Genomic DNA, 551,820 nt, shown 5'->3' with positions numbered 1-551,820 from the left:
GTTACCACACCTCCCTTCAAAAAAATCTGATCTAGGCGCCCCCCCTTATTTCATTAAATAATACAGACACCTTTTTAAATAGTCAACAATGTACCTACTTACGAATACAAAAATGAAAAAAAAAATAAACAAATGATGAATAAAAAACAAATAAAAAAAAATTACTACTAAAATTACATTAATTTTTGACGAATTTGCTTGTTTATTAGCACAATCAATTTCAATAGTAGTCAATCCAAATTCATCGTCGTTCATTGACAAATGGATTCTATCATGGACCCCATATCCCGAAACGGACCCCCCTGGTCAGGATTTTTCAACCACATATTTAAAATATTTAATAGCTCCGAAACAAAGCAGCTATTAATAAAATAATGTGAAAAGTGCATTAGCAAACTAACCAAGAACTCTAGCGTAGAAATCATTTAAAAATAATGGAGACGTGGCGAACTTTCTTTTTGTCATTTTGATTTCCTAAGCTCTAATTTTTTATGAATGCCTTTACTTTGTCGTTTTAAATCGGTGAATGCATTAGTGGTCCTTGGATTGATTTATTCACTCAATTTTTAAAAAATTTAAACCAAATAGACAAGTTTAAAAACAAAATTATCGTTCCTAAACAAATTTGCCTCATATTTCAACATTTTGATTAATTTGACCCTTTTATTTTACGAAATAGTCATTGCGGTTTACAATAGTATAGAAGTGAGGGATTATAAAATTAGTCTCCATATTTGCAGAAAGGTTTGGAGACAACCTTTTATAGGACTGTTTTTTTGTGTAGTTTATAACTAGCGACCGTTTTATAAACTACGCATTTGCAAACTGCAAACCTGTGGCTACATTAATTGTGTTAACCTTTTGCGTCTTCCTTTGCAACACTCCGCGCCTCCCAGTTTGGAAATCGCTGTGTTAAGTAATTAACATCACCTTTTTTTAGACATGGTGATTATTTTTTTTTTGCTTCTCACGGATTATTTTGGCGTTGTTTTTCTTCTATTGGCAACTTTTTTCCCGATTTATCAAAATTATAGTATTTTGGGCGTACTATACCTGTTTTATATCGTACATAGTACGCAGACGAAAATTATAGTACAAATACTATAATTATAGTACGGTTGGCAACACTGAACGGACCAGTGTTGCCATCTTTTCAAAGTGGAATTATAGTACAGAGCCTCCAAAATTATAGTATTTGGGGAAAAAATATAGTACGCATTGTCATCAGCTGTTGAAAATGTATACTTAGGTTTTTTGTTTCTCAGAAAAAAATAACGGTACCTTCTCCGACTAAAAATGCTTACCGAAGAATTCAAGAAATTTCATTTTAAACCAAAGTTACGGGATTTTTTTACGTTTTTGGAGCCATTTTTTCCAAGTTCTCCAAATCTTCTTATATTGCGAAATTTTAGTACTTTGCACCAATTTATTGAACGGAAATATCGAAATTTTAGTACTTTTTACATCTTTTTTCCGGTATTCAAAATTATAGTATTTTGGGCGTACTATACCTGTTTTATATCGTACATAGTACGCGGACCAAAATTATAGTACAAATACTATAATTATAGTACGGTTGGCAACACTGCGTCCATTATTCCTTGATTAACTGTCAAAATATTCAACTTGTACTTAGCACGTAAGAATTATTGTATTTAATTAATAATAAGGAGTATGTGAGGGGAGGATGGCAACACTGCTGATCAGTCTATGGCCGCGAGCCAAAGTGGTGACATCCGGCCCTCACGAGTCGGAGAGTGACACAAATAAAATTCGAGAAAAATACCAATTTAGTTTTTAATTTTTTGTGAATCCCGGGTCCCACCAACATCCCGAGCTAGCCACCAGGTCCCGGGATATAACACTACCTAGGTACCTAAATGAAAATATTTTAGTAAATAATGGTTCTCCAATATTATTATTTTATTGAAATCAGATATTGCTGTATTTACCTACCTACTGCAAAATAATAATATGTGCCTACCTACGCATTGAAATTATTGTATGGTACCAAAGACATTGCACGGTGCATATCTAATCTCTTTGGAACATTTATTTATAATAATGAAAAGAGTTTTACCTACCAATAATTTGACTCATTTTGACTTTGAAGTCCTTGAGATAGGGTTTGCTCTTCCTTCTTCGCGTAAGGTTATATTCTATTATTTTTTTCCTTTTTCTTGTCGTTGGTCATACCTCCCTTTTTATTTACTGGTCATACCCACGCGTCCCTTTTTATGTAGGGAGTTTGGGACTCTTTTGTCTTCATTATGATATGGCTCAAGGAACCAGGTAGAAGTTACCTGGACTTCAAAGTCAGCATGAATAATAAGAGTTTTATTGGTAGGACTCGTAGAAGTAAGTTTGGTGGGGGAAATATCTACGCCAGTCTGAAGTACTATACTCGGCTGAAGGCATCGTGAAACAGCGCGCCACTGTCTGTAACGTCTCGTGAGACGTACGTTGCAACGACATGTGCTGTTTCGCTTACGAATAAATCCACCTCGGGAGCTCCCCATCTTTGAAACAGAGGGTGGTTGCGGTGTTGATGAGGTGCCATTCAAGAATAAGTTGTCAGCGGGAGAGATGATCTGCCACGCAGTTGTAATTTCCGTGGAGGTATTGTGCAGTAAACGTGATGTTGGCTTGACTGGTCAATACTACTATCTGTCGGCATAGGTTTAGGAGGGTGACAGATTTTGTGCCACCCTCGTTGTTGATGTAATATGCCACAACTGTTTTGTTGTCTGTCTGCAGAAGTAGAGCTGATCCTATGATTGCTTGTACTCGAGATTGCAAACATTTCCTTTTTGTTGGAATGCCATGCCACACTAACTGGTCTTGTTTCCACGTACCTGATAGGTGGTGTTCATTCAGTTGGCTCCCCAGCCTGTGTCGGCTGCGTGTGTCGTCAAGAAATGATTGAATGTCGTTCTGTGTGCTAACTCTGAGGATCCTATCACCTGGAGCCACCACATGATGTCCTGTTAGGCCTGTGGTGGGATTGTCGTCTATTGGCGAGAATGGGACCTCGACAATATTGATGACTGGAGGTTTTTAGCCGTCGGCAATGCAACCTTCCTCGTGGAGGTAAGATGCGAAGTTAAGTCGCCCCAGAAGGGATTGAACATGTGCCTGTTTGAGGGACCAACTGCCTTTTTGTACCTGCGTTGTGTCAACTCTGAGGATCCTATCGCCTAGAGCCACCGCATGATGTTCTGTTGAGCCTGTGGTGGGATTGTCATCAATTGGCGAGGATGGGACCTCGGCCATATTGATGACTGGGGCCTTGTAGCCGTCGGCAATGCAACCTTCCTCGTGGAGATAGGATGTGAAGTTGAGTCGCCCCAGAAGGGATTGGATATGTGCCTGTCTGAGGGACCAACTGCCTTTTTGTACCTGCGTTGTGTCAACTCTGAGGATCCTATCGCCTAGAGCTACCACATGATGTCCTGTTGGGCATGTGGTGGGATTGTCATCAATTGGCGAGGATGGGACCTCGGCCATATTGATGACTGGAATGTTGTAGCCGTCGACAATGCAACCTTCCTCGTGGAGATAGGATCTGAAGTTGAGTCGCCCCAGAAGGGATTGGATATGTGCCTGTCTGAGGGACCAACTGCCTTTTTGTACCTGCGTTAGCAGATGGTGACGGAGTGCTACAGACTTCTCCGGCGACAGAAACCTTCGCTTGTTGTGTGTGTTGTGTTGGCTTAGGATCAGACAGGATCCTTTTTATATTTATTAAACACCCTAAAGACTGTAGGAAGGTTATCCTGTATTCCACCTGAACCGAGACTGTTTCTCGGATTTGTTGACTACTTTGAAGTCATCTATGTAAGTGAATATTCTCAGCCATTCTTTTGTAAGCGTTCGGCAACCCAATTGTTCAGGGATGCAAACATAATCGGAGCGGCTGACAGGTGATACGTGAATTGTAGGAGCTCCCTTCGGTAGGCTAGTCGAACGAATCGACGATGTTGAGAAGCCATGGGTACCTTGAGGTACGCCTGGCTTAGATCTATTATTACTAGCCAGTCTTCTTTTTGTAAGACGGCTGGAATCTCGTAATGGTGAATTAGTTTGAATGGCTTTGGCTGTAGGAACGCATTCAAACGCTTTCGGTTGAAAACAGGGCATAGGGCCCCGTCTTGTTTCTTCATCAGAAACAGGGTTGAGAGGAAACTGGGGGTTGGACCTGCTTCTTCTAGAACCCCTGAGTTCTTTAACTCTTCGATCTCCAGCGTGACCTCTGCTGATTGTTGCGTTTGAAATTCTTTCCGTAAAAGTAAAGAAGAACTTACCAATGGTGGTGTCCGCACAAAAGGTATGCGGACTACGGTTTTTTAACCAATGTTGGGGGGGGGGGGTACCCTACGCCTTTTAGACTCCCCGAAAATCTCTTAAGCGGCCCCCAATGTTGTTGGTCGTCCAGATGCAGTCACCTCCGCTTGAAGTACGGACCCCTGGTGGAGCCCGTACCTCCCCTGGAGAACTCCCTTCCCACAGGACGTCTCCCCTTGGGAGTACCCCGGCTATAATGTGAGTTCGAGGGCCTTCCGGGACTCTGAGCTTGAAGGAATTCTTGATAGTGCCTCCCGAGTGAAGGTATCCTTTACTGAGGACGAAATCACCTGGCACCGAGCTTGCATAATCTGTAAGCATCTGAGTCATGTCCTCGCAAATTTGATAATGCGTAGTCCCCAAAATTCTCTTAGATTTTTTGGTACAGGCCCATCGCTGTTATGATGTTTTGAGGAAAAGTTTGTCATAATAGAAAATTGGGAAAGGAGTAAAATGTAAATAGTTAGTATGAATGATAGTAAAAGAAGTTTAATAATTGTAATGCACAATTATTAAACATATAGTGCCAACTAATTCAATCAATAAAACATGAAATATTTAATCTCACAGCTTATAAGATTCGGCTTTCTGCCAACTTAACCCTGTGTAAAGAATGCTTTATAAATCACTTATCTACCTCAAATAAAATGTCATTTGTAAACTCGTTGAAATATTAAATTATAATTTTTGGGCGCCTTGAAAGATGTATAATTACAAATTAAATATAACAGTATAAAAATAAGAACACAGCTAATCGTGAAAAGTGTTATTTAATTACACAAAAACATTGAAATTTAAAAATGATACAAAAAAAAAATACAATTTGAGAAGCGTTGCTTGGTATGGACATAGAGAAATTTCTTGGAAGATGGTAACTATTACTTAACTTTATGTTTAAATTGTGATGGCTGGAACTTCATCTTGGCTGGAATTATGAACTGCGAATCCTTCCTCCTGTCCGAAAGGAAGTAACTACAAATGGCGTTGAAACTGTATCTAACTGTTAATCAAAGACGTCCGATCTGCACTGAAACTAATCCCGGAGTGAGGATCTTGCGGGCGGAAATAATTTATTTGTTGACATGACGCTTTCAAAAAAGCGGGAATGAATCCGATTGGCCTATTTTTAACCGTCATTGTCTTGGAAACAAGGGTTGACACACACTTTTTAACAAGGTTGTGCCAAATTTTGTTATTTAATTAACATTATTTATTTTAATATCTGCGTTTGAAAAGTAGACATGTCACGTGAAATGTAACATGACAATTTGCCCAATCCACTAACCCTTGCATACCCTTCCAGAAGCTGTCCCGTTGGGAAAACATCCCATTCTGGAGGGCCGCGATGGTCCTCTCCGTCAAAATAATGGTTAGCTGATTACGAGTGGTCGTACCGACGCAACTCGTCATTTAGACCTAACTCTACGAATGTAGGAGCCGCCATGAATTGTTTTTGAGCGTTAGGCCACTCCTTGCCCGTCCACCTGCTGAAATAAGGTACGTAACGAGGATACCTCAAACATCAGCATCTTAATCGACGCTCGTACGTTGAACTTTTCCTCCTGTAGCAGTTCTGCTTCGCCGTTTGGTGTCCATTGCTTTTTGAATATCCTCCTCGCGGTCATTTAGATGTTGCGCCATAATCAATGACCACTTAACGTTCACTTATCGGTCATCCAAGATATTTTTTTTTTGATAGTTAGAAATGAATTGTCCAGAAAGAAGACAAAGGAGTCCCAAACTCTCTACATAAAAAGAGACGCGCCGGTATGACCAGTAGATAAAAAGGGAGGAATGACCAACGACAAGAAAAAGGAAAATAAATTAGTAGAATATAACCTCACGCGAAGAAGGAAGAGCAAACCCTATCCCAAGGACTTCAAAGTCAAATTCGAATAATACATACCTACTATTGAATTCGATAGGAACCTAATAAATGTATTTAAGGTGACGCATCAGTGAAACGCCAAATAATTCTCAACTGTACGCGCGACGAAATTTTGTACTCTCTTCGCATTCATAGAGAGAACGTTGAGTCAGACATACGTCACTTTGCTGCGTGATGGCGACGGGCCAATTAATTCTAAAATCGTGTAAAGATGACTAAAAACGTTACCCATTTACTTTAAAAAGAAAACATGTCAATGAATATATTATTATTGTTACTAATAGAATAATAAACATAACGTAAAATGGACGTATGTTGGATTTATATGAGAAATAATATTTCGTTTGACAGGCGTCTTTTGCACCCGCGACCCGCAATCCGCACATCGCCTAGCAACGATCTTTTTAGACCGTGCCTCAACTAATGCATGGCCTTAACGATTGTTATTGAACTTAGGATAATATGCTTCAATAATACTAATAACATAAGTTTGTACTATAGGCTCGCACAAACCAATGCGAATATTCGCAGCGAATTCGCAACGCAGCCGCGATCGCTGTCGCTACCGCTTTCTTTTGGGATTACACCAATGCGACAGCGACGCAGGCATAGACTAAATTTAATAATTGTATTTCCGCGCCAGATTTAAATTTGTAAATAATATTAATATTTTACGCCAAATATTCTATAATTTTTATTAATTATATATTAAAAATATACGTACACTATAGCGCTTTCAGAATTGCTACAACTTTTACCCAATTCGCGTAAAGTGTATTATAGATGGTAGCATTGGTTGGAGCCATAGACTAAATACATCAGACATTTGATTTTGAGCGGCAGTCAAGTTTTAACATAAGACATTTTTTAAATGCATACCTTTGAGTAATTTTATTGCATATTTTTTCATTTATTTTTTATGGTTTTTTTTATTGAAATTACGTGAAAAATTTGCATTTTTGTATTTTCACTAAATACCCCGTCAAAATATCCTGAAAAAAGCACCCGCCATCGGTACGGAAGATCCGGTCAAAAAAGTCTCAAAAAAAGCCAACTACGCTGTAATACTCCCTACCTACCTGTTGTTAATGAACAAACGAAACATTTATGCACGCAGGAGATCTAAAGATACAACGAAAGCCATCAGTTTGTCATACATTTCGCTATTTTTTGAGACTCTTTTGATTGGACCTTCCATACAGATGCGGGTGCTTTTTTCGGGATATTTTGACGGGGTAAATGCGAATGGAAGGCAGTGTTGGAGACAATGATAATGTAAAATTATTGATAATATATTTGAATGCTCGATAACGAAACGACAAACAATCGCAGCGCTCCATATTGAACTTTGTAAGAGAATAACTTAATTCCCTTCCGAAATCTGTGCGTCGCCAAAAAATCGCTGTCGACAGCGTTCCCGAAAATCGCAGCGATTATTCGCTGCAAATTCGCACTCAAGACGTAAGGCAGTCGCACAAGCGTGCTCTTTCCGTAAGCCAATACGAGCTTGATTGGCGAATATTCGCTTTGATGTGTTGTTTGCATTAGGTACCTACGGTATTGTGACATCACAACAATCGATCACTAATAATATTTGTTTTGTTGTGTATTTTATCTTAAGATGATATTAATTATTATATAGTTTATTTTCATAAGGTATGTATTTATTTAATAATGAGAAGACAGAATACTAACTAATCTATTTTTGTAGTTTGAAATTTGGTTTCCGTCAAAGAGATTGAAGTCCAATTTCTTTGGCTTGCGTACTGTGTCGGTCGGCAACCTTATTGAGTGCTGCCAGTATTATTTTAAAATGTAGTACTACCACCACATTAGACCAAAAACCAAAACGCTCATAGAATTACTAGTTTTTCTGACAGTCGTGTAACGGAGTAAAATGGTAAACATGAAACATCTGAGTGTTGTGATAGCTATGTTTTGACATTCACACCAGTATACAGCTTCAATTTCCACAGTTTTGTTTCGATAAAGCTCACAAAGGACACTGCACATGTATAACGATTTGGAGTCTTGACAAATATCAAAGGTTTGTTGCGCCAGTAATGGTCTTATGTGCTTTTAAAAATCGAACATGGTTCCGCCTTTCTGAATCTGTAATAATCATCACGTTTCACTCATCTACTACCATTTATTTATACAATGAACGTTTCTCGAAGCTTGAACCAATGTTTTGTGACTATTTTATGTTTGCTTACAGTGCAAAAGATTGTTCCACAGAAACGATGTCGAAATTCTTCCTTGAATTAAATAGGCCATTCCCGTTTTTTTATTTTTGTTATGGCTTTATATCCACACCCCCTCCTGTGCAATCATTTACAATCACGATAGTGTGTACAGCGTGATTGGAAATAAAAATTAATACAAGATGACATTAATTATTCGTTTGACATTTTTATACAAATAACTAGATGTTACCTGGGAGTAGAGTTGGTATTTCTCGAGAAAATCTCAATCTCGAGATTCGGGATTCCCCGAAATGATGAAATTTTGAATTCTCGAGATTCGGGATCTCCGGAAAAGAATTCACGAGTGATGCATGAGTTTTTATAACTTTCTTTTTAGACCAAACCCAACATAACCTAATATAACCTAACAATAATTTAGTGTGTGATGAAATGTATGAAAATTTTAAATTTTAAATTAACAATTATTGGATCGAAAAGCATCTGCGCCGACAGAAAAAGGTATTTAATATAATTGTCTACATGTAATAAACTGTTTTCGTAAAAAAAAAAATTATAAAAGCTCATGCGGGCATCTGTGGCATAATTACCCAAAATTTCTTATCTCTCATAAGACATCATTGCCATCATCAGCCCGGATTAATCCACTGCTGGACGAATGCCTGTCCAAGCTGATTCCATTTCTCTCAGTCCTGTGCGTTGGGTTACCACGTACCAATTTCCATAGAGCTTAACTATCTCACTAATCCAATGGCATCTAGGCTTACCTAACGGATGTTTTCTATAAATTAGATACCACTGGATGACTAGATTTGTCTAGGCTCTTGTTGACCAAGTCGACAATCAATTAATTTATAATACATACTTACAGACAGACGTCGTTCGCAAATTGTATTTTATTGTAGAATAAAAAATAATGAAGTTATTAATTAATTAAAAATAATCGAAAATAATCTGGAATAATTGAATTTGTATAATCTGGAATAATTGAATTCGTATAATCTGGATTCTACTATATGAGAATGAGCATTGACATCAATTTGGACATTCCTGAAATCATATTTACTGTATAGGAAGATATTTTTATTACATAGGTACTTAGTAGGTGATTATAATTTATTTATTGGCAGATTGACTCTGTGTGGGGCTGGACATCACCCCCGCTGCGCCTGCAGCTGGGAAATTCCCGAAACCACACAAGGTAACGATAAGCATATTTTAATTATGTAGGTACCTAGTTATTTAATTACCAAAATTAACAGGCTATAATTTCTAAAGTACAGTTTACCTAATGCAGGCTACAACGCGTCAATCATGGGATGGATTTTGGTTGATTGTTGACCCATAGGAATTGTATTGTGAAAATGTAAAATGGTGTACTCATTCAGTTATAATATAATTTATGATTTCATTGCGACTTTAAAGAGAAAGCATTAACCATTTTTATTTTCATAACCAGCTCGGTTTCAAATTAATCAAGAAGAAGCCTGCGTGACCTCATATCACTTGATTCGTATTGCATCACTTATGACCTGCCGCAGGAGTGAGAAAGAGAAGATGTGAATCCCCATGCTTTATAGTGAGGCATAATTTCCCCTTACCGTTGTGCAGTATGCTATATACAGTAGGAGAATAGTTTGACAATGAGTCCCCAAAAGAAGACCTACACGTCATTTTCACGACGAATGGGAAACTGAGTATCTTGTTGGTGGTGAAAGACAAGTGTTGTTAACTTAATTTATAATGCTTCAGTGCCATAGCCAAATATAATAATATTATGTTTATTTGAGTTGAAGAATGACAAGTGGAGGTGGTAGATCAGTGCCAGTTTTGATACAGGATAGTAGATTACAACCTATTTGAAGTTTGACATAATACCTGGCCTATGGCATATATGTAGTGGAAACATGATGTCCAATTCATGAAGTTGCTGAATCCGTGTACAGGCAACTCCCCGTTGATCACGGGATCGTGGTCGCGTTATGTGAAATTTCACGGCCAGTTGATTCTATTCAAGCGACAATTGAGTCATTTATATTCTGAGTAGTTAGGGCGCTATCAAAATGGCCCACCATCATTTCCAATGCTAGGACACAGCCTAAAAAATATGAAATCGTCATTATGTTCATGTACAGAATTCCGTGACTGGAAATCTTTCGCTGCTACTTGCATTCCTTCAAAGTTCAAAATTAAATTTGGTGAATTACGAAAGGCATCATCTAAAAAATTTACCAAACATTGTACTCTGGTGACTGTAGGACTAAACTGTTAGACATAAACAATGTCATCAGATCTCGATCAAGTGCCGTGATGCTTCAAGCGCAGCCACCCATGCTGTATAGTGGTAAATCACCAATATCGGATATCAAGTATAACAATCTTAAAAGTCTCTGTGTTAAAGGTAACATCCCTCAGAGAATGACGGATGAGTTTATGAAACTACCACATGGATTTTAAGTGGAAGATACTTTTACCAGTTACCTGAATCCGATCAGGAAGATGTGAATGAGGATAAAACACCAATTACTGCTTAAAAAATGTGGGACAACATTTTTTTTGTACAACTGAATAGTTGATTACAATTTTATTTTATCATAATTAGTAGGTACCCATATTCAATTATGTACGAGTCGATACGTACCTATTTCATTTTGAAAAATAACAGTATTAATAATATAAGCGAAACCTTCAAAATACCTATCAATTATTTTTATTTTACCTATATGTGGCAAAAATTATTTTATAATGCTTAATTATTATTGCCCTGTCATGATAATTAACATAAATTTATTTAAATAAAAACAATTACACCAAATAGCGTAAGCGACATGTCTGAAAAAAATATCGCATCATAGACATAGGCAAAACAGCGTTACCGCCACTATCTCGTAAACTAAAAGCACTAATACAATTTTATTAGAATTTCAGTATAGGCAGTAACCAATTACTATTATCCACATTAACCGAATTCATTTTTGGAACTAATTACGAAAATAATTTTAAAAAAACCTCTAAAATTTATAAATTGTCGCTTACGTTATTCTGCTGATTATGTTTCGATATTAAATATGTAAGCAAAATATTGCATAGTTTTTTTTAGGACTACTATTTGTATATTATTAAAAGTATGTACATAGTAGGAAGAACATAATAATTGTAGGTAAGAAATATTTATGTGAGAAAATAATTAAGCTAAGACTTAGGCGACTTTTATTTGTCGGGCTTGGTTTTCTGAATGTAATGCTATAAAATATCTAATATACCTAAGTAGATTATAAATAATATGGTTTAATATTACTATTTTATTTTTACATTTAATAAATAGGTTGGCAGGTAATGGTGGGTTTCCTACATTCATGGAATTTGGGTCACAGGTAATGGGGCAACTAAAATTAGGTAAAGGCAGGTAATTCCCCATGGTTTTTTCAGTGAATATGCTATTAATATTAAATGTGTTATTGTTATTTCAAATTATCCTATAATTACCTTCTAAAAGGGTTTAAAAATATCTTGCTGATTCAAAATATGGTCAGTAATATTAAAATTATTATGAATTGAAGTTATTAGGGTACTTATATAACATTATTTATATTGTTATTTATATTAATTTAATTTATTGATTTGTTTAAAAACGATAGATCGTGTTTAAAATCGGTTGAATATGTTAGGTAGTATCCAACAAAATGACTGGCAATTTTACTTATCAAAACTAGAGGTACATTTTTGAAAGTAATATATATTTTTTTAAAACCAATAAACACCCACCATAAATAACTAAATACCACTGCATTAAAAAAGTAAGGCTCACATCTGATAATTATATTTAAAATCAAAACATTGATCTATATTTCTGATATTTCTGTAACCAATATTTTCTTTCAATCTGTAGTTTTCGTGAGTCAACAGAGATTTTGTATAGTTATACGTTCGATTTACAACACAAAATATAGTAATTTAAGCACACTTCCATAATTCTTCTGTGAGTTCAGGACGAACTGGTGATGAATTTTCCATGATATTTTGTCGCTAAACATAATTATCTTTAAAATATCACTTAATACTCACAAAATTAATAGTAAAAATATACAATGTATTCAAATGACGGAAATCAGTACAATGAAGACGTAGTTAGTAGAGCTAGACAATGAAAATATTAGACAAGGACAAGAGATCCGTTTACCAATCACGTAGTAGAGGGGGTGGTAACTGTATAACTACCTTGGCGCTGTTTGGTACACACATTGGAAAGGCTCATTCCGAATGATTGTTTTGTACTGTGGTTTTTTGGACATTTTTTGAAAAAATATCGATGTTTCTAATGAAAAATATACTTAATATATTTTTTAATGATTTCGATGCGTTTATACACAAGAATATGAACTGCATTAAAAAGTCAATTTTGCCAAAAATTGAGCTTCACAAAACAAATATTAGAGCAACGACATGTCAAAATGAGAGCAGACAAAAAAAAATATTCTTAAAAATCGTTCGCCATAATATAAGAAATTCACACTCGCCGGGGTTGCAATTAATGAGTAGTTACCTGTTTAAGTGTAGCTTTAAATGATTTAATACTACGCAGTGATGAGTGTAAATGCAAGATAAGACTAGGAAAATGATGGACCTTACTGGAAACAGAGAGGAGTAAAGATATTTCCTCGAGTGGGCAGGACCCACATTAGGTTAGGCCGAAAATGGATTGCTACCCTAAACAACCACTGACTCAATTATTTAATTTTTTCGTATGCTTTTATTTTGTTTGCAGTGCAATGGGCGAGATGGGTGTGTGCGAAGGGCCCCCTTCGCCAGCACGTCTGCCACACTCGTCAGAGAAGCACCCCAGAGCAACACTCCAAGAGCTCAACGTTCTGCGGAGACACCGAGAACTCTGCGATGTAGTGCTCAATGTTGGCAACAGAAAGATTTTTGCACACAGGTTACTATTTTGTAACTGTTTTTTTATGAGCATTAATACATTTCTTGTTTCAAAGTTAATACCCTAAAAAGGTTATTAAATCGAAAAATATAGTACTTATTTCATAATACTTATGTACATTAATTAATGCTCCTGATATCTTGCAGTCAAAATCCTGGAAGAAAGAATATCTTACCTCCAAGATTAAGTTTATGGCAGGGTATAATGATAGATATCTAAAGAAAAAATTCTTCATTAATGAATTAATGAATGAACATTATGGCAATCAATTTTAAATATATACATACATAGTGTATTAATTGTCCACATATCTTTATTTTCTTTGTTGGCTATTATTGTTTTAATCTCTGTCATAATTATAATGGTTCTGAAAAGTGACTATTTGCTTTGGTCAAACTGATACAGATTCTTCAGCCAAGATATGCATTTTCTTGCTGGTTTGTCATGTTCTCTCTTTCCCCCTGTAGATGATTAAATAAAGCAGTACATACATTGCTTGAGCATTTCATGGTTGTTTATTATCGTATTTGGTTTTTGGGTTGTCATAGTGTGTTTTTCGTTCTTTCTCCTATCTTTCAGACTCGTAGAGGCCATTCTTAAGAGATCATGTATTGAAGTATGTGTATTAAAGGGTTTGGGATAGCTGACAGTAAACATTGCTCATAGCAAAAAGTGGATGACGGTTTACTGTGTTAGTTGTGACTAGAGATAGCAGATCGTATTCGCAACGTTCGCTGTCAACTAAACAGAACCTTTTACAAAACAACACTTGCATTCTTACATCTAACAATAAACATTCTTGAGAATTGCCTTTGCAATGAGCCTTAAACGTTGAAGAAGTAAGAAAAACGTATGGTAACAACGCCACAACCGACTGTGAAAGCTTCATGCAATATATGGCATTTAGCAAACCATATTCATTATCCTTATGCATTAGGCATATTTATTTCTATAAGAGACTCATTTCGTTCCGCAAAAGAAATTTAGAGACTCCATAGCTTCATTGACAAGGTTCCAATGGTGAAGAAGATAATAAGTTTACAATATGTACCTTGTATTGTTTCAGAGTTATCCTCTCGGCATGTAGTCCGTACTTCAGAGCAATGTTTACCGGAGAGTTAGCAGAGTCCAGACAGACAGAGGTCACGATTCGGGATATAGACGAAAATGCAATGGAGCTGCTAATTGATTTCTGTTACACTTCACATATTATGGTAGAGGAAGGCAACGTGCAAACATTATTACCTGCAGCTTGCTTGTTACAACTAGCGGAAATACAGGTATTTAAACATTGTGGAATAATCTCGAAGAGCAACAGAAAATCATGTTTTATATTTTAGATGGTTGATACATATTAATTATTTCATATAATTTTAATAATAGATCTTGTATCAATTGTTGGTTCTATTCTTTGTCTGTCAATATAATTTTTTCCTGTTTGGAAAATATTTGGATTTACTAAAATTAAAATTAAAATTTAATTAATAATAATTTAATAGTTAATTAAAATTTGTCACGATATCATGTGAAGAAATATAGCACTCCTGAATCATCTTGGTTAGGCTAAGCGTATGCAATCCATGCAGCTCTGGGCAGCGCTTTAATAAAGGTAGATACTTTATATTAGACGTGCTTGTCTACTTGCGGGCTCAAGATGTGACGTATGTGTATTTCTTCGCATAACATGCACGCGTCACACAGCAATCTGTATACCTGCACGCCAGCATACGCTTGGGCTAATTGTTAGATAATACATTCTGCGATTTTATTTTATCGATCTAGAAAACATGATGCCAATAACTCAAAAACCCAAAGATGTTAAATCTTCTTCCAAAAGGAGCCTTGTATGATTTCCTTATAAAAATTGCTGAAGGCTAAAATTTCAGTCTGGCGTAAGTGCTATTTTTGTATGAAAGAAAGATACAAGCAGGGTTTGTAAAAAACGTAGTGCAGTATACCCAGTGATCTTTTTTGACTCCACTTTCATATACTTAGGCTCCATCTCTATACAAAAAGATTTTCTTTAACATTTTAACAAAACTTAAATTTGTCAGAAATGACGTTTTACCTCTGGGCTCCCGAAATAATGATTCAATGTTTATGTATGCATATAATAATTATAGTACACGTAGCTGGAACATAGTGTGTATGCCTATAGTTTAATGTGTGTTCTAGGATATATGCTGTGAGTTCCTCAAAAGACAATTGGATCCCACAAATTGTCTTGGAATTAGAGCATTTGCAGATACACACTCATGTCGGGAACTTCTACGTATAGCCGATAAGTTTACACAGCACAATTTCATGGAGGTACGATATTATAACACAAATCTAATAAGCTATATTATGCTGTATTTGTTTTGTTTCTGATGCATTGCTCATTTTGATATCCATTTGACTCATGTAAAAGTATTAATTTATTATGTATTTTTTTACTTTATAGGTTATGGAAAGTGAAGAATTTCTCCTTTTACCTGTTGGACAATTAGTTGATATAATCTCCTCAGATGAACTGAATGTGAGAAATGAGGAGCAGACCTTCAGCTCTGTCATGTCGTGGGTTAAATATAATGTTGCAGAAAGACGACAGCACCTAGCGCAAGTATGTTGCTTTTTAATCTCTTTTCATTTTAATTCATTGAACAGGGGTAAGAAGTCATACCTGATTTAGAATCTTTGCATAATGTCTGCAATAAGGGAAGAGCAGTATGCTGTAATGATATTTGTTATTGTCCGTAGAAAACGACTACCCAATCATACAAATCTGTCATTGTACCATGCATTACCACATTCAATTAAGAGCGCCTAGTACTCCTTGATACTAATCTAATTCTCCATTTACATGTGCATGAACTTACTGCTGACAGTACGGAACAAGAAAATGCACATGTAAACACATATTATCGTGCAAATTCCAAGATTGTATGCATGGATCAAAAAGTTTAGAAGCTTCTGAATTTTCATACGACAGTTGGTACATATTCGCGAGATATCTGCACTTGCTCAGTAGAACGATAGTAGCGAACCTGCCAAAAACTAAAAAACTATAACGCGCGAAACATTTTTGACAATTACCAATTTTCACAATCGGTCAAATATCACCATACAATGACAACATCGCGTCTCGGTTACGCTTGGAGAATGAGATTGGCGAGACAGTCAGCACTTTTACGTGTAAACAGTTATTAAAAGACATTATAGGTGCCAGTAAATTCATTCACGTGTACAGGTGTTGTAATGTTTTTTGTATTGCATCATGAATATAATGAAAGAAACATGTTGGACATGACAAACTGTACAATTCTTTTTTAAATTCAGCGTTATGATAATTAATTAACGTCTTAAAATGAATGATTAATGATTAATTTATTTTATTCTAGGTATTACAGCATGTTCGCCTTCCATTGTTGAGTCCTAAATTCTTAGTGGGAACGGTGAGCTCAGATTTACTTGTGAGATCTGATGATGAATGTAGAGACTTAGTGGATGAAGCCAAAAATTACCTATTACTCCCTCAAGAAAGACCTTTGATGCAAGGACCTCGCACTAGACCAAGAAAGCCCACACGAAGAGGTAATGCGATGGTTAATTTCTTTTTAATGTTTGTCTTTACCCAGCGGATTTGTTTCAGTAGTTTCGCATCTACTGTTCAACCTAAAAGTATCAACTCTGTTATTACTTATACTTTACCACAATTGTTAAAGAATGGACAAACATTACACACTAGTTGTGCAGGGGTGTACAAACGCCCACAATGTCTGATAATGTAGGTTCCGGGTTTGGCAAAACAAAACACATATTGTTTTTCAATGTCTGTTTGGACCCAGAGTATGGAACTTAATAGGTTGAGCAAATGACCAACATCCATTTCTGTAAAACAAAAATCTGTTAATAAACTTCTTCGGAAGGCGGCCCAGATCCGATTAGAGTCAATAAAAAAAAATTGTGCAGGGGTGGTACCATAGTACTAAATAACTATTTGAAACCTGAGATTTTCTCTCATAGAAACCTTATCGATTGGCCGACTGGTCCAACTGAGGGTCAGACCGATTTGAGAAGCTCTTCCTCTTGGGGGCACTCGCACAGGATGTGATCAACTTGATATAAGTCTTTTGTAGTAGGCAGATTCTTGCAGTTGCTTTAGCTATAGTTTTGAAATTTAGTTTTAATAAGCATCTTTGTTCTATTTAGATAATATGGGAGTGGCGGAAATGTTTACCATTCAGTTTTGAATGTTTTGATTAATTTAAAATCTATCTTTATTTAATATCATAAAATGATTTTATTTTTGTCTTCAGGGGAGGTGTTATTTGCTGTTGGCGGATGGTGTTCAGGTGATGCGATAGCGTCTGTTGAACGTTTCGACCCCCAGACCTCAGAATGGAAGATGGTTGCGCCAATGTCTAAAAGACGCTGTGGTGTAGGCGTCGCCGTTTTAAATGATCTCTTATACGCTGTCGGCGGCCACGATGGACAGAGCTACCTCAACAGCATTGAAAGGTAATACTATAATAACAAGCATATCGCACCGTGAGTGTAAAACCAAGGCATCTGCAAAAGACATATTTTGGATATATTAGGGTTTGAAGTCTTCGTTTTCTTAGGAAAAATAGAGTTTCTAAAAAAAACCATAATATTTGGTTTATATCTACATTATATTGTATGTTCTTTCAGTTACTTCACTTTTACATTATCAAGTTCATGACTTTTGTAGTTGTTTTGCATTTAATCTCGAAATTGAAAAATTTGCAGATGCCTTGGTTTTACACTCACAGTGCGATATTATTTATTATCATGCGTCAAATTAATCATAGTTCATTTCATATTAGCCATCCTATAAAAAGTGGATTAAGAAACATAATATCGGGATTATTGGCTACCTCCACTACTTTACGCCCCCCTATTTGAGACACACTAGTTATACAAAATTTCACTCAGATTCAGACAGATGTTGATAGTCCTGTTCTGATCAAAAAACCAAGATGTAAAAAAGAGCCCTCTCTCAATCAGACATTGTACCAAATAAGTGCCTTTTTTATGAGCGTTGACATGTTTATCGGGCACAGAATGTAAACTCAATGTGTATTATGTAACCCGGAGTCGGGAGAATGACCCTGACTCCTCTGCCCTTACATTCTCTGTTTTAAAGTGTTATTACCAATGCATAAAAAAAAAAGGATGGAACATACTGATTCATTACAGTATAAAAACGGGCAATCAAATTCGCCATTTTGGAAAGAAACGATTTTGCGTAAACAAATATCACGTGGTCTGTACGTGTGCGTAAACTTCGTATGTGTTTGTAATTTTGTGTATTTTATGTTTGCGTATCACGCAATGTCAGCCATATTTGCCGGCCTTTCTGATTGCCGTGATTTGTAAATATGCTCATTCCTTCTTTTATTTATTCGTAGGTTATTACCAATAGTGTAAATCCTTTGTTTTGTTTTAAATGTAATTTCCTATACAAATTAATTACTTACCACGTCATGGTAACTCTGTTTTAAAATCGCCCAACCTCCAAATAAAATCCTGCATACATTCTGCTTATTAATTCTCATAAAATTGTTTCCAGATATGACCCGCAAACGAATCAATGGTGTAGTGAAGTGGCTCCAACAACATCTTGTCGTACTTCCGTTGGTGTAGCTGTCTTAGACGGAGCTCTCTACGCAGTCGGTGGACAAGATGGAGTGCAGTGTCTCAACCACGTGGAAAAGTAAACATTTTTATTCTCTTAACCCGGCCGGCGCCGATGTCACACACCTTGTACAAATCGGCCAAATTCGCAGTGCGCATGTGTATAAATCGATGCCACCGCGTCCATATTTATCATACGGGACTGATTTTTTCACGTAAATTTGGCCTGATTTGTCCTTCTCCTGCCACCTATGACATATTTTAAAAGCATTGGTTCTAAATATAAAATAATCACCAAAGTTTCGAACCAATTCGTACGGCCAAGTTTTGCCGGTCGACAGAAATCAGTTTGAACTGCGCGCCGCGTCTGCGCAGTATACGACAGACTTTCAACCGAGCGGGCCATTGCGCGGGATTGTATTTATCGCATACAAGTTGAATATTTACCGCAATCGTTGATAAATACTTTTTTTGCTGTCTGGTGTACTTATCACATTAAAACTGGCATGATTAACTATTGAACGTATGATTTTATTTTATCGCGATTTTTAAAATACTTTTTGTACTGTCTACCGTGTCCCATTTTAGTGAATGTGAAAATTAATACTGATATCAATAACTATGGTGTGTGAGTTTAATGGTTTCTGTGATTTGGCGTTTCTTAATACTGTAGTTAAACATTTTAAAAACATTTCATAGTTTTATAGTGCGTAAATATGGAGGAAGAAAATGTGCGTACTAATGAGGAATTGGACTCAGATTATGACATGTCGGAAGAGGAATTGGAACAACATGAGACTGATCATGATGTTGACGATACGGACTCTGACGAGCCAATTGAATTTTTGCGGTCATGGAGAACTGGTCCGTATATTCCAATAGTTCACGAATTCAATGATTGTCGATCTGGCGTGACATCGAACGACTTGGACGAATCCTCTCCCGAATGTCTTTTCTTTGAACATTTTTTGAATAAAAATATAATGTCGGAAATAGTGAACCAAACGAATACATTTTTTAACCATTCGTACAGTGCGGGAGACCTCGGACCGAAATCGCGGTCACACAATTGGACAGACACGTCAGTGCCGGAGTTGTATACATTTTTTGCCGTATCAATGCTGATGACTCGAAATAAGCACACGTCGATAGAGGAACATTGGAGTACCGATCCTTACCTGCATGCAGACATTTTTGGGAAAATAATGGCTAGAAATCGATACCAGCTTATTTTACAAATGCTTCATTTTTCTGATCCTAGTGTGACCGCCTCAAATGATAGACTAGCTAAAATTAGATTACTGTTAGAACACACAAGAACAATTTTTAGGGAAACGATGATACCGTATCAGAATCTTTGCATAGATGAGAGCATAATCGTGTTTAAGGGTAGATTAATTTTTAAACAATTCATTCCTTCCAAAAGACATCGATTTGGAATAAAAATGTTTGTGATGTGTGACGTAATGACAGGATATATTATTGACTTTATAATTTATTGTGGGGAAGGGTCTGACATACAAGACAATGAAAATCTCGGTATTTCCGGTGCGGTAGTGACAACGCTAATGAAAGACTATATCGGGAAAGGTCACACCTTATGGTGTGATAACTGGTATTCGAGTCCGGCGCTCTTTAAATACCTTCACTCTCACAAAACGAATGCTTGCGGTACAGTGAGAAAAAATCGTAAAGATATGCCAGAGTTCAGCAAACTGAAAAAGGGAGATACCGAGGCTAAGTACAATAGTCCACTTTTGGCTCTGAAATGGCACGATAGGAGGGATGTTCACATGCTATCCACCCTCCACGATGCATCATTTGGACCAACGGGAAAAGTGAACTATAGAACTGGCGAAAACATTGAAAAACCAAAATGTGTTATAGATTATAACAAAAATATGGGTACGGTAGATAAGTCCGACATGATGCTTAGCAACTTGTCGTGTATGAGAAAATCGATCAAGTGGTATAAAAAGGTCGCATTCCACATGATCGACTTATATTTATTAAATGCTTTTTATTTATATAAATTTATTAAATCTGACAAAAAAACATTGGGCGATTTTCAACTCTGTGTAATAAAACAACTAGTGGACAAATATTGTGTGAGAATTTCAAATGCACCCCTGCCTAAGCCGACAGCGTCAACTAGCGATAATCCCGTACGATTATTGCCCAAAAGTGCAACGGGACATTTGCCAGAATACATTTTACCGACACAAAATACCGATAAGCCTAGAAGAAGATGTTTCGTATGCGGGAATTCTAAAAAAAATCCGAAAAAAACAAAACTCTCTCGCTATATGTGGCCAACGTGTGATGTTGCGTTATGTCTGTCACCTTGCTTTAAAATATATCACACATCTAAAGAATTTTAAAATAGGTTTATTATTGTATTTGTTTTTTTTTTTAAATATGTGAGTTCGTGTTAATTTATCAATAATATTCAATAAGTGAAGTGTTTGTGTAGTTTAAATATATTAAAAGGGTCCCCTTTATATTTGTTTACGACTCAACCCGAAGACATTAATATGTGATTTATCGATATGCACTTGAAAATTAGTAACGCTCGATTCGTGGGAACGTATGCACAAGTGTCGAAATATTACACACCGCGCAGAGCTCTAACTAGTTGCTACAAAATGGCGACTTGCGGTAAGTTCTTTCAAATTTGGATAGCATTCGTTTGTTCGAGTGTTTCTGATATTATAACTGATTTATTACGGTTTTTTAGTGTGTCGAAATTATCTTAATGGCTTTGGGTTCTCGACTGGAGCTGTGACATATTTTTTATTGCTTTTTTTAGTATAGAACAAAGACGATAATGAAATTCATGCGTAGTTATGGTGCGTCATACGATTTTTGAGGCAGGTGCCGGGTTAATTATTTGTATTTATTTTTGAACTGAAACTTCTTTAGTTATGGTAATTTAAAATCAGCCGAAGGAAAGGACCGGTCTCAAAATATCATAAAGCCTCAGGACAGTATGATATGTGAAAAGGTGTAATGTTCAATTCAAATGCAGCGAAAATGTAATGGAGCGTCAATGAAAACTTTGCTAATGTCAAATGCATTTTGTAGTTTGTTTTTGTTCTCATTAACGCCCTCGTATATCTACCTTTTCATAATGTGTGAGCTGTCTTTGTATAGCAGCTTATTTTGTAATCCTTCTTTAGATAGGTATCCAAAGAATGATCTTTTCATGAAATTGAAAAAAAAAATGCCTCATGTGTGTATATAATTTTTTACAGGTATGATCCAAAAGAAAACAAATGGTGCAAAGTGAGTGCCATGACCACCCGGCGATTAGGTGTGGCTGTCGCCGTCCTTGGGGGCTACTTGTATGCCATCGGAGGTTCCGATGGACAGTGTCCCTTGAACACAGTAGAGAGATACGATCCAAGGTATGCATCTATTCAACATGTACTAACCTTCCAACCCTATATACTTCGGAGTTGGATTATTAGTTATATAATCACACAAATTGAGTACAAAGATTTAATAGAAAATTATTTAAGACGGTTCATGCAAGGTTTTAGTGATAAATGTGATAATTTTAATCTTTACGTAAGCATAGACAAAAGTTATATACCTATTTGAAAGAATTAAATTAAAATTGATAGTGAAATGATATTTTTCCTTAAAGCCCGTTGACATGATTCACTTTTGACGATCATCGCGGAGGAATCATCCCCAGTGACACGTGTAAACGCACATTCATCAACGAATAGTCGAAAGTGATCATCCGGAATCATAAGTGAAAGTAAACCCCTGCATCCTGTTGCGCATGCGCATCCATGCCACTGCCCACATAACTGTCCACGCCACCCCCCATGATATTACGTCGCATTATCCATGATTTTATCCACCAATGTTTTCTTTTCCTATTCCTCTTTCTCTCGATGAAATTTATGTATTTATATAACAAATAATCATAAATTGTTTGAATTCCACCTGCACCACGATTATTTCACTTGATGCCATTTTGGAATAAATTAAGTATTTCACTTTCAGTGCCACGTGTAAATAATAAATGAATGCCTGGATTTGATCATCCGTAGTGACTCGTCTCATTGAGCCTTTAGATCAAGTTTAGTAAATAAAGGTATTCGCCCACGGTGGCCGCGCGGCTTATGCGTTGGACTATCATGCCGTGGGTCCCAGGTTCGAATCCTGGGCCTGGCAAGTACACATATTGTTTTTCAATTCGTATGTGAGTCAGGGCATGGACCTAATAGGTTGAGCAAGTGGCTGACATCCATTTCTCGTAAAAAACAAAATCTGTTAATAGAAACCTCTACTCTGTGGAGGCCCATATGATCCTATTAGGATCAGACATGGTCGAAAAAAAATAAACAGATGTAAATTGTGTTTCTATACAAAATAATATTTGCTAGAGAATTTCACCGAGTTCTGAGAGTCAACTCAATGGTTCTACCTATTATTATAGTTCTTCATGACGGACAGTAGCGTCCTACGACTCTACCAGTTAGTGCAAATGGTATATTAAAGATTACTTGATTTTCAATTGATCTATGCTCCAGACCTGCATTTTTTATTATTTCAGATATTTTTCTATTAACAAAGAATTACAATAAACACCCATGACTTGGGTCATTCTTCTTTATCAATTTTAGATTTAAAAGGGTTACCAACACTTAGTTTCAATTGTAATACACTGAATAGTGAAAATATAAAAAATTAAAACATGACATCTTCATTTCTAAATGAATAACTTTTGCGCATCGTCAAAAATGTCAGAGAAGACTGGTTCCTAGAACCACTAAACCAGATGTGTATGCCAGTCCTGGATGATCATGTTAAATATCTTTGCAAAATGCTTCCGAATGTGTTGTATTGTTTTGAAAGAGAATTAATTTTGATTAATATCATTTTACAAGTACTGTTGGTAAAATGTCTTAAACATAGTTTGTCTAAATGTCCCTAGGTAGTCCACTATAAACAACATGAGACGCAACTTTATATTTTATTTATAAATTGGATGTTATTTTCAGACAAAACAAATGGTCAGTCGTCAGCCCCATGTCAACACGGCGTAAGCATCTTGGGTGCGCTGTCTTTAATAACCTCATTTATGCAGTTGGAGGTAGAGACGATTGTATGGAACTTTCAAGTGCCGAACGATACAACCCTCACACTAATACCTGGAGTCCCATTGTTGCAATGACCTCTCGTCGCAGTGGGGTAATTCACACTTCTTTTTATTATTAGTATCTATCCGGTTCTATGCCTTCAGCGAGTTTTCTCACTCTATGAGGTCATGATCGACAGGCCGCACATACAAATTTTGCGAGTTATCTCGTCTGACTTTAATTCATATTACTAGCCTCTGTCGATTGAAATTAAACACGCTGTTTGAATAATTATGAAATACTAAGCCACAATCTATCGGTATTACAGCAATTTTAGTAAGAACTTTGCTCTACATTCAACTTGTGTCTGCCATAGTAATATCGTGAGGCATAGAAAAGGTTAATTGGTTTGGTTTATCATGATTTTGTTTGTCAGGAATCCTTTATTTTAGTTCTGCTGTCCTTATTGACCAAGATGTAATACTCACACACTATTATTTGTGCCTATCCAGTTTTGGGAATATTATAAACTATTTCCATAAAATTATTTATTGCCATTATTCTTGGCCTGGTACCAATAAAACAATATTTTTTTTCAGGTCGGTTTGGCTGTTGTCAACGGTCAGTTATACGCAGTGGGCGGCTTCGACGGCACCGCTTACCTCAAGTCAATTGAAGTGTTCGACCCAGAGTCCAATCAGTGGCGACTCTGTGGCGCCATGAACTACCGCCGCCTTGGGGGCGGGGTGGGTGTCATGAGAGCTCCACATACTGATAACAACTACATATGGCAAGTATTTCAATTGCCCTTTTCCTGATTCAATCAATAGGGAGACACACCATTTGTGATTTTTACCATCTGATGTCTCCAAATTTCATGGAGTTTATTAATTTCGGTTTGTATATAATTATCCCTCTGGTTATGTAGTGATGATGTCGCGCGGTATCCAAATCACACAATAAAGTGTCCCTCATAAACTCAACAGAAAGCACCTACTGTTTGATTTTTTGTAATCCACAGTTTGATTGTCGTGTGCGTATGTATTGATATTGGTTTGACAATGATTAAAATATATAAATAATAATAAATAGAATGCAATGTATTTTCATTGCTATACATAACTTGGCTAAACCTCAGAAACATAATTAGAGAAACGAAAATGTCCAATACAATCTATACTGTGCAATGCTTCCAAATTTATAAGATTGGGAAAGCATTTTCTATATACCTGGTCTATGTCTGAAGAAGCTTTCGATACTACTTGCCCGTTTTCCCAGGGATTTTTCATTCAGGGAAGATAAAACAAAAAAAATCTCATCCAATCACTGCACGCATTCTACAGTAATGATAACATGTGCGTCCAGGCCAGGAATCCTTTTTTCCGCTCTCCCCGTTACCTCTTTTGTCTCATCGAGCTGAGATGATGCAGTGGAAGTTTTCACCAACTTGCACGAGTTTTGACATAATATTTTTATTTCTAGAATTTTTTTTTAATTCGAGATCGTCTCCGGTGTTTACCACGATTCCATGAGGGTTTTAACCCTCACTTATAATCTAAGAAAAATGAGATTATAACAAGACCTTCCATGACTACTAACGGTGATTTCAAAGTCCGTCTACAAAATAATAGCGTCTTTAAAGTAAAACCCAATTAAGTTGAAATTGAAAATCGAAATAAAGCATCGTATTCACTAGGGGACAAAAGGATCCTTAACATGACACGCAACATAGAGTCTACGTGACGCTGCAACGTTGCGCACTGTCCCCCAAAATTGCACGTAACATAGTGCGGCATTTCTACGTGACACGGACATGTTGCCGCTTCACAAGCAAGCACACGAACCGCGCATCTGTCCCGCGTCAGATGTTGGCGGTCGCTCAACATGAGTCACTCAAATATCCACTCTTTTTTCTCTTTGTAGTAAGTAGTTCCGCACCCACCATCTTTTCTTTCTCTTATGTCTCGATAAACTACTATTTAGAATAGCTATGTAAACAGCGTTGACCAACACAACCTCTTCGGGAGACATTTCTGCAACAATTGATGTGAGTCCTGGTGTGTGTATAAGTAAAATGTTTCGTGACATTGATTCTGAGACATCGACGTAGATGTTGAGCGTCATGTCCCGCAGCATGTTGCTCCATTTGTCCCCTAGTGAATACATGGCTTTAAACTCAAATTATGAAATACAAAATGTTTAGCAAAAAACAATAAAACTTAAAAAAAAATATATCTTATGAATTTTAATGAATATTTCGATTTACGGTAAATTTAGAACTAACTGTTTGTATTGATGTGGTTTTTCAGTATATTGAATTACGGTAATAATCACAAAATTTGGTTCATAATATACAGTAAAACCTCGTTAATACGAATTCCATGGGACCGAAAATCGGAAAAAAATTCGAATTACGAAATATGAAATGTATGGGGGAAAAATTTAAAATTTTTGAAATTAAAATTTTTTTTATTTTCATTAATTTCGTTTTCGATCATAGATGTGCCTACCGAATTGGGTCATAAAATGTCAGGATTATTTTTATTACCTTTATAAAATAAGTAATTTTTGATGTTTTAAGAGAAGTCTGTCACAATTTTCAATGACTAGCTCATGAAATAGTGTACTTTATTACGATTTATTGAATATTTTTATATGCCAGGGACTCTGAAATCATTTCGAATTACGAAATTCGAATTAAAGGTATAGTTTTATATGAAAATAATGTTCAAGGGACTTTTTTTTCCCGAAAATTTCGAATTACGGCGGATTTCGAATTATCAGTGTTCTTACTAACGAGGTTTTACTGTAGATTATGGGTGTCTGGAGTTTTTGGTTTTTTCCTATAGGTATGTTTAAGGCTTTTCCAAGTTATGTGGTTGATAATATGATGTGAGGAATACAGTATGATTGTTCTTTTACTGTTGCGAAATGAAGAGTGAATTATGGATAATATCACATTTCTGATTGTTTTTGTTACATATCAGTTTTTCTATTTGAGTTAATTAGTTTTCATTTGGTGATATTATTTTAATGATATTATGTATGTAGTAATATTTTTGGATAATTTAGGAATAGGAATTTCGAATTAAAAAAGAATTTGGTGGCGGTTTCAAAATTGGAAAAAATCGATTTGCAGCCAAGTTTTTTAATTAATAAGATTTCACTGTAATAATGTGTGTATTTTCTTCTCTGTCTTATAAATAAATTAATATTATGATTTCTCTTTCTTTCCAGGACCCGTAAAGACTCTGTTGTTTAGATGAAATATAATAATTTTACGCTTGAAGCTAAAAGAAACTCTTTTGTTATTCAAATCATGTTTTTAGAGTGAATGCATCTCGAGAGTCGTGTGATATGTACAATCTTTTCCTATATACATGAATATACCACTTTGCCTATGGAGTTAAATCAACGGGCTCCACCGCTAGTAATTTTCCGTTTAATATAAGTCTTCAATATGATATCTCACACTATATATACACATAATGTATAGAGTTAAGATTATTTTGTCGAAGTGGCTTGGTTTGCACGATAGACTAATGGTGGCTTCGGTGGTTTCATGATCTGAGTGTTGGCAATTTTACTTTTTACATTTGTGTTTATGATATGTAATAAACCTCACTGCCAATTGTCACGATTATATACACGAATGTTTTTATATCTGTAGTAAACGATAGATTTATTTTTAAAATAATATCCTTATGTATTGTAAAACTATTGATCCTAATTATAGAATGACAAGTGCTTTGTAAATATAGTAGATGTAAGTATCCTATTAATAATATTATATAATATATTATGTATCCTTAATATCGGATTCCAGAAACAATATATTATCCAATACACTTCTAGTACAAAGAATTTTGTTAAAATTATTATGATGAAATATATAGCTAATAATTCTTTGAAATGATATGTGATTTTTATTAAACTAGATCCAAAATACATCTTAAAAAATTAAATGATTTTTATTTTTATATTATATTTTATTATATTATATTATGTGCTTCTGTTATATGATATACATATATGAGAATTTGTTATTCTTGCATCGGAGACGTCGCTTTGTCTTCTCCGTCTGCTGGATTTTCCTCATCACAGTTGTCCACCTAAAAAAAAATCAATGTGAATGGTACAACCATGTAGTACAATACAACCAATAGTACATTCATTACTACATATTAACTAATAATTTATTTGAAAGTATTATTTTTTCTTATTATTCAATCATGATGGCCCTGCACCAAGGATAAGTATGTAGTAAACACAATCAATTGTCTAAAATACCCACCTAATTAGTATTTACACATAAAAATTTACTGTTTCATAATTTGGTTTCACAGATACAACTTCTTTTAAAATCAACAAACCTGAATAATTTTAGATCTAAATAACCATTTTTAATAAACTTTGATTATCGTATAATGAATCTTAATTACTTCTTCAGTTTCTAGCGCCTCTGTTCCATCATCACTTTCATTTTTATCGCCATTGTCTTCAATATCGGCAGCAGTGACACTTTGCTCGGTTGATTTTTCTGTAATTTCGGTTTTATCCACTGAAGCGATTTTGGCTGATTCCCCCTTCTTCTGTAATTAATTATTTTATCCGTCAATCGTTAGTAATACCTACTCTAGGAAGGTTCAAATATATATCTGTAGCCTCAGAAGATTAGATTAGATTAGAAAAAATCCTAGAAAAGAAATGATACCGAATGGGACTTGATTCCACATTTATTGCGATCCAGGCAATGAGTTTTAATTGCCATCAAAAATGCAAACACTAGTGAGCTATTAATTGTTCGTGTATATCTGGGTCCAGGGGAACAAATATTTACATTGTGATCTTGTGGTTCAAAATTCCTAAATATCAGCACTCGAAATGGAAAAGTTTACGAATCGGAGCGTTCGACAGTTTTCTGAAGATATTTACATAGTTGTCAAATTTTATGTGTATTTCATAAAAATAAATGATTTTCTATTATATGGCCTATCTAGCTTAGACGGTCAATTTTTTTTCCACGAAAGCGATAATTTTATTGATTTCACGAACAGGAACCGCACTCTAGTCCATTTCGAGCCCTGCTCAATATAATATGTCTATTACTGGATATCTCCTTACAGGACAGTTAGTAGGTATTTAAATGTCATTTAAACACCCCGAAGAAAAATTAAAAGAGTCAAAATAATATTAATTAAAATATTGGTCAAAATTGTACGTATAAATAAATCACCATGGCATTACACAATAAATAATAATAAAATTATGTGTTGACCACTTTGCTTCATCATAAATATAGATTGTAGGGTCTCCTTTATTATTTCGAATAATTTATGTTTACAGCCAATTGGATGAGTTATATCAGTGGATTTTTATTTTCATCCACTCATGAATAATGTAGCAAGGAAGTAAGCTAAAATGATACAGAAAAATTTTGAATAAACATATTATATTTTTTGCGGTCAACTGTTCGCTCGATCAACTGTCTGTAAATTTTCAAGACTGACGATAAGCCATTTCCATTGGGATATTATATCACAGGTTGAAACAAATATTTGCATTTACCTTTCCCTTCTTCTTTTTAACCTTGGTGACGACTTCTGGTGGCTTTTCTCCATAGCCGGGAGGAAAGAAAATGTTGCATTCTTTGGCACCTTCTAATGCATTCGGACTCACATGAGTTGGTCCTAATTCGGCAAAGGCAAGTAGAGGATCCATTTTCGTTTTTGCTAACATTATTACTAGTTTTTCACCACTGAAAAAAAAAACCGTACACAATCAATCATTAATCCAGCTATCGATCAACAATACTTTTTGACAAACACTAATTATTATACCTGGCTTTTCTCTATAACTGCCTTTTTATTATGGCAGGATGGAAATATATACAAAACAAACAATGACAAGTCATGAACACCTGCATGGAGAAATTTGACTAATTGCATGTGGCAAAAACTACTTGGCTAGCAGTTAACCTCAAAGGATTTGTCAAAAGCGCTTTTTTTATCTCAAATTAGGAATGAATGTCCAACTTAAAATTGATTCTGATGAAGAAGGAATTTATTTTTATCGTATCTATTGCATGTTGCAATACAATATGATACTTTGGTTTATTAAAACATTTTAAATGTGTTTCACTGAATTAAATGCAACACTCTTGTAGTCTGTGCTCATCTATATTTTGGAAATCTGGGCATTAACCTTGTAAATATAAACGACCCCTGAACGTTTTTGAAAAAAAAATCAAACTGGAATGCAGCTATTTTGGCTAGAGACAAGTGGAAAATCGTCAGAGGAAGGCATAACCCACTCCCGGGTGTCTACGCTTCTGTTGATGGCTGGGACAAAGGTATTTATACACAGATATTTTTAATCGCTTGATATCATGGATTGATGTTATCTACCTACATCTCATTAATTTCAAATAGGTAAGAAAATCCAATAAACAAAACCCACTATTCTTTCTGTAGTTGATTATTTTCATATTCATCCGGCGTGATGCCAATATTCTTGGCGCTGTGCGGGTCACCAGATGAGAAGAATCCCATTTTAAGGACATCTTTCTCGAACTCGGCACACGTTTCGAGTACCTCTCGCCTTTTGAAGGCATCAAACACCACAGCCACGTGAGGCGGTATTGGAGGCGGCTCGGGTTCCACAAATTGAGCTATTGTCTGCAATATAGAATTTTTGTATTATGACATACCTAATACCCTTTTGAGTTAATATGAAAAATTGGTTCAACATCCATTCAATAATTCTTATACATATGAGTAAAGGCAAAATGACAAGTCGATTCAACGATGCCGAATTAATAAATTTCATATATGAAAAGTTATCCAAAAATTAATCTTATTTTGGCTCCTGAAAAGTACTTATTTTAAACTTATTTCTTTTCGCACAAACCGAAGTTTAATACCTATGTACCTACATTAAATTTCAAAATAGTTGAACAATGTTTATAATATTACTTTCATGAAATACCTAGTCAATCAATATGCTGTATGAAGCTAGTATGTATGTTTCACACGTATATATTTTAGCAGATTTTAATTTTAAGTAGGTACCTTTGGGAATAAAAGACTAATAGCTGCAGCTTTCGAAACAGGATCCGTTGGAGTATAAATTCCTGGAATGATGCAATCATCTTCGGTTGTCATGGTCAGATTCTCCGCAACAGTTTTTGCTGCTTCACTCTCAGAATCATCATTTCCAGTTTGAGTCTTCTCTGATTTCGATGTGTCATCATATATTACTTTCTTGACCTTTTCTATACAAAAAACAACAACTAATTTAAGGATTTCTTTTAACACATTGATCGCCAACTAGTTTTACATAAAATAGTTAAAAAATGATTATTTGTTTTTAAGGTATTATTTGATAGGTTATGAAAGAATATAATGTTTTTTTTTCATTTTGATGATTTTTCTATGTAAATATTGGTTTTTATGATGTGCCGGCCACATGTGTCCGTCGCGGCGCCAACAAGTTAATTTATTCTATTGCGCCGTGCCGGCCATTTCGCCGGTCACCTGTCCATATGTGTTGACGAGAGCATGGTGCCATTTCGCGGTCGAATTATATTTAGATTTAGATAGTATAATAAACAGAAAAGGCACAAATACGGAATAAAAGTTTTCAAATTGGGTAGTATAATACCTAGATAGACATAAACTGGAAATATACGTATACATACCTTATAATCATTTTTTTTATTCTATTTTTTTATTATTTACATATTTTTTATAACTTACATTTTTATCATCTATTTAATTTTTATTTTTATATCAACAAAAACACATTTACAATTTAAAAGGAAAACTTTTTTTTTTCATTATGTACATTCTTTACATTAGTGAGCCTATATTTTGTGACTGGGAAGACATATTTTCAGGCCAAGTGGCAGTAATATACAGAAGGGCCATGCCGGTCACCGCGTATCGAAAAATGCACTGCGAGCGTGCCCGCCGGCGCTGTAGAACAACTCTAAGGCAGGTCTTCTTTGCCGGTCACCGGTGACCCCCATGGCCCCCTGAACGTAATCCAATGCCGGTCACCGGTGACCCCCATGGCGATCAACGTGTTAAAAAACGATAGAACTTAGTTTGAAAGTAACGTATTATGGAGAAAAAAATATGTCTATATTATGATCAATGCATCTGTCACACAAAAGTCAGTGACTACAAACCTTCTTGTAAGATTCTACCTTTCGTCATATAGAAGGTTCGTTGTTTAACTATTTTAAGGAATATCTAGGCATACAATCTTAATAAGGTAAATATTAAAAAGTCATTGAAGTAGGTAGTATATTATGCAGGACGTAGCCCAAAACTCTTTTTCAAGACGAAACGCGACCCTACGCTTTTTCAAACATTCAAAATTATGATTCTCATGGTACCTAAACATTTATTTTCGCGCGACTTTTGTACAATAGTTCATTTTTAATGTGGAATAATAGTTATAACTCCCACATTACATCAGTGGCGAAAACTCCATACTAGGCGATTATTTAAAGCCTACGAGTACCTTAAGAAAAATATCATTATTTCATATTCTATAAAAATAATTTAATCTACCAACGACAGATGCCATATATGTTGGAATGTATTATACAGATTACAAAACAATCTGCAAAGGTTTAAAAAATATACCACAGCACGCACATCTGCCTTGACATAAATAAATGTCGGATTATTTCTCAAGGAATTGTGATATTTTTCGTATGGACTGTACATCACGTAACCTCAGACAGTCTATTGAATTGTATGAAATATGGCAGGTTGCTATCGCAGAGCTTAAAACCTTCACGCATAATATTGTCATGACTGCACTTGTCCAAAATAATTATTAATTAGATAATTTAAAAAAAAATCTAGGGCGTTTAATCGCATATTAATAAAAATATAGATTGTTTTTAAAAATACATAATTTAAACTCATTGCTCAATTTTATGTCAGTGAGTTTTTGAAGTTTCATTGAATTAGTATGTTACTTGTGTTACGATATTACCACTAATGAATAGGTTCATTAGTGGTAATATCGTATTATCTTCTTATTTCCCGTAAGTATACCTGACAAGTGTGCTCTTTTTCTCAGATCTCTACAGCCTACCTCTTTCCAAAAGTCACCCTTCGCCACTGCATTACATTCCTACATATTATTATAAGAACAATAATATGCACATGTAAAGTAAAAGTCTACGGAAACGATTTTGTTTCCATAGGATAAATTATCCTTTCGTCTTTCGAGCGCTTTCTTCAACTTTATCAATTACACCGCTCTCGAATCAATTCACTGACTACATGGCTAACTTCTGACAGACTACCGTTCGTCAGAACATAATATAGTGTTAAATATTAACACGAGTATTATAATTTGAGAAATATTATTAATCTTTTTTTAACTAGTTTATTAGAAAATAATTATTGTCAGCACTAGATATTAAAAAGTTAAATCGTAGATATAGGGGGCAGGGATTTGTAGTAATATTAAAATTAATCAGGTATTATTGGCGACTTTGGTTTGACACTGGTTAAACAAGATTACGCACAGCAGATGATAAGCAATTTGTTATAATTTGTTATAAGCAATGATATTAAAACAGGAATATAGAATGTCAAATGTGTGCAATATATTAGGTACCTACCTAAAATATTTCCACCCTTTTCCGGTGCAATTTTTAATAATATTGCTAAGCAGGGCTTTTCCAATAAAACGGTTATGGCTGCTTCATTTTCTAATATGTCTGAGTTATCGAAGAACAATTCCTTTATTTGGTCTTCGTTTAGTTGAGGAGTTTCCTTATCAGCCACAGAGATACCTAAAGATTATCATACCCAGATATATTAATAATAATTAGCAAATCAATATAATGGTTTCCTTCTTTATTTTTCTTCGTTTTTCTCAGTGTCTAAAGTATTTATACATAAAACATACTCAAAGGTGTCCCTTTAAAAATGGTTTAAATAATATGTATGTGCAAAAACAAAAAAAAATCAGGACATATGGAAAACAGTTAGCCAAATAAATAACAACAATTTAATATTTTATTGGTATATTTTGAAAGATAAGCATTTTCTTATCTTAAAAATATAATATTTTAATAGAATAGAGAATAGACCAAACAATAAAAACATAAAAAATAAAAAAAAATCAAAGTAAAAATAAGTATGAAATAATTGTATATCGCATGTAGCATATCGCATGCCCTCTTGGCCCTCTTCCACGTTAGCCAACCTTTTCAATCGAATTTTGATAAGCGTGGTGATATTATAAAAATAATTCCCCTCACTCTATATACTGGTATATAGGCTCTTTAAATACAATAAAATCACTTTTGACACCAATGTATTATATAGACCCTTCTTATAGGGATGACATCACTTCTGAAAATAAAGTCTAGAATTTCAATTGAAATATATAATATACAATATTATTATGTTTGTTTCATAGGTGCATGTGCCGTTTATAAATAAATAAATACATATTTATATAATAAATCATCATCAACAACTGGGTCGATCCACTGGTGTATGAAAGCCGTGTTTAGCTCCTTCCACTTTTCTTGGTCCCTAGTTATTCACTGCCACCTATATTTACCAAACTTTATGCATTATAATTTTAGAGCGTTATTTTGGTCACTAAGTGCCCCTTGGGTACCACTTTATGAGGGCATAATATGTCCAGAGGTTTATCATTTATTCAATCATTTGGCGATAGTAAAAAAAATATTTTATTCAAAAAGAAAAATATATTAGAATACAAAATGACAAAAATAAAATCACAGAACTAGTCATATAACAAGTCACAGTCACAGTGGAATCGGTAAGGCATCAATCCATGTAACAGCCTTCGGTTTGGTCTGGTGTATTGCTGAAACTCCTCCGTAGTATCATAGTATGTATGCTGCATGACTCCACGATGTACTCCGTGGTCTGAATCTCACCACACTCGCAATGTGGGAATATACATTTTTAATGGCAAAATACCATTCGTCATTAATTAAATTTAATCAAACTAAATTTTATATCCCTTTACTCTTGACAGTTTAAGATTATTATCGACAGCATTACTAGGGATTGCAATACCGAATGAATATATTATCAATAGCGGTATTCGGGTTTTTATTATTGAAAACCGGTATTAATACCGGTATTCTTCAAAATATATTTTAGAAAAAAGAAGTATCTGAAACATTATTTTATAGCAACCTAAAGTACCTTCCAACATGTATCATATTAACTTTTATAAATATGACGTATAGAAGTCCGGGTATAGGAAAATCTTTCACAAACTCAACGTTTGTAGGATCAACGTTGGATCAATAGTGTTATAGAATAATTGGAAATATTTGCCATGAATGTTTTTTATTGGTTTCAGTCAATATAATTGCATTTTGGCAGCATACAATTTTACATTAATTTTAATATACAATGTAGTAGTACCTAGGTAATGAAAAATGACATTAAATTATTTTTCAAAAAACATAGATGTGTATGATTTCTTAAGAGCATAACTTCAGTGAAACGACAAATAGTTTTTAACTATGGGTGCAATGAAATTTCGGACTCGCTGCCAATCGGAGAGCGAAAGTCGAGCTGTGAACACGTCAATTTGTTTTGTGATGGCGTCGGGGGAATTAATTCTCAAATCGTGTAAAGTGACTAAAAAACGTTACCCGTTTACTTGAAAAAGAAAATATGTCAATGAATATATTATTATTATTACTAATAGAACAATAAACATAACATTAAATGGACGCATGTTGAATTTTTATGACAAATTATTCAATTTATTTATTTATTTTACATATTGTGGACATTACAAATTATAAGTTTAAGACGTTCACAACATGACGTTTAGAAACAAAGTAATATTATTAAAACAGTATTATGTACATAACAAAGGAGAGAGATCAGTATTAAGTTATTCTACAGTATAAATGTGTAAATACAAAAAATATTAAGTATATAGGTACAAGGAAGTACACCGGATGAGTTAAGCAGACCCTATTTTAAGAATTTATAAAATAACGTCCACCTATACTCATCCTCACGTAGATGGAATATATCAACATCCGAAGCGATTTGGTTGAACAGAGTTATTGATAGAGATATTATGTTTTGTTCTGCACGCGTCGTTTGCACAATCTTCGCGTCGCGTAGTCACGATAGTTTTAGACTGTGCCCCAGCTGAAGTATAGCCTTAATACCGAAAATACCGGTATTTTTAATGTTTAAAACCGGTATTTCGGTATCGATTAATGATTGAATACCGGTATTGCAATCCATAAGCATTAGCATTTACGTGTAAACTTACCGATATTAGTAAAAGCATGCACTTAGGTATCTTTGGTCACGGATCTTGGTAATCTAGAAAGAATCTAATATTCCATATAATTTCTGATTATGCTTGTTTCTGTGAACTGAATTGTATTTTTGGATTAATAATCTTAGCAGAAAAGTAAAAAATATGGCCTCTCGCAGGAACAATAACGGTAAAACATATCTAAGTAGGTAATTCCTGGAAAAAATATCTGTAGAATCCGATTTCGCCCTACTTACCCAAAGGATCCCAGGATTCGTAAATCATCTTGTGGCCGTCGAAGGCGTGCGGCCAGAACAACAAGATGTCGAGCTCCGAGATAAATGGCGCCACTATTTCATTTCGCTTCCGGCGGCGTTCGGCCTGCGCGATCTTCGCTCCCTTCGCCTCGATTTCCGCCACTTCCGCCAGCTTCTTGTCTTCGATTGCTTTTCGGGCCTGTCGATATTTTTATTTATTGAAATGTGCGGTGCCAAGCAACAGGGAGACACGTCGGATATAGAATTGAGGTGTGTAATACCGACCACTGGTTTTCAAGAATCAATGAGGACGATATAATAATATATTTTTATGTGTGGTCTAAAAAAAAAAAACACAATTTCCTCCTAAGATTGAAATGTGGAGGTAATTTTTGCGGATATTCATTGTCATTCCTTCGCTCAACTTCCTAGTTGTATGACCTGAAGTGTTGCACATCATATAGGTACACTATAATTACATTATAACCTAGATACCTACCTGTAGAGGTTTTATACAAACCTACAACTGACATGTTCTTGTATATGCTCATTTCTAGAGCATAGACAAGAACGCAACGGAAATGACACAGTTTTCGTAGAGCGCTCCTAAAATGGAGTCGACCCGAGCAGCCTACCGTTCCCTTTCAATATCTATTTCAAAGGTAATTTTATAAACCTTTATTCAAAACCTAAATTAACATAATGTCTTTTCATAGTGCCGTGTAATAGCAACAAATCTATTGGTGCTATAATATAAACCATACAAATACCAACTTGTGTATCCTTCAACGCTGCCCATCACCTGTCACACACACGACGCAACCGTCTGAACCATACATAACATCGGGAGTAAGATTTTAACGTAAAACCTCTCCCCGATAACCTGAACTATAATAATTTTGGTCATCGGGCAATACTTTTTCGAAAATTATGAAAGACAGACCGTTCCGTCAATGGCGTCCGCTATAGGACTGATAATATAACTGATTTTTTGTAGCCGGAGTTGGAAGATTTCGATTTGGAAAACAAGTTGTTCCAACAGGATGGAGCTACATATTGGCATACAGCATACCTACAAATATGTGAAGTTTGGTAGCTGTTTAATTTCAAGACGTGGCTTTGACGACTTTAATTGGATTTGACACCGTTGGATTTCTTTTTAAGGGGTTACGAAGCGTCTATATACCAACAATCGGTAAACTCTTGACGCGTTTAAAGACAACATCCGCAACGTTATGGCCGAGATAGAGCTCGAAAATGTGATCAACAGAACGTCCGTTGCAAGATTTACCGGGGTGGTGATTTGAATGATATTGTGTTCCATGTATAATAATTGCAAAAATTCAAATTATCTATTAAAATAAATATATTGAAAATGAGTTAATGATATGTTTGTTTTAATAAAGAAAATCGTACCAGAATATGTATAACCCTTTATTTAAGTCGTCTAAATTATAGTATTTTGACTGATTTTGACATATTTTGCATAAAACTCACTATTCTACATTTTACGTGGAATCAAAATTACTGTACAATAGTTTGTTTGATACGTTTATTATTTTCAGTCGTTCGTTGTAAAATAAAATAGTGATGTTTTCCACATAGATCGGAATGTGTAATTTAAAATTAAACTGCGTAACTTATGTCTTATAATGTTTTTCGCTCGTTTCAATGAAAACTTTACCCCAATATAAAAAAAAATAAAGCCTTGACTGTGTTGTGTCCTCGCTTTCAGTGTCGGGTTTAGGGACGTGAAGAACCGACGCACTGACTGATTTTGAGGACCAAACGATAAGAAAAACATATCTCCAATTATTTGTGTTTGATGACTTACCTAAATATGTACAATCAACATTTAACATATTTAGGTACGTCATAGTAAAAAACATCAACATACCTATCTCTTTCCTAGAATTAAATTAACTAACTAAAACTATTATATAAATCTTAATATTACATAATAATATACTATACTATATTGATATTTATTAATATTAGTGGTTTTTCTACCTACCTAGTATCTACGCATATGTTTGATTGGTAATGTTATGGTTCCTTTTAGTTTATGATTTCGGTAATATTGTATACCTAATTTATGAGAAATAGGTATATTTTAAAGAGTTTGTTACCTAATAATGATAATAATTATATGACTGATTTGTAGTGTCTGAAAGTCCTATTTTAAATATTCTGGCAAATCGATTGCGTCATCTGCGGCGAATCAAGAGAAGTCACCATATGCCGTGGAAAATAAACAACCTATAATAGGTAGCTTTGATTATTTTACCTGTTCTGCTGGTGTCAATTCATCGAATGGTATTATGGATCTTTCTCTCTCTTTCTTCTGAGCTTGAGCCTCATTTTTAAGTTCTTCTATAATAAGTCTGGTCAATCTTGGAGCATCGGCCCCGAACATGAGGTTTACAATTCCACCACCCTGTAAAATGTGTAGTGGAGTTGTTATTATTTTTTTATAGCATTCTCATTGGAATTAATATTATCAGAGCAGTTTTACTTACAGCTATGAACATCCATGTCGGTTCACTTTTTTTCCTGAACCGCTTCAAGCAATCTATCCCGTCAGCCTTTGCCTAAAAAATTAACCTATAAGTAGGTATGTATATAAATATAATATAATATAAGTACCTAATTAAACTTAAAACTTATCCAAAAATTTCTTTGAAGACACCAAACAAAAAGAGAACTGGATAGAAACTAAACATTTTGTAAGGCGTTTTAGTAGGTATAATAATATGTAAAGCGAAACGGTAAACAAGTTATAGAGAATTCTAACAGACTGTCACACCAGTGGGTCTATTCTATACTTATCGACCGCTAAAGTGATAAAGTGATACATATTATCAAACGTATGGTAGGTTTGTATCAAAGTATTAGCACATATTGTAACAATTACAAAAAGTTGGTTGTAATTGTTGCAATAAGTGCTATATTTTAACAGCACCTTTTTTGGGTGTGATACAATTTAGAGTGAAATCGACAGTTTTGACTGTTAAGACAGTTAACTTATTGTAACAATTATTATAATACCTCAATACAAATATGTAATAAATACTATCACTTTAGCGGTCGATAGTCGCCTTGTGTATAGAATAGACCCGCTGGCCACCCTAATTTTACTAAGTACCCTCTTCCATTATTATCACACATTGTGTTGTTGAAATATTTTTCAAAGTTTATATACATATGTGGTAAGTTTAAGTAATTAATAATTCAGATAAAACATCACACTCTTTTAATAAGATAATTATTATACTGTGTCCAAAATTATTAGTTATGAATAGTTAAAAATGTCAATATTGTGTACATATGAATTTGTTTATCACTTAGTATTAATTACATATAAATTTTGTTGTATGACACGTATTTCGCTCACATGATAAGCTTTATCCGAACGATAAAAATATTTTATAAAATATCATGAATTGGCACCAGATAAATATTGATTCTTTTGAAAAAAAAATATTTTCTACGCCTATAATTCCCAATACTTACAACGGCTAAATGAAGATTGTCGCCTCCTACTTCGACTTTTAACTTTTTGAGATTTCCCACCATTCCTAGACATGGCCCACACCACTCGGAATATATGTCAACAACTATAAAAAAGCAAACACTTAGTTATATTGTTTATAAGATGTACAACACAATGACATTAAAGAATAATATAATATCACTTCTCACACTGATTGTTAGCACTATAATAACAGGCGAGGGTAAACCTTTAGTCTGACAACAGTCTACGAGGAAAAATTATAATACTGTAGTAAATTAACCACAGAAACAGCCGGGGTTGAGAAAATCTCATTGATGATTTATTATAGTTTCCCGGAAATCTTACCCGGAGCCCCCGATATGAAAAGCCAGTGTCTTTGAATGAACTACGACGATCGCTGTAGAAACAAAACTATGTTGAAAGTTGAGGAAAAAAATTCATTAAAATCTTTCAGTTTCTTCACACATTTCTTGTGTTGGTGACATTGCTAACATTTATATTCTATTCATCAACCAATAATGCCTGAAAATTAATTGTATAATGGTTGAGTCGGTTGCATTTATGGCGTGGAGGTTACAAGAAGATTATGTAATGTTAACAATTAACTATTCGATTGTATGCTAAGAAAAAAATGAGTTAAGTATATTATTTAAAATATCATCTGTATTGTCCCACAATTGCGTTAATAAGAATTATTTCGTTATGAAGTTACTATTGGTAGAGTATATTATATTACATAAACAAGAAAAACTCTTTTTTCTATATCAACTTGCTACTAACACCTTTTCGGCTAAGCATGATTAATATTGATATAATACTATTAATGTTGTTGTTCACCTGCGTCTTCTAAAATTATATGACTGGATACATTAAATATCTAAATATAAAGAAGAAGACGCTGCATGTTTATTCAAAATAGTCAAATTATTGATTCCACGATAAGCTTCAAACATCCTGAACGTGAAACGAAATAAAATGTAAGTTATCAAAATTTAACTGTGACGAGAAACAACATTTATTCAAATCAAAATCTGATAAAATCAAATAATGGGTTTTTCATTGGAATCTCAGCTTCAAAATGCAAATTGCTTTGGGCTTTAGACGGTGTTTTAAGTATCAGAAATAGATATGCGTGCAAAGCTCAGAATAATACTAACCAATAAGGCCCTCCTTCCCTATAAACTTCACCCACTCCTCGTCTGTGTTGAGTTCAGTTTGAAGCTGTAGCTGGGTTCCTTTCTTCCCTGCAGTCATACCAATACAAAATTTAATATCTATAACTTGCGATAGCTATTCAAAATTAGCCAATTATAAAATAATATCGAGGGTTTGTCAGTGTATCGAACAATATTGTTTGTTTTTGTGATTATCTAACAGTTTCTTGAGAACGCAGACGCGACATTGGGGGTTGTTAGTCTATTACCATGGCTACTAGGTAGTTGCTGTTTTGTTTTGAGTACTTTGACTTATTTTCAGAGACAAGTTACATTTATTTTTCATTCATTATTTAGAGGAATTATGGATGGCTAGTTAAATATACAAATATACAATATATTATCTTAGATGCAAGGGAATGCGTATATTATGTTCCACAGATTAAAAAAGTGGATGTCGTACAAGGCATACTGAAAACTTTATAATTAGATACCTATATGATTTTATAAAATAATTTGAATTCATTTTACTTATTAAGGCATCGATATACTAATGGACTGTCTACGAGTTAAATGGGAAATATGTGCAAACTTTTATGCGATATTTACAGCTGAAACGAATAATAATTGTTGTATCTCTACTCTAATGGGAGCATAATGTTACTGGCGTATCTAGAAAGGAAATGCTTAATCTATTAGGGAAAAAACATTAAAACTTACATATTTTGTAGTACTACTAGAGACATCTAGCGACAGAATACAAAAGATGCATTTTTGTTGTCGATATTTTTAATTTTATTGTTTTTATTAATGAAAAATAAATATTTTTTTAAATTCAAAATCAAACGTTGAATAATAAAAAAAAACCACCATAAAATATGCGTTTGTTGAATTCATACAGCAATTATTTTTATTCGTATCGATTTAAGTAAAACAAAATACTTATATCGGTTCGGTCCCGGTTTTCCTTCCGAAAAAAATTACGGATTTCCGGTTTTTGGTTCAGTAGTTTTTAAATGTTTTAAAATAATGTTGTATTAAATATTTATTTTCTACCATAATTTAGAATGACCATTTATTTTAGTTACCCAATGGCCAAGACCCAAGACGTGCTGCACCTACAACAACTGAAGTGGGGAGTAAGATCATGTTAACGCGCATGTTTGAACATGTTTCGGTTCCGGTTTTCGTTCCGACAAAAATAACGTTTTTTCCGGTTTTTGGTTTTCGGTTCAGTTTCGATTCGAAGCCCTGGTTTCAATGTATTTTACAACGTTTTTTTAGCTCGTATTCCTATTTGTCCGGTGGTTTTTTGTCCGGTACAAATATTGAAATCGATTTTTAACTAACTTCCCGACTAGCTAGACATTTGAAACTTTTAGAATATATCAAAACACGGTGCCAATGCATTTTTAATACTTTTAGCTATCTTTAAGTAGAATTGAATTCATTTTCAGTTAATTCTGTTTTGTATGAAATGTTATTTCGACACCATTATTGGTTGCTAGGGGTCTGGGGTCCTAGCAACTAAATTATTAATATATACGTACGTTACTATGGAAATCAATATGACATGTCAAAATGACATTTCAGTATTATTTCTATCAAGTACATATTTTTTTGATCGTTTAAGCTAGTCAAGTCAAGTTTATATGATTCAACAGAAAATTTAAAAACGTTGTATATAAAAAGTTCTTGTTATCCTGTAATTATTCTATTTAACTATTTAACTAACATGTATCGATCATAAGCCCAATGTAGAATATTTTAGCCCAATAGAAAATGTTATTTATTAATTATAGGCAGATTAATAATATTATGTTCAAAGGACAAACAATCCTAGTACATTATGTTCTATTAAGATATTCGAAAAAAGTTGTGGAATATCTTGAAAATATTAATTATATAAAACGTTATATAGTAAAACCTCGTTAATACGAATTCCATGGGACCGAAAATCGAAAAAAAATTCGAATTACGAATTACGTAATGTATGGGGGTAAAATATATCTCTATATATATAAAAATCTCGTGTCACGATGTTTGTGGTTGAACTCCTCCGAAATGGCTCGACCGATTTTTATGAATTTTTTTATGTATATTTGTTAGGTATGAGAATAGGTCAACAAGTATATTTCATACCGTTAGGTGATAAGGGTATCTCTATCCAGAAAAATTTTCTTTTATTTTTTTGACAATTTTTTTTTTGTATTTTTTTTATTATTTGGCATCAAAAAATACCTATAATCTCAAATTTTCACTTTCCTACCCCCACCTTCCCATTTTTTAATCGCGATTTTATTATTTTTGTATGAACAAATTTAACCGTCGTTCGTATTTCAAACAGAACGAAATTATTTATGTTGTTGAATGACAGATGGCGCTACGTCCGAGAAGAATTCAAGAGAAGCGTAGCGTCATTTTGATATTTCATTCGGCATACCACAATGCAGTGCGTGCAAAATTTTGTACGATTTATTTTATTTATCTATTTTTATGTGCGTGTATTACAGTGCACAATGCCAGCAAGACGCAAGGGGGGTCATTTGGGCCGTAGAATGAATAAAGCAACAAACATGCAAAATAGTAGAGCAGAAAGAACAGAACAGAAGAAAAGAAGAAGAGAACAAATCCAACAAGATAACAAAAACGTGCGTGTAAGCATGTCGCAATTGCGTGCATCTCAATCACAAGAGGCACGAGCTGAACGAAATCAACAACGACAATTGGAACGGAGCCAAGCGCGCCGGTTCGTAGTTAACACACGCAAAGCAAATGACCGACAACGCCAACAAGTACATCGAACATTTACATCCGCTTCGTTACTTCGTCTCACATTCGAGTACGAGCCAGATATTGAATATTCCGCTCATCCGAAAGTGCTGACTGTATGGACAAAGAATTTTCCCATTGTCATGCGCTCAAATTCAAACATGAGTCAGCCGGGATGTGTTGCGCATGAGGAAAAGTGCAACTACCAGAAATTGAGATACCACCAGAACCATTGAACGGCTTGCTCATCGGCACGGTTCCAGATTCAAACCTGTTCCTGAAGTCCATTCGCACATTCAATTCATGCTTCCAAATGACTTCGTCCGGAGCAACAGAAATAGTTCACAATACTGCGGCAAATGGTCAACAATTCCATTCTACGTTAAAAATCAAAGGCTAAGTATACCACAAAGTAGGCTCATTGCTGCCAATGCCAAACGAACCACATACATTTTTACAAATCTACTTCATGGGCGCGGCGGTGAGGACATCAATCATGTGGATGCACGTTGCGGCTACAATAGCCTCAATTCGCTTAATGCCAGGCGCATCGTCGGCGAACTGGACGCCCTGTTGAATGAGCACAATGAATTATTGAAATTCTTCAAAGCACACATGCACGAATTGCAAAGTGACAATCACGCTATTGTCATCAATCCTGATAAAACACCAGTTGGAGAGCACGTACATCGATTCAATGCGACTGTTGTTGACGACATTGCTGGAATCATGGTTGGCGACCGCACATCGACGCGAGAAATTGTGATTCTAAGAAGAAACAATAATCTGGAGTTCATCGCTGACACACACCGTTCATAGGACGCTCTCCAATATCCGCTAATTTTCTGGAAGGGACAAGACGGATATTGCATAAACATTAAACAACGAGATCCTGTCACAGGTAATTCATTCATTATGAACATCATTACTCATTTTGAATTGAGAAAATGAATGGTTGATGTTTTTTTGTTTTTATCGGCGGTCATCGTTTACAGCGCTCTATTCTTCTTTCTGTCATAGATCCCATCCCCAAAAACTTACGATACATTCGTTATTTTTTATTTAACAACCAAAATATTCACTAGAAATAATTTATATGGCAGAACAACGTTTGCCGGGTCAGCTAGTATATATATATTTTTTGATTTTCATTAATTTCGTTTCTGAACATGAATTGGGTCATAAAATGTCAGGATTATTTTTATTACCATCGTAAAATAAGTAATTTTTGATGTTTTAAGGTAAGTCCGACACAATTTTGAATGACTGGCCCATGAAATAGTGTACTTTATTACGATTTATTGAATATTTTTATATGCCAGGGACTCTGAAATCATTTAGAATTACGAAATTTGAATTAAAGGTATGGTTTTATATGAAAATAATGTTCAAGGGACTTTTTTTTCGGGAAAATTTATCTATTATATATTATTTAAAATTATCAGTGTTCTTACTAACAAGGTTTTACTGTAAATGACTAAATGAGTACTATAAAACATTGTTTTTGACAGATGAGTACGAAGGTAACGGAAATTATGGAAATGCATAGAAAAGTTGATTTTTTATGATATGTATCATTACAATATAAATGTGGTAATCACTAAAAATTTCACACCATTATGAATAAATCGAACTGAAAAACAATTAACAAAAGTTGTGAAGAAAATCGTGTGTTTTTCTAAATTTAGTCGCGGAATTAGACAATATAATATATTATGTTATAGGTACTATAAATTTATACCTAAAATAAAAAAAAATCACATACAAATATTTAAGGCTGCCATAGTTTCATAAAAATATGATATCGGCGATATCTTAAGATTTGAATAAAAAATAAAATGAAATATTTCTTAAATATATTATAAAACTGGAATAACACCGATGTAGGTAAATCAAAGATTATTAGCAATTACGCCTAACCCATTGAACCATTGCTACGGCTAAACTACACACTGCATAATCTGTAATTTTTGAATGGAAATAGAGCCCGCGCCCACAGCTTCAGAGATGAGTGATTTACCAACTACTCCATAGTGCATTGCATGCGTTGCGTAATGTTTGTTATTTCATAATTATTCAAACAGATGTCACTGTGTGGTTATTTTTGTAGATTATGCAAATCAATCGACAGTGGCTAGTAATTTGAGTTTAAAGTCGGACGGGTAACTCGCGAAATTTTGTATGTGCGGCCTGTCGATCACGGCCTCATAGAGCGAGATAACTCGCTGAAGGCATACACTTAACCGGTTTAGATCAATAAATTTAACTAAGGGTTTTAATAGATTCACAATATAGCATTTGCGTGCGAGAAAATCATGATAACTTGATAAAAATTAAGTACTCCGCATTGTTGAATAAATACTTGAAAAAAATAAGCAAATCCAACCTAGACTGTCACGTTTTGACAATTAATTTTTAATTTAATTGTTTCAAAAATAATTTTTGCTCTTCCTTCTTTGGCGTCTTGTTATTCTGTCAAAAGAAAATATAAAACCGCTATTTTGACGACAGCGAGTACCTACTGTATATTTGACATAATTTGTATAAAAATTAATGTATTAATAATTACCCCGTAATACTGATGTTTGAAGATGTCACTTCTTTCTTTTTCGCATTTAAGCAATGTTGAATTACTACCCACACACAACACATTCTGTTGTTCAATATTAGAAAAATACTATACGCAGATAATGACAATTGAACAAATGAAGTGCGTAAAAGCTTTTTGAAATTTTGGAACTTGAAATACAATTGTTCCATATTTTAATATTATTATTGCGATATATATTGTTACGAAATGAATTCTAAAAAACGTTTGTATTATATTTATTTAGTAAAAAAAATGTAATTTGATTAACTTACTTCCTCGGTTTACAAAGCAAACATAATGACGATACAGTATGTTAATTTACAATATAAATAACTTTAACGTACAATAATAAAATGCCTTTAGGAAATGATAGTATTACAAGAAGACATTTTTTTGTTATAACGTTTTTACTGTATTAAAAACAAGGTTGGCATTGCTTCGATCCAATTCTATTATTCAATATAAAGATTATTTATAAACTCGGTGTTATTATTTTATAGAAAACTGCTTTCGTGGATCCTCTATAGTCTATATATATAGGGCGAAGAGAAAGCGGGGGTTAGTACGTAATACTGTAATAACATTCGAGTGTATCTACTACCTGTATTATATATATTTTCGGATTAATATTGTAATATATAAAAATACAGAGATATACATAACTCATTATTAAATAAAAAAAAATAATGTATCTAACAATAAATAGTCTAAATTTACAGACATAACATAATGCACCGATTATTAAGACAATGATGAAATTTTTAAATTTGAATAATAAAAGCTAACACAATACAAATAATGCTGCTAACGAAATATATTATATGCGTACTGAGAGCTTTCGGTATGTTTTTCGGCTGATAAAATAAAGCACTGGGATTCGAATTAGAAGCAACGAACGGATAGAAGGGCGGAGACGCTTCCATAACCCCACGTACTTAATAATATAAACAAATATTAACTATTTTTTTATTCAACGAATAATTCACTAGATTTAAGAATGTTACATTCATTTTATTGAACATACATATTTTTAAAAACACTTCTGAGAAAATATTATAACCAATAGAAAAAAACTTTTTTAAAAAATATGGAGTGATCCGTGACGATAATTAAAGTAATTAATACCTACTTTGATTTAAAATACAAAAGTCGATTACCAATAGTAACTCAATTCGGAAAGTGCTTCAGAGAGTATTGTAAGAGCCATTAGTTAAAATTTGTCGCAATTGTATAGGATACCTATAGCATTGTGGTCGATGTGTCTAGGCGCAAATCCCGCAGGTTCGATTCCTGCTGGGTGTCATATTTTTCTATTGGTTATATATTTTCTCAGAAGTGTTTTCAAAATTATGTATGTTCAATAAACACATAATATTAATATGAGTGCGAATATATGTTTTATTTTCATAATATCTACACATTGTAATCTTATAAATGCATTTACATAAAAGAGTTCTAGTATAATGCTTATGTATCAAACCAAAACCATTACATCAATATAGAAAAATTTAAACGGTTGATTTGATTTTATTTAATATCAATTACTGCAATAAACGTTGAAAGTAGGTACCTACTTACATACAAATATATCAATATGAAGACCACACGCAAATTTGCTATAATTTTAAGATTACTTATTAGATAGTAACCAAAATGCCATATCGAAGGGATTTGTTTGAAGCACTTTTTAATTAAATTTTAAAAACTAACTTACTCCTAATAATTGTATTCTTAGTTCAATGAAAACAAAAGAATAACTAACAAAATTAAGTGTGCACTATTTAGGTCGGATCCCCAAAGCTAACCTCCACTCTTCGCCACTGACATTATAGTACATAATTATAGAGATTTTCCTTTTCATAAATTAAATAAATAAAGATGTTTAATGAATTAAGTTTTTGCGTTATTTTATTCAGCTGACATTTTTTTTAAAATTTATTTCATTAATCCATTAGAGTGACAAATTAAACTTTAAAATTAGTGAAAAGTTACTAAGTATAAATTGTTTTTCATGTAGTCTGCATATAATAAATTATGATAAGTGTATTATATTATACAATCAAACTTTTATAAAATTATAATATGTATAATATTATTTAGATATATATATATATATACAAAGCTGTAATAATTGAACTATTTTCTCACGTGCTAGTTTCATTCGAGAAGTACTCTGAGATGCAGATTCTTATCTTGAAGAAGATACCTGTAAGCCCACCGCACAGTTCAAAAACCAACGCACCACTGACTGGAGGAAGGCTTTTCCGCTTTTAGTAATCGATACGTGAGTTAACAGAATTAACTTATAATGCACATAAAATGCTATACCGCCGGGCTGCAATATTCTAAACTTTATCGTAGCAATTTCCAAACTAAAGATACAAACATATTGTTATTTTCATAACAAGCTTTTGAAATATAAAAGTTTGTGCGATGAAAAACTTTTGTCGTTTTCAATTTGGTGCAGACATTTTATTATGAATTTAGAAACGGGTATTTCAGGAAGCGCTAACTTAAAAAAATAGTATTACCATAGTAAATAAAAAAAGGTAAGTTTAGGTAATAACCCTGACAATTGAAAAAGCGATCCCGACAAATGTATCTAATTGATCGCACCTTTTAGTAGTTTATAGTTAACTTTGTCCGGGTAGCAAGCGATAGATACATCTACATATGAATTGGTTACTTTACGAGAGGGGGAACGGTTTTTTAAACACCTAACCTAACTTTCTCTCTAAATTTTGGCATGTTGGGATTTTGACTGTCAGAATTTTGATGACCTTGGTTTCAGAATAGGAATTTTGACATGATTCTGTTGAGTATTTAATAAAACAGTATTGTCATAACATAATAATAATATGTTAAAGGTAGAATAGAAACAATAATTGCATTTTATAATTAATAACTATATTTGTTTTTACTAAAACAAATTGGAATGTATTTCTTGTAAACAAAATGTATACTTATTTAATTTTTTGACGCTCTTGTATCCAATTTTGTTGCAGACATGAAATGTTTGAAAAACCTTTTCGTGTTGGAGGCATGCGTCAGGTAATTTGTAATCCAATAAAGCTGCATCCGGTAAACTTCAATAATATGATCTACTTCAAAATCTAAGTAAGTACATTATTTTGTGATAACCAAACAACTATGTATTAATAAACTTAATAGTTTAAAGTTTAGATTGATTAAAAATGCCGCACTTAATGACTTAAGAAGCTGCGAGTCCCCTCCCCTCACTGGTTTAGTCAAATTTTGTCTAAACAAAAAAATACTGTTCCAAAGAACTTTCCTTTGGCGTATGTAAAATGTGACTAGTAGTAGTTCTGCATTCGAGGAACGATAATATTATACGCATTTGTATTTTTGTAGATACAATATCTACCGACATTAGATAGGTACTAAAATGATTCTCGTATACAACTGTCAGTCACGCATATCACAACTAATGACGGTAAAACGACCACGTTTAAGACCTAAAGCAATTTAATAAGATTTATTAATCTACGATTGTGAAAATAATAAATAAGTAATCGACAAAAAGCATCTGTCTTATATTTAGTTGTAGTTTATTTTAAACGTTTTCCTTTTGGGATGTTCATGTTAGTATTGCTAAATAAGTAATTTCCCGACTTTCCTGTATGTCGGGAAGTAATTTATGTGTAATCTATACATTATTTAGCAACGTAACAAAGACTATATTTTTTAATGTTATCATCATTAAGAATTAGTATACACGATAATGTTTTACAACTTTAAACTTTATAACGTTATACTTGTCAACTTTGCAATTGATATTTATGAAATCACCATAAAATAAAGATTGCATGACAAAAACAAGCTCTTTTATTTAGAGCGTAACATAAACTGTTGTACGTTTGATTTATTAATTATATATTAATTTATTTTGAAGATTAAATCCAAAAATTGAATTACGTCAGAGTAGAATTCCGGGTAGTAACGACCTAAACCGAGACACCAAAACCTCACACATTTATGATTATTAATGGAAATTAACATATTACATTTTGCCCTTATAAGACAGATGACACAAGATACGTTCGTACTTATGTGTTTAAAATATGGAGTGGTGGTATAATTTCTTAGGTAAACATAATAATAATTTTTGTTCCCAATAATTCTTTGACTGTAAAAATTTCGGTGTCACAAAATTGGCTTAACATTATAGAAATACTAAAGTTAGTCGCCATAGACTAAGAAATTGGTGTTAGTTTTGGTTTATGGCTTAATAAGGGGCAAACCACCAAACGCACGAAATACAGAGCCCCCTATTGAATTAGTGTTGCATATACGTGACAAATTTTAACGTACATTATGACATATAATATATTGAAAATAACGTATTCTTCAAAGCCTATCTGATATTTATCTACACTTTTGAATCGTTCCTTTTTACAATCACACCCAGAAAGTAACACAATTCCCATTATTATTGTTTTACTCATTTTCCGCATATATTGAAAAACATATATATACTTAATATATTTGATAAAAAATCATTGTGATTGCTTTTATATGGAATGTCTTACAATTGTCATTACTCACTAATTAAATATTTTATTATAACAAACATTTCATTAAGTATCTCATTTCATGATTTGCAAATTAATAATATTATTCAATTGATTCATAGCCTCGATGTAAAACATTCATTTAATAAGTTAAAATGAACTTCGTTATGAATTAAGTGACATTTTATTTCATATATAAGTACTTACTACAAATCTATTGTTGTCCAAACCATTACAAAAGATCATTTATGTAAATATGTACAAAGTAATAATAATCTTCACATTGATGAAAAATAGGTCCATAGTAAAGACCCACTTTCTTACTCTTTTGTAAACATTACATCGTAATTCGTTGTAGAAAATAAATATCGATTGATGAAGTTTTTAGACAGGATAATAGACTTATGAAAATATTAATAAACCATTTAACATTTTCTTTACAGAACTGCAGAGTGACTGACATTTTGACAGTAATTACCTTGTTCCTATAATTTTTCGAATGCTTTAATTATTAATTACACCACAGTGATGATAGTGCTATTATCAGGTATTAGACGTGTATAAACCTATTATTTTTGTCTGGGGATAGTCAGTGGGATCTGTAGAAAAATCAATAATACCCAATTTTCTTGAAGAGTTTTTAAATATGCCACACCAACGTTTCCTCCAATGACGGCGTCTCAAAATTGGCTCTCTCCAATAATACGTAGTAACCTAAAAAACAACGTAGTCAGTGACGTCCCGTGGTGGTAGGTAGATTGAGCGTCGCCTAGGGGCGGCAGTTTCTCGAAGGGCGGCAAATCGAGGAGAATCATTTGGTATATATAGACATAGCTACCTAAACTTAGTAATAATGAAAATATCTTTCCATTAAAAAAATCAGCTTACTGGTTAGAAACAAAGTGTATTAATTAACATAAAAGGTAATTTTTTTTGTCGAGTTCGTGATGTCTAGTTTACTTTCGTTGCCCTTCGACGTCCATGGTGACCAGACACGACACGTGCACGGATGATATAAAAATACTGTATAAAAAATTTGGCATCATTTTAGCGCTGCCCAGGGGCGGCATTTTGTCTAGGTACGTCACTGAACGTAGTTACCTATATTGTATTAAATAATGTTGGATAGGTATATCACGTCACGTTCCAACATCTGAGCATGTGGGTGACAAAATTAGTATGCCATTTCGTTAAATTGAGAATCACATTTCACGCCTTTTATCATAACAGTCCTACCGCGTGTAGATCCTTCTTGTAGAAAAGCTGCAAGGTTATCCCGCGATACCAAAATCTACGTGTTTATGCTACAAGGACTAAATATCACCAAAATATCGTCTGGTCACGAGCTCGAGTGTTTGTGATACCGTCGTATACTTTTTTTACTGCTAAGAAGTGGCGCGTTTAGTAACGTAAAGGCCCGATGCACTGACTGATTTTCAGCCCCCCTACGAAGTGTAAATGAACGATCTAATTTTTGTTCAATGCTCTTATCTATGCGGCTCTGTATATCTACGGCTGTACATATATGACTGTTGGAGGTGGGGAACCTAAAATCAATTTTTGTTCGTATTCACCTACTTAATCAACCAATTTTTACTTATAATCAAGAGCTATTAGAACTGCTACTTTTATGCAGGGATTTTTTAATTGGGAAATATTGGGAAATACCTGTTTTCCATCCAGTTTGTATGAACTATGTAACTTTCTTTAAATTTCAATATAATTTAATAACCAAGTGGCAGGTTTTAATTCTTCGGAGGCCCTCTTTTAAATTTTCTAACAACTCCATTGCGTCATGTTGCGTCAGGGAAATGCACCACTGCTGCTAAGTTCTGTTAAGCAGGATGTGTAGTAGTAAAATTCAAAGAATCCGTCATGGTGGAGACACGCCTTCGTGAGGCAAAAGAATTGTACCTTCCAGTATACCTTCAAGATTTAGACAAATATATTATAGTAATTGATATTTGTAATATAAAATATGTAAAGCGTGAAACTTTACATACGCTAGGATGACGATTTATCTGCCATACCAAAGCAGCCAATCAGATCATAAATTATTATTTTACGAATAAAGCCTCTCGTATCTGTCATCTTTTGTAACTAACTATCCCTTTACCTGATTTCCGTAAGCGGAAATAGAAAAAGTTTAATTGAATGAAAACATCAAGGCTCGTTTTCATAAATAATCAGACTTGTAATTAAAAACTTTTGCAATCTTTTATTACTTTTAATACGCCGCTACTTTCCTCGAGCAAACAATTTTATTTTTACGTGTCAAATTAAATTTCAAATTCGACTGTAAATTTTATTCCGCAAAATCGTAAAATATCAAAACATAAAACAGTAGCTTCGTGTTCTAAGAACAAAGGATTCGTATTTTTCTACTTTAAATGCTAGCGATATTAGGTGACTTGGATTATTTGAGATTTGAAATTATTTAAATGAGTAACACATAATTTAAATATACGTTTAAGGGCAAAAGTACCGTAACTAGATTTAGAAAGTTATATTTAAATTTACGAATAGGTCGCCGATAGAAAATCACATATTATATTATTGTGATGTATTGACATTTTTCTTATTATTTTGGAATATATTGAATGGCAAAGATAATAATAATATAATTTAGTTGTCAATTATTAATTTATTTTAAAAATAAATACAGAATGTCATGTTAATTAGAAATAAAATACGATATGCGATGTCATGAAATATATATTAAATACATAAACAGATAAATAAGAGTGAAAACACCCATGAGAAAATATTTCCAATAGAAAAAAATCTTTTTTTTTTTTTAAAAGTAAGACACCTGGTAGAAATCGAACCTGCGTCTCTTGGGTATCGCGCCCTGTGCGTTACCACTGTGTTACGACTGCCATACTTAATTGTGACACATTTTAACCATTGGCCTTTTTAATACCGGCTCATAAGTGCTCTCCAAATTGAGTTACGGTAGGCGGTCGGATTGTATTCTAAATTAAAGTATTTATTACTTTAATTACTAACCGACGTCATGGATTACTCCAATATTTTCTTTTGTAACTAACTTGAACTTGCTAATAATTTTAATCAACTATTTATTTTATTCAACGAATAATTCACAATATTTTAAGAATGTACCATTTACAAAATTATTCTGAAAACACTCATGAGAAATTATAGTCAATAGAAAAAATCTATTTGCTCATTCAGAATTATGTATGTTCAATAATTAGAATGGTAAATGAAATTATTCATTGAATAAAAGAAATAATTAATTAGAATATAATTATTGTATGTATATGCGTCCTTCTGTCTTCATAAAGATATTAATCTTCCATATGAAAATTCAATATAGTCATTATCTTGAACCAAATTATGATTGAACCAAAACCAAAATATTCCACCAAAATCTTCTTTCAAAGGTTAATTTATATCAATATCAAGTCAGTCCTATAATAAATTAACTTTTGAACTAAATTACTACAAGACACGACATTCCCTTTCATTCCTACCATTTATCAAAATATACACAAAATGGAGTCATTATAAAATGTATTTTTTAAATATTTATTTTTATCCATGGCTACCAGAAATGTGATACCTTTGTAAGTATGTTGATATCACTATGTAGTAAATTAACAAAGAGTTTCACGGAGTTCATGTTTAATGATATTGATTGCTGTTTTATACTTGTCTATATGTACGAATTATTTAAAAGACGATATAGGTATAAAAAGTAAATGAAATGACTCGTAGCGAAGGGTGGAGGTAGGCTGTTAAGATCCGCCGTAAATAGTGCACATTAAACTTTTTTAGTCATACGTATTTGTTTCTATTGAACTAAGACTATGTACACTTTAGAGATGGTGTTGGTTAGTTTAAAAAACATCAATTAAACCCTGCCTAAGCCGAACCATAATAGTTTTGGTATACTTTGGGCGATAAGACAAAATTGTTCTCACTTTTTCATTCATACATATTAAACATATTGTTAGTTCATTTTGTTTAAAATTCATTAAACCCTGACTAAACCAAACTTTAATAGATAACAGATATTTTGCTATCTATAAAATATTCAACGTTATGTATGATTTAATTGCATAATTTTAGATCTTTCATAAATAGACGAGTGCTTTTTGACTATAATCTACTATAACTTGGTTTTTGCAGGGTTTAGTTGAATTTAAAAAACTACCCAACATCATCTGTAAATTGTATTCTTATTTCAATGAAAACAAATACGTATGACTGACAAAGTTAAGTGTGCACTATTTATGACGGATCTTAACAGCCTACCTCCACTCTTCGCCACTGTAAGAAATGTACAATGTATCATTATTTTCATTATTATCAGATCAATACACATCTGGATGAAGAGCACCTCCAAGCTGATTCCATTCCTCTCCTTCTAGTACAATGACGTTTGAGTTATCACGAACTACAGCAGAATTGAACTATTTCGTCGTTCTAATGGTCTCTAGGAATGATGTGATAAAGGAACAAACAAATGCGTATGCTTTTCACTGATTTTATATATCTTACCATAAACCTCAAACAGAAATGGGTTGTCTGTAGGTACATATAAGAGATTGGTAATCGCTGGACAAATCTAGTCATTCAGTGGTACACAAGAGGTAGAAAACCTAAATTAAATTTTAAAACACAAAAAATAATTGGTAGCATCGTGAATACAATAGTAATATATTATTATTTTTCAGCAGTACTACAGCCCAAATTTGGAACCTCGTATTAATCATTTTCTGCATTCAAAATAATTATTGACATTTGTAAAATTATTTGAGTAATCGAAATGATAATGCAATAAGTAAATACATACATTGCTAAGCTATGTCAGACCAATATACGTCTGTCTGTAAACAAAATAAACATTATAATAAATAATTTTTAAGACTTTCACGATTGTGTTTTATCGTATTTATAAATTTCTGGTTTTTCACCGTATGTACTTCTTTCTTAGACGTTTCGGGCTCGGTGCAGATGACGTTCTCAAGAGATGTATGAATGCGAACGCCGCTATAAGAATCTCTTGAGAATGGTAAAGAGAAAAGAAGGAAGAAGTACACACGGCGAAAACCCAGAAATCTATAAATACAATAACAAACACTGTGTTTAAGCTGTTCAAAGGTTGTATATAAACTGTTGAGAATCATTTGAATAAATACATTTGAAATATTTTTATACAAATTGGGGGTAATTTTTTGCTGTTTCATCGGATGTAGCGACGCGTATCCTCGTCGAATGTTAATTTGATTAAAGCGTGAAAATTTTTACGATGTAGCTGTCTTAACGGCCCACGTGCTCGTCGTAGGTCAAAATTGAGTTTTTATTGTATTTTCAAACCATGATCCTGGACACTCCTTAAACGTTGTAGATAATCTTTTTATATAATTTTGAAGCCTTATTATCCTTTATAGTTATTTTAAACAATTGATGACTGCATAAAGTATTTTTGTTACATAAAATAGTATTCTTTTAAACCTCTCGCTCTAATGTTTTAGAATATAGTCATATTTCGGTACATAACTGTGCAGTGGTGTTAAGATTTTTTACATTTATTAATTTTTAAACGCATTTATGAAACCATTAGTATAATTTATTACGAGATAATTTTTGTAAAATATTCACGATAAAAAATTATATTGATAATCTCTGTGATCCCAAAGTTGACAAGAATTAGGCATTTTATTATTCAAAAAATCGGCAAGATTAACACATTTGAAGATAATTCTAAAGACACTTACTATAAGCTATGTCTTTGACCATTCAAGTGTGATAAACATCTTATGAATAATGATTGCTTTATAATAATTATTGACCTAAGAATAAGGTAGTGTTTTTTTTGAAATACGCCATTTCTTTTGTCATTCCCCAGTAGTTAAGCTACAACATACGGCCGTAGCCATAAATTGACAAACTATAATTGAAGTAGGGAGTAAAATGATATTGACGCGCGTGTTTGAACATGTACCGTTTAAAAAAAAAATCGGTTAAGTACATGTTCAAACACGCGCGTTAACATAATTTTACTCCCTACTTTAATTATAGTTTGTCAATTTATGGCTACGGCCGTATGTTGTAGCTAAACCACTAGGGAATGACAAAAGAAATGGCGTATTTCAAAAAAACACTACCTTATTCTTAGGTCAATAATTATTATAAAGCAATCATTATTCATAAGATGTTTATCACACTTGAATGGTCAAAGACATAAATTATAATAAATATCTTTAGAATTATCTTCAAATGTGTTGATCTTGCCGATTTTTTGAATAATAAAATGCCTAATTCTTGTCAACTTTGGGATCACAGAGATTATCAATATAATTTTTTATCGTGAATATTTTACAAAAATTATCTCGTAATAAATTATACTAATGGTTTCATAAATGCGTTTAAAAATTAAAAAATGTAAAAAATCTTAACACCACTGCACAGTTATGTACCGAAATATGACTATATTCTAAAACATTAGAGCAAGAGGTTTAAAAGAATACTATTTTATGTAACAAAAATACTTTATGCAGTCATCAAATGTTTAAAATAACTATAAAGGATAATAAGGCTTCAAAATTATTTAAATAGATTATCTACAACGTTTAATGAGTGTCCAGGATCATGGTTTGAAAATACAATAAAAACTCAATTTTGACCTTCGACGAGCATGTCCCCCCTTTTGTAGCAATATTTGCAGGGTGTGTGTACGTGGAATTTCAAACAAATGATTGAATGAAGTTGTATAGCGAGAAAAGGTCATTAAAAAATATGTACATAATATTATAGCTACTAATTTATTTATTTACATGCAGATGAATTTTGTATCGAACTGATCATTATGAATATGCATAAAATGTTGTATTATGAATATTCGAAACGAGGAAGGGAGGAAAAGGACCCAAATATCAAACTTTATTATAGTACTTATTATTATACTTTTTAATATAATTTATCTCGAATAAGGTCCGAGATCACTATGGCTTCTTTATAGTTTATTTTATAGCAGGGGAGGGCAAACTGCGGCCCGCGGGCCGCATGTAGCCCGCCGGGTATTTTTTTGCGGCCCCCGATCATTAATTGTACTTCTGATTACGAATACCTTTTTTATAATTCTTTAAAAAATATTGACAATAGATTAAAATTTGAAGAATTTGTTGTTTCGTAAATGTATTATCTCAGGACGTCTTCCTTGCGTCTCGTCTTACACTATGTAAGCACTATTTTCTACGTTGAACATCGTGACACATTTAAATACTTTTAACTCCGCGTTGCAAGGAAAAAAAATATATGCCCATGATATGGTAAAAAGTTTGAATGGATTTCAATTAAAACACAAGTTATTCCTTCGACAAATATCGAATAACAACATGGACTACTTTCCAACTTTGAAGTTGCTGAATATACCAGAATATAAATTTGAAGAGTATGGTAAAATTATTAAAGCTCTGAATGACGATTTTTCACAAAGATTTGGTGACTTCCGAAACATTGAGACAAGTTTAGCGATTCATTTTCAATAGATATTGATAGTATACCGACAGAGCTACAATTTGAGATTATTGATCTGCAGTGTGACACTGATTTAAGAGAATTGCATCGTCGTGAAGAAATCTTCAAATTTTACAATGCCCTTAATTCAGACAAATTCGACCAACTTAAAGATTATGCAAAAAAAAGTTCGTTATTTTTGGATCTACCTATATCTATATGTGAACAAACATTTTCGATCATGAACCTCAACAAAATTCTTTATTCTCAAAATAGTGTATATCTAAAAATGGTATTTTACTTGCGGCCCGCCGCTCATTTCGAATTCTTGAATTTGGCCCTCCATCCAAGAAGTTTGCCCCCCCCTGTTTTATAGTAAACAAAAATATCACACAACGAGATTCGCAGTTGGGTCTCTCTTCCCACTGAGGCATGCTGCGAATGGCCAACATTTACGCATAGCCACGAACTGCAGGTCACCATTTAATAACGCGATTACATCATCGAGGTAGTTCAATGCTTGGATCTCTCTGGCTAATTTTCTTGCGTCCACGAGAAGGTTTGTAACTCTTTCGTGATCCTCCTAGAAAAGAAAATAGATTTCTTAGAGTGATATATTTTAAATATTAAAATTAAAAATGTCTACAAAACAAATTATTAATATGTATTAGTTCACGGTTGATTTAATGATGGAATCTGAATTCCATTTTCGTTATTTACGTATCTACTGTTAGTTCTATAGTGAACATGGTAAATAACAAAGAGAAAAGTATTAACAATATTTAAATAAAAAGTAGGATAATAATACGCGTGGAAAGGTATATGCGAACGAAGTAGACACTTTATTAAAAACTTACAAAATAATGCCCACCTAACTTCACCACACTTAATTAGTTTAAAATATCAATATCCGAAGCGATTTGATTGAACACACTAGTCTCCGAATTGATATAACCGATGACAGAGAGTAATTTAGGTGTGCGAATTTCAAAAAAACTTAGGCGTAAAACCCACAAAATTTCAGAAGTGGCGCGTAAATCATTGAAAATACGACGTAATCAAATACGCCAGCGCACACTAGATTTGACGACGCATTGTGCCCGCCTGCCCCATGATTCATCGTTTTTTGGCTTCTCAGCGATACGAATTAACGAAAATACAACGTAGTCCATTCATTGAACACGGCAAGTAAAATCACGCTTCTGGAAGCGTCGTCGATAGACGGGCAAGAAGGCATTATTTAATAACAGTGAAGTCATTGTTTAGTTATTGCGTGACCGATATTTCGCTGGTAGAATGATGTCATCGTGAATATTAATTAAAAGCCCCGAGAAATTTAATAATATTTTTATTGCTTTGTTATGAGAGACGCTGATAATAATAATTATTTTGTGCTTCTTGAGCCCCTTATTACATAGGTGAAGGGTGATGCGCGGGTGGGAGGGGGCCTACTTCGTAGAGAGCGCACCGAGCGCCGCTTTGGTGGGCTTTATGCCTTAAAATCTGTACGGTTTTTATATTATAACTAAAAAAAATCAGGTGTCAGTATCAAAGATTAACATTATTGAATTGGCTTAGTTCTGCAACATAAATTATTACTGGGAAATTCGATTTATCCAATACTGAAATCTGTATTATTTGAACCGAGCATATTCTTATAGAAATTGTCATTTTTAGAGATACATAATTTTCAAAATCGTGTTACCTATTCTCCACACTTCTGTCTCTGTAAACCTTCCCGTCAATCTCTCACAAATTGCTAGTACTGCACTGTAAGGATCTGTCAAACTATTATGAGAGTATCATATCATTTGTTTGTTTTTACTACCCGATTCGTTTATTTGCATGTTAGTTTATTTTTCAAATTTAAAATTTTCGATTACGTATGTGGTTTCTCTCACCTTATCCTTTTAAAACATATTCTCCCATCCTGCTCTCTCTTACATGTACATGTTTTCTCTAATGTGTTATATATAATCTATATACATCAAGTCAAATGTTAACTAAATAATTTATTTTTATAGTATACCAAAAATAACTACGTAAATATATAATATACATGATATCTTTTATTATCATGGCAAAATAATTTATTTATTATTTCGAAATTGAAATTACAGCTTTGCCGATTTAGCCTGATCGGTCCGATTGCCATATACGACTATGCCTGACTGCAGTAGTATGTATGTAACAAATTTTAAGCCTCTGGATACACAAAAAATATGATAAATGCGACTTACATACTAGTATATTATAATATAATACACATCAATGGTTACAGTGAGGTTAATATAAGGTTAATAAAAAATAATAATAACAAAGATGTTGAAGAAAATAGGTAGCCAGGTTGATAAATACCCTTATTACGAAATCTATCACAATATAATATGTAGGTGTTTTGTTGTTATCGAGGGAAAACTAATTTTAATAATGGGTAGAAAGAACGTAAAGGTAATTTGTTAAGACATTTTATAAAGTAGCTCGATAGTAACTATTCAGATCATTTTACTGCGGTTAATGTAAAATGATACGAACGCCCTTGCTTTTCAAGGTGTGAATATGTTATATTATATTGTAAGTAATACAAGTTTTGTGTATCAAGTAATAAAACAATGAAGGAAAATTTTCAAATAATTTTCATATCATGTACATTGTTATTAACTTTGAAGCAAGCACACGAGTTTCAACATTTGTAGGAATGGTTTTATTTTGTTTCTTTTGTGTTCTTTTGTGAAGGAAAGTAAATTGAAGTAATTTTTTTTTTCTTCCAATGGTATTAAAGCTTTTGCTTCTTACTTTAACCATTCTATCATCTTCTGTATTCAGGAATCTCCAGCTATTAATGTATACCAATCCCATCGATTCAGCGGCGACGTGGTCTTCCTACATGGGTAGGTATCTGTATTTGGTGTTTGGCAGACATACGCAGAAGCTTAATAAATATTAAAACCTGGGCGACACATAACAGGAGGGGAGGGGTGAATTGGGGGCAGCATGGTGCGGACGATAAAAACGGATATTTACGGTCATTATAATTAGAACTACACAATCGAACGGTGGGATGAAGCACGGTAAATAGCAGGCAAATCATAGCGGAAGGCAGTGGCAATTGGCCGTTATTAATAAATTATTATATAACGGATATATATTTTTTTAATGAACCCGCAGCCCTATACTATTTTACTGTGTACGAGCCTGCCTGGGTAAATTATACATGTCTTGCTAGTAAATTAATTCAAAGAATGATGATAATAACGTCATCTATACAAATTATACTACTTAATAAAATTGTAGTGTATAATTCTGTTTAGTCCGTTATAACTAAAAAACTACTTGGTCAATATTGATGAAACTTACACAGCTTAGTTGCCACAATTTTAGTGGTAAAAATATTGTACAAAATATTGTATTGTGTAAATATTGTAAAGTGGTCATTTAGAAGCGTTGGCGTGCTGGGGTGAAGTGCGATTAAAGAGAGGTACACCTACATCCAAAAATTGTCGAAACATCTACTTGCAACAATTCACCTTAAATAAAGTGGTCCGATAGTAGCGGTGGAGTGGTTAGATTAGGTGCGGGTAAAAGATCCTGTCCCTTGATTGGACCAATGTCTATCTCATTGATTTGAAGAATCATCTTTATTATATCGTCATTGGCGTAAGCCTCAAATTTCAAATTGTTCAGGAAGTGAAAAAAACTGTGGGCATTGGATTTACTTATTATTAGAGGGTTACATGGCTGGAATATTTTTTGTTAAGTTACAAATGACTTAAAAATAGTTTTGAATTATTTTGATATGAAATATTTTTTTGGGATTTATGATACTTGGCCATCAAAATGTCACTTCATACATACCTATATTATTTCACGCAGACGAAGTAATGGGTTATCGCTAGTTATAAATAACATTCCACGCACCTGAAAATCTTCCTGAATTTCCATCAGCTGATCCCGCAGTTCTTTTGTTTCATCCAACATGTCCGCCAGTCTTTCAGCCATTTGCCTAGCGGACGCCACAAAAGTGGTTCCATTCTCAGACTCATCCTCAGAATCTTCTTCAATAGCCAGTGCCAGCTTGGCAAGCTTATCCCGATTAGCGTCTCTGTCAATCATATTCCTTTGAACGAAATTCCTTAGAATAGATTTCTTCGACTCGCTAGGTTTTTGCTTGAACGTTGGTCTACCGGAAAGCGATGAGACGGGTCGATGGAAGAACGCGTATTCAAAATCTGTCATTGTTCGAGGTGTATGACTCCTTAGACATATTCTATCATCAGCATTTTTTAATTCATCCGATAAACTCATGGGACCGGCTTTATTACCACGAACTGGCACAGACAGTTGTCTTGATAATCTTTTTCTTCGTTCTATTACTTGCTCACTGTCTATACTGGAAGATCTTCGAAGAACAGATTTATTATATATTGGTTCTGGCGTAACTAACTCTGATTCATCATCAAAATTTTCTGTGCACTCTGATTCTTCAGAACGCATTGAAAATGATGAAGGGCTTGGCGTAAATAGAGCACTGTTTAAAAAATACATTCTATCTTCCATACAGGATTTATTTGTTTGTCTTATTATTTCCATAGCCTTTCGACTGAATCCAATAGGCCTTATAATGTCTTCTAATTCTTCACTTCCAACAAATTGATGGTTGATTAATGAAAGTAGTTTTTCTCTCGGTAATGTTGAGTCGTAGAATGAATCGAATTTTGGAACAATTTTACCCTTTTTTGGGGTCGTGTGTATGTCACCGGAAGGAGAATATATCCTTATAGGAGCCGGTGCTGGGGCCAGTATTCGATAATTTTTATATTTTACATTTCCTTCAGGTGTTAATATTCTTTGAAAACAGCTTTCTATTGTAGCCATTTCTATATTATCCACAGTCTCATCTTCATTTATAATGATTATTGGATTCGAATTTTCATATAAATTTGTGTTTGATCTTGAACGAGAGTCACATGGTCTCAAATCATCCGATTCACTTTCTAGTCTTTCCAAATCATTAAGAGCAACTTTTTGTTTCAGTAGCAAATTATCATATGCTGGCGATTGGCACCAATTGTAGCAGTCCTCAGCACTTTCATCGACTGGTTCGGTGTTAGTTCTTCCGTCACTGGCACTCAAGAACATTTTAACGCTTGCTTAAATTTCAGAAGGTTCTGTACTGATGCAACGTCAAGACTTATTGAATATATCCGCTTAAATGCGAGTCAAGTTCATTACTGCATGAAAGGATAAACCGTGTGAAGCTATAGTTTACAGATTATCCAATCAATATTAACGGCCCTACAAGTAAACAAAAAACGACACGTTTCATAAATTTTTGACAACACTTATTCACTGCTGCATTTCGTTCGTACTTTATATATATTATAATATACATATGTATCAGTAACGAAATTTTGAGATAAGCGGTTATTAAACGTTTACCTTCTATTTAACCAAATATATAGTAGATTTTTTTATCTATATAATATAAACATGTAAAAGTGAAATAAAAAAAATATTTATAGACCTAGATAGGTACTTATTTTTATACAAACTTCGTAAGCTGTGTGAGACATTTATGGTACATAACAAACAAGAACATGATTCCACCCAATAATGGATCTTCTCCCTATTAATTAGCTGACAAATGCTAAATTAATGTTCTAAAGGAAACCATCGAAATAATATCATAATTACAGTATTTTCGATTTAACAAAAGAAAGACCCCATAAAACTTAGTTAATATATAGGTATACCTATCTCAAAATTACTATTTTTGCACATATCATAGATTGGTCTACTATCATAGAATTTATATGAGCTTTTTCAAAATATAGTACCTACAAGGTAATTGGTATTCATGGCGTGAATTGTTTTATTATTAAGTAATGAAATTAAAACATGAGAAACCTCTCGCAACTTTAAAAATTTGGATCAGTAATCGTACTTAAAATTGTATAAATATTAGTAATTATTGCTATACTCTGCCTGAAAGATAGATATAAATATTATAAAATAATCTCTGATTTTATCAGAAATTATCACATAGGGCATACATTATTTGAATCCCGACCAAAGATGTCCATATTATGTAAGATGGATTTATGAAGTAAACTGAAAAAGTAGAAATAAAAATGACTCAATGGTATTCATTAAAAAAATGACATACGATAATAATTATTATTGATGTGCCTATTGTATGCACAAATTTAACCTTCAGTCGTGAATCAGGCACAAATAATATTAGTCATTAATTGATTGGATAAGTATTAATTGTACTATTCCATTATAGTGTTTTTTGCGATCCGGATTTTCCCTTTCGGCATCTTTAGAAAATGCATACTGATCGCAGAATTTTAATTCAAATTCTTCGATATTTTAAATTTTGTTAGTCATTAATTATATAAGAAAACCCAAAGAAAAATTTTGAGGCATTGAGGCTGTCCAATAGTCGGTACTAATTATTAAACGGTAAATAATATTTGATGTGAATAAGATGTATAAAGTATATATTATATGCGTTAAGTTGGTAATTCTGTAAACAAATTAAACTTATCAATATTTATAAAGACAATATAATGTTTAATAAGTTTTGTAAGTCACAAAGACTACGATGGACGGGACATGTGGAGAGAATGCCTGAAGTTAGAGCGCCAAGGATCATGACGAAGTGGCTACCCCAACGGAAGAGACCCAGAGGCCGTCCAAGAAGGAGATGAGCTGACGCCGTAGAAGTGGTCTGGCTTCATATAGGAAGACCCGGTAACTGGAGAAGTGTGGCGAGAGACCGGAGTGAGTGGAGAGCGGTTGTGGAGGAGGCCAAATCCCACCCCGGGATGTAGCGCCGTGGAAGAAGAAGAAGAAGAAGATGACGTTTAATATAAATCAATAGGCTACGTAGGTGTTTTGAAAGTTTTCAGTTTCTGTCATATAGTAAGTAAGTTAAATATAAACAAAATCATTGCAAGGGATGTAAAATTACACTCCATCAATCACTGTCCTAACCCACGTTAATAAAGATTTTTTTTTAAATAAACTGTATCAATGTAAAACTTCTACTATTACTAAACTATTCAAAATAAAACTTTCGATAAAACCAAAATTTTCTGCTAGATACTCCTAAGTTTTTCTATTATTAATTACGTAGAAGTAGACAAGGGTTTTAGATGTGATAGAGATCTGTAAAAGCCTCAAATGGAGATGGGCTGGATACATAGCTCGAAGAAGAGATAATCGTTGGACAAATTTAGTCATCCGGTGGTATCCAAGAGGTACAAAACGTCCGCAAGGTAGACTTAGAGGCCGCTGGTTCGATGAAATAATAAAGTTCTGCGGAAGTACGTGGCAACGCAACGCACAGGACCGAGAGAAGTGGAAGCAGCTTGAAGAGACCGTCATCCAGCAGTGGATAGATTCAGGCTGATGATGAATTACGTAGTGCGAAATAACCACTTTAAAATACACTAAAATGAATCATAACACTCAACAATAAATGATACCACAGAAAACAATATTATTTACTTAATACTTTCAAAACAGACTTTAAAAATACACTGCAAAAAATAAAGACGTCCGACCAAGCAGGTGTTTTCAGACGCAATCTATTGATATTGCAATGTACACGATAATGATTGCAGTGCAGCTGGAATGTCAATTATTTTATTTGCAGTGAGACACATTTGTATGTCTTCTCTGTTTGTTAAAAACAACTGATATTTACGATTGCATTTGCGGAAAGAGACATATCATTCGACAAATTGGATTTGTGAAGAGGAATGTCATTGCAACTTGCAACTGTGGTTTGCGAAGATTTATAGTATATTCGTATACAACACAGAACATCATATTTTTGAGTTACACTGTTGTTAAGTATAATTATTTAACTTGAATTTACAATATCAAAGCGATAACAATTAAATCATTCAACGTATTACCATTGTAATATGGTATGTACCCATATAGTATCTACTTTTCTTAATCGCCACCTTTCTCTCGAGTGTGAATAATGCATGCCTTGGAACACTAAAAAACTCTGGATTCGCTGTTTTTTAAAGTATTGTTTACGTGCGATACCAATAGTAATTTCGACGGTAGAATGACTGTCATTGCCAATTCGAAATTTAAACAAAAACTCCCAAAACAACGGTTAGCCAAAGACCACCGACCTTTCAATTGATGGCCAAACGCGCTATCAAAATATGTAAGGTGTTTTACTTAGATTTTGACAATGGAATTTTGAAAATTCCTTTTTGTATATTTCCATATACCATGATTATTTATTAAATTCCTCGTTACCTACATTATTAGAATATCAATTGTCATTTTATGGACCGATCATACTAATGTTTTATGAAAAGCTAGGTAAATCCGTAAATCTACTTGATTTTTTTTTGAATAGTGAATTTCTTAAAATTTAATTTAATTGTTGTAAAATCTTCAATAAATATTTTTTTTGCTTAGAATTTGTAAGGATAACATATCTGTATTGTTGTATATTATATATCAGCTGTTGATGATGTTTCTTTGAAGCAGATAACATCTGAGATGATTATTAATAAACTGAGTGCAATAAGCACTAAGTACATATTATTGTGTTTTATTTTATTTAATACTAAAAATGTACGCTTACCGTATTAAATACAATTGTGATTGATGCACACATAGAAAAAGGGGGGAATGGGACAACTGGGCGCCGCACTGTCGAATGAAATAAATAGACGTTCGTTACAATTTATACACACAGTAGACGAGGATCATTTTTTATTTATTACTTAGTCGTTTAAATTTATTTTTCTCTTAAAATAATGTTTTTTTATTGCGGATTAAGAATAACCATGCGTGAAATATTATATAAAAATAAAAAATCTCTCTTTTTGTTGGAATTTAAGCATATTATACACAATTAAATCATTATTTACGTGTGCATATTTTAATTCTCAGCAAGTATTAAATAATGGTATAATTATTTATTTAAATATAATAATAATATTAAATATATATTTTAAAAGTACGTTATAATTCACGAAAGTCTATTTATTTTCGAATTTCATTCGATTGCGTGGCGCCAAGTTGTCCCGGCGTCGAATCGTCCTAGACCCAAGAAGGGACAGTCGTCGAAAAACTCTTTTCATCCTGTCGCGTCGGAAAGATGCATTTAGATGCCGGTGGATTAATGCAATATAAAGAAATTTACAGGACCTAATAATAATAATAGCCTTGGAGGGGAATTTATCCGGCAAAGGATTGATGTAAACTGATGAGGATGTTAAATCATTAAATGGGAGGGGAGCCTTAGCTCAATGTTCAGTTGCAAATCATTTCTATATTATAATATTGTTATTTCAATTATGACATAGATACTAACACCAGGGTAAAAAAAAATAGGTAGCATTGATAAGATACGTATACTCAGAATTAGATTTTTTTTCTTTCTGATATCTCCATAATTTGTATGTATAGATTACGCTGTTTTTTGTCGGATTTCATCAAATTGACGAAAATTTAATGCATTAAGTCTCTTTATATATAGAAAATACGTAAAAGTGATGTATTTATTTTATCGTGTAGGTATTTATATAATACATTTTTTTACTGAATGCGTAATGAATTGAAGATACTCAAACTTTATTTTCACTTATAAGAATTTATTTTTTATTCTTTGATACTTATATCTTCTTCTTTCATCATGTCATGCCCTAGCATTGGAGCATAGGGCAGGCACAAGTTCGCACTACTTACATCGGTCCATCGCCAACCCTCACGCCTCCTGCCATGCCAAACCTGCAAAGCGTAGATCGCTTTTGTAGCACCGCTGCAGTGTGAGGGAGGGTCGGACACGACAACGGTACCCTTGAGGTTGTGCCACAAGGATACATATACTGATGTATAGAAAACGTAATTAAGTATTATTTTTATTCTAATTATTGTTATGTACTTATTATATTTAGATTTTTTTTTACAATCTGGATTTCGCCTTTCGACATCTTCAGGTAGGTACAGGTACTATGCATGCTGACCGATAAGAAATGCAGAAATTTCAAAAAATATAGTTAATTACCGTTTATATACAATATTAATACACTGAATCGTAATATTAGGTTAAACCTGAGCCATCCACGGTTTGTCGATATAGCCAATTTATAGAATCCCAATAATTCAACATCAATATAGTTGGGGGAATTATGATCGCTTTCATCCCTATATTTCCCTCCTACCTCAAATCCCCAGTTATTGTCACAAGTCAAGGTGACCAGTAGTTACGGGTTATCAGTCGACCGTGATTGAATAACATTCAGTTATCTCAAGTTACCTCAAGACAGCGGGTGCGCTTAGGTATGTTACAGATAGTCTGTCGCGAGTAATTCAAAGCGCATACAGACTGATTCAGAAAGTTAAGTGCAGACCACGAACGTGTACCGTGTAACCGTCGTAGAAACCACAATTTCTATTCGACTCTCTCTACAAACTCCATTAATCAAACCACCTGTGTCCATGTTTCCGGTACAGGGTGTCTCCTCTATTACTATTAATCCAATTGTATCATGCGAGTGCCTACTAGGATGCGAGGGCATACACCAGGGACCAGCTTCAGTTGAATATCAATAAGGTTAGTGTCTGGACTAACTCCCGTGTAACCGCCCCCCTCAGCATCCACATCTACCATTACAATCATTCCATCAAAATCAATTACAGTCCACTATAATAAGCGCAATTACCATATTACATTATATATAAAAAAAAACATTTTTCTTCATTACATTAAATCATTAAATTGATGTCATGAAAAATTTCTAAATATAATAAATTTTTGGCTCAGTTCCTTAATGCTACTGGTGTGTGTTTTAAATTATTATTTAGTAAAGAAAAAGTTATAAAAAACTTATGTATAATCGTGATATAATGACTTTACATGATGTAATATTACTTTGTCGAGGATATAGTATCGCATGACATTATAAAAATGTTTGATAACTTTTTCATTATTTAACGATATTTCATCATTTTCAATAAACTGCGTATGGCATGTTGTAACTTCTGTTCATAAAGACATTTGACAATATTTGAAACTTTTTATTAGCGCAAACTTATTGGTAAACTTTCAAAAATACATATTGATTAACCGCTATACCAAAATACATACATTATCATGTTCGATTCTAAGGCGATCGTTTATATATCTCCACTGACAGAAGGCTGAATTAAATGAATTTTCACATTGAAAAAAAAACAACATGTAAATTTTACAGACCCAGACTTCGAACCCGGGACCCGCGATATTATAAACGTGAGCGTAAATATAAACTACCGAATACACCATTGGACCCTCCGCTCGCCTGTCAACCTTTAGACCGTATGCAATGTGGAAGCGTGTGGAATATACGAGGTATAAATACATAAAAACGTGACCACGAGACGGCGCAATGGGCGCCGAGTACAATCCGATACGTTACCACTCGGCCATTGTACCTACCTTTGATTATAAAAACTAAGCGATAGAAAATAAGAAATTCCGATGAGTCATTCACAAAAAAAGTTTATTAGTAAATATTATTCGTATATTATATAATAATATTATGTACATATAATAGGTACTTACATAATTTTAAATAAAATTTCAAGGTACGCTCGTAGATCACTACTAATCCTATAGATTACTTGCATGTTTGCTGTTCAAAGCGCAGATCAAAACTATATATTCGTGACAGAATTATCTTGCATTAGCGGTGAAGGCTACGAGACTGATCAATGCGCTCTCTAGAAAAGTAGACATTTTCGGGGATGAGCTATGTATTTTTCTAATCTTTTTTTTATTTTTTATTTTTATCCACATTCTCCACGTACAAATTGGGGTCTCCGTTTTTTTGGGCCTTATTTTCTAACGTTTCATATTTTTAAATTGTAGTTTCTTTCATTTTACGATTATATAATTATAATAGTATAGTGACTATAATGGTCATCTCTATATAATTTCATCACATACCGAGGGGGGAGGGCCGACATAATGTTACAAAGGAGATAGGGGGAAATTGAAGAAAATATTCAAAAACATTAAAAAATATACCTACTCATTTTCTGTTAAAATAATATTTCTCGATAATAGTAGGTACAATCAAATCGGTAATTTTATGGGAATTTTCTTATTAATAAATGTGACGTAATTTAAACAGGGGGGTAAAAGATTTGTGATAACGTATGGCGATCTAAAATATTAAAAATTGTGTGGCGTGATTTATGGGTATTATGTATAATGAACGTTACGAATTAATACTAGATACCTAGGAATGTTAAATTAAAAATTATTTATATTATATTATTTAAAATAGATATATACATTGTATGCAATATAATATTGAAAGAAAATAATATATACCTATGTATGTAATTCATATCGACACTTTTTAAGATTGAAAATAAATGTTTCTCGTGTGATAATGAAGTGGATATCGTAAAATCAAGAGATAAAGTGATTTATCAAGTTTTAATATTATCTCAATAATATGTATTATAAAATTAGTATTTTAATCGAGTTTTTCCAGCGGTATTTGGTCGGATACCTAGCGCTGGAGTATCTTTGTATTTATGATCCCTTAATTAGGTATTCGAGACTTATACTGCTTTAAAACAATGAACATTATTATCTTTTTTTTTTTTTTTTTGAATAACCCTATCTTTATTTTATCAGATATTTTATTTTATCAAAAGGCTTTATATTTACTAATTTAGTCATTTAGGTGATAATAAACACTGTAGTACATTGAATTATTCAGGAAAGACCCTTTCATAGATTATCTCAATATTAAAGTCAACGCCATAGTAATAGCAAAATGTATGTAATATAAATTAATTATAAAGACAATTGTATATAATATTATATATGTTGAACAAGTGGTTAAGATGCATTTCTCGTAAAACATTCTGTTAAGGGGGAACGTAATATTAATTAATGCCTCTAGCGATAGAATTCTAAAGCTGAAATTTAATAAATATTATTGATATATTTTTCAATTTTTTAAAATATTCAATATTCATCTAAAATATTAAAATTAAATGTATTTTTTTATTTAAAAAAAATACAACTAAATAAACCGTGCATTCGTCAAATAAACATAACAAATTATTGTATGGTTATTTTTATTATTTAAATGTAGTTCTGTCGAATATTGTAGGAATATTTTTTAACAATTCGTGGTTTTATCTTTTTCTTTAATTTAAAATATATAATTTGGAATTCTTTAAATTTATTTCGAATCGAGTCTTCAATCTTTGTAAAGTGATTGTAGAATCAAAGAAAAAAATATCTGATAATAAAATAATGAACTCTGCATGATTAGATACTAATGTCTATGAGCAGGGTCGTTTACAGGAACTATTTTATTTTTAAGATTTGCGTCTACTATCAAATCATTGAAGTAGTGCCCACACCCTATCTCTGTGGTTGGAAACCTATGGCAAATGTGTCACTAATATTATTATAATCAAATAAATTATCTGTCCGGCGTGATCCTCTGTGGTCCCTTTTTGGTAATCGATGCAGAGAAGGGCTCTTCCGTGACTTTCAAACTGGCATCCTTCTTTCTAGATTCTCAACGATGCCTATTTTTGGTATTTGTATCTCTGGCATATGCTGAATATAGCCTGTCTAGTTCAGTGTGTACCTGTATTATATATATTATAAACAGACATCGAAAATGCTTAGTGAGCAAAAAAGCTACAACACGTTGTAGACGGTATTGAATAACTAAACACCGAAATCATATGCTTACTAAGTCACAACGTGATATGTGCAGATAGAAAATGACCACATCGCGTTTTAAGTGATTTAGTTAGAATGATCACAAACCGATCTTGCGTTTGTTTATTAGTTTCTTTTTTACTAGTATCCAAAAATATGTAGGTATCATTAACACGGTGTACAAAAAAATAGAGGTGCTCAATTACCATTTTTTTTTGCTGTAAATATCAATGGTCGCAGTGATTACTTTACGAGTGGACGATATAACGAGATCCTTTATGAATATTAGTTATAAACGGATTGATATTTTGAATAATACAAGCACTCACAATGGCAGGGAAAGATATGAGTGAATTCATCAAAAACATATATCAAGCGTTTCTTCTTTGGTTTCCAACACAATACCCTTATTATTGAAAATATGTAATTTTGAAAAACTTCTATTTTTAAAAAATATTAGAAGAAAGGTTGCCCCGAGTAGGATTTAAAATCGTGTCTTTCACAGTCCTTTAAATCCATTTATAAATAAATTATAATAATTAATTTTATTTATAATATATGTAAGAGATGAATCCGTTCACTCGTAAACTAATTAATCACTACGGTCATTGAATTTTACAGTAATTGTTTTAATTTGTTTTATGGTTTCTGATTCTGGTATTATTTACAGGAACAAAAAATATTTTATTAAAAAATATAGTATTATTGCTGATGGGTGTTTTATATCAAGGAATCGAACCGCAAGTATTGATTTATCTAGGAATATATTTTTACAGTATTGAGGAAATTAGCCAACGAAAAATAGATAATGAAAATATTTTTATTTAATAAATTGCAGATGGCAATGGATAAAAATCGCACACGTAAATTTGATGGATACTTGAATATATATATATATATATATATATATATATATATATATAAATTTAAATGAAACCAAATTTAATTATTAACATATTTTATACTGTTAACTGTTATTTCGAAATACATTTTATTTAAATATAAAAAGTGGAATTAGCAATTCATATAAGTACATTGTGTTTTATTTTAATTAATTATTAGGTTAGACATTGAAAATAATTAGTATATATAATATTAAAAACTCACGAGATAAAATGCATGCATAGCATTTAGTTATTTATTATTTAATTATCCGAAATATACTATGATAAAAAGAATTATAGAAACACTAATAATACTATCGATTTTATTGAAATTAATATTTATATATAAGAAAATCAATTTAAGTTTTATACTATTTTATTTGAACCGTTTGTTTCGCCATATTATCGTATCTTTAGAAACTATCCTAATTCACATTCGGTAAATATACATCTGACACCGAATTTCGAATATAGTAAAGTTACTTACTGCTTATATATTATTAAATTAGCGTATCAAAATATCCATATTATTCTATAGGAAAGAATAACATTAGCCAGGTATTAAGTCCAATCTCCAAAACAATTAAAATTAAACACTTGAAAAATAAAATAAATTAGAATAACATATCAATTATTTTTACAGCTGGTTTCTCATGGGTTGATGCGAAACACTTCAAATATTTAATTATAAGTTTTATTAATATTTGTCCAAAATTATTGTTATAATTTAATATACTCAACCTGTATCCCGTAATGAAATCCAATTGAAAATATCCGTTAAAAACTAGTTTTGGGTATATAATTGTGGATTAAATAGGAATATATTTGAAGTGTTTGTTATTATTAATAAATTAGAATTTTTTAAACATAGGTACCTAGGCATTCATATCAACTATCTTAGAAAACACTATCCTCGAAGAATTAATAAATATATGATTATACTGGGTATATATATATATTTTTAATTGGTGAGACAAACGTTTAGCAATGATACAGTCTGATGTATCCAGATAGGTTTGGGATATATCACGCTGATCTATCTCAGTGAATAAAAAATGGTTTTATAACAATGTGTATTTTCCGTGATGATATAAGGACGAATCACCTCTGACATATCAGTCGAATTAGTACAAAAACTGCGACAGACACAGGGAGCGATGGAACGATTAATTTGGTAGCAAAATCATTACGGGATGAATGAAGATATCCGTCGGCAAGACATAGAATCGTCAAAAATCTAGAGAAAGATGGTGCTAGGATGACCGGTGGGGAAAACAGATTCTGGAATGGAGATTTTGGCAGATTCCACCAGAAATGGGCAAATGACATCAAAAGAGTTGCCGGACTGGAATGAAGAGAAAATATATATTTTTATATATATATAGAAAGGATATATTTTTTCTACCGGTAGAAGTTGAGGATTATATGATTTTAAATAGACGTAATCTGTCATTACTGATAATTACTGATAATACCTACACATATTTATGAATTAAAATATTGAATTAATGAATACACATAGGTATTTTATTACCAGACATTGATAAGAAAATAATCTTCTAAATAATCCACACGCAATATGATAAGAATTTTTACATAACCCTTCTAATTTATCAATTTTAATGTCTTCATTTTTACAAATATAAATTGAAAGACAACATGTGATTTTGCTAGATCCAAAAGTCAAACCCAAGACCTCATAAGCGGACACATTACCACTCATCTTTTACTCTCCCTTAATTAATAAATATATCATAAATTTTATTATAAAACAATATATTATGAAACCACACTTTAGTGTTATTTTGCAGTAGTACAAGGGTCATGGCTTTCACATCCTAAAACGGGCCCCTGGCCAGGATCTTCGGCGCTTCTCTACCTATCGCTAAGTTTAATGGCATGTGTGACGCACAACAGAAGCGTTTTCAAAATTGTGTTAGAGGTAAAAGTAAGGGCCTTCGGTTTATTTTGAGTGATTTTAAGTAGTTGTGTATTTGAATTATGGAGTTGTCGAGTATCAACACAAAACACTCAAATTGCATCTTACAACCTCATTTTTTAAATGGTAGTGTCCTTCTCATGAAATAGCGCTGCAGGCGACTTTTTTTACTATTAGAACAAAATTGTGATGTGTGTTTATCTCACATATCTGATCGACCCGCCACGCCGCCCCCCTGAGCCCGAGCTAGAGGCCTGTCAGCCCTCCCTCGTGGGGACCATGACTAGGGGCATCTTGCGACATAATACGAAGCATATAATTTAATAACTATTTACTAATAATGTATTATATTGGCTGAGGTTTAATTAATTTAAAAATAATACACTATTCTTGAATAATACCTACTTACATGGAAACTGTATTATTTTAAAGCAATTATTTTTCTTTCCTACAGGTCACTGTAACCTGTAGAAAAGTAACCTATAATCCCGAGGTAAGCAAGAGAGATCGTTCCGTCTCATTATGAGTTTAATTATTATGCGTAGATGAGTCATTTATTTTTGAAGTCTTGATAATGGTGTCACAATCGAAGTAGCTATTGACTTAAAAAAACTGTAGAATTTAATATAATTTATGTTGTCATTTTGTAAAATGGAATTCTACCTAGTTACAGCTGATTCAATTAATACTATTCACAATAAAGTACAGTAGGTACCTCAGAGCTTCGAACTGTTTTTTTTTTGTTTTGGTTCAAATAAAAATATATATATATATATAAGTACATCGGTTCGGTTCCGGTTTTCGTTCTGAAAAAAATAAAGATTTTACAGCAGAAATATTTTTTTTCAGAACGAAAACATTTTATGATAACCCGGCGCCACGCTCCGATACCAATGGTTATGCTGTACCGCACGGCCGTCTTCTTTTTCTTCGGTCATAAATTTGCCTCTTAGTTGGAGCATATGGACACCACGCGGCGCCTCCAGGAATCCCTGTTGCTCGCCAGTCTTCTTGCTTCGTTCCAAGTCATACCAGCATCTCGTAGCTCCGCCGTGTATACTCTATATATAGTATTTAGAGGCCTTCCAGGACGCCGGAATCCGGTCGGCTTGAAGAACAGGCAAGCCAGGTTGAAGTTCTCTTCTGGCATCCGTAGCACGTGACCGAGCTAGGTACAACGTTGCCTCTTCACTCTCAGCGTAATGAGAGGCTGCTTGGTGCGTTCTCTTATCTTTTCGTTGCTCCTAAAGTCATCCACCGCACACTCAGTATCCGACGCAAACATCTGTTTTCGAAGCTCAGTATACGGTTGCTCTGAGCCTTCGTTAGGTGCCATGATTCGCTACCGTAAAGCGGCAACGTCAGAATGCAAGCGTTTAACAGGTGGCATTTCGTTTTGGCCGAGTAAAATCGTGAGTCCCAGACACTCCGCATCGAGTTGAATGTTGCTCCATCCATTCCCATTCGGATAGCGAGCTCTCTCTGCAAAATGCCATCTCCCGTGATGTGTACCGCCAGGTCGTAGCCATACGTATTTAAAATAATATAATATAGATTGGACGTATATATGCAAAAAAGATCCAATGCTCATTGGATCTTTTTTAAATTTATTCAATAATCCAATTGAGAATATCTCATATAGGTATGCATATGCAAAAAAGATCCAGCCCGTAAAGTTATTCCTTTCACGTCAATCCATTTCTAAAATAATGCCAAAATCTTAAATTTTACATTTTGCGAAAAGAGTCCAGTGATAATTGGTCTTGTTTCCAATTACATACATTTTTGTATAAAAGATCCAATCGCCTTTGTATCGTTCTTGAAATTAACTTTCGCAATGATAACATTTTGTCTATGGCATTGGATCACTAATAACCAGGGAAAATTGTATAAAAGAGACAAACCCTTTTCTATTTTCGTGAAAATGGACGGTTCTGAAGCAGAGCGAATCATTAGCGAATGGTGAGGGCAGGCCGGTAGAAATCCATTTTGAGCATTTGATTCCACTGTAGCCACAGGGAAAACTTATATTGTCTGCCAAACTTAACGATATTAAGTCAATAATGAATGCATCCGATACCTGCAGATGCTGAATCATTTTATGAAAATTTAAATTGCAAAGAAACGAAAAATGATGACATCGGAAGTTATGGTGGCTCATTAAACTTTATCCTAGAAGATGAAGCAGTCTGAAATTTTTGAATAAAACATTTTCATCGTTTGTTTACCAAATAAGTTTCGTATAAATAAACCTCTTTTATTTTTGAAGTTATACTTCTTTTGGGGCGTTTGGTAGAGAGTGAAATTGAGAACTGCGCGCGCACACCATTACGAAAGTGCACGTCAGTATGAAGTTTGCTGCGAATCAGTCAGCTGTATACAAACGCAAGTTTGATAATAGAATTGTTCCGTTGCCTAGGCAACAAGTTTTATATTGTCGGCCATTTGCAATACCTTGAGTAAGCAAACGATTAAACGTCAGAGTGACAGTAAAGTTGTTACTTGAAAAATTAAAACAAAGAGAAATAATTATATAATTTATTGATATAAGTTAAAGTGTATAGAAATAAAATAACGGCGTTACAATAAGAGGCCCTTTTTCTTGAGTTTGTAGATTAACAAAATAATTAAGAGATAGCCGAAGAATCTAGGTTATCACAAGTTTTTTTTTTGTTTTGTTACGCCAAATAAGTATAAGTTCTAACACACACTATTTTTTTAAAATAATTGTTTTATTTAAAAATATCCTGTTAAAAATGTTGGATAATACCAAAACACAATTTTAACATGATATTAAAAAAATTAAGAATTTCTTACATGCAACAAAACGTAACTCATGGATTGGATCTTTCACGCATGTTTCCAATCATAATAGAAATTCATCAAAGATCCAATTCTCATTGGATTCTTTTTACATTTTAAATTTTAAAAACACATTTAAGCAATAATGATCCAACCTCATAAATTACTATATAACTTAATAATGAAATGTAAATTTCGAATAAATTGTACAACATCAGCAAGATAAATATTCATTCCATTATTTACGATAACTTTTGAAAGCTGGCAGTTTACTGTGATTTTTATTTATCCTTTCTTCTATTTCCTCAAAAAATATCTCAAAACTAGCAGGTTGTGGATTGGATCTTTTCTGCATTTATGTATGTTCAATTATGCTAATTATGCGTCACACGATCGTGATTGATTTCTTTACGCCGTGAATTTTACATACATTTCGAATGAAAAACAACAGCATATTAATTATTTCTTATACTATGTATTATAGTTGTCAAATTGGTGTTTCCGTCAATGACTAATGTCGACTAACGGCGCAAATGTAATTGCGTGTTTGAACATGTATCGAACCGAAAAAACCGATATTTTTGATCCGGTTTGATTCCGGTTTTTGTTCCGACAAAAATAACGGGTTTTTCGGTTCAGTGTCGGTTCGAAGCCCTGGTCAATACTTATTTAGAATACAGCAATTAGCATAGAGCTATGACATTCGAAAAATATCTCAGATTGATAGATTAATTATCATAAAAATATCTTATCTATAACGGTATTGCACAATTTTAGCATATCATTAAGATAATAAATTGATTTAATTGATAAATCATTCATACGTCACAAATTTTAATCATGTCAAATAATATATTCCTTAATTTTGTCAGTGATAAGGAGTAGAAGTATGGTCGAGAGTACCTAGCGATTTAGGTATTCGAGACTCCTTCTGCTAGGAAAAAAATTTCATTTTATCTATATGTTTTTTTAGGTTTCTTGAGAAATGTTGCAATTTTCTTCGAATTTCATGATTTTATCTTATACTAAAACAAAAATATTGCTATCAACTTTCTCAACAAAAAATAAATTATTGATACATGCCAATATAATTATGATATTAAATTATTGATACAATTATATTCGCATGATAACCATGTAAAACGTAAACTTTCAAGAAAACTCGAGTTAAGATTTTTAATGCCATTGATTTTACAACTTTCTATTATACGAGTAATATTGTCTATTATTATTTCTCAAAAGTTGAATTAGCTCGGGAAAATGTATTTATCATTTAGGTACAAAATCTATAGTTCAACCAATTTTCTAAAATAAAGCTTAAATTAATTGCAATGAAGATATTAAAAAATAATTACAAGATAAAAAGAAATTTTTACATACAACGTTTTTAAATTTTCTGTTGAATCATATAAACTTGACTGGGTTAGCTTAAACGAACAAAAAAAATTGTACTTGATAGAAATAATACTGAAATGTCATATTGATTTCCATAGTAACGCACGTATATATTAATAATTTAGTTACTAGGACCCCAGACCCCTAGCAACCAATAATGGTGTCAAAATAACTTTTCATACAAAACAGAATTAACTGAAAATGAATTCAATTCTACTTAAAAAAAAAGTATTAAAAAAATGCATTGGCATCGTGTTTTGATATATTCTAAGAGATTAAAATGTCTGCTAGTCGGGAAGTTAGTTAAAAATCGATTTCAAGATTTGTACCGGACAAATAAGAATACGAGCTAAGAAAAACGTTGTAAAATACACGTTTGTAGATAAATTAAAAAAGAAATAAAAATATGTAAATACATTTTATTCATAGTCAAATTTAAAATAAAAAAATATAATAATATCTGCAAACCAAAAATGTTTCATACGAATAAAATTGGAAGTATTTATTTTAAAATATTTATTTAGTTTAATTTATTGTAGTGTGTGTATTCGTTTTTTCATTAATAATTTATTATTCAAACTATTATCTGTGGACAGACAATCAAAGGCTAGACAAATTTAATGTCAGTCGTTTTTCATAATGTTTTTGGAAAATGATTATAGGTGGCAGTATCAGGTATGGCGGAAAATGCATAAATGTAAATTTATTTCGTATTTTAAGGCTATTTAAACTCTTTAATGATATTTTAAATTATTGCAATGTTCAGAAATATGTACATGTGTGATGGTAGATTAGTAAATAATTTAATCTAATGAAATCATTTATTAAAAAATGATGATTTCAGTGAAATAATGATTATCTAATTTTTCAATCCAATACTGAATATAGTGACTGAAAATCTTCAAAAATATACATACTAGAAAAAATCCTAGATAATAAGTGTGACCAAGTAGGATTAAAATTTCAACCTTTCACTTTGAGTGTTCTTAATATTTCCATTCATGATGAATTTAATCCAACTATGTTAATAAATTGGTGGTTTTGTTCACTAATATTACTAACATGGAAACAGTATTATTGTAAGAATTAATGCATTTTGTTCACAGCTGACATATATAAATGTTAAAACATGCATATATATTCTAATATATAAAAATCAATATTTGTTTGTTTGTTCGTATTTTATGCGCAGCCATACCGTTCATCCGATTGCGATAAAACTTTGTAAACTTATTGTATAGGTTATATATTATATATAAAAATGAATGTCTGTCTGTCTGTTCATTCATCGATTGCGATGAAATTTTGGTGAGTGGTTGTATGCACACCCGCGAAGGTTTCTGAATTAGAAAAATCATCATCTTCTTCTTCTTCTTCATTCTATTTTATTTTATTCGTATGGTTCCTATACCATTCATCCGATTGCGACGAAACTTTCGTCAGTTGTTGTGGTATCACCTGCAAAGGTTTCTAAAATAGCACAACCATTCTTCTTCTTCATTCTATCTTATTTTATTCGTATGGTCCCTATACCATTCATCCGATTGCGATGAAACATTCGTCAGTTGTTGTGGTAACACCCGCAAAGGTTTCTGAATTAGTACAACCATCTTCTTCTTCTTCTATTCGTATGCGTTTCTATACCATTCATCCGATTGCAATGAAATTTTGATCAAGTGTTGTGCTCACGCCCGCAAAGGTTTCTGAATTGATACAACTATTTTCTTCTTCTTTTTCTTCTATTCTATCTTCTTCTATTCGTATGCGTTCTTATACCATTCATCCGATTGCTATACATTTTTGACCAGTTGTTTTGCGCACGCCCGCGAAGGTTTCTGAATTAGTACAACCATCTTTTTCTTCTTCTATTCGTATGCGTTTCTATACCATTAATCCGATTGCAATGAAACTTTGGTGAGTGAGTGAAACACTTATACGTGGAACCATTTATTGAATTAGGTACATATAAAAAATAATACTATTTTTGGTAATAGTTTTTTTAATAATATGATTTTATTATAATTAAAATAAACTCTTTTAATGTAGGTATCTACTTCCTGTAAAGGGGGTGTGTAATATTACATACCTGACAATAATGAAATCTATTTACTTAATTGTTTTTTTTTTACTTACATTGCGTAGGTACGTCTAGGTGAGGCTCATTAATTATATAGGTATTGAAAAAATATTCAAAAAATAAGTATATAATAATTGTGTGTACAATCCAATGTTATACAGATTTTAGATAAATTTTTAAAGATTAACAATTTAAGATTTATAATATTATCATTTATTTATATTTATAAAAAGAGTATTATGGAATTACAGCAATTGGTCAATAATACATAAACGTCTAAAACAAAACGTCATAAAACATAATTAATACAAATTATAAAAATGACTTAATCACTAATAACCAATATAAAAAAATTACAAAATTTAACAAATTTAGCCTATTTAACACGTCCACAAATATCAGGTATATAAATAAAAAATAAACCTTTATGGTGTCATGAAATAGGTTATTCGCGCGATACACAGCATTATATAACATCATATCCGTTCTACGACAGGGTATATTATGAAGACCAGACTTACGCGTGTTATTGGTACGAACATGAAAATTAGTATTTAGATGGATTGTGAATGAAACCACGAAGAAGTTAAAAGAAATTCCTTAAAAGAGCAATCACTCGTCGGGTAAACAGGGATCAACTTAGTAAATTATCGAATTAATTGTATTAGGATTAATAATATATTAGTGGTTTGGTTTATTATTAGTAAACCGTTTATAGTTATTTAATAATGTGACTAACAGTAGTGTAATGGTATGGGTATTGCTATTTTCCAGTGAATTAAATATGAGTGTAATATTATTATCATGTGATCACCATTAATGACTAATTTGTAAATAAATTAATAACAATTAGCTTGTCTACTCCATACGCTAGCATTGTCGAATTCATTTGTTTCGATTTTTTTTTATATTTATTAAAAAAAAGAGTATTACGGCATTACAGCGATTGGCCAATGCGCCATAATACATAATAAATACAAAATTATAAAAATGTCTTAATTACAAATAACAACTAATATTAAAACAAGAAAGTAAAAAAGACAGCATGTGTTTATGTTAATATTAAAGAAACATGATATATACAATTATAAATTTAACCTATTCAACACGTCCACAAACATTATATAGTTCTCGTATTTCAAAATTAGAATGTATGGCATGACAAAAAATGTTAAATAAAAACATATGTCTAAAAATGGCTGTTAATAATTGAATATATATGATACCTTTCCTGTTTAATATGGGTAAGTTTACAGTTTTCTAGGCCTTGAAATGCAAAAAATTATTTGTATTAGTTTGCAGTATAGCTAAAGATCCCGCGTGCTATTTGTGTCTCTTTCTCCCTAATATTCATTTATATGCTTTGAATTTAATCTGAAAATTTTGAGTTATTTTATAATTACAACAAATCAGATTAAAGCCTTAAGGAAAACATTACGTGGGCTTTTCTTATTTATAGCCGCGCTGGTAATCATCGCTCGGCGCGTGTTTGCGAAATGAGACAGAGCCATTTGTCGCGTTCGACGCCGGCGTCGAGACGTCGACGGCGCCCCCCCCCCGCCCCGCATCAAACTCAAGGGACAGGGTTGTGAAATTACGCCGGCAGGGATGAACCGAGGGTGTGAGAGGGCGTTGTTCTACCGCGCATCCCTCCTGCGCAGCCTGCGGCGCCACTGTCGCCCGTCACTCCAATCGTTTCACTAGTCCGCGTCTCGCCTCTTCACAGCTACCAGAAAATGCATAACCTCATTATGAAATAGTTTCCGATCCCACTTAAAAACTGTGAGTTTTCCATAATAAAAAATCGCCAGTGTGCATGTGCTTTAAAGTTGAGCTTTTATAAGACGCCGCGATAGCTCTCGCATCGGCGCGCGCGTCCCTTCCATTGATTCGACCTCGCTCATTTGATTCCAAAGCACTAGTAGCTTACGCGACGCGAACCAAAGAAGGTTCTTTGTAACGTTAATTTTTATCTCAAACATTACATTAGAAAACGACACGTGAAAGACTTGAATCATAACCAACAGACACGTTAAGAAGTAACTAAATAATCTCTGTCGGGTGTACATAGTTTTAGTTTTGATTTTGAGGTTATGGGATTCGTCGCGATGGTAGGATAATAGCGATGTGGCAGCATTAATAGGTCGGAGTGTTTTGCTGCGGTGAGTGGATTGTCAGAGGCAGGGTCGATGGAGGCGACTCAACGAGTGTAATGGGAGGCCTGGGCCCGTCGCGGCCTCGGTTGAAGGGGGCGCGAGCCCTGCTTCTCTTGCTTCTCATACTGGCGGCAATCTGCCATGGAGCGAGCGCCGAGAAGAGCAAATTCTGTAAGTACACTGCCAATTCCACTAATCACAATGAATTAAAATAATAAAATGCAGAATATAATACAAACTTGACATCCACGATACAAATATATTATACTGTATTTTGTATTCCATATTAATTTAAATCATAAAAAATTTACATTTATTAAATTTATATAGGTATCAACAGTTTTTAAATCAAATTAAAATGTTATAAAATTCATTTAATAAACATCAAAGTGTCTGGCATATTATATTGTTTTTTTAAAAAGGTTATACAGGCTATCTCAACAAGTGTGTCACTTCTGTACTAAATGATAATTTATTTATTAACGAATATGCAATTTATTCATTCACAGTATGCTAGTAAGTCATTGATTTCGTCTATTTATAAAATAGTTTTAGAAGGGTGAAAATAGTTTCATGTAATAATAAGATAATGTTATCTTTTTCTCTTGTAAATCATTGTTAATTACAATTATATTAAAATGCTGCGGACAGTTTATAAATAATTAAAATATTCAAAATACATATATCATTTTAATTACATACTGTAATAATTATAAGTGTAAATAAATTAATATATAAAATAAGGCAACGTATTGTAAATTCATATTATAATTGAAAGGCCGAGACTTAAAGGAGTATAAAGTGACACAATTAAACCAATTATTAGGAAAAGTTTTTCACATTTGCCTGATTGTGGTTTGTATAAACTGTTGTTGTTTTTTAGCAACGTACCTATATAATATTAATAATTTTGCCTGACTTGTTTTTCTTGTAATACTAAAAATATTAGGTACGATCAATATTTTTTATGGAAATATAATAGTAGATTATTTGAGAGTAAGACATACTTTTGAAAATGTTGAAAACAGTTATGTAGAATTAACGATCACATATTTAACTTTGAATTTAGTTTACTCAACTTGGTTATAAATTAACTTGTATCATTCTATTCCCGAAACTTTTATACATATCAACATATTATTATTAATTATGACGCTCTATTAAAGATTAGATGACATCATATTTTATTTAACCCACGTGGTGTGAAATAAACACAATCAAAAATAGTGTTTATAGTTTGCTAATGAGTGAATTAGATTATCTATTATGATATGGATTTATTCTATAAACTCGAGTATAGGTTATTTATTATAACACCCATATATTTATTTTTAAAAGAATATCCGTTTAAAATAAAAAATTCTATATGGATTGAATATATATTATGTTTTCATTCTATGTTTACGGTATTTATTCTTGTTGATTTCTTATGACATAAAAGGGGTAGTTGTTCTGTTACCTGCCGTTGTCATACTATATCCATTGTCGCCGAGCAAACCCTTATTTATTCGGCTTTAATTTTCTCTCTAAAAACCAGTGACGCATGCAAGCGTAGGTGGTATATAGGGGAGTAATCTTGATTAAATATTAATACATGCCACTGCATACAATCTTATAAATGGCTGATAGATTGATTTTGCATATTATATTAAAATTTGTTTTACTCTCGCAAATATAATGCTACGCTGACTAGTAGTTTTTGATTCAATTTAAACGATGATGATACATGAAAGATGATTTTGACATTTACATAAAACGTATACTTCATCAATCAATTTATTTTTTAATAAAAAAATGTTTTTTTTGTTAGAATAACACCTGATGAGATCTGAAGACCTGATCAACTTTTACATTGATATTAGTATGATTATAAAACGCAAAATAACCATGAATATGCGCAGATGAGATTTCTTCACGTGCGCAGAATTGTTATGGTTATTATTGTCGATTGTATTTACATCAAGCCTAATCCATCACTTGCTCTCATTCAGAGCCCCTGAATAACTATCGAACTTCACAATAATGTGGTATCAATAAATTAATATATTATATACATCTGCTCAATTACCTTTTGAGGGAGTGAAGACTCAGATATGTGGTCTTATTGTTAGATGCAATGGATCTAGAGCTCTTCGTAAAATATATGAAGGAACCTCAGTAGGCACTCGGTCCCTGGACCGCTCCTTTAGGAGATGGGCGGATAATTTCAAGATGGAAGCAGAGAGAGAAAGAGCTCAAGGTCGTGATTCCTGAAGTACTGTTGTATAGTAAACCATGGATCAGAATGTTATCTAGCGCAGATTTAAGGAAGGAAGAAGTTATTTTTCCTGGTAAAGCAAATACACGATTACATTAATTGTTCCACTGGCATTTTACAATTGAATATATTTCACGTTTTTCTGAATTCATGACACAAAAGAGAATCCAAGGCCATGGGCTATTATATTATATTATTATCCTGCAGATCGCTTTATTATTAACTATGTTCAGTTCAGTATGACACGTTGACTCTTTCTGTCTGCATCTATATGCATACTTTTTTTTGGGTAGACAGCTTAGAAGTCGTGGATCTACCGAAGTTCCTTCTTAAACTTTATAGATATCTCATTAGAATCCTATAATATAATCTGCTCATTTAGCTATTTTAGCACCTTTTTAATGTAAGAAATTAGAATTGGCGCAGCTATATCATGCATTGTTTTCTTTTACCAGGCCAAGTATTTTTCAGACAATTTTGATTTTGTATACTTGGATGGCCTTTCCTTGTTACATATTTTGTAAAGGCAGTTGTATAAAGTTTTTAAGTCTCTCGGACAGCTGAAAATTATCATCAATACTTAAATAGCGTTGTATTTTTAACAAATTTAGACATATTTAGGAATATATTTTAGATTTTAACATATCGATTAGATCGATATTTTGAATGATAACGCACTCACCGGACTATGAAAGACGTGATTTAGAGTTCCACTATTTTTTCTGATATACTTATATATATTTCTAAGGTTTTCCAAAATGATATTATATTTTTATTATATATTTACATACTTGAATAAAATACGACGTGATGTATTAAATCCATTCAAATACCATTATTTTATTATTAAATTTAAGCGCGGTGAGATACTGCAAAGTTTTTATATATTATTTTCAAAAGCCAAATAACTGCAGTATGCTTTGAATTGAAAATATCACGAAATTGATTATGAAAGACCTTTAAATTTTCTATAGTTTGGCACTACAACCCTTGTCGGATCTTGGTATACTCAAAAAAATGTTCTCGTTATCGTACAATTCAGTTATGTTACTTTGCAATTGCTTTGAGCGAGCATCGTTAAATTATTCGTAAAGTAGTCCAGCCAGCTTAGCTTTGGCCATCCAGGTCTTACTTTGCCCTCCAGGAATGCCTACGTAGCCCATCTTGCTGCTATCTCCTTCATACATTCTACGCATATGGCCGATCCACCACATGTGCGATTTCATTTTTTCGATATCGTATAGTGCGTACAGCTCCAAATTATGCATCGACCTTCAAATGGTATTATATAATATTGGGAATATGTTAGAAATAAAACTATTGCTTACATAATAAGTATCTAAATTATATAGTTTTAAGTCGATATCTAAAACTAATAAAACCTTAATCTATCACAGATTTAATCAACCCATCTCTATTCCTCCTTATTTTGGATACACTAGACGACCATTCTGGATTAAGGCTTTAATACAAATACAGTAAATGCCTGAATAAGTAGGTTTTGAAAATGTCTTCACCTGAGTGAGATTCAGACCACGTGGTATCCTGTAGTTAACGGTATGATTTTGCAGGAGTTTCAGCCATAAACCAAACCAAACTGGAGTATGTTGCATGGATCGATGCCTTTGTGGTTCCACTGTGACTTGTTATGTGATTTCATTTTTAGGTGCATTTTTTCCTTTTTTAAATTATTAACGTTTAGTTAGTTGAAATATCACTATATTGCTTAAATACTTAATTAATTATTTCTGCTTCTATCCAAATAAATTAGTGAGAACATAACTACTTTTGCGTCCACGTATAGTCCAGCGTCGCGACGCGCTGAAAAATCCGCTCAGCCGATCGTATCAACTGTGGAGATTAACCCTTTTTTAATTCCAGACATTTATGAGGCTTAGACCATTCCACTTCCACGCAAATAGGATTATATGTGTAGAGCAGTGCAACTTTGTTACCGCCTTGTTAATTTTTTCATACAAATTTATCCGATATGCTACCTGAAATATCCACGTGTTTTTACGTAATATTTAATGCGAAAAACGCAGAGCAGTGAACTAAATGAGAAAAATAATTAAACTGCGCTTAATCCATGGATTATTTTTTCAAAATATCATCATTATTTTATCTAAATTTAAATGTTCTCTGGTTACGACGTGAGCATCAGAATAACACGTCACGATTTAAAAATATTTTTGCATACGTATAACTTCTGTTTACAAATAATGCGACCTTTTTGACAGCCTTGCTGACGATGTAAGTATTTCGCACTATTGAGTCTATTTCTATGACAGTATAATTTATTTACGAGAAACTTATAAAACCTGTAATGATATCCGCCTCGGAGAACTGAACATTAAATCTGCAAAATTAATCAACTTGAAAAATGTTTGAAAGAAAAATTCTCTGCCGTACTTTGAGTAAATTGGGAACTCCAACAATTGGAAACAAAGATACAATACTGAACTATAAAAAGATTGTAGTGCAGTTTAATCAAGATTAAAAGACTGCACTAGTATTGTCATGTGCATGAACGATGAATGACAATTAACTAGTAAATAAAGTAATTTCGAGCAGAAATGCAGACCGAAAATTCCTTAGATACTCGTATATAAAGCTAGTAATGAAAACTTACCAAAGAAGACTAAACTGGTAAACTGCCACTATATATAGGGACAGGCGGTGATAGTAATTGGAGGATTCCAGGATCCATCTCGAGTTGATATGCTCCTGATGAGCCCTATTTAGTGCAAAGCTTATATACTTCCTGTCACGCGCCAAATCAAACCAATGTCACACAGTTTCCTTCGGTTCAGTGTCACGACAAGAGTTTCTTGTCATGTTTGCGTAGTATTGTATTATTACAGAATGAGGGAAGGTCAGCCTCGATGATATAATTCACAAAGTTGTGGAGTGTTCTACTCTTGTGCGTAATCTAGAGTATAATATATTCCAGACACAGCTCTTTATAATCATAACCGTCATTTGAGTGTTTGTAAAAAAATACATTGAATATTTTGATAACCATAAATGAAATCACATTATTCACTAGTAGACAATTATGTTTTGAAGATGTTTTGGATTAATTTTTTGTGGAAAAACTGTTATTAGAACTGTTAAATTGACTATAACTGACCGGTAAAATAGTTATCATTTGGAATTATTTTTATACTTGCCTATTTGCCACGGTTACAAAAAGGTATTATTATTATTTATAAACGTTTTACATGGTAGATGAGACGGAAGAAGAAGTAGCCTCTTGATCTAAAGAATTAATTAATGTGTTTTCTCTGACTTTCAAAGAGTTTTAGTTATAAGCAAACTTCAGAGTAATAATGCACTTTGTAGGAAATGAATAGTTGTTACAACAGGAAAAATTTACAATTTATTACCAAGACGTATTCGTCTTTCTTTCATTGTACTTACATTAATATTAAAGTATCGTGAGACGTCTTTCAAGAGAGAAGTCTATTTAAGACACTGCTCTGAAGTCTGCCAGAGACGTTTTTTGCAATAACAGATTCATTATTCTTTTGTTTGGCGGTAAAAAATATGATAAAAGCGCGGGAATAAAATCCCCCGGACGGAGCGGGGCGGAAATGCCGTTTGTAAAAGATGGAAGTCTCTTTTATTCTCTATGGCAGGACGAACTGATTACCCTATGCTCTTGTTTGTTCTCTCCGTATGCTGGGCGTCCGCGCGCCGAGTTTTTCCTCGTCTTCTTAATTAAATTGTAAGAGTGTTGGAAACACGACTAACGAGATGTAAAAAATTCTCGCTTGTGTTTCGATAAAAAGGTAAAGGAAATGAAATTAATACGGCGTATTTGAATGACAAATTTCTACGCAGTATTATTTCCTTTGAACTTCTATGTAAATTGATATTTTTGGTGATGAGTTTCTAGATAAGTGAAAGCTTCTATGGTATTACGTTATGAGAGAATAATATTTGCAGTTGAAATGATGTTTTAAGGCACCCTACCAGTACTTATATTGTGTAGCTAATTTAACAATAGAACGGCTTCTAACTTTGAATTGAAAAAGTTTTTCGAATAATACTGGCGTATGAAATATTTCTGGCTATGTTGATTTAAAAGTAAATTGACGTCACCGGTTCTCATTCTTTGATAATGTTGACATTCATCATTTTATTTTACTTTCAGGTAGGTTTGTGCTCAATTTATTGCTATTTAGTTTCATTCAATATGTAAAAAATATAACCTATTTGTTACAGATTCGCTACATACCTACGCCGATACTCGAAATAAATTGGTTAAAAATAATCACCATCAGTTCTAAATTAAAAAAATAAAATATTGATAGAGTATTGCCACGAGATTATAACAACATAGGTTTTCTTACCAGGGGATTTAGTTTCAATTCTCGGTGATATCACGATAAATCTACATGATTTTATCAAGTCTGCATGTTTATGTGATGATAATAAACGAGCAGTACTGTATTGAAATACTAAACAACAAAATAACACAAGAACACTACACAAAATATATAATTCTGGTCATTATAGAAATTTAAAAATAAATAAATGGTGGGACATAAATTCTCACAGACTGTAATCGAGCAAATTCTTAATATCCTGACGATAAATGCAATATTTAATCACAATATAAATAAATCTATGTAATTATCTATTTGATCCACCTTGTACGAAAAAGCAAGGGTATGGTTTGTAATAAATTAATTTAAAAAATAACCCAAGCACTACTAATATCCAGTTGCCACACACGTTAAATAATATTTTCAATTTACTTAAAACTACGATAAAGAAGAAGTTTACTTAGTTCATAGAAATATGCAGTATATATGCGTTATATAGTATGCGGTATATAGATACCTATGTATTATATATATTTAATTTTATTAATATAAATAAAGGCTACCAAAAAATATATATTTGTGAATAACTCAACTGACTAAATAATACTATACTTAATTCCGATTAGTGTGATTTTTATACTGTACTGTGCGAATCATTTTAAGTCACCCAGGTTTTGTATTTCGCCGTCTTTTGGCAATATGTATATACAATTAAAACATATTAAATTGACGATTTACATACTAATTAACATGCTAAAAAAGCCAAGTTAAACAAAGTCACATCATTAAACATATCGTACATAACTTGAAAACACCTCAGATATAAACTCACTAGAAAAAAAAATATTTGAAAAAAATACGAAACTCGACGGGATTTGAACCCGTATAAACATTGGTGTTGCGCCAATCTGTGCATTAACCAATTATGTTATGAGCCTCCTATCTAATGATGACAATGTAAACTAGTAGGTCATACATGAAATGCTTATCAAATTGCGTTATTATTGACTATCGATTACCTTAATTACTAACCGACGCCCGGCTCTCGCCAGATATTTTTAGTTATAACGTCTAATATACATAATTTGAAAACATCTCATGCATATACACACTAGAAAAAATCATTTTTGTAAAAAAAATACGACCCCCGACAGAACTTGAACCTGTATCTGCTGAATTCGCGCCAGTATGTTTTCCCATTAAATTACGACCTCCTTAGATAATTACGACGATTTTAACTAGTAGTTGTTACATGAAATGCTTATCGAATTGCTTTATAAAGTTTGGTATAGTAAATTAAGGTAGGTATCAATTAATTCCTTAATTACTAACCGACGTCGCAGTGGGCTACAACGGCTGATTTGTAGAATCAACTCTGACCCATAACAGAAAGTTATATCAAGCAAATATGTTATTTTAACAGTCCATTTTTTTAACTTCACATCATCATGGATTTTTTCTTATATGATGTTTTAAAATTATGTATAGCTATTCAGTATATAGAATGTTAAATTCTGAAATCTTGTGTCTTATTCGTTGAATAAAAAAAAAAGTTTATTATAATATCTACTTGCTAACAATTTTTAATAAACTATTTCTTTTATTCAACATGAATAATTTACAAGATTTTGAGAATGTAACATTCCAAATATTAAACGTACATAACTTGAAAACATTTCAGATATATACCCACTAGAATACCCACTACTATTATGACTTGTAGTTTAAAAAATTGACTGTTAAAATAACTTACTTACTTGCTTCTGTTATGGTTCAACTTCAGAATTGATTTTACGAATCAGTCGTTGTACCCCACTGCTAACAAGTATAGAAATGTATTATATACGTCTTCTGGAACGCACCTCTATACGATGTAAACATGATTACTGCATCACAAGCGGCGGAAATTGCCTTTTACCCTTCTCTTCTCGGGGGAGACAGCTTAGAGCGTTCGTAAATACGGTGGAAACTTTTTTTAATGCAAATCTTCGGAGCACTTTCTTTAAAGTGAGACAGTCTAATCTTTCTTTTTAATGACTTTATAGTTGTATTTTCCATTAAAAAGATTTTGCAACTTTTCTGACTGGGAAAAAAAACACTTTTTTTTGTAAATAAAATATTCGGATGATTAATTGGAAATGCGACTAATTACCACAAATATCTACACTATTAGTATACTTTATACATTTGTATCAATAATTTTATTATGTATCATTATAAATGTATTTTACCATACGTGGTATACATAATTGGGAAATATCCATGCTCATGTTACGATATTATTTGCCGTCCTTTGATTTACAATTTACTGACAACCAACGACAAGTTACACATATTTATAAAAGTGCATAAGTGACGTGTTTAGGTACGTGGGGGCAAAGGCGTTGACGTCTTTGGAGGTCCCCTTGTGACTAAGTATTAAAACACACCAATAGTTATGATTTTAAGATTGTTTTAGCACTACAACAGGCCATGGTGCCTAATAATAGTAGAGTAGTAATAGGAATGAAAAAATCACGTCATGCTTTAAGAAATTCACATAAATATATTGTGACCTCACGGGGAATCGAATTCAAAGCCCCCTTATTTAAACGTCAGTGCATTACGTACTTGACTACGAGGTGACTTGATTTTTTACATTCATGAAAGATACGGAGAGATAATTTTAAGATTTTCATATATTCTGACAAAGCTACCGCCTTACCTGTATCTTATAGAACTCTTACTGAAGCACAGCTATTCCCATGACTTGTCAAGTATCCGCAAGTAACAAATATTTTTTTTTGGTAAATCACTCATGGGATTTCACCATCAGTCATAGCTTTACACATTATCGCCAAACCCGCGTTCACAAGATTTTAGATTTTACAATAATCAATTCTTGCAACTATTTATAAGATGAAAGAGTGCAAAAAAGATGTAATATTATGAACGTGTCAACCAAAATACTACATTTCACTTCAGTCAAACAGCCGCTAGTCATACTTTATACTATAGTAGAGGAGCTAGAGCAGGTGGGTAACATGCGGCCTTATAGGTAGTTAAGTACCGATGTTTGAACGAGTAGAATAAATGCTTTTATTAATATATGTTTTCGTAATCTATTATTTTAATAAAGAAACTACTATAATATTTTCCATTGAATCTCTAATAATGAAACTAATTTATGTATGTATTGGTCTTAAATACAATCAACAAAAATTTTGTCATTTATAAGGGCTAAGATATACGAAAAAGCAATCGCCGTTAGGTCAAAGTAGATCTTACTTAATTTCAAATGTATTTAGTACTTAGTAGATTGCATTATGACAGTGCTGCTTTACGGAAGCAAGTGATAATATAAACCTCATGATGGCTTAGGGGTACCCGATACTGAGCTTTGAGAACAGATGATTAAAACTTTTCTGAATAAACAATGTAAAAGAGGATTCTAACGAATTTTGTCTGGTAAAAAACTGCAGTAGTGGAGATTGAGTGAATCATGTTTATAATATCATTTTACTTTAATTTTCAATTTGGTAGTCTTTCCATGGTAGAATTTGATGCAGAGATAAGCGTTATTATTAGCATTATTTTTCAAGAGCCATAAACGGATTGATAGCTTAACGGAGAAGAGCACTCACTCGGACAGAGGGTGACGTAGTTATGGATACAGTTTAAGATTACCTACTTAGGGTATGAATTCCACTCTGTCCAACTTTTTTTTCATCTCTATTTTTTAAGTTTTTAAAAAATGATTACAGAATTATTGTTAACTCAATCCAAGAGTTAAATAAATATAGTACAATCTTTATTTAACGTCGATACAAAATACGAATATTTTTCGTTGATTTTAAATCCCTTCTCTAGAATTTACAAAGGTAGAATATTAAATTCTTTTAGTATTGCTAGCATGGAATAAGTACACGATAATTGCGTGTTTATAAGTAAGATTTTGTGGGAAATAAACAACATTACTTAGCTTGTTCGCCTCCGGGTCAGTGTTAAGTCAGCTTGTTCGATGCCGTAACCAGATAAACTCCGCCGGACCTTGTTGAATCTACAATATTTTTTTGCTCTTAACGCGATTTCGGAAAAGTTATTCTGGTTCAAAACAAAACACTCGCGATATTCGGTGCACGTAGCCGCAAAGATGGATCGGGCGTGAGAGATTTATTTGACGAATATTTTTATTTGAGAGGGTAGGTGGAGTTATACGGGGCTTAGAGTATCAAAAGGAGAAAGTTTATATTGGATTCAAACGTACTTTCTCACTTTTGATTTTGAGCCCGCCTTATAAGCAATACGCCGTGGTACAACAGTCTCATATCAACACTCGGCTACTTTTCCTGAATGCCAAATGAGATTTCTCTTACTATTTTCTCCATTTCCGGATTCTAAGAGATTTAGTGAAGTATAGTTATTGAACATCACTGGGCGCCACAATGTTATTATAAAAATCCGCGAATTAACTTCAACGTGATTCGAAATTCAAATAAAACGTGTCGTTTATTTCTTATTTGTTGCTAGATCTGTTTTTGTAGATGATCGTATTTTGTGTGATTATCATATTACTTGCGAAATTTGGTTTATTTGATAAAATTATATTTTTTTATTTTACATGCTGATTTTTAATTTATTTAATATATATAAGTAGGATGCTTACGGACATATATACACTAGTTACTAGACCGTGAATTTAATGCGAGAGTATTGAATAGAATAAACTAAGAGAAATAACAAAAAAATATGAGTAATGTGGCATGGAAAGGTGCATGTTGTACATATTTCACAAAAACAACGGAAACAAATGGATAAGAATTCAATTTAAAATTTATTTATTTTACATTAGAAATTTAAGACGTTCACAACATGACATTTAGCTATAAAGAAATGTATAAAAAATCAAAGAAAGAGATGCAGTATTAGAGAAACAGTATAAAGAGTAAATACAAAAATTATAAAGAAACTACATAGAAGTACACCGATAGAGCTGGGTAGATCCTATTTTAGTAATTTATAAAACAACGCCCACCTAATACCTATATACTCATCATCACGTAGGTGAAATATATCAACATCCGAAGCGATTTGGTTGAACAGTGTTGTTGCCCTTTCAATTGGCATTACCAATGGCAGGTTAGTTCTACACCTTGGTAGAACAAACAAATGATGCTCCCAGATAAAAGGGCGCGATATGAAAGATGTTGCCAAGCTGGTGAAATGGCAATGAGCCGAACATGTTACTTAATGAATCAAAAAATAGGAGATAAAATAGGAGAGAATTTTCATTTAATAATAAATTAACCCTGTCTGATGATGACGGCATATTGAAAGTGAAATGAAAATCGACTATGACATGAACTGATACCTAAATGGATAGACCGTAATATCCAAAACGGAAAAAAATGGCCGCGCTTTTAGCAGTGGTTGGTGAATTACGGATCTAGGGGGGGGGGGGATGGTTCAATAGGTTGCCAGACACTGACCTTTTATGTTTGAGAGGGCTGGCCCGCGCTGGAACTGGTTCGGTGTTCACGCACTCACGCACTGGGAAACGGACGGTTAGGAATGTCACTCTCACGGTTTCACATGGATTTGGTATGAACGATGATGGCAAGTTCAGGATGGATGATAGACGAGACGTTTGCTCAAACCGTATCAGATTTGGCGCAACGAAGATCAAAAAGATGCGTTTTGGATGATGTAACTAAACTTAACTTTCATTACGGTCGATCATGACTCATGACTGGTGGATCGCCTGTTCTTGTGACAATAATTGGGGATTTAAGATTGGTGGAAAGAAAGGATGAATGCCACTATAATTGGCCCAACTACGATGCGTAACGCATTGGCTTCTTATCCAGGTGGTTCAGGTTCTATTTCCGATGAGGTTACAATATACTTGTGTGTTTTAGTGTATGTTTTACTTTTACACCACTTTCATAGAGTTTTATGGTTTGTTAAGTTGTACCTATTCTGTAGTACTGAGTAAGGTCTGTGTGATTATGATACTTAGTTATTAGCGTGTATAAAAACGACGATCAATTGATAATAAATTTATTATTTCTCTGCATAACAAATAAGATTCGTTTTCAAAGACGAATAAATTATTATAATATACCTTCTCCGTAAAATGAAAATTTTTCTCGCGAAAGTCGGACAAAGTAAAAACGTTGAATTTTTAATTAAACACCAATTGAATTAATTACGGAGAAGTTTCGTAAATGGAAAACTTGTCTGCAAAATTGAAAGAATGTAAAGAAGCTGAAATTAAAATGAACGGTCTTTTGAATTAGAATTACCACAAACGATGAAAGCCGGGAGGAACATCCCCGTCAATCGTAAAATTAATTTAAAATTTTAATTATTACGTACTCTACATATTTTCATATGATAAATATTAAAGTAGTTAGGTATAAAGTATAGGTATTTTCTCTTTAAACTAGCTTAAAAATACATTTTATAATATATAAAGAATTAATTAAAAAAGGTAATATAGCTAAAATATAAAAAGTCAACCATTACTTTTTTAATGGTAAGTAGGCGTGTACCGAATAAATATTTTTTTTGTTTTCCGACCATGTCCGATCCTAATAGGATCATATGTGCCTCCATAGAGTGGAGGTTTGTATTAACAGATTTTGATTTTTACGAAAAATGGATGTCAGGCACTTGCTCAACCTATTAGGTCCATACATTTAAAAAAACAATATGTGTACTTGCCAGACCCATGATTCGAACCTGGGACCCATGACGCTAGAGGCCGACGCTTAAGCTGCGCGGTTATCGTGGGAAAAATAATTATAATAATGAGTAAATGAAATACTAAGTTTAATCGCTTTGCAATTTGCTATTAGTACTAGTTATATAAATTTATATACATGTTACTTTTCCGTTCTTTCTACCCACCGTATTTTTAATCTTTCCTCAATGATTTTCACGAAAATTACAGTAGGTACATATATGAAAAACTAAATCAGTCTCTGAAAATTTTGATATAAGATAATATTATTCTTATTTTTCCAAGGTCACTATTGGAAATCTTGAATTGAATTGAATAATAATATGAACAAACTGGTACTTAATGTCTCATCATCTAATTAAACTTTTTTTCTCTCCTCGTCGTCGTAATCCTCATGATCAAGGACCATGATTACTATAGATTAGTTTTCTTCTACTTTTCCAATCCACTGAAAGCCTTGTCGTGGATGATATCGGTTTTACAGTGAATTGCTTTAATTGCTACATAGGAAAGTCTGTCGCTGAGTATCATTTTTATAATTATTATTAATACCATCATATTATACAGATATCACTACTCCATCGCTATCTTATTGTAGATACGATTTATTAGTATTGAGTTAATCTAATTTCATGATTGAATCTAAACATATGTGATGTACGTATATAAGGTAGAATATAATTCCGGTTGGCATATACCTTAGCTAATTTATAAATTATGACAATGCCTACTCAACTAAAGAGAGACTAAAACTACATACTCGTGTGATGGGTAACTGATAGTAATTAACAAAAACAATTTTTCTCTTATAGCAAGTTATAAATGGCGTGACGATATCACGATGTGCCTTTGGAGAATATCAACACCTTTTATCAAAATTCTCATCATGTCTATGACAAAAAAGCGAATTTTCCTCAGAGTAATAATATAAAGAGAGTGGCTATTGTTCGGCAAAATGAAGCCGTGTTTCTTCAATTTTATTATTATTATCTTAGTTCATTGTTTATAACCTCAAGTTGCTTCTCATTATAAACACAGCATTGTTAAACATATTTTTTACTAGATTAACTAAAAATAATTACTAACAACTTTATATTTAACACAAAAATAATAAATTTCTTTAACACGTGCTCGCAGTTTTTAAATGAATGTAATCATTCAAATCTATATTTACCAACGACGTTTCCAAAAAATATTCAATTCAGCCGTAGAAATAATTATATCTTACTCTAACGCATATTGCGGAGATATAAGCGTGCCGAATGCTTTCTCATTCGCACTTATGGTTCGTTTTTGTTCAGGCCTTCGTATTTACCGATGAGTGAAATGATGATTTACCTTTAATGAGTCTGTTTTATTATGCAAGGATATCTATCACGATAAAACTATTAATTTAATGTTACAATAATATATATATGATATTATCTGATTTTAGAAATATTTTGCAATTCTTGTGGATAACAATTAGTGTATGGAGAAATTATATTGAACGTTGCAGCGGTGAATTCACGAGTTAGGAAAAGGAACACTCACTTGTGTTCTGATATATATATATTATGTAGAGTAAGCACATATATATTGATATGTAAATATAACACGCACATGGATGTAGCCCTGCGTAAGGATATAAATATGCAAGCGATGAAAATTCATGTAAGCTGAGTACTGTAAACATATTTTATGATAATTTATAAGAAAACTCAGATTATTTTATAATACAATGAAACAGGAGTGTATTAGGCCGACGGAATGTCACCGACATTTAAAATATTTTAATTATAAATTATGAACAATGAAAGTATCGTTTTCAAATATTATGCTGGTATTTGAAACAGTTGCATGAAATTATACGCAATAATTCCTGGTGTCTTATCATGTTGTCGTCCTCCAAGCCGTATTCTATGACAGGATTCATTAATTTTTCTCTCAACATTGTGTCTTGGAAAAATATTTTTATTAATATTAAATGTAGGTATAATTACATTTTGGGCTACTTGACTGAGCAATAAATTCTTATTCAGATGAAAAAAGGCGATACTACAGCATCCTCTATTAATGGTCAGTAACTATTAGAGCGATCGTTGGTATGATATCCGAAACAGTTTTGTAAAGCTGTAGTCATTGGCGAAGGGTGGAGATAGGCTGTTAAGATCCGCCATAAATAATGCACACTAAATTTTGTCAGTGATACATACTTGTTTTCATTGAAATAAGACTACATTTAACAAATGGTGTTGGTTAGTTTTTAAAATTCAATTAAACCCTGCTAAAACCAAGCCATAATATATAATAGTCAAAAAATACTCGTATATCTATAAAATATCTAAAATTATGCAATTGAATCATACATAAATTTGGATATTTTATAGATAGAATAATAATTTGTATCTATTGTAGTTTGTTTTAGGCATAGCTTGATGAAATAAAAAAAATGAACCAACAATATGTGTAATACGTATTCTTAATCTAACGAAAACAAATAAGTGAGAATGAAAAAATGTGCACAATTTTGTCATATCGCCTAAAATATACCAATATTTTTATGGTTTGGTTGAGACAGGGTTTAATTGATTTTTAAAACCCAACCAATACCATCTGTAAATTGTAGTCCTATTTCAATAAAAACATAAACATTTGACTGAAAAAAGTTAATGTGCACTATTTATGGCGGATCTTAACAGCCTACCTCCACCCTTCGCCACTGCACTGTGCTGTACTAATACTAATACTGTACAGTATACTGGATGTCATGGATGTCATGGATGTTATTATGCCATAAAATACGGCGTTATACTACGTTTACAGTTGATCTTTAGTTCGATAAAAATGAAGGAAAGCCTCTCATAATGTGACCGAGGTTCTGGTTTGATGCTATTCTTAGGGATAACTTATTGGTCCTATCCCATTCGTTTGAAGATAACAACATTTTTTTTTTTGACCATGTCCGATCCTAATAGGATCATATGGGCCTCCACAGGGTAGAGGTTTGTATTAACAGATTTTGTTTTTTACGAGAAATGTATGTCAGCCACTTGCTCAACCTATTAGGTCCATACCCTGACTCACACACAAATTGAAAAACAATATGTGTACTTGCCAAGCCCAGGATTCGAACCTGAGACCCACGGCGTGATAGTCCAACGCTTAAGCCGCGCGGCCACCGTGGGTGTCAACATTTGTCGCCTATAATCCAAATAATTTTGAGGAAAGCCTCTGTAAGTAGGTATATTTATATAAAAAGTATTTTTAATTCCGTCATTATATATGAGAATCGAAATGTGGAAATCGATTTGTATTATGATATTTATTTATATTCAACCTGAAATACTGTTTGTATTATAATATAAAACAATACAATGTAAAAATCAGTGCTTATCTCTCGCAAATTACCCTTTAGTCATAAACCAGGGGTGGCCATAAATTATAGCAACCTAGCGCTTGCATATCTATATTTTGTAATAACAAGGTTTGTAGAGTATTAATTTAAATTGATTCGGATTCTGCTTGGAAACGGATGGTTAATGAAATAAATTCCATTTAAATCTGGGATAGATGGTGTATAATACATTATATTGCATATTATTATATTAGGTATTTAACAATAGGGTAAATATTTTAACAGATTACATAAATGATTTTTCTACACCATTTTTAGGCGTATATTATGGCGTAACGAACGAGAAACCTGTATAAATTTTGTACTAGTATTTTCCCAAAGAGGAACTTACCAATCCTTATTATGAATGGCATTCATAAACGTATGTAAGGTTCCTGGTGTGACATATTATATTATTACTACTTCGGTTGAGCCAAGATAAGAAAAAAAGCTTTATAATTGCCTAAAACTTTCGTAAAATTACTCAAAGCTTAATGATTTATTTTGCCTTGTTGAAATTATGTCATAATAGCCGATCAATCAAATTGAAGGTTTAAAAAGTATTAAGCACACATCTTTTTCTCCTTAGTTGTCTTCATAACAGTAAAATACACTATAAAACATTTTCTGCAAAAAATAAAGGCTTATACGTACAGACAAAAAGTTGTCAACATAATAAAAATATACCACAAAGAATAAATATTTTGCTGAGCTATGTTGGGAACTTTGTCCGTTGCACACTCTAGTTATACAGCGGAAATAAATGGAATTCATGATTTCCCTTCATTACTAGCCATATCTCCACAGCCTTTTGGGAGTAATTAATGAAAAGAGCTTTTAAATTTTGTACTGACATAACAGTATCCCAGGAAGACTTCTTAAGACTCTAGTTTGCAAAATAGCGTAGACTAGAGTGTGCAGGATTCCTAGTATGAATATTTATAATTTTATTTGGATCACCACATACTTACTAAGTGGTAATTAATAGTCGCTCCTGAAAAACAGGCTGTAACATCCGATCGGCCCGAATGAAGGTCGCACAGACATGGCAGCTTTTCCATTTTAGCCAACATATGAGAACAATCTACTATGGTTCATATTGTGTATTGATAGTTCCGAGTTGAGTCATCGTGCCGATTTTATTATGTTGTCAACTTGAGTCAAGCCATAACTTAAAATAATAAAGATACCACATTACACGTTGTTGTCTTAGATGATAGGCACTCAAAATATTATGTTTACGTTATAATAAATTGCCTGAAACTTTGACGCTTGATTATTGTGTTATATTTGTATTTGGGTTGTCAACGTGTTCCTTAGTCGGCTCGCACATTGGAACTCGTCTCGCCTAAAAACGCATCGAATACGTCGATGTGACGTCATCGTCATTTAACGAAACAACATAACACGTGTTGCCAAATGGAGCTTCGCAGATCGATCGAATGCAACTGTTTCGGCTGAAAAAAACATCTGGCTGTTGCATTCGACATGTTGCATCCTTCTCGGGCTCCGAGTCGGTGGGTCGAAGTCACAAAGAAACACATGCGAATTGGTCATTCTTATACCGGCTCGCCGATCGCCGCATTGAAATATCAATACGTTTCGAAGGCTACGCGCGACTGTCGGTAGATAGATGTGCGAGGTTGTGTCATGCAACACTGGCCGCCTGTTCTCGGAAGATTTGATTTATGGCGGTAAGGCACACGAGGCGATTTGTGATGTGCGAGCCGGCTTAATCAATCTGCAACGAGCTCAAAATGTCGAGGAATGAAGGAAAAATACCTTATGGTGACGTCACAGTAATTAAATACAGTAACTGTGATTTTTGAAAATAGAGTCAAGTCGATAAATTGGTATTACAACTCTTTTTCCTGTATGTTTCTTTTGTTTTTATTGTGGTTTTTTCTTTTTTTGAAAAATCTGTGGATTTTTTAAAAAACAATGCGTTTGTTCGCTCGTTTCTGGCCGCATAACCAGGTTAATCAAGACCTATTGTGAAATGTTTGGCGGAGAATTGTCGTTGTACTGCTGTGTTATTTGTTTTGTACGGGATAAAGGTAGCCCGCAATGCACGGTGGCTCAAAATCACTTTGGTATTTTTCACTATAGAATAAAATTCTTTCAATAGATACCGCATTCGTTAGATAACAAATATAAATTTTTAGTAACCTTTGCCTGACCACGTAGTTTTTAATATTCTATAATAAATTATTATAAAACAAAATCGGTTTTGTCCTGATGGATTATATTTCAATGATAATAAAACTTTACAACTGCCTAAGTTATAAGAATTATGTTATTTTGTAAAGTTTTGTGACCAATTAAGAATATCTGTCAGGATGAAACCGGTCTTGGGTTTATATTAATTTATTCTGGAACAAGTCTGATACAAACTCATATATTAATATATGCATATTTATTATTTCTAATATAATTGAAAATATATGCTGAACAAGTCGTTATGTGCATGGTAACTTTGTTCGCATTAGTCTCTGTACGCAATCAAATTGGCCCATTGGAAACTTTGGATTTTGATAAACCTGATGACATCTAACTCATTAGATAATTTAAAGAGGTCACTATTATAGCGATGTCACCATGTGCCATCCTTGCAGATGGGGCCAAATTTGAGATTGGATTTCGGCGATGGGTTTGGCTGTCTTCTCTTTGTCTGATGTTTTTATTAAAAGGTATGAAACTGCTAATCTAGTCTCAGAAATTATTGAGCTACGACATTCTTCTATTTACCAAGTTGAAATTTCTCCCACCTACCTTTCAAGTTTCAAGTTTTCTAAGCATTGTTTTTGTGAATGCCTTAGCCTACAATAACATAAAATCACATTGTCAACAACACTACAGAAGCATTTGTAAAGCATATATCCATGGCAGCGCGTTTTCATCAGAATGTTGGATACAGACTCCCCCAGTAAAGGTATATAGAGCGCAGGTTTTAACAGCATCATCAGCACTTTGGTTTTCTCAGCAATTATATAGAGGCCATGGATTTTAATACTATTTATGGATATTATAAGCACATTGGGTAATTAATGTCAGCAGCGTTTGCGGTATTTGAGGGAGATTCGAGCCTCTAGGAGCTCTACCATTGGGTCTGTGTCTAGATAGGAATTCTTTACCCCAGATGCCCGTCATCCACGGCATCAAGCTTTGTCAGGCTGGTCGTTCCTTTCAACCAGATTTTTTCCAGTCATTCAGAAAGGTTTTAAATTTTTTAGAATTATTTCTGTATAATAAATAACGGCTAATCTAAAAAAAATATTATTGCTAATTTCAGTGTGAGCTGAAAGACGTAACATTTTCGAAATAATATGTAAAAGTATGCTCCAGTAAAAGATCTAATCTTTTTTCTACGTTACACACGTTTCGTGAGTTGACAGTCATTCTGTATAAGGGTTAACAGTGGTCGCAGCATTCTGTTTACTGGGATTATGTCTGCTCCGACATTCTTACCCGTAACAACCCTTAAACAATATTTGTTTTCACAATATTCATATGCAGCGGCCTCCGCAGGCTTTGCGTGCTGGCAATGTGTCTAAAAATAAACGCAAACTTTGAGCAAATAATTTTAATGGCACATGTTTGAATACTTCCCTACTGCTCGGGACTCGAGCAGTTGCTTAACTCGAATATTTACTGCTTTTATGTATAACAAAAATTTACATATTTGATTAAGTCATGAAAGCTACTATTCGAGGATTTATTTCTACAAACTGCGCCGTAAAATTATTTATTTATACAGAAAATAGTAAATACTATGTCATTACGATGATTGGCCAATATACCACAATACATATTAAAATAAAAAATGAGTTAAAAAAGTAAAACAAACAATATAAAACAGACAAGGGCCCACATGCGCCACGTAGGTCAAAATGGAGATTATATGGTATTTTCAGAGCATAAGCCTGTCCATTCCTTAAGCGTTGTAGATAATCTATTTATATAATTTTGTAGCCTTATTATCCTTTATATTATTTTAAACATTATTTGATGACTGCATAAAGTATTTTTATTACATAACATAGTATTCTTTTAAACCTCTCGATCTAATATTTTAGAATAGTAGAATAGGTGTTGAGATTTTTTTGATTAATTAATTTTTAAACGCATTTATAAAACCATTAGTAAAATTGTTGTTAACATTATATAGTGAAATATTTACGATAAAAAATTATATTTATAATCTCTGTAATCCCAAATTTGATAAGAATTAGGCATTTATTAATCAAAAAATGGGTACGATTAACACATTCGAAGATAATTCTAAAGATACGGATTATAAGCAATATTTTTGACCATTCAAATGTGATAAAATATTCTACGAATAATGATTATTTTATAATAATTATTGACCTAAGAATAAGGTAGTATTTTTTGGAATAATGTACCTAACCGAAAAAAATCGTTTTATTCGGTAAGGTACATGTTAAAACACGCGCGATAACATGATCTTACTCCTTACTTCAGTTATCGTTTGTCAATTTATGGTTACGGCTGTATATTTTAGCTTAACCACTAAGAAATGCCAATAGCATTAAATCTCCATTTTGACTTACGTGGCGTATGTGGGCCGTTACCTTATATTCCGTTCAAGTATTTTTAATATACTTACATATCTCTGAGGTTCCAGATTGTATATTATATTAGATTAAGAATGTTACGTTCTTAAATCTTCTTAAATTTTCATCATTATTTCTTGCAACTCGTCATTTGCTGGTCTGAAAAATATCTGATTGCATGTAAAACGTAGAGTCATCAGTTTATCACGCGGTTATCATATAATAAAAGGTGTTTAGATTTGTTGAAATGGCTAATTTTCGTATTGTTGACGTCAATAAATTGTTTAACAGATATAGTTCGAAAATACTCGAACCTACATCCACCGGATTCCAACCAATGTACTATAGCAGTCTAGCCATCTTACGCAATTACAATGAAATTAGCTAATAATCAACCAACCAAAGCATTTCACAAATTTCATTAATATTGGTGACTAAATTTTGTGGTTTGGTCAGAATACGGTGGATTCAAGTTCGAGTCCTGTCCGGCATTTTTCCAGCGATATTCTTTTTAATCAGTATGTTTTTGAGGTGATATAGAATTGTCATTTAATAAAGAATGTCACATTTTTAAACCTTTGGAATTATTCGTTAAACAAATAATAATTGTTTAATTTTTGGTAGTATATTTCATTTCTACATCAGTTTTATAAATAATGTGAATACTGAATAGTCATGAATATGAACTATAAATGATTTCTATTATTGTCTATCATTATAAATCTTTTCCAATTAATGTAAATTGCCAAAAAACCAAACCCTTCCTTAAAGCCGATGTATATAGTATTAGAAAACTTAAAACATTCATTTTTAAATAAATCATTGCTGAAAAAGTTGTTGGCCTATTTTTATTATTACAATTCTAAAATTGAATATAGATATAAATTATTTTGAAAACACTTCTGAGAAAATATATTATAACCAATAGAAAAAATATTGGAGTGATTCGTGACATCGGTTAGTAATTTAAGTAATACCGAGTTTGATTTAAAATACAAAAGCCGATCGTCAATAGTAGCTCAATTTAGAAAACGCTTCATTGAGTATTAAAAGCCATTAGTTCAAATTTGTCGTACTTGAGTATGACTCCTTTAGCATTCTGGTCAATGTGCGTGGGCGCGATACCCGAGATATGCAGGTTCGATCCGGCGGGGTCTTACTTTTTTCAAAAAGATTTTTTCTATTAGTTATAATATATTTTCTCAGAAGTGTTTTCAAAATTATGTATGTTCAATAATTAGAATGTTGCATTCTTAAATCTTGTGAATTGTTCGTTGAATAAAAATTAATAGTTTGAAAATGGTCAGTGACGTGCGGTGATTTCTGAGATGAGGGATGCTATTCAAAATAAGAAATTTTTTATCAAACCATAAACGACAACCTATATAAAATATGTCTTATGGATATATTAAATATAATATGATAAATATAATATGAATATCTTTGGATAATTGAGAGATGCACCGCACTCATACTATATACATTATTATCGATATATTAATAGCATTTTAAAAAAAACTTGATATTTTGTGTTAGTGAACATGTGTAACGTGTCTACAATGTGAAACATTCCGTATCAGATTAAGTTTCAATACACTGGACAAAAGCGAATTATCGTTATCACTTTTAATGATTATTATCAGTGAAAATAATAATCGTTTACGTTCATTATAAATTATTTCAATGGTATGATGATTGATTACATCCATAGCACGTAGGTACATATTTAACAAAATTATTTTGAACGTGCTCGGGCAAGTATTTTACAAGCATTGTGGCAATTATTTATATTCGATGGTAAGTATCGGTTTCCATTATGATACAATACACGGATTAGTGTTAATGTGTAATAAATAGTTATTTAAATCTAAATTTAGAATCTATATTTATGGCGTTCTTATCGACAGATCAATATTTTTCTGAATCGTCAGATGTTCCACAATTTATTTCTTTATTATTCTTCATACCGGTATTAGAAAAGTATAACGTGATGTTTTAGGTCGCGTTGGCTTCGTGGGTGTTTGGTCCGAATACCGGGTTTGGCAAAATAACATGAATGTGTGCTTTGATTCAGATCATATACCTAGGTGAACTAGTGGCTAACATACATTTCTCTAACAAACATGCCATTGGTAAATGACAATTGGGCTGGTAGGAACTTAGTTCAACCAAATCGCTTCGGATTTTGATAATATGTTCCAATTACGTGTGATTAAGTTTAGGTGGATATTGTTTTATAAATTCATAAAATATAGTCTACTTAGCTTAGCTTAAGTGTACTTTTATATACTTCATATTTGTTGTATTTACTCTTTTACTAATATTGCTTCTATTTCCTTGTTTTTTTTAAAAACTGTTTTTATACTATTTCATTGTTTTTCATGTCATGCTGTGAACGTTTTGAATTTGTAATTTGTAAAGTTCACTACATGTAAATAAATAAATTAGAATTAAAATTTTTATTAAATATAAACCTGCTACTTATTCTAAGAATATAATTTTTCTCGGGAATTCTTGAGATTTTCGAGAAATCGTTATTATTACGAAAACATCTGTTCTTGCCGATATTTCTCCATTTTTAAATCATCCGACCAAAATGATTTTTATCAACAAATTTCTTCTTGTAAGTCAAGCTTTTTTATTTTGTTTTTCAGCTCTTCTTTCCAAATTATTTTTTTTACCGACGAATTTGATAAATTCTGTATATAATGATAAAACCAAATTATTTTTCTAATAAGTATTGTGCTGTTAGTATTTTTATAAATTTTGGTTGCGGTCGATGGCTTAGCCTAGTGGTAATTTTTCGATTTCTTGAGAAATGGAAATTAATTAAATTTCGGAAAATTAATTTCACTAGATTCGAGATAAGTTTTTCATGATTATTCTCTTTGACGAGATTTCTCGATCACAACCTCTAATCGCTTGTTAGTCAGTGCATTTGCAGATGCTTTACACTTGCAACGGAATATAAAAAAATGTTTATAAGTTTTATATATTTGCAAATCGAAGTATGTAGGTCTGTACTAAGCATAACACTTGAAGAAAGTTATATGTATATAAATACAAGAGGGGTACTTGACATATCCTATTAATCTTACAACGGTTTTCCGATCGCTCTGAAATTATTCCAAAATAATAGAGGTAGGTGCAAACCCTACTTGAATACAGATGTTTCGTGTTATTTATGTCTGCAGTTATGCGAAATTGATAGGGAGCTCGAGTACTGGCTTAGCAATCTGCATAAACTTAGAAATGGAAATGGTTTTGTTAAAACTTTGATTGCGGTCTAGCTAACAATGAACGCAATTTGACTTCAATTAAATGCAATCCCCTGATTAATGAATAGACTTACTCATCTATTGTTCTTGGTAATCTTAATTTATGCAAAGACATCTGTATATCTAAAATCTTGATTGTATTATACTTCGAATCTGCAACAAATTGTATTAACACTAACACTAGCGCTAATATTGTGAATAAAAGTCCAGTGTCGCAGTGATGTGTAAATATCGCGAATGTATTATTTATATAAATTAAGTGTCATTAAGGGGGATGGCGAATCCAATAATCTAACTTGAATGACGTATAAAACGGTTTATATTTTAAAGATCAAGATAAACAGCATACAGTTAACAATATTTTTTCCCGACTATGTCCGATCCTAATTAGATCATATGAGCCTCCACAAAGTGGAAGTTTGTATTAACAGATTTTTGTTTTTACGAGAAATGGATGTCAGCCACTTGCTCAACCTATTAGATCCATACTCTGACTCATACACAAATTGAAAAACAATATGTGTACTTGTCAGACCCAGGATTCGAGCTTGGAACCCACGACGCTATAGGCCAACGCTTAAAAGGCGCGGCCATCGTGGGTGTAATTATTATTCTATAAATTAGAGTAGGTACTGCCGTTACCTATAATTCTCAGGTATCAGCTAATAACGATTCAATATAAACGTCTTCCTCTCCTAAGATCAAGCGCCGGTATGAGCTTCGCGGAAATGACTCACTGGCAAAACATTCAGATAAAGGCATGTTACTATCTTACAGCAGATCAGATTTGTATAGATATATAAAATACAACTCAATTTCAAAATTATTACATAAATAAAATTTTAGGTACTTCTAGTTATAAAACCACCAGAAGCCGCATCCGGTCTAATCCTTGAACAGGAGTGAGTAATTTAAGTTAATCTTAGTGAGCACTACTAAATAATGATGTGTTTAATACTAATAATAGTAATATCAAAAAAATGATTTATGACACCTGTTTGAATAGATAACTATAGCCTCGTGTGCAGTCGCACGGCATAACGAAGAGACTTAATAGGCTATCTCAATTGAAAAAAAAAGAAAATCAAGTCGTAATTTTCCAATCGTGTTTTACGATCGTCAAACCAAATTGAGTTTTTTTTATCAAATTTCTTAAGAAATCCACTTACAAGCGACGTTAATGAGTCCAACATGCAATATCTTGTGAGAAATTTCAATTTAAATTTTCATTTTCCGTGAGAAAAGGATATGTAGTTATGATTATAACGATTAAGCTACATATTTAAAGATTTCTAATTAAAAAAAAGAATTTACCATATTTTTTGTAAGATGATTTTTCGGTTTTTGGCTCCATGACAAAACAGAATAACGATAAATATAACTATGACCTTTCAAGAAAAATATAAATGTAATATTGAAATTGTCCTATCTATATTATGTTGATAGATTTTTAATAGCACATATTTTCAATACGCCATAATAAATCAAATTATATAACTAATTTCTGCATTCCTAATCGCTAGAAAGCCTCAAAGAAATGGGACTTTGCTGACAAGCTTAGGATATCTCATCTTAATCAATATAATATTATGTTCAAAATGATTGGGTGACTAGGTACAACGAAATAATGACTTAACTTAACCTAACCTAAATAGATTCCACAAAAAATAATGTTCCATTTTCCCCTGGCTATTCTGTTTTGTCACTGTTCTGTTTTGTCCGGTTACCGATTTTTCAATTTAAAACATAGGTACATAGAAATTTCGAAAGAAATATTTATTCTCAAGTATTTTCTATGTATATAGTATACAAATTATATGTATGTGAAGAAAAACATTCGTATTTCAGGTGTATTAATATTGCTTAATGTTCTGAATTACGAAAAGCATTCGGTCCTCTCACAATTTAACGTATCACTAATTTGAAATATGCGTTTTTCCGCTGAAATGATTTCACCATTCACTATTATAAAAAAAGCTCCAAGAAAAAACGGACTCTTTTCCTCCGTAGTATTTTTACCTGAGTATTTTTACCTTTTCAATATTATCCATACCTGCTTGTATTTATATCGAGAGACCTTGTTAACGCGTGGGTAGACATTTCCAACCCCAAAACGGTTCGATGCATCTATTTTTATACGCACATATACATTCCTTGATTGTAACGAGTATAAAGGCATCCACCCGAAAGATGCTTACGTTGAGGAAAGCATGTATCGATTTTCATCTAACTAAATGGAACGTATAAATATTTCCATATAAAAAATCATTCTTCATCCGTAATCAGTCTAGGTCAAAGAATTTGAACTATACAGAAAAAACCTTACACGATATTTATATTATGGTACTAGAACGCATTTGCCGAGAAAATGAAGCATGCTAACTTTGTAAACTGCACGGGTTATCATTTGCGATTTCTTAACTGAAGCAAAAGTTTCCGCATTTTTTAAAATTTATTGTACAGTTTCAAACAATTTTTCATTTAAGTAATAATGCTGACGTGTTGTGTTATTGATTGGTTATATTCTAATCATTGTGACGGATTGTCCTTTTATATTGGCAAATGAATCTTATAGTATAAGTGTGAAAATATCTTCGAATAACAATCAAGAAGAGAAGAGAAATCCCTTTTTTAATTTTGCTTTCATGTGTTTTGTCAAGGTTAATTAAATGCCGAAGAAAAGGGTCTCATGTTATTTTTTGATTCTTGATTCACCTGAATTACTTATTTTCGACCAATGTGTTAATTTCATAGTCATTTTGACAGTTTATAACATTTATTACATTTTTGCGCTCTGTTAACATAACGCGCATCATCCACCACCATCATACAATACTAGCTTAGCCATACGTATTTGATTCCAATAGCCACTGTACACGTCTATAGATTAACTGCCAGCAATACCATGCAAATAAAACTTTTCCGACAATAACTTTACTAATTGTCTCACCAATCTAGTTTTTATAGTGTAAGCAATACGCGTTTGTTGTTGTTTTGTTGCTATGTTTTGTGTACTGCGATGTGTATTTTGTATATTTATACAAGGTCACCACTTTCGTTCTACCACGCATGCGCATATGTCGCGTGACTTGCTACTATCACGTGAAAATTTAAAAGCCGCTAATTTTTTTTGATCCATGCATGCAATATTACAACTTGTACGACAAACACTGTTTAGATTATTTACCTTGTATTTTTATGTTCACGACAATACGTACTGCTAGCAGTGAATCCACGCATATATAAATGGCAAATTTATTAGATTAACCACATTCTTCGTATACGTCATCTAACTACATCCACCTACAGTATTTTCTAAATATATCGCAATCGGAAGCTTTATTATTATGCAAACTATACTATAGTAATATTATTAATAATCATAATTAAAAATATGCAAATGGGTAAATAATTAATTCAAATTTCTTCATTTGAAACTTTAAATTGGATAATTAATAAATCAATAAATGTAAATATTCATCACAATACATATACGGATCATATGGATTAGAATAAACAATAATGACTAAACTAAGTTTTTGCGACTCAGGTTTTACATTTTGGCATATTCAGACTGACATGGGATACCGTTTCTTATAAAGCAAAATTTCCAACATATTAAATTTGATATCGTACCTATTTGAACGATTATTAAATACGTTTATTTAGTATTCGAACACTAACTAGCTACGTTTTGTTCTTTGTCAGTTGTATGCTTGCTATTTGTGAGTTTGCAGTATCTGAAGATGTCAAAAGTTGAAAAGATGGTCGAAAAAATATTCTGATGGAATAGTACAAAATTCAACACTCAAAATTATTTCAATTCAAATTAGTAGATAAATTTTTTTTAATAGAGAATAAATATAGATAATAAGATTCCTATTAATATTATTAAATTATAATTGAGTAAAATTAATCATAATTAATTGAAAATTATTCCAGTTTTCTAATTGACATACTTATTCTAACATACGACAGTTGAATGAATCTTTTATGACAGCGTAATTGTTTGCTGTTATTAAATTATTCAGAATCAGTTTTCACATGCCTAGGAACAAAGTTAAACCATGTATTCAGTAAGTCACCCAGTAAGCAATAACAATTATCTAAAACATCCACCCGTACCCAATCATTTAGGGGGGAAGGAAAACACTTTGCGGGATGGAAAACTGGCTAAAGGGTGAAAGAAGGGGGTGTATATCTACCCCTCTGTTGGTTCTCCGCCTTCTTATACGGCTCATCAAGCCGCCCCGTCGGCTTATGTGATGTTTTATATCGATATTTCTCAAACCGTCTCCATTGTATTTAAAATATTCGACTCTTATCGTGAAGGGTATTTTAATAAAAACATATTTTTATCAACAATTTTATACATAGTCTTCTTTTGAAAATCTAAATTATTATATAAAATATAGCAGTATACTTTTAAATTTAATATCAGTGAGATTGCCTATAAAATGATATCATAAGGATGGGTTTGGTAGTGTTTATTAATTATTATTTATTTTTTATTTCTATTACTAGACAGATGCTTAAAAAAACTACAGTTAAAAGAAACTATTGTAATGGAGAATGTTTTCATTTTTAGAAATGTTGAATGAGAGGTGGCTGTATTATTATTAACATTGAAAACATATTGTTAAATATTCTAGTTGGTGAATTTTATATTTGAAGTGATTATGGTCGACTGCTGTTTTATTATTCATTTATTTTAATATGTAATCATATTATATTATGTTACTTTTTATCACCCAAAAAGTTCAATCCAGGTAGTAAAGATTATTTTGATTTATACAAAGAGTTTGCAACTCAAAGTATCTCGCTCAAGAAGGCACTCACTAGAGGGATCAATATTAAAACTTTGTATTACATCACTAATAATATTGATGAGACGTTTTTAGTAGGCTTGGTTGAATGTATCGCAATAGAAAAATATGAAGAATTAATAACATTCTGTAGTACGGATGAAGAAATACGTCACATTGTTTGTGATTTTAATAAAGATGTTCAACTAAATCTAAATAAGCAATGATCATCATATTTAAAAGTGAAACTCTAATAATAGTCGTTTTTATTTCCACGGTAACCATGGTAAATTAAATTGCAAATTACAAATTAATTTGCCATTCGCTTCTTTCAACTTCTCTTTTATATTATTAAGATATTAATTACTCTATAAAACAAGGGTTTTTTTCAATCTATCAAAATTTAATAATTGTATTTTTCACTAATAATATTATTATTCTTATGGAAAACATTGTAAAATTAAGTAAAATGAACACTTCAATATGGTAAGATATATTGTATATATATATTGTAGGTACTTGTTGACATAATTATTATTATACCTAATAGCATTCAATGAAATTGAAAATATTCTTTAATTAAACTAGTTTTATTTATAATATAATAATTTTAGACAAAAAGTACGATATCTATATAAGATATTACTAAACAATTTATTGTATGTTAGCTTAATACTTGTAACTTAATACTAAATACTTGTGTTAATAATTGTTAGCTATTTACTATAAAAGGTTATTAACATGATAGATGTTTTTGAGAACAGCTATATTATTTTACCCCTCTCGTTGTACAAACTTCATACCTACTTTTGAGTATGGTGTGCACACCTTTGTAAGGGATGTGCATCCAATATGTCAATGTCGCAGATTTAATGTCACACTTTTATCGTTTTTAAAGAGATAAACTCTCTCATAAAGCATTAAATTGCCAGACTGCGATATTATTTTTCTATTACAAGATATAATATGACACTACAAAAAAAGCTCTCTAAATCCGATCGCTCTCCATTACAGAATAAACCTGACAGATACCTCTGGTGAGGTTTGTAGTATATTTAATTGCGAGAATTTTTTAGTATTATTAACGACATGATTTAGAAGTTTCAAGTAAAATATATATAACTTTTCTAATTAAAGAAATATTGGTACTAGTCGGTTATCCTGGATACACATTTTGAAAATAGCCAATATACTGGATTATTTGTTAGGATAACCTAACCTTACCTAACTTAACGTAATCTAACCTAACCTTAATTAACCCAAACTAAAAAATACTCCAGTATATCATTTATTTTCAAAATGTGTTTGCCGCTGTATCCAGGATAAACGTATAGAGCCGTAATATTTACGAGTAAATTAATATTTACTCATATTCGTTTAACTGTTAAAATGACTAACCTAGAAAAGATTTTTTCAGGATAGTAAACCCATTGAAATAAATATACGTACAGATTTTTTCAAGAAGTACCTGTTAAGTATTCCCTCAACGTATTAATCCATGCTCTGAATGTACACAATGAAAAAACATGTGTATTTTACAGCGGTTTTATATGGAAATACTTTGACTTTTGTCGATCGTAGACGCATTTTTTTATATACTTAATACAGTATTATTAGTTCATACAAAATGCGAAGAAAATTAGATATCAATATACTAATTATTTTTAACGATTAAATGCTTTTTTATATAGAAACAGGACTGAATTTTACTATTTATAAGTGTAAAAAATTAGATAATAAATGGTGTGGGTATATAACATCGCGTTTAAAATACATACAATTTTTTAGCTGTTTTTAATGCGTGGGGATTTTAGACAACTCAGTGGTATTAGTGCAATAATTCCTTACTAGGTAACCATTGTTAAGTGAAACTTGCTAACATCTACTAAGTTATTTATTATATATTATTATTATGGTTTATTTGAGTAGTGTGAAATTAATCTTTGTACAATATGTGTAATAAATATTATATTATCTAGTCTCACAATTACGTAAAGTCGGACCTCGTCCCTTACCAGGGCGAATTGGTTGATTTTAATTCTTGGGTATTAGCATTGATAATTATTTATAGAAACAATATCGTAAACTGTCAATCTATAAAATCTGGGGCTGAGAAGCAGAAGGCGGTAAGTCACAAAAGTGAAATTATTCTGGGAAGCCGTTTTAAAATTTAAACTGCTTGAAACTTAAAATGTATAACAAATGAGACGGACAATGATGGTTTTTTTTATTTCAGTATAAAAAACATGATTTTCTTAATTTTTCAAAATGTTACATATCAAAATTAGTGTATCTTTTAATATAGAAGTAGACGTACTTCACTCTGCTACTGAAAATGTTGCCAGCCAAATGAAAAACTTTAATAGTACAATGAAGCAAGTCCAACCTTTAATAGCAGAATGAAGTAAATCCAACATTTTTCATGTAATGTAGTCACAATTTAGAAGAGTAATGCAAAAAGTCACTCTGCTGCATTCTGTTTTTACAGGGTAGAGGACTTACTGCACAGATTTATGATGTATCTTTAAAAGTACAACATTTTTGGACTTGTGGCAATCTTCTTCTCGTAGATATTAGTCTCATTTAAAAATTGGCACCAAAGCATCCTTTTCAAAATAAGTGGACTTACCGCCATCTACTTCTGACCCCCCAGAAATATAAACCGTTTTCCACTTAAGTTTGATTATTGGATTCGTAATTTAATTCAAGTCTAGTAACTTAAATGTCCCGTACATTATAATTCATATATTTTTCTAGCTCTCATCATTATATTTGTGATAGAATCACAACGTTTAATAATAATAATTCTTTGATTATTTTTTCTTATGCTAATAGTTGAACCACTAAAAAATAACTACAATGTGAAGTAAAAATTAAGTAGACTCGTGAAAAAATAACGTAGTTTACTCACATACATACTTTTGATATTTTGGACAAAGAGCATTGATGGATCACTACATTATTATGCTAAAAGTGAAGGTATTCCCATTGTTATTGCCATCGTAAAAGTTTATGTCGTTTTGCATAATATTATGTCAACTGCTTTATGTCCTCGACCCTTCGGCCATATGCTACGGTTGATAGCGATAAAGACATTTAAAACAATAAAGGGAACTTTTGACTCAATGTATTTATGATTTTCCGCCCTTATACCATATTGGTTAAGATTTAACATATTAGTATTTTATCTAGGACTGACGTTTCAAAATGCACTAATTCTAAAACTATTAAAATTATCGTTAATCATAGATGTTAGGGTGTTTTATTGATTTTCGTTTTTTATATTTTCAGAAATACTGACAATTATGGGTAATCGTAATATTAAGTAATAATTACAAGATAAAAGAACTTTTTATATGCAACGTTTTTAAATTTTCTGTTGAACCATATACATTTGACTTGAATAGCTTAAACGATAAAAAAATTGTACTTGACATGTCATATTGATTTCCATAGTAACGCACGTATATATTAATAATTAAGTTGCTAGGACCAGCAACCAATAATGGTGTCGAAATTACTTTTCATACAAAACAAAATTAACTGAAAATGAATTCAATTATACTTAAAGATGGCTAAAAGTATTAAAAAAATGCATTGGCATTGTGTTATAATATATTATAAAAGTTTAAAATGTCTAAGTAGTCGGGAAGTTAGTTAAAAATCGATTGCAAGATTTGTACCGGACAAAGAACCACCGGACAAATAAGAATACGAGTTAAGAAATACGTTGTAAAATATAACATAACTAAATTTACGTTTGCTTGTTTCTTCGTTCTTATGTATGTATGCATTTATGTACCTTTTAACTTATGTGGTTAATATAGAGCGATTAGCAACTAGTGGCGCTTAACCGTACAGTGGTAAAAATAAGAAACGCAATGATAGCTTAATCTTAAGTACAAATTACACTAACATACTCTCGCACAGATTGTCTGTGCCGCATCCGATTGGAAAAAAATATTTTTGATCGTTGTCTGGAGCCGTGGTCACAATAGAATAACTCATATTTTTCGCGCACGACTCTGTTGACGATATAATGACAATTGTCGAACTTTTATCGAACTAGTATGTCCTTCAGGAAAGAAGGCAAAGGAATCAGGTGACTTACGTTGAAAGGAACCAGAGGTGGTATAATGGTGTTCTCTTTCGTTTGTCTCCTTACCAAAGACTAGATTTCTGTGCAACTCCTGAGTAGTATGCACATCTGTTTCGTTTAAAGACCGTCATCTTGAAGGTTGATGGTGGTAGATGATTTCAGGGATGTGTTTAGACTGAAACGCTGGCGAGAAAGATGATTGAGAAATAATAACGCTTTCAAGAAATTTAATACATTGGACGCTAAAGACGCACCTAGCGCGTAACGATTAGGTGGCCAATCGATATAATAATTAGCATGCTATTTAAATGTGGTAATTAAAAACTAATTATCTAGTCAGCAGTCAATGTGAGTATTAAATACAGCGGACACAATAGGTATAAACGTTACAAGGTGTAATAGATAATAGACGAATGGCGCGAGGTGCGTTCCCTTTTATATAATTATAGTCTGGTGATATCATATTAATTAGTTTATTGACCTCTTGTGTATAATATACAGGAATGGTTCCATAGTCCTATGACCAACTGTTGGCCCACACTCGTATTTGTCAAGTCAGTACAATTACGTAGGTATTCTTCATATTATATGGATATTATTTATTAACCCTTATTAACTTGCAAAGTTTGGTATGTATAACATACTCTAAAATTTTGGAGGTCATATTATGACAGAACGTGGATACTAGCGAACGTTCCAAAATAACATTTCACGATCGGGGCAGACGATTGGCGCTAGTATTATTTGTCAGTGTACTTTAAGCTTAACTAAATCGGGTTATGATTTATCAATGAAAGTAATTTTAATTGGGTTATTTGATCATATTAATACATTAAATTACGATTAAATTATAAAAAATTGTAAGTTTTCGATTGTCACTCATTAATATTTGTAGAGTATTTTATATATTATTTTATATTATCTTCTATGAATTGAGAAATTTTATAATGAAAAAAGATTACACAGTATTTAAAAATGGGTTTGGGTCGAAATCCCGAATGGCCGAAATCCCGAAAGTCTAAATCCCGAATGCCGAAATCCCGAAAGCCAAATCCTGAATGCCGAAATCCCGAATGCTTAAATTCCGAATGGCCAGAATCCCGAAGGCCGAAATCCTGAAAAATGAAAAAATACAAACAGTAATAATTCTCAACAACTATGCTGCATTTTTGGCCCTTGGGATTTCGTCCGGCATCCTTTAAAAATGATTGGCTACTTGAGTTTATACTATACTTAAGCTTTTTTAATTGGGTTTGAAATAATATACATGCGATTGCTATTCAATCAAATACCTAATCAATACATTATTATAAAATTGTAGTGTTGAGATGATGTTATATAATATAATACTATATAATATTGTGTATTCACTGTGTGATAAAATGATACCTTTAATAAAATATTTTTGATTAAAAAAGTACGAAAAGGTGATGAAATTTAACGACCTGTTTGTTTTTGTTGATTATTTTTATTTAGGTCAATTTCACAATAGAGACCAATAACAATTAACCTGTCAAAATATTTACGTGCGATTTTTTATACGCGCTGCAAAAAAATCTCTTTGATATTCGTATTGCCAAATATTTTCATCCATTTTTGGGCACACGATTACAATCTCGATGAAGCCATACCATAAACAAATAAAAAAAAACAAGACCAGGCCGAGAATTGCGAAGGAGCTAGTGCTAGAGTATCGGAAAAGTCTGACGGCTTTATTAGTGTGTTTCGATACATTAAATAAAACGTAATTGTCGGACGGAAGTTTTATTAAGTATGGGGGCGCAGTGACGTCACATTTCGAAGCGAAAAACAGTTGTACAATAGATTAAAATCCCCTCGCATATTCAAATTCACGGATTGCTTGTTTTAAGGGTTACTTTTTTGTTATTTTGTTCAGGAAAGATTGTCACGGTGGAGAAAATCTATTAACTTGGCCTACGTAGTAGAATTAACTTCCTAGACAAATAGTGCTCTTTGATAGGTACATAAAAATTAAAAAGAAGTAATTGTCCCTATGCTCTCTAGTATCTAGATTATATAGAATATGAGTCAGAAATTGTTGCTAATTGATCAAACACACATTGACAAAACCATAGCCAGGCATTCTGATTGTGATACCAACTTGGCCAATGTATAAACATAATCTCAATATCAAACTGAACAACGTCAGGAAAATTCTTCTTCGCAATGTATGTATTATTGATATGCATTTTAATGTTATAATATTCAAGAAAACAAGTGCGGATACGATGGTGCAAAAGAAAAAAATACTGTAACGGCATTAATTTTGATTTGCAATATGCACCTATATTACAATACATGTAGGTGGATATGCATTACCAGTCTAGGTACCTATATTATTTGGCTGTAGTGAAACAGTTATTTAAAAAAAATGTTCCATGTTAAAAATTAGGTAAAATTTAAAAAAAATACCAAGCATTTTGATAATATGATAAAACTACATACACAGTATTATTAGTTCCTTAATTAAAATATTTTCTTTTAATCGGAAAATTACTCATAATTATTTACATTTCAAAGTCCTGTCTTTTAGAGTAATAATAGATAAGTACATAAAAGTGCAATACATAAAAATACTGGCCACTTGTATCTATTATTTTAACAATATTGTTTTGTATTATATGTCCCGTGATGCCAATGAAATAATTTAGAGTGTATTATTAAATGGGAGTCCTGAATAATGTTAAAAAACATCTCGTCTTCGATTTTCCCCGAGAATTCTATGATTATATTGCACAAAGGCCCCGCATTTTAAATGTTTTTGGCTCACTCAAATTTTAATTGACATTAAAAACCTACTTCGTTTCATTATTTTTTTATTGCGATTCATTTTGGGCAAGCGACGTCCAATTGCGCCCAATCGGTCCAATCGCCTAAAACCGGGTCTGTGTATTACCTATCGTAATCTACCTACCTATATCCTATCGTTTCAAAATATAATATGTAGAACACTTATAAAATTAATGAAAAATTTACTCAGGAAGACCGTCGAATCACGGGCTACAGATTCTAGAGCTGGCCTGAAGCCGCTCCTTGATTCGGTCGCCCGTATGCGCTGCACACATTGGGTATAATATGGACGTCTAACTACTTGTGTACTAAACTACCAAAAATATCCGCGGGAGGCTGAAAACATACTAAAAAACAAAAAAAAATCTTTCTTAACATTCTTATTTAAGCACTACGGTGCATGGTTGCAGCATCAGTCCCGTGCGGCTCCGTCTCCGGACGGAATAAGCACTTAAAATCACTTCTTTTAGACACGTTTAAAGCGTCATGGAAAACGGCCGTGCATATATGACGGGTGGTGGTGGGAACTATAACGCTTATCCACAAAAATATGCAAAGCTGATCCTCAAACTGAGTAAAGATGCAAATGGAAAAACTATTTAAAAAAAATGATTGATTGGACTGATTAACTGGTTCTAAGTTCAGCCTTGACAAACTCAATTAACCTTTCCTCTAATGTAAGGATTCCACCACATGGAGAATATAGAAAAAAATGTTGTGATTCATACATGGCAATAAATCTCTACTTTAGTCTGATTTCTGTATCAATTAAAAATCCAACCAAGCCACTGACAGGGGCCTCTGTAAAAGGTTCAAATTATAATTCACTTAGTAGATAGTAGATAGTAAACGGCTCGACAATAAGGTTCCGCCAGTGCCGAGTAGTAAGCGGGCTAGAGTTATTTACATTTAAATGGGCGTTATTTATCTCTGGGTCATCCCTCAAATCGTGAGGAGGCCAACCCCATTGTTTTGTGTATCTGTAAATCTTATCAGACTATCCGTCCGAGTTAACAATGGGAGGGTGGCTTAATCTCGACTGGACTTCTTTGTTTTCCAGCCTGAGCGACAATGAAAAAACGTTAAGTAGTTTTATTTCATTTAAAAAAATGAACGCAAAACGGATAACGAATAAAGCATAATGATTTTTGGAACACTTAACAATTGGTTTTGATTTATTTATAGCGGACATTTTGAAAACATAATTAATTAAAAACTCCAACATATTAATTATTATTATATGTAAATATATTTAAATATTTGTTAAATGGAAGCACCCCATGGTATCCATATGATCTATTGTAGTAAAATCCATGCCAATTCATACTCCATTTGCATTATTAAGTATAAGTGGACGTTGTTTTATAAATTATTAAAATATTATCTCTTTCAGTGTACCTACTTCCGTGTAGGTACATGATCTTATAATATATGTATACATGATAATATAATTAAATTCTCTTAATATGCTGTTTTTGTATATATTGTATTTTCTATGTTTTTTCATGTCATGTCGAGTATATAATTTATTATTTTCATTCGATGGAAAGTAAATAAATTTAAATTTTAATAGATATTTACGACTTTAAAAGTAAGCAATGCATTGATATCACAATTAAATTTGAAACAACACTGACGCCATACATGAATTTAGTTTTTAACTCTTGGTTTAAATTATCAGTTATATCTGCAAGGTCAGTTGCTAAGTGGTAAGAACTTTCGCGCAGAAAGCAAAATACGTGTGTTCGAATCCTACTCGGTATGCTTTGTAGGCTTTTTAAAGTGGTACATTTTCATAAACTTTTAAATACGCGTGATGTTATGTTATTTATTTATTTATAACCAGCGCATGAATATAATGTTATGAAATAAATTATACATTATAAAATGAATTATCAGTTTATCAGAAATAATTATACAGATTCAATTCTGGATAAGGTAGTATAATATTAATTAAATTGTCTACATACTAGTAATAAAATTGAAGTATCTGCCAGTTATTTTGACATGTTCATCTTTTAATATAGGTAGTGTTTTTTAACTTGCTTTTTTAATTTTCGAATACTGGGGAAACTTTCATAGTTTATAGGTTTGTAAGTTAAAATATAACTTCTTGTTAATAATACATTTGCAACAATTCATCACGAGTAAGTGGTAAGATAGCAGTTAGGTAAGGTAAATGTAAAGGAATGTATGAATGTATCCAACTGTTGTCGATCACATGAGCTTAGAATGATCTGATAATAAAATTGAATCACTGGAAGTCTAAGAATTCAGATAGCAGCGATGGAGTGGTGAGGTGAGGTCTAACCGTTGGCCATAACATTGCTTTGAAAATTTTCTACTTTTTTATTTTCCTGTTTAGTTTTTTTCCCTACCATGTCCGATCCTAATAGGATCATATGGGCCTCCACACAGTAGAGGTTTGTATTAACAGATTTTGTTTTTTACGATAAATGGATGTCAGCCATTTGCTCAACCTATTAGGTCCATACCCTGACTCACAAACAAATTGAAAAACAATATGTGTACTTGCCAGACCCAGGATTCGAACCTGGGACCCAAGGCGTGATAGCCCAACGCTTAAGCCGCGCGGCCACCGTGGACGGTAGTTTACAGAAGTTTTAAATAATAAACATGACGAATTGATTATAATATCTGGCATTCACTATTTTTGATAGGGAGAATTAAAATATTATAAAAAATCAGCTAATCAAATTAAGTTAAAACAAAAATATAGTTATATTTAAAAAAATAAACTTAATTATTTTTGCACTAAGCATATTTTTGTTTTTTTTTTAATTTTATATAATAGTTTTTGTATAACATTTTAACTATTCTCTGTTAAAAATATTATATAATATCAGTTACGAAGTTTCAATGTTAGACTATATCGATATACTTACTTAGAGCTTTGCAGAATTCAAAAAGTTAATTGTCCAAATTTTAATACAAAGTAACATAAATAGCCTCGAATTTAATTTTCGAATAATAAATAGTAGTTTTCTTTAATTAGTTTACGGAGTATGAGTTACGGATGTTAAAGTCTCATGCCAGACGCTTTTGGCGCAAACTTCCGTTCTACTTTAAAACTTTGAAAATCTTTTCCATTGGTAGTTTCCTAGTTTTAAATAAGACGCTGCAATACTATTTAACAATTTGTATTTATAAGTTTCAACTCGAATGCACTGAGTCAGAATATTTATGAAACTGTATTATTATTACTATCATTGAGAATACAATAAAGAGTAAATAAAGCATTAAACTATAAACGTATACTACGGTTGAATTCGTATGCAGCCTTCAGGAAAATTAGATCAGTATAAACACAATGGATAAATAACAAAATAAAAGTCTTTAAACTTCCTGAGAGTTTTTGTTTTCCCGGTTAACTTTAAAAAGTTACATGGAGAGTTGGATCGTTAAAAATTGACTTTGTTCTATACCACTTTTTGTTACGGGGGGTAAAAATATCGATATTGTTGTACACGTATTTACATAAATAATATTAATATTTTATTATTATTATGTAAGCTATTGTGATAATTATGTTATCTATTGTGGCCTAATGCACAAATGTCGACGTTAAGTTAGTGTTAACTTAGGCGTTCTAATAAGATTGGTAATAAAAATAACACAACACGATTAACAAACAGTAAGGCTTGTTTAATGTCACTTAGGCACTTAAGTTCACTAAGTATTTGGCCGCTAATTATGACAAAGTATGGATAGTTTACTATTTCAAAATATTTTTTTTATCATTCTGCACTGAATATACCGACACATTTAGTAGTATTTAAAAATATATAAAAATCATCACCTTTTATTAATATAGAAAGAAGGTACCTAGGTAGTACCTAGCAATTTTTTTACGGATTTTGAAACATTTCGGATAGTGTATTTTTTAAAGATTATTCACAAGAAGAACAGTAAAGTTGGATCGGTAGTTTCCACTGATCCGGAAAGTGATTTAACTCACCAATTTCATTTTTTTCTAGTATTTTTTTAATTGTTTTTTTAATGCCTATAAATTATTATATACTACAAATATAATATACATAATTAACTTAGAAAACTAGATGATGTGCATTGTGAAGATAATTTTTCTAAAAAAACTTTTCACGAGGATTTGATGTTCATTATTCGCGCATTGGTTTAATCGCTTCTAAACCTTCAGCGAGTTTTCTCCCTCTATGAGGCAGTATCGACATGCCGCACATACAAATTTCGCGAGTTATCTCGTTCGATTTTAAACTCAAATTACTAATCGCTGTCGATTGATTTGCAAAATCTAAAAAATTAAACACAGATTGACATCTGTTTGAATAATTATGAAATACTAAGCCACAACTTATCGGTATTACAGCGATTGTAGTAAGAGCTTTGCTATACATTCAACGTGTGTAGTTAACAATCTTCGGCCTGTCAGATACTGCCATAGTAATATCGTGAGGCACAGAAAAGGTTAAGGGGACATATTTCTTATAAGACATTAGCACTCACCGAGTGTGGGGGCTGAAATATTTATAATATTATTATGTAGTATCTACTATCCTATAACTTAGAATGTCATTTTGAAAAAAAAACAGTAAACTTAACTGTTATCAGTGACGTATCGAAAGATTTTGTCCGCAATACTACCCGACAAAAAAATGCCGCACAAGTAACGAAATCGGTCTCCTATCTAAACAAACGTATCGAAACTTTTTTCTCATCCTTATCTGTAATACGTAATTGCACATTTTTTTACTTCCTTATTCCAATATAGGCTCAAGTAGGAACTTATTATAAGTATTTTCTTGGAAACCAATTCTATATGTTCCGAAGATTTCCTCTCTCAGTAAGAAACCATTTTTGATAATACATTTTTTTTATAAATTTCCCAGATTCATTTATACCTATGTTACATTAATAAAGCAATCTAAAAATTCGCGAGCAAATTTTCATTTTACAGCCACGCACGCTTTCGAATAAAAAAATAATTTAATTTGTCAAATAAATGACTTTTGAAAGAACGATTCCGCGCACCCCCTCCCCTACATACCTCTCCCCCGCCAGGACGAATCATATTTGGCCGTTGTTTAGTGGGTGTTGATGTATGGGGAGAGCGGGGCTAGTGAGGCGCTGGGTTTTTAATTAACTTTTGCGTTTTTGTTAATGAACGGCTTTTTATATTTATGTTAACGTGCAAATTAAGTGTGGAGCGTATTTACAGCGCCGCTAAAACTTTTCGTATGACATTTTAAATTAATAAATGTATGGTTAAATTGATTACAAAGTACACTGTGGAATTTCTACTAATTTAATGGCTATAACTAGATGGCCATGTTGAAGTTATGTGTACATGACAAGTCGTCACCTCTTTTCTATCCTTTGCTAAGGGAGATATTTAATAATCGTTAAGAATTTCTAATAGTGCTTTATTTATCTATAGATATTATGGCTTTCCCTAGTTCGATATTCTTGTAAATGCGGTTTAGTCTTAGAGTTAATTAATTTTAAAGATTGAATCCAAATATGTGCAATTATATGATACAGTAGAATTATGGGTAGCATCGACTTACGTCGACCAATGTGGTAATGACTACTGAAGAGAAAAAATAACATATATTTGTGATTTGTGATACAGGAACCCTACCAAAAACAGATATAAGTAAAATTAAGTAGTTGATTTAATTATCCGAATAAAAACGTGTGACTTTTCTAGTTTAAGTATTATTTTATGGTTTCTAAATTTTTTTTAAATAAACTTGTAAGTATATTTTAATTTTTAAAATCGTAAATATTCAAAAATCTTCTACTATATAGATGTAGAGTCTATGAAATTGAAGCAAAAAAAAAGCTACAAGTAACTTTGCACTGCACGGTGCATTTGCAGAGAATTTCACATTACTGCTATGAAATTTATTTTCTAAATTGTATAGCGTATAAAAAAACAACCCATCCGATGAGTAGATAAGATGGCAATAATACTACAGTTTGGTTTTATTATTTAGTTGAAAAATCTCGTAAAATTTGTGTAAAATCGTTTATAACTGCATTGAGTAAGTAATTACAATTAACCTAAAAACAACAGTAATTGCAGTGGCAAATAAGATTGAAATGGTAACTGAGCAATGTTAATATTAAATTTGTTAATTTATTAACTTAACCATACTTTATGCATTTACAAAATATTTGTAAAGTAACGTGTTAAATAACCTATAAGGCTCTTTGTATTCCATAGCCCAAATCCTTTGTAAATATTATAGAAACCTTTTGAACTATTTTAATATTTTCCTGTTTTGCTCGAAGTTTATATTATATTCGCCTGAAATAAGCATTCAATCGTACTTTTATTTAATAATAATATCCGCTTATTTCTCGATCTGGGCTCTTGACTGCAACTAAGCGTAGCGAAACCTTAACAAAGTTTCGCAGGCAAACTTTTATATCTAGAAAATCCAAATCCACCCGGGGCGTCCATATTTTAAAAGTGGAACATACTTCCCCCACTCTACCCGGCCCGCGCCGTATTCACAAAGCAAGGAGAGTAAAAAAAGTACACTGGCAGAAAAGCGCGTCGCTCTGGATGGCGGACTGGTACATCCCAAAGACAGATACGCCCGCGAGTGCGATGGGAATGTACGAAACTAAAACGATGATAAAACATGCGGAGAGTACGAGAATTCCGCGGGAAACTTTTAGCTTACTGTCAGTGGTTTGTAAGTCTTATGTTTTAAATAATATTACTAGTACTAAGTATATTTCAAAGATTTGAATAAAACTTTTTTTTGCTTAGAAGGACCTTAAAAATATATGAAAATTAAACCGAAAAAAGTTCCTAAGTCTAATAAATATAATATAATATGAGACCATTCTGCAATATATAACGCCTCTTGCATAAAGAATGCTTATATAATATTATAGAAGTAGACAAACAATTAAAATCTCTTAAATATATACAAAACATAAAAAAAATAACTATAATTGACATTATTTAATTTACCTATGTTCGGCACTGTTACGTATTATAGACAGAATGTGAGAGGCAAAAAATTTTGTGCCATAAACGGACTACTATGGACGGATATGTATTTAAAAAAATTGAATTGTAGGTTAATTTATAGCAAAAATCTCACTTGTGCTTTTATATGAATATATTTACCGTTTATATAATTCTTCAATAAGAGATAGAGCATCATTATAAGCCTAAAATAAGTTTTTTGTATCATGAGTAATTATGTAAATGAACAATTAGTTAGAAGTTACAAATGTGGAGAATATTAACTTTTTTTGACAACCGATTTAACTATAATAGCATATAAGCACCTACCTAAAACTATTCTGAAATTGCTGTCAAATAAAGCAATACAAAAATTCAAGTTTAAATTACCCTTCCCAATAGTCCAAAATCTTTAGTAAATTAAATATTATTTAGGTAACTGTATTATCCATTCTATTTCTAAGTATCGGTAATAATATATAGGTACATTCATACTGTGAATATAATAAATATGTATGTGCAACTTATTTTAATGTCCCAAATTATAAATGTGTAAGTGTTTTCATTTTGTTTTCTTTTTTTCCACGGCTTCACTGGTACAATTGATAGCGCGCTAGGCTCTCAATTGAATGATTGGTAGTTCATGGCTAATTGTAAGTACTTATTCGATACGGTAAAACATCAGCTGGATTTATTCTACTGGTGAAATTGCTGTAGGTACAGCGCATAACAATTTTCACCACAAAAATTGTCAACGAATACTGAAAAACTTCGACGCAATGTATTTTTAAACACGCGACAGTTCTACACGTAATTGTAATATCGATTTAATAAATAATATGTAGTTTATATACTCCCTTAATTCATTTATTACGAAAGCTATTGATCTCTGTTTATTTAAAAAAAAAACGTACATACCCAACAATGAGCGTTTGCTGTAATAGTGTAATGAAACGAGAATCCATTTGACATGAAATTGTCCAAATAATATACGTTTCTTCGTTCGAAATTCGAAACATCAAGTCAATCAATATGCCCGACTCTTGCAACCTCTGTCTTATCTTACTTCAGGCGCTGAGTAATGCCATCTTGCTCTCGCTGGTCGTTCGTTATGTAGCGCTGTCTCGTTCTCTGGCTGCGCGGGAAAGTTTTAGGTCGTAGCAGGATTTATGTTCTACGAGAAAGTCGCTACGCGTCATCTACTCGGCGATGTCATAGCGGTAATTTATATTATATTTTATTATTTGTGAACTTGCAAGGAGGAAAAAATAACTCCCTCTCAACAGGTTTCATAGTCGACTTTCTAAGGAAACTATTTTTTTATAACAGTACCAATTTAACAGAATATACCAAAGAATATTACGATTATGGTTATGGTTGAGCTGTGTAATATTTTCCGTACTATTTAAATAATAAATTATTTTTTTCCCGTAATATTGTTCCATAGGTATATTATATATATTTGTCGAAATATAATTATGTCGTCTTGGAGAAAGCTGTAATGACAGTCATGTAAACATTTGTGATGAAAAAATATATGTATAATTAATGATCGTATAGTGCCCTTTATACAATAATAAATTGGAGAAAAATAGAAGAAAAGAAATTAACGATAAAATAAAATACACAGCGTATCAGTAAAAATGTTTATGTATCCAGGAAGCGCATTGACTAGAATCGAAACCGTATCCAGACATTTGTAGGTATGCAGTCGTCGTACCACACTTCACCGTGAAATGTTGTAAGATCGGAAATATATGGTCGTATATTAACAACCGTCTAACCTCTTTGGGTCGTTTAGTACTGAGATAAAATTCATGTGTAAATAAAACAAGGTTCTTGTCGGTTTACAGGAAGCCAGCGGCAAATAGTTTTTGAAAATAGCCGATATACTTACTGGATTATTTGTTAGGTTAGGTTAGGTTACACCCAGGCTTTAAGAAAAACACACACATATCGTGTCTTCTTCATCGGGATCGAGCCCAGAATTCTCGGGTGGAAGGCCAGCGCCTTACATTAGGTTAGGTTTTCATTCTTGAAGGAACATTATTGTCTGTAATGCTCTACGAACAACGCGTATTTTTTTCATCTGGGTGCTATAGAGATGACCATAATATAGTATAATACGGTCATCTCTTTCAGACAAGAAAGCTTACGGTGAACTGTACTACGGTGAAATGTAATACGTACAATTTACATGTGACCCGTCGCAACCCTTATTATTGGTGCCTGATAAGTCTCTCATTAGGAAACAATTTTTATAGAGAAAGAGTCATGCCTACGAATGTAATCATTGACGACTGCATACAAATTGAAATTATTGTTCAGTACACTGAAAATAAATGGTCTTAAAGCAGAACTGGACATGGTTTGAGTTTTGAAGGAAGGGACTATCTCTAAAAAACTTATATAGGTACTTACGTTATATCGTTTATTTATATAACACATGTTTATAAGATGTTAATATCTACAGCGTGGAACTGATTACTCCATTTAATAATCCGACATTTTATTGATTACATTAGTTGGAGTTTGTTTATTTTTTTATTCTAAATTCAAAGCACACAAAACAGATGTCACCAGTATTCAAAAAAATGCATTCCCGGGCAAAACGTCTGTGATTAGTCCTTCTTCGCGCAACGGAGGTTTTTATGGTTACCTTTTCCAGGCGAGCTCTGTTGCTTTATTTTATTTGACATCCGTTTTTTGTGCACGTGTTTCCGGCACATGTATTTCAATTCTCCCTTCCGCGCTAGTTGACCACAGCATCTAAAACATTACGGCGGTCAACGCAATTGCATTGCATACACACAAAGCATATAAATTACTAACGTATTTATTAATTATAGTGAAAATATTATTAAGGAAGTACTCCACATGTTTAGAATAACGTACACATCATTTGCATTCGTGCATAGACATATTAATGCAATTCATTTGAAAACTTTTATATAGTGATACTCTAATTTTGTGCAATCTCTAAAGATAAGCCAGAACCTGAATTTTACAACAAAATAAACGGAGTTAGCTGCAACATCTATACCTAATGTTAATATACAGTATTTTAGGAAGGCCTCTGTCTTAAGATAATGTCAACATTGTAGAAAAATCAGCTCTATGAGATATACCATTCTAAATTATAAAATTAAACCAAATATTTAGTTTTAATTTGTTGATAGTCAAGTTTAGTTATTTAACTCGACCAGTTATCTGGACTCGCATGCGTCATGGGTCACACTCGTATTACGATTCTGTAAATATTTATCCTGTACTGCACTTTTTTGAATAAACATCGTTCTCCGCTAGACGTTGATAATTATTTTATTGCTGGGCCATCTCTAGAACGGAGATAACCATATATAAATATGACGTATAATTACGCAGGCAAACCAGTATTCTTAGTTTACATATAGGTACATATAATTCGAGAATAAATTAGGTATTATTAAATAATAATAATGGTTATATACGTTTATCCTGGATACAGCGGCAAAGACATTTTGAAAATAGCCGATATACTGGATTATTTGTTAGTTTAGGTTAGGTTAAGTTAGGTTATCCTAACAAATAATCCAGTATATCGGCTATTTTTTAAATGTGTTTGCCGCTGTATCCAGGATAACCGACTAGTACCATGATAATAATACATATTATAGTGTTCTCAAAGTTACAATAATTACATATTTTAATACCTGGGTAGTTCTCGCACTTGCGGATAGTGTTCATTTTATAACTGTTTATTTAGTACATTGACAGTATCTAAGAGTTTTAATTTTTAAAAAATCATCAAACACTTAGAATTCTCCAATACCCGGAAAATTCTACAATAATTATTAAGACGATATTTTCATATAATGTTGGTACGTTTTGAGAAACATTTTCCAGAGTTTAAGTTTACTATTCACCCGTTTGGTTTGACCTCGCTTATTGCCAGGTTTATGTATGCGAGACGTTTTGTGTAGCAGGCGTTTAGTTAATCGGCCGTGTTGACGACTCGCATTGTAAATTGTGCACACGTGGCATATGGAAGGTGCTTCACAACTTACTTACTTCAGTCGACTAACTTATAAACAGTGCTTTACTCACCCACCCTACATGTGAGTAAATTCAAACCAGCTTAGCGATATTAGAATTTTACAAAAATATTGATCTTCTTTCAATAGATTCTTCATTGGTATCCATATAAAATTAGTAAATCAAGTTTCTTAAATATCTTTGGTACCATTTTCAAATAAAGATTTTTGAAATAGGGGAGACAACTAAAGAAATTAAAACTTTACGTTATAATAACTTATAAATTTATCTTTATAAAATAACATAGTTATTTAACAAAATAAAAATGTTTTTATGAAGTAGATTCTGGTGCCATTAGTCCTGGCTAAGAAATGTGTTTTTTCATACGGATTAATAGAAACCAAAAAACCGAATGTAGGTATTATAAAAAAATTATGAAAGCGATCAGTACAATATTGTCACAATAAAAACGATTTACAAATTCTGAATTAAATATAACGGCGCCAAATCTAGGATGATTTGGCACCGAGACAACTGGGTGCTCCGCGATCGAATGAAATTCGAAAATAAATAAGTCTTTGTGAATTATAGGTAGATATTTAAAAACATATATATTTAAAACTAATATATTATTAAATTATTTAATGTATGGTGATAATTTAAATATGCACCATAAATAATGATTTAAATGTGCATATGTTTGAGCCAGGGATAATAATTTTATTCTCAAGCCGCAATGCTAAGAGCAAAATAAATTAAAATTACTGAGTAGTAGATAGAAACAGTATATACTTCCTCGTCTATTTTCTATATTAAATCGTAACGAACGTATATTTATTTCATTAATAAATGTCATTTCATTCGATAGTACGTCACCCACTTCTCCTGGCGTCCAGTTACCCAGTGACTTTATATTATATTTATTCGTCACTGTTGTAATGGGTTGATGCTATATCGATGACGTATTTATGATTTTGTTTATCATGATTTTAAATTAAAAATGTATCGTAATTCTGTGATCATAATCATAGGATAATCGATAAATCTCTTAGCATATTGACTTTCAGATTTCTTCATGCACATATATGGGTACGTATGAAATGTCTTAAATTCAATATATTGTTGGTAAAAATAATAATAAAAATGCAAAATTTTAAATTTAAATACAAAAACGTTGTATTCGCAGTTATAATATTCTTGGCATCGTCGCTTTTTAAATACTCAGCATGATCCTGAGTTTTTCATATTATGTTAAACATCCTATATTACATAGCCATAAAGCAAGGCTCAATGACAATAGTAAAGCGGAACAGTAATATAGTTAGTAATAGAAGAGAAACAATCACACACTTTTGAGAAAATCATATAAGCATACTGAGACCTCACCGGGATCGAAATCAAATGTCCGTGTACCTTACGCACTGTATTACAAGGGCAATCAATATTATGTATGTATGCAACAGAATCATATTACCCCATGGGTCCCATTACAAAAAAAATAACCTTATCACTGCCAGAGTTGAGTTAACTCGTCAAAACATGTATGTCGCATCAGGCCATGGACGAGTTAACTCGTGCGTTCTTGTAAACGTCATAACTTCTTTGTGTGTATTTTCTAAACAATATTTACCATTGTGAATATATAATATATATAATATAAGTGAAAATATTTACGATAAACTCAAGACACATATTGATTTGGTAAGTTTTCACAACTATTTATCATTCTGTTGCTATTTCATATTTTTTAATGGATTTATTTTATTCCAAAAATAGGTGGCCTACAATTAGTGTCAACCTAGTAAAAAATGGCTGGCTGTGAAAATGTTAACATTATGTATATAATATATAGGTATACACAAAAGCAAAGGATATGAAGATGGTGTGAATTGTTATTCTTTCCATTTGTAATATTATAATCCTATTAATTCGTTCAACACATAGTTTAAATACATTTATATATAATAGTTTTTCACCATGGTTATAAGATTGTAGATTATTTGACAATAATTTCATTTTAATGGTTTAGCTGAGTTTAGCATGTTAATTAACATAATGTTTGATGTTAAAATGTATTAATACTTATATATTATTTCATGTTGACAGATATCAAAAATTGTATTTTATATTGTATTAATTTTATCTATAATTTTAGCTTGATGTAACAACTAATACTTATAAATAATAGAATTACTTTTAGAGAATGGATATACATAATTAATAATATTTTGACTTTGAAAATAATTGACAGTTAAATTTTGAAGTAAACAAGATGTGAAAATTCGAAATAGATTTGCGACTCAACTTTGACCCTGTCAATTATTATTAGGTAGATATCTAGTATTATTGGTAAAATAAATCTATCGTAATAATATTATTATTTTAGGAAACTATTAAATAAACAGACCAAAGTTTATTAGTTGTTTCTTTTGTACAATGACAATATCATAAATCACTCAAATTATTCTCACGATCAAATTTAACTGCCTACAAAGTCACAACACCGTTTGACGTCAATCTGTCACTATTATGTAACACTCGCCTAGAAATTATTATCTATTACCAAAATAGACGGAAGCTAAATACGCTGGAAATTATGATTTTGTTGACATTGATGGATTTTAGTGTTACTGATGACGCGACATTAATTATATCTAGACTTCGGTGGCCCACTTTTCCAGGCTATTGCAAAATATATAAAATTTAATATAGTATTAATCTCGCATTTGTGTAAACTGGACTGCGTTATGAAGCCGATGTTGTAAATCAAATAGCTTTTTGTCTTTAAAAAATATATACTTTTACTTCTTTGTGGGTCATCTATAATCCCTTAATAAGAGAAACTATTAATTGTCATACCTCAATCAATTTGACTAGTAATTCTACGGTCTCCAACACACCACTTTGCAGAACAGTTGTTATTGTATTAACTCATGACTGTCTATCGCATGGTTAGCCTATCTAATAGCACTTAAGACTAGTGTATTTTTAAAAAAATATTTTATTTTATTTATAACATCCCTAGGTAATGTTTCTAAATGTTAACAAAATGCTTTTGATATTGCTTACGATCATTACAATTTCTATTTTACATGAAATTTACCTTTTGTCATATGGAACCTATTATGGTTTTTATTTTTATCAAAATCGCTGAAACAAGTTTTAGTTCGTCATAAGTACTACTTTTTATATGCAACATCAACCACAAACCCTTATAATTATTCAGTTTTTTATGAAAATCTGTTGAAAAGTATTCATTTTTTACTTCACTTTCATACATTTAGGTTTCATCTTTTTCAACATCTTAATCTAATACTTACTGTATATATTATATTCGGTTGCGGTTTGTTCTGTCATATACAACTACAATATTGCTACATTTTCATTATATCCATAATATAATTGAATATTTTACTTTCGGTACGTGTCTAGTATATTATGCCGAATACGAAATTGCCCCAGTATGTAGTACGTGACCCCACAAAGGGGGGGCTGACAGGGCTCTAGCCTAGGGGCCCGGCGTGGCAGGTCGATCAGGTAAATGAGATAAACACACATCTTAAATTTGCTTTAATTGAAAAAAAAGTCTATTGAAGTCATTAAAATGTTAAAATATATGGTTATGCAATGCAATTTTTGGTTGTTGTGTGTTAATAGTCGATGACTTCATAATTCAATGTGTTAAAATACACTGAATTTTATTTGGAAAACGCCTCTGTAGAATGTCAGACCGCCTTTAACCTTAGCGATAGGTAGGGAGGCCCGCCAAAGATCCTAGCCTGGGGGCCCGCTTCAGAATATGGGGGCCATGATGTAGTAGGTATTTAATAAAATATTACAATCATTTTTTTTAAAACCACGTATCATGTTGATTTTGGCAGTATATGTACATTATTTATGGAATTGACTGTTTGTATGCAGTAAAAAAAATACGAGCCATAACAGTGTGGTTTTATTACAAATTAATCCGCGATGTGAAAACTTGCAGTTAATTAATAATTATTTATCATTAGTTAAGATAACCTTATTTTAGAGTTTTTATTTTATATAAATTTCGACTAGATTTCGATTAGATATAATAAATTATTATACAATAATTTATTTCATGCTTATACAACGCCTTGAGTCAGTCTTGCATTTAACTAAAAATTATGGTCAGTTAAAAGCATTAACATAATGTCATTTAATTGAAAAGGATCGTATTATATTCTAAGTCCCTGGATAATGCTAAAATGAGTTAAATTAGTTTTTTTTTTTACAAATTAGCCAGGTATGTGTGACGTTTAATAGCAAGAAAACGGATTAAGCATATCTTCATGTAATTAAAGGAATGTTGAAAATGAATTCCTAAAATACAGCACTCGCAAAAATAACTAATGCAAATTATTTACAGTTCTTGAACACTTCCTTCGCTTTAATTATTTTCATCCCTGGAAAACTTTTACTTTGGCCCAGAAAAAAAAATGAGAAATACACTTTTTTAAATACCCTTAAAGCTTTTGTGGGACGGGAGGGGATGCGAGCCATAATTTAAAGATGCTTAATTATCCAAGAGTTTTTTTTTATTATCATAATTTATGTTGGCCTAACGCCTCCGGCAGAGACGCAAGTTTGTTTGTTGGTTGTAGCGGACGAACGGCAACGGCGTGAAAAACCATAACGACTTTATAAACGGCGCGTTATTTTCATTTGTTTATGAATGTTCAGTATTCTTCTTTTGTTTATTTATCACGCGAGGTATGCGAACATAATTTTGTTAATGTTGCCGGGCATCATCGTAAACGTGTTTGCACTCGTAAGCCTTGTGCATACAAACATGGCGTTAGGGGTTATCGCAGGGTTTCATAACCATTTTCAGCGGTGACCCAGATTACGGTAATAGTTTTGGTTTCGCGACCTAAGTAACACATACAGATAATAAAAAAATAATATTTTTTTAGTAATACAACATACAAAAAAGTTTTGTATCAATATTACATCTTACTAGTGTAAACTTTAGTATTAAAAGCTCACGAATTCATAACTAAATTAGATTATGCTACACTTCAGGTTAAATTCAGATTGTAATATATTTCTATACCTACATGATTTTTATTATAAATAATATATCTGACTCTTCCATGTTGTGGCAAAAGGTAATAATACATTTTTAATGTTTCGGTTAGTAATTATATAAATTACTTTTGAGGTTTATTATCTTTCTGGATAATATAATTATATTGTGATTTTGGAGTAAGACTTATAAAATAAGTAATTAGCTTTCGGAAAAATAATATCTGAAAAGATTCTTCGGTTAAAAGTTCAACATATTATGCTGAACTTTTAGCCGAAGAATAGTAATACCTTTTATCGTAGGTAATATTTTTTTCACTTAAAAAAACAACCAAATATTCGTAGTGTAGGTCGCTAAGTCGAATAAAAAGAAGCTTTATCGAAAAGACGTGTAGCTAGATGTGATAATTAGTAATACATAAATACTGTATGTGGAGAGTCACCAGAATAAGTTTTACCGAATTATAAATATCGAGCAGTGGCAAAGGGTGACTTTTGGAAAGAGGTAGAAAAGAGCACACTTGTCAGGTATACTTACGGGAAATAAGACAATATTACTACTGATAAATAGGTACACACTAATGTCAACGTCAAACTAAATTGATGAAATTTCAATAGCTCACTGCCGATATACAATTGTGCGATGAATATAGATTACGCATTTTATTATACCTACACGTAACATACGCCCAAAAATCTATCATCGGTAAATATAGTGATATCAACAGCTCAAAATGACAAACTACACAAAAAATAATATGTTATGTTAGTCTATGACTGAATTAACTGATAAATAATAATCACGAGATAAAATTATAATTTATTTTTAAACATATTCTATCTTTATATGACGTGATTGAACCCATAGAAATTATTTTGTTTGATAATGGCATTATTAATTATTATTTCAATAAAGCGGCCGTCATCGACACTAAATATATGCGGAGATAGGCTTTGCCTTATAAGCTTATAGATTGCATGAACAAAACCAGACTGGGTTCATACGACCGACACGCAGTTCATACAAAAAGTACGCCAAAATAGTTTCGAATGAATCGACATTTCAATACTCGCTACCTGGCGCTGCTTTGTCACTTATTTTTTATTTATTCTAAATTCTGACGATAGATGGTTCTCATTTTTCTTCTTCATATAAATTAATAATTATTATTCTGACACATTCCAGCACATTTTTTTTATTTATTTAAATTTAAATACTTTCTATCTATTTTTCTTATAAGGTAGGCTTCAAATAATAACCTACTATGGAGCCTTCGCCACTGATATCAAGAAGCTTTTTATTTCGACACACAAGTTTTGAATACTCTTGTACCTACTGTATTAATATCTCAAAAATATTATTGGGAATATTTCGCGGCCTATTCGATATGCCAATCGACTGAATTACAAGTGATCCGCATCCATAGGTTAATAATCCCTGATATATCATAAGCATGCACGGCTCACATCGTTCCGGATCAAAATGTCTATAATTAAAATCCCTCTACGTGTCTTTGTCTCGTACGCCGATTGTTTACAATAATTAGTTTTTTCAATAAACTGAAACGACGCCTGGCTAATAGAATGAGCTTTATAAAGTGAACGTACCCTTATTTAGTATGGTTTATTTTTTTGACGGAAGCTTTTTATAAACAAATTATTTATACGTTCCTGTAATAATTGATTTACGAGGTATTTACTACCGCACTTTATAGCCGTAATCTAAACAATATATTTTTATACATTGTTGTACCTATATATCAGTGGCGAAGGGTGGAGGTAGGCTGTTAAGATTTGCTATAAATGGTGCACACTAAACTTTTTTAGTCATATGTATTTGTTTTTATTGAACTAAGACTACAATTTACAGATAGTGTTAGTTGTTTTTAAAAATCAATTAAACCATGCCTACACGAAACCATAATAGTTTTGGTCTAATTTGGGCAATACGACAAAATTGTGCACACTTTTTCATTCATAGTTATTTGTTTTCGTTGGATTAAAAATACATATTACAAATATTGTTGGTTATTTTTTTTAATTCATTAAGCCTTGACTAAACCAAACTATAATAAATAAAAAATATTATTCTATTTATAAAATATTCAAAGTTATGTATGATTTAATTGCATAATTTTAGATATTTTATAGATAGACATGAATTTTTTGACTATTATCTATTATGGCTCGGTTTCTCAGAGTTTAGTTGAATTTTAAAAACTAACCAACACTATCTGTAAATTGTCGTCTTATTTCAATGAAAACAAATATGTATATCTGAAAAAGTTTAATTTGCACTGTTTATGTCGGATCTTAACAGCCTACCTCCACCCTTCGCCACTGCTATATATTATAAGGCTGTTACCGTATATTGTGGCGGAAAATACATGACGCAAACCACATAAGTACTCTGGGAATGTCCTGAAATGTGTATGAAAAGGGAACTGCTACAAAAATTGGTTCAAACGGTTTTAAAGCCCGTCGAGACGTCCGACCTTGTCGCCAAAAGGTAAATTTTGTTATATTTAGAAAATTTTGGCTTCATACTGAAATCTCATCATTTAGATTGTTTAGTTTTATGTTTGTTTTAGTTTTATATTTATATAGGTACACTTATTTATTTTCGACTTAAAACTTTTAACTCTTAACACATTTAAAGCACATTTGAGTGCAATGCGATCTAAGTCTTGCACGCCATTGACAGGGCTTTAGCCTGGGGACCCGGGTTCAAGGGGGGCCCGGCGTTGCGGATCGACCAGATAAATGAGATAGACACACTTCATAATTTGCTATTATAGAAAAAAATAGTGGTTTTGCAATGCAATTTTTGATTTTTGTTTATCGATACTTGATAACTTCAAGTGGATTTAATAACAATACAAAAAATCGTTAAAAATACACTGAATACCAACCACTTAAGTTAAGCGCCCTCCACCGAAACCCGCCCCGCACCACACTCAGTCTTAATCAAGCGTATCGCGGGGCCCTACAATTAGTGATGGAAAGCATCTGAAACAATTGGACTGGGAGTCTCCTGGGAGAAGATGCCCAAGACTTAGGTTGCTACGCTCAAAGTGAGCTCTGACTGAGTTTAATGAGTATATTTTAATGTTTAAATGCCAGGAGGAGAAAGGCACATGGAAATTACGAAAAGAAAATGAAGTTACGGTGTGTATACAGCAAAGAAAACGAAGCTAGTCATACGGACAGCAAAAATTATGTGAAGAGATCTTCACGCCCGCAGAAGGACGCCGCAATTTTACCTGGAACATCATTTGGAAAACGCTACTGTAAGCCGTCACACTATCTTTAGTCCCAGCAATAGGTAGGGGGGCCCGCCAAAAATACTGGCTTGGGGGCCCGCTTCAGGATGTGGGTGCCATGAAGTCTTGGGTAACTATTTCTGAGATGTTCCCAGTGAAAAATTGCTTATGCTTAACAGAAAACCTAAAGTCTCGTGATACGCCCGATTAAGAATGTATGGTGCGAGATGGTTGTGATTAGGTGGGGCCATTAACTTCAAGGACATCGTGTATTTTTCCTTTTCTTCTTTCTTCAAAGTCCCATTCACAGATGGCATTTTTAAGAGATACAGTAGTAGTAAAGTTGAGCCTTAGGAATATTTTTTATGCAACGCGTACGTCGGTATATTTTTCAATTATGACGTAATTCACTATATTCTGCATCGTTCCTTTTTATTTGCCCTGAAATTTGCGTGTAATTCATTTTTTCATACCACGCTATGAAATTTTTGCACATGTGTCCACGTTTTATAGCTGTGTGTTGCATTAATGGGTACTAAAAGTGTACGCCTCGCACCTCAAAGACAAAGTGTGCTTATTCTATATAAACATCACATATACAATTTAATGAATAGAATTATTAGTATCAGCAAAATAATCATGATTTCATACATTATATAAAATTTATATGCCTTATTTATCAATAGTATAAATTAAAGATCATTCTTTTAACATTTCATTGTAAATATATAACAAATTAAAGACGCCATATTAAAGCTTTAAAATAAAAGAAAACTTGAATGTTCTTTAAGATTCACTTTGTTGTTAGGTAAGTGGAAAGCTTTCAAATAGAATGGACGAGCGGCGGTGAAGGTATCTTCTACCAGAGTTATGGTAATGCGTGACGTCAGACCATTAGCCCATTAACATCGACCAGTGATGGGAAAAATATTGAATGGATGTATATAATAAACTATGCTCACATAAAAAATACACTTAGTTTGTACATAAACATTCAACAGTTAAATAAAACGATGAATGGAAATATATAATTTTATAAAATAGATGTCAAACTAATATTTTAACTAATATAATATCGAGTATTAATAATTAACTAGTACAGCCTGCCGGCAATAGCCAGCTGTCTCGCTAGACCTTACATGCAACTAGTATTAATACTAAAATTAATATCCGAAGATTATTTTTATATTCCAACCGGTATCAGTTGTATCTCTGCAGTCTTCATGCTACCCCATCACAGCATAGATAATGCTGTAAGTATATCGTGCGGTTAATTTATTTGACAGCACCCTTAATGTTCATATATATTTTTACATATATATTTTAATAAATTATTTAAGTTTTTTTTCGTATTTATATCGATGTATCACATACTTTACTATATTACTGTGTCATTTTTTATTATGTAGTAATTAAGTATTTTTATTTATTTAATGTTCTTCATAATAACGAAATGAAATGGAGATGTTGTATGCAATTTTTTTCCTGCTGACTACAATGGTACTGTGTAGGTAAATCAGTATACAGTGACTTTTCTTTCGACCATGCCCGATCCTAATAGGATCATATGGGCCCCCACAGACTGAAGGTTTGTATTAACAGATTTTTTTTTTTACGAAAAATGGATGTCAGCGACTTGCTCAACCTATTAGGTCGATACTCTGTTTCATACACAAATTGAAAAACAATATCTGTACTTACCAGACCCATGATTCGAGCCTGGAATCCACGACGCTATAGGCCGACGCGTAAGTCAGCGAATCGCGGATGTATTGGAATTATTTGCTGCACTGCCTCATTCAACCCTAGCAAATAATACCACTACAACTGCAAGACGCTTTTACTGTACCCATGGTGACACGTATACGTACTTTTCCTCCACTCTACATTCTTCATATGATTTATCGTGGATTTTCTTCAATATTGTACTGGGAGTATCCTAGGAACATATTACCATAACTGGCGTGCTATATATAGATTTTGCAAGATTTCTAGTTTAAATGTTATTTCGGTTAAAAAATAAAAAAATGACCTTTTATAACACAGTGAGAGTATGGTGTATAGATATCTCTTATTCCCATAAGAAATAGGCGAGGCTTATTTATATATTGTATTATCTGTGTTTGTTATCGTCCACATTGTTTACATGGATTATATCACTCGTTACCCTTTGATTTTTTTTATTATAAGTTTAACTAGGTACCGACTCTTAATTAAAATTCTGTGATACAATAATAATTAATATAACGTTCTTTTGTACCAAAATTATTATTTAAAAAAAAATACGAAAAAATAATTGATAAACAATAATATTAAATTGTACAAATATATTTTTTAGTTAATTTGGGATGACATACCATAATATTAAATATTTAATATTTAAAACAATTTACATATATGTACCTATAACAGTTTAGAAAATGTCTTATAACTCAATTGAATTAAAAATTAATATACTACTAAACTAACGTTTTAATATCCAATAATAAAAGCCACATTTATAGTAAAATAGTTGTAAACAGACAGCAAAGCCTTAAAAGTACAGTTTAATTTAATTAACCGCAAGACTTGAAGCCAAGCTTAATATAAGGAATTTAATAGTATTAGTTACTTAAATGAAAATTATTTAGGTTAATGAATCATTAATGGAAGCTTTGATCTTAAGTAAGTAATCGGTATAGGTTTCTATACTTTTGAAAAAAAAATACCCACAATATCTTTGTCAATCTCTATTATTTAGCTGTTTAAAATAGTTTAATGGTATTTGATAGACAGGACCAGTGGAATATAAGGGATGAGTGAATAGAATTGGAGTTTCAGTAACCGTGGAAATAAATGTTAAATTTTGAGAATCAGTGGAAATTAATTATTATTATATTAAGTAATAATATAATATAAAGATATTCCAATAGTTTGTTTGGTAGATCATGTAATGAATTTTTTACTAACTATAGAATATAGTCTATGCCAGTTATATAGTTAAATATACATAGTCATAAATATGGCGAAAAGAAAAACCCGGGTTACTAAAAACCATTCATAAAGAATAGTATAAAACTGACTTCAAATCGTTTTTTAATATAACATACAAAGCTTGGATTCAAGGTTTTTTTATTATTTTATTTTATTTCATATATACGTGGTAAAATGTAGTGTTTAACGCGAATTTAGTGCATATTATTTTTTGTTAATATACGTACAAAGGTCTATGCATTATCACTAGATAGTGAATCATTTTTTTACTACCCCGGGTGCTGAAATACATAATATCGCGTCTGAACAAAATGCTTGTAAAAGATGCTTTAAGAATTAACAATAAAATTAACACACCATTATAAAATTTTCTACAAGCTTAGTAGAGCAGGTCCAGGATGTATATATTCGATGTTATAAAAAAAATTAAAGAATTAACATATTTAACTACCTATATTTCGTTAAATATTTCGTCAAATAAGTATTTTAAAACAATTTTCTTCTAACGCGTGCTGCCATTTTAATTTTTCTTGAAGTACGTTAGTCTTTTCTGTTCATAAAGCATTGCTTTGCCAAGTTTTACCAACATTCTAGAAAATATGATTTTTATACCTTTGTAAATGATGTAAATTAATGATTCACATTGTACCGCAACGACACTTCCTTAAGGAGGATTGTAATGTTCTCACCGACTTACGGTATATTTACAATACTGAAGTTTGATTCGATGATAATAAAAAAGATTTATAATTTTTATGATAAAAATAACCATGAAATAATAAGTACTAATGAGAGAAGATCATCCAACAAACGCACATGTTATAACTTTAAAATGCAAATTATCAGTTAATTAGATTACACTTTTTACTATAAATACTTTGTACTCTATGTATATGGCTATAATAGAATTACTGTAGCTACTGAGTTTTACGTTACGTCAAATGTGCTTAAATAATAAAATTGTCTTATACTTCAGAAGCAATTTACTTTTACTGACTCTTAGATAAAAATATTCAATAAAATCTGAATAGATCTACATGTGTATATTATGTAAACTGTTGAGCGCGACTGCATTAGTGCATCGCAGATTAAAGGCGGGTCGTATTCTGCATTCGTTCTCAAAGTGCAAGCGAGTGCGAGATTTGTGGAGACGCGTTTCCCATTCCGGAAATACCGCCGCGATGCAGTACCGCAAAAAGGACACCGAGAAAGCGATGATAACACAATTTAATGTAACTCTTTATCAAAACTATAAATCAGAGATGAAATTTTATTTATGTGGTAGGAATAGTCGCGTATTTCAATTTATAAATGCTTACAATGTAAAATGTAAAAGAGAGCTCTGGATAAGATTTTAGACACTTGCAGGAAGAAAGGACTCGTAAAATAAAATACAATTTAAATAGCTGTATAACAGAATATTCAATGCTTGCTTGCATTGCCCCCACATCCTGAAGCGGCCCCCCAGACTAGGATTTTTGGCAGGCTCCTTACCTATCGCTAAGGCTAAAGGCAGTCTGTCACTCTACAATGGCGTTTTTCAAATGGTGTTCGAGGTCAAATAGAATTAAATGTAACACGTAGAATTTTGAAGTTGTCAAGTATCAATACACAACAACCAAAAATTGCATTGCACGAATATATATTTTAAAATGGTAATAACCTCGAAGTAAAATAGCACTGCAGGTGACTTTTTTTACCATTAGAGCAAATTTAAGATGTGTGTTTATCTCATTTATCTGGTCGACCTACCATGCCGCCTCCCCTTAGAACCCAGGCCCCTAGGCTAGAGCTATGTCAGCCCCCTTTGTGGGGACCATGGTTGCACGATCTAAATATCTACATATTAAACTGCTGCTATTGTGGTTGGCAGGATAGATACACCGTGTGCCAAAAATGGGGCCCGAAAATAATCATCCATTTTGGAAGCGAAACGTAGGAAGACGACGATTCCATTATTTTGGTGTAGTGAAGGATGACGAATTGATGTTCCTGATCGTGAAAGACTTGTCGTAGCCAGCTAAAAATCGTGGAGAATGGAGGAAGAAAATTCTAGTGTGATTGTAATTTGTAATGTGTAATTCTAGTGTGGTTGTTGTGTGATGTGTAAAACACCTAATCTAAATACGCACTTATTATAGAAAGCACAATGCTTTCATCATCAAATTTATAAATTTTTGATAATTAAAAATCATCTAATACTATCAGTCTTATCACGTATAGAAAGGAGGCATGGACAACCATAGACACAGCGCTCAGAAAATTTGAAGTTTTCCAATTAATATGGGTATATAAGCTTGCTCATTAAAAGGTTACTATAATATGCTATAGAGAGATATCAACTAGTTTAAGCTCACTACTTAATCTCTGTTTGTAAAAATTAACGCTAACATCTGGTAACGAATATGGCACAGAAAAAGATGTAATTTTTGTAAAATAGGTTTTTATTTTGACTACTATTTTTTCGTAAATTATTCAGTAATGATTCAACACTTTTATTTAGAATACATGTAATACTATTCTTAAGTGTTCAAGCCGATGTAAGAAAAACATTAATATGTACTTATAAATATTTGGATGTATATTCCATACCCATAATAATATGAATATAATGTTACGTATATTTTAGTAAGTAACATCGTGTAACAGTCAAACGTTCATTAAATTAGAATTCAGAGTCTATCCTCTTAATGAACACGTTTATTCAAAATTAATTGAACATACTCTACTATCACGAAAACACCGAGAATTCTCAATACTAGCAAATGCTATAATATGTAGGTATACTAATATATAATAGTATAGATATCATACATAGGTAATGATGGATTAATTTGAAAATGTTGCAATTCTGATAATGATCATTAAGCACGAATATTTAATTTATGCTGTCAAAATGTCGTGTTGCTACAATATTAAAAGTGTCAAAACTTACTTATAAAAGGCAGCTTATCATTTTTAGCATTAAAAACAAGGTTTTAGCTTCACAAAAGTAGATATTTCATTTATTCGCAATACAGTTGTTTTGCTATTTGCCCAATTGGGCCGTTACTTCAAATAAAACATACGTTGAAAAAAAACAATTCAAGGTTCCAAAATGGGCACTCTAGCAATAATCCTTATTATAATAATACTAAAAGTGTATCAAAGTAACTGTATAAAATAAATTAATGTATTTCATTTAGAGTAATTTATGTAAATGATTTGAAAATAGTTTAATTGTAGTTATCAGATCAATTGCTTTCAGAAATCATAATAAATTTAATAATGAATTTAGATCTTTTGACATCAAACAATTATTACGTCGCTAAGTATACATTAGCGTAACGGATGATATATGCCTTCCATGTTGCACCAGTGGGGCTCCAGTAGAAACTTTCGTTAGCGAAATGCTAAATGTCTACGTAATTCATTATCACACCATTTTCACTGTATTTTGACTGCTTCCAAGAAACGTCTTCACTCCCATCTGACTGCCTCGAGCTGACTTCATTATATTATGCCGCGTTCTCACGTAGAGATTTTTTGTTGTTCAACTATATATTGAATATTCAACAAGAAATCGAAAGCAATGCTCTCATGTCAAATTAAGTTGAATCGATTGTCGTGACTAACATGTCGTTGAATGATTTTGTTAGTTCGTAAATGTCATTTTGCCTTTTTTGGAAGAAGACGCCATAAATTCAGAAACTAAAATAATAATACTCTGTGACATACGACAATCAACAATGTAATCACTTGCAGCTCGAAACAAGTTTGATGTGTCGATGCAAATTATTACTGTCACTTTGGTTACTTGATTAGGCAATCAATTGATTCAAATGTGAAATGATGATTCATTATTGAATCGACCGTAGACAGAACATCAATAATCATCAGGATATCATGATACATCAGGACATCATCAGGACATCAACTCGTAATTTGATCAAAATTATGTTGATATGGGGTTCCCACTTATCAATTAAACGGTCGTTTAATACAGTCTAACGACAAAAATTGTCGCACGAGAATATGGTATTATCCTCATTAATACTGTAAGTTTTTCCACATAGTCAATCAACCACAGTCAAAGTCTCTCGGTCTACTTTATTCGTTATAATGAAGTTGCAATCGCTGAGTTATCCAACTATGATTCGCACAAATTTGAAAAACTATTCTCTCTCAATTAACACTATGGAGACACACTCACACAGAGGATGTGATTAGAATCCTACAATCATCTTTACTTTGTCTGTAGTTGATTGATTAGATATGTCATTACCTAGAAAACCGTGTGTTATTATATATGGTTCAAGTTGATTTTAATCTTAATTTACTCTGTATATCTGATAACACAACCAATTATGGAAAAAAATAATAATCGTTCTTCTATACGGGAAGAAGCATATTATATTGCAAGCCTAAATAAATGTTATAAAATATTGTACTGATATTATTTAGATGAACCATTGTAAAACGTTCTACGAGGCAATTATAATATTATCATTTAACAACTAAGCTGAATTTAATAAATTTATCACATGTATCACTTTGTGTATTCAGACAGTTAATTATTACAATAAGTTATCGTCTGAACTTTCAAAAAGTACTATCTTTTAATAGCTTCTCTCTTGGCTGTGTTAACTTTTATAGCGGGATAGAGTATGTCAATTTTACATATTGAGAATTGAGAGCAAGATCTGAATGTTTTGAAATACGATTACGTTATGGCCGCCGTCTTAATTTACAGTACCCCGCGAGCTGTCAAATATCGGGTCTAGGATGATTTGGCGCCGGAAAAACTGGACGCCACGCAATTCGAAAATAAATAGACGTTAGGTACTTATACGTACCTTTAAAAATATATTTAATAATATTATTTATATTTAAATTATTATATTATGATTTAATAGTTGGTGAGAATTTAAATATGCACTCGTAAATAATGTATGTAAATATGTTTAAGTTCCAACGAAACAAGAGTTTTTTTTATTTTTATATAAAGCCATAGGCATGGTAATTCTCAATCCGCAATAAAAAAAACATTATGTTAAGAGTTAAATAAATTAAAACTACGAATTAGTATATAGAAACTGATTAAAATTCATCGTCTACGTTTACGTGTCAACGACAGTGCGGCGTCCAATTGTCCTGGCGTCCAGTTGTCTCATTCCCCAAATATCGAATGGCTAGTAAGAGCTAGTAGAAACCTAATATTTTGTTTTAGTGCAATTGCATATGTGGTGGAATCGCAATGACATTACTAATAAAATTGTAGGTTATGTTGATATGTCCAACGTTTCAATACACAATTCTCAGGTTCGGGCGTATCCACTAGCGTGAATATACCCGAATTTGACCTACGTGTCCATTAACCTAAATTTTCGCCATATTACGAATTTACCAATTTTTGTAGATAATCGAAGATAACCGTCGATCACCGCCATGTGTATGGAATGCGTTCCGTGTTAAAATTTGGAACAATGGAAATAACAGAAACGTGCTAAAGTGCTAACTTTTAAGAATAGCTACGGAAGGTTTATCCAAGGCTCTCCGCACATTGCGACTATAAGATGTTACAACAAATATGGTAATATTAAGGGCATTACCCCGCCTTATTTTCTCATATTCAAACCATCCCTGCCCTGCATAGAGTATACGTTTTTTTATCTTTGCACCTTTGTGCACTCTTTACTATAATATTGATGCTCCTCTTTGCTTGATTACCTCGCATAAAATTAGATCAAATTATATGAACTTGTATTAATATAATATGTAGTAATAAATAAGTAGACAGATAATAATTTATTATGTAAAAAAATATTTTAGAATATATTACTTACATCATTTTCATTCTATAGTCGGAGCGCAAAGTTATGAAGCATATTATACTCTACTGAGAACCTGGGTATTGTCGTTCGAAAAAAATCCTTACTAATATAGCAGTCGAATAATATGTTTGTAAACACTGTAAAATCTTTTAAGATAAATAATCATTTCACAGAATTTTGAAATACGGAAGATGAAATTGTTAAAATATGAGACTAAAATTTAATAATAATCGGAACGTATTCAATGTAGCCCCGTCCTATGATATGTTCAGTGAGATACGATACCGTAAAATAAATCACGTAGCACCATCTACCGGATGCTAGATAAATTAATGCGAATTCGTGGAAAAGTTTCTTTGTCGTTAGCTCAAGTCGATTAAACAGAAATTTATAGTTTATTGCGTCTACACCTACATAATTTCAATCCAAATTGAATGTATTAAAATGATCTTTCAAAGGTATTCTATATTATCTACTTGAATAATAATTTTATGCATTAGCTTATTTTTCATAATTGAGTTAACGTATCTTGTTATCAATGTTCTTTACTTAATTCCATTTTACAGGCAGTATTTGGAAAATATCAAGAAACATAATTATAATATTAGCAAAATATTTTTAGTACACCGAATTTTATTGAAGTCAACTATGGTTTTACAATACGACTGTTCTGCAAATCGCCTAACTCCACCTGTAAAAATTGTTTAGGAAGGAGAAAAAACTTAAACTATAGAGCGGAATTTAACAATTCCAAAAATACACTTTTTTATTTTACAAATAAGCTGCACGCATGAATTAATACACTATTTTAGCTTCCCTTTTATATAAAAAGAATGTTTATATAAAGACGGGAGTTGTTCCATTTACGATATTGTACATTTGGCACCTTCAGTTGGCTGTTTTGTGTGAATAACGATAACGCATTTATGTATAGATTTAGGAATTTAGAAATAGGCATAGAAAACATTGCTTTATAGCAAAATGCCATCAAAATATTATGTTAGGTCAAAAGTGCAGTTAGCTGGATTTTAGATTCAGCAGTCGAATGCTATTTGCAGCGCTTTCTAAATTATTGCGTTATTTATTGACAATCGAATTTTGTATTAAAATATTTAAAGTATTGAATTATCATAATAATTACTAACGAGTATCAGGATTACTCCAAATTTTTGTGATAACGTATTTGCTAATAATTTAATAAATTATTATCATTTAATTTTTTTATAAAAACTTCTAAATCGTTATAGATTAATTTTAAATATACCTGCTTATGTAATTGTTGAAACAAAAAACGAAATATTTCATCAGATTTAATCTGACGTTTTACTTTGTGTATAAAAGACGAGATTACTAAATGATATTCTTATACTGAAATGAGTTTCCAAGTCCTAAATATAGGTGGACAGTAAAAATGTCATTTTAAAAAGCATTTTACATCAAAACTTAACAGCTTTATTGTTTATTGCCCATTGCCATCATAATAATAGTAACATGAAAAACTATGGCACAACAAGAGTAACAATGCAATAAAGAAATTAAATGTTCTTTTGTGGCTGATATACCTTTATCAGCACATCTAAGACATTTTGTAGAATATTTAATTGAAATTTCATCGGCACGAACTTATTTGTTTCAGCTCGCGTGACTGCATCACCATACAATTTCTGAAAAAATCTCATGTTCTTTTGTCGGGCTAAAAATGTAGTCCATGTTTAACATTATATTGTGGTTGGAGACGTTCATGTTTTTTAGTCAGTTATGTCAATAAAAGGAAACAATTCAATTAGCTATATACAACGAAGGACATATTATAATTAATTAATCGAATATCATGAAGGTAAATAGATTCCCTTATATTCTATATAATAAATTCTTCAACTGGCAATAAATTTAATTAACATTATGGTATCATTTTTGTCTTTGGTGAGCAGCTGCAGTCAATATTATTTGTTTTTGTGTATCCATATTCTTAGGAAAATTGGACTACAGGTTATTTTATAAAAAAAAGAAACCACACGCGCATGGAAAAAAATGTAAATGGGTTAGATCAAGAGCAGAATAAAAATACAAAGATTGATGCCATCATACATCGATTGATAAAACAACGATTTTGAAAAATTACTTTCTGACTTTACACTAAACTTCGTTTATTTTAAATTTCATTCTATCACCGAGAACTGTCATTGTGACATACCTAGATTGTATGCAATGACATTAGATATCTTTTTCGTTTGTTTTTTTAATCTTGCATAAAATGAGTGTCAGATTTTTGGAATACGAAATTGTATAATTGGAATAACGGAAACGGAATTGGTTACATATTATAAATATCGGAAAATATCCCTTATGATTTTAATATTATATACAATGTGGTAGATATGATATTAAAAATAATTACAAGATAAAAAGAACTTTTTATATACAACGTTTTTAAATTCTGTTGAACCATATAAACTTGACTTGACTATCTTAAACGATCAAAAATTTTTTTACTTGATATTTCATATTGATTTCCATAGTAACGCACGTATATAATAATAATTTAGTTGCTAGGACCCTAGACCCCTAGCAACCAATAATGGTGGCGAAATAACTTTTCATACAAAACAGAATTAACTGAAAATGAATTCAATTCTACTTAAAGATGGCTAAAAGTATTAAAAAATGCATTGGAATCCTGTTCTGATATATTCTAAAAGTTTCAAATGTTTTGCTAGTCGGAAAGTTAGTTAAAAATCGATTGCAAGATTTGTACCGGACAAAAAACCACCGGACAAATAATAATACGAGCTAAGAAAAACTTTGTTATATACATGGATTTTAAACACAAATATTTTGCTTGCTAATGCTGTCCATGTAGATTTTATTCATTGAGTGAGGGTATTTAAATTCTGTGAACATTATTGCAATTTAAATTTAAGTGTCATTTTATTACATTTTATACATATAATGTGACATCCCTGTAATTTATGATTTATAGTTTTAATTTTTGTTTTTTTTTTAATTTATTAAAATTTAAGAATCTGGAATTCTTTTTAGCAAACTTGCTTATACGAAACATCCTATAAACAATATTGGGCTTTTGAAGTACCTAATCGATTGTACTTCTTGATCAAAAATAACACAATAAATCAGCATTTCATTTGAATAATATCTTTAGTCTCATAGTTTCCGGATTATGGAGTTCGTCCATGGTTAATGGTGACACTAACTATTTATTATTTGAGAAAGCATGTACGTATTTAGTAAAAAAAAAACATTCTTTAACAGTTTAATATTTAGCGTGATAGTGTTTGTTTTATAACACATCAAATGAAAATGAACCTTCTACGAAATAGCAAGGGCATGCTTATTAAAAAAAATGAAAATGCGCTCAAAGTAGCTCTAAAACGAGACAAATTTTAGGCAAATATAGTCATCCAGTGGTATCTAAGAAATCGCCTTGAAAATATTTATATTCTACTGAAAAGTATAGTAACGCAAAGCACTGGACTGAGACGAATGAAGTCACCTTAGAGTGGCCTTCAATCAGCAGTCGGTCGATGATTGCTGCGCATCTATTCTATGCACAATACTGCTTTAGGCTGCTATCAGGGGTAGGAAAGTATCCAAGTATTAACACTTATTGTAACAATTACAATAAGTTTGTTGTAATTGTTACAATGAGTGCTATGTTTTAACAGCACATCTCTTGGCTGTGATAAATTTTAGAGTAAGATAGACAGTTTTGACAGTTCAGAATGCTAACTTAATGTAATTGTTGTTACAATAAGTGTTAATATTTCAATACTTTCCTACCTTATTTAGCTGACGTAAAGGCCGAAAGCAGTCTTGTGTATGGAATAGATGCGCTGATAGTGGTGAATAAATTCGGAAACGCCCATAGGTATTTTCATTATAGTAATTGACGATTTAAAAAAATCTAAGATTATAATATTATGTTTAAATATAATTTATATAGTTAAATTATATCATTATTAAGCAATTGAAAATCTGACTGTTAATTTCACTTAATTGTTTAAGTTTTATGAAATAATTTTTTCAGCTCTAATGAAAACAACTACTGTCAAAAAGGCTATAATATGTATTCCGACAGTGGCGAAGACTACATACAAGGCGATTATTTGAAGCCTACCTTCATAAGAATTTTTTTTTTAATTGCATGTTGACTTATTTATATAATCACTTGATTATATATTCTATAAAATAATTTATTTTGCCAACGAGAGATGCCGTATGTGTAGGAATGTATTATACAAATAATTATAAAACAATCTGCAAAGGTTTTAAAAAATATACCACAGCGCGCTATCTGTCTTGATGTAAATAAAGGTCGGATTATGTTTCAAATAATTCTCATTTTTTTTCATATGGACTTTACGTCACGTAACCCTGCCCAATCTATCGAATTGTATGAACTAAGGTAAGCTCCGATCGCAGAGCCTAAAACTAAATAATTGATAATTAGATAATCTGAAAAAATAATTTCTATGGTATTTAATCGAATATTAATAAATATAGACTGTTTTTAAAAATAAAAAGAACCTTTATCTAATGATTTTTGATGTGTATAAATATTTTGAAAAAAATACGTAATTAATTTAAACTGATCGCTTAATTTTATGTCGCCAATGAGTTTTTGAAGTTTCATTAAATTAGTGTGTCGCTGTCATTAGTGTGTAACCTATTCATTAGTAGTAATATCGTATTATCTTTTTATTTCTCGTAAGTATACCTGAAATGTGTATTCTTTTTATCAGATCTCCATAGCTCTCTTTCCAAAAGTCACCCTTCGCCACTGTATTCCGAACAACCTTCGTGGAAACAGACAAAAAAGATCTCAATAAAATAAATGTAAATATAGTGTGTCGAGTTTACAGTGTAAACCTTTTTAAAATAAAGCTTATTAGGGCCAAATTATATGTGTAATCCTATTCACAAAGTCGTGAGTGCGTCGGAGCCTCCAATAATAGGCCGCTAATTCGATTTGTGACCACATCGACGCGACGCGGACCGACGCTTAATTGGGCTGGGCGTCCTGGGACGGCGACGTCGCCCGGCGTCTGTCCCTTGGCGTCCACACTTTAACTCAATGATTACCTAATAGGCGCACGAGAAAGAAAAGTTTGGCTCAAGTATTATGTTACGATATATCATATTATTAATAATAATTACACAACTAGTCACATTATTTAACGAGTATTTACTGATTTTTCTTTCATATTAAATAGTTATAGTGATTAATGACACCTTTTCTTAATGTACAAGTGAACTATTTATTAATTTTAATCTGTTTTTTAAACTGTTAGTATTTTTCACATTCATTTATGATAACTAAATTAATACAAAGTATAATAATTATTTATGATTCTAATTTATTTAAATTGAGGTATAAATTACTTTGATTGCAGAATAGTTATGGTCACATTATGAAGTATTTGTTTCCGAAGACCGATAATATTGCAATTCAATATTATTTGCCGTAAATTACGTTTTTGTATTTCAAGCTGTAAATCGTTCATATTTTTAACGTTGACTTTTTTCCATTTTATTTTTTATTTTGAATATGTTAATAAACCCTTAATTGAAATAAATATAAGAAAATACGTTTAGATATTATATTGGATTTTTTTTTGTATCTTCGTGTGATAGGATAATTTAAATAAATTGTATGAAATTACCTATATCATATAAGTAATTGTATATTTTTAAGATTTTGATCATTTGTAGATTTTTTCTATTTGGAAATAGATACTTCATAATATTCATAAGTATAAGTATACATTCGTTGACTAATCCAAACTATTTTTAAATATTGAGATTATCTTAGTAACAAATGATATTTTGTGTTTCAAATCACTGTCTACCTTTCAGGAGAGCCAGGGTTGAGTTTTCTCTTTCATTGTGAGTCTTTAAATACTATTACGTCTATAGTAAAGTTTTTCCACTCATTCCTGTTCAACTATATGCAATACGTATTATAGTTGACTAAGCATTTTCAACTAATTTTTAAAATTTTCAAACATCTTATATTTTCTTTTTTTTTTCACACATCCAGAATTTTTGTTTATGAACTTAATAGGTTTTGATGAAATACACTACACTGCATTATTTTATATCTCTAAAACTGACTAGGCTTGATTTTTTTTTACCCGACAATGGTTCTGCAGTTAAAAAATATTTTAATAATTGGTGTGGAACTACACCTGCTTTCAAACCTCAGTTTTATTTTGTTATATATTATAAAAAAAATACCATAGACGTCAAATCGGGAGCATAGATCGATATAGAACGAAGCTTTTTTTAGTGTGACAATTGCATTGACTACCATATCACTATGACTAATTGTGATGAATTAAGATATCAGTATGAAAAAAATAGCACCGATACGAGTTTCGATGTTTTCAGCTTTATGTCTCTCGAAATTAGCTTAAATTCCATAGCCAACTATTTCGTAAAATTTCTGTAAATAAACATTACACCTGTTTATTTAATTTAATCTGAAGCATTCCGTATCTATTATATGGCTCTATGCGGAAATATAATTATATAATAATCATATAATATATGAAACCAAAGCATCTGTAATATTGAATGTGGAATGAGTCCCAAGAAACTGCGCAGCCTATTCTATTTAGGCCTGTGATTGTTTACAATATCAATAATGCGACCCAAATGATATCAGCCCGCACTCGACGGTCACGCGCCAACTTGAGCCCCCAAGGATTAGCCCCAGAGGGCGGAAGTCGACGCCGAAGGGGCGCAGGGCGTTGGTAATTTCCCCTGGCGCGCCGTCCCTTATCCGGCCCTGCCTCAGCCAACTTTACGAGGGGGTCCCTCTCCGGTAGATTTCGCGAAAGGCAGGTGGGCCACTCTTGTAATTTTATCTGACAACCTTGTTATTTGGTTATGATTGATTTTGGTGGATATTAATTTCGTAACTCAGCGGAAATTAAGGTTTTTTTTTCATTCAACGTCGGCTGAAGGCATTAGCGTTGTACTTATTTGGCATGATTTATTAAACGGACATACTTACAGAAGACTTATTTTTACATTCAAAATAATATCTTTCTATTAATCAATACAATCTCTCGCAATTATGCGTATAAAGCAAATGCCAAAGCACGTATATAATAAGTTCTACCCCTATAAATACATAATATATATATATCGGTTCTTTTAAAAAATATATTATATTGTTTAATAGATAAAATAATTTAATTATTATGTAGATAGTTTTATTAAATAGTAGGTAAATATAGCAATAATATTATTGTATGCGATTCAACTAACTGTGTTAAAATTTTAAAAGTTGCAAAGGCACAAAAAATACACCAATGTTGGCTATTAATAATGATGTAACTGTGGGTAAATTTTATTTTTTAAACTTCAGTCCTTGAACGTTATCAAGATGTTGTTATTCATATAAATTTCATTTAAAAAAAAGGATACTTGACATATACTTGAAAACTAATTTGGTACGATACGATTAGATTGTTTGAAATGTCAAGTAAAGCACCTACTTACTTTGGTGTAAGTACCTCCATATTATCTTCATCGTCACCCTGTCTAACCTATTTATCAAGTATTTTTCACCTAGAATTCTACTCTGTTGTATGTACTAATATCATATACTTACTACATTGTTTATATAAATCTCGAAACTAGGTTAACTAAAAATGAATACAAGAAATGGTAACAGTAACCAACACAAAACCACATTGTCAAGATAATAGTATTAGAAAATCACCCATAGAGCCTCCATCCATGCCAGTGCAGTAGGTTTATTAGGAAGTATCATTCTGATTGTATGGCGTGGTGGTATTTTGAAAGGATTTGTTGAGCCGCGATAGAATAAATAAAATAAGTTTTATTAATGATTCTCAGAATACTGCCAAAATAGTAATATTGTTTCCTAGTTTTAGCGGGGTCAATAATATTATTATTATTCTGTATTTATTTTAAGAAAAACAATATTGAAACATGTGTAGGTACTACCTTCAACATATTATCTACTGAACATAAATAATTTTGAAAACACAGTTTTTTTTTAAAGTAAGACACCCAGCAGGAATTGAACCTGCATCTCTAGGGTTTCGTGCCCATGCACATAGACCACTATGATATAGGAGTCATACTTAATTGTGCAATACTTTACGGCACATATTAATTCTTCAATAATCTGAAATATTGTGAATTATTCGTTGAATAAAAAAAATAGTTAATTAAATATTATCCTCTGTCAAAATTACTAAATCTTCGCTTTATTTTCCAATATGGCTTCATACCTTCGAAACTTTTTTTAGAATCTGCTTTCCGTGCCATATTTGCTGTTGGACATTGTTGATGATTTTAGTAATCTTTACCAAGTCTGGCATCACTCTAAATCAATGACATTATTAATGGACAACGCACTCAATACAGTAGCTAGCAAGTAAATTTGCGCATAGCGACATTCGCACATGAATAGTTAGACGTCACGCAATTTCCATTATGCGATATCATGCATCGGGAATTTATAGCAATATCACCTTTATTGTAATGGCGTTAGAACAGTGTTTCTAGTGTCAATGTTCATTTAAGCGAACTCGTTCGAACCGAACCATTCGACAGACCCGTAAAAAGGATCGGGAATTTATAGCAATATCACATTTATTGTAATGGCGTTAGAACAGATTATGCCATTCGGCAGACCTGACAAAAAAGTGAGTATCATTTTTTTTCCCCAGATGTTTCGTCCATATTAATGTCATTGCTCTAAATAGATTAAAGTACTGATCTCAAACCAGTGTCTGAAATTATTGAGAGAGGATGTTCATCTTCTAACTAATTTACCGGTGATCTTCCTTTAATTTAAATGATAATATGCTGAAGTTATCAATATGCTGCATGAAGTGGATAAAGTATGCCAACTTTCTAGTTTTATTTCTTTGGTATTATTAATTATTCATTCTGTCATATTTTTTTTATAATATAAATTGTTTCTTAAATTTATATCTCATAAATAAACAAGTGCATTCTAAGTCAAACTGGAAAATAAATTATCTGTGATTTGTGTCTGATATTTTTTATTCATATTTTATAATGGAATGTTAGATTGAATAATAATTGTTAACGGAGTATCATGTTTCATAGCATACCTTCATATTCAAATAGAATGGATTCATCAAAATTCTTTAAGTATTGAAATTAGCTTAGAATTATCCCTAATGCGTATAACATATTCAGGAAAGGTAGAATTTATTATTCGCTCACGCAAGAGCTATTAAATAAGCCCAAAAACAGGTCGCTTATCAAACCGGAAAATAAGCATTTCGATTTTAATCTTATTTTGGAATCAATCCTTGTCATAGGTTCAATGGCCTTATAAAGAAAAAGCCTTTTTCGAAATCATAAAACCTTTGTTTTTTCAACTGGACTAATTGTGTGAGTTATGTATTTTATATGGGGAATTTTTATTGACGTTTTTATGGCCCCTTATAATAGCTTACTTTGGGTTTGATTGAAGACTTACTTATGTGGTTAACTAGAGAATCGTACTCAATACGAAACGTTTGTTTTAAAGATTACATATATTATTAGAACTGCTTGTAAAATTAAAACGAATGCTATATATTATTATTTAAGTGATATGCATAGTGTATACTTTCAGTTTAGAAGATTGATCTTATTAGTTCGCTGTCGAAATGTGTAACTTCCAAGCATGATAAAAGATACATATTATTTCCGCTCCATTTTCAATTAAAATAACATGATTTTTTTTCATTGGAGTAAACATATTATTCGTCACAGTACGTTAAAACTACGAGCGCAAATAAAGTTTAATTTAAAATATATATATTTCATAGTAGAATGAGTTTATTTTAATAATTTTGAGAAGATTGACAAGATGATAAACACAATGAGCAAGTCTTCTTAAGTACCTATCTAAGGTTTATGGAAATACTAGATATATTGGTACTGTTCGGTTATACCGGAGCCAGCGGAAAACGCATTTTGAAAATAGTCGATAAACTGGATTATTTGTTAGTTTGGGTTAGTTTAGGTTCGGTTAGGTTGTGTTAGGTTAGGTTAGGTTAGGTTAGGTTAGGTTTGGTTAGGTTAACCTAACAAATAATCCAGTTTATCGGCTATTTTCAAAATGCGTTTTCCGCTGGCTCCGGTATAACCGAACAGTACTGATATATTCTAAATCTACTTATACAACAAACTACGATTGGACTTATAACTCTCTTGGTAAAGTGGTCGGATAGTAGTGGTGGAATGGTGAGGTGTGCACCAAAATTAGACCATTTTCTATGGTCTATTCTATTTTTTTGAAAAAAAAAAATACGTATTTACGATGGCGAAGTAGCCCACTATCGCCAGTAGGTATAACAATATGTGGTTGTCATTGGATTCCTTGGACCCAGATCGCAATTATAGTATTATTTATTGAACATTCATTTTTCATGTAGAATCGGTCAGTGCCTGTATATTTATAATATGATTTCGCAATTTCATAACATTACGAATTAATTTCATAATATTATTCCATACTCTAAAGATGTATAAAAGGGGGTCTAAATCGAATGGAGATGTCACTCGATTACAATTTTCCATTAAACACACATCGAACCGAATTTCCGTTATATTTATTATTATCATCATTATTTTTAAACAGTAAATAAATTCTCGCCTCCTTCACGAACAAATACTACCGTCTTTATAAGGCAACACATCCCGTGCCCAACCAGAATACCACATAGAATACCTAAAAATATGACCAATAGACAATTTTATAACTAAGGAAAATATCGTCTCTTAGTAGTATCGTCCTTATAAATTATAAAAAATGAGGTTTTTGTCGAATTTTTGCATGCGCAGATATTGCACGGTCCAACTGTCGCGTGAAAATTCAGAAGCTTCTGAATTTGTTTTTTTTATATTTATGCATGCAATCTTGCAATTTGCACGATAATACGTGTTTACACGTGAATTTTTTGTTATGGCCACGATAAAACATACTAGCAGTAAATCCATGCACGTGTAAACAGGGTATTACTACGAATACCAAATGTCAGAATACGAATCATGCCATTTAATAAAATCTACATACTGATAGTTTATATTTCATAATGCTTAATTTATTAATCATTAAAATCAATAATAGTGTTATTATATCATATGCGTTTTTATGATTTTTATATATTTTTTAATGTAGTTATTTTAATAATTTAATAATTTATTCTGAATGTATTATAATAGCTTAGAGAAAATACGTTTTTTTATAAAACAGGATATTATAGAATCAACCAACTTTGTACTTACCTAAGTTACAAAAATGGTAGTTGTCATTATATTATGTGGGTTAACTATTATTATAAATAATTTAAATTTAGTTAATCATATTTTTAAATTTAATTAAAATGGAAGTAACGTGTTAATATGTATAATAAATAAATAATATTTAGTATGAATATAATATACTTCATTACATTTGAATAAAATATGTACTTAATCTCTTTTCACCAAGACGTGGCAGACAACACCATTAAAATAATTAAAAAGTAAATATTTCAACGCGAGCATTGTTAAATTTTTAAATGCAAGAAAATTTAGCGAAATTTGTAAATTGTAACAGCTTTTCTTTGACTTTCAGTTTCTTACTACCCTGTTCAACTTGCAATGTTTGTTTTTGAGACAAACCTTTAAGTCAGTAAAAAGAATTTCTTTTTTTGTATATTTATGGGGGGAGCAGAAAGTTTATTGATTTATCGACAATCCTGCATTAAATTTTATGTAGGGTAAAAGAAAGAATCGAATGAAATATGTTTGCTAAACTTTCAAACACGAAAAAGATATACCTCTTTACGCGAATGTGTGATGTTTAAGTAGGTATTTATGTATGTACGTAATCTTTATTAACTTTAAATATATGTTAGTCCACACACGCTCATAAGGTGGAGCATATGGCTACCACACGTTATCTTCAAGTATCTCTGTCGCACGCCACGCGTTAAGTGGTTCCCTAGGGCTCCAGACTCTAGTTGCTTCGAAGAAAAGGCAGGACATGTTTAAACTGTCTGAGGCATCCGTATTTTATGGATTAGTTAGATCTAATGAAACATCTTCACCTTGAATGTAATAAGAGGACATAATATGGTCTGTTTTATTAACTCCTCGTTACTGATGAAATTCACCGTACACCCTGTATCACCCGCAAACATCTGTTTTCAAAGGTCAGCCACACTGTTGCTCTGAGGCTTGTATACGTAAAATGTCTTAACTCATCATGGTAAAGCTGTGCCATAGGAAAGTAAGCAAGATAATATGTATTATCTAATAACATTATACCTAATCAATATGGAACAAAGTACAAATTCTATAAAATTAATGAATACGTAACTATATTTAAAGAAAACTAAGATTTTTTTTTAAGTATTAACGAAATGATGGTGATAGTTGCTCACTGATTGATAAAGATAATTTTGAACAATGCCAATATACCTAAAGGCATATTATTACATAATAAAAGTATTATTTGACAACAATTTGTTTATTTATTTTATCTGTATATTATGGTAATTAATTAATAGATATACTTGGGTAACTGTAAAACGTCGATTAATTTAAGGATTTTATTACCATCTATTAGAGTTATAAAAATCTATTAAGCTTACGCGAATGGTTGCTAAATTTAAATGCACAGCATATTATTGTAGAGTAGTTGTTATTAAAAAATGTTGTAACATAATATAAAGAGCTAGGTGGACGATAAGCGTAAATGATAAATTAAATATTTGGATATTATTTCGATGCTGTTGTGGCGTTATTTGGTAGATCACCCATTTCTTAAACGGAGATTACTCTTGGAAAATATTACGTGTTATTTTAAAAATGTATGTTTAATTCAGAGAAAAAAAATAATGTATTATGTGAATGGCTAATACCAATTTCTTTCGCGACAAATATTATGCCCCTCTTCGGTGGGAAAATTGTGGTTTATTTTGACTTTCATTTGTATATATTATGTATCAGTATATTTTGACCAATAGTAGAATCTTGGGTACTGTTCGGTTATCAGGAATACAGCGGAAAACAGATTTTGATTTTGAAAATAGCCGATAAACTGGATTATTTATTAGGTTAACCTAACCAAACCTAACCTAACCTAAACTAACCCATACTAACAAATAATCCAGTATATCGGGTATTTTCAAAATGTGTTTTCCGCTGTATTCCTGATAACCGAACAATACCGAATCTTGTAGTCGATTTTTATAGTGATGGTATATAAGGAATCGAGAATTTTTAAAACAATATCGCTATAATTTTACATAGCCCTTAATCTATCTAGTTCATAAATTATAAAATTTACTATGCGACTATGTAGTGACTATTTTAAAAGTGGCAAGGATATAAAAGAAGAGACAACTTTTGATCTAGCTCAGCTATTTGCAACACATCTTTCGATAGAGTCTCAGCCTTGTCTGCTATATCTTCAAGCCAACCAGATTCCAGTGTCTTACAAGGCTGCTGAATAGCCTCCACAAAGTATTTACGATTGAGCTACATGATATAATATACATAATGGGCCACACAAGGGGGGCTGATAGAGCTCTATTCTGGGGACCTGGCGTAGCGGGTTGACCAAATACGTGAGATAACACACATCACAAATTTGTTCTAATAGTAAAAAAAGTCACAACAAAAATATATTAAAAAATTTAAAATATGTCGTTGTGCGTTGCAATTTTTGAGTATTATAACACCTCCATAATTCAAGAAGTGTGTGTTAGTATTTAAAATTATAAAAAAGAATCACTAAAAATACATTGAATAACTACCCTTAATTATTTAACCTCGAAAACCATTTGGAAAAAGCGTCACACTGGCTATAACTTTAGCGATATGTGGGGCGCCCGCTTCAGGATGTGGGGGGCTTGATAAAATACTGATGATTTCTATTTAGTGCTCATAGTAAGTATTGATTCAAGGAATGATTTCACGCAAGCAAGGTTCTGATAGAAGAAGTGCGTACTGGTTTAAGAATCTCCGAGATGGACTCAAAACTTCATCCCTGTTTAAAAAAAATGACAGATATGGAAAAGGCTTTACAACATTATCGTTGATGTCTGATAACGGATATGACACTAAAAGAAGAAAAGTAAATTTACCCTAGGACAAACGAGTCCATTCTCAATAAGCTTTACATTTGAGTAATTGATTGTTAATAATTCCCTTACCATGTTGACGTTGACAATCGGTCTTTTTTGCGGTGTGGAGTGTGCCAATATGCAAATTAAAACTTAAAAAAAATGATGTTAATTGATTAATAACAATAATTATAATAATAAATAAAAGATATACTAATTGATATTTAAAACGCTAAATACAATTTATTTTGGTTTGTAATTGTATTATAAATACATTTTTATTCAACTCTCCACACGTCAAAAAAACTACGACTAAACAAAAATAATAAAAAACGCAAGCAAAACATTTTTAATAGGAAATTAACTTCAGTAAGCATAAGAATTTGGCTTGTTTAATCAATAATGCCTAGAGCTTGGTTGTGGTTCTCCGTTTTTGTGAAATTATTATGCAAATAAGCCGCCTATAGTTCCATTTAATAGGAAGACACGCGTAAGGAAAATTTTAATCACGATTTGATAACTTTATTTTCGGAAGATTTCTTCTTCTTCAAAATTTGTATTGAGCCAAATTTAAATTGTTACTGCGTAGCTTTACCTACACGAGCAGAAGCGCCTGTGAGAAAACGAAACCAATTCACAACTGTCATAGAATCACACCATATAGATATTAAATCGATACGTATTGATTATTTAATAATACTAATTATAATTTTGAATTATGTAGTATAATTTAGAGGCCGGGAACGGGCGGCCCACGGTTCGTCTTTATTCGATAGCAATTATTGTTAATTATATATAAATTATATCTACATCTAAACAAATCGTATTATTGAAGAATTAAAAACTGAATTTTCAACAAGATTTATGGTTAATAAAAATAGTGAAATACAAATGATTTTAAGCCGTTTTAACGTAGACATCAATGACATTTACCAAACCATCAATTTAAATATATAAATTAAAAGATGATTCATTTGCAAACAAGTGTTTTCTGCCATGAGTTTTAGAAAGGAAAAAACCTTCTCGGCTGATCGGAATATCTGTATAAGTATTTTAATGCTGCACTTAAGTATTTAAAGTATATTAAATACGTAGGTAATTTGGCTAAAAAAACCAGCCACAAAATGTCATATTTGGCAGGATGACAGACATAAAGCATGTCTTGTATTTTGCTTTTAGTAAATAATGTATTTTTATTATTTATATTCGTTTTAAGAAATCATGTTTCTTACATATCTCGTACCCACTTCAAATAATAAGGTATCAATATTTAAACATTGAAGAAAAACAAAAAGTTTCCTTATATTCACTATGATAAATAAATAATTAAATTCCGTGTTTAGACTCACAGCAGTGCATGTGGGCATCCATAGAGTGTTGGTTGTTTTAATAGATTTCCATTTTTACGAAAAATGAACATTAGTCCCTTGTTCAACCAGATCACGGATCCGAATCTGAGACTCACGACGCATTTTCTATCTTTACGGGATATATTTGCTTTATTAATAAAAATAAAAAAAAGCGAGATTAGAGGTAGCAGCATATCAAAATATTCTCTAAATATAAATGTACTGGGTATATTGCTTAAAGAAAAGATAATCGTTGGATAAATATAACCAATAAGTGCTAGGTACTCAAAAGGTAGAAAACGTTTAAAAAATACGTCGATGCAGAGGCCAATGCATCGACGTGATACTATGTGACGATGCAACCAAACAGGTTCAAAAGGAATGGAATCTGCTTGTAGAGGCCATCATTAAAGAGTGGACAGATATAGGTTGATATTAATGTATATTTTTAATCAATCTTTGTTTGTTAATTTTTAATCATAGATTGTAGTATTCATATATTCGTATTTATACTGTACCCGTCACTTTCTTTTCAAACGATAATTCCCATACTATCACGGGAGAGTATTGAATACTTGTACCGTACGCTGGCAAAATAAGAGTGTAAAGGTATTTCACAATACACATACCTGCGCGGCCGGGACGCGACGCCGGTCACCTGACGCCCGAACACCCCCTCCCCCTCGACCTGTTTAGTCCCCCTTTATCGTTCGTTACCGACGCTCCTTTCTAAGGGTGCTTTCAAACACTGTTGTCGAATATACGTACTTGTATTCCAGGCAGAAGATTTAGCGTGTTTTGTTATGAAAATAATGAAAAGTTTGTTACATTTATTTTAGGGATCTATTTTAGCAGTAAAATCAAGCTTGTTAGACAAAAACTAAAGCACAATACCGGATTTGAGATTTTAAAAGTACACATTTTTATATACGTGAATGGTAAATTGTTGTATCAATATTAAAGCATTTTTTATTGTCGTCAATTTACATATTGAATAAAAAACATAAAAATGTATTGCGCTGTAGCATTTATATTAACTTTTTAAATGCCAGTTATTTTTATAACAGAACAAATAAATTTAAATAATACTCAATTAAAACCAAATAACACGCAGTAGTAACAGGCAATAACTGAACTAATAATAGTTATTCTCAATTCACTGGTAGCCAAGAAGACGAGTACATCCGACATTAGTTTTTTTTTTTAATTCATTAAGCCTTGCTTCTACTGAACCATTACCGATAAATATTATTATTTTATTTATCTTCTTGGTCGTACTCTCAGGATCGTGACAACTTTATAATATTGCCATCCATTGAGCGACCGAGACTTTCCATTCTTCTTGATCTTCGTTTCTCTCACCATTCATTCTGCCCAGTCAGCTCTTTCACTTGATCGCTTCAGCGTGCAGACGCTCTTTCTCTGCTTTGCCTTCCCCGGAGGCCACCCAAAAGCACCAGTCTCGCCAGGTTGTCCGGTCCGCGCCGGACAATATGTCAAAAAAACTGTAGAAAGCGTCTCATTCATAATGTCGAGAGCCGTTCTTTATCTGCAGTCTCTGGCCTATTTATAAAATATATAAAATGATGTATGGTTTATTGGCATAATTTTAGATATTTTTAAATATTGATAACATACGAATATTTTTTTATTATTATCTAATATGCCTTAGAATAAGCAGGGTTTAATTGAAATTTCAAAACTAATAAACACTATCCACACATTACAGTCTTAGTTCAATGAAAACAAATACATTTGACTAATAAAATTTAGTGTGCACACTATTTATGTTGTATCTTAACTGCTTACCCCCCCCCCCCCATCGCCACTGGATGATTATAAATACGGCAATGTAGAATTCTGGGTAGCAAAAATTTCAGCTAATGGATTTAAATATAGCCTAATAATAAAAAATATACCAAAGATACACAGACTCGAGATAACTGATGAATCGATGGATGAAAAAAAAAGTATTTTTTCCTTTATGGCTTAAGTTAAAATCGGGGTAATATTATCTTTGGATAAACATAGTAAAGAGAAAAATATTGATGCACAAATGAAGAGAGAAAAATCTTTACGTTATTATTTTCCCAGCGGAATACAATATCCCTCATACGGAGGGTGAAATTCAATTTCTAGATAGGAGGAATGCGGCCACGACGATATGGCAGTAAATGGCACTAACTCTAGTCTCTGGCTGGCAGGGTTGTCATTTAACTGGTTCGCAACGGTCAGATGGAACCGCTTGTTAATTTATGTGATTTTTTTTTAAAATCAATTGTTACCAGACATAAAGAAAGAATAAAATAATGACGTTTTTAATATTATTATTACACTGAATGGCTGATATTAATTTAAATAATAATATTTTTTTTGTAAGTATCTATTTTAACTTCCACACCATTATAAATATTCATTCATTCACTCGTAGAGCGGAACAGTGTCGGTGATGGCATTATCAAAAGCACAGCCACAGTAACACAAAATGATATTGTCAGCACTACGGACTACGGAGGCATCGGGATAGTCTGAATTCAGGCTAGCACATTTTCATCAGCGTTATAAAGATAAATAATGTAGTCTTATTTTAATTTAAAAAGAGAACAATATTTTCACCAAAAGGGAATTGAAGTCATAGTAGCAATCAGGGCGCTGTGATTTACTAATTCATTTATTGAGACCATCATCGTTACATACATCAAAATTTGCAACTAAGGTAATAATTCAAATCTTGTTAATTTTGGCAACCATCCACCAGTGTAATTTTGAATCAAAGTATTAACAATTAATAGTTACACACGAAACTTTTTATAACCTCTAAAATTACTCCATTTTCGTTCTAAGTTAAAGCACTAATGGTAAGCTTTATTGACCAAAGTTTGGTGACACATCTTATCGATGATTAGTTTTAGACATTAAATTTGCATTTGCATTGAAAAGATTTAAAAAGCAATACGATGTTGGTAAATTTGTTACATATTGGTTCTGTAATGCATGTGTATTTGAATGAAATAGTTTTTGATAATTAATGCATTGGACGATATAATTAATATTAATTGAATATAATTTAATTCATTTCGTTACCGCAATACTACAACTAGATAACTTGATTTCCACTGTTTTTGAGATAGCTATTGAATATGATTCTACATTTCATTCTCTACAAAATGATAAAATTAGGTACCTGAGTCAGAAGTTAATGGCAACTGTATTAACTTTGTGTTTGAAAATATAAGATAACTTATAACCATAAATGCATTAAATAAATAAAATAATATATCAACAATATTTTTTCATACAATTGAACATTATTTAATTGTTTTTAAATGAGACAAGCACAATTTTTCATTTTTATTTTAAATAATAATTATAACCCAGGTTTATATTAATCAAGTAAAATTTAAATTTCATTTTCCCAGCAATGACCAAATCAGAGTTATCTAGTTATACTATTGAGGTGACGATTTCAATTATTAAATTGCCACAACGTAGTTTTCTACCTAGGGAATGCAAACTCAATTAATTTAATTTTCTCTGTCAAACAAAGTGAAAATGCAATTATATGAATGCATATTTATTAAAATTACCATGTTTTTAAAATAAATTGTATATATATTTAAATTTCAAAGTATTGACAAAATTTATTGATAATTCGATAGTAAAGGAGCATCTCTACATGCTGTTTGGCTTTGTTTAGAGATAAACGAATTACTTTTTTGCAAAAAGGCAACGAAACTAGACACCTAACACAATATTGAAATACCTCTTCTTACTTCACAGCAATTTCTATACAATACACATTGTTATGCAAATTTAATACGACATGCATTGCTAAGTGTTTTGTTTGAAACACAAGTAAACACTATCTACTTGTTATTCAAAAATTGCACATAAACATTTATGCAATATGCAGTATTATGGCAAGAGTATAAAACATACAAGTGCACTGACGTTAAATTTGAGTTTATTTGACTGGATGGTTGAAATACCTAATATGCATTTTTATTAATTTCATATAAATATTATAAAAGTTTTATGAATGAGACAATTACTATGTAAATGGTTACTTTTAATTCTAATTGATTGATTGAGTATTGTAATTATCTATAGAAATTGACATAAGGGATCCGGATTACGCCTTACGGTATCGTTGGGATCTATGTAAACTGATTAAGATAAGGATTTGAGTTTCTTATTGTTTATAATTAATACTGACATTAATACTTTGGACGCTGAAGACGGACATGCGCGTAATGACCAGGCGGCCGATCGATGTAATTAACGTGCATTTTAAAGGTGCTAATTAAAAACTCATTATATAGTCAGCAGCGAATGACTTAATATATTAATAATACTGAATTGTTTGTGTGTAGTTAATGAGTTTCCTCATGAACTTAGAATGAGTTAACTCATTCGCTGCTGACTAGATAATGGTATTTTAATTACCTCCTTTAAAATGCACGTTAATTACATCGATCGGCTGCCTGGTCATTACGCGCCAGGTGCGTCTTCAGGGTCTAAAGTATTTTAATATATTTTAAAGTGTAGGATGATGAAAGTTTTGTAAAATTCTATGGTATTTTAGCGGATTTCTATATTATTAACCACGATTATATAATATGTAGTCTTGGCCGTAGAACTGAATTGCGAATTACTACGGTAGTGATAGTTATTAATTATCTTATGCAGTAAGTTGTAAAAGCACATTTGAAAGCATGGTGACCTCAGTTTTGAGTAACTGGTCCTGAGACATTCCCAGTTATAAATGCAGATGATTTACATCAAAATTATTATCCCGTGATACAGCCAATGAAGACCGCGTATGGTGCGGGACGGGTGTGGTGTGGTAAGCCACTAACTTCAATGTTTGCAATAAATGAAAATTTTCGATTTGCAATTATTTCGTTAAAATTAAAACTATTATTTATTTCAATATGTAAAAATCATCATTTTTCACTTATAGTCAGGCATCACTGGCTGACTATAAATGGGTCTCGATATCAAGTGTCGTCAAATGCCGACAAATAAAACGCGGGTAAAAGCGAATTATATAGAATAGGACAATAATTTCTGGACTAAGAATTTTACATGTTATACCTACAACACATAGTAAAAAATTATCAACAGTTTGAAACTAAATTAAATTTAGACCAAATAAATAAGTTAACAGTTTTAATAATGGCTTTATATTTTTACTTTATTTATTATTATATAGGTAAGTAGTTTCTCCAGAGTTATCAATATTAGTTCTTTCGTATATATATATATATATCAATTCAAAAATTAATTGTAAGATTAAGAAACTAGTCATAACTATTTTGAGGAGTAGAAACTTTAGATGGCCGCGCAGCTTAAGCGTCAAGCTATAGCGTCGTGGGCTCCAGGTTCGAATTCTGGATCTGGCAAGTACACATATTGTTTTTCAATTTTTGTATGAGTCAGAGTAAGGACCTAATAGGTTGAGCAAGTGGCTGACATCCATTTCTCGTAAAAACAAAATATGTCAATACAAACCTCCACCCTGTGGAGGCCCATATGATCCTATGAGGATCGGACATGGTCGAAAGAAAAAGAATAAATAAGAATGTCTACCGATAGTTGAGCAATGCGCAATATAACAATATTAAACATACATAATTTTGAAAACTCTTCAGAAAAAATATGTTTTGCCAATAAAAAAAACCTTTTTGAAAAAAGTAAGACACAGGAATCGAACCTGCATCTCTCAGGTTTCGCGTCCACGCACATAGACCACTATGCTAAAGGTACCATACTTAATTACGACAGATTTTAACTAATGGCTCTTATAATACTCTCTGAAGCGCTTTCTAAATTGAGCTATTATTGGCTATCAGTTTGTTAGTTAAAATTTGTCGTAATTAAGTATAATACCTTTATTATAGTGTTCTATGTGCATGGGAGCGAAACCCGAGAGATGCAGGTTCGATTCCTGCAGGGTGTCTTACTTTTTTCAAAAATATATTTTCTATTGGTTATATTATTATATTTTCTCAGAAGTGTTTTCAAAATTATGTATGTTCAATAATTTGAATGGTACATTCTTAAATCTTGTGAATTATTCGTTGAATAAAAAAAGTAAATAATTAATAACAATATTATTTGTTGAGTATCGTGTTAATTACCACATTACGCTTAGGAAATATTGGCCAAATTTTAATAATATACTTGGGATACATTTTGTTTCAATTGATCAACATGATCTGGATAAGTGGTGTATGGCCCAAGGACTGGACAGAGTCAATTTTGATCCCCCTGCACAAAAAAGGTTCCTCACGTAAATGTGAAAACTATCGAACAATCTCACTTATTCCACATGCAAGTAAGATCTTATTACATATAATCAGCAGGCGTCTGAAGCATTTCATCGACCGACAAATACCCAAGGAACAAGCAGGTTTTGTTATGGGGAAGGGAACTCGAGAGCAAATTCTGAACATCAGACAACTAATTGAAAAATGCAGAGAGTTTAATACCCCTATGATATTATGCTTTATTGACTACCAGAAGGCATTTGACTGCGTAAAATGGAACTGTATGTGGAAGGTACTTCTAGAAATGGGAGTTCTATCACACCTTACCTTACCTGTCTCATCAAAAACTTATGTAACAATAGCCACACAAAGGTGAGAGTAAATAGTGCGTTTTCTGAGAGTTTCCGAATCGAGAAGGGAGTTCGTCAGGGATGTGTTTTATCTCCCCAGTTATTCAATATATATGGAGAGCAAATAATGCCAAGAGCCCTAGATCATTGGCAAGGCGGAATAACAATTGGTGGCCAGAAAATAAATAACTTAAGATTCGCAGATGATACCACACTAATCGCTGCTGATGAAAGGGAACTCTCAGAGCTGCTACACCGGGTAGAGGAAGAGAGTCGCAAATACGGCCTCCGTATTAATAGGAATAAAACCAAGTTAATGGTTATTGATCGGGCCAACCTTCTACCAACACGAAGTACACTCCAAAACCTCGAAACAGTCGACGAGTTTGTATATCTTGGATCCACCATCAGTGGAAAGGGCGGATGCGAAGCGGAAATAAGAAGGCGCACACAAATTGCAAAAAGTGCGATGACACGCCTTACCACTATATGGAAGGATCGGGGAATTTCGATTGCCACAAAAATGATGCTTGTGCAAACATTAGTGTTCTCGATATTCCTATACGGAGTCGAGTCGTGGACCCTGAAGGCAAGAGAACGGAAGGCAATTGATGCCTTTGAGATGTGGTGTTAGCGCCGAATGCTTCGCATTTCTTGGACGGAGCACAAGACGAACCAGTCAATCATCCAGGGACTGAAGATAAAGGAACGGCTCTCGACGATATGTCTGAGAAGAATTCTGCAGTTTTTTGGACATATTGTCAGGCGCGGACCGGACAACCTGGAGAGACTGGTAGTTTTGGGTAGCCTCCAGGGAAGGCGAAGCAAAGGAAGAGCGTCTGCGCGATGGAGCGACCAAGTGAAAGAGCTGACTGGTGGGGGGGGGGGGGCACCATCCATTCTGCCCTGAGAGAAGCGGAAGATCGAGAAGGATGGAAAGTTTTGGTCGCTCAAAGTATGGCGAAATTTAAATGTGGTCACGATCCTCAGCCATGAGTGCACGACCAAGAAGAAGAAGTAACATATAAAATATGACGTTAAATTTCATTAGATAATACTATTACTGAATACATTTCACAATAATATATTCTATGTAACATGTAAACCTCTATGCTATATTTTTATTTAGAAAATCCATAAAAGTGCGATGGAACAAGTTTGTAGTGAGTTACAAAATTTTATAAAGATGATCTTATCATGTTATCCAATATCGTCAGCCACCATGGATAGTTTAACCCCGAAGGGTAAAACTTGCAAAGGTTTCGACAGGAACTTCTTACCAAAAACTAAACAACCACCTCTCTTGCTGTAACAAAATACCGGACAGTATGTACCTACTTACTTTGCTACGTATAAACTTAGCGTTAGATAAACAGGGCTAGATGGAGATTATTTCAACCATAATATTCAATAAAACTTATGTTGCAAAACATCATTTCACTATCTAACATCAGATTTACTAATAAATGCAGTGGTTAATAACTTTAACATAATACCAGCAATTATTTATATATAACGCAAAATTTGAGAAAATCTATTCTCTATTTCCGGATTTTAGACTACCTCCGTGATTATTATAAAACAAAAGTAAGTTTACTTTTATTTAAATTTAATACTAAATCATTTGTCGGTTAGTAATTAAGGTAGTTAATATTCCTTAATTTAATACACGAAAACCGATAGTCAATAATAGCGCAATTTGATAAGCATTTCATGTATAATCTACTAGTTGAAATTGTCGTAATTAGATAGGAGGCTCGTAGCATAATTAGTTAATCTACAGTTGGCGTGATACCAGTGGTTATATGGTTCAAATCTCGTCAAGCATCGTATTTTTTTTCAAATATAATATTTTTCTAGTGAGTATATAATATTATATCTGTGGTGTTTTCAAGTTATGTATGTTCAATATGTGAAATGTTTCATTCTCAAAATCTTGTGAATTATTCGTTGTATAAAAATAAATAAATAAATTTTGTATTAAATTTTATGATCTTCCAAAAATGTACAAAAAAATCTGTGTAAAATAAATATTTTTAATTATAAGAGTTTGAATTTTTCATTTAGCTCCCTGTACATTGAAAAAATGTAATAGTGTATTGTATGACTTTACTTTACTTTACTGTTAAATTGTTTGGATTAATAAAACAAATGCAAAACTTTGTAAATCTGTATAGGTAAATAAATATATTATTTAAATTGTTAATTTTTAACGAAACATAAATAGATCGAAGGCAAAAAAAATATTATTTGCTCATTAGGATAATAAAATATAATATCTCCGTTTGCGCATCCCCGACCATGTCCGATCCTAATAGGATCATATGGGTCTCCACAGAGTAGAGGTTTGTATTAACAGATTTTATTTTTACGAGAAATGGATGTCAGCCACTTGCTCAACCTATTAGGTCAATACCCTGACTTACACACAAATTGAAAAACAATATGTGTACTTGCCAGACCCAGGATTTGAACCTGGGACCCACGGCGTGATAGTCCAACGCTTAATCCGCGCGGCCACCGTGGGTGTGCGCATAGTACGATAATAACATGTTTTGTCTTGCTGTATGGCATTGAAAGAAACATGGATTACATAATATTATTATATGTACAAGGAAATAAGCAAAATGACTTTCATCTTTTAAGCTTTGAGTGTATATGTGTATACTTAAATTATCAAACATAAGAATACAATAAAGATCAAGAATCTATAATATATTGAATGTATGCTGACAAATGATACCTCCATATATCTAAGGACTTGGTTTCAAGCGTACAGTATCATTGATCTAGGCGGCATTCTCAGAGTTAGAGATTGCTTTCATGACTGCTTTTTATCATGGTAGTTGAAGAAGAAGAAGAAGTTTTTTCTCTCTCAACAGAATACTCAGCTCCGACTCTGTATGGCGAGTATACGCGTATATAATAATACAGTACGCATAAGAGATTTTAACCCTTTGTGTTGTAAATAAAATATGATACACGCTACATCGGGAGGCGGGTAACATTAATCATGTGGCCTCTCAATGGTTGAATCTGCTCTCTCTTCGTTCAACCCCACCCCCAACCCCTATCAACCTCCCTGAATATATTCATAGCGAAAATTCCGCGCCGTGTAGTGTAAAGCGCTTTCACGAAACATAACACCTGTACACGCACGTGATTGATTTTCACTATATCCGTGTAAAAAAGAGATCCGAATTTGGAAAGTTATGGACCTTTTTTGTGTTACAGAGTAATACTTGTCTATACGATACCCGGATGGCAAGGCATTGAGTGAATACTTCTTATTGATTGCATGTGATATATCAATTCAACAAAGATAACATTATAATACTTAGAAATATTATGTTTACAATACTCATAACATAAACATCATCAGCTTGGATGAATGAAGTTGATTTTATTCATCTCAGCCATATCCGTTATATTAAGAGCGTACATAAGTGAAACGGCAAATAATTTTCAACACTATGTGGGACGTAATTTCGACCGCGTTGCTATTTGGAGAGCGATAGTCGACTTGTGAGCACGTCAATTCGTTTTGTGATGGCGTCGGAGGAATATATTCTTAAACTGTGTAAAGATGACTAAAAAACGTTCCGCATGTACTTGAAAAAGAAAACATATCAATAAATGTACTATTATATATTAGTAATATAACAAAAAACATAACATTAAATGGACGCATGTTGGATTTTTATGACAAATTATATTTAGTTCGGCTCGCGTCATTTGCACAATCCGCGCATCGCTTAGTCACGATCTAATTAGACCATGCCTCAGCTTATACTAATGTAGAATTTCGATCTAATAGCTCTAACTTTCAGATCTTTTCTGTATCTTAGATACGACTGAGTAACTATTCCAGTACATACCATTATAGTTTTTAATCAAATTATATAGGTACACTCATAATTTTACATATTATTTTAATGACAATTCTATATAACTGAAACCTTTTTTTTGCATCATTTTATTCTATTATTAGTCACCATTTTGTAATTCGTATTTATAACTAATATTAAGTGGCCTGCGGTAACTTTTAAACTGAGGGACTTCTTTACAAAATTAGTTGTTCTACTTATCAAACCGATAATAAATCTGTGGATATAATATACTATATGAATATTTTGGAATAATTTAGAGATGTGTCTCGTCCACAGTATCTATCAAGAAACATAACCATAATAAGAAGATAAAAAGAACTTTTTATATACAACGTTTTAAAATTTTCTGTTGAACCATATTATAAGCTTGACTTGACTAGCTTAAACGATCAACAAAATTTGTACTTGACATGTCATATTGTAATAAAATACGATAAGTACAATTTGGGGACATTCCGATGCTTTGTAATTTTAGGTTTTATGGTGAGACCATCGTCTCAAAGTAATTTTTGTTTCAAATTCTTGGTGAATAGCGACTGGTTTCATATTTATATTTATTAATATATTGTGCTGTATCTATGAACAGCACGTCATATATGTTGGGTGTAGTTTCGTATGTATAACATGCAGAGCTGAGGAAGCAGTATTTTTTATGATTTTTCTACCTATTTAAGACGATAATATATACAAAAAGTCACGGTGTCAACCCTAGAAGTAGTCTTAGCTCCCACTGCTCGTCTCCATAGCTTGGGAGGTACTTGAAGGGCACTGGGAGGATTCTTCGGATTTGTATGCGTAATATGAGATACATACGCAGTTTATTTTCTCATTTGTCTATCTAAAACAATAGTAGACACGAAAATTTATGGCGCAAACTACAGTTTGCATTACTTACCACCTAACTTATATACATATTGGCCTTACAGATAAATATATCTCACAGCACACATATTGTGTGATATTTGTAACAAATGAGTCTGCAATGCAAGTTGGCTTGGAGTCAATTTAAACATTAGGTTTAGTTATTTTTTTGGCTTCACATTTAAATATTTAGGCTCAGTTTTTATAGAAATAGTTTTCTTACATAGTTTTTTCAAAGTACTTTTCTAATTCAGTATTTTAAAAACAATGTACTAATGTATAATGATTTTTCTATAATATCGTTTTAAATTTAAACTTAGAATAGTAAAATAGTCAATAACATTTATTGGTCTGTTTTCATTAAATAATATGGAAGGATTTATAAAAAAATACCGTAATATTAATTATTGGTAATTCCAGCATAGAGAATAATTTACTATCTATTCACTGCAAATTACAATATCAGCACTAATAATTCATAGAACGAAGTTTCAATGCGCCTTTTGTTAAAATGATCCACGAGCTAAGGTCACGTTATCCTAGCATCTAGTGTTCGCAGACCACCCCCACATTCCCTTGAGTCCATGCACCCTTATGGTTAGCGGACATTATATTCACCCCCCCTGCAGCCTTTCTGTCCTCCTATGGCCGGAGGCTGTTGCCAACCGGAAGAACACACCGGATTATACAGGCAGTTAGTTATGTTCGAGCGGAAATGAAACGTTTTTAGTGAATTGGCATTTAATACAATGGGCAATGGGGAGCACAGGGCGTAATGTTTTCAGAAAATTCGCAGGAAAATATGATTCTTTTTTAGGGTAACTTTTACGTTTTTTGACGAGAAATGTCTCAGTATAAATATTGAAACTATAATATATATAGAAAAATACCCCGTGGCAGTGCCACCTGTAAACATTCTTGTTTGTGGTTTAGTATAATAAATTATTACTGGGAAATTCCACATATCGAGCATTATATTATATAAATTGACATATTCAAGGATATATAATGTTAAAATTATATTTTCTAACCGATACGAAACTTCTGTTAATCTGTCACAAATTAATTATAATGTCGTTTAATACATACTTTCTATACAGGTACTCATTATATTAGTACTGCGCTGTAAGCATCTGTCAAATTATTGAGAGTTAGTAGCATATCATTTTTTTTTCATCCACGACCCGATTACAATAAATGATTCATATGTTTGCATGTCAGTTTATTTTTAAAATTTAGAATTTATATTTTATCCCATCTTACCCATTTTAATACGTCTTCTCTCTTTCTCCTTCTCTACCAGGTATATATTATTTTTATCTCATGCGTTACAGATATAAAAATTAATTAAAAATAAAAAGAATTTTACGCTATACAAATTTATATTTTTATGAAAATTGATGTATTTAAAATTAATATAAAAAAAATTAATACTACGTATTAGTCAAAAACTTTACGAAGAAAAATTGAAAACTTAATAAACTAAATTTTAATAATAAATATGACCATAAAATATATGTTATTATAATAAGATGGGGACGTAAACAAAATTCACATTTTATAACATTTTTCTTAAATTGTAGGTTTATCTTTGACTTAAAATTAAAAAGAAAATCTTTTTAATGTTTTCAGATACATATTTATTAATTAATTAATTAATACAGTTGAAATTGTAAATTATCAAAAAAATGTCTCAAATTGCAAGCTTCGTATTTTTCCGCTAGGTACCTCTTTAAAAAAGGCTCAGTAAAGGCTTCGCCTTAATCATATCATAAATTATGTACAGATCTGTACTTACGTAATTCATTTTCGGCAAGATCGGACCATAGAGACACTCTCACTGAAGTAGGTACGAATGTTGAGATGAATTCTAGATTAACCAATAATATAATATGTAACTATTAGTATATTATACGTTTGAATATTCCATACCGTGACCGTAATGCAGTCAGCGTCCGAATTGAAAAACTGTAATTTAATAAGTGTTATTAAATACGTGTTATTAATAAATTTCATTTAAAATAAATCAACACGCATTTAAAGATTTTTTTATATTTTTAAATAAAAATTAGCTTACACTTAAAACTATATAAAATACACGTATTTTAAAAATCAGATTTTTACTACTACATCGTATAATATTATAAATATTTTCATAATTAAAATGTACATAGTTTGAAAAGTACTGTAGAAGGTGAAAAATTACGCTAAAAGGTTTTGTTAAAAATTGGACTTCCAAATAACACACACTTCCTATGGTTTTTCAAGCAGTTAGCTTATTTTTTAAACCATTTTTTTTATTGTTTCACCCGCTTCACTCAGAGGCAAAAGCCTTATTTCTGGAAACTCGTCAAAGAATAAAACAAATTTTGGTTTTTTTTTTAAATAAATATATATATATATATATATAAGTACATACATATTATATATGTGTATGTGTGGGTGCATACCGGGTCTGAAATTAGGGTGTAGAAAATTCATTTGTTGTTTTTCAGTATGTATTTGGAGTATGGAGGTTGGGCAATTGCAAGCAAAACCCATTCTTCTAAACACAACAATCTGTTAAGACACAACCTCCACTCTATGGAAGCCCATATGATTTTATTAGTATCATATATACATAATATCTTTAGATATATCCATAATAGGTAATTTCTAAGGTACTTTAAAAATTTAGTTATATTAAGATTATTAATTAATTTGGGGCTTAAATCGTAAAAAAATGCCTTTTATTAGTAGCTACGGTAAAAAAAACTCTCGTATATATTATGTTGTCTCTATGTTAGTTTTAAATTATTCGCTTTGTTAAGGGCAAAACTATTATTTTTCATATATTTTTTAAGCCTGTCATACACATACTGTTGAAATATATTACTGCTATAATATTTTTAATATATTTCTTCACGCCATTTGTGTGTTTAAAGTATAAAAATGGGCGTATTAAAATGGCAAGTATTCGATATTACTCCAATAGAACCTAAGCACCTCGCTTAAAAGGTCTAGACAGACAAATCATTGTTTCTTTTCATAGCCAACTGTAATGAAAACTTTACACCGAAGAATTTAATGATCATTTCTTTAATCTCGCCACATTTAATGGCTGAAAGCACAACTTTGAATTAAAACGATTATAATTATGCGTAGACTCCACCAATGAATAAAATGTACAACCTGCAATTTTTGTATAACAAGTTTTCATAGTAGGTACTTAAATATTATGCATATTGTATTTGCTGAGCCAATCATGTCACCAATGATGAGGTTGTGAAGAAAAAAATCAAACAGAATAAATGCATACTGGGGCTATATTTTTTTAAATGAGAAACCGTATCCAACCTTCAAGACATCATCAAGAAAAGGCGTAGATTTATTTATTTAAAATGAATATGAAACCGCTTTATGTGGGTAATTAATATAATTAATGAATCCAAAAGTCCAATGTTTAATAAAACAAACTATATAAACCGTCATGTTATATTTCCGAGTCTCTCTAAAGAATGAATATTATGTATCAATTCCACTCCAACATTTAACACTGTGTTAATAATATTAATCAGTTTAAAACAGTTATAATGTATAATTTTTCATAATTTCGCGGTGAGATACTGTATATAAAACCTTTATATAAAATGAGAAAAAATATAATTTTGATTCTAATTTTTCTTAATAGAATACATATAAAAACATTTTGACTGGGAATATCGGTATTTTGATTTTTTAATCAGTAAAATTATCAAAAATATATAATAAATATATTTATGCAATATTTTTCATAACATAAAAAACATAGGTTTTTAAATTGTGTGATCCCATTCCGGTGCAGATATCACATATTTTTCTGTAAGATGTATTTCTAGTATATTATTCAATAAAAATAATGATACATTCAAAAAAATAGTTTAATTAAAAAGTATCTTTTTAATATAACATATTAAAAAAACCTATTTTTGGTCTTGATAAAGAAGAGTTCACCAATCATCAAACAAAAACTTACCAATCTGATTTATATGCGTTTACTTTTTTGTATTTTTATCCCGAGTGAAATATTTTTCACGCCACATAAAACAAAGTCACCTTCGAAATCTTGGTTAAAACCTTTCACACTTTTTTCCACAAACAACTTTACCGATCAAAAAAAAACTTTCATCTAATCACAATTTACTTATCATTTGTTTCACCTCATTGCCATTTCCTTTCATCGTATTTCTGTCGCGTGCAACCATCACAAGCCGGATTTTTCTATTAAAAACTTTTTTTACTCGTAGAGTTGTGCACCTCACTCCAAACTTTTCATCGCCACCCCACTGGCTTTAATCCTTTCACCCACCTTTTGTGTCTTCTCCCCATTTACAGTGGCGTTACCAGCACTTATATTTTAAAAATACATTTAACTAGAAAATACATTTAACTAAAATGCATTTAATTTTTTTTAGATAAATATAACACACAATTTAAACAGTTCACTAGCTTTCATCGACTTTTAATACATGTTTACCATCAGGAACGCAATAACTTTGCATAGATCCTGGAATTTTCCAACAACTCTCGTCTCTCACCAAGTGGCCATTTTTTGAAAAGACACGTAAGGTCTGCTGAAATTCACATTTACAGAAATACTTTCCTCACACAACTCTATATTGCATAGTTAGGTACCTTCAGATAATCAATAAAGCATTACGTCATAGAGGAATTAAACTCTACATTTTTCAATACCTATTTATATAGTTACCTATTTATTGTATATATAAGATCTACGTAATTATTCATTAATAATATTAAGTCTCGTTTAATTTATGAAGTAATGGGGCGTAGTATTACAATATGCTTTATCATCTATCTAAAGTGAGCTAGTCGAGTCAATTTATTGATGATCACAATTTTACAGAATTTAACATAATGTGACCATATTGTGCATATTTTGTAATATCAAAGCTATCTTTAACATAAATATGTTAGATTAGAGACTAACCTTCTTAAATCTTACATTATATAGAGAATAATAATATAATAATAATAATATAATAATAATTATTAGTTTGGTAATCCAATGACGTCATAAATAAATTTAGAAAACTCCTGATTCCATATATAAATCATGTTAATAATAATATACTTTTTTTGCGGACTTTGTAATATCTCGGATTACGTAGTCTAGAAATACCTAATAGTAGTACCTATGTCATTTTACCTGATACAAACGAATACAAACAATACATTATTAACACATTCGTATATTTATGCCAGTAATTTCCAACTCTTTTGTTTGGCGGTACTCTTATACTTTCTAGAACCTTGAGGAACCTCTACCTGGCTGAAACATATTAAGGTGCAGATACGAAAATTATAAAATATATATTTATGTTAAGTAGTGATTTACTCAGGCAATGCACTGCTTAACAGCCCTTTAAGTAGACAGTAACGTATATACTATTTTTAAAAGATTTTTAGTCTCAATATACAGAGATAATAATTAGTGATGCGGGCGAAAATTTTAATGGGAATGTTATTTTAACATAATTTTTCCAAAATAATAGGAGAGGCAAATAGTCAAATACTTACCAATAAATAGTATAGTAATAAATCATTTCTGTGCTGTAACTATAACGTTATCGTGAAAATTTAAATGCATTGACAGATATAAAATTAATAGCGAGTGCTTAGTAAGCGCCGTAGACGGTAACCTTTATTATTGACAACAATATTCCTGGCTTTATTTCTTTAAACGAAATACTTATTTGTTTAAAACTATAGATCTACCATCATAAATTGGCGTTTCAGCGAGGGCGCTAGTATGACATTGAGAATGTTGCCATAACTAACAAAAAAATGGTTATTTATACATTTTTATTGGTAGTAGATTTATGTACAAAAATATTAAAATAAAAAATAAACACAATCAAAATAAAAACGCGTTACTTTCTTTATAACCATGAGGAAGAAATGCATAGTTGGAAAAAATCATAAATTGTAAAATATAAAGTAGTATTGTGTATATTTTAGTCATGGAAAAAATATAATAAAAAAGGCGAAAATAAATTAAATTCACTCTAAAGACAGTAAAATAGTATCAAAATCAATGGAATTTTAAATAAAACACGATAACAAACTATAAATTACACAAACAATGTAGAAATTATATAACTACTATTATAATGGTTAACTTCATTACTTGCCAGCATTTTGATACGGCGTATGTAGGATGAATGTAAGTTTCATCAATATATACTACTGGGCGCTTTAGATTACCTAACTGTCTATTTTTACGTAAAATGTCTAGGTATCTTGCTCGCCATGCACAAATATCGTATCTCTCAATCAAATTTTTTCTTTTGGACTGACATTTTTGAAATTTAAATCCCATTGCAAGAAGCGTTTTTCTGAGCGTCTCTCGTTCTCCTTTATAGTCCATATCTTCTTTTATAGAAGCCAAAATTTTATTTAATGTTGGCACTTCTTTTCTGACACAATAGAATTCTTGTATTTTATGGCGTATGGCACATTGGTCAAAGCTATCCAGCTCTATTATCTTCTTCCTTGTCCTTTTCTTCCTTGGCGTAGGAATTTTCGGTCTTTCATCTGTCGTCTTAGATGCTTCAATTTTAATTCGGTTAATTGTCCTACTTGATACACCTGAAATATAGAATAATAATATATAATATATATCTAAGTATCGTAATTTAATACATGTCGATAATTCTGTCGAGGCGTTATTATGGAATTCGAACTTGTAAATGTCAATTTAATTAATATACAAAATTTTGTAAATCCGTTTACATTCACAAATAATAAGTATTAATTTATATTGCTATCCGACATTAATATTTTTTTATATCATAACTTTGAACAAAACTAAAAAACAGAATAAATTACTTGCGTTGTAATATAAATGCAACTTGGTAACACTGAAAATAACACGTCACCTGTCATAGCCGCTACCCGTTGTATCGCGTTATCAATAGGAATAATCAATCCCTTTTGTCTTTTCTCGTCATCGCAGAACTGCAATACTTTTAGAATTATGTCTCTGGCATTCCCACGAACTGTTTTAGAACTACTTGCCATTATGCACTATACTTATTTCTTCTGTATTTTCAATAACAAAATATATATCCCGAATTCTGCACGCTGACGTTTGACAATGTAAACGTTTGACTCCGTCTGGAATAAATTTGTCATATCGTCCAATCAGTAAACGCTACTGAGTTATTTTTAGATTGCACTTCGTCTGCATTCATTTTTTCGTGGAGACATTATAATTGGTTGTTGATTATATTAAAATATAGCTTACTTTAAATACTTACAAATTAATTGGTGCTAAGTGGCTATCCAATAATGTCAAATATTATAAGGTCACATTCGTTTATTAATAATCTAAAATGCTCTTTTTATATTTACAAATGTACAAACAATAAAAATCTTGCGAGCAAGAAAATCAGCATACTTAAATTAGCAACAAACACACGTTTGATTATAAAATACTATATCAAATATAAAATTATGTATAAGGTACATTTCTTATTTAGAAGGATAAAGCTTTTTTTACTTGTTGATCTTTTTTTATATTTTGTAAGTAAGTATATTTTATGTATCAACACTAAATATAATGTGTTTTTTTATATTTTGACGCCATGAGAGTTAGATAAACGCAAGCGCAATCCATAATTCGAGAAACATGTTGTAAAATTAAATGGCGTTTGTGACAAATTTATCCTCGATAGACAATTTTAGTTTCAAATTCGACCGGCCGCCAACTTACGATGGTAGATCTTTAGTTCAAGCTAGACTTCTTTTGCTTTAATACCAAATTTTTTTCAACTCGTAGGTTGGGAATCTATATAATATACTGATTATTTAAAGATTCAACTATTTATTGAAGACATGAAACTAATTATATAATATATTATTAAAAATTTCCTGTTTAATAAAATAAAATAGAATAAAAAGTAATTTAATGAGTACAATATCTGTTCTATAGTTGTCAGTTTCAATTAAATATATCCCTAGCTTCTCAAAACATTTTCATATAAAATGGTAAGTAAATAATTTGGACTAAAGGAACTGGGTGTCAATACTTTTAGTTTGATATATTTAATCATTCTTAAAACATAAAAAGTACAAGAATAACATAGAAAACTTCATAGGTATAACAGATAGAGTAGCACTATTGAATTAAAAAATATAAGGAAACGAATTATCTTTCATACAAGTATACGCACCTACAGAAATAGCGAAAGAAGAAGATTTTTTATCCAAAGCGTTTTAAGCCAAAGACAGAGTCCATCTTTCTTTAGAGGAAGCCTTCACCCGAAGAGGGGTTCTTACAAACCAAACAAACTAGTATCTTAGCATTAAAAATATTATTTAAGTTACAAATACAAACATATACACTAATATTATAAACGTTAGATAGCACTGTTTAATATATAAATATTATTTATTAGTATTATATACAAAATAAAAATCTTAATTAATATATGTATTATAAAGAGAAATATAAAAAAATCATAGATATATGAATACATAATAGATAAATAATCATAGGTCATTATATACATTAGATATAGTCAATTCACTGTCATTTACTTTTTTTGTTTGTAAGAAATAAAAAGGCTTTTTTATTTATATTTTATTATTTTATATTTAATTAATCTTTCTAGTTTGCTACCATTATGAGGTTAGTGTTTTCAAAACAAGTTAAAACATATCTATATCTTCAGTTCCTTCACTGTTTTCATATCATCGCGCCTTACTACGGATATTTGAAGTCAAATTCCAGTTATTACAATATACCTTCGCGAAATCGTCGTTCTCCGGTTGGTTTTACAAATTTTCTTTCTCGGCCTAACAATATTTATGTGTGTTCTTTCTTTCGTCCGCATTCGTTCTTTTCCTCCGCCGCTCGTCGGCAGTCGTCTAACTTTTTAGGAAAAGATTACATTTCATAATTGATTCGGGGATTTGCATACTTAAGTTCCGTTATCTTCCAATGCTTAAGTTGAATGAATATAATTTTGAATTCAAGTACTTTAACGTTTAGAGATTTTATGAGAAAGCAGAAATTATATCTTCCGTGACAGCTAAGATAAGTAATTTTTGGATTTTAACATTTTGAAATATTTAAATACTTTGTCGCCGCATTTTCATTAGTGTTCAACACCGATATATATGATTCTTCCGACGCCTGATGGGCATCACTCCAACAGGCCTATTCTAACATATCACTTAACATCAAAAAAGAGCTATTGTGATTTTGATAAAAATATCACATTTATCACTTTACGTATTCTGGCGGTTAATTATGTAAAAAAGTTAACCGTCTGAATTGTTAAACGGTGATATCTTTTAACACTACCTCGCTTAATCATGCAAACTTTGAGAACGAGAAAGAGTATGTCAATTTTACATATTGAGAATAGAGACGCAAGATCCGACTGTTTTGCTGCAATCGCGATGACATGACTAAGAAAATTGTAGGTTTATGTTGATATGTCTGACGTGTCAATACAAAACTCTTGTATTAGGCTCATCACCAACTAGATGGCACTCGTTTGGCTTTATTCGTTTGTGTTTGGCATTATCCGATTGAGTTCAGCATTACGAACATATCAAAATTGACCGACATGTCTTCCAATCTCAATTTTCGCCGAATTATGAATTAAAGATAGAGGCCGACATCTGTTTTGTTTATAAAATGCCTTCCGTGTTAATTTTTACCAATGGAAATAATGGATAACAGGTATATCCTGCAACAATATAATACTTCTTAAATATTAATTCAAGTCCACTTATATAAGCTAAAAACATAAACAAAAAAACTGTTAAATAGGTTATTTTTTTCTTTGTCCATAATCCGATGTTCATGTTGACCACCTAATAAAGAGGTTTCTTATCATATTTTTTACAATAAATGTATGTTAGCCACTTGGTCAACCTATTCTAACCTTACTTACTGAAATGTGTTGGGTATGATTATTAGGGTCTAGGACGATTTGGCACCGGACAACTGGACGCCACGGAATTCAAAAATAAATAGACGTTAGGTACTTATAGGTACTTTAAAAAAAATATTCAATATTATTATTTATACTTTAATGATTATGTTATGATTTAAAAGTTGGTAAGAATGTAAATATGTAGACGTAAATAATGATTTAATCGTGCATATGTTTAAGTTTCAACGAAAAAAGAGTTTTTTATTTAATATAAAGCCTTAGGCATGGTAATTCTCAATCCGCGATAAAGAATACATTATGTTAATAGTAAAATGAATTCAAACTACTAAGTAGTAGATAGAAACTGATTAAAATACCTCGTCTATACGTGTCTACGACAGTGCGGCGTCCAATTGTCCGGAGGCCAGTCGTCCCATTCCCGATTATTATGAGGGTTAATGATTTTCAAGTATAAAAAAAACCATAAGTAGGTTTATTTTTGGACATATTATTGGTGAATATTCTATACTAAATAATCATTTATGACATTTTGATAATTTACTTTGGTCTACCATCAAAATTATTACAAAGATTTTTTCGAAAAACAAAAAGTTATCAGAAGATTTTTATTATAGTTGAATCAATAATTTATTCGCAACATAAGTACTTTAAACGTAAATTAATGAGTATCAAATAATCCGTTAATAAAAATAAATGTATAACAATGTTACATTCTTAAATCAAGTGAATTATTCGATGAATAAAAAAATATGTTTTATCAATTCTGTTATTAGCTTATTTTTATAAATGAAAAAAATTTGCTTCAAATACTAATATTCTATCCCATAAATATAATATGTATTGCAGTTTCGCTCTTTAATAATATATGAAAATAAATACTAATTCATTTGTAAATAATAGTGTTTTATGATTTCGCAACGTTTGAATAGCTACTGAGTATTAATTGTAAATAACAATAAATATCCATCTTTTTATACTCACCTATTTTGTAATAAAATGGTCAATCCAATTTAGAAAAATACTTTATCTGCCCGAATAATGTCTTCAGAAAAGGGCATTATCTCCCATTATACATAAAACGCAAAGTGTACTTTCTACACATTATGCGTGCAAAATATGGACATTCTGTAAAAAGATGATAAATAGTACAGATTAAGAATGGCGCGGAGCATGATGGAAATAACGCGTAAGAATAATAGCGGAATAATTCGTTAAAATAAATATATAAAGGTATTCGATATAATACCATTTGCTAAAAACTGAAGACATAGTTTGAAAAACAATCACTGAACAAATCGAGTAGTATCTTACGACCAAACCACTCTGCGAGTGGCCGTTAGATGGGTGCAAAGCACGAGAGGTATACAAAACATGTGCCGTTTAGGCTTTCTGCTCCGTGCGCGCATTGCCCGGCCTCTTGTAATATGATCCGCCACTTAGAGGTAGAAAATATCCGAAAATGTCCTCGGGACCACTGGATCAACAAAATGGTACGTTACAATGCAATGTACAGAACAGAAATAATTGTAAACAGCTTGGAGAGGACTTCATCCAGAAGTAGATTGTTTCAGGATGATTGGTGACGATGATAAAATTATTTTAATACCAAACTTACGGCTTATTTCATTTTTATTGTAAGTATTATATTATGAATAGTGGTAGAATTGAAAACAGTTTAATACCGACTAAGTGTTCACGAGAAATATTGGTACTGTTCGGTTATACGGAATACAGCGGAAAAGACATTTTGAAAATAGCCGATAAACTGGATTATTTGTTAGGTTAACCTAACCAAACCTAACATAACCTTACCTAACCTAACCCAACCTAACCTAAACTAACCCAAACTAACAAATAATCCAGATATCGGGTATTTTCAAAATGCGTTTTCCGCTGTATTCCGTATAACCGAACAGTACCGAAATATTTCATAAAAAATACGCATACTTTAATTAATATTTAAAATAATATTGATACTAATTTAACATGTATAAGTAGATATAAAACATCTCCAAAAACTTGTGAAAGTCATATTTATCAAAATAGTTATAATGATAATATTGCTTGAGACATTCACGAATCGAATTAGATTTTTAGGTTATCATTGTGTATACTTTATTTTTCTTTCCTCAACTTTTCTGGGTCATTGGAGAAGCTTTTCTCTAGACATATCTTCTCTCTTGAGAATGGCTTATAAAAATAAAACCTAAAAACGTATCAATATCAAAATCCTAGTTTGATAATATCTAAAAACAATATTATTTATATTCAGATTGTCTTCACAAAAATTCCTTCGCCAATTTATACTGAATAGATAAAAATATAATGTGTACTTAGGGAATACAGTCATCAATACAATATACGTTGCAGATTTATTGACTAAGTGCGCTTTAAGGCGGAAATATTCGTAATGGAAAAATAATATTGTCGTAAAATTTCATTAGGTTTTTTTTCAATATCTTTCAAATACAAATAATATGGCTTCAATATACCGCACACAAGAGAGCTGACTGCCAATAATAAAAGCACGTACAAAACACTTTTCATATATAAATTCTCATTTTCAGACGATAAAAGCGTTTTTATTAAAGAGGGAATCCATACACTTTTGTTCAATGTACAGCCAGGAATTGTGGCCGTATTAAAAAATGTAAATTTTTTCATCACTTATTTAAAATAAACCTAATTTCATTAGATATAAATTTAGCATTTTTTCAATTTAGAAGGTATTAAAATAAAGCCCTATGTAACATTTTATCATATTTGTAATTACGATTTTAATATCATTAAAAATTGTACTTACGTGATCGGCTGAACACTCGCAGTGGTCGGCAAAATTTTTATAAATTTGAGACACTAAAAAAACAAATCTCTCAATCGACTGATTAAAATAATCTGAGATGTTTTTATGATGGGAAAAAATGCGTTTTATGATTATTGAGTGGCCAATAGTTAAACAAACAGAATAGCATACAATTAAAAAAAATAGAAGCAGTTTTGACATCACCATGTTTTATCTGTAAACGTGTACTTGTAACCGCTTTGTATGAAAAGTTATTAATATTTTAGTCCTAGATTATTGGCCCACTGTGTATAACATGTTATTGTGATGTTCATATTATTACTTCTTAACATACTAAACATTAAGAAATAACAATATTTTGTCGTGGAATAGTAATCAAGGGTCAATGGAGAAAGAAAAGCCATTTAATAACAAATAAAAAACGGTTAGTTATATAATATTTACAATCGTATGTTAAATTTTGAAGACGATATACTAATTTGGTTGTCAATGCATTTTGTATTATTTGATCAATCGTCAGCATCTCAATTATATTATTGTTTCCTCATATAGTTTTAAGATCCGTTACTTTTCTCTTGAATGTATGCATACTTTTATATATCGCATTAATACATTCAAATACTAAAATTTATCTTTAAAATAAAATAGTGATTGCGAAAACATTTACTTTAATAAACTATTTTTTACAGGGGCAACGTCTATTATGATTATGCATTTTTCAATATAAATTACTTCTTTACCCGTACAGGATTCATAAAAAATATAATTTTTATATTTTTACTTTCAACCTACGCCCTACGCGAGCAAACGAGAAAAGCTTTGCGATCGACAGTTTGCCAACCAATGTACAATAAAATTTGAATACATATACAATTATTTAAGACCGTAAAATATGTTTCAAACATATATACTGGGAAGTGTTATTGCGACGACGGTAATAGTGATTATTACATTAGGCTCTTCTTTCCTCTTCCTTCTGTTATTTCTGTTTATAAATGCATTTTACAATATTTGAATCTGCTTACAAAAACAAACTGATTGGTAAACTTTTTTTTTAAATTTATTGATAAACGACTATACTCACTATACCAAAATACATACAGACATCACCATGTTCGTTCTGAAAGGATCTTATAGGTTTCTACAGAGTGAAGGTTTATTAACATATTTTTGTTTTTATGACGAATGGACATTAATTAGCTAATCGTTCAATTAATTTAGTCCATACCATAGATAACAGACGTATATATATGTCCATACTCTGGGTTCAACACACGCATTGAAAAACAACTTCTTCGACAACGTCTTACATATTAATATATTATTGATATTCATACCTTTATGTTGAGTCTTCGCATGACTAATTGATATGTATTGTGCCCGAAACATTTACCGCCAACACCATATTTGGCTGTTTAAATGTGTTTATTGTCGATGGTAGCTATCACTGATAACTTTACTGTTTAGATCACGTCTGTTGTATCGTATTGTCTTGCCGTGGTGCCCTTTTCACTATCTCTTATTTACTAACTACTAAAATGTACTGGTAACGTGGCGCGTTGTAATTTGAAGCGTGATTTAAACATGATAGATCGTTTAAAGCAATGCCACAAAATTTACGCAAATATTCATATTTCTATGAAACAATAATACACTTTCAATCTTTAATAAATAGTATAGATTTGTTAATTCAATTATTTGTTATGCTAGAACGAATCTAAGTGGTTTTACTAGATTTAAGAATGTAAAATTCTTTTTTAATAAAAACATATAGTTTTTGAAATACCAGAAACACATAATAGGAAAGTTGGGCCGATTCGAATTCAAATCTCATCTATCACTTTTTACTAATTGAAGTCCAAGTAAGTTTATTAGTATCCTACATCAAGTAATTAATAACTAATAACTACGCTATCTTTTTGACGCATTTTAAATTCTGTACATTTCCTATTTCTTTTATTTGTTTTTTTAAATATAAAACGATTTCTGAAAGTGACTTCAGCAGGCATATTCTAACATACCACTTACTATAAAAAAAGAACAAGATGCAAGACCGACTGTTTTGCTGCAATCACAATGGAATGACTAATAAAATTATAGGTTATGTTGATAATATGTCTAACATGTCAATACAAAATTCTTGTGTTCGGCTCATTACTAACTAGATGGCGCTGGTTCAGCTTTACCCGCTTGTGTTTAGTCTTATCCGCTTGGGTTTGGCAACACAAACATATTCGAATTTAGCCGACATGTCTAAAAACCTAAATTTTCGCAGTATTATCAACCGTTTAGTGTATGGAATTCCTTCCGTATTTGTAACAATGCAAATAACGGAAACGTGCTAAAGTGATATCCGTTATAAATAAACCTGCAGGTTGATGTAAATTATTGTTTATTTTTATATTATATATATATATGTAGACATGCCTGTGATTGGAATAAAACATGTCGCGATGCGATTCTAGCACCGACAGAACCTTACAATTCGCGTTTCTCACCCGTCCTCACCACCCTTATTCAGTGTTCATCTTTTATCCAGGATTACCCCTCGAGCGACTACTGCGGCGTAAGGGAAGGCGTCTACTGATTGGTTATTGATGTGACAATTGAGTTGATATAATAACTGTCGTACGCTTACACGCCGAATTACAATCGAATAGACTGTACAATCGATGAGTATACTAATAATACAATTTAAATGTGCGTTTGGTTGGTATTAACGAAAAAACTACTTGTTCACTATTGATGAAACTTGCACATCCTTTAGAATACGTTATCGGTACTAATTTAGTAATACACTCGATTTTTGTTATCACAAAAAAAATTATGATGAATACAACAAAAATATGGCACAGGATAGAAACGCACACATAGAAATCGAATAATTAATAATACGAACTAGTCTGTTTATTTATTGTGTATATTTTTCTACCTTCTCTTTCTATATTTAACGTGAATCAATTCATAGGTGATCGTTAGTAAAAAATAAATGAATATTTTGCAATTTTTAAAATTTATAGTATTATATCATTATTATCAGCCTGGATCAATCCATTGCTGAAGGTAAAAGGATTTGAAAGTAATTATTGATCATTATATATTATAATATTATATATTGTATAAAATGTACCTACTTATGTGAACTTGTTTAAAAGTAAAACCATAATATACGATATGCCAACAGAAATAAGTATTTGATTTTTTTTTACGACCCGGCGGGTTTCGCTTTTCGGTATCGTCAGGCACTATGCACAGTCATCAATGGAAAATGACCAACATATTATACATAATATAGTTAGTCACTGTTTACTATATAGTTTCTGATAATACAAAAATTGTATAAAATAAATAACAAAACTAATCGTAAGTATCGGAGCCACCCATGCAATGGAATTTTTCTAGAACTAATAATTAGTTAATTAATGAATTAAATTTTGTGATATATTAAAGAAGTTTGAAGATGCCGAAAGGTAAAACAAAGAACGATTCAAATGAAGACAAATACAAATCATAAATCATCTATAACGATGAATTTATTTTAAAATAGTGTTCAGGTATATAAATTAAAGGCAATGGTAACTCTTGAATTCCGGTCATTTAACAATGGACATATTATCATTTCTTCATATCGGGTTCATAAATACATCTAATAGGCTAAGTGAGTGTGAATAGCACATTTCTTATTTCTGAATATTTTTTGTTTCGACCATGTCCGATCCTAATAAGATCACATGGGCCTCCACAGGATGGAGGTTTGTAATAACAGATTTTGTTTTTACGAGATGTGGATATCAGCCACTTGCTCAACCTATTATGTCCATACTATGGCTCATACACAAATTGAAAAACAATATGACGTACTTGCCAGACCCAGGATTCGAACCTGGGACCGACGACGGCTCGACCATAGTGGGATTAATAAACTGTTTCTTTTATTCAACCAACAAGACAAAATATTTGAGAACGTAACATTATATATATTGAAAATACATAATTTGTAAACATCTCATGCATATACACAAAATCATGCAAATACTGGTTGGGGATGAGTATAGGTATAGGTGAACGTTTTATAAATTCTTGAAATAGGGTCTGCTTAACTCATCCGGTGTACTTCCTTGTACCTATATACTTTATATTTTTTGTATTTACACATTTATATTGTTGAATAACTTAATACTGGTCCATCTCTTTTTTTATGTACCTAATACTGTTTTAATAACTTCGTGGGTTCATTTACAATCCGTATATATTGGCAAATATTAATTTTCATGTTCCCACCAATATCACTAGTAACTCTACGGTCTTCAAGATACCTCGTCGCAGGACAGATGTTATATTTCATGATGCCGTGTATCGTGCGATTAACTTATTTGATAACACCATAAAGGTTCATTTATTTTTCATTAACTATATAATGTTTGTGGACGTGTTAAAAAGGTTAAATTTATAATTTTATATATTATCATGTTTCTTTAATATTTACATAAAAACATGCTGTCTTTTCTACTTTCTTGTTGTATTAGTTGTTATTTGTAATTCAGATATTTTTATAATTTTGTATTTATTATGTATTATGGCACATTGGCCAATCGCTGTAATGCCGTAATACTCTTTTTCTAAATAAATAATATGTATTTGTTTCTAAATTTCATGTTGTGAACGCCTTAAACTTATAATTTGTAATGTCCACAATATGTAAAAAAAAAAAAAAGAAAAAAAAAAGTCCCGTCGGGTGTCGTATTTTTTCCTACAAAAAGATTTTTTCTAGTGTGTATATGCATGAGATGTTTTCAAATTACTTATTATGTATGTTGAATAATTATTATTTATGTTTAATCATTCTGAGTGTATGATACTAATTGCAAACAAGTTTAATTGTGAAAGTACGGAGAGTTCTTCCAAATTGTTCGATAGACGTCAACGTAATACGAGACCTTTAAAACTTTTCCGTTCGATAAATCGCTTCAGGAGTCGGTTGGCGTTGTATCATTACACCATAAATTGATCGGTAAACGGCAGACTTAACTTTTCCAATCCTTTGTGGGGGTCGAGAAAGACCCCTTCGACACTCGCGAGGGGCGCAGTAAGCGAAAGCGGCTCTGCTAACCAGAGAACCTGTCAAATGAAGTATAAACTACACGTGCTGCAATCTATTCGATTCCTTGCGGACAGAACCGCACTTGGGTATTTAAAATTATGTATATTTAATTAACTTGTGATGATACACAAGATCTTGCCAGTTATTTTGATTTCAGATTTCATTTGGTCTAGACCATGTTCTGAAATACGAATATAATAAATAGTAATAAATGACATATTCGATGAAAACAACTTTACCTTCAACTTTAAATTTGGTATTCTAGTTGAATAGTATTATATGTAAAAATCAAGGGTACAAACAACTAATGTTTTCGTAATGTTGAAAACTGTAAATAAAATCTTCGATTACTTCAAACTATTGAGCATAGTCCAGTTTTGTATCATATTGGACTCCCATAATGAGAATACAGACTAGTGAGGACAAAGCAAACAAACAATTTTATTGTTCAGAATTTTTCAATTCTATGGATGCATTTTCCTTATAATAAGGTGCGCAAGCACTGTTAACTACGACGCAGGCCAAATGTGTTGATTTGTCTATAGTTTATATAAATTTTCTTTATAAAACCGGGTATTCATTGGCGAGCCGTAATTGTGACCGTTGCAGATACAGTAACCAGTATGGACGCCAATAATTAGTTCGCAAGCGTAATAAATAACTATTGCGCATCTAGAGTTGGTTACAATATATGGAACAGTTACAGTTACGGTTCGCTAATGAGTACCCGGCTTAAGGTACATAAGCCGTTTATAAAGGAATAAAAAACAAACTGATATTAAAATTACAATTATTATAAATTAAATAGTATTCTGTATTACAAACTAACAAATGTTTTGTTACGAATAAATCCGTTTATGGAAGAATATGTTGATAAGTCTAAAAACATCAAATCTCAGGGCAGCTATTCGTAGGGGTCCCGACAAAACGAGTCAATTTTTATTTTTTCATAATATTATATTTTTGATACACAAATAAAAAAAACATACGAGTAAAGATATAAAAAATAGTAGATATTTCAGGTATTCCATTAGGGAGCTCAGGTATAAGCTGCATGGGATTAAACACGTATTATTGGCAATTTTTTTTGTATTCAGTACTACGTGTTAAAAACTTATGATTTTAAGTTATAACTCTACTAATAGCTGCAATGGATTAAATCTCAAACTACAATGATTATCGTAAGTATGTAAATTTCTATCGATACGCAATTCGAAAAACCAAAAAGCACCTATTTATAATTTTGTATTTTTTGCGGGCGGATTTGTCCGAGCGGTATTGACGAGCACTGGTACGGGTGGATTTGGTTTGGCGGCAATGTCCGGGTGGTTTTGTCGGGGTGCCCTATTTGAACGTTTGGCTTTTGGTAAATCAGATTATATGTTTTTGGATGTATTTCAATCTTAGTAAAATGTTTGTAAATTATCAACAAACTAAAATTTAAAAACATGCCTTATTTACCATATAAAATCAACCTTATAAATAGATGCTATGAGAATTGACGTTTATAAACTTATCGACATATTCACGCCATAAACGGATTTATTCTTACTTATTTTCTCAAGCCGTTGAATAATATTTAAACTATGACTATAAATAAATTCTAGGCATTTAAGAAAATTGCAGTATCATATAATATTAAGTACTAGAATAAATAATTTTACCATGATAATTAAAACTGAATATTTACTTAATATTTTTATTACCATGTGACCATATTAATAAGTAATAATCTAAAAGTAAGTGAACTTTAATGGTGTTTAAGTGTTATTCATATAATCTTATTAAATTGTAGAAGGGCGATTGTAAATCACGTAAAAACGAATTGACTCAAAATACTAAACTTGGAATATTACCATAAGAATGGATGTATGGCACCACCTCTGCATGTCTCACGGAATTAATATAACTGGCTTTAGAAATTTTATAAACCAAAAATATTATTCCATCTATTATCGGAATCATATCAATATATTAATTACTTATATAATTTTCCTTATTTTTATGACAAAATGTTCTTAAAACTAAATAATAATTATTACATGCAATAATTTATCTAATATAGTGGTTTATTTATTATATTACGTGGTGTGAATGTATTATGTATAAATAATACGATATTTTTATATTTTCAATGGATAGTTTCTGATTACGGATCTGCATTTTCCCCTTTTCCCATCTTGTCTCCATTTGACATAACCTACAACGAGGGAGAGGTATTTTAGTTTAAAATTAAACATTTTATGAATGAGATGTCTAGAGTGGCTTATATTGAAGGCACCAGACACTTTTTAGTAGTGAGAGATATTATAACTTTCTTGCTAACAATGGGGAGTTTTAAAATAACATTTTAACAAATTAGTACCTAGCTACAATATTTTCCAGAGAGTCCAGTATCTAGTAATAAGAAAATATCCCATTTCCATATAGTTCTCTTACTGTCAATGTTTAATAACATGTACAAATTAAATTAGCGCATTTCTATCGTGAATTAGTGTAGTTATAATTTATAATATAAGTAGTATAATACTAGAACATTATATTTAGTGTTTAACTATATAACATTTTGTTAGTTTCAAGGTGTCCTTTTCTATAATATAATAAAACCAACCGACTTTACAATAACTGCAGTTGTTTGAAACAACAATAAACACGTTTTCACTGGTGCATATTAAGCTTAGTCTTTAGCGAGTTAACACTATGGAAATATAATTATGCACAGGAGAACGTTAGGCGTTTAAACATAATTCATGTTAATTAGTGCCAAGGCGTCCCGTACAAGCCGCGGTTTGCTTATTCGTGGTGCAGCTAAGTTAACACGACTCTTAACACACCCGAGGAAAATTTTATATACATATTTTAGTCGAAAATTTTAGACATTACATAGCTACTTCTTTGTGAATCGCCTTCTTTTAGGAGAGTTTAACGACCATTAAACCATTACAGGAAATTATAACAATTCAGTTTATTTTCATTTAAGTGGCCAAATACGTTAAAGAAAATCTTCGTCTGTCTTTCTGTGAAATATCTATTACCGGATATTAGCAATAATTTTGGCTATGTTTACCCTGTCTGATGCTTCATTTCTTCGTCTGAAAAACACAGTATGCAAACCATAACCTTTTGGAATATCCTAAAATGTGCATGGAAATGAAAGAACCGCCTAAGACAGTTAAACAAGATGTTGGGCCGATCAAACCATCTAACATGGTTGCCATAAATGTCAATTTTGTTGCATTTAGAAAATTTAGAATTTTTGTGCCGCCATAATGTCAACGTGAAGATTTCTTTACTTAGATTGTTCGGTATTTTTGTACTAGGTTTTGTTATTGACTACAATTATTATTTTGCTTATATCCCATGAGAACTCTTAACTTAAAATCACGTCTTGGGTAACTGCTCCTGAGACATTCACAATCATGAAAATACTGATGGGTTACATCTAAACGTAGTCTCATCCGATGAGACTATTACCTTCGATGTTTATTTCTACCTACTCGGTCAGTTATATATTTTATTCAATATGCATTTATATTGTAAATTTGAACTCTGAAGTATGGATTTACTATAAATGGATGTTATAATTTTATACATTACATGAAACATAATATTAGACTATAATATAAAAGTAAATTACAGTGAAAGGATAAAGGATTCCAATTATTGTAAACAGATATACACTTAAATACCTACATAGTACCATCATTTATTATAGAATGTTTAAATTAATATAAGTGCATATTTATTATCATATAAAAAAGATGCCCAATAAAACATCAGAAGGCCAAAGATAATTGTTATAAATAAAATTTTAGATTTGCTATTTTTCGATGCAATTTTCAACAAAAACTATTAATTGCTATGGTTAAATTCAATCTCACTATGTTGTAAAAATACTTTCTTAAAGTATGTATTTTGAAATGACCTTTTGCAATACAGATTCATAGTTTAGCTGCTGTTATAACCTTGCATATGAATACTTGCTAAATACCAATCCAATACGATGTCATTTATCACACTTTTTAGCCCAGTATCGATGTAAACTGCTGCATTACTTCATAAAAAATAGCATGTAGAATACCCAATGTAATTCTGTCTAACTGTGGTGTTCCGACAGTAGTTGATTTAGTTAATCTGGCACGTTCCACCAATAACTTTACAACAGTCAAAGATAATATAGTACATGGATACAATCCACATAAATTAATTACGGTCAGTACTGATTTCAATTTCAAGATGTACGTATCAACTGATCATATAAATAATTATTATTATATCTTTCAACCAAGCATAATTATTGGCGGTTAACACCAATATAATGGTTTTAAAACAAGCTAAAGTATGTTAACGCTTAACGATTAATTTAATAACACACGAGAATTACATTCATTGCTAATACTTTGGAAAATGTCTAGACGTACTCCAAAAAGTTTGATCTGTAGAACGAGCTGTGATTATTACTATATAATCAGTATCGTTTTCAACATATGTAAATAAAGGTAAGGTTTCAGTTAATTATTTACTTACATATACTAAAAAATAATTATTTTCCTCACAAAAATAAGAGCAATAAATGGTAGGTTAAAGTTTTATGTATAACTTATTGAGTTAGTATTTTTAATTTGCGTTTTATTTAAATGAATGCATTTCCACCATTATTTGACAGTTAAGTCGGTTAATACAGTTAAGAAAAAATCAATAAAGCCACTACGGCAAAACTCACTGTCTTGTACAAGAAATAATAATTAAAAGTTTATCATCACAGCACATTATTGATTTAAGCGTAAATGCCTTCGCGGTTCGCCTCAATTTTGCGCTAAAGTACGTGAATTTAAAAATCAAATTTGTATCTCCGATCGCGTTGAAAGTCCTCAAACTTGAGACACTCTCATGGATGAAGGCGGAAAAGAATTAATATTTACTTAAGAAGAATTCCATTTTACAAAACAATATTACATATTTTTTAATTTTTTTTTAAAATTTAATTTTAACATTTACTTCCTGAAACAATATTTCATAAACTGTAGTACCTAATTAAGTTAAATTATTATTGATTAGTTCGGCTTGAAAGTAGTAGGTATTATTCTTGAATAGTTTTGGGGAGAGAGAGAGGGTTTGATCCCGTCTCTTTCTATGAGTTATATACTGTATCTTTTATTTTTACAACGTTTTTCATAGGTCGTAGTCTTATTTGTCCGGTGGTTGTTTGTCCGGTACAAATCTTGAAATCGATTTTTAACTAACTTCCCGACTAGCTAGACATTTGAAACTTTTAGAATATATCAGAACACGACGACATTGCATTTTTTTAATACTTTTAGCCATTTTTAATCAGAATTGAATTCATTTTCAGTTAATTCTGTTTTGTATGGAAAGTTATTATTGTTGGTTGCTAAGGGGGCCCTTGCAACTATATTATTAATATATACGTGCGTTACTATGGAAATAAATATGAAATGACATTTCATTATTCAGTATTTCTATCAAGTACACATTTTTTGGTCGTTTAAGCTAGTCAAGTCAAGTTTATATGATTCACCAGAAAATTTAAAAACGTCGTAAGTATATAAAAAGTTCTTTTTATCTTGTAATCATTATAATTTTGATTACGGTGTTACAACAGAACTATCGATCAATCAATAAAATAACACGTAGAATGCTATTAAATTGGATGGTTAATATTTTTTTAGGTGAACATATTCATTGTTTAATCGAAAGTTATTATTTTAATCAAGTACATTTTTTAAATGCTGAAAAATAATGTACACGTTTTTCCATGCAAATAAACACTAATAGCATTTTTGCGAGCTATTTCCTTAGCAGTAAAAACCCTCAGCTCTGGGTTTAATTAAACGTCTTACGCGAATAAATATGGGGGCATGAGGGAACAAAAACATACGGCCACAACTCATTAGCGATTCAAAAGGTGCGCATTGGCGCTTAGTAAAGTCCTCTCGCTCCCCGTAAGATGTAGGCCAGGAATAACGAACAGACGTTTAATAAAATGCCGCTTCATGAGGCTTTTATTTAAAAGTTTTGTATCCGATAAATGGGTCTTGAAGTTTATAATATAGAATAAAAAACCGCTGCAAAATTTTGCATTATTTGAATGATTTAATGTAATTTATTAACACTACGTTTTTAATACATACGTATTATTTCATGTACCTAATCAAGTTTATAGAATATACCAATATCAATGAAAAAATATATTCTATTACATAAGAACCAAAGAAAAATTATTCCTCTCGTGTGTGTTGATGGATATAATATTATTATCATGTTAAGTTAACTAAGAAATTATTTTTTCATTCTACAAATAATTCAGTTAATTACATAGGATGCACGAGGCTCAATTAAACCAATCTTACAATACAAACACGGTGTTTACCACAAATAATGAATTTTGGTCTCAGCAATCTTTGAGAAAAGACTTTTTAATTATTATAATCTCAATTATTATCCTTTATACGTTTATCATTTTAGAAAGAAAAATATTTTTTTTATTTGATTGGTGGTCACAATTTATTAATAAATTCTCTGTTAATTATCATGTTGAATTCAATTGAATAAAATGCATTTATTTATTTATTATAATGTGTAGATCATAATACGGACAATTAAAATCCAGACATTCCAAAATGCCAAGAATTAAATAAACAATTTCATTATTTACGCAATTTATAAAAACTTCGTAATTACGTAAGATGCCCATAGTTTAATCGGAAAAGCACGCTTGCACCAATCCTGCGGTTATAGGTTCAAGTCTTATCGGGTGTCGTATTGTGTTCTAAAAAAAGATTTTCCTAGTTGATATAATATGCAAGAGATCTTTTTAAATTATTATGTATGTCCAAGAATTAAAGTTCTTTTAGAGGTGCAGAGGCGTTTATCTGTGTAGTTTTACTATTGTATATATGTTATATCAATACGCCATAATGTTGCATATTGTGTAATATGCGACATATATGTAAATTAATAGAAAATGTAAAAAGAAGGGGATAGAACTTAACCAACTTAATCTAACCTTACCTGTACTTTTCAGAAAATTGATATTCTAATTTTTGATATGTAAGAATTTTAAGGATTTTCATCAGTATTCGGCGCATTCATATAAAACCAAATAGAATTCAATTTATTAGCTAGTATGACATTAAACCAGTTTAGAAACATTTTTTATGCCGACTGAAACGTCTACCATGTATTTTCTATATTTCAGTAAGCATTTCAAAATAGAGGTTTAAAAACTAAGCTTCTTCTATGCCTATGTAAACAGATAGGAGATCTTTTTCGGAGCTGTGTGTTTCTTTGCGAAAAATGTTTCATATTTTTTATACACACTGTACCCGTTGATGCCCGTAATCCTCAACACGGAGAGTTTTGTTCCTGTACTCTCGTGGAAAATATTTTTCTTTCGGTACTGAAAAAATAAGAAGCGGAAAGCCTCCCAAAATAAAGACGACTCCTTGTACAAGAAACAAACCTTCACGCCCCCACCCTCGCTTTACTTCCCGTGGAAACTTTAACAATGTAATTAATGGAAAGATTAGGGAATATTTTTCATTTGAAAAAAAAACAACGCTGACCGTAAATTTTGTTTCCAACGTTCGAGCGTTTTAATTTTGTCCTGTTTGTCTTTCATTATTTCTTTTTAAAGTGGTTGTTATTTATTGCTGATGAAATTTGAGCACTATTATAAATATCATAACTCATAAAATAGCGTACCTATTTTAAGTTGGTTTATTTATACAAACGGCAATGTTCCTTTTGATTGCTTTCACATAAATGTAAATAAATGTAATATATCCTTCTATTCAAGGTTGGCGCATCTTTATTTGAAATATGTCAGGCGTATTATATAAAGAGGCTACATACGGTCTCTTTTATTTATCCTTCTGCAACAGCCGCCTCTTGGTTTGACAGTTTTAATGAGTGACTACAAAGTGTGAACAAATGTGTATTAAAAGTCTTTTATTTTAATTATTGACGTGAAAGATATTAGTTATTTGTAATTTATGATTATAAGTTACGCGAGGAATGCATTTTGTATATAGAACGTGATTAAATGTGTAGCTCATTAATGACTAAAATCTTTTTCTTTTTTCTTTAAAAGGCAGAATTTTTCTTCACACACGTGTGGCTGTATTCTTCACGTTGGTCATGTTGCCATTAGGTATATTATTTACCTTGAAAACTTTACAATAATTAGTTATCATCATGAGAACGAAAATTAACATTAAGCATTATAAATACGAACATAATAATACAAAGTCCTAATCAATTTAATATAATATTTCAAATGAATAACGATTCTATGCGACTCACAATATATGAAAAAAGGTTATGACATATAACAGTCAAGAAAATTATGTCTGAAAGCACAAGCTACAGAAAGAAGGATTATAATATCTAATATGCATCTTGGCCGCCTCCCGAAGAGAATTCATGTCGTTCGACCTTATAACTATCTGGAATATGGATCCAAACATGCATATTTAAAAAGAACAATATCATTCGTATGTATATAATATTATATTAATCATACAAATATTTTACTATATTTTTTGTAATCAATGTAATTCTCAATAATATATTCATTTGTACTTATACCAGTTTAATTAAAAAATTATCACTCGTATGATAACAAGTCAAAAAAAACAATATAGACGGTTTCGCCATTGAAGTACTTCCTTAATCCAAACCACATCGAAATCTCGTTCAGCTTATGCTCAGTGATTTGGGTTTCTTCGCATTCTAATAAAGGCGACAAGTGACAGATTCAATATTGACTTTCTATAGGCACATCCAATAATGACTGCAGCATCTTTTCTTCCTGTATGTAATAAATACTAACCATTATAACGGAGCTCTACCACGTGAACGCCGGTTTTTTTAAAATTTGTTTCATAATCCGACGTGAACTTTGGCCGCCTCACGACGAGTTTTCGTAACAGATTTTTGTTTAATGAGAAATTGATATTAACCACCCTTTTTTGGAGCATGCTCTGGGTATAAACACACATTGAAAGGCGATATGTGATTTGGCCAGGTTGCTCTATATGCTATTGATAATTTTATTAAATATCGTTGTTTTTGTATTTTCAAATAAAATACTTACAATGAAAGTTATGAAATATTTTATGTTTATGCGTGTACTTACTTTGCGTTGTTGCTGTCAATTAAAATACGTAGCATTTTAACGTTTTATATGGAAAACTTTTCTAAATGGACGCCTGGGAAAATGAAAAACCAAACAGACAGCTTTTTGAGAAACATTTATAAGGCTGTACGCCGAAGTATAAGCACGTTACGAAGCCTTCGTTTGTAAGAACACCACGCTCCACTGACTGATCGTCTCCACATGATAGGATTTGTTCCTCTCCCGTGCCGGAAGTTTTTTTTTCACCTGAACTTTTTTCCCTCCGACGACGGTGCGCTTGTAACAAAAGGGAAAGAGATGAGTTTAAACGCCTTTTTGGTGTTTGACGGCGCCCGTGCGAAGCTTGTAAAATAGACGGTGTCCTCGGCATATACGTGATGTACCTACGCTGTGTGAATTGAGCGTAATTTTTCCAAACTGCCGATTTATATTGCATTATACGGTGTAAGGGGTGTGGGCGCTTTCCAACAGTACCTTTTTCAACGGTCAATCTTCAATGAAGACAGCAATCTCGTTTATCATAAGAATAATTCACCGAAACACTAAGAATAGCAAAGTTTTGGCCATGTTATTTGGCAACGAATAATATAATTGTGTTGAGAGATATATACATTAGAGATAAAGATCGAATATCATATATTATAAATTGTGCAGGAAAAAACAAAATGAATAGTAATGTAGCTATTGATACATCATCAAGAGTTTAATTTGTGCTTTTATGCTTTGTGTTATTTTTCCTTGTCGTCAACAAAACATTATTTTCTTATTAAAATTTCATATTTTATATTCTTTTGCGTGTTTGGACAACTCTTAGCTATAAAAGTACTTTATACATACGACTTTATACACTAAGTTAATTTAGTAATTTTTCATTATACTTATGTCTTCCAATCTTTTTACCAATATGTAGTCAACATATTTTAATAATAACTACATAAATTTATGACTTATTTTAAACAAAATATCAAAGGCTTGCCTTAAAATATATCTATAATATACCCATATAAGTGAAAAAAACGGTTTCTAATTATTGTTTATGTATCCATGCTATACCATAAATATATAATTATTATTTTTTAATTTATCGTTGATACATAAATTATTGTAATTTTTCTGACTATATACATGAAAATAGTGTTTGGCGAAAATTGTCAGAATTGGCAGAATTGTTGTTGCTTTTTCGTAGAGTGGCATTATAATAAATCAAATTAAAATCTTATAAGCAATCCGTAATTATATGTAAAATGAACTGTATAATATTAATAATTATTATATATAGGTATTATATAACTGACAATGATTCAAGTTCTATAACATTTACTTACCTACTACATTATCTAAATAAATTAGACTAAAATATTCATTTGATTCAATATACAATATAGTAAAAATATTTAGATTTTGTCAGTATGAATCAATTATCAATTATTACAAATTTGATTCAAATATTCTCAGTCTATAATAATATTATAGACTGAGAATATTTGAATCAAAAGTTAATATCATTAGCTTTGTAAATAACATGTTTGTAATATTATAATATTGTAACTAATTATTTATTTTTCTTTCTTTCAGGTAAGTAACTTCTCACGTACATGGGACCTTCATTGTATCGTCTCTCAGCGAGATATAAACAATCGTATGTACGAGTATCTAAATCATATTAGAATAATTATGTGAGTACTTCTCGATGGTAAAATTACTAATAAGTGTTTAATGAAGTTTTATATTGTTAATATAGATGAAATCTTAATTATTATAAATACGTTATTTTAAAAAATTTTAACAATCCACTTAATGATAAAAAAAAATTGAATTGAGTTTGATTTGGTCACCGAGAGTGCTCCACCATTATCTATCAATCCATTTTTGATTCATGAAAATTATTTCTAATTACTATGCTGACTGAGGTGTTTTAAATTCCACCAAATTCACATTCTGAATAAACACTTATAGTTTATAATATATTATATAAAAAATATGCATAGGTTTCAGTATGTTAAGTCTAGTCTAATATTTTGTCATGAAAAATAATTATGAGCAATAAAATTAACGTCCAACTAATTAAACTTATTTAACTGTTATTATCAATAAATAATATTATCTTAAAATAATCATTTATAAATTATAAAATTTATCAATTCTCTCATCTATTCATTGCAATTTTAATTAACAATAATTGTTTACTTTGATTATTTTTGTATCGTCCGGTATAATCCAGTTGTTAGATAGTTTTAGCTAGAAAACTTACAAGAGTTTTAATAATTTGCAATGTTATGCATTTGTGGGTGCTATTTTCAAATGTTATCTTTGCCACTTTGTAGTTTTTTCGCTCACGCCATTATTCGATAAAAAACTTTGTAAAAATGAAATAAGTACTACATCAAAATTCCCGTATTTTTGATAACCATTGATAATAATATAAGAAAATAATAATATTCATCATTCAGATTTATTTTATAATAAACCCAGTTCAATTTATTCAGATTCACTGCAGGTGAAAATCCCACGTCATTTCGTGACATTCTCCCCTCGTTCTATTTTCCTTGAATACTTCGAGTGTAAAAGTATTAAGTGTTACTAGATACAAAGAAAAGCATTTAAATGTATTTACTTAGCCGAATTGATCTCTTTCTTCCGTGATGCTTGGGTATGTATTATTCGTACTCCCTTTATTTTCTTATTTTCGCTCCATCACATCACATGTCTGGTCCTCGATCACTCCGATAGGTGGCACTGAGCGGAAAATTAAAAAAAGAACGAATAATAAGAAGGAAAACATGCACACGGTAGATATTTTTGTATATATAATAACTACACAAAGAAAACTTGGAAACTCACTCCACCATAAATGATTTTATCGATAAATAATGTTATTTGTATCTTATCTATCTTCAGAAATAATATGTAATATTTAAGGGTGTATCTTTTGCGTCGAGACATAATATATATAATTAGTTAATAATTTTTATTAAAAAATATCTATCTATATATTATTGAAAAATAATGAAAGTTCACATGAAAAATTACTTTATAATTGTATTTCACATTTTAGAATAAATTAAGTAAGTGGTTTATATATCTAATAAAAAACAAATATTTTTAGTTTTAGTAAAGTCTGATTAATGAGTAGGTACAGAAGGTGGTAGATTTTGTTTCGAAAAATATTACATAATTAATTAGATTAAAATTATTCAACACAATCATACATTTTTTTTAACCTATTCCATTACAATATTTTGAATATTTCATAACATTTTTTAGTGTGGTACTTATATATCAAAAAAATATTAGATTTTTGGCAGTATTAAATTGTAGTATAAAATTGTTTTAAAATAAATACAAAAGAATGCCTATTAACACATTTTGGTTCTGGTTACTTACTTACGATGTTATTTTTTTTGTGATTTTTCATCTGAATATTTTAAATAATGATAATGCACGTATAACATATTTTTATCCTATTACAATGCTTATAAATAGTTTGTAATGTATAAAAATGTGAATTTTGCTACAAGTGAATTTGCAATAATTTATTTATTAATTTAGGTCAACTAATAGAAAAATATGTACAACAAGAGATATAAAATAAAATAATAAGGTATCTTCCTAATAACAGGCGGACACATAAAGCATAGTTAAATCAAATTAAATCAAATAAAATAAATATGAAATACTGCTATGAAAAAGAAAAATATACGAAGGGAATAAAATAAATACTGTCAAAAATACAAATGTCAAATTTTGGATCAACATAATTCAAAATCAACATAATATGAGAACAAAACAGTTTTACTGGATCACTGCGATGAATTATAGTCTAGCCACCGGATAATATTAACCTAGATTGCTTTTATACGATGTATGAACAGATTATAAGTTGTGAGGACGAATATTGACTCTAGATACAATGGTTGACAGTAATTGTTGGCAAAATGAATAACTATTTCTTAATCTAAACTAAATATAAAAATAAGGTCCAAAATAGTACACCGGATTTCTAACGATTGAACATTGAAATGTTCCATTTGGGAAGAGTAATACAATTAGGCAAACTAATATGAATATAATTGGTGAAAGAGGGATGGTTAGTAAAAACGTTTTTACACTCGTTAAGTCTTTCATCACTTCATATATTTAGGGTTTATCTGGATGGTAATATATTTTCTTTAATACTTTGATAATTTTTTTTTTGTAAAACTGACTGGACATTTAACAATCTAAACAATACTATAAATTGTTATTAATCTACGGTAAATTGATGAACAAAAAAAATATCAATGTCTATATTAAAAGTTTTATAATTACCTGTACTTAGTAATATTAAAATATAAAGAATAATAATATTAAATAACTTCTGTCATCTTTCAAACTCACCCTTTCCATAAAGATTAAATATTCTTGTTTTGTATTCGAATCACCATTTCTACCAAAATTTTACAGCATTTTTCATATACTTTATAGTTACAAAGAAACAGTTGACAGAAGAAACATTTTTAAAATTCGAATTTGTTTTATTTTATATTGAAAGTTCGAAATTGAACAAAAACGTAATATTTTAATGTAAATTCGGCATAGTTAAACATTGGGGATAGATATAATATTATCACTGTGTATCGTTTTGTGAAATAATATATCACAGTGAATTAATATTTTGTTTTCGTTATAAGTAATTGATATTTTGTGGCTGTCATCGGATCCGTATGACACATGTCTCAATTTATAATATTATTATTGATTAATATTCATTTTCACGTAGAATCAACCAGTATCAAATTATCGTAAATAATAGTATTTCTAGTAGAAAATGTCCAATTAGCTCACACTCAATAAAATAGCTGATCCTCAATCCATTGAATAGTCATTCCAACATATTATTATTAATTAATAATTATGCAATTATTAAATTTATTCTTGTAATAAACGTGTGTTGGTTATTTTGTGAATGTATGCATCTCCTTAGTTAGCACACGGGTTGATAGTGGGTCGATTGTTTGGGCCCCGCATCAGTTGAAATACAACTTTATGGTGGAGCGAGTTAAATTTTTTTTTTGAGACTCCTTTACTTGAGGTTGTATGGATACTTTCCGTGGCATTATCCAACTGGCTTCCTATTAGGTATACTTATATACTGTAGCTTAAACACTAGACGATATTTATATTTGGCCACGTATTTCTTTTGACTTATACGCGGTGAAAATGAGAATTCTGCCATTCTTGGTAGTATTGACCTGTGTGTCCCTGATAATTATCTTAGAAATCAGGAGCAGCAGTTATTTGTTCTCCCAAGATGCAGAACTAACCTGCCATTAGTAATGCCAACTCTGTTCAAATATTGACATATTCCACCTGCGTGAGAATGAGTATAGGTGGGTATTGTTTTATAAATTCTTAAAATAGAGTCTGTTTAGCCCATTCGGCGTACTTCCTTGTATCTAATTTATATTTTTTTGTATTTACACTATTCTACTGTTTAATAACTTAATACTAATCTATTTCTTTTTTATATATAATACTGTGTTAATAATATTACTTTGTTTTTAAACGTCATCTTGTGTACGTCTTAAATTAATAATTTGTAAATTTCTTAAGGTATATGTAAAATTAATAAAATTTGAATTAGAATAATAATAGTGAATATTCTTGATATTGTTGTAATAGATTTTTGGGTTTCCACCGTGTGTACTTCTTCCGTCTTTCCTCGACATTTCGGGCTCGTTGCAGAGGCCATTATCAAGAGATGATATGTGTTCCGATGAAATATAGTGTAGGTATATGAATGCAAACGTCGCTCTAAGAATGTCAAAAAAATCGATTATCTAAAAGCAAACGCCGAGGAAAGAAATACACATGGTGGAAACCCAAAAATCTATGACGATAAAAAAAACAACCGTGAAAGTCTCAAACATTTTACTTCTTGATATTAATCAATGCCTACATAAATAAATATTATAATTAAAAAAAGATTTTGTCAACATATTCACGTCTACAGACAAAATTTATTATGTCAGTGCGATTTACGACCGAAATATAACTCGGTATAGTAGAATATCGTATTGATATAAGAATAACAATGGAATGATAAGAACGCTTTTGCAATACAACTGGTAGACAAAAAGGAGAAAATGTCGAAAGCTCATAACAAAGGCAAAGTATTATGAAAGAGAGCTTATGCCAGCGGGATGCCAATAGTGGCGTTGGTATTAAAAAGCAATAAGGTACGCAACATCCAATGGCGTTTCCAGAGAGGCCTCGATATACTGGAATACGATTTTCAGTGCGTGACCGTTATGTCGCTTTTTGCATCGATTTCTTGCGTCGTGTTATAAGAAAATGTAATAAGCACCTAGTTTTCCTGTTTCGGCCTGTGTAATATACTGATGATTTATAATACTGTTATCAGTGATGGGGCAAAGCATTGCAAACCTTTCAATCGCAAGGTAAATAAAATCGTTAGAAAAGAGATAATGACTAGAAAGTGGCGATTAGGGGAAGGTAGGCTATTAAGATTCTACATAAATATTGCACACAAAACTTTATCAGTCATACTTATTTATTTTCACGTAACTGATAATACAATAATTTAATTAAAACAGATGGAACTAGTTAGTTTTTAAAATTCAAGTAAACCTTGCCTAGACCAAACCATAATCATGTAGGTATGCTATGGATGATCCGACAAAAATAGTGCACACCTTTTCAGTCATATTTATTTATTTTCGTTGAATTAAAAATACATATTACAGATAGTGTTGGTTAGTTTTTTTTAAATTCATTAAGCCCTGCCTAAACTATACCTTAATCGAAAAAAAAATATTCTTCTATCTAAAATTATGTATGGTTTAATTACAATATTTAGATAATTTATAGATAAACGAATACTATGGCTTGAATTAGACAAGGTTAAATGAGATTTAAAAACTTACAAATACTATCTACCTACACATTCCAGTCTTAGGTCAATGGTATAGATAAATCATTCTACAGTGGCACCATAGGCGATTCGCGCGTGTATTGAATTGCTTGCGACAATGCTTGTTTTAATGCTAGCAAACAATACCACTACAACTGCAAGTGGCATTTGCCGTATCCATAGCAAATACGTTTAACTGATAAAGTTTAGCGTACACTGTTTATGTCAGATATTAACAGTCTACCTTCACCCTTCGCCACTGAATAGTGTCACATATTAAAGTAATTTAATAATTGAAAGAAACACTATTTAATAATGCATGTTCTTTATATTTTTGACTGAGGTTACTTAATGGAATGTGTATTTAAATTATAACTGATTTAAGCTTAGCCTTGATTATATATATAAAATAGTTGGTAAATGATCAACACCGTATTATATGTCAATCATTTTAAGTCACGGTCATCACACGATTAAGTTTATATTTAAAGTAGGGTCATATAATTAATGTTTATTTTATATATTCTCAAGGTGCCATTATTACCTTAAAAGTATTTTTGTCAAAAAGCATTATTGATGATGATGATGATGAAGTTTTAAATACGATTTTATTAATATAATTGATTTTTTTTGATACAGTGAATTTCGTTAAATTGTAAATAATTATTGTTTATATCTTTAATAAATAATATTAAATATTATTCTGTACTAGTCGATAATGTCCATTTTAAGCGGACGAAGTTAGTCCCAATTATTATTAGACTAAGTGGAATTAGTAACTAATGTATTTCCACAAAGAACTCCACAAAAGAAACTTAAAAAACCTTGTATTGGTTCTATATTATCTAGCGCTCAGTTATAACAAAGAGTCATTTATCCTGTAAGCATGTATATTGTATAGTATAAGAATTTTTATCACCCGGGAAACTTTCCGTCGATTATTTCCACGCGACTTGCTCCGATCTAGGCCCGTAAAACTTTTTCTCAATATCATCCATACACGGCACATTTTTCCTATGAATTACGGTGATGGGATAACGCATTGTTTTATTACTACTGTATATCACATGTAAGTGGGAACACATATCATTATATTAAATTGTTACGACTAATACGTCTTGAATTATATATATTGGTTTTTAAAACTAATTTTCTACAAAACTCGACTTGGGTAGACAATATTATGTGGTTATATCTGAATACCACAAACATATTTTTATAAAATAAAAAGTGAAACTATCCACTATCCAATGTATGAAATATCATGGAAAAACTTTTTATATTTATAAAATTATTCGTAAAAAGGTAATGATTTACTGAAATATACAAAATATCTTTATTTATTAGTTTCAAATATTATATTTTGTATGGATAGTTCTACTTTTGTTTAGGAATACTCCCTCATTATTACTTCAGCTTTGCCAAACATCAACACTTAGAACCTTATAGTTCTCGGGTTGCGAGCAGTGGCGGCCGGTGGTTTCCAAAATTGCTTTCATTGGGGGTGCACTCAAAATTTTCTTACCTTATTTAAAAAGCATATCAATTCAGCGTTGTTTCTGTTTAGCGAACACCTCAATCACTTCTCATTAAAGTTTTGAACTGTTTGTAAAAGTTTTTTCTCAATGCTTAACACAGGTAGACATGTTAAGTCAGTCCTGATTCATGGTAAGTATTTCTGAAAGACGATTTAATTCTTTTAATGGTTGAAAAACACTTTTCAATTTCCACAGATGTCATCGGACCATCCTTTTTTTATTCTGACTCTTATTATTATTATTGATAAAGTCTACGTTTACCGACATCATTTTAAAACACATACACTTCACTGATTGAACCTTAATTATAAGTATTAAGTATTATAAATCTTTTATTCAAAATTTACCATTTTAAAACACATACACTTCCCTGATTAAACAATAAGTATATATATTGTTATGAATTTATTTTTATGAACAAAACTATCGAAATAACGTGACAAAACACCTAAAAAAGCCGATTATAACGACGACCGCAGAAATCATACTGAATCGTATGTAAGAAATAATATTTGAAGAAAATATTAAAAAAACAAAACTATCGATTGTTTTGAATGTATTTTTCGACTCTCGACAAATTGTCAGTTTCTTCGTCTACAAAAAGCAATAAAACTCCAGCAAAATGCCTGCATTGTTAAAAATATGACATCATGTTATACATATTCACTCACTATGAGAAAGAACATGGTAACTGAGATTATATTTTTTTATAAATTATATTAAAATATTTGCAAATATAGAAGGAATAAAGGATCGATCCAAAATATTTATGTTGATAATCAATTTTTTAAATATCAGACTATTTTCAATGAATTTATATGAGATTTAATTTTTTTTTTATCAATATTGCTAAATCTCAGTTACTACATTTTTCCGCGTAACTTTTGAGCTGCCTCCCTAATGATCATAAAATTTTATGTATTTATGAGTTATTTATCGTTTTCACGTGTCGGCTTGAACTGTTATTACCCAATGTAATATGAACGGCAAACTAAGATCCATATTTGTGCGTTCCGACGAGCGCACGAATTCGGTGACTGTTTACTGAGTATATGCTTTTGGTATAAATTTACATGGATTAAATTGCGATAAACGAGTGATGACTTATGAATAGCATTGTTGCACATTGAGTGATGTTTAGGAAAAAGCAGTGCAGCGCACATGCATGGTGTTAGAGGAGCCGCCGCTGGTTGCGAGATATAAAATTCTTTTGATAGCATTTACAATTAATTCATCCGTACACAGTTCTTATAAAACAAATGTAGGTGAATACATTGTAAAAATAATAAATTACTAGAAAAATAGAAGAGTGTTTTTTGTCCGATCATGTCCGATCCTAGTAAGATCATTTGGGTCTTCACATAGTGGAGGTTTGTATTAACAGATTTTGTTTTTACGAGACGTCATGTATGTTAATCACTTGCTCAACTTTTTAGGTCCATACGCTGACTAGTAGCTCAAAATACGCATTGTATGGATATTTCTACTATTGGATATATTATAAACTGATTTCTGCTCTGTTTGGGTAAAACCACGTACATCAGGCTTACTAAAAAAACTCTAGTAACCATTTGATAGCATTGTTCAAATATCAGTAAATTTTCAACATATGAATGATTGCATAAGTAAGATGTATCGAACTACAACATGGATATTAATAACTGACTAATATCATTTAAAACATTATTATTTACTGATAAAAAATATTGTAAGAGTATTTATATAATAAATCGCAGTCTGCACAATTTCAAGGTTAACTTGTTCCACTAATAATAACTACGTTCCACTAGTAATAGTAATACTAATAAAACATTAATACAAATAATCTTCAAGAAAAATTGCATTGTATTTTGAGTTTATTTTAGAACAATCGTAATAACAAACTTTTATATTTGTAGTATTATAGATCACATTATACTCGTATTTAATTTAGTTTATTATATCTATAATGCTATGGTTTTTCAATGCCTACTTAAGGTGACGCATCAGTGAAACGCCAAATAATTTTCAACTGTACGCGCGACGAAATTTTGTACTCGCTTCGCATTCATTGAGAGAACGTCGAGTCAGACATACGTCACTTTGCTGCGTGATGGCGACGGGCCAATTAATTCTAAACTCGTGTAAAGATGACTAAAAACGTTACCCATTTACTTTAAAAAGAAAACATGTCAATGAATATATTATTATTGTTACTAATAGATTAATAAACAGAACATAAAATGGACTTATGTTGGATTTATATGAGAAATAATATTTCGTTTGACAGGCGTCTTTTGCACCCGCGACCCGCAATCCGCACATCGCCTAGCAACGATCTTTTTAGACCGTGCCTCAACTAATGCATGGCCTTAACGAATAAGCATTATTTATTGACGTACTATTAGATGATTAAATTAAGCTAGGACAAATTTATGGATCTACATCTTATAGCGCCTGTATACGTGGATGGATTTACTGGCAGCAATAGTGCTTATTTTAAACTATCGTGACAATAATTTTTTACACGTAAAAGTCCTGACTGTCTCTCCAATCTCATTCTGCAAGAGTGAACGAGACGCAGTGTGATCGTTTTATTGTACTATTTGATAGGTAGTGTAAATCGGTTAACCTCAAAATTCGTTTGAAATTCGTTTTTTTGTCGGCAGGTTTGCTATAATGGTTTAGTGCGCAGGCGCAGATCGAAAAATTCTCAACTGTTACATGAAAATTCAGAAGCTTCCGAACTTTTTTGATTCATTCATGCAATCTTGCGAATGCAGGATAATACATGTATACATGTATATTTTCTTGTTACGGTCGCGATAATACTTACTGTCAGCAGTAAATCCATGCATAAACGGGGTATTATTTTGGAATAGCAGTCTATTTAATTGTTTTTTTATAATAACTGATTAATGAAGCAATAACTTTTAATTAGCATTTTCATTTTCTTCAATTATCACATACCTCTTCACACGACGAATTTATCTTTGAATAGAGAGAAATTATATTTTATTACATCCGCCTATTTGGTACAATTAAACACTAATCTTGATTATGATAGGTTTCCTATTATCAATATTTTGCCATTATTAGAATACTAAATATACCTTGTTAATATTAAACGTCTTGTTGTCTATATAACCCAAAATATATTATTTATAATCGTAAACTAATATAATTTAAATATAATATATTAATAATTATTAATACCAATCTATAATATATCCAGTTAAAATCATAAAAACCTACATATTGCGAATATAAATGATAAGAAGATAATTCATCAAATAGATAGCAAAATATATATACATGTACGTGTATTTATCATTCATAGTGGAGTAGTAGCAGCTTCTCAAGCTATGAGCAGTGATTGAATCCGTGTCTGTCAAAAACAAAATGTTGTTTTTTTTAATATCTTCGTGAGATTCAGAACAATTTCCAGATAATTGAGCATTACAATTAATAACCATTTCTCAAAAAAAAAATCTATTTATAGAACCTTATTTCTCTGGCCGCCCATGTGCTTTGGTTATGGTAATTGGTACTGCCACTTTTTAACCTATGTTTAAAGTCTGCTACACATACCCACGTATACATGACCGCGTGTAGCTGACCTTAAATAAAAATATACTTTTATATAGATTGGAAATCAAATAAATTGTTTTGAAATTCTTTGGAAATACTAATATTATTTTGAAGATTGTTTTATCCACCAAACTCGAATGGATTCCGAAGGTTCAAACAACAAATATAAAGAAACTTTTTTTCTTGGTTCTCGGAAATCGGCGAGTTTCGATTTCTTTTATTTTCTTTTCAAATACTTATAATAATTTTTCGTATTTTTTTTTTCATAAACGACTTTCTGCATTGAAAGGAAAATCGAACATTAGTTCCGAGTTAATTAGACGTATTTCAAAATAAAATAAAAAAGTCTCTTTCATATAGCAGCCTTTCCTTTTCGTCTATTGAAAAATGTTTGATTTCTTAGCGATTTTATAAGAATTTTTCGATATTCTTATTGGAATTCTTTGTGCTCTATAGAAAGCTTTAATATTTTCAATAAGTGTCTACTTGTCAAGGGCGTTTTAATGTAGATAGTTGAAAGTAAGTATTATTAAATTTTTGCTATTTCCTATTGCTGACTGGGAGCATAGTTTTGTTGAACTATTTATTCTACGTGAAGATTAGTTGTATTTACATCGATACTATTTTGAATATTATCGAAAAATTATTACGAAATGATATTTGTTCATGATTTGTATAAACTTTGGAAAGTACTTATAGTTCTTTGTGACGGTATGGAAAAAATTGTCTCATTACTAACAATATAAGTATTGGACGTGTATAAATACATAATCATTTATATATAGATATTAACATACTTTTAAATTTAATGAAAATTCTGTCAGATGTTTAATACTGATGAACTGATAACTATCTAAATAATCGGTAACATCATTCAGTGATATTTATTTGTTCTTACAAGGTGTATAATTAATCTACTATTTGTTATAATGTGCAATTTATGACGATGTTCTTTTATTATTTCTTAAAGTAGGGTATATTTAACTAACTTAGTAAACTCCTGACAATTAATAATCATACCTACCAGTATTACTCACTGTATTGCTAGTTTTTATTTATAAAATATATTTTAATGTTACGTCGTGAAAACATATTTTAATTTAGGTTGTACCAATAAATTTCCTATTTACTATTGAGAACTCATCAATTTAGTCTTTTTCGTTAGTTTGAGCCATCGTAAATATACGTGTTACCAAAAATTTCTTCACGATATAAAAGTTATAAAGATATAACAAAATGTAAAATCTCGCATATTATTCCGAATTATAAATGAAATCATCATCCAAACATTTAAATAAAAAAGTGTAACTACCAGTGAAAAAAAATATCTTTCTTTAACAAACCACAATGTAAGAAAAAGCTTACATATTATCTATAATGGTAGCATGTTCAATATGGTTTGCAATTATCATAATACGTTAAATTTAATAATATATTGAAATTTAATCCGTTATTGTTCTATCACTACCTACGTTTTATTTTATATGTCTATAAAAACCCCTTTAATTATTTTATATTGTGATACCTTAAGCTGTATTTGACAAAGTGTTCTCACCACAGATTTAACACTTAAAATAAAAACAAAGTTCTCGAATACCTCCAGGTATATATTCCCCGACGCTACCTTGCTCACTTTGTAAAACACAGGGAAACTTGCTTTGTTAAAGCGCCTACGCTGCCTCTCACCTTTGAACTCTTGGGAATGTGTGTTTTCCTGCTACATATTTTCCGAGAACGTATTTTCCAGAATGGAGTTTCCCGCAATTGTACGCACAGACAGGCTCCGTAAGAACTTGTGAGGCTTTCGTCTCTGCCGGAGAGGCTTTGACTGGTGAAAATTGAGGTAAATTCCCGTTTTGTTGCATTAACTTGCGGCCATTTTGGTGAAATTACATATTTAATAATAAAATTAATAATGACATTAAATATTTAAAGTACTTGGAATATATTATTGTATTGTTTGAACGAGTACTGTAGTTTTAATAGTAAAAATTGTATAATATCATAATCATTGATAGTTTTAAAATCCAGGCGGTTTTAACCTCATTCAAGAAATTCAAGCATCTCTATCATGCATACATAAGCGCCTCCCAGGTATTGCGTCGACCGATAAAGCTTTTTTGATGATACTCTTCAGCTGTGTCTCCAGCAGAACTACTGAAGTTTTAACATGCCAGTCGACCATATTTTTCATTTCCGTCATATATATTTCTAATATATATAATTTCTGAAGAAATATTCTAAAATTTCATTTGTTATTAGTTCACAAAAACATTACATAATACTTTATTCAGAAATTCTATCCATAATAAAGGTACAATACATTTTAAATGACTTGTCAAATTTTACGAAAATAGAATCTAACGTTTATGTTTCTGGAGCCCTCATATTATTACCAAATTGTAATTTTTATATTAATATGAAGAAATTTTATAAGCCACTTAACAAACTAATAGAGTATTTATAGACTACTAGCTGAAGTACCCGGCTTCGCACAGGGTCGCTTCGAGGTTATATTTATCTAAGATATTTAAAAAATAATAAGAGGTAATTATTTATTCAATATTAAAATATCTGTGTTATACAATATGGCAATATGAAAATAATTCTAATAGGAGTAAAGGTCAACAAAAGACCAGTAAATTAAAATCGAATCCTAAATATGCAAACGTTATTAATGTTATTAATATGTAGTAAAAAAATCAAAATTGCATAGAACAAACAATCAACAAACGTTGTATTTTATATAATACTAATTTAGAAACCTTTGCAAGTGTGCGTACAATAACTGACAAAAGTTTCATCGCAATCGGATGAATGGTATAGGATCGCATACGAATAGAAGAAGAAGATGATTATCTAATTCAGAAAACTTCATGGGTATGCGCACGACAACTTACCAAAATTTCATTGTAAATAGAAGATAATAAAATAGAAGAAGAAGAAGAAGATGATTATTCTAATTCAGAAACCTTTGCGGGGCTTGGCACAATTATTGACGAAAGTTTTATTGCAATCGGATGAATCGAATAGAAACGCATACGAATAGAAGAATATAAAATAAAAAAAGAAGATGGTTGTACTAATACAGAAACCTTTGCGGGTGTTACCACAACAACTGACGAAGGTTTCATCGCAATCGGATGAATAGTGTAGGAACCATACGAATATAAGAAGATATAATGAAGAAGAAGAAGAAGATGGTTGTACTAATTCAGAAACCTTTGCAGGTGTTGGCACAACCACTAACGAAAGTTTCATCGCAATGGGATGAATGGTATAGGAACCATCCGAATAAAAGAAGATATAATTAAGAAGAAGATGGTTGTACTAATTCAGAAACCTTTGCAGGTGTTGGCACAACCATTAACGATAGTTTCATCGCAATCGGATGAATGGTATAGCGACCATACAAATAAAGGAAGATAGAATGATGAAGAAGAAGAAGAAGATAGTTGTACTTATTCAGAAACCTTTGGGGTGTTACCACAACAACTGACGAAGGTTTCATCGCAATCGGATGAATGGTATAGGAACCATACGAATAAAAGAAGATATAATAAAGAAGAAGTACAAAAAGATAGTTTTTCTAATTTAGAAACCTTTGCGGGTGTGCGTACAATAACTGATGAAAGTTTCGTCGCAATCAGATGAATGGTATAGGAACCATATGAATAAAAGAAAATATAATGATGAAGAAGAAGAAGATGATGATTTTTCTAATCCAGAAACCTTTGCGGATGTGCATACAACCACTTACCAAAATTGCATCGCAATCAGATGAATGGTATAGGAACGCATACGGGACAGATAGAAAGACAGACGGGCATACAAACAGACAGACATTCATTTTTATATATAAAATATAACCTATACTCTTCGCGGAAGTGCAAGCAATAAGTTAACAAAGTTTTATCGCAATCGGATGAACGGTATGGCAGCGCATACAATACGAACAAACAAACAAACAACACATGTTGTATTTTATATAATACTAATTTAGAAACCTTTGCAGGTGTGCGCACAACAACTGACAAAAGTTTCATCGTAATCGGATGAATGGTATAGGAACGCATACGAATAGAAGAAGAAGATGATTTTCTAATTCAGAAATCTTCGTGGGCATGCGCACAACAACTCACCAAAGTTTCATTGTGAATCGAAGAAGATAAAATAGAAGAAGAAGAAGATGGTTATTCTAATCCAGAAACTTTCGCGAGTTTTGGCACAATTATTGACGAAAGTTTTATTGCAATCGGATGAATGGAATAGAAACGCATACGAATAGAAAAATATAAAATAAAAGAAGAAGATGGTTGTACTAATTCAGAAACCTTTGCAGGTGTTACCACAACAACTGACGACCGTTTCATCGCAATCGGATGAATAGTGCAGGAACCATACGAATAAAAGAAGATATAATGAAGAAGAAGGAGAAGATGGTTGTACTAATTCAGAAACCTTCGCAGGTGTTGGCACAACCACTTACGAAAGTTTCATCGCAATCGGATAAATGGTATAGGAACCATACAAATAAAAGAAGATATAATGATGAAGAAGAAGAAGAAGAAGATGGTTGTACTTATTCAGAAACCATTGCGGGTGTTACCACAACAACTGACGAAGGTTTCATCGCAATCGGATGAATGGTATAGGAACCATCCGAATAAAAGAAGATATAATTAAGAAGAAGAAGAAGATGGTTGTACTAATTCAGAAACCTTTGCAGGTGTTGGCACAACCATTAACGATAGTTTCATCTCAATCGGATGAATGGTATAGCGACCATTCAAATAAAAGAAGATAGAATGATGAAGAAGAAGAAGAAGATAGTTGTACTTATTCAGAAACCTTTGCGGGTGTTACCACAACAACTGACGAAGGTTTCATCGCAATCGGATGAATGGTATAGGAACCATACGAATAAAAGAAGATATAATAAAGAAGAAGTACAAAAAGATGATTATTCTAAGTTAGAAACCTTTGCGGGTGTGCGTGCAATAACTGACAAAAGTTTTGTCGCAATCGGATGAATGGTATAGGAACCATATGAATAATAAAAATAGAATGATGAAGAAGAAGAATATGATGATTTTTCTAATTCAGCAACCTTTGCGGGTGTGCATACAACCACTTAACAAAATTTCATCGCAATCGGATGAATGGTATAGGAACGCATACGGGACAGACAGAAAGGCAGACAGACAGGCATACAGACAGACAGACATTCATTTTTATATATAAGATATAGCCTATACTCTTCGCGGAAGTGCAAGCAATAAGTTAACAAAGTATTACCGCAATCGGATGAACGGTATGGCAGCGCATACAATACGAACAAACAAACAAATATTAATTTTTATATATTAGATTGGTCAAAAGTAAAAAAATAACATTTTCCAGGATTTGATCCTTAAAATGGACTGAGACAGGTACTTTGGCATTATTCTACCAAGGGGCAATTATATTTATTGAGATATTGTAAATACAAAAGAACTTTTTATATAAATAATCCTTTTTTATTTAGATAATTCATTTCAAATGCGGGATATGTTGAGAAAATAAAGCAATAGTTTCCATTGTGGTTGTTTGTTTACTGTCATTGTATTCTATGGGCTATATATGCAACGAATACCATTATTTATTACTTGTTCGTAATTTGAGATTTTTTTAAATGCCAATTTATATTTAAAAATATATGTATAGATCTATTATTATAGTATGTTATAAATGAATAGATAATCATATATCCTGCAAAGTTATCAATAGTTATATTATGCATTGTATTTTGTAAGAATTACATTTATTTATTCTGCAGTGTCTTTGTGAAACCATTTCTACAATTGATTACACCCCGCGGTGGTGCAACAGAATAGAGCTTTTCAATTGCGCAATATAAAGCAATTTCTTTGAATTCAGTGTTTTGAGTCTGTAGAAAAGGCATATGCAGTGAAGTCGAAACCATAGAACTGGATTTTCCAAATAAAATAAAAGGTCGGGGTAAGTGCAACACTGCGAATAAACAATTCATGAAAATGTTCAGGAGAGACTTAACGCCTTCTTACTACATAGTTTTGTATACGCGAGATTCGAATATGATTCTGCGTTATAATTCATACTCTGTGATGGCGGTATAAATTACTACATAACTATTGGATGTTTGTAAAATTTTGATACACAAACCAACGTGTCTTGCCACGTTTAACAAAATGCAATAAACAGTTTTTTTTTAATTACCTTCACACGGTATTATGATGTTCTATAGTACTGGGGTTACTGCTAAAAGTTTTTAAGTCATAAGAATATATAATGGCCATATGAAGTTTGACATTTATAAAATAAAAAAATCAGTCTTAGACTAAATTTAATTGAATTTAGTTTTTTTTAATAATTTTTGGAGTAGGTATTAGTAGTATTCAATTATTTTAGTATACTAAAAAGTCCACATTATCTAGTTATCGGCAAAAGGTTATTTATTAAGAGACGACTACACTACTTACCAACCTTTCGCAGACAAAATTTTAAATAGTTTTAGAGTTAACTATGTACTCGTATCGGAATCAAGGATAAAATTGTCGAAAGTTATATCGCCGTAGTCTCGTTATCGACGTATTTATTTCAATAATTTCAGTAAAAGTAAGATAAGAGTAAGTAATGATTTAATTTATTCACAATAATGGAACTAGTAATTTAGGTCTTCCAAATATAGCAAAATTAATTAAAATAGCATTCATTCCATAACAATACTTTGTATGTATAGTTACAAACGTTTGGCATAATATTTTTTTTAAACAAAATGATATATTTTAACATCGAATTTTATTTTATACCGTAATTATTCCTAAAAAATCTCTTTCTGTACTTATATTTGTTAAAGTTTCAATAAATAAACCTAAATAGATTGGTAAGTGTTGACTTACAAACTTTTCCCTGACCACATATTAATTAATCAGCAGTTACAAACTTTTATCAATAACATGACTCATTGAAAAAGTACATTCCTGTTGTCGGATCAGGTCATTTTTTTTGCACATAGATATTTACCTAAATATGTTGACACAATTAATCATTAGCTAAAATGCGGACTTATCAACCTCTGGCACCAACCCCACGAATATAAACACTATTTTAAACAGTTTTTAATATAATTTATTATTTTGGAAAACATGCTTTGTAGTACCTATGAATTTAAAAACTATACAAAAATACTAGATTGTACATTGTTTATAAAAAAGTTAATCATTTGTACTATAAAGCTTTATAGAAACATAATATATTTTTAATGGTCAACTTGATTACGATATTCTGCTTACGACACACGTGCGATAACATAAAGATAAAATGTGTCGCTTCATTTCAAAATCAGCCAAGTCCACCTTTAGGTATTTTTAACTTTTTTGTGAATTGCTGAAGAACTACTGCTTTTTAACATTTCTGCATTATCAAAATGTGGAATTTATTCATTTTAAATATTCTATACTCGAAATAATATAAACTTTCACCCTTGTGACTGTGTATTTGAGAAAACAAAAAGCTGTTTTTCTCCTATTCATCTATTATGGACTTGGTGATTTTGAAATCTAGCGACGCAAATAGTAGTATAAAAGTAATTTACATGCTGTTATAACTGAATAAAATTGCGCGATCAGCTACTGACCCTAGAAACTAAGTAAATATTTAGTATGGTAGGTATTATAGTCGTATTGTTATTTTTAATCATATTCTAATTTAAATATTTTTTCATTTCAGAAAATTAATAGTAAATATTCCACTTAAACTTCACTGTTTACATTGAACTGTTTTGATTTGTAATCAATACTCAAATCCATACTGCGGTTGAATAATCAAATTACAACTTGCATTGCTGTAAGTATGTATCCACCCATCTGCAGAATTTGCATGAGTCAAGTAAATACTGTTCTATGTTTGAGAGAAGATAATATGAGACTTGTGGTTAAATGAACTAGTGTAATTTAACAACCAAACCCTCTTCGTCGACTGATATATTATATTTTATTGCATATAAACATGAATAATAGTGATATGATTTATATTCCAGGAGATAATTCTTTTAAAAAGTAGTCAACTCTAAAAAAATATATTTTTACTGGATATGAACTGTCTAAAGAGTGCTTGACATTATCTGATTTTTATAACTCTAAGCTTAAAATCTACTAAATAAAGGAGTTATTTTTAATAGTGGATAAAATCAGCCGGTTTATTTTCAAACAGTATCAAATCTATTTTAACCAATCACGTTATCGCAAAGGCAGACGTCTTGTTTGTTTTTTTTTCTAGTAAACTCTTTTTTTTTAGGAAGGTGGTGTGAAAATATCGCATTTTTTCAAAAAGTGGATTTGACCAAATTTGAAAATTAACAATGACGGTGTCATCACACTCTAATAAGAAATCTGGACGAAATAGTAAGTAATAGAAATTAATATAAAAATAGTGCTGGGCTTATTTGGATGGAACCTGTTTTCACGGTATCTTTCAAATCCATAAATTATATACTCATGGTAGAAATACAGATGTAATGTTGGGCTGTAAAGCTTGTACATACACTATAAATACGATCGAATTGGGCGACATTAGATGGCCGTACCATGTAAATATAATAAATACACAGATATGAACTGACCAAAACTGAAAGGCAAAAGAATACCTAGTCGACATCGTACCAAATGGAAGGATTGTGTCGAGTTAGATATAAATACATTGAGCCTTGAAGACTTGAATGGAGATTGGTGATAGAAACAGCTAATACCCACATGAGATTGTACCACCAAGAAGAAAAACTATCCAGTGATTCGATTAGGTACAAGTTATAAATATTAAAGATTATATAATTTATTTTATTATAATAGTACAATTTTATTGTCAAAATTAAAATAAATATACAATTTTCGTCTTATTGAAATTGTAGTTGACTATGTATTATTAATATTTTTATTACAGTTCGCTTCTTCAATTCTGTATGATTTTTAACTACCTCTTGAAGATTTTTCTAATATATTTTTTACTTTAAAAAGATTTCAAGATAATGATTTTGAAAATTAATTCACCTCAGTCGCTATAGACTATAAATTAGATTAGAGGTATGCGATTTTCAACTTAAAGATATGAGATATTAACGGTAATGTTATTATCATGTCATAAAACAATTAAAATAAATCGACATATGGTTTAAATATTAACAAAAGGGTTTAAGCGTCATTATTTAAGTATAAATTGTGCCGTGTTTAGGTTATATTGCCATTGTATTGCGATGAAGTATTGGGTGACTTTTGTGGTATATTTTAATCAAAACTGTCTCTTGAAGAATTTTCACTTGGAAATAAATCAATTTGCACTTAAGGAAATAAATAATTACTTAATTAAAAATACTAGCTCTAAAGTTTGTACGATAAAAAATCACTATTAGAAAAGTAGACTCACTGGGCTTATTCTTGTCATGCCGTTAATATTTTGAGCTAAACGTAGCGTCCGCGCGGGCAAAAATAAATAAGGCCGTCAGAAAGTGACATCAACAACATCATCTGACCTACGCCTTTTCATTATGCGACGGGTGAAGTTTCATTAATAATACTCTACTATATAATATAACAAGATACATTTTATTATTTTTTTCTTTTATTTAAAATATGGCCTTCTTTTGTTGTGTACATTTTGTGATTTCATTATTAATGAAAGCATAATTTGAAAACATCTCATACATATGAGGTGCCTGGAAACAAAAACGGCAGTTTTTAAAAATTATTAAAAACAAAAATGGAATTAAAATTCTAATGGATTCCAGCTCTGTACCATTCCATTTAAGTCGTTTTTTGCGACCCGGGTTTCGCCTTTTGGCATCTTCAGGCGCCATGTACACTCACCAAAGGTAAACACACACTGACAACGAACTCTCTTTACTCTAGCTTATATAATAAATCAATACAATAAAGTAGGTAAAAACTCCATTACCTACCTATCAAGTCAATGGTTACAAAAAATACAATAAACAAATTATGAATAGTTGAAGTGTCAGTAAAAACCTAATTAGTAAAAACCCTATCTTATTAATTACAATACACTCGATAGCATATTATAATAAATCGTCAAAACATATTAATAGATCGTTATTCTTTATGAACAAAAAACGACTTAAATGGAATAGTACAGAGCTTGAATCCATTATAATTTAAATTCAAGTGCCATCAAGTACCTATAGTCGATAGTATTAATATTAAAAATGGAATTGTTCACCAGCTGCCACTAGAATATTGCCGTTTTAGTTTCTATCGATTTTTAAAAACTTCCGCTTTTTTTTCCAGACACCTCATATACACACAAGAAAACATCATTAAATTTTGTAGAAAAAATACGACTTACGACGGGACTTGCATCTGTATCTCTTTACCGGCATCTTAGTCAATTGGAAAAGCATACTAACGCAATCTTCTACAAAATGATTTTTTCTAGTTTGTATATGCATGAGATGTTTTCAAATTATGTATATTCAATATATAATATAAAAATATTATATAAAAAAAATGGTTTATTTAATTAACGAAAGCATAATTTCAAGCTCAAAATAAACAATACACTCTTAATAAAATTAGACATATTGTAATATTAATTACTTATTATATACATTATTATGATAAATCTTCAAAAAAATATGGTGTTGGGCAGTACTTAAACCTGCATCCATCGGATTCAGATCAGTGTGCTTTACCAATTTAACGATCTGCACCTTACCTATTTACGATGAAATGTGTTTTTCAAATTTCATTAATATGGGTACATTAAAGGAAAAAGTACTACTATACATTATTAATTACACAACAGCCTCTCTCTGATTCTCTATATTCAAATTAATACAATAATGAAGTATTTATTTTAATCTTAATAATGGATTAAGTATCTTAGTGTATTATATTGTTATTATTTAATAAAACTTCTAATATACATAAAAACAAATAAAATTTAAGTTAGTGTATTTATGACAGATTGTTTTGCCAAAAAAAGTTGACATGGAGTGAATTCGGATGTTTGACTGTAATTTTCAAGAGCGACCTTATGTGCAAGATTTTTATTTGAAACTTGGTCTCTTAGTAACAGAAAAAAATCAGATATTGAAAGTTGCACAACACGACGCTGTATGTTTGGCATTATGTGCAAAGACAGAGATCGGATGGAAGGAAGCAAATAAGAGTAGGTATGCGATATTATTAAGTAGGTATGCAAAATTCTTAAATGGATTGACACCGGATATATATCCCGCAGCCAGAATGATGAATATAAGATAATGGAAAGGCAGCCCCAAGTAAAATAAGTTATGAGTTCAATTACTTTTAATATTGCTTTCAAATATACATGATGTTAATAATATAATATAGGTAAAGGAGACAGCTAATACTTAGGTAAATTATGGCAATACCTACTAGAGAAAGACTTAAGAAACCAAAATTTGTAATAATCAATGGTAATTTTATAAAAGTAATTTTTCTTTGTTTTCAATGTTTTAAATTATAAAAAAATATGAAACTAACTTTATTTAATACGTTTAAATAGCGTATGGATTGGGCATCGATGCTTAAAATAGATCTATATATTATGGTATCCAAGTTTATAAAGTGTAATTTGGGGACAGCATAGTACATCACGACGGTTTCTGCATCCGCCGAGACCAGACAACGAACGTCTGAATTATTGATGTGCGGAGACGCCAGTAAACAAAACTCGGTGACATTTCGCTACGACTTCTTGTATAGTGGATAGTTTACCGAGGGAAACAAAGCGGTAAATTGCGAGAATTTCGAAATGATCCAACGATGGTAACAACTGTCGCTCAACCAACAGCGCTGTCAATACGTCACCGCATTGAAAGGCTGATGGATTTGAAGAATATCGAATGCTTAGAGCCAATTTAAGGATCACGCATATCAGCTGTAATACTGTTGACATGCAATTACGCTTGACATGTACATATCTATAAAATTCCATATTTCATATTAACATGCACTTACAACAAATAAGCCATACTCCTTACATCTGTGGTGTTCGGGTAAAATCACATAAGTCATTTTTTTTTTGTAGAAAATGATTTTTATATTTTTAATATATCTATTACGTTTAATTCATGTGATAAATATTTTAGTTTTATAATAACATAATCAAAAACATATCTTTTCATATCAGTCAAATACTATATATTATATGAAATCTTATTGTGGGGTTATTGTGGGGTTACTGCCAAAAGAAGTCTCGAAATCATGTTATGGAGTAATTGCAGTTTGAAGTGTGACATGCCCTCTAAATAATAATAATTAATAATAAGACTAATTTATTTGTGCTTTATGTACACGTTCTATATATTGAATGACCTTGATTTTTTTTCTAGCATATATATTTATATATCTAACGTGGTGTTACTGACAAAAGTTGGTAAGCCTGGAAATCATGTTATGGAAAGTTTGACATGCCATATAAAATCGGGCATAATACTAATTTCTTTATTCTTTATTTGCATGTTCTACACATTGGATGGCCATTAATTTATAGCATACATATTTATACATATACACATAATCCGTTTTTAACTCTAAATACCTAAACTATCGACTTACTAACTTTTGGCCACAACCCTACGAATTATTGACTTACCAACTTTCGGCAGCAACCCTGCAAAATATTGTATAAAACAAATTAATTTAATATAATATTATCTAGATGTATATTCAAAGAGTGCATATTCATAATTTATTATATTCAGGATTATTTAAAGAAATTTCGCATAATATTAAAGGACAGTATTTATACAAATCTCATGAAATTATTTTGAATAATATTATGTCATTAAATATACACGAATTTTCTATCATTCATGATTTTGTTTACCCACATGAAAGAGCATCGTGTTTGTGGCCTGCTTTTGTTTATTTATTTATTATTACAAAGTTTGTTGTGGTTAAATGGTCGAAATAAAGCATTTGAATGCCTAACGGCAAACGAGAAATAGTAATACTCAGAATTTGCAAGAAGGTTAACTGTAACATCAAATATTTAGCTGAGTCAAAGACATCCCCATACAACAACTATGTACTAACTATTAACAAAGCGAATGGGACCCGCTTTTGTCTTTCGGGTTAACGCCTCTTTCTCTTGTACATAATTTTCCCAACTCCTTCGGTGCGTTATTGAAATAAAGGTCGAATTTCTAGTAGGCATACGAAGCCTACGGCAATACTATAAAATATGAGCCAAGATATTTAATAAATAAATAGTAGACTTGGGTAATATATGGATTTATATGAGAAGAATATCGCAAGGCAAAATTGTCGTTTTAATTTCACAACAATGCCACAGTCAAATACACTAGACTGATACTTCAAATGCATATACTACAAAATATAATGCAACGAGTTGTCATATAAATATAGATCAGAAATTTAATAGGTATTTAGAATTAACAACGGATTATGTGTCTCTATATAAATATGTAGTCTAGAAAAAAAATTCAAGGTCATCCGATATAATAATTATAGAACATGCACATAAAGCACAAATAAATTAGCACTATGCCTGATTTTGCAATTGCAATTACTCCATTACATCATTAAACTTATAGACTTACCAACTTTTAGCAGTAACCACACGAATACTGTATTGACATAATAATATATAAGAATGCTAATTAGTTATAATTTAAATAAGCAATTTTGAAAAATCTTATATACACAAAAATTCCACGAAAATAACTTGAGCCTAGCCGGATTTGACCTCTTAATTATTATTATTATTTTCTATATTCTCTTCTTCTCTCTTGTGAGGGTAGAATTTGTTATAATGTAAATCTCATGTTGTGTACGTCTTGAATTTAGATTTGTTATGTCCACAATGTTTTGTATTCCTAAATAAATTAATTAATTTATAAAATTGGATAACAGCTCACCAAATCTATACTCTCATAAGTAATTGCATTGTATAACTCTATAAAGTTGGCTACCTTTTTATTGGCGGAATTTGAAGTATCTCAGATAGTGTAGTTATTAGAATGAATTTTCACATATTATTCAAGGATTTTTTTAATAAGCACGTTCCTGAGTTTAAAAAAAGTAATGTGTTTTAAAAGCTTAAAAATTTTCTTTTTTTGGATTCCCACGATAGCCGAGTCTGGAAAATACACATATTGTATCTCAATGTGTGTTTGGAGTCAGAGTATGGACCTAATATGTTGCTATAGTGGCTAAAATCCATTTTTCGTAAAAACAAAAATCTGTTGATACGTGTAGGTCCATTATGTGATCTTCTTAGGAGCGGACATGATCTTAAAGAAAAATATTTATTCTTAAGTAAACGCTATGATACGTGTAAACCGTGTTATTGTCATAACTCATGTTAAAATTATTAATAAACACATTATTGAAAATAAATAAGTTTAAAAAATCTCAGATATATCGCACACTGAGATCTATAGAGTCGTAACTGCAAATTACATGATCTTTAGTAATTTTAGTTTGAATGTTAAATAATTAACTACAATTTAATTAATAACAGTAGACTGCTGAAAATTGAACCATATTAGAATAATTTTGTGTACTCTGTCATACTGTAGTTAAATATATAAATACATATAATATAAATATATATTTTTAAATTATATTGTGGATTTTTGCTAATTAACTAAATCAATAAAAATAATATAAGACATAGAGAAATAAAAATAACTTAATCATCAGTAGGATATGAAATATAATTTATTTCAATGTCGAACAATTAAAATAATCTATGTGCGTATCCACTTACTCAATCAGAATGCAAATCATCTGCAAATACGGCGGTCTAGCACAATAAAATACATATTGTACCAAAGATTAAATATTTTTTAGGCAAAAGGGCCTCCTGTGAGATATTGTCATATACTCGTAGCTCTAAATTAAAATTTTAAATATAAAACAACCATATGAACACAATTGTGTAGGAGGCCACTGCTTCCAAGTAGCAGTTAATGCCATATAGCATTAAAATATTTTTTTTTCTATTTGAAATGAACTGCATTCTTGTCATTTTTGGGGTTTTTTGCAGTTACGACCCTATGGATTTCAGTTTGCGATATAAACTTTCTAGAAAAAAATCTTTTTTTATTGGCCCGAGTCACGCCAATGTGGCTCTATTATTGCAATCAATTATTAGGCTTTGGGCATCCTATCTAATTACGACGCAATTCTGTTACATCTCAGGTTATTTTTCAAATTTAAAGGTAATAAACACAATTTTGTTGACATCAGCTGTAATCCTTGTAATGTAATATTTTTGAAGAATTTATAAATAAATATTTCCTGCACTGTAAAATAATAGAAACTGTTTTAACTTACATGGAAATTTTCAAAGCCAATGTGCTATTTTCATGACGTCTTTAATAAATTTAAACAGCACAGGGTTCTTCAAGAATACCTTACCGCCGTTTGACACATGTGTGAAACTTTTGTCAATTTCCTTTGCAAATCCCTCAGGTGATTTAAAGGTAAACATTTCAATTCTACTTTAGCCTCTCCTGTCATTTTCTCCTCTACGCGAGATGAATTACGCCCGAAAGTATGGCCCAAGATTTATTGCTTAGCCGCTTTTTTGTGTTAGCAAGAAATGAAAACTGAATGTTTATTTATGAAGCCTACTAAAACTGTTTTTTCAAGAACGCCGAAGTTTCCGCCGGAAATATATTATTTTTTTAAGTTTTCCCAACATTTTCAAGATGTCGATTTAACTTTCGAGATGAATAATAAAGAGTTGAGTGGCATGAAAGTTTTAAACTAAGTACCTATATTGTTTATAAACAGTTTTCGCATTATAAGTATAATACATTAGCACTTGAAAATTTGCTAAGTGCTTAAAATATAGAGTATATAAGTAATAACAAAACAAACAATTTAATATTAATAGCAAATTACGTTTTTATGTATCATACGTCATAACTGGTTAGCTTTTACATTAGTTACTATTTCTAATTTATTTTAAAACTAGAGTAATATGCATATTTATTTTATACTTTGTATTTAAATATATTTGTTGTGTTATTTGGGGCGTTTTAGAAATTATAGATGTTGTGTGAAATTACATATATAATATGGATGTATTTTTGTTAAATTTTGGCTTAGTGTAGTTTTCGGTTTTTGAATGAGATGCCATAATATGAAAGGTTATAAAATTAGTAGCATAGATTTTTTAGCAACTATTTTTTTCTATTTCTCACCAAAATTGATAGTTTTTTTAATATTGTTTAGATAATCATCCTAAAAAGATACACAGTTATACAGCATATGTTGGACTTTAGAGCTACTTGAAACAGACCCATTATTGCATGAAAAATCATCTTCAGCGACTGCGTAAATAACTCCGTAAATAAACACAATAATTGTCGCATTTAGAGGATTGAAATCCTACACGCTATGCTTGAAACAGAAAATTAGCAGTTTGATGTGGTTTATGGCTTGGAGGTGTAATTGGATTGTGTTTTTTGAAAACGACAATGGCAATGTAGTTACTGTCAATGGAGAACACTACTGAAAAATGATTACTGTCTTTTCTGACATGAATTAACATAATCAATTTATTGGGACAAGTGTTGAGTTAATTTAGTTCGATGTTCGCGATAACAAAGAACTAGGAAATTAGAAAAGGAACTTGCGTTGGACTTCATCTAGCAGTAGATTGACCCCGGCTAATGATGATGATGATTATTTTCTTTCTTTTTACCATGTTCGATCCCAAGAAGATCATATTATGGCCCCCCACATAGTAGATGTTTTATTAAAAAAAACGTTTTTACGAGAAATGGACGTTAATCACTTGCTCAACCTATGGGTTAAAACACACATTGAAAAACAACAACACGTGAATTTTTGTCAGACCCGAGATTTAATCCGGAACCTACGATATTATAGGCCGACACTCTACCACTCGGCCAGTGTGGGCATATACATAGGTATATAAAAATATATATTGCCTCATATCATGTAGGTATATGTACCTACTTACTCTTCGTGGAAAATTTTTAATTACCGCTAAGGACAGCTGAAAATTAAATTTTAATTCTTGGTTTACTTTATGATTGCTGTGTTATTCAGAAATATATTATAAAAAGAAAAATCCACCGACGTACTCGTATATCATCTAATTGCCCGTAATCTGGGATTATTTTAAATTCCACATTTATAGTTTTATTCAGATAGGTACACTTACTACTTAAATGGAATAGTACAAAACTCAAATCAAAATTTAAATGTCATTCAAGTGCCCTCAGGCGTTAGTATTAATTTACCAAAATTATAGTTAACCTAGACGAGTGGTAATGTTTGAGCTTGAAAAGTCGAGAGTATCAGATTTTCATGTTGTTGTTGTTTTTTTTTTTAATTTGTGATTATATCCAGAACAGGGACAAAATAAATTGAGCAAAATGTTAAGAAATAACCTCTTCATGAAGGGACAAAGTTGCTAAGCCAATAAAAAAACTTGTGATAAGTATACAAAGTAGTCAACACGTTATGTTTATTGTTTTATTTTATCATAGTGAGTATTGATTTTCTTTATAAATGGGTAGGTTGTAAATAAATATTGTGAATACGCTTTCAAATCTCCCCATGCGGTCAATTGTTCTGGTACGAAATATAATATTAGTTTTTTAGTCTTTGAGAATGTTATGATTTATGTAACGATATTGGAATGGTAATGTTCGATAGATTTTTTTTATTTGATATTAAAGTACCTAGACCAAAAATATTCAACCTAATCTAGCAATAAAATAATATAAAAAACATCATTCGAGACGTAGCCGATGTTTCGATTTGAAAAATAAACGGCAATTTGAAATGAAAAAAAAATCCAATAATGCCGAGTCGGGTAAAATAGATACGATCGCCAGACGAAACTGGAGTTGGCTGGTCCACAGATTTCAATTGGTGGGACGTAGCAATTTCTGTCACCGCCAGGTCCATACACTGTATGAGATATAATGAGAGGTACGTACGTCTGAGATATGGGCGGTGTTATCGAATTGAAATCAGGGTTAGCATAATGTCAATTTGAATTGCGTATATATTTTATAAAATATTTTTTTAATAACGTAATATTATTTTAGGATATCTTTACACTTTGGAGAATATATTATATTATTTCGTTATTTCAGTTCATACTGTGAGTGTAGATAGTAAAAAATATTTTTTTTTAATCTAATTTATCTGCTATTTAAGTGACTTCTCGTATATGTAGGCAGGTCAGCCATATTAGAGGCGGCAATAATAATGAAATAAATATAATAATACCTACACACTTAAAGAGTTAGTTTTGTGGACACAATTTTTTTTAAGATTTTTGTCGAGGTTTTAAGAAAGTTTAGGATTTGTTTTGTATTTCTGCATTTAATATAGCCGAGAAGAAGTAATGCTGTACTTTAAAAAAATATAGTAGTTACTTTTTGAGATTAGAGATGGAGTCATTACAATTCTGCTTAAGGTGAATGCTCAATCTACCAGAGGAACCCAGCAAAAGATACAAAGCTTGCTGATAATTAAAATTTTAAAGTATTGTAATTAATAAATATGTATCTAATACCATTTAATAGGAAAATATTTTTTTATTTTAAGTCAAACATAACACATATCAAATATACACTTACAATTTAAAAAAAAACTTTAAAAAATGTGAATTCTTTTAAGAATCTTATCTTTCTATGATTTTCAGTGTGATGTTTATCATTATTATTTAGTTTAATACATGTTCCTTTATGTATAGAAAAAATTGACAACTTCATAGTTTTAATTTTTTTTTAAATATTTATTTTAACCCATAGCTTACGGGCCGCACAAAATTGTGTTTTTGCTAATTACTTTTCAAATGCAAATTAACACGTTAATTACAAAATTAATTAAAAGGGCCTGTAAGCATTGTGTTAACAAAACATCGATTTCTATAAAAATTAAAAATGTGCGAGACTTGAAATCCTTTTTAATTATACCGAATGTAATTTTAGTTTGGTCAAAAAACTAAAGCTTCCGTAAGCGCAGCCTTCATTTTTATTAAATGTCATTCATTAGTAACATTTATAGGCATGGTTTTATAATAAATAATAAATATTATTCTTCACTTGGTGTTGTCTTCTACCGAAGATTAGCGAAATAAATTCAGTACATCTCCGTATCCTGTACCAGTCGTAATGTATTAAAAAAGTCTAAGATATAATTATCTTATTGGTTTTTGGAATTAGATACCCTATATAATCATTTTTTTGCATAATTCTAAAATTTAAAAATTACTCATGCTTGAATGATAATATTCATGAAATATTAGTGAAATTTATATGTACAAAGTGTTCTTAGTCATAAACAAAATCAACGTATACTTCATTTTTAATACGACACATTGCATTATTAAATGAAGGTCTCTGGTGACCCTAACCGTAGCTAGACTGCTCTTAAAACATTTTCATGAGTTTTTTATGTCCACAGTGATCTACCTTTTGTGAGGATCCTTTGCGTTAAAGTTTATAGGTTATGAAAATCACTCATATAGAAAGTTCAAAAAGACAGGTCTTTGAATGTCGCAAGGGTGTTACTTTTTTTAATAAAGTTCCTTGTTTTATCAGTTTTTTTGCTTTTATATGCTAGCATAATATTTTTAATACCAGCTATTTGATAACAGGACAACGAATATTATTATTTGAGGGACAAAATACTGTTGCGTATTTTTAAGCAATAGTAAAATATTAGCTGAAAAAATACAGAGTTTTACAGAGCCGAGATAATTGATTATTAAATTATTAAAAGTTGCTTATATATAATATTATTAAATAATTATTTTTTTACCCTTGCTTGATGTGTGGTTTTGTTTATATTTTGATTGGTTCAACTTTGTTGACTTTCGTATGTGTATTAATTATCAATATTAGCATATGTAAACATGTATTAGTTAATGGAAATGTTAAAATATTTCGTTGCAATAATGTTGATTACCAATTAAAAGTATACGTTAGGGGAAAATCGATTTTATAGTAGATTAAAAATTATTGAAGAACTACGAAAAATAAAAGTTAACATATAAATTAATGTATTTTACCACGTTTTTATTAGCTCGTATTCTTGTTTGTCATTTTTTCTTGTTTGTCCAAATCTTGGAATCGATTTTTAACTAACTTTCCGACTAGCTAGACATTTGAAACTTTTAAAATATATCAAAACATAATGCCAAAGCATTTTTTTAATACTTATAGCCATCTTTAAGCAGAATTGAATTCATTTTCAGTTAATTCTGTTTTGTATGGAAAGTTATTTTGGAAAAAATTCGTAAAAAGTAAAACACTATTGTTGGTTGCTAAGGGGGCCCTAGCAACTAAATTATTAATATATACGTGCGTTACTATGGAAATAAATATGAATTGTCAAAATGACATTTCAGTATTCTATATTTATTCAGTGTTTATATCAAGTACAAAAAAAGTATTTAATTGTCAAGTTTATATGATTCAACAGAAAATTTAAAAAACATGGTATATAAAAAGTTCTTTTATATTGTAATTATTTTAATTCCATGTCTTTCCATCAAGTAAAACATAATAATATCAACATACTTTATTGAGCATATTATATAATTTTTAAACAGATCAAAAACATACATGTTAGAAATAGTCATTGAAAAAAAATGGTACTGATATTCCATTCGATACATATCAAATAGCTCCAATTTAAGTTAATATAAAATATTTGATATATTATATATGATAAAATATTTTTTAGTGTAAATTTATTAATTTTGAAATGTAAACAATTACAATATTCTTAGAATAAATTGTTCAAAAACATTTCAATTAAGACTCACAATATGTATTAATATAACAAAGCGCTCCTGAGTTTTATTGGATAGGTTATTTTATGTTGTATGTCTTTATTATAATATTTTAATATATTATATTAACAGTTAAAATTATCAATGCTTTATTAAAAGAATCTTTTCTCTCTCTTAGATTATTAATTTTATTTGGTAGATATATATGAATAGGGTAATAAAATAATATTATGCATTTATTGTAATAATACTGTTTCTATAAAACTAACTATACTTATATTTTTTAATAATTTCATCAATAGATACATTTTGACGATACGGTCATCGTAGTCTATCCCCGCTCCAGGTTCGATTACCGATGTGATCAAAATACATTTATGTGATTATGAAGCTTGTGAGTTCGTGATTGTTTCACTTATTTATTATACTACCCTCACTAGGCCTCATGGGTTGTTAAAAATTTAAAAAATATATAAAATGGATATAAATATATTTTTAATACATAGTTTATTATTTTTACACTTTTATGGCGATACTTTGATTATGTTGCTCACGTTTTGTATTAAATAAAATGTGACCATAATAATTTGTTGGTATCTATAATGTTATAAAATACAAAATTTAGCAACTGCCAATAAACCCTTCTCTAATTCAATTCATTACAATCGTAAAAATCTGTAATAGGCAACATTGAGGTGAGCTTAAAAGCGCTTTGGCTTACGACGTTGAAAAGCTCGCTATCGTGACGATCTACGGTGTAGCAGAAAGAAAGAGGCATTCAGCTACGACCCCCTTCCCTCTTACCCTCTACGACCACTCTGCCCATCAATTGCTTTCATTAAGTTGTACTCACAGTAAAGCTTGTGTATATGAACGTAAAACCTTGATGGAATAATCCGTATATATTCTATATAATATGTACATTGCTGAAAATACGGTGCGCTATTTTGTGTACAGATTTTTATAGTTATACTTTCATATATTTGAGATTATTTTTTTACTACATAATATTTTATTTTCTAATCGATTTAATTTATTTAATATAAGATTAAATCAGCTGTATTCATTTTCAGTACGTATTTACTATTCATAAGTGCGCACAGTACCTGAAGATGTTGAAAGGCGAAACCCGGGTCGCATATGACTCAAATAGAATAGTACAAAATCAATTAGAACTGAAATTTAAATCCATCAAGTACCCTTGGTCGATAGTATTAATACCTAATAACTATTTTATCACTTTCAATATACGATTCCGTTTTACTTAAACTTTAAAATGTTTTTTCCTATGTTGTGTGAAACGAGAAATTCAGTGCACATATGCATAAACACTTTTTTGTGAAAACTTGTTTTTACGCATTTTTTTACAATTATATATTATGTAGGTACTTACAACAATATTTTTCGTACGCTTGTGATAGATTATTTTGCCAAAAATGCTTAAAAAGTTTATTCATTTGCAAAAATATGTTATGTTTATATTCAGCTGGTTTATATTTCAAATATATGTAGTCGCTTTATATAAAGTAATAAGGTCCGTATGCAAAAGGCTCATTTGATGTGTGTTACTTTATGGAAAATTGCATGACATGCGGGTCTAATGTTTCGGGTATTCCTGGGCGTAATGCAAAAGATTTAGAGCGAGGGAACCTCACACCGGATATACGTTGGGCTGCAAGTGCCAAAGTTATTCTATAACTCTGTCGGTTCTTGTACAAATAAGCTTTCACCAACATCCACTTTTGAATGCATTCATTGCCTTTGAAATACTGTCAAAGCTGTTTTGAACAAATACAGTCTTTCAGAGTTTCGAAAGTATTCGAATAAATTACACGAGAGGTACCCAACACTTCCACTGGGTATACTAATTATTATTTAAACTTTGTAATATCTTTGCTATTACTTTGAATCATCTATCTAACACTAAACTCAGAAGATTCAGTGATTGAAATAAGTATTCTCTGTATGTAATCATAGTAATATGTTATATTATAAAATAATGAATGCATTCTAAATTTATATTACAGCTGTTTGGAAACTTACTTAATTCTGAATATAGTGAAAATAGTTTACGATTTAATGACCCAAATGCATGATTTTATACTTTTTCTTTCTTCTCACTCTAACTCATATACAACGGATATGTGTGATTACTGGAAAAATATTTAATTGTTTTTTCTTTATATTTTCATCCACAAACACTTTGTTACAAAACATTTTGTTATGTTGAAATTATCAATGACATTACAATGGTCGCTTCCAAGAAGATCATATTATGGGCATCCACAGGGTGAAGGTTGCATTTGCTGATTTCTGTTTTTATGTAAAATGAATTTTAGCTATTTGCTCAACATATTAGGTCCATGCACTTGAGTCCAAATAAATATTCAAAAACATCATGTAAATTTGTCAGACCCGGGATTCAAACCCAAAACTCACGACACTATAAAATAATAACCGTTATCAAGAAATAATACACATTGCCATTTTTTGTATATTATATTATGTAAATAAAAATGTATGTGAGTAACCGTTATGATTTTTTTGGTTGTCACTGCATGTTTTTCCTCTTTTTATCTTGACGTTTTGTACCCTGTCATATCTCCTGAGAATCGCCTCTGTAACGTTGAGAAAAGGAGAGAGAAATAACACGCTGTGACAATCCAAAATATATGACAATAAACAACCATAATAGTCTCAAACATTATATTATAAGTTGGTCCTATTTATCTTAAATTGATTTTAAACCATAACGTAAAAATAACGGAAATACCAACGACCAAAAAATTAACGCTGTTTACCACAAAAACCTTAACAAAGTGCTTATTTAAAGTTGAATCTCCTTTGTTCAATGAAAAGTCTATATCTGGTTTTCAATTTAACTTTGTAATGGCACTCATCTGTTTTATTTTGCCACTGCGATATTATTTGTTCGTTGCTCACTGGCCGAGGCTGATGGTCTGGAAAATTGAACTTCATTTAGATAAGTCGAAGTGCGTTACTCACGAAACGTCACTGGACCTCATTTTATGCTTTACGTATTGACTAGGGATGCTTTCGGTGAAGTCAGGTCATAATCTGAAAAAATTAGTTTGGATCAATACCCCGACAGTCCAAATCCTTACGTCATGTCGTCACCCATTATTTATCGTAGTTTAAAAGTTGTGATTAATTAGTTCAAATTGAATTGAGATTAAGCTTTCATTATAAATTATATTATGGAGCTTTTACATATATTATAGCGGGAATTATTCTTTGGCAAGCACCTTGTCTGCCCATAATTATTAAAATTAAAATTTATAATTCGTAATTTCAAAAATTCTAAGTATCTTTTGTTTATTAATTTATTACGAACCCTTGCTTTTCCGTACAATGTGATTCTGTATAGATAATTTCATAGAGTTAATTACGTTTTTACGAGAGATTAATATATTGCAATTTTTTTACTAAATTAGAGTTTTATGTAAGTTTCGTAGTGAGCTATATTCCTCAATTTATTTAATTAATTTTTGTAATCGCCAGAATTTTTCTATAGTGTTTGTTATTATGCTATTTTATAGTTTAAAATTTTGTAAAAGTTTTTGAAGGTAAATTTTGTTATTATGTTGTTTGCATAGAGATCCAAGAGCCCAGTGTTCCTTTTGTAATATTGGGCAGTTGTTAATGACTACCCACACTGTTTGAGACGCATTGCCATCACATGGACAGCAGCCATAGTTCCACAGTTTGAATGTGAATATACTATCTTAGACATATAGAAAGAGATTCAACTGGATGGGTTTCAAATGAAATCTTCTACTTGATAAGTGAGTGTTACAACTATTAAACTACTTCCCCAAATTTCGATTTTTCATCTACTTACTAATAATGAGAGAATTAAACTTCGAATAAAAAATAATCAAAATTTACATAGTATTAAACTAACTTCAAGTCATTCTAATATCGAATTTAAAAAAGAAAAGTATCGAAAACGTTGAATTACTTATGGAACTTTCAAATAATGAACGCATTAGTATTGCTTTATCGACAAGAGTAGAACTATAGACTTGATTTTTTTCCACAGTGATTTTTTGTTAAAAAGGTCTCACGGCAGCAATTGTTCTGATACAATAAATTCTTGCGATAACCATATCACACTCAATACTTTACGTTCAACGTTGATACAATCACAACTATATTTTTCTTTTGATAACACATCTTTTAAAGATTGTGCCACCCCCAGGTTACTGAACTTGATCTCACGACGTATGTATGGTATGGATGGACTTTTATAAGGATCGATCCCCCTAGCTGAGAAATTTTTGGACTTACGCAGCAAAAACGAAAAGGTTTAACTGTTGGGAAAATAAACGGTTAGCGGGAAATTGTTCAATCAAGACGTACGCCATTACAATGAAAGATTGTTTGAAAAACAACTTATTAAAAGAATGTGCTCTATTTCCTTGTTTACAAAAGCTGATTCCGTTTCATACAAAAACGTATTTTTGTAATAGACGCTTTAATACAACAACGGAAATTAATTAGACGTTATTTAAAAAATAAATTGTAGAAATCCGTTATAAAGATTACGTTATAAATAAAAATAATATTTGAAAGGCTTATAAAAATGTACTGCGGCTACAAAAAAGAATGAGATATAGAATGAGAAAGGTTGATACGTTTGAAGTGTGTTAATTACTGTTGGTGACAGCGACCATATATAATAATCAAAACTTCCTCACATATTTATATTACTATAGTATTTTTTTCCTGATTTAATTTTTTTTTTATATATTATCATGATTTCGTTACCTTACTTTGAAAAGGTTCTTATTGACATTTTGGCCTAAAATGACTTTTTGGTGTGAAAAGGTTCCATTAGCCATATACGTTCATTTCAGAGTCATCTATTGTCACATATGGGAATTAACAGTATGCCGGAGTTCTATCTACATGTCTTTTTATATTGAAAATTATGACCATTTCAAATTTCAAACGCTCATAGCTCAAAACATGGTGAAGTGCAATTAGAACCTTTTAGAAGTAAGGTAACGATTTGTAAATGGCAGTAAGTATCGGAAAAATCTGCGAAATCAAAATTTCTGAAAAATGAAAATATTTTAATTAAAGGAAACAAAATAATTTGGAAATACATCTGAGACATCAGATTCCAGTCTATGTTATGCGTGTTCGAGTCCCGTTTGGCATCAATGTATTTTCAAGCTAGTTTCTATTAGGTATATTTCTGACGTGTTTCTGAATAATATGCTTGTTCAATAAAGAATGCTCAATTATATTTATTTAAACTATATTTAATAATACGAGTAATAAAATATATATACTACTAGAAAAAACCTTTCATTACAATTTGGAGAGATCTTTAGATCGGTTGAAAATTAAGGTAATTTATATCTCGATTTAAAACACAAAAGCCAACACAACTTTTTAACCACTTAAAAATGTTAAAACTACTAATGTTAACGTCGTCGTAATTATATAGGCCAAATGTGGCTTAACTAATAAAGCACATAGGCGCGAATCAAGTTACTGCATACTACAAGATACTGGTTTGTGTCTCGTCGAGCGTCGTATACTACGTATATAATATATTGGATGTGCTTTCGAATTATGTATTTATATTATTGAATATAGTGAAATTATCGTTGAATAAAAATATCTTAATAAAGCATTTAATTATGTAGTTAAAAATATATAATTATTATTATATTACCAACTGATAATGCTATAGTACCAAATTGTTTTAATAAATAAAATAAAATAAATTTACGTTGGTAAAACTACGAGGAAACTAAATATTAGAATTTCAGAACATTTAGCAGCCCAAAGATTGGAGAAGGATACTTCAACATTTGCGAACCACTTATTAAATGAAAAACACATGTTTGACATTGAAAAGGGTACAAAACTACTTCACACTCATACAGGTGATTATAAATTATTCTACCAAGAAATATTAGAAATAAATAGAGCACAGTTACAGAGCTTACCTATTTTGAATGATCAACTTAGCTTTCCTAGTAGCCCTTTGTTATATCCTATATGATGTTTTACATATGAGACTATATTATGGTCAATGTTATTTTTTTTATTTATATAGTAATATAGGTATAGTTATTTATATATGTATGTATGATAATGTATGGATGAGGATTTAGGTATATATATTATATTAGGCGAGTTTTTATGTATTTTTTCAAAATATGTTATAAAAAAGTAGGTACCATGTAAGAGTATTATTAATCCTTTGTATGCCGCAATTAGTTAATTGATAGTAATTAACATAAGAATTGGTGTAATTAGGGCGTCCAAAGACGCTTTGGGCACTTAACTGGTTAAAGACTAATATCTCATTAGTTAACCCCATTAATTATTTTTCTTAGAATTGACGATTTACACCTCTCGAATGTAGTATTTTTATTGATCAAAAGAATAATGATCTACTATTATGTTTGACGGTTTATTATAATATGCTATTGAGGGTATTGTTATAAATAAGATAGGGTTTTTACTAATTAGGTTTTTTACTGACACTTCAACTATTCATAAGTTGTCTATTGTATTTTTTTTGTAACCTTTGACTTGATAGGTAGGTAATGGAGTTTTTACCTACTTTATTGTATTGATTTATTATATAAGCTAGAGTAAAGAAAGTTCGTTGTCATTGTGTGTTTACCTTTGGTGAGTGTACACGGCGCCTGAAAATGCCAAAAGGCGAAACCCGGTTCGCAAAAAACGACTTAAATGGAATAGTACAGAGCTTGAATCCATTAGAATATATTATATCGTTCAAAAAAAGTTCCTGCTGGTTATTATTTAATGAACTATTGATAAACTTATATTATATATTATGAAGGCGTCCTCGGGAAAGGGGTCTATATGCAAAAACAAAATTGTTCAGGAAAGGAAAAAAACGTTTTATTCGATCATGCGGGCTTTTGGAGTATATCTGTGATAATAATTATGTTAATGAAAACACTTTTTATCATTGACAATTTTTTATTTTATTTTGGATAATAAAATAAATTATATAGACCCCTCTTCTACGGCAAGCATTTTAGTATTGCTAATATCTCAAAAACTGTGACAGATAAAATAATAAAACTTTCCAATAATGTGAGATATAGACCCGTTTTAGTGAATAAAATCACTTTTTGACATGATGTATTATAATATAGACCCCTTTTCGGGGGACGCCTTCATATATAATTCATAATTTACATTTTCAACAATAATTTATGTAAACGCTATACTATAATATACAAATTATGATGTATCAAAAAGACGTAAGAGTGCATTAAAAAATTAAGTCTCCTCTTTGACACACGCGGACGTGATTTCGTATTTTCAAAACTCTTGTGAATATTTCATATGAACCGACATGGCTCTGAATATTATGAAGTCAAACAAGTAACTACCTCCTAACGGAAGAGTTCGCTTCAGAGCATAACACAAATGAATAACAATTTCTCTCGAAATTAGCAAAAAGAGGAATCATATTATTTTATGGCTTATTTTTATTTTGTTATAACAAGAAGGCTTTTGAGCTTTTGATTTTTTTTAAATACACTAACATTTCTTCCGTATCCGCGGAGACAATTACGATAAAAACTTTTCTTTGTAGAGCGTAGATTTTATAATTTTTAAAACATATAATTTTGGTCAATACGTCATAGCGTTGTACTCGTATGTGTAATGAAATAATGGAAACGTTAAGCAGGTGAATAATGATAATATATAACAAAGAGCGGGGATAAAGAAATTTTATTTCTCCAAATAGCCACTATGTAGGGATTGCAATACCGGTATTTTAAAACCGGTGTCCCAGTATTTATCAATACCAAAATACCGGTTTTAAAAATTCAAAATACCGGAATTTTCGGTATTAAGAAAGCACACTCGTTTACGTTTTTGAAAATGAATTATAAGTTATGTGCTGCTAAAATGCAAATATATTGAGTGAATCGAACAGAGGTGAAAAAATTATAAAACAAATGTCATCAAATATATTTATATAAGTAATTGCTGCTATGAATTATCATAATAATATTTCGAAATATAAATCATCCGTGACAAAAATGTTCAATTATTCTCTAATTATTGATGACTGTACAAGCGTTGAATTTAAGAAGCTTTTCCTGCAGTTGGACTTACTTGCACTTGATGAACTTTTGAGGGCTTTAGTTAAAATCATCAATATATTCAAATTATTTGTAAAAAAACACTAGTTCTATAATCATGATCAATATATGTTTTTAAATGTCAACATAATAAATGTGGGTATGTAGGTTTTTGTTGTAAAATAATATTTAAAAAAGATTTGAATAGCTATATTTATTGATAAGCACCTACTTCTGTTTTTTAATGTTTAAGAAATACCGGTATTCAATAAGAAATACCGAAAAACCGGTATTGACATTTTCATTTGGTATTGAAATCCCTATCGCTATGTCGTGTCATGATATATAAGTTATAGAACTAACGTTTTTCAAGTTTTTAGCTCAACATTGCATCTTCTCCAATTGTTACCATCCTTGAGTGTGACCATAAATGTGACGGAGAAGTTTTCTTTGACACGTCATGTTAACAGTTCTTTATTTTGCGTTAATATCCAGGTGTTCAAGGGGTAGATGAGCGTCTACTATACACATATCTTGAAGAATGGGCTTAGTCCATTCGACTGTGGACAGGAAAAAGGAAATACCATCAGTTTTTTCAAAATAGGTTTTATTGGATAACATCGAATAGGTACTACTTAATAAACGCTGTGTCTAAAGGGTATTAGCTGCAAATGCCGAATTATTATCTAATTTAATTTAATATTTTTTTTTTCAAAAGAAGGAAGTGATGTGGGAAAAAAGACAACTTTCATTTTTATTAGTTTTTCTTTAAGTACATCAATAATTAATATCATATTGGGAACATTAAACACAAAAATAATTATTTTTATGCACTTAATATTTATGTATATTGTATATTTAAACTTTGATCGAAAACCAGAAAAAAAACGTTTTTGTGCCCCCTGTAAAATTTTATTTGTGTAGGTTGCGTCCTTTTCTAAAGTCTACTATTAGGTAAGACAGAAAATGTCTTATTTTACCAAAGTAGTATTAAGTGTATTCACTGAAATTATTATGTTTTTAATTAACAATAAGTAAAGCCTTCACCTTTTAATATAGGAAAGGATTTTTTTTATTTTCTGTTACAACATTTTAATTCATGCAATCTTTACCCTAAATTACATTCACAGCGTAAAACGAAACTAAATTGCAGCCATTGGCAAGTCGCCAATAGAAACAATTTCTATGAAAATATTGTATTTTTGATTGTGCCAGCAAAACGCAATCGAAGCAAGCGCGGCTGACCCATTTTAATGAAAATTCCCCCCGGGAAATGATTTTCCCACGAAGCTCCAGTTGATAATAGCCTTATAAATATTTTTCCATGGGTCATATCAGAAATATGTTGGCCCATTCGAGATAACATAAAAATCTTTATTAGGCCATTATGTCTGCTTTAAATTAGCGAGTGTATTCCTTTTACTGGATAAAGTTTTTCCTTTATGTACGAATCAGGAAACTCAAATGGAACAAGTATATGCACCATATGGGAAGCAGTTTTCCAAATCGCATTTTCTTAGAACTGCAGTGCACACTTTTAATATTTCAAACTTTAAAGATACACATTCAAAATAAAAACGAGACGTAGTTTTATTCTTGTACATCTAGTTTGTTTTTAAAATTCACTTAAAATACTCGTATCAGTGATTTAAGAAAGTTTATATTATTTTTATTTAAAATACGAGTATATTCCAAGCTGCTCACGGTCGGCTTTTAGGCCTTGTTTTAGATACAAATATTTCTCCACTAGAGACTTGTATTCTAATCAAAACGTTTGTAATTCAATTATGTTTTATTAGATTAAAAAAAACAACATTCTTTATTGAATATTATACAACATTTTGAAGTTTTTGCTTGTAATGTGTGTTGAAGTTCCATTCGGTCCCGGTTTTTTACAAGGGTTTTTCTTATGATTAGGTATATATTACAAAGAATATATTTGTATAAAATATAATATTTTAAATGCTTTGGTATCAAATTAATTTCAATGTAGCTGATTGACGTAAGTAATTTGAAACGTAGAGTTGTAATCTCATTAAGGTACCTACATACTTATTATTAAAATATATGTCTAATTTTTGACGCATGTCCGTAGTCTGATATATAATTAATTAACCTGATATGTTGGAAATAAATTTTATTTAATTTATTCCCTAAATATACAAGATTTTTTTCTACTATACTACTTTTCCATTATTTGATTCTCTGCCTTTAATTATTTTGTAATAAGGTTAATATTTTAAGGTAAAGTGGAATCGAAAATGATTTTTAATTTTCTGAATGTCTGTTTTTTTGACTGCTGTCAAAGATTGCATGGACTACCTTCTCGTTATTTATCTGGAATTCATTTTTTTACCTATTTTGTAGTCAAATATTAGTACTTTTTGGTATAGAGGGGTTGTATAAAAACATATTTTATTGTATTGTGGAGATTTTAAACTGCATGTATTAGTAGACTACTTTGTGGTATTTGGTTTTTGCCTATTTCATAGCAAAATATGACTAAGTAGTAAATATTTTCCTGTACTGTGTAAATTTTTGACTGCTGTCAAGGTTTGTATGAACTACCTTCTCATTATTCGGTATTCGGTCTTTACTTACTTTGTAAGGGTTAAGTGCTTCAATAATTTTACAACAAATATATCAAAGGGCAGCAAAGTTGATTCGTGTGGAAAATTTGAATAGACTTATTATTAAACGAAACTTTGAATTTATTAACTCATATATTTTTTCACAAAATCGCTGAAAACATATTCGTGTGTATGTACCATAAACCACTCTCATAATTTTACGGCGATATGTGTAAAAAAAATATTTTTCACACATTCTGCATACGTTAAAAAGGCTAAAAGGTATTATATTTTGCTGTTCGTATAAAGCGTTAGTCATTAAAATGAGATTTATGAACTTTTCGAATCGCTTGAAATGTAGGATATATATTACAGTTTACTTTCCGTATATTTCATAATATTCTTACTTCTCGTTTATTTCTTCGCGAGAAATATTTATGCTCACAATTAATGCTGAACATTAACATTACTTAAGTTTAGTGCTCTACTCACATATGATAAATTGGGATTAAGCGTAAGCGTTATTTATATGGTATTTATGTTAATATAAAACACATTTTTAAGTACTTATTTAAACTTTTTATGAATGGAAGTGGAGCAAATTATATGAATTTGTTACAACAACAAACAAACAGCATGTTACTAAATATTACATTAACCGTTTCTATGTTAATGTTTCTACATGTCAAAAGTATTTTATCAAAATCCGAGGTCATTTTTGACAATGCAATTTTCTTCTGTCATGTCCATGCAAGATATGTGCTTAGACTTCAGAGTAATTATATATAGATGGCGACTATTTTTCGACAAAATGAAGCCGTGTTTCTTGCGTATAACGCACAGTATAACCTCGATTTTATTATTATCAACTTAACTATGAAACGGTATACCATCGTGTTGCCTCTCAGTATGGTTACCAAATTTCAACACGACATAGTTATTAATATGTACTACTAAAATAACTAAACATAATTACCACTGACTTTATATTTAACACAAAAACAACACATTTTAGCAACACGTGCTTGCAGTCTTTGAATGAATGTAATCAGTCTAATCCATTTTTAACGGCGACGTTCTGAAAAAATATTTAATTCAGCCGTAGAAATTCTATCTTACTCTAACGCATAGTGCGGATATATAAGCGCGCCGAATGCTTACTCACTCGCACTTATGGTTCGTTTTTGTTCAAGCTTAGGCCTAGACTCTTTCCTATCATGCCTTGGCCACCGAAGTGGCCGCGTCATTGGCTTCAAACATATCACCGATGGTGTAGCTGGTTGCAACATCACAATATGTTCCTGCGTTTTTTCGACGCCACATTTTCATTTTTAAGGATGATCGGAGCATCATAATCTTTTCATATTGTCTTTTGACCTAGTCACTCCAGTGAAACGCCGCAAAAATAAAGACAATGTAATTTATTACTTCTAAAACCAGTAAATATTATATATACATGGTTTATGACTGGGAGCCTCCCAATTGAATGAAATTCGAAAATAAATAGAGGTCCGTGAATTATCAGTACTTTTAAAATATGTATTTAATAGTATTATTTATATTTAAATAATTATAATATTATTATTTCATAGTTGGTGAGAATTTAAATATGCGCACGTAAATAATGATTTAATTGTGCATATGCTTAAGTCCAATGAGAAGAGAGTTCTCTTATGATCACGTTTTTATTAGCTCGTATTCTTGTGTGTCCAGTACAAATTTTTTCTTGTTTATCCAAGATTTGTATTGGACGATTGAAGATTTTTAACTAACTTCCCGACTAGCTAAACATTTAACTTTTAGAATATACCAGAACATGATTATAATGCATTATTTTAATACTTTTAGCCATATACGTAGAATTGAATTCATTTCCAGTTAATTCTGTTTTGTATGGAAAGTTATTTTTTCGGAAAAAAATCGTTAAAAGGAAAACACTATTATTGGTTGCTAAGGGGATCCTAGCAACTACATTCTTAATATATACGTACATTACTATGGAAATCAATATGAAATGTCAAAATGACATTTCAGTATTCTATATTTATTCAATATTTCTATCAAGTACAAAAAAAAATTATTTATTAATACATATAATTGTCAAGTTTATATGATTCAATAGAAAATTTAAAAACGTGGTATATAAAAAATTCTTTTTATCTTGTAATTATTTTATATAAAGCCTCTAATATAATAATTCCTAATCCTCAATAAAAAAAACATCATGTTAAGAGCAAAATAGTAGATAGAAACTGATTAAAATTCCTCGTCTACTTTCTATATGAAATCGTAACAAACGTCTATTTATTTCATTCGACAGTGAAGCGCCTAGTTGTTCCATTCCCTATAAAAAAGACTTGCGGAGACAAATTATTTAAAATGATAGAAATAAATGTTTTTATGTGGGTCTAATTTGCATTTGATTATACTCTTGATTATATCAATAAAGAGTTTATAGGATAATAAAACGGAATTTTATTAATTTTAAATTATAATATAATGCAAATAGAGACTTACTTTAAAATTTAATATTAAGTACCTATTGCGCTTGACACAAAAAATCATTTACGACAAATATTAAATAATGGAATTATCAGTTTTTGTAAATATTTAATTTACTAAAATATACTACGAAATGGGAATCATAGTGATCTAAAACACATTAAAATTATTAGTAGATATTGCTATTGGCGTTATAATAATTATGTATATTGGCTGATGGATGTTGGGTTTGCAAGTAGCTTCCAATTTTTCTTAATTTTATTTGTGCAAGAACTGGATTTAATAGTTACTGAATGCATTAGGTATATAATATGTATATTATATATGGTTACAATTACGTAAACAACAAAATGTTTAGTAAATGTAAAAAGGTAGACTTGAAATTAAAATCTAAATTTAAAAATACTAGCCTAATCAGTTACGTATTAGTATTATATTTGAACAACTGGAAACATAATATTCAAATTATCGTTGATTATAAATCTGTAATGTAAAAATTAAATACAATTTTATAAATTTCAGTAATCGATTTTGATTATTAGAAATGTTTTATTAATTTGTTGGTTTATTAAGAAAAAATATATAGAAAAATGATGCAAAGTTTTCTTAATTATATATAAAAGTAATTCGATCGTTATGCTCTCGATGGCTGAACTCTGAGCTGTCATCGAAATGGAAGTATCATTAACTTGAAACGTGTTTTTGTCATTTCTATTTCCTCATTTCCCACACTTCCGTAAAAAGAGAAAAAATCCCCCGCCTGGTGAGATTATCGGTTCGAATCTGCGACGTTGATTGGGGTCCTAATTGCTTGCCCTTTTAATGCTTCTCCGATCAGATCAATCTTCGTCTTACCTTTGGTGACCGTTTGTAAGGAATCTTTTGTGTGAGCCAAAACATTCAACCTATTACCGCACCTATGCCCAATATACCTGTCTCCACGTTAATTATTCTTCCTAACTTGCGTCACCCATGAACAAATGAACAAACTTGAATAGCAAAGTTTACCCACTACTACTCTGATTGAATAGACATTAATTATATGACCGATCTATTATTAAAATAACAGTAACCGACTACTTGAAGTTTACAAATTTACCTTTACATAACTTATTATTATGGGTGTTAAGATTTTTAATAATAACTGATATTACTCATTCATTAAACTCTAAATTTTATAACTTATTAGTATAAAATACATTATTATTAACTGTACAACAGTGGCTAAGGGTGGACGTAGGTTGTTAATATGCGACATAAATAGTGCACACTAAGCTTTTTCAGTCATGTTTATTTGTTTTCATTGAACTAAGACTACAGTGTTTAGATAGTGTTTGTTAGATTTTAAAATGCAATCAAATCCTGCCTAATCCAACCCAGTGACGTCCCGTGGGGGTAGGCAGATTGAGCGTCGCTTGGGGGTGGCAGTTGCTCGAAGGGCGGCAAATCGAGGAGAATCATTATATATATATATATATAAATAGGTACCTAAACTTAGTAATAACGAGACTATCTTTTCATTAATAATGAGCTCACTAGTTAGAAACAAATTGTATTAATTAACATGAAAGGTTTAACTGTAATGTAATTTTTTGTCGAGTTTGCGATGTCTAGCTTACTTCTGTTGTTCTTGGACGTCACGTCCTTGATGACCAGCAATGACACGTGCAGATTTGCGAATTATATTTTAATTATAGGTAGGTACATAATAATCTAATAAATTTATCCAAATATTTTTTCCAGTCACTCACGAGTTTTGAATGTTGTCAGATGTATTTTTAAATGTATCTGAAACCGTGGACCCGTAATATTATCTATTGAAGTAGAGATGGTATTTAAATTAGATTTAGTGGTAAGTACATATTTTGTTACTAATGTATCCATACAACACATTTCTTAGATATTGGAGTCATGAAAGGATGGTAAAAAATACTGTATAAAAATGGGGGGCATATTGGCGCTGCTTAGGGGCGGCATTTTGTCTAGGGACGGCACTGATCCAACCCATATTACATAATAGTCAAAAAATAATTCGTTTATCTATAAAATATCTAAAATTATGCAATTAAATCATACATAACTTTGGATATTTTATGGATAGAATATTATTTATCTATTATACGAGGGTGGGTCAATAAGTCCTTAGAAAAGCCGACAGGTGGCGCGACTAGTACTGTAAGCGGTTTGTTTTCATGCAGCGGCACTACCGATTCAGTATGCTGCGAAGTTTCAATCAGATTGGTCGGGTTGTTGTGTGTTTCTCGTACATTTAAAAAAAAATTTTGCTTGTGGAAAATGGAAAATGGAGAAAATTGAGTTTAGAGCTGTTATTAAACATTTTAATATAAAAGGGTTAACAGCAAAGGAAATAAAAAATGAGTTGGATTTAGTTCACGGCATATCTGCTCCTTCACCTGCAACTATTTATAACTGGTTAAATGAATTTAAACGTGGTCGTACATCAACAAAGGATGAACCACGCTCAGGACGTCCTGTAGAGGTGACTACACCAGAAGTGATCAATAAAATCCACGATATAGTGTTAAGTGACCGAAGATTAAAGTTGAGTGAGATAATTGAGTTTATAGGGATCTCAAAAGGTAGAGTCATTTCTATTTTACATGACAAATTGGGCATGAAAAAAATTTCTGCAAGATGGGTGCCGCGTTTGCTCACAGTCGACAATAAACGCAATAGGGTGGTAGCCTCTAAAGCCCTGTTGTCGCTCATACAACGCAATCCGGATGAATTTTTTCGTCGCTTTGTGACTGTAGATGAAACATGGATACACCACTATACTCCCGAGACGAAAGAACAGTCAAAGCAGTGGATTGCGAAAGGCGAACCATGTCCAAAGAAGGCGAAAACCGTAAAATCAGCTGGTAAGGTTATGGCTACTGTATTTTGGGATGCACGTGGAATTATTTTCGTTGACTATTTGGAAAAAGGAAAAACAATAACAGGGAATTATTATGCATCTTTATTGGACCAGCTAAAAAACAAAATTGAAGAAAAACGGCCTCATTGAAACAGGAAAAAAATCCTCTTTCATCAGGACAATGCCCGTGTTCACACATGTTTACGATCAATGGCTAAAATTGAAGAATTGAAGTTCGAATTGGTCGACCACTCACCGTATTCACCAGATTTAGCCCCCAGTGACTTTTTCCTTTTCCCAAACTTAAAAAAATGGCTAAGTGGACAACGTTTTTTTTCAAATGAAGAAGTCATCGATCGGACAAATGCTTATTTTGAGGACCTTCCGAAAACTTATTTTTCTGACGGTTTAAAAAAAATTGATAAACGTCTAACCAAGTGTATTGAGCTCCAAGGAGATTATGTTGAGAAATAAAAAAAAAATACAAAAATAAAAACTGTTTTAATGCTTTTTTCTAAGGAATTATTGACCCACCTTTGGTTTATGCAGGACTTAATGAATTTAAAAAAAATTAACCAGCAATAGGTGTAATATCTATTTTTTATCCAATGAAAACAAATGAGTATGAATGATAAAGTGTGCATAATTTTATCACCCAAAGTATACCAAAACTATTATGGGTCAGCTTAGGCAGGGTTTATTTGATTTTTAAAAACTAACCAACACCATCTGTAAAGTGAAGTCTTAGTTCAATCAAAACAAATACGTATGACTAACAAAGTTTAATGTGCACTATTTATGGCGGAATTTAACAGTCTATCTTTACCTTTTGCTACTGTTGTACAATATTTCTACGAAATAATAAAATTGTTATACTTAATAAGCGTTGCTTGTAAATTTTCAATAAACGTACCAAATGGATTTTCTCTAAGTAAATAAAATTATACCTTTAGACGTCAATTGTCGATCAATGTGACAAGCTTATCGTCACTGGTAGGCTGATTGATTTCATATACTGGACTTTTAGAGAATCTGATAGGGAGAGAATTGACGCGTTCAGGATTGAAATGTCTCTATACTGGAAGAGCTTTGTATCAAAGAATATCTTTCGGCCAACTGTAAGACACATATTCTACAATACTTCTTGTGATCTCTGGTGGCGTCAAAGTATCGACGGGGTGCATTTTCCAGATAGAGAGATACTTGCAATTTCAGTGGCCACCATCCTCAGTATGAGTAAAAAAAGTGACGTAGAATTTTAAAATTTTTATAATCATGCTTGATGAAAATCATTCTGTTAGAATTAATTCCGCTGATGTGTGAAAACATAGTATCGGCAGCTTTCGAGTACCCACTCGAGACTGTTAGATTGGCAATCGTTCACGCTACGCATTACGCTTTCTGTTATCAATATAATTTCCTTTGAGATTTCATTTTCAATCCAGACTTAGCAAAAAGTAATATAATTACCGCTTAAATTGAGTAAGTTAAAAGCAAAAGGGATTTTCTCCATGACTTACATATTGATATATTATGTCGCATATGCGCCGGACAGGTTGTCCTCTTAGTCCAGTGCGTAAGATGCTTATTTTTAAGATGATATTTATGGCTTTTCATCCGGGGGCTCCGGTTTCGAACCCGATGAGGTCATAATATATTTATGTATTCTATTACTAAATATATTATTGTTTCACCACACTACTTTCATTACTCCTCATAATATAGATATGTACTTAAAATATATTAAATTATATCTGTGTAAAAAAATAATAGCATAGTTCTGAGAGGTTTTTAGGTGTAAAAATTATCTTATATTATAATAGTAATACAGTGCACTGAGATACGTTAACCATTGATTGTTATTTAGTCTAATTTGAACATTTCAGAGAGTGACTGTTGTAACTTTCACAAATGGAGAGAAGCTCTCTTGCTTTCAACTTACTCAATTAATATAATTAAGACAAATTATGTTACGTATTAATTTGTTTTTTAATCAAAATTAAGAAAAGAAATTGTTCATCTTTTCTTCACACTCTAATTTGTTGTTTTACCTCTCTGTATTTGCCTAACATACTCATTTTTTATGTCATATATAACAAAGCAGATTGTAAATTATCATGAATTACCACCACTGAATCCCTTGAAAATACTCTTTATTATATTTTATGAAAATATAAAAAGTGTTTGTAATAAACCAGAGCAATGAAATAAAATGACTTGTACCTATCCAGAACTTGAGCTACTCGACGGCGCTGATGATCGAGATAATCAAAATTAACGTGTTCCATACAAAATCGTAAAAAAACATATTGCTATTTTACAGCCAGAGATACCCACATATTCCTTCGTTGTTCTCTTAACGATGTAAAGAAAACAACATTTTTACAGCTCGATTACCTAAATTTGCATAAATATTATATACCTACGTGCTTCACCAAAAATATGCCAATATTAATCCATACTAATATACCTTTTCTGTGTGTAGTATAACCAAGGTACTTAATTTTTTCTTCTTCACCCACCACATATTTACATCCGTTATGTTACCCACGATGGCTGTGCGGCTTAAGCGTCTATAAAGTCATGGGTCCAAGATGTGAATCCTGGATCTGACAAATACATATATTGTTTTTCAATTTGTGTTTGAGCCTGAGTATGGACATAATAGGTTGAGCAGGTGGCTAATATCAATCTGTTAATACAACATCCACTTTGTGAAGGTCAATATGATCGAAAGTAGTTATGCAATGTATAATTTCAATTTTTTTAGGTTATAAATATGACTGTCATGTCATTTTGAGCGGATGAAGCTGGTATTGATAATTAATAAATAAAGTATTGTATATTGTATTTAATTTACAAAATACAATATACATTAAAATTATATTATGTTTAACACTTAAGTTACTATTATTCTCATTGGTTCTATATTTTGGTCTGGATCTTGGCCACATATAATGAAAAAGATTGGTTCATATATTTTTATTATGTTTTCATACAGTAGGTATTCTGTAGCGCAATGCAGTTGTTTTGCATGCACGTCTGTAAATAGCTTATATTGTCTCTACAGATACGAATATTCTTAGATGGTTGCTATATATGTATCAGATTCCATTATGTTACAGTAAAAAGTTACCAGTAAATGGTGAAGTTTATTAAATCAGTGGATACTTTTTTATTACGACAATTATGTAGGTACTATAGTAGGTACTCTCCTAAATGGGTTAAAATATATAATATAACTATTTCTCAACGACCAATTTTACTATGGAACAGTATAATAAATAATAATTATATACTTATTATTACAATGAATATAATATCAAATACCTATTACCCAGTGATGTATGGACCCAGGGAGGAATAAAAAATGGGTTTAAATGAAAACAACATAAATTAATAATGACACAACTTCTTATTCAAATTCAAATATATTTATTTCACATATATATAGTGAACTTACATATTATAAATCAAGATGTTCACAGCAGAGTATGGGGGAAACTAACAAAAAATAAACATAATATGAAAAGTAAACAGAAAAATTATTAAAAAAAGCACACAGAAGTACACCGAATTACCTACTTTCTTAATTAAAAAAAAATACCTAAACTCATTCACTCACAAGTGAAATTAATTAATATCTGAAGATTTGGTTGAACACTTTCTGCCCTCTTGATTGGCATTACCAATAATAGGTTAGTTATGTTTCTTGGGAGAATGAACAACTGATGGTAGCGATTTTTAAAATAGTAATAAGGGACGTAGGTCAATAATATCAAGATATTAAATTCTCATTTAAACCATGTGTAAGTCAGCAAAAATATATAGTCAAATAATATAATATGTAAGTAAATATATCTCTATTTATTATTCTGTTTGCTTATTCAACTTTCGATACTCTTTAAAAATACGAATTACATAATAGGAAAACAAATATTATTTATTCTAGCAATATCTCTAAACCATTCGTTTGCTCAATTGCTTAATTTATGTATATTTGTTTAATTGATTTATTGAAAATTACTCCTTTTTTACCCACTGAATTTTAAAATACTCGTTTTAATACATAAGACAACGCTATATATCAATATTTATTTACATTATGTACCTAATTGAGATTTTGCTATGATTTTTTTGATACTACTAAACGGAACTTACGTTTTTTAATTTCCGGATGAGTGTTTTGACCTCTAAGCTATCGATCCGTATATAATTCATGCGAATAATTTCGTATATTTACGTTTAGAAGAAGGTATTTAAAATTCCACTAATCAGTAGTCAATCTGCTTTGCGATCAATTAAGGTAAATGACTTAACTAAATTAATAATTGTAACAGACGTCTGAGCGCTATTCACGTATTTATTATTGACGTTCTTGTATTTCTGAATAATGAAATTATCTTTTGTTTTAATCAATATTGAATATACACAACGTATTAAGAATGTTTGATTCTACATTATGGAAATAAGACAGATTTAAAAAAAACTCCAGAAACATACATTAGAAAAAAGTTGGTTAAATTATGTTATTTCTATAATTTAGTTACATTTATTCATTATATTTTATTTTCGAAATAGCATTTTTTACTGCTATAAAATATGGCCTCCACCCACGAGTCTTTATAAGCTTCACAGTGTGGGTAACCGTAATAGAGATTTGATAGACACTTTGTTACTTCCCACTCGAGATAGGTATTTGCATTTCCTCGGGCTAATCGCTGTCTCGACCTGACAGTTGGGACTTATCAAAGGGATTTAAATTTAACAAAATAACCTTGCTGAATTATGAAAGCATCAGATTTGTTTGAAATGTTTATTCGAATAGTTTGATTTAAAGTATTCCGTAGGTTAAATTTTACATCTATTTTCTTTGAGTTAATTATTTATTGGTTTTAGAAAACGATTTAATTTTAATCAAACAACATATTTACGAATTATTTATAATATGCACCCACACATTATCAATGTATCATATTATTATCATTCAATAAAAAATATTAATAACTGAATGATAGATATAAGTAGTATTCATTTTTTATCATCTTGCATTCAGTGATATGATAAGTGTACTAATATAATATATCGACTGTGTTTAGGAAAAAGGACGTAACCCTCACTAAACAAATTTTACAGGAGAGGCAAAAAACGTTTTTTGAGAGTTTTTAGTTTAATATTTTTTTTAAAATAGACACAGACAATAGACATAATGATTGATGATTAAGTGTAATATATTTTTGATCTAATAATAATTAAAGAAGTTATTACAGAAAAATCATTAAAATTGAGGATAAATGCTTTTTTCCATAAATTAAAAATTAATTAATCTCAATTAATCCTTTCTATGCCGCAATTAGTTAATTGATAGTAATCGATGTAATTAAGGCATCCAAAGACGTTCTGAGCACTTAACCGGTTAAACCTGAATTTAGATAATAATTCGGCATTTGCGGTTTACTTCCTTTTTATAGAAGGTGTATTTAGTTGTATACATTGTTAATATCTAATGAAAGCACTTTTCGAAAAATCGACGGTTTTGCCCTTTTTTCCTAAACACAGTCGATATTTTACTAGGAGTTTTATTCAAACCTGCAGCGAGTAAGTTGTATATTCAACAAACGATATCTTTATTCCATATATAATAATCATACCATGTCAGCATTACAGGTGTGACACACTTCGGTGTTCATATTTTGTTATAAAAAAAAATCGAAGTTACGATGGCCAGTTGTCAGCAGATTTCTCAATCATAACCTAGACTAGATCAACAATGACTATGATGATTTATTAAATTGCAACCGAGATAAACAATGACTCTTACAATGTATTGAATATTCAGTTGTATATAAATATCAAAAGACAGTGATGAAAACAGTCACTCCTTACTCGTTACTGGGCACTCAAATAAAAGATCTCAGTATATCGCAGTCCTCTCGATATAGTCAGCAATACCAATATCCTCCGTCATAACTTCGTCTCTGTCATTCTTTTATAATTGTGTCAGTAAATAAACTCTCTTCTCGATTAAACTCAGCAACTCTGAACAGACTTTCTCTCTACACTCACCGTCCCCTTACACATAATATGTTCAAATCGCGGAACTTTCTTGCTAATGATTTTACGTGCGAGATGTTTTCCACGTGTCTATAGGCCACGAAATCATTAAATTTGTGTACGTCATCTTACAGTCAAATAGTGAATGGAAATAAGGTTTTGCCTGTAATTGCGTATTTTATGTAATTTTTTGTTGGTAACATCTAAGCCCTAAGGTATAATATAAAAGGTTTAACCAAGTTCTTTGATTTTCGTACAATAACAGTAAGTCTTTTTTTAATATTATACAAATATCCCTTCTGACTGGCTCCTCGAGAGGTAAATATGTGGAGATAATAATATTACCACCGTCATCTGGAAATCTATTGTCATTTTATAATTTGACGCAAATAATTAAGTACATAATGTCGTATTGACGTCCCAATGACGTATCGTTTTTTTCTAGTGCGCATATTTGCTTAGTTGCACAATCGGTGGATATTCGCGCGATAAATTACCACGCCATAGATTCGAGCTGCGTAGAGTAACCAAAGTGATAACTACTCGCAAAGCACAGCGCGATACGTTCAACTAAATGACATAAAAGCTGCTGATACTGTCAAGAATTATTGGGATAGAGTATTTAACTCAAGCTGGTGTCTGACATCTTTGGGACATGAAATCTTTCCTTAAATCATAAGATAAGCACATTATGTCAACTTTATAGTTTTAACTTCTTTGGGGATGTCTGTACACATTTTTATCCTTGGCATTACCATGACGTATGTAACATTATCTTTCCATCTGATACGAAGCGTGCGTCTGTACAATTCAAAAGTTTCATGTTTTGGGTACTGTGCCTTTGAGGGTCTCCATACAAGAACACCGAAAATATGGCATTTTAAATTATGCGTAATTAAACAAATGTATACAAATCGATAAGTCAATACCATATATCGATGGGTTAGACCGTTAGAGTACAAATACTGCAAGTCCAGTTTCTGCTAAAAATTAGCTAATTTACAAAAAATCTACCATATTCATTAGATATTTTATGCTGTAAAAAAGTTTTACATCAAAATAGGGTATTTGAGACGATATTGTCTCATTCAAATACATAATATGCCGAAAATACATTGGTAATATTGAAAACTTCATAAATATACGTATAAAATAATATATAATACCGACTAAATATTATTATGTACATATTTACATAATATTTCTATATCGCCTTTGATTTTCATTCGCTTCAAATGAATATGAATTCAAAATTACTTTTTCTCAAAATATACAATTTAGATATACATATAGATATTATTGCAATGATTAACATTTACAGTTACATTGTGTTTGACGATCTTTTTTTGTAAATTATTTTTTGCATTGATTTTACAAATGAATTAAAATTAGTGGATAAGTGTGTAATTACAAATTCTGTATTGTTAAACCAAAAAGGCGTAAGAGACAATTTGAAAAAATAGTTATTTAGGTGTTTAGATTATTTAAAATGTCATCTTCAACGAGCGAAAATACGTCAACAACTATGTTTTTCGTAGGTTAGTTTAGTGAGAAATAAATTATGATATTTTTGACACATTGAAATTTTTATTTCAACATTATATGAAAAATATGTAGATTTTTTGAAAAGTATTGACAACCTATTTTTACACCGAAGCATATAATTTAAAATATATTTTTGACATGATTGTGAGATATAAATTAAATACACACAATATAATCTAACAGCATATCATTTGTCATTATTTTACTTTGCTCCTTTAAGATCCCGGAAATTTAAATAGCTATTAATCTTCTGCATAGCATCAGACAGTTTTGACATGATCCTCTCGACCGGTTTCGACCCGTGACAGTTCTTGTAGGGAGCCATCACAACGATAGCCTCTCCACTTGCCAATTTTAATTTTCGCGACGCCACTTTGTCGCCAAGGACATAAGTGGAAAACTCACTTGAAATTATAACTGTCAATTCTTCTGACAGCTCTCTAAATTTAGATAAATCCGCCGTTTGCGCATGAGGACCAAAGTTTAATACAACTGCAAACGTTTCAAATTCATCCAAGTGCCTTATAAATGCCAATATATAATCTGATAAAACCTTCATTGTCACATCTCCGTATTTTAACGTCGGCGATTGCCGGAAACTACCTAATATTCTATACAACTTATATTTACTATTTGATTTTTTCTTTTGTTTAATTAAATTAATTTCTTTATAATTTTTAGCTATTGGTAACCAAGTGTTTGGATTACTTCCAAAGCCAGCATTAACATTTTCATCCCATTGGAATGGTGACTTGGGAGATGTTTTAGGAAAGATTTCAAAATCTTCAAAATAATTGTCACATACTTCACTTCTTATGTCACCATTTGACAATATTTCTATATCTGTCATACCAATTTCGTCTCCTTGGTATGTGATAATATTTCCAGGAAGAATAAATGCCAATATTGCTATTAATTCCGCATGAGATTGCCCTATACGTGATGATAGTCGTGATACGTGAGAATTCCCAATCTAAAAAAATATTCAATAATAATTATTTAACAAAATATACTTATCTTAGAAAATATACTAAAAGGTATACAAGACATGACGTAATGGGAAGATTATTAATAAAATCGTTAATATAAATTTCAAGTATGATTGATATTAATAGTAAAAAATAAAATAGTATTTTGATATTGATAAAAAATTTGATTAAAAAAACAAGAAACCTCTTTTTTACCCAGTAGGGAGTAGAACTCCAGGAATCTAAAAATTAGCATATCATGACAAAACAAATTTACTGTATATTATGTGAAATCAATGACATTATTAATGGACAACGCACTCAATACAGTAGCTAGCAAGTAAATTCGCGCATAGTGACATTCGCACATGCATAGGTAGACTTCACGCAATTTCCATTATGCGATATGACGCATCGGGAATTTATAGCAATATCACCTTTATTGTAATGGCGTTAGAACAGTGTTTCTAGTGTCAATGTTCATTCGAGCGAACTCGTTTGAACCGAACCATTCGGCGTACCCGACAAAAAGCCTCGGGAATTTATAGCAATATCACCTTTATTGTAATGGCATTAGAACAGATTATGCCATTCGGCAGACCCGATAAAAAAATGAGTGCCATTTTTTTCCCAGATGCTTCGTCCATATCAATGTCATTGTGTGAAATAAATTCATATGTCAACTGCTACTGCGCAGGCTAACATTATTGTTACTGTAACATTTTGTCTTACTCTATGGTGGTGAACTTTAAGATCTTCGAATGATTATTGCAAGTAGCTCTTTGTACTCAAACTGCTTTTAATTTATGGCTTATTCTAAAACTAGAGAGCGACAAATTTACCGTTGTATAAACTATTATTTATTAAAAAAAAAAATTAACGATGGAAAAATAAAATTTTACTTTGAGTATAATTTTTTTTTCTTTTAAATGTAAAGAAGGCGGGATATAATATTAGCTGGTAAGCAAATCATAAATGGAACTATATAGAGTGGATTTTTTACGAGGACTAGGTTGTTAGCAATCGGATATTTGCACTGAGTCAAATAAATCAAATCAACATGCATGTTTTGATCAACTTTGAAGATAGGTACCGACTTAGTAATGATCATAAAAATACATATTTAATAAACAAATGGTCGGTTATTTCTCGATTACTTGATAATTGGGTCATACCCAGTAATAATGTCATCAAATCTATCCTTGACACTAAATAAAAATTTAAGTGTTCACCGATGCGATACCTTTTTAGCAAACACAGTAATTACTTTGTTATTATAATATTGTAAACGCTACTTACAATCCAATTAGGTGTATTGTCGTCGACGTTGAATGTCATGGACTTTTCCACAATAAACTTTGCGTCGCGAGCGTTTGACTCTTTATTAAATCCCGATACAAATGTGTCAACGAAATTTAAATGGAAACTATCTTCCATGAAATATTTATTTCTCTTATAAGTAGATTGGGCATCCTTTACTGTCTGTCCAATTAATATCCTGGAAAAAATGACATGTTGCTATAAGAATATTATTAGAAGAATGGAGAAAGAAGAATGAAGGAAAATATGCATAAATAGTTATAACTTGAAAGTAAAAGGTTCTATTTTTAGTAAATTATTGCCTAGTTAAAACTATGGACTAATTAAGTATGCTTACATACTGTAGTTTAAATGCTAAAAGATATCAATATTTGGCCACGTATTTTTTTCGACTTATACGTGGTGTAATCTGCCATTCTTGGTAGTATTGACTTGTGTGTCCCTGATAACTATCTTAGAAATCGGAAGCATCAGTTGTTTGTTCTCCCAAGGGGCAGAATTCATCTGCCATTGGTGATGCCAATTGGGAGGGCAATAACTCTGTCCAACCAAATCGATTCGGATGTTGATATATTCCACCTACGTAAGGTGAGTATAGGTAGACGTTGTTTTATTAATTCTTAAAATAGGGTCATTCCGTGTACTTTCTTGTATCTAATATATATTTTTTTTATATTTACACCAACTTTTCTACTGTTTAATAACTTAATACCGATCTATTTTTTTTTAATAATATGTCTTTGTTTCTAAATGTCATGTTGTGAACGTCTTAAATTAGTAATTTGTAATGTTCACTATAATTTGTAAAAATATATAAAATTTGAATTTGAATTTGAAAAAGGCACTAATTGACTGAAATGTATATATACGCGTATGTCCATATAATATGTATGACGAAATTCATATACGAACTGATCATGTTTGGTGGAAGTACGCAGAAGCAAAATATTAAGGACCGGTAAGAGTGGACGGAGCTGATACCGTCTGATGATAATTAATTATTTATAATTCAACATAAAGCTGGTTAGATATTTTTTAAACAAATAATTATTAGTCGAATAAAAAAATAGACTATCAAATTATTAACAAGTGCAGGTACGTTAAAAATATTTTTTTCAGAGATACTGTACGCTTTATTGGTCCCATCGATCAAACCAAAAAACTCGGTCGGCAATATAAGCGCTTTATTTTCATGACTATTAGTCAGAAGTTAAAACACATTGGCTGGAATCCGAGTTTGAGTCCCATTTGGCACCAAATTTTTTAGAAGATTTTTTGGTACTGTTCGGTTAAAGCGGATACAGCGGAAAACGCATTTTGAAAATAGCCGATAAACTGGATTATTTGTTTGGTTAGGTTAGGTTAGGTTTCGTTAGGTTAACCTAACAAATAATCCAGTTTATCGGCTATTTTCAAAATGCGTTTTCCGCTGTATCCGCTTTAACCGAACAGTACCGATTTTTTTATATTTACGATTAGTATTTTAATTCAAATTGAATAACATGGTTGATAATATAATATAATAATTTTAAAAATATTACAAGCATATCGTGAATATCTAAAAAGTAAACAAGAAATATATTATAATGACTTATAGGTCATTAATAATACGCCGTACTAATATCCAGAAAAGATAAAACTGATACGAGTATTCCATTAATGGAAAATGATGATTAGTTGCGATAAGATCAAAGGGCTCAAATATTTTTTATATAGATAGATATATAGATATACATTATGATTTCTGTTAAAGTATAATAAAGAAAATATTTTTTACCTTGGAAGACCGCTGTTCTCTCTAGAGTATTTATCAATAAAGCTTCTCAAATGGTGAATCATATACGAAAAATCATTATCATATTCATTTGAAATAGGTGTTGCTTCAAATTTAAATCCATATACTCCCCTGTCTAACCAGTATTTTAATATGTTTTTAATTTCTGTTATCACACTAAATTCTTTGAAATTTAATAAAGGATATTTATACTTCATCTGAGAGTTGTATTCTTGTTTTCTACTTGCATGCCATGTCCATTGACAGCTATCAAAGACTGCATTGGAATATAATATCTAAAAAAATATATATCTGTTTTTTATTAGGTTAACAAAATAATGGCAATTTGTTTGAATCGCTATTAAATTATAATGACGAAAATTATTTAAAGGGTAAAAAATCCTTTCTTTTACCGAGACGTCATCATTCAACGTTGATTTTATAAGATCTTCTTTTTTCATATCTTTATCAGCCCATTTGAAATAATTTTCGTATCCAGGCATTCTATTCGCTGAAGAATTGAACCATTCCGAAACAGGGCTCATTTGTTCTAATGGTAGATCGAGAATAATTTTTAAACCTGGAAAAAGAATAAATCCTTGATTCTTTGTTTGCAAAAATAACTATATAATATGACTAAATGTAGAGTAAACACTTTCGGAAAATGATTTTTCCCGATATTTCGGTTTCAAGGACTTACGATTTTATGATTGTGGGGTATTTTAGGTTCCTGGTGTGAATATAATCAAAAAGTCAATTGAATCTGAATGATTTAATGTAACTGTCGATACAAAACCTGGACTTAATTAAATTTAGGCAAACATCTGACTTATGTTTCAATCGGACGAAGTTGTTTCCTTATATTTTCAATACATCTACTGCCATTTTAACTAATGAATATTTTAAATAGTATTAATTTGGAAGAACAACACTTTTTTGAATATTTTGTATTTAAAATTTTTTTGTTGTAGTTTTGTAAATGAAGTTAAGAATTTTAGTAAAGTTAATAGTCTGGGTGCGAAAGAAAAATGGAGATAAATGTAAAATCTTTAATTTTCATGAAAGGCAACTTCGCATGTGATTTTTTCTATTTTATTACCACGTTTTTATTAACTCGTAATCTTGTTTGTCCAATACAAATCTTGTTTTAACTAACTTCCCGACTAGTTAGACATTTGAAACTTTTAGAATATATCAGAACACGATAATAATGCATTCTTTTAATACGTTTAGCAATATTTAAGCAGAATTGAATTCATTTTCAGTTAATTCTATTTTGTATGGAAAGTTATTTCGGAAAGAATTCGTAACAAGTAAAACACTATTATTGGTTGCTAAGGGGGTCCTAGCAACTAAATTATTAATATATACGTGCGTTACTATGGAAATCAATATAATATGTCAAAATGACATTTCAGTATTCTATATTTATTCAGTATTTTTATCAAGTACAAAAAAAAGTATTTATTAATACATAGAATTGTCAAGTTTATATGATTCAACAGAAAATTTAAAAACGTGGTATATAAAAAGTTCTTTTTATCTTGTAATTATTTGCAAATAATTTTTTGTTTAAAGTCGTTGTTTGTAAGATTTCTCGTGTATGTATAATAAACATTGGCTTATTTACCTTTTTTATTTGAAGTGTTATTTTGCGCAAAGATTGTGAGAAATTTTCAAAATAAATTTCAATAGCTGACACGTTTTTTTAGATTTTCCACTGTGACAAAGCTTGTCACAGTACAAAATCTAACTTGCAATCATTTTTATGTCGCTAATTCTATTATTACAAGAATTCTTAAGCTAGCGTGCAGTACATAACATATTATAATAATATATCACGAGTAATTGTGCAATTGAATGAATTACATGCTTTGCAGCTTACTTATTATTGCATTTTGTATGCAATTATGTTTGCCGATTGCATTCAACATCAACATTAATTTAACGAAATTAAATAACCATTATAATAATAACATAATTTTTTTAATTAACTATTTCTTTTATTCAAACGAATAATTCACAAGATTTAAGAATATATCATTCTGATTATTGAACATTATATTATTTAGAAAAACACTAACTGAGAGAGTATATCACAACCAATAGAAAAAACTTTTTTGAAAAAAGTAAGCCAACCGGTCGGGAATCGAACCCGGCATCTCCAACGGGTAAACGCCCCAAACTAGTCGCATTCAGCCATTATGCTACGGAAGACATACTAATGACGACAAATATTTAAGCTATTGGCTATTAAATACCTACCACTCAGCGCTCTTCGAAATCATGTTACTTCGGCAATTGATTTTTGTTTATTAAATCAAAGTAGGTAGTTATTTTACTATTACAACGATTACTAACCGACGTCTAGGAATTTCTCCAATATTTTTTTAAGCAACTTCTTGTACTTGCTAATAATTTTTAATTAACTATTTCTTTTATTCAAACGAATAATTCACAAGATTTAAGAATATATCATTCTGATTATTGAACATTATATTATTTAGAAAAACACTAACTGAGAGAGTATATCACAACCAATAGAAAAAACTTTTTTGAAAAAAGTAAGCCAACCGGTCGGGAATCGAACCCGGCATCTCCAACGGGTAAACGCCCCAAACTAGTCGCATTCAGCCATTATGCTACGGAAGACATACTAATGACGACAAATATTTAAGCTATTGGCTATTAAATACCTACCACTCAGCGCTCTTCGAAATCATGTTACTTCGGCAATCGATTTTTGTTTATTAAATCAAAGTAGGTAGTTATTTTACTATTACAACGATTACTAACCGACGTCTAGGAATTTCTCCAATATTTTTTTAAGCAACTTCTTGTACTTGCTAATAATTTTTAATTAACTATTTCTTTTATTCAAACGAATAATTCACAAGATTTAAGAATATATCATTCTGATTAAAAATTATTAGCAAGTACAAGAAGTTGCTTAAAAAAATATTGGAGAAATTCCTAGACGTCGGTTAGTAATCGTTGTAATAGTAAAATAACTACCTACTTTGATTTAATAAACAAAAATCGATTGCCGAAGTAACATGATTTCGAAGAGCGCTGAGTGGTAGGTATTTAATAACCAATAGCTTAAATATTTGTCGTCATTAGTATGTCTTCCGTAGCATAATGGCTGAATGCGACTAGTTTGGGGCGTTTACCCGTTGGAGATGCCGGGTTCGATTCCCGACCGGTTGGCTTACTTTTTTCAAAAAAGTTTTTTCTATTGGTTGTGATATACTCTCTCAGTTAGTGTTTTTCTAAATAATATAATGTTCAATAATCAGAATGATATATTCTTAAATCTTGTGAATTATTCGTTTGAATAAAAGAAATAGTTAATTAAAAATTATTAGCAAGTACAAGAAGTTGCTTAAAAAAATATTGGAGAAATTCCTAGACGTCGGTTAGTAATCGTTGTAATAGTAAAATAACTACCTACTTTGATTTAATAAACAAAAATCGATTGCCGAAGTAACATGATTTCGAAGAGCGCTGAGTGGTAGGTATTTAATAGCCAATAGCTTAAATATTTGTCGTCATTAGTATGTCTTCCGTAGCATAATGGCTGAATGCGACTAGTTTGGGGCGTTTACCCGTTGGAGATGCCGGGTTCGATTCCCGACCGGTTGGCTTACTTTTTTCAAAAAAGTTTTTTCTATTGGTTGTGATATACTCTCTCAGTTAGTGTTTTTCTAAATAATATAATGTTCAATAACATTATTATTAACATAAGTTAAATATATTCATATAAGTTATGAAATATTTAAAAAAAAAGTTTTTTATATGTTCAAGTGTCTTCATCATACATTGAAGTTAAAGTCCCTCCACCAAACCCGCCCCGTACCACCCTCGGTCTTAATCGAGAGTATCACGGGACCCATCAATTGGTGATGTGAAGCATCTAAGAATTGGCCTGGGAGTGTCCTGGGAGAAGATGCCCAAGACTTAGATTGCTACGCTCAAAGTGAGCTCTGACTGAGTTTACTGAGTTTACTCTAATGCAAAGTGCCAGGGAGAGAAAAAGCACATGGAAATTACTAAAAAGAAAATGAACCTACTTGTTTATTAAATTAAAGAACGAAGCTAATCATACAGGCAGCAAAATTTATGTGAAGAGATCTTCACGCCCGTAGTAAGACGCCGCAAATTTTTTGAAAGCAAGATAATTGGCCTTAGTAGCAACCAGGTCGGACGGGCCGATGGGTCCAACAGCTGGTTGGACCGACCTGAGCATTTCCTCCCGTTCGGAGCACATACTCAGACACTCCCATAGGATGTGGTTGGCATCCTGTATTTCCCCTCCGCATGGACATGTCGGACGGCTTACAAGTCCAAGCTCGAAGAGCTTGCCAGCGAATCCACCATGACCAGTCACAAATTGACTGGTGTAATGGTCTGGAGTCAGATATTTGGTTATCTCCATTCGCCACTGTATGTTTGGAAAAAACGTATATGTGTGCCGGCCCTTGGTCGATTCGTCCCACTTTCGCTGCCAGGCCGTAATGGCCGCGTTAAGCGACATGAGTCTAATTCTGCGCCTCAATAATGCTACTCCTTCGCCAGCTAGCCGAGGGGGAGGGACGAGGTGAAAATCACCAACGTCGGCCTCCTCGCCCTTGAGGAGCAATATTGAAGCGCCGCTGACCTGAATATGCAGGTCAAGTGGGAGAATGCCGGCCAGGACCGGGAGCGCGTCAGTTGAGGTAGTACGGTAGGCCTTGGTAATGGACAAAAGCGCGATGCGCTGTCCTCTTAAAAGAGAGATTCTAAGTTTGACACTTTTGGGAATGCGCGGGCACCAAGCACTGGCGGCATAAGCCGCGATTCCCATAAAAATGGCGCCGTAGGCGATCTTGAGCGCCCTTACTTTTAAGCCCCATCCTTCACCAGCCATGCGGCCGATCCTCTGGAAGGCCACCCCAGCCTTGTGGACTTGGGTTTCGGCATGGTGTAGGAAATTTAACATTGTGTCCATTTTGACGCCTAGATAGGTGACGATCTTCGACACTTTCACTCTCGTGTCACCGAATCGGACTGTGGGTAGTCTCGAACAGCTAAGTCGTCTCGGTCCTTTAAGGACAATGGCTTCTGTCTTGGAAGGTGCGAATGATAGTCTAGTTAATTTACCCCAAGCCTCAATTGATGCTAAAGCTTCGCCAACGGTGCTCTCAATCTTCGCCCTGCTGTCGGCCTCGACCAGCAGCAGCGCATCGTCTGCGTAGGCAATGACAGTACAGTCGGTTGGAAGCGGAATTCTAAGAAGATCGTCGAAGAGTACGTTCCAGAGAAGGGGCCCGAGGACTGAGCCCTGGGGACATCCCATGCTGGTGTTCCTCTTTATTGTGGTTGAACCAACTCGAAACTCGATCGATCTATTGGTGAAATAACTTTGAATTGACGCGAACAAATTTCCTGGTAGTCTCTTCAGCCGGAGCTTTCGAAGTATAAGAGGCCAAGACGCACTATCAAACGCACCTGCAATGTCCAGGAAAACTCCTAGGACGTATTTACGGCGAGAATTTTCAGCAATGGCAATCACGTTCCTTATGGCGTCGACTGTTGATTTGCCTCTTCTGAATCCAAATTGCTTATCGGAAAGCGGCGAGTGTGTCTCCAGGTGGGCTTCAATCCTGTGGCACAGTAGCTTCTCCAGCACTTTGCCCAGAGCGGGCAGAAGTGTTAGAGGGCGGTAGGCTTTGGGGCTAGACGGTTCTCGGCTGCCAGTTTTGGGGATTACCTTAAGTAAGCCCCTCTTCCAGCAGTCGGGGAACGTGCCGCTTCTGATGCAGTCACTGAGGAGGGCTGTAATCTCTGGCGCGGCGATGGCCCATGTGCGTTTGACAAGTAAATTGTCAATGCAGTCCGGGCCCGGGGCTTTGCCAGCAATCAACGTGCGTATGATGTGGTTGATCTCCTGTTCGGAAGGCAACGATGAGTGATCCGTGTCGATGGGAAGAGAAGCCTCAAAGCGGGCCATCCTCATGGCGTTATCATCCCTGGATTCGTCATCCAGGGGGATGAGAGCCTCGAGTAGGACCGCAGCCGTTTCAGACTCGGTACTGGTGAATCCGCCACCCGGTTTCTCGATGCCGCACAAGAGGCTCGTCGGTCTGAGTCCCAGCCTCAGTGCACGGTATGGAGGACCCCAGGGGTCCGAACCTCCCTCAATGGTGACGAAGTTACGCCAGTAGTCTTTCTTGGCTTGAGTAATCGCTTTCTTGTATTCCATTCGGGTGGATTTGGCCATGGTTGCAAGGGGATCGATGGAGGCAGTTGGTTGCTTGCGCAGGCGTGCACGTTGATGGGCCTTGCGTGCTTTTCTGAAAAGGTCACGCAGGCGCGAAACATGCTGCGTCCACCACGGCGACTGGCTTGGTGGCTTGGGCTTGCAGCGTCCGAGTGAAGCTTCGGCTGATCCGGTGATGTCTTCAGTCAGTCGTGAGGCGGCCGAGTGTAGGTCCGGAAATCGGGTTCTAGATGTCCTGTCAAGCTTTTTGGAAAGCACCTCTTCAAACTTTTCCCAATTCCCGTCGCGCGTTCTAAATCGCGTGAGCGGGGGTGGGGATACGTCAGAGACGCCATCGTGCGAGGAGTCAGAGGCCAGCTCAAAAGTGATCAACCGGTGATCACTCATGGAAGCGCTCTCATGGACTCTCCAGCCGCTGATTCGTCTCGCGACGGACTCAGTGGCCAGGGTGATGTCGATGTGGGTGCTTCCAGAGTTTGCGTGCGACACAAAAGTCGGCATGCTGTTGGGGTCGTTGAGGACGACCAGGTTGTGCTGGTGAACCAACTCCTCGATGACGTCCGCGTCGCACAGGGGGATATCCACGGGCGCCCAGAGGGGGGATTGCGAGTTTGCATCCGCACAGATGATGACATCCCTGCCACCAACTGCGCGTAAGATACCGTCGAGCACTGATGCCACGTGTTCCTTTGTGCTCTTAAAGCTGAAGTAGGCGGAGATAACCACCACGCTGCCTCCTCCGGGAAAGCTTATATCTGCACACGCGACTAGCTCAGTTGACAGGTGCTAGAGCGACAGCACGCCAAGGCGAGGGTCAAGAGCGAAGACGCAGGCTTTTGGCTCTAAACATCTGGCGCTGACGACAAGGCCCGCGCACCCGAGTCCCTTTTCAGTGACCTTGGGGCCCTTTTCAGAGCCCCAGTGGTACGGTTCCTGCACCAGTGCCAGAGACAAGCCTGTGGCCCGCATAGTCTCAATTAGCTCCGCCGAGCCGGCGTCGCTCAGGTTGACGTTCAACTGAGCGAAGGCAATCATCGCGTGGCAGTGTAGTCCACCATCGCCCTGCCCTCTCGCGCAGCTCAGCGTGTAGCCTTGCTGGGCAATCGAGACTGCCGGTGGAATGGTCAGACGGCTGCTTGTGTTTATGGCAGGCCACGCATTTGGGTGGGTTTCCTTTGTTGGGGCAGTCCTCGCGGTCGTGGCCGGAGATGGCGCAGTGGCTGCACGTCGGTGTTTTGTTTGAACATCCTTTGGCCATGTGTCCAAAGAGATGGCATATGTTGCATTTTACTACCCCAACGTAGTCCCTGAGAGGGAAGGATTCCCACCCCATGTAAAGTCTGTCTTCTGCCATTAGGGCAGACCAGATGGCCGCCGGGGCGAAGACCACAAAGTGGCATCTGCCTGTTCTAGGCCCGGCTTTGTGACTCAGTCTGATATCTTGGTATGCCCTTTCTGGCAGGCTGGTCTGTTCCTTAGTGGAGTTGAAGATAGCTTCCCGGAGTTGTGATTCTGTGAGAGTCGACGGAAGGTTAAAGATAATTACACGAGGCTGCTTTTTCCCGGCGAGTTCGGCTCGTAGGGCAGCCTCCGAGGTCTCCAGGGCTTTCATAAGGGCCTTGGCCTCGACTTCACAACGGGGGTGAACAATTACGCCTCCGTTCCTTATATTACGGATACCCGTAATTTGAACCCCAAGGGACCTGGGGTCGAAGGCCTTCTTGAGGATCTCCTTCGTGGTATCCGATTTCTTCTCCCCAGATCCGGTCGGGAAGAAGAGAACTCCCGGTCTGGGGGCGAGGGGAAGCAGGGACGGAAACTGTTGGTTGGCAGAGGCGGAGGAAGTAGAGGGTGCTGCATGTGTTGCTATCGTGGCCGTAGGAGGGCGGCTTTTCCTGCCCAATGCTGTGGCCCATGACATAGGAGCAGGTGTCGTGGCGGTGGGTTGGGCATTTGTGGGCGCTTGAGGCTGGATGGTCTTTAATATTTTAGTTTGCGCGTGCAAGTCCTTAATAGCCTTCTTCTGTATTTTAAGGCCAGAGGTCCTATCTTTCAACATTTCTTCCAAGTGCAGTATTCTAGCCTCTTGGACGATAGATTTCCGTTCAAGCTTGGCCATGGCTAGATTCTGCCGGCTGTGGGCTTCCGATAGGCTCAGCAGTGCATTATTTATTCGTTCCTTGGCGCCGGCCTGTTTGCCGCGGAAGGCCGTTATTACCTCGTTCAGGCAGGTTGAAACGTCGGTATATATATCGTCATGCTGGTCGGGGTCTATCCTGGAGAAGTCCATCGGTATCTCAATGTCCTCACCAGAGGAGGAAGAATCTTCGTCTTGTGGGGGGGGCGCCTGATGGTTTCTTGATTTAGGTTTTTTTGCCTCCGGTTCCGTGATTGTGGTTGGAGAAGTAGTTTTTGTCGTTTTCTTTGTGGGTGTTTTGGGCGAACGTTGCTTTGTTTTGGCAGTTCTGGCCGAAGATGGTGCGTAGGCAGTGGATCCTGAAGTGGATGCCGTGAGGGTTGGGGAGTTGTCGGGGTCAATAGGATCAGGGTCCTCCTGGGGAGGAGTGCGCATCATTTTGGGCGAGTAAATAGGGATAAAGAAGCGAACGGATGGAACCTGTATTGAGATGGATTGTCCGTTACACGGCCGGTAGTTTGGCGTCTATACAGTGTTAGTGTTTTAACACTTTGGCACTTTTTGGGATGGTGTGAGCGGCCGACGCGAGGCGGTAGTAATGCTATGTATATAACGCGGCTACCCACCTGGCTATCAGGGGTGCTCAAGTCGGGGGTCGGGGTCCAGATAGGGTCCCTTGACTTCCAGTCAGGGAAGGTCAATTTGGGCCCGCGGTCCAAAAATGGTCCCTATCCAAAATTGGACAGGGACACGGAGGGGGGTAGAGCGGACCTCAGAAACGATGAGTTGTCAAAATTGACGTAGGTATATCGTGTATAGAATGAAAAAATGGGGTGACGGGAGGAAAAGCGTGATTTGGCTAAGTGCCGTAGGTATTGAGATAAATTTGAGAAAAAAGTCCAAAGTGGGCTTGATGTAGGTATAGAGGTGAGGTGATGGATTGAGAAAAAATTGCAAGTCCAAATTGAGAATTAAAAAAAAAAAAAAATACGATGCGCGTAGGGCAAGGTGACCGCCCGCTTTGGACGGCCGCCAAAATGCGACTGACGCAAGAAATTTTAAAAAAAAGGGCGTGGATTTTGGAATATGGATTTTTGTTGGAGGGGGCTTAATGATTTTGTTTACTTCTGCAGTGTTGGCTTGTCAATCGTTAGACGGTGATTGCTTGGTAATCACTCGGCGGTCTTGATCGTTGATTAGAGAACACTTGTAAGTTTTTTGTAAGTAAGTTGTAAGTTGTTGATAATTGTTTTTTAATGTGGTAGCGATGGCAGTAGACGGCGGGTTCAAAGTTCAATATTATAAGTTTTTGGCGGTGAATTACATGAAAACCGTGGAAATCCTTGTGATTATCACACATTCACGTATGGAAAAACCGTTGCTTCGTTGGGCAGACGGTTGCTCACTCGCCATGCGAATTTGAAGCGCTTTTGAGCGTCTAGTTTGCACACAAAAGCAGATTGGTATCACTTATCACAAAAAGTCACAAAAGTCATAAATTTCCGGGAAAATCCCGAGAGGAAGCGCTTGGAAATATGTCAGATCGAAGTCCAGGGGCAGGCACGGGTAATAGAGTGAAAACGGGATCAAAAACAGTAGAAAGCTGGATCAGAAGTGAGATATTATCGAGTACAAATGTATTCCACGGTGAAATAATGTTCAACGAAGAACTCGTCATTTGACAAAATGTTATACGAACTCATGTTTCACGTACTGCGGCGCATGAATAAGTGTCCCACGATGAACTGCACACGTACAACTTACATGTAACCAACATAAAGTGGTGTAGAATTGATTTGATAGTGGACTTATGTGGTACGTTCAACGCAGGCAAAAGAAGACACCAATCACACTTCCTAGTTAAGCAATAATATCGTCATCACAGAAGTTATGTTGCATACATATTTGCATTTAGTTATCTCGGAAAATAAATCGATGGTGAATATATTTACATTTTTTCCAGATTAATAACAAACAGTTTTTACCTGAGGAGTACCGTCATAAATCAAATGAATCGTTTGCACCCCGTATCGTTGAATCGTACCTAGTGTAGTGCACAGTATAAGGTTATAAAGTATAGTAGTCGCACCGTTCGCAAAACTAATACCTGTTCTGTCACCACGTCGTCTTCTGTCGGCGTTGAGCCTTGGTGTTTAATTATATATTACCCCTATGTTATAGTACCATTACCATAAAATCTAACTTCCCACTCTCACCTGCTTTAGTTGATTTCATAATAAGTTCATCAAAATCTTCGACACTTCCATAATCAGAGTCAATCTTCTGAAAGTCATTAAAACCATATTTCTCGCAGTTTTTTATGGTGTCGAATATTGGTGACAAAATAACCGAATTTACTCCGAGTGATTCAAGATGAATCAAACCATCAATTAGACCTAAAATTAAAGAAACAAATAACCAAATATTTTTTTTATATTTTATTTAGTAATAACCATGTCTTTGCTTTTTCGTATAAGGTGATTGTTAGTAATTTTGAACAATCACAAATACCCAGGCTTTAAGAAAAATACATAAATATAGTGTGTCCTGACCGGGAATCGAACCCAGGAACTCTCGGGTGGAAGCAAGTGCCTTACGCACTGCACCACGAGAGCCGCCCAATATAACCAAATAATAATGTAACTATACCTTTTTTATTAAATTAAAATCTACTTTTTAACCAAAGAAAAATGAGAAAATCTTTTAAATTAAACCTGCATTAAAAATACAGCACAATCTCTATCTATACGCATGGTAAAGCGCCGACTAGACGCTCATGCTTTACGATAGGCGTACCTGCGCAAACAGGTTTGTATCAGGAAACCCGTGTGTATAGATGGGAAAACTGAAGCTCGCTCAAACCGAAAAGCTCTGTAAAAGTTATACTACGTAGGCAAGTCACTGCCGTCTCGCATAAGAAAGATATTTTCTAAATAAATCAATAGATCATATTATGTTGATAATCTCAAAATTAGAATGCATTTTAAATGTCTAATAATAAGAAAACTTAATTTGTGATTTGATCATTACAATAATTATTTATGAGGATTATTTATGATAAGATTTATAAGTAAATTATATTTTAATATTAATTTCATAGTATTAGTATGTATCTAAACAAAATGTAAATTTTAATTCAACGTAGTTATGAAAGTATTATGAAACAAATATTATTTATTAAGTAAATTCCAATTAAATGTATATAGGTATATTATAGTAAGCTTAAACGAAGTTAACATAATACGGAAAATATTTGCAAACTAGGGTACAAGTTCCGTCTAGTGTGAGCCTACTGAACGCTTCACGCGTGTACATGGCAGTCTGATACAATGTGTTTATGTTGGTCGCAGATCGATCTCTGAACGCTTTTTCTTGTATGAAGCCACGTGTTTATTATTAATTTATTTAAGTTTTATAATCTCATAATTAAATCGGCATTGCACTATGTCACAATAATAGCACGTGTTTCGTTAGACTTTAGAGTTCAAATTGATTAAAAATATTATTGTTTTGATCAATTGTGTACGAATTCATTTTATTTTCTAGAATTTTATAAAGTTAAGCTAAATTAAAACTTTGACATAAAAATAAAATTAACGTTGCATGGCAGAATACTACGAAAACGTATTTTCGCATTAATATAATGTCGTCGGGGTAATGACTCCCAATGTTAATACGATACAAAAGAAAAAAAATCGTATTTATAGCCACAAAATTTTCATGACCTGTTATTAATTTAATATTTAACAAAACAGTTATTTTATTCTAACATATTATTCATTAATTATGTGTGTAATAAAATACTTTTAATAAATGCAATTTAATAAACATGTCAATACAAATAAACATTCCAACAATAATATATTCTTCAACTTTACCCAACGTCATTTAACCGTTTGCATTTAGAATTTATATTTAGACATTTTGATAAATCAATAAAGATATTACTAATCTTATTTGTAGTTCATGAACTCACGTTATTTGTTCACTATAAAATAATATGATGTATTACTGATGATTAAAATGTCTCTAATTTTTCAAACATATCTCACTGCCCATTAGTACCATTATTCATTGTGATTTCGATCCGTTTAGTATTCATGCGAATTAATTCAAATAACTACATTAAATTAATCGAAGGTTTTAAATTAAGCCAATATAAGTAAATAGGTTTTTTTTAAATTAACTATTTCTTTTATTCTAAGAATAATTCACAAGATTTAAGAATGTACCATTCTAATTATTGAACATACAGAATTCTGAAAACTCATGAGAAAATATAGCCAATTGAATAGCGTCTCTTGGGTTTCGCGCCCTGTGCATTACCACTATGCTACGACTGCCATGCTTAATTGTGACAAATTTTAACTATCGCAGGTTTGATTCCTGCCGGGTGTCTTACTTTTTTTCAAAAAAGATTTTTTCTTTTGGCAATATTTTCTTGTTTATGTATGTATGTATGAAAATATGTATGTTAAGTAAAAAAATAGGTTTTATAATTTAAACAAGGAATGTACTCAATGATTTTAATAACGCGTTTATAGATAAAATCTAATATTAAGCAAATTTATTGATGAATTATTGACCTTTTTATAAGATGTTTTCTGATTCATATTATTTTAAGATTTTTCGGATTTATGTATTTTCATTAATAATTAGTATCGAATCTTCTTAAATGGTATATTTATTATTACAAGGTATATATAATTTATACATTATATTTTTATTACCGAGTAAACCGAAGTTACTTTACTCCAGTTTTGCTGATATTTTCTATTTAATTGTCATAAAAAGAAACTTAAGGCTTTTTAAACGTTTTATTTAATTCATTATCTACATTATAGCTTATACAAACTATTGTTTTCAAACATTTATTTACTTCACTCTTTATTTAAAGTGTACCCTTGAAGGGGCTTATTTTATTCTGTAAAGTATAATGTGCACTTTATAACATACTAATATAATAATACAGAGATAAATTATTTCAGATTTATATGAATATATGTGTCGCTTCATTTCAAAATCATCCAAGTCCATCTTTAGGTATTTTTGACTTTTTTTGTGAATTGCTGAAGAACTACTGCTTTCTAACATTTCTGCATTATCAAAAAGTGGAATTTATTAATTTTAAATATTCTATACTCAAAATAATATTAACTTTCACCCTTGTAACTGTGTAAACAAAAAGCTGTTTTCTCCTATTCATCTATTATGGACTTGGCTGATTTTGAAATCTAGCGACACATATACACTTTTCATAAATAAAATATTTACTTTCACCACAAAATTTTAACTTAAGGCTAATAATAAAATAATGTGGTGCTAATTGGTTCTATTTTTCATCTATGAATTAAAACTAATGTTCGGTTAGTATAAAGTTAAGTATCATATAGGGAAGTGACATTTGTGGAGTAAAGTAACATCCATATCAGTATTGTACTATATAGGATATGTTACAATTATTTTAATACATACCAACACTTTCTCCAATTCTTCGTGTAGATATATTATTTCAATAAAAAACACAAACCTTTGATATCTCCAATACCATCGCCATTCAAATCTTTAAAAGATCTAATGTAAAGCTGATAGAAATACTGATAATCCCACCAATTTCCGTTGTCCGTTTGATTTGGTGCACTTAACGAATGACCACATAGAGCCAACAATAGTATTACCGTCAAACGCAACATCTTATCGATTATTAACTGATTGACAATAAAAATCATGTTTTATATATAAGCATAACGCAATGAGTATCAGTTTTCTACGATAAACGTAGCAAATACACATGTAATTAGTATTATAAATTTAATGAGTAATAAACGTTTCTTCTTTGCGTTATTTTGAGACTTGATTAGGTTAAATATATAATTATATATATGTATATAATAATATAGATAAACATCTCAAAGACAAAAGTGATGAGGAACTGTTTTTCGGACCCTGCGATTATCTGTATTAATGGCACCCAACTCGAGCAAGTCAGCAGCTACGTCTATCTCAGACAGCAGGTATCCATAGACGGAAGCACGCACGATGAAATTGCTCGAATAACAAAGCTGGGATGGAGTGCTTTCGGACGTCTGAATAGTATCTTCAAGAGTGACCTACAATTGTGTCTTAAATGTAGGCTGTTTGACCAATGTGTGCTACCCGTGCTCACGTATGGCTACGAGACGTGGACCCTCAACACAAGAGATGTCCAAAGGCTAAGAGTCGCACAGCGAGACATGGAGAGGTGTATGTTTGGCATCACGCGAAAGGACCGTAAGAGAAACGAATGGGTTAGGAAGCAGACAGGAGTACGCGATGTAATAGACGTTGCCAAACAGCAGAAATGGAGATGGGCGGGGCACATTGGTCGCCGAAAGGACGGCCGCTGGACAAATGCCGTCATCCAGTGGTACCCAAGGGGCATGAAACGGCCACAGGGTCGCCCTAAAAGCCGCTGGATTGAAGAACTGGTAAAGTTCGGCGGAAATACGTGACAGCGAATGACACAGAACAGAGAAAGTTGGAAGAAGCTTGGGGAGGCCTTCATTCAGCAGTGGATTAACCCCGGCTGATGATGATGATATATAGTAAAATACCAATATTACTACTTATAATAAATAATTATATGTAGGTCTATAAATGATACGTCTCTCGTATCTGGTACCACCTTCTCTTATATGTTATTTGAAAGGAAAGAGCTACTCAGTTTAATCCAACCTTTAGTTGGGGCGATCGCCTATTGCTGTTTACATTTTTATGATTTGTACGTTTGCAGTTGTCCTGGAAACATATGGTCGTATAGTACTTAAGAACATTTCAATATTACTTACATTTTTTTTACAGTATTGAAGTAAATATTGTAATGTCGGTTAACATCTGATATTCATACTTTAAATACGTTATTAAAACTATCGGAATACAAGAGAAAGACAGAAGAAAATAGGTAAGCAAGTAGATTCGAAATACATTCATATTATATTTATGTAGGTATGTAGTTTTATCATTTAATTAATTAAAATTAATAAAAGACTTATCATAAAAACCGTATTGCGCAAACTAGTGCCGTATTCTGTAATATACGTGCAACTTAATTCACGGTGAAATGCTCAACGAACATCGCGTCATTTTATTAAATACTATACGACTATAATACTATACGGTATAATATTAAGTTTCCGGGACAATGGCTTACGGTGAAGTATGCTACGGCCAACTGCATATTATTATGTACAAGTTTCTGGAGACGGATATTGCTATCTAATTTTGACGAAAGACTATTTTTTAGGTTTAGTAAATTAACAGTATTATGTGATGATAGAGAAACACGTCCCATTCCATCTATATTCGACTGGTAATCATAAAAAGAAAAATAGAAATCCCTCATACCTCATTGCTTTTTCCGAGAGTTAATTCAGAACTCTAGTTGATCGTGTTGTCAACTGGTGTGTGAATAGTATTTAACATATTACCATGAAATAATATAGTAGCTCACAGTCAATCTTTTACAACCAAGCGTATAATGCATGTTTTATACCGATCCCTATAATGGAACAATATTATTAATTAATAATACAATTGCGCAGATGTAATTAATTTCATTTCACATGAATTAGATATAACTAGTCTAATTATTATTACGGTTATTACCAAATTGTACTTACATAAAAATATTGCAACGTTTTCCTTCACTCAGCGTTCCTCCGTGTTTATTATTTTATATTGTACCAAAACTACAAAATCTCATAGTAATATGGTATCTCCCAAATAGTAATTAATATATTAGTTGTATTATGTATGTAATCGATTCAAGTTTATTTTTGTTGGTATCATAACTAAATCAGCAAATATATCAAATCATTTTTCCGCCGATATTGTTGAAAAAGAAACCTTAGAAATCCAACTGTGAGGATAATGATGTGGGTACATTGGAATGGGGAGTATTAAAAAAATATTTGAACAGGCTTACTCTAGTTCAACTTTATTGATATGTCTATGTCAACAATAAATAACTATAACAAGGTGGGCTCTCGCGACGGCAAAATAAATTATATATTTGGATTGCTTTATTAAACATTTTATTTAAATCCTAATTAGCAGGTCTTTTTTGGAGGCGAGATATAAACAACAGCTTCTCCCATAGTCAAAGGAATGTAACTGGTCTTGTCAGAATCACTGAAAAAACAACCACATCAATTCTTTATATAATGTTTGAGGTTTTCACGGTTGTTTTTTATTGTAGTAGATTTTTGGGTTTCCACCGTGTGTCCTTCTTCCTTCTTCACTCAACGTTTTGGGCTCATTGCAGAGGCCATTATCATCTCATCATAACATCTCTTGATAATGGCCTCTGCAACGAGCCTGAAACGTTGAGTGAAGAAGAAAGAAGGACACACGGTGGAAGCCCAAAAATCTACTACGATGTCAATTCTTTGTTTATTTATTGGCAAATAATGTATTAAAATGTCATAAAACACTGGTTTTTGACATATTATAACATATAAAACTATAATTCATCCAATTTGTGTATATACAGACTACTTTATTGACATCAAACTGTTGGGTATATATTATTTAAGAAACATAGGAAATTCATTAATTCACTGAGATATACCATATGAAACTTAAAAGTGTGGAGGAGAGAATATTTTAGCACACGAACCATTAAAACCACACGCTGTCCACAGCAATGCATAATATGATCAAAAATATATGATTCATAGACAATCGCGTCCTTGGCTAGTGATACCTCTGATCAAATAAAAGGAAGTCAACGCTGTATTTATAAATTCACTGTTTTACTTTCAGTATCATATTATAATAATGAATCTCTTTGAAGTTACGTAATGTTGGAGCAAGTAAATATTACTCACAGTGAGATATTTTTTAAATACAATTCATACACAAATTTAACAGGTGTTAGAAATATATGTCATTAGAAAAATAGTAAAATATTAAGATACTTTAGAATATATTTACCCTGGTACTCTGATCGAATTTGCACTTGCTACATATACTGTTAGACTTTCAGGAAGTTCATCAAACATCGACAAATCCGCGATGATATTAGCTGGGCCCATGTTGACTACCAAAGTGAATGTTTGATAATTCGTCAAGGTTCTGAAGAAATAATGATTAATTATAATTATGCTTTCATATATTGAACACTGTTTAGTTTATATTATATGTACATATTTTATTTAGGAAGGTATCGCATAACACTTTGAAAAGATTTTTTATAGTAAACTCAGTGCTGATTTAAAATATACATATTTTAAACGAATTGTTTGGCTTTTTACAATACTACACTATCAAGGCGTGTAAAGAAAGTCAACCTGATTTTTAAATTTTATATTTTGCACGGTTTGTGATGGGCAAGGTTCGAAAAAACCAACAGACGCCGTCGAGATCTTAGAGTGTCAGCTCACTTAACTATTAAATGAAATTATAAGTCTATTTCCACTTGAAAGTAACCCGCAGTCAAAAGGGTACGTAGATAATATCGCAGTATTCATACTATAATACCTTAATTTTGTGAGGCACTTTCAATATTTTTTACTCAATTACAACGTATTTGATCTAACAGTCTGTTATGTAAAATTGCATAGCTCATGAGACATTTTCAAAAATTTCATTAGCTATTAGAATACCCTTTAAGAAAAAAAATACCACTTGACTACAGATTGAACATGAATTAAACAAAATAAGTTATAAGATGATCCCCATCTACCATTTTTTTTAAATGGGTGTCATTTTTCGATGTGAGATAGCCCGCCGCTGACGTAATTTTACGTTTTAAGTGGGCAACTATCTATTATAAAATTATGTAACGCAGACTTCATGAAACAATAATATTCAGTGACGTAAAGTATATTCAATATGAAATTCCCGTAATCCGACCATGTCCGATCCTAATAGGATCATATGGGCCTCCACAGAGTAGAGGTTTCTATTAACAGATTTTGTTTTTTACGAGAAATGGATGTCAGCCACTTGCTCAACCTATTAGGTCCATACCCTGACTCACACGCAAATTGAAAAACGATATGCGTTTTTGCCAGACCCAGAATTCGAACCTGAGACCCACGGCGTGATTAAACACAATATGTTTATTATACTTTATAATATGAGATACGGAAGTAGGTGCCTACTGAACAATAATTATTAAAACCATGACCGTAATCTAATAATGGACAGCCACTTATAACTAACTACACCTAACTTAAAAATGAAAATTTAATAATTTTACCAGGAATTAAAAAAAATACCTTCTATGAAATTATTTGTCAAACAAAAACGAGTACCTATCCATTGTTCGATATTTAATTACTAACCAATCAATAAAATTATTTTAAATACACAATAAATTCATCTTCTGAACTTTATCCCGCCAGAGACGTTTTGAAATGTCATCGATTTAGCATTTATTTGTCATTAGTGTATATTATTATAATTATATTCATGTTTTTTTTACATTGACTTTGCAATCCGATGTGATCTTGACTGCCTCTTGAAGACGATTTGCAACAGATAACTCAATAATATTAATCCAATACTTATGCCCCATAAAATAAATATAGTTGACGATATTATGTACTATTCTGTATGGTGACACATTATTTACGTTGCCTATATAATATATTCGTTATTGTCCATTTTATTATCACATTTTTATTAAAACGTAATATTTCAAATGCTTCTCTTTATATATATATATATATATATATATATACAATGTGTATAATATAATGAATGCAACTACCTTGTTAGAGCGAAATGTTGATCCGAAAGTGCTTTAAGTTTCCATTCCCCATCTTGTACAGTGGGATACTTTCTTGCTTGTGTCATAGCCTGATAAACTTTAAAGTGGCTCTTAGGATCTTGTTTCTGTTGGGCAAGATTGAGAGTTTTATAGTTTTCTGCTACTGGCAGCCATGTCTTATTTGCTGTAGAGAAGCCGGCGTTTTTAGAATCGTCCCATTGGAATGGAGTTCTTTCAGGATCCCTGCAAAGTTTAAGGAGCATAATATCGTTTCATCGATGTCAAAAATTATTCAGTTATTTATATTGTAATAATATACTTTATATTTATAGTATCCAAATAATTATTGTAATATTTCTAATCTTAAAGAAAACATATGAAGAGTTGACACTTCGTAACTTTGCACTCCGACTCTTGGATGAAAATGTTGTAAGTAGGTAGGTACTTAATTATATTCCAAAAATATTTTTTTTATATATTATCTATTTATTTATTTATTAAGTACTACAAATTATTATATTAATACAAGCGAATGTCGTCAGAAATATTCGTTTATCTATAAATATCTAAAATTATGCCATTTAACCATACATAATTTTATATATTTTATAGATTGGAGAATATTTTGTTATCGATTATGATTTGGTATAAGCAGGGCACAAGACTTTGAGAATGTAATATTCCATATATTTTACATACATAATGTGAAAATACCTAGAATATAAGAAATATAGAAAAAAAATTAGACTAGAAATTTATTAGACTAGAGTAGACCCACTAGAAAAAATCATACATATTTGAAAAAAATACGAATATCCCGTCGAGCATCGTATTATTTTCAAATATGATTTTTTCTAGTGTGTACATATTATATCTGAGGTGTTTTCAAGTTATGTATGAAAACAAATGTGTGACTGAAAAAGGGTACACTATTTTGTCAGATCGCCCATAGCATACCTAAACTATTATGATTTGGCTTAGGCAGGGTTTAACTGAATTTTAAAAACTAACCAGCACCATCTGAAAATTGTATTCTTAGTTCAACAAAAACAAATAAGTATGACTAATAAAGTTTAGTATGCACTAGTCATGTCGAATCTTAACAGCCTAACTCCACCCCTTACCACTGCTACATTGGCATAGTATTTTTTTTATTTATTGAATAATAACTTGTCTTAAATTCACTTATACTAATATTTCGTCATTCTACTGAAGTTAAATTATATTGTTATCTTTAGTACGATGTATTCATTGTGGGGAAACTAGATTAAGATTGTAATTCAAATATGGTTGATTATAAATTCGGATAGCAAAGATTGAAATCGATTATATAATATTATTTTGATCCACAAGAATATTTTTTACTGCTTGGAATTACAATCAGCTAAGTACCTATATATATATATATGAAGATCACATTTTTTATTTGGATACGAATATAAATCTAGTTTCATTCATCTATAAATAGTGCTACATATTATAATGAATAAAATACAATATACATATGATAATGAATTACTACATCGTATGTTAGTGGGTCTGCAAACCTTGAAAATATTCTATAATTCTCCTTTCCAGCATTACAACCAGACACATCGATGGTGTCCTCCCAGCTGATGTATCCATCTTCCATGCCAATCTCGTCTCCCTGATATGTGATAGCCACTCCTGGGAGTAACAGATCTAACATGTTGAGTGCGTCGACCATGTGGGGACCGAAGCGAGTGGCCATTCGGCTGTTGTCGTGGTTTCCGAACTGGGAAAAACCAATTTAAATTGAAAACTAAATTAAAACAGCTGGGATACAAGCGTCAGACATATTTTTTTGTTTTCTGTAATATTGTTACCCAAGTTTTAACATGCTATATGTGCGATATAGCGTCGTGAGCCTCAGGTTCAAATCCTGGGTCTAGCGACTATACATATTGTTTTTAAATTTGTGTATAAGTATGGACCTTTTTGCTGACACCCATTTCTCGTAAAAACAAAATTTGTTAATACCAACGGTTTTTTGTTACAGCTAACAGCAGTGCAGTCTTCCAACAAGCCCCTGGGTTAGACGTGTAGCTAACATTGATTTATAGTGAATAATTTAGTAAAAGGTCCACTCCGTCGAAAAACGTGTGCTCCACTCCAAAGTGATTATTTACACTAATTTATATTATAATGGAAGAATATTTCAGAAAAATCAATACATATGATAAATATATATTTATACTTTTTTAGATAACCAGCCATACATATTTTCTTTAAAAATCATTAGCATTGTTATATATTTATAATATCCATACCATTAGGAAACATGAGCTCTTGTAATGTTTATATAATTTGAATAAAAAATAAACATAATTAGCCTACTATGTATTCCATGTTCTATTGTATATACGGGTTTTGTTTTGTTTTATTGTATTATCCTCTAAAGCCAGTAAGCGATTTTTTTGGAAAATACAAAATAGATAGTAAGTACTATAGCATTTGGCTACTTAAAAGCTTTCGTTGGTTTGTTTATAATATTATATAAATCCAATCTCAATTGTATTATAATAGCTTTACAATATATTTCCAATCAACGAATAAATGTTTTATAATATTACTTATTTAACGAAATACAGCTATTTCTGTGAATACATTGGAAACGTTAGTTTGTATAATAACTAATGATCGATTTTCCAGATTTATAAAATCCCTGTAATTGTGATGACAATATTCCTTGATAATATGAAAAAAATATAAACTTACTTATCAATATATAATATTTAGTTTTAGCATAGATATGTAATGGGCTGGTGTAAGAATATGAAAAATAAAAAAAAATACGGACTCGTATTGAAAGTATGAATAAATGTGATATTTTTTTAAGTTAACGTTGAAATAAATAAATATAATTGAATCTAATTATTACGTTTTAACATAATATTTATTACTAAGTATCTTTCGTTGAACACACGGTGAAACATGGATTGTTTCTTAATCCGTGAGTCACAAGTTCGGGGCCCGCATCTGCCAGATTAACTTGTAGTTTTTAGGTGAGTTTAGATTCTAAGTATGGACAAAATAGGTTGAAACAGGGAACACAAAATTAATAGAAACTGGCTTACCCTACCGAGTGTGGTATATCAGGCTTCTGATATTGAGTGTGGAGAGAAATTGAATCAAATTAAACACGTGCCAAAATATGTTATTTTCAATAGTTATGCCTGTGTTATAATATGAATTAAATTTTTCACGTAAACAAAACACGTATTTAATAATTGAGGACAGTCGGCAAGGCACGTTTTGTGTTTTTTGAGTAAGATCATAAAATAATATATATAGTCCAGCTTCAAAAATCTTTTCTATCATTTCTATATTTCTATCTTATTAATCTGTTATGTATGTAGAATGAATCATTAACAACTATTTTTCGTATAAAAAATATGGTAAGTAATTAAGTAGCGGCAAATATCCATATTGTATAGAAAGCTAATGATAATGATTAATTTGTTTTATACTTAAAATGGAATGTATTTGCTAGGGTTGTTAATACTTTTAAAGGAAAATGATCAGGATAAATAGTTCGAAGAAAATAAATGGACAAATCTAGACAATTAGTAGTATTCAAGAGATAAAAAAAAGATCACCGTATTGACGAGAAATTGCTTAACAGCACAGTGCATTTATAACTGAGAGAAATTAAATTATCATGGTTATGCCTTAATCCAGCGGTGGATTGATCTACACTGACAATGATATCTTAAAATAGTTTTAATCAAGATTTCTTTAAAATACACTGCAGGTAATGAAACCTTTTAGATTCTTATTCTATTACTTACCACCCAGTTAGCGGTTTTCCCTAGCGGCATATACGTGAGCCATCTGTTGGCAACGTAGACGATATCCCTCGCAGTGGATTTGAAGTTTAATTCTGTGATGAAGTCAAAGTTGAAGGGCACGTTGCTGCCGTCGTTCATGAGGTTTCCGTAGTATTTCATCGTCATTGTCACGTTGCAGTAACCCTCAGTCATCATTACCCTGGTTGACACCGAGAAAAACAAATAAGCACCGATTAACTCGAGACATTAAGATGTCGATTAATTTTAATATTAAATATGAATGTATCGATGCTTCAATCATATTTTAAAATCTTATTTTAACTAAATACATTACTATACAAAGTGTTTTTTTTAAGCCAAGTTCGATCCTAATAAGATCAAATTATGGGCTCTACAGAGCGGAGGTTTGAGAAAAGGACATTAGCCACTTTCTCAACCTATTAGGTGTATTCTACTAGACCCAGGATTCGAATTTGGGATCCTCGGTATTATAAACCGACGCGTAAGCCGCTCGACGTGAGCGTAAATTACTTTATAATAATTATATTTTAATCATCATAAGCTTACGTTTATTCGGGTTGAACGTAAATGGGCTCTAAGGTATAATTTAAGCAACAGATTTATTTATATATCTAAGTATGTGTATATATATTACGATAAAAGGACAGTGGAAGAAAATATATTTTTATATAGAGGATTTTAAGTCAAAGTTATGAAGGTTAGGGTTATTTCGGTGGAAATAAGTTATTTCCGGAAGAAGTTTATTAAATTAGTATATCAAAGAATTATTCTATGACAGAGTTATAATTATTAATTGAATATATAATATAACCAATAAAATCATGTACTATTGTAAATTATCACAAACATCCTTTGGCCTAGTCTTTTTTCAATGTCGCATTGACACTAAAAATTCTAACCACTTCTGACGTGTTTTTTACGGATATGTTTAAAACAAATGGACAAATCACGATATTAGAATAATTATTCAATAATTTTATTATGACTCAAATGTTAGCTCTTTTAAAAAGAAAAACATTGTAAAAAATATAATAAATAGTATGAAACATAAATCAATTATTATTCTGAAACACCTCAAAAAGATACTTAAATTCCAGTCAACCGATGAATGCAGGTTTGAATATTGTCCGACACCGTATTTTATTTAGGTATTTAGATAAGTATTTTCATTCTTAAATTTTGTTCATTGGAAAAAATAATTCTTTATATTTGAATTTATACTGTAAAAATAGTCTTAGTTTATTGAAATGATATTCAAAACACAACATAAAAATCTTCGCAAACTCACCTTGTCATATTATCTTTTTTACCATATTCTGTCAAGAGATTCCTCCAATCGTAAACAATATCATACGACTCTAATAAATCTTTAGAGTTGTACGGATACGTGTATCCAAGATCAGTAGGGCCAATTCCTAGTGTTCCTGTAAGTGGATCGTCAGGGTATTTCCCTCCATTTTGCTTCTTATCAGCTTCCATCAGGTATGGTAGCGCATCAATCCTAAAACCGTCTGCGCCTTTATCAAGCCAGAATGTCAGGACACTCCTCATTTCGTTGACCACTATGGGGTTTCTGTAATTCAAGTCTGGTTGTTGGACGGAAAATTGGCGCAGATAGAACTGATTTCTTTGGTCGTTCCATTGCCAGGCACTTCCCTGGAACTGACTTACCTATAAGTAAAAAAATGTCGTTATCAGAAATAATTTCATTTATGTCTACATTGATATATATTTTACGATTTATTTGAACATACTTTAAATTATGGTAGTGATGGTTAACCATTTGTTTACTTTAATAATTTTATTTCATTTTGTTAAGGTAAACAAATATTGTTTATAAATACGTATAAAAATAAATTATACAGATAATTTTGCAACCAGTAAAACTTTCACAAATAAATGCTTATATAAGAAAGTCTAGCAATATAGTAAATTTTAAGGAAATCAATAAAGAACATATATTTATTAATAATACATTCTAAGCGGAAAAGTTAATATGTTTATAATATCTAATGTTAATAATTATATTGGTATGATTATTGAAATGCATTATATTGTATACTAATAAAGAACAGAGAATCGAAAATTAGAATGGATAAGAGAAGATACATAAATATGATTTTCGATTAGGCTCAATTATACAAATTGTTGGAAATGACGCGTTTAAACATATTGCGCTGATGTCATGTAATCACTGTTATATTTCGATGATCAAATAGAAAATAATATGAGATTTAATGAGATCAAATACACGATCAACAGATTTATAGGCAGATATGTTCAATATTTTAGTATTGACATAATTATGTATAATATTTATGATGCAGTCTGACTTTTGCTCATATTTCATAGCCTATATTAAGTCAAGTCACATGTTTCCTTATAAAAGATAGTATTAAATCACCCAGTTGCTAGGGGGTAGTCTTCTGCTAGTGTTGGCAGGATCTATCAGTCCATCGTCCCAAATAAAAAAGTCTTCATAGCCCTTAGTTTTGTTGACTGATAACTTGAAGTAGTCTGACTGGTCGCTGGCGTGGTTTGGTACAAAGTCAAGAATTAATTTTAAACCTACAACCAAATACAAAATAAAATCAAATTGTAAATTATGTAGCCCTACTCTTTTAAAACGTATTTTATTATTTTTTTAAACATGAAATTTGCATGTATTGAACTTTATCTTAGTTGTGCATATCGATAATTAATTATGTGTGCTATTATAAACTAGTAAGACTTAAATTAAACTAATATGCAAATGTATTCTGAATAAATGAATACTTTCAGAGTTTTTGTCATATTATTAACCCGATAAAAACACAAGGCTGTTTAAATAAAATTATAAACACATATTATTAATACATTATTTTATTTCATAATTATTCTAAATAAACATTCTATTTGGAGGTAATGAAACTTGTATCCGAAAACTTGTACGTATGTAGTTCGCCGTATCAATTCACTTCACAGTGAAATGATGTATCAGAAATATATTATGGCCGTATATTAAATACCGTTCAACCTCTTTGGATCGTATAGTACTGACATACAATTCATGTCTAAATAAAACACGGTTCTTGACGGTTTACACTTTACAGGAAGCCAGCGGCAAACAAATTTTGAAAATAGCTGATATACTGGATTATTTGAAAGATTAGGTTAGGTTAGGTATCCATTCTTGAATTCATGAATTTTGCCAAAATCAGCTATGGAAATTGAATTTATCTTCATATTGAATCTAATAAAATTGGATACCGTATAGTATAGTCATCTCTTTCTGAGATAAGAAAGCTCACGGCGAACTGTGCCACGGTGAAATATTTTACGTACAATTTACATGTAACCAGAATATTCTGAAAGCAACTGTCAAGACCTTGGATAGCGTTCAATAGATTGTTCTTAATTTTTTTCTGATTTAATTCGTTTTATATGAAAAGTCCTACAAGTTTATTGTAAGTTGCCAAAAATATTTACTTAGCTAATAAATTTTGCTTCATCGAAACCTTATCGCAACGACTGATGTTTAAGAAGCTATACCCTACCAATCGACTTAAGGGGACAGACACTCTTAGAGAGTTTAATTGGCATCCTGTAATTATTCTTATAGTTGATGGTAATATAAGGCTAAGCTGACAGAGCTTAGGTGAAAAACTGTCGTATACTGATTTAAAACAGTGAATTCATATTATCTGAGAAAAGAAAAAATTCAGATCGACATTCATATAACTTCAATTGTTTGTAAATTTTGAAACTGGACATACTGAAAATATTGGGATTCTGAGCACAATGAAATAATGTGGCTAACGTTATTAAATTTATAATCACACTTAATTTCATAGCATTTAAAATATTTTGAAATACATAATAAATTAAATAGTAAAGACTTACATAGTCACATTATATTACATATTATATTATATTTTTTATACCTATATATTTCCACAATTTAATTTACTACAAGACCGGTTACATCGTAATTGAAGTTAGACCATTTTACTTGGAACTATACATATCTCTCCAAGAATCAAATAAAACAACCTTTTGTATTATTTCTTCTTTATTATGGATCAGTTTCATCCGCTTTAAAGCGATATTGTCAACTAGTCTATAGTATCAAATATTGTGTTTTGAATTGACAGTTAATACCATAATAAGGTAATAATAGTGAAACGAAAAAATCTTATGTTACAATACTTGCCTAATTTTTTTGCCTTTGCAGCAAGATTTTCGAAATCTTGCATCGTTCCATATTCTGAATGTATCGCTCTAAAATCACTGACATCATATCCAAAATCGACCATCGGAGATTTGAATATTGGTGAAAGCCAGATTGTTCCTATGCCAGCATCCACAAAATGGTCCAAATTTTGCATTATTCCTATGAAACAGAATATTTTATTTTAGTGTATGCTATAGAATTAATTAATACAAATGCAACTCTAAAGAACCGTATACTGGGTATAGAGATGATAAAGCAAAGTTTGCCCTGATGGTAGCCGATCTCTGTTAGGGAATGGTTAGAGTAATATACTGAAGACGTCGAAGAAAAACTTTATCTATATTCGGTGTATATATACAGAGCCTAAATAGATAGAAGTGTAGTAGGATAAGGTTACTAATGCTGCTGATTAAATTTTTGCCATGGTATTTTAATTTTGTTTTCTAATATATTTATTTTCCAGAACTGCACTGAGATAAAAAAAATATCATTCATGTCAGAAGCAAAAAAATATTTTTATACAATGGGTCATCAAGCAACTTCCTTATTTATAATATTTAAATGAACAATCATAATAACAATATAGTTCAGCGTATGTATAGTAAGTATAAAAAACTTCAAAACTGACCGCTTACTATCAATTTATTTGCACACACTTTTTTTTATGCCTACCAATTCACCCATGCTAAAAACATTCTGGCACCTTCGGTATTTACATCACTTCCAATCTGGAAGTGATGTAATACCCAAATTCATATGAATGCCTCTAGGTATAGGTATATATAGACATTTTATTTACGATACAATTACAATATATCAGGGCTGCCTCATTGTCAATTAACATAATTATTTACATTTAAAAGCGAGAACGAATATAAATTAAAAACCTATGTTTAAATTGGAAAACCTACCTATATATATTTATATATATGTTTATAGAATTATAATGCTTTGGTAGAAATGGGAAGCATACTTGCCTTTTATATGCTTATTGACTATAATTATATTATTTATTTAAGGGCCTGCATGCAGTATACAGGTAAAAATTAAGTATTTTTGGGAACTATCGTATATTTATTGAAAAGTGAACCTTGAGATTAAAATATAACTAACGATTATAAAATATTAATATAAATTATATTAACTTTAACAGGTGTTTTAAGTCGATAGTTATTTCGGCTTTAAAATCGTTATTAATAATAGAAAACTGTCTTGTCTTCGTTTAAAGATACAGCTCCCAGAATGAGACGGAATGATCTTTTTCTCTCACCCTGGGACTATTAAAAGTAAATGCCAACTCAATTAATAAATTATAAAATACACAATATCTTATCGTAGTTGCATTTTTTTCCAAATTTACGAGTCAATTGCAAACTGAAAGGGAAGTTTACCAAATTAATTTTAATATGATAATTATATTGTGAGATATCAATTAAATGAAACATGAAATGCATATGTTGACAAAAGAATAATTTGAAAACCACTAATTGCTTCAAATTAAAATATATTAAAAAAAATATTTTAAAAAATATTTTAAATTCAATTTTATTAAAAAATAACTCACTACTAATCATTTTAATATTATAAAATGCTTTATAAGTGAATTAAAACTTGTAAAAGATGAGACAAATTTATTTATGTGTGATTTGTATATATTTAAAAAGCGTTGATTATTTTTTGTATTTTTTCAATATATCAATATAAAAACATACCTTTTAAATCTCCAATACCATCTCCGTCACTATCTTTAAAAGATCTCGGATAGATTTGATAGAAAACCGTCTTCTGCCACCAATCTTTTTCTTCCTTCACATTTTTATACAATATTGTATTATCTGCCAGAGCCTGCGTGGAAAACAAGGCGACACACCAAAATATAATCAACTTCATTTTGAAAATTCGAATCTTCTTTTTGAAATAGTATTTGCAGCTTTCGAATATACTCGTATATTTTGAAAAGATCTGTTTTTCGAAATAGGCTTTGGAAAATTCATTCAAATTTTCCTCTAGCCGTTATATTGTTGTGACAGTTACTCGAACGTGATAATAGTTTGTTGACGGGTTCTACCTATATTAAACGAGATGAAATTCAAAGTGATTCCCACTCTAGCGAAAATGATGGAGAGGAGCGAATAAAAAGTTTTTCATTGCAAACTATATTAACTAAATTAACAATTAAATAGTTTACTTATTTAAATAATATATATATCTATTTTAGCTACCCCATTTGGTATATAGAATATATTTGAATGATAAATTGTTCTTGTTTATTCTTAAACCAAGTAAAATTTGTATTACATATTGTTTTTTATTTTAATTAATATAATGCATTTTTACCAAGCATTGACTTCTGACAAGAATTGAATTCAAATTGTTATTTTTATATCATATGTAGGTACAATTATTACTAAATTAGTTATATTTTTAAAAGTGTGTTCGAATTTAAAATCATTGTAATATTTCTAGACGTAGTATTATGTAAAATTGAAATTATTATACATGTTTATTCGTGCAATTCGTGCAAAAGTTATGTCATTATTTTATTATTTTTATAAAAAAAATAACTATTAAACGTCCCACCATGCATGCTTTGTGCAATAAAAATTGCGGATGTTGTCATTCATTGCCAATAAAGTAGCGGCAAGTGTGTGATTATTTTAATTCATTTTATGTTTAATAAAATAATATTTTTAAATTATCAATTTCCTAAATAAGCGTATGAAAATCTATGTGAATATTCTAATCGTAGTGATATATTATTAATACTATGTATTCCGTGTAAACTATTCTATTTTATGTAGCACCTACTACACCGTCATCTCAGTTCCAACTTGGTGAACGATGCCACTTATTATAGTTTTGATTTAATCGACATTCACGATTGAATCTAAAAAAGTATCGATATATCTTGTTGGAATATCCATACAGCAGAGTACAATTTCGGTACCACAACCATACGGTTTAGTAATAATAGCGAGAGATGGCAATTCTGAAATGACATTTTTCTCTTCAAAATATTCGACAAGGAGAATCGATACGGCTTTATGTATAATTTGAAAAAAACGTGACACCAATAATTAGTGCCCTCTTGGTTATGTATAAACATCGTATTTTTAGATTAGGTTTAATAGTTAGAAAGGAAGGATTAACAATTTATTAACCAATTTATATCACGTTATTTTACGGTATGTTATAACTAATAAGGAATGAATTTTAACAAGACTTGCTAAAATAACGCATATCCTCATTTTCACTCAATAACATAGCAGAACAACAAAGTATAGATGGCGCCAACATATAGTGATAAATGACAGCATATAAAGACGAGTTCACTCAAATATACGCACGATGTAAGCCGTTTGGGATTTTGTCACTGTTTCCACGTGATTACTAAAAAGCGAGAATGACATATCCCTTCCCCTGTTCTATCGAGTAATTTTCGATCAAAAATAATAATTGGATATTTAATCCACGTTGAAAATAAGGTTAAATTATCCTGGACATGAACATAATAATATATGAATGAAGAAGATAATATATCTTCAGCTATATATATTATATATATATTTTTTAATATTCTTTGTTAACACGTACGTTTTATATTAGTTTAATATTATTTTACTAATCATTATTTAGGTAAAATTTATATTTTGCTAAATCTTAATATTCATTCATTCCCATTCGATATTTTTTTCAAAAACAGGACTACAGATTATTCAAAATCCCTAATATATGTACCAAAAATTATTTCATTTCGACCGTTATACTATCGAAACTGGGCCCTTAATGAAAAAATAATTTATTAACTTGCTTTCACCCACAGATATATTGTAATTTTTTTTAATTTACACGTTTAAAATAAGAACATTTTTAGTATAGCCTATTCAAAAAGTAAGGTAATACATATTTTTATAGTTAAATAATATACTTACCCGGAAAATCGACAGATAAACAGGCAATTGAATATAATTTCATAATAGGTGCTCATTATAATTTATAATATATGTATATTATTATGTTATCTTATATAGATTAACACACTAATAACAAAAACCTATTATATATGGAAATAACAATAGTAGTAAGTATATTCAAACGTATAATATATATTACGATGTTTGTGTTCTCTCTCGTATGCCGTTAGTTAAATAAGCATAGCGAATTTCTTGTGCCTTTCAATTAAAGTATCGCAAAATATGTAACAATTATTTTGTATGCGTTATTTGCAAAACAATTGTATTTTATACGTAGGGAAATATCGTTTCAACACGGTTGATCCTAACCCTACTCCAGACTAATATACGTACATCTGCCGACAAACAAATTATACTCTGCCACTACAGAAACGCCATGAGCACATTCATTTATATAAAACCCAACGAATGTCCACACTTAAAAATACCACTATAAAATTCGATGTAGTTTGGACAGTTCACGTGGTACAAACTTGCGTGTTTTAATCAAAACAATATCCTACAAAACCACGTGTTAGTAAAACACTAACAGTAAAAACATCTCGTAAACATAGCCATACTTCCTTGTTTGACAGTTACATTTTTACAAGTTTTCCATTCATGGCTTGATAAAAATAAGGTCATTTTTAAATAATATTTATACAATTTTTAGCGCGAGATGTAATATTATGTCGGTCTGGACTAGGTGTTATAAATGAATAGTTTAACTTTATTTTGAATTTTTGATCATTTGACCAGGCAATCATATTCAAATGAATGACTCATTATTTTAATACTATTCAAATGCCACCTTCATTTAATCTGATAAACTAACTATTTCAACTTCTCGACTTTCGACCCGCGATGTGCTTAAATTTAAATTTTACAAAAAAACATAAATCTGTGTTATATTTAAGCTCAAAAATCAAGATTTTTTATCAGTTTATGAATAATTTGACGTATCTAAATTACATGCTGGGAGGGGCTTGTCTGCATCGTGTATTTAAAATAGCTCCGATGTGTTACTAATACCGGTATTAATACGGGTATTCGTGAAATATATGGAAAAAATTGAAATATATATCAATAAATAAATGTTTAATATAATTCTCTTTAAAGTATTAATATTCTATAGCACATGACATTACTGACTGGGCTCCAAGGGCGTGAAGGGAAATGGATGTAAGCCAGACATCGCGTAACCCGGAAAAATACAGTCATGTTACACCTTTTACATTAATTAATACATTTTCTTTCCATTTTTAATACTGAACATATTGGTACAATCTTATTTTTAAAACCGGTATGTCGGTATCGGAAAATACTAGGATACCGGTTTTGAAATACTCATATTACAAATCCTATTTACATTGAAGATATTATTATGATTTTATTGAAATGAGACATGTAATAATAAATTTTGGCGGTATTAACCAGATTGAAAGTTTTACTAATTGATCTGATCTACTTTATATTATGGTACCAATTACGATTCATATAAGATTAATAAATATTTAAAAAAATACTAATTTACGAACAGAAATTACATGCAAAAAATATTTTGACATAATTATTGTCATATTGGATGTTTACACAGCTCAACTACGATATGTAGGTAGTTTATTTGTAAACCTTTTAGTTATCTGTTATAAATATTCAAAACCAAAATAAAATACAACATCGTAATGGAATTATTTCGGTACTGTGATGGCAGATGGTTATAACTGCAGTTTTTCACTTTTTAAGTTTTCTTCCATAATATGTTTCAAATTGTATATTCTTTGATGTGGCAAAATATTACAGCTGCAACTTTATTAGTCACAAAGTAACGTTAAAAGATATCTGCATCTGACCAAATGTGGAAAAGTTGTTATGGCAAAAAGATATCTGTTTACAAATTCAAGATAAATAAAACAACAATTTTTTAAAAGAAATGATTTAAGATTTGTATTGAGATACTAATTTTGCTTATTTTGATATAAAATATTTCAAAATATCGTATAAACTAACTCTCGTCAGACTGATTTCAAAACTTTGGTTTTGCTCTCCTGTAAAAATGTATGTATATCTTTCATTGCTCTTACAGTGAAGTATAGGTTATCTTTCAAACTGCCGGCTACAGTATTGAATTCTCCATCTAGATAATTCATAACATAAGATCATTTTTAAATCAGAACATGTATTATATACGTTGAGCGAATAGCTAAAAAACTTTTAACAAAGAAAGATTGTCGAGTTAACCTCCACTCTGTTGATGGGATGAAGATACGCAATGTGGTACTAATAATTGACAGAGTACCCTATTTGAAGTCGAGAGTCACGGGTTCAAGTCCGCGGCTGTCAAACAGGCTATGTATTTTTTTGTGCAAGGACCTAATTATTTGATAGCATACACGTATAATATTCGATATGACCGAAATTGATCAATTTTGTTAGATATATTATATTAACATATCTTTCACACAGAATTGTATGTAATATTTTTTTATAAATGTCCAATTTGGATAATATCTACTATATTATTTATTTATTTATTTAGAAAAGAGTATTATGGCATTACAGCGATTGGCCAATGCGCCATAATACATAATAAATACAAATTACAAAAATGACTTAATTACAAATAACAAACAATATAACAAAAAAGTATGTGCTTATGTAGATATTAAAGTAAAATGATAAAAAAGTAATATAAAAATAATAAAATGAAATACAATTATAAATTTAACCTTTTTAACACGTCCACAGATATGATATAGTTAATAAAGAATAAATCAACCTTTATTGTGCCATCAAATAAGTTAATCGCAGGATATCCAGCATCATGAAACATCACATTCGTCCTGCGACGGGGTATCATGACGACGGTAGAGTTACGAGTGATATTGGTGGGAACATGAAAATTAATATTTGCCAGTATATACGGATTGTAAATGAACGCACGAAGAAGTAAAAAGAAATGCTTTAAAAGAGCAATCACTCTTCGGGTGGACAAGGATTGCATTGATAGAATACCCAGAAGAAAACTAGTTGGAAAATTCATTTTATTATCATTATCATAAGGAAAGAATCCGCATTCTATTGTGGACTCGATCCAACTTAATTGCGTGGACGGACCTGTTAGGACTCCAAATAATGCTGGCATATTCAATAATACTCAACACAAATGATACGTATAATGTACCACACGGACGTTAAAAATAAAAATCTTCATGTAATATTATAATATAATATTTTATCATACTACTTTGTATACGTTCGTTTTATTATTTGATAGGATAACCATACCATCGGTTCAATTAATATAATAGCTTTCCCTTTGCTTTGTGTTTTCAATTATATTCGTAATAATAAAATCAATACTCGATTGAGGGCATTAATGTAGTTTAAAGAACCCGTTTTTAGGGGGGGTGGCGATTTAAAAAGCATGGGGCGGGAGACGGCAGCTAAGGCCAAATCTATGGATCCATTTTTTGTTTGCTTCTCATTATGGATCGAAAAGACGGGAGGTGGTGGATGCTGACACTTCTGGAGCGATTAATCACTGGGAGAGAGGGCGGCGCCTTCCGCCCCTCTGATACTCTCCGCCCACTCTGACGGCGTGGGCGGTAAGGGGTAGACACACAAAGTTCTGCGTTATTAATTTACACCACAGCCGGCTATGAGCTGTATAGTTTCACCGTATGTGCCACTGCTAAATCATCAAACTATAGTTTTGTAATAAGGAATTATTGTAGTTTGAATCATATTGTAGATAATTATTAAGTGATCTATACTTGTAGTTTACAACTAACGAGATAGTATTATTAGGTGTATATTTTGAAGGTTCCATTTGTCAAGATAACTATATCACTGATAAACAACACCGTGCTGATATCGATTTTACTAACCCAAAAAGAAGTGACTAACAATTCAGAATACCGAAATTAGATTCGATATAAATAAAAAGGATTTCAAGCTATGCACATTTATATTTTTATAAAAATCGATGTTTTTTAAAATAAATATAAAAAAAATATTAAAACTGAATTAGTCAAAAATCTCTTAAACAAAACATTGAAAACTTAATTAACTAAATTTTAGTAATAAATATGACCATAAAATATATGCAATAATCAGATGGGAACCTTTGAAAAATTCACATTTTTTTACATTTATTATTTATATTTAATGTTTTCAGATACATACTTATTGGTTAATACAATTTAAATTGTAAATTAATAAAAAAAAATGTCTCATATTGCAAGCTTTGTATTTCGCTAGGTGCATCTGCTAAGTTGAGTATACTAATTGGTCAGGAAATAAAAAAAATCGGTGTGTGTACTTATGTACGCACGTTAGAAGTTATACTTCTTTGGCGTAACAAAATAAAATAATCGCACACCGCGTTAGTCAAAATTCACATCTACCAAAAATATTCAAACAGTTTGAAAATAGTTTTCACATAAACTATATATGTAATACCAAACAAAAGTAATGTACCAATCACACTTAAACATATTAAGCTTAGTTTTGACAGCTAATCACATGTAAAAAGAAGTAGGTACAATTCACAACGCGAAAGAATATTTTTCGCCAAGCAAAATAATCCATACTCCTTATTCTATGGTTACTTTGTTCGGATATAATCACATCATTGCGCGAGACGTCATGTTTCAGATCTGTCAAATAATAAAGTATGATATAAGATAGAATTGACGTTTTAATAGCCCCATATCAATAAAAACTAGAATAAAGGAGGACAGTTTAACTTATATCATTAAATAATGTATTTAATTATTTCTCGTTGTTTTTATTTTATTTTGGCCAACAATAATAAAATCGTTTCCTAGGCAACGGAAGAATACTTCGTACATATAATAATAATAAATTCGCTGCCTAGACAACGGAATAAACTATAATAGTATACTGTATAATCGTCACGATTGCATTATCATACTGTGGCGTAAAGGCAGTGCGTTTGGCTGATAACCGAACAATCGTGGTTCGAATCCAATAAAGTGCGATTTTTTTCATGTGAAAAAATTATTTATGTGTCGACACACGTCACAAGCCAAAAATACACTCTGATCTGATTTTCCAAACGCGCCTAAAGAAGTATAACTTTAAAAACATTTTTGAGAGAAGTTAATTTTTATTGAAATTAGTTTATTCATTGTGATTAATAATGACTGCACGAAAATTGTTATCAATGATAAGGTAGTTAATATGGATTTGTATGATGCGAAAATTTGTACGTGCATATAGCCGTATAGTATTGAAATAAAAAAATGTATAAATAAAATACTTGTTATAAAAATCACCGGAATACTAAGCGAAAACAGAAAAATATAGATACTTAGGTAAGTACATTAGAAATACAATCATATCGTATAATTTGTTAAAAAATTCTGGTAACTGATCGGAAGTATCAATATCGCTTATAATAATGACATACCAATCAATATCAAATGAATGTTCATATTATTGAATCTAATAAAATTCAAATATTACTGTCTTCAATACTCCACGAACAACGCATATTATTTAATTTCGATGATATACGACCATTTTTTTCATGTAAGGCAGCTCACGATGAACTTTACTATGTCAAAATTGAATACGTATAAAATTACTTGTAACTCGAAAGAATATCTTGTGGCAAACCGTTTGTCAACCTCAAAGTAATTAATAGATATCCATTAATATTTTTAATATTATAGATTAGTTTAGGATTTATTTTGTTATTTTACCTTTAATAGCAGTCATAAACTGATACATTTATTTTACGTTGTGTATAATGCGGTCAGGTTACCTAATTTATTTAAAGCGCTACCTTTTGGCCTCATTTTTTCATTGACTCAACATACTCGTCACGTAGAAAATAGGTTCCCGTGATAGATTTTGCTGTCTCTTCCTTGACGCTGGAAAATTTCACCTCGCGCCGCGAAGGGTTATTGTAAACCCTTTCACGCCTGTCCACTTCTTAGGTAACATTAATAGACCCGTAACGCGTATTATACGTGATGGATTACGTCAAATCTTAAATTTCAGCGCCGTCTTGACATTTATATTTATGAGTTTTTTTTTGAGATTTTTTCCACAGATATTGTTATATTCCAATAATATGAAAATATCCAGAATAAGGCATTAATATTTATAGTGTGACCAAAAATTATGAATTATTTATTTAGGAACATTTTTTTATATAAATCGACAGCAAATTATATTATTATTGTAATATGAATCTAAGGTTAATGCTCCGCCTACCCGACGCACACCTAGAAAAAAATACGAATTTTGCAATTAGAGACAGTTTATTAATAATTGTTTACATTTCAAAGTGTTTTAATTATAAAATACGTACCTACCTAGAAATAGCAAAAAGAAAAAAATAAGCCAAAAATAAACTTAGATACAATTAAAAAAAACATTATAAAATGTGAAGAATCAATCTTATTATTTTTTTCGTTATCAATGAAAAATAATTTATTATGTTTTATGCTACGCAATGAAAATATTTGAAAATATTATATGTATAGCATACGGTCATCTCTTTCCGATAAGAAAGCTCACGGCGAACTGTGCCACGATAAAATGTTTTACGTACAATTTACATGTAACCTTTATTTCCACGTTTTTGTGGCAAAGTTACATGTTTTCTATCATATCGTGGTCGACCCTGTCTCATATTGCATCGACACTAGAAAAGAACGATCAGCGACCACACAGTTAATGGGAACTTCTTATCCTACTGGGTGTGGTATAACACGGTACGAATAATATGGAATAAACTTAAACACGTGTTAATGAATATGTTATTTTCAATAGGTACGTCTATCTCAATATATGCATTAAAGTTTGTCACGTGAACATAACGCATGTTCAATATTTAAGGACAGTCGGGGCACTTTTTATGGATTAAAGCGAACCCTGATTTTAAAACTGCTATCAAATTTAGTGGAATAATCCAGTTCCTATTATTTTTGTGTTCTGTGTGTGAGCGGTCTATGCGCTGGTCTAACATGAAACAGTAAGCAATCACCAAAACGATCTCCATATTTCCGATGACCGGTGACCAAAACAATGCGGTTATTTTTATTTTACCTTGCTGGATTTATTTTTCTAGAAGTTCTCACCTGTACAAGATAGTAAGTTGTAGACTGTTATTCTCCACAATATGTCAAGTATCCAAAATAATATGTTTTAAGCTTTATCATGCACAATTATCTAAATACAGAAATGTTAAATACGTATTATTTAAATATAACAAAATTACATCATAACATTCTAATACAACCACACAATAACAGATAGCTACCGGCTATCCATAGGGTAATTATTTTGTTTGTCACATTAAAATACCACCGATGCTATGCGTGGGGGTTACCCTCTTTCGGGAATTCTCGCACACGTGGACTGGGAATTGCACGTGTCATTTAGCGATTGTTCAAACTTTGTGGTGCATGATTTTCAGTTGCTGAATGTCATAAATCAAAAGGGTATTTTTGAATTTCATTCTTTTCGTAAACGTTTCAAAAATGTTGATATACTGTGATGCATATAACATAACATTTTCCAACATTATTTGAAATATGATTCATTGAATGAATTATTTATTTTTATTTCAACGTTTGCATTAGGTAGCCCATTTTTTGTATTGGCTATTGTTTTTCTTTTATGATTTTTATTTCATTGTTAATAAATATTAATATATCATTCATGAACGGTTAAAATATTTACAAATTCGGGCTTTTTACTTTACTAAATACACATAATATGTTACTGTAAAATACAAAGTTAAGGTAGTAATTAATACCTACACGAATTCAATTTTACTGATAATTAAATTATAAATCAAAACTATTTATTCAATAATTGTATCCATTACTAGAGGCGAATTGATGACATGGGAATTCTCCTGGAAATTATCTAGTCAATCGAGAGATTGTTATTGAATAACAGTTTAAAATAATTGTGATATCATTTTTTTAAAATCTATGAAAGCATCGTCCACGATCAGTTACATATGTTTTTTGCCAAAAATTTGGATTTAGGAATTGCTTAGCAAACCCACTACTTCAACCTACAATATATAAATCTTATAATTTTAATTGTCACTAAAAATGTTAGTTTAGTTAATTTATATGATAATTGACTTTGTAGAATTATATTTTACAAAAAATAATATAAAATTATACAACGTGGTTTATTAGTCGATAGCTATTTTGGTTGTATCACCATTATCAAGATAACAATTTTATAGTTTTTAATTATTATTTTGGTGGCAATATTTCAAATTATTCTACCTGTTTACTTATTTACAGTTAGTTATTGGTGATATTTTTGGCTATTTTTAACAATATAATACAATCTTATACAATGGCTTAAAGTAAATTACAGAAAAAATAAAAATATCATTTAGTTTATTTACGTTATAGGATAATATGTTTTAATTTTAATTCATATAGGAATCTAATCTAAAGTCATATATTATAATAATTTCTTTCATTGAGACACCATGGCTCAAGACGAATGATTTATTATCGGGTGGCAGCTATCTCACTTCATACCTCTCGACTTCCGAAGCCTATGTCTATGTAAAACTTTTGCCAATCTTGATTTCGTACATCCATCTGGAGAGATCTCCTCATTGTCTTCTTCGACCTTCAAGTTACCTCAAATTCCATGAGTTTGTTTAGGCAACATGACCAAAAATGGGGTCTAGTACGGGTAAACCATAAAGTGTCTACTTCGAATTTGAACTATTGTTAGACTTATTAGTCCAACTGCATAATCACGACACTCTTAAAACCTACAGCATACCATTTAAAATTTAACACTTTGGTATATTTTTTCTATTTTTACCGATGAAACCTCGGGGATTGTTTAGATATTGCGAAGACAACAGATTTAGATTTTTTTAGAGACACATTTCAGTCATGTTGATAAGTTTTTTGCAGTTTTCATATAGCATTTTGAACGTTGCTACTCTCAATTTAGTATCAGCCACACATGCACAATAATGATCCATGCGAAATTAAATTACATACTTTTGATAAAAGCTAAAAGAAGCTTGAGTTTTAGACCTCTCTCTCATATAGATTGAAAGAATTATCGGTACAGATTGGTAATGAGAAATACAGCGGAAAACACATTTTAAAAATACCCGATATACTGGATTATTTGCTAGTTTTGGTTGGTTTGGGTTAGGTAAGGTTGGGTTAAGTTAGGTTAGATTATGTTTGGTTAGGTTAATCTTACAAATAATTTAGTATATCGGCTATTTTCAAAATGTGTTTTTCGCTGTATTCCTCATAACCGAACAGTACCGAATTATCTCTTTTTTTCTTTAGCACACATATTATATAAGCCGCATGTTTGAGTTCCAAAGTAGTTTAGTAAATTTAAGTTTTTTGTGTGTTTTTTGCTGAATTTTCTTAAAGAAGATGAGACATAATATATTACCACGTTGAATCATGGAATCATTCATTGAAAAAAATCACTTATGGATGGATGTCTTTAGATTACGCGACGGCTGATAATGCTAGTGATATTTAGTAAAATCCCGTACAAAAGTTTCTCCCCAAAAACTGTACCTAATGTTTTAAAAATGCCATATCAATATACAAGCGTGTAATTGCCGGCCGGGAAATTTAATTAAAATTAATCGTTGTCAATCACGTGAAATTTTACTGCGGAAATTTCTGTAATAATGCCTAATATAATGTGTATGAAAGTCGCGGCGCAGGCCCGCCCGTACGAACACTAATTTAAAGTGTCATTAGCAATGGGGTCGACGGCCTCACTCACCCCCCATTCTTTCCACGGCTATCCGAAGGGTTAGTACGCGGACCCTTTTGGGGTAACCCTTGCTCAGGACTATTTTAGCTTCGCGCAGTGCTTCCTAATGATAATGTTAAGTTTTCTGAATTTTAAATTTTATTATACTATTGATAACATTTTAGCTAAAATTCACTATAAATTACTTAAATAGGTTTAGAATGTAAATATTAGCTTTAAAACTCATAAGGAGTACCAACTTAGAGCGTTAATATCTGATTCCATGAAGAGTTCTGCTTAGAGACGATGACGAAATTGTTTGAAAGAGATATAGCGCTTTTTAATATGAAATTAACTACTGGTCCACATCTATTACTCTGTTCACACTCATATCGCCATTCGACCAATATCCACTTGGATTCGTTCTGTTTTACCTCCATTATTCAAATAAACGCAATTTATCGCTATAACTCTTGATTATTGGAAAAGACTGCTTCAGTATTTTGATTAAGGTACACCATCGAACATGGGCCCATTTTTAGCCTGTACATAATGTATCATGTCATAAAACAAATCTATAAACTGTATTGTACAGTATGTAAGAACAAGATATCAGATTAATTTAAACAATAATGCAATTCTTAAATATTTTATAACAAATTATTTTGGCACTTTTATTAGAAACGTAAAATATTTCTCGTTTATGACAATCATACAATTTATGACTGGCCGTTCTAAAAGTCAATTTTGGAAGAATATTATTTGAATATGGTTAATAGTTTCAGACTGACTGAGTGGCTACGAGAATTGATCATTCAGTGTATTCAAAATAAATAACGCAAAAAATTGAACCAATTTTCCGGTTGCGACCGTGCAAAGTAAGCAGAGAGAATTAATACGAGACTGACACAAAATTCGACTTTCTGCGAGTATGTGCAGTGCACAATAGCAAACATAACATAATTAATTTCACTCCAGGTAATCCTAGTGCACTAGAAACAATCGCATCTTAAAAGATTACATTATTAGATTATAGTGGTTTTCATAAATCTTAAAAACACCGTCGAAATTTTTCCGCGCAGAAATATTTTAATCCACTCAGCAAATAAAGCTGTATATAACTAAGATTGTTAGTATTGTCTTTTTTAAAATTTTGTTTAAAAATAATAATATTATGAAAATATTTGTGAAACACTGGCGTTAGGTAAAGCTTTAAGAAATTGAGCTTTCGATTCAATGGTTACCCACCTTTATCAGAGATTACTTTACGCGCATTAATATCGGAGTTATTTTTCCAAACTTTTCATGTAAAGATATTTAATCAATATCTTGGGAAAAGTTTGAATACGATTTTATGTAACTAAGTTAGGTTAATGACTGTAACGTTTTAATATATAGGCACGTACTCAATGGTTAGACTACTGAAACTAAACAACGTTACATTTCATGTCAACGCGATCTATGATTTAGTTGATATTATTTTAATTCAGTGATTGCAAATGTTTTTTGTTTGACGGAACCTTTGGAGTAATTTAGTAAATCATTATCTACATTCAACATTTTATATTTAAATAAAAACATTGAAAATGTAATATAAACGACTACACGATAAAAGGCTGTTGGCGTCGCTGGCGAATACTTGGTCCTTGGATTGGTAGAGTGAAAAATGTTCTCAAATGAATGGGAATTGACCGAAAAGTTATACGTCGTATCAAAACCAAATATTTACCAAACTTGAATATCTTGATAACATTATGTAAGGTCAAACGTACATGAATTCCCAAATCATTATCTAAGGAAAGATTAACGATACACGTATATAAATAAACTACTGTCTATATTTGCCATGTGGTGAAAATGATTCAAATACAATCCTTAATACAGAATTACAATCACGTACAAGTACCCTCCATCGACGGTATAATCTTTCATAAAAAATAATGATCTATTTAAAATACATCAAATAGTTATCCACACAATAGACGAGCGCATTACTATATAGTTTTTGTAAATAAGAACATTAACGGCCAACATGCTCAGCGTACGTCAAAATGAAGGTTTTATGCTATTTTCAGAGCACAACCCTGGACATTACTTAAACGTTGTAGATAATTTATTTATATAATTTTGAAGCCTTATTATCTTTTATATATATTTTAAACATTTGATGACTGCATAACGTATTTTTATTTCATAAAATAGTATTCTTTTAAACCTCTCGCTCTAATGTTTTAGAATATTTCATATTTCAGTACGTCTATGTGAAGTGGTGTTAAGATTTTTTATATTTATTAATTTTTAAAAGCATTTATAAAACCATTAGTAAAATTTATGTCGACATTATTATAGTGAAATATTTACGATAAAAAAGTATATTGATAATCTCTGTGATCCCAAATCTGATAAGAATTAGGCATTTTATTATTCAAAAAATGGGCAAGATTTACACATTTTAAGATAATTCTAAAGATACTGATTATAAGCTATGTTTTTAGTCATTCAAATTTGATAAACATTCTACGAATAATGTTTGCTATATAATAATTATTGACCTTAGAATAAGGAGTTATTTTTTGAAATACGCCATTTCTATTGGCATTTCCCAGTGGCTAAGCTACAACATACGGTCGTAGCTATAAATTGACAAACGATAAATGAAGTAACAAATGAGATCATGGTAACGCGCGTGTTTGAACATGTACCGTTTTTAAAAAAATATTTTTTTTTGGTTAGGAGTAACAGGTTTAAAAGAATACTATTTTATGAAATAAAAATACTTTATGCAGTCATCAAATGTCTAAAATATATATAAAGGATAAAAAGGCTTAAAAATTATATACATAGATTATCTACAACGTTTAAGAAATGCCCAGGGTTATGCTCTGAAAATAGCATAAAATCTTCATTTTGACGTACGCTGAGCATGTCCCCCTTTAATAAAATTATAGTATAATGCTCCCATTCACAATGTCCCATCACGGTGAATGTACGCGCTTACAATAATTGTGACGTATTTTGTGGTCCATGGCTGGCAAATATTCGTCGTACTTTAATACAGTGTCGGTGTTTTAACACGCATTGAAGGGCCCCAACGCTACTAATATTCACATTGCTTTGGCCACTATGCAGTGGAGCATAAAATGATTGTAAATTAATCCACGACGTAATCAACAAGCCTCAGACCAATAATAGTAAAGACAACGGGTAATATCCGGCTATATGTAGCCGTTTTCTTTATGTATGACGCACAATATAACCTCAATTTTATTATTATTAACTTACTGATGAAACGTTTCACACCTTGTTTATCAATACGGCCACCACATTTAACCACAACACATTTACCCACCTTTTCTACTAAATTAATTAAATATATTTACTACTAACTTCATAGTTTGCACAGAAACTATATAAATTTCAGTAAAAAGTACTCGCAGTGTTTTCTCTTACCACATTCATTAGACAGTTGCCGGCTTTATGTCTTGAAACTTAACTTATTTAATATTATGTCCTCTATCTTACTACATAATAGTATATCGCTTATTGCAGATATTATACTCGTACAGAAAGCTTTCTCACTCACACTTGTCGTTAGTTTTTGTCCAAGCCTTGAGACAAATAACACATCACTTAAAAATATCAAGTTAAATTATTTATAAAGTTAATAAAATATATTTAAAAAAAATACAATCTTCAATTTATTATTGTTAACAACTATTTCGAAATATAACCTATCTTCGGAGAGATGTGGTGACTGGTGATCTCTTACTGTCAATACAAAGCGTCTATCAACGTCAATAACTTTAAAATTGTAGAATGAATAAAACTGGAAAAATATATACTAGATAAAAAAAATATAATTCGATCACCGTCTAGAAGTGTTAAACTAAAGATGACAATATAGTGAAAACTATAAAAAATAAAGCTCTTTTCTCGGTGTCTCAGAAATATTTCATTTCACTACAGGAGTACGTTAATTCTCTCTGACACAATATCGAATTTTGAAAGGGTAGCTTTGTCAGTTGAAATTTGATAAACCATTAGGGGATCTAATAAAACTGGATAAAACACTTTTCATTCGAGGACATTGAATAAAACGACGGAAATAATAATACCATCTCATCTCACGTTAAAAAAACATTTTCAGTATCTTGTATGAAAATATTGTAGGAAAACTAAACAGTATGTATACAGAAATACGTAATAACATGTACCTAATATTTTACTAGTATACTGTTTTTAAATTTAAAATACAATGTAGAGTATTAAGATTTTTTTTAATGTTTTTGACTCCTAGAATAATTTAATTTTAGATCATCAGTGACCTTTAAAAAATACCTTGAACTTCGTATTATAACAACTCTCTCTAACAATTCTCTAAAACCAAAATACTGTCTTTTTACTTAGCAATACAGAATACATTAACATATTGTTTAATAAGATTTTTGAAGGTGATGAAGATATGTGTAAATATTAATTATAAATATAAATTAACATCATGCATTCGCACTTCGGTGCAAGGTTGCATCACCAGTCCCGTGCGGCTCTGCTCGGGACAAAATGAGGGCTTAAATTCTTTGATCTGGTACACGTAAGGGTTATGTTAGCCTGCCGCGTATGACGTGGCTGCATATAGGTACATAACGGGAGCGGAGGTGGGAGTTTTACACACCAGTCCAACTATCTCAATTTCGGCCGTCCGTGTCTTCTCTTGCCCTAGAGGGTTGCGTACATATCATTATACATACGTGGCCTTTTACAGCATTTTCATATGCATGGAAATAATTACTGTATTAAATTGTATGCTTCGTATCCTGCCGCAAGATGACTCCACTAAAATTACAGTATTACTTATAAATATGGCTATCCAAGAATGCACTGTTTTGTTAAGTTACACATATTTACCTCCCTCCAACAGGGACTCTTAGTCACTGGTACATGCTTTATAGCAGAGGTTAAAATATTCACCATGTATTTCATTACATGAGATAAATTGGCATGAATTGTTTTGTCCAATGTTGCATACATACAGTAACTGTGATATATTGGAAACTGAACATGTCGTATAAAAAATTAAATGATCATTAATTTGTATTTTTAATATAGGTCGCGAAACTATTTTAAGAAAACTTTTCCCTCTAAAATTACATATTACTCCATCATCATCATAAGCAGATGTCAATCTACAGTTTGATTAGAGTCTATCAGAGCTTCTAACCTTGATCCCTAGTCTTTTGCCGTCACGTATTTCCGCCTAACTTGATCAACTCTTCAATCCAGCTGGTTAATGACCTCCATTTGACTATTATTGTATTATTGAATTAGTTCAGTTGTAATCAACTCGTTGAGAAACACTTAAATAAGATATTTATGAAATTAGTTAATCGTGTTGTATTTTCCAATAAATGTTTCGCTCCCTTGGTGAGCTTTATTAAGCGCGAGTACCAAAGTTTACGTTAGTGTTTATAACTCATAATATGTGGTAAATACAAAGTGATACTGTTTTTATAAATTGCCATGCATTAATTACCATCAACTAAACCCTTATTCTGTGAAAAAGATTAAATTTAAAAAAATATCCATTTCACTGAAGTTGATTCTAGGGATTGCAATACCGAATGAAAATGTCAATACCGGTTTTTCGGTACTTCTTATTGAATACCGGTATTTCTTAAACGTAAAAAAAGCAGAAGTAGGTGCTTATCAATAAATATAGCTAAAAATCTTTTTAAAATATTACTTTATAGCAAAAACCTACATATATTATGTTGACATTTAAAAATATGCATTGATCATAATTGTAGAACTAGTGATTTTTTACAAATAATTTAAATATATTGATAATTTTAACTCTCTCTCTCAAAAGCTCTCAAAAGTTCATCAAGTGCAAATAAGTCCAGCTGCAAGGAAAGCTTGATAAAGTCAACGCTTGTAATAATTGAACATTTTTGTCACGGATGTTTTCTATTTCGAAATAATATTAAGAAAATTCATCGCGATAATTACTTAAGTATATAAATATATTTGATGAAATTTGTTTTATTATTTTTCACCTCTGTTGGATTCACTCAATATATTTTCATTTTAGCAGCACATAACTTATAATTCATTTTCAAAAACGTAAACGAGGGTGCTTTCTTAATACCAAAAATTCTGGTATATTGGATTTTTAAAACCGGTATTTCGGTATTGATAAATACTGGAATACCGGTATTGCAATCCCTAGTGGATTCTACCAACTAGGAAAATAATATAACGAAAGTGATATTTATTACATCATTTCCCACAGTACATTATTTTTCTTCACTGGTTAAAAAGATAGCAGTACCTAACTGCCAAGCAACATATCCCTCATCGGAGGGCTTTCAGTAATGTCCTCATAGATATATTATTATGTTTGTCCCTGGAAAATTTTGGCGAGAAATCAAATCATTTGTGCCTACCCAGCCTACCCAACAAATCTGGAGACGAATTAGAGATCTTTGCCTCTTCTTACATTTTTTCGTTTCTATTTAATGTATTAAATTTGACGTAGAAGCATTATTTAATAATATAATACTGACGAGTAAATAATGTAATTTTATTGGAATTCAGTCATTCAAAACTGTTTTAAATTTCGAATCCTTTTAAAAATAAATCGTTGCAGATTCTAACAATAGGTTATTAACTCAATCACCATGAAATAAATTAGATTATTATCATTGTTCTGTCATATATTTTTCTATACATTAGAGTATAGGTATTATTATTAAAGAATCAATTTAACATAAGTATAAACTATTTTTTTATTCAAAAAATAATACACAAAATTAAAAATGTAACATTTTTATTGAACATACATAGTTTTGTTGATACTTCCGAAATATATATATTTAAAAAAATATGAAAAATATGGCACAATGTGTTTAAGCAATTTAGCTACCAGCACCATACCAAATTACAATGTAATTAACTCACAGTATTTCTCGAAATTCGTTAATATTGGTTACTGGATTTTGTGGTATGAATCAAAGTACCAATAATAAGTACATTCCTTGATTCCTAAGTTTTGCTAATATGAAAAATAGTGTCGTGTTCGGAATACATATATTTTGGACTAAGAACTGAACGCAGGTAGATTAATTTAATTGTAAATTTGGTTTAACTACAGACTAAAATATAATATTCTTACTATGTGTATTTTTGGGAGTCCCGATAAAATCGCCTGAACCAAAACCGTCCTGACATTGCCGCCCAGACATTACCGCCAAACAATTTAGAAATAAAATGAGACAATTTTTATTTTTACATACTACTATTTTTAGATACACAAATAAAAAAACATGCGAATAAAGATATATAAAAATAAAGATATGTATAAAAGAATATTATTACTTAAAATTGAATTTAAAACTTTTTACCTACTTTATTGTATTAATATTTATTATTTTAGATCGGATTAAACACGTATTTTCCGCATTTTTTTTTGTTTTTATTACCTACTAAGTGTAATTTAAAAGCTGATGATTTTGAGTTATTACTCTACTAATAGCTTCAACGGATTAAATCTCAAATTACACTGATTGTCGTACGTATATAAATTTCTATCGATACGCAATTCGAAAAACCAAAAAAGCACATGTTTTGTACATTTTTTTTTGGTTATTCTCTCATGGCTGGTGATCATGCCCACCTTGAAATTCAGCCATATTCTGAGCGACTAAGACTCTCCATTTCTCATGCGATATAAATCAAAACATATAGCCTGAGCATGCGGTTTCGTGACAAAACAGAACAGTGACAAAACAGAAAACCGATATATATAACTATGACCTTTCAGGAAAAATATAAATTTAATATTGAAATTGTCCTATCTCTATTATGTTGATAAATTTTTAATAGCACAGATTTTCAATACGCCATAATAAATCAAATTATATACTTAATTTCTGAATTCTTAATCGCTATAAAGCCTTAAATAAACGGGTCTTTGCCGGCAAGCTTAGGGTATCTCATCTTAATCAAGATAATAATATGTTCAAAATGATTGGGTGACTACGTACAACGAAATAATGAGATAACCTAACCTAACCTAAATAGATTCCACAAAAATTAATGTTTCATTTTTCCCCTGGCTGTTCTGTTTTGTTACTGTTCTGTTTAGTCCGGTTACCATTTTAATAATAGTATATTATGTAGTTGTTGCAACATATTTACAAAATATATTATTAAATGTTGGCAAAATAACATTTTTGCTCCTGGATGGAGTATAATCCACAAAATGGAGTTTATTGTACAATACCTTTTTATAGATTGTGGTTAATGGCTATTCTGTTTACTTTGTCCATCAGGGTCTTGCTCTGGATCAACACACACATTACAAATATAAAATTTTGAAATATCAAGACGCAAGACTTAAGCCCGTGATTTGCGGGATTTTTATCGTTGGTAACGACTAACGAATAACGCAATTATAGCGATTTTATTCAAAAATCTCAATTCAATTCTTAAATTCCAGGCATCCAATTAATCAAGTTCTTAGAAACAAAAGATTCAACTCCGTTAATGTATATAGAAACCTGCGAGCACAATAAATACATTACTATCAACCGAATTATTATTTTTATTTCTAATATAAGGGTAAAAGCCTATAATTTAGAAAAAAATCGATATGCTTTTTTGTTCAAAAATAAGATCAAGGGCGCAAGCTTTCTGAGTAAAAGTTTTCTTTTCAGGCCGTGAAAGCTTTTCAGAATGATTTGTTTGCACCATATTTACAGCTTTCATGAATTATTAATTTTATTAAAAGGAAATAACAAAAACATTTCACTTCCTAAGGAATTTCAATCACAAAACAAATCTTATTAATAAGACGTCTAATGCCTTTATTAATTTTTAACTCAATACTTACAAAATAATGTGAAAACATTAATTATATTATTATATTATATATATTATATTATTATATAAGTATTATTGTTATTATATATAATATGTAAAAATGGAACTAATTACGACAGCAGACAAAGTCAAATAAAATATGCAAACTTATCTTAATGGTAAAAATATAAAATTGAAATGATCAAACAAACATATTTTTTACGAATATTTATTTTCAATAGGTTCTTATTCTTTCTGCCGTCAATTATTCGCTTCTACAGTAATAATTAACCCACAATATTCACATTATCGAAAATTCTTCGTCGCATATATTTAAAAAAAAAATATGTGTTTTAATGGAATTGTCAGTATTTTTTTACTTTTATGGTTTTATATTATACAATATACTTGTAAATATTGCATATTATCATACTTCTCTATAAGTTAAATAAATCCATCACTATTGGCCAACGGAGGATATAGATCTTGCAACTCACTTTCGATTTTAATCTAATTATGCCAGCGAAAAGAGCTGAATTCAATAAGTTAATGAAGTAAGACATAGTAGTATAAAAGTACTTCGAGATATTTTGAAATATCTTTAAAACCGGCTTGCGTAGGCTTTGGTAAATTTATGACAAGTACAAAACTGATATTTTTCATAGAAGATGTTGAACGTAGAGGTTGTGATCGAGAAATCTAGTCTCAAGAATTCTCGAGAAATACAAGAAAAGACCAATCTCTAACATTATATGGATTGGAAAATAATGTATTTATCAATTTCAAAGCAGTCGCTTAGATATTTAGAAGTCACCCATAGACTGAAACCGCATACGGTTTTGAACCATGTGCCGTACTAAATATATGATTTCTGTTAATGGAAATATAATTTCACTGAGTATATAAGTCTTATATATTATACAAATAACATGTATAGAAATATGTATATACTAAGTGAAAATATATTCCCATGAACAGAAATCGTAAGACTAGTATGGCACATGACTCGGAACCACATATTATGGTTTCAGTCTATGGATGTCTTTTTAATAGTTACAATAATTATGTCATTACAGAAAATAAAAAATGCAAATCAATTTTTCTTAGGATATAGGATCTCATTAGGATTGTATTTTATTGGGCCTTCATCATCAAAGAAACCACATTTCATAAAATTGTCTCGACTATATCCCTACCATGGTTTGCTGCATTTAAAGAATTTTTCATATTCGGTACTGGATATTAGCTTATATAATTTTATCCATTCTTCGAGATCCCCAGAGGCTAGATTAACTTTTTGTGTAGATATTTGGTCCTCTTCTAGTAAAAAGTATAGCTGTAATAGTTGTCATTAAACGTATCCTAAGTTTAGGTCTTCTTTTTTACATTTGACACCAATACATAATGTGTTACAATTATTTTGTTATTAGTATTATGTTCATTTCATTGCAGTAGTTAACTAATGGAAACTAATGAGTACAACACTCTAATAATATAATAGTCACCATAATAAAGTTACTCAATATAACAACGAAGCAGATTCTTCACTTAATACTCTCACTTATCGTACCCTCACTCACCTGTCATAAAGTGTATATATTTTTCATGTCATTACCATTTACGAGTATATTGTTTCGCGGGCCATTTGAACATCAGGTTAAGCACAATCTCATACATCATCTCAGCTATAATGCGCAATCTTTCTTTTTTACAACCCACCCCCACCCCGTGAGATAAGGCTTACCTCAACCGTAAAGACGGGCCTAACGACTATGCTATTGGACCCTTTCGCCATTCCCACTCTCGCCCCTGGAAGGATAAATCCCGAAATGAATACGCTGTATGGATTCCTTTTCAGGGCTCAATAAAACTCGAATATATTGAATATTTCATATGCACTTAACGTTTATGAACAAACTATGATATATAGTGCTATTTGGATGATAAAAAATTTTAATATATTTTTGTTCGAGGTTTTCAACAACTTCTTAGTCGTTTTTGCTATAATATTACAGTTTGATACAGTTCAAATAATAATCTCAAAAGAAAATCGGTTTTTATTAATATATGATAACGTATTAAGCTGATATGTATAATATATTAGTTTGATGAACATTGTATTTATACACTGTGCAAAATTTGAATCAAGAATATACATATTATATATATATACCTACGTACTCATTTTAATATGCTTTGTTCTGTTTATACAAGTGACTTCGAGTATTTATTTTACGATGCAAATGAAAAACATTATTTGTGGACAGATGTTATAAATATTAAATAAACTTAACTAGTCGAGCTTAAGACCATTAAACCCAATTTATATCTACCATCAAACATATTTTAACTTAGTCGATAATTAAAAAATAGAACATTTTAGTTTTATTATATATGCAGTATTAAATTTCTTGACATTTGATTTAATAATAATTACGCATTTATTTACGCGATACGAATCTAGATACTGATAAATGATAAGAAAACACACATAACATACATAACACCAAACATAATATATTATAGGGATGGGTAAGTACAAGGGAATGAACATTGCAACAAATCGATTTGATTAACTTGATTAACTCACGGTTTTGCTGTTTCACTGGTACTTTTGCATCTTCACATCTCCATAAATTAATGTATATTTACGGATTTTGCATGGGATGATCTTATTATCAGATTTTCTCATATCATCTCGTCCCGTCTCATCTCATCCCACTTCTGATACCAAAATATGTTGGGAAATAGCTTCATCGGGAAGCCTTAGCCCAGTATGGCAACGCAAAGGTGGAGGGAGCGCTGTATGCAAACGATCGCGGCAATAATGAACTCATAATCGCATACTGTTTCATTTCCAATTGTCTGAATTTCAAGTAGAGTGTCATGAATTTTTCAATCCGTCTGAAAAAAAAATATTTTTTAATTCACGTTTGATCTATATTATTTAAATTATAGAACAATAACTGATTGAATTCGAATAATAAACAACATTTTTTTTATAAAAAAAACTCCAATCTGTTGAGGCTCGTAAATTGCGATTTACGTAAAAATAACATATTTTACAAATATTATCTCAGATCTACATGCATTTACAAGAAACATATAAAAACCAATATGAAATATAATTCAAAATATTCACTATTGTTTATAAAATATAAAGCAAAGGTCAATTTCGCCTGCATAAAATGAATAACACTAATTCTACAATATTGCGTAATGATGAAATAATTGGCTTTGAAGTTAGAGACTTAAAAATGCTCATAATAATGTTCTGCAACTTTATTGGTAACGTAATGAAATATTTTTTTTTGTATGTGTATATTTAAATTTTAAAAAATCCAACAATTTTCAATCAATTTACCCAACTGATTAAATATCGGGGCCAGTTTCATCTGTTTAGAAGGATATTATTATACACAGATATCTCTACAAATAGATTTTATAAAACAGTAGTATGTATTAATGTTTTCAAAATTTTAAACGAGCAGTATTTTAAAATTCTAAACAACTTCCCTACCTTAATTTCGTTTTGACAAAATATAAGTTCAAGTTATTTTTTTTGAAGGGAAAACACTCAACTAAATATATTTCCTATTTAGACAATTCTTCTATAACATTTTTCTGATCTCCAGATCCTCATCTGCGATAATGCTGTCCGTATTAAGTCGCGATAGCACTGCTTTATCCACTTCTCATTATCGTTTCTTCTTCTTACAACCCCCATCTTCTTCTCACAGCATGTCAGCTTATAGAGGGAGCGTAAATCACCCCCTAATGGGAGGGATGCTTGCTAGATCTCTCTTGTCTACAGACTGAAATTGCATCTATATCCACGATGATGATTTTTTTAGTATTGGAGATTAGACGTGTACTTTGTTTTTAATAAACATAATAAATAATATTTTAGCATCAATCACCATAGCTTGTAGCCACATGCTTAGCTCATAACATTAAGATATTCTTGTGGCTAAATTGTTACGAGAACTAACTAACTAACTAGAAAACGTTAACTAGAAAAAAAGTTATTAATTAATTAAATTCAGTTGAGACAGCGAATAAACAAAATGTATTTGTAATGTCCACAATATGTAAAATAAAAAAATTTAATGTTGAAATCCAAAGAGGTAATGTAATCACTATTTTGGGTACCAGCATGGAAATTCAGGGAACGGAGAAGATATTTTATATATTACTAGGGAACATCTTGAATACCTATTTAGTATCGAAATAATATTATTTTTATATACTTTTACAATAATTTTACACTGTTACTTTATTTTATTTTATTATGTATATTATGTTTATTATCTATCTAATCATATTATCTACACTATTTATCCATGCTAATAAACATTTTGATGTTTTTAAAAATTTACAATAATAACTTCTTAATAAGTTAGTTAGTGTTATTCCACTGATTTTTATTTTCATTTGTCAAATAATATTCTATAGATAGCTGAAAAAATGTATAAGTTCAACGTCATATTCTATGAAACAGGTGAAAAAAGTTATTTATTTATTTAAAAGATTATGAACATAAAAAATCAAACTTCAGAACGTTCACAACATGAGATTTACATTGTAATAAATATTAGCCTCACAAGAGAGAAGAAAAAATAAAAATACATAACCAATTTTATACACCAAAATAAAGTTTTAAATACAAAATGCACAGCACATCATTGAAAATATATATGTCTATTGTCCGGCAACTTCATCTTGGCTACGTGGCAAATCTGTGAACTACGTACAGCTAATCGAACTTCCGGTTTCAAATTAGGAACGCCCCCAAATTTTTCATTACATTTTTGACACTTCGTATTGGACGCATCTATCAATTTACGTAATTTGAAGCTTTTTATATTCAAAAGATGTCTAAAACAATACGAAATGATGTTCGAATTATTATCAGTAAACTTTTGATTTATTGCGAAGAAGAAACAGAGTCGTATTTAAAAGGCGAGCCTATACAATACTTTCAACAAGCCCATTTGACGGGTTTCTGTCATGTCAGGTATGTCAAAATTCAGTGTTGTAATACTAGAAATATTTCCCCAAATACTGGAAATTATGTTTGTATATTATAAAGTTATGTGTATCGTAATCTATTTTATTAATATTTTTAGACGTATAATAATTAAGTATAAATGATCATTAGTTAGATAATGAATTGTCCTATTTTTTCCTAATTATTTTCCTAATTTTTAAACCGATAAGTAGGTACATATTGTTTTAAAATTTATGTAAGGTGGATATAATTTAATTTATAGAAAATTATTTTCACAGTATGTGTTTCTACAACAATTTTACTAAAAATACGATATAAAGACATCATTTGTAAATTATAAAACATGTGATTGGGTCATCAATATAATATTGATTATGTTATATCTTTCTACTTCTAGTTTTTTAGTCATAATTTGTGTTCTAGTTATTTAATTAATAAATACCTGCAGCAATATTATCAGTTAATGTGGGTTCAATGATACATTTCCTTCCAAATTCAATAATTACGCTGTATTAATTAACCTAATATAATAGTAATAATTAAGAGGTGAAATTATTTGAAAAAAAAATTCTATTGATATTTATTGAACAATAATTAGACTTATAAATTAATGTACTTATAAACTTACTGAGAATAGAATTGATATAAACTTAAAACCTAATTTCGCGGGATATGTTTTTTCAAAAAATGACAACACTGTGAAATATTCTATACGCGATAAGAGCGACTTCCTGTTGTTGCCTAAATATTGTTGTCGTACAGTAGTCTTGCACCCCTCGCTTATGGTGTCTGATAGGCTTGACTCAAGGAAACAGTTATATGATTGCTATAATGTACAATCTTTAGTCTATATCATTGTTTTAATTTAACTAATAATAATTGTAAGTATCATTAAAGTGATAAATAAGCTTTAACTAGGCACATAAACCGCTTTTTGTATATTGTATAAATAATGTACCGAAACAATAACACCGATATATCCCTTTATAAATCTATTATTAATTTTATTTTATTCGACACGCAGATATTTCTTTTATATTGTAAACTTCACGTATAATTATAATGAATCTTTTTGCGTACTGACATACTTGCTATAATGATAATAAAAGAAAAGAGCTACTATGTTTTGTTTTATCAAAAAAATAATAAATAGCTGTTTAGATATCGGAAAACACAATATTATATTGGTTTAGTCGTATCGGTAATAAAGCATTATTACGTATAATTAGAGTTGCAGTTTTATGTAGACAAATAGTTAATTCAATAAACTTGCACCCCAAAAATATATCTAGTCTTATCGCTTCCTTATCTGCTAAACGTTCCTAGTATCTCGTTGAGAAACAGAAGAACTAAAGTACCGACAATTATTGTCAATTACCCCATTCTACATTTATTTTTATGCGAATTTATACATCAAATAACATCCTCTCCAGTCGGCATATTGGTGATCTCAGTTTTGAGCGTTTATTTAAACCACTTTGCATCCGAAAACCTTTTCTTGGCGTCACCATGACAACGGAGGCTCTTAGCCTATTATCATCATTGATAATAAAAACCTCTCTCGGGCGAAATTGTTTTTCCTTTAGACATTTTCGCAGGAAATAAATTATTACGGCCGCTTAGTGTACACTTATTTCATATTATGATGTTTTTAAAAGATTACCGCGGCCTTAACTTAAGTTTTCGTGTTTCTTAATTGATCCATTTGTTTTATTTTATGATATAGCAAGGACGTTTTGTATATTTTATAAAAAAATACAACTTTCAGGAATTTTGAAGGTGACTTTACATATTTTTTTTTATAAAGGAAACAAGACATTTGCGTGTTTAATACGTTTTGATTTAAATTTTAATGGTATGTACGTTTATCAAACTAAACTTAAGTAGGTATACGTAATTAATATATTCTATAGAGTGATTAAGGAAATATGTTTATTACAGTATCATTGCTGTATGTAGTATCATACTACAACTCATCAGCCAGGGTCGATCTACTGCTGGATGAAGGTCTCCTTCAAACAAGATTGGAAGATTCCAAATTGTGATGATTTATTGCGCGCAAGTAAGATTATTTTTGATCTGCACCTGCGCAATAGAGCGATAGAGAGGGAGATAGCGATAGATAACATGCCGGTAAAAAAACGAACTTCTCATTTTGAGCTCCGATTTTCAATACGACCTGTCAGATAGTAGTATAAAATGACAACCTCACGTCTCGCTTACTCTTGAAGAATGAGATTGGAGAGACAGTCAGCACTTTTACGTGTAAACAGTTATTGTCATGACAGTTTAAAATAAGCACAATTGCCGACAGTAATTCCATGCATGTGTACAAGCGCTATTAAACTATATAAAACATTCATAGTTCAACCGATTATCCACCGCTGTAGTGTATAAGAACATGAGACACTTCTACTTGAATCACTATCTTTTGTTGTTTTTTATTTGTATTAAATTTTTAACATGTGCGACTGCAAACACTTTTCTTTGATCCCAATTCATATATCTCTAAAATTCAATAAAAATATTGCGTCGAAAAATAAAACAAAATAAAAATACTCACGGATGCACACAAAACAGGAAATAGATGAACGGTTTCCTACGCATTTTTTCTCTGTTTTTTCAACTATTCAATCATACGAAATTAGGAAAATATTTGTATTTTTATTGTATAATGTGCGTATTTTATCGATGTTTCGCAGTGAAATAATAAATTATGATCACTTCTCAAACGCACACCGAACTTCAAGATTTCAGGAATAACTAAAACAAATTGTTGCGATTTTTCAAATTTCGAGATGTTCCAGAATAAAATCGATCAGGGATACCATGTGAATAAAATATTTTCCTATTTATTCTACGGAAATAATATTTTTTATAATCTCGGAATCTATAAAACAATACATAGGTATTCCTCCTTCATATTTTTTTTGTTAAGTACCTACTTACTACTCATGCAGTAAGGCAGTTGGGCGGAAATTATTCTATGAAGAGAGTTTAAATTGTAATTATTTAAGACATTACTATGTGCGGATGGTCAAATTCCATATTTTAGGCCATTTTTAAGTTATGAATGACAACAATAGTTTAAATAATCTCCTTCGGCCCTTTCTTCTCAAATGACGTTTGGCATTTTTTTATATGATAGTAGATGTTATATAATATGTAGTGCCAACTACTTATTACTTTTTTTTTAAAATTTAAATGCTCCAAAAACATTTTACTCAATCTAATGAATTTGGTGCATGGGCTTTTATTTATTTCAATTCTTTTGATTTAATTTATTGTAAATATTACTATACATATTATTATGAGTATATGTATACTGCTTTATTCATTTAGATTGGATCCGAACCTACACCTTTCGCATCAAAATCACTATAGCAGCCTTCTAATGACACCAATGACATTAATATGGTCGAATCATCTGGAAAAAAAATGACACTCACTTTATTGTCGGGTCTGCCGAATGGCATAATCTGTTCTAACGCCATTACAATAAAGGTGATATTGCTATAAATTTCTGATGCTTTTTGTTGGGTCTGCCGAATGGTTCGGTTCGAACGGGTTCGCTCAAATGAACATTGACATTAGAAACACTGCTCTAACGCCATTACAATAAAGGTCATATTGCTTTAAATTCCCGATGCATGATATCGCATAATGGAAATTGCGTGACGTCTATCTATACATGCGAATGCGCGAATTTACTTTCTAGCTACTGGATTGAGTGCGTCGTCCATTAATAATGTAATTGAATGACACCAATTCATGTAGTATGATTTTTCCTAATACTTCAATATCCTACCCGATATCACTATTTTATTTATATTTTTCCTTCCCATTACCATTTTCACTGATGTGGCCGATACACTTGCGACCAGGTCTTATGATGTGATTGAAATTGTCTGTGAGCTTTAATTCTGATTTAACCTCTTCTATGCAAGCATCTTGTTAGTAAAAACACCTTAATTGCTATTGAATAATTGAAAACATTATTTCTACTACTTTTTGGAGTTGGTAAAGGAGGTCATCGAAATACATAGGAACCTGATAATATTAATTGTGACAACGACATGCTATATTTTACATCGGCTACCAACTATTTCACTAAAACAAAGTTAGATCTGGCATCTCTGAATTCGTAATTAATTCAGTAAAATATATTCTATTTTAAACAACTAAGTAAACCACTCTAAAGTGGCATTTCTATTCATAGTATAGTTCACTAGCTACACTAATACTACACTCCACTACATCACTTGAGATTAGTCACTTTATAAACCCGAAATAACAAGAAAAGAAGTAGGAAGTATATAATATTATGGTAATAACCCAAAAGCCAAATAAGTGTAGTTCCGTGATTTCCAATCAGAGTTCCGTGAGTCGTATCAGGGGTTCCACAAAATTGTACGAACACTAAAGTTTAATGTTGCATATTTCTTTAAATATGCAATTTTTTTAAATTTGGTTTCGTATGTTAATATCGTAACATAATCATTATTAAAGTAGCAAGACTTTTAACTGAAGTGAGGGTTGCAATTATTAAATACGTGTGAGTAGGCACGTGATCAAGTTGTTTACGGGTGCCACATTCTAAGGGAAGTAAATTATTGAATGCAAATAGTATATCTTTTGAAAGCACGTTTTGCGATAATGACTGGAACACTAGGAGGACAAACGGTTGCAGATAAAAATATATATATAGTTTTTAAGTTTTTCTTTTTATGTATCCATTTTAAATAGTTACGCATTAATAAAACGTATCTTGTTTCTATTATAATAGCTTTATACATCTATTATATTCCTAAGTTAATACCTCTGGGACTTTATTTTATATCGATTTGTTTTTATCAATTAAGCAGTAGTCTCCTGGGTATGATTTGTTAATTTAATTAGATACACAAATATTTTTAGGTCAGTTTATATATTTTTTAAATGATATAAAAATATTACTCATTCTTTGACATATTCATATTCTAACCCAAAATATATTTTGGGTGAATGTTTATTCAACGGGTGGGATAAAAAATGTACTGTTTGACTGAAAAATGTCCCCACGTTATAAAGTGGAAATTCGCAATTGTCATGCTAAGTGAACGCGCGGGCGTTTCCGGAACACGGGCTGAAATTTGAATTCGGAACGCAATATGCAGGTATTTCCTGTTACCGTTATGTCGCTTCTCCGAAATGCAGGCGTTTTTACGGCCTCCGATATTCCGGCACCGTTTCAAACAGCTCATTTGATTAAACAAAACATTTTCCATTTAATAATTGCAAAATGACTGCAATTGTTCATTTTCAGTCTATCGTCAATTCTATTTAAATTACTTTTCCATGGATAAACATCATTTTTATTTGGTTTGTATTTTTATAAACCAGACGCTTATAAGCGCGTGACCATTATATGGCTACGCATTTTTCCATCACATGCATTGCGAAAAAGAAAACTTTATTCATCATCATTATCAGCCCGAATCTATCCACTGTTGGATGAAGGCCTCTTCAAGTTGCTTCCACTTCTCTCGGTCCTGTGCATTGCGTTGCCACGTACTTCCGCAGAACTTTATCATTTCATCGATCCAGCGGCCTCTAGGTCTACCTTGTGGACGTTTTGTACTTCTTGGATACCACTGGATGACTAGATTTGTCCAACGATTGTCTCTTCTTTGAGCTATGTGTCCAGCCCATCTCCATTTAAGGCTTTTAATAAACTCTATTACATCGCAAACCCTTGTCTGCTTCCTTATCCACTCATTCCTCTTTTTGTCCTTTCGCGTTATGCCCAGCATGCACCTCTCCATACCACGTTGTGCTACTCTAAGTTTCTGGATCTCTCTTTTACTTAGGGTCCATGTTTCACACGCATATGTCATCACGGGAAGCACACACTGGTTGAACACTTTGCGCTTTAGGCACAGTGGAAGGTCACTTTTGAAGACATTATTCAGGCGGCCAAAAGCACTCCAGCCTAGCTTTACTCTGCGAACAATTTCATCAAATATACATCCATCTATAGATACTTGTTGTCCCAGATAGATGTAGCTTTTCACCTGTTCGAGCTGAGTGCCATTGATGAGGATCTCTTTTTGGCCTGCAAAGCAGTTGAACATGACTTTCGTCTTTGTTAAATTTATTTTCAAACCTACTTTGTTGCTTACTTCAGCGAGTTCCTGCATTCTGCTTTGGAGGTCTTCTGAGTCTTGCGAGAAAATTACTATGTCATCGGCAAAGCGCAGATGACTCAGGTATTCTCCATTTATGGGGATCCCTTTGTCATTCCAGTCAAGTTGCCTGAATAAGTCTTCAAGAGTAGCTGTAAATAGTTTAGGTGAGATTGTATCACCTTGTCGGACTCCTTTGCTGATAGGAAATCTGCGCGATGGTTTATTCTCTACAAGACGTTCACAAAAATTCTCTCAAACCGTCTGCAAAATGTACTAGACGAGAACCAACCGAGAGAACAAGCCGGATTTAGAGGAGGATACAGCACTATGGACCATATCCAAGTCGTCAGAGAAATCATAGAGCGGTACCAGGAATACAAACTGCCACTATGCATGGGTTTTATAGACTATGAGAAGGCGTTTGATTCGATAAAGAAATGTTCAATACTCGACGCACTCAGAAAACAATGAATCCCTGGACGCTATATAAATATTTTTAATAATATATACAGTAGCGCAACAGCATCTGTAAGACTTTATTATTACTGTTAATTTTTTTAAATATAAGATAGGTAACTATATGAAAAATTGGAAACAGAGGTTATTGTTTTTTCAAGGCGTACAACTAACCTGCCAACTGGGAGGACAATAATTATAGCAGTATTCGTCCAAACTGCTTTAGATATTGATATATATTCCACTTACGTGAGCGTAAATTTTTATGAATGTTATTTTATTTTTTATATACTTACACATTCTATTTAACTAATCCGGTAGATTACTCATTTTCTGTACATACTTAAATTTTTAATTACCTTAAAATGGTCATTAAAAATACCCAATAAAAACTCCCATTTATTTGAAAGGTGTAAATTTTTCATTTTTTATTGGATATTTTTTATGCAAAATATATGTAATATAAGCCGGTATTTTACTATATTTCGTAACTGAATATCTATATGCATTACTTTAGATCGGCTTTGTTGATAAATTTTTCTCACAAAAATACTGATGCAATCATTGTAGGCATATTTACAACTGAAAGTTTTGGAAATACATCGAATAACAAAATCCTTTAAAAAACCATAGTTTAAGTAACATTTATATACACGTTATTTATAATCCAGGCGAATGCTTTTAACTCACCACTGATCTACCAACCAAATCATTAATAACTACGAAGTGTTTTAAAAATGTAGATCGTTCTTAACAGTCAACTTAAGAATACGTAACTAATTAATAAATGTGTGTTCTTAATTACCATGGAAAAAGCCTAGTTTTATTATAAGTTAACAATATTAGATTTTTTAATTTAATAATAAATTAAAAAATACTTTAAATATCCGATATTTCTATATTAAATATTATATATACGGTGACTAGTTATCGGCCCTTAAAAATTCTCGTGTGAACAACCAAGTATTTTCTGCATTTTCCATCTCCGTTCATTGATTTTCATACGCTGTTTTCTTTGCATACTACGTTGACTTTGTCTCCAATCTCTTTCACTAAAAGATTCCTCTTGACATTTTTAAAGCTGTTATCGTTGTAAAGTTAATATTAAAGATAATACATAAAATTATTGGAAATTAAACCTATACCAATTATGTTGTCTTTGGTCAGGGTAGATATTTATCTTTATATAATTTATCTATCATTTTAGTTTTTTTCTTAGTTAACAGTAAAAAAATAATGTTTTAAACTCTTCTATTGACATACATAATTTTGTACTTTTTTATATTGTTTTTATAATATTTGACCAAAGATCAAAGAATTATACTCATCAATTTGTATCGAGTAGAGTAAGTAAATAGGTCATTTTAAATGTAATATATTTGCCTTTATTTATTAAATATTTCATTATAAATATAACCGATTCTCAAAAACTGTTACCTCATCAACCAAAACAATACATTAATATAAGTATTTATTCACAATATGACTAAAATGACTGAATGACAGGATGTATAGACATGAATCAAATCTGATCAGTATTATAAAAAAACTTTTTGCTTAAAAGTGTTAATTAGTTCCATAAAAAATAACTAAAAATTTTCTGAAATCAATAAGTACGTTATTAAATCAATAAATCACCATTTTGTTTAAAAAAAAAAGTAAACGTGCATAGTGTGGATATTGTTTCCCCTTCATTTCACTGGTTCCATGCCCTTGATCCAAACACACTTTGAAAAAATCACATTTAAAATATTAAACGTCATACAACTAAGGAATGTAAGCCCACCTTTAAAAAAAATCATGCTTACTTATTATAATATGTTATATAGCGGGAATTAAATGGTAATAATAAACAAATAACTTACTTTAATACGATAAATTCAGTTACGTATACGTTAAAGTATAATTTTGTAATAATATTTGTAATGTATGCAATAGTCTAAAAATACTGAATTTTACATTTTTTACGCCAATACGATATTACTTTGGCTTATTTGAAAAGAAAAATATTTTTCTGTATACAATTTTAATGATATAAATCACATGGTGGAAAAAAGCAATATTGCGACTTGTCGCCTTATATGCTTATTATTTGTTAAGCTGACACTTAACATAAAGCTCCCCGAACAGAAACAAAAAGAAATATATTTCTTTAATATTGTATTCCACACCATTGTTGGTAAGTAGTAAAAAGCTACAATCAAAAAGAGTAAGAAGTATTATTATGATTTTTTTTACAATATAGGTAGTAAGACATTTACATAAATTGAAAATTTTATTGATACATATTGTCATTTTTAGATATAAATATTGTTATAGGTAGTTATCTGTGTAATTATCTATTAATACATTATTGTACCATATTCACATCCTAACAGTTTACCATATTTTGTATAAACTACGTACTTTATCATTCAAACTTCAAACAAATCGAGTTTACAATACCTCTATAGAAAAAGTATTTTACTATTTTTATTTCGGACTATAGGTATTGGAAATACAGAAATATAATGTATTTCATAGCTATTTACTTCAGTTTTATAAAAAAAATATATTAATTTGATAAATCATTTTAAAACACACCAGCTTAGTGTACAAGCAATAAAATCAAATAGTCAAAAATCTCTGTCACTCGCCGGCTTTTTGCGTTTTTTTTCATATTATACCAGTATCTCGTAGCTCCACCAGATATACCCAGTGAATGGTATTTACCAGTCTATAATGATGCAGTGGTGAAGGGTGGAGGTAGGCTGTTAAGATCCGCCATAAATAGTGCAGATTAAACTTTGTTGGTCATACGTATTTGTTTTTATTGAACTACGACTACAATTTACAGATGGTGTTGGTTAGTTTTTAAATTTAATTTCAATGAAATCTTGCGAATATAATTATACGAACCATAATTGATAATAGTCAAAAAATACTCGTATATCTATAAAATATCTAAAATTATGCTAATAAACCATACATCATTTCATAACTTTTGATATTTTATAGATATACTAATACTTTGTACATATTATACTTTATTTTAATCAGGGATTAATGAATTTAAATAACTAACAATATGTATCATATATATTCTTAATCTAACGAAAATAAATAAGTATGAACGAAAAAGTGTCCACAAATTTATAATATCGCCCAAAGTATACCAATGCTTTTATGTTTAGGTTTAGGCAAGGTTTAATTGATTTTTGAAAACTTACCAACACAGATTCTGTAAATTGTAGTCGTAGTTCAATAAAAACAAATACGTATGACCAATAAAATTTAATGTACACTATTTATGGCGGATCCTAACAGCTTGTCAGCCTACCTACACCCTTCGCTACTGCCATGATGCCAGAATCCGGTTAGCTTCATAAAAGGGCTGGCCATGTTGAGATTCTCTTGAATCATCCGTAAACTGTGGATGATCCAGGTCAAACATCGCTTTTTCACCTCCAATGTGACAAACGGCTGTGTCGTCTGCCTTTTTATCTCCTCGTTACCCTTAAAGACTAACCAGGTATCTGCCACGAGCATTGTGTTTATCATTATAAATTAAAAATGATCTATAAAATATAAAGTGACATAATTTACTAGTGGATTGTTTAGTTTTAATACAGCAAAATTATTCTAAGAAGAATGAATATTATATAATAATTATATGAAAGTAGTAAAAATAAGTATATATATATGAGTAAATACATGCATATATGTATGATCTTTTGCCGCGCCCAAACATGCATCTACGGTTCGCTGCATCGACTTCTTATGCGCCGCCGTATGCAGCAGTATTCAGTGTGTTTCTTTGCAGATAGTAGGCTACACCTCAAATCATATTACGTTTTACTCGCTGCCCATATTTTCCGTTGTTGCACATTCAGAAAGCTTTAGACCGGAAGTAATTCCTGATATATACTGAAAACAGCGCGAGAATGCGCCGGGATATTTGCCGTTTTCTTTCTGCGTTGAATATTATTTGTTTAACAAACACATTTCTTCGCACACGCTTCGATGCTTTGCATCTAAAGTATTCCACGTTATGGATTTCTCGGCGAGCACTTGTGTTTATAGAAAATGATGATAATATACATACACTAAGTATTTATCTACTACTACTGCCTCGTTTATACTTGACTTCCGTTATTCTACTATTGATTATAATTGACTATCGTGGTCTTCGGTAACTATTAATATTTTGGAAAACCTATTAGAAATACTTATTACTTATAACGTATAACTATATATAAACTATTCAGCTAGTCATATATTACAGTGGCGAAGTATTGCTTTTAGAACGAGCTAGGCTGTAGAGATCAGAAAAAGAGTACACTTGTAATGAGTACGTTTATGGGAAATAAGAAGATGATGAAAACGACACATTAAACAATGAAATTTCAATAACTGACTGACGATATAAAATGGAGCCATCAGCTTAAATTATGTAATTTCCTAAATATTTATACAGATCAAAAATCATTAAGTATAAAATTAATTTTATTTTTAAAACAATCTACTTATATACGTGATTGCATATCATAAAAAATATTTTTTTAAATTATCTTATTATTTATTATTTTGGACAAAGCTCCAGTCAATAGACAATAATATGATGTGCAACGGTTTTAGGCATCGCCTTTAGAGTTTACCGTATTGCATACATTGCAGTAGACGGGCTTATGTCAGGTGAGGTAAAGTCCATACAAAAAAATCAGCATTCCTAATAATCCGATACATTAGTTAAAAACAGATGGGGCTCTGGCATATTTTTAATAACCTTTGACACATGGTTCTGTATATATTTATAATACATTCCTACATATATGATAGATGTCGCTGGTAAATTAAATATTTTTATGGAATATGCAATTAAAATTTATTTTTATTAAGAAGGTAGGATTTAAATAATCGCCTAGTATGGAGTCTTCGTCATTGATATATTATGTCCACAAATTCCACAAAATGAAACAAATAAAAATCCATTAAGTATATCTAAGTACATCAATACTTATATTATATTATACAATTATTTGAAAAATTACATGTAATTAAATTTTGTCCAACCCATTGAAAAGCCATAATTTTTATCAAAAAAGTATTTGTATATTGAAGATGGTGGCTTTAGATAATCACATCTTATTTAAATATTCATGACATTCATTTGATTTCATCTCACGTGACCATTACTTTTTGCGGTAAATCATTAGACTATATCGTCACTGTTCTGGCAGAACACACTAACTGTCTAATAGTGACTATTGCCAATTGAATTTTATTAAAAACAACGAAAGGAAACATTTTTTTGCCAGTGATAATATCTAGAGTAGTGCAGTATCATTAGCATATATTATAATCATATTAATATATGCGTAGTAATTAGAGAACAAATGTGCAATTTTGAAGGATATTAAATATTGGACTTTTCACTCCTGCTCTAGGATTAAAACGATGTAATATATTCTAAAAATATTTTTTACTTGTATTATCTATTTAATTATTTATTATTACATAATATATTAATAATATATAATAAAATAAAATAAAAATAAAAAATAAATAAATAAATAAATACAGGTGAATATTATTTGATCTAATTTTATGCCATTCTAATATTTTCAGATTAATACAAAATGCCTAAAAAGTATATAATAATTGTATATCATCACCTCAATACTACAACTAGATAAATCTGATTTGGTCATTGTTGGTAAAATGAAATTTAAACTTTACTCGATTAACATAAATCTAGGCTATAATTATTATTTAAAATGAAAATGGAAAATTGTGCTTCGACTAATTGGAAAGAATTAAATATTATTCAATTAAGAAAAAAAATAGTAGATATTTTATTTTATTTATTTAATATATTATAATATTTTCAAATACAAAATTAATACAGTTACCATTAACTTCTGACTTAAGTACCTAGTTTTATCATTTTGTAGAGAAGTAAATGTAGAATAATATTCAATATCTATCTCAAAAATAGTGAGAATCAAGTTATCTAGTTGTAGTATTGGGATGACGATATGAAATCTCTCACGAATGCATATAAAAAGAATGTTCATCAGGTTCAAAGAATGTTGACATATTATGGTATTTGTACGTTTTTCAAAAAAAAAATGCACGAACAAATTTCGGGTGCAATTTTATATAAAGATGTTACAAAAATTAAATTATCTAGATTTTTCACAACAAGAAAATGGCAGAAATAATCTGTGTAGTCGACAAAGAGAACGAAAAAACCGCTAAACCGTCCACAATCCAATTGTAAATGTTTACAGCGTGCTCACAGCTCTGATGGACATGGTTTCACAAAATGATTTCAATAATGCTTCCAAAAAATATTTACAATTCCTTCATTTAGTTTAATGAAATTATTTAGTTTTAATCAATAAATATGTACATTTATTTTTATACATGCTATCAAAATGTTTTATTATAAAGTTATTAATCAATATGGGTGTCAGATACAGGTCAATATGTGACTGACTGGAATCATTGTGTGAAACGGTCTATACATTCCGCGCGGGAAGTAAGCCTTTTTTGTCTCCAGAAGTAATCCGCTTTTCGTATAAAGTGTTTGTAATATAGAGCCGTTGTAGAGACAAGACCAAAGTAAAGATTTTATGCCCTGCCTTGTATCGACTATTCTTGTTTTATGGCCACTAGCGGGGTGGGACAACGCAGGCAAATGGCGTGCGATGAATAACTATTATAACAGGACATAAATTTTTAAGCTATCAGAAATCCCGGAAAATAATTGTGTTCAGAGTTCTGAGTTCCAACTCATTTAATAATATAAAAATTGTTATTATCATTTTATTATTAGTAAGTGCAAGTACGTTATAACTAAAATTTGGATAGATTCTGACACGGGTTAGTAATTGTGGTAATACAATTAATACTTTTATTTAAAATATAAAAGCCGACTGTCTTTGACGGGCTTCAGAGAGATGTAAAAAACTGTTAGTAAATTTTATCGCAATTAGATGGGATGCACGTAGCTTAGTTGGTAGAGTACATTGGGGGCAGGGGTTCGAAAAAGATTTTATCTACATAGTAGTAATAATTATATTTCTCTGATGTGTTTTCAATTATTATATATTATAATAAATAATTCTATTATATAAATAACACTCACAGCCAGAATTTTGGGAAGCTCTTCCTACGACACTCCTAGCACGTGTTCGACAGACGCTTCTCATTCATTATGCTACGGTATATAACTTAAAGGATGTAAACACGTGGATGGTTATGGTTTAAATGAAAAAAATCTATTATTAAGGTACTTAATAACGTATGATAATGTGGTAAAGTTTACTGTTGGGTAGATGAATATGAACAGTCACCAAGAGAAAAGAGTCTGTCATACACATTATCTTTGTTGACATTATTTATAACGAATCCTATTTTACTGGACCAAATATAATTTTTTTGATTAACATGAATGAAATAACCTTTCTTTAGTATATTTTTGTATAATATCCCAGAGTTATGGCGGCTCCGCCCTTGTTTCTATCTTCTTATTTAGATCGACGGTTGGGCTGGTGGAGCTCACAATATGTCAGACCAGACGTCCACTCTTCTCCAATTTTATCTAGCCTTATTCGCTTTAAATATACTCAATCTTATCAAAGAAAGCTCAGCCATTTATCTTTCAGCTCTCAGTTTTATGAAACGTCAAACTATAAAGCGATCAGTCGTCTCAAATGACGAACAAATGGCATCATTTGTAAACTTTTTGATAAAAGCACTTATTGTTTATAAATGATGTAGCATAGATTTGTTTACAGATAAATTATGCCTTAATATACACAAGATTTAAAAAATATACCTTTCTCTCTGAGTGCACATAACATGGTAAAAACATCTGAAACTTGTTCCATTGAAAATACATAATATAATAAAAAGCTTCAGAACTGTATCTGTTCAAAAAATCTTCGACTGAATGAGATTCGAACATACCTTAGCTGAAAACACTGCATTAGTTATTTAGAAATAGGTATCTACAGTGAAAGAAATTTTTATAAACAATATTTCAAATGCTCTTCCTGTATATTTATTTAATAGATAAAATAAAATTTATATGATACTTATAACTGTCAATAGTTTTAAAGTATTTATTATAACATTATCTTTTCAAAATATTTTTATACATATTTTAATTTTGTACTCACAATAATTTATGTTTGATAGACAGGAGGCGTTATTAAAAACGTGCCTTGGCATTTTATTTTTAATATTCTGTCAAATATGATTTTTAAAACCATTTATAACATACCACAAAATTAATTATTCAATACGTAAATTTAAAAAAATGTCCTAACAGAAAATATGGATGGATTATATTGACACAGTATAATTATATTTAATAATATGAATAAAATATATATAATATTTATGTTATACAATTTATTAACGGCCCACATGCTCAGCGTACGTCAAAATGGAGCTTTTATGCTATTTTCATGTTTAAACATGCGCGTTACTATGATTTTACACCCTACTTCATTTATCGTTTCTCAATTTATGGCTACGGCCGTATGTTGTAGCTTAGCCACTGAGAAATGCCAATAGAAATGTTGTATTTTAAAAAAATACCACCTTATTCTTAGGTCAATAATTATTATAAAGCAAACATTATTTGTAGAATGTTTATCACATTTCAATGGTCAAAAACATAGCTTATAATCAGTATCTTTAAATGTGTAAATCTTGTCCATTTTTTGAATAATAAAATGTCTAATTCTTGTCGAATTTGGGATCACAGAGATTATCAATATAATTTTTTATTGTAAATATTTCACTATAATAATGTCAACATAAATTTTACTAATAGTTTTATAAATGCATTCAAAATTAATAAATATAAAAAATCTTAACACCACTTCACATGAACGTACTGAAATATGACTATATTCTAAAACATTAGAGCGAGAGGTTTAAAAGAATACTATTTTATGTAATAAAAATACTTTATGCAGTCATCGAAATGTTTAAAATAAATATAAAGGATAATAAGGCTTCACAATTATATAAATAGATTATCTACAACGTTTAAGGAATGTCCAGGATCATGCTTTGAAAATAGAGCATATCCCCCCTTAAGTTTACGACCATTTCGCTCACTTTAAACATAATTTTCAACTGATATGAACAAAAGATTCTTACTGCTATTTTTAATTACATAAGTACATGAAAAGTCACTTTGTAAATATTATTCAAATACATTTATCTAACATTATAAAATACGTTAATATAAATAATACTTTAGAATATTTCTTATAAAATATTTTTTGATTCAGCTCTCCGAAGAATTCGGTTCTAACACTTATATTTTTGATAAAAATAGTATCTCCTTATTAAAACTGCTTTCTTTCAACCTTAAAATAAATATAACACTGATTTTGATATCAGCCTATCCGCGGGCTTAGCGAGTCGGCATTTCCGTTTCAGCGCCTCTAGCGGGCGAGCGGGTGGGGGGTGCTCCACACTTTGCGAGTTACGGATGGACGGTACGTGTCCGATGAAAGGATGATACTCTGTCTTCGTTTGGCGTCGGCCTGCGCCCCGTCGATTGTCTCGAAGAAACAAGACGCAACTGGCCGAAAATGTGGCCGCCGGATAATAGGGGATGCGAAACAGCGGCTTCTCGGATTCTTTACTGCAAAAAAAAAAAAGATTTTTTTTCTACACCGCACCATAATAAAAATACAATGGAATACCTCATACTAAGTAAAGTGGGTAGTGATATTAATTTATGAAAACTATAGATCAAGATAGTTCATATAATATTGCAGGTAAAACTGGAATTTACTAAAATATTATTCGAACACGTTCTCTTCGAAATGGAATTATTCATACTAATTAGAATATATAAAAAATACAGTGAAAAATTTATATACTTAATATGGGCAAGATTCATTCACTCAATGGGAATTTATCAACGTGTTAAATACAATAATTTCAAAGCTATTTACTTAAATAAGTAATTATTATAAAATAAAATCTCAAACAAGACTCTATACGGGAATGGGACAACTAGACACCAGGACCATTATTGGACGCCGCACTGTCGAATGAAATAAATATACGTTGATCACAATTGTATACAGAAAGTAGACGAGGATAATAATTCAGTTTCTTTCTACTATTTTGAAGCTTTCGCTAATTTTGCTCCTAACATGATGTTTTTTCTTGCGGATTGAGAATTATGATGTCTGAGGCTTTATATAAAAATAAAAGAACTCTCTTCTCGGTAAAACTTAAACACATGCATCATTAAATCATTATTTATGTGTGAATATTTAAATTTTCACCAAGTATTAAATTAATAATGATATAATAATTTAAATATAAATAATAATATTATACATAATATATTTTAAAAGTACCTATAATTCACGAACGTCTATTAGTTTTCAAATTTCGTTCGATTCTGTGGCGCCCAGTTGTCTCGGCGCCGAATCGTCATAAACCCCTTTATATACAAGGTAGTAGTTACTTACATAATATGATTAGAGTAATTTTTTTTAAATGTATCAATTAAAAATTGTTATTTTTGTGTACACATTTAAATATAATTTTAAAAACAATACCGTATTAATATTTTTTTTACCTACTTACAGCGTGTATTGTCACAGTTATCTCTCTCTCTCTTAAAAAATTCTGTATTTTATTTATAATGGCGAAAAGTATTATACGTACATATTTCAAAGAAGAAAACCAAGTTTTATTCACTTAGAGCGGCGTTTTTATCCATACACCTAACAGTACACTTTAACGCACTTTGGTATCTAAAATGTATTGTATCTAGAAGATGGTACACGTTAATAATTTAAAAACCTTACACAATGGTAATGATAAAAACACCTACATAATATATTATATTAGTCACTGAGAACATTGCAGTTAATCTTTAACCGGGACATAATAATATTATATGACAGTATTTAATAATTAAAATGAAAGTGTAACATTTATATTTGTATGTTTCATTGCAAAAATATTACTAAGATATAAAATGATATTCTATATTACTAGCTACTTGTTGCTGGTTGACAATCCGGGAAGGAGATATATATTTATGTGTGGCGAAATAGAACATCTTCCCAAAAAGATTTATAGTTGACATCGCAATAAAGCAAAACAATTTATTGCAAAACTGTTATTCAATAATATATTGTATCGTTTCTATTTATAATTCCAAGCATACAAATATTGGTTAATAACAAACATATTTTTTGGAATATAAGTATGTTTCCGATGTTTTTCACAGTGATCAATAATAATAATCTAAAATTGTTAGGGAGAAAAGGCACATATTTTAATTTATCAAACAGTATCTAAATATCCCTAATGGAAAAAAAATATTTTTATTTCAAAGATACAGTGTTAATTTATAAAAATCTGCTAAAAATGATAATTACACTTTTGTAACACTAGTTCCAGGTTATATTCAGTATGTATTGAATGATAATACCTAATATACGTAAAGCATTTAGGTGAAAATAGTCAATAGGTATTAGGTGAAACTAGCCTCTTACCCGAAAATGACTCCCATAAGACTTTGGATTGTACAATTATAATGCCTAGTAAAAATCAACACGTACATGTTAAGCTACGGCCGCTATCTTGGAAAACAGCGATGATTATTTTTTCTTATGCTATAGCTAAAGTTTAGATAATATTCTTATCGCTATCTATAATAAAATATGTTAGTAACTTCATTGCAATGCTAGTAGATTTTTCTTGGTGGAGTCTAAAACACTAACACTAAAACCCTGATAGCTTAGTTATTAGAAATAATACGCATGGATCATAGATGGATCGACTTATACGATGTATAAATGAGAACTCTGCCATTCTGGGCAGTGTTGACCTGTGTGTCCCTGATAACTATCTTAGAAATAGACACCATCAGTTGTTTATTCTCCCAATGTGCAGAACCAACCTGCCACTGGTAATGCCAATTGGGTGGGCGATAACTATGTTCAACAAAACTGCTTCGGGTGTTGATATATTACACTACGTGAGAATTATTTTAGGTGGACGTTGTTTTATAAATTCTTAAAATAGGGCCTGCTTAAACTCATCCGGTGTACTTCCTTGTGCCTATCTAATTTATCTACTGATCTATCTCTTTTTTATGTAATACTATTTTATATATCTTTGTTTCTAAATGTCATGTTGTGAACGTCTTAAACTTATAATTTGTAATGTCCACAATATGTTTAAAAAAAAAATTAAATTGAAATAGTGTAACGTATAAAAACATTCACCCGCATAGTAAATTATGTGTGTCCAAATCCTTCCCGGTTGAATTTTTTTCGAGGATTTAAATCTCATAATAGGTATATAATAAATGTTGGTTTTTACAATAACAGACGTGTTGAAAAAAAAAATCTTCCATAAAGATTGAATCTACAAAAAATATAACTTAAAATTATGAATAGAGGGACTTAAATAATTATTAGTATCCACATACTTATGGTTATTGTTCTGAATATTTCGAACAATCACATAAAATCTTAAATAACGCTAGGTACCTATTTAAGTAACCAAATTAAAACCTCCAAATAGGCATAAATTTTATTTTTTATTCTTCCTGCCAACATAATATTTAAGAATGCTCTTGTTGTATCTGTTTGTCTCGCTAGACCACTTTCTACTATATCATGCTATCGCATGAACTACCGACCCCTATTCTCAATGTAGTGTGGAATAAACTAGTTCTAGAATAACCATACAACTTTATAATATATCAAGTTCATATGATTTTCAAAAGAAAGGTACATATATTCTTATTTTTAAGTAGGTATAGCCTTATTTCGTTAATAACATGATTATCGATGCTTAAAAATAAAATCAATAGTTAAGTTTAGATATTTAGTTTGTAGTGTAAATCAAAATTCTTTATGAAAATGGCATACTGAACATAAAGTGGATCAGATGATTAGATTCGAGCTATTTGTTTAACCCATTAAAATTGTAGGTGAGTTGCTATATTGCTTTGCATAACTTTGTTGTTCCTTTATTCAATCATTTCTTTTTTTAGTCCTTACGCGTTATATCCTGTGTGCACTTTTCCAAATTCCTCTGTGACACACTTGTCAAGATAACCCTTAATTCATATAAATTACTAATGTATACATTTTTCTTTTTTTTTCAGGTAAGTAACCAGAGATGAATTCACATTATTTTGGACATATTCGATTACTTTAAATAATAATTGGTAAGTTTAAATCTGTTTTCAAATTATTACGTAAATAAGTATTACCTATTACAAAAAGATTACAAAAACATGGAAACATGGAAACATGTCTTCGCCACATTGTCCGGAAAGCACATATTTTCCAGTGATTTTTTTAAAAATATTTTTCTTTTGAAAAATTGAGAAATGGAGTGTACGCCGAACAATTTTCATAGCTAATGGCAGCTTAATTGAGTGGCCATGCACGTCACGTAAGATGGAAGCCTTAAAGCTCTCGCCCATCTTTTTGAAGCTCAACTGGGCTCGATCGATTACAAACTTTGCATCTCAAACGCAAATATTTTACTCATTCAGTGCGGCATTTAAACAAAGATTTAGTTCCATGTTAGACGCCTGCTTATTTATTTCGCCTGCTAAAACATAAGTTGTAAAAGTTACCAGATTATTCATATTTGAATAAAAGTAATTTAAAATATAATATATATTACATAGTAATATTATTGATATGAATCTGATATTCGAAAGTTTCAAGCTTTCACCCGTCAGTTTATAATGCCGTGGGTCCCAGATTCAAATCTTAGGTCTGGCAAATATTCATATTAATTTTCAATTTGTGTTTGTAGTCAGAATATGGACCAAATAGGTTGAGCAATTGGCTGATATCCATTTTCCGTAAAAAAAAAAATCTATTAATACAAACCTCCACTCTGTGAAGGCCCATCTGATCCATTTATGATCGGACAAGTAAAGAAAGACATAAAGAATATTTAGAATAGATTATCCATCTGTTGTTTTTCCCAGTTTTATAATATTTAAAATTCAGCATTGTACCGATTTACAGTATATACTTATTTTGCCTTATGTTATCGAAAATATTTATTAATTTTCAAATTTATGTGATACACTGTAGAAGGTGTACCTACGTTTAAAAATATTGTATTTTAAAATAATATATCAATTTAAAAAACTATCTCAGAAACACTAAAAACATCCACGTTTTTTTTAACCAAATGTCACTCAAATTCCCGTCTTATTTTCTGGGTGTATTTTTTACAATATATATATATTATAATATATTACTTAATTAAATATTATTTTTTATTTCTTATATATAAATTTTGAACATTACAACAGGACATGCAACCTAATGACAGTAATGCAGTGGAACAAAGTATTGCAGTAGTAGAAGTGAAACAGTCACAATAGGGTCACCCAGGAAAAATCACATAAATATATTGTGACCCCACCCGGAATCAAACCGGGAGCCCCTTATCAGAAGCCAGTGCCTTATGCACTAGAATAAAAATGACACCACGATAATAATGAATCTAACATTCTTAAATCGTGTGTGTATTCAGTAATGAATAAGAAATAATGAATATTGGATTTTGTTAATGGCCTATTGTTACTTCTTCGATGTCTTAGATCAGGGGAGGGCAAACTGCGGCCCGCGGGCCGCATGTGGCCCGCCGGATATTTTTTTGAGGCCCGTACTTCTGTACTTCTGATTATTGTACTTCTGATTCTGATTCTGATTATTGTACTTCTGATTACGAATAACTTTTTTTATATATTTTTTAAAAAATATTGACAATAGATTAAAATTTGAAGAATTTGTTGTTTCGTTAATGTATTATCTCAGTACGTCTTCCTTGCGTCTCGTCTCACACTATGTAACCACTATTTTCTATGTTGAACATCGTGACACAATTAAATACTTTTAACTCTGCGTTGCAAGGAAAAAAAATATATGCCCTCGATATGGTGAAGAGTTTGAATGGATTTCAATTAAAACTCAAGTTGTTCCTTCGACAAATATCGAATAAGAACGTGGACCACTTTCCAACTTTGAAGTTGCTGAATATACCAGAATATAAATTTGAAGAATATGGTAAAATTATTAAAGCTCTGAATGACGATTTTTTACAAAGATTTGGTGACTTCCGAAAAATTGAGACAAGTTTAGCAACAGTACGCGATCCATTTTCAATAGATATTGATAGTGTACTGACAGAGCTACTACAACTTGAGATTATTGGTCTGCAGTGTGACACTGATTTAAGAGAATCGCATCGTCGTGAAGATATATCCAAATTTTACAATGCCCTTAATTCAGACAAATTCGAACAACTTAAAGATTATGCAAGAAAAATGTTCTTTCTTTTTGGATCAACCTATATATGTGAACAAACATTTTCGATCATGAACCTCAATAAAAATTCTTTACGATCAAATATCTCCGATGCCCATTTATAAGCAGTTTTGAAAATATCAACCACAAAATCAACACCTGAATTTGAAAAAATGTACAACACTTTCATTCTTCTCATTAATTTTTTTGTAATGTTTATTTTTCGTGATAATAAATAGTGTATATCTAAAAATGGTATTTTACTTGCGGCCCGCCGCTCATTTTGAATTCTTGAATTTGGCCCTCCATCCAAAAAGTTTGCCCGCCCCTGTCTTAGATTCTTCAACATTTTATGCGTATTTTGAAGGCCTCTGTGAAGAAGTACTTCCATTGAAGATGGCTTCCGTATCAAGCCGTTCGACTTATTTCCTCGATGTTTTGAGGAATGAAGAAGAATGGATGACTCGACTATCATGTGTTCTAGTACTGAATACATATTATAATGAAGACAAAAAATAGAAGCTCATAATAATATTTCATTGTCTATAATCAAATGAAATAGTTGCATCATTAATCTTCTTATAAATGATTTTTTTAGAAAAAATCTGTGTCCTTTTTTATTTGTTCTTATGATAAAGAGCCTACAAGTATTATTAATGAGACACTTCAGGACAAGTGTCCTCTTTCAAACCATGTTACGTATTAAACGATTGTATTATGATAAAACGGTCATTAAAAAACAGGGCCAATACATTTTCATGGCAGAACATAATACAAAATTGCTTGAGCTTTTCTACGCCCGGAATAAAAGCTCTTTCCCTCTGATTGTGGCTTACCATGACGTATGTGATCGGAATATGAGCTTTATATCTCGCGTCTATCAAAGCGGGCTGGGACGCAGCTGGCTTCTTAATTTCCATCCCAATATGAAAAATGTAATGTCCTATTTATATTTTGACAATGGCAAAACAACAATGGACCGATCAATTTGACGTCTATTCTTTATTGCTTATTCGTATAATGTAGTTACATGCAATAAATAATAAAAAAAACATCTTATATCCCAGACATTTTTTATTCAAGAGAATATTTTTGTTGTATAATAGAATATTAGCAATAGAATATATGTAGCCAAGTTCTATATATATATAACATTAATATATTTGATGATATATGTATAATCATCAGTACAACTATTTATTACTTATTGTAAATGGCCATCACAGTGAAGGTATATCAGTATACTATAATGTATAAATATACCGCATAAGCGTGAAGTGTGATAGTTTTGACTGAAAATATAATTTAGTTAAAGCAATGCCGAGCAAGGGCAAATGATGCTGAATGATTCATGTGAAAGCAGTCAAAAACAATGATAATATTATACTTTCTCTCGATTTCAAGAAGTTATGTTAGCTAGGCTATGTGTTATTACTTTGAATTTGAATTATGTGATGAATGAAAATTTCCTCAAACGGAGATCTTCTTCAAAACAAAAAAAATACTACAGCTTATAAAAATGCTATAATATGTTGAAATTCAATAAACGTAAGTTATAATAATTAATAAATGAAAGCATTTTACCATGTTATTTTACAAAATAAAAAATAGATATTAGAATATCATAAGAAAAATCGCATACCTATTTTATTTAATATATGTACAACAATAAATGGTGACAGGCCGCGACTTTTGATTCACAGCTTTATACGAAAAAAACTTATTCATGTAAAACTTTTCGTGGTTATACATAATATAATATATGACTGATAGTTCAAATGTATTTTTTTTTTTACAACTACTTGAAATGGTAATTATTTTATAATTTAAAATAATCGTAGATATCGTCACTGTTCTGGCAGAAGACACTAATTCGAAAAAATGACATATTGAGTTAGTTATACCAAAATGTTCCTTATTTCAAACTTTACCGTCTGGAAACCTTCTTAATAAATAAACAGTCTATTTTAAAGTCATCCTTTTTACGATTACTTAATAAACTCACACGATAGACCATTATTTCAAACATTTTAACAACTTCAAAGTCAAATTACTCAAAACTAGTATTCTCCAGTTAGTGTGTTCTGCCAGAACGGAGACGATATGAGACGATACGATATGATACATAACATACTTATTTAACTATAATCGATCAATTAATAGAGAAATACCTTTATAAGAAATATATTATGTATGTATTTTCACTATTATAAAAGTATTCTCTCTTTTTTCATTAAATAAATACTGTCAATTTCCCACAAAAAACTTAGTGTAGGTACCTACTTATTATAAATATTCCATTGAATATTTTTGTTAGTTGGTAATAAATTATAAATGTCTCTACGATAGATGATTGGTAGAATGGTTTGTCTATGGTAATAACTCCGTGTCCTAAAAATCATGTTTTTAGAATAACATACTTTTAAAATACATAGCTAGACCAAACCCTTGAAGTCTACACTAATATATATAATAACCCTATTTTAGTGGTTTCTGTTTTTCTATTTGATTTTGTTTTTGTAAAAAATATTGTAAAAGCTATTGACGATTCTGTGTGGGATTTTTTTTGTGTAATAAGATAACATGTTGACTCTGAATAGAATCCCGACGTTGATTTTGGATGAATTTTCCGATTTATAAGACATATCTAAAACATTAAAGACGTTTAGAACATCGTGAAAAAAATTGAAAACCACTGCTCCATTTAAAAAGTATATACATTTTTACAACGTTTTTATTATGTCGTATTCTTATTTGTCCGGTGATTGTTTATCCAGTACAAATCTTGTAATCGATTTTTAACTAACTTCCCGACTAGCTAGACATTTGAAACTTTTAGATGATATCAGAACACGATGCCAATGCATTCTTTTAATATGTTTAGGCATCTTTAAGTAGAAATGAATTCATTTTCAGTTAATTCTGTTTTTTATGAAAAGTTATTTCGGAAGAAATCCGTAATCCAATCCACTATTATTGGTTGCGAGGGGTCTGGGGTCCTAGCAACTAAATTATTAATATATACATGCGTTACTATGGAAATCAATATGAGATGTCAAAACGATAATCCAGTATTATTTCTATCAAAGTACAATTTTTTTTTTGATCGTTTAAGCTAGTTAATATGATTCAACAGAAAATTTAAAAACGATGTATATAAACAGTTCTTAAGTTAAATATGTCCATAAATATTTTAAGAGAAATGGCGCTAACGATGATGATAATAATAATTTACTAAAATATTATAATAGTTACATTTTGTACCGACATTTATTTAATGTATATTGCATTTAACAATCGTTGTGGTCAAAATACGTTTATATCACAATCTGAAAATATTTGACAAAATACCACGAGTGTTATTAATTCAGGATTAAAACAATGGTTATATTAATTCAAATTTTAATCTCGCAACATTTACGCAGTTAAAATAAATATAATGCTATGCAGACACAGTAATTTTATTCATTCCGACAAAATAGATTTCGGATTAGTTTCACGAATATTAATTCTAAATAAAATTATTGAAAATTTCATACTTATACTTTGCTTTCATCCCCGGCTTCAAATGCTGTGAACATTATTTTATAAATTGGGTATATTTCTTTTGGCTTGGTAAAGTCCGTTCATTAATATCCGAGGAAATATATCACTTTGGGAAAATTTATTCTCGGAAAATATTTTTTGCCTCTCGAACATAATCATCGCACTTTATCTTAAGCCAGCTATTTCTCCCAAAAAATATACATTTTCACGGAGACCGCGCGTTTTTGTCATGTAAATTTGAGTACACTTTTAATCTCTTGCGTGCTTAAAAAATGTACTCGACGCAGCGAAATGAATAGTAGCCATTCCTTATAATATATAACAATCTTATAAAAACACAGTTACTCCCATGTAAAATCCCGGGCTTTCCATTAAAAAAAATCTAAATTTTATGTCTTAATTTGGGTGATTCACCGTGCAGAAGTCAAAATATCTTTTTATGTCTGAGATTCTTAAATTTATTCTATTCACAACACCCTTCGCGTACAAAGAGTCTATCACAGTGCCCTAAAAGTATCATTCAATGAACTTGTTGTTCATATACATAGTTTATCAAATCTATCATACAATAATTGTAATTATTAAACTTAACAGAACAATCCTCATATCCTGTTCTATGTTGAGTTTTAAGCAACATAATGTTTATATTGCTCGTAGCTACGGTCAAAAATCCATATTAAACAAATTCTGTTTTTAATTTACTATCGAAATTCAATTCAATTACATACGATTTTTTTTGATGTAAAGTTACATAGAGGTTGTGCCTTGAGCGACTATTGATTTATTGGTAACTAATCTATATTACATTCTTGAAAGTATTTTTAAACCAATTAATAAACTATGATTATGTTTTTTCAGATACATTTTTATGTCGTGAAAGAAAACAACTTCATTGATAGTCACAAACATTTTTTTTAAGCTTGACTTTTACATATGACTTAAAAATACCACATTCGCATGCAAACACTACATTTCGTGGAAGGTTTACACACTTTGATGATAAATACTAACGATACAAATTATACAATCGATATCTCTCTCTCCTGAATAAAATATTCTATTATTATTATTGTGACCGTATGCATAAAATTAAGATGAATGATTTTTTTTTAATATTCAGCGGTGCCTCTGGAAATAACTAGTGGTGCACACTTTGACAATATCTGTATGTATTACATCATATTAAGTTAAATTACCATTTTTTCTTCAAAAAAGAAGCAAAATATAGTTACCTCATAATTTCGGTTGTGATTTAATAGGTCTTCGTAATATGATAAGTTTTGGACCATCCTGTTAAGCCATATTAAATTTAATGGGTGAAAATAAAGGAAAGAAAAGGCAGAATATAAAATAAACATATATGCGATAAATCCGTTAATAATGCCCATGATAGACGAGCGGTAACGTGTTAAATTATAGTATCGTGCTCGATTCCCGGGTCTGGCAAAATTAACATGTTGTTTTTCAACGTGTATTTGGAATCAGAGTATAAACCTGATATGTTGAGCAAGTGGCTAACATATTATATTTCTCGTAAAAACAAAAATCTGAATACACAACCTCTATTCTGTGGGGGGCCATATGATCTTCTTAGGATCGAACATGGTGATGTAATAATATGTGCGTCATGTTTACAATGTACCTACACAAATCAATAGCAAATTCAATATAATATTAGACATTTCACGTAACTAGATATGTAGCAATTTGAGAGTGGCAAATACTTAATTCAAAAGTTCTTAATCTAAACCACCAGTTAGAAATCATATATTAATAAAACACAGAATGTGCACAGTAAATCTAAAAATCTAAAACTAGTTCAATCGCAAATAGTTAAATATCAACTGAAAAATATGTTGCTTTGTTCTAAATACGTTTTTTTAATGTGTAGTGAGTCATTAAAGTCAAAAATGAGATATTAAAATATGAAATATACTGATAAATTTTCTGAAAATAGGTCTTAATAATATTTCTACGACATCTGCTGAGGAGCAGAGAAAATAAAGCGGCATGGTTTACTTGCTTTGAAAAAATCGTGCTTTTTAAATGGTGGAAAGTATCAGGATTTAATCAGAGATGCTGTAAAAATATCACGAAGCGGTTTGTTTATTGTTGCATTTGTGTTTGAGCTGGCAGAATAAACAGGGAACATGGACATTTATTTTACTTAAACTGTAAATAATAAAACTCGATTTTATTATAAGAAACTTCTGCCTATACGAATTTAAAGACTGATATTTAGTTTGTTTATTATTATCACCAATTTACACCTAGATGAATATTTCTCCAAGCTCAATCCATTCTTTTCAATCATGTTAATTGTGTTGCAACTTATCTGTCGGTCCAATGGATTTAATGTTTTGTTTGTTATCTACAAAATTATATTACATAAATTAGTTTTGTTAAAATTCCTCTTTTAATCAAAAATTCTAAATTTATAATTATTCTGATATTGAAAAACATCTAGTATACAATGTATTTATTATTATTTATTTATAATCGTTTGGTATTTATATCTATGTACAGCAAAGTCGCAAGGAAAACTATGCAAAATCTTTATTATAATATTATATACATACAAAAAATAATACTGTTATAAAAGTCGTGAGTTTATAATAAACTTAAATAAAAAAATAACATAAAAAATATTTCTTTTTCTTGATAAACATGTTGTTTACACAAATGATTCTCAATATTTATTAAATTCGGCTTTCGGTGGTTGTCACACTCCTTTATTATCTCAAAAATAAGATTGTGCGATACATTTTGGCAACCGTAAATGATGGAGAGTTTAGTTCTTTTATTAACTGTAAAATCTATATAAGATTCGCTAAGTTTATACATATGAAAATGCTCAAAATTAGAAGTGCCAAATCCTACTGAAGATTTTTGACATTGGAAAGGAATCTTTATGCTGTGTCCCAGTAAGAAAGTGATGATAAATAATCACGCTTCATTCAGATTTATTCCAGATTAAATATACCATTATTAATTCAAACAGCGTAAATTCTTACATTCGTACATTTACGACTATTGTGTATTATGGATCATTTCGCGACATAGAGTTGTGTGTTATATTATTTTACCAAGGAAAAGTTTTAAATTAAAATGGAGCCACAGTGTGATAGTGGGATAATGCCAAGTAACAAAAGATTTATTCTGTGATAATGTTGATCAAGACCGTTGGCGCTTTTCACGTTTTTCATCTGGCGCGTACAACCTCATTTTCTACGATACAAAATGAATATATTTTGATGCGAAGTGCAGCGTAATATTTTCAAAGCGGTTCGTTGGCAGGCCATACGGGGTGGTGCAGATGCTCCCGGTTAAATAAAAATTGCACAGTTTGTACTTTGGAGTATTTTAGAGTTTGTACTCGTATCACAGTGCAGTAATGTGATAATGTATAAAAAATACTTTATTATTACTTTAAATATTTTATTCACTCAATATATATATATAGTTAAATTGTTGTTTACAGAACAAACTCTTTTTACTGTTATTTATCATGACATACTGTTGTATCGATGGAAGTTAGATTGTGTGCTGTAAAATTAGTAACTCCCATTAAAAAATCTTTTAATGATAATTAAACTTTTACTTATTCATTTTAAAATAGGGATATTCAAAGAAGTGAAGATTTTATTTCAGATTTTCATTAAAATATATATGTTAGTAAATATTTGATACGCTTAAAAATACACTTAAAAATCTCATTTTATATTTTAAGTACATATATTATATATTACTTATTCTTTACATTAAAAATAAATATGAAAACTTATTTACTCAAATATTATTGTAATATGTATAAAATGTAGGTATTTTGATGTAGGTCATGCTTGCTTAAAATTATATTCTTTTTCAATACAATTGACCAACATAGTAGTGGTTTTTTATGTTTCCGTTTTACGTTTATCATAGAGTAATAAGATTTAATCACGTCGTCTTGAAACTATAAACTAATATATAGCCCTAATTTATAAGTTTATACGGCGAAAGGTATCGATAATTATGGTCCCTTCAGTAGACAGGGGAATCATATTAGATTTGGAATCTGTGGTTGAAGTCCATGATGAAGAAATAAGAATAATATACTTAGGTGATAATTAATTATTTACCATCTGCAGAAATCAGCTATCAAAGTGCGTACATGAATTATCCAAGTGCATTGAATCGAAATTTCTTTCTAATAAAATGCCACGGCTCAGGGTTCCGAAATGCATATTTTGAAAACCTCTTATAGTAAGCCATCTCATACTTTGAGTGATACTTAAACTCCATCGATATTAGCGAGAGATGAGGAATAAGTATTTACAAAGAAAATTAAAAAACATAGATAGAGAAAATTCTTGAAAAACACAATTTCATTTATTTTTAAAGGAAATTCGACATGTAGTTCACCTCAAAATCAGTATAGTTCATTGTTTTGCTTCCTACAATCAATTACTACTGTCGCATGAAAATTCAGAAGCTTTCAAACGTTTTTGATTCATGCGTGCAAGCTTGCAACTGCTGGATAATAAATGTTTACCCCAATGACATTATTAATAGACAACGCACTTAATACAGTAGCTAGCAAGTAAATTCGCGCATAGCGACATTTGCACATTTATAGGTAGATGTCACGCAATTTCCACTATGCGATATCACGCATCGGGAATTTATAGCAATATCATCTTTATTGTAATAGCGTTAGAACAGTGTTTCTAGTGTCAATGTTCATTTGAGTGAACCTGTTTGAACCAAACCATTCGGCAGACCCGACAAAATAATTGGGAATTTATAGCAATATCACTTTTATTGTAATGGCGTTAGAACATATTATGCCATTCGGCAGACCCGACAAAAAAGTGAGTGTCATTTTTTTCCAGATGCTTCATTGGTTTACCCATACATTTTCTTGTTATGGTCGCGATAATACGTAATGTCAACAGTAAATTTATGCACGTGTAAACGGGGTGTATTATTATGAAATGTTATTGTGTAACGATCTCCATCTGAGTTGTTGACAATATCAACAAACGCCAGCGAAACAGTTAGCAATTCCAGTTGATTTTGTAAGCAGACATCTTTGTATAGTTGTCGGTTGCTAGGGCACGTCTGGTGCGGACGCGACGCGTGCTATATAGCCTGTAAACCCCCCAGGAAAACGTGATTGCGGGGATACGTTGCTATATAGAGGATAATATTAGATCTGAACGAATGATATTATTTTCTTGCTGGGACTGTTTTGCTTTGTAGTAATACTTCTATAAATAGTAATTACTCGTTCATTGGGTACTACTAGGGATTAGTGGCGAAGGGTGGAGGTAGGTTGTTAAGATCTCACATAAATAATGCACACTAAACTTTGTCAGGCATACATATTTGTTTTCATTTAACTAAGACTTCAATGTGTAGATAGTATCTGTTTTTAAAATTCGATTAAAGCTTGGCTATTCCGAGCCACAGTAGACAAAAGTCAAAAAATATTCGTATATTTATAAAATATCTAAAATTATGCCATTAATCCATACATAATTTTCATTTTATTGATTCTTTTTAAAATCTATTATTGGTTAATGTACAGTCGTGGGACTTAATGTATTTGAAAAAACTAACCAACACCATCTGTGATATGTATTCTTAATTCAACGAAAACAAATAAATATGACGCTCGGATCGCCCATAGCATACCTAAACTATTGGAGTTTGCCTTAGGCAGGAGTTAATTAAATTTTGAAATTAATCAACACCATCTGCAAATTGTATTATCAGTTCAATGAAAATAAATAAGTATGTATGATACAGTTTAGTATGCACTAATTATGTCGAATCTTAACAGCCTACCTCCACCCCTCGTCACTGCTAAGGACGTCAAAAAGTATTGATACTGATGTTGCGATTTTTCAAGTATTATTAATAAAATTGATACCGATATTTTCGAATATCGGTATTTTTCTTTTGATATGAGTTTCCTAGGTTTTACGTTTTAATTCAGTTGTAATTTATAATTAAGGGACTGCGTAGAAGAATGGCGTAAAACCTAATCTATAATTCTTCTTCTTAAAAAATTATTGATATTTTTTGTGTAGATTATTTCACATACATAATAATATTACCTAAAATAATATGTTGTTATTTATTATGTTGTATATTTATGTAACTTTTTCTCAAATGGTCTAAATTTAAACTATACTCACATAGAAATATATATCTACTAGAAAAAATCTTTTTGAAAAAATACGACGCCCAGCGAAACAGAAACCCGCATTCTAGGATTCATGTCAATGTAGTCTACTATCACGGATGTTGAAGATCACATGAGACTATCTATAATAACACCGTTTTGAAGTAAACGCAAATAAAGATTTTGCTACTATGAAATTCGTTAAATAATTCACACTTTTAAATAAATATATTATGTGACATAGAGCTTTGTGTCACCAATAAAATATGATTACAGCGTTATAGAAACCGGGGCTAATTCAAAATATTCAATTTAGGAGTTAGCCTCCTGTGATCCTAAATAACCGATTACAGTGCCAACTAAGTTATGTGTTAAAAAGTGTCCTATCTAATTACTAAGAATTTAATTAGTATTTTTTTATATTTTTGAAACGCTTCACAAATTGCGTTAGTTTTGGCGGTCGGCTTTTGTATTTTTAAATCAAAGTATCAATTACTTTGATTACTAATCGGTATCAGGGTCTCTCCAAATTTTAGTTATAACGCACTTGCACTTGCTAATAATTTTATAAACTATTCATTCTTTTAATCAAAACATGTTTATAAATATATGCTTCCATATCGTAAAATAATCTGTAAACAAATTTATTTTGTTGTTCTTTTGTAAAGTAAAGTTTGTTGTACCATTTTTAATAATGTCACGTCCTTTATTTGTAATAATTATATTTGGTAAAAACGTGTTTTGTTATTAGAACTTACAATAACATAATTCCATTAAATTAAAATCAAACATTGAATTTCATTAAATCTAGATTTAAACATCGTCATAGAATTTTTCTTATATTACTATTTTTAAACATAAATATGTTAAAATAACATCAAGTATGTAGAGGAAAGATTCAAAATTGTGATTTAACTGTATTGTTTATCCTGCGGTGAATATAAGCTAGCAAATCGTTAGGTAATTCACATTAATTTGAAATGGTGATCATGAATAGATTTCACTAAAATAACAACAAATGCAGGACTTTCCACAATTACCACACGTAGCGGTGTGGTTCGCGTTTGTCCCAACCCAATGCATTGCACTATTATCAGGTTACGCAAATAATACTGTATAATGTTAATTGAAAATATATTACATAATATTTAAAATTTAATTCACCCAGATAGAATTATCAACTAATACAAAACGGTCTTCTTAATATTCTTCCTGATGCTACTAACTTATGTGAGCCAAAACCGATTTTCTTTAGTTTTGAACTCACAATTCTTTGAAATCCGACTCGAAAATATTCCTCTATGTTAAATGAATTCGACAAACTCTTTGTAAATTTCATTTTTTTATCATGCATCATTCATACATTCTATTAAATATGGCACTAGCTATTTAAATACGTTAACAATGTTAATAATAAAAAATAAAAGATTAAAATTAACAATGAATTATCATTAAGTTAGTACAATATTTAGTTAATATATCTCTGTTCATATACATTATTAATTATCACATACCACAATATGTTTCACCATTCTTCAATACCACTGGAAAATTTTAAGCCTTTCTTTTGCTTTGACAAAGTTTGACCCATGTTTTATATGATTACAAGGCCTGAAAAAAAACTACATAATTGAAAGTGCGAGTTAAAAAAAATATTTGGCAAGCGTATAATCTCAGCAATATGTATATGAGCAAGATATAAGACATATGAATGAAATAGGATGTTAAGCCAGAAAATATTAGTTCGATGGATGCGGCTAGGGCCAATGCTGCGAGTACTTGTTATAGTTTTTGTGAGAAATATAAAGTATATATTTTTAGTTATTTTAGTAGAAAATTTGGTTAAAAGTGTTGTGTTTCTATTATGTAGTAGCCGTACAGAAAGCAAAATGATTTTATAACGTTTCATAGGTAAATTAATAATAATGAAATTGAGGTTCTACTGTGTGTCATATATAAAGAACACGGCCGCAGATAGCCGGAGAATACCCCCGTTTTTTTTAAAAAATATGATCGCTCTAAAGACTGCACACTGGTTGAAAAATGTGCATTTTGTACACAATGAAAGGTTATTTTTGAAGACACTATTCAAGTCCAAAGCAGTACACTCTATCTTTGATCTGTCAATTATTAACTGTTTTGTATGATATTTCATCCAAAACATATTCACATATACCTATAAAATGTACACTTCTTGTCATATCTAAATATTGTAGTTCTTCATATGTCCTACCTGCGTGCCGTTGATCAGTATCTCTTTTTAGTTGTAACGATATATGTCACTATACGACAATAAACTTATATGCAGAGTTGTTAACTTGTAGTTTATCTTCCCAGATCTATGATATTATGAGTATGGAGGTTTAGAATTTTATATATTTAAAATAAAAAGTTAAATTGCCATGCTGTATGTAGCGGGTAACACTGAAACGGGGCATTATTGCTAATCAAAACATTGTTTACCGTTTACTAATGGGGCGCAATTTCGATCTGACCGAAGCACGTTTTCAATTTATTGTCCATGATTGAAATATTGCGACCATAATGGAGTCGGTACGACGTACCGGCTCGCTGTGGAAAACCCTCGCGACAGAGTTGAATCGAAATATGTCAACACTCTGACATTGCCTATCAAATTCATAGATTGATTTCCTTTAATAAAATTTATGTTTTCGATTGTAATTAATTTAAATTGGCTTAAAAGGTAGAATAATAATAAAATGCAAAATATGTTATTTCCAAACTCTTCAATAAGTAAGTTTATCTTTGACTTAAAAATAATCTTTTTAATGTTTTCGTAAACATATTTATTAATTAATACAGTTGAAATTGTAAATTATCAAAAAAATGTTTCAAATTGCAAGCTTCGTATTTTTGCGTTAGGCGCCTCTGTTGGTATAAGGATCCCAATTTATACTATTTTTTTTATATCTAAGTACTGATACCGGGGGGAAAGATGAACTCACAGGTCTTCTGGGTAGATGTGCGGATCCGGCATCACTTCGGGTTGCAGGTCATGTGTGGACATCAGGATACATAATTCAAGATAAAACACGTCTTTGATTTGACAGTCCCACGTGGAACTACATTTATTTACGCTAGGGCATAAGCAAACATTGATAATATTACATCATTTTACATCTAAAGAGGTCGTAAATTAGTCACCACACTATCTTTATATTAGGGGTCGGTTTATCATTATTATGCCGCGCACTAAGCACTGATTCACTTTTTCTCTCACTAGGGAATTGATTAACTTTCGTTGGATTTTTGCGCGAGTCACCGATTGGTATTACAACGATTACGAGTTATTAACGATTGATTTAAAAATGGGCCGGAAACGCCACCGATTGCGCGGTGACACGCCTTGCTGGCGGGACGGTTATTTTTTGGTGTTAGCCCTTCATTGTAGGTGGACTCAAACTGCCTTTATTTTTCAAAAGCATCTTTTAATTTTGGCGGGTCTATTCTGCGGAGGGGAAGAGAAAGGGGCAGGTCACTGACTAACGGGAAAAACATTTCGGGGCGGGCCAGGTAATAAGATGCATCTTTTCTGAATGACCGTTTACGAAATGTTATTTGTAATCTTTTCGTGTAAGTCAGCGGTTCTAAACATTCTACAGGGGAGCTGGATATTTTTGTTGTTAAATTGCTGATCTGGAATTTGAAACTGTCGGGCACCAGGGCCTTGCTTTTTCTTTTGGTAACAGTACTTATCTTTATTTTAGAATAAGCTATTGACATTATTTTATTGCATTAATCCGTTATATAAACTAGATTATTCGGTTAGTACGTATTTGTTATTTGTCGTAAAAAAAATAAGTCAAATGTAACAGTATAAGACTCAATACAATTATAATTTAAATTTAGTACGTAGTCAGTTGTGTTTATTAATTTAAATAATATTATTCACAGTCGTTTAAATTAACATTATTTCGGGGTGTATTCATAAAGCGTCAATTACATTGAGCTTCTTTACGAGCTGTTTGTTGGCGAATTTATAATCTGCCTGTAAAGGCGCCCAGTCTAATCATCGAACAAGCTAACATGTTCGATGATTACACTGGGCGACTTTACAGGCAGATTATAAATTTGCCAACAAACAGCTCGTAAAGAAGCTCAATGTAATTGACGCATAAATCATAGAGTAAAAAAATTGGTGCGTGTAATTATGTACGCGTGGTAGAAGTTATACTTCTTTGGCGTAACAAATCAAAAACAAAACTTGTGATAACCTAGATTCTTTGACTAGCTCTTAATTATCCTGTTAAATTACACACTCGAGAAAAAGGACCGCTTATTGGAACGCCGTTGGTTTATTTCTATTCACTTTAACTTATATTACTAAATTATATAATTATTATCGTTGTTTTTATTTTTAAACCGCTATGACGCTTAATAGTTTGTTTACGTAAGGCAGTGGTCGGCAAACTCATTAGTCAACAGAGCCAAATATCAACAGTTCAACAATTGAGATTTCTTTTGAGAGCCAAATTTCTTAAACTAAAATTATATACCTATGTAGGTACCTACAATGTTTATTAACTTAATAAACTTTAGTTAAAGATTTAAGTCTTATTTAAACTATAGGTAGGTACACTGAATAAAACTTGATATCATACTTGATAATGATCTTATTTATTGATAAAAATTAAATTGTAAGTAAAGTATCCATTAAATTAAATCATGACAATGACTGACAAATACTCAATGTAAATAATAGTCTTGCATCTCCTTGAAAAGTTTGGGTGTCAGGTTTTAATGTTGATTTTTTAAATTTTAAGTCTTATTGATGATTCCAGGTTCTCGTCAATAAGACGACTTCTCAATTTACTGTTGATTTCCTCTCTTAGAAATTTCTTTACTAACCAATATTAACATTGTTGGAAGATTGTATTCAGTAATTAAATACAGAACTTGATTTTCCTGAATTGCTTTCTTCCTTGCATCACCGACAGGATATTTAGTGTTGAATGACGCGTGTTTAGTTGTAAAGTGACTTAAAATTCACGGTTTTCGTCATCTGTTTTTCTTTGCTTCTATTTGGCAGCCATATAAAATAGGGCACAGAGCATTTGTGTCAGAGCCGTACTCGTGGGGCCAAAGAGCCACATGTGGCTCGCGAGCCGCGGTTTGCCGACCACTGACGTAAGGAATTGCAAATGGCCGACAAAAATAAATTCATTTCCTAGGCAACGGAAAAATTCTTCGTACATATAGGTAATAATAAATTCGCTGCCTAGGCAAAGAACAATTCTAAACTATACAGTGCTCGAAATGGAAAATTTCACGAACAGGAACGCTGTATAATTTTCCGAAACTAAGTACTTATGCTAATCCTTTCTTTACGTACGTACGTACTTTTGATATAAAAATGCAACAATAAACTTTAAACTTCTTACGTGGATCTATATTGGGCAGGTTGGTAAGGATTGTCAGCGCCGCAGGCGAAATAATCTTGTTTTAACAAAGTATACCGTCAAAAATTGTATTATTCTTTATTTTTACTTTATCTACCACTATAACCAGTGCATGATACCTCTGCCACCACTCGTCACTGATTATAACTTACTGTCTCATTTGGGATAGATAAGTTTGTAATTAATTAGTCATAACAAACAACATATCCACATAAGTACCTTATAGATTCAAATTAAAAAAATATTTACGTACTTATAGAAAATTTTACAAATTCCATTTAAATACGAGCACAGAATATCAAACATCAAGAAATAGTATTAAAATAGTGTTTAAAAAATAAAGAAATAGTATTAGAAAAAACAGTAAGTGCCTACCTATACCAAGAATTTATAAAATAGCGTTCACATAAACTCGTTCTCACGCAGGTGGAATATACGATTATCCGAAGCGATTTGGTTGAACATAGTTATTTCCTGCCCAATTATCATTAGCAATTATTGCACCTTGGCAGAACAAACAACTTAGATTATCAAGAAAGTTATAAAATAATATATAATAAAATCAATACTAAGTACCAATAATGGCAGAGTTCTCATTTGTACTGGGTAGATATAAGTTGGAAAAAGTACGTAGCCTAAATACCTAGCTCTCTTTTTAACTTTCAGAATACAGTATGTAAGCATACGTCTTGAGAAATCAATCGGATAAAACCATGGATAGTATCCACTATCCACACAGCTTTAAAGGGTTCTCAAAGATTTATTTTGAACCTTCTCCACTATAAGGGGCATAAGGCCGTACCTACATCTAATAAAAGTTTCAAGTCATCCAAACAACGTAAACATAGCAATATTTGTAATTAAATTACCAATGGTGTGTCATTTTCATTTATATAAGATACAACATGACGGAAGGTGAAACTCAGGTTGCTAAGCGCGATTCTTATAGAATAATATAAAATTGTCATTAATTAGTACCTACTATATTCAACATTATAAGGACTAATATTGTATTGTATGCATGTTATGTTACAATGGTGATGCTTTGGTTACCATTATTGTAATATACATCTACCACCGTATTTATTTAATAATCTATGACTAACACCACCTAAGATAATTAGATGTCCGCACTGGACACATGGGTACCTAATTTGTTAGTACCTACTTATTCTAAACGATTCAATCTATGTTGTTTGTCCTTCCCTACTCACATTATTATTGCCATGGAAATGATAATAGGTACCTACATACAATACAGATATTATGATAGTCGTACATTTTTATTAAAGGATATTCCTATATTTTTTTTAAACAAATTTACAAACAAAAATTAAGTAAAAGTTCTCTCCACACTACCTATGTATTATTTCTATTATTTTTAAAGTCACAAGCTACAATGCATGTAATAATAATTGTAATACAATAGGAACGTCCCAAATAAATAAACTCTGCAGAAGGCTATTCAATATTTTCTGCCCAAACCATCAATGGCCCAAACACATTTTTGTAGAAAAAATCATTCATTATTCATTGTGAAAATTGGGGTTTACGACTTATCATAAATATTTTTTTAACACAAGTCAAGTTGTTGAGATGATAATAATTATTCAATCACAGAACAGATGTTGCCACTGTATTGTCCACCGGAAAGAATTCCTAATGTTTTAGCAGATTTACACGAAGTACCTACTACGTAATTAAGCCTTCATTATTTTTATAAATATCCACAAAATTATCAAATTGTGCGTGTGGCCAGAATTACCTTAAATCAGTTTGGATACCAGCGACAATAGTATATAGGTATATATGTAATAATATAATTATGTAAAAATGGCGAATTTGTATCCCACAGGAAAGTACTTATTAAAAACGATAATTGTAAGGGTGATTATCCACTTAGTGTTACGAAGAAAAAGCGAATTTAAAATAATAGACTTTTTAAAATATTATATTATAAAGCCTATTATAAGGAAAGTATTCATCCACAGGTAATTAATAAATAAATGTCAAAGGTTAAAAATTCTCCTCCTGTAATAGTATTTTGGTTAATTCGCCATTTTTACAATACACCGACGATATAAAGGTATTCGTATCGCCTGCTGAGAATTTTAACTAACTTTTAAGAGAACAAATTGTTATTAAAAAATATGTTCAACACAAAGTTAAAATTAAAACACAAAACTTACCAGAAGCAACAAAATTCACTTACAAAAAAGTATACTCATCATGACCTATGGCAAATAAATGAATGAATGTAGTAGTTATATCACAAGATTTATTGTACTATAGTCGCAATTCAACAATAATGTAAATTACAAAACAAATGTAAACATCGTAAAAAGAAGGGTTTACGACACGTCATAAGCTTTTTTTAACAAAAGTTAATTGTTGAGATGAATACCATCTGTTGCCACTTCAATGGTTATTGGAGTGAATTCCTAATGTAATGTAATGTGGTTTTAGCAGATTTACACGAATTACCTACTACTTTATTATACCTTCATTATTTTTATAAATAACCACTCAATATCATTTTTTAAATGATCAAATTGTGTAGGTATGTGGCCAGCGTTACGTTACCTGCGACAAAATATTTTTCAATAGTTTCGGTTAACACGTTTCGCCTGATGACATTTTTGACCAATTTTTAGAACATTTTTTTATTAAAAAATCAAGTTAAACACACAGTTAAAATTAAAACACAAAACTTACTAGAATGTAGCAAAAAAACACCAAACTAATAATATAAACAATTTTGTTTAGAAACGTATTTATATCGTAAATAATACAAAATATTTTAAAAGGCAACTAATAGGAATATTATAGCGGATTGCACGAGTCAAATTATCAAACTTTTTTGTACTAATTTAACCATCGAAAACACAATTCATTCACCCGAAAATAAATGGCGAAGTAATAATTTTTGTCACTCCGAATAAAATAATATAATAAATTAGTAGGTAAGTAAATTAACAATGCGTAAGTCAAAGGCAAGATTGTATTGAGATTTGAAATGTTTCATCCTTTAGAAATTATTAAACAATGTATACTTTATTTTTTAAGAGTTTTCAAATAGTGTCAGCAAGGCACATTTTTTTGGGTAATAAAGTAATTTACGCTTGCAGCTGGTTGTTTCTTGTTATTTAGACAATGCATTTAGGCATGGACATATCGACACAAAATAAGAAGGTTGAAAGAAATTTAGGGATGTCATAATTTTTATTTTTAACCCTTGCACGCCCGGCATAACATAACTTCGTTAATTTTTAATTTTGAGAAAAACTTTAAAAGATACATTCATATATAATTATCTCAATCTAACGAACCGCAACGCAATTTTAAATGAATCCACGAGCCGGAACGGTATATTTTGGAATTCCACGAACCACAACGGCGCTCCGGTGCGTTCCTGTCCATTCCGAGCGCTGAAACTATAATATTATACTATATTATCGTCACGATTGTATTATCATACTGTGGCGTAAAGGCAGTGCGTTCGGCTGATAACCGAACAATCGTGGTTCGAATCCAATCGAGTGCGATTTTTTTCGTGTGAAAAAATAAATTATCTGTTACATGTCACACGCCGAAAATACACTCTGATCTGATTTTTCAAACGTGCCTAAAGAATTATAACTTCAAAAATAGACAAATGCTTGATAAAAGTACATCGGTAGAAGATTATTAAAATACATCATCATAGACAGTTATATAAAATAATAATTGCCAAAGGTTAGAGAAATGAATTTCAAAAACCAGTTATTAATTAGCGTATAATATTAAATTTACAATTATGCTACTGCAATTAGTTCCATTTTGGCTTGACCAATATAATTGATTATTGAAGCAAAATACATTTTAGTATTTCAATACGTGATATAAATTTAATTGTTTTGAAATGATGCAATCCAATTTTAATTATGCAATTAAGTTAGCTGAATAAGGTAAACCTCAAATATTATAATACCTAATACATGTATGTATACCTACTAACAATAATTATTATTAAACTAAAACTGATAATATCGCCAAAGAAAAAGCTATTAGGAAAACGCAGTAAGGAAGGAAAACTGATTTTGATTAAATGGGAGAATGTTGCACAATTTGGATGTATTAATTCATCTCAACAACGTTTAGTGTGATTTATTTAAATGTATCACAAAAATACGGCTACATTATATTCTGAGAAATTAGTACAATGTTTGTGGAGTTAGAGAGTGGCACAGGACTATGAGGTATGCTATTGTGTCAATAATATTTAATAGAAAAAGACCTCAATAAAATCTTCATCTTCTAATACTATCCCATAACAGAGCGTCGCTATAGGATTTGTTTCCCGAATAGACCAAATGTCAATTTTACAGGAGACGAAAAACAAATTTCATTGTCGTATATTTTAATATCAGTAGATGTATCAATCATTTTTTCTATACTGTATGATTGCAACATTATCTAAGAACAGATTCCAAGAATAATATACTGGTATAAATCATTAAATGCACAGAAAATGCGTTTTATTTACAAGTACTCACTGTGGATATTCGGGAAATTTTTAGCGCTCTCTCAGAATAATGGATATTCGGGACAAAACATGGACGTTCGGGATTTAAGACCGTAGCGTATTGCTGCACGGCCTACAGATTATTGAGTGGTCAAAAAGTACGCGCCTCAAATGTTATATTTATTTACACGATAATTGTTAATAATTACCTCTACTATTTAAATACTTAATGATCGTAATTACCCAAGTTCGTGTGTAATAATAACATGCGGCAATCGCTTTTTCGGTTTATTTTCGGATTAAGTAATAAAATAGTTTTTAGTAATTAACTATTTTTTTATTGAACGAATAATTCACAAGATTTAAGAATGTACCATTCTAATAATTGAACATACTTAAATAATTTTTTTAAATCACTTCTGAGAAAATATATTATAAGGTATCTACTACTTCAATTACTAACCGACGTCACGGTCATTTCTCTAATATTTTATGATGGTACTTACTCGTACTTGCTAACAATTTTATATTAATACTTTTTCAAAAAAAAAAAAAAAAATCTATTTATATATATCTGTATATTATTATATCTATATATTTCTATAATTGACAATTAAACTTATTACAAACCACCAAATAAATAGTTACTTACATACATATTAAATTAAATTAACTATCAGCGCATTCAAAAATAGCTAATAGCATCGCCTTTATTTTCATAGAAATACCTAGATTAAAAGTAAAATAAAGACAAACAATGTTTTATTAATAATAATTTGAAATAATAATTATTTTTTACGTCATAGTAGTTGCCGGGTCATACTGTAGAATTCATATAACCGTTGGGATTTTGTGTCATTTATCAAAACAAAATGCAGTTATTTAGGTTAAAATACTCACTTCCACAACTCTACTGTAAGTTCTGGGCGAACTGGTGATGTATCAGCTATGAATGATCTCTTCAAATTTGATGAATTCACTATTAAAACAATAGTAACGTTAAAAACAATATCAATAAAACGAAATTTGAAAGAAGTCTCCGGACGGCCGAAAAATATGAAAGTGGGCATGATTGTTTTAGAGCTTGACAGCATGAATGTGGGAGCGAGATGCACGGCGTGAGCGCGGTTTGATTGGCTAAAGTCATATTCGGGAAATAAACACTCAGCCAGAGATATATTTCGACCGAAATTAACTTGGATATTCAGGTACAAATAGTTGGACATTCGGGAGAACACCACGGAGTAATTGTAATTTAACATGGCGTATTCGGGTTTTTTAAAAAAATATCTCTGTTCCTAGATAAAAATATATTGTTTTTATAAATGATTTCGGTAGAGTTCGATAAAAGAAATTGAACTGCATTAAAATGTCGATTTCGACAAAAATGGATATTCGGGAAACAAATCCTATAGCGACGAGAGGTCGACTACGATCTGGGTAATCTTTACTTTACTTTCTTTCACCCAAGATACTCTGGATGAATTTAACCTTTTACCAATCAGGAAGATTATTTAATACTAAATGCATGATGGCAACATTTTAATGTATTATATCATCTTTCTAATCGATCACACTTAATATTATTTATTATTAATTAGCAGTGGCATCTGTTAATAAAAACTATAACTATTTTCTCAGCATACTTTATCCATTTTCTCCACTTATAAGTTTTAAATAAAAATATGAAGCGTGATGTAATTAACGATTAAGCCACGATATGCAAAATATTCCTCTACGTTCATCTGTCTATAAACAATCATATTTTATGTATGGTGGAACGAAGAAAGAGCGCCCATCAAAGACGTGCTGACTATGTCCCAAGTCCCAAGCCATGTAGGTGGTTGATTTTTTATCTGCGGCAGTTTTCGCCATACTATGGGTTTGATAAGGATTGAAATAAGTTGATATAGCTTTATTGGACATGAAAACCTTGGGGTCAGATTAGATACAACCTAGTGCCCGGCGTAGGTTAATCGTCCGACGAGGTAAATCGTCAAATATATTATGATGCACGTCGCGTACTATCACGTGACGTCACAGTAAGCTGCCGCTACGGAGAAAAGGTGTGTAATGTCGTTTTTCTTGGTGTTTAAAATGTTATCAGACTGATGCTCCCATGCCGTAGCACGTTTTGAATCTTTTTCGGTATATTTCGTTCATATTAATTAACACATTACCATTTTTTCACTATGAAAAAAATAATCATTTCCTACAAACAGTTGAATTTAAAGTATAAGCAATAACTAACACTACGTTCGTGCTACGCAGAATGATATATATAGATATATATATATATACAAATGAATGTTTGTAAATTTGGAAAATGCATGCTTCTCACATGGACAGCTGTACGTGGCCTGCTCATGCGTTGGAATTCGTGTACGCACCAAACGGAAAAAAACAAAAAATATTGTCTATCCAAAAGCACTTCAATAAACAGAATTAAAACAAAAACACTTTATTTCTTTGAGTGGCATTGCAACGCATGCCGGGTACTCGCTAGTTTTTAATAAAAATCTATATTTTTGAACAACTTGAGCTTACAATAATTAATAGGTAATAATTAAGTTATACACATAGATAAAAAATTACCTCAATAACTTTCTTTTTTATTTCGTTTCTCGAGTAAATCATGACAGTTTTTAATTACAGGTCAGCAAGATTTAATCTTCCAGATTTTTTAAACCACGAATAAAACAGTACCTATCCATTGAATTCCAATTAATCAATTTATAATAATAATGAATTTGTAGGTGTTTACACTTAAATATTTATTATTAAGTATTTGAAATACGTCATTTGGACTTAGTTTTGAAATCACCACTGAAATCATTACGTGGAATGTAGTTTACTCACCGTATTGACTTAATGTAGACTTTACAGAGACATTATCTGAAATCTGGATGCTTGTTCCTGCCATTCTGTTATAATTGAATTGAATAACATCGACGTAAAGCCAAAATATGATTCATTTCGATTCCAGTGATGTAGTCTAAGGAAAGGGTTGACATTGTTATATTATTTCATCATAATAATGTATTATATTAAACTCGCTTAAATATCTTAAACATCTCTTAATTAATGTTTATATCAAACTTAAGATTGTTATATCTATTAGGCCAATTCACATTTTTATTAAATACATAACGAAAAGAAAAAAAAACAAATAAATTAAAGACCTTCACGATTTTACCAAGTTCTTCCGTCTTCTCGTTCGTTCAAATAACAGTGAGTATTTCAGTTCATCATCGACGTTCTCAAAGAAATTTACAAGTCGCAAATATCGCATCACTCAAATGTGGGGCAATATTCCGCGATGTGTGTAATGTCATACTTAGTATGCAATCCCTTAACGCCATTCGTGGTTGAGTTTCTCAGTATGTATGCCCTGGGTAGGCATACCGCGCCGGCTAGCTTCTAAAGTTATTACGGCGGGGGTCGAATGCACCGTTTGGTGGTGCATGTAGGCACAGATGATTAAAATCATATTCATTGCAGGGTTGCAAATTACCTATTCCCACGAGGACATCAAAAGTTTTACAAATTGTGTGACGTTATCTTAGCCACAAATCAGGTAGAGTTCATTTCTGTTAGGGTCTGCTAAGGGTCAACATGAGGAAGGCAGAATGGACTTACTCCAAAAATACATTTCAACAGCTGTCTATATCCAAAAATTATAGTTATTTATTGTAGACTCGAACACTAATAAATATAATAAGCTAATAAAGCTCCATGTTCAAAAATAATTCAAAGGAATGACCATAGTTCTGCAGAATACTTTTAACAGTAGGAAAATAAATCAGCTTAAATAATTAGGTAATGATTGTTATAACTACATGGTTTAGATTAAGTTACAATTGGATGACTATTTCCTGTTGTTGTTTCTTTTGAAAAACTCATTTTAAGTACATACATAATTATTAATAGCATTAAATAATAAGAGAGCATGTGAAAACTTCCAAATAATGTTAAATTTGCATCGTCATATTTATTGAATTAGTTGATGATAAATTCTTTTGGAATAACCTTTATTTTCCGACGTACTCTCTGTGTAATGGGTATTTTCCTGATCCTCGTTTTTTAGTATTGGTAACAGTGTACTATGTGTAGCCAATATTACAAGAATTGATTCGCCATCTGAACCCTGTCAGATAACGTCACTGCCCAACATTTTCGATTGTTCTGAACACGCTCGATTGCGACAACCGACTAAATTGCTTTTCCGTGACACAACTCGACATCTCAATTTTGGCGAAATATGCGAGAGTTCATAGATAATTCAATCTTTATTTAAATTCTGCGGCCTGCCACAATATTTACATAAGCTCAGCTGGCTGAGCCAGATGGCTTATTATGAATATTAAATTAATAAAAGCCCAAAAATAAATAAATCTTTCTATTCGTATAACATTATTAACTGGTCAAATTGTATGATTTTTTTGACACATTGTTTAACTGAGCACTAGAAAGCTTTGACATATTGTTTTGAAAGCTGACTCAGAGTAATTATGATTCTCAGTGCCACGAGGGTAACAGTGAAAAAGATATCATTAATTTTAATGAATTATATCGTTTATAATTTTATTTTCATCTTCTTCCTCTTTTTTCTATTTACAGCTCCTCTACAGCCCAAATCGTGTCCTAGAATCCTTAATTCTACTCCTCTGCAAGAAGCAAAACTAGTTAATCCATTGTTTTAAAAAAGAGAGGGGGAAAAGCCAAAAATTAGCTAGAGAATGTGTAAACCTTGCGAATTTTTATTTGAAACATTAAAAAATAGAACTAGCCTAGTTACATGAAATGTGCTGTATTAAATTTCAGCTTTTGATTAATTAATTGCTATTAGGTGCATTTTAAATTATATTTAAAGCGGTTATATGTCTTTATGTATTGTTAAATGTGTTACGTGTGGATATTTTACATATTGTGTCCAGTTTTCACCAAAAGTTAGTTATCATACACAAAATACGTCTATATCATACATCCTGTAAAAATAATATACGTCCAATTAAGGTAGTTAGAAAGAAATCGATCATTTAAATAGGTCAATAATAGCTCAAATTCGACTTCCTCAATACTTACAACATCTATGCAGTAACCTGTTTATACTTTATATACCTACTGTAACTACTGACTATGTTCGGCTTTTCATCTATGATCGCGAAATGAGTTATTATTTCCCTTCACATTTCTATTGGTTACATATTTTATTCCTTAATCAATATGTAATCATCCATAAAATTGACCCATCACAATATAGTACGCGATGCATCAAAGTTGCTTCATCGAACTGTGTGATTGTTTTCGACAAGGGGCAAAATAGATCAATGCTGCATCTAAAAAGTCCCAAATTATTTGGACCGAAGATGTATTGCATCACAAGATTGAGTAAAAAAGACCTAATCTGAAAAAGTATGGTAAAGATATAAGTTGAAATATGGCGACCGTTTCCTGAATGAAGTTATGGCGTATAAATCACCAGTTGACGGTTTTCATTTTCAAACATACATTGCATAGGTTAGATAATATATAATTTTATTTTCTAATATTATAATAAAATTCATAGAAATTATTATTTTTAATGAATTGAAAAAATATTCTTTTTCCTTAAATTTTCAATAATAACTTGAGACAACATTTTTTTGGTATTTCATAATAATATTATGGTTGATTAAAATTATGAATATTAAATATAAAATAATAAAATACTGCCAAATTCAAATTCTGTGTTAGGAATAAAATGTACGTATAACCTTTGTAAAAAGCAGATACATTTTTAATTTTTCTACGGTGATATGAAAATTGCTTCAAAATATTTTCAAATTGCCATCCTCTGCACTCCAAGCATGGGCTAAACCCGCTAAGCGAATGATTAAAGTGTAGGTCTTTTCATATTGTGGAGGGTCCATAACAATTATTCACTAAGTGTGAATATATCATGAGGTTTATTATTATTGCAAAAATATGGTTGTACTTACTACTTAGGTACATTAAAATGCTTTAAACGTCTCTTTACTTTAGTTTTTCGTCTTTTTCTTCAATGGCGCTACAGCTCAAGTCAAGCCCTGGCCTCCTCCACCGCCGTCCTCCAACCAGAACGGACCTCTTCACGTCTTTTCTAGTTCATGATTTTTAGCAGCTGGTTGGCATCTTTTGTAATGTTGTCACCCCATCGTGTGCGTGGTTTTCCCACTGGCATTTTCTCCCCTGAGTTTCCTTTGAGGATCTTCTTCGGTATCCGTGACTCAGGCATGCGCTGGACATGGCCTGCCCAGTTTATCCTCTGGAGTTTTATGAAGGTGGAGAGTTTTTAATTTTGTTATAAGCGGTATAGTTCCGTGTTGTACCTAATTATCCACTCCCCACCATCATTCATGGGTCCGTATATCCGCCTCAGGATCTTTCTCTCAAAGCAATCCACCATTTTAGTTGGTTTCACATGTAGCGTCCGTGACTCGCACCCGTATGCAACGACTGTGCGTATGACGGTTTTATAGAGCCGGGCTAGTTATTTTAATAAAATAAAAGATTTTTTTAGTAGACATTTAATTATTCATATACAACAATTTTACATAGAATTTAACGATATGAAAAAAATAAGGTATCTACCTAAACCTATACAAATAACATCGATTATTTTACATAAATAAATGCATCTGAATGAGACATACAATATTATTGTGTATTTTTTAAAATAGCAATACCGCATACATGTATGAAAATAAAATACTTTTAATATATTATACTCTAAGATGTTTAAAATGGGAAACTGTAATGTATTTAAATTACTGTTAAAGTTAATTAAATCATGCTGTACCAGTTAATTTGATAACATTGTCATATATAAGATAGATATCTTAGTAATTTTTGGTTGAATTGAACTACATACAAACATTATTTTAAATACATAACACTTAGAGATAATAAAAGAGTTGACACAAAGACTGGTGTTGTAGGTGAAGCATCACTCTGAAAAATAAATAAGTAACAAATATTATTATTTTGCTAACATAGAAAATAAGAAACCAACATATAATTTCATTGATTTAAGTTTTGTATTATCAATAATCAATCAAAATAAAATGAAGGAAAGTAAAATAAACTTTCTAAAGCAATGGTAAACCATCGTAAATGCTTAAATTTCAAAACGATGAGATTCTATTTACTCATTTTATCAGTATTCATTAAAGGGGAGAGGCTTGCCAGCAGAGAACCTAGCGGAAAAATACGAAGCTTGCAATTTGAGTTTTTTTTTTTGATAATTTACAATTTCAACTGTCGAGTTTCAATATTGAGACCATACCCAAAATAGATTTTAATATCTATACACATTTATATTTTTATAAAAATCGGTGTTCTTTTAAATAAATATAAAAAATATTAAAACGATGAATTAGTCAAAAATCTAAACGGTTAAAAATTTAAAACTTATTAACAAAATTTAAATAATAAATATGACTATAATATATAATGTAATAATTAGATATGACCCTGCAACGAATTCACATTTTATTACATTTTTTTTACAATTTTAATTTTATCTTTGAATTAAAAAAAAAAACTTTTGAATGTTTTCAGATACATATTTATGTTCAGATACATATTAATACAGTTGAAAATGTAAATTATCAAAAAAAAACTCAAATTACAAGCTTCGTATTATTCCGCTAGGTTCTCTGCTGGCATGCCTCTCCCCTTAAATATCGAGGGTGCTAAGCCAAAGGTTTTGGTGAAAATGAGATATCTATGGGGTTGGAATATTTAGATTGTTATCTTCAGCTTCTCAAATATGCGTCAAAGCGACAATTTTCTATTGAAAATATAATAATTATATTACCAAATCAATAAAATATTTTTTTAAATTGCTCTCCTGTATCATTGAAACTTGTTAATTGTACATTACGCCCTTTCGGCTTGGCAATGTTAATATAATTACAATATAATATCAATGCACTCATCGAATATGAGACTTCTATTGGTAAAATTGTCCAATATATTATATTATAGTCTATGTGACATTTAGTCAGTAAAGATAGTAAATAATATATGCTTATACATTTATTTATATATATATCTTTAGTATATACCGTGTGAAATTAGTTAGTAAAGATGGTAATAATTACAAGATAAAAAGAACTTTTTATATACCACGTTTTTAAATTTTCTGTTGAATCACATAAACTTGACAATTATTTATGTATTAATAAAAACTTTTTACTGTACTTGATAGAAATACTGAATAAATATTATAGAATAAAGAAATGTCATTTTGACATTTTATATTGATTTCCATAGTAACGCAATAATTTCGTTGCTAGGACTCACTTAGCAACCAATAATATTGAGTAGTAAATATCAGTTTAACGATTTTTTTCCGAAACATACAAAAAAGAACTAACTGAAAATGAATTCAATTCTGCTTAAAGATGGCCAAAACTATTACAAGAATGCATTTTCGTCATGTTCTGATGTATTCTAAAAGTTTCAAATGTCTAGCTAGTCTGGAAGTTAGTTAAAAATCTTGGAGAAATAAGAAAAAATCTGTACAAACAAGAATACGAGCTAATAAAAACGTGGTAAAAATATCTGTTTACACATTTATAACGATATTATATTTAGATTTGGATAGATGTACATATTATATATAAATTTTGCTAGCATTTGGATAACACCATAATCAATATACCTTCTTGCCACAGTATTTCATGTCGGCTTTTAAAGTTAGAAACAAAGCCTGCGCCAGGTCCTTGGCAGCCGGCTTGGCGCAATCTTTAAGATTTTTGAGAACGCAAGTTTCCATCACCGGTCTGTCGGCGCATAACAAGGCCTTTGCTGGCATAATGGTGAATTCGACCGCTGCATTATCGACAATAAAGAAAGGTTTGCTCTTAGTGCTGTCGAAGCATTTCTTTATAGCGGCTTCGTTAGGGGTGTAACATTCTACGCCCTCTTCTGCGAAGTATTCTATAAAAAAGTTTAGTTTTGTATATTAAGACATTTATCAATGTATATAGCTTATTTTCAGTATCCACATATTGACAAGTTAACTATGATAATATCATCTTAGCAATATAGTGTGAAATAGTAAACGGTGCACCATTGCTTGTCGAATTATAATGCAAATATACGGAATGATCTTGATCGGCCATTTATCATTTTTCGTCACACACAAGGGGATGATGATACTAATCAATGCTGACGGAGAGTGTTATTGGCTATTGCTAAACTCGTGCAATTCATAGTTTTGTTGATTTTATTATATATACGTTCCAACATTATTTTATAAATATATAAACAAAAATATTTATGATGTTATATATTAACGCATTGTGTGAGGTTAATTTAAGGTTAGTTGTTGTGTTAATAAAGTTAATTTGAGATTATTTTGAACGTGACTTTATTTTTGTGACATTTTTGGTCATTATAATTATTATTGTTATAATATTCACCAACTTCTACCGTAGTCCCATAACATCTTGTGTGTTTCTGGATACACAGTGACGATACGGTAAAATATCAGACTATTGCATCGTATCACTGGATGATACAACACACATACGCAAATATTAAATAATTTAACATAGGCATTAAAACTATGGATGTCATGCCAATGCGTCATAATGCATATAACGCATATAACGCAATATTCCCAGTGAATAATAGGAAAGGCGACAGCGACGCGGTAGTAAACTTACATTTTGACCTAATTCAATTGAATGGATATAAAAAAATCTTCCTTAGGCAATGTACAAAAAACTTTCTAACAAAGCATTTAGAGAGTCGCTGGTTTACAATTTAGTTTATTACACAATGAAAAAATAATCATGAAAATATTGACGGATCTGGTACTGGTACCTGGTGAAAGAAAATATAGTTATTTAGGAACCTGATGATTAGAGGGATCAAAGTGCATAATGCAACCATGTTAGACAATTTAAAGTTATTCTTAATAATCACATTTTAAACAGATTTATTATTAATTCTAAAAGCTGATTTAAACATTCTGTAAATGCGGTCTTATTCCAAAATATTATTCGTATCCAAGGAATAATAGGTATTGATATTTCTTTGTAATTATAATTATTATTTAACAATTGAAAGGTTGAGAGTCTGCTTAGCACATTTAAAGTGGTTTCTTTGTTATTCAATTCGACTGTGCTTAGGAAAAAGGGCGTAACCCTCGATTTTTCGAAAAGTGCTTTTATTAGATATTAGCAATGTATACAACTAAATACACGTTCTATAAAAAGGAAGTAAGCCGCAAATGCCGAATTATTTTCTAAATTCAGGTTTTAATTGAGATTAATTAATTTTTAATTTATGGAAAAAAGCATTTATCCTCAATTTTAATGGTTTTTCTGTAATAACTTCTTTAATTATTATTCGATCGAACATATAATTATTACACCAAATCATCAATCATCATTCACCCAATGTCTGTGCCTATTTAAAAAAAAATATTAAACTAAAATCACTCAAAAAAACGTTTTTTCCTCTCCTGTCAAATTTGTTCTGAGGGTTACGCCCTTTTTCCTAAACACGGTCGAATTAATATCATAATTGTATATAGATGAGTTCGTGTAATGTAATGTATTGATAGGATTTTTAGAAACCCTTTTGATTCTTTGCCCTTCAATTAATACCAAAGCACGGAAAAAAACTCCAATAGTATAAATATTATTTGTTGTTTTTATTTAATAAAACGCAATTATTATGTGGTACTTATTCCACTTTTAATCAAATGTCCCTCTGAGACGGACGAAACCGGTCCTAATCTCTTGATTAAAAGTGGAATAAGTACTACATAAAAATTGCGTTTTATTAAATAAAAACAACAATGCAATGCAGTTCCACCATGAATTGACAGTTAACAAAATAAAATAAAGTATAAATATTATGTGAGAATTACACAACAGTATACAAATTTTACGTAAAAAGCTCAAGTAAATTCACATAAACTAATTTTATGAATTTTATTATTACCATCAACTAAATATCAATTTTATTGAAAAGAATAACTTAATGTGATCTCTTTTAAGTGACTCAATTGGCCATACGCAGAGTGGAGGTTAAACTAATATTTTTCTTACGGGGTATTTATTGTATTTGCACTAGATTAAACACTGAAAAAAAACGCTTTGTGATTTTTGATATATGCTGAAACTGAAACTATAACTACGGTGTAAGAGACTGCGACCCGATTCAGACATGATTAAATGAAAATAACTATTTACATACTTTTGACTCTGGCTTGATCATTCTGGCAAATGAAATTAGTAAAAGTTTTTATGAAGTCAAAATAAGCATTAGCGGAATCTTCTTCATTTTGTCTCATGCAAGGTTTTGCACAGGTTAAAAAATCGTTCCCACACTTCCTCAGCGCATCTATCTTAGGGCAAATTCTGTAAATATAAAACATAAAATAGTGACTATTTTAGTTAATTCAAATTGGTGTGGACTTATACCACAAAGCCTTTTCAGCGCATGTCCAAATGTGTTAAAACTGTTTTTTTTTTATCTATTTTGATTCTTTTTTTTTCAGCAAAAATATATTCCGCGGCGCACACTTTGGTAATAATATATTATTAACTATTCATAGACTGATTTTGAACAATCTTACAAACATACATATTAGAATCAATTCTATACAAATGTCGGAGCGAGTGGGATTCGAATTCATATCATTCAATGTTTTTAAATTATCGAGACTCTTATGGTTGTTTATTATCGTATTAGATTTTTGAGTTGTTACTGTATGTTCTACCTCCGTTTTTTCGACGTTTTGGGCTTTTGTACAAACCATTTTGAATAAATCTAATAGTGTGAGGCTAATATTCGTAAATTTAATACAATAAGAAACAACAATAAAAGTAGACTTACCTATTCATTTATGAAATAAATTTATGAAACTTTTACAATATATTATTATATTTTATTTTATTTACACCAATTTCAACTCAAAAATTACTGCACGATTGCTTTTTTATTGTAGAATTATTGATTTTAAATTTGAAAAAAAATTCCATGAAATCAGTAACAAATCGTTTCAAAGCTCGGGTGTTGATTGGTTGATCAATTACTGAGCTCGGATTATTTATTGAACAGGCCATGTGGCACTAAGACTTCGTATGTGACTATAGTGCCATCTATTTTGATCACTTATCATGAGGGATCATGGTAGCTGTATGGAAGATACACCCCTGATTGAGTAATGCACAACAAAATAGAATACGAAATAAAATATGCCCATTAGCATGAAAATAATGATAAATAAACACGTATAAAAGACTGTTAGGATCGAAAATACTGGGTCGAAGAAGTAAACTTTGATATACAAAATCATAGCAAATCTAGTGGTCACCTATACAAGTATAACATGGTATCTACCAAATGAACAAAGAAAAGCAAGAGAATAGATCTGTTTTTGAGGCAAAAATGATACATACAATTTTTGAACTCAAACTAGAAATTATGACTTAAGGAGTAAATGATAATATATAATGGGCTGGACAACATAATTGAACGTAAGAACATTAATAGTTTCACAAAAACTGCAATTGGCTGGCTTTTTGGAAGAATTTCAGATTTCAGAATACCAAAGATTTTGATAGGTGACTAGGTGAAAATATCCTAGACACAGGTCACGACAGAAGTACATTAATCGCATGTAGGTGGACTGGGTCAGGGTAAAAATGCTTGTGGACTGAACAAGATTTTCTTGAGATGGCAGCTAGAGTAACGGGTTCTTATGGGTGTGGCCAAAATCTACAGATTAAAAATCCCAAGTTCACAATATAACGAAGACGATATATTTAGTATATGAAAGCGCAAATGACTCCAATATCTTGAAGATTTGCAATTGAATTTAAATATAAATCACAATATGGATGAAAGTAACAACTAAGAACTCGAATTCAGTGATATTAATTTCTGATATGCAATCGAATAAGTAGTATATAATATGAATATTTTTTGCAACATGTTAATTTAATATCTTTTGAAAATACTAACTTATTTAACGAACGAAAGTCAGTTTTAATAGTTAAATAAGTAGGTAGATACTTATCTTAATTTTTGTTTTTTTTTATACTAGATTTGTTGTGTATATCTGAATAATTAGTTTGTTACATACCAAGGGACTGATTATTCTTATTTAAAGACACAAAACTAAGTTTAATCGTAAGTATACATATTTTTTCATAACATACCCACGTAAGCGTGTAAGTAGATCTTGCGGCTCTGTCTTGCTTAGCTGTGTCATTTCATAATAACAACTAGTAAAATCATCATAAGCTTTCTGTAAACAATATTTTAGGAGTATTAGTTTTTCTCCATTCTTTGGAAATTTATTTATTATATATTTTTAACTAAACATTTATTTATTTTTTCCACTGTCATTATCGTTGATGGAAAAGTTATAACAGTTGAAAAAAGTATCAACATTCATAACATTTTCACATATTTTATTGAATACTTTAACGGGTACTGAGTTGAACCAGTTTCATATTACATTCAATTGCTAATGTTAGTCATTAAAAACCATGAAAAATAGAGTTGAACTAAAAAAATAAAATGGTAATAATATCATTCACATGTACTATAAAAATGTGTTTTTTTTTGTAAAATAAAGGTAAAAATAATCATATTTAGTAATAAGACTGCGGTTTACAAAAAGAAAATTTTGTTTTAAAAGAACATGAGTTTTGTTTTTAAAAAGTGTCCAATAATATTAAGTATGTAATTTAGCACTCCCACGATGGCCAAGAGGTTTACTGGTTTATAATGTCGTGCGTACCAGGTTCCAATTCCTGGTCTGGCAAATACACATATTGGTTTTTAATTTGTTTTTGGGGTCATAGTATGGACCTAATAGTCACCTCGAGTTGATATAATAATTCATCAATACTAACTTGACACTATTCATTACTAACAATGTAAATATTATGTTTATAAATTATATAAAGATGTCAAAGGTTATAAACATTATTATAGAAATAACTACGACCACAAACATATAGGTATAACTAACATATTATTTTAGTGCGGGTATGTTATTTTTATAATAAAATCTCGTTCCATCAAGTAATAATATATTATAATAATATTAGACAACACAATTTATTGATATAGGTACATACAATATTCAACATTGACATATTTTGTACTTTAAAATTTTAAAATAACCTTTGCTATTTCTGCTCCTTCAGGGACTTTACGTTGTTCACATCGACGCAGAAAGTTTTTAAAAAAATCAGGCACAATGCTTGTATCCATAAATTGATCTAATTGTGCTTCTGTCGTGGCTAGTACTGAAATCATTAAAATAATCATAACATATTTTCAAAGAAAAATATGTACTCATTGTGATAACATTACATTCTAATGGATTTAAGTTTTGTACCATTCCATTTGAGTCGTTTTTTCTAAAATCTAAATACATCAAATACCCTCGGTCGATAATATTTAATTATTTTATTTTGCTTTTTATTACAAGGTAGTATGTTATTTATTACATTTGATGATAATATTGTTTTTGAAATATGTACTGCAAATAATATCAACCTGATATTAAATAACAACCCATGCATTTCAGTATTTAATATTTCTGTAGGTACAGATCTATAAACTGTCGAAAACTACCCAATCCGGACTCGTAACTGGACAAAATCTGACATTCGAATGACATTTTCAAAATGGCGTCCTATGGTAGTTCGTAGTTCCAATTTTGGCCATTCTACACATGATTTTGTAGGTCTATATGTATACATTGTATATATACATTTTTTTTTATTTTTTCAGTTCTTATATTTTTTTTAATAAATAAATTGGCATTTTTTTATTACAAACAATCATTTAAATTTACGTATTTAATAAAGTATTTTATTATTGCAAATAAGCACTTACTGAGAATTATAAAGAGAATTAATAAATTATATAGAATAATAATAATAATAGAATACTAAAAAAAATAAGTGACAAAAGGTGTAAAATTAAACGTAAGTTCATATATTACATAAACCAATAAAATAATAATCATAAAACTTTTAAAATAAAAATATATTACCAAACGTACCAAACCAGACGTCAAGAAAATTAATATATTATGTAGAGAAACTAATAGATTAATACATTAATATTACATATTATTACTAGTTATTAACAATTTAACGCTACAACAGACCGTGATGTAGTTAAATCAGTAATATAATTTGAACAATCACAAACATCCAGGCTTAGAGAAAATCACATATGTAAAAAAAAAAAACTCTCACCGGGATCCAACCCGGAGCGAATGAAAGGCCAGCAGTACACGTGGGCCGCCGAGCATTGTGATTGGAGTTATATATAATGTTATTAGTATTTTAATAACCATAATGTTTATTATAAAATTGTTCAATAATTATCTTTTCAAAATTGATGAATCAACCTAAAGTTTATAAATACGGTTTTATTAACGGATTACTTTAAAACTTTGATTGAAAGTTATTTTTTTATTAAATTTAAAAATAGTGACAGGTTGTGTTTTTTCTCACTTTTTCTTACGGAACTTGCCTGGAAATCTCTTTACTATATGGACATAAAGTTATTGTGATGATACATTAATTTTATTTTATTCATTTGAAAGTATGCATAAATATGATGTACCTATTATTACGTTCGAGGTTTAACCACGTCTAAAAATATTACATAATATTATTTCCCCATGGGTTTCTGATATTAACATAATTTCATATCGATAGCATATTCATAGAATTCAAATGTTTATATTTTCAAATAATTGTTCCATTGTATTTGAAACTGATTTACTTTTTATTACCCACCTTAGCAACGTACATAGCAACGCCTATAAAATGTCAATAAATATTTTTCCTGTTAATTTATTTTTGCTAATTGTTTTATGAATTTTAAATACTTTCCCAATGTTTAAATAATCTGACTGTTAAAAATATATTTATTTTCTGTCCAATGGAAAGACAAAAAATATATGATAACCATAGTATTAATGTAATGTATTTTATCGGATCATCTTCAATTGACTCGCTGTACAATTTAAATTATATTTTTCAATTTACATACTACATCTTAATAGATATATCTGCAGTTTAAGCAATAGTTATTTATTATCTTGGCCAATTTTAACACCACTTATTTATTCACTTCACTACTATCAAATATAATTAAACATACAAAAAAAACGAAAAATAAAACAATACAACAAATACTCACGGATGCACATAAAACAGGAAATGAATAACAGTTTTCCATGCATTTTCGTTCACCTTTTTTTACTTTTCAATGATACGAAATTAGGAAAATATTTGTACGTATTGATAATTTGTATAATATGCGTATTTTATTGTATTTTTTCAGTCAAATCGATCACTTCTCAAACGCACACCGAACTTCAAGAATAACTGAAACAAACTGTTGCGATTTTTCAAATTTCGAAATACTTCAGAATAATATAATCGATTGGGGATACCATGTGAATAAACTATCTGTCTATTTATTTTACCTACGGAAGAATATTTTTTTCTCGGAATCTATAAAAAAATACATTTATTCCTCCTTTATACTTTTTTTGTAAAAATATTTTTTGTGATAATGACTGCCCATGATAAATATTATTTTTTTAGTAATTTTTCTTAATCTCTGTGCAAAATGTATAGTTTTAAAAATTATTACCAAAAATTGTGGATATTTAACTAAATATGCATACTATAAAAAGAATATTTTAAGAAGTTTTGTAAAATTTCTTCTATAATGGTGAAAATTAACATTATAACATGGCTGATCTAATTAATGCGATTTCTTTCGATCTATGGAACAAGAAATGTGGAAATGCCATTAGCTCAATTCCATGTAGTGGTATAAAAAATATGAGGGTACAAAGCACACATAATCTTCGTATGCTTTTGAACTTTCTATCCATCTCATGTCATGCCAATAGCTGTTATTAATAATGACTAGAATAGTGTCTAACACAATTGCACAATAATCATCACAGGTGTAGTAAAGGTATATACAATTATTTTACAACCATTGTGTACTGTCATTTTTTTCGAGAATCGAGTTCACATTAGGTACTTTTTCTTCTTCTGACGATTCAACGGAATCTTGACGCTCATTTTCCAATGCTTCTTTTATACCATGTTCGATCCTAAGAAGATCATGGGGCTTCCATATAGTAGATTTGTTGTTTTATGAGAAATGGATGCCACTTGCTCAACCTATTACAACCACACCCATTTATAAACAAAATTTTCTTTTTTGTGACTAGACATTATAGGTTAATATGTTACCCGTTGATAATAATTAATAAAATAATCTATAGTGCATTATTGACAAATGATTTATTGTAAAGGTGTTTAACTACCGATATCTCATGTATCAAGATATCGGTTTTTTCTGAATTTTAAAATGATTACATTTAATATATTATTTGTTATGACATTAATATATGTATGCAATCATAAAATGCTGATTTTTAATAAGATGCAGCATCATAGTGACGCACCTACATATACATATTTTAGGCGTATCACCCAATATGAACCTAAAATCTCTATTTACAATTTTTATATGACAAATACTTCGTGCTGATGGTTGATTTAAACGCAACAAAAAGTACTATATATAATTTTTACTATACCAAGACACCACCTATGACAAGATTATTTTAGTTTTTTCATACTAGAACATATAATAATTAACCATTTGCAGATATTTATATTTTAAACACAAAACACAAAAATTTAGGAGTTTATAAAGAATAAAACAGATGTATACTTTTCATTATATGAGAGAATCAATTTATTTTGTATAAAACTTGCATACACAGAATATAATATTATTATGACTTTATCGGTGTCATTTTTTTTTTTTGATTGAATTAAATTTTAATGGAATTATTGTTAATTAATATGTTTTGAAACTTGTTGGTAGTGTGAGTGTGCAGTGTCGTGCAAGTCGTCCTGAAATAATAAAAATAATATCCAGTAAGTATTTTTGCTTTAGAACAAATATATTTTAAGATATTAGGTTTACCTGTAAATCAATCCTCAAAAACTTTGAACTCATTATCTGAATAAAAACACATTAAACTGGCGACGTGTACAATTAATTGACTCAGACGCAGCACCCAACCCACTGATTAGGAGTACAGTATGCTAACAGCTCAACAACGGATCGGGTTTGTATGTACTATAGTCATAGTATTATTATATAACCCCCAACAGACAATGATTATTATTATATTCACTTGGAGAAAAGTTGAAAGCCGGTCAACTTTACACGCTACACGCCGGCGTGTGGGTCTACTGCGTCTGCGCAGTAGCTACTTCCCGGTAAAAAAACAAACTACGTTCTGTCAAAATAGTCGCTGGCTTGTAGCTTCTCAGCGAATGGAAAGTTTTGTGTGTAATCATCAAATCGCAGTAACTGAATCGTCCTCTTTTAAATTCGCCAACAAACAGCTCATAAATAAGCTGAATGTAATTGACGCTTTAAGCCTCAATTACATTGAGCTTCTTTACGAGCTGTTTATTGGCGAATTTAAAAGCGGGCGATTCAGCTACTGCGATTTGATGATTACACACAAAACTTTCCATTCGATGAAAAGCCACAAGCCAGCCACTATTTTGACGGAACGTTGTTCGTTTTTTTACCGGGAGGTTGGTACTGCGCTCTACTGCGCAGACGCAGTAGGCCCACACCCCGGCGTGTAGCGTGTAAAGTTGACCGGCTTTCAACTTTTCTCGGTAGAGTGTTTACAACCTGCTTATTAGCTTATTCGATGATTACACTGGGCGTCTTTACAGGCAGATTGTAAATTCGCCAATAAACAGCTCGTAAAGAAGCTCAATGTAATTGAGGCTTTAGACAGACTTTTTTACAAGTTTATAGATCAATAAATTATTTCTTTATACTAATGATTTTAGATAATATGGATGTGTTTAGGTTATTTAAATTAGGATTTTTTCACTATAAAATATTTTTACATGACTGATCTATGTAAGTACTTGGGATAATAAGTTCATGGAAGAAAAGAGTGACATGAATCTAATTAAATAACTTAATCTAATCCTTCTATCATGTAAGAAATTTTAAGAACCACAGTTAAAAAAATATATTTAATTAAATTTATATAAAATACTAGTTTGCATGTTTGTTGCTTTATTCGTTCGACGGCCCAAATGGCCCCCCTTGCGTCTTGCTGGCATTGTGCACTGTAATACACGCACATAAAAATAGATAAATTAAAATAAATCGTACAAAATTTTGCACGCACTGCGTTGTGATATGCCGAATGAAATGTCAAAATGACGCGACGCTTCTCTTGAATTCTTCTCGGACGTAGCGCCATCTGTCATTCAACAACATAAATAATTTCGTTCTGTTTGAAATACGAACGACTGTTAAATTTGTTCATACAAAAATAATAAAATCGCGATTAAAAAATGGGAGAGTGGGGGTAGGAGAGTGAAAATTTGGAGTTATAGGTATTTTTTTATGCCAAATAATAAAAAAAATACAAAAAAAAAATTGTCAAAAAAATAAAAGAAAATTTTTCTGGATAGAGATACCCTAATCACCTAGCGGTATGAAATATACCTACTTGTTGATCTATTCTCATACCTAAAAAATATACATAAAAAAAATCATAAAAATCGATCAAGCCATTTCGGAGGAGTTCGACCACAAACATCGTGACACGAGATTTTTATATATATAGAGATTTTCATTTACCTTGTTATGACAAAATCTAAGACTTTGTTTGATAGCATGAAATATCACTTCCATAACATCATGAAGCGTCGTTGAGTTGCAACTCCTTAAATCTGTCAGTGTACAATTTATTAGTTTCGGTATATCATCACACAGATCTGCTGTTGTGGGAAACGTAGTGAATTCATTTCTATAATTTTTCATGCGTAAATACTTTTGTATTGATATCCCAGCTATACATCTTGCAATTGGGCTCCGTTGATCTTGAATAATATATTCTTGCCCGGCTCCGGGAAAATTGTCTGAAACAATATAAAAATATGTAATCCGCTTAAACTTTGAATACCATACCTTGAGATCGATAATATGATTTTTACATGATTTCCTTTTATAGCCAGCAACTTTCGGCATATCAGCTAAACAAACGTACCAAACCAATATAATAAGTCTCGAACATAATACAGAAAATTAATTTTATCTCTATAATTAAGTAAATATTCAAAAAAAAAATACGTATAATTTAATGCACTTACGCAAAAAATAAGACACAAAGTTATTGATTAAGGCGATGTCTTTGGCCTAAATTACACATATAATGTGACTTTCACGCCATCTATTTATATTTACAGGCATCTACCATGAATTTCTAAAAATCTGTTACTAAAAACTTTGGTCGATTCCAACCAGATGGCAGTAAGTTACCATAATAAGTTGCAAGTATTGCCAGATGAAAAAAATCGCTAGACAAAAATTCATTTACATATTATAAGAATATAATATATTCTACTTACTATAATATTATTATATATATATACTTATTCAAATAATTATTATTTTTTTTAAATAAGTACAATATTTTATTATATCGTATTGACATTTTTATGATAGTATATTATAATATATTGTAGGTATATAATTTGATCAAATTCAATTACACAAAAAACGTTGTTTATGGAATTACCTTCACTTATTATAATATAAAAAAGTTCTACTAGTTATTTTGTAATATGTGACAATCTAATTCACTGGAAATTGACACATATAATTTTAAATCGTCTGCCAAGAGTAAAAACTGGATTCCATTGATAACATTGACAATGTCACAAGATTTGATATAATACACGTGATATGATATAAGAAAATAAAATCGCTAAGACACTTCGCTTTCTTCCATTTTTTGTGATGCAAGTGCTTTAATCGTATGTCCAATCACGAGAGTCCTTTTTGCTGGACAGCGTGGGTACGGGGAATTTGAAAAAGAAAGTTAGTAAGCGTCCTTTGTAAACCGTGTACGGACCTGTGTAACTAATTGTAAAAACAAAATATGTAATGGACTATAAAGTAACGTTGTCCAACCAAATATTAAAATATATAACGCTAAGACCGCACGAGAAAGACTTAGTGTTTTATTTAATTTTACCAACATATATAAATCCTTTTTTTATCTTTTTTTTGTGAATCCGGGGTTCGATGGACACCTGAGCTAGCCGCTGGAACCCCGGGTATCTCAATTTCTTATCTCTGAAAACTGCTTGAGATTCATACAGGATAAGAAATGAGATGACTACAAATTGAAATCACCAATGATGGTTATACAATTATCAACTGGCAAGTTTTCAAAGTATGAAAAGAACGAATTATATGCATCGCGAGACGATCGCGGTGGAAAATACACGTAACAGTGAAAAATGACCCATTTCACCGTAATCGAATAATAACGACGTCAATAGCTGCAGCAAAGTGACAGTCAACAACAGATATACTGTCTGGTCGGTCGGAGCGTACAGCAATGAGAACGCCACCACCTCTCTGCCCAAAATAAAAATTGCATTATAGTGAATTTTTTTTAGCTTTATAAGCTGGCGACCCCACAGAAAACCCGTCGCGTTCCGAGGTTGGGAACCCTTGGTCTAAACAGTCATCTCGCTCGAAAGTTTAGCTTTGCCAAGAAAAGTGCTGTTAAAACATAGCACTTATTGTAACAATTACAACAATTGGATACAAACCTTCCTTAGATAGCAGCGGGAAGCGTCTAGCGTACATAGTCTAAGGAATAGACACGCTGGATCCAAACACATGTTTGTGAAAAATTGTTTAGGTTTAGGAATCAGGTTATAGAAAGTATTGAGAATACTAGACGTGTTGAAAATAAATCTTGGTGAATATCTTCACCTTGGAAGTGAATAGAGGTAATCCACACAAAATTCAAAAACGTTTTTATTTGACCAAACAATTTTTGAAATACTTATTGGTTATAATTATTATTATGGTGAAGAAAAATAACTGATCTTTTTACAGGAACATGATTTCCATCAAATTTGCTAAACAATCTAATACACAAATGACATCCGTGAAGCTCTATTCACTTCCAAGGCGACGATATCAGGAAAACATGTATAATAAATAGTAAAACGCATGCGTAGATTAGAAATGCGTTTTATTATCGCTCAAGTCCGACAATTCTAGGAATATATTCTGGAAGAATTGCCAAAGAAACCAAAATAACCACTAAATAAACTAACTATATATGGTAAATAATTATATAAAAAAGTTCCACTAGTTATTTTCATTAAAACATTTTAGAATATAATAAATCATTGGTTACATTGTATAGCATTGTAAATTAATAATAATTATGAGATATCGTTATAAGCATAGAACACGAAAAATCTGAAAACCATCGTGAAAATCCACGAAACAAGCATGGCATGCATAAACAGCTACAAAAGAAGTTGTTTATTCTAATGAAGTATATATAATAAGCAATATTATTGAAGTAAACCCACGAGCCATCACGTGGCCCTACATTGGTTGATGTGAAGCATCTAGTTCAGTTTTAGGCTGGGAATGCCCTAGGAAAAGATACCCAGGACTAAGGTTGCTACGCTCAAAGTGAGCTCTGACTGAGTTTAAAGAAGTTACTTTCTAATGCAAAGTTCCGGGGAGAGAAGAGCGCAAGGAAATTATTAAAATAAAAATAATTCTATTGTATATATGAAAAAATAATGAAGCTAATCATACGAACAGCAAAAATTACGTGTAGAGATCTTCACGCCCGCAGTAAGACGCCGCAAATTTTTTAAATGCAGGATAATTGGCCTTAGTAGCAACCAAGTCGGACGGCCCGATGGGCCCAACAGCTGGTTGGACCGACCTGAGCATCTCCTCCCGTTCGGGAGCACATTCTAAGACATTCCCAGAGGATGTGGTTGGCATCCTGAATTACCCCTCCGCATGGACATGTCGGACGGCTTACAAGTCCAAGCTCAAAGAGCTTGCCAGCTAACCCACCGTGTCCAATCACAAATTGATCGGTGTGATGGTCAGGAGTCAGATATTTGGTTATCTCCAATCGCCATTTAATGTCTGGAAAAAATTAAAATGTGTGCCGGCCCTTGGTTGATTCATTCCACCGTCGCTGCCAGGTCTTCTATGCCGCGTCAAGCGTCAATAGACGTATAGTCAGGTTACTTTTTCAGCAACATGCCGAGGAGGCGGGGCAAGGTGAAAGTCACCAACAACAATCACGACGATAATAATCACACGACCTACTTAGTAACGAAAATGTTACTGATTAGTTAATTAATTTATAATTAATTATAATTATTACAATTAATTAATAAAAAGATAAAATTGATTGGCGGTTGCCTAAGCGCGCGGTGATTATTGATGGTGCTGCCATAATATGTCAAAATGCGAGATTTGTTTATTTTTATCATAAATAATGGTAAAAAACAGTTGTAATTTAAGCAAATACTAATTGAAAATAATTTTCAGTATCAAATTTTGAATATAGGCAGGTTCCTACGTATATTAAGTAAATATTGTAATTTTAATTTGTTAAGCTATTTTTATTCATATGGCAATTTTGCATAGAAGTTTAACACAAACTGATTTTTGCCAAGATTCAGAGAAAAATAATGTTATTTTGTCTTGTCTATGTGTGAGTTTCATTTTCAACGTCATGTTATGGTTGTGTGTGTATTTTGTATGAAGAAATTTTGTTTCCAAATAATTCCACGACGGCAGCACTATACGGCCAAGCGTCGGCTTAGTGTTGTCAGCATGTTGCCAATTCGAGCAATTATTATGGTTTCGATTTCTATCGATTCGTTAATATACAAAAATACAAGATTAAATTTAAATAACTGCCGTAAAAATTAATAAATAATATTTTTAATAGAAACGCTAAGCGTTATTCGCGATAAATTGCGTGTAAGCCGAGATATTTCGATTTTAATTGCGTGCTTTCTAACCTCTAAATCGATGTTTTTTAAATTTGAAAAAAAAGATATAAGGATATAATAAATTCCAATTTACGTTTAGCGTTTCGCTAGGTAATAGATTTAGGTATATTTTTATCGTAATTTTGATAATAAATCTTATGTCATTCATTCTTACCACCCGATAGAAATGTACCGAATTTGACACGTATTTTTGGTATATAGAACTCCACGATACATCTTAATTTTTTATTTTATTTTTCTCATTACTTTTGAATATATATCTACCGATTAATAAACTTTTCTAGCTATTTTTCGATAACAACTTTACCTAGAGACATCACCTTAAGAAAAAATGGTAGCAACGCAGATTGTTAGTTGCTTTTTTGAGTTCCCGCTATTACCATCAGCATGCCCAAATCATGACACATTAATGGCAATTATATAATATACTTACCTACATAAGGTAATATTTTGACAAAATATAAAATGCATTGTTTTCACGTAGCAAGGTAGTTGGGCGTACATGGTTCTATGAATAGAGTTTAAATTATATCTATGATACAATATTATGTGCTGAAGGTCAAATTTCAAACTTTTGTATTAGGCTCTTTTCAAGTTATGAGTGATATCAATAGTTTAAATATCCTTTTCTTCCCAACTGGTGTTATGCATTATTCATATGATAGTAGGTAGATATTATATAATATGTAGTGCTACCTGTTACTTTTTTTTTTAAATTTCAATGTCTTCAAAAACATTTTGCTCAATATAACGAATTTGATGCATGGGCTTTATTCATTTTAATTCTTTTCATTTCATTTATTATAAATATTTTTTTTATACATATACAAAACCTCTTGTTAGAGTTATTATTTTCGGCTAAAACTACAATATAGCTGGCCAAATAGTGAATCACAGAAAACATTTTTTTATTCGAAAATAATAATTCTATTACAAAAATAATGATATGTAATAAATATTAACGTATTATAGTTTTCACATCAATATCAGTTTTCAGTATTTACAAAATATTAGTAAGAAAAATATATTTATCGCTCTTGCAATATTGATATTATTAGTCTTGGTCAGTATTGATACATGCATTTATCAATATTATCGCTAATTTAAAATAACATATTATAATTTAATAATAAAACAGTTTTTTGAAGAAATATAACAGTAAAACTATCATGATAAATGTATATTTGAGTCACTTTGATAATATTGTATAACTTGTAAACATTATGCTTTTAATGAAAAAAACTTTCAATAATAATCATTACGCGAGTAATATTTCAACTAGGATATTATGTTTAAATGGGATTCACATTTTTTTTTGTCATTGCTCTCATCGCCAAACTATTATTCTAACGTGCGAAGAGCCTACTAGGCGATGGTAAGAGTCAGTTTAAATGGAATTCACATTTTCTCTCTTTGTCATTCCTTCAGTAAGCCGTGATTGATGTAATACGAATCAATTGATACGACCAGGTAATGAGAGTATCCCCATGATTAATTATAAAACTAATTTTACATAAGCTGGTTAAAGAAATAAAAATAGAAATGGGTAATGCTATTCCTTCAAAATTACAATAAAAGCATATTATATGACAGACAAATATATACGCTTATTATATTTTCACGACTTAATTTGTATTGACCTATTATGCAATCGTTCACATTCCATCCCGATATCGACATGCCTGCTATAATACATAATAGCTGCAAAACCCCGGGGGTGTATATAGATTAGTCACAAAATGACTGTAAAATACATAATTTATAGGATTTATCAAATTTAGATTTTTCTCAAAGTAATAGGTATAATGAAGCTTTGTGACTTTCTATGAATTATTTGTACCAAAAAATCATTGAAACTGCACATATCGAGTGTTTAAATATTTTTTTTATCAATTATGTGATTTAAAGAACTGTTAGATATGTGATAATATGTGTCACCTTTTTTAAATGCTGAAAATCTTTCATGATTGGAAGATATCTTGCGGGGTAACCTTTATGGAAATAGTCCCGGAATGTGCAATAACTTGTCTATCAGCAATCTAATCACTTCTAAGTAAATAAAAAAACAACATTCTTTAAATGCATATAATATTGTAGGTATATAACAACAAACAATTGGCTCTTTTATTTTTTTAATATTTAGACGCAAATGTGTCCCATGATTTTTAATTAACTTTTAAAATATTTGATAACCAAATGTTTTTTTTAATATATTATTATCTACCTGGTATTTTCTCACGTTTTTACCTATTTCATTTATATAAATATAAAAATGCATATTTTAAAATATTATACCAATGTTAACTTATTTATTCTCTTTTTTTGTTAAAATATCTCATTAATTTGCTGAATAATAAAATAAAATTTATTAAAAATAGTTTTTAGATAATTGCGATTGCTGTAATATTTAAATTGTGGAAATTATAACATGGAGTTTTTTCTACTTGTGTTGCAAATAAATATCATAAGCGGTCCACACGTGTTCAAAGGTCACTGGTATAATGCTATCGATTATAAAACTATGTTTGTAGAATTAGATTTAATGGGATCTCTTAATCTCAATTAATAAATTATTACACAACTTACTTGTACGAAGACCGTCGCAATAAAACTTGGAGAATTTGTCGACAATCTCGATATAGGCCTTAATGATATTATTTTCATCTTGTAACAGACATATTGCAATGTTCTCAAAAAAGTCAATGACACATTTTTTAACTGGCTCTAATTTAGGGAAGTGTCTGTGAAAATAATTTCATATTAGTTGTTAACTATAATTCGTTATATAAAAAAAGCTTACTTATCTACTAATATTTTTTACCCTGCGGAAGAAATGCATATTACGAAGTTACGTTGTAATCATTTAAATGTTTAATAGTTCTTTTTACACACATAAATGAGTTGTTTATTTCTTAAAGACGATTAGTCTATGTCATTAAAAATACGTACATATTCGATTTGTAATTTCTTCTGTATTCTAAAAGTTTTCAAAACTGCCAAAGTTTCTTTTTCAAAATGTAATAACTTAGAGAAATAAAGTGTCCTGATATAATATTATAATCAATAAATGACGGCTAATAAAAATAGTCATATTTTTTATTTGAAAATACAATAAATGGAAAAATTAAACTTTCATCAAAATCAACTATTTACGCTTGTAACACAAACAATTTCCCTCTGAAGCAGACGAAACCGGTCCAGATTTAATTAATAAAAGTGGAAAAAGTTCTACAAAATTTGCGTTTTATTAAATTAAATTAATAATACATCGTTTACGACCAATATTATACAATTTAATATTGATTGTAAATGTATCAGTTTTTGACAGGAACACAATATAAATGGAAACTGGCTTACCCTACTGATCGAGTGTGGAAAATTATGGAATAAACTTAAACACGTATTCAAGAATATTATGTTACTTTCAATTGCTAAAACAACTTAGTCCTTAGGTACGTATGTAACTAACAACCTTCTGATCTATTAATAAAAGCCTTACATTTTGATGTCACGGTTGATGCATTTGGTTTACTGATATAGTTATAATATATATTTTTTTATTTTATTAGTATTTAGATAAAATGTTTAGTGATATTTCTAATTGGCGAAGTTTACAAAATTATCACACGTTTATTAGCTTCACTATTTATCAATAAAGACAATTTAATGCGCTTTCGAATGTATTAATGGTGCGTACCTATCTAATGTAACTACAGTCCTTAAAAAATTCAAAATGTGTTAATATATTATATTATGCTCTTTTACTTAGTAGTTAGTAAGATTTTTACATTCCTTTATTATACTATTTTGTGTTTATAAACGATATTTAGTAATTTTACTAATTTTTAGTATGCATTTACCATTTTGAGTACGCATAGTGCCTGAAGATGCCAAACAGCTAAACCTGGGTCGCGGAAAACGACGCAAACCAGTACGTAACTTAAATCGATTAGAATTTAATTACCACGTCTATCGATTTTTATATTCCATCCGAGTTTTTAAAGGTAAACCATATACTTAATGTATAAATAAATTTAAAAAAAAATCTTATTAATAATAAATATCATTATGTACTCGTATTACCCAACCAAATATGCATAAAGATTATCCATTACAGTATTCCCTTCCACCGTTTGGAAATCAGGTATTTCGTAAAGACATTGCTTCAGAACATTCGAGGAATTCTGTAAAGAGTACATAAAATTAATGACAAAGCTATTGATAGTCATGCCTAGTTCATTCGAAGATATACCTATCCGTAAATTAATAAACATTGTATAAAAACTTTACGCACACATGTAATAAATTATACTGATAAACAGACAAGTACGGGTTTTTTTGAAGAAAAAACCCACTGTTTCATATGGAATAGCGATTTGTAGTCTTTTGGAATGTTGACAAATATATTTTAAGATGTACTTGTGTTGAGTTTCGAACAAATCAGTATGTACGGCATTTGTGTAGTAACAGAAGTTTACAAACCAATGGATCATTAATTGTATTCAGTTATATAAGTATTAGTCTGGACTAAGAGTATAATATCTACATAATTTTTTTATTAGTTTGAAAAATATAAAGGAAGAAAAAGAAAATGCAACGTAATAGTTTGCTAAAACCCTTAATACGAATGCTCAACCTAGCGAAAAAGTACAATGATTTTAGTTTAGACAAATTATTTAAAATTTACATTTTAATGTATTTATTAAAAATTAACAAAAAAAACTTACAATTTAAAAAACGTTATAAAATATGAATTCGTTAAAAAATTTCATTTTTATTATGTATTTTATAATTTTAAAAAAACATAATTTTATAAAAAAGAATGCGAAATTCTTTTTATTTATATTGAATCTTATCTTGGTATGGTTACAATATCGACATCAGATCATAGTAAAACACTCCCTTTATGGAAAGCTCTTTGGTATATTATTTTAATTTACCTGAGTCAGATTTTCCCCATCCTCAATAGACCACTTGTAGCATCTCAGTAAAAAATTGTCAGCTACATCAGTAGGGTGGGCCGAGTATATATTCGCGAGGGAGCTGGCTTCTTTGGCAACAAATGCTAGAATTATATTCTAAAAATCAACAACTGTACCATACTTCTTTAGTATAGCTGTACTGTATCATTTGTCAAGAAGGTTGTATATAAAATAAGTGAGACTATGGTGTTTGTTACATTTATATGATCACTGTCATCTACAATGTATTTAGCTAGTTGTATCGCAATGGACACTCCGCGATATATTCATTAATATCATAATATCGTCCAGTTAGTATGACTGACAAGTTACGACCTTACAGTATGACCCACATAACCTACCCATTAATAGTCTCTTTTATTCCTGGTATATTATAATATTATTATAATGTGATACGTTTATAACAGAATAATTGAGAGACAATAATATACCGCACTACCCGTGACACTTTCTAGAGAATTCAAAATTATTATAGTAAGTTATGATAAGTACGCTTTCATACAAACATGCAAATAAATCTATAAATAGAGCAATCATTTAGTTGACTAAAATCGGCGATGTTTTACTAATATGCTGTCTGTGGAAATCTTCGATACAAAATAACGTGGACAGTCTCATTAATATCAAGTTTTCATAGATTTAAAGTACGTAGCTATTAGACTTGATATATATCATACAAAATTTAATGATTTTTTTATATTTACATATTTAATTCATTTTATATTACTAATAATGAATTTTTTATACATTATGTGAATCTAGGAAGCTAATTGAATTATTTTTGAAGAATTTTTATAATTCATTTTAACTTAATATTTATTGATTTAATGTTTGATGCATTGGTTATTAATATACATCGATTATTGTCTTTAGTTGTAATTAATATATTGATGTATTTTTGTATGAATATTTTCTATTTCTTACTTTCGATTCACCCGTCAAAATCAACTGTTTGCAAATCGTGCCATATTAAAGAACATAGTCGATATTTCTCAACTAAATAATGCTACTCTACCAAAACGGCAAATATTCTAATTTGAATAGTATTATACTTTAAATAAGCTCAATTTTGTACGACCAGATAAAATAGATACGAGAGCAATGCTAGCAAAGTTTGCCAGAATATTGCAATTAAGGGGGGACATGCTCGTCGAAGGTCAAAATTGAGTTTTTATTGTATTTTCAAACCATGATCCTGGACACTCCTTAAACGTTGTAGATGATCTATTTATATAATTTTGAAGCCTTATTATCCTTTATAGTTATTTTAAACATTTGATGACTGCATGAAGTATTTTTGTTACATAAAATAGTATTCTTTTAAACCTCTCGCTCTAATGTTTTAGAATATAGTCATATTTCGGTACAGAACTGTGCAGTGGTGTTAAGATTTTTTACATTTATTAATTTTTAAACGCATTTATAAAACCATTAGTATAATTTATTACGAGATAATTTTTGTAAAATATTCACGATAAAAAATTATTTTGATAATCTCTGTGATCCCAAATTTGACAAGAATTAGGCATTTTATTATTCAAAAAATCGGCAAGATTAACACATTTGAAGATGAATCTAAAGATACTTATTATAAGCTATGTCTTTGACCATTCAAGTGTGATAAAAATCTTATGAATAATGATTGCTTTATAATAATTATTGACCTAAGAATAAGGTAGTGTTTTTTTGAAATACGCCATTTCTTTTGTCATTCCCTAGTGGTTAAGCTACAACATACGGCCGTAGCCATAAAATGACAAACTATAATTAAAGTAGGGAGTAAAATTATGTTAACGCGCGTGTTTGAACATGTACCTAACCGAATTTTTTTTTATTTTTTTTTTAAACGGTACATGTTCAAACACGCGCGTTAATATCATTTTACTCCCTACTTCAATTATAGTTTGTCAATTTATGGCTACGGCCGTATGTTGTAGCTTAACCACTGGGGAATGACAAAAGAAATGGCGTATTTCAAAAAAACACTACCTTATTCTTAGGTCAATAATTATTATAAAGCAATCATTATTCATAAGATGTTTATCACACTTGAATGGTCAAAGACATAGCTTATAATAAATATCTTTAGAATTGTCTTGAAATGTGTTAATCTTGCCGATTTTTTGAACAATAAAATGCCTAATTCTTGTCAAATTTGGGATCACAGAGATTATCAATATAATTTTTTATCGTGAATATTTTACAAAAATTATCTCGTAATAAATTATGCTAATGGTTTTATAAATGCGTTTAAAAATTAATAAATGTAAAAAATCTTAACACCACTGCACAGTTATGTACCGAAATATGACTATATTCTAAAACATTAGAGCGAGAGGTTTAAAAGAATACTATTTTATGTAACAAAAATACTTCATGCAGTCATCAAATGTTTAAAATAACTATAAAGGATAATAAGGCTTCAAAATTATATAAATAGATCATCTAGAACGTTTAAGGAGTGTCCAGGATCATGGTTTGAATATACAATAAAAACTCAATTTTGACCTTCGACGAGCATGTCCCCCCTTAATTGAATTTGCATGATTTAAAAAAATGAAAATACTCACCCATACACATAAAACAGAGTGCATTGTATAAATTTCCTCTCATCCTAATTAAATCTTTATTTTATATTTGTAAGTAAAAATAATAACAATTTAATTTTATAGATACGTATAAATTATCAATAAAGGTACTGAATAAAGAGTATATAAAAAATAATTAGCATGCAGAACTGAAATGTACTAACAACAGTAAATATACTGATTACAATACGCTGAGATTATGATTTATTTTCTACATGGTATGTAGCAAAATGCGATTGTTAGGGCTAGTACAGAAAAAAATATCTTATATATCGACAACGGCTATCACTATAAGGTATTTGATTATTGTTTTAATAGGTTCTATGAATAAATATAATACGAAGAAACAGAACGGTGACAAAATAGAACAGCGATAAACAGAACATAAATAAACAAAACGGTGACTAAACAGAACACCGATAAACAGAACTATGACATTTCAGGAAAAATGTAACATTTAATATTGAAATTGTCGTATCTCTATATTATGTCGTATAAATTTTTAATAACACAGGTTTTCAATACACCTTAAAAACAAATTATATAATTTCTGCATCTTGGGTGACTAGGTACTCGTACAACGAAATAATGAGTTTATTAGTTCTGTGAGTTGTGCATAGTTATTAAAATCAAGCAGATAAATTGAGGTTTTTACGTTGAATGGCCAAAATGCAGTGATTATATATTAATTATTTAATATATAATATATTTGTTAATGAGCGAAACTTCCACATAATATGACCAATCTATAATAAACTATACAGACTTCATTACATGTACAAAAATGCGCCGTTTGGAATGGTTTATACGCTGGTAGTATCATCGGACCTTATTTCTTCAAAAATGAGGCCGGAACTTGCGTTTCGGTAAATGGAGATTATTTATGTTACTGAATCATATCAATTTTTTTTTTGAAAATATGGACGCATTACTGATCAGCATGTCATGGATTTTAACTCTGCGGAATGGATCAAATATACATTTTTTTCTGTTTTTGTATATACCTATTTAATTCTAGACTATATCTATAGACGATGAGTTTAGTCTACCATTTTTAGCCAGTCCTCATACATAATCTATTAAAATACTCCTGTAAAGTTCAAAATACCTCTCCATAAAACGTGAAAAGTTTAATATTAAATTATTTATTTAAAACGATGAAAACATATTAAGTATGTGTACATAATGTTATTAAACACTTTAAATTAAATTAAAAATTCAATATAATATCCGATATCTTCTGTGTTTGCGATTGATACTTGATGTGCGGTAGAGTATAACTGTATCATGCTGAGGGTAAAGAGGCGACATTGGAACTGGCTCGGCTACGTGCTGCGGATGCCAGAAGAAAACTTCAACATGGCTTGCCTGTTATTCAAGCCAACCGGATTCCGGCATCCTGGAAGGCTGGCGTGGACACGGCAGAGCTACGTAATGTTGGTATGACCTAGAATGACACAAGATGACTGGCAAGCAATAGGACTTCTAATAGGCGTCATGTGGTGTCTATGTGTCATGGGTATGCTACAGCTAAGGGGTGAACATGCCCAAAGAGAAGATTTGTTACTATTTCCACATCAGATAATCTACTAATGCGCTGCATAATGTGTAGAATATTATTACACTATCTATATTATTTATAAATATTTCTTCAGTGCCTAACTAATAAGGTTTAACCATTCGTTTAAGCCCTTTGCTAAGGGAATGGGACGATTTGGCACCGCGAACTGGCCTCCGCCGATTGGCCTCCGGTAATTGGCCGCCGGTACAATCGGACGTCGGGCCCAATTGGACGCCGACCCAATTCGACGCCGATCCAATTGGCCTCCGGGAGGATTGGACGCCGCACAGTTGAATTAAATGCGCAAAGGAATAGACGTACGTTACGGTTTGTTGGAGTAAATAAGCGAGTCAGTTTAATATGCTTCTATCTTCTCAGTAGTTATACCTTATACATTTCGCGCTTGACACATTTTTAATATAGATTGAGAATAATTATTATGCCTTATGATGTTTATTAAAAGAAAATAATTCTTCCCTCGCTAAAACTTAAAGATGTGCATAATCAATTGATTTATTGTCTATACATGGCTACTTATTTATATTTCAGCGTTTTATCGACTTAATATAATAATAAAGCTTAAACATGTATATTATTATGCATAAATGCGTATTTTAAGATAGTATAAAATTACAAACAAAATATTAAGTAAGTTATCTGCTAAGTATAAATGTTTCAGTAGTTTGATTGATAAATTACTTAGGTACTGGGTGCTGGACGAAATCCCGAAGGCCAAAATCCCGAATTCTGAAATCCTGAATGGCCGAAATCCCGAAAAATAAAAAAATTCAAACATCAATAATTGCGCAATTTTTGCAAGAGAGACAAAAACGCATTTTTTGTGGAAATATAAAAAAATGTTAAATACAAACATCAATAATTGCGCAATCGTGAGCGCAATATTTTCAGGAGAGACCATTTTGTAGAACGAATGGATTTTGTGTCTCTTGCAAAATTGCGCAATTCACGATTGCGCAATTATTGATGTTTGTATTTTACATTTTTTTATATTTCCACAAAAAATGGGTTTTTGTGTCTCTTGCAAAAATTGCGAAATTATTGATGTTTGTATTTTTTTTATTTTACGGGATTTCGGTATTCGGGATTTCGGCTTTCGGGATTTCGGCCTTCGGGATTTCGTCCGGCACCCAGTACCTAAGTAGTTTATCATTCAAACTACTGAAACATTTATACTTAGCAGATAACTTACTTAATATTTTGTTTGTAATTTCATACTATCTTAAAATACGCATTTATGCATAATAATATACATGTTTAAGCTTAATTATTATATTAAGTCGATAAAACGCTGAAATATAAATAAGTAGCCATGTATAGACAATAAATTAATTGATTATGCACATCTTTAAGTTTTAGCGAGGGAAGAATTATTTTCTTTTAATAAACATCATAAGGCATAATAATTATTCTCAATCTATATTAAAAATGTGTCAAGCGCGAAATGTATAAGGTACAACTACTGAGAAGATAGAAGCATATTAAACTGACTTGCTTATTTACTCCAACAAATCGTAACGTACGTCTATTCCTTTGCGCATTTAATTCAACTGTGCGGCGTCCAATCCTCCCGGAGGCTAATTGGGTCGGCGTCGAATTGGGTCGGCGTCCAATTGGGCTGGCGTCCAATTGTACCGGCGGCCAATTACCGGAGGCCAATCGGCGGAGGCCAGTTAGCGGTGCCAAATCGTCCTAGACCCCTTTGCTAATATGTATTATTTACCGTGATAATACTACATCATTGTGACAATTCGTGAGCCTAATACTACAAGGTTCTAAGTGTTCGTCCTTGAAAAAACAAACCCAACAAAGAAGTAGTATTCTAAGCTACCTCATTGTTACTTTTGTTTCTCCAAGGACAAACACTTAGAACCTTGTAGTTCTCCACTCGCGAATTGCGTTATGTAAATTTATCGTTATCAAATATCGGTTATTTTAATTGTTTGATAACCCTGCAGCTATCAAACATGTGAATTATATTATAATACTACTTAGTTATCGCTGTTTCAAAGAATTTAATAAAAATAATATTATTGAAATATACTTACTGCTCTTATAATTCATTATAATAGCAAAACGAGTTAGTTTGCATATCGCATTAATTCCATAAATAAGTCAAAGTAACATCACTACATTATAGCTAGACTACGAGTGACTAAGAACACCGTCAGGAAAATTCAATTTAAATAATGTTAATGTAATTACAGGTTTACTGATTAAAGAATTTCGGATTTCTGTTATGCCTATATGACAGATTGTATGATAATTTTTGACCTAGTACAAAATCTGTACCTACCAGTGGTGAGGAGTGAAGAAGGTTATTAAGATTCGACATAAATAGTGCACACTTCGTTTTGTCAGTCATATTTATATATTATGTTTTCATTGAATTGAATAAATTTGCAAATGGTTCAACCCTGCCCAAACCAAACCATAATAGTTTAGGTATACTATGGGCGATTCGACCAAAATAATGCACACTTTTTCAGTCATACTTATTGGTTTTCGTGAGCCCTGCTTAACGAAACCACAATCGTTAAAAAAATGTTCTATCTATAAATATCTAAAAGTATGTATGGTTCAATGGCGTAATTTTAGATATTTTATAGATAAACGAATATTTTTTAAATCTTATCTACTATGTAATTTTTTAACGAATTTAATTTAAAAAACTTACAAAATGATCTACACATTGTAGTATTGGTTCAATAAAAATAAATAAGTTTGACTGATAAAGCTTAGTGTGCATTATCTATATCGGATCTTAACAGCCTACCTCCACCCTTCGCCACTGGTATCTTCTTAACTCATTAAGGCTTTCTAACTCTGAGGAGCTGATATAGTAAAAAATAATATTATGTGAATAATGAAAATATTTAGTGGGTATATATTATATCATAGTAAAAAATACCTATTTCTATAATATATAGTTAACGTTTTTAAACACACGTATAGGTACTTCAGATTATTTTCAAACATATTATATATAATACAAATCTAATTTTTGAAGTTACACTTCTTTTGGCGCGTTTGGGAAATCAGATCAGAGTGTATTTTTGGCGTGTGACATGTAACACATAATTTATTTTTTCACACGAAAAAAAACGCACTCGATTGGATTCGAACCACCGATTGTTCGGTTATCAGCCGAACGCACTACCTTTATACCACAGTATGATACTGCAATCGTGACGATTATACATTATAGCTTAGAGTTGTTCCGTTGCCTAGGTAGCTAATTTATTATTGTCGGCCATTTGCAATTCCTTACGTAAACAAACGATTAAACGTCAGAGTTGGTACTTTAAAAATAAAAACAACGAGCAACCATTATATAATTTAGTAATAAAGGTTAAAGTGTATAGAAACAAACCAACGGCGTTCCAATAAGCGGTCCTTCTTCTTGAGTGTGTAATTTAACAAGATTATTAACAGCGTCAAAGAATCTAGTTTTACACAAGGTTTGTTACGCCAAAGAAGTATAACTCCTAACGCGCGTACATAAGTACACACGCCGATTTTTTTTTATAGATTGATTTGTATGGAACCAAAAATAGAACTATTTATAAATCATTATTTGCAGATATGAATGAGAAACGTTCTATAAGCTTTAAGTACGGTAGGTAAATAATTATATTTTTTGATTTCCATATTAAACGATTAACTTATATGTGTTGAAAAAATAATTGAATATTAATATGAAATTATGACCAACATATCAATTAGTAAGGAATGGGTTTTATTTGGATACTTACTACTTTCACGTCTGATTTGGCTTCAACAATATGATGAGGCTACACTTCAGAAGTAAATTGTGTGGTTGGCATTTCGAAAGATGAATTATCAGTATTGATACTTACTATCTGTATTGCATCCATGGTCCCCACAAGGGGGGGCTGACAGGGCTCTAGCCTGGGGGCCCAGACTCAGGAGGGGCCCGGCGTCGCAACTCGACCAAATAAGTGAGATAAACACCTATCACAATTTTTTTCTATTAGTAAAAAAAACTCGCATGCGGCGCATTTACCTTCAATAATGTTATTATTTAAAATTATATGGTTGTACGATACAATTTTTAATTGTGTAATGATACTCGACATCTACAGTCATAATTCAAATGGATGTCTTAAAATATACAAAAAAAACACGAAATATACACATTAATTTTACTGCGTACACCATTTGGAAAACGCTACTGTAGAGCGGCACACTGCCTATATCCTTAACTATAGGTAGGGGGGCCCGTCAAAGATCCTACCCGGCTTCAGGATGTGGGGTGTAGGATGTGCATCGTAAGTATATATCCACACTGTTATCAAGATAAATGTGTGAATGCTTCCGTTTATCATTATTAAAAGAATTTTGAATGAATTTTTTGAATATAATATAGTTTCCAAAGTGTTTATTTTCAACTTACTAATTATTTTCAATCGTTTTGGTCCCACTGTATATAGCTATCCTTCAGGTGTTTATCCAATGTTGTTATTATTTGAATATTTCCATAAAAATTATAGATGTAGACATTTTTTTATCAGTAAAATCAATTTATAATAAAAAGCATACAAAGAAGAAATTATATTTTTATTGCTAGTCTAGCTAAATATCTAACCAATCACACGTATTGTGTGATATAAATACTCAAAAATTTTTATTATTTATTCAAATACAAAAATAATGTCATGATTGAGTAGATTAAAAGCAAAAAGCGCAACACTCCATTTTCAAAATTCACAACAGTTTCATTCATTTGACTATTTTTTTTTTTTGCGATACTTGGGTTTTGCCTTTCGGCATCTTCACTATAATTATCAATGGCAAATACACACTGATAACATAATATACAGTTAATTTCTGTTTATATAGTATTTTAATACAATAAGTCAAAACCTACACTACCTACTAAGTGAAATATCAGGTATAAAAACAAATTTGGAATATTTTGAATATTTTAAGTGTATCAGTGTGTATTTGCCTTGATGAAAGCGAATCGTGTCTGAAAATGCCGAAAAAACAGGGTCGTAAAAAATGGCTCAAATAAAATAGTATAAAACTTAAATCAGTTATAATTAAAATTAAATTTCCATCAGTACCCTCGGTCGATAGTTTTAATTTTCTTAAAATAGTATATTATTGTCAACATAAAGTTTGTACTTTAACTCATTGAGATCCCAAGCAATCGACCTGCTTTCTGTGAAGGAAAACCTATGGCACACATGCCACTAGTGATATGTGAATGTTTCATTTTAAAGAGAGAAAAATACCTATAATAATCTATGTATAAGTATGTCATTTTTGTATAATATTAAAAAATACTGACGACATAGCTATGCGTATTTTCTTAGGTTTTTGTTAATGTTAATCAATCGATGAGTAAACGGCAATGACGAAATTCATGCATAAATATAATATCGTATTGTATAAATAATAGCAGGCAAATTTTATAATAATATACTTTTTATCATTTTCGCTATGAAAAACTGCTTGGCACGTCAGATAATTGAAAAACATTATTTGGAAAATTTCGGCACGCGTATGTAAAAATCGCCAACCCTGCACTATAATGCTGTAGGTACTTCAACTAGTTTAGATCCCAAACAGTCGATCTGTTTTCAGTTTTCATGACATGGTGTTAACGTCTTGAACTTTTGATTTGTAATCTAAATATATACATTAATAAATTCAATATGTTCAAAAGTTGAAGCATTTAAATATAAAAAAAAGTATTTAAAAGTAAAAAAGTATTTAAAATATTTTTAATGATCTAAATCAAATTATTACACTCCTTATGACAGTCGAAATTACAATATCTCATACTGTTTACTATACTTTCAATCAGACTTTTTGCTAGATCAGAGATAGGTGTATTGCAATTCTTCAATTCCGTGTTTGTGCAGGTTTCTAGTGTTACTATATCGTGACATAGCTCTCTTTTCGTGGGAATTTTAGCGAATATAGTCTCAGAATGTTTCATAAGGAAAAATTTTTGTACTGAGCTGCCTTCAAAACATTTTCGAAACGAGAACCCATTCTGTTCAAAGCACTGTGGTCCTCCTTCCTTCATAAAACCTGAAAAAAGTACAAAAATTTGTTCATACGTACTCATACATACATACGTATATTTTGATGACGGTCCAATTGAAAAAAAAGATCATAAGCCATTTGACGTTTTTTCTCGTCATCATAACCGAATGATACAGGCCAATTGCTCCCGATAAGACTTGAATCAATTCAGAGAATTCAGTGTTTCAAATGATATTATAATATTGTAATCATTTGATATTTAATACAATCAACAGTTAATTTAAATTTAAGAAATATTTATTCCATATAACTTAATAAAAATGTGTATAAGTAATTTGAATACATATTTTTATTTTCAATAAATATCGGGTCCGTTGTGATCTGTTTTGAATTTACTTTTAGAAATATCTATATTAATTTTATTTTACCCATTTTAAATTAATTTCATATAATCATAATAGATAAATCATCATAATAGCCTGAAAAATATAACAAAACAAATGTTTGTAAACAACTTACTTGTGATTCTTGTATGGTCATTGAAGCAGGAAAACTTTGAAAAATTTTCAACAATGTCAACAAAACTCATGCTGATATCAATTTCTTCTTTTGATAGACACGGTTCAGTGGTATTAATAAAACCAATGAGACAGTTTTTCAAGATATCTATATTAGGACAAAGTCTGTAAAAATAATAAAGTATCATTAATTACAACAGTTTTAATACACTTTTATGCCGGATGCTCATTAGCGAAGCGTAACTGTGACCGTTGCAGATGCAGTAATCAGTAATAATTAGTTCGCAAGCCTAATAAATAATTATTTCGCATCTGGATTTGGTCACAGTATCTAACTAATGAGTACCCGGCTTTATATGCACTTTTAAAAAATATTTCTAAATAAATAGTGGTTCAACTTGTCATGAAACTGTGTTAATTTTGCATAATTAATGATGTCATAATATAAATAAAAAAGTATTGAAATATCAGTCAGAATATATGGATACTTTTTTGACAACCTTGGGCATAACACGTATAGGTACATAACAAAAGAAATCAGTAAGAAAGGAGGTAGATAATAGTAATGTATGTGATGGTAAAAAGACACTGAATGGCAATTTGCTGACATATCGCTCAAAATTTAAATAACTGCTGGATAATATAGTCATATATTTTTTTTCTTTTAGCACTATAATAGGTATCCAGGCCTGATGATAATTAATAATGTGGTAGTAGTGAAACACTGGTGATAACAGTAAAACAATCACAGAAACGTTTGATAAAAACACATATTATATGTATTGGTAACATCAGTAAGAATCAAAGCAGATCCCCCGGACAAGAATTAAGTACCTTACGTATCGGACTATGAGAGCTTTCCTAAAGTTTGAACCATGAAAAGGTATGAAAAGTCTCACGGTCATCCTAAAACCCAGTAATTCGACGAGCTTGTTAACCCGAGTCTATACGCATGATCCGTATGTACTGAAATAAATTGCAATAGTAGTATAGTAATGAATCATATTATTGTCATAATTATTGCAAAATAATAGATAGTATTGTCTAATAAAACAACAAAACAATTACATCGTCACTCTTTTCAGCACTGAGTGTCGGAATATAAATGTTGTACTAAATATCTAATAGCTACTTATTGACACAATATGTTATCTAGTCATGTAATACAATATACCAATATTTTTAGATTTTACGTATCCTTATTTTCCAAAGTCGACCAATTTTATCATTAAAAAGAGTTTTGAAACGATTTTATAAGATTATGCTAAATATAAGTATTACGTATTCAGGAGTGCATTTAAATTTTCCATTTGATTACTCCCAAGGTTCTCGTCAAAATATCGAAGATTGGTATTTTCATAAAAGCAGTTCTTCACACCATCCAAGGCTTTCTGTAAATAAATATGCACGATAATTAATTCGTTAATATTAGTTTGTTTTTTAATGAAAATTACAATTAATATTGATTTAAAAAAGGTATTATATTATAATAATTATGGAGTGCCAAAAATGAATGAATAATATTGGTTTTGTGACAAGAAACCCCTGTTTCAATGAATATATAGGTGGACTTATTATATCCTTACAAACGGCAGATTATTTTATTTTCTAAATATCAATCAATATTAGGTAACATTAAAATTTTTAGGTTTCGTATTTTTTGACACTGAAATAACGAGAGGTAAGGGTAAAATATATTTTTTAAATATATTTATTGCGTGGTGTAATAATAAATATGAGAAAAATTAATTCAAACTTTGTTAATTGACAGGAAAATTCAACAGGCTTTCGAAAATTTATTATATACAAAATTTTAAACACATAATATTATAAGTTTGGTAATCTTATTGTTTATAATATAAAATAAAATAAATAAAATAAAAAAAATAAAATAAAGTAATGGCATATAATTTTGAGTTTCCCAAGGACGCATGGAATTATTCGAATAAAGAATGTTGTGTGGATTTAATGAAATTTAAAGTACTGTGTTTATAATTGAATATCGTAATTATTGCAATAATTGTATATTTTATTTTACCTTGGGTAGATCTTTTCCACCCTTAATATCCAACTTGTTACATCTTAGCAAAAAATTGTTTGCCGATATCTGAATGGGGCCATCTCTCACTTCCACTGTCGCAGCAGACACTAAAATATTTGTAAAAAAAATACACTCAGTAAACAATATCGAGTCTTTGTGATTTGATTAGGAACCAGCGACATACCGCTTTATCTTGTGGCACTTTTCAGTTACCTGCATATTTTGAAATCGCAATTGAAAAATATGTTTTCGTGAATACAATTTACGTATGCTTTGTTTCCAAGAAATTTTGAAAAATATTTTTTTCGTTTTAATGCTTTAAAAAATTACTGGGTAAAAATATAGCAATATTCTAGCCTTGCTAGTGTATCAAAATTGTGAATGTCGTAAATTTGAAGTTCCAAAGTAAAATGACAAAAATATTTAACATACCTATAATAATGAACATGATAATATATACCTACTTGTACTAAAAATCTCATCTTGAGCCCTACATATTAGGTACATTATATTATATATATTATATACACATATCGACAATGGCCCAAAAACGACTAAAAAAAATATCACTCATCACAATTGAAAAACATGTTATTGAGAATACAATTTACGTATGCTTCATTTCAAAGAAATTACGAAAAGTAAATGTTTGACTTCTATTTTTTACGTTTTTATGCTTTAAAAATATTATTGGGTTAAAATATTGTCTTAATCCGGCCTTGCTAGTGTAACAAAATTGTGAATGTCGTGAATTTGAAAGTGACATTTCTAAAATATTGAAAATACTTGATAATAGTATGTACTTGTCTAATAATGATCATTTTACAGAATTAATATACCAAACTAAAATTGAAATTGATCATCAATCGAAGCGAAAAAATTTATAAAAAATACTCACACGTAAATATTAAACAAAAGACAATGGACAATTTTCCTCTCATTTTCGTTTATTTGGGTTTCTTATTGTAACTTTTAAATTACACTTAATATCATCAAAAATGTACAAATTCAACCAGTGCGCACGCTGAACTAAAATATACTGACAACAGTCAAATATTGTAGCTACATACAATCATACAAAGCATCCTCTCTTCTCAATTACTTATCATTCAGAGGATGCTGCATTGAGTTAATAAGACTATCAGATGCGGCATTATTCCAACTGACAAAGCTATTCCATATAAAAAAACATTGATTAAACACAGATGTTAGTTAGTTTTTACAATTCAATTAAAACCAAACCATAATAGATAAAGAATATTATTATATCTATAAAATATCTAAAATTATATACATGGCATAATTTTGGATATTTTATTGATAATATTTGTGTATCTATTACGGTTTCTTTTGTCGAATTTTCACTGCCTACCTCCACTATATTATGGCTTAGGCAGGGTTTATTTGAATTTAAAAATCTAATCAAGAAGATCTGCATTTCATATTCGTAGTTCAATGAAAACAAATAAGTATTTCTGATAAAGTTAAGTATTTTCACAGCCTACCTCCACCACCCTTTGCCACTGACATCTACTTATTTTTCATACCTTAATTCAAAATCACAAAATATTGTCGCAAATATCAACAGAGTTTAAGATATCACTTCGGATTCGACAAAATTTGGCATGATTAGTATTTTGCAGATTATATTATATTTCTTAAAACACATATGCCGAAATCTGATGGATGAACGTGCATTTTCCACTAAGTAAAAAATATTATTTGTAATATATATTGCGTTTCTGATGAAACAGATTGTTGAGGGACAAAAATCGCCACATAGAATGCGGCACAGGTACTGCATACATCAGGTGCACATATTCTCGTACAAATTTTAATATAATCGATAAATAAATTAATGATTTGTGATTTTGTTTAAAATTTATTTATTCAGATGCATTAATATTTCCCTAAGTAGTTTTTACCCACAAAACTTATATTATTTTGAGACAACCCTACATCAACCAGTCAATGCTCACGATGAGTCATTTCTTGGAATCACTGTTCCAATATTGATATGCCTATCAGTTATATCTTGATATCGTAGAAGTAGAAGCTTTTTTTTTTTGGATTATTAATAACCATGTCCTTGCTTTTTCGTACAAGGTGGTTGTTAGTAATTGTGAACAATCACGAACGCCCAGGCTTTAAGAAAAACACATAAATGTTTTTGTCATGACCGGGAATCGAACCCAGAACTCTCGGGTGGAAGGCCAGCGCCTTACCTACTGCACCACGAGGCTGTTTTGCTAAATAATCAAAATACCTAGGTACGTGACAAAAATAAAAAAATATAGTAAATCAAATAAAAATATTAAAATTATAATTGCTTTGCCATAAGTAATGACTTTATTTTCTTAAATAATTAAATATTTTATTTGATTATTGTAAAAAGTCCTTCTGAAAATAGTAAACAAATAATATGTTCAAAACTTTTTGACATAATTTTATATTTACATATAATTACACTCCATAACCTATATTGTTGAGAAGCCCTGACTTATATTAATTTATATATTCGTAGCGTCATTATTAGTATGTACCAATTAGCTTTCTATTTTATGAGTAAACAATAAACACTATTATTCTTCCTAAATTTATTCAGATATCTATTATCAATATCACGCGGTTTATTGTCCAATTAAGATAGTAACAGATCAATGTCCATGCTCCCGATTTCGCTTAGCTTTTTTTATCAATTCATTTTCAATAAAAAGTTAGCTTTAATTCAAACCTTCTTCAAATAATACTGCATCCGGACTTCTCTTCGTACTCGTAAATATACACACTCTTTTGGTCTGATTTATTATATCATTCTAACTTATTGTCATAAATTATTGTTATGTGAATATTATGATATAAAACTGTGATAATAAATGAACAATATTATTAATTAATATCTTTTTATTATTCGCATCCAATAACCTAAAATTGGTATGGCAAGTGTTAACGGTGAATTTACATTCTTTAAAAATAGGAAGAATTCTAAAAATAAAATGACATAATAAATATTATAAACTACTTTGTTTTATTTTAAAGCACATCATTGTTACAAATAAAAGGGAATTAAAAGTCTAAATAAATAAGAATGATTACATTATATATGTTCGTATGTTCTCGTAAATCTTCAAGTTTTTCAATCATTTTTTTTTAAATGTCTAAGGGCGCATTGCAGAACCATCCGTCTTAACTAAAATGCTCTTTGCTCGAAATACTATGCAGAATCACTAATGTTGTAGTCATGTAGTCCGTCTTAGTTAATGCGATGTCTTTACCTACCATAAGCACCTAGTAGAAAAATACGAAGCTTGCAATTTGAGATATTTTTTTTAATAATATACAATTTCAACCGTATTATTTAATAAATATGTAATCTGAAAACATTAAAAAGAAAAATATTTTTGAAGATAAACTTGCAATTGTAAAAATGTGAATCTATTGAATTGGACCCTATTTAATTCATACTTACATTTATTTATTTTTATGGTCATATTTATTATTAAAATTAAGTTTAATAAGTTTTCTAAGTAACGCCTGAGTGTGTTTCCCAAACTTTCGACATCTGTGTACCCCTTATATAATTTTCGTTACACTGAGTAGCCCTCGTCAAAAAAATGCATATACTTTAATAACAATTAAAAATATTTATTTTTCTCTTTTTAATAATAATAAATAATCATAAACGAAAAATAAAATTCATTCATAATGAGATATAAATAAAAGTTATATTATAATCAATGAGAAGGATGAGATTGTTAATGTTCAGATGACAGATCATCGTAATTTAGTTCCTTGGTTATTAATTTTAATCTGAGATGCCGTTCCACACCCAAATGCCTGTTCCTTTTTTTGACTGTTGCTGAAATAGAAATATGAAGTTGGAAAAGGAAAGATGTATTTGAGGACTTTCTCTATTAAAACTGGATAACACATGTTGTATTTGCAACCGGAATGATGTTAAAGTACATTCCTTATATTTATTTTTCAAGAACCGTCTGAAGCTAATTCCAATAATTGCTCTTCTTCCACATGCGATAAACCTGCTAGTATGAATGTTGTATTGATGTCGTAGAAATGTTTGTTGCACCAGGCGCAGTCAAAGCCTGGTGTAGCGCGTACCCCCACCGAACACTTCCCGTACCCCGGGGCGGTACGGGTACCACACTTTGGGAAACACTGGAAGAGATTTTTGACTAATTCATAGTTTTATTATTTTTTATATTTACTTTAAATATTCTATACAGTTAATTCTTGTTTATATAGTATTTAATACAATAAAAGAAGGTAAAAACCACACTATAAGTGAAGGACCAGACATAAAAAGGAATTTGGATTATTTTGAATATGTAAAGTGTGTATTTTACATTGGTGAAAGCGAATCGTGTATAAAGTTGCTAAAATAAGAAACCAGGTTCATAAAAAATGGCTCAAAACTTAAATCAGTTTGAATTAAAATTCCATCAAGTACCCTCGGTCGATAGTATTAATTATCTTAATATAATATATTATTGTCAACATAAAGCTTCTACCCTATCCACTATAATGATGTAGGCGTATGTACTTAAATTCATTGAGATCCCCAAACAATTGATCTGCTTTCAGTTTTTATATCTTGAACTTTTAATTTGTAATTTATATAATATATAAATAAATAAATTCAATATGTTCAAAAGTTGGAGCATTTAAATATAAAAGTATTTAAAATAATTTTAAAGATCTAAATCAAATTGGTACACTTCTTATGACAGTCGAAATTACAATATCCCATGCTGTTTTCAATACTTTCAATCAGACTTTTTGCCAGATCAGAGATAGGTGTATTACAACTTTTCAGCTCCGTGATTGTACATGTTTCTAGTATTTCTATATCGTGACACAGCTCTCTTTTAGTGGGAATTTTAGCGAATGCAGTTTCAGGATGTTTCATAAGAAAATATTTTTGTACTGAGCTGCCTTCAATACATTTTCGAAACGATATCCCATTCCGTTCGAAGCACTGTGGTCCTCCTTCCTTCATAAAACCTGAAAAAAGAACGATAACTTTCTTTATACGTGCTCCTGATATTGGTTTATTTTGATGACACTCATCATGACAATAATATTGAATAAAATAGTATAAGCCATTTGACGTTTTTTTCGTCATCATAACCGAGTGATTTCAAACAACATAATATTATTGTAATCATTCGATATTTAATACAATTTACAGTTAATTTAAATTTAAGAAACATTTATTCCATATAACTAAATAAAAATTACTAAAAAGAAAATATTGTGAATTTGAATACATATTTTTATTTTCTAGAAACATCGAGTCTGTTGCGATCTGTTTTGACTTTACTTTTAGAAATATTTATCTATACTTATATTTTACCCATTTTAAATTAATTTCATATAATCATAATCATAATAGATAAATCATCATAATAGCCTGAAAAACTTAACAAAACAAATGTTTGTAAACAACTTACTTGTGATTCTTGTATGGTCATTGAAGCAGAAAAACTTTGAAAAATGTTCAACGATGTCAACAAAACTCATGCTGATATCAATTTCTTCTTTTGATAGACACGGTTCAGTGGTATTAATAAAACCAATGAGACAGTTTTTAAGAATATCTATTTTAGGACAAAGTCTGTAAAAAATAATAATATATTACACAACAATTAAGTACAACAGTTTTAATACACTTTGTTTCCGGATACTCATTAGCAAGCCGTAACTGTGACCGTTGCAGATACAGTAATCAGTATAGACGACCAATAATCAATTTGCGAGCCTAGTAAATAATTACTTCGCATCTAGCGTTGGTTACAATATCTGAAACGGTCACAGTTACGGCTCACTAATGAGTACCCGGCTTTACATGTACTTTTAATTTAAAAAATATCTCTAAATAAAATATTAGTCGTTCAATTTGTCATAAAACTGTGTAAATTGTGCATAATTAATGATTTCATAATGTAAATAAAAAAAATATAAAAATATCGGTCAAAATGTATGGATATTTTTTGACAACCTTGTGCGTAACGCATAAATACATAACAAAAGAAATCAGTAAGAAAGGAGGCAGACAAAAGTAATGTATGTGATAGTAAGAGGCCACGGATTTAATGAAATGGCAATGTGCTGAACATATAGCTCAAAGTTTAACTAACTGCCGGATAATGTAGTCATATATATATATTTTTTTAGCACTACAATAGGCCACGTGGCACTGTTGATAGCAGTAAAACAATCACAGAAACGTTTGATAAATTAAATATTATATTATGTATTATAGCATCAGCGAGAATCAAAGGAAATCGCTCAAATGAGAATTAAGAGTCTTATGTATCTGACTACGAGAGCCTTCCCAATGTTTATATCATGAAAATGTATAAAAAGTCACATGGCCTCCATAAAACCCGGTACCTACTTCGACGAAATTGTATACTCGAATTCATTCACATAATTTGCATGTACTGAAATAAATTGCAATTCAGTATAGTAATGAATCATTTTGTCATATTACAAAATAATAGATAATATTATCCAATGATAACAACAAAAATATAAACATCTTCTCTCTCTTGAAAATATAAAATGTTTTAAATATCTAATAGCCACTTTAACTTCACAATATTGACACAATATGTTACTTAGTCATGTAATGTACATATGTATACATATATTTTTAGATTTCCCATATTCTTATCGACTATTAAGTCTACTAAGTTTATGAATAAAAAGAGTTTTGAAACGATCATAATGTATTGCAGTATATGAGCATAGTTTAATTATGTATGCTAAATATAGAACTTATATTACGTATTCAAGTGTGCATTTAAATTTTCCATTTGATCACTCCCAAGGTTCTCCTCCAAATACTGGAGATTGGTATTTTCATAAAAGCATCTCTTCACATCGTCCAAGGCTTTCTGCAAAAAAAATATGCACAATAATTCCGTTAGTACCTATTGGTTTGGTTTTTAATGAAAAATCACAAAATCTTTGGATCTAATAGTATTATATCACACAAATAATTTGAGAGTACTTATAATGTAAATAATAAATTTATTAACTGATATAATTAGATGCTAAATATTATTTGTTTAAAAAATTTGTTATATTATTGTTATAGAATTGCTTCAAATAAACAAACTCCAGTAATAGCATGGTATGTTGTTTATTAACTTATTTGATATATACAAATATCAATGACGTATGACATCAATTTAGAAACAATATGTAGAGAGTTATTAAGATAACAAGTATTGAAAATAATTAAGAAAGCAAATTATATAATATAATAAAAGTTATTAAGAAATAAGTATACAATATTAGCGGTGCATCCGTAATGCGAATGCCCAAGGCTAGTTGATATGCATGCGTTACATTAATTAGGTACTATGATTTGAAATTAAATATTCGATAGATATGAGTGATAAGACATTTAATACATAGGTATAGATTGGTATGTCATTATATATTTCATAACATTATAATAATTAATATTAAGGGCTAAAAATGAATGAATAATATTGTTTTTGTGACAAGAAATCTTGATTTTAATGAATCTATAGGTAGACTTATTATATCCCTAAAATTGGAAGCTTTTCACAAAATTATTTTATTTTTAAAATGTCAATAAAAAATTTTACCATTAAAATTTTTAGGTTTAGTATTTTTTTGTCACTGGGTTTTTTGTCACTTATCAATAAATATGAGAAAATTTCATTCAAAGTTTGTCAATTGACAGACAAATTCAACAGATTTTCGAGAAATTATTATATACAATATTTTAAACACATAATATTATTAGTTTGATTATCTTATTATTTCTCATATGATTTTAGTGAAAATATATGGAAATGTTACATGTTAGAAATAAGCGTGAAAAGGTACCATTTTTCAAAGTATTTATATATAGTGTCATATGTAGCACCCACGGTGGCCTAGTTGGTAAAGTCATGATCAGTGAGTGTAATCCTGTGGATAGGCATAATAAAAACATGCATTTTATTTGAAATATGTATTCGAACCAATGCAAGACTCCAGTCGATTGTGCAAATGACTAATAACCAATTCTTGTTAAATGTATGTTATTATAGCCTCCACTGTAATTAGGAAGATGTGCTCCGCATGGGAATGGAAATGATAATTTATTTTAAATATGTACGGTTTCTTCAATACAGTGACGAGCGAAGCCATAGCAAATACCATACATCATATAATATAAGTATTATTTCTCTGTTTATGGAATTAGCATCGATCGACTTATCATAAAATAAAGTATTATCATACAATTTCGAATTTCCCAAGGACTCATGGAATTATTCGAAAAAAGAATGTGTGTGGATTTAATGAAAGTTAAAGTACTGTGTTTATAAGTCAAGATCGTATTTATTACAATAATTGTCGATATATTCAATTTTACCTTAGGCAGATCTTTTCCATCCTTATTATCCAACTTGTTACATCTCAGCAAAAAATTGTCAGCCAATACAAGAAGGGGGCTATCTCTCACTACCACTGTTGCATTAGACACTAAAATATTTGTAAAAAAAATACACTTAGGAAACAATATTGATGCTTTGTGATTGGTCCAGGGACCAGCAATATACCGCCTTATCTTTTGGCACTTTTCAGTGACCTATTTAGTAGATTTATGGTCGAGCCCAGGTGGTACATAAAATTCAAACATTAGGAGTTTAGGGTTTGTTAGGGGATCTAAACCTGAAGAATCTGTAAACATTATAAGAAAAATATCTATCCCATTAAGGTGAATACTCCAACTACCAGCGGTACCTAGCGATAAAATACGAAGCTTGCAATTTGTGCTTTTTTTTGATAATTTACAATTTGAAGTATATTACTAATGAATATTTACGTATCTAAAAACATTAAAACTAAAAATATTTTTTATAAAAACTAGATATTTTTAAAAATAAATATCAATAATATTATTAAAACTATGTGCTGGTCCAAAACCTTTACAGTAGGTACATTGGAGAAAACTTAATAAACTAAATTTTAATAATAAATATGACCTTAAAATAATAAAATGGAATCTTTAAACGAGTTCACATTTTATGACGTTTTTATAATTGTAAGTTATTCTTTGACTTAAAAAAATAGAATAAAAAAAAATACTCACACGTAAATATTAAAAAAAAGACAATGGATAATTTTCCCCTCATTTTTGTATACTTGGTTTCCTTATTGTCACTTTCAAAATACTCTTAATATCATCAAAGATGTACAGATTCAACAAGTGTGTACACTGAACTAAAATATACTGACAACAGTCAACTATTGCAGTTATATATAAAGCATGGTCTCTTCTCAATTACCAATCATTCAGATGATGTTGCATTGAGCTTATAAGACAGTGTTATTCCTGATGCAGGGTTATTCCAACTGGTAAAACTATTCTTTATAACAAAAAACTGTCGTTCCGGCGAGATTTTTCGAAATATGTAATAAAATTTGAAGAAGATTTAATAAAATAATAAAAATACCATACAGATCGACGAGGTAGGCTGTGGAAATTCAACGAAATGGTGCACAGATTTCCAGTCATACTTATTTGTTTCCATTTATCTGGAAGAATACAAATTGCATATGTTCGTTAGTTTTTACAATTCAAAAAACCCTCTCTAAATCAAACTATAATAGATAAAGATATTATTATATCTATAAAATATCTAAAATATTTTATTGATAAGATTTTTTATTTTTTACGGTTTTGTTTTGTCGAATCTTCACTGCCTACCTCCACTATATTATAGTTTGGCTTAAGCAGAGTCTATTTGAATTTTAAAATCTATTCAACAAAATCTGCATTTTGTATTCTTAGTTCAATAAAAATAAATAAATATTCCTGAAAAAGTTTAGTGTCTTCACAGCCTACCTCCACCCTTTGCCACTGATACCTACGTATTTTTCATCCCTTAATTATTGAAAGTCGCAAATATTAACACAATTATCGTAGAATCACTTTGGATTCGACGAAAATTCAGCATGATTGGTATCTTGCAGACTATTTATTTCTTAAAACACATTTTAGCCGAAGCACGTACATCTTCCACTAAGTAAAACATACTATTTTAATATATATTATTTTTCTGACGTACAGTTGAACGACAAAAATCAACACATAAGAACGCGGCATACTGCCTAAATCAGGTGCAATTGTTCTTGCATAAACGTTGAAATAGTGTATAAAGAAATTAATGATTTGTCATTTTATTTAAAATTAATTTATTCAGATGTCATAATATTTCCTTAAGTAATTTTACACACAATTTTTTTATTGTTTTGTGACAACCCTGCATCAATCATTCAATGCTCACGATGAGTAATTTCTTCGGAATCACTTATCCAATTGATATGCCCACCCTTTATAGTTAGATGTCGGTAGGGGTCAAGTAATTCAAACAAATATATTTTGACTTTATGTATGTAGCCCCTTCTAGAGGTCGATTACACTTTTAATTTTGAAAATTTTGAGATTTCCAATAAAAAAGCGGGTACTATCAGTTAAGTCAATTTATTTGATAAGAAATGGTACATGTTATAAAGAATATTATATTTATACAAAATTATATTAATTTCTGCTAAATAATAAAAATACCTAGGCACGTGATAATAATAAACAAATATGTGGGATTCGATGTAGGTTACCACAGGGGGGGTCGTCGAGATGTTGTAGGTCATGGTGTTGAGGATGATGATGAAGAAGTCGAAGATTGATGCAGGAGCGAGTTTTATTTGCGGCGTAATAGTTGGTACAATATTATGATACAGTAGTTATGAAACGGGTCCGAAGTCCGCATCTCGGTATAATGAGATGTTGTGCGGAACCATACGGAGAATGAGATTCTAACAGCACGGAAACTTATATTCGAGTGACAATTTGATGAATTATTATTTTCAATTTATACAATCAAAATAATATCTAAACAACATAATTTAGTAAATAATTATTTGAACGAGTCAGCGAATAAATTGTCAATGGACATACGATTAGCTGAGGATTTATATTTGCACATATATACTTTGATATCACAAAAAAATAGATGTTTAATTTGTAATGATCTCTACAAATATATTTATTCAAATAGAAATAGTAATGTTATAATTGCTTCGCCATAAATAATGACTTTATTTTCTTAAATTAATATTTTCATTGAATTATTGTAAACAACAGTTATTTCCGTAAAATGTTAATCAAGCAGCGTTATCATCCACCTGAAAATAGTAAACAAATAAAATATTAAAAACCTTTTGACATAATAAGGGAGTGAGTGCTGGGTCAAACAAAAAAAATGAGAAGAAACCGGACATCAAAAATGAGGGTCGTGAAAACTAGATTGCGATAATTACATTATGTAGAAAGAGATACAGTATTATTCCTTATAATTTCTCGACTATTTTCGAGATTAGAATATTCTTGATTTCAATAATATTTGATTCCCGATAATTCTCTAAAAATCTTTATTTGATGTATTTATTATGGGAGCAACATTTTGTGAAAAAAACGTCCAGTGCGTAAAGTGCTGGTCTTTCATCCGGGGGCTCCGAATTTGATTCCGGTGAGGTCACAACATATTATATGAGTATGTGATTTTCTCTAAGCCTTGGTGTTTGTGATTGTTACACTCATATTACTGATTTCACTACCGTTTCACTGTTTTTATTGTATTGTTATATGTATTTATAATAACTAATAGTTACAATAATAGGTAATAATAATTAAATTAAAAACTTAATAAATATTAAATATATACACAATATATACGAAATGCATTATTAATAATCTCAGTATATTTTTTATTGATAATACGTAATTTAATAAAATATATGCAGTGTTTCAATAAAAATAATAACATTATTCAATATTTAATAGATAACATACCACCTTGTGGAAAAAATTAAAATAAATGATTAAATACTTAGGCAATCATTTTTTTATCAAAATTTGTAATCTTATTATAATAATATTATAATATTCTGATTCTGGCTATTGACCTTAGATTTTAAAAACTGTTGACTTGGGATAGAATAGTCTCATTTTTATCATAAAAATCCGCCACACGACAACATGAAACAATGATATAAGAGCAGGGAACTCAGAAATAAAAATGGGAACTGAATGACCTAACGGGTAAGGGGAAGCAGGCAACCGATCTCGAGTAAGGAAGAATATTGGATACATTTAAACACGTGTCAAGAATACGTCATACGTCGAATACTAACAACTACTCTCGGTTAATGCATTGACGCTTATTTAATATTGGTGACTATAATGCGTAGTTCATTTTCGTATGACACTCACACATGCGTCAAAACCCTTCGTCAAAATTTACTGTATTGATAATATAATCGGAATTCTACTTATTTTCTGTTCTGTGTATAAGAGCAACATACGCGCTAACGTAATAATGTACATATATGGAAGAACGGGATGATGCTTTGAGTCTGAAAAATGTCTTAGCCCAGTCCTTGTTTTAAATTTTTTTTTATAGGCAGTACAATTTTAAAAACATATATAAATCTAAAGTTATATAAAATAGTATATGCATACCTTAATACAATAATCCATGCCATTTTCTAGAGTTATAAACAGATTTTTTGCAAAATCATCGGATATTGCTTTACTGCAAGTCTTCAAATCTGTCATTACACAGTTTTTTAGTATTTGTATATTAGAACATAGTACATCCGCTGTAGTTGGCTTAGTGAAATCAGTTGTGGCGTGATCAACGAAAACATATCTTTCTACTAAACTGTGCCTGATACAATTTGTAATCGAGGTTCTTTTCTCTTGGAAACATTGTGGCCCGTCTTCGGCCATAAAATCTAAAAACAAACAGAAATATGTACATAATAGTAGATATATTTATTTTATATTTTAATTATATTGTAATATGTTCTGAAATTGATTTCTGTAGTATGCTTTCTTCTCTTTTACTGTTTGTATCTCCAAAGCTCTATATAGAAAAATTCCAATTCTGTTAATGTCAGGAATCCTTCAAAGTTTGCGCCAGAAATATCCTACGACTAATTTCTTGAATCTTGGCTTGCAGTTCACTAGATTTTTTATGAATCCTTCTTTGATGATACTCATTATGGGCAGTGTAAAATTGAATAGAGACAATGTCTTAAAACGTTGATTTATATAATGTTTTAAATTACTCCTCATAGCACCTAAGTGGTGAAAATTAATCGCACCATCTATATATCAGCCTGACTTTTTAGTTTTTTAATATGAATGCATTTTTTTTTTTTTTTTACAAATATGTATAAAATATAAGAATTATAATGTTAATACTATCGACCGAAGGTACGAGTACTTGATGAAATTTGTAGTTTAAACTCTAATGGATTTAAGTTTTGTACTATTCCATTTGAGTCGTTTTTTGTAACCCGGGTTTTGACGATTTGTACGCTTATCAATTATATTATTAGTGATACGGTAGGGGTTTTTTACAAACACTTCAACTATTCATAATTTGTTTGTTGTATTTTTTATTGTGATCCTTGACTTCATAGGTAGTTGATAAAGTTTTTACCTACTTTATTGTATTAATTTATTATTAATGTTAGATTATGTTATAATTAATTCAGTGTGTATTTGCCTTTTGGTGAGTACACACAGTACCTGAAGATGCCGAAAGGCGAAACCCGGGTCGCAAAAAACGACTCAAATGCAATAGTATAAAACTTATATCTATTAGAATATGAGCGTTATGTTTTAAATCAACAGTAAATCAGTTGAAAACATATAGTTTTCAATGTTTAACTGGATAATTTTTTATAGTGAATAAAATTAAAAATACATAAATAACTTATACAACTTACTTTTAACTCTTTCATAATTATTGTAGCAGGAATAATTGGAAAATATGTAAAGTATGTCAACAAGAGCCTTACTCGTATCATATTCATCTTGTGATAAACACGGTTTAGTGGCATTGTGAAAACCAATAAGACAATTTTTCAGGACCTCTAATTTAGGACAAACTCTGTAAAATAATAACAAATTATCTATTAATAATTATAGTTATTACACTAGGTAAGGAAAATAAAGTTAAGTTTTTTTCTTAGCGCTGATATTATTATAATAGATACTTTTATTTATACTAAGATAGAGAGATTTTTTCCGATCAAAATCTAAGCATAACTTTTTTAGCTTTCCTTCCAGACAAAATTAACTTTGGAAATTTTGTAATCTCAGCCACGTATGCCAATTATGACCAAAATTATCGCCGACTAAAGAAGAATGATAATTATTGTCTGTCCACAATATGTTTTTCGGTCAGAGGCATGTTGGAAGATTTTTAACTTTCTTTTCGAAACATCGTTCCTGTTCTATTAGCTCTTTCAAATAAAATAAATATGCCATTTTTCTCTGCTGCTCCAAATCGCAGTTGAAATTATGGGACATTTTGTATCGTTATGGTTAAGGTTAAACAATACCTTAGCCTACGCGTGCGTAATATGGGTGCCATAGGTTCCCCACCACTGTACTAAGATATTATTATTAGGCTTGGATTTAGGAGTGTCTGAATCTAACTCGGAAAAAAAATAATCTTGTTCGGAATAATTTTTGTCTAGGTCGTTTTATAATAATATGTATGTTTCTAAATTTATTCTATAATATATATTATTATAATAATAAAAAAGTAATAAAATGCGAATTACGTGTCCATATATGCATTAAGTTTTTCCATAAAATCGCTTTCGAAGTTACTTTCCACGGATTGGAGATCGGTATTTTCATAAAAGCATTGTCTCGTATCAATCAAAGCTTTCTGTAAAAAAAAAATATATATATGTATATATATATAGGAAATTCCATAGTATTTTCTTTTGTTTAGTTTTATAATAAAATCAATAATTACTTACTACATATTATATTGAAATGAATGGCCCAACCAAACCCAGTCAAAATCTGACGTATCGTGAATGTCTAAGAAGCAGTTTACCCATGACTGAAGTCCAAAAAAGTGAATCAGGTAGAGACGACATGGTTATTCTATTACATGCTATGGGTTGTAAAAATAAATTGAGATATGTAATATGAAATATATTATAAATGACTTTAGTCTAGGCTTGCCAAATATATGCTCTGATTTAGTTCGGTTATTTAGACATATTCTTGTAAAAATTGTGTAAAGGTGCTTTTCAAGAAAATATATTGTGAATTTATGGTGTGGAGTGTAACTTCGACCACACACGAAAGAAATTTTTTAATAATAAATACGGAACTGTTAAACATAATATATGTTAATGACAACGAAGACTTTTATTGGCTTAATTTACCTTGACCAGATGGTTCCCATTCTTGATTCCGTGCTTGTTGCATTGCATCAAAAATAAACCACTCATAACGTCAAAGGGGTCCGACTCCCTTGTCGCGTGATAACTAAATCCCCATGTACCAGACACTAAAATCGTTAAAAAAAATACTGTAATCCACCATTATAATAAATATATACTACAATAGCCGGTGATATAGTACTACCACATCCCAGTAGCGAAAGGTGGAGGTAGACTATTAAGATCCGCCATAAATAGTGCACATTAAACTTTGTTAGTCATACGTATTTGTTTCTATTGAACTATGACTATAATTTACAGATAATGTTGGTTAGTTTTTAAAAGACAAGTAAATCCTACCTAAACCAAAACATAATAGTATTGGTATACTTTGGGCGATAGGACAAAATTGTGCACACTTTTACATTCATATTTATTTGTTTTTGTTGGATTAAGAATACATATTACACATATTATTGGGTAATTTTCTTTAAATTCATTATGCCATGCCTAAACCAAGCTATAATAGATACAAATATTACTCTATCTATAAAATTTTTAAAGTTATGTATGATTTAACTGCATAATTGTCTATATTTTATAAATATAGATTAGTATTTTTTGACTATTATTTACTATGGCTAGAATTGTGCAGCGTTTCATTGAATTTTAAAAACTAACCAACACTATCTACATAATATTGTATTCTTAGTTCAATGAAAACAAAAACGTTTGACTGACAAAGTTTAGTGTGCACTATTTATCTTAAAAGCCTACCTCCATCCTTCGCCCCTGCCACATCTGTAGTGCTTTCCAGTGAAGATTTGGTAATCGATAGATACCGACGGAATATTCGAGCGATAAATACAAAAATAGAATACTCACTAATACAATATGTTATAAAACAAAAGAGTACAGGAAATTTTCCTTCCATCTTCCACTACTTGTTTTCCTTTTTAGTCACTTTTAAATTAGACTGAATAACAACAGGGACGAATAATTTCGTCTACTTTGCACGTCTAATCAAAATAAACTGGTAACACTGAATCGCAGTATTATAATATATACCTACGGTATACTCTCCTTTGATTTGATATGTACCAGCGACAGTAAGTCAATCATGGTACAATATGCTCGTTTTCCAATTATCAATCTATGTGATGATGCGGCATCGAAACGGCCAGGGTTACCTATAACATAAAATTTAAAGTATTGTACGAGTCGTTACACGATTTTGGAGAAAATCGTACCTTAGATAATTACAAACCAGAGTGTTGGAGCGGACCCTTTTTTGAGTTGCTCCGGGACTTAATACTTGCTTCAGTTCCACTCCAGGGTCTGCTTCGCTCCGGGTAAAATGTTTTAATAAGTACCTACTCGTATTAAAATGTTATAAATGGTTATTATTATATTTAAAACAATGGTTATTATTCGTTTCTTTCATTATTAATTTTATTTCACAAAATCCGGCAGCAAATCGTCTTTCACTATCTACCTTTTCTGTCAAAAAAAATCAGGTCAGTTTTGCCGTATAATTCCAGTGTTGGAAAGTGTCAAATATAATATTTTCATTGGATTTTGAGACGAAAATTTAATAATAAAAAAACATCCGGAGCAGTGGAGCACTACACATTTTTGGTGCTCCGGGTGAAACCCCATTATTCCATTACCTCATTCTCTTGCCCCGAATTCTACTCCAACGCTCTGTTACAAACTATTTCAACTCCATCAACATCAGTATATCATGCATTTAATTTCAGTAACTGATAAGTCATATGGTCAAAACTTAATAAATAAAAATACAAAATATACTATGTAATGTAATATTAATTTTACTGAAACTTGAAAATATCCCTCTACTGATAGGCAGAGCTTCCAGTGGTTGGACGGTGTCAACAAAGGTTCTAGGCTGAAGGACACTGAACCAGGTTAGGGGGAGATGAAGAAAGTTCCTAGAGGAGGCCAGAGTCGTTAGGCCACTTACAAAGTATCCTTAGTAACTTCAAAATGACTGCTGAATCTTTTGAAAATATTATATTACTATCAATAAATGTTTTTAAAATCTTACCACTAGTTTATAATTTGGTCCTTTTTATTTTTGTATTAATGTTAAATAAACGAATTTAGTATTATATAAATATATATATATACGTATATAATAAATATATATAAGGATATCCAAAATGTATTGTCATAATAATTATATTATTTTGGTTAAATGACTTTTTCGTAGCATCCCTGTAGATATCTGCATATGACTCATTCTTTGTAATCACTGTTTCAATTAATATAACAAATAAAATTTGAACCTTAGTAATTTTATAACTTAACAGTACAGGAAATAGTTAATTGATATAGGTACATCAATTTTTCAATATATTTAATAACCTGTTTGAGATGCTGATATCACCATCCCGAGGAATTCCTAGAAAGCAGAGTAATACAGAACATAACAGGAAAATACTCCAAAAATTAAGCTATTTTTGTTAATTCTACTTTAATTGAGTTATTTACGTTTCAAAGCCATTATAATAGAATTCTACCATGTAAATGCCAGTTCAATTAATATTTATATTACTCGAAATTGAATTTTGTTCATCTTAAGTACTTATATTACAGATCAAAAATAAAAATATTTTACCATTTTATAATTCACGAAAAAAAACAACAGGCACTAAAATAGATAATAAAAAAGGGAATTCACAACCGCGGTTTGACGTTGAGCTAAAATATTTTACTGTCACAGATAGTCGAGCATCTTGGCCGCGAAACCATGTGACATTGAATCCAGTGCGCATAAATTAATGTAAATATTTACTAAAATTATATTGTGTAGGAACGTTTGGCTAAAATACCTATAGCCTTAAAGAACGCGATAGTACAACACTGGTTTTGACATTGTGTGCGTATATGTTTTTATAATACGTAATCGTATGTATGTGTTGTATGCGTTAAATATTTCAAAAGACTGTCTGGCTTTTTTATTGTATGAATGCCGTAGCTGGTTACATATTATTAGTATCATAGCTACCTGTCCGTCTGCTTGGGAAAGTGGACAATCAATAAAATTTATAATGCATACCTACAGACAGATGTCATTGGTATTTAAAATAAATGTTATGTAAATACATTAAATAGGCAATTATTATTTTTTATGTAGGTGGAGTTAAAAGCTAGGCGTTTATACACAATTTTTATTATAAATCAAAAATATAAAAAAATTGCAATTATTCAATTATTGTATACCTACACATCTCACACGTACTAATATATTTCACATAACAAACCACAGTGAAAAATAAAATCATTTCTAGTTGAACAAGAATTATAAAATTAAAATATTATTATCAAGGTAAAGAAAATAGAGAAGTTTTGTATATACAAATCATAATATCCAATGTATATTGTATACACTGAGAAGTTATTATTATTTAGATAAGCCCGTACATATTCCTGAAAATTCGATAACACATTTTACATGGATTGGATGGTTTTATCGAAGAATACCACGAAAATTATGCTTTTCATAACATTAATGATCTCTATGAGATTAATGTAGTTGTAGATTGATAACATACATAGGACCTAATCTTCGAACAATTGATTCCCCCCCCCCCGTGTTTTCTGAAACATATTAAAAACTCTCATCAGTTTATACATTAAAGCAGGGGGGGGGGCAAACTTTTTGGATGGAGGGCCAAATTCAAGAATTCAAAATGAGCGGCGGGCCGCAAGTAAAATACCATTTTTAGATATGTGTCGCTGACTTTCAAAACCCGTTATAACACTTTTTCATTATGTTGAGAAAATCAACAAAAACTTTTTGAACTACTTAAAAAGGTTTTTGAATGTTTCAGTAGTGTTATAGCGGGATTTGATAGACACATTGATTTTGATTCATAAATGACAGTTAATCGTAGCGGCTTTTGAAAGAGGCGATTTTTCATGTAGAGATTTAAATAACGAATCCAACGATATATAATATATCTTAATTATTTCAAAAAAGTGTTATAGCGGGTTTTGAAACTCAGCGACACATGTATACACTATTTTATTATCACGAAAAATAAACATTACAAACAAATTGATGAGAAGAATGAAACTGTTGTACATTTTTTAACATTTTTTCAAATTCAGGTGTTAATTTTGTAGTTGATATTCTCAAAACTGCTTGTAAATGGGCATCGGAGATATTTGATCGTAAAGAATTTTTATTGAGGTTCATGATCGAAAATTTTTGTTCACATATTATATAGGTTGATCAAAAAATAACGAACATTTTTCTTGCATAATCTTTGAGTTGGTCGAATTTGTCTGAATTAAGGGCATTGTAAAATTTGGAGATTTCTTCACGACGATGCAATTTTCTTATATCAGTGTCACGCTGCAGATCAACAATTTTAAGTTGTAGCTCTGTAGGTACACTATCAATATCAAAATGGATCGCGTAATATTGCTAAACAAATTTTGATCTATTGTCAATATTTTTTAAAAAATTATAAAAAAGTTATTCGTAATCAGAAATACAATTAATGATGGAGGGCCACAAAAAAATACCCGGCGGGCCGCAGTTTCCCCCCCCCCCCCCCCTCCTGCATTAAAGGTTTACCCATAAATTATATCCCTAAAGAGGACGCTTCAGAAAGGTATGCAATATGCATGGCACAGCAACTAGTTTCCAATAAGTACTACTGCGACCATCTCGGAAAATAGGGATCGATTAACAATTATGAATTACTAATTAAAATATGAGATAAACAGTGTCTTGGTTTTATAATTCAATAAATTCAAATATTAAACTATGTTTTTTTGGTGTTCTTCAACTGTTATTAAAAACATTTTTCAATATTTTCAGTCGTCAATGAAATATAGTTGAGAAGCTAATAATTACAAGATAAAAAGAAATTTTTATATACTTACAACGTTTTTAAATTTTCTGTTTAATAATTATGCTCAATATGCTCAAACTTGTACTTGATATGAAGTAAATATAAAACAAACAAGCAAACAAATATAGAATACTGAAATGTTATTTTGACATTTCATTTTGGTTTCCATAGTAACATACGTATATATTAATAATTTAGTTGCTAGGACCACTCCCTTGGCAACCAATAATATTGTTTTACTTTTTACGGATTATTTTGAAATAACTTTGCATGAAAAACAGAATTAACTGAAAATGAATTCAATTCTGCTTAAAGATGGCTAAAGGTATTAAAAGAATGCTTTGTCATCGTGTTCTGATATATTCTAAAAGTTTCAAATGTCTAACTAGTCGGGAAGTTAGTTAAAAATCGATTGCAAGATTTGTACAGGACAAAAAATCATCGGACAAACAAGAATATGAGCTAATAAAAACGTTGTAAAAATATTGATGGCGATTGTTACACATAGTATTACAATCGATATCAATATACGTCAATATATATATATATATATATAAATACAAGTCAGTGTTGGTTTTTGGCATGTGTTATATTCACACTGCATAATCCTCTATTTTAGGTAAACTATTTCCAGGTCAAAGGGTTATTTTCACCTACTATGGCTGAACTATATTTATAAATGCGAATATTGTCGAAAAAATCTTATAGATAGTCGGTCCATTGTCACCAAATCGCCTTTGTTTTGTTATCGACAAATGACAGACAGAAACTGTTTGAAACCCATAGAAAATTGCCTTTCTTTCAATGAAATATAAAAGAATCAAAGCGAAAGCAATCGCCCTGAAAAGAAAGCGACAATTAAAATAGATATCGCTTAATATCATTTTTCAATAACAGTGGCGATCAGTTTTATTAAGAGGGTTGAGACAATATTCACAGATGCTGAATTCTTATTGAGTCTCTAAAAATTACTGAGTATCGGTTATTATCAAAGGTAGAAGATAGAGCCTTCGTTTTTTTAGGTTTTTTGGGTAAATTTTTAGGTTTAGTATTTTTTGGTCACTGGGTTAAATATAGTTTTTAAATATTTTTAAGTATCGGCTATTATCAAAGGTAGAAGATAGAGCCTTCATTACTTCCCTTAATAAGATATCTGAAGCAAATGTCAGTATGTCACATTTCCCAGTTGCTATGCTACAAATAAACAATGTTATTTTGACATTTGAAATATTCAGTGAAAATTGGTGACAGAGGCAAATTTATGTTTTAATAGAAATTCATATTATATTTTAACATGTATATTTAAAGATAGTTATTGTAAGAAAGAACTTGGTTCAATGAAACTAATTTTATTTCTATTAAATACTTCATTATCAAACTTTTAGAATTTCTATTGTACTATTATTAATAAATATATTTGTTATTTCTGAGATTAGAATTAGAATTTATTCGTTTTCTTTTTAATTTAATCTTATTTATTATAAATATATAAAAAATCTGTGGGTATCATAAAAATAACAATTTTAATTTTAAAATTGATTTCGTAAGAGGGTACCTCATTCAGATTAAAACAGCTTTAATTATGTTTTCAAGTCATACTTCTTTAGGCAGGGTTGGGAAATCAGATTAGATTTTTTTTTGGCGTGTGACATGTAGTAACACATAATTTATTTTTTCACACGAATAAAAACACACTCGATTGGATCCGAACCACCGATTGTTCGGTTATCAGCCGAATGCACCACCTTTACGCGTAATATTATAGTTTAGAATTGTTCCGTTGCCTAGACAACGAATTTATTATTGTCGGCCATTTGCAATTCCTTACGTAAACAAACGATTAAACGTTATAGTGGCAGTTGTTACTTTAAAAATATAAACAACGATAAATAATTATATAATTTAGTAATATAAGTTAAGATTTATAGAAATAAACCAACGGCGCTTCAATAGGCAGTTTTTTTATTTTACGTGTGTAAATTAATAATATAATTAAGAGCTAGTCGAAGAATCTAGGTTATCACTTTTGTTTACAAGTTTTGTTTTTGTTTTGTTACGCCAAATAAGTATAACTTCTAATGCGCGTATATAAGTACACACACCGTTTTTTTTAAAATATGAAATTGCCTTTATGGTATTGAGCATGGGTCATAAAAATTAAAAATCAATACGTAATGGACGGTACTTAGGACGACTATTTCCGTTCTAAAAGAAATAAATGCGAAAGACCAGTTTTCTAAGATAAAATATATCCAAAGAGTTAAGATTTTGTCCACATCACAAAAAAGGAAAATAATAATTTGGAGAGGCTCATCGTGAGCGGAAATATCAAAAATCGATAAGGATGACAAGGGTCGCGAGGGTCAAGTAATGGACGATGTAGGACTCTCAATACCTTCAGCTATGCGGATGGCGAAGTGCAAAGATTGTTGTTGAGATATATTATTATAATTCAGGGCTTGAAATGGACCGGAACTAATCATAACACAGCTCCGGTTCGTGGAAAATAAATAATTTGCAATCAAGTTTGTGAATTATTATTAAGAAAATATTTGATACATTTATATTACATATTTTTTTTATTAAAGTTTCATACGAAATTCATGGTATGCGTATAGCAGAAAATCGAATGTGTTTTTATATTTTTATAAAATTATCGAGTACTCTATTACCGAGTGAAATTTTCCATTTTGAACGCTGAATTAATTGTTAAATTTTCAAAAAGTCACTTTTCCCAATTAAATGGAATAGAAAACTAAGAAAAATAATTATTAAGGAAATGCTAAATAATATAATAAATGGATATAGTTTAAATATGTTTGTTTTATCTATTAATGAAGTAGAGAAAGAGGAAAAGCGTACTTCTTATTTGAAAGTTCAATTCAACTTGGCTCCCTAATTTAAGTTTGGTAGTTGCGTCTCAATAGTCCCCAGACTCAATTGTCTACGTCGTAAGGTCTGCGCCCCGCCAAACGGCTACGAACGATAATGGAACCAGTCAGTTATGTATACCCCCCATAACAATACCATATATGTACATGCCCTAGCCTCCATTCTTAAGATCACAATAGTTTAAGCTAATTCCAGAAATTATTATTATTAAGCATTCATAATGAAAGCGGAAACTTTGCTCCATCGGGGTAGCAGGTTATCTGAATAATACTTTACAGTTTGTATACAACGGAAATTCAGAAAGCCTTCTTGAACTAGTTAGTAAAGCTTTTTTAAATATATAAATAAGTTATATAATAATTCGTAATGATTATTTTTGCATAGATATTGTATACTTACAAATAAAAGCTCTTGCGCTACGTTGGAAAGACATTTTAAATGGGAAGTAAATAGACAGGTCTTTTCAGAGAAACAGGTATTTTTGAGTATCCGTTCCTTTCAAATTTTAAAGTGCAAACAGCTATAAGGAAACTGTTATATTAAAACTATCGGCCGTCGGTTCTTGATGGAATTTGAATTTAAATTATGGTGGATATAAATATATAATACCTATATAAATAATAATAACAATAAACTTGGCCTGTACTGTCAACTGGACTGAACAGAACGGTGACAAAACAGAACAATGACAAAACAGAACAGCCAGAGGAAAAATAAAACATTAATTATTAAATAGTTTTAAAACTTCAGTTTATAAACGAAATATATATAAATATTTAATATGTATACATTAATCACTGCATATTGGCAATTCGGCGTAAATACCTTAATTTATCTGGTTGATTTTGATAATGATGCACTGTTCCACAGAATTATTTCGTTGTACTTAGTCACTCAAGCATTTTGAGCATATTACATTGATTAAGACAAGATATACCTAGCTTGTCGGCAACACCGAGTTGAGTGAGTTATTGAGGCTTTTCAGTGATTAGGAATGCAGAAATTATATAATTTGGCTTTTTTAACGGCGTATTGAATACCTGTGTTTATAGATAGTAGATACGACAATTTCAATATTAAATGTTATATTTTTGATTATTTGATTATTGAAAGATAATAGTTCTATTTATCGCTGTTCTGTTTTGTCATGTTCTGTTTTGTCACCGTTCTGTTTATTCATGGAACGATGTTTACTTTTTTAAACACTGACATTTTGGGACGGTGATTGATGCATTCATTATGTCGATTATGGATTATATCAATTTTAATTTTTTATTAGTAGGTAACTATATTTATTGTCATTTCTAATAGGTACGTTAAATGTATTATATTCCCAATACAACGCGTAGAGCCATTGTTTCACAGTAATGACGATCATACACTGAATATAAAATTAGTAATTTTGAATCGACTTAACTATTAGGTACTGATTTTTACAAAAATTTCAACTATTCATAAGTGAAAAATAAGATTTTTACCTCCTATTATTGTAATAATTTATTATATAAGCGATAACTAAGTGTATTTATTGTCATAGTGCATTTACTATTAATTGGTGAAAACCGAAATCCATTGGAATATAAAACATTAGGTTTTGTTATTTATTTTTTATTTAGATAAAACAAATATTTAACTACGCTTTTCACAATTTCATATCAATTTTTTTTTTTTGATAATTACCGCCAGGACAATAAAATTTCCCCTCATGTCCTTATGATACGGTTGACAGTAAGTATAGGAACGGTTACTAGTTAATTTTGTTTACAGTATATTTAGAACATTCTTCATAATATTTGAACATTTTCTAACCGGTGACATGTAAATTGTACGTAAAACATTTTACCGTAGCATAGTTCGCCGTGAGCTTTCTATCGGAAAAAGATGACCGTATACCACAGGGTCTCCAATTTTATTAGATTAAATATTAATTCTATTTTCATTTTAACATTATAGATTCAACATTATAGATTCAACATTAATTCGATTTTCATAGCCGATTTAGGAAAAATTCATGAATTCAAGAATGAAAACTTAACCTTACCTAATCTAACCTAACCTAACTTACCATAACCTATCTTAACCTAACAAATAATCCAGTATATCGGCAATGCCCGCTGGCTTCATGTAAACCGGACAAGAACCGTGTTTTATTTAGAAATGAATTTTAACTCAGTACTATATACGACCCAATGAAGCTGGATGGTCTTTAATATATTACGACCATATATTTCCGATGCAACATTTCACGATGAAGTGTGATACGGCGAACTAACTGCATACGTACAAATTTCCGCACACGACTCTAACCGACACTATGATAATAATATCACAATATATTCGGTATTGAAAGTGGATATAAAATGTTTTAATTAATATAAAAGGTTTAGCAGGACTGTATTTTTTGTCCGTCTTGTTTATTTCCGTTGGCCGACCTTGGTGACCGAACGCGTGTAGATGCAAAATACATTATTACATTATAAGTAGATTATACCTACTTCCATGATTTCAATTTTATCGAAATATTTTCACCAGTTGCCGGCGGATCTTATAAGTTATCAGGTCTATTTTTAAATGTATTAGAAATTGCGCTTAAATATCTACCTACGATTTGTTTGTATAATCATTAAAAACCTCGGCCCTAGTGGCGATTATTCATATTACCTATAATAAAAATAGTAAGTCTACTTTTATTAGACTTGCCTGTGCCTAATAGTTTGATGTTTATCTACTCAAGCTATACAATATTAATATTTTAGAGATTTTTATACATATATTTTTTGGTTTCTGTTTTTTTTTATATTTTTCAATAATACCGGTATTCAATTGGAAACACCGGTATTAGTATTTTCATTCGGTATTGCAATCCCTAGGGAATCAGGTGTGAGACTAGGTGATGCGCTATCCACTATGGTATATAACCTTGTGGTGGAATCCATAGCTCGTGAAACCAACATAAGAGGATGGGTAGATAACAATACAACGCAGATGTGCGTTTATGCTGACGACATGGATGATCGACCATAGTGGCACTATGAAAATAAAAGCAGAAAACGCTGGACTGCAAATAAACCAGTCAAAAACTAAGTATATGGTCAGCACACGCGATCAGGTACCGCTGCAGAATATAGACATAGGACAGCATGCATATGAAGGGGTGGACAAGTTCACGTATCTCGGATCCAGCCTAAATACCCAAAATAAGACAACAGAGGAGATAAAATTCCGCCTTATCTCCGGGAATATATCCTGGCATGCCTGCAAGGGACTGGTGGGGTAAAAATTCTAGGCCAAAGAAGTAAATTTCTAATATATAAAACAATTATAAGGCCAGTGGGCACTTACGGCTGTGAGACTTGATGCTTAACTCAAAACGAGGAAAACAAATTAGCTGTCTTCAAGTGGAGAGCGGTTGTGGAGGAGGCCAAATCCCACCCAGGGATGTAGCGCCATGGAAGAAGATTGCAATCCCTATTATCTACTAACCATCGGTTATGTAAAAAAAAAAATCTAGTTTCATTCAGTCGTTTATCAGCTATCTAATAAAATACAATTATAGTATAATTATGTATATCATTCTGTGAAAAATTTCATCAAGTATACATCCATCTTGTTGTCCCAGATAGATGTAGCTTTTCACCTGTTCGAGCGGAGTGCCGTTATTGATGAGGATCTCTTTTTGGTCCGCAAAGCAGTTGAACATGAATTTCGTCTTAGTAAAGTAAAGTTCTCGAGTAAAGCTAGGCTGGAGTGTTTTTGGCCGCCTGAATAATGTCTTAAAAAGTGACCTTCCACTGTGCCTAAAGCGCTAAGTGTTCAACCAGTGTATGCTTCCCGTGATCACATATGCGTGTGAATGGACCCTAAGTAAAAGAGAGATCCAGAAACTTAGAGTAGCACAACGTGGTATGGAAAGGTGCATGCTGGGCATAACTCGAAAGGACAAAAAAAGGAATGAGTGGAGAAGCAGACAAGGGTTTTCGATGTAATAGAGTTTATTAAAAGACTTTAATGGAGATGGGCTGGATACATAGCTCGAAGAAGAGAGAATCTTTGGACAAATCTAGTCATCCAGTGGTATACAAGTAGTACAAAACGTCCGCAAGGTAGACCTAGAGGCCGCTGGATCGATGAAATGATAAAGTTTGTGGCAACGAAATTCACAGGACCGAGAGAAGTGGAAGCAGCTTGAAGAGGCCTTCATCCAGCAGTGGATAGATTCAGGCTGATGATGATGTATATCATCGGTTAGCCCATACCTATTTTTCTGCTTAACTACATATGGTAATGCTACTATTTCTGTTCATGAGTTCACTTTTGGGCGAAACGAACTCGTCATATTCAATAAAACCTCCTCTCGAAATATCATTTTGGCTCGGCTAAATCTCAGAGGACCTCCACTTATCGACAATAGAATCAGAAGACAATGGATTTTAACACATTTCCGATCCTCTCGGAATACATAAGCGCCACGGACATCTTGATAAACCCGCCCTTCACCTTCCGGCAACGGAATATAATCCTGAAACTTTTCATCGAGATGGCAGAGTTAATAATTGAATATTGTACACCTACATACGGTTCTTGTGATAATTTTTATCTTCAATGATCCATGAATTTATGGTAACCATACTACCTGTATAATACTGTCTTTAGATGTATTTAAAAACTTCACTTTTGTCTTTTCTTTTGCTTTTTATTTGCTATTTTGTATTAGGTACTTGTCGATAGAGTCACAACGCAGCGAAATAATAATAAATAATTACAAGACAAAAAGAACTTTTTATATACAACGTTTTTAAATTTTCTGTTCAATCATATAAACTTGACTTGACTAGCTTAAACGATCAAAAAATATGTACTTGATAGAAATAATACTGAAATGTCACATTGATTTCCATAGTAACGCACGTATTTTTAGTTGCAAGGACCCCAGATCCCTAGCAACCAATAATGGTGTCAAAATAACTTTTCATTCAAAACAGCATTAACTGAAAATGAATTCAATTCTACGATGGTTAAAAGTATTAAAAAAATGCATTGGCATCGTGTTATGATATATTCTAAAAGTTTCAAATGTCTAGCTAGTCGGGAAGTTAGTTAAAAATCGATTGCAAGATTTGTACCGGACAAATAAGAATACGAGCTAAGAAAAACGTTGTAATAATATAAAGTACCTATATATTATAATTATACTATGAATCCAAAAGTTTACAGAGTTTTATCTAAATTAATCATTTGTACATTTTAAAGTGTTCATAATTATGATCTGTGAGTGGAATAACATAGCATTAAAATTAGTTATTCCAATAGCTACAATTTTAAATATTTTAGAAAATCAAGGTTTCTGTTGGGATTTGGATAAACATCGTGTACAAATATTTTTCCCAGAAGGTATCTATGTCATTTTAATGTCGATATAAATTATGAACATACCTACCTACAATGCATTTAGTTTAAAATTTAGTTTCAAAACAATCTACTTTTTTTCTTATGCATTTTTACAAATTTGTCGTTTATTTTCTTCAAGAAAATATGATCGTCGTATATCCATAATACATCTAGAAATAGTCAAAATGTCAAACCACAACAGTTTAACTCAAGCCAAATGGGAGTGCTCACGTGTAAACAGTAACAAAAATGCTTATGCTCGAGTAAAGGATCCTTTTAACGCGGTTGCTTCTTGTCGCGTACATAATAATATAGATGGCTTATTTACTTGGGTACTATGCTATATTATTGACAGTACACAAAGTTATGAGCTATCATAAAAGTTGTTGTGAAAAAATATGTTTCATTGGTGTTAACATTATTATAAATTAATAATAAATGATACCTAAAATTACTTGAAATTAACAGGCTTAAAATGATATTAATCCGTGGTTAATAATTATATTAAAAAATTGGTTAATAAAATTGCATTTTTATTTCCCAGTGAATTATATATAACACGAATACATCCGACACTTATACAAAATCACGAAAAATCTAATTGAATGCAGGCTTTTTATAATTTCAAGCATTTTCATTAAATAAAAAATAACTTATAAAATCTCTAGAGCCTCTTACGACAAAACCTTCTATCTTGGATCGATTGTGATTTAATTACATGTACATAATATTATGTAATATTATTTATGTAAGTCTTTTGCTTCTCTTGCGGATATTTAATACTGATGATGACTGAGGATGTTTATGAATGTCACACCAAACTTTTAGAGTAATCCAGATGCCCTCTATTAATTGAATTAATAATTACCTATTAAATGGTACGTTAATTCGATATTCTAATGATTGTAGCTATCTATGACAAAAATTTTAAATTATTATATAATTAGTAGTCGGCATTAGGGATTCCAATCCCGGGATCCCGAGCTATACTTGTGAATCCCGGGATTGATAAACATAATCCCAAAACTTTCAGGATTTAATTTTATAACTATTTTTATAGAAAATAAAATAAAAATGAAAAAATAACAGAAAAAATACTTTTAATAACAAATAACCACATTAGAAATAAACTGAGTTTGAATGAAGTTTGATTTATACCCATGTGTAAGTTGCCGATTCATTTTATTTTTTCACATAAATTAATAAAAATGAGAAAAATTTGAAAAAGTAATGCTTCGCACTATTAACAAAGTAATTTCACCATGATCGCATACGTTTTACGGCAGTTTCGTATTTCGCTGACTAATTAGATTTATGAAGCGGAAAGTCCATACGTACACCATGATTTGCTTTACTATTTTAAATCTCGCTAACCCATTCATTAAGTATTTAGTATCATAAACAGCAATCTCATATTAAATTCACATTATTATTTATATTACAATATTATTTACTCCATTAAACTTATGTATTTCCAAGATTGAACGTATACAATATTAACAATAAATGTCTGAAATAGTATAAATTATACTAGATTTATTTTTGACCGATTTTATCAATGTTATTTGTAAATATAAAAATGTATATTAACAGTGGAAAAAAATATGTATCCCGGGATTGTCAAATTGTAATCCCGAAATCCTGGGATCAGAATTTTGACTCGGGATTGGATTCCCTAGTCGGCATTGAAGCATAGATTAAATGCGTATTATTATAATCAGTTTATTGTTTTATATAAATATTTTTTTAACTTGAAGTAAATTTATTTAGAGATCGCAATGAGAAAACTGATAAAGTGTTACTTTGATAACATATTATTAGATATATTCCCTTGATTATTTATAAAACATTCTTTTATTTCAATTTAACATGGTAATATATTATGTTCGTTAATAATTTTAAAAAGAGTACGAACTTAATATATTTTATCAATACATTGCCAAAAGCAGATGTTTATGTAAGACAAGGGATATTAAATTAGGTAAAATAATTTTTGCACAGGCTGGCTAAATTTACCACCATCCAGCTAAATATAATGTGGTTTACATTTTTTTTGTTTCACAGTAGGAAAATCCAAAAATGAGTCCATATTATTTAGTATAAAATATTTTTCGCAAGATATGGAAAATATAAAATAATTATTTATAAATTCACTGTAAAAAGTGACGCTTTTATTGTTTTTGAAATATACAGAGAAATAACTTGCAAGTGAGAGCTCAAAAGAACTCGGAAAGAGGTTACCCATAGTCCAGAGGCCCGCATCGTAGGGAGAGGGTTGGGGGCTTGGCTAAGACCGAGCGTCGGGTTCGCGTCCCCGCTGTCCGGAACAAAAGGCCCCATACAATGGACAGAGCGCTCACAATAGCACCCTCTCTCGACAAAAAAAGAACCTACTGCCGGAGCAATAACAAAAGACCCATCGGAAAGATTTCGCGGTTGTCGTCTCTCGCTCGCTCACTTTTCCTACGCGTTTTTATCAATTTTTTCGCCATCGACCAGGGCTGGTAATCATTATAGTACATACCTAATAAAAAAAAAAACCTATTGAAACTGATAATCATTATTACAGATAGATAGATCAGTATCAAAGACTGACTAATGAACTATGATCATATGTTTAAGCTCTATTCGATATGAATAAAAGGTTCTTGTCTATTTAGTAGAAGCCAGCTGTAAACAATTTTTAAAAATAGCCAATTTACTGGATTATTTGTTAGGTTAGGTTAAGCCTCAATTACATTGAGCTTCTTTACGAGCTGTTTATTGGCGAATTTAAAAGCGGGCGATTCAGCTACTGCGATTTGATGATTACACACAAAACTTTCCATTCGCTGAGAAGCCAGAAGCCAGCGACTATTTTGACGGAACGTAGTTCGTTTTTTTACCGGTAGGTTGGTACTGCGCTCTACTGCGCAGACGCAGTAGGCCCACACACCGGCGTGTAGCGTGTAAAGTTGACCGGTTTTCAACATTTCTCGGTAGAGTTTTTACAACCTGCTTATTAGCTTATTCAATGATTCCACTGGGCGACTTTACAGGCAGATTGTAAATTCGCCAATAAAAAGCTCGTAAAGAAGCTCAATGTAATTGAGGCTTTAGATTATCATTCTTGAATTCATGAATTTTGCCAAAATCGGCTATGAAAACTACCCACTATTCCCGCCTGGCTTCCAGGAAATAGACTAGACAGTACCAGAAAAAAAATATTTCGAGGGATTTTTAACTATATATTATATTTCATTGTTCTTTTATGTGCTTCAAAAAAAACTATTAAAAAACGTTATAATTATAAACATACACAAATAATACGATGTACTAAAATACAAATGGATGTTCAACCAACGCACATATTTTTATATTTGGTTTTTTTCTAAAATTAATTCATTTTTACTTTATTTTTTAAATATAATCATTCTAATGCATTGATTAATTTAAGCACTTTGAAATGTGAAATATTAGATAAATGTATTAATCGTATTCTGCCGTTAGATACCGCTAGTAGTATTACTCTCCCCTCAATGCTATAATATATCAAAGTATACCTTCCTCAACTAAGTGTGTTTGGATTACCCACCTAAAAATAGGCTATGATGGTTGATTATGTAGGATACGTCAGTGGCGTGGGGTGAAGGTAGGCTGTTAAAATTCGACATATATAGTGCACACTAAGCTTTGTCAGTTATACTTATTTGTTTTCATTGTACTAATGATACTGATGATGATGGGGCTGGTTATTTTTTTAAATTCAATTAATCCCTGCCTAAACCAAACCATAACAGTTTAGGTATGGTATGGGCGATCCGACAAAAATAGTGCACACTTTTTCAGTCATACCTATTTGTTTTCGTTGAATCAAGAATACATAATATTACAGATGGTTAGTTTTTTTTAAATTCATTAAGCCTTATCTAACCAAACCATAATCGATAAAAAATATTCTTCTATGTATAAAATATCTAAAATTATTTATGGTTTAAAGGCACACTTTTAAATATTTACAATAGTTAAACGAATGATTTTTGACTATTATTTTCTATGGCTTGGATTAGGCGGGGTTTAATTGAATTTTAAAAACCAACAAACACTATTTACATATTGTAGTATTAGTTAAATGAAAATAAATACGTTTGATTGTTAAAGTTGAGTGTGCATTATTTATGTTGGATCTTAACAGCTTACCTCCACCTTTCGCCACTGAGATACATCCAATAAACCTAATGCACCATCTAAGAAAAAAATAATATAACAGAAAAAATCATGGAAAAACATAAAAAATAATATTAAATGAGACACTTATATAAAATAATACAATTTAAGCATTTCAGGCTTTCGATATGTTTCTATCACTTACTAACTTGTTGTGATATGAAATACATTTAATAAATATTTCTTGTTGGCTTACTTGGACATCCCGTTGATTGACGTCCTAGACAGTTATCCAAAATGCCCGAGTCCCGCTTCAACCCTGTTTAGTTTTTATCATTTTCTGTTGACTCCCTTTGCCGTCCACGACAAGGGTCCGGTTGGATAAATAGGTTTATAATTTTCAAAATGGCCCGCCTAAATTGGTTACTTCTCGTAGGGTTGCGAACGACTGTTGGTAAAAGTGAAGCCTTTTAATTTATATTGCAGTGACACCTTCTATTAAATTTGATTGTACGTATCATAGTTTACCGTGAAGTCTCGTACCGGACCAGAGATCAAAAATTGAGAGCGCATTACAGACAGTAATGTTCTATTGTTAAATTCAATAATAACATTAATTAGATATTGATCGGTGTTATTAGTGTCAGACATTATATAGGCACAACTTGATAGTTACAAGAACAAACTTACTTACCTACTTTTGAATCAATCAGAATTGTATGTAAATATAATTGTGGGGTTCGATTGAGTTACCACTGTGGGAGTCGTCAACATGTCGTAGGTCATGGTGTTGAGAATGATGACGAAGAAGTCGAAGATGGATGCAGGAGCAAGTTTTATTTGCAGCGTAACAGTCGGTATAATAGTATGTTACAGTAGTTATGTTACAATACTTATGATAATGTTCCGAGGTCCAAATCTCGGTACAATGAGATGTTATGCGGGACGATACAGAGATTGAGATAGTAACGGATCAGGACCTTGCAAAATTTATTGGGTATAGAAGTCAGCTCCTTGCCGAGTTTCCTATAAATTGATACTCGGAAAATAGATATTCAATTTGTAATTCTATATCTCCATATAATATACGACCTGACTATATTTCGGATTTACTTCCTTTTCTATTTTCGTCTATCATTTCCTTGTATTCCGGTGGTTTTGATTAAGAAGGTACATATTTTTTTATTTATACATGAATTTGATCTCAATACTAATACTGCTATTGGTGTCCGATACATCTCACGGTGAACTGTGATACAGCCAACTGCATATATACACTTTTCCGGACACGCTCAGTGTAGTGCGATAAGAGGCAATTATTGTTGTTGAACTCTGCTGAATGTAACTTATATTGTAGTATCAATGAATCGACGCATTAGGTCATAATGATCGTGTTGGATAAATTGTTCTAAAGAATAATGTTTATAAAATACCCCATTCTGACTTTTATACTATAGGAATAATCATTTCCTTCGTTATTAATTTAATGTTAGAAATAATATTCGTGAGATATGTATGTATTTATATAGTTTATATTTTTGCGTGATGATTTATACAGTATGTTGAATGTTTCAAAAATTTTCGTGTAGTAAACAAAAAAGTCGCGGAGCTCTATCCCCACGTGTTTAACCACTGAAGTGTCAAAAATAGTTACCTACATAGCTGATTATAATAATATATTAGTTATAATTTCATAATTATTATTAACAATGTTCCAGTAATATTTAAAATATGTACTTTACTGACACCAATTAAAAAATATTGATTTAATTTTCAGTGCGCGCAAGTCATTCTCATTTAACTTTTAATTAGGTATAAATATAGCGCCTGTCCACATGCATGGATTTACTGTCACTAATAGTGTATATTTTAAACTGTCGCGATAATAGCTGTCGATTGTCTGGCCAATTATAATATATACGTCTCATTCTTCAAGCGTAAGCGAGACACGATGTTGTCATTGAATGGTGCTTTTTGACCGGTTGTGAAAATTGGTAAACGCCAATAATGATTTGCGCGGTCTAGTTCGTTTTTCTTTTTTTTTGCACAGATTCGCCACTTTCGTTCTACTGCGCAGATATATCTCACAAATTCCAACTGTCACACGAAAATTCAAAAGCTTCTGATTTTTTTTGTTCCATGCATGTTATTTTGCAACTTGCACGATTACGTGTTTACACCTGCATTTTCTTGTTATGGTCGCGATAATACGTAATATCAGTAGTAGATCCATGCAAGTGTAAATGGGGTATTAAATTCCATTATAACGGTGAATCCCCAACTTATTCGTTTGTTATAAAATAATTTTAAACATAACACACCTACCTACAATTTAACTGCATATTTTTAACAAAGAACTTTGTGACTCGCTCATATTTAATTCTGTAAATGAAACTAATTGAATAAATGAAACTTTAAATCACTTTATACTTAGGTAATAGTGTATTTTTTTTTATTAACTATGACATAATAATATATAACACGATTTTTCCCATATACATAATATACACTATTATACAGGGATGGATTGGCCTGTAATTATAAATAATTAAATTTTAAGCCAATCGACTATAAAATATCCCGGGTCTGTCCCAGGCCACCAATCCATTAATGGGAATATACATTAAAAATAATTTATTATACGATTATATAAAGTTTAATAAATATTATAAACATGATTATATTTCACTTAGTAAACGTGGAATGTATTGAAATTAATTTAATCACAACTATTAAAAATGTATTGATACTGATTGAATTAATAGTCTCACAAAACTTCCACCGACAATCATAACATATTTTAATATTAACATATTTTTATATTTTAATATTAACATTATTTTTAAGTGTAGAAATATTCGAAGATATTTCTCAGTTTTCTGAAGAAGATATTATTTTGAAAAGCGTATGCTGCAATCAAAGAGCGAAAACAGACAAAAAATAACCTGAAAAGATTCTTTTGTGGAAGGCGATGAGGCATAAGGAACATTGCACGTCTTTTATGTTACAATTCCAACAAGAAGATGTGTCAGGAAACTAACTTCTGGTAGAAATAATATTACATTTTCACAGAGTTATGAATTTATTATAATTCCAATATATAACTTAAGCATAAAAAGTTAGAAAATATCTATATTTGGACACATTTTTTTCAACATACGAGGTGTAAATAAGACCTCTGCAATTCTCGGTAGTATTGACATGTGTGTCCAATCAGAGGCATCAATTTGTTGTTTCCTCAAAGCGCAAAACTAACATGCCATCGGTAATGCCAATTGGGAAAGCAGTAGCTGTGCTCAACCATATCGCGTCGGATATTTATATTCTCTATGAGCTTAGGAGGACGTTGTTTTATAAATTATTATAATACTGTTCTTTTTCTTAGCTCATTCAGTGTATTTCCATGTAAGTAAGTTTTATTGTGTTTCTGTTTTAAATTACATAATAAACTAAAATTGTATTTTTTTATTATTTTATTATGATCCAAGTTTTCCCTTTCGGCATCTTACCAATAAAAAATTTACATCGACAAATAATATAGTTAATTTTCGTTTAAATAATAAATTAAAACATTTAAAGATTATGAAAACATTATTATTAAGTAGAGAAATAAGAAACAAAAATGTTGTAAGCTTTGAAGTGAAGAAACATCGGTACATTTAGCAAGCCTAATAAAAGTTTATACTACTCATAAACAAGGGGATGGTAAAAAATTAGAAACTTTATGAAATTGGGTAAAGAGGCCTTTCGTTGTTTTTAGGGACACCAATGATATGGTATTGCATACTATATTCCACAAAGTTTCTTTGTATGTTTAGAGAGGTTGAAAACAGTTGTGCGGTTCAAGTGTGTACGTGCATACTTTAAAGAAAACGTTGATCATAACCAAATTATTCAATGTCAATTATATACTAAATGATTACAGAGTGATATTACTAAAAAACATACATAAATAATTGTATTCTAAAATTTTCAAGATGATACAATAAATTTGACTGTTTATAATTTCAAAAAACTTCCACGCCTCAAAAACGTCTGCCGGGTCGAATTTGCAATAAATTTTCCCAGCCTCAATATGCACCGCTTGGCAGGCCGCCGTCGGCTTTATTCGTGAGGTGGACATAGTATGCCCATGATCGTCTCCCATACAGCCTCCATCCGCCCCGACAACCCTCTTCCCCTCCCGAAGGCAGCACGACCGCCTGAATAATTCATCCCTTACGGTGTCTGTCATAAATCGGCTGCCATAGCTCGTGAAGCTTTAGGTTAGGAACATCCTTTCAAACATTTTTACGCCCTGGTACCCCATTTGTGGCTGTAAAAATTTTGTTGCCAAGTTTTATCATTGTTAAAAGTTTGCCCTTACAGCGATCTCTGCCATTCCTGTCGATAAATAAATGTATTCAGAATTTTTCCTATCTGATACAAAATGTATTCGAAGTGCCTATCCCTATGCTGGTTCTGTTGGCATTGTGTATAACGATCTATATCCATCACCATTCATAGATAGTGTGAAAAAGAACTACTATTCCACAGTATAATCAACCTATATTATAATAGCAGTACCGGAGAGCCAATATCATACGATTTATCAGTAGATAAGCTAAACCTAGATTAACTTACATAAATTATTATACCTTTTAGAGCCAATTCATAACAGAAACATTATATTCTCAAAAGCTTAAAATCCATAATATAATCAAAGTCAAACGGTTAAATTGTGTTTCGCGAAACTGATATTTTCTGACATGAGATACACTACGTAATAAAACGAATTAATAAAAAACTGCCCACTCAACTTGAATTTTAAATGAGGATTCAATATACTAGTTACATGAATATTTTATAAATTTGATACACCACAAACTAATACTTAGGTATGAAAGCAAATGGTCAATTGACATTAAAATCATTTTAGAGTTCAATAACAAGTGGTCATTTTTTATATAATTTACAGGGTTATTTATGTATTTAAAATAATAAAATATTTCGAGTTATGTATCTAATAAATAACTATATGAATTGTTTTCAATTTAAATAATGGAAACACTACATTTCTATTTTTATTACAATGCGTTCCTTAGTGAATTTTTGAATATGCGTAATGCACATGCTTACATAAAAATATTGCTCTCGGATCAAAGTGAAATTGAACTTACTCCATACTTTTTCTCTTTTAAGTAGGTATTTTATGTCTATTAAATTCTGTATATACATATTTAGTTATATTAAAACGATAATATATACAATACATTGATAATAATGACATGGTCGTGATAAACTTATACCTAAATTAATCATGATATAACAAATTTCAAATATATAAGACATTTACATAAGAATATAAAAATGTCTGGAGTTAAAAAAAATACATAAAAACGTAGATATGTAATACTGCCCTTCTAAGGAAGAAGGCAGTAACTCGCAAAATTTGTGAAATTGAGTTATGAGTGCCATCCGTTAGGTAATTTTGAAAGCTTTATATTCTGTTCACTTTAATATCAGTATTATAACTAAAATACCGTTAAAATCCTTAGTGAAAAAATTGACATCTTCTAAAATAATACATTTTTTTAGCAAAAAGGCAGTAATTGCACCTATTTATTGCAGTTACTGCTTGTTTATTATTACTTTGTTTGTATTTCAACATCCTACTAATAAAAATTACCACCGTTTTTTATTAATTCAAGTTTGAGAAAAAACACATGATGCCATTTATGTCGAAAGTGTGTGAGAGTCAGTTACTGCCTTCTTCCTAAGAAGGGCAGAATACAAATAGATACCTACGTATGTTTTTTGAAAACGGAATTAAAATTAACTTGAAATTTTTCATATAATTTTATATGGTGCATTCCATAATGCCTATGAGATGTAGTTAAGCTGTTACAGGATTTATTTTATTATAATATAATATATTGCGCTAACTGTAGAGATAATTGACGCTGCGAACCTTACATAGGTAGGTACTATAAATTAACTCCATAAATACATAATCTATTGGTGCTATTAGTGACACTGGAAGATTTTTTCTAAGTGCATTCATTGATGAATGAAGTCGAAATGACAAAATTTTCTTTTAAAAAATCACCAATCGGCAAAATACTATACGCCTAGAACAACGAGATTGAAATGAAGTCTTTAGATTGTTCAATCATCATAATATTCCTCTCCTATCTGGACTTACTTTTCTTGAAGTTCTCCCCCGTGTGATAAATTGTAAAGGGGAATGTTTGTCGCCACACATCACGTATTCAAAATACTACATCTACTATATCTTTTCTGTTTCAGTTTCTGTGTTTTATTATAGTGTGTACTAGTTCTAGCTGCTTTGGTTTTCTCTTTAATACCATGTCATATATTATCTTGTTTTTTCATAATGTTTTAAATACATAATATTTGAAATAGATTTTTTTTAATAATGCCTCATTCATAATTCATATTTTGACACCATGCATCATGACTGAAATAAACAAATGTCATCAGTACATTACAGTACAAAACATTTTCAGTTTAAAAATACTGTTTTAGCTTGATCTGCTCGGCATCATTTTTGAGGTTATTGTCACAATCAGCATGCATTAATAATTATTTTATTATAATACAGTATATCCGTTGAGCTACACTTGTATCAACTGCCGAGATTCTAACGCCATAAAATGCAGCGTATTTCATTGCCACGGAAGGTCGACTATACTCAAGCCGTAGTACTAAATTTCAAATTACTATTGTAGTGCTAGTTATTAATTACCTATCTTCGAATGCAATGCGGTAACCTTTTCGCAAAAAATTAAAATGTCTGATTTAGTAATATTTCTTTCATATTATTGCCATTTATTTCAATACGCAACATATCTTGATAATGCAATATTGTTGAACTCTTATAAAGTGTGCAATGTATATAATATTACCTGGCCTAGTCACAATAACTCCATGCTATTCTTTCAATGATTATATTTTTATTTGACCATATCCGATCCTAATAAGATCGCATGGGGTTCCATGATGTTAGTCATTTGCTCAAGCAAATTAAAAAAACAATTAATATATGTATTTGCCAGACTCAGGATTTGAACCTGTGTTCCACGACATTATTAGCCGATGCGTAAACCGTCGGCTATCGAGGGCGTTTATTACAGTTTGTTTTCAAAAATGTGTAAGTATTTACTCGTCATGGCCGATTAATAACGTAGGTATCTGCTTGTAAGGTCGTGGGTATCAATTTCGAATCCCGGGCTTAGGAGCAAGAAGGTAACATATTATATTTATCATAAAAACTGTAACTTTACCTCTTCATGACTAGGTGGCTAAGTTCTAAATCGTATTGTTGAGCCTATTTAAAAAATATATATTTTTTTATTACAACTATTTTTACATACGAGCAAAATAATATTCAAAACGACTTTAAAAAAATAGTTATGTGGCACCAACCTTTAGCGATAGCCATTTGTTAAACCGTTATAAACAATATACTGAACCGTTTTGAAATGAATAGTGAAAAATCACTATGACATCGCTCCTTTACAATAAATTTTTCCCAAAAAAGGATACCCATTAAATTTTACAAGCAATGAGAAATTACGGTTACCCGCCAATTTAACTGCCAAAAATAATTCAGAAACTTTCCTAATTTAGTAACGGCATTATTAAGTTTCCCTAGTTATGACTTTATAGAATCGGTGTTTAGTTTTCCAAAAAATATCTTTTCCTAAAAATCGATGTTTGTATTAATTTGAATATTATTTTCAATTTTTGATCAAGACTCGTACTAATTATTAATTTTAGATTATGTTAGTATTTGAACAGTTTTTATGAAATGCTGGAATTACAGGACGGGAAGTATAGTTCGCGCGATTCCAGTGGATATACTGGTTCAAATCCCGTCGGGCGTCGTATTTTTTTCAAATGTGATTTTTTCTAGTAGGTATAATATATCTGAGGTGTTTTCAAGTTATGTATGTTTAATCAATGAAAGTTTGAAATAAATTAGATTTTCTGATAGTATTATTAAATTTATTGTTATGTGTAATAAATTAATAATATATCACACAAAAACAAGTTATAGCCATTTACAAAACAACCGCCAGTGTTGTGTCATCGCATCTGCTTTATAAACTAAAGTTCCCAATGAATGTACATTTATACTTCATAGGAAAGTATAATATGCTACCGTCAAAGTATTATTAGTCAATTTACAAAATACCCAGGTACTGTAACTGCATAACAATATTTTATGAACAAATATAACGTAATTTTTTGAAACGGTACTAGCCAGTGGCCACTCCAAAATGTACTTACTGGCTTTGCAGGATACTAGGTTATGAGGAAATAAGAGAGTGGGTCAACCAGTCTCGCATTATTCTAAAGCTAAAGAGGCGATATTGGAACCTGCTCAGCCAAGTATTGCTGATGGCTCAAGAGAATTTATACCCGACTTGCCTGTTCTTCAAGCTAACCGGATTCCGACATCCTGGTAAGCCGCTAAATACCATCCATAAAGTCTATAAGGTGGAGTTAAAAAAATTTGGCATGACCTGGGTGGATTCAAAAAGACTGGATAGCGACAGGGATTATTGAAGGCATCATGTGGAATCCATATTCGCCAATTAAGAGGCAGACATGTTCAAAGAAGAAGCCACTATACAGAACGGTCGACACTGAAGTGATGTAAAAAGGAAAAACTTTCATCATATTATATATCATTATTATTAGTTAAATATTTTAACATTTTCTGATACTCACGCAGTTAGTATCCCCGAACCGTCAGCCATATTTATTTATACAAGTACTTTTACATTATATCAAAATAAAAAATACACTAGGTAAATAATGGTATACTGTTAGATGTATGGCTAATTACAATAAAAACAATCGTGTCGCCCAATTAGATGCCGTTTTTTTTTGTTTTAGTGTACTATCCGTGAATGGCTTAAAATTTGAAATAAAGATAGATTTCTTAGATTTCTCTACTTAAGAACATACGGTTTCTTTTCTTATGATAATAATAATAATAAAATGAATTTTCCGAATCGTTTTCTTATGAGTATGCTATCAATGCAATCCTTGTCCACTCGAAGAGTGATTGCTCTTTTAAAGCTTTTTTTTTTTACTTCTTCGTGGGTTCATTTACAATCCGTTTATACTGGCAAATATTAATTTTCATGTTCCCACCAATATCACTCGTAACTCTAAGGTTTTCATGATACCCCGTCGCAGGACGGATGTGATAGTTTACGATGCTGTGTATTGTGCAATTATCTTATTTGATGGCACCATCGAGGTTGATTTATTATTTATTAACTATATAATGTTTGTAGACGTGTTAAATTGATTAAATTTATAATCCTATTTTTCATCATTTTACTTCAATATCTACATATTAAGCACATACTTTCTTTTCTACTTTCTTGTTATATTGGTTGTTATTTGTAACTAAGTCATTTTTATAACTTGTATCTATCATGTATTATGGCGCATTGACCATTCGATGTAATGGCATAATACCCTTTCTACTACTTTCTAAATTAATTTAAAAAAACTGGTAATTCTTTGGTTAAATTAATTCAATCATTATAATACCTACCTACATAATATATAACTGTTTGGAAAAAAATATTAGAATTAAAAAATATATTTATAGAATCATTTATTTTATCACTTGAACTACATCCATAAGCAATGATAATACAAAAATTGCTAGAAAAATAATGATTATTACAACCATGTAAACACTATATTCTTTATGGATACGATAAAGAATAGGTATATAAAAATAGTAAGTTTACTAATTTCAGCTATTCTAATAAATAACGAATTATGAAAACGAACCATAACACACGAAAAGATTCTCAATAGCGTTACATGAAAACTATTACATTATGAACACGTCATTGTACTGTCATTAACGGGGCGCTATAAAACAGAGGGTTGTTAATCAAACAAATGGGATTATAATGTACAGGTGTTTCGTGGGTGAATTGTTTGTACAGCATTTCCAACGTAACATTTTCATTTGGGTATATACACACTGTGAAGGGAAAACAGGGGCTGGAAAAGCGCATTTATGGATATAGAGATAAGACTATAATATTAGTTTCAGAAACGATTTACTATTACAACTTATTGTAGTTTATTTTAAGGGATTTTTAAAAGCTTGATTTTTCAATGTAAGTACAAAATTTGAAATCATTTTTGTAAAATTGGACTGTCTCGAATGTACATATTTTTTAATAAATTCGATGATTACTTTAAGGTCGTATGTCTCTACCTCTACATACTCATTCTTTGGGAATTGTATTATTTTTTTCATTATACAGTGATAATGTATAATCGAAAATACATTTTATTAGTTAGTTATAGACACAGAACATTTTTTTTAAATATAACCACGCTTGTTTCATCTTATTGTAAGCGTGCATTATTAAAATTGAATTTGAAGAATGAATTCGAATATATGCGATGTTGGTATATACGAGTACATACGGTCTAGTAAAATTTCATATAGTCAAAGAGATACTCAGACTACACGCTTTTTATATATCTTCAAGAAATTAAAACAATACTTTTTCCTTTTAAATAAAAATCGAATGACAATTTTTTTAGTCCAATATAGTGTGTGGAGAATATTAACAACAATAATAATATAATTATTATGGTATAGAAGAGCAAAGCTAATGTAATTTTAAAGATAATTATTATAGATATTATAACTATTGTGCCTTGTCCAGTTTTGAGGTAGGTATTAGTAATATACTAATAATGTATTTAACCCAGTGATACATTGTATTCTCCTGATGTTAAAGGTAATATGAGTTTTGAATTAAATAATCCACCTCCATAAAACCATGAAAATATATTGGTAATTTAATATACAATAGAATTTTGCATTCATATCTAATCAGATTTTTTGTTATATTCGGTTACACATACAAAAACATTGCATAATGTATCTGGATTAAAAAATAATTATACTTATATTGAAATAATAATGGCTTCATATTTTGCTAACGATTTTTTTTCAATTTATTTATTTTACATATTGTGGACATTACAAATTATAAGTTTAAGACGTTCACAACATGACATTTAGAAACAAAGAAATATTATTAAAACAGTATTAGGTAGATAACAAAAGAGATAGATCAATATTAACTTATTCTACAGTAGAAATATGTACTTAAATAAAAAATATATATATATATAATGTATATAGGTACAAGGAAGTACACCGGATGAGTTAAGCAGACCCTATTTTAAGAATTTATAAAACAACGTCCACCTATACTCATCCTCAGGTCGATGGAATATATCAACATCCGAAGCGATTTGGTTGAACAGAGTTATTGCCATCCCAATTGGCATCACCAATGGCAGGTTAGTTCTGCTCCTCGGGAGAACAAACAACTGATGCTCCAGATTTCTAAAATAGTTATCAGGGACACACAAGTCAATACTACCAAGAATGGCAGAGTTTTCATTCACACCACGTATAAGTCGAAAAAAATACGTGGCCAAATATTGATATCTTCTAGCACTTAAACTACAGTATGTAAGCATACCTAAGAGAAAGTCAGTTGGATAAAGCCACAGATAGTATCCATATAATCTCAATATACTTTAATATTCATATTTTTTACGAAAAGGTGGATTCTGTATAAGATAAGTCAATGTTATAAGGCCAATGTTAAATTGAATCCAATTATGTCCAAATAAAAGTATATCTGCATCTCCTGAGAAGTTGTCTGTCAGAGCTCTAAGAATATCTATCTATCAACAGAATAATGTTGTTTATTTCAATGGCTCAATCCTGGAGGAAATGAAACAAATTAAATACCCTTGCATTTATGCATTCACAGGGTGAGCTTTTTGTAAGAGTTATCCTTTCATCCCCGAATTCAATGAATTTGCGTGAAGAGAGACTTTCGCCGTGTTGAAGACTCGGGTGAGGGATTACTAACTAAACAGAAAAATTCACCCCTCGAGTTTTAACAGTGGCGTTTGCCGAATCATATTATTATCAGGTTTAATAAAATAAAATTATATGAAAATCATTATTTTGTTCATAAAGGTTTATTAGATATACCTACTAAAAGTGACTTTATAAGACGGTACGCTATTTGAAGCCCATGGCATGTTTATAATCCGGATACAAATACTTAGGAATATAAACTATTCTCTTCATATACATACTTGTCTCAGTACTAAGAATAAAGACCACTCAAATTATAAGTGTCATCAACAGTCTTCTTCTATCTATATGGACCAAACCTGCGCTGATGTGATACTTAAATCATTTTTAATTCAATCGCTGTCTTGATGATGTTACTCCAGCTCGTACGTGACATTTTTCCTTTGACGATACCATTGATCATCCTATATTACAAGCTGCTGTATAATTACAGATAATTTGGTCCAACGCCATAGCATGGAATAGTGCATAACGAATTAAGTATGCACTTTTGTATGAAAGCATGAAATTTGACATGATAAATAGGCATGTTCTAAGGGTATTTTTTTAGATATTTAACCTCTTTAAAATTTACCGAGGAACCTAAATTCTAAAATTGCGGAGAAAAATTTTATTTTGTACATCTGATTTTATTGATATTCAATTTGGAAATGTTTTTTATGGTGCTGGATGCTTACTTAAACTTGATAATTTGCAACTAGAACCCCATAAAATAGGTACCAAAATGTTGACCAACATATCAATTGTCTATAAAAATCACCTGATTTGATTGGTGTTCAGTAAATACGTGTATCTTATAGTGCCGAGTATTATTTCAAAGTTTAAATTTTGCATTTCTTGTCATTTTTACATATACATCTTAATGATATGCCTCATGCAGCGCTCAAAATGGAAAATTTTACGAACCGGAGCGCTCGATAATTTTACGAAAATATCAACTATATTATACTATAATACTACAATAATTGTAAATGTGATTTATAAAAATAAGTGTTATTTTTTTATTATATGAAATATCTAGCTCAGACGGTCAAATTAATATTTCCACGAGACGGAGTGATAATTTTGTGGATTTTATGAACCGGAACGGCGCTCCGGTGCGTTCCGGTCCATTTTGAGCCCTGGCTTCATGGCGTTCTTGGATCACAATTCTTCACCAAATTTCCTTCTCTCAGTTACTTGATTCATTGAGTTTGAGATTTGAATTCATTTTATTGTCATCATCAACTACTCCACTGTGGAGCCTAATAGTGAATATTATTAATGTTATCATAAAATTTTAAAGGAACGTTATTTTTTTTAAATTTGTTACGTGTCTTGGTAATCACCTCGTGTTAAAATGTTAATAAATTTAAAAGTTGTCTTGTACGCCAATGAATTCAGATCACCTTCAACATTTTGATATTACTGTTCTGTCAAAGCAAAATTTTGCCAGATATTTTATACAATATGGCCAACTTGTCATTTTACGTACACTGTTAGAACAGGTATTGTTATGGAAACATATCTTAATATAATACCAGTGTTTAATACCTACCACTGTTTTGCAGAAATAAATCTGATAAAAATAGTCATTTATAGTGAGTCATTTGTATTTCAATTCAATTTCAATTCATTTATTTTACATATTGTGGACATTGCAAATTATAAGTTTAAGACGTTCACAACATGACATTTAGAAACAACGAAATATTATTAAAACAATATTAGGTACATAATAAAAGAGATAGATTATACAGTATAAATGTGTAAATACAAAAAATTATATAGGTACAAGGAAGTACACCGGATGAGTTAAGCAGACCCTATTTTAAGAATTTATAAAATAACTTCCACCTATACTCATCCTCACGTAAATGAAATATATCAACATCCGAAGCGATTTGGTTAAACAGAGTTATTGCCCTCCCAATTGGCATCACCAATTGTAGGTTAGTTCTGCTCCTCAGGAGAACAAACAACTGATGCTCCCGATTTCCCAATGGCAGAGTTCTCATTCACACCACGTATAAGTCGAAAAAAATACGTGGCCAAATATTGATATCTTCTAGCACTTAAATTACAGTATGTAAGCATATCTAAGAGAAAAAGTACATTGTGAACTTTTAAAATATTTTTTATATGATGTTAATTCCTTAAATAAATAAAAGATTAAAGAATGAATAAATTCAAATTACGCCATGTATATTAAGGTAGGAATGGCAAAATGTTCAATATTATGCCGCTATTAAAATAAATTTAAAAGTATCGGATGAGAGTTAAATTTTATAAAAATAAATATTGGAATCATTTGCATTTTTATACCTGTAAATTTTTAAATTGTTTTTGAAAAAGACTAGTTTAATTTATAGCTTTCATACTTTCAATTGAATTTATTAAGGAAACACCTGCCATATTGAAACTAAGTGTCTATTTCCCGGACGTGTGTACAAGCACTTAACTTAGATTTTCCCGTTACATTGCTGCAATTCGATACAATTCCTAGAAATCCAATTTGTTTTGTGGCTACAACGCCGCTATAAAAATATAGATAGACATCAACGACTACCACCCGATAGTCAATTACTCTTTCGTATTGCAATTGAATCGATTGTTCTATTGTAAAAAGAATATTCAATATTTGTTTTTTTATTTATTCAAATACTAATAACAGGAAAGATCACCAAATAATTAAACGCAATTTTATTGACTCAAATCAAAACTCCATTGACAAGTAATTCGATGATATTTTTGACTACTCATACTGGGGTCCCCGGTGTGGCCATGTTTTTGAGCCTAGATAATTTACTCTGGCAACCTTATGGCATGCTTAATACTTACCGAAATATGTTTATTTTAATATATCGATTTATTTTGGTTAGTGATGAAAGCCTTTACACCATTTTTAATAAACGTTTTGTCGACTTTAAAAATAATAATTAAATAATTTAATAACACGAAAAAATATATTTCATTCGAGAATCACCAAAAGTCAAACATTGTAATAAGAAAAGAACATGCTAAACGCGATGTGTGTGATTGTTAAACTACAACTGACGCTGTGTCAATTGGTGCACTGACATGATGGAACGTCATTAATTTCCTGGTCAAATGCGGTAATTTATCATAAAATATTTTCTGACACTCTGAAATAATTTAAGTATAAAAATACTTATACCCCGTTTACATGGTCATAGATGTACTGTGCACAGTAAGAAAATGTATGTGGAAACATGTATTATCCTGCAGTTAGCAAGATTCCGAATTTCCAATGAGACAGTAAGATTATTTTCAATCTGCGCCTGCGCAGTAGAGCGATCGTAGCGAACCTGCCGGCAAAAAAATGAGCTACGCATTTTGAGCTCCGATTTTCAATACGACCTGTCAGATAGTAGTATAAAATGACAACTTCGCGCCTCGCTTATCCTTGAAGAATGAGATTGGATTGATAGTCAGCACTTTTACGTGTAAACAGTTATTGTCATGACAGTTTAATACTTTGGACGCGGAAGACGCACACGGCGCGTAATAACCAGGCGGCCGATCGATGTAGTTAACGTGCATTTTAAAGGGGGCAATTAAAATCTAATTATCTATTCAGCAGCGAATGCGTTAAATAAGCACAATTGCCGACAGTAATTATTCCATTCTCGTATACAGGCGTCAGTAGTTTTCCTCTATAAAATCTTGGCTTATTTTTTCTGAAGCGTTGAAACGCTGTGTCAAGTTTGTGACAATTATAATATCAAGTGTTTAGTAGTAAACTTAAAGCACATGAACGTTTATAAATCGGTTAAAAAAATGTAATTATTATTTGAACTTTTGAATGAAACATCTATTTCAAAACGCTTTTGGTTAAAACTGAGCAAACACGGAACCTATTGCTAGTAAAGCTTTTTCAACGATCGTTTAGTTAGACTAACATAAACTTTATCTTTATTTTAATTTGATTTGAATTGGTAGTCTTTTTCTATTTACATAGTTATATTCCAGCACAAATCTCTATTTTTCCATTTTAAAAAAACTAAGAGAGACTTCTTTAACGATCTGACAAACACAGACTAAAGAACATTTCAAACAAAAGAACAAAATAAAATAAAATAACTGGTATAGAGTTTTGATTATAATGTTATCATAAATATGTCATTTACCATGTCAATCAAACTGCCCTAGTAAGACGAACTTCCCCGAAAAGGTCGTAGAAAATAAATTGGCGGTTTACCCATCACTATCTCTTTCGCGAACAAAATGGTTAAAATAGAAATAGTTTCTTCTATATTTTGGGTAATTAAATTCAAGGCTTATTTAGGTATGTACCTATACCAAATTCATAAATTAAAATATGAGACGTGATGGATAATATTTACAATCAAAATTAAATACATACATAATTTATAATTAATTCTCTTATTGTAAAAGAAAAAATAAATTAGGTAGATACTTAATTAAGATATACAAAGTCAACTAAATAAGTACGTCTAGGATATTCTAGTGATGTCCAATTGGCTGTTTGTTGTTTCAAGTCGTAACTTAATAACGTATTTCTTTGTCGATTTTAATCATCTTTATCGGTGACAATGTGTGAATCATCCATATGTTCTGATGCCAAACTGTCACATTCTCATAAATTATTAGTACGGTTTATTATTGGGAATGGGACAACTGGACGCCAGGACAATTGGGCGCCGCATTGTCGAATGAAATAAATAGACGTTCGTTACGATTTTATATAGAAAGTAGACGAGGAATATTAATCAGTTTCTATCTACTACTAGGTAGTTTTAATTCATTTTGCTCCATAATGCTTTTTATTGCGGATTAAGAATTATTATGCTTGAGGCTTTATATAAAAATAAAAGAACTTCCTTCTCGTTGTAACTTAAACATATGCACAATTAAATCATTATTTACGTGTGCATATTTAAATTGTCACCAAGTATTAAATAATAATATAATATTTTAAATATATATTTGTCAAGTAGGTGCCAATACTTAATTCACGAACGTCTATTTATTTTCGAATTTCATTCGATTGCGTGGCGCCCAGTTTTCCCGGCGCCGAATCGTCCTAGACCCTTATTATTTAGTATGAGAAATTGGTTTTAAAAGGTAAATATGAATTAATTGTATATTTTACCGTTATTGAATATTATTTTTTAATCTAAAAAAAACCCTGACGCATAACGCGCGACCTTTTTATAATGCAGGAAAAAAAATGGCGAAAAATCACAACGAATAAAAAAAATATTGATATTACTCGTAACTTGTTTGGGAAAGTATCAAAGATGAATAAATTTACTTTAACTTTGTTGGGGAGTTATTAATTAGGTCGAGGGACTAGGCTTAGCTTTTAAAGTGTTTCTTTGCTTTATGACATAATTTTACTTAAAAATCGGGACTCCCCCTTCGAAAAGTCTTACATTGTAAATTAAACCCCTTTACGCTCTTTTTCTTCCGTTATTTTCGCAGGCCGAGATACTTAATTTTTTTATCATGCAATTAAAAAGAACAAGAAAAGTTAACAGCAGACTTTATTAAGATGGGACAAAATCTTCGTTTATTTAAATATACATAGGCGAAAAGTTTAAATTTGTTGAATTGTTTCCAAAATTGGTTTACATAAAAAGTACCTGATCGAATTTTCATAGTAATCAGTTAATAAAATTTAATTAGCATATTATATACATAACCTTCAATAATAAACGGGTGTTTTTTTGTTGCTTAGATATAAGTAACGAAAGGGTTAATTAATTGTCAAATCGATCAGTGATACTGCGCTCACTTTTGGATATTTATGATTAGTATAGTCTGGAAACTGTCATTAATAGAGTCACACTAGAACAACGCTACCAAAATATCTAAATTTACTTTGAAAATCTGTCGTTGTTATACCACAAAATTGCGTTCAGCAATGAGGCTCATTTTAAGCTTAATGGGTTTGTTATTAATCAAAATTGCCCCACATGGGGTAAGACCAAAAATCCAGAAGAGATTCTTCAGACTCCAAATACTTAAAGTCACGTTTGTGGCATCATCAGACCTTATTTCATCAACAATGAGTGTTACCAGACCATGATCAATGATTTTTTTTTTAAATATGGTTCACATTAATTTCGACGAGATTTGGTTTCAATAGAACGGTGCTAGGTGCCATACGGCGACCGTGACCATCGACTTTTTCAAAAAAATTGACTCAAATTGGCCCCCTAAGTCGTGCGATTTGACACCTCTGGATTATTTCCTGTAGGGCTTGAAAGCCAATGCTGTTCATCTTATTTGCGAAATACGGCCAGCAGTGGTCGAAAAAGTGACCAAAAATTGGACGTCCATAATGCGCTTCGTCAAAATGGTTGGTTTCATCAAAATGGTTTCGGTGGCTATAAATATACCCGAAATCATTTTCATATGTTAATAGGTACCATGTATTGATCTTAAGAATATAAAAAATAACTAAAAGTTAATGTTTTGTTTAGTTTATGTTACAATTGCAAGTTCTGTTGTGCTTAAGGCTATACTTCAGCTGATGCATGGTCGAAAAAGATCGTGACCAGGCGATGCGCGGATTATGCAAATGACGCGAGCCGAACGAAATATAATTTGTCATAATAATCCAACATGCGTCCATTTAACGTTATGTTTATTGTAATATTACTACTAATAATAGTATATCCATTAACATGTTTTCTTTTTTAAGTACACACGTAAAGTTTTTTAGTCATCTTCACACGACTTAAGAATATTTTCATCCGACGCCATGACAAAACAAATCGACGTGCGGATACCTCTACTATCTGTCTCCGACTGGCAACGCGGCCAAAATTACGTCCCACATACTGTTGAAAAATATTTGCCGTTTCACTTATGTACGCTTTTAAAAACACAATTAATATTCATTTTTTAATATTTTAAAACTTACTTTAAACATGATTTTTTTTTATTAGTTAAACTATTTTAGGGTTAAGCTAATTTGAATTTACTATTGATTTTTTCAATTGTTTACTATTAGTACTATGTTTTCCAAAAGAATCTAATGTTCTATTAGCAGTCTTAAATGTGCTTGAAGGTTTTTTATGACTATCTCAAAATGGCAGGATATGGAGATTATCGACTTTGAAACTAACAATCGGAATTTCAAAACCAGATTTATTCTAATATAATTAATGATTAGATTATTTCATAGATTATTTCAATATCAGTAGATCATTGTCAAATTGTCAAAAAAATCTAAAATATTGAAATAAAAACTAATTTGTTTTTTTTTAAACTTTATTTTCAGATTATATGCAGTCACTATGCAAGAACCACTTCCTGCAACAGTTGTATCGAAAGATAGACGGAGCAGTGTTATGGTCGCAGAACGAGAGGAACCTAGACTGCGTGATCACCTTCCAGACGCACTCCATCCTGCAGAGGTTCATGCTGAGGTTCGACATGCTCCAACTTGACTGCAATGATCACTTGCTGGTCTACGATGGAGCTCACGCAGTTGGAACCCACAAGGTATAATGATTACATTATTTTGAATTCTTAAATAATATATATTCTTATAATGTACACAATATTACGCCTCGGAAACTGCACCTTAATTATTCTGCTAAATGCTAAATCAGCTAAATGGCCACGCCGTAATTATTGTACGTCGTATCTATGGGCCAATCAGTAACGGTGACAGTATAGTTCTTAATATTAAATTTAAAATAATGTTCCTAAGCGGAACACATGAGCACATATGTAAGTTGCAGTATTCACAAGTTTTAATGATTTTAATTCCATATAACTCTCATTAAAATTTCATTTGAATATATTATAACTTACTACGAATATTATATTAATTTAGTTTTCATGTCTATCTATCTATATATTAATTATATTATATAATAATAACTATTTTCATCATTCTATATAAAAAAAAATGTTCTAAAAAATAATACATTGATTTATCAATATTTCAATATATATTAAATAACTATTTGTTTTATTCAACGAATAATTCACAAGATTAAATTTGATAAAGTGACATTTTATACATTAAACATCATCATCATCAGCCGAGGTCAATCCACTGCTGGATGAAGGCCTCCCCAAGCTTCTTTCAACTCTCTCGGTCATGTGTCGTTCGCTGCCACGTATTTCCGCCGAAATTTACTAGTTCGTCAATCCACCGGCTTTTAGGGTGACCCTGTGGGCGTTTCGTGCCCCGTGCGTACCACTGGATGACGGCATTTGTCCAGCGCCCATTCTTTCGGCGAGTAATGTGCCCCACCCATCTCCATTTCAGCTGTTTGGCAACGTCTCCATACATTAAGCAATAAACATACATAAACACACCGGCGTGAATCCAACGGTTACAGATTCAAGTCTCGTCGGGTGTCATATTTTTTTCTAAAAAAGATTTTTTCTAGTCGAAAATGGAAAAGGCATGAGATGTTTTCAAATTATGTATAGTCAATATATATTATACATATTATTATTTCTTTACATTTATGTGTCTGATGGTAAATAAATCAGGCAAAAATATTCAAACTAGATAAGTCGCTATGAAAATAATAACATCCTTTTATACACAGAAATCCATGAAGTATACGTTGGAAATCATAAAAAAGCAGTTAGAATTTTGAATCCTGTTGCATGCATAACTAACTAGGTTTTCAGTATCGGGAAACAATTCCTGATTAAACTTCTTAACAATATGCTTATAAAATATTGGGTATCTTTGATAATGCACGATATTTTCAAATACTTTCAAAAATTTTCTACCGACTTCTTTACTTAATAATATTGTTTTCACTTTAATTCGTTATATAATCGAGAATTAACTGTCTTAAGGGGGACATGCTCAGCGTAGGTCAAAATGCAGTTTTTGTTCTATTTTCAAAGCATGATCCTGGACATTCCTTAAACGTTGTAGATAATCTTTTTATATAATTTGAACCCTTATTATCCTTTATATTCATTTTAAACATTCGATGACTGCATAAAGTATTTTTATTACATAAAATAGTATTCTTTTAAACCTCTCGCTCTAATGTTTTAGAATATAGTCATATTTCAGTACATAAATGTGCAGTGGTGTTAAGATTTTTTACATTTATTAATTTTTAACGCGCGTGTTCGAACATGTACCGTTTAAAAAAAATCGGTTAGGTACATGTTCAAACACGCGCGTTAACATCATTTTACTCCCTACTTCAATTATAGTTTGTCAATTTATGTCTATGGCCGTATGTTGTAGCTTAACCACTGGGGAATGCCAAAAGAAATGGCGTATTTAAAAAAAACACTACCTTATTCTTGGGTCAATAGTTATTATAAAGCAATCATTATTCATAAGATGTTTATTACACTTGAATGGTCAAAAACATAGCTTATAATCAATATCTTTAGAATTATCTTCAAATGTGTTAACCTTGCCCAATTTTTGAATAATAAAATGCCTAATTATTGTCAAATTTGGGATCACAGAGATTATCAATATAATTTTTTATCGTAAATATTTCACTATAATAATGACAATATAAATTATACTGATGATTTTATAAATCCGTTTAAAAATTAATAAATGTAAAAAATCTTAACACCACTGCACATTTATGTACTGAAATATGACTATATTCTAAAACATTAGAGAGAGGTTTAAAAGAATACTACTTTATGTAATAAAATACTTTATGCAGTCATCAAATGTTTATAATAAATATAAAGGATAATAGGCTTCAAAATTATATAAAAATATTATCTACAACGTTTAAGGAATGTCCAGGATCATGCTTTAAAAATAGAAAAAAGCTCCATTTTGACCCACGCTGAGCACGTCCGCTCTTGAGTGTATGTGAGATACAGACAGGCGAATCTCGGGTCGCTAAAATACTGAAATAGAATACAAAAAAATCCATTAGGTATCTTCCATAGTTTTAATCTTTTAATTTTGTTCATTATTATTTTTTTTACCAAACTTTATGTACTCTTTCCACCCTCAATCTAATTATTAGTAAACTCTCAATTCAAATTATTCTTATATACTTACAAATTATGTTAAGTATATATTATGACTTATAAGGGAAATATTGACAGACTTCATATTGCGGGCCTATTTTATCGCCGAAAAAGTATATAGGTACCTACATGGGTACGATAAGAGAATGTTTTATTTGAATGCTTAAAGTAGAATATACATACATCTTAAGAAGGCGTTGTAGTCTGGATGCGATTCAGATAGACGCTTCGCTTTCCACATAATAAGTCCTCGGGGAAAACCCTCCAGCAACCCAACAATTCATCCCCAAAACACTGTGAGTTTATTCACAGGGTTTTCCAAATTATGTGAAAAGAAAAAAATGCATAATAAATCAACTGACTTAAGTTATTTTTCTGCAGTTTTTTCGCTTTATTGCATTATTAATATCAGTTTTCTGTATAATGTATTATTATTTATTTTACTGACCATATTTTGATCGCCCACGGACAAAAATCTATTAATACAACACCCTCCCGCTAAGGCCCACATGATATTTTTAGGATCGGACAAGGTTAAAAAAATGATTTTTTTGGATAGAACAATGACCGGTATGATGTTGGTAGATCTTCTATAGCTAATAGCATACTAAGAAGATGTAAAGCAAATGAAAAAAAAATGATTCGAATTTTGAAATAAGCAAATTAGTGTTTTGAGACCCCATATAAATAATCCGCTTAACTAATCGACTTCTACCATAGATCTCATGTTGAAGAAAATCCTCTTATATTATAAAGATAAGGTGACGGTGAAAGAGGAATACTAATTTACATACAAATTCTGATTAAATGGTTTTAATGCACGTACAAACTTTTATCATCGGAAAAATAAAACAAATGTCCGTCTGGAAGAAGCATAATTTAACATGTTTGGTGGGTATCTATAAAATTCGGTATTTTAGTAGGTAGGATGAATAATTTTTTATTTGTACGTACTTTCTACTGTGGGTATTGATTTTTTTGATCTGTTTAGTAAAATATAGGCATACTTGATTATAGATTGAAGATTCTGTTAACAGAGCTTATGTAAGCTATATCAGCCAAAATATTATATTTTACGCCCATTATTATCAAAATGTAAATATTATGATATTTTATAAAACTAACCTTACTTTATAGTTGCCATACATTATTATAAAATCAACACAAATACCAAGTTTTAGCAATATATAGATTTTATAAATAATCATGACTAAGCAAATGCTGAAACTCTTGAAAAGATAATGTTTGTCTTTAATGCACATTTTCCAGAACCAAATTAAAGCTTCTATTCGTATATTCTTGTTGGATATTATTTTATTTGTGTTGTTGGAAACTTGGGGGATGGCTTGTCTACATATTGGTCGATTTTCAAATGGCGCCATTAACAAACCAAATAAACCTGAAGAGAAACAAAACCATTCCATAGTAAGAATATTGTATAAAGTATACACCAAAGAATATTTAACTTTATAATAAAAATATGTAAGAAGTAAGCATTAACATTTCATTAGCTTTTAACAAAAGTCCTTCATAAAACTTACTACGATTCCATATATTTATTATAGGAGTATACGGTACATTCAAATTAACCAATTATGAGGCACTGTGGACAATTATTTTTTATATATCGTGTAAACAGTATAATAAAAATATATTTAAGCAGATGTGTTGCCTCTTCATCCCGGCTTTAGGATGAAAATGATGTAATATATTCGAAACATATTTTTTTACATAATATTTACATAATAAGGCAAAAAGGCGAATCAGTGTAGTAAAAAGTGCAGAAAAAGTGAAAAGTTATGAAAAGTATACTCTACATATTATATATTACTATGACGTCACCATGTCACAATTCAAGATTGAAGCATAGAGCAATCACAAGGCCGCGCCACTTCCCTTAGTACATCGCTACGTCTCGTGTCTCGCACCGTGTACGACACAAAACGCGTAAATCAATTTTGTAGCACATCAGTAGGTTTACGGAGGGTCAACCACTGTGACCATCCAGAACATGTCCAGCTCAATTCAATCACCGAGCTCTAACGCGTCCGCTCGCAAACTCGAGTGTTTATAACACGGTCGTACCACTCTACCGAGGTCGAGATCTTTGGAACCTTGTAAGATGCTATGTTTCACCGGCGATACAGGAGCACGGGTAGCACGCACGTGCCGACTATTTGAGGAATTAGACGATAACTATTCCAGTTATCACATACTCAGCAAAACTAAAAAGTACAAAAGATAAACCATGGATACTTTACTCAAAGTAGAAACAAGTTGAATAACTACTGTCGATTAAACGTTAATTTTTTGAATGCAATATATTCATTTTTGCGTTATTTTAGTTAATGATATCTAACTTGACTATCAAAACCATACAATATGTATTATTATTAATGCATCATGACGAATAATATGATTTTGTTTATGAATATTACGGTGACAAGGCTACAGCCTTGTGGGTCCTGATTAGCATTGCAAGACGTCCCAATTTTAGTGGGACGACCCTCATTTTAAGGAAAAATTGATTGTCCCACGCGGGACAGCTATATTAACGATTATTCAACAAATACGAAAATAAGACGTATAAGTTAAGACAAACGAACGCGATTGACGCATGTGCACGTGTTTACAAATTAATTTCATCTATTTTAAGCATACCAACATCTAATTGCTATACCAAACGGGTATTTTCTCAAATGAATTAAAAATGGTTAGATGCAAGAAATTTTCTAAAAAATAAACAAATTAAATCGGAATTTCTCGTTCAATTCAATATGATACGAGTATACTCATGTGCTGAATTTGACCAATACATTAATCAGCAGAAAGAAATTCTTCAATGAGTCTATTCTATACACAAGGCGGCTATCGACGGTAGTTTAACATGTTTATATATCGAGAAGGTTAATTTTTTCAATAATTTATACATAGAAATTGTCAAAACTTGCTACTTCGCTCTAAAAGTAAAAACAGCCAAGAGAAGGGCTGTTAAAACAACTTTTTGACAGTTTAAACGGTTCACTTATTGTAACAATTAGCCGCCTCAATACATAAATATGATAAACTACCATTGATAGCCGCCTTTTGTATAGAATAGACCCAATGGAAGTAAAATCTTCAGCCAAGTACAAATACGCGAGTGTTGGGAAAAAATATTGTTTAATATAAGATTTTTGGTCCTAAATCCTGATTTCTTTTATTTAACGTAGTAAAAATCCCGATTTGGAAAAATAATTATCTGGTGACGCTGGGACTGATGTAGGTTTAATAATGTATCCTCGTTGATGCAGTGGAGAATCCTTGAATCAACAAAAACTGTGTATCTCGAGGTTTACTTACAGATTTTTTAATCTTTGATTTTTATACGAATTAATAAAATTATGGTATTTATCTAAAAGGGGAATGCAAAATACCCAAATAGTCTTCATTTTGTGAATTGAATAATTAATTATAGTAAAAACGTGGGTTTGTTTTATATACTCTTGCAAAATATTCCGCAGAACAATAAACGAAATTAGCATATTTGTGACCAAACTTCCATGAACTCTCTCTAATTACACTGCTTAATCTCTAAATGATGAAACGGAGAAAAAGAAAAGTGTATTCAGATGCAAATTAACAGCTTGTTGTGAACTTTGGCGAGTATTTATTATAAAATGTACAAGCAGTAAAATGCAAAATTAAGCGAAAACTGCACCGTTAACGTAGAGATTCTTGAACAGAATATAATTATTACGTGAGACAATCATAAGTATAATTTCTTTGAATTAGTTTAGTCGCTTAATTACAGTTTACGTCGACTATAGCTTCATTTTATTTATTAATTTGAAATAATGCAATATGACGTAGGTATTGATACCCACAATATAATGAATCAATAAAAACTAATGAATTATTGTAATGAGGAATATATTTGTTATTCTTTCGTTTGATTGTTTTTCGCTAGGAGCGAACTTTCTAGCACTCTACACGTAATAATATGACCTCACGATGTCAAGCGGGCTTTAGAAATTAAGGCTATACCTCACTTGAGGTATGGTCTAAAAAGATCGTGGCTAGGCGATGCGGGGATTGTGCAAATTACGTGTGCCGAACGAAATATAATTTTTCATATAAATCCAACATGCGTCCATTTAATGTTCTGTTTATAGTTCTATTAGTAACAATAATAATATATTCATTGACATGTTTTCTTTTTCAAGTAAATGGGTAACGTTTTTTAGTCATCTTTACATGATTTAAGAATTAATACCCCCTTCGCCATCACGAAACAAATTGACGACTTTCGCTCTCCGATTACCAGCGAGTCCAAAATCTCGTCGCACATATAGTTGAAAATTATTTGCCGTTTCACTAAAGTACCGTCTTAAACAAGAAAATGAATGACATGATAATGCTATTCTTATATTATTAAGGAAACGTTTATTCTTTAGAAGGAATACAGTATGTAACTTAGTAAATTGATGCTGTCAAAAGCGGTAAAAATATGTATTGTCGACTTTTGAAAATATTTTTCGATTAATGTGAAAGATGCTCTGACTTTAACAGAGTTATAGTTAATCCACAACAGTGATGATATTTCAAAATACCAAAATTGGTACTATTTCATGTAAATTAATGATATTAATTAAATTTAAGACATCATAAATTATTTAAAAAAAATCAGGTTCACTTGCCAGTTTAATATATATATAATACTTAAATAGTTTGTCTATGAGAAGAAGAAAATTGGTTACACTTACTAGTAAGGCCCCCAAATAGTTAATTCCGCCGCTGCCTATATCATTGTTAACATAAGGAGAACTTAATAATGTCTGATTACTCTAAAAATGTTTTCAATCACGTGCTTGTGCATTGTAGAATAATTATAAACCCGTTGTTCATACTAAGTAGGTGGCTATTAAAAATATATGTCGTAGTTATTATCGAATTTAATATTATAAACCTTGGATAGATTATTTAAAACTAATATTTTGTGCCTTTTAATGGGGAAGAAAAAAAAGTATCAGTACTTACCTAATTCAAAAGAGTACAAAAATTCAATGCTTACATAACTTTGAGACATTTTCAATACAAAAATATTTTAATTTTCCCGTTAGAAAATACCCACTCATTTGCGATTGAAAACACTTTACAACAAACGTTGTGTATCTTTTAAAAAAGTATGCTAACAAAACAAATCTACATTACCTCTACGCCTCCTTCCGGTGCGAAAATCTTGTTCCTAGAGCTTTGAACTTTTTCATTAGCCATACAAACTCAATTGAAACTTTCTGCAAGTAAAAACCTCTGCAGAGCTTACTGAAAATGAACACGTAGCCTTTTAAAACAAGTATTTCAATGTGTATTATACATTTTGTATTGTCTTTTTCACAGGGAAAAAACTCATTTCGTTTTAAAATACACGAAAACGTTTATAGCTGATGGAGGACTCATTTTTAAAACTTGCTCGTAAAAATGAGTTTTATTATTCACTGTAAATGTCATTGTTCTAAAATATGGCAAAACATAATTTATTTCGATATGATAAATTAGATTTCGAATGTAATAATATCTATTTTTGATGTCTACTATTAAAGTATCATACATTCAATTCATTCAAATGTTAATATTCAAGACAAAACAAAGTAATTTGAAATGTGTGTGTTCCCAAAGTATAATTATGTAGGTAGATGTTTTCTTTTGGGATCCTAATAATACAAAACCTACATTATATATGAGCACGCCAACTGGTCGTCAAAAGCGATCAATCAAAATAGCGTGTAATAATTGAACCTTACCAAATCTTCACCGATGGCATGGTTTCCGCAGGACATCGTTCTTCAATAAAGCCATTCAGCATTTAGATTTCAATACCTTATGAAAAATATTTATTGGTTCTCTAATTAAATTTGAATCTTGGTTGCATACCAAATCAATTAATTTAGGAGTTTTTTACGAGAACTTTATGTGTTCATCGAGTGCAGAACTCGCGTCTTACGACAGTAAAGGAGGGACACTACAACTCATATATTTAAACCAGGCGTATAGTAGATAATTGTAGTGATATAAAATTCATGGTATATTAACTCGGTCATGCCAGCTCCTTAGTTGGAGCATATTGACACCACTCGATGTCTCCAAGAATCCTTGTTGCTAACAACATCATATACCTATCTCTGTCGTATGCACTCTGTGGCTGCTATTAAGCGACATTCTAAAATGTGAGAATCTTAAGCTAATACTGAGACTAAGAATGGTGACCACAATGGGTAAAAGATTTGATGTCCTCGTGGGAAGAAGCGATTCGCAGCTCTGCGATGAATGTGCTGTTTTATAGGACATTATACATATAGCAGTGCAATGCCCTAAATATGAACGTCACAGAGTACAGCTGCGAATTGCGGATATCTATGAGAATGTCGACGAATTGAAAGGTGCTCTGGCTGTGGGTAAGACGAAAGAATTTGGCAAAATTGTAAAGTTCTTTGACATAATAGGAGTGAGGACTTGATTGGCGGATCCTCTTCTAGATAAGAAAAGGCGATATGACAGCGAGTCGCAGTCAAAGCCTCGGTAAAATCACAAAAAATGTTAGAATCCGATTGGCTTGAATAAAATACAAGTTTGATTAAGACTCTCTTGATGCATTTGTAGCTCGTGGCTAAGTCAAATAGGTACAACGTCGTTTGTTCAGACCCTCTCTCCAATTCTGTTAAATTTTACCGAGTCGTATTTCTCAATGTCAGGGACATTTGGGTTCCTCGAGGTTCTTAAAGACATCAGCAAGTCGCAGTTCTACTCAGCATCACTCAAATTTAATGAAATGGAATGTCCTTTCTAACATAACATTCATCACAGAACTGTGAATCGCTTCACATGAAATCTCTGACACAATATTAATTGAAAAATTACCACAGTATTCTTTTCCATGGAAAAATAATGACGAAATTACGAGAGAAGCAATACGTATTACTGTACCAAGACTTTCTTAACGTTTAATTGAAATCTGAAAAAAATTATTACAATCAATACTTCTCCCAATATGAAATTTATGATAAAAAAGTACGTTTAGTTTAGATTTGGTACACAAAAAATGATTATTTAAATACATAATTTTGAAAACACTTCTGAGTAAATATATTATAACCAATAGAAAAAATCTATTTTAAAAAAGTAAGACACCCCTCAGGAATCGAACCTGCATCGCTCGGGTTTTGCGCCCAGGGACATAGACCACTATGCTAAAGGCGCCATACTTCATTGCAACAAATTTTAACTAATGGCTCTTAATACTCTCTGAAGCGCTTTCCAAATTACTGAGCTGATCGGCTTTTGTATTAAAAATCAAAGTAGGTATTACTTTAATTACTAACCGACGTCACGGATCACTCCAAGATTTTTTGTTGTAACTTACTTGAACTCGCTATTAATTAATTTTAGCCTTTAGTATAGTGGTATATGTGCATGGGCGCGAAACCCGAAAGATTCAGGTTCGATTCCTGTGGGGTGGGGTGGGGTGTCTTACTTTTTTCAAAAATATGTTTTCTATTGGTTATAATACATTTTCTCCGAAATGTTTTCATAACTATATATGTCCAATAATTAGAATGTTACATTCTTAAATCTTGTGAATTATTCGTTGAATAAAAAATAGTTAATTAAAGATCATTCAAAAATCTAAATCCTGGACAACCTTAAATATTGAATCTGATTTATATCACTTCATCTTGTTTTAATGTAACTTTTGTAGAGAAAGAAAAACTTCCAAAACGCACTCTAGCGAAAACTGTGAAAGTGGATGGAGCGTTAATACCCGTATAGTTGAGAGAAACGTTAATTACTAGTAACATCTCTAGAGGCTGCAGGACAATGACAGTGGCAGACTGCACTTCGCCGGTTTAAACCCACTCCAATGAAAACAGAATCGTATTTAATTAAACTCAAGCTTTTTCCCAAACCTGTTTTTTATGTAGATACTTTAACATAGATTGCAGTAACTATTTTGTTTACTTCGAGAAACATTTTTTTTATCATTTTACAACTTTGTGTTAGTAATTAATAAAATTAGGGTTTTAGTTAATTTCAAAATCTATTGATTAATAATTACAAGATAAAAAGAACTTTTTATGTACCACGTTTTTAAATTTTCTGTTGAATCATATAAACTTGATAATGCTATGTATTAATAAAAAAAAATTGTACTTGATAGAAATACTGAATAAATATAGAATACTGAAATGTCATTTTGACATTTCATATCGATTTCCATAGTAACGCACGTATATATCAATAATTTAGTTGCTAGGACCCCCTTAGCAACCAATAATAGTGTTTTACTTTTAACGGATTTATTCCGAAATAACTTTCCATACAAAACAGAATTAACTGAAAATGAAATCAATTCTGCTTAAAGATGGCTAAAAGTATTAAAAGAATGCATTGTCGCCGTGTTCTGATATATTATAAAGTTTCAAATGTCTAGCTAGTCGGGAAGTTAGTTAAAAATCTTCTATCGTCCAATACAAATCTTGGACAAACAAGAAAAAAAATGTACTGGACACACAAGAAAAAATCTGTATTGGACAAACAAGAATACGAGCTAATAAAAACGTGGTAAAATACTGAAATCCCGGAATTACTTTTATGTTTTTTTTATCGAAAACAAGATGTTACTCTACATAATATAGATATTATAAAATATTTTATATTATGTATATAACGCCATTGACGGTGATTACGCGTCGGCTTATAATGTCGCGGGATTTGGTTTAAATCCCGGGTCTGGAAAAGCAACATGTTGTTTTTTCAAAATGTGTTTGTGTACAGACTTTAGGCCCAATAGGTTGAGCAAGTGGCTAATGTCAATGTCTCGTAAAAGACAACAAGTCTGTTAATACAACCATCACGACTCCTACATTAACATCTTCTTTGGATCGCACATGGCTTAAAAATGTAACGTCAAGAAAATAATAGTTTGTCAATAATATTAAAATAATGCTTAGGAATTTTCCAATCTTGGGATTCGAACCCGAGATGAACGCCGATACGTTACCGCTTGGCTATCGGAGGCGCTTTGTGTTGTAATAGGTAAGTATCTAGTTAATGATAATTAATCAAAACTAAAAAAATATCTGCAATAATATAATATAGGTAATTTATTAAATACTAAACTTATAGTGTTGTTTAGTTCATACCTGTGCTGTGTTGCTTCCTGTGGACGATTGCGGGGAGAGTATTATTTGGTGGAAATCTGGCAGTACGTGGGGGCGTGTAGTAGGAATAGAGAGAAACCGGAATTAATGCCGTCTCCTCGTATGTCCCGGAATCTGACAAACAGCAAGTGGAGATTTTGTGCATTTTAGTCTTAATTACCGCAACTTTGCACAACTCGGGCTGCTGCAAGATTTGTGATCTCTCTACAGTCTACACACGTGCATGCAGTTGTAATTTATTGAGCGTTTTAGTATAATTCCCCCCTTATAAATAATATCACAAGTATTTTAAACACCTCGGTGATATATTTGTATAATAATTAAAACCTACTTTACTATTATACTTGCATCCACGTTGGCTTAGTTAGAACGGGTATATTTTTAAACTATTTTTTTAGTCAACAAATAGATCACAAAATTTAAGATTTATTATTAGCAAGTGCAAGTACGTTATATTAAAAAGCTTGGAGCAATCCCGACATCGGTTATTAATTAAGGTAATTGAAAACTTCAACGCAATTTAGAAAGCGCTTTAGAGAGCATTGTAAGAACTATTAGTTAAAATTCGTCGCAATTAGATAAGATAATATCAGGCATAGTGGTCAGTGTACATGGGCGTGATTTCCGAAAGACACTGGTTTGAATCCTACTGGGTGTCGCATTTTTTTTCAAAAATATTTTTTTCTTGTGGTTATATATTTCTCAGAAATTTTTTTAAATTATGAATAAGTATCTTTGTATTAATAAAGACTGTTGGTATATGAACTCACGGTTTGTCAAAAATTATATTTGATCCAGTGCAAGGACCAAATGAGTTGGGCGAAAAGCTTACAATTAATTATACGTTGTAAAAAATCTATTAATAAAACTGCCCACTGGGGGCGACCATATGTTCCGCTTAGGAATGAACAACATGGTAACATGCTTTTAATTTTATCGTACTTTCATTTGAAGAACTTTTTCACTATATCCGTATATTGTATGAAACAGTGACGGGAAATATCTTTTTTGATGAGGCCCAAATTAATAACCAAAAACTTTTAGGGATAGTATTTTAACATATTTATCATATTATATTTTGCCTAATTATCCAAGCGCTTATTTTACCTAACGGTAAAATATATTTTAATTAATACCTATATTATTATTATTATACAAAAATCTCTGCCTGCATGCGGCCCACCGGTTGGAAGTTGCCCATCACTGGCATAAATTAACAATATAAGTATGTAATCAATCATACAAGCCCCATCAATTAGTACAAAATATGCGTTGCACAAGATCATCTGAATTTAGTGACCTGCTATAATGTTCGCCATACTTATTTCAGTAAGTAATAAAGGTTCATAAACCTAAGAATAACATATCTTGGTATGAAGAAATGCATGCTAGGTATGATGCGCAAGGATCGATATAAAATAAATAAATAAGGGCGCAAACATATTTTTTGCACATACACAGATGGGTAGACCATAAAACAGGAATAAATCTCATAATTCAGTGGTAGGTATATACCAAAGAGATATTTAAAAATTGGTCAAGAGTTCGCTGGATTGATGAGATAATCGAGTTTAAGCGAAACACGTAGCAACTAAAGACTAAGGACCATTACTTGAAATGGTCCGGAGCACAACAACGGAACACAACAACAGAGCACCGGTTTGTCAAATCCACGAGACACTGTAGATATAAATGTATTGCATGATGATTTTCATAGCGAAAAGAAGTAAGAGACATCTATTAAAACAAACGACCATATCATAATATTAGTTAATAATTGACTATTTTGTTACTATTGTTCCAGGCTGACCTCTCCTGTCGGAACACCAAGCAATCGGTGGGCGCCATTTTCACTAGAACCAATTTTGTGACGCTGAAATACGTCACGGATGGTTGGGGAACTGAATCGAATGGCTTCAAACTCGTCATCACAGCTGTCAAAGATCCAAGTAAGTATGATAATAATTTAATAATAGTATAATATAATCGCCATGTCTGTCATTTTCACTACATGGTTATTTTTTATTTCCTGCAATTCCTTGATTATGTTCTGCGATTGTTCAATTTGAACTTTTAATTGTTTGACTAAAGCTAAGAATTTCCTACAGTTCTTGATACTCTGTTCTCCTCTGGTAATCAGTATTTGCAGGTGTATCCAATAATCATCAAAATAAATCGTTCGATAATCGAAAACGTATAAATACCTAAAACCATCACTAAAACTACAAAACTTGGTTTACATTATTTGTAAGATACTTAACTAATTGCGATTTAAATTCTAAATTCAAATATAATAAGTTATATGAGTGAGTACTATATAGTATTTTCAATTAAAATGACGTTCTCAACATAATGTGTAACATATAAAAATAAGATTAAGTAGGTAACAGAATAATATTTGTATACGTACAAAATACGCCAAGTAAACAAAATATACCTAATAATAAAAAATATATATTGAAAAACCTGCGCTTTAACTGTAAACACACACTCACGCAATTGGTATGTAGTATATCGATTTGAAAAGTAGTTTGTTTAAGGCGAATTCTTTGCCTCAATTTACGATCAAATGTGACTTCAACGCCATCTAAAGGCATCTACAGGCATCTACCATGAATTTCTAAAAATGTGTTACTAAAAACTTTCGTCGATCGCAACCAGATGGCAATACAGTTATTGCTTGTACTTCTGGTTACTCTTAGAAACTTAGTCGAGAGACACCTAATAATGGCAGAGTACTTTCTTCTAAGTCATGAACAATATGATCAACCCATCAGAATAAGATCATGAGATAAAGAAAGATCTGGATTGAGATGGCAAGACTGAGGTCTACTGAGTCGAAGACTGGGCAATTAAGAAACAAACAATAATAAGAATGGAGGCTTTCGAGATATAGCTATATTGGCATATCATGAATATATCATTCTTGCTATGATCACATTACCAATGAGGTTTTAAGACGAGCCAAGAGAACTTATAACTACTATAACCACAGACAAACTGAAAACTTTTTTCTGCAATGAGATGTATGATATTTTACTCATGGTCGCCAACCTTCGATTGAAGACGCACCAAAAAAAAATAATTTAATATAAAAGAAAATAGCCTATACGGATAATTTTTCGGCTTACGCGTGGGTTACAAATGTCTCAAAACTACTAGTATTGTCCCTTTAAGGTGAATTAAACGAGTTTTAGGTCCCAGTTAACATTTCTGTCTGTCTATTCCTATTTCGTAGATAACGTCGGAAGTCATAAAATAAGTAATAGTACTGTATCAATCATACCACTCAGCATTAAATGATTGACACACTTCAATATGTATGTTTTGTTGTCAAAACAAAACAATAAGGCGATACTATTAGTCAGCATTTCCTCAATCATAACTTGATCAGTATGGTCTGTTTTGATTTGTTAATTGCAATAATATCTTTTGTAATATATGTACTGCATTTGTATTAATTAGAAGGACAGTGCATGAATCCTCACTCACTCATCGAGTCCGTCACGCGACGCACTACTATCGTCACGAGTCCTTCACTCGACGTAGTTAACCATCACCCCACATAATCAATATCTTGATCACATCGATCTCACCAGTACATCCGTATCCGCGATTATAATCTCACGCTGTCATTCTTATTATTGGATTTATTTATTTTCGTATCAATAAATAAACTCTCCTCCAAACAACTTCAAGCAAGACGACCTTTTATCTCATCCACCTGCGTCTGCCGCCAAAGTACTTTTTAAAAATCCTGGAATTAAAGTATTAATATGCAATTAATAATAGTCCACGTGGTCAATTTTACGTGAAGCCTCATTCAATGGCAATGACATAGCTGTAGAATTTATATAAATTTAATAATGAATTTTTCAGCATATTAAATCTGTATTTATCGACACAAAAGAATCTCGTTTGAATTTTCGAAAACTCAAACAAACATTTGCAAAGAAAATTGTACTGTTAACAGCAAACTTTTAGTCAGTATACTTGCTTTATTCAAAGCGGCTCTTCTTTATATTCCAAATAGAATAAATATGGCGTGTATTGATGCGCGCATACAAGTCGTGTCGGATTCCTTTACGATGTAGAATCTCAAATGAAAATCCGTTTTATTGCCAAGTTTAAGGCCCTTTAAAAACGTCTATGTGTTTACGTACTATATGCCCTTCGCCCGCCGTCCACAATAACGGAATTTATTCGACACTAAATTCGACCATATAAAAGCGTCATTAAATCAAAGCATTCGCAATAAAAAGTGATCGATATGTATTACAAGTGGTTAAGTTCGTGTCGTTCCTGTCACTTGGCTCAAATGTGCACTAAATTATCGGACATCAGGATTTTACCCGATAAATAACATTTTTATACATCGCTCAAAAACGAAGAGGATACGACTTTTTTTTGCAGGTTTAATCCAAAACTTAAAGTATTTTTAAGACAATTTGGTGACCATGCTTTCAGTTACCCCATCTCCACCCGTCATGTATATGCAGCCGTGGATTGTGCACGGCCGCCTTCCATGACACTACGTGTCAGAATGAAAAGATTTTAGTGCCACAGTTCCTTGTCCCGAAACGACGCCGCACGGAACTGATTTAGCAACCATGCACCTTAAGTGCTTAAAGAAAGAGTTTTGTGTCCTCTGTACCCGTGTACTCTCTTTCAAAACAGTGGAGTCTCGTCACGCTAGTTAAACCCTATCTTGGTTATGTACTCAGTGACGTCCCATGGGGGTAGGCAGGTCATGCGTTACCTAGGAGTAGCAAATTAAGGAATGAATACCTACTATCATTACAACTTTTGAAACCAGTGAAGGTTTTGCATTTAGAGGACAATGCTGTCGCTTCGTTAAAAAGTACTGACATATTAGTTTAAAGAGATCACAAAGGGCCTCAAAAACTGTCAATGCATCAGATCTCTACGTAACAAAACCATTGTTGTTTGAGAGTAGGTTTCGTAGAAATGCTTTAATCATCAGTAGACGATTATGTTCGTCATTTTTTCCAACATTTTTGTTGCATTTTGTCAGTTTAAGATAGTGAAATAGGTTGGGTTTGCACCTAACAATTTGAAATTAAAAACCCAAGGGGCGGCATTTTAAGTATGCCTGAGGGGGCGGCTCTTGCCCTAGGGACGTCATTGTGTGTCATTTAGTAAGTTTGAATAAAGCGTAGAGTAGAATCATTACAAGCATGCATACCTACAATGAAAGCAAAAACTTGGATAAATCATAAATCAAAATATTCCCTAGAGTTAGGACCGGTCTCAAGGTTTTTGAACCCAATTGGACCTCGCGCTCTATGAGATTTCAAACATCACAAAAAAAGTGAAACGTATTTAATTTAAAAAATAATTTCGTTGTAAAACTCCGTGGCTTTAGCAGTAAAATCATAGAAAATTCAACTCTATTATTCGTGCTTATTATTTTTAAAATATCTGGAAAACACATTCGAAATGAGCTGTTCATTATTAGTATCATTGATGATTGAGAATGAAACTGTATTGTTAAAACTCATTTAGTGCTAACACCGCGACTGGCGCGTTTGGAGTCGTTGGCCATTAGATATAATTAACGTGTAATTTAAATGTGGTAAGTAAAAGGTAATTAAAAGGTTAGCAGTGATTGTGTTAAGAAAATAAAATCAGTCAAGTATTTTGCCTTCTAGCAATTTTATTTGTTTTTAATAATTATTGTAAAATGCTAAGAATTAAAAAATGTATAATAAATTAACCATTTTCCCGATAAAAGGCAAAAAAAAAATATTTTATCTTGATCGAGTAAAGAGTATTTGTTATTTTTCAAGTTTTATTTTGGGAGAAATAATATTATAACTTCTCGCACTTTTTAGGAGCGGCTTTGTCGTGAATATTTATGTAGAATCAAACATAAATTCTTTCCCAAATATATTATATATATATATATATATATATACGTAAATAAATAAATGTTGTAAATACAATAATTCATTCACACTGAAATCTCATTTCCTTACTCGATTCCTAGGGGAACGAAATTCTATCCATAAGACATTAGGTTATACTATTTACTTATGGTTTTATATATTGAGATGGAATGTCGTTACACGATAATTAAGATGTAATTTTATTATATTGTAACGTCGGAGATATTGAAAGGGACCAGATTAAACGACGGCTTAATTAACAAGAACGATGCAGAATTAAATCTGTATGATATTAACCATTAACCACAGGTAACTAGGGAAATAAAATATGCTGCTTTATCCACCGATTAACTGCTACACATGTCTAGTAATTCGACAAGAATCTAGTTGAAACGAAAGTTAAATCAATTAAATACCACGTTTTTGATAGTAGGTAGTTAATTTACTATTATAGTAACAATGAAAACTATTCTGGTATGTATGGTCTCATGCGCGCATTTTAAAAAAACTACACTTTTTTTAAAATTCCGTAAATGGCTGAGAATTTTGTATTGACATTAACGTAATAAAGTTTTTATTGATATCGTGAAAATGAATGTTAAAACCGAAGGGTGTAATTTTGTAAAGAAAATTATAGAACAGTATTTACCCTCAATAAATTATTATTGTTTTCAAAATTTATAGTCGCGTCCTACTACATAGGCTAATTGATTTTTGAGCGATTCAAAGAAAAACAATACATGAATAATTGATTTGTAGTTAGTTACCCATTCATAGTATAATATTATTATTAGCAATAATGTCCAAATTCAACACTGCAACAGAAGCCCAATTTGCCAGTAGCGTACGTTCGGCTACTCACCGCTAGAGGCACTCAAATCATTAATCTCTGACGTACCACGCGCCACGACAGACTTTTCATAGGCAGTGTCACACTTTTTTGGGTACAATAATAATAATTACTGACATTCAAAAGTTTTAATAGCCTGCAGCTGTTCTCAAATTAATTTGAAAGTTTTCACGTTGTTTCTGCTTATTTTTTTTACATAGGTAATCACTTTAATTAAATCAAATGTTTTGGTACTTAACTAAATGTGATAAAAATAACATATTTATCTATAATTTTTAGAATCATAATAAATTTAATAACGAAACAATAATATTATTATAATAATAAAATTAATAATAAAAAACAGAAAATCGTGAGGACATCTAGCGGCATAAAACAATTCTTTTCAAATTTTGGGTTAGAGATTTATAACATAGATGGCAATGCCAAAAATTAATCGATTTCATAAATTTTATTGTATTCTCGAATTATTATTATTTTTGGCATGACTATCTACTTACTAATCTTCACACTAATGAACAGCGCAATTCAATCAATTAAGATTGGGATAGCGTGCTGGCTACGTCGTATGGAGATTAACGACAATAAACCGATAAAGAGGATATCATTGGCGAGTTATGAGCGCATAAAAAGAGTAGGTACCCCAATGAGGTTTACTTTACGGTCGGCCAAGACGTCGAACAATGAATGCCTTATTTACGAACTTGTGAAATTGTGTACCTACCATAGACTATAGATACATCGTACCTACATATCAAATACATGCGAATTCAGCTAAAAGCCCATTCTATAAATGGTAAATCAAATTCAAGGTAGCTGATAAAATATTCATTTATTTGTACAGCAAATGGTGCCAAGAAATTGAATGAGACATACAGCTATGCTATTGTTTAAAAGAGAAATTTGCCTCACAGAGAGAAAAATTGTGTAATTTTCTTTCACGATATTGAACTTTTTTAATTTTTACATGCCTGGTTAATGCCATTGACCCTTATCGACCTATCGATTGTTTCAAATCCTATTACGTTACAATATTATATTATAACCTCGTAATTCAGAATGTTATATTGTTAATGGTAGGTATATACAAATGAGATAATGTTAATGAAAATTATTTCCTTTCTATTTCCATTAATAATAATATGTTGAATTAGATAAGGGCATTAACCACACTTGGTGCGGCCCTGGCCGCGGATTGGATGATTACAAAATTACATTCTTATTTTGAAAACAAAAATATATAAGCTATCCCAATGCCCATTGTTCTCAAATAATGGTTATTATTTTTCTTATGAGAATTTTCTTTTTGTCTACAGAACACGGCTGCAAAGATTTTCGCTGTAATCTTCGAGAATTCTGCATTAGTGCTGATCTCATCTGTGATGGAGTTAACCATTGTGTCGACGGATCCGATGAAACCTCCAGTACACTTTGTCAGAGTAAGTTGAATGGATATACTAATATTAAAATATGATATTTAATTATAACATTGATGTGGTACATGAAACCTACATAATTCGCAGTGTGGAAACCTACTGTGGAAATCCATCAGTTAATTTGTATTGCTGCCTTGAAGAAAACATAGAGCAGTAGTCAAATTATATTTGTGTGTGTGTGTGTGTGTGTGTATATGCGTGTATGTATGTATTATATTTACAAGATGGTGTTAGTTAGTTTTTAAAAATCAATTAAAGTCTGCCTCTAACCAAACTATAATAGTTTTTGTATGTTATGGGCGATCTGACAAAAGAGTGCACACTTTTTCAGTCCTACTTATTTGATTGCGTTGAATTAAGAATACATATTATTAGTTATTACATATTGCGTTAGTTCAATTTTTGGGCTATTATCTATTATGGCTTGGTTTTCGCAGAGATTGATGGAATTTTATAAACTAACTAACACCATCTATCTGTAAATAAAATAAATTGTAGTCTTAATTCAATGAAAACAAATACGTTTGACTGACAAAGTTTAGTGTGCACTATCTATGTCGAATCTTAACACTCTACCTCCACCCTTCGCTACTGGTATGTATGTATGTACCTACTCAGTAGTAGTAATCGAAGATTAGCAACTAAACGATTATTTAACATTTACCTTTACCCAATTTTTTTTTAAATCGTAAATAATTGTCCTAAGCTAATACGATACGAAATTATAACGTGAGAAACAGATATTATTATCATTTATAAGATATTATTACTTATCTTGTTTTTTTTTTAAATTATTAGTCTGTAATCGATACTAATGTTTATATGAAAATAACTAACGTCGCACTTTGTGAAATAAAGGTCTTCCAAAGCTTTTTAAGTTAGTTTTTAGTTAAAATTTTCAATTATATGTACCTATTATATTATTGTAACGAATATAATATTGTGTCGGCCGTTTGCAATTTTGCATCGGGGCAGCTAAATCCCTCAGGGTGGACCTACTGATAAGCGCCTGCTCCTTTTCAAGTGAGAGATTTTTTCTCGATTTGTAAATGCTTAATTATTCACAAAGTTTTAAAACAGTTTTCTGTAAGTTTAAAGTAAACACAAACGGACGATGACCTTTTTCACTAAATAAATAAGGGTCCTCGAAAACCTCGCTCGCCTTCGCAATAATTAGAGTCCTTAATTAAAATATTAGCGCGCGCCCGTACAATCTTTATGATACTAGTGTCATCTTTATTGTATGGAGAATTTCAACAAAGTGAGGGGAAAAACAAACCGCTCGGGGATCTCGTAAAAAATAAACACTTTTCTCTCATCTGCTCGCTCTCTGTTTCTCGTTCCCCCTTTAACTCGTTTATCTTTAAAATACTTAAACATACAAACAAAGCTTAAACATCTCACCTCATCACAAAGTAAGCGCTTATCTATCTCAGGATAATTTTATTCTCTGTCGACTTTGTCTTTGAAATTTTCTTAGTCGCTTTGTACCATATTTTTCATTTAGTTTGCGTCTTTCAGACCTGAACGACATTTAAAAACAAATTTAATAAAACAGAGTGAGCTTTGGATTTGATATATTTTATCGATATCATAAGTTAAAATAAGATTACATTTATGTTAAGATTAAACTCTTCAGAAACGAAAGATATTAGAGCATTTCGAGATCACTTCTACGTTGAAAACATTAAAGAAAATATGTTTCATTCAAACGATAGATAAAGGTTTTGTTTTACAATAGTCGGGAAATGATCCATAATACAAGGCTGACGCAAATGTACAAAAATTTAAGAATTGAAGTAATGGTTATGATGTTTCAAATAATTACTTTTGGTGTAAGTACTAAAACTAAACTAAATGTCATTTTTTATCATCACTTTCATGCTGAAATAGTTACCTACTGATTGTAATGATTCTTTTTCTAGTTCAATCATAGAGTTTTTTTGGTAATGTATTTGAAATTTCACTATAGAGTCTTCGTTAAAACAAATTAAAAAATGACACAGAAATACGTGTTGCCACTTTGGTGAACTTGCTTTGACTTCGTAATGACGCTATCATATTGTAAATTTGAATATAATATTGCGGTCATATTTCAATAACGAATATTAAATTTGTAAATTAATCAGAAAACAGAATAGCAAGGTACCTATTTAAACTATAATATACATATATATAAATTATTTCCGGTTTTATTTATAACATATTCCAATGCAAGCATTTGATAATATTTCTTTGACATTGACTTTAAAAACCGAAAACAAAATGTAATCAAATAGGACGATAATATTTCATGCTGTATTTGTTGTGGACGTTTTCTGATAAGTCTATTAAAAAAAATGACCCATGAATTATTCTCCATTACTTTTAATGGCAGAACAAACACAGACAATAATTATACTAAAGACAAACGTATATGCCAGCCTATATGAAAACATTTAACACTAAAATGACAAAATCATTAATTAGATATTGATTTTTATTGGCAATATGTATATTTGTATTTACTCTCCGGGTCTATTCTATACACAAGGCGACTATTGACCGCTAAAGTGATAAAGTGATAGTATTTATTACATATTTATATTGATTTACATATTATAATTGTTACAATAAGTTAGCCGTCTAAACCAGGGGTAGTCAACCTGGTCCCTACCGCCCACTAGTATGCGTTCCACTTTCCATGGTGGGCGGTAGGGGTTTTAAAAACTACTTTAAAAGTTACTTCCCTACTTTATAAAAACACCATTACTGTGGAACCGGTGGGCGGTTAGAAATTTTTACTACTAACAGAGATACAAAAGTGGGCGGTAGGTATAAAAAGGTTGACTACCCCTGGTCTAAACAGTCAAAACTGTCTATCTCGCTCTAAATTTTATCACAGCCAAGAGAGGTGCTCTGAAAATATAGCGCTTATTGCAACAATTACAACCAACTTATTCCAATTGTTACAATAAGTGCTAATACTGTTATACAAACCTACCCTAGTTTGATATTATTTATATCTTTATCACTTTAGCGGTCGATAAGTATAGAATAGACCCACTGAAACCTAAAGATTTAACAATATTAGGTAATATTTATTCACTTGATTTTATTACATCTTATGTAAGTACACTTCTTATAATAAGGAAGCATCTAAGTAATTGAAAACATTGACAATGCTTTAATATAAAAAGCCTACATTATGTACACCTATTTAATATGTATGTACCTACATACCCAAGACTCGGTGGTCGGATAATAATTAATCCTCGAAAAAAAAAAGTTAAAAATACTGAAATTAAAATGTCACATGTCAAAATATAAAATAGGTTCTTACGTCGTTGTATTGAATGTTGTAATAAGAAACCCCCTTTCTGTATTGTATAATAATTTATAAGTCTGTACATTTTGCCAATGCCTTTTTATTCGCAAATTACACAAGTAGATTTTCCGGAGATTCTTGAATTACTTCGAGATACAATGGAGTATTATGCATTCAACAAACACGATATAGATACAAACTTAGCCAACTATAGAGACAGTCTTATCTAAAGATTCCTATCTCTCACACATTTTCCCTCAAATCTGTTCTACATTAATCGATAAAAGATTTAAAAAAAAAACTCCTTAATCATTTAAAACGTCGAGTTTATGATATTCTTTATTTCCATTAAATGATTGTGCTTAATTATGTTTTATTTTAGAAGGGTGTTTTAAATCAACACCGGAATCTCTCTGTAAAACGGCATCTACAATTTTTATTTGGACTCTCTAAATTGAAATGTTGCAAACAGTGACGCTGTCCCTGGCGGAACTCGGAAAAGTCCTATCGCTCGACGTTACCAGTGGCGTATCCAATTTTCGTTGTCAATATTAATAACGCAAAACATTTTTATTTTATTTATATATGTAACTACTCATTGTTTTTTTTTTAATATAACATAGATACTAACCCCATTTTTGTGCAACTTCAATAAACTTAATCGTGAATAATAAACGCAAACAATAAATCAAATCAATATACTAGTTTAAAAAGCGATTGAAAAATGTTTTATTATATTCTTATCCGTAATACATAATGTGCTCTTAAAATAAAACTATAAAATTACAGTTAAACGTACTACTAATTTTAAGCCTTCAATCTCTGATAATTTTCAATACTTTGTTAAACGTTGGAAAATAGAATCGAGATGTTGCAAATTCACGCAAAACATAATATCGCAATGAATATCATTGTCAATCGTGAATTACTAGATAATACGCGAAACTATTCATATACCAATTGGATCCTCTCGACACGTATTGTAATTGGGTCATATTATCATACATTATGTTACCAGTAGGTATTATAAATTATTAGAGGTCGCACAATATCTTTTGGCCAACTTGGTGGCTAGACTAAACCATATTTAGAAAATTAATACTATCGAGTAGGTATCTACTTCATGGAATTTGAATATAAATTAAATTTAAATTTGAGTGTATGGCGACATAATTCTTGGGTAACTGCCCCTGAGACATTCCCAGTCATAAAAATGATGCTTCACATACATGCAAATGTAGTGTTCCGTGATACGCTCAATTAAGACCAGATGTGGTGCGGGGCGGTTTTAGTTTGGTGGCGCTAATAACTTCAATGATTTAAGTTTTGTACTATTATAGTTGAGTCATTTTTTCCACCGGCCTTTCGAGGTCATCAGACACTACGTGCGTTATCGTTTAAAAACAAATTGATACAATAAAATAACGTAAAATATAGAATCTTATTACTAAAGAAGCAAGTACAAAATCCAATTTTGAAACTTTGATGTGCCTAGAATGCCCGATGTAAATAGATTAGATATCTATTCACTATTAACAAATTCGGTAAGTCATATTTTTTTTTTTACTTCAGTGTTACATACATGACTTTACGTATTCTTCAGATATTTTCGGCTATTATCCACAATGTTCACAGGCATATCACTCCAATCGTTGCATAAATATGAATTTGAAATGAAAAACTATTCAATTTTTCTTTGTATCTACTGGAAAAGTAGATCCAATTAACACTTGTATGACGCATACGTTTGGGTCAGACGTTTTTCATTATTTCAGAAGATTGTTAGTCATAAATTATTATATTTATAGTCGGGACCATATTTTTTGCAAGTTTTCCCAATTTCCTCTCTTATTAATATGTATTATATTAAATGAAAATTATCATCATCTAAAAACGAAACAATACAATATGACCGAAATACCTTGGGAATCGTACCGGGACTCGTTATTCATTTTTAAATTAAATTTCATGTCCGGGATTGATATTGAAATTTACATTTGAAATTATTGATATTTTATCTAAGTCTCTTTCTGAGCTGAATATCCAATAGTAAAAAAAATAAAACCTCTTTAATTTTGATTGATTTGACTGATTGACGACTATAACAAAAAAATATTGCATTTTCCAAAACACATGGAGTTGCTGGGAAACTTTATTTAATTTGTTTTAAGTATTCTATATTTAAAATTGAATAAGTATCTATGTATTATTCTTGTTGCTTAGTGAGTAAAATCGAACATCTCATCGATATAACGTACTCTTTTCAACCGATTTGACGTTACTGTGGCTAAAGAATTTTTGCTTAAAAAAAATAGATGGGTAGGTACTTTATTTAGGATTTAAGGATGAATAATTCTATATCAAAAAATATCCCGTAATAAGTGGGTCTATAAAATATCATGGGTTTTTGTAACGCCAATGAGTCTGCGATAAAGAAAAATAGAAAAGTTGACCGGGGAAAAACCTATCCGGTCGAAAATACGTTTTTTGCCAATTTAGCATTGGCCGTTCCATGATTTAGATACGTTCTGCTAGATTTATTTTCAACTCTTCTGACCATTCCTACGCTTTCCAGGGGTTGATCTTTAGCATTTTACTATTTTACCTAGCTCACAACGCGGTCGTAAAAATATTCTCGGCTTCATTGAGTCCTGGGATTTCGTTTTATGAAAGCTTATGGGCGATATATAATTTTTCACTCTGCAATTTTAGTTGAGATAGTTAAATATATTATATGGTAACTAAAACGCTTTTTTAATAATTGGAATTTGTATTTTAGTTTATAACTTTAACATAATAATATATATATAATACAATACAGCTTTATCAATAATTACTTGTAAGATTTTGCGTACCTAAAAATTCGATAAAGTTAAGATCTCCAAAAGGGCGAAAGAAATTACTTAAAAAATAAAAGTTAAAAATATTCACATCTTATGTACTTAACTATCTTTGATAATTGAATCTGCCATTTATTTTATATACGGCACAAGACTACAAGTAACTATATTATAAATAATTCTATTGTATCTACCGATTGGTCGGTTACACTAGGACCTAAGTGTTCAAAACCGTATTTCTCATAGCCGAAAAACTCTTTTAGTATCAAGTATCAGTAAAGTGTAATAATGGTAACATAGTTGCACGTGTTTTATGCATGATTCTAAGACAATTACCCCTCTGACAAAATCCCTCAGACAAAAACCTCCGGTTTAAATCATTCGATTTGATTAATAACTAGGGGCCGTATGTATGAGATTCCCAAATTCTTTATAAGCTATTTAACCGATTTTCCATCATATAGCGTATAGCACTGTTTGTGATGTAAGCAATCTGACGTCACGCGTGACGTGACGTCAAAATGGCTGCCTCAGCTGTCACTTTCAAATGTCATTTTATTTTGCATTCATTACAACAAACGTTTGCTTGAGGCCCTTGTTCATTTTGTAGACTCTGTAAAACATTTGCGAACTTTAAAAACAGTTTCTAGACGTGCTTTTTACAAAATACGTATAATTTTGATCCCTAGTCTATAATCTAGATAATAGGTAACTGATAAAATGCCTCGTACCTATTTCGCTTGCAATATTTCTCATAGAGAGATAAAGTGGACTTACGTAAGATTACGATAAAATATCTCCGCTAAACGACCGCAAAAATATGTACCTACTGCTGTATCTGGCATTAAAATATGCAATTGAAAGCATTCTGCATTCTTCAAAATATTATGGTACCTACCTACCTAGTTAATTATTGTAAGATAACTGTAATAAACAAGGCACAACTCTCAAATACACTGGAAACATCAAAAGTGTCATACGGTGATTGGTATAAATGATAATATTATACAGAGATCATTACATATTATTATCTAAATCATTTGCATTTTCTGTCATTTATTCTTATTCTGTTTTGACATCTCATAATTATTGAAGTGAAGTTAGTCATAATAATATTCAGTATTGCCACCAAATGGAAATGTTTACTGGCAATACTTTATCCTTTCGTACAGTAGAATAATTATAAAATAAATGTGATAAAATAGATGATAAATTATTTAAAGTTCATAATAATTATTCATGTATAATTATTAAATCTATATGGTACCGTTCGCACACTTTCAGACACATTTACAATTTAAAAAATTTAAATTAATGGTCGGGGAATGAAATTTCATAAGCTTGCAATTATTTGTACGCCATGACACATTATGACGTCACATCGTGATGCAGCTAACCAACAAATAACATTTGCACTTATGCATACAAACGAGCAGTATATAGCCTATAACGTATTTGGGAATCTCATGCATACGACCCTAAGATTTCATGGGCTCGTTATATTACCAATAAGGGTGTTTTAAGACGATCAAAAAAACTAAAATTACATGATGCATAGGTACAACTATCGTCGATTGTGGAAGCAATGTATTTTTTATTGGCCATAATATTTTCCACGTTGAAAAATATGACTTAATGATTTACTCAAATCATCATGCATTTATATGCATAGGGATCTGATATGATAGGGATAACGTAAGCTTAGATAATGGCACATAGAGAAAAAGAATATACATATTAGTTTTAAAATTAACTAGGCTAACTATATAAATTACTATTCGCTTTTCATCCCTTTGGTAGAATTTTACAGTATATATATCGTCTCTGTTCTGGCAGAACACACTAACTGGAAAATACTAGTTTTGAGTGATTTGACTTTGAAGTTGTTAAAATGTTTGAAATAATGGTCTATTATGTGAGTTTATTAAGTAATCGTAAAAAGGATGACTTTAAAATAAAGACTTTTAATTTATTAAGAAGGTTTCCAGACGGTAAAGTTTGAAATAATGAACATTTTGGTACTAACTCAATATTATGTCATTTTTTCGAATTAGTGTCTTCTGTCAGAACAGTGACGATATATTCCGTAATTGATTTAAGTATGGCAACTACTCGGTTAGATTATGTTTTTTTTTATAAACATTGCTTCGTTCGTTAGATTAGATTTTATACTCAAAAAAACATTCGTATTTCTATTTCCTATGTGAATTAAAACCCCTTCACTATAAACTTTCAAGAAAGAAAAAAAACTTCACTGTGGTTAACAATATTTGTTTTCTAAGTTCCGCTGAAAATATACGCGGTTTCGTGGAATTACACCAAACGCGGGTTAACTACCAGTTACCACTACTTGGCAATTAAAATTTAAATTCTTTGATAACTTTATAACATTAAAATAAGATTTTTAGAAAAAATATTTTGTTTTTTGACTATCTAAATAATAAATACTACATCAAAACAATGTTTCATTTTTAATAGAGTTTATGATTGTGTCTGTAATTAATGAAATAGGTAATTAACTTATTGTTGGTAAACAAATATTTAACTATAATTTTAAACTAAATATAGGAAAAATCATAGTTAGGAAATTTAAATGTTGATTTAAAGTTTTTTTTTACATGTTTTTAAAACAATGAATTTAAAAATTTATTTCAAAAGGCTCAATATTTAAAAAAGAAATATAAATAAACTAAGTGTTAGGTACTTACGTATTCAATTCATTTTTATTAGGTAGGTACCAATATCAAATATTTTGTATAATAATATCAATTTATACTTTGTCATATTATTTAAAATAAATTCAAAAAGAAGAACAAATTATTTATTTTCGATCAAAATTGAGTACATTTTGATTTTGATAACTACGAAATAGGACCATAAAATTTTGGCACCAAGATGGCTATGTATTTTACCACGGATACATTATTAACAATTTACATCGTTTCTTCTACAGACCAGGAAGGCAGCACGATACTGGGTGTGGAAATGCCATGGTTTGTCGTCGGAGCAGTGAGTGGACTGTTAGTGATATGCGCATGCGCTGCTGCTATTGCGCTCTGCATCTGCCGGAGGACAACACCGAATCCGCACATGAACAACTCCCAACTGCAATGTAAGTAACCATATTAAAAATTATCTCTTACTGGTTATGATAGCCTGATACCTTTGATATTAAAAATAATGTCATATTTATGTTGGACATTCCCTTCTTCGGTGTGTTCTTCCTACTTCTTGACTTGATGTTTCGGGCTCGTTGCAGAGGTCGCTCTCAAGAGATAGTTAATAATGATAACGCTTACCTACACGTCATCTCTCGTGAATGGCCTCTGTAACGCACCCGAAACATCGATAAAAGGAGGAAGGACACATTGTTATAGCCAAATACTAAATAGGTATAATCAGGAACTAAGAAATAATGGGAACTGAAATACCTAACGGGTAAGGAGAAGCAGGCAACTGGTCTCGAGCATGGAAGAATACGGGATAAATTTAAACACGTGTAACGAATACGTGAGACGTCGAATACTGACAACTGCTCTCGGTTTATGCATTGACGCTCATTTAATATTGGTACATTACACGCAGTATTGCACGTCTATAATACGTGGTTCATTTTCGTAGGACACTCACTCATTCAAAACCCTGCATCAAATTTACTGTATTGGTATATAGCCTATCGGAACTCTGTTTATTGTCTGTTCTGTGGGTATAATAATAAATATTATTGTAACTTGTTTTAACATTTTTAATACTATGTCAATAAATTTAGAGTGATCTACTTCCAGATCACATACTATGGTCTTGATAGTATGGAGTCATGAAGGGTAGTTCTGTTCTTTTAATGAGTATCTTTGGATAATGGTGCTTTGTATTTCTTGAATTTTATGGCATGAGATTCCCGAGATAATCGCTCTGTCCCGTGAACAAAATTAATAATTGTTATTTATATTATATTATTAAATATTATATTTTTGACGTGTTATAAACTCAGATTTTGCCTGCGGCGCTGTCAATGTTTGTATGCCAATTTTTTAAAGAATTTTATGTTATTCCATTTAACTGACTGAGCTTGGTAACTATAAATAATAAAAAAAATATACACATATTTTTATAATATCGACTGTAGAAAGGAAAAAGAACGTACTTAACCCTTATTTTTTTGCAAAATTGGTTTTATTGGATAATAATGTTATCCACGACTAAATACACGATTTTATCCAAAGGATGTAAGCTGCAAATGTCGATTTAATATCTAAAATTTTCTGGAATTGAGGCGTCTAATTCCAAAAACCGATAAGTCCACATTTGTTCATAATCGTGAAAAAAATACGCATGTATTCTTTGTATAATTTTACACAATATGTATTGATCTATAAGTTCCAAAACGCGACCAAACCCTACAAAAAAAAATAAGTTTCGATTTATTACAAAAAGCGCCAAATCCGTGTTTCATATTATTTAAAGCTTAGTTGATTTTGCGCATCAGCCAATAAATGGAACGTTCAATATTGGAAATGGCGTCTCCCATGCTGTAGCATCCGGTAAACTTATGACAGTGCCCCGGAAATGTGTGCCTTATGCAGGATAAATTAAAAAGTGTGGTTCAAGTAGCCTACTAGGTTTATTGTTTATTTTGTTTATTACATTCAAGAGTTTATCGGCTGAAACAAATTGCCATTTGGTTCTAATTTTGACATAGAATACAACGGAAAAAATAATCTCATGTTAAAACAAATAATTGAAGCTTGAAACATAAAAACGTTGTTTCCCGCAAATATCGAATTGTGGACTTGTCGTTTTTTAAATTAGACGCCTCAATTCATAAAAAAAAGGAGGATGAGTAGTGGGAAAAACAAAGACTTAACCATATTTTTGTTGGTTTTATTTAATTAACTCAATAGTTAATATCAGATTATGAATATAAAACCAAATTGTTAATTATCATGCACTATATCTATTTCGTATTTTAGCTTTTTTGTGTGGATTACGTTTTTTTTCCTTTAGTTGATTATAAAATTTTCCATTTCGAGTGCTGACTGTGGTCTCATTTCATTCGATGTTCTCTTTTTCCCACCAGTGCAACAGATGTACGGTTCGAACGGGTCGGCCGGCAACAAAGTGCAGGCGGACCAGGACGTGTACCAACACCAGCACGGGCACCAAGTACAGCAACAGACGGAGCTGCCGGGAAACTGGCGGCGCCCTGCGGGGCGGGGCGGGGCGGCGCGGGCGCGTCCCTCCCGCAGGCAGGCCGCGCGCTGAGGCCCAGCCAGCCCGCCAAGGCCGCGCCACACAAAGACGAATGGTTCGTCTAGCGTTAGGTGAGACCTTCACTCAATTCTTCCGTTATCTTTTTCATGATCCGGCCATCCCATTTACGAAACCGTGAGCAACATTGCTCATAAAACGTCTAGTTCATCTTTCGATCTGACATGAATCAAAAGAGATAGAGTATATGATTTGATTGACAATAATTATTGGCATAACCAATGACAAATTAGTTCGGCATTGGGACAATTGGACGCAAGGACAAGTGGGCGCCGCACTGTTGAATGAAATCACTTTCATTAATGAAATAAATATACCTACGTTCGTTACAATTTGATACAAAAAGTAGACGAGGAAGTTTATTAAGTTTCTATCTACTACTTAGAAATTTAAAATAATTTTGCTCTTAACATAATGTTTTTTTATTGCGGATTGAGAATTATTATGCTCAACGTTTCATATACACAATTAAATCGTTATTTACGTGTGCATATTGAAATTCTCATTATTTTTTTTGAATTTCACTCGATTGCGTAGCGCCTAGTTGTCCCGGTGCCGAATCGTCCTAGACCCGTTAGTTCTGCACTTTGGGAGAATAAACAACACAAGCTCCCGATTTCTAAGGGACACGCGAGTCAATACTATAAATAATTTCCATTTACACCGCGTATAAGTTGGAAAAAAATATGTAGCTTAATATGGATCCATTCTAAGCTCTAAACTACAGTATATAACCATACCTAAAACAAAGTTAGTCGGATACCGATGGATCAACGGATTGATCCTTGTGTGGAAAGTTATAAGCATTTTTATTTCTAACATTGGATTATACCATGTTTTTATACCATGGTGCATAACATGTTTGTATGGCAACGTATATAGTTTTAATGTTTTGGTTTGACTAGGTGTCACTCCAGATGCTCTCTTTGTTTCCTCTAATATATTATGGCAATAATTTAATTTTTATAATTACTGTTAAGAATCAGTGCATATTAAATTTTAGTGAATATTAAGCCTAGTACCCACGCACGTTCTTGCGCGATGGTTTTGCTCGATCGAGCATGTCGACTTGGAAGCATGCTCGTCGTTACGTCCACACAGTCGAGCAACTCAACACAACACGCTGTGAGGCCACCGTCGCACAGCCACGACTTCGACCACTAGTGAGAGCGAGGTCACAGAAGCCTTGCCGGTGCGTCCTCACTCCCTGAATCAAACTGCATCGAGCAAGAATTACGGATCTTCAATCTTTTTCGGATAGCGCAATTTGTTCGATGTCGAACAAAAAAACTATCGAATGATCGAGCCAGATGGTACACACGTTGAAACATGTTGGAAAAGCGTAAAACCATCGAACAAGAACGTGCGTGTGTACTTACTATTAGAGAATTTCAATAAACTTAAAAATTATTGTTAGAACAACTCTCAAAGTGCTAATAAATTACTGAACAAAGGTTACTCTTTGGAAAATGAATACACAAAAGTGTCGAGATACGTGCAAATTGTATCTATATAAAATAGACAACATAACGCTTTTTTGTCTACTTTAATTTAATGCCACAGAACAGATTGTACCTAATCACTGAATAATTGCGGCAATATGTTTGTAGGTGCTTTTTTTCAAATTCTAAAATTGTATTTGATTAGAATGTCTTACTAATTGTTTATTGCAGAGGTGGCCCGGCCAGGCCTCGCAGGGTGAAGTCCGGAAGCAATCGGGGTAAGAGCCCGCCAACTGCCCCTTGCAATCATCACCAAAATCGTCATCATCAGCAACATTGCGTCAACGGCGCGCCACCGTTGCCCCAGGCAGACGTCACAACAGGCAAAGTTACCACTGACTTTCCGAGACGATTTTCATCGCAGTCAGCAACTGTGGCGCTTTCCGCGTTACGTCAACGAAAGCTTTGCGCTATCCATGACGAAAGAAAACTTACGATGACGCATATAACATCATTTGATTTTATTTCTAAATGTGTAATACACTATTTTTATATATTTTTAGATTATTTTAATTTTAAATATATATTATATAAATTAACACTTTAATTTTATTATTATCTATAATTTTATTAAAATTAATATAGATATAACTTCATTTCATTTTAACAGATAGGTCAATCAATAATATTATAAATACATAGAAACATCTTGACATTTATATTATTGTTATTAATAATTAACATTAAGTTTATTTTAATTGAAGTTTTTTTTTAATTTTAATTAACGAAATACATACAAAAATATGTCTATCAAATGTGTAATGTCATTCGGGAATAATAACTTTGTTTCTGCTATAAAACTGTGACATGTTTTAACGATATTTACATATCAAAAATCAGGATAATAAATATTGATAGGTCTTTCTGCTACTATTTTTGGCTAAATGGATACAATATTAGATACCATTATTAAACATGGCTTTATTTTATTATTTTATAGTTGAAGCTTTTTGTACTAATAAGTTTACGGCCCGATAAATATTTTGTAAGGTCATGGATTTTATTACCTAAATATTTCGTTCTGATAACATTTACAGTACAATAACTCAGGCTCTCAAATTTTATTTTATCCAATACGTGTTCCAAATAAATATATAAGTTTGTCAATATTGACTTATATATTAATTAATAATAAAAAATATGATTGTACTCGTATAATAGGTACGAATCGTTTCAATTTATAAAAATATGCAATAAAACGGATTTCATTGGAATTTAAAAATAGAACATTTTCCATGAATCATTCTTCCAATATAATTTTACACAATAGTATTAATAACTCAATATATTATTTTTTAAATACTCCAGTAACTTACAATTTAATACTGTAGTAATACCTACATTGGTTATTATTTTGGAAAAAAAAACTTTATCTTAAAAGATACACTGCAATAACCATGTATTGCTATAGTTTCATCTTGCTTAAATTGTTAAAAAAAACAAATAAATATTATTTCATTAAAATAACGTAGCTTTAAGGGGGGACATGCTCGTCGAAGGTCAAAATTGAGTTTTTATTGTATATTCAAACCATGATCCTGGACACTCCTTAAACGTTGTAGATAATCTATTTATATACTTTTGAAGCCTTATTATCCTTTATAGTTATTTTAAACATTTGATGACTGCATGAAGTATTTTTGTTACATAAAATAGTATTCTTTTAAACCTCTCGCTCTAATGTTTTAGAATATAGTCATATTTCGGTACATAACTGTGCAGTGGTGTTAAGATTTTTTACATTTATTAATTTTTAAACGCATTTATAAAACCATTAGCATAATTTATTACGAGATAATTTTTGTAAAATATTCACGATAAAAAATTATATTGATAATCTCTGTGATCCCAAATTTGACAAGAATTAGGCATTTTATTATTCAAAAATCGGCAAGATTAACACATTTCAAGATAATTCTAAAGATATTTATTATAAGCTATGTTTTTGACCATTCAAGTGTGATAAACATCTTATGAATAATGATTGCTTTATAATAATTATTGACCTAAGAATAAGGTAGTGTTTTTTTGAAATACGCCATTTCTTTTGTCATTCCCCAGTGGTTAAGCTACAACATACGGCCGTAGCCATAAATTGACAAACTATAATTAAAGTAAAGAGTAAAATGATATTGACGCGCGTGTTTGAACATGTACCGTTTAAAAAAAAATTAAAATAAATTCGGTTAGGTACATGTTCAAACACGCGCGTTAACATAATTTTACTCCCTACTTTAATTATAGTTTGTCATTTTATGGCTACGGCCGTATGTTGTAGCTTAACCACTGGGGAATGACAAAAGAAATGGCGTATTTCAAAAAAACACTACCTTATTCTTAGGTCAATAATTACTATAAAGCAATCATTATTCATAAGATTTTTATCACACTTGAATGGTCAAAAACATAGCTTATAATAAATATATTTAGAATCATCTTCAAATGTGTTAATCTTGCCGATTTTTTGAATAATAAAATGCCTAATTCTTGTCAAATTTGGGATCACAGAGATTATCAAAATAATTTTTTATCGTGAATATTTTACAAAAATTATCTCGTAATAAATTATACTTATGGTTTTATAAATGCGTTTAAAAATTAATAAATGTAAAAAATCTTAACACCACTGCACAGTTCTGTACCGAAATATGACTATATTCTAAAACATTAGAGCGAGAGGTTTAAAAGAATACTATTTTATGTAACAAAAATACTTCATGCAGTCATCAAATGTTTAAAATAACTATAAAGGATAATAAGGCTTCAAAATTATATAAATAGATTATCTACAACGTTTAAGGAGTGTCCAGGATCATGGTTTGAAAATACAATAAAAACTCAATTTTGACCTTCGACGAGCATGTCCCCCCTTAAGACAATGTTAAAAGATGATTTTTAAAATGGCTTTAAAAGTCTGCTATCACGTAAAATGTTAATTCATTTCATTAGTGTACGTTTTATTATTTTGGTGTTTGTCTTCTTGGTATTGAATATATAATAATATTTTAAATTACATTTTGGGTTTTACAATAATTTTGTAAGTGTTGTTACCTATATCTATTTCAATAGCGTTCTTTTACTGTTAAAATGAAACAACTTTGTGAGTAATTTTTACAAATACAATGTATTATTAAACATTAAATAACTATACATTTTGTATCAGTTCCCTCGCCAAACAATGAAATACGTGTATCTTAACTTTTTTTAGTGCTAATTAATAAATTGACATACATTTTATTTAAATACTGCCAGTAAAACATAAGAAAAAGCACAAAACTGACCAATATTTTGTTATTGACTTTTTGAAAAAAAAAAAATTAAATTCAAATGATCGCTATATCTTTTCGCTTTCTCTGCATATCGTTTCAATTCAATTAACGAAGGACCATTTACTCAAATACATTTTATACTTGTCGTAAATGAATTTTTCAATCAATTATTAATGTGCTTTGAATTTTTCTAAAAATTACGATGTAATAATGTTTCTTTTAAAGATGCCGGTTTTTACTGCCAGCAATTCAACATATCGTAAATAACACTGCATATCTATGATTTCAATTATTGTTAAAGAAATATCTTGGACGCAATAATAATATTTAGAAAAAAAAAACTGTTATAAATTCATTTGAAAGGAAACCTTTCTCAAATTGAATTTTTACTTTCTAACTGTTATAGAAATAACATATCCAAAATAATTTGTCAATGTTAATTGCATATCTCTATTGATATTATCATTTATCAAATATAATAATATGTTTGATTTATCATTAAAATTTAAAATGGAAAACAATAAGAGCTCAAAAATTGAGTGAAATTTTCACGTTCCTTTTAAAACATAGTAAATTTAATTCGCATAATAATTTTAGCCTTCCATAATAATACATATTTGGGCATCATTTATAGTAAAATCATAGCTCCTATACACATTACACTGTGTGTCTGAGATTAAATTATAATATTAAAATTACAAGAAATACTGAGACAATACCTTTCTAGTGTCTATTGTGTAATTTATGTAATTTTTAAAATACTAATTTAAATTACCTGTAATTCTATTCCTAATAATACTCTTCATAATATGATAATAAATTACAATATTATATCGATGCGTATCATTTATTAATCAATTAACGAATAAAATGCACGAAAGTTATTAATGAAAGCTGGAAATATTACTTTTCAAATTACCATACATGTTTACCGCGAATCTGAAAAGGTAATATCAAATATTTTTCCTCCCGATTCAACCGGTAGGATGCCTAAATGCATAGTTTTAAAATATGAGCAAAGTCGAAAGAAATTAATTTTATTGGCAATAAGTCAGTAGAGAATTCTCTGTTCCCCCTTCCGGTTGTATCGGACCAATATTGTTAAAAATAAATTAAGAAAATTGAATTATTTTTAAATTAAATTAATAATGATCTGTTTTTAATAGTGACCATGTAAAGACATGCATAAATGTGTTATAATAAAATTATTCTTCAACAAATATTAATGAGTGCACTGTTGTTATTTTGATTTACATTAAACGTTTGAATCGAGTTAATAATAAAAGTAAAAAATAATTATGATTCAGAATAAGCAAACAGGATCAATAAAATTAGTTTCGAAAGTATGGTCATTTTGTAATCGAAGAAAGATAATATGTGTTAACAATTTTATACGATACCATGTAAAACGTAGAAAATTTGTAATATTTATGGTAAAATTAAATCTATAAAATAGGGAATACTTCACAAGTTAGAGTAAAATTTTTAATATCTTCTGTTGAGCCTAGATTTTGGAAAAAAATAAAGTAAAAATACGTTATGTCTGAGTATGAATACCGACGGCTCCTCAATTAATAACACACACAGTAGTGGATTTGAAGAGTACGATTTATTAAATACTTTGTAGTGTTTTGTATGAATCATTACAAACTTCATATTATTAAATTATTCTTAAGGTGTACGCACACATGACTGGTGGAGGTGGAGCTATGCGATGTTCATGTGAACAATAATCACCCCGGTCGATCATGTGTGCACAAGCCTGTGCGTACCGTTCGATTTTTTTTATATCTGTGAATATTACAACCCTAATTTTTTGTAATAAAATAGTATTTAAACACAATATATTCATTTTTGACTGCCTAACATAATATAAGACAATGTTAAAGTCTGTTCCGTTTGTGAGAATATTTGTTGAATGTTTATGGATACTTACGGATTGATTATTACTCCCCGTGTTATCTACATAGTTTTGTAAACATTTGTTTTTTCGAATATATTTGGAGCCAGATGAAATGAATTTTTGCGACCATATTCTTTTGACGTGTTTGAAGTAGGTACTGATGATATATTATCAAAATCAGAGATAATTGAATTGATTATTTACTATTCATATTATTCATCATAATAATGCTGGACGAAGGCCTCCCTTAGCTCCCTCCACGTTTTTCTAATTTGTCCACATACCTACATTTATTTACTTAAATTATTATTATAAATGTGTGCAATTTTTGAAATTCTATAAAATTCAACATTGTACATAATATGTTGAAATGTTTTGACTAAACAATCTCACACATATTTCAATTATTATGATATAATTTTAAAAAAAATCAAAACATAAAATCATTATTTTTTAGGATACCGTAGCAAGAATTATTATTGGTGAAAACCATTTTATTTACTTAAATAAAAAATATCATAGTTTCGTATTTTTTATATTTCGTACCTACACGTTTTATTTTTCAAATAAAAAATATGGATTTTATCAATTACGATATTCTTATCAATAAAAACGTCTTTATAAAATCGTGATTATATTACTTATTAACTACATAATTAATTATAAATATTATGAATTTTCATTACATATAATAAATTTTACAAATTAAGCTTATAAACGTATTATGAAATATTTTAGAAGAACTGATTACACAAACAATTTAGAACCTGCATGCGCACTGGTGAATTGTATGTCCAATACTACTGTGGTAATTTTCAGAATAAACCCATCAGACGCTTGCTGCATAAAAGTTAAAGCGGCTGCCTATTATAGAAGTGTGCAAAATTATGGCCTTTTCAATAAAAGAGAGTTTAGTACAACATTTCAATAAACGTGATATAAACATGTCAATAAAAAATATGTTATGTTTCCGTAAGGCTAAGAAGTTCATTTCATCTGTATCTTTATGATATTGTCATGTAAAATAATAATGCTAAGCTGGTTCAAAAGTATTTTGATGAATGTTTAGGGCTGGACTAAAGAACTTATTCGCCAGTCTCGTAAGTGTAGAGCATTGTATAGACTTTAACTATTTAAGCTTTTTTAGCAATGTAATAAATAAGGAAAATATTTTAGGCAAGTTTCATCCTAGACAATTGGTTTATGAATGCAATTAATTATATACATATAAATATTATAGAAATATTAATAAAATAAATAGTTGACAGAAATGTTAGGAAATTTTTACTTGTTTAGAGAAATATTTTACTGATTTCTACGATGGTATTATGTATTAACTTACTCTTATCTCATCATGTGTGTGTCGCTTTAAAAAAAATATTGTGATGAATGGTTTTGATGTTATATGAAATGCAAATTAACGATTAAATAAAACTCTTTTAGCGGTTGTTAAAAACTGCTATAGCAAAATATTTGGTTTTATTTTAAATATGCATGCTTTCCCAACTAAACATTCTACATAAAAAAAACAATGAATACTTCATAAACCATGATAGGCATAAGACATGCAATGCAACGTTCACTAAAAAGTCAAATTGAAAAGGGGTGGACCACCGCCATCTTTAAATTAATAAAGCCTGAGCATAACTTTATGCACAAGCAATGAGTGGTCCACTTTCCAGCTGTCAAAATCAGATCCCAGATTGCTTGACATATTGATTCGCCCTTTCTTGTTTCAAATTGAATTGTAAAAAATTCTCACATCAAATATATTAACTATCAGTGTTATTAATAAATAATATACATTCCTGTTATTCATCAGCTGACAAAGTCAGACTAGTCCTTCACACAAAAACCGGTGGTAATATCGATTTCCAAAAAACATGTAGCATTGAGCAATGCATTACATTTGTAGAAGGTGTGTTAATGATAGTGATCATGTATCAGGTCATCCACCGACAACAACGGGAGGGGCGAGAAAAGTAGGACCAGTCGTTTTGATTGTATCGGCTTTCTACTTGAGTCGGCAATGGGTGGACACATAGTTTTAAGAATAAGATAATTTTTCACCCAAATCATTGCAGGCAGGTATTTCCTACAAAATAACTTCACTATCTGGAAAAGTCCACCAATTTTTGGCAATTAAGGGAACCATTAAGGGAACCACCCACCTTAAATTGAACTTATAAAAAAATGGTGAGCGTCAAACAGGGTACTTATGTAAAATTGCTTACTAAACAACTCAACTGGAAATGAACTAGATACATACATACTTCAAACAGATCATCCAATGCTAGGTACGTACACAAGAGGTGGCAAACATTCAAATAGTATAACTGGAAATCTCCGGATCGACGAATTAGTTGAGTTCTGAGGATTGTAATCAGCTTGGAGATACCTAATTTTTAATCTAGTTGCGGAGAAATCCAGACCTAATATTATGGTAAAATAATATTATTCTTACTGAAAGTTTCATTAAAAAAAATAATACTAAGATGGGGTTTAATGTGATCAAAATAATTATATTTATTTACATTATTACCTGCAGGGGTAAATTTTTTTATAATAGAGTGTAGAATTATTAGTGGCGTTATAGCTCTAGCTGGAACCTGATTGACTCCAACATCGTTATCTCCTCTCGTATACATTGGAACAACAGCTGGATAATTCAATAGTCTGGATTGTCTTTTCCATTAGGTTGTAGTTTGACAGCACATCGGCATCCTTCAGGCGTTATGAACATCGGGCACTTCGGCGATGATCCACTTTTGATTTTTTCGTTAAGTGTCAAACGGAGTCAACAGTTTTTTTTTGACTGCCGCTCTAAACTAATCGCAATAATTGCCATTAACAGTCAAATCACACTCCAGTGCGTGGCGACGTCATTCTTAACTGACTGCTTCTGAGACAAATAAACTTACTTGTGTCTAATGAGACAACTGATTAACACCGGGTGTGGTGTGTGGAAAGTTGGATTTATTTTATCTAAGTATAATAATGTAAAAGAGAAGTTTTCGAAATTCATTATGAAAATAGGTACTTCTCCTAGAAAATTTCGACTCGTATTTATTTTTACTACCCGCCCACTATCTTAATACAGCCCTGTTTCTAGTAAAGTGTGACAAAAGGTTGTGAAAATTAACACATATTACCGTTTTTTAAGTCTCCGCATAACATAATATCAAAATACGTACCTACAAAATACATAATATTAATTTTCATGCATCCTTTTAATTTTCAATATTATAATCATCAAAAGCTTTGATGCTGTATGTATCTGTCTCTGTCATTCAATATCCATTAACGGATGCTTTGTCTTTGTCTGTCCTTGATTTTATGCTTAATGCATGTTGAATTTGTAATGCACCGTCATAACACAAAGCTAGCACCGTACAAAAGCTCTTGTATAATACGGCTTATTTGTGCAGTTTGTCGTCTACGGTTTGTTGTATTTGACGTGTCCACGCGTGATGATTTGGCCTTCGCGCGAACACGAGCGGTCCAGCGAGCGTCCCTCGAAAAAATCTGTTCAGTGTTTACTTACAAGCCGTGCGCGGCGCATGCGTGTGCCAGCGCTCATTTTTACTTCCGCCCCACGTGCTTCGTGCCGAATAATTCGAATTACGAACGACAACGCTTTGATATTTTCCCGCGCTTCCGGTTGCGCAACGAACGAATTTCCATATAAACCCAAAACTGTTTCGAAAAATATAATATTAAATAGGTACTTCGGAATTAATACTTACCGCTTACACTGCTCATGTCATAAGTATTTAATATTCCAGTGGTTTTTATAGAGCAAAAAAAAAACAATCGTACCTATGTATCCGTATCCTTGTAGTACTCTTAACACACCCATATTCAATATTAATAATTCTCAGTGTAACGAAATTTAATTAAGTGACGTGTTTTCCATTAAAAATCATTAATATAACAGAATGACTTCAGTGTAAAACAAAGTGTTTTTTTTTTAAATCGTGTTAAAATGTGTTTAAAAATGCAACTGTGTGACAAAAATTTTCTTTTATACGGTGTTAATAATAAAATTGGTGGATTATAATAGTTTTACAGTATAATTATTTAGTAGTTCTTTCGTATAGTTAAAATGGCGAAATTAAGCTTTGTGTTATTATATTATACTGTGCTTTTTCTATGTATATCTGGCACTTGGGGAGCAATGAGGCACAAACACAACAGACAATGTAAGTGATTAATATTTTTATTTGGTTACATTATAATATAAATATTTGTCTTGGTTTATATAACACAGCATGAACTGAGAAAACATAAATTATGGAAATGTGTCGAAGAGAGCGAGACAGGTAGAAGATGTATTAAAAGTAAGTAAGGTGAGAAAACACATACGTCAATGTAAATTCTAAATTTGAAAGATTAATTATAAAAATCGTATTTTTTTGTCTTTTTGATTGTTGATTTTTTTTATATACAGGTAGGTAGTAATACTTTAGATTCTATCCATAAAGACGTATCATGATCACACAATATTATTGATTACCATACAAAATTACTTTAGCAATACTTTTCTCTGTTTTATTATTGTGGTAGAAACATTGAAATGCTGGCCAATTGTGGTAAAAACCAAAACAGCTGTCGTCCTTTAATATTCTGTTGTTTTCGGTTAAAATTAGTAAGGTTGAAAATACTTGGAAGCGGTGAATCTTGTGGTTAAAATACTTTTACACATTTTGGTGAAATACGTGTAAAAAGATAGGGCGGGTATCTATCTACCCAGAAGATTTTCAAATTCCTATAATATCTTTACCCTTCGAAGAATATGAATATACGAGGTTAACATACTTACACAGAATACTATAATAACTAATTATTTTGTATTCCCTCGGGATAGGTATTTCTTAGACTTTTAAAAGCTACCTTTCAACTTCAACTGCTCTGTTACTAATAATATTAAACGAATAGTGTCTGTACATCGTATCTTCGGGAATAACCCTTTATTTTTTCTTAAAAATAAAATGAACTGTAAAAAATTGATAATTTAAAAAGATTTTAGTTACTTACTCATTTATAATAACGTGTCTATATTATTATAAAATTATTCTCCATCTCTTATCTTGAAAAATAATATCCACAACCCCTTTTTGAGTTTTAAAAATGAATGAAAGTATCAAGAATAAGTACGCCTATTAAGTGTTTAGGTAAATATATAAATAAATATATGTTTTAAAGAATCAGAACCGAACCTGAAATCTGGTGCAACATTTTGGTAGTATACCGAGTTGTTCTTTTTCTCAAAATAAAATGTCCCTTTCGAGCTATGTGCGGAGGTCAATGACATTAATAATATGGACGAATCATCTGGAAAAAAATGACACTCACTTTATTTTCGGGTCTGCCGAATGGCATAATCTGTTCTAACGCCATTACAATAAAGGTGATATTGCTATACATTCCTGATGCTTTTTGTTGGGTCTGCCGAATGGTTCGGTTCGAACGGGTTCACTCAAATGAACATTGACATTAGAAACACGGCTCTAACGCCATTACAATAAAGGTCATATTGCTATAAATTTTCGATGCGTGATATCGTATACTGGAAATTGCGAAACGTCTACCTATACATGCGAATGCCCGAATTTACTTGCTAGCTGCTGTATTGAGTGCGTCGTCCATTAATAATGTCATTGGCGGGGAGGTATATTGAATAATGTGTTATGTGAATACTAACAAAATCACATCGAAATAATATTCAACGTTCTACTGTCGAGACGGGTTTAGATGTGCGACCCAGCTTATGCGTAGCCGTCTTGATATTATACACTCTGCAGTAGGTATCTACCTATCGACGTACATAATTATGGACTATGATTATATTATATTGTTTATATTATTATACATATACACGATATAACAGATATTGTACAGTAGCAGACAATAATGAGGGGTATTCATTCATAAAGTAAAAATAATTTATTATAAGTATTATTATTTAAACGAATCAAATGCTGTTTCAGAGATAAGTAAGCTTCAAGTTAACCATGATTTAGTTTCATGTTATCCATTTCGTATGTAAATAATAAACATGTAAACAATAAAAAGTTCGAACGGAATCACCAAGTAACATCGTAAATTATTGGTAAGAAATGACATTTTAAAAACTTCAGGTGCGAAATATTTATTTTACTCTGCTTGGCAAGCTTTAAATAATTTAATTCTTAAATGCCAGTTTTCTGTTCCGCCGATTAATCGAGAGGATTTGAAATAAATCACATTCGAGGTGTTATGTCAGTGGCGGAGTTAATTTTAATAATATGTACATTACATATTTGTTTTGATTTATATATCTGCCTGTCAGCAGCGAGGGTGGAGGTAGGCTGCTAAGATTCAACATAAATTGTGCACACTAAACTTTGTCAGCGATACTTATTTGTTTTCACTTAACTAAGAACAAAATTTGCAGTAAGTTTTTAAAATTCATTTAAGCCCTACCTAAACCAAACCACGATAGTTGAGGTATGTTATGAGCGATCCGACAAACATAGTGCACACTTTTTCAGTCATACTTATTTGTTTTCATTGAATTAATAATAATAAAACTACATAATATGGTCTTGGTTAGTTTTTAAACATCATTATGCCCTACCTAACCAAACCATAATTAATAAAAATATTCTTCTAAGTATCTAAAATGATGTATGTAATATAATAGCATAATTTTAGATATTTTTATAGATAAACGAATATTTTTTGACTATTAATTGTCTACTAAGGCTTGGATTAGGCAGGTTTAAATGAATTTTAAAAACCAACAAACACTATCTACAGCTACACATTGTCTTTGTTCAATGAAAACAAATACGTTTGACTGACAAAATTTAGTGTGCACTGTTTATGTCGGATCTTAACAGCCTACCTCTACCCTTTGCCACCGCTGTCTGTCTGTAACGCATGAGAAAAAAACAATTTATAAATGTGCAGGAGAGGGCAAGACAGGGAGAAGACGTATTGAAAGGGATAAGGTGAGAGAACATTAACACGCAATCGCAAAGTGTAAATTTATAAAACTAAACGCAGTACTAGCATATTGAGTAGGAAGGTATATAGAAAGTATAGAAACGTTATTATAATTCATTTTTGATAAGTATATGTATTGATAGAAAGGTATAAAGAATGTGGGATAGAAAACACAATTTTTAAAATGATATTATTAAGTATATAAGAATATGTATGCTCGATTTAAATCGAAACGATTTCGGGTGTCAATACATCGAAGTGAAAATATTAAAAAATCAATAAACAAAATATTGACATATCATGACACTGCCACCTGGATTTTTTTCTAGTACGTACTTAATATTCATTAAATTTAGTACAACATAATATTATGATTAAATATTAATTCCTTCAAAACTGATTACTTATACGAGTATTATTTTTTTCTTTGTTTAATTTTAAACGTGAAACCGTGTAGGTTAGCACCTGATTCTTGATCGGTTGATGGAAAAAATTCGAATTCAACGGGCGGGTCAAATTTACATGATGCTTTAATCAATACGGAAGTGCGTTTATTTCGGGCTTACCTCCGTTATCGATGGCTATGCGGTTTATCTCGGGTCCAGAATCTCTGATAAAGATGGATACCAGGCTGACATCAAACGAAGAATGTCAATAGAAAAAGTAACGCTACTTATATCTAAACTAGAACCAATTTGGAAAACTGAAAACATTACCAAAGCACTCAAATTAAATTAAATTAACAGGTGTAGTTGGAGGGCGCCAAGGCGGTGTTAGGGATGCGAATCAGGATTCAGAGGGCGGCTAAAGTCCGTAAAAATATTTTAATATACCTATTATGTTATTCAATTAAAAACGAAAAAACGCCTGCGGCGCAATAATCTTCCATGTCATTCAAAATTCTTTTATAAATTGAGCTTTCCCACTTCATCGATTTATATTTATCGATTTAAGACGCTTTACATCATAATTCATAATTTTATAATATTTAATAGGTAGGACTATTTAGATCATGGCACAATCATCCTCCATTCATATCTATCCCGAGCCCTCTCTCTCTTTCTTCGTATCTCTCTACAGGTTGTCAGCATATCTCCTCTGGTCAAGACTTAGGGGACGAGTGCCTACATCGGTTAATTTATAAAAATTTTGGAGAGTTCTAGATATATCGCATCTAATAACGTGATCGCCCAATCTGAATCTTCGCGCCCTCAGGTGGTTACTTCAAGTCATAATTTTTTGACATGTTTTACGACATTTTACGTCATATTCTATTGTTTATTATTTTAGGCAGAGTGAGACGTACGCCTCTGCGATAATCTGAAATATTCACGATTGGAGCTTTCGATATTCACAGAAAACCAAAGAAAGTAACTTAGTAAGCACCTACAAAGTGTTTCGCGGAATAATTTATCTCTCCAGGTAAATTTAACACACCTCATAAAGTGTGTTTATAACAGATAATAAAAACATTGCTCGGGGGCGACTTCGGTGTACCTACGTTATCTCATTCGTTTACCAACAACTGGTGGCAGCTTTACCTACCACAGGCAAATTTTTGCGAAAATTAATTACGCTACCGTGTTAACCCTGCGATTATTATTCAATAACAACTTCCAGGTAACATTTTATCAATTAAAATTTACCACAGCATGTGTTTAACTTCAGTTAAAAAAAAACAGATAAAATTAACTGTGCTTGTTTGGTATGTACTGTATTTCTTTTTTTATTTGCAAAGCATTCGTATTATAGTTAATTTTGATATTTAGAAAGAATATAATGCCATTAAGTACAGAGAGTACAGTATAGGTAGTAGAGTACGATTGTAATTTATAACATTATGCTGATAATTTATAATTGGTTTTAAATAGTCATTAAAAAATATTTTTCATAAATAATAATTCTCAGATAACCTTATAATCAGGGAACACAAAATTAATGGGAACTGGATTACCCTACTTACTGGGTGTGTGGTATAACAGACTAAATATCTTGAGTGTGGAATAATATTATGGACATGTGTTAAAGAATATGCTATTTTCAACAGTTAATAATATTATGAACTTTAGGTAACGTCCTTTCAATCTTTGGGAACAGTCGGCGAGATTTTTTTTTACTCAGGTTATTTGGCGGCCAGGCCATAAACTACCCTGCTTCAGAACTTTGGTCCATGGCGATGGCTTTTACATTTATATTTATTATTCTGTTATATGCTTGCAATTGAAAGAACACTGTTATAAGATGTGTGTTTATTAAACACATTCATTTAATTATTACTTACATTATTATCATTTTATAGTTATATCTTTAAAATTAATGTTTGTTCTTTAATAAGACGTTATTTTGAATTTGTTAGAAAGCTTTTAATAATTCATAGCTTAAATTTTTTAAAGTTCAATGTACCTACTTATCTTTGAACAAAATAAACAGTTTTATGTATTAATTAATACCTTGAAATCTTTACCGAATTGTGGTTTAGTGTGGTTACAATACCGATAGTTTTAGATGGATAGGTAATAGTATTCATTTGTAAATTTAATGTAAATGATAAATGACGACCAGCGTGATCCATCAGCTGGGATCGATTTATTTCTGGATGAAGGCCTCTCGTGGCTGCTTCCACTCTTCTCAGGTCCTCTTTCTTCACAACCACGTCAACTTAATCTTTATAAATCCTATGGGATTTACACCGGTAGTCATTTAGTACTCCTTGGACACCGTTATATAACTGAATTTGTCCAGCGGTTGTCAGATGTAGTGTTGTCATCGAAATTATTACAAGCATCACTATATCCGTGGAAGTTTGTCGTAACAGATTTTGTTTTTACGAGAAATGCACGTCAGTCACTTGCTCAACCTATTAGGTCAATACTATGACTCATACACAAATTGAAAAACAATATGTGAACTTGCCAGACCCAGGATTCGCACCTGGGACCTATGTCGCTATAGTCTGGCGCTATACGTGTGTATTTATTTGGTACTGTTCGGTTATACGGAATACAGCGGAAAACGCATTTTGAAAATGGCCGATAAACTGGATTATTTGTTAGGTTAACCTAACCTAACCTAAACTTACCCAAACTAACAAATAATCCAGTTTATCAACTATTTTCAAAATGCGTTTTCCGCTGTATTCCGTATAACCGAACAGTACCATTTATTTAATTAAACCTCTGATAATGGAACTATTAATTTACCGTTTAAAGTTTATTATATAATTATGTACTATGAATTTATAATGTTAATATTGTTTTTTAAGGCTATACATCAGCTGGGGCACGGTCTAAAACGACCGTGACTACGCGACGCGAAGATTGTGCAAACGACGCCTGCAGAACAAAACATAACTTGTCATAAAAATTCAACAAGCGTCCATTCAATGTTCTATTAGTAACAATAATAATGTATTCATTGACATGTTTTCTTTTTCAAGTAAATGGGTAACGTTTTTTAGTAATCTTTACACGATTTAAGAATTAAACCCCCGTCGCCATCACGAAACAAATTGACATGTTCACAGCTCGACTTTCGCTCTCCGATTGCCAGCGAGTCCAAAATTTCATCGCACCTATAGTTGAAAATTATTTGCCGTTTCACTTATGTACGCTTTTAACTTTGGCACGGGAAATCGAGATTTCAGCATTTTAGGTCGCAAACACCGACGTAAGTATCGAATAACACTGTAATGTGTAGTTAAAAAGGTAAGTCAATTAAGTATTAGACGATGACATACAAATATGTGCGCACTGCCCTATGTGACCAGGGTAGATACTTAAGCCAATTTAAAATTTAAACGTATGATAAAATAAAAAAATAAAACACATTTTGCTTGTTTACAAGAATTCGTGTGATATATTTTGGCAAATGCAATTATCTTGATTATGAAAAGTGAACTCTTCATACAAGATTTAATAATAAATACAAACAACTGGAGACTTTTAAATCCAAATTGCCCCTTTGCGTGGGCTTAAAGTCATTTGTATCAAAAAACAGCTTTGTTGTCTTTTAAATAGCCTTTATTTTAATAGGTACACTGGCACGGAATTTAACCCGATTATTTACAATAAAAATGGGATAAAAAAACATTTATCTTGGTCAGACTTTACAAGGTGAGGCTACTACAATGTGCTGAAAAATAACCTGAGGAGCTTATTGTTTTTTTAATCATCGTAATATTATTAGTGTGATCTTTTATGCTGTAGATCTGGGATAACGAACCTGTGACGCGCGGGCCATTTTCTAGTCACAAATTGCATATTTTTTATATATGCTTACTTACTTAAATAATTTGGGACACTTTAGAAAAATGTTTGGTACACAGCAGGACTTGAACCCGCATCCATTGGATTCCGGCCAGAGTATTATATACAATAACAAGTGCTAGATTCTTGAATCTCGCGACTTATCCATTTGAATAAAACAAATTGTTAATTGTAAAAATAATAGGTTTTTTATACTTTCTAAACTTGGATATTTTATATGCGTTTGAACTAATTACACGACAATTTGTTAGCAATTATTGAGTGCATTAAAAAGTTATATGGTTGCAAAATGTGATTGGAACTCATTACCCGATTTAATCTAAAAATAGTTTGATATTTGAGTAAATATAAGCCTATGAACAACTATTTTTATCAATGAAATATTTCAAATTGATAGTGAAACAATGCTTTCTTCATGGTTTAACTTAACTGTGTCTTTAACCACGTCTTTAAAATTATAAAACACTAAATAATTTGACATAAGAAACAACATCATATAATATATATGTATTTAAAAAATATATTTTGATGTAAGTATTAAGTGTGTGAATTTAGAAAATATATGGAAAGTACCTAATGTAAACGATTATCTAATTTTTTTATTTTTTTTTAATTTTAGTTATTTAACAAGCGACTACTGTATAAAATTTAATACATTTGTAGTAAAAGCTACACTACCTCTGGTGTAGGTTTGGGTTTAATCTGTCCTTTGCATTAATGTCTTACATGTCAATGGCTCTATGCTCTTCACCAGATATTATTTGCATAACCCTAAAAATAGTGTGCTTTGATGAACAGAAATATATATATTTTTAAAAATATGATAAAGAATATTTAAAAGGATGTATAGAGAGATTGAAATGTACTATCCAAGATTTATAAAACAATGTTTAAGTATCTAAAATTCTAACGTCTAAACTATTCAACTGCATTAGTAAAAAAAAAACTTTTATAAAGCATTACATCGGAATACTAATTATAGTGTAATATTTTTTTGAGTAACTAAGCAAATTGAGTTCCAGTTTTTTAAAATTTGAAGTTCCGATTCTAGTCCCGGTTCCAAAATAATTGAAGGCTCCATAACAAACTAGTTCGTGAGTCGGTATATCATTTTTTATTTTACATACTTAGGTACTACTAAAATAATAAGTTACCCATAGACGGATATACCTTAGGGGTTCCTAGGGACGATCCCCACATTCCTATCATGTCAAAAATATACGTTTGATGTCTGTATTAGGTATTGAACATAATATAGATACTTAATTAAATGATGTAATTAACTAATTAAAATAAGTACTTACATAATTATTGCTGAATTAAATTTTATACTAATATTCCCTTGACATTTCAACTATATTATCATATTAATATTAATTTTAAATATTATGATAATATTTTTCTTCTGTGAAGGGTATAACAAAAAATCAAATTAATATCATCTATACATAATGTGAAATATGAGAAAGTAGGTGGCCATATTTTATAATTAACGGATAAACCCCACCACCTAAAAAATCGTAGAGCCACCACTGAAGTTACCCTTCCCAACCGCTTATTGTTTTTATATTAACGTTTATGAACATGTAAGTACATCAATATTAATTTTTAATCCATTCAATGAACGTACAATAATTCATAATGGTCCTCTCAGATTTAGAATCAACAATCATTAACATAACAATGTTTGATTGCCTCGTAAGTGGTCTGTCTTGACATTTTGTCATTGAGGTAGGTACAATAAACTCGTGACATACTATTTATGCGGGCGTTTCTTTTTTAACATTTTGTTGAACTTCGTTAATTAAATGGTCAACTTATTAATATAATAACTCCCGATAACGATTTACATTCACAAGCTGGGAGCCAGGGAACTCAGATTATTTTCTTTTCTGTACTGGGAGCCATCATACAGTTTTGTGAAGTAATATTGTCGGGAATTAAGTATGTATTTGAATTATTTCAAATTAGTTGCACTTCACGCTACCGGCCACTTCACAAAGCAACAAATCTGTGATCAATAAAGAACATCGCCGAGTCGTTAAGCCCCGGCCATAAAGTAATAAACCGAACCATATTTTCCGGCAATCGTAAAACAATGTTTGCCCTTCTAGTGTTTTGCACATTTTATTGCCCAAGTTTCTAGAATTTCGCTAAGCGATTGTCTCATGAATAAGAGGAAAAAAGTTATACAACTTGTGTCAACAAGTTTTGTCTAAATTGTTTACAGGGCCGGTTGGAGGCATTGAGTTAATAATGGACATTCAAAAATAAGAGTGCCTTCTTAAACGATCCTGCTTATAGACATCACTGGGTATATTCATATTAATATCATTCTTTCAAGCAAATGAAAGAAAAGTCGTTATTATCCGCAGAGTATCAATACACATTCTTGCCTTTCCACTATTTACAGCATTATTGTCATATTCTCGCGTTTACATTCATCAGCTGTTGGGTCCGTCGGGTTGTTTGACCTGGTCGCCACAAAGGCCAACAATAATGTTTAAAAAAAAAATTGGTATCTTATTACGGACGTGAAGATAATATCTTTACATAGTTTAGTATGTCCGTATTATTTTAGATTTGTTTTTAGATAGTACATATATGTAAATTAATTAAAATCATTAATTTTTTCTTGATACTCGTAATTCTCCGTTCTCCTCTCTCCCATGGGCAATTTTTTTTTAATATATATGTAATTATCTCTCAGTTAACTCAGTCATAGGACAATAATTGAGTGCGTGGCAACCTCAGTCTTGGGCATTGGCTCCTGAGACATTCACATGCATAAACGACTATTGATGCTTCACATCAAATACCTACGGGGCGGATTGGTTTAGAGGGAACAGTTGGGTAGTCACAAAATGCAAAAAAAACTACAAATATTTTACAAGTTAGTTTGCATGTTTTATCTGTTGGTCATACTGTCACTTGCTGGGCTCGCAAGTTTTTTAATTTTGACGGTAAATTCTAATAATATAATGCCACATCAAGTGGCACAGATTCTCGTTTATTATTGGGGACGCAGAAGTTGAAACTGCCTAAATTAACGGTCGTATTTTATATTCTGTTAGAGGAGGAGCGCAGGCATCGTAATGAGGCAAGGAATGAAATAACGAGACGTTCCCGGGAACCATTAAGGATTCCAATGATGTTTATTTCTATTCAGTTTATTTTTGTTAGAGTTTGACGATAAATTCTGTGGATGCGAGACACGATCAGTCCTTCATTCATTGAATTCTCTTCTTACATCCTACACACAGAACTACACTTCGGTTGTTTATAATTTTAATTACTTACCTACGTAAATATAGTCATGACAGATGTCCATTCATTATCTCTGTTTCATAGTAAATAAATTGACTTATTACTTGAATGCTGCAATCGAAAAATAAAGGGGCTCTTGTAAACACTGCCAAATAATTGTTTCATGATAATGAAAATTATTTTTTTTCGTAATTCGTGATTAAAAAATAAGCTCTACCTACAATACAATAAGGGTTGATATTATAAATTCGCGTCTATATTTATAATATTGTTATATATATTTTTTATTTAATTATTGAAACATACTATTTCTTTGTATGCATTGCAATAAGGGTGGTCAAGTCTTTGATTTATTTTACTGCTATATTCACCTAACTGAATCTAAATTTGGGTCCAGGACATATTTGTGATACCGTACATTAATTTCTCCATATTAATTATATAATGATGCATATTATATCCAATACAATAAATACAATATAGAATCTACAAAGTTTACTGTTTCAACCACAATAGCCATATCAGTGGATACCAGAAAACCTGGACTGGAATGAGGCTATAAAGAAAATGGGCCAAAGTATGTGGATAGATTTTCACCATAGGGCATCATTAGAAAAGGGGAAATGGAGTAAGTCTATTCTATCATCACTACGAGAAGTGCCCTGGTTTGTAGAGTCTCCTTTGACGAGGAATGAGCTTAAGTTAATACTGAGACCAAGAACACGGCACACAATGGGCAAAAGATTTGATGTCCTCATAGGAAGAAGCGAATCGCAACTCTGCGATGAATGTCATGTTTTAGAGGACATTGTACATATAGCACTACAATGTCCTATAATTATATGAACTTCACAGAGTATGGCGGCGAATTTCGGATATCAATGAGAATGTCGACGAACTGAAGGGTGTCCTGGCGGTGGGTAAGACGGAAGAACTAGGCAAAATTGTAAAGTTATTTAACAGAATTGGAGTGAGGACCTGATCGACGGATCCCCTTCTAGAAGAGAAGAGGCGATATGACAGCGAGTCGTAGTCAAAGCCTCGGTAAAATCACAAAAAAAAACACAATAGTCAACTTCACCCGTCGCGGAATACGACTAGGTTAATTTTCTTTTCTTTTCATAAATCCAACTTCTACTGAAATTCATTTTTCAAATCGTGTATGTTGTATTATATTAAAATTGCCAATTTTTTCGGTCTGCAGATTGCAACAAAAACTATTTCCGGATACCTCAATAATAACTCAAACTAATAATTCAGTGGTAAGACGAAATAAAAAGAAATGTTACTATTATATTTTGTGAAAGAAAGTGTTAAATTAATTTAAAAAAAAAACAGCACCTTTTTTACCTATCAACACAGTTGCCAGTAATCATGGTATTGAAAAAAAAACATTCACCATAAAATGTTCTATATTCACATTTCACAAATCTGACCACCATGTGTATAAAAAAGTGTTTTTTCGATAGTTTTTGAACACTTCCAAATATGTAATATTTTGCCGGAATTACGACTTATAAAATGGAATGATTCTCAAAGAGTAATATTCTTATTTTTAAGTACTTAAATTTATTTTATTACGTCCAGTATCAACGAACTCGGAAAGTAAAGAATTTATTTAATAAATCCACGAAGCTTTATTTTGTTTGTATGTTGAGAGTACTGCATTAAATGTTGGCTCTTGAAGACTTATTTAAAAGTTTTCGGATGTCCGCTGTCGCATATATTTTTGTCTTAAGGGGGGACATGCTCGTCGAAGGTAAAAATTGAGTTTTTATTGTATTTTCAAACCATGATCCTGGACACTCCTTTAACGTTGTAGATAATCTATTTATATAATTTTGAAGCCTTATTATCCTTTATAGTTATTTTAAACATTTGATGACTGTATAAAGTATTTTTGTTACATAAAATAGTATTCTTTTAAGCCTCTCGCTCTAATGTTTTAGAATATAGCCATATTTCGGTACATAACTGTGCAGTGGTGTTAGGATTTTTTACATTTATTAATTTTTAAACGCATTTATGAAACCATTAGTATAATTTATTACGAGATAATTTTTGTAAAATATTCACGATAAAAAATTATATTGATAATCTCTGTGATCCCAAATTTGACAAGAATTAGGCATTTTATTATTCAAAAAATCGGCAAGATTAACACATTTGAAGATGATTCTAAAGATACCTATTATAAGCTATGTCTTTGACCATTCAAGTGTGATAAACATCTTATGAATAATGATTGCTTTATAATAATTATTGACCTAAGAATAAGGTAGTGTTTTTTTGAAATACGCCATTTCTTTTGTCATTCCCTAGTGGTTAAGCTACAACATACGGCCGTAGCCATAAATTGACAAACTATAATTAAAGTAGGGAGTAAAATTATGTTAATGCGCGTGTTTGAACATGTACCTAACCGAATTTTTTTTTATTTTTTTTTTAAACGGTACATGTTCAAACACGCGCGTCAATATCATTTTACTCCCTACTTTAATTATAGTTTGTCAATTTATGGCTACGGCCGTATGTTGTAGCTTAACCACTGGGGAATGACAAAAGAAATGGCGTATTTCAAAAAAACACTACCTTATTCTTAGGTCAATAATTATTATTAAGCAATCATTATTCATAAGATGTTTATCACACTTGAATGGTCAAAGACATAGCTTATAATAAGTATCTTTAGAATCATCTTCAAATGTGTTAATCTTGCCGATTTTTTGAATAATAAAATGCCTAATTCTTGTCAAATTTGGGATCACAGAGATTATCAATATAATTTTTTATCGTGAATATTTTACAAAAATTATCTCGTAATAAATTATACTAATGGTTTTATAAATGCGTTTAAAAATTAATAAATGTAAAAAATCTTAACACCACTGCACAGTTATGTACCGAAATATGACTATATTCTAAAACATTAGAGCGAGAGGTTTAAAAGAATACTATTTTATGTAACAAAAATACTTTATGCAGTCATCAAATGTTTAAAATAACTATAAAGGATAATAAGGCTTCAAAATTATATACATAGATTATCTACAACGTTTAAGGAGCGTCCAGGATCATGGTTTGAAAATACAATAAAAACTCAATTTTGACCTACGACGAGCACGTGGGCCGTTGCTATTTTTTGAGCTTTCTTACTAAAATATTATATTTGTGATTCAATGCATATTTTTTGCATTCTAATTTATAAAACTGTTGCATTCACATGATTAATGCATTATTTGTATGTTGTATTTATGAAATGATTTACAATACGGCTTATTAAGATAACGATTTATGTATTTCTGAGTCTTAAAAATGATATTTAAAGTGTATTACTTATTTCACAAACAAGTTGACATCAAATCGTAAAGAGAGAAGGTTTTCTGATACAATTTGATGATTTTTGATCTCATAACTTATCTCAAATAAATGTAGTTATTCGTCATCGTAAGCCTTATGACCGTGGTTCAGAAATTATCCTTAGCCACATTCAGTTTTTCCTATCCGTAAACCTTGTTGTGGATCCTAAAGTTCTAAAATGAATTCCTTCACTTGATCTCTCATCGGATTTCATCCTCTGCCCTTTTTAGCTTGAAAATTGCAAAAAATAATGCTTTTTAGGGCATGTCAATTAGGGAAAAACACGACGCAGGCACACAGATGACAGTCTTCTACCCTTAAAATAAAATGTAAAATACCCAGGACTGCACTATCAATGTATTTTTTTTTATATTATTGAGATATTCCGATCTCGACATAATATTATAAGTAGTGTCAGTCTAGTCATAGCGGATTTATTCGTTGACGCTCTTTATTGTTTCTTGCACACACGTCAATCACGTATAGTAAAGCCCAAACACACTATATTATGCTAGTAGTAATTAGAAATAATTCGCATGAATCATATATGGATCGATAGCTCAAAAGATGGGGATTCACACAGAATGTGAAAGATGCTCCCACTCGGACCATTTCTTTTTTACATAAATAGGTATGTTGCTGAGATTTATTTAAATTATGTAGTCCAGCGACATAGCTAAAAATGGTATTTTTTATGAAATTATAAACTTTGAACATGACAAATAGACACGCTAAGGGTCGTTTTTTCTTAAAATCATTAGTAAAGCAGTTTCAAAAAGTGTAAAACCTTTTTATATAGAACATGGCCCCTACAAAGGGGGGACTGACAAGGCTCTAGCCTGAGGGCCCGGGCTCAGGAAGGACCAAGCGTGGCGAGTCGACCAGATAAATGATATAAATAGATATCACAAATTCTCGCTAATAGTAAAAAAAAACCTGCGACGCTATTTTACTTCATTAATATTATTATTTAAAATTATGTGTTTGAACGATAAAATTTCATTTGTATATAGATACTCGACAATTCCATATTTCAAACGGATGTATTAAAATATAAAAAAAAACACTAAAAATATACACATTAATTTTACCGCGTATACCATTTGGAAAACGATACTGTGGAGCGTCACACTATCTTTAACTTTAGCGATAGATAGGGGGGGGGCGCCAAAGATTCTAGTCTGGGGCCCGCTTCAGGATGTGGGGGATATGATAGAGATACATTCATACTCAATATAATTATTGAATAAAAATAATTAATTGTATCAGAAAAAAAGATACAAATAATGTGACATTTATCCGCTGTCTTGGTATTTCATGGGGTTCCAATTGTAAAGTATGTAGTAGTAAATCAAGTTCAACTTCAAATTAATATTCAGCAACATAAAATAATTTCAAATCTTGAAATAAATCAAATCAGGCAGTTATTACAGAAAAATTAAGTTTTCTCCGCCATATTGGAATTTAGAAGGTTTAAAGCGGCTCAATATATATAAGAATGACTTATGACTAGGATATTCGTATTTATATGATGCTTATATACCTACAAAGGTGCACAATCTTTTTGTTTATTGGTGTTGAATTAAAGTTAAAATGTAATGTAATATTTATTTCGCACGTTTACAGAACGGTAACTTTATAGTTTTAAGGTTTGCCGACAATGACATGCTGCCAAATCGCGTGCTGTTAATACCAAAGAAGGCGCCCATGTGATCAAATCTGCATTCACTCACATCGTGCCTCGTCTCGGGGCATTCCTTATTCAGCGAAATTCCCTTCCTTAAAGGTCCACCTCGCCTTCGGGCAGCTATTCTTACGGGACCACCTTGGGATCCTGCCGGCATGCACACAAGTGCTGTTCAGCGCGGCTTGTTTGTGCTTCTTTCGCCAGATTAACAATTTACTCAATTAGACAACAGGAGGAATAAAAACCCGTTGAAATCTTTGCCCGCGATCTGCCGACAAGGCGTCAGCAGGCGAGATATACGTGTTGAGGTTAATTTATGCAAATTGTCAGAGTGCCGTGTTGTCGGTGGTGAACATGGTGTGCTATGTTTGATTTCCTCGGCACAGGAATGGTCAACGATTCGTCATTTTACTACAAATGAATTAACCAAACTTCTCTGGTAGTACATATAAACGTTTTAATTCACACCGTGTCATCAGAAAGTAATAATCAACTAATTTGCAATATCCAACGATTCATATTATCAGAAGTAGCATTTCCAACTTTACTTTTTTCTTGCCAGATACTATCATTTTTGAATATTCATCTAGCTAACAAAATACGCATATTATGGCGTATGGCATTAAATCTAGCATTTTTTGCCATCTATCTTATTTTATAACCCTATCTGGTATATTTTTTGAATCACAGTTGACGACTTTAATCAGAATCCTCTATAGTAGGCGGACTCTAACTATAATTTGTATTTTTTTTTATTTCGTGTTACGTCAAAACTTTTCCAGGTTGACCTCAAGAGTTTTCTTACAAACTGATATCATGCCATGCCATGCCAAATCATAAATTAAAACCTGCTTAATTCTTCGTCAAAATCACTGTTAATTCGCATTTACAAAATATTGCATAATTCCCAGCGACGTTGAAGACAACCTTGTTATATCATAATACACCTATAAAGACGAAGCTTTTTTGTGTGAAAGTGAAACTGAAAAAAAGATTTTACCAGTATTTAGCAAACTTCACACTGTTATCGCCTTCATCTGTCAATATCAGGAGAATATTAGAATCAGTCAATTTAACATTTTTTTTTTAAATATGGTAAATATGCCAAAGTTGGTAAATCTTGAAACATGAATTTGTTATGAATGAAAAGTTGACCAATAATATTTAATTATATGGATAGATTACTGACAATAGTTTTTCATACTCATATTATAAATAAAAACTACATATAACTAATTTTCAATGTGCTCACGGATTGAATAGTATTTTTTCTATTGTAAGTATTTGAAACATATCAAGTATTTTTTTTTAGTTTCAATAATATATTTTTTATTATTTACACACACGTCTTCGAAATTCATTAATTTCGCTCACTGATAGATATAAACTTTTTACCCACCTATATAAATAAATGTACGAAAAAGGTTTGTTACTCACGTTTTATGGTCATGTATCAATGTGAAATACGGCACAAGGTGTAAAAAGCGATGTTCCATAATCATATGATGATGGACAGATTAAGATAGTAATGTTTTATAATAAACCGTGCAGCATATCATATTCCATGCGTTTTCAGGGAATCTTATCGAATATAATATGCCACAGAATTTTTATTTAAAATCTCATATTAAAATAACATTATTTATTCAAAACCTTTATGACTGTAGTGGAATTAAAATATATTTTCTATTAATATATTCCTACAGAACACCTAATTTCTTAATACTTGATAACATGTATGTTAATAACATTAATTCTTTCAGTCGTAAAGTATTATATGTCTGGATTTAATAATTATAAGACATATTGCTCATTATTTTTTCCTCTCCTTCTTCACTGTTTCACACCGTGTGAATCGCTGTAAGTTGCTCGACAATCTTCTCTCGTCTTCCCATGTCCTGCCAGCCTCCCGTCGCGTCGCCGTATATAGGTACCATGTGGATACCTTCCTCCATTTGAATTTTTGCGAACAGATTCCTGCTGACTGAATAAAATTACTAATTCCGGCAATAAGATGCACCCGAAACAAAATATTATTATATTGTATTGAAAAGTACTATAAACCCAGTCGTACATTGACAATCATCTCGACTGGGACATAAAAACTAGACATTTTTTCCGTGAGCATAGGCAGGACAGTGACGTCATGCAGCTAGCTGCAATGAATTAAAAATCAATCGTTCCGATGATACATTTTGACATTATACCTGCGTTCCACGACGGGGGAAATTTGTTGATTTCAACACCAGTTGTTGCAAATTACATGTGTTTTATGAATACAAACAAAATCACATCAAAATATTTGACGTGTTGTTGTCGAGATATGCTTAGATATGCGACCTTCCTAATACCTAATATGAGTGATACCAATACAATTCATATAAGGTTGTTGATTTTTTGATTTTTGAAATTGATTATTCTACCGATTAAATCACATCTTGTATTGAAATTTATATTACTTTTAAATTATATTATATATCTCTGCCTGGTTTAAGAGCTTCATAAGTTTAGTAGCACGTTTCTATACTAACAATATTGAGGTTGAATATATCATTTCAAAACAAGATCGACGGTCACTTACGTGTCGCGTCGTTATACTTACCTTTTAAAAATATAAGTACGTTTTATAGTCATATTATTTATACTTAAAATAATTTTGTGCACGAAATGGAAAATTTTACGAACCGGAGCGTTCGGGAATTTTTTTATAAACATTAAAATGTGATTAAGTTTACTCTACTAAATATACTGTCACACATTGTATTATTATATTTTGTTCCATTATCTACCACCCATAAGCAGTGCATGGTTTACTTACCCGACGGGACGTCACAGGTTTATAATAATAGTAAATACGGTATTATTGACAATTAATGTTTAATTAGTCGGTGATACAATGTAATATTAATTAAAATAAAACTCAATATTCTGTAGTAATAGTTCCACTTATTTTAATATTAGTCAAGACCGGTTTCATCCGTTTTCAAGGGACACTGAACGGCTAAAATATATACACTACACTACATATATTTATATTATAATAATTAAATACAAATCAAAAAAATTCTCTGTTTAAAATAAATCAAGTACATTTACCTAGCTTACCAGAAAAACATATTATAATCACCGCCAAATTAATACCATAAAATAAATATAATATAATATATCGATAGACACCGAACATGTCGAAATGTAAAACTCAGGACACCAAACCGAAATCCTATCGAATAGTACGAAACTTTCATTAATTAGAATTTATATACCTAGAACGATATTAACGTGCATTGATGTACATATATTTATATCAATTAATCAATATTATCACTAAGTAATGCTACCCAATAACCCAAAAAAAAAAACACAAGAGTCCTGTATTGTTTGTAGATGTAGGGATTTTCAACATATATCATACATTTTATTGTTTCGCATTAAATTATTAGAAAAAAGTAAGAAATGAATTTAATTATTTATATAATAGTGAATTCATGAACTGAAATGAGTTGGAGCAATAATATTGGGGCTTTCACAAACCAGAGCTGGGCTCCAGTCCATTTCGAACCCTGTCAAAATATCATATCAATGTATAAAAGATCACGAATCTGATATAAATACATGGTACTATATACAACTAAGCAGTCACGCTTTATAATATGCATTTTGCACCTGGAAATATGTTTTTCTTCTTATTATATGTTCACTATGATAGAATTTGTATATAAGTAATTTTACACTTTGGTATATTAGTTTTATATACCTTATATAATAAGTTTTGATATATTTTACATAATAGCTAAGGATAAAATACAGCAACATTTTATTATAGGGTGGCAGCTTTCCAAGACTGGTCATAATTATTATTAGTAGCCTAAACGGTTAAAGAAGAAGAGAAAAAAACATCCTCACCCTGAATTGATCAAAATGATTAAATCGAGAACGCTACAAGAACTTTTGGATTGCTGTCACAAATCGAGAGCAAAGTCACTTTGGTGACAATTGTAAGCAGAGTAGAAACTGCTTCTGAATACCAGGATCCTCAGAAATGATTGAGATTATTTTTTAAATTATTAAACCGTAAAAATGTGTACAGTTTAATAATTTACAATACAGTTTTACGCAATGACAATAATTATCGTAATAGATTCTTGGGTTTACACCACGTGTTCTTCTCCCATCTTTCCTCGAAATTTCGGGATCGTTGCAGATGTGCATTCATACAACTACACTGTGCAGTGCGCAAGGCACTGGCCTTCCGTCACGGAGTTCTGGGTTCGATTCCCAGTGAGGTCAAAATATATTTACGTAATCTAATATGTAAATTCCTTAAGCCTGGGTGTTTTACCACTATTATTGGGCTTCACGGCCTGTTGTGGTGTTTAATAAAGAAATAAAAAAAAACTCATCTTTTGATAATGACCTTTGCAACGAGCCCGAAACGTCGAGGGAAGAAGGAAGAAGAACACGTGGTGGAAATCTAAGATAAAAAAAGAACCCCGAAAGTCTCAAATGATGTCAATAATTGTGTACATTTCAAAATTAAATATTCAATCTTTTAAGTGGCAAGCCAACATTATCTGTTGCTAATCTAAATGTCCATTTCACTGATTGTGAAATAACATCGGTGTATAATAATACTGTATATTGTAAAATAATATTTTAACGCTCTGATCAGTCCCTGTGGCGCCTGACTTTGTTCAATTACCTTTCGCCTCGATTCATCACCATGTATTTCAATATAGTCTGACAACTGTACAATGTACATAGCCAGCTGATATTAGTGGAGTATTGTAATATGGCATTAATAAATTGAGCTTGAAAAGTAAAATGAATTTATCAGCTGACCAGTTTGAGTTGTCGTCCTGTATCATCGTATCGCCTGCAAATACGTGTAGCAATTGAAGATCTTGGCATAAAAACATCAAATGTCCACTTTTTTCCATTTTCGTTTTATTGCATTTCTATATTCCCTGTGTATGATTACATACAACTGTGCAAATATATATTTTTTTAAAAAATCATAAGACCCTCAAATCTGCTCTCAAAAATATGCCACTTTTCTAAAAACAGCAATAGTCCAGGCATTTTTGTGTGAAAACAGCAAAGGTCCAGTAGTTCTACACTTTTATCACCAGGCGGCGTTAGTAATGTTAGTATACATTCCATACAATTTAGTGTCTGAGCTGTCAAATTATCCTTGATTCGTTTAATTATTGCTTTTTATAACGTTTTCTTATGATTGTTTTTATATTTTATCATGGATATTACTAGCATAGACATCTGAAACGTCTTGAAAGAGAAAAATGAACAAAACCATGCAACGTTTTTACCAAATAACGGTGACTTTCATTATTGTTCAGTTGGATGCAATAAGGAAAATTCTGGGCCCTTCATTATAAAATCTAAAGAGACCGGAGAAAAAGATTTTTTTAATATGAAATATAGGTTAAAACTTTGGCATTTCAGGCTAGTAATAATGTACAAAATAGACCAGGCTAGTAAGGGAGAAGTGCTTTGCGAACATTTCAGTTTCTCTCTAGGCTGTGGGATAGATTCAATGTAGTGAATAAAAATCAAATGCAAGTCACGATTGCATTTAAAACAACATAATGGTGGATTAGTTCCATTGAAAGGAGCTAAATAAAAAAATATTTTAAAATTAGCTAAATATTTACAAAACCCAATAAATGTATCGTTTAATTTGCAGTGAAGGTGTCAGACGAGGCTAATCGGTTTTCATTTTTCGTGTTAACTATCAATCCATGGTGGAAATCCATTGTTTTAATGATTTAATTTAATAAAACACATTTTTTTAGTACTTTTTCCACTTTTCATAAAGAAATCTGGATAGGTTTCGCCCGCCTTAGAGAGACATTTTCAACTGTTGAAAACAGTTGGCAGAAAAACAGAGGCGGACAAAGCCGGTCCAGATTTATTTATTAAAAGTGGAATAAGTAGGTAATAAAAAATGTGTTTTATTAAATTAAATCAATAATAATAATATGAAGCTAATCAGTATTAACCCGCACATGATTAAAACATTTTTTCAAATATTTAATTCTTGATTTTTTAGAAACATTGAAGTCGTTTGTTAATAGATAAATAATATGTCCAAACCTTATTAAAAGTTGTATTATGATTTAAAAATAACAGAAATATATATTCTTTATTTTATTTAATAAAATTATAGTTTTAGTCGTACTATTTACATTTCGATCTTTTCAATTTTGCAATAAAAACAACAAATGTCCAAAAATTGTGTAAAAACAGCAAATTTCACACTCATTCTTTTTTAAATATCTATTTAACCAAAATAAATTTAATATTTTTTTTACATTCATATAGTGCATATACAATTTCTCTATAATTTCTAATTGTCAAATTAATAAAAAAAAAATTCACAACCAAGATATTATGTTTTTACCCTCTCCTGAAAAAAAAGTGTTTTGTGACATATGCTGTTTTTATGCCAAGATCTTCAATTTTATGCATCCGTGATGTAAGCACGATTACTGCAGCTTGTTGCACTTTTTCCTGACACGCTGTTTAATATAATATAATTTTTTTTTCCATATTACATGTCGTATTAATTATAGTAAAGCTTACATCTCAACATCATCAGAAGGATGTCAAGATTGTCAAGTCATCATCGACAGACCAGGTAGGCTCCGGAATTTTCATTTTCATGTAGTTTATCCAACCAGCGAATCTATTCTAAACACAATACTGCTATCGAAGGTAGTTTTTTACAATAAGTTAGTTGTAATTGTTACAATAAGTGCTATGTTTTAAAAGCACCTCTCTTGGTTGTGCTAATTTTCAGAGCGAGATAAACAGTTTTGACTGTTAACGGCTAACTTATTGTAAAAATAATAATACCTCAATACAAAAATATGACAAACTACCCTTGATAGCTGCCGATAGCGTCCGATAGCAGTCTTGTAACGACGAATCTTGATAACGTATTTAGGCAAAGTGCCGCTCATAGAGAGACTAAAAAGTTTTCATTTTTATTCTCAAATTGAATGCAAATTTTTAAATACCTACATACCTATTTTATTACCTACAACCTATTTATCCTAAACAAAAACGTATAATAAACATCTTTTAAAAAATACTTACACACCATCTACTAATGATTAGAGCATTTCCATGAAACCTACTCTCAGACATTGGTGTTTTAAGTATGTAGTATGAGTAGCTGACAGGTTTGGAGTCCTTTTGAAAAAAATATGCTTGTACGATAAACTGCCATTAGGTATTACAATACAAAAATAGGAGTCGAGAAATTTTGATTCCTTCATTATTTTTTTTAACTAAGTTATCGGCGCTTTCCAACGAAGCGACCGCATCTCAAAAATTGTGATATCTGTATTCGCTCCCTCAATTACAGCCGCTAAGCAACCCATGACCTGCCTACCTCCACGGGAAGCACTGTATCCAACATAGCCTTTAATAAACTCTGTAACCTAAACATCAACTGTCTGTGATTCCTCGAAACTACTGTTGCAGTACAGAATCCTGCGATAAATCTTTGGTAAAATCTGCGAGAATTACATCTGTCGACGACGCTATAGGTACTAATGCATTTTATCGTCATATTATTTGTCAAAACTAAACTTCTGCCATGGCATGGCCATGTGACACGTATAGATAAACACTGAACAAGCATCGACAATATGCCCTACATTTAATAGTCCAGAAGAAAAACGACGAACTCGAAGACCATGACTTTGGTAGCTTGGTGGTCTTGAAAGAGACTTGTGAGCATTATTAGTGGTTGGTTAGAGAAAGAGATCTGCTTAAGGGCGGACATGCTCAGCGTAGGTCAAAATTGAGCTTTTATTGCATTTTCAAAGCATGATCCCGGACATTCCTTAAACGTTGTAGATTATCTATTTATATAATTTTGAAGCCTTATTATCCTTTGTATTAAAATTTTATTTTAAACATTTGATGACTGCATAAAGTATTTTTATTACATAAAATTGTATTCTTTTAAACCTCTCGCTCTAATGTTTTAGAATATAGTCATATTTCAGTACATGCATGTGCAGTGGTGTTAAGATTTTTTACGTTTATTAATTTTTAAACGCATTTATAAAACCATTAGTATAATTTATGTCGACATTATTATAGTGAAATATTTACGATAAAAAATTATATTGATAATCTCTGTGATCCCAAATTTGACAAGAATTAGGCATTTTATTGTTCAAAAAATGGGCAAGATAAACACATTTGAAGATAATTCTAAAGATACTTATTATAAGCTATGTCATTGACCATTCAAGTGTGATAAACATCCTACGAATAATGATTGCTTTATAATAATTATTGACCTAAGAATAAGATAGTGTTTTTTTTGAAATACGTCATTTCTTTTGGCATTCCCCAGTGGTTAAGCTACAACATACGGCCATAGCCATAAATTGACAAACTATAATTGAAATAAGGAGTAAAATGATTTTAACGCGCGTGTTCGAACATGTACCTAACCGATTTTTTGTAAACGGTGCTTTGAAAATGCAATAAAAGCTCCATTTTGACCTACGCTGAGCATGTCCCCCCTTAAGGCGTCAGACTTTCAAAGTAATGGGACACATTACTTATACAAAAATATCAAAAAACCCTGACAATTTTCTCTTTTTCAACTATATATTTCCATAAACTATCGTCTCTCGCTACCTATTTATATGATTTTAACATATACTTAAATAGTGGTGAGTTTTGAGCAACGTAAATCATTTATCGTCGTTTTCACTACAGTTAATTTTCATTATAATAATCGGTAATCAATCGGTATAATAAAAATTATTATAAATATCTTACAGTGAATATTATTATATGTTGGTATAATAATTTATCAGAAAAACTGAACATGTGATATTTTATTCTTACACCTCCTGTTAAAAAAATCGTACTATCGCGCGCTTCGAATCAGTTCTCGTAAATTCTGCTTATTTCTCCAAGGGAGCTTTTATCGGCACTTGCGCGCACGGTTACTTCATAAAGTTGTTCGGATTCTTTGAAGTTGGTTGTGTTATATGTACGTGGGTCCTATCATCATGCATCGCTCATTTTTTGGGGCCCGCATCGCACCGTCTCGATGTCGAGAGCTTTTGGTGAAGCTTAAAGCCCGTTCACGCTCCACGGTGCGCGTGAAATTCCCACTGATTAACGCAATTTTACGGAGGTGCCTACAACTTACAATAACGGTAAAAGAAAGTTTGGTGAACTTGTATATTATTATATTGGTTATTTCGAACATAATATTTTAATGTACATAATGTTAAAGTTATTGCCTTTCGTTCATGAATTTATACCACTTTTTATTTATGAAATTAATAAATATAAATATCAAAGCCATCGCTATGGATCAAGGTTTTTAATCAGGGCACTTTATGACAGTCAGGCTATAGAATCAAAGTCTAACTAACCGTGCCGACTCCTCTCAATATTGAACGCACCTTACATTTACGTGACAAACTTTAATGCATATTATTATCATACAGGCGTAACTATTGAAAATATAATATTTTTTATTACGTGTATGAGGTTAGTCCATATTTTTCCGTAGGTACTCGAAATCTGGCGTGAGGTAACCCAGTTTCTATTTATTTTGTGTTATAATATCTTTTTGAAGATTTTAAAGAAGAAGTTTAAAAAAATCATTGCAGAGGATATATTATATTATGTATATATCATAAACTAGGGGTTTGTGACGACTGATGGAAATTCAGTTTGTACTGTAATGTATGAGAGTTTTATTCAATTCTATAGCCATTGGTTTTAGTGTACTGGGTTTCATAGTTCTAAATTTAATCTTCCATACATTATATACACGGCGAGGTTCTTTTATTGCTCTACTTATAACAATATTTTTTAGGAAGGAGGAATGAAAATATCACATTTTCTCACTGTGTCAAAAAATGGATTTGACCAAATTTGAAAATTACCTCCCGATAATGTTTGTTAAGTACCAAGTAAGAAACTCTTAAGAGAAGAAAAGTCTTAAGAAGACAATTATTTAATTAACTATTTGAATAAATAAAATTATTAAAAATCATAACTACTATAATATGTTAGGTTAAGTTAAAGATATAAATATAAGAAAGAGCAAAGGTTTAAAACAGTGTTATAAAGATCTAATCACGACGGCACAATAGAAATACATAAATACTTTTACTTTGTGTCACCTTATAGTACCTTATACGACTGTTACATTATTTTGCATAAGCAATTACACCTAGTATGGCAAGATTGCTTTCTCGCCCGTAAGGAATTTCCACAATCAGCTCCATTCTACGTTTGGCGGTGTGCATTTGATCTGCTTACTCCAGCGGTTTCCGATCTGCTTATCCCTCCTTTCCCCATTGGGATTCAGGATCTTTGAATGGATCTATAATGACAGGTCAAAAAGTATTGTAATCGACACATTAGTCGATCCAATATTCATTGCCTTGCAGTTTTTAACTCTTGAATTAAAAACGATTTAATTGTCAACATTATCAATATATTATGTTGTATCCAGAAATAGTATAACAACTTTTTAGATATTTTTTAATGTAAGTGCCTATCCATGGTTAATTAAATTTTATTATTATTAACCCTGCGGAATTCAGACTAGCATCGGTTATATTTTAGTGAAATCTTAAGTGTCACCTAATGATTATACCAAATTATTTTGACGCGGTTCATCAAATCCTTTCGAGATATTGCCGCATCATACAACAATACATTACACGTCGCGTAAACTACTACGTAATGTTCGACGCTGAACTGTACCCACTATGACTATAATGAATGATATAAAGTTAGTTGAATAATTTATCATGCAGCAACATTAATTCTTGGTTTTTATACTTATATGTTCGCATCCCATTGTAGTCTAGTACTTAAGGCGCTGGCCTTTCATCCTGGGTCTCTGGGTTTGATTCCCGGTAAGGTCACAATGTATTTGCGTGATTTTTTCAAAACTTTTCAAAGTTTGTGATTGTTTCACTTATATGACTAATTACACTACTGTTTTAATACATTATTTTCATTGGGATCCATGGCTCTTTGCAGTCTTAATAAAAATAGATTATACAAACAATAACAAAACGTATTAAAAATTGTGTTTAAATTGAATTGGAAGAATATAATGTTATACGGAGTTAAGATATGTAGGTAATTAAAAATAAGTAAAACGCAATTCAGTCTAAGTATTGAACTATTGAAAATAAAAATAACTGATTTATTTACGTAACAAACAGTGGTGGAGTGCATAATATAATAGTGCCGGACTTCTGTTTAAAATAAACAATTATCAACCTCCCTCCACCTGTCACGTTTCCTAAAGCATATTTTTTTTCAATATTTCGTATTTTCGTATTTCAATATTATATGGTTAGGTACCTACACAAAATTTCAAGATGACGATGATTATTGATATACCTTCATAAAAAAAGACATAACACTTTCATCACTGTGATTGGTGCTCTTTTTTTCTGCGTATGCGCGTCTGTGGGTTGGTGGATGACCGTTTCTTTCTGAGCCATTTTTAAATATAGGTAATCAGTTTCCAATGTTGAATGTTTGGAATTTTGTGAACATTTAAAATTAAAAATAGGCTGCTCGACTCCATCGCTCACAGCGGCGATTTTCATTGACGCTGACGACGCAATCGATTCGTCAGTAAATTTTAAAAGGCAGTCGAAACGATTCAAATCAGTCATGCTATTATTAAATTTTACCAAAGTTTATAAAAAAGATACGTACGTATTTCTCACAAAATGAGTATATTAAAGAAATCACCGTAACTAACATCGAAACCTTATAATATAACCACTCAGATGGATAAGTACATACTTGTAGGTACGCAAAAAAATCCGCTAATAATATTACGAGTCATTAGTCTCATTACTGTAATGTTCAATAATATGTATTTGGATTGCATAGAGACATGGTTATTTTTACAAGGAACGTTGGTAGTTGGAATAGGTATATGGATTTTAATTTTTATCATCGGGGGAGGGGGTTCAAAACAGTAAGTCCCTCTGGCCTCCAAGTCTCCAAGACCACCACTGATCACTGATAATATCAATCTTCCAAAATGTCCATATATATCAGTCTTTTGTTAGATATCTTTTCTAAATTTCTGTCTAATTTTATTAAACGAATTAAGAAATGATAAATTTTACAAAACCATTTTTTTAATTCTTAACAAACACGACAAAGACATGTCTTCAATACATTTTCAAAGAAATATGATATAAATTTTCTTTTTTCTATGACAAAAGAATAAACTGTATGGGGAGGGTACTTTTTCATTGAATACATTGAACGGTGCATGTTATAAAACAGTTTGAAAAACGCTGGCGTAGCCGTTGAGGAACGATAGAACGAGGCGCCCTTTTGAAGCCCGCTTGTCTCCGGCCCTTTGTGGAGAATCTACCGGCGGAATTTTCATCTCGCTCGGCTTACCTTGGTCCTTCCTAGCCTCGCGTCACAGGTAAACAAATTGCTTTACTACTAGAATAACTATCATGTATTAAGATACTTGGATGTGTGCAAAGTAAAGATTTTTCAAACTAATATAAGCTAAAATTATCACAATAATGTAAAACAAATAAATATGTGCGATCACTTTTTAATACATATGCTTTTCATAAATAAATTTAATATACAAAACGTAACTACACACCTCTAATTAATTGATAAATTTAAGATTTAAGCATGAATATTCGTTAGCAGGGTTATAGTAATTTCGATGTTTAATATCGATAATTTGTAGAGTGGTATAAAAATGTACCATAGTAGACGGCCCATGTCGTTATCACTGTCGTTGTCGTTGTGATTGTCATTGTCGGCCTCACATAGGGGATACCAGGTTCAGACCGAGTGAGGTCACAAACAGTGTTGCCTACTTAACTGACAAACACAAAACTATCCTATATAATATATAGCATAGTTTTGTGTTTGTCAGTGTCTTTGTGTCTTACTATATTATAGTAAGACAATAAGCCGAATGACAGAAAAATTGCTAGAATCTCCCAAAATTCATAAATCTTGAGAAAACGTCATAAATATGTTTTTTTATAAAATTAATGCACTTAGAAGTCTAGTCATTATTTTGTAAATAATATTTATTTTATTTATTAGATATACCGTATAAAAATTAAGATATTAATTGTAAATCAAATGTGGTATAATATTCCAGCTTTATTATGAGAAGTTTTAAGCATTTTGCGGTGCTACACAATAATTCAAAGAGCACTGGATAATTTTTATTACAAATATTAGTTTTTTTCTGAAATAAAGATAACGAAAATAAATTATGAGTGTCTATTATAATAGGCGGTCAACTAGTTTTTTTTTTTGATAAATCGTATAATGGGTAACAACCATAATTACCTGCAATATTTTCTTATTGGATTTATAATAATAGCTTTCTGCATTTATTTTAATTACTTAAAATTATATTAATATGCATAGTAGTCACACAATAATTATATAATCAATAAAACAATTTGATATTGCTGAATGTGAATTAAACATACAGATACTTCGAAAACACTTAATGAAACTTTGATGTCATAACGCATCTCGTTTTTTATAGAATGTTTAAAAAGACTTTAAAGACATAAAGGAATATCCCACGGCGTTGGATTGAATATAAGGTGTGGAAGCATTTTTCTTCGGAGACACATCTCTGTTTCGATAATTAATTCTAGGAATGGATTTTTTAAACTATCCCAGCGGTTATTGTGTATGTATAACCGAGAAGACATTCACGTATAGTTAAAATTTAATAGTATTTGTGATATATTACATAAAAGGTGTCTGAAGTTTGTATAATAAAGATAGTATATTATACAAATTAATGGTGTTACTGCACTAACTTAAGCAATAAATTACGACAAATATTACATATTGATAAATTTATACGTTTATATTATTAATTCTTAAATATTTTTATTTAAACGGCTGCATATATATCTCCTTAAAATCGCTGTGAAATCTTTCACGTAATAGTTAATATCTGAATAACTCAATTAATAGAACAAATTATTACATAATGTACTGAATAATTTAGGGTGAGTACTATATTATATACATATCTTCGAGCACCTTATTTGTAATCGTTCAAGGAAGTAAGTAAGACATCAATTATCTTGGGAAGGCTTAGTTGGCATGCCAACAGCGAATTTAAATTGAATCTAAGAGCGTATTCAATTTTACATGCGCCAAATTAACATAATCCTTTGGTAAACACAACGTATGTACTACCCATATCTCTATGAAAGCTAAATCCTCTATGTATGTATACAGAGTGACTGCCATTTACAGAGAGTTAAGGTAAAAGAAAATTGAAAGTACATAACGTCTTGTAACAGTTGAAGAAACATAGATACCTATTCTAAAAAAATACTAAAAACCAAGTTAACTACATGGATAAATTATTTCCGAAAATTATAAGTTGAATACATATTACAAGTTATTGTTTTCTTTTTAATATTATCGACTGATGACTGTTTGTGTACATAGAAAGATGAGTATTTTTACCCGTTTTTACTTATAATATAATCTAATATAATTTTACTATACATGGAATAAGATACCCAATGGAAAATACATATAATATGACTGTATACATTCCCTATTATATATACATGATACTGTAACTAATTACTACGAAGGTGCTAAATAAATAATAAATAAATAAATTAGAGGCAGTCAACAGTCCTTATGGCTTCTGTTCACCTAAATATTTACTAACTCTTAGCGCATCATTCTAAAAAACTGTCTGGTATATTTATTCGAAGGCCTCCACGAAATACTCATCGTCCATCGTGGGAATTTTAATATGCCACCAGGCAAACTAAAATCTACTGGGAAAAGTTACTTGTTATAATGTCTCACCATCATCAATAAATAGTCAAGCCTTAATCCAATGATAATTGAAGACCTCTGCATTGCTCAGTACACTTAAGTTTCTAGCTCACTATAAATCGGCTTGGTATTAGGAGGTGATTTTCATGCTTATTGAACACCACTGTGTAATAGCGTTTATAGCCATTTATGGTATAGCGCAAAATTTTGTAAATATGATATTGTTGATTTTTGTAAGATATGATGTTGAGAAAGTCTAATTATTTCAATTATATTTAGGTAATACTATGCTAAATGAAGTGGTCCAGATTAATAATTTTGTTAAATTTCGATTACTTAGTCACATTTAAAAGTATATGCAAAGATATTGGTACCACTCGGTTCTGCGTTTGCATTCAAAATTCCAGTACATAATTAGAATATGTACTATTTATCAGGTGCTGATGAATACAGATGACGGATGAGGCCAAGACCTATATACTCATAATTTTGTAAAGACAGAAAAAAAAAATAAGTGAAATAACGAATCAGGATATGTTTTCAATATACTTCCTTACTTACCTCACCCTGTCACGTTCCAGCATCGCGGTATAGGTCATGCACAAGATTGCAACAATACCCACGTACAGTATACCTAATTCTCACAACTCTACTACAATATTGTACTTGCAGCGCGTAGATCATGTTTGTAGCAAGATTGCAGGGTGAGTTGAGAGTGACGGTGACATTCATTTGGCACTGCAGGTTTCAAATTTCAATACCAATAATATACAAGATGAAAATATTTTAAATTTTGCATCATCATTGACAGATACAAGTATCGAAAAATCAGCTTAGATTGGTTACAACGTGGAAGTAGGCATGCCACGAACAATAATAAGCCGGCTGGCACATCACAACTCCCCTTGTGTGCCTGACGGCCATAAATCAAAACTTCCGAGACCTACCGGCGAATGTTGCATGATACAACCTCGCACATCTGCCTAGCGACATCGACATTCGACATTCGCCGCGCATCGCTGCTGCCGCATTTACGCGTACCCCGAAACAATGACATTAATATGGACGAATCATTTGGGAATAAAAATGACACTCACTTTTTTGTCGGGTCTGCCGAATGGCATAATCTGTTCTAATGCCACTGCAATAAAGGTGATACTTCTATAAACTCCCGATGCTTTAAAGTCGGGTCTGCCGAACGGTTCGGTTCGAACGAGTTCGATCGAATGAACATTGGCACTAGAAACACTATTCTAACGCCACTACAATAAAGGTGATATTGCTATAAATTCCCGATGCGTGATATCACTGATGTCGCATAATGGAAATTGCGTGACGTCTACCTATACATGCGAATGCGCAAATTTACTTGCTAGCTACTGTATTGAGTGCGTCGTCCATTAAAAATGTCATTGCCCCGAAACGTCAAAATATTATTCTTTAGCTAGACAACGCATTGTGCAAATGTCGTTGTGCATCATCAGACGCGGAAACAGCGATTATTATGTATTGGTACCGCAGACATTTAAGTAGAAGGCGAAAATATTGGATTCATCCGTCAATTAAGCATATATCGATACACAGTGCATCCTTTACCGCAGCAGAATTCTCCCATCTGCCATTTTTGTCGATGTACGGAGAAACGTCAAACGCGGCGACAGTCCGGAGAGAAATGGCCGATTGTGCAGCTGTGCGCATGCGCGGAGTCAATATTTGTCTATATCGACATGCAGGCTCTAGCAAACGCAACTCGACGCATGCGACAGCGGCATATTTCTTTCAAGCGTCGCAGTTGCATCGGCCAATCTGCGAAGCTCCATTTGATAACGTTTTTTTCTTGGTTTACGATGACGTCACATCGACGAATTCATCATAAGACGCATGCGGCGAGTTCTGATGTGCGAGCCCTCTTAGGTACAAGTCGGTTATGGGGAATAAAGCGGCAAACACATTTTGAAAATAGCCGATATACAGGATTATTTGTTAGGTTGGTTTAGTTTAGGTTAGGTTAGGTTAACCTAACAAATAATCCAGTGTATCGACTATTTTCAAAATGTTTTTGCCGCTGTATTCCCGATAACCGACTGTATTTAATTGGACAGATATTCCCTTTTAACATTTTTGTTGTATATCGAGTCGATTTGTAAGTTAAGCTGTGATTGGGTAATATTATGAACTAGGAGTATCCATTTTATAATATTGAGTGGGATACTATTCATGTATTAATCTATGGCGTAGATCTGATATTTTCGTTACACAAATGTAAAAAAAAACAGCTCTATTTACTGGCCCATTCTATCCCATGTATATAGTTTCAAACCAATATATGAAGTCACTATAAGTTGTAATCACTTTAGTTTTAAATAATATTGTAATGGAGGCGTACGGAGTCGTCTATATAATTTTTCAATTAAAATCTATGCTATACTTTTAAAGGATAATATCACCATATTCAAAAGTATAAACGAAGCCATTTCAATAAATCGAAATGGGATAATCTCATAACGACTCGTATTGAATAATTTTATGTAAAAGATTTAAGTAGGATTGGTCATAAATTATCGCAAAAGTGCTTTGCGTGTTCATTGGATTTACGTTTAATATAATATATAAAGGTGGTGTGTAAGTACCTATGAGATTATGTTACAGGTAAATGTAACACAAATTGTTTAATTAACTCGTAAGGAAAAATCATTTTATTAACAGTGCTTGCAAAAACTTGCATTAATATTCGTGGGGTTACTGCTAAAGTCTTGAAATCATGCTTTATGTGAATTTTCTATATAATATCGGATGGCGTTGAATTTGTTTTCTAGCCACAGAACAGATAATAAATAGAATACCGATAGGCTATATTCAATACGCCGCATCTTGATGCAGGGTTTTGAATGTGTGAGTGTCCTACGAAAATGAAGTACGCATTATGCACGTGCAATAGTGTGTGTAATGCCGGGTCCACACTGGCAACATGTCGCCGGCAACCTCGTTAAATTTTACGATAATTATCATACGTATCGTAAAATTTAACGACGTTGCCGGCGACATGTTGCCAGTGTGGACCCGGCATAATACACCAACATTAAATGAGCGTAAATGGATAAACCGAGAGCAGTTTTCAGTATTCGACGTAAAACGTATTCTTGACAAGTGTGTAAGCTTAGCCCGGATTCTTCCTTACTCGAGTCGGTTACCTGCTATCGCCTTACCCGTTATGTATTTCAGTTCCCATTATTTTTGAGTTCCCTGTTTTCTAGCATACATATTATTATTTATATACCTAGGTATGGAAACATAATTCATTGTTAAGTTTTAATACCTAAATTATCGATTTACCAACTGTTATCAGTTTTTTTAACGATATATCACACATATGAGAATTATACACAGTTATGAAATTGATTTTTAATTTTATGAAAAAGACATGAGATTAAAATACGCTTTCTTACCACGAAAAAACAACCACAGGGTAGTTACGATTTGAATCGGATTCTCGCTAGCTCGGTTGAAGTATGACTGATTCCTTCTCAGGTATTAAGAACATCATAGCGTCATTAGTCGCTTTCGCTGGAATCGCGGCGCGAATTTAATTCAAAAAATCAAACTTGCTCTGCTTTAGTAATTCGTCACGATTATAATAACAGATCGATTTACACTGGTCTTACCAATGTAGTACTATGATCAGGTAACCAAAAAAATAATTAGAACTGGCTTACCCTGCTGGGTGTGGTATAACAGGCTACGGATGTCAAGTGTGGAAAAATATGGGATAAACTTAAACACATGTTAAAGAATGTATTAATTTCATTAGTTATATCTGTATGATAATAATATGGATTAAAGTTTGTTACGTAAAAAATGTAACTTACATTTATTAATGAAGGCAGTCAGTCAGCATGCTTTGTTAAACTTGGATTTTATGGTATGACCGTCATAAACCACCCTGTTTCAAAATCTTCGTCCATGGCGATATCTTTTAGATGTATATTTATTAATCTGTTCTGCCATTACAGCGATAATACTATTTATATGAAAATAATTCATTTAGACCAGGGGTAGTCAACCTTTTTATACATGCCGCCCACTTTGTATCTCTGTTAGTAGTACAATTTTCTAACCGCCCACCGGTTCCACAGTAATGGTGATTTATAAAGTAATTTTATTTAAAAACATGTATAAACCAGAGTTACAGTAAGTTAAAGCATATAATAATAATTACTTACCAAATACTTTATGTCAGACTTTCGCTAAGTTTGGTAGAATAAATCTTTATCAAACAACTTACTGTAGTTAAATCTATCTTTTTATTTATACTTTGCATACATAGAACCATGAAGTCTGATGACATTACATTTAATTAATTAAATTATTAACGAGATCCCCGAGGCTGGTGCATGATGGAAATGTTTTTAAAACTTCTACCGCCCACCATAAAAGCTGGAACGCCCACTAGTGGGTGGTAGGGACCAGGTTAACTACCCCTGATTTAGACCAATAATTGAGTTACGCAAGTAGGAAAGTTATTTTTCAGTACAATTTAAAATAATAATATTTTTCTCGCAGTGTGAGAGTAAAAGAAGCTTTTAACTTAGTGCAAAAAATGCAAATTTAGTATAAATTGTGCAAGTTGAATTCATACAGTGTGATGATTTCGTTGTTCATCCTTCTCGGTTTCGATTACAACTTCTCGTAAGCCATATGTTTATCGTATTTTTTTGAAAATAAGCTCAGATTATTTAAACGAGTGATAATGTCAGCGAAATAAACAAGCATATCGCCGTATTCTTATGATTCTAAAGCCTCAACCAGACCAAATTCACAAACAACTTTGATTTTTTCTTTCAGTTCAAAATAGTTGAATAAAGCTCGTCGTTGTGACATACAATAAACTTATGTGTAGTACGTACTTACTTATCCTTTTGGCCCTACCGCCAGTACTCTTGAAATGCTAATTGGAAACCCCTGATATAGATATATTAAATTAGAACTAAACTGTAAATTTGAATGTGGTACTTTTCTCAAGATTTAATTAGATGTTAGATGAAGCTTTTATTTTCAAATATCTACGACGTCTTTGTGTTTTAACGTCGGTTTCTTTTTTTTCCAAATTATAAAAATGTGTTAAATATTTATTGCAACATAAAATATGGACGTATCCAGTAGCGGTCAGGTACGTGGAAGCCCAAGACAGGTTTGTAGGCCGTCTTGCGAACAGTTGACATATTACGCATTAAACCATCATTAAGTGTTACAAAAATTTAGTAATTCTCATATTGCCAGGTTTTTCACTTTTTATTTTAATGGTTTGACTATTTTTTCATACTCAGATTGTGTAAAATATGTAGGTACATATTTATCTTTATACAATTTTCATATTTTCTAACGAAACAACTGCATCGTTCGTATAGTAAATAAAAACAACTGAACATAATCATTTACTTGGTCATTTTAATTAATCGGTCATTAAGTTTTCATTTTTTTTTCGTATTGTTTTGGATGGGTTGGGAAGTTATGTCTCATTACCAGTGGCGAAGACTCCATACTAGGCGATTATTTAAAGCCTACCTTCTTAAGAAAAATATTTTTTAATTGCATATTGACATAGGTATTTGTATACTTAATCACTTCATTATTTTATGTTTTATAAAAATAATTTATTTTGCCAAGGAGAGATGTCGTATATGTATTAATGTATTACAGTATTACATAGTTACACATCTGCAAAGGTATTAAAAAATATACCACAGTGCGTCAATCATTGACGTCATTACATTACTTGACGTAAATAAAGGTCCGATTATGTGTGAAATAATTCTGAATTTTTTCGTATGGACCTTACGTCTCGTAACCTTCGCAAGTCTGTCGAATTGTATGAAATAAGCAAAATAAGGTAAGCTCCTCTCGCAGAGCCTAAAACATTCGCGAATAATATTGTTGTCATGACTGCGCACTTTGTCCAAAATCATTAATAATTAGATAATTTAAAAAAATAATTTCTACTGCGTTTAATCGAATATTTTTGATGGGTATAAATGTGTTGAAAAATACGTAATTTAAACACATCGCTTATTTTTATGTCGTCAGTGAGTTTTTGAAATTCCATTGAATTAGTGTGTCGTTGTCATTTATTAAGTAGTGTATTCATTAGTAGTAAATATCGTATTATCTTCTTATTTCTCTATAGTCTTATTATAGTATACCTGACAAGTGTGCTCTTTTTATCAGATGTTCACAGCCTACCTCTATCCAAAAGTCAGCCTTCGCCACTGCTCATTACATATTATGTGAAATTTTCACATTCACCTAAAAATTTATCTTTAGCCGACTTCTTAACTCTGGAAAATATATTATGTCATATTATAGGATTGTAGCAGTTTTTTAAATATAGTTTTTTTTTTAAATTTATGTCACTATCTTACTTTCAATGTAGGTATAGGTATAGGTACACTTTAGATTTTAACACATTAAGCTGCAGTTTCCTTCACATATGCCAGTATGAAACAACTGATACATAATACTATTATAATATACGTTGCACCGTCATTACCAGATCGTTGCATCGTGGGCTAGAGTAGCAGGTGCCATTACCTTTATCGTCTTTTGCAGAGGCTAATATATGAAGTTGAGTGCAAAACACTACTTGCTCTGAGACGTTCTTCAAGCACTAAGTTCTCACCTTGTAGGATTAAACTACGTCTTAAGTATACTCATAAGCGTCGTAAGTATGGCATTCAAGATTTATAAAACTGCATAGAAGCAAACAACTTGTTATATTGTAAAGCTGTCTCAGTATATTATTTTTAAATCAATATATTGTTATATTACAGTGAGTATATATGCGTCTATTAGGTATCCGGCAAGGCGACACGATCTCACCCAAAGTATTCATCGGTACTCTGGAATGTCTTTTCAAGCGACACAGACAGAAAATAGGTTATATAAGTTATTTGGGCTTTAAAAACGACATTATAGTCATTCTTAAATGCCTCCATGATAGGAATCAGTAACTTGCAGCTTTAATCTGTAAAGTTTGTTTACGTAAATATATTGGGTTCCATACCATAGAGTGAAGGTTCTAATATTTGATTCTTTAACGATAACTTAGTATGTGTCACTTGTTCAAGCAATTATGCTCATCCTCTGGGTTCAAACACATATTAAAAAAACAACACGTGAATTTGTCAGACCCGTGATCCGAATGCGAGACCAACCAAGCCAACACGATACTGCTAGGTTATCGCGAGCAACAAAAGCGGTAATAAATCAAATAAGTAGGTACTTAATTTTGGTGTTTTATTTCGATCGTTACATTTACAATGTCTGCATGAATTGAGAAAATAGGTGGCAATTGTAATCAAATTGTATAGAGGAAGTTTGAAATTAAATTGAAAAACAGTCAACAACAATAATTAATAATCGGAATCAATCATTGGTGAAATCTTCACTAAAACAATGTATAATTATTTCCTAAATAGTCATTTTCGATCTACTTCAATAATATGTATTGGCTCAATAAATTTTTCTCATACATTGAGGATTTTGAGTTTTTTTATAGGCCTCTTTCATATATTTTGCAACCAAGGAATATGAAAAAAATCATATTATTATCATTGGGTTGCGTTAGTTAAAGTCGTTCTCTCTGTGTAAAACTTATTTCTAGACACGATTACTTTTTATTATAATAAATTGTAGTTTCATAATTGTTTTCAGATTGGCAGAAGTTATGAATAAAGTTATTTAGGTATTTAATTTTCCGAAGTTACGAGATTGGCTTTGCTAGTTTTTTACATTCTTATTCAGTGACGTCCATAGGAGAAATTCCACCCCTAGACCAACATAAAATGTTAACGTGTTAAATGTTACGATAATTCGTTATCTACTAACCATATAATAATTTATTATTTCTTCTCGATAGAGATATATCAGGGTTTTACGCGTGCCAAAATTTCCCAAATATTATTTTTCGATTATCTGAAGTGCCTAGCAGTTTTTTCATGGGATAAGAAATATATTTTTTTAAATTCTTTAAAAAAGTTTGAAAATTACAATTGAGTTCTTGAGACTCTATCTTTCGCCGTATTTCTACTAGCCTTTCTATATCTTTTATTCTTTGAATATTTTTTTTCATGTTCAAAGAGATCATGGAAGCATTTTAACTACACTTCTTTCATATATTCTTCTTTTCTTCTTTCATTTTTAGCGATTATATTTGAGGTAAAATAACAATCAATCAGCTGTTTGTGTTTAAATGACTGCTGATAAATTTCATCAGGTTTGTTGAATGATTGAATGAATAATTGCCTGATTGGTCTCAAGCACTGTAATTGGAATTAGTGGTTGACGACGCAGCTTCTTCCGCCGCCTGATGAGGTAAGTGCGATCATATTATGTGTGACGCACAAAGCTTATGCCGGCCTATCAAATTATATATTTATATTAATTTCGTCGTATCCGTTTGCGCATCGATTGGTAAATATTATTCGTAAAAATAATATTAAAAACCGAAGAAAATACGCATGGCTATATCGTCATTATTTTTTATTCTGTAGGTATATATTTGTTTGTAAAACTCTTGTGTATTTTTTATAGTAATGTATTTTATATGTCTTCAAAATAAAACATTCGCGTGCCATGCAAAATCATCTCGTAGTAGTATGTAGTTAGCATACATACCAGAAAATCAGAAAAAAAAATTTTTTCCAATAAACCTGCTCTCAAAAGTTATGATATTATTATTCATTCTTCATTTGCAGCCACCGCTAAACAATGTATTATGTGTATCCCACTGTTCAATTTCAACATAAAAACTCTCTACTTATATTTTTTTCGTTAACAAAAATTAGTAGGAATACTGAATACTTTCTTTCATAAATATTCTAATCCCGAATTCCCAGGGTTTAACATTTTGTCTGGGATTGAAATCCTTAATGACAGATAGTAGATTGGCACAGCACCGCACGGTTAGGTACTTCATTTTCTCTCATATATCTAATATATTAGTAAATTCACACTCCATTGAAGACTATAAATAATATATTATTTTTATCAACTCGGAAATACTTTATTGGGCAAGCAATAAGTAATAACGCACAAAAGGCGTATCTCAATTTCTCCTCATTTCTTTCAAATATGTCCTAAGTGACATTCCGTGTTACTCGTACTTCAAAATTGCCATTCTTTATGCACTCTCACACAATTCGAGAATAACCATTTTCTAATACGTTGAGCTTTTTTACTACACGCCGATTTACAGCAAATCTTTTTTCCATGTTCCGTACATTTTATATAAAGCGGCGAACGGAGCGAAAAAAGAAAGGCCAAGGAAATGGCCATTATTTTCACCATTAACCAGTTTTGATACCAGTGTAACTTCAATGAAATTATTGCGTGAAAATCACACAATTACGACATAAATTTACATACCCGTCACTTAGGTATTAATTTATCTATTTTAAATCTTAACTTTTCAACAATGTTATTTGAATTAATTGTACTTTATAAATAATTATTAATATCTTTCTAGTACGCAGATATCGCTTGCTGAAAGCTATACATACACAGTGAATTACTGAGATTAAGAAAAATTTAATATCCCATTTACAAGAAAAATGTCAATGTAGCATTTATTAAAAATGTCCTGTAATTTCAAAACAATAGTGAAATAATAAAGATAACCCACCGTATACAGGCGGACCTCGACTTACGAACGTTCGACTTTCGCACAATTTGCTATTTCGCACATTTCAAAAAAAATCGTTTTTTTAAAACGTCGCGCTGGCCGTGGGGTTAAGATATCCCCTTCTCGCTCGCTCACAAGCAAGTGCATTTCTTGCGTCACTTGCATCCTGCTCGCACCCGTCACTTTGCTTGTGAGCTAGCTAGGATAGGTGTCTTGCGCAGGAGCGCGTGCGGGCGTGTCATGTTGTGCGTTTTGCTAATTTTCTTCATTTGAAATACTTCACCCTAAAAATTTATAAACATGAGTGAGAAACGGAAAAACTGCAGTGTTGATACGAACAAAAAGAAATCAAGGACTTATAAACTTCACATGACGTTCTGATTGCGGTGAATCTTTTGCTTCAATCGGACGTTCGTATGATACAAACAGGTCTACTACGATATGTTCAATTTTGAAAAATAAAAATAAAATTAAGGAATACGTTCAAAATTGTGAAAATATATTATCTTTAAAGGTTGTTTCTAAAGGACACGGCATAGTTATGGATGAAATGGAAAAATATTTGTCATCATGGATCGAAGACCAACATCAAAAAGATGTCCCTCTGAATATTTCAATTATTCAAGCGAAGGCTCTTAGTTTGTACAAAGATTGGAAGGCTAGAAAAAGAAGATTCTAACACGATTTTTCAAGCAAGTAACAGTTGGTTTATATTAAATTCACTGGAAAATCGGCTGATGCGGATAAAGATGCTGCAAAAGAATTTATTTCCTCATTATCCAAAATTATTGAAGATGGAGAATATTCCTCTAGCTAAATATTTAATGTAGATGACACAGGTTTATTTTGGAAAAAATGCCTAGTCGTACATTCTTATCTAAGGAAGAATCAGTTGCCCCAGGGCATAAACCTTCTAAAAACCGATTGACATTGCTTCTTGGTGGAAACTTGGCTGGTGATTTAAAATTGATGCCAATGTTAATTTATCAACCAGAAAATCCCCGAGCATTGAAAGGAAAGGATAAAGAATTGCTTACAGTAATCAAATAAAAAAACCTGGGTTTACTGCGTTAATATTAAAAGATTAGTTCACTTTACATTTCGTGCCAGCAGTTAAGCAATATTGTAAAGTTAATGATTTACCATTTAAAATATTTTATTTAAAATAAGAAAAAGAAGCGTGGCAAAGAGCTAACTCTTGATAACTTTTTAAGGGAAACACCCGCAAACCCCACTTAAACATGTCTCTTAAACATCTTATATTTACTTGATAAATAAATATTTCAAAATACACACAATTTTTTTTTTTTACTTCCCTCTACTTTCGAACATTCAACATTCGCACACCTTTTCAGGAACCAATTATGTGCGAAAGTCGAGGTCCTCCTGTATAATGTTATACATAAAACTTACCATTATCACATAATTATTATAAACCGCAGAAAAAGAAACAAAATAAATAATACTTTATAGTTAACTATTTGATTTAGATGAAACGAATATTGAAGTTCAATTATTTTAAAACTAGATTTTTTGACTTATCCCACTGTTGCTTACAGATAACGATTCGTAAGCAAAGTGTGAGGCATTAAGGACATACGGAGTTTTATCTTTGTCATCTTCAACATTCGTAATTGTATAATTATTAATGAACTTGGTCCTTGCTCATGGTTCTGGAGGTAGGAAAATATAGGTCTTATTAAAAAAAAACACGCATGAAAAATATCGCGTTAAAATAGATGCTGTCAAACCCGTTTAGTTATATAAAATTTTTGGCATTTCCCACACACAAGACACATAAATTAATTCATTTAGACCAAAAATTATGATAGAGCGTAACATTCTGTAATCATAAAAAATTAACCAGATTAAAAGTAATCAACAATCGACACATAATTAATAAGTGTCGCGATTCCATACATTTTTAAATAATAATAAACTTGAAACAAAATTACGACGCAGGCGATTTTTTTTTACAATTCATGGAGCAAATTTTCAAGAAAATGTATGAAAATGTTAGTTTTTATCAGAATTTAAGAGTTGGAGTTGGAGATCATTTTGGCGACTCGTTGCTCGTAACAGCGACTTCCTAATAATTATTTAATATAACTCCAGTATGTACATGTTGTTTTTTTAGTAGTGTATTGAATCGAGATGACAACATCAGCAACAAGGTTCAATTAGTTCATAAAATCTGGAAAAACAATACAAAATACTTAAGTTGTTTTTCTTGCTGTCTGAACGAAGTTGGGAACAAAAAAAGCTGCAATGTTAGATAACCAGCCATTAAAAATAGTTTATGATATAATGCATATCGTTGTAATAATTAGGACAATATAATATTTCATTAAGTTCACTGTTTGAACTGGTGCAAGCAAGCCTTTGGTTAAAGAAGAAAGGGGAACCAAGTCGTAGATACGTAGTAGATTTTTAACAATTTCTTTAGTATCTGAAGATATTTATGTTAATAACAAGCAAATACAGAGATCTACGTGTAATCTACCCAACAATTTTATTTTTCTCTCAACTCTTTCCTTGGCATTCGCTCCCCACTTTGTTTACAAACCGTGGCTAGGTGAAACGATCACTCGCCTGGTAATTAGCACCTCGACTGATGGTCCATTACACACACCCTGCCAGCTAGTACAGCCACCAACTCTCGACTCGAGGTAGGGATGTCCATAAGTCTCGATAATTTTCGATCGGTATTTCGATACTTGGAGATTGGTAAGATTATTTTTAATTTACTAAAAAAATGGTTTGACGGCCACGATGGCCGAACCGATAACGTGTCGGTGTGTAAAGATAATTATGTTCAACTAAATTCGGGTACTGATATATTCCACTTGCGTGATAGTGAGTTTAGGTGGACGCTATTTTAATAGGGTCTCCTTAGCAAGCTCGGTGTACTTCTTTAAACTTCTATATATACGTGTAATTGTATTTTCACTGCTTTTGTTTGTTTATATTATGTTCTCTTTTTATATTTCCATTTTTATCGCTTTTATTATTTTTTTCTTTTTTATAATGTTTCATGTCATGTTGTGAACGTCTTAAACTTATAATTTGTAATGTCCACAAAATATTGAAAAATAAATTGAGTTGAATGTTGTGGATCCCGAAAAATCTCAAGTTGTTTTTCAATGTGTGTTCAGACCCAGAGTATAAACGTAATAGATTGAAGAAGTAGTAGCTACCATATATTTCTCGTATAAATAAAAAATCTGTTAATACAACCTCCAGTCTGTGCCTATTTGATTTTCTTAGGATCGGACATGGTTAAAAAATGACCATATAGACGGATTGCATTCTTTTAAATCTTTCGATCTATTATTTTCTTCTTATACGATACCAAGTATCATTACTTTTTATTTCGATGGGGCATCTCTGGCTCAAGGAACTGTGGGAGGGTGAGGCGGTCAGCTAGTTATGGGGTGGGGGCAGACGTAAGATTGGCATCGTGGCAGGTGATGCTAAAACTTCACAGGAAATGCTAACCATCAGAAAGTGATCACCGGAAACTGAGGCTAATTGAAACGATTTATACTTCTAGGTGTATACTTACTTCGTACACTATGAAGTCGGCGAGGATGAATTAATAGAAGGTAATGTAATTGATCTTGTTCACTGTTAATCTTTAGTAGAAGACCACTGCAATTAAATAAACACATTTCTTTCAAGGAGCAACTACGGAACTTTTCGCATATTTTCTTTAAATTAAAGTTAATTAAATCTGTCATGCATTAAGTATTTAGAAACCAATACTCTCAAGGACCTAGCAAACAACAAATGATTGCATTTATCAATAGTCTAGTTTATTACGCCTAATATGAGGCTGTGACGAAAGGTGCCTGTTTAATAAAGATAGGACGTATGCCGTAGTAGGGAACTGAAAAAAAGGTCCTAAGACATCTATATTTGCGGGAATTGAATCCGCCGCGCTTAAAGCAACATAGTCATAAATAAGAATGACTCATTTTATATAATGAGCCAAATAACACAACAATCTCAAGAACAAACTGTGCCAGACTACAAAAAAATAACGTTGGATTATCCAATCCTTTACTTGCGTGTATTAGTAGAAGATTCGATTGACTTTTATACAGTATATCTATGTGTAGGTGGATCCTAAATTCAATTAAATTTAAATATTTAGAGACAGATGGCTCTTTTGAAATATATATAGGTGATTTATTTTTTAAAGAAGGTAGGCTTTAAATAATCGCCTAGAATGGAATCTCTACAAATGACAAGAATTACATACCATATATTAGGTACATAACATATCATTCAACTTTAATATAAGTAACATATCGTAGACCCAGTATTAAACAGTAACAACTCACAAAACGTAGTTTTGAGATAATCATGTTTTACAATACACAAGATTTGACAATTTGTTTTCATTTTCAACATATGTGTTCTTTCAAATGATAAAACACAACGTGTCATACAAGACAATCATTAGTCAGTCGCTTAAGCTGTTTCTTGAATATATACGACTCAAATTTGTACATTTTATGTAATATTCTAATTAAGAAGTTTTGATTATTTCAGAAAACGGTTTTTATAGTCTCTTGATGTGGGTTTCCACCAATAACGTTCTCCCAACGTTTCTGTTCATAGTGGTCGTTATCCAGTTCGGTACTCCAAGTCAATACACTCCAATATTGAGTTTCCATAAGACATTTTTTGTATTATTTTGTTTTTTCGATGAAACCAGAATATGATACTTCAGTGAAAACTGTAAAAGTTTACATAATATATTCACTTATTAAATTCTTAAAATATGATTAATGTTTATTTATAAAGTCAAAAAAAATCTTAAAAAGTTTCCAGTGAAACTAAAAACTTTCATCGTCAGATCAAAATTTCGCCGATATAAAAAAAAAACACACATTAACGTTTGATTATCTCTGCCCGTCGTGTTTGACGTACATGCTTCACTGAAAGTATACTTAATTTAATTTGCCTGCTAACGACAAGGTCGGAAGCCTATCTTGATGAATGACGAAGGTGTTTTTCAGGAGCTATTCTATTATCATAATGGATCGAAGATGCTTGAGGCCTTTACAAAAACCTGACATTAAAGATTAATAACAGAACTAAAAAGAACTCAGTTTTCCCGACGAGATGAGTAAATTGGTCATTATTTATGATTACTACATACTTGACGCAAATACTTTGTGGTAGAAGAAAGTATAAGCTATCTCATTTTCTTTTTTTTTTCAAGATCAGAGAGGCATAACATCATTATAATATGTTTATAATCAACTTTGTTAAAGTTAACTTGTAGTTTATGTGTCATTTGTACGAAAACACTTTCAATCATTCAAGCCGATTGGATTTTTATCAATCGGGTCTTTACCGAAGTGATAATTTGTACTTCTTAAAATAAGTACCTAAATGACTAGCATTTATTTGAGATACATTTTTTTAATAACAATGATGAATTATAAATTATTAATTAAAAAAAAAAAAGTTGAATGTAGTAAATTTATCTCAATTATACCATGGAATTGTATCATTTATTCCTCCTTTTCTACTCCCACCCCGGTACTGACACTAATTATTATAGCATTAAGTAAGCGCAACATCATCATCATCGGCACTACAACCCAATGTGGGTCTTGGCCGCCTCCAGGAAACGTCTCCACTCCCCTTTGTCTGCCGCAAGCTACCTCCGCCGCCTTAGTCTCAGGGATGCTGTGCCTCTTTCTATACAGTCCAGCCACCGCAGTCTAGGTCTCCCGACCCCCCTTTTCCATTCTGGTCTGTTGAATAGAAGCCTCTTTGGTGGTTAGGTGTCTTCCATCCTTGAGACATGGCCTGCCCAACGAAGTTGCCCCACTTTTACTCGGTTACGGTATATATCCCCCTACAGAAGAATCTTCATACAATGCATATAGTTCATGGTTGTACCTTCCTCGCCACGTTCCATCCTCCTCACATACAGCTCCGAAGACCCTTCTTAATATCTTTCTTTCAAAGATATCTAGCTTCCTCTCATATTTTTCTGATAAAGCCCAGCATTCCGACCCATAGGTTAATATGGGTCTGATGAGAGTTTTGTATAACTTTATCTTAGTTTTCTTTGAGAGGAGTCTTGATCTGAAGTGTCTCTGTAAACCGTAGTAAGATTTATTTGCTAGAGTAATCATTCTGCTAACTTCTTGGCTGATGTCGTTTTGAGGGGTAATACGTGATCCCAGATATATGAACTCGTCGACCCTTTCGAACTGATACGTAAGCGCAACATGTGAATTATATTATGTGGTTCAAGTTTTATGAATTACGAAAAGGGTGAGTTTAATCAATGCATCTGAATTACTAAATTTCACAAAATTCCCATAAAACGTTCAAATAACTTTAAAGTAATTCTTTTCGACCTACTCCCTTTTCCTTTAGTGTGCGGATTTGTTTCTTTCAGACACTTAATACGTCATGAGAATACGTGGAAGTACTTGTACAAAAATATTGTCCTCTAATCTTTTCCTGTTAGCTATCGCCTATCGGTAATCGTTTTTGACTAGTCGAAGGACGGAAAATAGATTCATGACTACAGTACCTACGAATAATTCCAGCCGCGAGGACATTAATTGACTTGAGAAAATTTCATTCGTTTTAAATGTCTTTTCTGCCATTCGTGAATCGGCTTGGTGGTTTCGGCCATTTTCCCTTCGTACAATTATTAAAAAAAAAAACAAAAAAATACCCGACAGGATACAACATAACTTTGTTACGCTTGATCCACATATAGATATTTTTGATAAATTTAAAATAAATAAAAAAAATCTATATTACGAATAACGTTCAATTTTTGTAGAGTGAAAAATATTTATTTTCTTGAAAAAGAACCGTTTTAAGGATATATTATTTGAAAGAAAAAATGGTTCCATATCTTTTGGTAAAATATGAACGATTTGAAAACTCGAAGAAAATGTTCAACATGTTTGACGTAGGAAATGACAATGTTGTCGATCGGAAATCTTTTTTGGCGATAACATGAAATGAAAAAAAAACATGTATATAGTAACACTTTATATAATAATATTTACCTACTTACATAAGTTTCACCTTCTACCCGATATATTATGCTATAATATAAATATTATACATTATATTATATTACATTAAAATATTAAATAACAAAAACATAAATAGAAGTAACTGCTATAAACTGTAGAACTATTCATTTTAACTGCATGAAGCCATACCTGATTATGTTATTGAAGTGCTGGTTTTCATCGAAGCACAAGAGGCGCTCACTTTCTACAAAATTAGTGAGGTAGTAATTGTTTTGTGCTACTCATTAGACCTTTATATAAAATCTTTATTTCAATATTTGATTACACGTAATTTGAAAAACCTCAGAAACCTAGATATTAGATAATATAACCTTTAAAATTTAACGAATTGAAATTGCACCCATATCTATCACAAGCCGGACAGTGAGATTTACTAATTAAGCTACCAATACAAATGCTATACATGCAAAAATTCTTTACAAGTAATATGTATTCGTGATGTTATTTATTTTTTTCTTAATATCGTCAACTATTTTCAAAATCGAGATTGTTTGTTCTATCAAGGTGTAAAACTAACTTGCCATTGGTGATGGCAATTGGGAGGCCAATAACTCTGATCAACCAAATCGTTTTTAATATTGATATTATATTCCACCTACAGTTTATAAGGTGGACGACATTTTATAAATTCTTCAACCAGGGTCTACTTCCATGAACCTACATAGTTTATAATTTTTGTATTTACTCGTTATACTTTTTTTCAATACTGCTTCTATTTCTATTTCTTTATTTTTTGTCATGCCACCCTGTGAAAGTCTTGAATTCGTAATTTATAGACTTTACTATAATATGTAAATAAATAATCAATTTTGTATTGGTCAATGACAAATATTTTTAAGACAGTTTTTTAGAACTTTAAAACAATGTCCATTTGTTTACGGACAAATGTCACTTGGTTTGGACTAGAATATTAATAATAAGGTTCATATTTTATAAAGCTTTAAACAATTCACATCCATCAGTTGAATACAATAGTTGAAATCGTATGAACAAGTAAGCTTTGATAAACTTTTAAGCTAATTAAATAACGTAAAGAACTATTCAACTACGAAATTCTTTTTTATGTCTATTTTTATAATACAGGTGTTAATTAAAGCTGTTGCTATTCTATTGAATACAGCCGTCGCCTAAAATATTACGCTATGTTAACTTTAGTCATTCAGTAAAGATAGTCTCGGCTTAAAGTTTTAATTAATAAAATAACTTACAATGCGGACAGTGCGTAAACCGCACTTTGTCATGTATTTGTATCGTAATGAACACAGAGATTGCGCTGACTACTATACAACATTGTAGGTACATATTATATTATATATTTATGAATGACCATAAAATTTATCAATGAATAAAAAATCTACGTAATAGCCGTGAAAGTTCTCTATTAACGTATTGCAGAGATTGTTTGCTAAAATCATCTTTTATCGACATAATTCAACACGCAGATAATATGTAAATGTAAATACTATTTATAATATAGAGATATCTTTATATAATCCTGTTTATTGTTATCTATCAGCTAAAAACTTTTGCGGAATAAACCATTCGAAAATATAAGAAAAGACAAAATCATAGTTACCAAGAAAATCAATAGTATGTCCTCATCTCATCGTCGTATATAGGGTGAATAATTGAACAATGTACCTATATTTTGTACTACGTAAAGATAAAGTTAACAGATATACGCAATGAAAAAATAGAGTCATTCGTATTATTAATTGAACGGTTTCTCTACCCGCGTCTCATCCCATATTGTCGCAAATTATTAACAAAGAATTTTTTCGGTTCTTTTGGAATAGAATATCTATAATCAAGATCAATTCTATTAAAAGTCTACTAAATTTTTATTAATAACGTAGTCTATAAGCTGAGCAAGTTTATCAATAATAGTCTAGTCGTTGTCGAGTTATAATCAAACACAATGACATATTATATAAACAGATTCTTTTTCTCTCATATTTTTGGTTTTAGTTATTTTTTTTAATTCTTCTTTCTTGAGTTATTTACGATGACAGGTGTTTCAAGATATAATCACATCATCGGAACGGTCGATCAAGTATATGTTTTTTTTCTACCAAAGATGTCACGCCGACGCTATGTGCGACAGTACATTAAGTCACATGCGTTTTTTGAATGACAAAAAAACACACTGACAAATTCGACGTATTGCAGTGGAGACAAATTTCTATGTGCGTCCGGGCCTATCGACCTAATTGTTTGAATTTTAGATGTGTATAGATTATAACACCCATGATGGCCGTACGTACGGCTTAAAAGCGTACTTCAGTGAAACGGCAAATAATTTTCAACAGTAGGTGCGACGAAATTGCTCACTAGTCGCCAATCGGAGACGGACAGGCAAGGTGTCCGCACGTCGATTTGTTTTGTCATGGCGTTGGATGAAAATATTCTTCTTGTAAAGATGACTAAAAAACTTTACGTATGTACTTAAAAAAGAAAACATGTCAATGAATATACTATTATTATAAGTAATATAACAATAAACATAACATTAAATAGACGCATGTTGGATTTTTATGATAAATTATATTTCGTTCGGCACGCGTCATTTGCACAATCCGCGCATCGCCTAGCCACGATCTTTTTAGACCATGCCTCAACTGAAGTATAGCCTTAAGCGTTGGCCTATTACGTCGTGGATCCTAGGCTTGAATCCTGGGTCTGACAAGTACACATATTGTTTTTCAATTTGTGTATGAGTCAGAGTATGGACCTAATAGGTTGAGCAAGTGGCTGACATCCATTTCTCGTAAAAATAAAATCTGTCAATACAAACCTCCACTCTGTTAAGGCCCATACGATCTTATTAGGATCGGGCATGGTCGAAAGAAAGAAGAAGAAAGAATAGATTATTATATTAAATTGAAAACTATATAATACAAGGATATGGTTATACATACAGTATTATAATTATGTACTTTATACGTACATTGAAATGCTATTATCAATGTGTATACAAGTTAGTATTGCATCTCATCTTGACCACCCTAATATACCATACCCAATCGACTTGCCAATACAATTTGATTACAATGTTGTTAGCATGGATGTACGCTTTGAAATCAATTTAGCTTTGTTGTTTCGCGGTCTAACATAAAGCAAACTTTATTATTACATCTAGGAAATGTGTGCCACGTGCAACTAAAATGGGAAAACTAACGAATGAAATGAAAGCGGGATACAATATCGATGATCCTCCCAAAAACAAAACTAGTCGAACTTAGAATGTGAATGCTTGAAATTAAGTTAGTAAACATTGTGATAATGGTTATCCACTTTTATACACTCACTCGTATTAAAATAATCATAATGAATATTTTGTCATGGCTGATACTCTATTTATCAAATACACCATTTCTACTAATAACTTTTAAATTTTCAACACAAATTAATGTATAATTTACTTTTATTATTTGCTTGCGGAGTGGGCAAGCTAAATTTGAATAACTTATTTACAAATAATTATATATTAGTGTAATAATAATATTCCATGGCGTATTATTTTAAATTCACTACTGAATACAAGTACTACACCATAAAACATTATTGTTCACATAAATAACAGGCAGATATAAATGTTAATCCAATTCATTAAAATATATATATATATATATAGAAATACTACTATGTTTTATGTATGTTAGGTAACTTCCAAGTTTTATTATGATATTTTTATGCGACAACTGAGTATACAGGCGGCCCTCGACTTTCGAACTATACTTTCGCACAATTCGCTTTTCGTATATTTCTTAAAATTTAGATTATTGTTGATGCAAAAACTGTGCGCTTCCACGCAGTCGTTCCTTTCTCCTTCGCTCCCCGTCACCTTCTCAAATACATATTATGTAAAATGGTGATATTTAACTATCTCTTGAGAAGTTTATAAAGAAAACACTTGATTAATATAGGCCTCGTTAACTTTATTATACCCGTGGATAAATAAATATTTTAAAGTACTACATTTTTTGATGGTTTTTTTACATCCCTCTACGCTCGAACATTAAATATTGGAACAAATTTTCAGAAACCAATTATGTGCGAAAGTTGAGGACCGAATAATATATGTATACATATTATTATAATATTAAAAACTTATATTAATTAGTATTATAATAATTTAATCATTTGCAGTTCATTTCACATATTATAATCCTTCCATTTTTATTTAAATGTGATATTTTAGTGTAGGTACATTAGGAACTAACTATTCATTTGGAAAAACCGTTGTTTTATTTGAACAATGTAACAATAATTGTGCGAAAAAAATTAGACGAAATAAACGGAAATGGAAAGTTTCCACTAAAATATTAAATTGACAATAATGTATGAACACTTCTTATCGATTTTTATGCTGATATTAGTTTATCAATTTGCCGTTAGCACGCCGTCTGTTAATACATTTTTAATTTTTTGTCACGTTGTTCGTCATCTATGGTTTTCCACCGCTCATCCAAAGAATATTAATCAATAGTTATACAATGACATTAATATATTTATTAGTTACTTCAGTTTCATAAGTATAATCTTATTCTACAAATATTTATGTATCTGTCGTTGATCGTTTTTTTTTTTACTATACATCAGTGGTTTCCAAACTTTATGTTACTACGCCTTTAAAAAAATCTAATCTTGGTGCCTTCCCCCCCTTTATATCAATAAATAATGCAGACACCTTTTTAAATAGTCAACAATGTACTAAAAAATGTACTTATACAAAAATTAAAGAAAAATTTGTTTATTTTGTTTATTAGCACAATCAATTTCAATAGTAGTCAATCCAAAATCATTATAGTTCATTGACAAATGGATTACCATGGGCCCCACATCCTGAAGCGGGCCCCCAGGTCAGGATCTTTGGCCGGCCCACCTATCTATCGCTGAAGTTAAGGGCAGTGTGGTGTTGTAATGCAGTGGTTCCTAGATTTTACACCGGAGTTATCATTTAAGTATATCAGTCATTATATAGGTCACGTCAAATTGCAACGCACTACCACATATTTAAAATATTTAATACTCCTGAAATAAAGCAGCACTTTTTACTTTTAATAAAATAATGTGAAAATTGCATTAGCTAACTAACCAAGAACTCGGAAAATAGAGTTTTTTTTGCGTCAATATAACCTGGCGCTGAAATCATTTAAAAGTGAAAACATGGCGAACTTTTTTTTTGTAATTTTGATTTCCAAAGCTCCAATTTTTTATGAATGTCTACACTTTGTCTTTTTAAATCAGTGAATGCATTAGTGGTCCTTGCATTGATGAATTCACAAAAGTTTTTTTTAAATTTCTAGGAAATAGACAAGTTTAACATCAAAATTATCGTTCCTCAACAAATTTGCCTCAAATTTCAATACGATGATTTAACCTTTTGATATCATTTTTTCACGACATAGCCAGCGCGCTTCACAATAGTAAAGAAGTGAGGTATTATAAAATTAGTCTCCATATTTTCTGACAGCTTTGCAAACAACCTTTTATATGAATGTTTTTGATGTAGTTTATGACTAGCGGCCGTTTTATAAACTATGCATTTGCAAACCTGTGGCTACATTGATTGTATTAAACTGTTCGCGCCTTCCTTTGCAACACTCCGCACCTCCCAGTTTGCAAATCGCTGCTATACATAATTGAAACTTTACAGTTCAAGTAAAGTATTGTATTAGCTATCGATTGCTTGAATTTTCCGAATAAGTAAATACTAACAATAATCCATTTATTGAAAGAGATTTTATCAGTTGCTAGGTAAAATGCAACACTAAATAAGTTTATCCTATTTACAGCCAGTGAATCAAAAGTAGGTCAAACAAAACGGTAGTAGTTATCGATTAAACTAAGGTAAAAGCGGAAAGTACTTACTTTTATCTTCCTCCCGGAAATATCCCGCTGTAATTACTCATTTCACTATCAAACTAAACAGAAGTTGGCGGTTTAGATTTTCTGGGATGCGAAAGATGTCTCCGACAGCATCCCGCATCTCACTTTGACCCCTTTTACAGTGGCGTGTCTGACAGAGATATCACTAAATTGTCACAATACAATTTAATGCATATTATTTAAAGACGTCTACCAAACTTATTACTGTACCGGAATTTATATTATGCTATATTATAGGTGATAGTTACTACAAGTACACTTAAATACTGAAAAGCGAATTTAATTTAATATTTGAGTTAGTTCTGTATTAAGGGGGGACGTGCGCCGCGTAGGTCAAAATGGAGTTTTATGCTATTTTCAAAGCATAATCCTGGACATTCCTTAAGCATTGTAGATAATCTATTTATATAATTTTGAAGCCTTATTATCATTTATATTTATTTTAAACATTTTATGACTGCATAAAGTATTTTTATTACATAAAATAGTATTCTTTTAAACCTCTCGATCTAATGTTTTAGAATATTGTCATATTTCAGACATACATCTATGTGCAGTGGTGTTAAGATTTTTTAGATTTATTAATTTTTGAAAGCATTTATAAAACCATTAGTAAAATTTATGTTTATGTTATTAGTAAAATTTAAATTTATGTTATTAGTAAAATGATCATTTTCGTACATCTTACTAACTCACTTATGTAACACTTAAAACACAAAACTTCACTTTTTCCGAAGATTCAACGCTACTTCCCATGTCCACTATTATCGGTGTACCCCTAAGCCCTGTCGCACATACAAACTAGTCTCGACTGCAACACGTTGAATTTACCAATTTGATTATGTTGTCATTCACAAACCACATCTAACGTAATGTACTGCCGCACATATCACGATAGAAAAAAAGATTACATGTAATAAATTTCACTTGATATAGACAATATCAAAGCATTAGACCCTTATTTGCCACTAACTACACACGATAGCATTGAAATTTCGACACGATAAAGAAAAATTTTGTCCATACTCTGGATACAAACAAATAACTTTCCAGATACAGAATTCGAACCAGCGAGCCCTGACTTAATTGACATCTTCCATTATAAATTAATATAATTTTAGTTTCTTCCCTTTGATCTTCAATATACTGTGTGATGGATATTTTTACAAGTAATCAGTTTAATATTGATAAATATTTTTCTCCACGTCAATGCGCCCCTCAGAACCTCCTAAACAAACAGGTTTGTGAGTTTGTCATCAATTTTCGCAGCGCCACTTCCAACTTCACCATTTGATAAACTTCCAAATTAAATCTGTGATTTCTCATACGAATTTATTTACTTAATAATTACTTGCATAGGTAATTAATAATACATATATAATATGTCACGATAATAATATGATGATTGTATATTTCTCAAAATATATTATTTAAATTTGTACCCCGGTTGCATTTTTTTGGTCAAACACACACATAACTAAATTTTATCTTATACTATACATTTAATGTGATATAGACATCTTTTTAATTTTATCGAATATGAACATAGTTCAAAATTAATCTTTGAAGTATTATTAATTAATGACACATTTTTCTTACGTTATTAATGATGACTCGGATATAAATTTTATTCATCGTCCATTATTTTATCGTGGTTTTTAGAACACGTAATTTATTAATTAGTGAACGACACCTTTACGTATTGATAAAAAAAATGAAAAGTGTTGAACATAATTTTCATGGAAGACATGTAAATTTAATAATTCACTTTTGTTACATCGATGGTGATTGAGTAGATTCTGAAGCAGTGTGTCATAGATTCGAATCCATATCTGAAAAATTCATAAGTAGTTTTTTCCCCCCAATATGTATTTGAATTCAGAGTATGTACCCGATAGGATTAATAATTGGGTAAAAACCTCTCGAGAAGGTCTTTTTATCGATTAGGAAACCACTTAAAGCGGCGGCTAAGATCCTCAACCAGTGGTATTTTAGTACATTTACAGACCTCAGACATGAACTGATTATTAATACAAGTCAGTGTAATTAAAAAAATAATACTTAGGAATTTGATTTTCAATTTCAATTGATTTGAGTTTTATACTATTCCACAAGTATGTGTAATTTTTTGCTACCCGAGTTTCGCCTTTCGGCATTTTCAGGCACTATGCACATTCACCAATGCCAGATACACACCGACAAGGAATACAGTTTTTTTTTTTGAGAATTATTAATAGCCATGTCCTTGCTTTTTCATACAAGGTGGTTGTTAGTAATTTTGAACAATCACAAACACCCAGGCTTTGAGAAAACACATAAAAATTGTGTCCTCACCAGAAATCGAACCCAAAACTCTCGAGTGGAAGCCCAGCGCCTTAAGTACTGCACCACGAGAGCCGCCGAATACAGTTAATTACTATATGGACAGTATTTAATTGTATTTGTTGACAGTGTGTATTTGCCATTGGTGAGTGCACATAATATTTCCAGAAGATGCCGAAAAAACGAAACTTGTGTCGTAAAAAAATACTTAAATGGAATAGTATAAAACTAAAATGAATTAGAATAGTATGTGTAAGTGTCCATTTGATTCCCAGACCATGAAAATATCAAGGCCCCTTGAGACTTTATACGATACACCAATTAATAATTTAATAGGTACTTATATAATTTTTGCACACACTAGATTATTAAGATTGTGGAGAAACTCTGTAGTGTTAAAATATAATTTGTTTTATTATGTAAGTTCTATATTGTATTTTCCCGTTTAGTTCATACATAAGTATAACCCGTCAACTTAACAATACAAAATATTATATCATACAAAGAAGCATCTGCGCTTGACGGATTGGTACGTGTATGTCAGTTTACACACATGCAATCATTAACACTATACTTTAATCACGAAAGCTTTTGATGACAAGCTTCAGGTTAACAAACTCAGATCTGATACAGCAGGATGAGTGAAAAATGATCCTGAAGCCGGAAACATTATACCACATTCAAAGCAAACTGCCATTGAATAAATAATGTAAACAAAACAGTGAACTGTATCGTAAACAGATCGTATTAAAATAGAACAAAGTGGTAATTAATATTTTTTAAATTTTAATTATCATCATCATCAGCCGAGGTCGTTCCACTGCTGGAAGTCCTTCCCTAGCTCCCTCCACTCTTTTCGGGCCCTAGTTCTTGTCTACCACGTACATCCATATAACATGATCTAACTATATGAGTTTGTCTATCCAGGTTTTAAGGAGTCCCTTTAGGCGTTTAGTGCCCCCTGAGTACCACCGTATGACGGCATTTGGCAACGGTTATCCACTCGCCGAGCGACATGTCCAGCCCATTGCCATTTCATCTGCTTAGCAACCTCTATCACATCGCGTAATCTTACCTGCTTCCTTATCCATTGGTTTATTTTATGATCTTCATTCGTTATGCCCAACATGCACGTTGCCATGCTACGTAATAATATTCACAACTAAAACTCTTATGTATTCCTATAAATTCAATGACAAATTTATGTATAAATATATTTTTTATTCTCAGTAAAATAGAGTGAAATTAATATCTATAAAAAATATATTATTATAATGTTGCCATTAAATAATTTGAGGTTAAGAACAATAATTAATATAAAGGCTGATTTACCATGAGTTAATACATCAATATTTCTTCATATGTACCTACTATAACAATTTATAACTAAATTCATAGAATACTTGCTTGTACTTACTTTCCACGTAAAATTATAAATTGCGTAATAGGTATAAATTTTGTCGATAAAGCATAATAGCGCATGGTTTTACTGGCACCAATTGTGTGTATTTTAAACTATTCAACGTACACTGTTCACACGTAAAAGTGATAACTGTCTCGCCAATCTCATTCTCCAAGAAGCATAAGCGAGACGCGATGTTGTCATTGTATGATGTTATTTGACAGGTTGCGACGTCCGCGGTGTAGTTCGTTTTTTTCCGCCAGGTTCGCCACTATCTTTACACTGCGCAAGTGCATATAATGTGCAAATCCCAACTGTCGCTTGAAAATTCAAAAGCTTCTTAACTTTTCTT

The 551,820-nt window shown here is 31.2% G+C and overlaps 5 protein-coding genes and 3 long non-coding RNA genes across 15 annotated transcripts; 2 read left to right on the top strand and 6 right to left on the bottom strand.

Moving 5' to 3' along the window:
• The first annotated feature begins 8,049 nt into the window (after nt 1-8,049).
• Nucleotides 8,050-27,515, top strand: dbo (Kelch-like protein diablo). 2 transcript variants are annotated; one of them, XM_085955468.1, is made up of 13 exons: nt 8,067-8,279; nt 9,567-9,637; nt 13,202-13,372; nt 14,439-14,652; nt 15,548-15,682; nt 15,816-15,974; nt 16,753-16,945; nt 17,671-17,872; nt 18,948-19,091; nt 22,267-22,419; nt 24,031-24,220; nt 24,708-24,898; nt 27,346-27,515. In XM_085955468.1, the coding sequence occupies exons 3-13, from the start codon at nt 13,206-13,208 to the stop codon at nt 27,368-27,370; spliced, it is 1,773 nt and encodes a 590-aa protein (XP_085811594.1). In that variant the 5' UTR covers nt 8,067-8,279; nt 9,567-9,637; nt 13,202-13,205; the 3' UTR covers nt 27,371-27,515. The 2 variants fall into 2 exon arrangements, with proteins under 2 accessions (XP_085811595.1, XP_085811594.1); XM_085955469.1 differs by lacking the exon at nt 9,567-9,637 and having other exon boundaries at nt 8,050-8,279.
• Nucleotides 27,516-28,036: 521 nt separating this feature from the next.
• LOC147066054 (uncharacterized) lies at nt 28,037-49,804 on the bottom strand. 2 transcript variants are annotated; one of them, XM_085955472.1, is made up of 12 exons: nt 49,668-49,804; nt 41,346-41,432; nt 40,188-40,291; nt 39,194-39,265; nt 38,962-39,111; nt 36,675-36,873; nt 33,758-33,931; nt 31,179-31,381; nt 30,568-30,785; nt 29,677-29,866; nt 28,551-28,700; nt 28,037-28,220 (listed from the first exon to the last, which is right to left on the bottom strand). In XM_085955472.1, the coding sequence occupies exons 3-12, from the start codon at nt 40,248-40,250 to the stop codon at nt 28,152-28,154; spliced, it is 1,488 nt and encodes a 495-aa protein (XP_085811598.1). In that variant the 5' UTR covers nt 40,251-40,291; nt 41,346-41,432; nt 49,668-49,804; the 3' UTR covers nt 28,037-28,151. The 2 variants fall into 2 exon arrangements, with proteins under 2 accessions (XP_085811598.1, XP_085811596.1); XM_085955470.1 differs by lacking the exon at nt 49,668-49,804 and adding an exon at nt 48,853-48,950.
• Nucleotides 49,805-57,872: 8,068 nt separating this feature from the next.
• On the bottom strand, nt 57,873-66,324 carry LOC147066053 (uncharacterized). Of its 6 annotated transcripts, none has more exons than XM_085955475.1 (3): nt 66,209-66,324; nt 62,643-64,019; nt 57,873-59,307 (listed from the first exon to the last, which is right to left on the bottom strand). In XM_085955475.1, the coding sequence occupies exons 2-3, from the start codon at nt 63,861-63,863 to the stop codon at nt 59,113-59,115; spliced, it is 1,416 nt and encodes a 471-aa protein (XP_085811601.1). In that variant the 5' UTR covers nt 63,864-64,019; nt 66,209-66,324; the 3' UTR covers nt 57,873-59,112. The 6 variants fall into 6 exon arrangements, with proteins under 6 accessions (XP_085811601.1, XP_085811603.1, XP_085811604.1 ...); XM_085955477.1 differs by having other exon boundaries at nt 66,221-66,324; XM_085955478.1 differs by having other exon boundaries at nt 62,643-64,199; nt 66,243-66,324.
• Nucleotides 66,325-83,330: 17,006 nt separating this feature from the next.
• On the top strand, nt 83,331-486,122 carry loaf (low-density lipoprotein receptor domain containing lost and found). The gene is made up of 7 exons (XM_085955582.1): nt 83,331-83,877; nt 452,451-452,674; nt 466,169-466,313; nt 472,440-472,562; nt 481,660-481,818; nt 483,784-484,027; nt 485,648-486,122. The coding sequence occupies exons 1-6, from the start codon at nt 83,763-83,765 to the stop codon at nt 483,966-483,968; spliced, it is 951 nt and encodes a 316-aa protein (XP_085811708.1). The 5' UTR covers nt 83,331-83,762; the 3' UTR covers nt 483,969-484,027; nt 485,648-486,122.
• LOC147066052 (maltase 1-like) lies at nt 279,000-291,514 on the bottom strand. The gene is made up of 9 exons (XM_085955663.1): nt 291,427-291,514; nt 289,694-289,873; nt 287,906-288,069; nt 286,790-287,172; nt 285,481-285,679; nt 283,216-283,424; nt 281,669-281,911; nt 279,886-280,026; nt 279,000-279,081 (listed from the first exon to the last, which is right to left on the bottom strand). Exons 2-9 carry the CDS (start codon nt 289,866-289,868, stop codon nt 279,000-279,002), a joined length of 1,596 nt encoding a protein of 531 aa, XP_085811789.1. The 5' UTR covers nt 289,869-289,873; nt 291,427-291,514.
• LOC147066051 (uncharacterized) lies at nt 397,724-400,696 on the bottom strand. Its single transcript, XR_015071679.1, has 4 exons — nt 400,604-400,696; nt 399,847-399,956; nt 398,567-398,730; nt 397,724-398,092 (listed from the first exon to the last, which is right to left on the bottom strand). It is a non-coding gene; the product is annotated as an uncharacterized LOC147066051 (long non-coding RNA).
• On the bottom strand, nt 405,023-409,881 carry LOC147066050 (uncharacterized). The gene is made up of 5 exons (XR_015071636.1): nt 409,746-409,881; nt 409,026-409,135; nt 407,417-407,526; nt 406,078-406,241; nt 405,023-405,628 (listed from the first exon to the last, which is right to left on the bottom strand). It is a non-coding gene; the product is annotated as an uncharacterized LOC147066050 (long non-coding RNA).
• Nucleotides 411,707-416,964, bottom strand: LOC147066049 (uncharacterized). Its single transcript, XR_015071623.1, has 6 exons — nt 416,801-416,964; nt 415,919-416,043; nt 415,298-415,407; nt 414,455-414,618; nt 413,178-413,452; nt 411,707-411,841 (listed from the first exon to the last, which is right to left on the bottom strand). It is a non-coding gene; the product is annotated as an uncharacterized LOC147066049 (long non-coding RNA).
• Nucleotides 486,123-551,820: the final 65,698 nt, after the last annotated feature.

This window comes from Rhyacophila brunnea, unplaced genomic scaffold, assembly GCF_057557595.1.
Source record: "Rhyacophila brunnea isolate RB1 unplaced genomic scaffold, BYU_Rbru_1.0 scaffold_5, whole genome shotgun sequence".
Taxonomy (NCBI): domain Eukaryota; kingdom Metazoa; phylum Arthropoda; class Insecta; order Trichoptera; family Rhyacophilidae; genus Rhyacophila; species Rhyacophila brunnea.
Note: the sequence above shows the minus strand (reverse complement) of the source record. Positions and strands in the feature narration are given on the sequence as shown.

Excerpts from the sequence above, each read along its gene's own strand:
- dbo (XM_085955469.1), top strand. The coding sequence starts at position 13,206 with ATGGGCGAGATGGGTGTGTGCGAAGGGCCCCCTTCGCCAGCACGTCTG. Across the intron at positions 14,653-15,547 it reads TACAACTAGCGGAAATACAG|GATATATGCTGTGAGTTCCT; the intron begins GTATTTAAACAT and ends TGTGTGTTCTAG. Across the intron at positions 17,873-18,947 it reads TACCTCAACAGCATTGAAAG|ATATGACCCGCAAACGAATC; the intron begins GTAATACTATAA and ends AATTGTTTCCAG.
- LOC147066054 (XM_085955470.1), bottom strand. Across the intron at positions 36,874-38,961 it reads AATTGACACCAGCAGAACAG|GCCCGAAAAGCAATCGAAGA; the intron begins GTAAAATAATCA and ends AAATATCGACAG. Across the intron at positions 31,382-33,757 it reads AAAGGGTGGAAATATTTTAG|AAAAGGTCAAGAAAGTAATA; the intron begins GTAGGTACCTAA and ends TTTTTTGTATAG.
- LOC147066053 (XM_085955475.1), bottom strand. The coding sequence starts at position 63,863 with ATGTTCTTGAGTGCCAGTGACGGAAGAACTAACACCGAACCAGTCGAT. Across the intron at positions 59,308-62,642 it reads AAATTCAGGAAGATTTTCAG|GAGGATCACGAAAGAGTTAC; the intron begins GTGCGTGGAATG and ends TTTCTTTTCTAG.
- loaf (XM_085955582.1), top strand. The coding sequence starts at position 83,763 with ATGGGAGGCCTGGGCCCGTCGCGGCCTCGGTTGAAGGGGGCGCGAGCC. Across the intron at positions 83,878-452,450 it reads CGCCGAGAAGAGCAAATTCT|ATTATATGCAGTCACTATGC; the intron begins GTAAGTACACTG and ends CTTTATTTTCAG. Across the intron at positions 466,314-472,439 it reads CACAGCTGTCAAAGATCCAA|AACACGGCTGCAAAGATTTT; the intron begins GTAAGTATGATA and ends TTTTGTCTACAG.
- LOC147066052 (XM_085955663.1), bottom strand. The coding sequence starts at position 289,868 with ATGCAAAATTTGGACCATTTTGTGGATGCTGGCATAGGAACAATCTGG. Across the intron at positions 281,912-283,215 it reads AATTATAGAATATTTTCAAG|GGATCCTGAAAGAACTCCAT; the intron begins GTTTGCAGACCC and ends TAAACTTTGCAG. Across the intron at positions 280,027-281,668 it reads CAACATTTCGCTCTAACAAG|AACCTTGACGAATTATCAAA; the intron begins GTAGTTGCATTC and ends TTATTTCTTCAG.